The 549041-nt window shown below is 46.5% G+C and overlaps 20 protein-coding genes, 4 long non-coding RNA genes, 3 other non-coding genes and 5 pseudogenes across 154 annotated transcripts, besides 105 other annotated features; 17 read left to right on the top strand and 15 right to left on the bottom strand.

Annotated features, from left to right (window-relative positions):
* Positions 1-2906: part of a promoter, noted in NCBI's record as "12.5 kb construct based on reported coordinates on AF280107 (PMID:17344340)", that runs on past the window's edge. NCBI's record gives its function as "drives expression of transgene in liver, small intestine, and kidney" and the evidence as "EXISTENCE:reporter gene assay evidence [ECO:0000049][PMID:17344340]" and "EXISTENCE:transgenic organism evidence [ECO:0001131][PMID:12781341, PMID:12815159, PMID:12867495]".
* Positions 1-2908: part of a biological region, named in NCBI's record as "CYP3A4 5' regulatory region", that runs on past the window's edge. NCBI's record gives its function as "regulatory_interactions: CYP3A4 | LOC110366355".
* Positions 1013-2861: a promoter, noted in NCBI's record as "-1843 to +6 promoter fragment". NCBI's record gives the evidence for it as "EXISTENCE:reporter gene assay evidence [ECO:0000049][PMID:12695546]".
* Positions 1604-2908: a promoter, noted in NCBI's record as "-1.2 kb to +53 promoter". NCBI's record gives the evidence for it as "EXISTENCE:reporter gene assay evidence [ECO:0000049][PMID:10570062]".
* Positions 2290-2295: a protein binding site, noted in NCBI's record as "KLF11 site C2". NCBI's record gives the evidence for it as "EXISTENCE:protein binding evidence [ECO:0000024][PMID:25076120]".
* Positions 2494-2908: a promoter, noted in NCBI's record as "-362 to +53 basal promoter". NCBI's record gives the evidence for it as "EXISTENCE:reporter gene assay evidence [ECO:0000049][PMID:10570062]".
* Positions 2567-2575: a protein binding site, noted in NCBI's record as "KLF11 site B1". NCBI's record gives the evidence for it as "EXISTENCE:protein binding evidence [ECO:0000024][PMID:25076120]".
* Positions 2619-2645: a protein binding site, noted in NCBI's record as "-237 to -211 DR1". NCBI's record gives the evidence for it as "EXISTENCE:protein binding evidence [ECO:0000024][PMID:17344340]".
* Positions 2641-2646: a protein binding site, noted in NCBI's record as "KLF11 site A2". NCBI's record gives the evidence for it as "EXISTENCE:protein binding evidence [ECO:0000024][PMID:25076120]".
* Positions 2656-2675: a protein binding site, noted in NCBI's record as "HNF3 site". NCBI's record gives its function as "mediates activation of promoter by xenobiotics" and the evidence as "EXISTENCE:protein binding evidence [ECO:0000024][PMID:15100175]".
* Positions 2680-2710: a protein binding site, noted in NCBI's record as "pER6". NCBI's record gives the evidence for it as "EXISTENCE:protein binding evidence [ECO:0000024][PMID:11991950, PMID:15578590]".
* Positions 2684-2707: an enhancer, noted in NCBI's record as "ER6, also known as pPXRE (xenobiotic response element)". NCBI's record gives its function as "functions as an enhancer when multimerized; mediates activation by Nr1i2/Pxr, glucocorticoids, and vitamin D" and the evidence as "EXISTENCE:reporter gene assay evidence [ECO:0000049][PMID:9727070]".
* Positions 2684-2707: a protein binding site, noted in NCBI's record as "pER6". NCBI's record gives the evidence for it as "EXISTENCE:protein binding evidence [ECO:0000024][PMID:20171174]".
* Positions 2684-2707: a protein binding site, noted in NCBI's record as "pER6". NCBI's record gives its function as "may antagonize induction of promoter activity by Nr1i2/Pxr" and the evidence as "EXISTENCE:protein binding evidence [ECO:0000024][PMID:15499176, PMID:20171174]".
* Positions 2684-2707: a protein binding site, noted in NCBI's record as "pER6". NCBI's record gives its function as "mediates positive regulation of promoter activity by xenobiotics" and the evidence as "EXISTENCE:protein binding evidence [ECO:0000024][PMID:10037683]".
* Positions 2684-2707: a protein binding site, noted in NCBI's record as "pER6". NCBI's record gives its function as "mediates positive regulation of promoter activity by xenobiotics" and the evidence as "EXISTENCE:protein binding evidence [ECO:0000024][PMID:9727070]".
* Positions 2684-2707: a protein binding site, noted in NCBI's record as "pER6". NCBI's record gives the evidence for it as "EXISTENCE:protein binding evidence [ECO:0000024][PMID:20171174]".
* Positions 2684-2707: a protein binding site, noted in NCBI's record as "pER6". NCBI's record gives its function as "may antagonize induction of promoter activity by Nr1i2/Pxr" and the evidence as "EXISTENCE:protein binding evidence [ECO:0000024][PMID:20171174]".
* Positions 2697-2701: a protein binding site, noted in NCBI's record as "KLF11 site A1". NCBI's record gives the evidence for it as "EXISTENCE:protein binding evidence [ECO:0000024][PMID:25076120]".
* Positions 2716-2739: a protein binding site, noted in NCBI's record as "-243 to -220 NFI site". NCBI's record gives the evidence for it as "EXISTENCE:protein binding evidence [ECO:0000024][PMID:19706729]".
* Positions 2720-2739: a protein binding site, noted in NCBI's record as "C/EBP site". NCBI's record gives its function as "positive regulation of promoter activity" and the evidence as "EXISTENCE:protein binding evidence [ECO:0000024][PMID:12695546, PMID:15100175]".
* Positions 2728-2785: a silencer, noted in NCBI's record as "57 nt difference between CYP3A4 and CYP3A5 containing two E-box motifs and CCAAT box". NCBI's record gives its function as "negatively regulates promoter activity" and the evidence as "EXISTENCE:reporter gene assay evidence [ECO:0000049][PMID:17548528]".
* Positions 2728-2785: a protein binding site, noted in NCBI's record as "57 nt element". NCBI's record gives the evidence for it as "EXISTENCE:protein binding evidence [ECO:0000024][PMID:22292071]".
* Positions 2748-2765: a protein binding site, noted in NCBI's record as "Sp1 site". NCBI's record gives its function as "mediates activation of promoter by xenobiotics" and the evidence as "EXISTENCE:protein binding evidence [ECO:0000024][PMID:15100175]".
* Positions 2762-2791: a protein binding site, noted in NCBI's record as "-93 to -65". NCBI's record gives the evidence for it as "EXISTENCE:protein binding evidence [ECO:0000024][PMID:11495920]".
* Positions 2799-2823: a protein binding site, noted in NCBI's record as "DEC site". NCBI's record gives its function as "mediates downregulation by interleukin 6" and the evidence as "EXISTENCE:protein binding evidence [ECO:0000024][PMID:22728071]".
* Positions 2799-2823: a protein binding site, noted in NCBI's record as "BTE". NCBI's record gives the evidence for it as "EXISTENCE:protein binding evidence [ECO:0000024][PMID:11495920]".
* On the top strand, positions 2856-30073 carry CYP3A4 (cytochrome P450 family 3 subfamily A member 4). Of its 2 annotated transcripts, none has more exons than NM_001202855.3 (13): positions 2856-3029; positions 6955-7048; positions 8960-9012; positions 14351-14450; positions 16805-16918; positions 17184-17272; positions 18538-18686; positions 19785-19909; positions 20597-20663; positions 23025-23185; positions 24773-24999; positions 26059-26221; positions 28812-30073. In NM_001202855.3, exons 1-13 carry the CDS (start codon positions 2959-2961, stop codon positions 28905-28907), a joined length of 1509 nt encoding a protein of 502 aa, NP_001189784.1. In that variant the 5' UTR covers positions 2856-2958; the 3' UTR covers positions 28908-30073. The 2 variants fall into 2 exon arrangements, with proteins under 2 accessions (NP_001189784.1, NP_059488.2); NM_017460.6 differs by having other exon boundaries at positions 19782-19909.
* Positions 20144-23108, bottom strand: CYP3A4-AS1 (CYP3A4 antisense RNA 1). Its single transcript, NR_198962.1, has one exon. It is a non-coding gene; the product is annotated as a CYP3A4 antisense RNA 1 (long non-coding RNA).
* Positions 23129-23409: an enhancer, noted in NCBI's record as "intron 10 fragment containing CYP3A4*1G SNP (rs2242480)". NCBI's record gives the evidence for it as "EXISTENCE:reporter gene assay evidence [ECO:0000049][PMID:21199372, PMID:25997547]".
* Positions 23186-23271: a conserved region, noted in NCBI's record as "conserved region; intron 10". NCBI's record gives the evidence for it as "COORDINATES:sequence alignment evidence [ECO:0000200][PMID:25997547]".
* CYP3AP2 (cytochrome P450, family 3, subfamily A, polypeptide 5 pseudogene 2) lies at positions 34549-38791 on the top strand (annotated as a pseudogene).
* Positions 42535-44363: a transcriptional cis regulatory region, noted in NCBI's record as "-9302/-7479 XREM-like element; NheI/SpeI fragment". NCBI's record gives its function as "mediates response to xenobiotics" and the evidence as "EXISTENCE:deletion mutation evidence [ECO:0005510][PMID:11162490]".
* Positions 42535-51947: a biological region, named in NCBI's record as "CYP3A7 5' regulatory region". NCBI's record gives its function as "regulatory_interactions: CYP3A7".
* Positions 45579-45597: an enhancer, noted in NCBI's record as "GRE-6.2 (DR7)". NCBI's record gives its function as "mediates induction by dexamethasone" and the evidence as "EXISTENCE:reporter gene assay evidence [ECO:0000049][PMID:22253426]".
* Positions 46780-47292: an enhancer, noted in NCBI's record as "OCT4-NANOG hESC enhancer chr7:99337371-99337883 (GRCh37/hg19 assembly coordinates)". NCBI's record gives its function as "activates a minimal SCP1, AML or CMV promoter by ChIP-STARR-seq in primed H9 embryonic stem cells {active_cell/tissue: H9 hESC(primed)}" and the evidence as "EXISTENCE:reporter gene assay evidence [ECO:0000049][PMID:30033119]".
* Positions 46922-46940: an enhancer, noted in NCBI's record as "GRE-4.9 (ER7)". NCBI's record gives its function as "mediates induction by dexamethasone" and the evidence as "EXISTENCE:reporter gene assay evidence [ECO:0000049][PMID:22253426]".
* Positions 48007-48018: an enhancer, noted in NCBI's record as "GRE-3.8 (IR0)". NCBI's record gives its function as "mediates induction by dexamethasone" and the evidence as "EXISTENCE:reporter gene assay evidence [ECO:0000049][PMID:22253426]".
* Positions 48934-49174: an enhancer, noted in NCBI's record as "-2.5 kb to -2.25 kb enhancer". NCBI's record gives the evidence for it as "EXISTENCE:reporter gene assay evidence [ECO:0000049][PMID:11495920]".
* Positions 48934-51947: a promoter, noted in NCBI's record as "-2.5 kb promoter construct". NCBI's record gives the evidence for it as "EXISTENCE:reporter gene assay evidence [ECO:0000049][PMID:11495920]".
* ZSCAN25 (zinc finger and SCAN domain containing 25) lies at positions 49005-170094 on the bottom strand. Of its 27 annotated transcripts, none has more exons than XR_927402.3 (10): positions 170024-170094; positions 168389-168515; positions 167908-167992; positions 167047-167479; positions 165466-165667; positions 164400-164491; positions 162860-162983; positions 63328-63565; positions 61243-61325; positions 49005-50348 (listed from the first exon to the last, which is right to left on the bottom strand). XR_927402.3 is itself a non-coding variant. In XM_047420018.1 (9 exons), exons 5-9 carry the CDS (start codon positions 167431-167433, stop codon positions 117890-117892), a joined length of 861 nt encoding a protein of 286 aa, XP_047275974.1. In that variant the 5' UTR covers positions 167434-167479; positions 167908-167992; positions 168389-168515; positions 168831-168905; positions 169799-170094; the 3' UTR covers positions 114498-117889. The 27 variants fall into 27 exon arrangements, 23 of the variants coding, with proteins under 23 accessions (XP_047275974.1, XP_047275972.1, XP_011514211.1 ...); XR_007059988.1 differs by having other exon boundaries at positions 170051-170094; XR_007059989.1 differs by lacking the exon at positions 167908-167992.
* Positions 49110-49139: an enhancer, noted in NCBI's record as "NF-kB element". NCBI's record gives the evidence for it as "EXISTENCE:reporter gene assay evidence [ECO:0000049][PMID:11495920]".
* Positions 49110-49139: a protein binding site, noted in NCBI's record as "NF-kB element". NCBI's record gives its function as "positive regulation of transcription" and the evidence as "EXISTENCE:protein binding evidence [ECO:0000024][PMID:11495920]".
* Positions 49485-50684: an enhancer, noted in NCBI's record as "MED14-independent group 3 enhancer chr7:99333979-99335178 (GRCh37/hg19 assembly coordinates)". NCBI's record gives its function as "activates an origin of replication core promoter dependent on BRD2, BRD4, P300/CBP and CDK7 cofactors, and independent of MED14, by STARR-seq in HCT116 cells {active_cell/tissue: HCT116}" and the evidence as "EXISTENCE:reporter gene assay evidence [ECO:0000049][PMID:35650434]".
* Positions 50376-50387: an enhancer, noted in NCBI's record as "GRE-1.4 (DR0)". NCBI's record gives its function as "mediates induction by dexamethasone" and the evidence as "EXISTENCE:reporter gene assay evidence [ECO:0000049][PMID:22253426]".
* Positions 51669-51699: an enhancer, noted in NCBI's record as "ER6-JMP". NCBI's record gives its function as "functions as an enhancer when multimerized" and the evidence as "EXISTENCE:reporter gene assay evidence [ECO:0000049][PMID:10403778]".
* Positions 51669-51699: a protein binding site, noted in NCBI's record as "ER6-JMP". NCBI's record gives the evidence for it as "EXISTENCE:protein binding evidence [ECO:0000024][PMID:10403778]".
* Positions 51705-51947: a promoter, noted in NCBI's record as "-140 bp promoter construct". NCBI's record gives the evidence for it as "EXISTENCE:reporter gene assay evidence [ECO:0000049][PMID:11495920]".
* Positions 51706-51725: a protein binding site, noted in NCBI's record as "-136 to -117". NCBI's record gives its function as "positive regulation of promoter activity" and the evidence as "EXISTENCE:protein binding evidence [ECO:0000024][PMID:11495920]".
* Positions 51706-51725: a protein binding site, noted in NCBI's record as "-136 to -117". NCBI's record gives the evidence for it as "EXISTENCE:protein binding evidence [ECO:0000024][PMID:11495920]".
* Positions 51751-51779: a protein binding site, noted in NCBI's record as "E-box; -90 to -63". NCBI's record gives its function as "positive regulation of promoter activity" and the evidence as "EXISTENCE:protein binding evidence [ECO:0000024][PMID:11495920]".
* Positions 51789-51808: a protein binding site, noted in NCBI's record as "BTE". NCBI's record gives its function as "positive regulation of promoter activity" and the evidence as "EXISTENCE:protein binding evidence [ECO:0000024][PMID:11495920]".
* Positions 51790-51809: a protein binding site, noted in NCBI's record as "BTE". NCBI's record gives the evidence for it as "EXISTENCE:protein binding evidence [ECO:0000024][PMID:1562592]".
* Positions 51815-51820: a TATA box. NCBI's record gives the evidence for it as "COORDINATES:motif similarity evidence [ECO:0000028][PMID:11495920]".
* CYP3A7 (cytochrome P450 family 3 subfamily A member 7) lies at positions 51844-82004 on the top strand. Its single transcript, NM_000765.5, has 13 exons — positions 51844-52017; positions 55888-55981; positions 64692-64744; positions 66628-66727; positions 69401-69514; positions 69775-69863; positions 71134-71282; positions 72358-72485; positions 73505-73571; positions 76148-76308; positions 77779-78005; positions 79066-79228; positions 81445-82004. Exons 1-13 carry the CDS (start codon positions 51947-51949, stop codon positions 81538-81540), a joined length of 1512 nt encoding a protein of 503 aa, NP_000756.3. The 5' UTR covers positions 51844-51946; the 3' UTR covers positions 81541-82004.
* CYP3A7-CYP3A51P (CYP3A7-CYP3A51P readthrough) lies at positions 51844-102363 on the top strand. Its single transcript, NM_001256497.3, has 15 exons — positions 51844-52017; positions 55888-55981; positions 64692-64744; positions 66628-66727; positions 69401-69514; positions 69775-69863; positions 71134-71282; positions 72358-72485; positions 73505-73571; positions 76148-76308; positions 77779-78005; positions 79066-79228; positions 81445-81525; positions 91194-91294; positions 101805-102363. The coding sequence occupies exons 1-15, from the start codon at positions 51947-51949 to the stop codon at positions 101812-101814; spliced, it is 1608 nt and encodes a 535-aa protein (NP_001243426.2). The 5' UTR covers positions 51844-51946; the 3' UTR covers positions 101815-102363.
* Positions 86920-102016, top strand: CYP3A51P (cytochrome P450 family 3 subfamily A member 51, pseudogene; annotated as a pseudogene).
* Positions 106291-106330: a protein binding site, noted in NCBI's record as "-749 ARE". NCBI's record gives the evidence for it as "EXISTENCE:protein binding evidence [ECO:0000024][PMID:17116727]".
* Positions 106291-107124: a biological region, named in NCBI's record as "CYP3A5 promoter". NCBI's record gives its function as "regulatory_interactions: CYP3A5".
* Positions 106353-107091: a promoter, noted in NCBI's record as "-688/+49 promoter fragment". NCBI's record gives the evidence for it as "EXISTENCE:reporter gene assay evidence [ECO:0000049][PMID:15252010]".
* Positions 106926-106953: a protein binding site, noted in NCBI's record as "ER6". NCBI's record gives its function as "positive regulation of promoter activity" and the evidence as "EXISTENCE:protein binding evidence [ECO:0000024][PMID:15252010]".
* Positions 106926-106953: a protein binding site, noted in NCBI's record as "ER6". NCBI's record gives its function as "positive regulation of promoter activity" and the evidence as "EXISTENCE:protein binding evidence [ECO:0000024][PMID:15252010]".
* Positions 106959-107124: a promoter, noted in NCBI's record as "-90 core promoter". NCBI's record gives the evidence for it as "EXISTENCE:reporter gene assay evidence [ECO:0000049][PMID:11485307]".
* Positions 106963-106989: a protein binding site, noted in NCBI's record as "CCAAT site". NCBI's record gives its function as "positive regulation of promoter activity" and the evidence as "EXISTENCE:protein binding evidence [ECO:0000024][PMID:11485307]".
* Positions 106987-107006: a protein binding site, noted in NCBI's record as "BTE". NCBI's record gives its function as "positive regulation of promoter activity" and the evidence as "EXISTENCE:protein binding evidence [ECO:0000024][PMID:11485307]".
* On the top strand, positions 107044-138846 carry CYP3A5 (cytochrome P450 family 3 subfamily A member 5). Of its 5 annotated transcripts, none has more exons than NM_001291830.2 (14): positions 107044-107214; positions 110464-110723; positions 110832-110925; positions 112455-112507; positions 114361-114460; positions 119975-120088; positions 120351-120439; positions 121726-121874; positions 122945-123072; positions 124158-124224; positions 126381-126541; positions 134261-134487; positions 136808-136967; positions 138640-138846. In NM_001291830.2, exons 2-14 carry the CDS (start codon positions 110683-110685, stop codon positions 138733-138735), a joined length of 1479 nt encoding a protein of 492 aa, NP_001278759.1. In that variant the 5' UTR covers positions 107044-107214; positions 110464-110682; the 3' UTR covers positions 138736-138846. The 5 variants fall into 5 exon arrangements, 4 of the variants coding, with proteins under 4 accessions (NP_001278759.1, NP_001278758.1, NP_000768.1 ...); NM_001291829.2 differs by adding an exon at positions 114125-114256 and having other exon boundaries at positions 110464-110925; NR_033807.3 differs by adding an exon at positions 114125-114256 and having other exon boundaries at positions 110464-110925; positions 114342-114460; positions 122945-124224.
* Positions 147958-148123: a silencer, noted in NCBI's record as "fragment chr7:99236540-99236705 (GRCh37/hg19 assembly coordinates)". NCBI's record gives its function as "represses an EF-1alpha promoter that drives an FKBP-Casp9 reporter gene in an ReSE screen in K562 erythroleukemia cells {active_cell/tissue: K562}" and the evidence as "EXISTENCE:reporter gene assay evidence [ECO:0000049][PMID:32094911]".
* Positions 148017-151873, top strand: LOC442603 (ARF GTPase 6 pseudogene; annotated as a pseudogene).
* Positions 156557-157203: an enhancer, noted in NCBI's record as "H3K4me1 hESC enhancer chr7:99227460-99228106 (GRCh37/hg19 assembly coordinates)". NCBI's record gives its function as "activates a minimal SCP1, AML or CMV promoter by ChIP-STARR-seq in naive H9 embryonic stem cells {active_cell/tissue: H9 hESC(naive)}" and the evidence as "EXISTENCE:reporter gene assay evidence [ECO:0000049][PMID:30033119]".
* Positions 169969-170948: an enhancer, noted in NCBI's record as "H3K27ac hESC enhancer chr7:99213715-99214694 (GRCh37/hg19 assembly coordinates)". NCBI's record gives its function as "activates a minimal SCP1, AML or CMV promoter by ChIP-STARR-seq in naive H9 embryonic stem cells {active_cell/tissue: H9 hESC(naive)}" and the evidence as "EXISTENCE:reporter gene assay evidence [ECO:0000049][PMID:30033119]".
* Positions 170059-170378: an enhancer, noted in NCBI's record as "active region_26327". NCBI's record gives its function as "activates an Ori minimal core promoter by ATAC-STARR-seq in GM12878 lymphoblastoid cells {active_cell/tissue: GM12878}" and the evidence as "EXISTENCE:reporter gene assay evidence [ECO:0000049][PMID:35858748]".
* Positions 175995-188982, bottom strand: TMEM225B (transmembrane protein 225B). 21 transcript variants are annotated; one of them, XM_011515697.2, is made up of 7 exons: positions 188885-188982; positions 186755-186835; positions 184360-184463; positions 182444-182654; positions 180146-180292; positions 179230-179367; positions 175995-176647 (listed from the first exon to the last, which is right to left on the bottom strand). In XM_011515697.2, exons 3-7 carry the CDS (start codon positions 184399-184401, stop codon positions 176475-176477), a joined length of 711 nt encoding a protein of 236 aa, XP_011513999.1. In that variant the 5' UTR covers positions 184402-184463; positions 186755-186835; positions 188885-188982; the 3' UTR covers positions 175995-176474. The 21 variants fall into 21 exon arrangements, with proteins under 21 accessions (XP_011513999.1, XP_047275644.1, XP_011513998.1 ...); XM_047419688.1 differs by having other exon boundaries at positions 186755-186832; XM_011515696.3 differs by having other exon boundaries at positions 188893-188982.
* On the bottom strand, positions 210587-228398 carry ZNF655 (zinc finger protein 655). Of its 16 annotated transcripts, none has more exons than NM_024061.4 (5): positions 228253-228398; positions 226345-226507; positions 225067-225152; positions 224546-224672; positions 222335-223177 (listed from the first exon to the last, which is right to left on the bottom strand). In NM_024061.4, the coding sequence occupies exons 2-5, from the start codon at positions 226478-226480 to the stop codon at positions 222981-222983; spliced, it is 546 nt and encodes a 181-aa protein (NP_076966.1). In that variant the 5' UTR covers positions 226481-226507; positions 228253-228398; the 3' UTR covers positions 222335-222980. The 16 variants fall into 16 exon arrangements, with proteins under 16 accessions (NP_001077425.1, NP_001078837.1, NP_001350261.1 ...); NM_001085367.1 differs by lacking the exon at positions 228253-228398 and adding an exon at positions 228023-228215; XM_047420832.1 differs by lacking the exon at positions 228253-228398 and adding an exon at positions 228019-228206.
* Positions 228324-228593: an enhancer, noted in NCBI's record as "active region_26326". NCBI's record gives its function as "activates an Ori minimal core promoter by ATAC-STARR-seq in GM12878 lymphoblastoid cells {active_cell/tissue: GM12878}" and the evidence as "EXISTENCE:reporter gene assay evidence [ECO:0000049][PMID:35858748]".
* Positions 228497-240740, top strand: FAM200A (family with sequence similarity 200 member A). Of its 3 annotated transcripts, XM_047420022.1 has the most exons (3): positions 228497-228740; positions 229569-232104; positions 238534-240740. In XM_047420022.1, exon 3 carries the CDS (start codon positions 238633-238635, stop codon positions 240352-240354), a length of 1722 nt encoding a protein of 573 aa, XP_047275978.1. In that variant the 5' UTR covers positions 228497-228740; positions 229569-232104; positions 238534-238632; the 3' UTR covers positions 240355-240740. The 3 variants fall into 3 exon arrangements, with proteins under 3 accessions (XP_047275978.1, XP_024302449.1, NP_659802.1); XM_024446681.2 differs by lacking the exon at positions 229569-232104; NM_145111.4 differs by lacking the exons at positions 228497-228740; positions 229569-232104 and adding an exon at positions 234926-235186.
* Positions 228624-228753: an enhancer, noted in NCBI's record as "active region_26325". NCBI's record gives its function as "activates an Ori minimal core promoter by ATAC-STARR-seq in GM12878 lymphoblastoid cells {active_cell/tissue: GM12878}" and the evidence as "EXISTENCE:reporter gene assay evidence [ECO:0000049][PMID:35858748]".
* On the bottom strand, positions 231083-234875 carry LOC105375422 (uncharacterized). 3 transcript variants are annotated; one of them, XR_007060452.1, is made up of 4 exons: positions 234778-234859; positions 234556-234676; positions 233409-233515; positions 232103-232304 (listed from the first exon to the last, which is right to left on the bottom strand). It is a non-coding gene; the product is annotated as an uncharacterized LOC105375422 (long non-coding RNA). The 3 variants fall into 3 exon arrangements; XR_927801.4 differs by having other exon boundaries at positions 231083-232304; positions 234556-234875; XR_927802.3 differs by lacking the exon at positions 232103-232304 and adding an exon at positions 233195-233307 and having other exon boundaries at positions 234556-234875.
* Positions 235180-235369: an enhancer, noted in NCBI's record as "active region_26324". NCBI's record gives its function as "activates an Ori minimal core promoter by ATAC-STARR-seq in GM12878 lymphoblastoid cells {active_cell/tissue: GM12878}" and the evidence as "EXISTENCE:reporter gene assay evidence [ECO:0000049][PMID:35858748]".
* LOC100419451 (zinc finger protein 3 pseudogene) lies at positions 245999-246513 on the top strand (annotated as a pseudogene).
* On the bottom strand, positions 252340-282378 carry ZKSCAN5 (zinc finger with KRAB and SCAN domains 5). 8 transcript variants are annotated; one of them, NM_001318082.2, is made up of 7 exons: positions 282307-282378; positions 280582-281097; positions 274449-274587; positions 267131-267213; positions 266736-266871; positions 260622-261227; positions 252340-255932 (listed from the first exon to the last, which is right to left on the bottom strand). In NM_001318082.2, the coding sequence occupies exons 2-7, from the start codon at positions 280993-280995 to the stop codon at positions 254791-254793; spliced, it is 2520 nt and encodes an 839-aa protein (NP_001305011.1). In that variant the 5' UTR covers positions 280996-281097; positions 282307-282378; the 3' UTR covers positions 252340-254790. The 8 variants fall into 8 exon arrangements, with proteins under 8 accessions (NP_001305011.1, NP_659570.1, XP_016867410.1 ...); NM_145102.4 differs by having other exon boundaries at positions 280582-281035; XM_017011921.3 differs by having other exon boundaries at positions 266736-266868; positions 280582-281035.
* Positions 278003-278196: a silencer, noted in NCBI's record as "fragment chr7:99106467-99106660 (GRCh37/hg19 assembly coordinates)". NCBI's record gives its function as "represses an EF-1alpha promoter that drives an FKBP-Casp9 reporter gene in an ReSE screen in K562 erythroleukemia cells {active_cell/tissue: K562}" and the evidence as "EXISTENCE:reporter gene assay evidence [ECO:0000049][PMID:32094911]".
* Positions 281712-281791: an enhancer, noted in NCBI's record as "active region_26323". NCBI's record gives its function as "activates an Ori minimal core promoter by ATAC-STARR-seq in GM12878 lymphoblastoid cells {active_cell/tissue: GM12878}" and the evidence as "EXISTENCE:reporter gene assay evidence [ECO:0000049][PMID:35858748]".
* Positions 282172-282351: an enhancer, noted in NCBI's record as "active region_26322". NCBI's record gives its function as "activates an Ori minimal core promoter by ATAC-STARR-seq in GM12878 lymphoblastoid cells {active_cell/tissue: GM12878}" and the evidence as "EXISTENCE:reporter gene assay evidence [ECO:0000049][PMID:35858748]".
* Positions 282742-282791: an enhancer, noted in NCBI's record as "active region_26321". NCBI's record gives its function as "activates an Ori minimal core promoter by ATAC-STARR-seq in GM12878 lymphoblastoid cells {active_cell/tissue: GM12878}" and the evidence as "EXISTENCE:reporter gene assay evidence [ECO:0000049][PMID:35858748]".
* ZNF394 (zinc finger protein 394) lies at positions 286759-300521 on the top strand. Of its 3 annotated transcripts, none has more exons than NM_001345968.2 (3): positions 286759-287402; positions 288198-288324; positions 300077-300521. In NM_001345968.2, the coding sequence occupies exons 1-3, from the start codon at positions 286947-286949 to the stop codon at positions 300097-300099; spliced, it is 606 nt and encodes a 201-aa protein (NP_001332897.1). In that variant the 5' UTR covers positions 286759-286946; the 3' UTR covers positions 300100-300521. The 3 variants fall into 3 exon arrangements, with proteins under 3 accessions (NP_001332897.1, NP_115540.2, NP_001332896.1); NM_032164.4 differs by lacking the exon at positions 300077-300521 and adding an exon at positions 292409-293800; NM_001345967.2 differs by lacking the exons at positions 288198-288324; positions 300077-300521 and adding an exon at positions 292409-293800.
* Positions 287149-287428: an enhancer, noted in NCBI's record as "active region_26320". NCBI's record gives its function as "activates an Ori minimal core promoter by ATAC-STARR-seq in GM12878 lymphoblastoid cells {active_cell/tissue: GM12878}" and the evidence as "EXISTENCE:reporter gene assay evidence [ECO:0000049][PMID:35858748]".
* Positions 287651-288319: an enhancer, noted in NCBI's record as "H3K27ac-H3K4me1 hESC enhancer chr7:99096344-99097012 (GRCh37/hg19 assembly coordinates)". NCBI's record gives its function as "activates a minimal SCP1, AML or CMV promoter by ChIP-STARR-seq in naive and primed H9 embryonic stem cells {active_cell/tissue: H9 hESC(naive and primed)}" and the evidence as "EXISTENCE:reporter gene assay evidence [ECO:0000049][PMID:30033119]".
* ZNF789 (zinc finger protein 789) lies at positions 299435-314150 on the bottom strand. Of its 19 annotated transcripts, NM_001351004.2 has the most exons (7): positions 313984-314150; positions 310560-310637; positions 308684-308766; positions 307253-307379; positions 302897-303010; positions 301672-301832; positions 299435-300564 (listed from the first exon to the last, which is right to left on the bottom strand). In NM_001351004.2, the coding sequence occupies exon 7, from the start codon at positions 300542-300544 to the stop codon at positions 299552-299554; it is 993 nt and encodes a 330-aa protein (NP_001337933.1). In that variant the 5' UTR covers positions 300545-300564; positions 301672-301832; positions 302897-303010; positions 307253-307379; positions 308684-308766; positions 310560-310637; positions 313984-314150; the 3' UTR covers positions 299435-299551. The 19 variants fall into 19 exon arrangements, 16 of the variants coding, with proteins under 16 accessions (NP_001337933.1, XP_016867511.1, NP_001337931.1 ...); XM_017012022.2 differs by lacking the exon at positions 301672-301832 and adding exons at positions 303187-303301; positions 304878-305305 and having other exon boundaries at positions 307002-310637; NM_001351002.2 differs by lacking the exon at positions 308684-308766.
* Positions 313861-314150: an enhancer, noted in NCBI's record as "active region_26319". NCBI's record gives its function as "activates an Ori minimal core promoter by ATAC-STARR-seq in GM12878 lymphoblastoid cells {active_cell/tissue: GM12878}" and the evidence as "EXISTENCE:reporter gene assay evidence [ECO:0000049][PMID:35858748]".
* Positions 314441-314530: an enhancer, noted in NCBI's record as "active region_26318". NCBI's record gives its function as "activates an Ori minimal core promoter by ATAC-STARR-seq in GM12878 lymphoblastoid cells {active_cell/tissue: GM12878}" and the evidence as "EXISTENCE:reporter gene assay evidence [ECO:0000049][PMID:35858748]".
* Positions 314751-314910: an enhancer, noted in NCBI's record as "active region_26317". NCBI's record gives its function as "activates an Ori minimal core promoter by ATAC-STARR-seq in GM12878 lymphoblastoid cells {active_cell/tissue: GM12878}" and the evidence as "EXISTENCE:reporter gene assay evidence [ECO:0000049][PMID:35858748]".
* On the bottom strand, positions 317285-317356 carry TRW-CCA5-1 (tRNA-Trp (anticodon CCA) 5-1). Its single transcript has one exon. It is a non-coding gene; the product is annotated as a tRNA-Trp (tRNA).
* Positions 320471-321086: an enhancer, noted in NCBI's record as "NANOG-H3K27ac-H3K4me1 hESC enhancer chr7:99063577-99064192 (GRCh37/hg19 assembly coordinates)". NCBI's record gives its function as "activates a minimal SCP1, AML or CMV promoter by ChIP-STARR-seq in naive H9 embryonic stem cells {active_cell/tissue: H9 hESC(naive)}" and the evidence as "EXISTENCE:reporter gene assay evidence [ECO:0000049][PMID:30033119]".
* Positions 320685-320804: an enhancer, noted in NCBI's record as "active region_26316". NCBI's record gives its function as "activates an Ori minimal core promoter by ATAC-STARR-seq in GM12878 lymphoblastoid cells {active_cell/tissue: GM12878}" and the evidence as "EXISTENCE:reporter gene assay evidence [ECO:0000049][PMID:35858748]".
* On the top strand, positions 320873-328845 carry ATP5MF (ATP synthase membrane subunit f). 4 transcript variants are annotated; one of them, NM_001003713.4, is made up of 4 exons: positions 320873-320911; positions 326847-326954; positions 327777-327893; positions 328685-328845. In NM_001003713.4, exons 1-4 carry the CDS (start codon positions 320899-320901, stop codon positions 328711-328713), a joined length of 267 nt encoding a protein of 88 aa, NP_001003713.1. In that variant the 5' UTR covers positions 320873-320898; the 3' UTR covers positions 328714-328845. The 4 variants fall into 4 exon arrangements, with proteins under 4 accessions (NP_001003713.1, NP_004880.1, NP_001034267.1 ...); NM_004889.5 differs by having other exon boundaries at positions 320873-320929; NM_001039178.4 differs by lacking the exon at positions 327777-327893.
* ATP5MF-PTCD1 (ATP5MF-PTCD1 readthrough) lies at positions 320873-370301 on the top strand. Its single transcript, NM_001198879.2, has 9 exons — positions 320873-320911; positions 326847-326954; positions 351772-352250; positions 353622-353762; positions 357234-357452; positions 357836-357937; positions 361424-362245; positions 363083-363265; positions 366891-370301. Exons 1-9 carry the CDS (start codon positions 320899-320901, stop codon positions 367071-367073), a joined length of 2250 nt encoding a protein of 749 aa, NP_001185808.1. The 5' UTR covers positions 320873-320898; the 3' UTR covers positions 367074-370301.
* Positions 321087-321704: an enhancer, noted in NCBI's record as "NANOG-H3K27ac-H3K4me1 hESC enhancer chr7:99062959-99063576 (GRCh37/hg19 assembly coordinates)". NCBI's record gives its function as "activates a minimal SCP1, AML or CMV promoter by ChIP-STARR-seq in primed H9 embryonic stem cells {active_cell/tissue: H9 hESC(primed)}" and the evidence as "EXISTENCE:reporter gene assay evidence [ECO:0000049][PMID:30033119]".
* Positions 325215-325715: an enhancer, noted in NCBI's record as "H3K4me1 hESC enhancer chr7:99058948-99059448 (GRCh37/hg19 assembly coordinates)". NCBI's record gives its function as "activates a minimal SCP1, AML or CMV promoter by ChIP-STARR-seq in primed H9 embryonic stem cells {active_cell/tissue: H9 hESC(primed)}" and the evidence as "EXISTENCE:reporter gene assay evidence [ECO:0000049][PMID:30033119]".
* On the bottom strand, positions 329667-348097 carry CPSF4 (cleavage and polyadenylation specific factor 4). 13 transcript variants are annotated; one of them, XM_011515755.4, is made up of 8 exons: positions 347855-348097; positions 342201-342251; positions 338767-338919; positions 336669-336764; positions 336245-336338; positions 334600-334687; positions 332904-333074; positions 329667-330608 (listed from the first exon to the last, which is right to left on the bottom strand). In XM_011515755.4, exons 1-8 carry the CDS (start codon positions 347955-347957, stop codon positions 330540-330542), a joined length of 825 nt encoding a protein of 274 aa, XP_011514057.1. In that variant the 5' UTR covers positions 347958-348097; the 3' UTR covers positions 329667-330539. The 13 variants fall into 13 exon arrangements, with proteins under 13 accessions (XP_011514057.1, XP_011514058.1, XP_011514059.1 ...); XM_011515756.4 differs by having other exon boundaries at positions 332904-332999; XM_011515757.3 differs by having other exon boundaries at positions 332904-332996.
* Positions 330516-331318: an enhancer, noted in NCBI's record as "H3K4me1 hESC enhancer chr7:99053345-99054147 (GRCh37/hg19 assembly coordinates)". NCBI's record gives its function as "activates a minimal SCP1, AML or CMV promoter by ChIP-STARR-seq in naive H9 embryonic stem cells {active_cell/tissue: H9 hESC(naive)}" and the evidence as "EXISTENCE:reporter gene assay evidence [ECO:0000049][PMID:30033119]".
* Positions 334433-334993: an enhancer, noted in NCBI's record as "H3K4me1 hESC enhancer chr7:99049670-99050230 (GRCh37/hg19 assembly coordinates)". NCBI's record gives its function as "activates a minimal SCP1, AML or CMV promoter by ChIP-STARR-seq in naive H9 embryonic stem cells {active_cell/tissue: H9 hESC(naive)}" and the evidence as "EXISTENCE:reporter gene assay evidence [ECO:0000049][PMID:30033119]".
* Positions 343531-344705, top strand: LOC100131859 (SAP domain containing ribonucleoprotein pseudogene; annotated as a pseudogene).
* Positions 347803-348102: a silencer, noted in NCBI's record as "silent region_18410". NCBI's record gives its function as "represses an Ori minimal core promoter by ATAC-STARR-seq in GM12878 lymphoblastoid cells {active_cell/tissue: GM12878}" and the evidence as "EXISTENCE:reporter gene assay evidence [ECO:0000049][PMID:35858748]".
* Positions 348242-370301, top strand: PTCD1 (pentatricopeptide repeat domain 1). Its single transcript, NM_015545.4, has 8 exons — positions 348242-348348; positions 351772-352250; positions 353622-353762; positions 357234-357452; positions 357836-357937; positions 361424-362245; positions 363083-363265; positions 366891-370301. The coding sequence occupies exons 2-8, from the start codon at positions 351798-351800 to the stop codon at positions 367071-367073; spliced, it is 2103 nt and encodes a 700-aa protein (NP_056360.2). The 5' UTR covers positions 348242-348348; positions 351772-351797; the 3' UTR covers positions 367074-370301.
* Positions 348363-348652: an enhancer, noted in NCBI's record as "active region_26315". NCBI's record gives its function as "activates an Ori minimal core promoter by ATAC-STARR-seq in GM12878 lymphoblastoid cells {active_cell/tissue: GM12878}" and the evidence as "EXISTENCE:reporter gene assay evidence [ECO:0000049][PMID:35858748]".
* Positions 349949-350474: an enhancer, noted in NCBI's record as "H3K4me1 hESC enhancer chr7:99034189-99034714 (GRCh37/hg19 assembly coordinates)". NCBI's record gives its function as "activates a minimal SCP1, AML or CMV promoter by ChIP-STARR-seq in naive H9 embryonic stem cells {active_cell/tissue: H9 hESC(naive)}" and the evidence as "EXISTENCE:reporter gene assay evidence [ECO:0000049][PMID:30033119]".
* Positions 351601-351748: a silencer, noted in NCBI's record as "fragment chr7:99032915-99033062 (GRCh37/hg19 assembly coordinates)". NCBI's record gives its function as "represses an EF-1alpha promoter that drives an FKBP-Casp9 reporter gene in an ReSE screen in phorbol 12-myristate 13-acetate-treated (for megakaryocytic differentiation) K562 erythroleukemia cells {active_cell/tissue: K562(+PMA)}" and the evidence as "EXISTENCE:reporter gene assay evidence [ECO:0000049][PMID:32094911]".
* Positions 356590-357186: an enhancer, noted in NCBI's record as "H3K27ac-H3K4me1 hESC enhancer chr7:99027477-99028073 (GRCh37/hg19 assembly coordinates)". NCBI's record gives its function as "activates a minimal SCP1, AML or CMV promoter by ChIP-STARR-seq in primed H9 embryonic stem cells {active_cell/tissue: H9 hESC(primed)}" and the evidence as "EXISTENCE:reporter gene assay evidence [ECO:0000049][PMID:30033119]".
* Positions 363543-364044: an enhancer, noted in NCBI's record as "H3K4me1 hESC enhancer chr7:99020619-99021120 (GRCh37/hg19 assembly coordinates)". NCBI's record gives its function as "activates a minimal SCP1, AML or CMV promoter by ChIP-STARR-seq in primed H9 embryonic stem cells {active_cell/tissue: H9 hESC(primed)}" and the evidence as "EXISTENCE:reporter gene assay evidence [ECO:0000049][PMID:30033119]".
* Positions 367424-378071, bottom strand: BUD31 (BUD31 spliceosome associated protein). Of its 10 annotated transcripts, none has more exons than NM_003910.4 (6): positions 377795-378071; positions 376871-377006; positions 375854-375976; positions 370780-370902; positions 369445-369611; positions 367424-367649 (listed from the first exon to the last, which is right to left on the bottom strand). In NM_003910.4, exons 3-6 carry the CDS (start codon positions 375945-375947, stop codon positions 367599-367601), a joined length of 435 nt encoding a protein of 144 aa, NP_003901.2. In that variant the 5' UTR covers positions 375948-375976; positions 376871-377006; positions 377795-378071; the 3' UTR covers positions 367424-367598. The 10 variants fall into 10 exon arrangements, with proteins under 10 accessions (NP_003901.2, XP_047276962.1, XP_047276963.1 ...); XM_047421006.1 differs by having other exon boundaries at positions 376871-377003; XM_047421007.1 differs by having other exon boundaries at positions 367424-367878; positions 378036-378071.
* Positions 371358-371407: a silencer, noted in NCBI's record as "silent region_18409". NCBI's record gives its function as "represses an Ori minimal core promoter by ATAC-STARR-seq in GM12878 lymphoblastoid cells {active_cell/tissue: GM12878}" and the evidence as "EXISTENCE:reporter gene assay evidence [ECO:0000049][PMID:35858748]".
* Positions 372962-373062, top strand: LOC124901841 (small nucleolar RNA U13). The gene has a single exon (XR_007060676.1). It is a non-coding gene; the product is annotated as a small nucleolar RNA U13 (small nucleolar RNA).
* Positions 374745-375095, bottom strand: LOC124901707 (uncharacterized). The gene is made up of 2 exons (XR_007060451.1): positions 375057-375095; positions 374745-374851 (listed from the first exon to the last, which is right to left on the bottom strand). It is a non-coding gene; the product is annotated as an uncharacterized LOC124901707 (long non-coding RNA).
* MIR12119 (microRNA 12119) lies at positions 377776-377868 on the bottom strand. Its single transcript, NR_162133.1, has one exon. It is a non-coding gene; the product is annotated as a microRNA 12119 (primary transcript).
* Positions 378015-378404: an enhancer, noted in NCBI's record as "active region_26314". NCBI's record gives its function as "activates an Ori minimal core promoter by ATAC-STARR-seq in GM12878 lymphoblastoid cells {active_cell/tissue: GM12878}" and the evidence as "EXISTENCE:reporter gene assay evidence [ECO:0000049][PMID:35858748]".
* On the top strand, positions 378443-392367 carry PDAP1 (PDGFA associated protein 1). The gene is made up of 6 exons (NM_014891.7): positions 378443-378504; positions 382087-382178; positions 383535-383642; positions 386616-386737; positions 389027-389178; positions 390300-392367. Exons 1-6 carry the CDS (start codon positions 378492-378494, stop codon positions 390356-390358), a joined length of 546 nt encoding a protein of 181 aa, NP_055706.1. The 5' UTR covers positions 378443-378491; the 3' UTR covers positions 390359-392367.
* Positions 378615-378674: a silencer, noted in NCBI's record as "silent region_18408". NCBI's record gives its function as "represses an Ori minimal core promoter by ATAC-STARR-seq in GM12878 lymphoblastoid cells {active_cell/tissue: GM12878}" and the evidence as "EXISTENCE:reporter gene assay evidence [ECO:0000049][PMID:35858748]".
* On the bottom strand, positions 392224-412781 carry ARPC1B (actin related protein 2/3 complex subunit 1B). Of its 2 annotated transcripts, none has more exons than XM_024446628.2 (10): positions 412462-412781; positions 401262-401338; positions 400251-400355; positions 398779-399001; positions 397028-397135; positions 395941-396147; positions 395787-395862; positions 394164-394369; positions 392921-393011; positions 392224-392589 (listed from the first exon to the last, which is right to left on the bottom strand). In XM_024446628.2, exons 2-10 carry the CDS (start codon positions 401323-401325, stop codon positions 392551-392553), a joined length of 1119 nt encoding a protein of 372 aa, XP_024302396.1. In that variant the 5' UTR covers positions 401326-401338; positions 412462-412781; the 3' UTR covers positions 392224-392550. The 2 variants fall into 2 exon arrangements, with proteins under 2 accessions (XP_024302396.1, NP_005711.1); NM_005720.4 differs by lacking the exon at positions 412462-412781 and adding an exon at positions 412259-412310.
* Positions 392533-393204: an enhancer, noted in NCBI's record as "H3K27ac-H3K4me1 hESC enhancer chr7:98991459-98992130 (GRCh37/hg19 assembly coordinates)". NCBI's record gives its function as "activates a minimal SCP1, AML or CMV promoter by ChIP-STARR-seq in naive H9 embryonic stem cells {active_cell/tissue: H9 hESC(naive)}" and the evidence as "EXISTENCE:reporter gene assay evidence [ECO:0000049][PMID:30033119]".
* Positions 405804-406123: an enhancer, noted in NCBI's record as "active region_26313". NCBI's record gives its function as "activates an Ori minimal core promoter by ATAC-STARR-seq in GM12878 lymphoblastoid cells {active_cell/tissue: GM12878}" and the evidence as "EXISTENCE:reporter gene assay evidence [ECO:0000049][PMID:35858748]".
* Positions 406724-407043: an enhancer, noted in NCBI's record as "active region_26312". NCBI's record gives its function as "activates an Ori minimal core promoter by ATAC-STARR-seq in GM12878 lymphoblastoid cells {active_cell/tissue: GM12878}" and the evidence as "EXISTENCE:reporter gene assay evidence [ECO:0000049][PMID:35858748]".
* Positions 411400-412039: a silencer, noted in NCBI's record as "silent region_18407". NCBI's record gives its function as "represses an Ori minimal core promoter by ATAC-STARR-seq in GM12878 lymphoblastoid cells {active_cell/tissue: GM12878}" and the evidence as "EXISTENCE:reporter gene assay evidence [ECO:0000049][PMID:35858748]".
* Positions 412050-412929: a silencer, noted in NCBI's record as "silent region_18406". NCBI's record gives its function as "represses an Ori minimal core promoter by ATAC-STARR-seq in GM12878 lymphoblastoid cells {active_cell/tissue: GM12878}" and the evidence as "EXISTENCE:reporter gene assay evidence [ECO:0000049][PMID:35858748]".
* Positions 413230-413730: an enhancer, noted in NCBI's record as "H3K4me1 hESC enhancer chr7:98970933-98971433 (GRCh37/hg19 assembly coordinates)". NCBI's record gives its function as "activates a minimal SCP1, AML or CMV promoter by ChIP-STARR-seq in naive H9 embryonic stem cells {active_cell/tissue: H9 hESC(naive)}" and the evidence as "EXISTENCE:reporter gene assay evidence [ECO:0000049][PMID:30033119]".
* Positions 416720-417014: an enhancer, noted in NCBI's record as "tiled region #4482; K562 Activating DNase matched - State 5:Enh". NCBI's record gives its function as "activates a minimal TATA promoter and a strong SV40 promoter by Sharpr-MPRA in K562 cells {active_cell/tissue: K562}" and the evidence as "EXISTENCE:reporter gene assay evidence [ECO:0000049][PMID:27701403]".
* Positions 417093-418006: an enhancer, noted in NCBI's record as "H3K27ac-H3K4me1 hESC enhancer chr7:98966657-98967570 (GRCh37/hg19 assembly coordinates)". NCBI's record gives its function as "activates a minimal SCP1, AML or CMV promoter by ChIP-STARR-seq in primed H9 embryonic stem cells {active_cell/tissue: H9 hESC(primed)}" and the evidence as "EXISTENCE:reporter gene assay evidence [ECO:0000049][PMID:30033119]".
* Positions 420778-461142, bottom strand: ARPC1A (actin related protein 2/3 complex subunit 1A). Of its 2 annotated transcripts, none has more exons than NM_006409.4 (10): positions 461036-461142; positions 453623-453715; positions 448755-448859; positions 442525-442747; positions 438081-438188; positions 432919-433131; positions 428625-428700; positions 427302-427495; positions 423407-423497; positions 420778-421149 (listed from the first exon to the last, which is right to left on the bottom strand). In NM_006409.4, exons 2-10 carry the CDS (start codon positions 453684-453686, stop codon positions 421111-421113), a joined length of 1113 nt encoding a protein of 370 aa, NP_006400.2. In that variant the 5' UTR covers positions 453687-453715; positions 461036-461142; the 3' UTR covers positions 420778-421110. The 2 variants fall into 2 exon arrangements, with proteins under 2 accessions (NP_006400.2, NP_001177925.1); NM_001190996.2 differs by having other exon boundaries at positions 448755-448857.
* Positions 421934-422139: a silencer, noted in NCBI's record as "fragment chr7:98962524-98962729 (GRCh37/hg19 assembly coordinates)". NCBI's record gives its function as "represses an EF-1alpha promoter that drives an FKBP-Casp9 reporter gene in an ReSE screen in HepG2 liver carcinoma cells {active_cell/tissue: HepG2}" and the evidence as "EXISTENCE:reporter gene assay evidence [ECO:0000049][PMID:32094911]".
* Positions 426864-427364: an enhancer, noted in NCBI's record as "H3K4me1 hESC enhancer chr7:98957299-98957799 (GRCh37/hg19 assembly coordinates)". NCBI's record gives its function as "activates a minimal SCP1, AML or CMV promoter by ChIP-STARR-seq in naive H9 embryonic stem cells {active_cell/tissue: H9 hESC(naive)}" and the evidence as "EXISTENCE:reporter gene assay evidence [ECO:0000049][PMID:30033119]".
* Positions 428558-429058: an enhancer, noted in NCBI's record as "H3K27ac hESC enhancer chr7:98955605-98956105 (GRCh37/hg19 assembly coordinates)". NCBI's record gives its function as "activates a minimal SCP1, AML or CMV promoter by ChIP-STARR-seq in naive H9 embryonic stem cells {active_cell/tissue: H9 hESC(naive)}" and the evidence as "EXISTENCE:reporter gene assay evidence [ECO:0000049][PMID:30033119]".
* Positions 460862-461041: a silencer, noted in NCBI's record as "silent region_18405". NCBI's record gives its function as "represses an Ori minimal core promoter by ATAC-STARR-seq in GM12878 lymphoblastoid cells {active_cell/tissue: GM12878}" and the evidence as "EXISTENCE:reporter gene assay evidence [ECO:0000049][PMID:35858748]".
* Positions 461017-461576: an enhancer, noted in NCBI's record as "H3K27ac hESC enhancer chr7:98923087-98923646 (GRCh37/hg19 assembly coordinates)". NCBI's record gives its function as "activates a minimal SCP1, AML or CMV promoter by ChIP-STARR-seq in naive H9 embryonic stem cells {active_cell/tissue: H9 hESC(naive)}" and the evidence as "EXISTENCE:reporter gene assay evidence [ECO:0000049][PMID:30033119]".
* Positions 461232-508824, top strand: LOC105375421 (uncharacterized). 4 transcript variants are annotated; one of them, XR_007060450.1, is made up of 5 exons: positions 461232-461526; positions 467596-467646; positions 467731-467803; positions 496064-496163; positions 498981-499230. It is a non-coding gene; the product is annotated as an uncharacterized LOC105375421 (long non-coding RNA). The 4 variants fall into 4 exon arrangements; XR_927798.3 differs by lacking the exon at positions 498981-499230 and adding an exon at positions 508615-508824 and having other exon boundaries at positions 467596-467803; XR_927797.4 differs by having other exon boundaries at positions 467596-467803.
* Positions 472238-472317: a silencer, noted in NCBI's record as "silent region_18404". NCBI's record gives its function as "represses an Ori minimal core promoter by ATAC-STARR-seq in GM12878 lymphoblastoid cells {active_cell/tissue: GM12878}" and the evidence as "EXISTENCE:reporter gene assay evidence [ECO:0000049][PMID:35858748]".
* Positions 472348-472437: a silencer, noted in NCBI's record as "silent region_18403". NCBI's record gives its function as "represses an Ori minimal core promoter by ATAC-STARR-seq in GM12878 lymphoblastoid cells {active_cell/tissue: GM12878}" and the evidence as "EXISTENCE:reporter gene assay evidence [ECO:0000049][PMID:35858748]".
* Positions 475912-548211, bottom strand: MYH16 (myosin heavy chain 16). 2 transcript variants are annotated; one of them, NR_002147.3, is made up of 41 exons: positions 548002-548211; positions 543619-543762; positions 539290-539446; positions 538022-538049; positions 536965-537061; positions 535854-535946; positions 533215-533313; positions 531355-531458; positions 529600-529738; positions 528650-528918; positions 526706-526876; positions 525407-525586; positions 523580-523706; positions 522732-522790; positions 521851-521936; positions 521353-521470; positions 520066-520186; positions 515947-516083; positions 513617-513698; positions 509328-509501; positions 507303-507530; positions 506060-506164; positions 503389-503475; positions 503022-503167; positions 502105-502195; positions 501602-501658; positions 498903-499148; positions 497636-497753; positions 495590-495717; positions 494532-494728; positions 492890-493022; positions 490123-490339; positions 489244-489380; positions 489045-489148; positions 487382-487574; positions 485236-485439; positions 483850-483975; positions 482284-482454; positions 481004-481204; positions 480204-480431; positions 475912-476301 (listed from the first exon to the last, which is right to left on the bottom strand). NR_002147.3 is itself a non-coding variant. In NM_001431356.1 (24 exons), exons 2-23 carry the CDS (start codon positions 513695-513697, stop codon positions 480231-480233), a joined length of 3345 nt encoding a protein of 1114 aa, NP_001418285.1. In that variant the 5' UTR covers position 513698; positions 513963-514201; the 3' UTR covers positions 475916-476301; positions 480204-480230. The 2 variants fall into 2 exon arrangements, 1 of the variants encoding a protein (NP_001418285.1); NM_001431356.1 differs by lacking the exons at positions 515947-516083; positions 520066-520186; positions 521353-521470; ... (13 more) ...; positions 543619-543762; positions 548002-548211 and adding an exon at positions 513963-514201 and having other exon boundaries at positions 475916-476301.
* Positions 535951-536452: an enhancer, noted in NCBI's record as "H3K4me1 hESC enhancer chr7:98848211-98848712 (GRCh37/hg19 assembly coordinates)". NCBI's record gives its function as "activates a minimal SCP1, AML or CMV promoter by ChIP-STARR-seq in primed H9 embryonic stem cells {active_cell/tissue: H9 hESC(primed)}" and the evidence as "EXISTENCE:reporter gene assay evidence [ECO:0000049][PMID:30033119]".
* Positions 548212-549041: the final 830 nt, after the last annotated feature.

Below are 549041 nucleotides of genomic sequence, written 5' to 3'. Positions count from 1 at the left end.
AGAGCACAGTACTGAGAGCACAGCTTTAAAAAACATGATGAAGGCTTTAATACAGGAAATGAGCAGGGGAGAGGCATGTGGTGGTTGGATGTATCTTCCTTGACACAGTCAGTGCAGCTCTCAGTAGTCAAGTCCCTACATGTTAGAAGATGTTACCTTCTGTGGAATTAAGTGGCAGAACTTGCCTTCAATTATTTTCCTTTGCAGAACAACACCAACTGCATTAGTTAGGACACAGTGCTGGCTGCATTTAAGTCCCAAGCGATGATTAGTCTCTCACTGTTGGTATAGATTCAAACCAATCAGACCACCTCCTAAAGTTTGTAGGGCAGGTAAATCCTCATCTTAGAATAAAAATCATCTTACCAAGTATGTGTTTTAGAGGCAAGAAGAAAACATATTTGTTTCTGTAAGAGTTTTGTTTAAAAAAAATATAAGAAAGGCTCTCGGTTTAGGTGAGGTAATGAAGTTGTTGATAGTTATCAGATGACACTGGAATCTTTACTTCTCTGAATGTGTTCTGTGCATCTCTCAGTGTGGGAACATAGAGAGGGAGATCCTCCAGCAATGCCACTGATATGGTCAGAAACTGCATCTTTCTTTCTCCCTGCTGAGATGAGATGGAGTCCTTTGTTCTAGAAGACCCATGGTGGTGCCGCTGGGAGTAACCCTTGAGACAGGAACACAAATCCCAACCAATTTGTGGTTGCAGCCTTGAGTCTCACTATTTCCCATAGTGATGCGTAGCAGGGAATGGCAGGTGCACCAGAGCAGGAGAGGACCTAATATCTCCCTTCCTGTTAGCTTTTTATAAAGTTTTATTGTGATCAGTAGCAGTTGGGAAGCTACTTGCAGTCACTGAGCCTCAGTTTCTACATCTGTAAACTGGGGATAGTAGCATGGCCCCTACTTAATGTGCTCAGCAAAGCCACTGAAAGGAGACAGAAATGTATCTAAATTCCCTGGACTTTTATCCTACCTCTCTTGGGGATTGTCACCACCTTCCCATGTTTGTCCTTTTTGGTTTGATGCTTGCTGTCACTTCTTTCCTTAGGTGCCTCTCTGTACGGCTCTTTTATCCCAGGGATTCCAGAGTTACAGCACATGCATACCACCATCCAAGCATGTTTATTTGTCTCCTGCTTCACTAGGCTGTCCCCAAGGAACATGTGGCTCCCGGCACACACCTGGCACAACACTGCACATGACATTCACCCACTTGGCCTTGAATCTGACAAGGAATCTGGCATGATGTTCACCCACTCAGGCCAGGTGCCGAGCAGCCCTGGAGGCTTAGGGGCCAGAGGGATGGGAAAAGGTGTCTTTCTGGGGTGAGTATCAGTTTCTGCAGGAGGGCTGAATGTGAGAAAGAATAAAGAGAGAAGGAAGCGAACAAGCACAGCTTAAACATCGCCTATTTCTATTGAGTTTTAAGAACGCTGTGATTTTGTTTGTCATGCAATCCATTCATCAGGCCAGGCAGACACAGAACTTGGGTGTGAGTGACGATAATGAGCTGATATAATTTTCACACCCTCATCACTGAGATCTCTCCCATCAGGAATGGGTCAGGGAGCTCACAGGTGGCAGCAACTGCTATTACAGGCCTCATCTCTACCAGCTCCTGGGGCCTGCCCTCCTCCCATTAGAAAATCCTCCACTTGTCAAAAAGGAAGCCATTTGCTTTGAACTCCAATTCCACCCCCAAGAGGCTGGGACCATCTTATTGGAGTCCTTGATGCTGTGTGACCTGCAGTGACCACTGCCCCATCATTGCTGGCTGAGGTGGTTGGGGTCCATCTGGCTATCTGGGCAGCTGTTCTCTTCTCTCCTTTCTCTCCTGTTTCCAGACATGCAGTATTTCCAGAGAGAAGGGGCCACTCTTTGGCAAAGAACCTGTCTAACTTGCTATCTATGGCAGGACCTTTGAAGGGTTCACAGGAAGCAGCACAAATTGATACTATTCCACCAAGCCATCAGCTCCATCTCATCCATGCCCTGTCTCTCCTTTAGGGGTCCCCTTGCCAACAGAATCACAGAGGACCAGCCTGAAAGTGCAGAGACAGCAGCTGAGGCACAGCCAAGAGCTCTGGCTGTATTAATGACCTAAGAAGTCACCAGAAAGTCAGAAGGGATGACATGCAGAGGCCCAGCAATCTCAGCTAAGTCAACTCCACCAGCCTTTCTAGTTGCCCACTGTGTGTACAGCACCCTGGTAGGGACCAGAGCCATGACAGGGAATAAGACTAGACTATGCCCTTGAGGAGCTCACCTCTGTTCAGGGAAACAGGCGTGGAAACACAATGGTGGTAAAGAGGAAAGAGGACAATAGGATTGCATGAAGGGGATGGAAAGTGCCCAGGGGAGGAAATGGTTACATCTGTGTGAGGAGTTTGGTGAGGAAAGACTCTAAGAGAAGGCTCTGTCTGTCTGGGTTTGGAAGGATGTGTAGGAGTCTTCTAGGGGGCACAGGCACACTCCAGGCATAGGTAAAGATCTGTAGGTGTGGCTTGTTGGGATGAATTTCAAGTATTTTGGAATGAGGACAGCCATAGAGACAAGGGCAGGAGAGAGGCGATTTAATAGATTTTATGCCAATGGCTCCACTTGAGTTTCTGATAAGAACCCAGAACCCTTGGACTCCCCAGTAACATTGATTGAGTTGTTTATGATACCTCATAGAATATGAACTCAAAGGAGGTCAGTGAGTGGTGTGTGTGTGATTCTTTGCCAACTTCCAAGGTGGAGAAGCCTCTTCCAACTGCAGGCAGAGCACAGGTGGCCCTGCTACTGGCTGCAGCTCCAGCCCTGCCTCCTTCTCTAGCATATAAACAATCCAACAGCCTCACTGAATCACTGCTGTGCAGGGCAGGAAAGCTCCATGCACATAGCCCAGCAAAGAGCAACACAGAGCTGAAAGGAAGACTCAGAGGAGAGAGATAAGTAAGGAAAGTAGTGATGGCTCTCATCCCAGACTTGGCCATGGAAACCTGGCTTCTCCTGGCTGTCAGCCTGGTGCTCCTCTATCTGTGAGTAACTGTCCAGGCTCCTCTTCTCTGTTTCCTTGGACTTGGGGTGCTAATCAGGCCTCTCTTTCCCTTATCTGTTTTGAAGATCAAAAAAGATGTTCAGGCCGGGCGTGGTGGCTTACACCTGTAATCCCAGCACTTTGGGAGGCTAAGGCAAGTGGACTGCCTGAGGTCAGGAGTTCAAGACCAGCCTGGCTAACATGGTGAAACTCTGTCTCTACTAAAAATACAAAAATTAGCTGGGCATGGTGGTGCACGCCTGTATTCCCAGCTACTTGGGAGGCTGAGGCAGGAGAATTGCTTGAACCCGGCAGGCGGAGGTTGCAGTGAGCTGAGATCATGCCAGTGCACTTCAGCCTGGGTGACAGAGTGAGGCTGTCTCAAAAAAAAAAAAAAAAAAAAAAGATGTTCAAGGAGCAGTAGCTTAAGTGTTGGATGCTACAAACATATAGAGGTTATTGTAGATCTTATGCAGCTCTATAAAGGAATAAATAAGCATCTTCCCCATCCATCTTTAGTGGCAAGAAGGGTTTTGGGATAGCATTGATTGAGGATGATCTACTTGACAATAGTTTGGACCCAAGGAGGATAAGGAAGGAAAGTAGTGACGGATCTCATTCCAAACTTGGCTGTGGAAACCTGGCTTCTCCTTACTAAACTAGAATTTGGATTTTACATTTTCCCCTTTATGTTGCAGTAGAAGAGGATGAATCCTCTCACTGGTGGGATCCTGCCATCCTAGAGCAGGTAGAGAGAAGAGTCACTCCCCACTGTGGGTAGTGGAGGCTTCTCACATGTCACATTTCACTTCTACCTCAATTTCACTCTTACTAAGATTTGGGAATCATAATGACAGGAAAATAGAAAATATAAACCTCATTTTAATTCTTTCACAGAAAGGTTAGAAATTCAGTGAGTTGTGGCAACATATTTTCCATCTTCTGACCTTTTAACACTAATTGATATGGCTTAAATTCATTCTATTTTAAACCAGATTTTTTTGGAGATAGTCTATTTCCAACATGTTCCTTCTAGGTGACAAATGAGGGCTGTTAGTTCAGTATTTGTTACAATAAATGTGTGTAAAATAACCTCACCTTTCCAGAATCATGTCAGGAATATGAATCTAATGCACAAATGTATAACTCTATGACAAGATTGCATATATCTTTTAAAATATACCTTCCCAACGTTCATTTTAATACCCCTATTTCAAACAAACCTGCTTAGCAGGTTATGTTAAACGCTCAGGGCAGAGGAGTAAGCAAGACTGTGAGCCAGTGATGACAGCAAAAGCATCCAGGTAGGATCAAAATGGAGTAAGAAAATATTCCTCATCCCTCAGGGTAGAACTCCAAAGAGATATTCATGGGTCCTGGCCCCGTAGTGGAGGTCACTCAAAGGACAAACATGTTTGCATCTCATCTGCTTGAAGCCTGGACACAGAGGCACCATCTGTGTCACTCTGTGTGTGGTCTGCCATGTTGTGGGGTGGTCACTACAGACTCAGGCAGCTGGGCAGACAATACCTTAGCCTTAGATGATGCTGATGCAGCCCAGGAGTCAGAAACTGTAGTGCAGACAATGCCCTCCTTAGGCCAACACAATTAAGTGCAATAGATGACTGGCTTTTCTGTTAGCCTCTTCATTGGAACCAAAAGCAGCATTACTCTACCAAACAGAGGGGAGCTGGAAAGAAACTACACAGTTTGCCCAGCCTAGCCTCTGCCTTGACACGGAACCATGTGAGTCTAGACATTCACCTAGATCATTCCTTGGGGACCAATGCTGCTGACACATTAACTCAATAGTTTGTCCTGGCCTGAGAGGTCATGTAACTTGTAGAAAGTTTAGAAGCAGAGATTAGTGTCATTTATTTGCCATGGCTGTGACAACAAAGGAAGGAACAGGAGTGGGAAAACCCAAGGCCACCCTGGTTTTGGTAGATGGTGCACACGCTTCCACTAACTGTTCTGGGGCAAAGATCCAAATGCACTATTGGGCCTGGCTATGCTGCTTCTGCTGGGTCCCCCAAACATGAGCCTCCACGCCATTTCTCAGTTGTATTTTACCACATATTATCACAGTCACCGGATTTGTACAGAATATTTGGAACCTATACTGTCTTAAGGGCTACCCTTTAAAGAAGAGAAAACAAGGTTTTAATTCAACTGTCTGGAACATTTTATGTTTACTTATGTGGAATACTACATCTTTTGTTATAAACAGGAGGGAATGTGGACATTCGAAGGCCCCTACCTTTTAGCTAAAAGCCCATATGAAGCATATGGATCCATTTATACACACCATGCTTTTCAGCTACATTTTCCTAATTTGCCTCTCTGGGGCCAACCTTGTGGGACTAGCAGATTCATGGTTGAGTTGAAGGATGGTGACCTCTTCCATCAGCTTTTCTTCTTCCTCCAGTCTTCCAACCCTCAGTAACATCAGACTGGGAAGGTCTTCAGACATCCAGAAACCCCAGTTCGGGGAGTTCATACATGACCCATCAAAGATGAGTTGCAAGCAGGCCTGCCTTAGGGAGCACCAGCCTTAATGGGTTTTCCTACAGAGATAGTTGATGGGCAGATGCAATAAACTGACTGCTTTGTGATTGACCACCTTGAGAAAAATTAGCATGTCTGGCTATGTTAGTCTTTTCTTGCATTGTTATAAAGAAATACCAGAGTCTGGGTATTTATAAAGAAAAGGGATTTAATTGTCTCATGGTTCTGCAGGCTGTACAGAAAGCATAGTGACTTCTTCCTCTAGGGAGGTCTCAGGAAATTTACAATCATGGCAGAAGGTGAAGGAGAAGCAGACAGATCTTACATGGCTGGAGCAGAAGCAAGAGAGGCTGGGGAGAAGGTGCCACACATTCAAACCACCAGATCTCATAAAAACTCATTGTCACGAGGACAACACCTAAGGCGGGATGGTGTGAAACGATGAGAAACTGCCCCTAGGATCCAATCATCTCCTACCAGGCCCCACCTCCAGTATTGGGGATTGCATTTCAACATGAGATTTTGGTAGGGGCACAGATTCAGACCATATCACTGGCACTGTGCTAATCAGATGAATATCACCAGTTGGAAGGCTAGATTCCACAAGAGGAGGAATGACCTGGAAATTGGTTCTTTAGTTGTGATTCTTCTGCACACTGTCATTCAGGGAAATATGAGTCAATCATCCTTCCCAATAGGTCAAATCAACCAGATCATCTGATCACAGAGACTGAGGTGTAGCTGAAAGCTGCTCACATTTCTATGAGGTCAATGGAAGCCTTGAGCACAGTTGTCAATCTGTAGAAATAAGGACTCTGTGACTCCTCCAAGACCTCTCTGTGAATGACGGTTTAAGAAGAACCAGATCCTAAAACAGGGTCAGAGCTTAGAGGGAAGGGAAAGCATAAAAGCCTCTGAGCAAATTCTAAAGACAGGGTCACCATAGGCTCTCAGTGACCCTCTGTGACTGAGTGGCTGCAGTGATGCAAAATCTCATCATCACTGCGGAAGACAAAAAAATGTCACCCTTTCTACCTAGGATGAGAATCCCCAAATTTGGGGAGAGGCCACTTACTAAATAGACGTAAAGGAACAAAGTGACCTGGAAGAATTCCTGCCTGAACCTCTCAGGATCATTCACATTTGAGAACATTTATCAAATATTCATTCCAGGACTGGGACCATGAAGACTTCAGCTGCTTTGAGCTAATCATTGTAACTTTTTGGTGTCTCATGGTGGAGGCAGGAAAGGACCTGATGAACAAATATAATCATTGCCGTCAGAGTTACTGTTATTATTTCTTGCCTTAATGTTACCTCGTTCTCTTGAGCATTCCAGTTCCTCAGTCAATGACTCATCAACCCCTATATCTATAAAGTCACAATCGCTGTGACTTGATTTCTGTTTCACTTTGTAGATATGGAACCCATTCACATGGACTTTTTAAGAAGCTTGGAATTCCAGGGCCCACACCTCTGCCTTTTTTGGGAAATATTTTGTCCTACCATAAGGTGAGTGTTTTTGAGCTCACTCTTTTGCTTCTTATGATTGCCAAGAGCAGCTTAGTTCCATCAGTAAAAATGCTTCTCCTCAGGGGGAAGGTCTGAAGTTTTACACTTTCAGAAACAGTGTGTAGGCATCACCCAGAACATGGCAATGTTTACCCAAGGGCTCTCTTGCTAACTCTCAGGAACCTCAGGTTTGCCTCAGTTGAACAGCCCAAATCTCAGGTAGATCAGCAACCTGATGCTCAGAACTTGATGTGCAAACTTTGTGAGCGCCATAAAGAAGGTTTTCTTTTTGCTCTATGCAGGTTCCCAGGAAGGTACAGTCATACTTAGTTAGTATTAAAAGTAGGAAAAGGACCCCCTGATTGTGACTTGTTATCTGTGTACATGAGAGTCAAACTTTCCTCTCTGTAGCAAGAGCTCTTGAGTAGCCTTTTTTCCCTTCCTTCTGGACAGCTTTGAAACTCAATTTATTAGGGAGCCCAGGTATTTACCTTTGGGTCATTTGCACCTGCTTCAATCCTCTCCGAAAAATGCTAAATTCCCTGAGGGTATCTCCATGGCTCTACCCCAGCTCTTACTCCCCATGACATCTTTTGCAGCTTTGAGAGACAGAACAAAGGGGTTCTGCTTTATTTCTTTTCCTTCAAAGGCTGCACCTTATGGGTGAGTCTGATCACAGACTGGATATAACTGAGATGAGACAGTGGTGGTCAATCAAACTCAGATATTTAAGCACAAAATGAGTTTGTGGGGTTTTTTTTTTACACAAAGGCGGAATCACATGCAAAATCACTAGAAAGGGGATGATTTGATGAAATTATTAAATATTTAATTTTGCTGAATAGAATATAATATGTGCCACGTGGACCGTGAACTTTGGCCGAGCCTTTGTGCCTAACCTAGTCTGATGCTCTGCCCAGGGTCTGGGCCCTGGATGGAAAATTAGGAGCCCATGTCCACATGGCCAGCCGCAGCAGTCAGCTCTTTGGCTTACATCATCTTTCCCACATACCTGAGGCTTGTTTCTCAGATTCTAATTCTCTCAGGTGAGGGCTTTGTTGTCTAATTACTATCCAGGAATTTCATATTTTTTCCCTGTGCAAAAGCAATAATTTCCCCGCCACCTTTTCCAGGTCAACTCTTTAGTAGATGTACCCCCAAGATGCACATTCCTGGGACCTTTGTTTGCACAGTTAAAATGTCACCCCTGAAATGTCGATACAGGAAGGTTTGTTTTTAAGTTTCAGTGAAAACTCTGAGCAAGTGTTGTAATTTGCTGTGTCCGATGTGTAGAGGGGACATTTTCTCAGAACTTCCATGTTAAGCTGGAAAACTGGAAAGTGAGTTCACTTTGTCATTCTGTCACTCGTTCATTTTCTCACTCAACAACATGCCTCATACTTACCTAAATCTGCTAGACTAAAGGAGTTCCCTGGTGTCTGTAACTTTCCAATTCTGCTAGAACTCTAGAGCGAGCTCATGAAATAAATGAAAAGGATGACAAAGAGATAAAACACTGTGCATTCTCTTCTGATGCTAATTCACTTTCCCTTGGCCTCAGTTTCCCCATGTGCCCCTGGAGGTGATCATTCAGGGATTCATGAGATTTTCAAGACAACACATGAAAAAGCAAAAAGACATCAGAAAGACAAAGAGGTACTTAGTATTTATACACAAGGATAAGTCATTCAGTATCCACAACACTTGGAGAGAATTCAAGAGTGATTTTAAATTTCCCTTTTCAAATACCTCCTCTGTTTTCTCTTATTTCCTTTATGACGTCTCCAAATAAGCTTCCTCTAACTGCCAGCAAGTCTGATTTCATTGGCTTCGACTGTTTTCATCCCAATTAGAGGCAGGGTTAAGTACATTAAAAATAATAATCAAATATTATTTTGTTTCTCCTCCCAGGGCTTTTGTATGTTTGACATGGAATGTCATAAAAAGTATGGAAAAGTGTGGGGGTGAGTATTCTGGAAACTTCCATTGGATAGACTTGTTTCTATGATGAGTTTACCCCACTGCACAGAGGACAGTCTCAGCCCAAAGCCTCTTGGGATGAAGCTCTTGTCAACCTAACTACAAACAGAGAGAAGTTCTCTGAAAGAAGAAGATATTTATTTGGGTGTAGAGTATTGCAATGGGAATCTGCATGCCTTTATAAACTATGTGCAAATTCAGGGAAGTAAAGCAAGACAAAGAGGCTCCAAGGAAAATATGAGGAGGATTTCTTATCAGTTTTGAAATAATTATCCTTCGCTACAAAGATCAGTAACAAGGGTGACGCCTCACCAAGGTTGGACAGGCAGTTGCTGGGCAGGTGTCCTTGCAGAAATATTTTTTTTAATGTTGGGATGGCCTTTGTGCAAGCTTGTAGTTTTGCGGAGTCTTTTGTGATAGTTTTGTTATCAGGCACACAAGCATGAGAATCCTCTCTTCATAGCCTTCTTTGATTTATTTGTCAGGGTTTTTACACACACACACACACACACACACACACACACACACACACACAACTAGTGACATCATTTTGGTTCTAACAACATTCACACTGGTTATTGTAAAACTTTTCGAAGGTTGTCCTACCAAGGATCCCATGTGTCACCAGGTGTCAAGTTCTACAGTCTGAACTAGGCTGGGAGCATTGTGATTACTTTTCTCCAGACTTTGGTGGCCCAGGGACTCACAGCATCATGCTCTGTCCAGTGTCTGCCTATTCCCCTCTTCTTTTTTTTTTTCCTTAGGTGCCCTTTTATTACATGTGTTGTCTCAGACCCTTCTAATATGTGCTCATAAATACATCATATCATCTCCTTCCCACATCAATTCACTTTCAATTAAAAGCCAAAACTCTTTCATTTAGACTTTGGATTTAAAGTGCTTTTGAATGAAGGGTTGAGAGATAATAGAGAAATAGATTGGCAAACCATTTATACTCTGCTGTTGTTGTTTTTTAATTTTATCTGCAAGTGTGGAACTTTTCATTCTGTTTTGTTATTAAATTTAAGCCAAGACTTTTTAATAGAAGGGTATATAAGCATTTCTTTGTCTATACCTTCCTGCTGAATTTGAAGAAATGCTGAATATTCTTAACCACTGGCGGGCTGATGGACTGTGATTTTATTTTATTTTTTATTTTTAGTTTTTTAAATTATACTTTAAGTTCTGGGTTACATGCATAGAATGTGTAGTTTTGTTACATAGGTATACACGTGCCATGGTGGTTTGCTGCACCCATCAACCTGTCACCTACATTAGGTATTTCTCCTAATGCTATCTCTCCCCTAGCCCCCCACCCAACAACAGGCCCCAGTGTGTGATGTTTCCCTCCCCGTGTCCATGTGTTCTCATTGTTCAACTCCTACTTAGGAGTGAGAACATGTGGTGTTGAGTTTTCTGATCTTGTGATAGTTTGCTGAGAATGATGGTTTCCAGCTTCATCCTTGTCCCTGCAAAGGACATGAACTCATTGTTTTTTTATGGCTGCATAGTATTCCATGGGGTATACGTGGCACATTTTCTTTATCCAGTCTGTCACTGATGGACATTTGGGTTGGTTCCAAGTCTTTGGTATTGTGAATAGTTCTGCAATAAACATATGTGTGCATGTGTCTTTATCATAGAATGATTTATGCTTTGGGTATATGCCCAGTAATGGGATTGCTGGGTCAAATGGTATTTCTAGTTCTAGATCCTTGAGGAATCACCACACTGTCTTCCACAATGGTTGAACTAATTTACACTCCCACCAACAGTGTAAAAGTGTTCCTATTTCTCCACATCCTCTCCAGCATCTGTTGTTTCCTGACTTTTTAATGATCACCATACTACCTGGCATGAGATGGTATCTCATTGTGGTTTTGATTTGCATTTCTCTAATGACCAGTGATGATGAGCATTTTTTCACATGTCTGTTGGCTGCATAGATGTCTTCTTTTGAGAAGTGTCTGTTCATATCCTTTGCCCATTTTTTGATGGGGTTGTTTGCTTTTTTTCTTGTAAATTTGTTTAAGTTCTTTGTAGATTCTGGATGTTAGCCCTTCGTCAGATGGATAGATTGCAAAAATTTTCTCCCATTCTGTAGGTTGCCTGTTTGCTCTGATGATAGTTTCTTTTGCTGTGTAGAAGCTCTTTAGTTTAATCATATCCCATTTGTCAATTTTGGCTTTTGTTGCCATTGCTTTTGGTGTTATATTTATGAAGCCTTTGCCCATGCCTGTGTCCTGAATGGTATTGCCCAGGTTTTCTTCTAGGATTTTTATGGTCCTAGGTCTTACATTTAAGTCTTTAATCCATCTTGAGTTAATTTTTGTATAAGGTGTAAGGAAGGGGTCCAGTTTCAATTTTCTGCATATGGCTAGGCAGTTTCACCAACACCATTTATTAAATAGGAAATCTTTTCCCCATTGCTTTTGTGTGTCAGGTTTGTCAAACATCAGATGGTAGTAGATGCATGGTGTTATTTCTGAGGCCTCTGTTCTGTTCCATTGATCTATATTTCTGTTTTGGTACCTGTACCATGCTGTTTTGGTTACTGTAGCCTTTTAGTATAATTTGAAGTCAGGTAGCGTGATGCCTCCAGTTTTGTTCTTTTTGCTTAGGATTGTCTTGTCTATGTGGGCTCTTTTTTGGTTCCATATGAACTTTAAAGTAGTTTTTTCCAATTCTATGAGGAAAGTCAGTGGTAGCTTGATGGAAATAGCATTGAATCTATAAATTACCTTGGGCAGTATGGCCATTTTCATGATATGGAGTCTTCCTACCCATGAGCATGGAATGTTCTTCCATTTGTTTGTGTCCTCTTTTATTTCATTGAGCAGCGGTTTGTAGTTCTCCTTGAAGAGGAGAACTTCACATCCCTTGTAAGCTGGATTCCTAGATATTTTATTCTCTTTGTAGTAATTGTGAATGGGAGTTCACTCATGATTTGGCTCTCTGTTTGTCTATTATTGGTGTGTAGGAATGCTTGTGATTTTTGTAAATTGATTTTGTATCCTGAGACTTTCCTGAAGTTGCTTATCAGCTTAAGGAGTTTTGGGGCTGAGACGATGGGGTTTCCTAAATATACAATCATGTCATCTGCAAACAGAGACAATTTGACTTCCTCTTTTCCTAATTGAATATCCATTTCTTTCTCTTGCCTGATTGCCCTATTCAGAACTTCCGACACTATGTTGAATAGGAGTGGTGAGAGAGGACATCCTTGTCTTGTGCCGGTTTTCAAAGGGAATGCTTCTAGTTTTTGCCCATTCAGTATGATATTGGCTGTGGGTTTGTCATAAATAGCTCTTACTATTTTGAGATACGTTCCATTGATACCTAGTTTATTCAGAGTTTTTAGCATGAAAGGCTGTTGAATTTTGTCAAAGGCCTTTTCTGCATCTATTGAGGTAATTATGTGGTTTTTGTCATTGGTTCTGTTTATGTGATGGATTACATTTATTGATTTGGTATTTTGAACCCAGCCTTGCATCCCAGGGATGACGCTGACTTGATCCTGGTGGATAAGCTTTTTGATGTTTTGCTGGATTTGATTTGCCAGTATTTTATTGAGGATTTTCGCATCGATATTCTTTAGGGATATTGGACTAAAATTCTCTTTTTTTGTTGTGTCTCTGTCAGGCTTTGGTATCAGGAGATACTGGCCTCATAAAATGAGTTAGGGAGGATTCCCTCCTTTTCTATTGTTCAGAAAAATTTCAGAAGGAATGATAACAGCTCCTCTTTGTATCTCTGGTAGAATTCAGCTGTGAATCCATTTGGTCCTGGACTTTTTTTGGTTGGTAGCCTATTAATAATTGCCTCAATTCAAAACCTATTATTGGTCTATTCAGAGATTCAACTTCTTCCTGGTTTAGTCTTGGGAGGGGGCATGTGTCCAGGAATTTATCTATTTCTTCTAGATTTTCTAGTTTATTTGCATAGAGGTGTTTATAGTATTCTCTGATGGTAATTTGCATTTCTGTGGGATCAGTGGTGATATCCTTTTTATCATTATTTATTGCATCTATTTGATTCTTCTTTTTTCTTTATTAGTCTTGCTAGCAGTCTATCTATTTTGTTGACCTTTTTCAAAAAACCAGCTCCTGGATTCACTGATTTTTTGAAGGGTTTGTTGTGTCTCTATCTCCTTCTGTTCTGCTCTGATCTTAGTTATTTCTTGTCTCCTGCTAGCTTTTGAATTTGTTTACTCTTGCTTCTCTAGTTCTGTTAATTGTGATGTTACTGTGTCAATTTTAGATCTTTCCTGCTTTCTCTAGTGGGCATTTAATGCTATAAATTTCCCTCTACACACTGCTTTAAATGTGTCCCAGAGATTCTGGTACATTGTGCCTTTGTTCTCATTGGTTTCATAGAACATCTTTATTTCTGCCTTCACTTCCTTATTTACCCAGTAGTCATTCAGGAGCAAGTTGTTCAGTTTCCATGTAGTTGTGTGATTTTGAGTCACTTTCTTAATCATGAGTTGTAATTTGATTTCACTGTGGTCTGAGAGACAGTTTGTTGTGATTTCTTTTCTTTTACATTTGCTGAGGAGTATATTACTTCCAATTATGTGGTCAATTTTAGAATAAGTGCGATGTGGTGCTGAGAAGAATGTATATTCTGTTAATTTGGGGTGGAGATTTCTGTAGATGTCTATTAGGTCCTCTTGGTCCAGAGCTGAGTTCAAGTTCTGAATATCCTTGTTAATTTTCTGTCTTGTTGATCTGTCTAATATTGACAGTGGGGTGTTAAAATCTCCCATTATTATTGTGTGGAAATCTTAGTCTCTTTGTAGGTCTCTAAGAACTTGCTTTATGAATCTGGGTGCTCCTGTATTTGGGTGCATATATATTTAGGATATTTAGCTCTTCCTGTTGTATTGATCCCATCACCATTATGTAATGCCCATCTTTGTCTCTTTTGATCTTTGTTGGTTTAATATTCTTTTTAAAATAAAATATTTTAAACATATGAAACATTATGGAGAATGGCATGGGAAATATCCACGTATGCACCACCCAGCTTAACAAATGCTCTACTGTCATTTCTAACCATGGTCTCTTTGAAGAGCTCTTTTGTCTTTCAATGTCTCTTCCTTGTTTGGCCCACATTATCCTTCATCATATGAAGACTTGAGTGGCTCCTGTGTCAGACTCTTGCTGTGTGTCATACCTAATGAACTAGAACCTAAGATTACTGTGTATTGTACAACTAAGGGATTATGTAAAGTCAGGATCAAAGTCTGGCTTCCTGGGTTGGGCTCCAGCTGTAGAATAAGGCTGTTGATGTTTAATCAACTCTGTTTTTTTCACACAGCTTTTATGATGGTCAACAGCCTGTGCTGGCTATCACAGATCCTGACATGATCAAAACAGTGCTAGTGAAAGAATGTTATTCTGTCTTCACAAACCGGAGGGTAAGCATTCATGTGTTGAAATTAAAATACTGATTGATTAAATTTATATTTTGAAATTCTTATATATTCATAGACAGTTGCCTAAAAAATGTCCAGGAAGGTTCCACGTCCACTTCATCCTGTCCCCCCCGAATGGTAACATCTTGCAATCTTGCATAACTATAAATACAGTATATTCATGTTACTATATAGTACAGGAAATTGACATTGATACAGTTCACAGAGCTTATTCAGATTTCACCAGCTTTATGTGCCCTCATTTCTGTTCTATGCAAATTTATCACAATCATAGATTTGTGCAATGACCAGCATGATCAAAACGCAGAACCCATTTGTGTTCTATACAAATTTATCACATCATTAGTAGATTTGTGCAATGACCAGCATGATCAAGATGCAGATCCACTCTGTCTCCATGTGGCTCCCTCCTGCTATCCTACAGTCACAAGTCTTTTTCTCTGACAGGGTCCATATCAGAGCAAACTATTTTTTATTTTGAGGTGATCAATGTATTAATATTTCCTTTTCTGGATTGTACTTTTGGTGCCATGTTTGAAAGTTCTTTGCCTAGCCCTCCTTCCTATATTGCTGTTTTTTTCTAAAAGTCATAAAGTTTAATGCTTTACTAAATGTAGCTCTATTATCAATTTTGTGTTATTTTTTGTATAAGGTATGAGATTTAGATCAAGGTTCATTTTTTTTGTGGCTTATGGCTGTCCAATTCCTCCAACGCCATTTTTGGAAAGATGGGTATATTGTTAAAAATCAACTGGGCATACTTCTTTGCATCTCTCACGTACTACTGTGTCCCATTGATCACTGTGTTTATTATTCCACCAATACCACACTGTGTTGACCCTAGTAGCTGTACACTAACTCTTAACCTCGTGTAGAGTGATTCTTCCCACTTTTATTGACTTATTTTTTCAGATTTGTTTTAACTCTTCCTGGTCCTCTGCTTTTCCATAAAAATTCAGAATGAGTTTCTCAGTGTCTACAAATAAACGTGCTGTTATTTTGACAAGAATTGAATTAAATATATAGACCAGTTTATGGAAAATGTGTATCTTTACTGTTTGATCTTTCAATTCATGAACATAGTATGCCTCTCCATTTCCTTAGATTTTCTTTGATTGCTTTTAACATCTTGTAGTTTTCAGCATAGAGATCCTGTACATGTTTTGTTAGATTTACAGCTAAATTATTTCATTTTTGTTGGAATGACTGTAAATGATATTATGTTTTTCTTGTATTTTCAGATATTGATTGTTGTTACATAGAAATGTGCTTTGATTTTGTGTGTTGATCTGGTATCCTAGAACCTTGCAGAACTGACATAGTAGTTCTAGAAGTCTCTTTGTATATGCCTTGAGATTTTACACATTGTCAGTTATGTCACTTGAAAATAGAGACAATTCTTTTATTTCCTTTCCAATCTGTATGCCTTTTATTTCTTTTCTTTTGTCTATTGCACTAGGACTTCCCAGTATAATGTTGAGTAAATGTGGTGAATTTTTGAATTGTTCCTAATCTTAGGAGGGAAGCCTTCAGTTCTTTCATCATTAAGCATCATTTAGATGAAGTGGGCTGTTTTTTTGTAGATTCTCTTTATCAAATTGAGGAATTTTCTCTCCCTAGTTTGCTGAGTTTTTATCATAAATGAATGCTGGAAGTACTCATTATAAAAAAAATGGCTATGGAAGATGAAAGAAAGTTTCAAGCATGTTGGCTTGATAGGCCAGTTCCAAGTTGGCAAAAATAATTATCTCTTTTTTCTTTCTATCCATGAAATAAAAAATTAAGAGACAAGAATGTTTATGGAATTGCATTATTTCTTCAAAATATGTTCCTAGTTTTAAAGGTATTACCTACTATTTTTTTTAAAACCATCACATTGAGGCACTTCTTTTTCACGTTGCCCATGCTGCAGGAGAACATAAAGACAGCTTGTCTGAGGCAACATACAATCCACCAAAGTCACCTGCTTGTCTGTCTCCACTCCGTCTCTACACTGCAGAAGTGCTAGGTCTTGATTCTGTTTATTGTACTGGAAGAACACATTCTCTACCACGTGGATAATTTGCATGTAAAAGAAGACTGGGATATAGAGGCTGGAGACGACATCAGGGTCTCCTGAACACTGCCGCCACCCCCCCGCCCCGCCCCACACAAATACATCCCAGGACACTGGGCATCTGGGATAAATCTCTATTGAGCATCTAGCATAGGGCCCATCACCCAGTAGACAGTCACTAAATAGTTGTTGAATAAGTGTTCCTGTTTAACACATTTTCTACAACCATGGAGACCTCCACAACTGATGTAGGACAAAATGTTTCTGCTTTGAACTCTAGCCTTTTGGTCCAGTGGGATTTATGAAAAGTGCCATCTCTATAGCTGAGGATGAAGAATGGAAGAGATTACGATCATTGCTGTCTCCAACCTTCACCAGTGGAAAACTCAAGGAGGTATGAAAATAACATGAGTTTTAATAAGAAACTTAAAGAATGAATCTGGTGGGGACAGGTATAAAATAAGATCACAGTCCCTTTCCAAGGGGTAGTCCACTGAATTTGAGCTGCCTAAAAATGGTCTTTTATCTTTATGTACAGAAAACACATCACAAAATTCATTATAAAATGTCACTTACTGCTCCATGCTGGGGAAAGCCATGTCCTTCTGGGACTAGAGTCTGCACATTTAACTATGGGTGGTGTTGTGTTTTGTGCTTAGATGGTCCCTATCATTGCCCAGTATGGAGATGTGTTGGTGAGAAATCTGAGGCGGGAAGCAGAGACAGGCAAGCCTGTCACCTTGAAAGAGTAAGTAGAAGCGCAGCCATGGGGTTCTGAGCTGTCATGAACCCCTCCAGCTGCCTGCCATGGAGCTGATATTCCTGCTGTTGGGTTATTCCAGTGACCAGACAAAAGGAGGGCTGTGGTAATGCAACTTCAATGGGTCTCCCAAGATGGGGCAGCTCCGATGAGGAGGTGGGGCAGCTGGAGGAAAAGGATCTTCTCCCCTGTGCACAGGGGCCAGGGTTTACATATCCATTAAATTGTCACCTTGGATATTCTAGAAGACTAAATATATCCTTTAGGGGGAAAAAGTGTGATTGTACCAAAGTTTTAAGCATGGAGTGTATGGGATGGTGGAAGGGGAAGGCACTTGGTATCTGTTGGTTGGCAGTGAGTAGGTTGGGAGAGTTATAATGGAGAACTTAGAATAACTTTGATCATTTCATGTTTTTTTCTGAGGATATCAGTAGAATACTAAATATTAAAATTCCTACCATTTCTTTTTCCTCCAGTCTCAAAGAGAGAGGGTGGTAAAAACACTATAGGTAGGGCAAGCCTATTATTTGCTATCTACACTTATGCAGTAAAAACAGGTGTAATCTGAGTTTGTCCTGGGCAGACCAGGGATATGTGGTCACTCACTATAGAAATTTCCAAATCAAATTTTGAGAGATTTTTTTTTAACCAGGACATTATTGGTCATTATATTTTACAAAAATAATTCTGCTGTCAGGGCAACCTCAGCTCACCACAGCTGGGGATAGTGGAATTTTCCAAAGCTTGAGCAGGGAGTATAGAGAATAAGGATGATATTTCTAGGAGCTCAGAACAGGGTACTGTTGCTTTGTAAAGTGCTGAAGAGGAATCGGCTCTGGGCATAGAGTCTGCAGTCAGGCAATATCACCTGTCTTGAGCCCCTTAGGAAGAGTTAATTATTCTACTCTTGTTCTGCTGAAGCACAGTGCTTACCCATCTTGTATCATCCACAATCAATACATGCTACTGTAGTTGTCTGATAGTGGGTCTCTGTCTTCCTATGATGGGCTCCTTGATCTCAGAGGTAGGTCTAATTCAGTTCAGTGTCTCCATCACACCCAGCGTAGGGCCAGCTGCATCACTGGCACCTGATAACACCTTCTGATGGAGTGTGATAGAAGGTGATCTAGTAGATCTGAAAGTCTGTGGCTGTTTGTCTGTCTTGACTGGACATGTGGGTTTCCTGTTGCATGCATAGAGGAAGGATGGTAAAAAGGTGCTGATTTTAATTTTCCACATCTTTCTCCACTCAGCGTCTTTGGGGCCTACAGCATGGATGTGATCACTAGCACATCATTTGGAGTGAACATCGACTCTCTCAACAATCCACAAGACCCCTTTGTGGAAAACACCAAGAAGCTTTTAAGATTTGATTTTTTGGATCCATTCTTTCTCTCAATAAGTATGTGGACTACTATTTCCTTTTATTTATCTTGCTCTCTTAAAAATAACTGCTTTATTGAGATATAAATCACCATGTAATTCATCCACTTAAAATATACAGTTCAGTGATTTGTAGTACATTTGAAGATATGTGTGACCATCATCATTTTAAACTTTAAAACTTTTTTTGTCAATCTAGAGACCTCATACATTTTTAGCTATCAGCCCCCTGTCACAAACCCTGTCATCATATGCAACCACTAATCAACTTTCTGCTTCTATGGATTTGCCTATTCTGGACACTTCATAGAAATGATATTAATTCATCAGGGTTTTTTATTCTCTAGTTCATGAATTTGTACTTTAGTCTGTATCATTTTCTTTCTTCTGCTGGCTTCAGGCTTAGTTTGCCCTTCTTCGTTTACTATGTTGTGGCATGAACATAGATTACTGATTTGTGATTTTTTTGTTCCTCTAAATTTAGACATTACAGCTGTAACTTTCCCTCTGAGCACTTCCTTTGCTAAATCCCATGAGATTGTGGTCTATCACATCTTAGTTTTTGTTCACCTCAAAACAGTTTCTATTTGCCCTTTTGGTTTCTACTTTGACTCATTGGTTACTTAAATGTTTATTATTTAACTTCCACATATGTGTGAGTTTCTCAATTTTCTTTCCCTTATTGATTTTATCTTTATTCCATGATAGGTGACAGAGATATGCTGTGTTATTTCTATCTTGACTACCTACTATTTCTTGAACAGCAAGATTAATTTTGAGCTTCAGATTATGATTTGGGTTATTCTAGGAGACTGTAGTCCAATAGATAAAGGCAAAGAGATTAGGGCATTGAATTTTGTTCCTTTTATCCTTCAAAAGATGCACAAGGGGCTGCTGATCTCACTGCTGTAGCGGTGCTCCTTATGCATAGACCTGCCCTTGCTCAGCCACTGGCCTGAAAGAGGGGCAAAAGTCATAGAAGGAATGGCTTCCAGTTGAGAACCTTGATGTCTTTTACTCTTCTGGTTGGTAGAGAAAACTAGAATTGCTCCAGGTAAATTTTGCACATTCACAATGAATTTCTTTTTCTGTTTTTGTTTTGTTTTTCCTACAGCAGTCTTTCCATTCCTCATCCCAATTCTTGAAGTATTAAATATCTGTGTGTTTCCAAGAGAAGTTACAAATTTTTTAAGAAAATCTGTAAAAAGGATGAAAGAAAGTCGCCTCGAAGATACACAAAAGGTAAAATGTGGTGGTAGTTATAGGAGGATGTTTAGTTTTTCATAATTTTTTAGATAATATACATATGATCAGTGCAGTTACCTGTATGTTTTTAAAGAATGCTTTTAACATGAAGACTGCTCATGTTTAGAGCAAGAGAATTCATTTGGTAGAAATGCAGAAAGTGGGGTTTGGGGAAGGAGATATGAGAATGAGTCAGAGACAGCACATGAAATTTGATATCAGACACAACAATTAGTATGCCACGGCATAAATTTTATTGAGATAAAACTTTACCACTTTACTTCCCTTCAATAAATTGTCAGAGGATAAACATTACTGTTTGGAAATATATTTTACTGATATTATGCTTTCCCCAGATCATAAATTGGTAAAGACTCATTTCAAGTACAAACCTGTTATTTTACACATTCTCAAATGAAAGTCCCTATCAGGCCACCTGCTGAAGTGTAGCGTGTGTTAAATTTGAGCCATCTCACATGATAGCCAGATTTGTTTCAGGAAAACATCCTGCTTTCCAAGGATTTAGAAGGGTATGTTTTTCACTGGTGATTCAGGCAACATGCATCAGATTTCTGGTCTTCAAGGAGCCATATTCTCAGAAGGGAGATCAAGGACCACGCTTGTGATTTACTTCTGACTTCAGGAGCCACTTTCTGTCAGTGAAATTTCTCTTTTTGCTTCTAGCACCGAGTGGATTTCCTTCAGCTGATGATTGACTCTCAGAATTCAAAAGAAACTGAGTCCCACAAAGGTAACCAGAGTGTTTCTGAGGGCTACTTGTGGGGCACTCAGAGGGAAGGCCTTGTTCTGAAAATGTGCAGGAAGTATTCCAGGATGATGAGAATTTCTGCCACATAGCAGAACGACACATGTTTGAATGTTATAAGTGGTAGTTGGAGGCACTTTCTAGAGGCATGCAGGCATAGATAGCCATGTTCTAAGAGTAAAGGGCAACCCTAAGCAAACCTGGCATGCTAGAAAGTCAGTCTGCGGTCTGTGGATCACCTACATCAGATCAAATGCCAATTCTCAGCCTCCTTCAGATCCACTGAATAAAAATTTCTGCCTAGAAATTTATTAGGTTGCTGCAAAATTAATTGTGGGTTTTTCCATTACTTTTAATTGCAAAAAAATGCAATTAAAAGTAATGGCAAAAACCACAATAACTTTTGCAGCTACCTAATACATCTAACATCCAATCAGGAGCCACGCTGTTCCAAAAGGGGTGATTTTAACTGGCAGTACTTGTTGAAAGTGTGTTCACCAGGTTAATCTACTGCAAAGTTATTTTCCACTTTGGAATGGATTAGTAACTTGTGGGGAAAACCTCTGAGACCGTGTAAATATCCTCTTTGTCTTCAATGTTTCACCTACGAGTTTTACAACCCATGTATGTTTTTTACTGAAGTCACTATTACTATGACAGTGGCAAAATGATGACCATGGTCAATTACAAGCCACCAAGACTTGGCAACCATCTCACAAAATTCCTGAATATTTAACTATTGGTTCTAGAGAGCAGGACTGGGCTTACTCCAGCATACTGCTTTAAATATATCCATGTCTACATCCACTTTTGTCTGTATGTCTATGTATCTATCTATGTATCTATCTAGCTATGTATCTATCTATCTATCTATCATCTATCTATCTATCATCTATCCATCTATCATCTATCATTTATCCATCTATCATCTATCTACTTATATATTATCTATCTATCATCTAACTATTCATCTATCTATCCCAATATAACTTGCTGTGATAAAGGAAATAGTCTATTGTTTTACTGTTTCATATAGAAATCACTAGACACATATGGCTATTGAGCACTGGATATGTGGCTAGTGCCATTGAAGATCAATTTTAAATGGTATTTCAGTTTAATTTAATAAAATTTGATTTTAAATAGCCACTAGTGGGTAGTGGCTACCATATTGGACAGCAGAGCTCTAAACTTTGAGATTATAGTTCAATTTCACATCAGTATCATCAGGTTCATGATAACTGAATACTATGATTAGGTAGTTGAATTTACTTATAACTGCATCACAGAAGTCTTCACTGGTAAATCACAGCTCTGTCGACCTTTCTCACACTCCTTTCATATTGGTTTTGGTTGTGAATTACATGGTTGGAGCAGGCATTATATTTATTTCTATGTTCCAGGTCTCTAAAGGTCCTAATCCAGTCCTGATCAAACAGACCAGTGATGGACCATCCTGAGCTTCTCTCAGGAGAAAAATCAAGAGGGGCCCAACTTGTAATCATAGGAGCTTATGCTATTTTAATGCCATCCATCAGACTACAATCAATTACCACTCATCTAGCTTTTTGTCCATCTCTCATTCTTGTACATCCTGAGATAGTCAATTCTGAGAACTGTAGCCTAGATCTATCACCTGATGCCTCTCAAAGATATAATCCGTGCTTCTCAAGCTAGGCTATGCACACAAATCACTGCATCTTGTGAAAGTTCAGATTTTGAATCAGTAGTTCAAGGGTGGGGTTTGAGATTTTGCATTTCTAATGAGCTCTCAGATGCTTCTGACCCATGGACCACACTTTGAATACCAAGAAGTGGTCTGTAGACCAATATTGGTCCCTTAAGTTCCCTCAAACATATCTTCGGGAAACGTCCTTTGATTTTCCCTACATTTAACCATTAGTGTTGCAAATTCTCTCAAAGTTTGTCAAGATATATTGTAGCTAAAATAAATTACATTTTTCTTGGGGGAGAGTACTACCTCATATTAACTTACAATAAAGTACTTTTAGGATCATTCAAGGAACACACCCATAACACTGAGTATGTTATGCGGAAATGCTCTCTCTGGAAATTACACAGCTGTGCAGGTGGCGGGGGTGGCATGAGGAGGAGTGGATGGCCCACATTCTCGAAGACCTTGGGGAAAACTGGATTAAAATGATTTGCCTTATTCTGGTTCTGTAAGATACACATCAGAATGAAACCACCCCCAGTGTACCTCTGAATTGCTTTTCTATTCTTTTCCCTTAGGGATTTGAGGGCTTCACTTAGATTTCTCTTCATCTAAACTGTGATGCCCTACATTGATCTGATTTACCTAAAATGTCTTTCCTCTCCTTTCAGCTCTGTCCGATCTGGAGCTCGTGGCCCAATCAATTATCTTTATTTTTGCTGGCTATGAAACCACGAGCAGTGTTCTCTCCTTCATTATGTATGAACTGGCCACTCACCCTGATGTCCAGCAGAAACTGCAGGAGGAAATTGATGCAGTTTTACCCAATAAGGTGAGTGGATGGTACATGGAGAAGGAGGGAGGAGGTGAAACCTTAGCAAAAATGCCTCCTCACCACTTCCCAGGAGAATTTTTATAAAAAGCATAATCACTGATTCTTTCACTGACTCTATGTAGGAAGGCTCTGAAAAGAAAAAGAAAGAAACATAGCAAATGGTTGCTACTGGCAGAAGCGTAAGATCTTTGTAAAACGTGCTGGCTCTGGTTCATCTGCTTTCTATTACTACAATAATGCTAAGTAAAAAACCTCCAAAAACCTCAGTGGCATCTAACAATAAGCATTTGTTGCTCACACTCATTTCACATTGGTTTTGGTTGTGAATTACATGTTTGCAGCAGGCACCATAGTGGTGTGTGATGTCCCCTTAGCTGTATCCACATATGGACACAGGAATTTGCTCTTTTTATCTCTTTTTATTTTCTTGGTTACAGACATGTGACTTTTTTTTTTGAAAGGTAACAATCACTTTCTCATATGTTATTTGATGCTAGTGGTCATAGCCTATTAGTCACATTTGTTTCAATGAGAAAGAAAAACCAGTACACGGTTATGCTAAGGATTTCAGTCCCTGGGGTGAGAGCCGTCTCGAATGTCTCCCCACTTCATAACTCCTCCACACATCATAGTTGGATAGTGAGCTCTGCTGATATTGGCAGGACTTGCTCTGGTCTGGCTGTAGTCTGACGGAGCCTGGCCCTGGGTGTGCTGTGCAGGCTGACTCAGCTCTCCCCACACCTATCTCATGTTCCAGTCAGGCAGTAACTGGTGAAGAAGCCAAGCTAGGAACCAGGATATCTGGCTCCTGAGCTAAAGTCTTAAAACACTATCATATTGCCTTCCAAATATAACACCAAATACTAGGTGCATATCACCCACACTGTTTTCAGACCTCTGCCAAAATTGGGATTCTTTGTGGTATGAAGAGACACGGCTTTGGGGCTGGCCCGGCTGTGGCAGTGAGGTGAACACAAAGGGATGTTCTTCAGAGATTACAGTCCAGCCCTGAAGCAACAACTAGGAGACTGTTTCAGCAAGTGAGGACAGGGCTGTGTGGGGTTCTATCCTCTTTATAACTTCCACTAGCACTGAAATCGTGTTCTCTGGTTACATCCAACCAGAACCTTCTTTGTCATTTTTGGGATAGAAAGGGACTAGTTTATCCTCAAATTATTTATGGAGATTTTATATAATATAGTGTTTCTCTCCACATTTTCTGTATATAACAAAAGTCCTCCTTTTAGTGTGTGTATACACATATATATACACATATATATGTGTGTGTGTATGTGTGTGTGTATATATATATAGACATATATACACGGTTATGCTAAGGATTTCAGTCCCTGGGGTGAGAGCCTTCCCGAATGCTTCCCACCTTCATAACTCCTCCACACATCTCAGTGGGCCACTGAGCACAGCAATGGGCATGACAGTTATTAAAACACTTTATAAATGCTTCGATCCTTTACCAGTATGAGTTAGTCTCTGGAGCTCCTAATACTTCATTAGTACTGCATGGACTGAGTTAAAAGTTAATTCAAAATCTCAATTTATCCAAATCTGTTTCGTTCTTTCCAGGCACCACCCACCTATGATACTGTGCTACAGATGGAGTATCTTGACATGGTGGTGAATGAAACGCTCAGATTATTCCCAATTGCTATGAGACTTGAGAGGGTCTGCAAAAAAGATGTTGAGATCAATGGGATGTTCATTCCCAAAGGGGTGGTGGTGATGATTCCAAGCTATGCTCTTCACCGTGACCCAAAGTACTGGACAGAGCCTGAGAAGTTCCTCCCTGAAAGGTACAAGGCCCCTGGGAAGGGAGCCCTCCCTGAACCAGCCTGGTTCAAGCATATTCTGCCTCTCTTAATCTACAGGACAGTCATGTGGTTGTATAATTATTTGCTTGTATTTTTATATTTAGAGATTTTTTTAATCATCAAATTGATTATTGTCACACTTTACAAACCATAGACTAGAAAAAAGAAAACTACAGTCATCCACAATTCCAACAACTTACGATGAAGGTCATCAGTTATGTCCTTATGGGTCATCAGTGTCCAAAATGTAAGGACTCTTTTAAAAACACATGATCACAATGCTATTATTATGTCCCCCAAATGAATATTTTTTTCATAAATATAATCAAATATTTAGGAATAACATTTTAATAAAAAACATGCATCTAATCTTCAAAGAATTTTATAGCTTACTGGAACAGATAGACAAAGAAAGCAGTGATGATACTGCATTACATCGGTACAGTAGCATCATATGCCTGTGTAAATTATCTGACTTCAACTATTCTATGGAGGTGTGGGGGAGAAAGAGGGAGAGATGGAGAGAAGAAGAAGGAGGAGAAGGAGGGAGAAGACAAGGTAAGGAGGAGAAGGAGGAGAATTAGAAAAACAAGAGAGGAGATGAGAAGGAAAGTGCAAAATAACAATTTTGAAATAGTACAAGACAATTTCCCCTTCTCCTTCCTCATGACCAATGTAAGTGTGACTTGAGGCAGGAACCTACTTTTCCATCAGTCAGTCCCATCACTTATGTGCCTTTTATAGTGTGGACACATCACCACCCTGAATATAATTTCAGTGTTTAGAAATAAGTATTCTTTGCAACACTATTTATCTCATCTCAACAAGACTGAAAGCTCCTATAGTGTCAGGAGAGTAGAAAGGATCTGTAGCTTACAATTCTCATAGCAAAATAAGCATAGCAGGATTTCAATGACCAGCCCACAAAAGTATCCTGTGTACTACTAGTTGAGGGGTGGCCCCTAAGTAAGAAACCCTAACATGTAACTCTTAGGGGTATTATGTCATTAACTTTTTAAAAATCTACCAACGTGGAACCAGATTCAGCAAGAAGAACAAGGACAACATAGATCCTTACATATACACACCCTTTGGAAGTGGACCCAGAAACTGCATTGGCATGAGGTTTGCTCTCATGAACATGAAACTTGCTCTAATCAGAGTCCTTCAGAACTTCTCCTTCAAACCTTGTAAAGAAACACAGGTTAGTCAATTTTCTATAAAAATAATGTTGTATTAATAATTCTTTTAACTGAGTGGTCTGTATTTTTTAAAAAGAATATGCTTGTTTAATCTTTTACTAATTTGTTCTCTGGGCCAAAGAATCAATTAGGCCCATCTGTGATCTTTAAGGGTGCTTCAGTTCTGGAGTTCAAAAGCTGTAGCATCAAAAACATCATGTAAAGCCCATGTAGATTAGCATGGCATAATTATCTGCAGTCTCCTTGAACTTGAGCAAAGTTTACATTCAGTTTCAAGTCGATTGGAAAGATGGGGAAGTATTTTGCACAGTCATGAAGTGTAATGATTACCTTGTTGTGACTTTTGAATGCTGCTCTTCCCAACCAGAACTTGGAGAAGCTTTCTCATGAGAGTGGCTCCCAACCACTAGCTGTACATTGGAATCACCAGGGAGCTTTAAAAATTCATGATGTCTGGGATATCACAGAAATTCTAAACTAATTTGCCCAGAGTGTGGCTTTAAAAGCTTCCCCATTGCTTCTCATGTGAAGCCAAGGTTGAGAATGACTAATTTAAGGCATTTCTGGTGGATATAAAGGACTACCACAGTCCAAGGCCATCCTGACTGACCTCACCTTCCAGGTGCCTAGCTCCATCCAGCTGGGCTCCTTTTCAACCCAATTATAACTCTATTAATGTTGTTCCCAGCCAGGCATGGTGGCTCATGCCTGTAATCCCAGCACTTTGGGAGGCCGAAGCAGGCGGATCATGAGGTCAGGAGATCGAGACCATCCTGGCTAACACGGTGAAACCCCGTCTCTACTAAAAATACAAAAAATTACCCTGGAGAGGTGGCAGGCACCTGTAGTCCCAGCTACTCTGGAGGCTGAGGCAGGAGAATGGCATGAACCCCAGGGAGCGGAGCCTGCAGTGAGCCGAGATTGGGCCACTGCACTCCAGCCTGGGTGACAGCGAGACTCTGTCTCAAAAAAAAAAAAATGTTGTTCCCTTTCTCCTCATTTTGTTCTTATCTTTCAAGTCCTAGTTCAATCCCCAAGCCCCTCCAAAGTGTCTTCTCCTCCTAGTCCAGGGCCCATTTACTTCTCTGCTCTGTTATTGGATACTGGAGGCTATTATCATAAATTTGACAATTTGCCATTAAATCATTGAGTTTTATTCTCTATATTTTCTTTGTATCTAAAATGTCTTCCCCCCTCCATTAACAATATCCTCTCATTTTATTCCTTTTTAAAATATCCCAGTGGTGCCTTGCAAGGGACTGTATCTAATGCAAGCATTTGGTAAATGTTTAAGGAGTGATGTGCAGTTGATGGCTTGCATACATATATTAAGCTATTTAATGTGAACCTTTAAACAAATGCCATTCGTGCATATGCATGTGTGTGTGTGTGTGTGCACATGTGGGCATGCATGTCTGTCTGCAGTGAAAATATATTCAGGGTTTTTGAAAATTTTTAAATAATAAGGTATTATATTTATAGAAAGATTTGAAATATTTTCTCTGAAGAAGTTAAAGAACAGACGTCATTGATTCATATTAAACAATACCCTATAAATCTTATTTCTAGGTCTCATGTATTTATTATTCAATTCCACCCCTTAAGTAGGCTTTCTATATAGGAGAGGAAGAAGACAGAAATAGTTTCCATATTATTTCCATATTCCATATTATTTGTGGCTTTAGGCCAGCAGTGTAGCTGTATTATATGTGCCCAGACAGGGGACTCAGCCCTGAATAAAAGTGGTCCTCTGGCACACCTGGGATGGGGAAGGTACTCCTTGGTAAGCTCCCAACCTGGCACTTCTTGATCTCCCTGGCAATTTTCTTGCCCATTACTCCATGGAGATCAGAATATCACTCTGTTGTGTCCCCTCAACACGGAAGGAGTGTCTCAATAAGAATGGGGCTAAAAGTTGAGTCCAAACACTGTAGGAATTGAGAGGTTCCCCACTTGCACTACCCTTGGAAGCCAAGAGAAGATGTTAAAAAATAAAATGGTAATGCTTCCTGAAGGTGTCTTCCCATCTTTACACTGGATGGGTTCAATTGGGAGGAATTACTGGACTCTGGAAGTTGAAGACTGTCCATATAATTAAAATGTACAATAACTACCCAGGTTTACCTTGCAAGTTTCAACATACACAAAATTAACTTTATATGACTCTTCAAAAACAGTTTGCCATCATACCTAATAATCTGGTTTAAATTTTAAAAACTCATCCATTTTACTTAAAATTTAAATCAAAAAAGAACACAGGTTTCCATGAATTTGTCTCAGGCCTGGCACAGAATAGTACTCCATAAATATTTTGTTAAATGATAGATGATGAATGCTCTCACTGTCCAATCTTCACACATCTTATAGACTAAGTATAAAGAATCCAAGATTTATAGTGCTGAAAGTAGTTTTTATATGTTTACAAAGCATTATTGTCATTACTGCATTTTTTTTGCCCATTACTCCATAGAGATCAGAATATCACTCTGTTGTGTCCCCTCAACACTGAAGGAGTGTCTCACTCACTTTGATGCTATACTTTCTACTTTTGTTTATTTAATGCTTCTCAATATGCTTGTTTAACTGTTGCAGATCCCCCTGAAATTAAGCTTAGGAGGACTTCTTCAACCAGAAAAACCCGTTGTTCTAAAGGTTGAGTCAAGGGATGGCACCGTAAGTGGAGCCTGAATTTTCCTAAGGACTTCTGCTTTGCTCTTCAAGAAATCTGTGCCTGAGAACACCAGAGACCTCAAATTACTTTGTGAATAGAACTCTGAAATGAAGATGGGCTTCATCCAATGGACTGCATAAATAACCGGGGATTCTGTACATGCATTGAGCTCTCTCATTGTCTGTGTAGAGTGTTATACTTGGGAATATAAAGGAGGTGACCAAATCAGTGTGAGGAGGTAGATTTGGCTCCTCTGCTTCTCACGGGACTATTTCCACCACCCCCAGTTAGCACCATTAACTCCTCCTGAGCTCTGATAAGAGAATCAACATTTCTCAATAATTTCCTCCACAAATTATTAATGAAAATAAGAATTATTTTGATGGCTCTAACAATGACATTTATATCACATGTTTTCTCTGGAGTATTCTATAAGTTTTATGTTAAATCAATAAAGACCACTTTACAAAAGTATTATCAGATGCTTTCCTGCACATTAAGGAGAAATCTATAGAACTGAATGAGAACCAACAAGTAAATATTTTTGGTCATTGTAATCACTGTTGGCGTGGGGCCTTTGTCAGAACTAGAATTTGATTATTAACATAGGTGAAAGTTAATCCACTGTGACTTTGCCCATTGTTTAGAAAGAATATTCATAGTTTAATTATGCCTTTTTTGATCAGGCACAGTGGCTCACGCCTGTAATCCTAGCAGTTTGGGAGGCTGAGCCGGGTGGATCGCCTGAGGTCAGGAGTTCAAGACAAGCCTGGCCTACATGGTTGAAACCCCATCTCTACTAAAAATACACAAATTAGCTAGGCATGGTGGACTCGCCTGTAATCTCACTACACAGGAGGCTGAGGCAGGAGAATCACTTGAACCTGGGAGGCGGATGTTGAAGTGAGCTGAGATTGCACCACTGCACTCCAGTCTGGGTGAGAGTGAGACTCAGTCTTAAAAAAATATGCCTTTTTGAAGCACGTACATTTTGTAACAAAGAACTGAAGCTCTTATTATATTATTAGTTTTGATTTAATGTTTTCAGCCCATCTCCTTTCATATTTCTGGGAGACAGAAAACATGTTTCCCTACACCTCTTGCATTCCATCCTCAACACCCAACTGTCTCGATGCAATGAACACTTAATAAAAAACAGTCGATTGGTCAATTGATTGAGCAATAAGCCTAAAAGCACTCATTCCTTTTCTTTTCCAAATTCTTCCTTTATTTTCCCTTCCTGAATAATTTAGTCCTAAAGCCATTAGGTGGGTGGCAGCCAGATGGTGGCCACACATTAAGGTAGAGAAGAGAGAGTCATGGTGGCTCCAAGTCAGAGACCAAGGAGGTTCATGTGGAGAGACATCCTGGCCTGGGTGTGGGAGTCCAAGCAAGCAGAGAAGGGGTCGACGCAGAGGGGTGGCTTGCAAGAGCAGCCAGAGCCTAAATAGGGTATGGAGAACCCACATGAGGCGAGGAGGGCATCCATGAGTGGGAGGGGTTGGGTGAGGTTTGGCTACATAAAGGGGATTGATCAAATAAGTAAATGTATTAAGGATGATAGAAGCCAGGCTTCTCACCTTTGCAGAAGGGAGTCATGGATTCAGAAAGGGAGAAAACTAGCATGAATCCTATGAAATTAGATTGGAATGGATGTAACCGTGTATATTCATACCCTTGTAGATAGATAGATGGGTAGATAGATGATAGATAGGTAACAGATAGATGACAGATAATGAGATAGATAGATGTAAATGTATGTCTGTATTTGTGTGTGTGTACAAAAAACATATATTCCCTACTTCTCTCCACTGATAGGGCTAGGTAACAATGACATTTCAATAGCAATGAACACACTTAGTGCCCCGATCTTGGCTTATGAATACCATTTTCCACTGAAGGGAACCAGAGCTCTTTAGAGAAATGGCTGATGCCAGGGCAAGAATTAAGAATGTTCAAGATAAGTTTAGGACACATTTTGTGCCAGGAAGCAAGAAAATTTTCAAATAATTTCCAAGTAATCTTTGGAAATGATACTTGAAAATGACTTCCAAATGACATTTCCAAATGACTTGCAAACGATTTCCAAATGATATTTGGAAAAACCTAAAGACTCCATCAAAGAACTATTGGAACTGATAAACACATTCAGTAAAGTTGCAGGATACAAAATCAGCATACAAAAATCAGTAGCATTTCTATATGCCAATAGTGAACAATCTGGCAAAAATAAAAAAGTAATCCCATTTACAATAGCCACAAATAAAACTAAATACCTAGAAATTAACTTAATCAAAGAAGAGAAAGGTCTCTACAATGAATACTGTAAAACATTGATGAAAGGAATTGAAGACACAAAAAAGGATATTTCATGTTTATATATTGTGAGAATCAACATTGTTAAAAATGTCCACACTACTCAAAGCAATGTACAGATTCAATGCAATCCCTCAAAATACCAATGACATTCTTCAAATAAATAGAAAAAAATCCCATAATTTGTATGGAACCACAAAAGACCCATAATAGCCAAAGCTATCTTCAGCAAAAAGAACAAAACTGGAGGAATCATGTTACCTGACTTCAAATTATACTACAGAGGTACAGTAACCAAAACAGCATGGTTCTTGTATAAAAACAGACACATAGACCAATGAAATAGAAAAGAGAACCCAGAAACAAATGCAAACACCTACAGTGAACTCATTTTTGACACTGCTACCAAGAACATACCCTGGGGAACAGAACATCTCTTCAATAAATGGTGCTGGGAAAGCTGGATATCAATATGCAGAAGAATGAAACTAGACACCTATATCTCACCAGACACAAAAATCAAATCAAGGTGGATTAAAGGCTGAAATCTGGCTGAGCAGGGTGACTCATGACTGTAATCTCAGTACTTTGCAGAACTTTGAGAGGTCAAGGTGGGCAGATCACTTGAGGTCAGGAGTTCGAGACCAGCCTGGCCAACATAGTGAAACCCCATCTCTACCAAAAAATACACAAGTTAGCTGGGCATGGTGGTGCATTCCTGTAGTCCCAGCTAGTCCAGAAGCTAAGGTGGGAGAATCATTTGGACCTGGGAGGTGGAGGCTGCAGTGGGCCGAGATCATTCCAATGCACCTCATCCTGGGCAACAGAGTGAGACAGACTGAAGTCTAAGACCTCAAGCTATGAAGCTGCTACAAGAAAACATTGTGGAAACTCTTCAGGACATTGGTCTGGGCAAAAATTTCTGAAGTAATACCCCACAAGCACAGGCAACCAAAGCAAAAATGGACAAATGGAATCACATCAAGTTAAAAAGCTTCCGTGCCGCAAAAAAAGTAATCAACAAAGTGAAGACACAAACCACAGAATGGGAGAAAATACTTTCAAACTAACATTCTGACAACAGATTAATAGCCAGAATATATAAAGAGCTCAAACAACTCTGTAGGAAACAATCTAATAATCCAATCAAAAAATGGGCAAAAGATTTGAATAGATATTTCTCTCTCTCTTTTTTTTAATTTTGAGACGGAGTCTCTCTCTGTCGCCCAGGCTGGAGTGCAGTGGCACTATCTCGGCTCACTGTAAGCTCCTCCTCCTGGGTTCATGTCATTCTCCTGCCTCAGCCTCCCGAGTAGCTGGGACTACAGGTGCCCGCCACCATGCCTGGCTAATTTTTTTGTATTTTTAGTAGAGACGGGGTTTCACTGTGTTAGCCAGGATGGTCTCGATCTCCTGACCTCGTGATCCACCCGCCTTGGCCTCCCAAAGTGCTAGGATTACAGGCGTGAGCCACCGCGCCCGGCCTGAATAGACATTTCTCAAAAGAAGACAGACAAATGCCACATAGGCATATGATAAGGTGCTCAACATCATTGATCATTAGAGAAATGAAATAAAAAACTATAGTGAGATAGCATCTCACCCCAGCTAAAATGGCTTTTATCCAAAAGACAGGCAATAATAAATGCCAGCAAGAATGTGGAGAAAAGGAAACCCTTGTACACTGTTGGTGTAAATTAGTATAACCACTATAGAGAACAGTTTGGAGGTTCCTCAAAAAATTAAAAGAAAGCTACCATAAGATCCAGAAATCACAGTGCTTCGGTATATACCTGAAAGAACGGATATCCGTATACTGAAGAGATATCTTCACGCTCATGTTCACAATAGCCACTACTCACAAATGCTAAGATGTGGAAGCAACCTAAGTGTCCATCAACAGATGAATGGATAAAGAAAGTGCTCCACTTATACACAATGGAGTACAATTCAGATACGAAAAAAGCATGAGATCTTGTTATCTGTAATAACATGGATGGAACTGGAGGTCATCATGTTAAGTGAAATAAGCCAGGCACAGAAAGACAGACATTGCATGTTCTCACTTATTTGCAGGATCTACAAATCAAAACAATTGAGCTAATGTCTGGGTCTTAGTCAATTTTGTACCCTAAGTACTGTGAGCACAGCTTTTAAAATACATGATGAATGCTTTAATACAGGAATGAATAGATAAGAGGCACAGGGTGCCTCTGGGTGTTCTTCTGATACATAGTATCTTCCTTGACACATTCAGTACAACTCTCAGCAGGTAAGTCTCTTCATGTTATGTTACCTTCTGAGGAATTAGGTGGCAGAACATGCCTTCTACTATTTTCCTTTGCAGAACAAGACCAGTTGCATTAGTTGGGACACAGTGCTGGCTACATTTGAGTCCCAAGCAACGATTAGTCTATTGCTGAGAGTAATTAGTCTATTTCTACAGACTTAGAGGGGATGACACACAGGGGCCCAGCAATCTCACCCAAGTCAACTCTGCCAACCTTTCTGGTCACCCACCATGTGTACAGTACCTTGCTAGGGTCCAGGGTCATGAAAGTAAGTAATACCAGACTGTGCCCTTGAGGAGCTCACCTCTGCTAAGGGAAACGGGCACAGAAACCCACAATGGTGCTAGAGAGGAAAGAGGACAATAGGACTTTGTGAGGGGATAGGAGGCACCCAGAGGAAGCAATGGTTACATCTGTGTGAGGAGGTTGGTAAGGTAAGACTTTAACAGAAGGGGTCTGTCTGTCTGGGCTTGGAAGGATGTGTAGGAGTCATCGAGGGGGCACAGGTACACTCCAGGCAGAGGGAATTGCATGGGTAAAGATCTGTAGGTATGGCTTGTGGGGATGGATTTCAAGTATTCTGGAATAAGGACAGCCATGGAAACAAGGACAGGTGAGAGGAGATTTAACAGATTTCATGCCAACATGGCACATGTATACATATGTAACAAACCTGCACATTTTGCACATGTACCCTAAAACTTAAAGTATAATAATAATAAAATTAAAAAAAAATAGAGTTCATACCAATGGCCCCACTTCAGTTTCTGATAAGAACTCAGATTCCTTGGACTCCCTGATAACACTGATTAAGTTGTTTATGATTCCTCATAGAACATGAACTCAAAGGAGGTCATCAAAGGGGTGTGTGTGATTCTTTGCTACTGGCTGCAGCTGCAGCCCCGCCTCCTTCTCCAGCACATAAACATTTCAGCAGCTTGTCCTAAGACTGCTGTGCAGGGCAGGGAAGCTCCAGGCAGACAGCCCAGCAAACAGCAGCACACAGCTGAAAGTAAGACTCAGAGAAGACAGTTGAGGAAGGAAAGTGGCAACGGACCTCATCCCAAATTTGGCGGTGGAAACCTGGCTTCTCCTTGCTGTCAGCCTGGTGCTCCACTATCTGTCAGTAACTGTCCAGATTCCTCTCCTCTGTTAACTTGGACTTGGGGTGCTCTCAGGCCCCTGCTCCCTTATCTGTTTTGAAGATCAAAAGAGATGTTCAAGGAGGAGTAGATTAATTGTTGGATGCTACAAACACATAAAGGTTATTATTGATCTTATGCAGATTTATGAATAAATAAATAAGCATTTGTCCCAGCTACCTTCTCATTTTGGTAACTAGGAGGGTTTAGGGACAGCATTTGGTAGTGGGAATGATCTGATTAGGTTAGATTTGACCTATACTAATCAACAAAAACCCAGCAAAGGCAGATTACAAACTGCTGAACACGATGGGGAGTGTGATCCTCATCCCCTTCCCAGGTTCTCAGGATTCTGGGGACAGGAGGGAGCAGCTTGGGTTTTTGTCTCATTACCTTCATTTTCTGGGTTCTCTGTCTGCTGGAAGAGATGTGTAGAAGTTTGTCCCCTGTGGACCTGGTGGTTCCTGCTCCCCCAACTTCCACCCCAGGATATCATTTACATAACGCACCGGGGAACACCAAGACTTCACGGGAAGCTGTCCCCCGGCTCTTCCCTCTTTCCTGTGCCATGTCCCAAAACATCCCCTCCCACCTATGACTCACTCCTCCACCCTGTCATACACAGAACTATTTACCTTGCAATGATTAATCTCCAGAGCAAAGGAGACTTGGAGGAAGTTTTGAAGATTTATTCTTTGCTTTAATCTTTTTCCTCCCGTCTCTGGGAGGCTAGCATTAATATAGAGCTTTGTTTCTCACCTAATGGGAATCTGCTAGCAGCCTGAAAAGGCAGGAGCTGTGAAAGCCAATTTGGATTTTACACATTTTTTCCCCTTTGTGTTACAGTAAAGGAGGATGAACCCTCTCACTGGTGGGATTCCTGGCATCCTAGAGCAGGTGGAGAGAAGAGTTACTTCCCACTGTGGGTAGTGGAGGCTCCACCTGTTCCATTAACTTCTACCTCAATTTGACTTTTATTAAGAGCAGGGAACCACAATGACATGAAAATAGACACTATAAAACTAATTTTAATTCTTTCACAGAAAGCTTAGGAATTCAGTGAATAGTGGCAACATAGTTTCCATTTTCTAACATTTTAAAATAAATTGATATGGTTTAAATTCATTCATTTTTAAACCAGAATTTTTTGGAGATAGACTATTTCCAGCATGTTCCTTCTGGATGATAAAAGAGGGCTGTTAGTTCAGTATTTGTGACAATAAATGTGTGTAAAATAACATCACCTTTCCAGAATAATATCAGGAATATGAGTCTAATACATGAATGTATATCTCTAAGACAAGACTGCATATGTCTTTTTAAATATACATGCCTGACAGTTTATTGTAATACCTCCTTTTTGAATATACCTGCTTAGCAGGCTACCTTAAACTCTCAGGCAGGGGAGTAAGCAATACTGTGAGCTAGTGATGATAGCAAAGGCATCCAGATAGGATCTGCATGAAGTGAGAAAATATTCCTCAGCTCTCAGGGTAGAACTCCAAAGAGATATTCATGGGTCCTGGCCCCACAGTGGAGGTCACTCAAAGGGCAAACAGATTGGCATCTCATCTGCTTCAAGCCTGGATACAGGGACATCAAATGTGTCACTCTGTGTGTGGTCTGCCATGTTGTGGGGAGGCCACTACAGACTCGGGCAGCTGGGCAGACAATACCTTAGCCTTAGACGATGCTAGTGTAGCCCAGGAATCAGAAACTATAGTGTAGACCGTGCCCTCCTTAGGCCAACACAATTACATGCAATAGATGACGGGCTTTTCTGTTAGCCTCTTCATTGGAACTGAAAGTGGCATTACTCTACCAAACAGAGGAGAGCTGGAAAGAAACTAAACAGTTTGCCCAGCACAGCCTCTGCCTTGACATGGAACCATGTGAGTCTAGACACTCACCTAGATCTTTCCCTGGGGGCCAATGCTGCTGACACATTAACTCATTAGTTTGTCCTGGCCTGAGAGATCATGTAACATGTAGAAGGTTTAGAAGCAGAGATTAGTGTCATTAATTTGCCATGGCTGTGACAACAAAGGAAGAAACTGGGGTGGGAAACCCCAAGGCCACCCTGGTTTTGGTAGATGGTGCACACACTTCCACTAACTATTCTGGGGCAAGGATCCAAATGCACTATATGCTGCCTCTGCTGGGATCTCCAAACACGACCCTCCATGCCATTTCTCAGTTGTATTTTACCACATATTATCAGAGTCACTGGATTTGTACAGAATGTTTGGAACCTATACTGCCTTAAGTGCTACCTGTTATAGAAGAGAAAACAAGGTCTTAATTCAACTATCTGGAACATTTTATGGTTACTTATGTAAAATACTGCATCTTTTGCTATCAACAGGAAGGTACATGGACATTAGAAGGCCCCTGCCTTTCAGCTGAAAGCACATATGAGGCATATGGATCCATTTATATACACCATACTTTTCAGCTGCATTTTCCTAATTTGCCTCTCTGGGGCCAACCTTGTGGGACTAGCAGATTCACGGTTGAATTGATGGCTGGTGATGTCTGCCATCAGCCTTTCTTCTTCCTCTAGTCCTCCGCTCCTCAGTAACATCAGACTGGGAAGGTCTTCAGACATCCAGAACCCCCAGTTGGGGGAGTCCATACATGACCCATCAAAGATGAGTTGCAAGCAGGCCTGCCATAAAGAGCAGCAGCCTTAATGGGTTTTCCTACAGAGATAGTCAATGTACAGAGGCAATAAACTGACTGCTTTGTGATTGATCACCTTGAAAAAATGAGCATGTCTGGATATATTAGTCATTTCTTGCATTGCTGTAAAGAAATACCTGAGGCTGGGTAATTTATAAAGAAAAGAGATTTAATTGGCTCATAGTTCTGCAGGCTCTACAGGAAGCATAGCGACTTCTGCCTCTAGGGAGGCCTCAGGAAATTTACAATCATGGCAGAAGGTGAAGGAGGAGCAGGCGGATCTTACATGGCTGTAGTAGAAGCAAGAGAGGGTGGGGAGGAGGAGCCACACACTTATAAACCACCAGATCTCATAAAAACTCATTGTCACGAGGACAACAGCGAAGGCAGGATGGTGTGAAACCATGAGAAACTGCCCCTAGGATCCAATCACCTCCTATCAGGCCCCACCTCCAGCATTTGGGGTTACATTTCAACATGAGATTTGGGTAGGGGCACAGATTCAGACCATATCACTGGCACTGTGCTTATCAGATGAATATCACCAGTTGGAAGGCTAGATTCCACAAGAGGAGGAATGTCCTGGAAATTGGTTTCTTAAGTTGTGATTCTTCTGCACACTGTCATTCAGGGCAATATGAGTCAATCATTCTCCCCCATAGCTGAAATCAACCAGATCATCTGACCACAGAGACTGAGGTGTAGCTGAAAGGTGCTCGCATTTCTACGAGGCCAGTAGAAGCCTGGAGCACAGTTGTCAATCTGTAGAAATAAGGACTCTGACTCCTCCAAGACCTCTCTGTGAATGACAGTTTAAGAAGGGCCAGATCCTAAAACAGGGTCAGAGCTTAGCAGAAAGGGAAAGCATAAAAGCCTTTGAGCAATTCTAAAGACAGGGCCACAATAGGCTCTCAGTGACCCTCTGTGACTGAGTGGATGCAGCGATGCAAAATCTAACCATTACTGCTGAAGACAAAAAAAAAAAGTCACCCTTTCTACCTAGGATGAGAAGCCCTAAATCAGTGGGGTCCACTTACTAAATAGACATAAAGGAATGAAGTGCCCTGGAAGAATTCCTGCCTGAACCTCTCAGGAGCACTCATGTTTGAGGACACTTATCAAGTATTCACTCCAGGATTGGGACCATGAAAACTTCAGCTGCTTTTAGCTAATCACTGTGACTTTTGGGGTGTCACAGTGCAGGCAGGAAAGGACCTGATGAACAAACATAATCATTGCTGTCGGAGTTACTGTTATTTATTGCCTTAATGTTACCTCCTTCTCCTGAGCATTACATTTCCTCAGTCAGTAACTCACCATCCCCTATATCTATAAAGTCACAATCCTTGAGACATGATTTCTGTTTCACTTTGTAGATATGAAACCCATTCACATGGACTTTTTAAAAATCTTGGCATTCCAGGTCCCAGACCTCTGCTTTTTTTGGGAACTACTTTGTCCTACCATCAAGTGAGTGTTTTTGAGCTCACTCTTTGGCTTCTTATGATTGCAAACAGCAGCTTAGTTCCATCAGTAAAAATGTTTCTCTGCAAAAGGAAGGTCTGAGGTTTTACCCTTTCAGAAACAGTGTGTAGGCATCACCCAGAGCATGGCAATGTTTACACAGGGGCTCTCTTGCTAACTCTCAGGAACCTCAGATTTGCCTAATTTGAACAGCCCAAATCTCAGGTAGATCAGCAACCTGATGTTCAAAACTTGATATGCAGACTTTGTGAACACCATAAAGAAGATTTTCTTTTTGCTCCGTGTAGGTTCCCAGGAAAGTACAGTCATTGTTAGTATTAAAAGTCGGAACAGGATCCCTTGATTGTGGCTTGTTATCTGTGTACATGAGAGTCAAACTTTCTTCTCTGTAGCAAGAGCTCATGAGTAGCCTTTTCCCCCTTCCTCCTGGACAGCTTTGAAACTCAGTTTATTAGGGAGATCAAGTATTTACCATTGGGTCATTTGCACCTGCTTGAATCATCTCCAACAAATGCTAAATTCCCTAAGGGTTTTTCCATGGCTCTACCTTAGCTCTTACTCCCCATGACGTCTTTTGCAGCTTTGAGACACACAAAAAAGGGGTTCTGCTTTACTTCTTTTTATTCAAAGGCTGCACTTTATTAGTGAGTCTGAGGAAGGAGTGGATGTAACTGAGATGAGATAGTGGTTGTCTATCAAACTTGGATCTTTTTTTTTATATAATACTTTCAGTTCTAGGGTACATGTGCACAACGTGCAGGTTTGTTACATATGTATACATGTGCCATGTTGGTGTGCTGCACCCATTAACTCATCATTTACAAGGTATATCTCCTAATGCTATGCCTCCCACCGCCCCCAACCCCACATCAGGCCCCGGTGTGTGATACTCCCTTTCCTGTGTCCAAGTGTTCTCATTGTTCAATTCCCACCTATGAGTGAGAACATGAGGTGTTTGGTTTTTTGTCCTTGTGATAGTTTGCTGAGAATGATGGTTTCCAGCTTCATCCATGTCCCTACAAAGGACATGAATTCATCCTTTTTTATGGCTGCATAGTATTCCATGGTGTATATGTGCCATATTTTCTTAATCCAGTCTATCATTGACAGACATTTGGCTTGGTTCCAAGTCTTTGCTATTTTGAATAGTGCCACAATAAACATACGGGTACACGTGTCTTTATAGCAGCATGATTTATAATCCTTTGGGTATATACCCAGTAATGGGATGGCTGGGTCAAATGGTATTTCTAGTTCTAGATCCCTGAGGAATCGCCACACTGACTTCCACAGTGGTTGAACTAGTTTACAGTCCCACCAACAGTGTAAAAGTGTTCCTATTTCTCCACATCCTCTCCAGCACCCGTTGTTTCCTGACTTTTCAATGATCGCCGTTCTAACTGGTGTGAGATGGTATCTCATTGTGGTTTTGATTTGCATTTCTCTGATGGCCAGTGATGATGAGCATTTTTTCATGTGTCTGTTGGCTGCATAAATGTCTTCTTTTGAGAAGTGTCTGTTCATATCCTTTGCCCACTTTTTGATGAGATTGCTTGTTTTTTTCTTATAAATTTGTTTGAGTTCTTTGTAGATTCTGGATATTAACCCTTTGTCAGATGAGTAGATTGCAAAAATTTTTTCCCATTCTGCAGGCTACCTTTTCACTCTAATGGTAGTTTCTTTTGCTGTGCAGAAGCTCTTTAGTTTCATTAGATCCCATTTGTCAATTTTGGCTTTTGTTGCCATTGCTTTTGGTGTTTTAGACATGACGTCCTTGCCCATGCCTATGTCCTGAATGGTATTGCCTAGGTTTTCTTCTAGGGTTTTTATGGTTTTAGGTCTTACATTTAAGTCTTTATTCCATCTTGAATTAATTTTTGTATAAGGTGTAACGAAGGGATCCAGTTTCAGCTTTCTACATATGGCTAGCCAGTTTTCCCAGCACCATTTATTAAATAGGGAATCCTTTCCCCATTGCTTGTTTTTGTCAGGTTTGTCAAAGATCAGATGGTTGTAGATGTGTGGTGTTTGTTCTGAGGCCTCTGTTCTGTTCCATTGGTCCATATCCCTGTTTTGGTACTAGTACCATGCTCTTTTGGTTACTGTAGCCTTGTAGTATAGTTTGAAGTCAGGTAGCGTGATTCCTCCAGCTTTGCTCTTTTTGCTTAGGATTGTCTTGGGAATGTGGGCTCTTTTTTGGTTCCATATGAAATTTAAAGTAGTTTTTTTTCCAATTCTATGAAGAAAGTCATTGGTAACTTGATGGGGATGGCATTGAATCTATAAATTACCTTGGGAAGTATGGCCATTTTCACGATATTGATTCTTCCTATCCATGAGCATGGAACATTCTTCCATTTGTTTGTGTCCTCTTTGATTTTGTTGAGCAGTGGTTTGTAGTTCTCCTTGAAGAAGTCCTTCACCTCCCTTTAATTTGGATTACTAGATATTTTATTCTCTTAGTAACAATTGCAAATGGGAGTTCACTCATGATTTGGCTCTCTTTCTGTTATTGGTGTATAGGAATGCTTGTGATTTTTGCGCATTAATTTTGTATCCTGAGACTTTGCTGAAGTTGCTTATCAGCTTAAAAGGATTTTGGGCTGAGACGATGGGGTTTTCTAAATATACAATCATGGCATCTGCAAACAGGAACAATTTGACTTCCTCTTTTCCTAATTGAATACCCTTTATTTCTTTTTCTTGCCTGATTGCCCTGGCCAGAACTTCCAATACTATGTTGAATAAGAGTCATGAGTGAGGGCATCGTTGTCTTGTGCTGGTTTCAAAGTTTTTGCCCATTCAGTATGATTTTGGCTGTGGTTTTGCCATAAATAGCTCTTATTATTTTGAGATACGTTCCACCAATACCTACTTTATTGAGAGTTTTTAGCAGGAAGGGCTGTTGAATTTTGTCGAAGGCCTTTTCTACATCTATTGAGACAATTATGTGGTTTTTTAATCGTTGATTCTGTTTATGTGATGGATTACATTTATTAATTTGCATATGTTGAACCAGCCTTGCATCCCAGGGATGAAGCCCACTTGATTGTAGTGGATAAGCTTTTTGATGTGCTGCTGGATTCAGTTTGCCAGTATTTTATTGAGGATTTTGGCATCAATGTTCATCAGGGATATTGGTCTAAAATTCTCTTTTTTTGTTGTGTCTCTGCCAGGCTTTGGTATCAGGATGATGCAGGCCTCAGAAACTGAGTTAGGGAGGATTCCCTCATTTTCTATTGATTGGAATAGTTTCAGAAAGAATGGTACCAGCTACTCTTTGTACCTCTGGTAGAATTCAGCTGTGAATCCATCTGGTCCTGGACTTTTTGGTTGGTAGGCTATTAATTATTGCCTCAATTTTAGGGCCTGTTATTGGTCTATTCAGACATTCAACTTCTTCCCGGTTTGGTCTTGGGAGGGTTTATGTGTCCAGGAATTTATCCATTTCTTCTAGATTTTCTAGTTTATTTGTGTAGAGGTGTTTATAGTATTGTCTGATGGTAGTTTGTATTTCTGTGAGATCGGTGGTGATATCCCCTTTATCATTTTTTATTGCATCTATTTAATTCTTCTCTCTTTTCTTCTTTATTATTCTGGCTGGCGGTCTGTCAATTTTTTTGATCTTTTCAAAAAACCAGCTCCTGGGTTTCACTGATTATTTGAAGGGTTTTTTGTGTCTCTATTTCTTTCAGTTCTCCTGTGATCTTAGTTATTTCTTGCCTTCTGCTAGCTTTTGAATGTGTTTGCTCTTCCTTCTCTAGTTCTTTGAATTGTGATGTTACAGTGTTGATTTTAGATCTTTCCTGCTTTCTCTTGTGGTCATTTAGTGCTATAAATTTCCCTCTACACATTGGTTTACATGTGTCTCAGAGATTCTGGTATGTTGTGTCTTTGTTCTCATTCATTTCAAGAACATCTTTACTTCTGCCTTCATTTTGTTATTTGCCCAGTAGTCATTCAGGAGCAGGTTGTTCAGTCTTCATGTAGTTGTGTGGTTTTGAGTGAGTTTCTTAATCCTGAGTTCTAATTTGATTGCACTGTTGTCTGAGAGACAGTTTGTTGTGATTTCCATTCTTTTACATTTACTGAGCATGCTTTATGTCCCATTATGTGGTCAATTTTAGAATAAGTGTGATGTGATGCTGAGAAGAATGTATATTCTGTTGATTTGGGGTGTGGAGTTCTGTAGATGTCTATTCAGTCCACTGGGTGCAGAGCTGAGTGGACATGAACATTTTATCAAAGAAGAAACACAGCTATCAAAAATCCAGAAATATTGAACCTTGTTAATAATAAAGTGGCTGGCCTCTGGTTCATTCCTGTAATCTCAGTCCTTTGAAAGGCTGAGAAAGGAGGATCACTTGAGGCCACAAGTTCAAGACCATCCTAGACAAGTCAGTTCAAGACCAGACTTCATGTCTACAAAACATCAAAAAATTAGCCAGGCATGGTGATGCATGCCTGTCATCCCAGCTACTCAGGAGGCTGAGGCAGGAGGATTGCTTGAGCCTGGGAGATTGAAGTGGCAGTGAGCCATGATTGTGCCATTGCACTCCAGCCTGGGCAATGCATCAAGACTCTGTCTAAACAATAATAATAATAATAGTAATAGTAATAATAATAATAATAAAGAAAACGGTTGGGACGCCATTCCTTACTTATTCAATACACAAAGTTAAAAGCAATTTCTACTTTCTCTATTTTTTTATTACTAAAAAAAGCTGAACCATTCTCACAGCCTGAAATGCTTCTCACCTTCCCCTCTTCTATACAAACACTTCTCTGTTGATGATAATGCAGACAGTCTCTCCTTTAGGAATACTTCACACCAGGTAGTTCCAGATCCCCTTATCTCTGCCTTCCCAGAGCTCCTGGTGTCTCCCCAGTTCCCTCTGTGTGGTGAAGTACCCCCACCTTGGGTCTCAGCATGACTCGTTCTTTGAAGGTCTTGTTCACATTTTCCCTTATGGTTCTGTTCCCCTGTGTTGTGTCACAGCACTGGGCAGAGTGGACAACCCATTCACACCGATAGAGAGGGCCCCATGGTTCTGGAGATAACCATGTAACTGATCAGAATAGGGCATTGAGGGCTGGGTGTCAGGCATGGGCTGCACTTGGGTGGGCAGGCCCCCTGGAAAGTCACAGGATTTGGCAAGCTTCCTAGTAACATCTCTCCCTGGGGTCCTCTTGGAACTTCATGCCCGATGCTGGATGCTGGTTTATTCTCGAGAGATGGTTCATTCCAATAATCAATGAAACTCATGTCCCAACTAAAGTTCATAAACTCCAGTTTGTAAACTGAGATAATCTCAGCTGAATGAACTTGCTGACCCTCTGCTTTCCCCCAGCCTCTCAGTGCCCTTGAAATCATGTCAGTTCAAGCAGCCCCATGAGGCATTACAATGTTTAGTTATTTCAGTGTTTATTAAACCTTGCCCTATGCTGACCCCAGGTGAATCACAAGCTGGACTTCTGACAAGGACAAGCTATGATATTCTTTTCAATTACAGAAAAAGTAAGTTAACTGATAGGATTTTTTAAAGATGTTACTAGTTTTGGAAAGGTAATTTGTGCACATGGTAAACAAGAAGGTATAAGAGGATAATGCTTTTATACTGCTGAGAATAATGTTTTCTCTAATTTTTTTTGGTAGATGCTTTCATCAGATTAATAAAATTCACTGCTGTTAGTTGTTGAAGGTTTTTTATATCATGAATGGGAGTTGAATATTATCATGTATTATTAATATATTATTATTGAACTAGCAAAGGCTCTTCCTAAAACAATTGAGATGATCTTATAATCATTCTCCTTTAATCTGTTGATGAGATCATTGGTATTTATACTTTTTCTCTGTTAACTATTCTTGAGTCTCAGGTTTAAATTCAACTTGGTCATGGTGTATCATCTTTGAACACTCCTGTCTCTGGCTTGCTACTATTGTGTTCAGCATTTTTGCACTGATGCCGATGAATGAGACTGGCATGTCATCTTCCTTTGCGGTCCTGATTTTTTTCAGATTTGGATCATGTGGCCCTCATTGAATGAGTTGGGTGTGATGCCTTCTTTTTCATGTAACTGGATTGATGGGACACTTTGGAGTCTCTCCAGATGGCCCTCAATGGTCCCTGCCTCCTCATTGTTAGGCTCCTAGGCAACCCTTTCTCATTTCTGGTAGGCCCAGGAACCTGTGGGTTTTATGTTTGTTTGTTTGTTTGTTTGTTTGTTTTTTGAGTTGGAGTCCTGCTTTGTCTCCCAGGCTGGGGTTGGAGTGCAATGGCCTGATCTCGGCCCACTGCAACCTCCACCTCCTGGGTTCAAGTGATTCTCCTGCCTCAGCCTTCTGTGTAGCTGGGATTACAGGCATCCACCACCACTCCTGGCTAATTTTTGTATTTTTAGTAGAGACGGGGTTTTACAATATAGGCCATTGTGATCTCTTGGACAGGCTAGTCTCAAATTCCTGACCTCATGATCTGCCTGCCTCAGCCTCCCAAAGTGCTGAGATTACAGTTTTGTGCCTCCACACACAGTGAATCTGTGGTTTTTAAAAGCTCCTCATGCATGTGAATTCTGTGAGCATCCCGGGATGACAGCCACTGTGTGTCCAGCTGTTAAAACTGTGAGAAAGCACCAGCGGGACCCTCTCCAGCATTTGCTTGCTGTGGTCATGAAAGAGGCTTGTTGGGGAGATGATGCCCTGGTTGACTCCTGAAGGATGGTTAGGAATGCACCAGATGGAAGCTGGGTTGGACCCAGTCTATGCTAAAGAACAGCTTGTGTGGACACAAGGAGACACGAACACATCATTTTTGCAGAGCCTGGGGAGTAGCCAATCGCACCATTTGCTTAAAACACCGTGTACAGTTGGAGAAGTGGACTGAGACAGGCTGAAGAAGCTAACAGTGGCCAGATGAGAAAGGGTCTTGTGTTACTTCCTAGATATACTTAGATTTTATCCTGTGAGTGATAGGAACAGTTGCAGGGACTGAAGCCAAGGAAGCATGCTTTAAGATTCCATGTTTTTTGAGATGCTGTCTGGTGGCTGAGTAGGGAATTCCCTGGATAAGTACTGCCCAGGGTAGGCAAAAGAAGCTAGGAGGTTACTGAAATAAGGAGTATGAGAAATGGTGTAGGTTTTGCTGATGTTTTGTAACACATCTCATGACAATCTTCATTTCCTTCACCAATTTCCTGTTTCATTAATTCCCTTCCACGTGCTCTTCTGAAATTTGCCTCATATTCTTTGATTTCTCTTTTACATGTTGGTTTCATCACCTTTTACTTTTTGCTTTCCTGGAAACACAAATGATTCTGATTGTGACATGTCAGAATTATTTGCAACATTCCCCTTTCTGCTGAAACATGAGCTCACTGAATACACAATTTAGTAAAGTGTAGGATGCACATGTTGTTTTCATGGTCATAACCAGCTCTGTAGCATTTTATAACTACACTGGCAGTGTGCTGGGAGGTGTAGAGAGAAATATTTATCTCATGTGTGGCTGACACAACCTGCCAAGTTGTTTTAGGAGCCTTCTTGGAATCCCAGCAAGAACACCACTGATGCAATTTGAAATCACAATGTCCTGCTCCATGCCCTGGCTTCATGGCTTAGTCACGTCTGAAGTCTATTTCTAACTATCTGTTTCCACATCTATAAAGCATGAGTTAAATCATCCTAATACTACTCATCTTACAAAGTTTTCTTGCTGATATTAGGAGAGTTGGGAAAGAACTGTATAAATTATGAAGTGCCATGGAGATGTTGGTGGTTACTTTATCAAGAAATAGACACTCCAGAATAGAGTAGAAAGAAAACAGTTATGATTAAGTCCTCCTCCTCTTCTTTTTTTTTAATTTACAAAGAAAGGTTTAATTGAGTCACAGTTCCATATGGTTGGGGAGGCTCAGAAAACTTGCAATCATGGCAGTTGGCAAAGTGGAAGAAGGCACCTTCTTCACAAGGTGGCAGGAGAGAGAGAGCTCCTCTTCTTTTTTGTTGTAAAGTCTACAGAAGTGCATATACTTCAGGGCAAGGGCAGGCAGGGAGAAGAAAGGACATTGCTTCACCCCAGTCCTCACTGACAAGTTTGCTTTGGGACTTCATTTTGTCCCAGCATATGGGACAGAGCTCTGGCCACTACCCATTCAGAAGGCCTGAGCTGCATTGCTAGTTCCCCACTAACTCTGTGTGTCCTTGGGCAAGGCTGGGCTTATGTCAAAAGATTATGACCCTGGGCTCTCCAGCTACAGAATCTACATATGAATCCTGGCTCTGCTAGAGCAATTAGTGACGTAACCTTGGATGGGTCAGTTAACCTTCCTGTGGCTTAGTTTGCTCATCTGTAAAATAGGGATCATAACAACATCAATACCATGGGTTGTTAGACAGATTGAATCAGTTAATGCAGGGTAAATACTTAGCATGACACGTATTCACTATCATTTCCTTGAGTAAAAGCTGAGTGTGAGTGGGTGTGAGAATGTGTGAAACCCTTTCACTGCAATCTCAGTTAAGAAACCCATCCATAATTTAAAGTTCAGGGCCTAAATGGGTGGTTATCTTCTCCCAGTTGCATCCTATCCCACCTTTGCTCTTCTCCTGCCTGTAGGAGCTGTTGGTCTTTGATTGGGCTGGAAGACCTGGTGGACCCTAAGTGATCTATAAGAGAATGAGAATAGAGGACAGGGAATGTCTTCAAAACTCCTAGAGGGACACAGAGGCTGAGAGGCAGGCAGTCCTGCAGGGGTCTTCTGATTGGGACAAGGAGGACCTTGGTCTTCATAGGCCAATTCTGGTCAATTTCCCCCATGGACAGATGAGGAAACAGATCCAGGAATATCCAAGGTCTCACACTTCCCATCTGTCAAGTCTTGTTGATTCTGTTGTATTCATGTCTTTCAAAGAGAGAGAGAGTTTAAGGAAAGAAAGAAGGATCAACTGTGTCTGATATCACTGGGAGCTTAAGTAAAGGGTTCTTTTACTTCATAGCATTTTTCCCAATTTGTAATTCAGTATTATTTTTGTCACTGTTTAGTATCTCTTTGTCCTATTAGAGAGATAGCTTCATCAGGACAAGGATTTTGATTCTTTAATATTTAGTGCTTGCCACATGCCCTGAACACAGCAGGCATACAGACTAACCAACATACAGTGGCATCGAAGTGAGACACCTACCTCCTCCAGTGCCTAGAGTACATGTCCATGGACCTGTCACTCTCCTCAACACCACCCCTAAGCATGAGGCCCGAAAGCATTGCTAATCCCCTCCTCCAGCCACCAAAACTTAAAGGCCAGGTGTGGTGGCTCCTATCTGAAATCTCAGAACTTTAGGAGACAGCAGCAGGAGGATCACTTGAGGCCAGGAATTTGAGACGAGCCTGGGCAACATAGCTAGACACCATCTGTACTAAAAATTAGCTGGGCATGGTGGTATACCTGTAGTACCAGCTACTAAGGAGGCTGAGGTAGGAGGATCACTTGAACCCAGGAGGTGGAAGCTACAGTGAGCTATAACCACAGCACTGAACTCCAGCCTGAGCAACAGAGTGAGACCCTGCCTCAAAACAATTTCAAAAATAAATAAATAAAAACAAAACTTAGATACCACGTGGTCACCCCAACATGCAAAATCAAGTTTTCCCCTACTGAGAAGAATGGGGACTTGAGAGCTGAGTTACAGAGAGATAATCTGTCTTTTTTTTTTTTTTTTTTTTTTTTGGTTTACATCCTCAAGATCATGACCTGTGAAATTTGAATCTAATACACAAATCATTCCAGAGCAATGTTGCTTCTGCCTACCACGAGTAATTCACTTGGCCACTGGAAGTCAGAACAAGCTTCCCAGAAGAGAGGTACCACTTGGACTACCAATATAAAAGGATGAAAATATCGGAGTGAAGGTGTTCCTTGCATCACTGAGTCCCTGGACAGCCTGTCCACTCATGCTGATATCTGAGCCTAATGCTTCTCTGAATGTTGAGATTTAACTTTGATCCAATGAAACCAGACCAAGAAAGAAGAAACGTCTTTCATTGTTGATAAGGACATGATTTTTCTCACAATTTTATGATTATTTTTCCTTAGCTGTCCTATAATTATCTGCTTATTTGTCTCTTCTCCATGTGCTTAGGGTACAAAGTTGACCAAGACCAAGAATAATGTCTGGGAGCACAATACTGACAGCACAGCTTTAAAAACATGATGAATGCTTTAATACAGGAAATGAGTAGGGGAGAGGCAAGTGTTGCTTGGGTGTTCTTCCAATGCATAGTATCTTCCTTGACACAGTCAGTGCAGCTCTCAGTAGGCAAGTCCCTACATGTTAGAAGATGTTACTTTCTGTGGAATTAAGTGGCAGAACATGCCTTCAATTATTTTCCTTTGCAGAACAACACCAATTTCATTAGTTAGGACAGAGTGCTGGCTGCATTTGAATTCCAAGCAACGATTAGTCTATCACTGTTGGTATAGATTCCAACCAGTCACACCACCTCCTGAAGTTTGTAGGGCAGGTAAATCTTCATCTTAGAATAAAAATCATCTTAGCCAAGTAAGTGTTTTAGAGGAAAGAAGAAAACATAATCGTTTCCATAAGAGTTTTGTTTCTAAAAAAATAAGAAAGGCTCTTTGTTTAGGTGAGCTAATGAAGTTGTTGATAGTTATCAGATGACACTGGAATCTTTACTTGTCAGAATGTGTTCTGTGCACCTCTCGGTGTGGCAACATAGAGAGGGAGATCCTCCAGCAATGCCATTGATATGGTCAGAAACTGCATCTTTCTTTCTCCCTGCTGAGATGGAGTCCTTTGTTCTAGAAAACCCAGGGGGTGCCACTGGGAGTAACCCTTGAGACAGGAACACGAATCTCAACCAATTTCTGGTTGCAGCCTTGAGTCTTACTATTTGCCATAGTGATGCTTAGCAAGGAATGGCAGGTGCACCAGAGCAGCAGAGGACCTAATATCTCCCTTCCTGTTAACTTTTTATAATATTTTATTGTGATCAGTATCAGTTGGGAAGCTACTTGCAGTCACTGAGCCTCAGTTTCTACATCTGTAAACTGGGGATAGTAGCATGGCCCTATTTAATGTGCTCAGCGAAGCCACTGAAAGGAGACAGAAATGTACCAGAATTCCCTGGACTTTTATCCTACTTCTCCTGGGGATTGTCACCCACCTACCCGTGTCTGTCCTTTGTTGCTTTGACGCTGTCACTTCTTTTCTTAGGTACCTCTCTGTAGGGCTCCATTATTCCAGGGATTCCAGAGTTACAGCACATGCATACCTCCATCCAAGCATGTTTATTTGTCTCCTGCTTCACTAGGCTGTCCCCAAGGAACATGTGGCTCCCGGCACATACCTGGCACAACACTGCACATGACATTCACCCACTTGGCCTTGAATCTGACAAGGAATCTGGCATGATGTTCACCTGCTGAGGCCAGGTGCCGAGCAGCCCTGGAGGCTTAGGGGCCAGAGGGATGGGAAAAGGTGTCTTTCTGGGGTGAGTATCAGTTTCTGCAGGAGTGCTGAACCTGAGAAAGAATAAAGAGAGAAGGAAGTGAACAAGCACAGCTTAAACATCATCTGTTTCTACTGAGTTTTAACAACTCTGAGATTTTGTTTGTCATGGAATCCATTTCTCAGGCCAAGCAGACACAGAACTTGGGTGTGAGTGATGATAATGAGCTGATATAATTTTCACACCCTCATCACTGAGATCTCTCCCATCAGGAATGGGTCACAGGGCTCACAGGTGGCAGCAACTGTTATTACAGGCCTCATCTCTACCAGCTCCTGGCACCTGCTCTCCTCCCATTAGAAAATCCTCCACTTGTCAAAAAGGAAGCCATTTGCTTTGAATTCCAATTCCACCCTCAAGAGGCTGGGACCACCTCATTGGAGTCCTTGATGCTGTGTGACCTGCAGTGACCACTGCCCCATTGTTGCTGGCTGAGGTGGTTTGGGTCAACCTGGCCATCTGGGCAGCTGTTCTCTTCTCTTCTTTCTCCCCTACTGTTTCCAGACATGCAGTATTTCCAGAGAGAAGGGGCCACTCTTTGGCAAAGAACCTGTCTAACTTTCTATCTACGGCAGGACTTTTGAAAGCTACAGAGGAAGAAGCACAAATTGATGCTATTCCACTAAGCCATCAGCTCCATCTCATCCATGCCATGTCTCTTTTTTAGGGGTCCTCTTGCCAACAGAATCACAGAGGACAAATCTGAAAGTGCAGAGACAGCAGCTGAGGCACAGCCAAGAGCTCTGGCTGTATTAATGACCTAAGAAGATGGAGTGGTCACCAGAAAGTCAGAGGAAGTGACACACAGGGGCCCAGCAATCTCAGCCAAGTCAACTCCACCAGCCTTTCTGGTCCCCACTGTGTGTACAGCACCCTGATAGGGACCAGAGCCATGAGAGTGAGTAAGACCAGACTATGCCCTTGAGGAGCTCACCTCTGCTAAGGGAAACAGGCCTGGAAACACACAATGGTGGTAAAGAGGAAAGAAGACAATAGAACTGCATGAAGGGGATGGAAAGTGCCCAGGGGAGGAAATGGTTACTTCTGTGTGAGGGGGTTGGTGAGGAAAGACTCTAAGAGAAGGCTCTGTCTGGCTGGGTATGAAAGGATGTGTAGGAGTCTTCTAGGGGGCACAGGCACACTCCAGGCATAGGTAAAGATCTGTAGGCATGGCTTGTTGGGATGAGTTTCAAGTATTCTGGAATGAGGACAGCCATAGAGACAAGAGGAGAGTTAATAGATTTTATGCCAATGGCTCCACTTGAGTTTGTGATAAGAACCCAGAACCCTTGGACTCCCCAGTAACATTGATTGAGTTGTGTATGATTCTACATAGAATATTAACTCAATGGAGGTCAGTGAGTGGTGTGTGTGTGATTATTTGCCAACTGCCGAGGTGGAGAAGCCTCTTCCGACTGCAGGCAGAGCACGGGGGCCCTGCTACTGGCTGCAGCTCCAGCCCTGCCTCCTTCTCCAGCATATAAACAATCCAACAGCCTCACTGAATCACTGCTGTGCAGGGCAGGAAAGCTCCACACACACAGCCCAGCAAACAGCAGCACGCTGCTGAAAAAAAGACTCAGAGGAGAGAGATAAGGAAGGAAAGTAGTGATGGATCTCATCCCAAACTTGGCCGTGGAAACCTGGCTTCTCCTGGCTGTCAGCCTGATACTCCTCTATCTGTGAGTAACTGTTCAGGCTCCTCTTCTCTGTTTCCTTGGACTTGGGGTGCTAATCAGGCCTCTCTTTCCCTTATCTGTTTTGAATAGCAAAAAGGATGTTCAGGCTGGCCGTGGTGGCTCACACCTGTCATCCCAGAACTTTGGGATGCTGAGCAGGTGGACTGCCTGAGGTCAGGAGTTCAAGACCAGCCTGGCTAATATGGTGAAACCCCATCTCTACTAAAATTACAAAAATTAGCTGGGCATGGTAGTGCATAACTGTAGTCCCAGCTACTTGGGTGGCTGAGGCAGGAGAATTGCTTGAACCTGGGAGGCGGAGGTTGCAGTGAACTGAGATCATGCCACTGCACTCCAGCCTGGGTAACAGAGTGAGATTCCATCTCAAAAAAAAAAAAAGAGAAAAAAAAGAAAAAAAAAGATTTTCAAGGAGAAGTAGCTTAAGTGTTGGATGCTACAAACATATAGAGGTTATGATGGATGTTTTGCAGATCTATAAAGGAATAAATAAGCATCTCCCCCATTCATCTTTAGTGGAAAGAAGGGTTTAGGGACAGCATTGATTGAGGATAATCTAATAGACAATGGTTTGTACCCAGCTTACCAAACCAGAATTTGGATTTTACATTTTTCCCTTTAAGTTGCAGGAGAAGAGGGTGAATCTTCTCACCAGTGAGATCCTGGCATCCTAGAGCAGGTGGAGAGAAGAGTCACTCCCTACTGTGTGTACTGGAGGCTTCCCGCCTGTCACATTTTACTTCTAACTCAATTTCACAGTTATTAAGAGTAAGGAATCATGGTCACATGGAAACAGAAAATACAAACCTCGTTTTAATTCTTTCACAGAAAAGTTAGCAATTCAGTGAGTTGTGGTAACATAGTTTCCATCTACTGGCAATTTAACATGAATTGGTGTGGCTTAAATTCATCCTTTTTAAAGCCAGATTTTTTTGGAGATAGACTATTTCCAGCATGTTCCTTCTGAGTGATAAAAGAGGGCTATTAGTTCAGTATTTGTGACAATAAATGTGTATAAGATAACCTCACCTTTCCAGAATAATGTCAGGAATATGAGTCTAATGTACAAATATATATCTCTAGGACAAGACTGCATATGTCTTTTTAAAAATACTTTCCCAAGAGTTTATTTTAATACCCCCATTTCAAATACACCTGCTTAGCAGGTTATCCTAAACTCTCAGGGCTAGAAAGTAAGCAAGACTGTGAGCCAGTGATGATAGCAAAAGCATCCAGGTAGGATCAAGATGAAGTGAGAAAATATTCCTTACCCCTCAGGGTAGAACTCCAAATAGATATTCATGGGTCCTGGCCCCCTAGTGGAGGTCACTTGAAGGACAAACATGTTGGCATCTCATCTGCTTGAAGCCTGGACACAAGGGCACCATCAGTGTCACTCTGTGTGTGGCTGGCCATGTTGTGGGGCTGTCACTACAGATTCTGGCAGTCAGGCAGACAATACCTTAGCCTTAGACGATGCCGGTACAGCCCAGGATTCAGAAGCTATAGTGTAGACCATGCCCTTCTTAGGCCTATACAATTACATGCAATAGATGATGGATTTTTCTGTTAGCCTCTTCATTGTAACAAAAAGCAGCATTACTCTACCAAACAGAGGGGAGCTGGAAAGAAACTAAACAGTTTGCCAAGCACAGCCTCTGCCTTGACGTGGAATCATGTGAATCTAGACACTCACCTAGATCTTTCCTCGGGGGCCAATGCTGCTCACACATTAACTCAATAGTTTGTCCTGGCCTGAGAGATCATGTAACATGTAGAAAGTTTAGAAGCAGAGATTAGTGCCATTGATTTTCCATGGCTGTGACAACAAAGGAAGGAACAGGAGTGGGAAAACCCAAGGCCACCCTGGTTGTGGTAGATGGTGCACACACTTCCACTAACTATTCTGGGGCAAGGATCCAAATGCACTATTGGGCCTGGCTATGCTGTCTCTGCTGGGTTCTCCAAACACGAGCCTCCATGCTGTTTCTTAGTTGTATTTTACCACATATTATCAGAGTCACTGGATTTGTACAGAATGTTTGGAACCTATACTGCCTTAATGGCTACCCTTTAAAGAAGAGAAAACAAGGTCTTAATTCAACTATCTGGAACATTTTATGGTTACTTATGTGGAATACTCCATCTTTTGCTATCAACAGGAAGGTACCTGGCCATTAGAAGGTGCCTGCCTTTCAGCTGAAAGCACATATGAGGCATATGGATCCATTTATACACACCGTACTTTTGAACCACATTTTCCTAATTTGCCTGTCTGGGGCCAAGCTTGTGGGACTAGCAGATTCATGGTTGAATTGATGGCTGGCTACCTCTTCCATCAACTTTTCTGCTTCATCCAGTCTTCCACCCCTCAGTAACCTCAAACTGGGAAGGTCTTCAGATATCCAGAATCCCCAGTTGGGGAAGTCCATACATGGCCCATCAAAGATGGGTTGCAAGCAGGCCTGCTATAGGGAGCAGCAGCCTTGATGGGTTTTCCTACAGAGACAGTTGATGTGCAGACGCAATAAACTGACTGCTTTGTAATTGATCACCTTGAAAAAAAATGAGCATGTCTGGCTGTATTAGTCTTTTCTTCCATTGCTATAAAAAAAAATCTCAGGGTGGGTAATTTAGAAAGGAAAGAGATTTAATTGGCTCATGGTTCTGCAGGCTCTACAGGAAGCATAGCGACTTCTGCCGCTAGGGTGCCCTCAGGAAATTTACAATCATGGCAGAAGGTGAAAAAGAAGCAGGCAGATCTTACATGACTGGAGCAGAAGCAAGAGAGGGTGGGGAGGAGGTGCCACACACTTATAAACCACCAGATCTCATAAAAACTCATTGTCAAGAGGACAGCACCCAAGGGGGATGGTGTGAAACCATGAGAAACTGCCTCTAAGATACAACCACCATCTATCAGGCCCCACTTCCAGAATTGGGGATTACATTTCAACATGAGATTTGGGTAGGGGCACAGATTCAGATCATATCACTGGCACTGTGCTTATCAGGTGGATATCACCAGTTGGAAGGCTAGATTCCACAAGAGGAGGAATGTCCTTGTTCTTAGTTGTGATTCTTCTGCACAGTGTCATTCAGGAAAATATGAGTCAATCATCCTCCCCAATAGCTCAAATCAATCAGATCCTCTGACCACAGAGACTGAGGTGTAGCTAAAAGGTGCTCGCACTTCTACGAGGCCAATGGAAGCCTGGAGCACAGTTGTCAATCTGTAGAAATAAGGACTCTGTGACTCCTCCAAGACCTCTCTGTGAATGACAGTTTAAGAAGGGCCAGATCCTAAAACAGGGTCAGAGCTTAGAGTGAAGGGAAAGCTTAAAAGCCTCTGAGCAAATTCTAAAGACAGGGTCACCATAGGCTCTCAGTGACCCCCTGTGACTGAGTGGATGCAGTGATGCAAAATCTCATCATCACTGCAGAAGACAAAAGAAAAATTGTCACTCTTTCTACCTAGGATGAGAATCCCAAAATCAGGGAAGAGTCCACTTACTAAAAAGACATGAGGGAATGAAGTGCCTGGAAGAATTCGTTCCTGAACCTCTCAGGATCATTCACATTTGAGAACATTTATCAAATATTCATCCCAGACTGGGGCCATGAAGACTTCAGCTGCTTTTAGCTAATCATTGTAACTTTTTGGTGTCTCATGGTGGAAGCATGAAAGGACCTGATGAACAAATATAATCATTGCCGTCAGAGTTACTGTTATTTTTTATTGCCTTAATGTTACCTCCTTTGCCTGATCATTCCAGTTCCTCAGTCAGTGACTCACCAGCCCCTATATCTATAAAGTCACAATCCCTGAGACCTGATTTTTGTTTCACTTTGTAGATATGGAACCCGTACACATGGACTTTTTAAGAAGCTTGGAATTCCAGGGCCCACACCTCTGCCTTTTTTGGGAAATGCTTTGTCCTTCCGTAAGGTGAGTGTTTTTGAGCTTCCTCTTTTGCTTCTTATGATTGCAAAGAGCAACTTAGTTCCATCAGTAAAAATGCTTCTCCTCAAGAGGAAGGTCTGAGATTTTATACTTTCAGAAATAGCGTGTAGGCATCACCCAGAGCGTGGCAAAGTTTACCCTGGGGCTCTCTTGCTAACTCTCAGGAACCTCAAGTTTGCCTCAGTTGGACAGCCCAAATGTCAAGTAGATCCAGCAATCTGATGTTCACAACTTGATGTGCAGACTTTGTGAGCACCATAAAGAGCATTTCCTTTTTGCTCCAGGCAGGTTCCCAGGAAGGTACAGCCATACTTAGTTAGTATTAAAAGTAGGAACAGGAGCCCCTGATTGTGGCTTGTTATCTGTGGACATGAGAGTAAAACTTTCCTCTCTGTAGCAAGAGCTCATGAATAGGCTTTTTTCCCTTCCTCCTGCACAGCTTGGAAACTCAGTTTATTAGGGAGATCAAGTATTTACCATTGGGTCATTTGCACCTGCTTGAAGCCTCTTCAAAAAATGCCAAATTTTGTTGGGGAATTTCCATGGCTTTAACCCAGGTCTTACTCCCCATGACATCTGTTGCCACTTTGAGACACAGAACAAAAGTGTTCTGCTTTACTTCTTTTCCTTTGAAGGCTGCGTCTTGTGGGTGAGTCTGAGCAGGGAGTGGATGTAACTGAGATGAGATAGTGGTTGTCTATTAACCTCAGATATTTAAGCACAATATGAATTCATGGGTTTATTTTTTACACAAAGGCAGAATCACATGCAAAATCACTAGAAAGGGGATGATTTGACAAAATTATTGAATATTTAATTTCACTAAATAGAATGTCATATGTGCCTCATGGACTGGGGACTTTGGTCGAGCCTTTGTGCCTAACCTTATCTGATGCTGTGTTCAGGGCCTGGTCCCTGGATGGAAAATTATGAGCTTATTTCCACAGGGCCAGCAGCAGCAGGAGTCAGCTCTCTGGCTTAGACAATCTGACCTGCATACCTGAGGCTTGTTTCTCAGATTCTAGTTCTCCTAAGTGAGGGCTTTGTTGTCTAATTACTGCCCAGGAATTTCATATTTTTTCCCTCTGCAAAAGCAATAATTTCCCTACTTTCACATGCGTCCGTGTGAGGAGACCACCAAACAGGCTTTGTGTGAGCAATAAATGTTTTTAATCACTTGGGTGCAGGCCAACTGAGTCTGAAAAAGGAGTCAGCAAGGGGAGATAGGGGTGGGGCAGTTTTATAGGAGTGGGGTAAGCAGTGGAAAGTTACAGTTAAAGGTGGTTATCCATTGTCAGCAGTGGAGGGGGCCACAAGGTGCATGGTGGGGAGATCATAAGACTCATTGTGCAGAGAAGAATGTCACCAGGTTGATTGATCAATCAGTTGGGACAGGGCAGGAACAAGTCATAATGGAATGTCGTAAGATTGCTCAATCAGTTAAGACAGGAGCTGGCTGTTTCATTTCTTTTGCAGTTTTCAGTTGCCTCAGGCCATCTGGATGTACACGTGCAGGCTTGGGCTCAGAGGCCTGACATTCCTGTCTTTTTATATTAAGAAAAATAAAACAAAATAGTGGCAAAGTGTTGGGGCAGCAAAAATTTTTGGGGGGTGGTATGGAGAGATAATGGATGATGTTTCTCAGGGCTGCTTCAAGCGGGATTATGGGCCATGTGGACACCTTAAAGAAAATTTTATAATGAGTTACAAGGAATAGGAATTTAGGCTGTGGGGAGATCTTGGGGCAGAGGATGGTACCATGGACTTGTTAAAAGTAATATTTGTTGTATAGAATAATTGGTGATAGTCTGAATGTGTTTTTATATTAATTGAGAAACCAATTGAAGACACAAGTCCCGAATAACAGAAGGAGAAAAACAGGTACCAGAGGACTAAGAATAGGGAGGAGCTAAGACACCCAGTTAGAAAGTGTCCAGGTGGGTCCAAAATAAGTATTTGCCTGGCTGGTGAGTTTTTGGTCTTTATCTTTAAGCTTTTTTATATTGTCATATACCAGGCCAGATTGGTTTAGATAAAAACAACATTCTTCATTTAAAAATATAGAGTACTCCTTTTTCAGCAGTGAGTAGGTCAAGGCCTCAGCGATGTTGGAGGACGACTAGGGCTAAGAAGTCAACCTGGGTCTGAAGGACTGATAAAGTTTGTGATGTATCTGTAATGCTAGCAGAAAAGTCATTAGAAAGGCTACAGAAAGTTGTGACAGAAGTTGAAATACCTGCTATTCCAGCTCCAAGGGCAATAGTGGAAGCAGAAAGTCCTAACCCTACAAGTAGAGGGATTAGAGGAATAACTCATTTTTGTCTGGTTGGTGTCATGAGGGGGACAGGAAGTTGTTCAGTCCCATTTGCAAATTGAATTTTTTCAATTTGGGAATAAGAAATACTAGTGTACATGTACCTGTCCAATTAGCAGATAGACATATGTACGTGGTGGAGCCACAGAGGAAGCAGAGGCCTTGTGTGAGGCAAAACTGGAAATGCAAAGTGAAAAGATGAGAGGGAGTGCCAAAAGAGGTGTCTTGCACCCAGACTCTTAGGGATTTAGTGAGGGCATCAGCCCTTAGTGGTCATAATGGGGATTGATGGGGCAACTGGGTATGAGAAAGAGCATAGTGTCTACAACCAAACTTTCATTGCTATTCATGGGGTTCGGTATAAGTAAACAAGAAGGGGGAATGGGAGGAGAGTCTGAAGAACAAGGGGAAGGTAGCCAAGAATGGAGTGAAATACAGGGCAAATGTCTTAAGGGAAATGAGAAGTTCTAGGAGGGGGCTAGTTGCTTGTAACCTACATGGAAGAGGTCATGAAATGACAACAGAATAGAATGGGCCTGTGAGACTGGAAGGAGATATTTTTCTTGGTCTAAGAACCATCTTCCTTGAGTGGGGAGGGATTGATAGATGGAAACTTCAGTGGGAGAGTAAATAGGAGTGACTGATGAGAAGGAGAAAAACTGGCCATGAGGGACAGAAGTAGGAATACTGGTTGCTTCTTTAGCTGTCTTATCAGCATAATTGTTGCCTTGAGCAATGGGGTCTGAGGCCCTTTGATGGCCTTTGCAGTGAATGACTCCAGCTTTTTTTGGAAGTAAAGTGGCCTTGAGAAGAATTTTTATTAAAGAGGCATTAATGATGGAGGACACTTGCATAGTGAAGAAACTTCTTTCAGCCCATATTACAGCATGGTGGTGCAGGATATGGACAGCATTTAGAGTCAGTATAAATATTGATGTGTAGTCCCTTTGCAAGAGTGAGGCCCCAAGTTAAGGCAATGAGTTTGGCTTGCTGAGAGATAGTGGAGGGGGGCAGAGCAGTAGCCTCAATGATAGATGTGGAAGATAATATAGCACAGCCTGCCTTTGCTGGTGAGTGGTGATTAGGCCTGGTGGAACTGCCATCAATAAACTAACTGTGATTCAGGTGAAAAACAGGAAAGAAGGAAATATGGGGAAATAGAGTGAATGTCAGATGGATCAGAGAGATACAGTCATGGGGATAAGGTGTGGTATCAGGAATAATGTGGGAGGCCAGACTGAAGCCCAGGCCAGGTACAATGGTAATTGTGGGAGACTCAACAGAGAGTGGGTATTGCTAAAGGAGCTGGGGAACAGAAAGTATATGCATCAGGTGTGAGGAAGGAAATATATTTTGGAAGTTATGAGAACTGTATGGAGTGAGTTGAGCATAGTTTGTGATTTTGAGGGCTTCTAAAAGTATTAGGGTGGTGGCAGCCACTGCACAGAGACATGATGACCAGCCTAAAACAGTAAGGTCAAGTTGTTTGGACAAAAAGGCTACAGAGCACGGTCCCAGTCCTTGTGTAAGAATTCCAGCTGCACAGCCCTGCACTTTGGCTGTGTGTAATGAAAAGAGTTGGGATGAGTCAGGAAGAGCTAGTATGGGAACAGCCTCTAGAGCTGTCTTCAAGGAATGGAAAGAGGAGTGAGGAAAGGATTTAGGACTTATGGGGTCAGCTAGGTTTCCCTTTGTGAGTTTATATAATGGTTTTGTTAGGATGGCAAAACCAGGTATCCAAAGGCAAAAGTATCCAACCATGCCCAGGAAGGAAAGGAGTTGTTTTGTAGAAGGGGTTGGGGTTTCAGAGATCAGCCAGACATGATCAGCAGGGAGACCCCATGTGTTTTCATGAAGAATTATGCTGAGGTACGTAACGGATGGAGAAGAAATTTGAGCTTTGGAGGGGGATACCCGATATCCTTTGGAGAGTAAATGTTGAAGGAGCAGGAGGGTATCTTGTTGAAAAGACTCAAAGGAGGGACTACAGAGTAGAAGGTCATCAATATATTGAATAATGTGGGAAGCAGAGGGATGGGAAGAAAGTAAATCATGAGAGAGAGCTTGGCTGAAGTAATGAGGGCTGTCCCAGAAGCCTTGTGGCAGTACAGCCCAGGTAAGCTGCTGGGACTGATGGGTGTCAGGGTCAGTTTAGGTAAAAGCAAAGAGAGGCTGGGATGTGTGGTGCAGGGGAATAGTGAAAAAAGCATCTTTAAGATCAAGAATGGAATAGTGAGTTGTGGAGGGAGATATTGAGAACAAAAGAGTGTACGGGTTGGGCACCACAGGGTGGATAGGAAAACAATTTTGTTGATAAGGCGCAGATCCTGAACAAACCTGTAAGACTTGTCTGGTTTTTAGACAGGTAAGATGGGGGAATTATAAGGAGAGTTTGTAGGCTTTAGAAGCCCATGCTGTAGCAGGTGAGTGATAACAGGCTTCAATCTCCTTAAAGCCTCTTGTGGGATGGGATACTGGCGTTAAGCTGGGTAAGGGTGATTAGGCTTTAATGGGATAGTAATGGGCATGTGATCAGTTGCCAGGGAGGGAGTAGAGGTGTCCCATACCTGTGGGTTAAGGTGGGGGGATACAAGAGGAAGACACGAAGGAGGCTTTGGGTTGGGAAGAAGGATGGCAATGAGATGTAGCTGTAGTCCAGGAATAGTCAGAGAAGCAGATAATTTGGTTAAAATATCTCAGCCTAATAAGGGAACTGGCAGGTGGGGATAACTAAAAAGGAGTGCATAAAAGAATGTTGCCCAATTTGGCACCAAAGTTGGGGAGTTTTAAGAGGTTTAGAAACCTGGCCGTCAATACCCACAACAGTTATGGGGGCAAGGGAAGCAGGCCCTTGAAAAGAAGGTAGTGTGGAGTGGGTATCCCCCCTATCGATTACACAGGGGATGGACTTACCCTCTGCTGTAAGAGTTACCTGAAGTTTGGCATCCGTGATTCTCCGGGGGGCTTCCGAGGTGATCGGGTAGCATCAGTCTTCAGCCACTAAGCCAAGGAGATCTGGGAAGGAGTCAGCCAAGAAACATTGGGTTTGAGCTCCAGGAACTTTAGGAGCAGTGGCGATGTGAGTCAGACAGTCCAACCTCTAATTGGAGCCCACACAGACAGGGCACGGCTTAGGAGGAATCCCAGGCTGTGGGCCTTCTGAGGCCCAGTGGCCAGGCTTTTGGCATTTGAAGCAAGGTCCATGAGGAGGTTTTGAAGGAGCCCCTGGGAGCTGTGGCTTGGATGTTCTGAAGGTTTTGTATGCTGGAGACATGGTCTTGGGTTGTCTTACACTGGAGGCAAGTAGCTATAATTCAGAGATGCATTGTCACTTGGCCGCCTCTTCTCTATTATGATACACCTTGAAGGTGAGGCTATTTAAGTCCTGTTGTGGGGTTTGAGGCCTGGAATCCAATTTTTGGAGATTTTTTCTAATGTCAGGAGAGGATTGGGTCATAAAATGCATATTAAGGATAAGGCGGCCTTCTGGCCCCTCTGGGTCCAGGGCTGTGAAGCATCTAATGGTAGGTGCTAAGTGGGCCATGAACTGGGCTGGGTTTTCATCTTTACCTTGGGTAGTTTCCTTTAGCTTGTCATAATTAACAGCCTTGTATGCTGCTTTTTTGAACCCCTTGACTAGGCAGGAGACCATGTAATCTCACCTAGCTATACCTGGGGAGTCCATCTTGTACTGCCAATGGGGATGCTCTTGGGGAACTGCCCTGATGCCTTCTTGAAGGTCTGGCTCATGGCACTGGTGGGTGTCAGTGTGAGATTGGGCTAGGGTATCAACTCTTTCCTGCTCATCTGGGGAGAGGGGGGAGGTCAGGATGACATTTCAGTCACTCCAGGTTAAATCGCAGGACTGAGTTAAATATTGGAATTCCTGTATATATTTAGTGGGGTCTGATGAAAAAGAGCCTAAACGCTGACTGATCTGGGAGAGGTCGATAGAGAAAAAGGCACATGTACCTTGACTATGCCTTCAGCTCCAGCCACCTGACTAAGAGAAAATTGTTGGGCAGGTGGAGGAGGGCTAGTCTCGGAATGAAACTGTAAGGTGGAGTGGGTGTGAGGAGGGGAGGTGATACTTCTATTATAGGGTGGGGGAGCAGAGGATGAGGAAGAATTGGGACCTGGCTTGGCCTGGTGAGGAGCAGCCTGGTGGGGAGGGGAGAGGTCAGATGGGTTCATAGAAAAGGAGGATTCAAAGGACTCAGAGCTTAGGGTGGAGACTGAAGAAAGAGACAGGAGAGAAAGAAGAAAGATTTGGGATGAGTCACACTGGGAGCAGAGACTAGGGAGAGACTGATGTATAAAAGAATGCCTGGATGTCAGGCACCTCAGACCATTTGCCCATTTTTCAACAAAAATCATCCAGGTCTTATAAGATCGAGAAATCAAAAGTGTCATTTTCTGGCTATTTGGAACCATTGTCCAGTTTGTATTGAGGCCAAGCGGTATTGCAGAAGAAAATAAGGCATTTAGGTTTTAGGTCAGGTGTTAGTCAAAGGGGGTTTTAGGTTTTGAAGAACACAGGCTAAGGGAGAAGAAGAGGGAGTGGAGGCTGGAAGGTTGCCCATAGTGAAGGGGGCAAGCCCAGAGAAAAGAGAAGGTAGAGACATGGAGAGAGGGGAGATGGTACTTGCCACCCAGGGAAGGTGGTGCTTGCCACCCAGGGAAGGTGGTACTTGCCACCCAGGGAAGGTGATACTTGTGACCCAGGGGAGGTGGTACTTGTGCCAAGGTGAATGATCAAGGCAGGCATCCCCACAGTGATCAGATACCTCTGAAATGTGGGTGAATAACCAGGCAGGTGTCCTGGCAGTGATTTAGACACCAAGGGAAGACTGTTCCCGAGTCCATGACTGGCACCAGAGTTTTGAGTTCATGGATAAAACGTATCTCCTCCGTCTCTACCAGAAAGGGAAAGAAACTGAAATTAAGGAAGGGAGAGATTGAAGGGTGGAGGGATAGCAAGAGAGGTTGGAGAAGAGAATAAAAAGAGGCCGCTTACCCGATTTAAAATTGGTGAGATGACCTTGGGCTGGCTGGTCTGAGGACCCAAGAGGTGGATCTCCCCATGGAGTGAGGGCGAGGACAGGGGATGGGACTCCCGAAGGAGTCCCCCTGTCCCAGGTCTTTGGCACCAAATGTCATTTGCGTCCATGTGAAGAGACCACCAAACAGTCTTTGTGTGAGCAATAAAGCTTTTTAATCACCTGGGTGCAGGCTGACTGAGTCCGAAAAGGAGTCTGCAAAGGGAGATAGGGGTGGGTCAGTTTTATAGGACTGGGGTAAGCAGTGGAAAGTTGCAGTTAAAGGAAGTTATCTATTGTCAGCAGAGGAGGGGGTCACAAGGTGCATGGTAGGGAGATCATAAGACTCATTGTCCAGAAGAAGAATGTCACGAGGTCGATCAATCGATCAGTTGGGGCAGGGCAGTAACAAGTCATAATGGAACGTTGTAAGGTTGGTCAATCAGTTAAGACAGGAGCTGGCTGTTTCACCTATTTGTAGTTTTTGGTTGCCTCAGGCCATCTGGATGTACCCATGCAGGCTTGGGCTAAGAGGCCTGAAACCCACCACTTTCCCATGTCAAATCTTTAGTAGATGTACCCCCAAGATACACATTCCTCGGACCTTCTTTTCCATAGTTAAAACTTCACCCCTGAAATGTAGAAACAGGAAGGTTTTTTTTTAAGTTTCAGTGCAAACTCGGAGCAAGTGTCATAATTTTCTGTCTCCGATGTGTAGAGGTGACATTTTCTCAGAACTTTCATGTTAAGCTGGAAAACTGGAAAGCGAGTCCACTTTGTCATTCTGTCACTCACTCATTTTCTCACTCAACAAACATGCCTCACACTTATCTAAATCTGCTAGGCTAAAAGAGGTCCCTGGTGTCTGTAACTTTCTAATTCTGCTAGAATTCTAGAGTGAGCTCATGAAATAAATGAAAAGGATGAAGAACAAAGAGAAAAAAGACTGCACGTTCCCTTCTGGCGCTCACTCACATTCCCTCAGCCTCAGTTTCTCCACATGCCCCTAGAGGTGATCATTCAAGGATTTATGAGATTTTAGAGACAACACATGAAAAAGCAAAGAGACATCAGAAAGACAAGGAGTTACTTAGTATTTATACACAAGGATAAGACATTCAGTATCGACAACACTTAAAGAAAATTCAAGAGTGATTTTAAATTTCCCATTTCAAATACCTCCTCTATTTTGTTTCCTTTCTCTTATGACATCTCTAAATAAGCTTCCTCTAACTGCCAGCAAGTCTAATTTCATTGGATTTGACTGTTTTCAACCCCAATTAGAGGCAGGGTTAAGTACACTTAAAATAATAATGAAATATTATTTTGTTTCTCCTCCCAGGGCTATTGGACGTTTGACATGGAATGTTATAAAAAGTATAGAAAAGTCTGGGGGTGAGTATTCTGGAAGATTCCATTGGATAGACTTGTTTCTATGATGAGTTTACCCCACTGCACAGAGGATAGTCTCAGCCCAGAGCCTCTTGCGATGAAGCTCTTGCCAGCCTAACTACAAACAGAGAGGTTTTCTGAAAGAAGAAGATATGTATTTGGGAGAAGAGTATTAGAATGGGAAACTGTGTGCCATTATAAGCTATGTGCAAATTCAGGGAGGTAAAGGAAGACAAAGATGTTCCACAGAAAATATGAGGAGGACTTCATGTGGATTTTGAAATAGTTCTCCTTCACTACAAAGATCAGTAACAAGGGTGATGCCACACCAAGGTTGGACAGGCAGTTGCTGGGCAGGTGTCCTTGCAGAAATATTTTTGTGTAAGGTTGGGTTGGGCTTTCTGCAAGCTGGTGGTTTTGCCAAGTATTTTGTGATAGTTTTGTTATCAGGCACACAAGCATGAGAATCCACTCATCATAGCCTTCTTTGATTTATTTGTCAAGGTTTTTAATCACACACATAGGCACACAGACACACTGACACACACACACACACGTGTCATAATTTTGGTTCTCACAATGTTCACACTCGCTATTGTAAAACAACTTTTTGAGATTTGTCCTACCAAGGATCCCATATGTCACCAGGTGTTGAGGTCTTCGGTCTAAACTAGGCTGAGACCATTGTGGTTACCACTTTTCTCCAAGCTTTGGTGGCCCAGGGACTCCCAGCATCACGTTCTGTCCAGTGTCTGCCTATTCCCCTCTTCTTTTTTTCTTCCCTTGATGCCCTTTTATCACATGCATTGTCTCAGACCCTTCGAATATGTGCTCATAAATGCATGGCATCATCTCCTTCCCACATCGATTCACTTTCAATTAAAAGCCAAAACTCTTTCATTTCAACTTTGGATTTAACATGCTTTTGAAAGAAGGGTTGAGAAATATAGAGAAACAGATTGGGAAACCATGCTCTGCTGTTTCTTTTTTTTAAACTTTCTATGTAAGTGTGGAATTTTTCATTCTGTTTTATTATTAACTTTAAGCCAAGACTTTTTAATAGAAGGATATATAAATACATCTTTGTCTATACATTTCTGCTGAATTTGAAGAGATGCTGAATATTCTTAAACCATTGTGTTCCCTGGTGGGCTGATGGACTGTGATTTTATAAGGTGGCCTCAGCCAACTGCAGCAGCTGTTCCCTGTCAGAGGGGCTAGAGGTTTGGCAAGAGCGGTGGAAGAGGTGCAGTGGTGTGTTCGTTCACTAGAAGCATTAGGGAGAAGGTTTTGCCTGTTTGTATTTCATCTTCTCTCATCAAGTCCTCAGAAACCACAGTGCTGTCTGCAGGGTGCTGTGGATCTGGCATGGCCCATACAGGCAACATGACTGAGTAGAAAGGACACACAGCTCTGGATGTCCTTGGGCCCCACAGCAACTGCCCTTGAAACATTTAGTCCTTGTGAGCATTTGATGATTTACTTGCCTTCAATTTTCCATGGACCTAATACTCTTTATAAAGGGAAATATTTTAAACCTATGAAACATTGTGGAGAATGGCATGGGAAATACCCATGTATGCACCACCCAGCTTAACAAATGCTCTCCTGTCATTTCTAACCACAATCTCTTTGAAGAGCTCTTTTGTCTTTCAATCTCTCTTCCCTGTTTGGCCCACATTACCCTTCATCGTATGAAGACTTGGATGGCTCCTGTGTCAGACTCTTGCTGTGAGTTATACCTAATGAACTAGAACTTAAGATTACTGTGTATTGTACATCTAGAGGATTATGTAATGTCCGGATCAAAGTCTGGCTTCCTGGGTTTGGCTCCAGCTGTAGCATAAGGCTGTTGATGTTTAATCAACTCTGTTTTCTCCACACAGTATTTATGACTGTCAACAGCCTATGCTGGCTATCACAGATCCCGACATGATCAAAACAGTGCTAGTGAAAGAATGTTATTCTGTCTTCACAAACCGGAGGGTAAGCATCCATTTTTTGAAATTAAAATACTCATTGATTGATTAAATTTTTATTTTAAAATTCTTATATATTCATAGACAGTTGCCTAAAAACTGTGCAGGAAGGTTCCATGTACACTTCATCCTGCCCATCCCCCATGGTAACATCTTGCAATCTTGCATAACTATAAATACAGTATATTCACATTACTGCAGTACAGGAAATTAACATTGATACAGTTCACAGAGTTTATTCAGATTTCACCAGTTTTATGTGCCCTCATTTGTGTGGGTAGTTTTTTGTTTTTGTTTTTGTTTGTTGTTTGTTGTTTGTTTTTCGGACTGAGTCACACTCTGTCACCCAAATGGGAGTACAGTGGTGTGGTCTTGGCTCACTGCAACCTCCACCTCCAGGGTTCAAGTGATTCTTCTGCCTCCACCTCCCGAGTAGCTGGGACTACAAGTTGCACCACCACGCCCTACTAATTTTTGTATTTTTAGTAGAGACGAGGTTTCACCTTATTGGCCAGGCTGGTCTTGAGTGTGTGGGTAGTTCTATGCAAATTTATCACATTTGTAGATTTGTGCAATGACCAGCATGATCAAGATGCAGACCCATTCCATCTCCGTATGGCTCCCTGCTACTATCCTACAGTCACGAGTGTTTTTCTCTGAGAGGGTCTTTATCAGGGAAAACTTTTTTTATTTTGAGGAGGCCAATGTATTAATATTTTTTTATGGATTGTGCTTTTGGTGTCAAGTCTGAAAGTTCTTTGCCTAGCCCTCCTTCCTATATTGCCAATTTTTCTAAAAGTCATAAAGTTTAATGCTTTACTAAATGTAACTCTACTATCTATTTTGTGTTATTTTTTGTATAAGGTATGAGATTTAGATCAACGTTCATTTTTTGTGGCTTGTAGTTGTCCAGTTGTTCCAAAGCCATTTTTGGAAATGTGGGCATATTGTTAAAAATTAATTGGGCATGTTTCTTTGCATCTTTCATTTGCTATTCTGTCCCATTGATCACTGTGTTTATTCCTCCATCAACAACAAACTGGTGACTCTAATACCTGTACAGTAACTCTTAGCATCATGTAGAGTGATTCTTCCCACTTTTATGGATGTATTTTTTTAGATTTGTTTTAGCTCTTCCTGGTCCTCTGCTTTTCCATAAAAATTCAGAATGAGTCTCTCAGTGTCTATAAATAAACATGCTGTTATTTTAACAAGAATTGAATTAAATGTATAGATCAATTTAGGGAAAGTCTTTATCTTCACTATGTTTGGTCTTTCAATTCATGAACATAGTATGCCTCTCCATTTCCTTAGATTTTCTCTGATTGCTTTTAGCAATTTGTAGTTTTCAGCATAGAGATCCTGTGCATGTTTTGTTGGATTTACAGCTAAAGTATTTCATTTTTGTTGGAGTGATTGTAAATGATATTATGTTTTTCTTGTATTTTCAGATATTGATTGTTGGTACATAGAAACATGCTTGGCTTTTGTTTGTTGATCTTGTATCATAGAACCTTGCCGAGCTGACTTAGTATTTCTAGAAGTCTTTTTGTATATTCTTGAGATTTTATACATTGACAATTATGTCACTTGAAAATAGAGACAATTCTTTTATTTCCTTTCCAATCTGTATGCCTTTTAATTCTTTTTCCCAGTATAATGTCAAATAAATGTGTTGAATTTTTGAATTGTTCCTAATATTAGGAAGGAAGCATTTGGTCTTTCATCATCAAGAATGATTTAGATGAAGTGGGTTTTTTTGTAGATTCTCTTTATCAAATGGAGGAATTTTCTCTCCCTAGTTTGCTGAATTTTTAACATAAAAGAGTACTGTAAGTACTCATTATAAAACAAAATATGGCTGTGGAAGATGAAAGAGAGTTTCAAGCATGCTGGCTTGATAGGCCAGATCCAAGCTGGCAAAAATAATTATCTCTTTCTTCTTTTTTTCTATCCATGGAATAAAAAATTAAGAGGAAAGAATGTTAATAGAATCGCATTATTTCTTCAAAATACGTTGTGAGTTTTAAAAGTATTACCTACCTTTTTTATTATACTTTTTTTAGGGTACATGTGCACAACGTGCAGGTTTGTTACATATGTATGCATGTGCCATGTTGGTGTGCTGTACTCATTAACTCATCATTTAACATTAGGTATAACTCCTAATGCTATCCTTCCCCCCTCTCCCCACCCCACAACAGGCCCCAGTGTGTGATGTTCCCCTTCCTGTGTCCATGTGTTCTCATTGTATATTTTTTTAAATCTACCACATCAAGGCACCTCTTTTTCATGTTGCCCATGGTTTAGGTGAACATAAAGACAGAGCTCGTCTGAGGCAACATACAGTCCAACAAAGCCACCTGCCTCTCTGTCTCCACTCTCTCTCTACACTGCACGCGTGCTAGGTGTTGATCCTGTCTATTCCAGTGGAAGAACAGGTTCCGTACCATGTGGAGAATTTGCATGTAAAAGGAGACTGGGATATACAGGCTGGAGACCACATCAGGTGGCTGGGCATGTGGGATAAATCCTATTGAGCATCTGTCATAGGGCCTGTCACTTAGTAGACAGTCACTAAATATTTGTTAAATACATGATGCCTGTTTAACACATTTTCTACAACCATGGAGACCTCCACAACTGATGTAGGACAAAATCTTTCTGCTTTGAACTCTAGCCTTTCGGGCCAGTGGGATTTATGAAAAATGCCATCTCTATAGCTGAGGATGAAGAATGGAAGAGAATACGATCATTGCTGTCTCCAACATTCACCAGCGGAAAACTCAAGGAGGTATGAAAATAACTTGGGTTTTAATTAGAAACTTAAAGAATGAATCAGGTGGGGACAGGTAGAAAGTAAGATCAGAGTTCCTTTCCGAGGAGTAGTCTGCTGAATTTGAGCTTCCTAAAAATAGTCTTTTTATGTACAGAAAACACATCATAAAATTCATTATACAATGTCACTTATTGTTCCATGCCAGGCAAAGTCATGTCCTTCTGGGACTTATGTCTGCACATTTAACTATGGGTGGTGTTGTGTTTTGTGCTTAGATGGTCCCTATCATTGCCCAGTATGGAGATGTGTTGGTGAGAAATCTGAGGCGGGAAGCAGAGACAGGCAAGCCTGTCACCTTGAAACAGTAAGTAGGAGCACAGCCATGGGGTTCTGAGCTGTCATGAGCCCCTCCAGCTGCCTGCTATGGAGCTGATACTCCCGCTGTTGGGTTATTCCAGTGACCAGACAAAAGGAGGGCTGTGGTAATGCAACTTCAATGGGTCTCCCAAGATGGGGCAGCTCCGATGAGGAGGTGGGGCAGCTGGAGGAAAAGGATCTTCTCCCCTGTGCACAGAGGTCAGGGTTTACATATCTGTTAAATTGTCACCTTGGATATTCTGGAGGACTAAATACATCCTTTAGGGGGAAAAGTGTGATTGTATCAAAGTTTTAAGCATGGAGTGTATGGGATGGTGGAAGGGGAAGGCACTTGGTATCTGTTGGTTGGCAGTGAGTAGGGTGGGAAAGTTATAATGGAGAACTTAGAATAACTTTGATCATTTCATGTTTTTTTTCTGAGGGTATCAGTAGAATACTAAATATTAAACATTCCCACCATTTCTTTTTCCTCCAGTCTCAAAGAGAGAGGGTGGTAAAAACGCTATAGGTGGGGCAAGCCTATTATTTGCTGTCTACACTTATGCAGGAACAACAGGTGTAATCTGAGCCTGTCCTGGGCAGACAGGGGATATGTGGTCACTCACTATAGAAGTTTCCAAATCAAATTTTGAGAGTTTTTTTTAACCAGGACATCATTTGTCATTATATTTTACAAAAATAATTCTGCCATCAGGGCAACCTCAGCTCACCACAGCTGGGGATAGTGGAATTTTCCAAAGCTTGAGCAGGGAGTATAGAGAATAAGGATGATATTTCTAGGAGCTCAGGACATGGTACTGTTGCTTTGTAAAGTGCTGAAGAGGAATCGGCTCTGGGCATAGAGTCTGTAGTCAGGCAATGTCACCTGTCTTGAGCCCCTTAGAAAGAGTGAATTTTTCTACTCTTGTTCTGCTGAAGCACAGTGCTTACCCATCTTGTATCATCCACAATTAACACATGCTACTGCAGTTGTCTGATAGTGGATCTCTGTCTTTCTATGACTAGGCTCCTTGACCTCAGAGGTAAGTCTAACTCAGTTGAGTGTCTCCATCACCCCCAGCGGAGAGCCAGCTGTGTCACTGACACCTGATAATCACCTTCTGAGGGAGTGTGATGGGAGATGCTCCAGTAAATAGTTCTGAAAGTCTGTGGCTGTTTGTCTGTCTTGACTGGACATGTGGATTTCCTGCTGCACGCATAGAGGAAGGATGGTAAAGAGGTGCTGATTTTAATTTTCCACATCTTTCTCCACTCAGCGTCTTTGGGGCCTACAGCATGGATGTGATCACTAGCACATCATTTGGAGTGAGCATCGACTCTCTCAACAATCCACAAGACCCCTTTGTGGAAAACACCAAGAAGCTTTTAAGATTTAATCCATTAGATCCATTCGTTCTCTCAATAAGTATGTGGACTACTATTTCCTTTTCTCTCCCTCTCTCTTAAAAATAACTGCTTTATTGAGATGTAAATCACCATGTAATTCATCCACTTAAAATGTACAGTTTAATGGTTTGTAGTACATTTGAAGATATGTACGACCATCACCATTGTAAACTTTAAAACACTTCTGTCATTCTAGAAACCTCATACATGTTTAGCTATCAACCCCCTGCCAGAAATCCTGTTGTCGTATATAACCACTAGTCAACTTTCTGCATCTATAGATTTGCCTATTCTGGACACTTCATAGAAATGATATTAATTTTTCAGGGTTTTTTTAATTCTCTAGTTCATGAATTTGTACTTTAGTCTGTATTATTTTCTTTCTTCTGCTGGCTTCAGGCTTAGTTTGCCCTTCTCCGTTTACTGTGTTGTGGCATGAATGTAGATTATTGATTTGTGGGTTTTTTTCCTCTAAATTTAGACATTACAACTATAAATTTCCCTCTGGGCACTTGTTTGCTAAATAACATGACATTCTGGCCTATCACATCTTAATTTTTGCTCAGCTCAAAACAGTTTCTATTTGCCCTTTTAATTTCTACTTCAACTTATTGGTTGCTTAAAAGTTTATTGTTTAACTTCCACGTATGTGTGAGTTTCCCAATTTTCGTTACCTTATTGATTTTAGCTTTATCCTATGATAGGTGACAGAGATACACTGTGTTATTTCTATCTGATTTCTTGAAGAGCATGATTAATTTAAGCAGCAAATTATGATTTGGGTTATCCTAAGAGACCCTAGCCCAATACATAAAGGCAAAGAGATTAGGGCATTGAATTTTGTTCCTTTCATCATTCAAAAGATGCAGAAGGGGCTGCTGATCTCACTGCTGTAGTGGTGGTCCCTATGCACAGACCTTCCCTTGCTCAGCCACTGGCCTGGAAGAGGGGCAAAAGTCATAGAAGGAATGGCTTCCAGTTGAGAACACTGATGTATTTCACTCTTCTGATTGGTAGAGAAAATTAGAATTGCTCCAGGTAAATTTTGTATGTTCACAATGGTTTCGTTTTCTGTTGGTTTTTTTTTTCTACAGAAGTCTTTCCATTCCTTACCCCAATTCTTGAAGCATTAAATATCACTGTGTTTCCAAGAAAAGTTATAAGTTTTCTAACAAAATCTGTAAAACAGATAAAAGAAGGTCGCCTCAAAGAGACACAAAAGGTAAAACGTGGTGGTAGTTATAGGAGGATGTTTAGTTTTCATAATTTTTTAGAAATATACATATGATCGGTGCACTTCCCTGTATGTTTTTAGAGAAAGATTTTAACATAAAGAGTACTTATGTTTAGAGCAAGATAATTCATTTGGTAGGAATGCAGAAAGTGGAGTTTGAGGAAGGAGATATGAGAATGAGTCAGAGAGAGCACTTAAAATTTGATATCAGGCACAAGAATTAGTATGCCATGACATAAATATTATTCAGATAAAACCTTATCACAGCACTTCCCTTCAATAAATTGTCAAAGGATAAACATTACTGTTTGGAAATACATTTTATTGGTATTATGCTTTCTCTAGATCATAGATTGGTAAAGAGTCATTTCAAGTACAAGGCTATTATTTTACACATTCTCCAACAAAAGGTCCTATCAGGCCACCTGCTGAAGTGTAGTGTGTGTTACATTTGAGCCCTCTGACAGCCTCGAGTGAACAGAGGTCTTCTCTGGGAATTGAGGCTGCAAGGCTGGCTAACTCAGCTTTGCCTTCATGAGCCCTGGAGTCCAGCCAAAAGATATCTGCAGGTCAGGGGGGCAAGAAGGGGTAACCCAGGTGTCACTGAAGATTGTACAGATTTGGGGAATGTTGCAGTATTTGAAAGTGCTCCCACCAAAGCTGCTGACAAGTTCTGGAAATGTCAGGAGAATAATCTTTGTGGACATTGGTGATGAAGAAGACAGAAGAATAAAAGGCCCAGGACTTCTTCATGGGTATGCAGTTAGGACCAGGGAAAAGACCAAAAAGCAATTGAACATTTTAGCCAGATTTGTTTCAGGAAAACATCCTGCTTTCCAAGGATTTAGATGGATATTCCTTTTCACTGGTGACTCAGGCAACACCCATCAGATTTCTGGTCTCCAAGGGGCTATATTCTCAGAAGGGAGGTTGAGGACTGCACTTCTGATTAACTTCTGACTTCACGAGTCACTTTCTGTCAATAAAATTTCTCTTTTTGCTTCTAGCACCGAGTGGATTTCCTTCAGCTGATGATTGACTCTCAGAATTCAAAAGACTCTGAGACCCACAAAGGTAACAAAAGAGTGCTTCTGAGGGCTACTGGTGGGGCACTCAGAGGGAAGGTTTTGTTCTGAAAATGTGCAGGAAGTATTCCAGGTAGATGAGAATTTCTGCCACATAGCAGAATGACACAGGTTTGGATGTTAAAATGGTAGCTGGAGGCAACTTCTAGAGGCATGCAGGCATAGATAGCCATGTTCTAAGCTTAAAGGGCAACCCTAAGGAAAACTGGCATGCCAGGAAGAGTCAGCAGTCTGTGGATCACCTACATAAGATCAAATGCCAGTTCTCAGCCTCCTCCAGATCCACAGAATTAAAGTTTCTTCCTGGAAATTTATTAGGTTTCTGCAAAAATAATTGCAATTTTTGTGATTGCTTTCAATGGCAAAAACCGCAATTACTTTTGCAGCAACTTAATGCATCTAACACCTAATCAGGAGCCATGCTATCCAAATAAGGGCGATTTTAACTGGCAATTTTTGGTGAAAGTGTGTTCACCAGGTTAATCAACTATGAAGTTATTTTTTCCTTTGCAATGGATAAGTAACTTTTTGGAAAACCTCTGAGACTGTGTAAATATCCTTTGTCTTCAGTCTTTCACCTACCAGTTTTACAACCCATGTACGATTTTTACTGAAGTCATTGTTACTATGAGTGGCAAAATGATGGCCATGTTCAGTTTCAAGCCACCAAGATTTGGCAATCATGTCACAAAATTCCTGAATATTTAATCATTGGTTCTAGAGAGCAGGAGTAGGCTGACTTTGGCATACAGATTTAAATATGTCCATGTCTACATCTACTTCTGTCTGTCTGTCTATCTATCTATCATCTGTCCATCAATCATCTATTTATCTACTTACTGATTATCTAGCTATCATCTCTCTATCTATCCCAATACAACTTGCTGTGATAAAGGAAATAGCCTACTGTTTTAGTGTTTCATCTAGAAATCACTAGACACATATAGCTATTGAGCACTGCACATGTGGCTAGTGCCACTGATGAAAAATTTTAAGTTGTATTTAAGTTTAATTGAATAAAATTTGATTTTAAATAGCCACATGTCAATAGTGGCTACCACATTGGACAGCAGAGCTCTAAACTTTGAGATTATAGTTTGGTTTCACATCAGTATCATCAGGTTCATGGTAACAGAATACAATTATTAGATAGTTGAATTTACCCACAACTGCATCACAGAAATCTTCACTGGTAAATCACAGCTCTGTTGACATTTCTCACACTCCTTTCGTATTGGTTTTGGTGGTGAGTTACATGGTTGGAACAGGCACTATATTTATTTCTGTGTTCCCGGTCTCTAAATGTCCTAATCCAGTCCTGATCAAACAGACCAGTGATGGGCCATCCTGAGCTTCTCTCAGGAAAAAAATCAAGAGAGGGGCCAACTTGCAATCACAAGAGCTTATACCATTTTAATGCCATTCATCAGACTGCAATCAATCACCACTCATCTAGCTTTTTGTCCATCTTCAGTTGCTGTACATCCTGAGATAGTCAATTCTGAGACCTATAGCCTGGGTCTATTACCTGGTGCCTCTCAAAGATATAATCCATACTTCTCAACCTGGGCTATGCACACAAATTACCACATCTTGTGAAATTCAGACTTGAATCAGTAGTTCAATGGTGGGGTTTGAGATTTTGCATTTCTGTTTTTGTTGTTGTTGTTGTTGTTTTGTTTTGTTTTGAGACAGAGTTTTCGCTCTTGTTGCCCAGGCTGGAGTGCAATGGCATGATCTCAGCTCACCACAACCTCAGCCTCCCAGATTCAAGCGATTATTCTGCCTCAGCCTCCCAAGTAGCTGGGATTACAGGCATGCGTCACCATGCCTGGGTAATTTTGTATTTTTAGTAGAGAAGGGGTTTCTCCATGTTGGTTAGGCTGGTCTTGAACTCCTGACCTCGGGTGATCCACCCACCTTGGCCTCCCAAAGTGATGGGATTACAGGTGTGTGCCACCATGCCCAGCCTTTGCATTTCTAATAAGGTCACAGATGCTTATGATCCACGGACCACACTTTGAGTAGCAAGAGGTGGTCTGTATTCCAATATTGGTCTCTTAAGTTCCCTCAAACATATCTAAAGGAAAGGTCCTTTAATTTTCCATACATCTAGCCATTAATGTTGCAAATTCTCTCAAAGTTTGTCAAGGTATATTGTAGCTAAAATGAATTACATTTTTCTTGGGAGAGAAGACTACCCCATATTAATTTACAATAAAGTACTTTTAGGATCATTCAAGGAGCACACCATGACACTGAGTATGTTATGCAGAAATGTTCTCTCTGGAAATTACCCAGCTGTGAAGGTGGCAGGGATGGCACGAGGAGGAGCGGATGGTCTACGTTCTTGAAGACATTGGGGGAAAACTGGATTAAAATGATTTGCCTTGTTCTGGCTCTGTAAGACACACATCAGAGTGAAACCACCCCCAGTGAGACTCTGAATTGCTTTTCTATTTTTTCCCCTGGGGATTTGAAGGTTCCACTTAGATTTCTTTTCATCTAAACTGTGATGCCCTACATTGACCTGATTTACCTAAAATGTCTTTTCTCTCCTTTCAGCTCTGTCTGATCTGGAGCTCATGGCCCAATCAATTATCTTTATTTTTGCTGGCTATGAAACCACGAGCAGTGTTCTCTCCTTCATTATATATGAACTGGCCACTCACCCTGATGTCCAGCAGAAAGTGCAGAAGGAAATTGATACAGTTTTACCCAATAAGGTGAGTGGACAGTACATGGAGAAGGAGGGAGGAGGTGAAGCCTTAGCAAAGATGCTTCCTCACCACTTCCCAGGAGAATTTTTATAAAAAGCATAATCATGATTGTTTCATTCACAATATGTAGGAAGGCTCTCAAAATAAAAAGAAGGAAGCATAGGGAATGGTTGCTATTGGCAGAAGTATAAGATCTTTGTAAAACAGTCCTCTCCCTGGTTCATCTGCTTTCTGTTACCACAATAATGCTAAGTAAAAAAACATCCAAAAACCTCCCTGGCATTTAACAATATGCATATTGCTCACACGTCTTGATAGTGAGCTCTGCTGATATTGGCAGGACTTGCTCTGGTCTGGCTGTGATCTGATGGAGCCTGGCCCTGGGTGCGCTGTGCAGGTTGACTCAGCTCTGCCCCACATGTGTCTCATGTTTCAGTCAGGTAACCACTGGTGAAGAAGCAAGCTAGGAACCAGGGTATCTGACTTCTGAGCTAAACTCTTAAACTCTATAATATTGCCTTTCAAATATAACACTAAGTACTAGGTGCCTATCAACCACACTGTTTTCAGACCTCTGCCAAAACTTGGATTCTTTGTGCTATGAAGAGACATGGCTTTTGGGCTGGTCTTTGTGTGGCAGTGAGGTGAGCACAAAGGGATGTTCTTCAGAGATTACAGTCCAGCCCTGAAGCAACAACTAGGAGACTGTTTCAGCAAGTGAGGACAGGGCTGTGTGGGGTTCTATCCTTTTCATAACTTTGCCTGGCACTGAAATCACATGCTCTGATAACATCCACCAGAACTTTCTTTTGTCATATTTGGGATAGAAAGGGACTAGTTTTTCCTCAAATTATTGATAGAGATTTTATATAATATAGTGTTTCTCTCCACATTTTATGTATATAACAAAAGCCCTGCTTTTGTGTATATATGCATATATATATATATACACACACACACACATATATATAATACAAATCCTGCTTTGTAACTGTTTTTGTTTGTATATATAACAAAAAGAGTTATGAACCAGAAGTTTGGCCAATAATCCTTGTCGCACAGAGAATTTGCTTTTTCTATCTGTTTTCACTTCCTTGGTTACAGACGTGTAACCTCTTTTTTGAATGGTGACAATCACTTTGTCATATTTTATTTGATGCTAGTGGTCATAGCCTATTAGTCATGTTTGCTTCCATGAGAAAGAAAAACCACTACATGGTTATGCTAAGGATTTCAGTCATTGGGGTTAGAGCCTTCCCGAATGTCTCCTGCTTTCATAACTCCTCCACACATCTTAGTGGGCCATTGAGCACATCAAAGGGCATGACAGTTATTAAAATACTTTATGAATGCTACAATCCTTTGCCAGTATGAGTTGTTCTCTGGAACTTCTAACAGTTCAACAGTACTACATGGACTGAGTTAAAAGTTAATTCAAAAATCTCAATTTATCCAAATCTGTTTCTTTCTTTTCAGGCACCACCCACCTATGATACTGTGCTACAGTTGGAGTATCTTGACATGGTGGTGAATGAAACACTCAGATTATTCCCAGTTGCTATGAGACTTGAGAGGGTCTGCAAAAAAGATGTTGAAATCAATGGGATGTTTATTCCCAAAGGGGTGGTGGTGATGATTCCAAGCTATGTTCTTCATCATGACCCAAAGTACTGGACAGAGCCTGAGAAGTTCCTCCCTGAAAGGTAGGAGGCCCCTGGGAAGGGAGCCCTCCCTGAACCAGCCTGGTTCAAGCATATTCTGCCTCTCTACAGGACAGTCTGGGCTTGTACAATCGTTTGCTTGTCTTTTTATGTTTAAAAGGTTTTTTCAAATCATGAAATTGATCATTGTCACACTTTACAAACCACAGACTAGATAAAAGAAAACTATAGCCAGTCACAGTCCCAGCAACTTAAGATGAAGGTCCTCAATTATGTCCTTATGGGTCATAAGTGTCCAAAATGTAAGGACTCTTTTAAAAACACATGATCACAATGCTATTATTATGTCCCACAAATGAATATTTTTTCCTGAATATACTCAAATCTTCAGGAATCAAATTTGAATAAAAAACATGCGTCTAATCTTCAAAGAATTTATAGGTTAGTGCAACAGATAGACAAAGAAAGCAGTGATGACACTGCTTTCCATCAATACAGTAGCATCATATGCCTGTGTAAATTATCTGACTTAAACTATTCTATGGAGGTGTGGGGGAGAAAGAAGGAGAGATGGAGATTAGAAGAAGGAGGAGAAGGAGGAGAGAAGGAGGGGTAAGACAAGGTAGGGAGGAGAAGGAGGAGAATTAGAAAAACAAGAGACGAGAGGAGAAGGAAAGTGCAAAATAACAATTTTGAAGTAGTGCAAGACAATTTCTTCTCCTTCCTCATGACCAACATAAGGGTGACTTGAGGCAGGAATCTACTTTTCTGTCAGTCATTCTCATCACTTATGTGCCTTTTGTAGTGTGAACACATCACCATCCTGACTATAATTTGAGTGTTTAGAAATAAATATACTTTGCAACAGTATTTATCTCCTCTCAACAAGACTGAAAGCTCCTATAATGTAAGGAGAGTAGAAAGGATCTGTACCTTACAATTCTCATAGCAAAATATGCATAGCAGGATTTCAGTGACTAGCCCACAAAAGTATCCTGTGTACTGCTAGTAGAGGGGTGGGCCCTAAGTAAGAAACCCTAACATGTAACTCTTAGAGGTATTATGTCTTTAACTTTTAAAATATCTACCAATATGGAACCAGGTTCAGTAAAAAGAACAAGGACAACATAGATCCTTACATATACACACCCTTTGGAAGTGGACCCAGAAACTGCATTGGCATGAGGTTTGCTCTCGTGAACATGAAACTTGCTCTAGTCAGAGTCCTTCAGAACTTCTCCTTCAAACCTTGTAAAGAAACACAGGTCAGTCAATTTTCTGCATTAATAATGTTTTATTAACAATTATTTTAACTGAATGGTCTATATATTTAAAAAAGAATACACTCACTTAATCTTTTAATAATTTGTTCTATGGGCCAAGGAATCTATTTGGACCCATCTATGATCTTTAAGGGTGCTTCAGTTCTGGAGTTCAAAAGCTGTAGCATTAAAAACATCATGCAATGTCAATGTAGACTAGCATGACATGATTATCTACAGTCTCCTTGAACTTGAGCAAAATTAAATTCAGTTTCAAGTCAATTGGAAAGATGGGGAAGTATTTTGCACAATCATGAGGTGCACTTATTATCTTGTTTTGACTTTTGAATGATGCTCTTCCTTCCCAGAACTTGTAGAAGTTTTCTCATGACAGTGGCTCCCAACCACTAGCTGTACATTGGAATCACCAGGGAGCTTTAAAAATTCATGATGCCTGGAACATCTCAGAAATTCTAAACTAATTTGCCCAGAGTGTGGCTTTAAAAGCTCCCCCATTGCTTCTCATGTGAAGCCAAGGTGGAAAATGACTAATTTAAGGTAGTTCTATTGGATACGAAGGACTACCACAGTCCAAGGCCATCCTTACTGACCTCACCTTCCAGGTGCCTAGCTCCAACCAACTGGGCTCCTTTTCAACTCAATTATAACTCTGCTAATCTTCTTTCCTTTCTTCTCCTCATTCTGTTCTTATCTTTCAAGTCCTAGTTCAATTCCCAAGCCCCTCCAAGGTGTCTTCTTGACCTAGTCCAGGGCTCATTTACTCCTCTGCTCTGTTATTAGTTACTGGAGGCTATTATCATATAATTTCATAATTTGCCATTAAATCATTGAGTTTTGTTCTCTATATTTTCTCTTTATCTAAGAATGTCTTCCCCCCTCCATTAACAATATCTTCTCATTTTATTCCATTTAAAATATCCCAGTGGTGCCTTGCAAGTGACCTCATCTAACTCAAGCATTTGGTCATTTGGTAAATGTTTAAGGAGTGATATGCAGTCGATTGGTTTGCATACAAATATTAAGTTTTTTAATGTGAACATTTAGCAAATGACATTCATGTATTTGCATGTGTGTGTGCTTGCACATGTGCACATGCATGTCTGTCTGCAGGGAAAATATATTCATGCCTTTTGAAAATTTTTAAATAATGTGTTATATTTATAGAAAGATTTGGAACCTTTTCTCTGAAGAAGTTAAAGAACAGATGTCATTGATTCATATTAAGCAAGACCCTATAAATCTTATTTCTAGGTCTCATGTATTTATTAAGCAACTCCACACCTTAAGCAGGCTTTCTACATAGAAGAGGAAGAAGATAGAGATGGTTTCCATATTATTTTCATATTCCACATTATTTGTGGCTTTAGGCCAGCTATGTAGCTATCCTGTATGTGTGCTCAGACAGGAGACTCAGCCCTGAGAGAAGGCGGTCCTCTGGCACACCTAGGATGGGGAAGGTACTCCCTTGGAAGTCCCAAGCTGGCACTTCTGGATCTCCATGGCAATTTTCTTGCCCATCACTCCATGGAGATCAGAATATCACTCTATTGTGTCCCCTCAACACTGAAGGAGTGTCTCAATAAGAAAAGTTGAGTCAAAACACTGTAGGAATTGAGAGGTTCCCCACTTGCACTACCCTTGTAAACCAAGAGAAGATGTTAAAAAATAAAACGATAATGCTTCCTGAAGGTGTCTTCCCATCTTTACACTAGATGGGTTCAATTGAGAGGAATTACTGGACTGTGGAAGTTGAAGACTGTCCACATAATTAAAATGTACAATAGCTACTCAGGATTACCTTGCAAGTTTCAACATACACAAAATTAACTTCATAAGATGGTTTAAAAAGTTTACCGTTATACCTAATAATCTGGTTTAAATTTTTAAAACTCATCCATTTTCGTTAAAATTTAAATCAAAAAAGAACACGGGTTCCCATGAATTTGTCTCAGGTCAAACCTCACACAGAATAGGTGCTCCATGAATATTTTGTTAAATGATAGATGATGAATGTTCTCACTATCCAATCTTCACACATCTTATAGAGTAAGTATAACGAATCCAAGATTTATAGTGCTGAAAGTAGTTTTTATATGTTTACAAAGCATTATTGTCAGTAATTTTTTTTTACTTTGATGCTATACTTTCTACTTTTGCTTTATTTAATGCTTCTCAATATGCTCGTTTAACTGTTGCAGATCCCCCTGAAATTACGCTTTGGAGGACTTCTTCTAACAGAAAAACCCATTGTTCTAAAGGCTGAGTCAAGGGATGAGACCGTAAGTGGAGCCTGATTTCCCTAAGGACTTCTGGTTTGCTCTTTAAGAAAGCTGTGCCCCAGAACACCAGAGACCTCAAATTACTTTACAAATAGAACCCTGAAATGAAGACGGGCTTCATCCAATGTGCTGCATAAATAATCAGGGATTCTGTACGTGCATTGTGCTCTCTCATGGTCTGTATAGAGTGTTATACTTGGTAATATAGAGGAGATGACCAAATCAGTGCTGGGGAAGTAGATTTGGCTTCTCTGCTTCTCATAGGACTATCTCCACCACCCCCAGTTAGCACCATTAACTCCTCCTGAGCTCTGATAACATAATTAACATTTCTCAATAATTTCAACCACAATCATTAATAAAAATAGGAATTATTTTGATGGCTCTAACAGTGACATTTATATCATGTGTTATATCTGTAGTATTCTATAGTAAGCTTTATATTAAGCAAATCAATAAAAACCTCTTTACAAAAGTATTATTGGATGTTTCCTGCACATTAAGGAGAAATCTATAGAACTGAATGACTGAGAACCAACAACTAAATATTTTGATCATTGTAATCACTGTTGGTGTGGGAACTGGAGTGCAGTGGTGCAATCTTGGCTCACTGCGAGCTCTGCCTCCCAGGTTCACGCCATTCTCCTGCCTCAACCTCCTGAGTAGCTGGGATTACAGGTGCCTGCCACCACGCCCGGCTAATTTTTCTATTTTTAGTACAGACGGAGTTTCACTGTGTTAGCCAGGATGCTCTCGATCTCCTGACCTTATGATCCACCTGCCTGGGCCTCCCAAAGTGCTGGGATTACAGGCATGAGCCACGGTGCCCAGCCCAATTTGATTATTAACATAGGTGAGAGTTAACCCACTATGACTTTGCCCATTGTTTAGAAAGAATATTCATAGTTTAATTATGACATTTTTGATGAGACACAGTGGCTCACACCTGTAATCCCAGCACTTTGGGAGGCCAAGGCAGGCAGATCATCTGAGGCCAGGAGTTCAAGACCAGCCTGACCAACATAGTGAAGCCCCCTTTCTACTAAAAATACAAAAATTAGCTAGGTATGGTGGCACACGCCTGTAATCTCAGCTACCCAGGAGGCTGAGGCAGGGGAATTGCTTGAACCTGGGAGGTGGAGGCTGCAGTGAGCCAAGATCATGCCACTGAACTCCAGCCTGAGTGACAGAGTGAGACTGCATCTAAAAAATAAAATTATGCCTTTTTGTAGCACATATATTTTGTAACATACAACTGAAGCCAGTATTATATTATTAGTTTTCATTTAATGTTTTCAGCCCATCTCCCCTGATATTTCTGGGAGACAGGAAATATGTTTTCTTACACCTCTTGCATTCCATCCTCAACTCCCAACTGTCTAAATGCAATGAACATTTAATAAAAAAAACAGTTGATTGGTCAATTGATTGGACAACAAGGCTGAAACTACTCATTTCTTTTCTTTTCCTATTTCTTCCTTTATTTTCCCTTTCTGAATAATTTAGCCCTAGAGCCATTAGGTGGGTGGCAGCCAGATGGTGGCCACACATTAAGGTAGAGAAGAGAGTCATGGTGGTTCCAAGTCAGAGACCAAGTAGGATGAGGACAAACTGGGTGTTCATGTGGAAACAGCCTGCCTGGGTGTGGGAGTCCAAGCAAGCAGAGAAGGGGTTCATAGAGAGGTGTGGCCTACAAGAGCAGCCAGAGCCTAAATAGAGCATGGAGAACCCATGTGAGGTCAGGAGGGCATCCATGAGTGGGAAGTGATGGGTGAGGTTTGGTTACATAAAGGGGATTTATCAAAGAAGTAAATATATTAAGGATGATAGAAGCCAGGCTTCTCATCTTTGAAGAACGGAGTCATGGATTCAGAAAGGGAGAAAACTAGCATGAATCCTATGAAATTAGATTGGAATGGATGTATTCGTGTATATTCATACCCTTCTAGATGGATAGATGGGTAGATAGGTGATAGATAACAGATATACGATAGATATATAGATAGATGAAATGTATACATGTGTTTGTGTGTGTGTACAAAAAAAACCATATATTTCCTACTTCTCTTCACTGATAGGTCTAGGTAACAATGACATTTCAATAGCAATGAGCACACTTAGCGCCCAAGTCTTGGCTTATGAATACCATATTCCATGGAAAGGAACCAGAGCTCTTTAGAGAAATGCCTGATTCCAGGGCCAGGGTTAAGAAGGTTCAAGACAAGCCTAGGACACATTTTGTGCCAGGAAGCAAGAAAATGTTCAAATGATTTCCAAGTAATGTTTGGAAATGATATTTGAAAAAGACCCTCCAAATGATAACTCCAAATTATTTTCAAATGATATTTGCAAAAACCTAAAGACTCCACCAAGGAACTACTAGAACTGATAAAATATTCAGTAAAGTTGCAGTTGCAGGATACAAAATCAACATACAAAAATTAGTAGCATTTCTATATGCCAATAGTGAACAATTTGGCAAAAATAAAAAAGTAATCCCATTTACAATAGCCACAAATAAAACTAAATACCTAAGAATTAACTTAATCAAAGAAGAGAGAGATCTCTATAATGAATACTGTAAAACACTGATGAAGGAAATTGAAGAAGACACAAAAACAGAAGGATATTCCATGTTTACATATTGTAAGAATCAATATTGTTAAAACTGTCCACACTACCCAAAGCAATGTACAGATTCAATGCAATCCCTCAAAATACCAATTACATTCTTCAAAGAAATAGAGGAAAAAATTCTAACATTTCTATAGAACCACAAAATACCCAGAATAGCCAAAGCTATCTTCAGCAAAAAGAACAAAACTGGAGAAATCTTATTACCTGACTTCAAATTATACTACAGGGGTATAATAACCAAAACAGTATGGTGTTTGTATAAAAACAGACACATTGACCAATGAAATAGAATAGAGCACCCAGAAACAAGTCCACACACCTGGAGTGAACTCATTTTTGACAATGTTTTCAAGAACATACACTGGGGAAAAGACGGTCTCCTCTGGTGCTGGGAAAGCTGGATATCAATATGCAGAAGAATGAAACTAGACCCCTATATCTCACCAGACACAAAAATCAAATCAAGGTGGATGAAAGACTGAAATCTGGCCAAACACGGTGGCTCATGCCTGTGATCCCAGCACTTTGAGAGGCTGAGGCAGACAGATCACTTGAGGTCAGGAGTTCAAGACCAGCCTGGCCAATAAGGTGAAACCCTATCTCTACCAAAAAATACAAAAGTTAGCTGGGCATGGTGGTGCATGCCTGTAGTCCCAGCTACTCAGGAGGCTGAGGTGGGAGAATCACTTGGACCCATGAGGCATAGGTGGCAGTGAGCCAAGATCATACCAATGCATGCCAGCCTGGGCAACAGAGTAAGACTCTGGTTCCAAAAAAAAAAAAAAAGACTGAAATCTAAGATCTCAAATGATGAAACTGCTACAGGAAACATTGTGGAAACTCTTCAGGACATTGGTCTGAACAAAAAATGCTGAAGTAATACCCCACAAGCACAGGCAACCAATGCAAAAATGGACAAATGGAATCACATCAAGTTAAAAAGTTTCTGTGCTGCAAAGAAAGCAATCAACAAAGTGAAGACGCAAACCACAGAATGGGAGAAAATATTTTCAAACACTCTGACAACAGATTAACATCCAGAATATACACAGAGCACAAACAACTCTTTGGAAAAAATTCAATAATCCTAATAATCAAAAAATGGGCAAAATATTTATACAGACATTTCTCAAAAGAAGAAATACAAATGCCACATAGTTATATGAAAATGTGCTCAACATCATTGATCATCAGAGAAATGCAAATCAAAACTACAATGTCATCTCTCCCCAGCTAAAATGGTTTTAATCCAAAAGACAGGCAATAACAAATGCCAGTGAGAATGTGGAGAAAAGGGAATTCTCGTACACTGTTGGTGTAAATTATTACAACCACTATAGAGAACAGTTTGGAGGTTCCTCAAAACATTAAAATGGACCTATCATAAGATCCAGAAATCCCGGTGCTGGGTATAAACCAGGAAGAAAGGAAATCCATATATTGAAGAGATATCTTCATTCCCATGTTCCCAATAGCTGCTATTCACAAATGCCAAGATTTGGAAGCAACCTACATGTCCATCAACAGATGAATGGGTAAAGAGAGTACTTCACTTATGCACAATGGAGTACAATTCAGCCATGAAAAAAGCATGAGATCCTGTCCTTTATAATAACGTGGCTGGAACTGCAGGTCATTATGTTAGGTAAAATAAGCCAGGCACACAAAGACAGACATTGCATGTTCTCACTTATTTGTGGGATCTACAAATCAAAACAATTGAGCTAATGTCTGGGTCTTAGTCAATTTTGTACCCTAAGTACAGGGAGCACAGCCATTAGAATACATGATGAATGCTTTAATACAGGAATGAATAGGTGAGAGGCACAGGGTGGTTGGGTGTTCTTCTGATACATAGTATCTTCCTTGACACATTCAGTACAACTCTCAACAGGTAAGTCTCTTCATGTATGTTACCTTCTGAGGAATTAAGTGGCAGAACATGCCTTCTATTATTTTCCTTTGCAGAACAAGACCAATTGCATTAGTTGGGAAACAGTGCTGGCTGCATCTGAGCCCCAAGCAACCATTAGTCTATTGCTATCACCACAGACTCAGAGGGGATGACACACAGGGGCCCAGCAATCTCACCCAAGTCAACTCCACCAACATTTCTGGTCACCCACCATGTGTACAGTACCCTGCTAGGGTCCAGGGTCATGAAAGTAAATAATACCAGACTGTGCCCTTGAGGAACTCACCTCTGCTAAGGGAAACAGGCACAGAAACCCACAAGGGTGGTAGAGAGGAAATAGGACAATAGGACTGTGTGAGGGGGATAGGAGGCACCCAGAGGAGGAAATGGTTACATCTGTGTGAGGAGGTTGGTAAGGAAAGACTTTAACAGAAGGGGTCTGTCTGGCTGGGCGTGCAAGGATGTGTAGGAGTCATCTAGGGGGCACAAGTACACTCCAGGCAGAGGGAATTGCATGGGTAAAGATCTGCAGTTGTGGCTTGTGGGGATGGATTTCAAGTATTCTGGAATGAAGACAGCCATGGAAACAAGGGCAGGTGAGAGGATATTTAAGAGGCTTCATGCCAATGGCTCCACTTCAGTTTCTGATAAGAACTCAGGTTCCGTGGACTCCCTGATAAAACTGATTAAGTTGTTTATGATTCCCCATAGAATATGAACTCAAAGGAGGTAAGCAAAGGGGTGTGTGCGATTCTTTGCTACTGGCTGCAGCTGCAGCCCCGCCTCCTTCTCCAGCACATAAACATTTCAGCAGCTTGACCTAAGACTGCTGTGCAGGGCAGGGATGCTCCAGGCAGACAGCCCAGCAAACAACAGCACACAGCTGAAAGTAAGACTCAGAGGAGACAGTTGAAGAAGGCAAGTGGCGATGGACCTCATCCCAAATTTGGCGGTGGAAACCTGGCTTCTCCTGGCTGTCAGCCTTGTGCTCCTCTATCTGTCAGTAACTGTCCAGATTCCTCTCCTCTGTTAACTTGGACTTGGGGTGCTACTCAGGCCCCTGTTCCCTCATCTGTTTTAAAGATCAAAAGAGATGTTCAAGGAGGAGTAGCTTCTTGGATGCTACAAACACATAGAGGTTATTATTGATCTTATGCAGATTTATGAAGAAATAAATAAGCATTTGTCCCAGCCACCTTCTAATTTTGGTGACTAGGAGGGTTTGGGGACAGCATTTGTTAGTGGGAATGATTTGATTAGCTTAGATTTGACCTATACTAATCAATGAAAATGAAAACCCAGCAAAGGCAGATTACAAACTGCTGAACAAGACGAGAAGTGTGATCCTCATCCCCTTCCCAGGTTCTCGGGATTCTGGGGGCAGGAGGGAGCAGCTTGGGTTTTTGTCTCATTACCTTCATTTTCTGGGTTCTCTGTCTGCTGGAAGAGATGTGTAGAAGTTTTTCCTCTGTGGACCTGGTGGTTCCTGCTCCCCTAACTTCCACCCCAGGATATCATTTACATAACACACCGGGGAACACCAAGACTTCACGGGAAGCTGTCCCCCGGCTCTTCCCTCTTTCCTGTGCCATGTCCCAAAACATCCCCTCCCTCCTATGACTCACTCCTCCACCCTGTCATACACAGAACTATTTACCTTGCAATGATTAATCTCCAGAGCAAAGGAGACTTGGAGGAAGTTTTGAAGATTTATTCTTTGCTTTAATCTTTTTCCTCCCGTCTCTGGGAGGCTAGCATTAATATAGAGCTTTGTTTCTCAGCTAATGGGAATCTGCTAGCAGCCTGAAAAGGCAGGAGCTGTGAAAGCCAATTTGGATTTTACACATTTTTTCCCCTTTGTGTTACAGTAAAGGAGGATGAACCCTCTCACTGGTGGGATTCCTGGCATCCTAGAGCAGGTGGAGAGAAGAGTTACTTTCCACTGTGGTTAGTGGAGGCTCCACCTGTCCCATTAACTTCTACCTCAATTTGACTTTTAAGAGCAGGCAACAACAATGACATGAAAATAGGAAATATAAACTTCATTTTAATTTTTTCACAGAAAGCTTAGGAATTCAGTGAGTTGTGGCAACATGGTTTCCATTGTCTAACATTTTAAAATGAATTGATATGGTTTAAATTCATTCATTTTTAAATCAGAATTTTTTGGAGATGGAATATTTCCAGCATGTTCCTTCTGGATGATGAAAGAGGGCTGTTAGTTCAGTATTTGTGACAATAAATGTGTGTAAAATAACATCACCTCTCCAGAATAATGTCAGGAATATGAGTCTAAAGCATGAATGTATATCGCTAAGACAAGACTGCGATATACATATTTATGTATATCTTTTTATATTTAAAAAGATATGTCTTTTTAAATATACATGCCTGACAGTTTATTTTAATACCTCCTTTTTGAATATACCTGCTTAGCAGGTTATCTTAAACTGTCAGGCAGGGGAGTAAGCAATACTGTGAGCTAGTGATGATAGCAAAGGCATCCACGTAGGATCCGTATGAAGTAAGAAAATATTCCTCAGCTCTCAGGGTAGAACTCCAAAGAGATATTCATGGGTCCTGGCCCCACAGTGGAGGTCACTCAAAAGGCAAACAGGTTGGCATCTCATCTGCTTCAAGCCTGGACACAGGGACATCAAATGTGTCACTGTGTGCGTGGTCTGCCATGTTGTGGGGCGGTCACTACAGACTCGGGCAGCCAGGCAGACAATGCCTTAGCCTTAGACAATGCTGGTGCAGCCCAGGAGTCAGAAACTGTAGTGTAGACCATGCCCTCCTTAGGCCAACACAATTACGTGCAATAGATGACTGGCTTTTCTGTTAGCCTCTTCATTGGAACCAAAAGTGGTATTACTCTACCAGAGGGGAGCTAGAAAGAAACTAAACAGTTTGCCCAGCACAGCCTCTGCCTTGACATGGAACCATGTGAGTCTAGACACTCACCTAGATCTTTCCTTGGGGGACAGTGCTGCTGACAGATTAACTCAATAGTTTGTCCTGACCTGAGAGATCACGTAACTTCTAGAAAGTGTAGAAGCAGAGATTAGTGTCATTGATTTGCCATAGCTGTGACAATAAAAGAAGGAACAGGAGTAGAAAACCCAAGGCCACCCTGGTTTCAGTAGATGGTGCACACATTTCCACTAACTATTCTGGGGCAAGGATCCAAATGCACTATATGCTGCCTCTGCTGGGATCTCCAAACACGACCCTCCATGCCATTTCTCAGTTGTATTTTACCACATATTATCAGAGTCACTGGATTTGTACAGAATGTTTGGAACCTATACTGCCTTAAGTGCTACCCATTATAGAAGAGAAAACAAGGTCTTCATTCAACTGTCTGGAACATTTTATGTTTACTTATGTGGAATACTGTACCTTTTGCTATCAACAGGAAGGTACCTGGACATTAGAAGGTGCCTGTCTTTCAGCTGAAAGCACACATGACGCATATGGATCCATTTATATACACCATACTTTTCAGCCACATTTTCCTAATTTGCCTCTCTGGGACCAACCTTGTGGGACTAGCAGATTCACGGTTGAGTTGATGGCTGGTGATGTCTGCCATCAGCCTTTCTTCTTCCTCCAGTCTTCCACCCCTCAGTAACATCAGACTGGGAAGGTCTTCAGATATCCAGAACCCTCAGTTGGGGGAGTCCATACATGACCCATCAAAGATGAGTTGCAAGCAGGCCTGCCATAGGGAGCAGCAGCCTTAATGGGTTTTCCTACAGAGATACTTGATGTGCAGAGGCAATAAACTGACTGCTTTGTGATTGATCACCTTGAAAAAAGTGAGCATATCTGGGTGTATTAGTCCTTTCCTACATCGCTGTAAAGAAATACCTGAGGCTGGGTAATTTATAAATAAAAGAGATTTAATTGGCTCATGGTTCTACAGGCCCTACAGGAAGCATAGCGACTTCTGCCTCTAGGGAGCCCTCAGGAAATGTTCAATCATGGCAGAGGGTGAAGGAGAAGTAGGCAGATATTACATGGCTGGAGCAGAAGCAAGAGAGGGTGGGGAGGAGGTGCCACACACTTATAAGCCACCACATCTCATAAAAACTCATTGTCACGAGGAAACACCCAAAGGGGGTTGGTGTGAAACCAGGAGAAACTGCCCCTAAGATACAATCGCCTTCCATCAGGCCCCACCACCAGCATTGGGGATTACATTTCCACATGAGATTTGCGTAGGGGCAGATTCAGACCATATCACTGGCAGTGTGCTTATTATCAGGTGAATACCACCAGTTGGAAGGCTAGATTCCACAAGAGGAGGAATGTCCTGGAAATTGGTTTTTTAAGTTGTGGATCTTCTGCACACTGTCATTCAGGGAAATATGAGTTAATCATCCTCCCCAATAGCGCAAATCAACCAGATCATCTGGCCACAGAGACTGAGGTGTAGCTGAAAGGTGCTTGCATTTCTACGAGGCCAATGGAAGCCTTCAGCACAGTTGTCAATCTGTAGAAATAAGGACTCTGTGACTCCTCTGACACCCCTCTATGAATGACAGTTTAAGAAGGGCCAGATCCTAAAATAGGGTCAGAGCTTAGAGGGAAAGGAAAGTATAAAAGACTCTTCACAAATTCTAAAGACATGGTCACCATAGGCTCTCAGTGACCCTCTGTGACTGAGTGGATGCAGTGATGCAAAATCTCATCATCACTGCAGAAGAGAAAAAAAAAAAAAGTCACCCTTTCTGCCTAGGATGAGAATCCCCAAATCAGGGAAGAGTCCACTTACTAAATAGACATAAGGAAATGAAGTGCCCTGGAAGAATTCCTTCCTGAACCTCTGAGGAGCACTCACGTTTGAGGACATTTATCAAGTATTCATTCCAGGATTGGGACCATAAAGACTTCTGCTGCTTTCGACTAATCATTGTGACTTTTTGGTGTCTCATGGTGGAGACGGGAAAGGACTTGATGTACAAATATAATCATTGCTGTCAGAGTTACTGTTATCATTTATTGCCTTAATGTTACCTCCTTCTCTTGAGCATTCCAGTTCCTCAGTCAGTGACTTACCAGCCCCCATATCTATAAAGTCACAATCCCTGAGACCTGATTTCTGATTCAGTTTGTAGATATGGAGCCCATTCACATGGACTTTTTAAGAAGCTTGGCATTCCAGGGCCCACACCTCTGCTTTTTTTGGGAACTACTTTGTCCTACCATCAGGTGAGTGTTTTTGAGCTCACTCTTTGGCTTCTTATGATTGGAGAGAGCAGCTTAGTTCCATCAGTAAAACTGCTTCTCCTCAGGAGGAAGGTCTGAGGTTTTACACTTTCAGAAACAGTGTATAGGCATCATCCAGAGCATGGCAAGGTTTACCCCGGGACTCTCTTGCTAACTCTCAGGAACCTCAGGTTTGCCTCAGTTGAACAGTCCAAATCTCAGGTATATCGGCAACCTGATGTTCAGAACTTGATGTGCAGACTTTGTGAGCACCATAAAGAACATTTTTCTTTTGCCCCATGTAGGTTCCCAGGAAGGTACAGTCATATTTAGTTAGTATTAAGAGTAGGAAAAGGAGCCCCCATTTGTGGCTTGCTATCTGTGTACATGAGAGTCAAACTTTCCTCTCTATAGCAAGAGCTCAGGAGTAGCCTTTTTCCCCTACCTCCTGGACAGCTTTGAAACTCACTTTATTAGGGAGCTCAAGTATTTACCATTGGGTCATTCGCACTTGCTTGAATCCTCTCCAAAAAATGCTAAATCCCCTGAAGGTATTTCCATGGCTCTACCCCAGCTCTTACTCCCCATGACATCTTTTGCAGCTTTGGGAGTCAGAGCAAAGGTGTTCTGCTTTACTTCTTTTATTTCAAAGGCTGCACCTTATGGGTGAGTCTGAGCAGGGAGTGGATATAACTGAGATGAGATAGTGGTTATCTATCAAACTCAGATATTTAAGCATAAAATGAATTTGTGGTTTTTTTTTTAAACAAAGGCAGAATCATATGCAAAATCACTAGAAAGGTGATAATTTGATGAAATTATTAAATATTTAATTTTGCTGAATAAAATGTCATATGTGCCACATGGACTGTGAACTTTGGTCGAGCCTTTGTGCCTAACCTGGTCTGATGCTCTGTCTAGGGCCTGGCCTCTGGATGGAAAATTATGAGCTTATCTCCACAGGGCCAGCAGCAGCAGTAGTCAGCTCTGTGGCTTAGATCATCTTTCCCGCATACCTGAGGCTTGTTTCCCTGATTCCAATTCTTCCAAGTGAGGGTTTTGTTGTCTAATTACTGCCCAGGAATTTCATATTTTTCCCTTTGCAAAAGCAATAATTTCCCCGCCACCTTTTCTAGGTCAGTTCTTTAGTAGATGTACCCCCCAAGATAAACATTCCTGGGATCTTTGTTTGCACAGGTAAAACATCAACCCTGAAATGTAGAAAACAGGAAAGTTTGTTTTTCAGTTTCAGTGAAAACGCTGAGCAAGTGTTGTAATTTGCTGTGTCCAATGTGTAGAGGGGACATTTTCTCAGAACTTCCATGTTAAGCTGGAAAACTGGAAAGTGAGTCCACTTTGTCATTCTGTCACTCACTCCTTTTCTCACTCAACAACATGCCTCAGACTTATCTAAATCTGCTAGACTAAAAGAGGTCCCTGATGTCTGTAACTTCCTAATTCTGCTAGAATTCTAGAGCGAGCTGATGAAATAAATGAAAAGGATGATGAACAGAGATAAAAGACTGTGCATTCCCTTCTGACACTCACTCTCTTTCCCTCAGCCTCAGTTTCCCCATGTGCCCCTGGAGGTGATCATTCAAGGATTTATGAGATTTTAGAGACAATACATGAAAAAGCAAAAAGGCATCAGAAAGACAAGGAGTTACCTAGTTTACACACAATGATAAGTCATTCAGTATCTACAGCACTTTGAGAAAATTCAAGAGTGATTTTAAATTTCCCATTTCAAATACCTCCTCTGTTTTCTCTCCTTTCCCTTATGATGTCTCCAAATAAGATTCCTCTAACTGCCAGCAAGTCTGATTTCATTGGATTCAACTGTTTTCAGCCCCAATTAGACGCAGGGTTAAGTATATTTGAAATATTAATCAAGGGAAGCATTTCCAAGATGGCCGAATAGGAACAGCTCTAGTCTGCAGCTCCCAGCAAGATTGAGGCAGAAGATAGGTGACTTCTGCATTTCCAACTGAGTCTTAGCAACAGGCAGACCAGGAGATACCCTCCCGTGCCTCGATCGGCAGGTGCCACACCCACGGAGACTTGCTCACTGCTAGTGCAGCAGTCTGAGATCCACCTGATATGCTGCAGCTTGATAGAGGAGGGGTATCAGCCATTGCTGAGGCTTGAGTAGCTTACTGTGTAAACAAAGAGGCCTGGAAGCACGAAGTGGGTGGAGCCCACCGCAGCTCAGCAAGGCCTACTGCCTCTGTAGATTCCACTTCTGGGGGCAGGGCAGAGTAGAACAAAACACAGGAGACAGACAGCCTCTGCAGACTTAAACGTCCCTGTCTGACAGCTCTGAAGAGAGCAGTGGTTCTCTCAGCACGGTATTCGAGCTCTGAGAACGGATAGACTGCCTCCTCAAATGTGTTCCTGACCCCCCTGTAGCCTGACTGGGAACCACTTTCCAGTAGAGGCCGACAGACACTTCAAACATGCGGGTGCCCCTCTGGGATGAAGCTTCCAGAGGAAGGATGAGGCAGAAATATTTGCTGTTCTGCAGCCTCTGCAGGTAATACCCAGGCAAACAGGGTCTGAAGAGGACCTCCAGCAAACTCCAAAAGACCTGCAGCTGAGGAGTCTGACTGTTAGAAGAAAAACTAACAGACAGAAATAGCATCAACATCAACAAAAAGGACATCCACACCAAAACCCCATTTGTAGGTCACCAACATCAGAGACCAAAGATAGATAAAACCATAAAGATGGGAAGAAACCAGAGCAAAACAGCTGAAAATTCCAAAAAACAGAGCATCTCTTCTCCTCCGAAAGATCACAGCTCCTCACCAGCAAGGGAACAAAACTGGACAGAGAATGAGTTTGATGAGTTGACAGAAGTAGTCTTCAGAAGGTCGGTATTAGCAAACTTATCCGAGCTAAAGGAGCATGTTCTAACCCATCACAAGATAGCTAACAACCTTGGAAAAAGGTTACATGAATGGCTAACTAAAATAAACAGTGTCAAGAAGACCTTAAATGACCTGACAGCTCAAAACCATGGTACAAGAACTTCGTGATGCATGCACAAGCTTCAATAGCCGATTCGATCAACTGTAAGAAAGGATATCAGTGATCAAAGATCAAACTAATGAAATAAAGCAAGAAGACAAGATTAGAGAAAAAAAAGTGAAAAGAAATGAACAAAGCCTCCAAGAAATATGGGACTATGTGAAAAGACCAAATCTACATTTGACAGGTGTATCAGAAAGGGACAGGGAGAATGGAACCAAGTCAGAAAACACTCTTCAGGATATTATCCAAGAGAACTTCCCCAAACTAGCAAAGCAGGCCAACATTCAAATTCAGGAAATACAGAGAACACCACAAAGATACTCCTCAAAAAGAGCAACCCCAAGACACATAATTATCAGATTCACCAAGGTTGAAATGAAGGAAAAAATGTTAAGGGCAGCCAGAGAGAAAGGTCGGCTTCCCCACAAAGGGAAGTCCACCAGACTAACAGCAGATCTCTCAGCAGAAACCCTACAAAACAGAAGAGATTGGGGGTCAATATTCAACATACTTAGGGAAAAGAATTTTCAACCCAAAATTTCTTATCCAGCCAAACTAAGCTTCATAAGTGAAGGAGAAATAAAATACTTTACAGACAAGCAAATGCTGAGAGATTTTGTCACCACCAGGCCTGCCTTACAAGAGCTCCTGAAGGAAGCACTAAACATGGAAAGAAAGAACTGCTACCAGACACTGCAAAAACATGCCAAATGGTAAAGACCATCGATGCTATGAAGAAACTGCATCAATTAATGGGCAAAATAACCAGCTAACATCATAATTGCAGGATCAAATTCACACATATCAATATTAACCTTAAATGTAAATGGGCTAAATGCCCCAATTAAAAGACACAGACTGATGAACTGGATAAAGAGTGAAGACCCATTGGTGTGCTGTGTTCAGGAGACCCACCTCACATGCAAAGACACACATAGGCTCAAAATAAGAGGATGGAGGAAGATCTACTAAGCAAACAGAAAGCAAAAAAAAGCAGGGGTTGCAATCCTATTCTCTGATAAAATAGACTTTAAACCAACAAAGATCAAAAAAGACAAAGAAGGCCACTACATAATGATAAAGGGATCAATTCAACAAGAAGAGCTAACTATCCTAAATATATATGCACCCAATACAGGAGCACCCAGATTCATAAAGCAGTCCTTAGAGACCTATAAAGAGACTTAGACTCCACACAATAATAATGAGAGGCTTTAACACCCCATTGTCAATATTAGACAGATCAATGAGACAGAAGGTTTATTTTATTTTATTATTATTTAAGTTTTAGGGTACATGTGCACAATGTGCAGGTTTGTTACATATGTATACATGTGCCATGTTGGTGTGCCACACCCATTAACTCGTCATTTAGCATTAGGTATATCTCCTAATGCTATCCCTACCCCCTCCCCCTACCCCACAACAGTCCCCGGAGTGTGATGTTCCCCTTCCTGTGTCCATGTGTTCTCATTGTTCAATTCCAACCTTTGAGTGAGTACATGCGGTGTTTGGTTTTTTGTCCTTGCGATAGTTTGCTGAGAATGATGGTTTCCACCTTCATCCATGTCCCTACAAAGGACATGAACTCTTCATTTTTTATGGCTGCATAGTATTCCATGGTGTATATGTGCCACATTTTCTTAATCCAGTCTATCGTTGTTGGACATTTGGGTTGGTTCCAAGTCTTTGCTATTGTGAATAGTGCCACAATAAACATAAGTGTGCATGTGTCTTTATAGCAGCATGATTTATAATCCTTTGGGTATATACCCAGTAATGTGATGGCTGGGTCAAATGGTATTCCTAGTTCTAGATCCCTGAGGAATCGCCACACTGACTTCCACAATGGTTGAACTAGTTTACAGTCACACCAACAGTGTAAAAGTGTTCCTATTTCTCCACATCCTCTCCAGCACCTGTTGTTTTCTGACTTTTTAATGATCACCATTCTAACTGGTGTGAGATGGTATCTCATTGTGGTTTTGATTTGCATTTCTCTGATGGCCAGTGATGATGAGCATTTTTTCATGTGTCTGTTGGGTGCATAAATGTCTTCTTTTGAGAAGTGTCTGTTCATATCCTTCACCCACTTGTTGATGGGGTTGTTTTTTTCTTGTAAATTTGTTTGAGATCATTGTAGATTCTGGATATTAGCCCTTTGTCAGATGAGTAGGTTGCAAAAATTTTCTCCCATTCTGTAGGTTGCCTGTTCACTCTGATGGTAGTTTCTTTTGCTGTGCAGAAGCTCTTTAGTTTCATTAGATCCCATTTGTCAATTTTGGCTTTTGTTGCCATTGCTTTTGGTGTTTTAGACATGAAGTCCTTGCCCATGCCTCTGTACTGAATGGTATTGCCTAGGTTTTCTTCTAAGGTTTTTATGGTTTTAGGTCTAACATGTAAGTCTTTAATCCATCTTGAATTAATTTTTGTATAAGTTGTAAGGAAGGGATCCAGTTTCAGCTTTCTACATATGGCTAGCCAGTTTTCCCAGCACCATTTATTAAATAGGGAATCCTTTCCCCATTGCTTTTGTCAGGTTTGTCAAAGATCAGATGGTTGTAGATATGTGGCATTCTTTCTCAGGGCTCTGTTCTGCTCCATTGGCCAATATCTCTGTTTTGGTACCAGTACCATGCTGTTTTGGTTACTGTAGCCTTGTAGTATAGTTTGAAGTCAGGTAGCGTGATGCCTGCGGCTTTGTTCTTTTGGCTTAGGATTGACTTGGCAATGCGGGCTCTTTTCTGGTTCCATATGAACTTTAAAGTAGTTTTTTCCAATTCTGTGAAGAAAGTCATTGGTAGCTTTATGGGGATGGCATTGAATCTATAAATTACCTTGGGCAGTATGGCCATTTTCACAATATTGATTCTTCCTACCCATGAGCACGGAATGATCTTCCATTTGTTTGTATCCTCTTTTATTTCATTGAGCAGTGGTTTGTAATTCTCCTTGAAGAGGTCCTTCACATCCCTTGTAAGGTGGATTCCTAGGTATTTTATTCTCTTTGAAGCAATTGTGAATGGGAGTTCACTCATGATTTGGCTGTTTGTCTGTTATTGGTGTATAAGAATGCTTGTGATTTTTGTACATTGATTTTGTATCCTGAGACTTTGCTGAAGTTGCTTATCAGCTTAAGGAGATTTTGGGCTGAGACGATGGGTCCTGGACTTTTTTGGTTGGTAAGCTATTGATTATTGCCACAATTTCAGAGCCTGTTATTGGTCTATTCAGAGATTCAACTTCTTCCTGGTTTAGTCTTGGGAGGGTGTATGTGTCGAGGAATTTATCCATTTCTTCTAGATTTTCTAGTTTATTTGCATATAGGTGTTTGTAGTATTCTCTGATGGTAGTTTGTATTTCTGTGGGATGGGTGGTGATATCCCCTTTGTCATTTTTTATTGCATCTATTTGATTCTTCTCTCTTTTCTTCTTTATTAGTCTTGCTAGCGTTCTATCAATTTTGTTGATCTTTTCAAAAAACCAGCTCCTGGATTCATTAATTTTTTGAAGGGTTTTTGTGTCTCTATTTCCTTCAGTTCTGCTCTGATTTTAGTTATTTCTTGCCTTCTGCTAGCTTCTGAATGTGTTTGCTCTTGCTTTTCTAGTTCTTTTAATTGTGATGTTAGAGTGTCAATTTTGGATCTTTCCTGCTTTCTCTTGTGGGCATTTAGTGCTATAAATTTCCCTCTACATACTGCTTTGAATGTGTCCCAGAGATTCTGGTATGTTGTGTCTTTGTTCTTGTTGGTTTCAAAGAACATCTTTATTTCTGCCTTCATTTTGTTATGTAGCCAGTGGTCATTCCAGAGCAGGTTGTTCAGTTTCCATGTAGTTGAGCAGTTTTGAGTGAGCTTCTTAATCCTGAGTTCTAGTTTGATTGCACTGTGGTCTGAGAGACAGTTTGTTATAATTTCTGTTCTTTTACATTTGCTGAGGAGTGCTTTACTTCCAACTATGTGGTCAATTTTGGAATAGGTGTGGTGCTGAAAAAAATGTATATTCTGTTGATTTGGGGTGGAGAGTTCTGTAGATGGCTATTAGGTCTGCTTGGTGCAGAGCTGAGTTCAATTCCTGGGTATCCTTGTTAACTTTTGGTCTCGTTGATCTGTCTAATGTTGACAATGGGGTGTTAAAGTCTCCCATTATTATTGTGTGGGAGTCAAAGTCTCTTTGTAGGTCACTAAGGACTTGCTTTATGAATCTGGGTGCTCCTGTATTGGGTGCATACATATTTAGGATAGTTAGCTCTTCTTGTTGAATTGATCCCTTTACCTTTATGTAATGGCCTTCTTTGTCTCTTTTGATCTTTGTTGGTTTAAAGTCTGTTTTATCAGAGACTAGGATTCCAACCCCTGCCTTTTTTTGTTGTCCATTTGCTTGGTAGATCTTCCTCCATCCCTTTATTTTGAGCCTATGTGTGGCTCTGCATGTGAGATGGGTTTCCTGAATACAGCACACTGATGGGTCTTGACTTTTTATCTAATTTGCCCATCTGTGTCTTTTAATTGGAGCATTTAGCCCATTTACATTTAAGGTTAATATTGTTATGTGTGAATTTGATCCTGTCATTATGATGTTAGCTGGTTATTTTGCTCGTTAGTTGATGCATTTTTTTCCTAGCCTTGATGGTCTTTACCTTTTGGCATGTTTTTGCAGTGGCTGGTACCAGTTGTTCCTTTCCATGTTTAGTGCTTCCTTCAGGAGCTCTTTTAGGGCAGGCCTGGTGGTGACAAAATCTCTCAGCATTTGCTTGTCTGTAAAGGATTTTATTTCTCCTTCACTTATGAAGCTTAGTTTGTCTGGATATGAGATTCTGGGTTGAAAATTCTTTCCCTTAAGAATGTTGAATATTGGTCCCCACTCTCTTCTGCCTTGTAGAGTTTCTGCCAAGAGATCAGCTGTTAGTCTGATGGGCTTCCCTTTGTGGGTAACCCGACCTTTCTCTCTGGCTGCCCTTAACATTTTTTCCTTCATTTCAACTTTGGTGAATCTGACAATTATGAGTCCTGGAGTTGCTCTTCTCGAGGAGTATCTTTTTGACATTCTCTGTATTTCCTGAATCTGAATGTTGGCCTGCCTTGCTAGATTGGGGAAGTTCTCCTGGATAATATCCTGCAGAGTGTTTTCCAACTTGCTTCCATTCTCCCCATCGCTTTCAGGTCCACCAGTGAGACGTAGATTTGGTCTTTTCACATAGTCCCATATTTCTTGGAGGCTTTGTTCATTTCTTTTTATTCTTTTTCTCTAAACTTCCCTTCTCGCTTTATTTCATTCATTTGATCTTCCATCACTGATACCCTTTCTTCCAGTTGATCGCATCAGCTCCTGAGGCTTCTGCATTCTTCATGTAGTTCTCAATCCTTGGCCTTCAGCTCCATCAGCTCCTTTAAGGACTTCTCTGTATTGGTTATTCTAGTTATCCATTCATCTAATTTTATTTCAACTTTTTAACTTCTTTGCCATTGGTTTGAAGTTCCTCCTGTAGCTTGGAGTAGTTTGATCGTCTGAAGCCTTCTTCTCTCAACTTGCCAAAGTCATTCTCCATCCAGCTTTGTTCCATTGCTGGTGAGGAGCTGCATTCCTTTGGAGGAGGAGAGGCACTCTGCTTTTTAGAGTTTCCAGTTTTTCTGCTCTGTTTTTTCCCCATCTTTGTGGTTTTATCTACTTTTGGTCTTTGATGATGGTGATGTACAGATGGGTTTTTGGTGTGGATGTCCTTTCTGTTTGTTAGTTTTCCTTCTGACAGGACCCTCAGCTGCAGGTCTGTTGGAGTTTGCTAGAGGTCCACTCCAGACCCTGTTTGCCTGGGTATCAGCAGTGGTGCCTGCAGAACAGCAGTGGCTGTAGAACAGCAGATATTGGTGACCTGCAAATGCTGCTGCCTGATCGTTCCTCTGGAAGGTTTGTCTCAGAGGAGTACCTGGCCGTGTGAGGTGTCAGTCTGCCCCTACTGGGGGGGGGGTGCCTCCCAGTTAGGCTGCTCAGGGGACAGGGACCCACTTGAGGAGGCAGCCTGCCCGTTCTCAGATCTCCAGCTGCGTGCTGGGAGAATGACTACTCTCTTCAAAGCTGTCAGACAGGGACATTTAAGTCTGCAGAGGTTACTGCTGTCTTTTTGTTCATCTGTGCCCTGCCCCCAGAGGTGGAGCCTAAAGAGGCAGGCAGGCCTCCTTGAGCCGTGGTGGGCTCCACCCAGTTTGAGCTTCCCAGCTGCTTTGTTTACCTTATCAAGTCTGGGCAATGGCAGGCACCCCTCCCCCAGCCTCACTGCCGCCTTGCAGTTTGATCTCAGACTGCTGTGCTAGCAATTAGTGAGACTCCATGGGCATAGGACCCTCCGAGCCATGTGCAGGATATAATCTCCTGGTGTGCCGTTTTTTAAGCCCGTTGGAAAAGCACAGTATTAGGGTGGGAGTGACCTGATTTTCCAGGTGCTGTCTGTCACCCCTTTCTTTGACTAGGAAAGGGAACTCCTTGACCCCTTGCGCTTCTCAAGTGAGGCAATGCCTCGCCCTGCTTCGGCTTGTGCACAGCACGCTGCACCCACTGTCCTGCACCCACTGTCTGGCACTCCCTAGTGAGATGAACCCGGTACCTCAGATGAAAATGCAGAAATCACCCGTCTTCTGTGTCACTCACACTGGGAGCTGTAGACCGGAGCTGTTCCTATTCGGCCATCTTGGCTCCACCCCCCGAGTTTTGGCTTTTAATTGAAAGTGTATTGATGTGGGAAGGAGATAATGCCATGCATTTATGAGCACATATTAGAGGGTCTGAGACAATGCATGTGATAAAAGGTCACCTAAGGAAGAAAAAAAGAACAAGGGAAGACACTGGAAAGAACGTGATGCTGGGAGTCCCTGGGCCACCAAAGTCTGGAGAAAAGTGGTAACCACAAGGCTCCCAGCCTAGTTTCACTGAAGACCTCGACACTAGGTGACTTATGGGATCCTTGGTAGGACAAGCCTTGAAAAGTTTTACAATAGCAAATGTGGACGTTGTCAGAACCAAATGATGTCACGTGTGTATTTGTGTGTGTGTGTCAGTGTGTGTGTTTAAAAATCATGACAAATAAAGCAGGCTGTGAAGAGGGGATTCCCATGCTCGTGTGCCTGATAACACAACTATCACAAACGCTTTGCGAAACCACAAGTTTGCACAAAGGCAATCCCAACCTTACACAAAAATATTTCTGCAAGGGCACCTGCCCAGCGACTGCCTGTCCAACCTTGGTGTGGTGTCACCCTTGTTATTGATCTTTTAGCAAAGGAGAATTATTTCAAAACTGATATGAAATCCTCCTCATATTTTCCTTGGAACATCTTTGTCTTGCTTTACCTCCCTGAATTTCCACATAGTTTGTAATGGTCACAAACTATGTGCATAGTCAGCAATACATTTTTTGTTTACTTTGATGCTACAGTTTCTAATTTTGCTTTATTTAATGCTTCTCAATATGCTTGTTTAACTGTTGCAGATCCCGCTGAAATTACGCTTAGGAGGACTTCTTCAACCAGAAAAACCCATTGTTCTAAAGGTTGAGTCAAGGGATGGGACCGTAAGTGGAACCTGAATTTCCCTAAGGACTTCTGCTTTGCTCTTCAAAAAAGCTGTGACCTAGAACACCAGAGACCTCAAATTACTTTGTGAATAGTACCCTGAAATGAAGATGGGCTTCATCCACTGTACTGCATAAATAACCAGGGATTCTGTACATGCACTGAGCTCTCTCCCTGTCTGTGTAGAGTGTTATACTTGGGAATATAAAGGAAGTGACCAAATCAGTGCTTGGGAAGTAGATTTGGCTTCTTTGTTTCTCACAGGACAATCTCAGCCACCCCTAGTTAGCACCATTAACTCCTCCTGAGCTCTGATAAAAGAATCAAAATTTCTCAATAATTTCATCCAAAATTATTAATGAAAATAAGAATTATTTTGATGGCTCTAACAGTGACATTTATATCATCTGTTTTATCTGGAGCATTCTATAATAAGTTTATATTAAGCAAATCAATAAAAACCTCTTACAAAAGTATCATCGGATACTTTCCTGAACATTAAGGAGAAATCTATAGAACTGAATGAATGAGAACCAACAAGTAAATATATGTGATCATTGTAACCATTGTTGGTGTGGGGCATTTGTCAGAACTCCAATGTGATTATTAACATAGGTGAGAATTAATCCACTGTGACTTTGCCCATTGCTTAGAAAGAACATTCATAGTTTAATTATGCCTTTTTTGACCAAGCACAGTGGCTCATGCCTGTAATCCCAGCACTTTGGGAGGCCGAGGTGGGTGGATCACCTGAGGTCAGGAGTTCGAGACCAGCCTGACCAACATGGTGAAACCCCATCTCTACTAAAAATACAAAAATTAGCTAGGTGTGGTGGTATGCACCTATAATCTCAGCTACCCAGGAGGCTGAGGCAGGAGAATCACTTGAACCTGGAGGCAGAGGTTGCAGTGAGCCGAGACGCACCATTACACTCCAGCCTGGGTGACAGAGTGAGATTCCATCTCAAAAAAAAAAAAAAAAAATTATGCCTTTTTGAAGCACATACATTTTATAACATACAACTGAATCCCTTATTATATTATTAGTTTTGATTTAATGTTTTCAAACCATCTCCCCTGATATTTCTGGGAGATGGGAAACATGTTTTCTTACACCTCTTGCATTCCATTCTCAACTCCCAACTGTCTTACTGCAATGAACACTTAATAAGAAACAGTCAATTGGTCAATTGATTGGGCAACAGGCTAAACACACTCATTCCTTGTCTGTTCCCACTTCTTTCTTTACTTTCCCTTCCTGAGTAACTTATCCTAAAGTCATTAGGTGGGTGGCAGCCAGATGGTGGCCACACATTAAGGTAGAAAAGAGAGTGTCATGATGGTTCCAAGTCAGAGACCTAGTAGGGTGAGGATCAAGTAGGTGTTCACGTGGAGAAACAGCCCGGCCTGTGTGTGGGAGTCCAAGCAAGCAGAGAAAATGTCGACACAGAGGGGTGGCCTGAAAAAGCAGCCAGAGCCTAAACAGGGCATGGAGAACATATTTAGGGCATGAGGTGAGGAGGGCATCCATGAGTGGGAAGGGATGGGTGAGGTTTCACTACATAAAGGGGATTGATGAAATAAGTAAATAAAGTATACTGGAAGCCAGGTGTGTCACTTTTGCAGAAAAGAGTCATGGATTCAGAAAGGGAGAAAACTAGCAGGAATCCTATGAAATTAGATTAAAATGGATGTATCCATGTATATTCATACCCTTCTAGATAGATAAATGGTTAGATAGGTGATAAAAAGATAACAAGAGGACAAGATAATTAGATAGACATAAATGTATGTATGTGTTTGTGTGTGTGTACAAAAAAACATATACTCCCTACTTCTCTCCACTGATAGGGCTAGGTAACAATGGCATTTCAATAGCAATGAGCACACTTAGTGGCCAGATCTTGGCTTATTAATACCATTTTCCACTGAAAGGAACCAGAGCTTTTTAGAGAAATGGCTGATTCCAGGGCCAGGATTAAGAATGTTCAAGATAAGCCTAGGATACATTTTGTGCCAGGAAGCAAGAAGATGTTCAAATGATTTCCAAGTAATGTTTGGAAATGATATTTGAAAATGATTTCCAAATGATATTTCCAAATGATTTCCAAATGATATATGGAAACACTTAAAGACTCCACTAAAGAACTATTAGATCTGATAAACAAATTCAGTAATGTTGCTGGATACAAAATCAACATACAAAAACCAGTAGCATTTCTGCATGCCAACAGTGAACAATCTGGCAAAAATAAAAAATGTAATCCCATTTACAATAACCCCAAATAAAACTAAATACCTGGGAATTAACTTAAGAGAAAGATGTCTACAATTAATATTGTAAAACACTGATGAAGGAAATTGAAGAAGACACAAAAAAGAAGGATATTCCATGTTTATATATTGTAAGCATTAATATTGTTAAAAATGTCCATACTACCCAAAGCAATGCACAGATTCAATGCAGTCTCTCAAAATACCAATGGCATTCTTCAAAGAAATAGAAAAAAAAAAACCCTAAAATTTGTATGGAACCACAAAAGACCCAGAATAGCGAAAGCTACCTTCAGCAAAAAGAACAAAACTGGAGGAATCATATTACCTGACTTCAAATTATACTACAGAGGTATAATAACCAAAACAGTATGGTACTTGTATAAAAACAGACACAGACCAATGAAATAGAATAGAGAACCCAGAAACAATTCCACACACCTACGGTGAACTCATTTTCAACAATGTTGTCAAGAACATACACTGGGGGAAAAGACAGTCTCTTCTGGTGCTGGGAAAGCTGGATTTTAACATGCAGAATAATGAAACTAGAACCCTGTATCTCACCAGACACAAAAATCAAATCAAGGTGGACGAAAGACTGAAACCTGGCTGAGTGCCGTGGCTCATGCCTGTAATCCCAGCATTTTGAGAGGCCGAGGCGGGTGTATCACTTGAGGTCAGGAGTTCAAGACCAGCCTGGCCAACATGGTGAAACCACATGTCTACCAAAAAATACAAGAGTTAGCTGGACATGCTGGTGCGTGCCTGTAGTCCCAGCTACACAGAAGGCTGAGGTGGCAGAATCACTTGGACCCAGGAGGCGGAGGTGGCAGTGAGCTGAGATCATGACAATGCACCCCAGCCTGGGCAAGAGAGTGAGACTCTGTCAGAAAAACAAAAAACAAAAAAACAAAAAACAAAACTGAAATCTGAGACCTCAAACGATGAAACTGCTACAAGAAAACATTGTGGAAACTCTTCAGGATATTGGTCTGGGCAAAACTTTCTGAAGAACTACCCCACAAGCACAGGCAACCAAAGCAAAAATGGACAAATGGATCAGATCAAGTTAAAAAGCTTCTGTACCACAAAGAAAGCAATCAACAAAGTGAAGACACAAACCACAGAATGGGAGAAAATATTTTCAAAGTCACACTCTGACAACAGATTAATAGCCAGAATACATGAAGCGCTCAAACAACTCTGTAAGGAAAAATCTAATAATCCAATCAAAAAATGGGCAAAATTTGAATAGACATTTTTCAAAAGAAGACATACAAATGCCACATAGGCATATGATAAGGTGCTCAACATCACTGGTCATTAGAGAAATGCAAATCAAAACCACAATGAGATATCATCTTACCCCAGCTAAAATGGTTTTTATCCAAAAGACAGGCAACAACAAATGCCAGCGAGAATGTGGAGAAAAGGGAACCCTTGTACACTGTTGGTGTAAATTAGTGCAACCACTATAGAGAACAATTTGGAGGTTCCTCAAAACATTAAAATTAACATTAAATAGAGCTACCACAATATCCAGAAATCCCCATGCTGGGTATATACCTGGAAGAAAGGAAATCATATATTGAAGAGATAACATCACTCCAATATTCACAATAGCCACTATTCACAAATGCCAAGATTTGGAAGCAACCTAAGTGTCCATCAACAGATGAATGGATAAAGAAAGTACTCCAATTATACACAATGGAGCACAATTCAGCCATGAAAAAAGCATGAGATCCTGTTATCTGTAATAATATGGATGGAACTGGAGGTCATCATGTTAAGTGAAATAAGCCAGGCACAGAAACACAGATATTGCAAGTTCTCACATACTTGTGGGATCTACAAATCAAAACAACTGAGCTAATGTCTGGGCCTTAGTCAGTGTTGTACCCAAGTACTGGGAGCACAGCTTTTAAAATACATCATGAATGCTTTAATACAGGAATGAATAGATGAGAGGCACAAACTGGTTGGGTGTTCTTCTGATACACAGTATCTTCCTTGACAGATTCAGTACAACTCTCAACAGGTAAGTCTCTTCATGTTATGTTACCTTATGAGGAATTAAGTGGCAGAACATGATTTCTATTATTTTCCTTTGCAGAACAAGACCAACTTTATTAGTTGGGACACAGTGTGGCTGCATTTGAGTCCCAAGCAACCATTAGTCTATTGCTATCACCACAGAGTCAGAGGGGATGAGACGCCCAGCAATCTCACCCAAGACAACTCCACCAACATTCCTGGTTACCCACCATGTGTACAGTACCCTGCTAGGAACCAGGGTCATGAAAGTAAATAATACCAGACTGTGCCCTTGAGGAGCTCACCTCTGCTAAGGGAAACAGGCATAGAAACTTACAATGGTGGTAGAGAGAAAAGAGGACAATAGGACTGTGTGAGGGGGATAGGAGGCACCCAGAGGAGGAAATGGTTACATTTGTGTGAGGAGGTTGGTAAGGAAAAATTTTAGCAGAAGGGGTCTGTCTGGCTGGGCTTGGAAGGATACGTAGGAGTCATCTAGAGGGCACAGGTACACTCCAGGCAGAGGGAATTTCGTGGGTAAAGATGTGTAGGTGTGGCTTGTGAGGATGGATTTCAATTATTCTAGAATGAAGGCAGCCATGGAGGGGCAGGTGAGAGGAGGGTTAATAGATTTCATGCCAATGGCTCCACTTGAGTTTCTGATAAGAACCCAGAACCCTTGGACTCCCCGATAACACTGATTAAGCTTTTCATGATTCCTCATAGAACATGAACTCAAAAGAGGTCAGCAAAGGGGTGTGTGCGATTCTTTGCTATTGGCTGCAGCTATAGCCCTGCCTCCTTCTCCAGCACATAAATCTTTCAGCAGCTTGGCTGAAGACTGCTGTGCAGGGCAGGGAAGCTCCAGGCAAACAGCCCAGCAAACAGCAGCACTCAGCTAAAAGGAAGACTCACAGAACACAGTTGAAGAAGGAAAGTGGCGATGGACCTCATCCCAAATTTGGCGGTGGAAACCTGGCTTCTCCTGGCTGTCAGCCTGGTGCTCCTCTATCTGTGAGTAACTGTCCAAACTCCTCTCTTTGTTTCCTTGGACTTGGGGTGCTAATCGGGCCCCTTTTCCCTTATCTGTTTTGAAGATCAAAAGAGATGTTCAAGGAGAAGTAGCTGAAGTGTTGGACGCTACAAACGCATAGAAGTTATTATTATCTTATGCAGATCTATGAATGAATAAATAAGCATTTCTCCCATCCACCTTCTAATTTTGGTGACTAGGAGGGTTTAGGGACAGCATTTGGTAGTGGGAATGATTTGATTAGCTTAGATCTGACGAAGACTAATCAATGAAAACATGGCAGCGGCAGATTACAAACTGCTGATCATGATGGACAGTGTGATCCTCATCCCCTTCCCAGGCTCTGGGGATTCTGGGTACAGGAAGGAGTGGCTTGCATTTTTGTCTCATTAATTCGCTTTCTGGGTTCTGTGTCTGCTGGAAGGGATGTGTAGCTGTATTGCCCCTGTAGACCTGGTTCCTGCTCCCCCGCCTTCCAACCCAGGATATCATTTACATAACGCACCAGGGGACACCAAGACTTCATGGGAAGCTGTCCCCTGGCTCTTCCCTCTTTCCTGTGCCATGCCCCTGAAAATCCCCTCCCTCCTATGAGTCACTCCTCCACCCTGTCATACACAGGATGGTTTATCTTGCAATGATTAACCTCTAGAGCAAAGGAGACCTGGAGGAAGTTTCGAGGATTTATTCTTTGCTTTAATCTTTTTCCTCCCGTCTCTGGGAGGCTAGGATTAATATAGAGCTTTGTTTCTCACCTAATGGGAATCTACTAGCAGCCTGAAAAGGCAGGAGCCATGAAAGCCAATTTGGATTTTACATATTTTTCCCCTTTATGTTACAGTACAGGAGGGCAAACCCTCTCACTGGTGGGATTCCTGGCATCCTAGAGCAGGTGGAGAGAAGAGTTACTTTCCACTGTGGGTAGTGGAGGCTCCACCTGTCCCATTAACTTCTACCTCAATTTGACTTTTATTAAGAGCAGGGAACCACAATGACATGAAAATAGACACTATAAACCTCATTTTAATTCTTTCACAGAAAGCTTAGGAATTCAGTGAGTTGTGGCAACATGGTTTCCATTGTCTAACATTTTTAAATGAATTGATATGGTTTAAATTCATTCATTTTTAAACCAGAATTTTTTGGAGATAGACTATTTCCAGCATGTTCCTTCTGGATGGTAAAACAGGGCTGTTAGTTCAGTATTTGTGACAATAAGTGTGTGTAAAATAATGTCACCTTTCCTGAATGTCAGGAATATGAGTCTAATGCACAAATGTATACCTCTAAGACAAGACTGCACGTCTTTTCAAATATACCTGTCCGGCCATTTATTTTAATAACTCCTTTTCGAATATACCTGCTTAGCAGATTGTCTTAAACTCTCAGGACAGGGGAGTAAGCAAGACTGTGAGCCAGTGACGATAGCAAAGGCTTCCAGGTAGGATCCATATGAAGTGAGAAAATATTCCTCAGCTCTCAGGGTAGAACTCCAAAGAGATATTCATGGGTCCTGGCCCCACCGTGGAGGTCACTCAAAGGGCAAACAGGTTGGCATCTCATCTGCTTCAAGCCTGGACACAGGGGCACCATCTGTGTCACTCTGTGTGTGGTCTGCCATGTTGTGGGCCGGTCACTACAGACTCGGGCAGCCAGGCAGACAATGCCTTAGCCTTAGACAATGCTGGTGCAGCCCAGGAGTCAGAAAATGCAGTGTAGACCAGGCCCTCCTTAGGCCAACACAATTACATGCAATAGATGACTGGCTTTTCTGTTAGTCTCTTCACTGGACCCAAAGGCTGCATTACTCTACCAGAGGGGAGCTGGAAAGAAACTAAAGAGTTCGCCCAGCACAGCATCTGCCTTGACATGGTACCATGTGAATCTAGACACTCACCAAGATCTTTCCTTGGGGGCCAATGCTGCTGACACATTAACTCAATAGCTTGTCCTCACCTGAGAGGTCAGGTAATGTGTTTAAAGTTCAGGAGCAGAGATTAGTGTCATTGATTTGACATGGCTGTGACAACAAAGGAGGGAACTGAAGTGGGAATACCCAAGGCCACCCTGGCTTTGGCAGGTGGTGCACGCACTTCCACTAACTGTTCTGGGGCAGGGAACCAAATGTATGACTGGGCCTGCTCATGCTGCCCCTGCTGAGTCCTCCAAACCCTGCCCTTCATGTAATTTCTCAGTTTTATTTTATCACATTTTATAAGTCACTGGATGTTTACAAAATGTTTGGAACCTATACTGCCTTGAAGGCTAACCTCTAAAGAGGAGTAAACAAGGTCTTAATACAACTCTCCGGGACGTTTTATCATTACTTATCTTATATGCCATACTGCACCATTTGCTATCAACAGGAAAGTACCTGGACTTTGGAAGGTCCCTCTGTGTCTTTTAGCTGAAAGTACATATGAGGCATGTGGATTCTTTTATGCACATCATCTTTTTCAGCCACATTTTTGTAGTTTGCCTCTCTGGAGCCAACTGTGTGGGGCTAGCAGCTTCACAGCTGAATCAGTGTCTGGCAACCTCTTCCTTCAGCCTCTCTTCTTCCTCCAGTTTTCCATCCCTCAGTCACACCGGAGGGGGAAGGTCTGCAAGGATCCAGAACCATCAGTTGGAGGAGTTTGCACATGACTCATGAAAGATGAGTTCCAGGCAGGCCTGCCATAGTGAACACCAGGCTTAATGGGTTTTTCCTCAGAGATACTTCACGTACAGAGGCAGTGAACTGACTGCTTTCTGGTTGACCACCTTGAAAAAGATGAGTGTGCCTGGCACTGTGCTTCTCAGGTGAGTATGACCTGAGAAGTATTAGTTGCTGGTTCTTCTGCACACAATCATTCAAGGACATATGGATCAACCATCCTCCTCAACAGCTCAAATCAACCAGATCATCTGACCACAGAGACTGAGGTGTACCTGAAAGCTGCCCACATTTCTATAAGGCCAATAGAAGCCATGAACACAGTTGTCAATCTGTAGAAATAAGGACTCCATGACTCCTCCAAGGCCTCTCTGTGAATGAACGTTTAAGAAGGGCTAGATCCTAAAACAGGGTCAGAGCTTAGAGGGAAGAAAAAGCATAAACATTTCTGAGCAAATTGTAAGGGCAGTGTCACCATAGGCTCCCAGTGACCCTCTGTGATTGAGTGCATACAGTGATGCAAAATCTCATCATCAGTGCAAAAGACAAAAAAAATCTTACTCTTTCTACCTAGGATGAGAGTCCCCAAATCAGCGAAGAGTCCACTTACTAAACAGACATAAGGAAATGAAGTGTCCTGGAAGAATTCCTGCCTGAACCTCTCAGGAGCATTTGAGGACATTTATCAAGTATTCACTCCAGGATTGGGACTATGAAGACTTCAGCTGCTTTCAGCTAATCATTGAGACTTTTCAGGGGTCTCAGAATAGTCAGGAAAGGACCTGATGAGTGAATGCAATTACTGATGTTGGAGTTGCTGTTATTATTTATCGTGTACATATTACCTCCCTCTCTTGACCATTCCAGTTCCTGAGTAACTCACCAGCCCTCTGATCTATAAAGTCACAATCCCTGTGACCTGATTTCTGTTTCACTTTGTAGATATGGGACCCGTACACATGGACTTTTTAAGAGACTGGGAATTCCAGGGCCCACACCTCTGCCTTTGTTGGGAAATGTTTTGTCCTATCGTCAGGTGAGTTGCTTGAGCTTCCTCTTTTGCTTCTTATGGTTGCAAACATCAGCTTAGTTCCATCAGTAAAAATGCCCCTCCTTGGGAGGGAGTTCTGAGGTTTCACATTTTCAGAAATGGTGGGACTGGGTGCAGTGGATCATGCCTGTAATCTCAGCCTCTGTGAGGCCAAGACTGGCAAATTGCTTGAGCCCAGGAGTTTGAGAACAGCCTGGGCAACACAGTGAGACACCTGTCTCTAGAAAGAAAAAATTACCTGTGCATGATATGGTAGCCCATGCCTGTAGTCCCAGCTACTCTGAATGTTAAGGTGGGAGGATTGTATGAACCCAGGAAGTCAAGGCTGTATTGAGCTGTGATCGCACCACTGCACTCCAGCTTGGTCAACAGAACAAGACAGAAAGGAAGAAAGAAAGAGAGAGAGAGAAAGAAAGAGAGAGGAAGGAGAGGGGAGGGGAGGGGAGGGGAGGGGGGAGGAGAGGAGAGGAGAGAAAAGGAGAGGAGAGAGGAGAGGAGAGGAAAAGGTGTGTAGGCTCCACCCAAAGCATGGCCAGGTTTACCCCTGGAGGGAAAGTCACAAGCTCATGTCCAGAAGGCCAGTAGCAGCAAGCTGCTCTCCAGCCCAGATTTCCTATCCTGTGTACCTGGAGCTTGTTTCTCAGATTCTAACTCTCACAACTGAAGCCTCTGTTGTCTGATTACTATCTGAGAATTCTACACAATTTTACCCTCGATAAAAGCAGTAATTTCTTCTTCATCTTTCCCAGATCAACTCTTGTAGTAGATCAACATTTCTGGGACCTTCTTTTGCATGGTTAAAACATCACAGCTGAATCTTAGCAACAGGAAGGTTTGTTTTTATGTTTCAGAAGTGAAAGCTCAGAGCACGCATTGTAATTTGCTGGGTGTGATGTGTAGAGGTGGCATTTCTCCATCTTTTCTGTGTTAAGCTAGAAAACTGGAAAGGAAGTCTACTTTCTCATTCACTCACTCACTTTCTCACTCAACAACATGCCTTAGACTTATCTAAATCTGCAAGACTAAAAGAGGTTCCTGGTTTCTTTAACTTTCTAATTCTGCTAGAGTTCTAGAGAGAGCACATGAGATAAATGAAAAGGATACTGATGGAGGAGATTAAAAAATTGTGCATTCCCTGCAGACACTCACTTTTCCTCACCTCAGTTTCACCCCTGCCCTTGCAGGTGATCATTCACGGGGTTAGGAGACTTTAGAGAGAATAAAAGAAAAAGCAAAAATACATCAGAAAGACAAGGAATTACTTACTGGTCATAGACAAGGGTGAGTCCTTCAGTACTTAGAGAAAATTCAAGAGTGACTTTAAATTCCCCACTTCAAATATATTCTCTGTTTTCTTGTCTTTCCCTTAAGACATCTCTGAATAGCTTCCTTCAACTGCCAGTGAAAGATAGCAGGCCTGATTTCATTGGACGCAACTGTTTTCAGCCCCAATTAGAGGTAGGGTTTATTCTATTTAAAATAATAATCAACTTGTATTTTGTTTCCTCTCCCAGGGTCTCTGGAAATTTGACACAGAGTGCTATAAAAAGTATGGAAAAATGTGGGGGTGAGTATTCTGAAAACCTCCATTGGATAGACCTGCTACTGTGAGGAGGTTACCCCACTGCAGGATAGTCTCTGCCCAGGTCTTCATGGGATGAAGCTCTTGTCAACCTAAATACAAACAGAGAGAGGTTCTCTGAAAGAAGAGGATAATTACTTGGGAGTAGAATATTGCAATGGGAATCTGCTTGCCGTTATAAACTATGTGCAAATTCAGGGAGGTAAACAAGACAAAGATGCTCCATAGAAAATATGAGAAGAATCTCATAACTGTTTTGAGATAATTATTGTTAGCTACAAAGATCAATAACAAGGGTGATGCCACACCAAGGTTGGACAGGCAGTTGCTGGACAGGTGTCCTTGCAGAAATATTTTTGTGTAAAGTTGAAATAGCCTTTGTGCAAAGTTGTGGTTTTTGTAGACACTTTTGTAATAGTTTTGTTTCCAGGAACACAAGCATAAGAATCCTCTCTTCATAGCCTTCTTGGGATTTATTTGTCAGGGTTAAAAAACAATTAGTGACATCACTTTGGTTCTGATAAAGTTCACACTCGCTATTGTAAAACTTTTCGAGGCTTGTCCTACCAAGGATCCCATGTGTCACCAGGTATCGAGGTCTTCAGTCTGAACTAGGCTAGGAGCATTGTGGTTACCACTTTTCTGCAGGTTTTGGTGGCCCAGGGACTCCCAGCATCGCCTTCTGTCCAGTGTCTGCCTATTCCCCTCTTCTTTTTTTCTTCCTTAGGTGCCCTTTTATCACATGCATTGTCTCAGACCCTTCTAATATGTGCTCATAAATGCATGGCATCATCTCCTTCCCACATTGATTCACTTTCAATTAAAAGCCAAAACTCCTTCATTTAGACTGAATTTAACATGTGCTTTTGAAAGAAGGGTTGAGAGATAATAGAGAAACAGATTGGGAAACCACTTATGCTCCACTTTTTTAAACTTTCTCTGCAAGTATGGAATTTTTTGTTCTGCTTTGTTGTTTAAATTTAAGCCAAAACTTCTTAATAGAAGGATATACAAATATTTATTGGTTTATACCATTGCACTTACTTTGAAGAAGAGATGCTGAATATTATTAAACCATTGTGTTCCCTGGTGGGCTGATGGACTGTGATTTTATAAGGTGGTCTCAGCCAATTGCAGCAGCTGTTCCCTGTCAGAGGGGCTAGAGGTTTGGTGAGAGCAGTGGATGAGGTGCAGTGGTGTGTTTGTTCACTAGAAGCAAGTGGGAGAAAGCTTTGCCTCTTTGTACTTCTTCATCTTCTCCCCTCAAGTCCTCAGAATCCACAGCGCTGACTGTGGAGTGCTGTGGAGCTGGCATGGCCCATACAGGCAACATGACTTAGTAGACAGATGACACAGCTCTAGATGTCCATGGGCCCCACACCAACTGCCCTTGCAGCATTTAGTCCTTGTGAGCACTTGATGATTTACCTGCCTTCAATTTTTCACTGACCTAATATTCTTTTTGATAATGAAGTATTTTAAACATATAAAACATTATGGAGAGTGGCATAGGAGATACCCACGTATGTACCACCCAGCTTAACGAATGCTCTACTGTCATTTCTAACCATAATCTCTTTAAAGAGCTCTTTTGTCTTTCAATATCTCTTCCCTGTTTGGACCACATTACCCTTCATCATATGAAGCCTTGGGTGGCTCCTGTGTGAGACTCTTGCTGTGTGTCACACCCTAATGAACTAGAACCTAAGGTTGCTGTGTGTCGTACAACTAGGGGTATGGATTACATAACATAATGATCAAAGTCTGGCTTCCTGGGTGTGGCTCCAGCTGCAGAATCGGGCTAGTGAAGTTTAATCAGCTCCGTTGTCCCCACACAGAACGTATGAAGGTCAACTCCCTGTGCTGGCCATCACAGATCCCGACGTGATCAGAACAGTGCTAGTGAAAGAATGTTATTCTGTCTTCACAAATCGAAGGGTAAGCATCCATTTTTTGAAATTTAAATAATGATTGATCCACTGATTAAATTTTTATTTTGAAAAAAACATATATTCACAGAAGGTTACCTAAAAAATGTACAGGAAGGTTCCATGTACTCTTCATCCTGTCCCGCCCAGTGGTAACATCTTGCAATCTTGTATATTGCAATATATATCTAGTATATTCATATTATCAGGTTGGCACAAAAGTTAAAATGGCAAACTACAGGCTGGGCATAATGGCTCATGCCTGTAATCCCAGCACTTTGGGAGGCCGAGGCAGGTGGATCACGAGGTCAGGAGTTCGAGATCAGCCTGACCAACATGGTGAAACCCCATCTCTACTAAAAATACAAAAATTAGCTGCGTGTGGTGGCATGCGCCTGTAGTCCCAGCTACTCAGTAGTCTGAGACAGGAGAATCGCTTGAACCTGGGAGGCGGAGGTTGCAGTGAGCCGAGATCACGCCATTATACTCCAGTCTGGGCAACCCAATGAGACTCCATCTCAAACAACAACAACAACAACAACAACAAAAACCGGCAAACTGCAATAACTTTTGCACCAACCTAATACTATAGTACAGGAAATTGACTTTGATATAGTTTACAGAGCTTTTCAGATTTCACCAGTTTTACATGCCCTTGTTTGTGTGTGTTTATGTGTGTGGGTAGTTCTAAGCAATTTTTCACATTCGTAGATTTGTGCAACGACCAGCACCATCAAGATGCAGACCCATTCCGTCACCATGTGGCTCCCTCCTGCTGTCCTACAGTCACAACATGGAGTTTGTCTTTTTCTCTGACAGGTTCTATATCAGAGCAAACTTTTATTTATTTGAGGAGGCCAATGTATTAATATTTCCTTTTATGGATTGTTCTTTTGGTGTTAAGTCTGAAAATCCTTTGCTTAGCCCTCCTTCCTACATTGCTTTTTCTAAGAGTTATATAGTTTAACACTTTACAAAATGTAACTCTATTACCCATTTTGTGTTAATATTTGCATAAGTTATGAGATTTAGATCAAGGTTCATTTTCTGTGGACTATGGCTGTCCAAATGTTCCAACACCATTTTGGAAAGGTAGGCATATTGTCAAAACTCAGCTGAGTATATTTTGTGAATCTATTTCTTATTGTTTACTCCTCCACTAATACCACACTGTGGTGACTCTAGTAGCTGTACAGTAACTCTTAACATCATATAGGGCAATTCTTTCCACTTTATTGATTTATATTTTCAGAATGGCTTTAGCTTTTCTTGTCCCTTGCCTTTCCATAAAAATTCAGAATAAGCTTGTAAGTGTCTACAAACAAACCTGCCATAATTTTGATAAGAATTAAAGCAGAGGTGTCCAATCTTTTGGCTTCCCTGGGCCACAGTGGAAGAAGAAGTGTCGTGGGCCACACATAAAATACACACACACACACACACACACACACACACACACACACACACACACAAATGGTCTGTGTATAGTTTTCATTATATATCTACCACCACAGATAAGCAAAAATGTCCTTGCATAATAATCCTAATTATGCACTGCCCCATTCAGAGGGTCTTTCAAAATCATTGAACAGGTTCCAAGTTTGCAATCACTGATACAGAAAATGTACATATCTAGCTAAACTTCACTACTTTTTTGATATTTTTTATTATAAAAGAAAAGAGAACAACATAAAACTAGTGGGGTACTTGACATTGTTTTTGAGAAACTAATCCATCAGTATCTGGCTTGATGGAAGTAGTTGCAATTCTCAGTGAGTTCTCAAGGTGCTCATCAGATATTTTGGTTCTAATTTTACTCTTCGTGTTCTTCATCCTTGAAAATAGTAGCTCACAAATGTAAGTGCTGCCAAAAAGCAATGACATGAACAAGGTGTGATTGTGAAGCAAGGGATATTTGTCATTGGGAAGACAGGTCTTACAAAAGTCCAGTAAAGAGGCAAAATCAAATTTTTCTATAAGTTGAACATCAGATTGCAGCTCTAGGCATTCCATTTCAAAATTGCCAGGTAACATATATATGTCGACTGAAAATGGAGTTGCAAATATACCAAAATATTGATGATTTTTTCAGAAATCTTGAAATACCTGTTTTCAAATTCCTGTATCAAATTGAAAAGCAAGGCTGCGTATTTTTGGCTGTTCACAGGACCATGTTTAGCCAACATGTCGAAATGCATAAAATTGTTTGCCTTAATTTGAGCTTGCCATAATTTCAGTTTCATATGGAATGCTGTTATGGTTTGAAACATTGTATTGTTAAGTTGGTTTTCAACTTGAAGACACAGGTTTAACTCACTTAAATGGGCCGTCAAACCCACTAAAAATGCTAAATCTGTAAGCCAGTTTTCATTGTCAAGTTCTGGCACCAATTTTGTTTGATACCATAAACAGCTTGATTTCACATCACAAAGCATAAAATCTTTACATTTTGCCTTGACTTAACCATCTTACTTCTAAAAAGTGAATGACTTGCTAGAGTCAGCATCCATACTTTTAAGGAATTCCTGAAACTAGCGATGATTCAATTCCTGGGCCCTTGTGAAATTTACAGCCTTGATGACAATTTGCATGACGTTATCTACTTTTAAAGCTTGTGCACATGGATTTTCTTGATGTATTATGCAATAATACTTCATCAAATGTGAGTTTTGTGTGGCAACTGCATCATCTATTAATTGTACAAGTCCCTCTCTTTTACCTACCATCGCCAGGGCAGCATCTGTAGCTATATCACATATGTTTACAAAGGACAAAGAAAATTGCTTTAACATATTTTTCACTGCTTCATATAAATCTCTTGATTTAGTTGTGTCTTTTAATAGCATGGTGACATTTCGATTTCTTCAGTGACATTATATTCATCATCAATACCTCTAATAAAAATAGCAAGTTGTGCCGTATCTGTAGTGTCAGTGCCTTCATCCATCACCAAAGCATAAAATTTTAAATTAGCAGTTTTACTCTCCAAACGTCTTTCAATAGATTTCCCAATTTCTCCAATTCTCCTGGCTATAGTCTGGTGAGACAAACTGATTTTAGAAATATCAGTTTCTCAAGGCAAATAATATCTACCACATCTTCCAGACATTGCTTAATAAACTCACCATCAGTAAATGGTTTTGATTTTTTTGCTATTAAATTTGCTACCACATAACTAGGTTTTACCTTACGATTGAGTCCGAGTTGTAACTTTTTAAAAAATCTTTTTTGTTGAAAAGACAGACTTTTTTTCAGTTCTGCTATTTTGTCCTTACAACACATACACACCAAATTTGTCAGCACGTTTTTGCATATAATGCCTCTTCAAATTGTAGTCTTTGAAAACTGGCACAAATTCCGTGGAAATTAAGCAGAGTGCTTCGCTATTTGCCTCAACAAGAAAAAGTCATTTGTCCACTTTTCATTGAACAATCTTCCTTCATCCATAATTTTTGTTTTTTAGGGTTTTCTTTTTAAGACATTGTGGAAGCCATTCTGGAATTAAAAGCATTATAATAGATAAGCAACTATATTTACTTTTATTATGGAAATTAACAGATAGGAAAATAGAACAGAAAGCAAGGTTTAATAATCAAATAAGAATACTTACATGTCTTCTAAATAATATTAAACACCTATCATCTACAAAGGTAGGTTGAAATATTATTGATAATTGCTGGGTTTTACTTGCCAAATTGCCACAAACACACCTAATACCTGACAGTGTCAATTCAACTGTCCGTGATTAGAAGATAACACACTGGAAGTCGCACACCACCATAAAACTGAAGCCACACATGCGTACAAATGGCGACAGTGTCTGGTGTACAGCAGCGCTCTGCCTTGTCCAGAATACACACTTGAATTCTTTGTCACAATTCACTTCACGTGGCACTGCAATAGCGTCCTCTCGCTCTTTGTTAGTTAATTTTAATGGCTTTTAATTTCTTCTTGCTGAACTGTTTGCAATTATAATGCAAATTATGGATACTAGTCCATTATTTGTGGATGTGACATACTCTGATTACCCCTTTCCATTCCATTGTTGTCTACGAAGTTCACACTTGAGAATCACATAGTCAAATTACAAAATTACAAAAAAAATTGCAAAAAAACTCAAAATGTTTTAAGAAAGTTTCCACATTTGTATTGGGATACATTCAAAGCCATCCTGGACTGCATGAGGCCTGCAGGCCACAAGTTGGACAAGCTTGAATTAAACCAATAGAACAATTTGGGTATAATCTATATCTTTACTATGTTCAGCCTTTCATCCCGTGAATATAGTATGCCTCTCCATTTCTTTAGCTTTTATTACTTTCCTCAACATTTTATAGTTTTCAGCATAGAGGTCCTGTACATCTTTTGTTAGATTTACACCAGAAATATTTCATTTTTGTTGGAGTAACTGTAAATGATACTGTTTTTCTTGTATTTTCAGATATTGATTATTGTTACATAGAAATGTGAATAATTTTGTTTGTTGATCTTGTATCCTATAGCCTTGCAGAACTTACCTATTCGTTCTAGAAATTTTTTTGTATATTCCTTGACATTTTATACATTGACAATTATGTCACCTGAAAATAGAGACAATTCTATTATTTCCTTTCCAATCTGTATGCCTTTTATTTCTTTTTCTTGTCTAGTGTATTAAGACATCAGGTATGCTCTTTAGTAAGAATGTTGAGAGTGGGCATTTTTTAGTTCTTCTTGATCTTGGAAAAACCATTCAGTCCTTCATCATTAAATGTGATTTAACTGAATGATTTTTTTACAGATTGTCTTTATCAAATGAAGGAACTGTCTCTCTCTTCCTAGTTTATTGAGATTTTATCATGACAGCTGGAAGTACACATTTTAAAACAAAACATAGTTGTGGAAGATAAGAGAAAGTTCCAAGCATGCTGGCTTGATAGTCCAGCCCCAAGTTGGGAAAAGTAATTATCCCTTTCTTTTTCCTTCTATTTATGGAATAAAAAATTAAGAGAAAAGAATTTTCAAGGAAATTGCATTATTCCTTCAAAACAGGTTTCTAGTCTTTAAGTATTACCTACTTTTCAAAAAAAAATCACCACATCATGGCATCCCTTTTTCAAGTTGCCCATGCTGTAGGTGTATTAAAGACAGAGCTGGTCTGAGGCAACATACAGTCTGCCCATCTGTCACCAATCCTTTTCTACTCTGCACACTCCTGGGGAAGGGCTAGGTCTTGTTCCTGTCTATTCCACTGGAAGAACAGTTCCCTACCACGTGGAGCATTTGCAATTAAAAGGAGACTGAGATATAGAGGCAGGAGACCACACCAGATGGCTGGGTCTCCCCACTCCCACCCCCGCCCCACATACACTCAGAAGAGGCTAGGCATCTAGGATCTCCATTGAGCATCTTGAATATGGCTTGCCATAATATCATATACAGTCAATAAATATTTGTTAAATAAGGATGCCTCTTCAATATATTTTGTGCAACCATGAAGATCACCACAACTAATGTGAGAAAAAATGTTTCTGTTGAACTCTAGTCTTTAGGCCCAGTGGGATTTATGAAAAGTGCCATCTCTTTAGCTGAGGATGAAGAATGGAAGAGAATACGGTCATTGCTGTCTCCAACCTTCACCAGCGGAAAACTCAAGGAGGTATGAAAATAAGATGAGTCTTAATTAGAAATGTAAAGAATGAATCTGGGGACAGGTAGAAAGTAAGATCACAGTCCGTTTCCAAGGGGTAGTCCACTGAGTTCGAGCTTCCTAAAAATGGTCTTTTATCTTTATGTACAGAAAAGACATCACAAAATTCATTACAAAATGTCACTTACTGCTCCATGCTGGAGAAAGCCATATCCTTCTGGGACTTGAGTCTGCACATTTAACTACAGGTACTGATCTGTTTTGTGCTTAGATGTTCCCCATCATTGCCCAGTATGGAGATGTATTGGTGAGAAACTTGAGGCGGGAAGCAGAGAAAGGCAAGCCTGTCACCTTGAAAGAGTAAGTAGGAGCACAGCCATGGGGTTCTGAGCTGTCATGAGCCCTTCCAGCTGCCTGCCATGGAGTCGACAGTCGCACTGTTGGGTTACTCCAGTGACCAGACAAAAGCAGGGCAGCGCTGCAACTCCAAAGAGCCACCTAAGAGGGAGTGGCTCCCATGAGGCGGCAAGTCAGCAAGGGAAAAGGGCCTTCTCTCCTGTGCACAGGAGCCAGGATTTACTTATCTGTTAACTTGTCACCATAAATATTCTGGGAGATTAAATACATACTTTAGAAATTAAAAAAACATGATTGTATCAAAGTTTTGAGTGTAGTGGATATGGAACTGTGGGTAAGCAAGCATTTGGTACTTGTTGCCTTGCATTGGGTAAGATGGGAAAGTTACAATGGGGAACTTGGAACAATTTCAATCCCTTCATGGTTTTTCTGAGAATATCAGCAAACTATGAACTATTAAACCTTCCCACTACTTCCTTTTCCTCCAATCTCAAAAAAGAAAGGGTGCTAGAAATGCTATGTGTAGAGCAAGCCTATTATTTGCTGTCTACAATGGTATGTGCTTCAATTATGCAGGAACGACAGGTGTAATCTGAGCCTGTCCTGTTCAGACTTGGGACATGTGGTCACTCAGTTTTGGGTTCTCCAAATCAATGTTGGAGAGATCTATTTTTTTTAACCAGAACATTCTTGATTGTCACATCTTACAAAAATGACTCTGCTCTCAGCGCAACTTCAGGTCAGAGGAGCTGGGGATAGTGGGGTTTTCCAGAGCATTAGCAGGGAGTGTAGAGAATAAAGGATGATATTTCTAGGAACTCAGAACAGGGTGTTACTGTTTTGTAAAGTGTTGAAGAGGAATTGGCTCTGGGCATAGAGTCTGTAGTCAGACAACGCCACCTTTCTTGAATCCACTAGGAAGAGTTAATTATTCTACTCTTGTTCTGCTGAAGCACAGAGCTTACATATCTTATATCATCCACACTCAACACATGCTACTGTAGTTGTCTGATAATGGGTCTCTGTCTTCCTATGACTGGGCTCCTTGACCTCAGAGGTGAGTCTAACTCAGCTTGGTGTCTCCATCACCCCCAGCATAGGGCCAGCTCCATCACTGGCACCAGATAACCACCTTCTGAGGGAGTAGATGGAAGATGATTCAGCAGATAGTTCTGAAAGTCTGTGGCTCTTTATGTGTCTTGACTGGATATGTGGGTTTCTTGCTGCATGTATAGTGGAAGGACGGTAAGAGGTGCTGATTTTAATTTTCCATATCTTTCTCCACTCAGCATCTTTGGGGCCTACAGCATGGATGTGATTACTGGCACATCATTTGGAGTGAACATCGACTCTCTCAACAATCCACAAGACCCCTTTGTGGAGAGCACTAAGAAGTTCCTAAAATTTGGTTTCTTAGATCCATTATTTCTCTCAATAAGTATGTGGGCTATTATTTCTTTCTCTCTTTTTAAAAATAACTGCTTTCTTGACATATAATTCACATATCGTATAATTCATCCACTTAAAAGGTACAATTCCATTGTTTTTAAGATAATCAAAAATATGTATGACCATTACTATTGTAAACTAAAATGTTTTTGTCAATCTAGAGCCCTCACACACTTTAGCTGTCAACACCCCACCACAAACCCCACTGCCCTAAGCATCCAATAATCAACTTTCTGCCTCTATAGATTTGCCTATTCTGGACACTTCATAGAAATAATATCATTGATTTTTCTCTGTTGTTTTTTATTCTCTATTTCATGAGTTTATTTTAGTCTGTTATTTTCTTTCTTTTGCTGGCTTTAGGTTTCATTTGCTCTTCTTCTTTTAGTGTTTTGTGGTGTAAATAATTATAATCAATTTGAGATATTTTCTTCTTTTAAATTTAGATATTACAGCTATAAATTTCCCTCTGAGCACTGGTTTGGCTACATCCTGTGTTTTGGTACATCATGCCTTCTTTTTGTTCATCTCAAAACAATTTCTTGTTGCCCTTTTGATTTCTGCTTTGACTCACTGGTCACTTAAAACTGTATTGTTTAACTTCCACAAATGTATGAGTTTCCCAAATTTCTTTCCCTTATTGATTTCTAGTTTTATTCCATGGAAGTTGATGTACATATGCTGTGTTAATTCTATCTTGACTATCATTTCCTGAACAGCATGATTAAGTTAAGCAGCAGATTATGGTCTACATTAATCCAAAAACTCTAGTCCAATAGATAAAGGCTAAGAGGTCAGGGAATTTAATTCTATTACTTTGGTCACTCCAAAGACTCAGAAGGTGCCATTGATCTCACTGCTGTAGTGGTGTTTCCTATGTATAGACCTGCCCTTGCTCAGTCGCCGGCCTGAAAGAAGGGCAAACATGATAAAAGGAATGGGTTCCAGTTGAGAATCATGATGTTCTTATTCTTATTACTGGTAGAGAAAATTATAATTGCTCCAGGTAAAGTTTGCATTTTCAATGATTTCCTTTTGTTTGTTTTGTTTTTCCCACAGTACTCTTTCCATTCCTTACCCCAGTTTTTGAAGCATTAAATGTCTCTCTGTTTCCAAAAGATACCATAAATTTTTTAAGTAAATCTGTAAACAGAATGAAGAAAAGTCGCCTCAACGACAAACAAAAGGTAAAATCTGATGGTGGTTAAATGACGATGTTTAGGTTTTGATAAATTTAGATTTTATACACATGATAGAGCATGTATCTGTATTTTTAAAAATAAAGACAGAGAACTTATGTTTAGAACAAGAGAAGCCATTTGGTAGAAATAAAGAAGGAGATTGGGGAAGGAGATGAGAATGAGTCAGAGAGATAGCATTTAAAACTTGAAATCAGGCACAACAATTAGTATGTCATGATATAAACAGTATTGAGATAAAATTTTACCACTTCTCTTCCCTTTAATAAATTGTCAAAGGATAAAGTTTCCTGTTTGAAAATATATTTTACTGGTATTGTGCTTTCCTCATATCACAGATTGGTAAAGAATCATTTTAAGTCCAAGACTCTTATTTTACATATTCTGCAATTAAAGGTCCTATGAGGCTACCTGCCGACTGCTGACATGTAGTGTGTGGTAAATGTGAGTGTTTCACAGCCTGGAGTGAACAGGGGTCTTCTCTGAGAATTGAGGTTGCAAGGCTGGCTAACTCAGCTTTGCCTTCACGAGCCCTAGAGGCCAGCCGAAGGATGTCTGCAGGTCAGGGAGACAGGACCAGGTAACCCAGCTGTCACTGAAGATTATATAGAGTTTGAGAATGTTGGAATATTTGAAAATGCTCCCCCAAAAAAGCTGCTGATGAGTTCTGGAAATGTCAGGAGATTAATCTATACGGACACTGCTGAAGAAAAAGGTAGAAGAATAAAAGATCCAGTACTTCTTCCTGGGTAAGCAGTTATGACCAGAGATGGAACCGGCAACTCTTTGGCCAGAAAGCTGTATCCAAAAGACAGAGAAGATGAGAAACAGGGAGGGCAAAGGCGAAAAAGCAATTGGACATGATAGCTAGATTTGTTTCAGGAAAACATCCTGCTTTCCAAGGATTTAGATGAATGTTTTTGTTCACTGGTGACTCAGGTAACACGTCTTCAAGAAGCCATAGGGAGGTTGAGGGAGGGAAGTCAAGAAGGGAGGTTGAGGACTGCACTTTTGATTTACTTCTGACTTCACGAGTCACTTTCTGCCAAAGAAATCTCTCCTTTTGCTTCTAGCACCGACTAGATTTCCTTCAGCTGATGATTGACTCCCAGAATTCGAAAGAAACTGAGTCCCACAAAGGTAACCAAGGAGTGCTTCTGAGGGCTACTGGCGGGGACACTAAGAGGGAGGGCCTTGTTCTGAAAATGTGCAGGAAGTATTCCAGGAAGATGAGAATTTTTGCCACATAGCAGAACAACACACATTTAGATGTTATAAATGGTAGCTGGAGGCACTTTCCAGAAGCCCACAGGTATAGCCATGTTCCAGGCTGAAAGGGCAACCCTAAGCAAACCTAGAATGCTTGGAGGACAGTCAGTGGTTTGTGGATCACCTACATGAGATCAAATGCCAGTTCTCAGCCTCCTCCAGATCCACCAAGTGAGAACCTCTACTTGGAAATTTATATCAAACATACCGATCAGGAAGCACACTATCCCAGTAAGGGTGATTTTAACTGGCAGTACTTGAAAGTGTGTTCGCAAGGTTAATCTACTGCAAAGTTTTATTTTTCCCTTTGAAATGCATAAGTAACTAATGGGGGACACCTCTGATACCATGTAAATCTACTTCAATCTTCAGTCTTGTATCTACTAGTTTTATGACCCATGGATGGTTTTAACCAAAACCATTATTACTAAGACAGTGGCAAAATGATAACCATGGTCAATTTCAAGCTACCAAGATTTGGCAACCATCTCACAAAATTTTTGAATATTTAACAATTGGTTCTAGAGAGCAGGACTCAGCAGACTCCAGTATACCACTTTAAACATGTCCATGTCTACATCTACTTCTGTCTGTCTATCTATCTGTCAATCATCTATCTGCCTATAATTTATCAATTAATCATCTATCTATCTCAACAAAACTTGCTGTGATAAAGAAAATAGTCTATCATTTCACTGTTTCATATAGAAATCACTAGACACATATGGCTATTGAGTACTGGACATGTGGCCAATGCCACTGAAGAACAATTTTTAAGAGTATTTATTTTTAATTGAATAAAATTTGAATTTAAATAGCCACATGTGGATAGTGGCTACCAGATTGGACAGCAGAGCTCCCAACTTTAAAATTACAGTTCAATTTCAACTCAGTATAATGGGGTTCAATGTAACTGAGTAAAATAATTGGATGGTTGAATTTACCCACAGCAGCATACAGAAATATTCACTGATAAATCAGAACTCTGTAGACCTTTCTCACACTCATTTTATATTGTGTTTGGTTGTGAGTTACATGATTGCTGCAGGCACCATATTTATTTCTGTGCTCCAGGTCTCTAAAGGTCCTAATCCAGTCCTGACCAAACAGACTAGTGATGGACCATCGTGAGCTTCTCTCAGGAGAAATATCAAGAGGGAGGCCAACCTGTAATCATAAGAACTTCTGCTATTTTAATGCCATTCATCAGACTACAGTCAATCACCATGCTTCTGGCTTTTTGTCTATCTCTGCTGTCTTGTACATCCTGAGATAGTCCATTCTGAGAACTGTACCCTAGATCTTGTATTGCCTGATGCCTGTCAAAGATGTAATCCATGCTGCTTAAGTGAGGTTGTGCACACAAATCACCATATCTCCTGCAAGTTTGGATTTTGATTCAGTAGTTCGATGGTGGGGTTTGAGATTCTGCATTTCTAATAAGCTCCCAGATGTGGCTGGTGCTGCTGGTCCATGAAACACACTTTGAGTAGCAAGAGGTGATCTGTAGCTCAGTATTGGTCCTTTAAGTTCCCTCAAACATATATAGAGAAAAGGTCCTAAATATTGCAAATTCTCTCAAAGTTTGTCAAGCTATATTGGAATTCTCTCAAAGTCTGTCAAGCTCTATTGTAGAAAATCAAATTTTTATTGGGAAAAAGCCTACCCCATATTTACTTACAGATAAAGTACTTTTAGGATCATTCAAGGCACACACCCATAACACTGAGTATGTAAGACAGAAATGCTCTCTCTGGAAATTACAGCAGTGCTGGTGCTGGGATGCCATGATGAGGAGTGTGTGGCCCACAATCATGTAGACCTTGGGAAAACCTGGATTAAAATGATTTTGCGTCATCCTGGCCCTGTATAAGATACATATCAGAATGAAAACCACTCCCAGTGTGACTTTGAATTGCTTTTCCATTTTTTCTTCTTGGGATTAGAGAGCTTCACTTAGATTTCATCTAAGCTGTGATGTTGTACGTTGACCTGATTTACCTAAAATGTCTTTCCTCTCCTTTCAGCTCTGTCTGATCTGGAGCTCGCAGCCCAGTCAATAATCTTCATTTTTGCTGGCTATGAAACCACCAGCAGTGTTCTTTCCTTCACTTTATATGAACTGGCCACTCACCCTGATGTCCAGCAGAAACTGCAAAAGGAGATTGATGCAGTTTTGCCCAATAAGGTGAGGGGATGACCCCTGGAGATGAAGGGAAGAGGTGAAGCCTTAGCAAAAATGCCTCCTCACCACTCCCCAGGAGAATTTTTATAAAAAGCATAATCACTGATTCCTTCACTGACATAATGTAGGAAGCCTCTGAGGAGAAAAACAAAGGGAGAAACATAGAGAACGGTTGCTACTGGCAGAAGCATAAGATCTTTGTACAATATTGCTGGCCCTGGTTCACCTGTTTACTGTTATCACAATAATGCTAAGTAAAAAAAAAAAAAAAAAAAAAAAAAAAAAAAGGAGTGTGGCGAGAAGATGGCCAAACAGGAACAGCTCCAGTCTACAGCTCCCAGCGTGAGCAACACAGAAGACGAATGATTTCTGCATTTCCAACTGAGGTACCGGGTGCATCTCAATGGGGATTGTTGGAGAGTGGGTGCAGGACAGTGGGTGCAGTGCACCCAGCCTGAGCCAAAGCAGGGCGAGGCATCACCTCACCTGGGAAGTGCAAGGGGTCAGGGAATTCCCTTTCCTAGGGGTGACGGACAGCACCTGGAAAATCAGGTCACTCCCACCCTAATACTGCGCTTTTCTGATGGTCTTAGCAAACGGCACACCAGGAGATTATATCCCGCGCATGGCTCGGAGGGTCCTACGCCCATGGAGCCTCGCTCATTGCTAGCACAGCAGTCTGAGATCGAACTGCAAGGCAGCAGCAAGGCTGGGGGAGGGGCGCCCGCCATTGCTAAGGCTTGAGTAGGTAAACAAAGCTGCCAGGAAGCTCAAACTGGGTGAAGCCCACCGCAGCTCAAGGAGGTCTGCCTGCCTCTGTAGACTCCACCTCTAGGGGCAGAGCATAGCCAACCAAAAGGCAGCAGAAACCTCTGCAGACTTAAATGTCCCTGTCTGACAGCTTTGAAGAGAGTAGTGGTTCTCCCAGCACACAGCTGGAGATCTGAGAACAGACAGACTGCCTCCTCAAGTGGGTCCCTGACCCCCGAGCAGCCTAACTGGGAGGCACCCCCCAGTAGGGGCAGACTGACACCTCACACGGCCGGGTACTCCTCTGAGACAAAACTTCCAGAGGAATGATCAGGCAGCAGCATTTGCGGGTCACCAATACCGCTGTTCTGCAGCCTCCACTCCTGATACCCAGGCAAACAGGGTCTGGAGTGGACCTCCGGCAAACTCCAACAGACCTGCAGCTGAGGATCCTGACTGTCAGAAGGAAAACTAACAAACAGAAAGGACATCCACACCAAAACCCATCTGTACATCACCATCATCAAAGATCAAAGGTAGATAAAAACACAAAGATGGGGGAAAAACAGCAGAAAAACTGAAAAATCTAAAAATCAGAGCACCTCTCCTCCTCCAAAGGAACGCAGCTCCGCACCAGCAACGGAAAGCTGGATGGAGAATGACTTTGACGAGTTGAGAGAAGAAGGCTTCAGACGATCAAACTACTCCGAGCTAAAGGAGGAAGTTCGAACCCATGGCAAAGAAGTTAAAAACCTTGAAAAAAGATTAGACAAATGGCTAACTAGAATAATCAATGCAGAGAAGTCCTTAAAGGACCTGATGGAGCTGAAGACCATGGCACGAGAACTACGTGATGAATGCACAAGCCTCAGTAGCCAATTCAATCAACTGGAAGAAAGGGTATCAGTGATGGAAGATCAAATGAATGAAATGAAGAAAGAAGAGAAGTTTAGAAGAAAAAGAATAAAAAGAAAGGAACAAAGCCTCCAAGAAATATGGGACTATGTGAAAAGACCAAATCTACGTCTGATTGGTGTACCTGAAAGTGACGGGGAGAATAGAACGAAGTTGGAAAACACTCTGCAGGATATTATCCAGGAGAACTTCCCCAATCTAGCAAGGCAGGCCAACATTCAAATTCAGGAAATACAGAGAACGCCACAAAGATACTCCTCGAGAAGAGCAACTCCAAGACACATAATTGTCAGATTCACCAAAGTTGAAATGAAGGAAAAAATGTTAAGGGCAGCCAGAGAGAAAGGTCGGGTTACCCACAAACACAAACCCATCAGACTAACAGTGGATCTCTCGGCAGAAACTCTACAAGCCAGTAGAGAGTGGGGGCCAATATTCAACATTCTTAAAGAAAAGAATTTTCAACCCAGAATTTCATTTCCAGCCAAACTAAGCTTCATAAGTGAAGGAGAAATAAAATACTTTACAGACAAGCAAATGCTGAGAGATTTTGTCACCACCAGGCCTGCCCTAAAAGAGCTCTTGAAGGAAGCACTAAACATGGAAAGGAACAACTGGTACCAGCCACTGCAAAAACATGCCAAATTGTAAAGACCATCGAGGCTAAGGAGAAACTGCATCAACTAACGAGCAAAATAATCAGCTAACATCATAATGACAGGATCAAATTCACATATAAAAATATTAACCTTAAATGTAAACGGGCTAAATGCTCCAATTAAAAGACACAGACTGGCAAACTGGATAGAGTCAAGACCCATCGGTGTGCTGTATTCAGGAAACCCATCTCACGTGCAAAGTAACACATAGGCTCAAAATAAAGGGATGGAGGAAGATCTACCAAGCAAATGGACAACAAAAAAAGGCAGGGGTTGCAATCCTACTCTCTGATAAAACAGGCTTTAAACCAACAAAGATCAAAAGAGACAAAGAAGGCCATTACATAATGGTAAAGGGATCAATTCAACAAGAAGAGCTAACTATCCTAAATATATATGCACCCAATACAGGAGCACCCAGATTCATGAAGCAAGTCTTTAGAGACTTACAAAGAGAGTTAGACTCCCACACAATAATAATGGAAGACTTTAACACCACACTGTCAACACTAGACAGATCAACAGGACAGAAAGTTAAGAAGGATATCCAGGAATTGAACTCAGCTCTGCACAAAGTGGACATAATAGACATCTACAGAACTCTCCACCCCAAATCAACAGAATATACATTCTTTTCAGCACCACACCACACCTATTCCAAAATTAACCACATAGTTGGAAGTAAAGCACTCCTCAGCAAATGTAAAAGAACAGACATTATAACAAACTGTCTCTCAGACCACAGTGCAATCAAACTAGAACTCAGGATTCAGAAACTCACTCAAAACCGCTCAACTACATGGAAACTGAACAACCTGCTCCTGAATGACTACTGGGTACATAACGAAATGAAGGCAGAAATAAAGATGTTCTTTGAAACCAACAAGAACAAAGACACAACATACCAGAATCTCTGGGCCACATTCAAAGCAATGTGTAGAGGGAAATTTATAGCACTAAATGCCTACAAGAGAAAGCAGGAAAGATCTAACATTGACACCCTAACATCACAATGAAAAGAACTAGAGAAGCAGGAGCAAACACATTCAAAAGATAGCAGAAGGCAAGAAATAACTAAGATCAGAGCAGAACTGAAGGAAACAGAGACACAAAAAAACCCTTCAAAAAAATCAATGAATCCAGGAGCTGGTTTTTTGAAAAGATCAACAAAATTGATAGAATGCTAGCAAGACTAATAAAGAAGAAAAGAGAGAAGAATCAAATAGATGCAATAAAAATGATAAAGGGGATATCACCACCCATCCCACAGAAATACAAACTACCATCAGAGAATACTATAAACACCTCTATGCAAATAAACTAGAAAATCTAGAAGAAATGGATAAATTCCTCGACACATACACTCTCCCAAGACTAAACCAGGAAGAAGTTGAAACTCTGAATAGACCAATAACAGGTTCTGAAATTGAGGCAATAATTAATAGCTTACCAACCAAAAAAAGTCCAGGACCAGATGGATTCACCGCCGAATTCTACCAGAGGTACAAGGAGGACCTGGTACCATTCTTTCTGAAACTATTCCAATCAATAGAAAAAGAGGGAATCCTCCCTAACTCATTTTATGAGGCCAGCATCATCCTGATACCAAAGCCTGGCAGAGACACAACCAAAAAAGAGAATTTTAGACCAATATCCCTGATGAACAGTGATACAAAAATCCTCAATAAAATACTGGCAAACCGAATCCAGCAGCACATCAAAAAGCTTATCCACCATGATCAAGTGGGCTTCATCCCTGGGATGCAAGGCTGGTTCAACATACGCAAATCAATAAACATAATCCAGCATATAAACAGAACCAACGACAAAACCCACATGATTATCTCAATAGATGCAGAAAAGGCCTTTAACAAAATTCAACAGCCCTTCATGCTAAAAACTCTGAATAAATTAGGTATTGATGGAACCTATCTCAAAATAATAAGAGCAAATTTATGACAAACCCACAGCCAATATCATACTGAATGGACAAAAACTGGAATCATTCCCTTTGAAAACTGGCACAAGACAGGGATGCCCTCTCTCACCACTCCTATTCAACATAGTGTTGGAAGTTCTGGCCAGGGCAATCAGGCAAGAGAAAGAAATAAAGGGTATTCAATTAGGAAAAGAGGAAGTCAAATTGTCCCTGTTTGCAGATGACATGATTGTATATCTAGAAAACCCCATCGTCTCAGCCCAAAATCTCCTTAAGCTGATAAACAACTTCAGCAAAGTATCAGGATACAAAATCAATGTGCAAAAATCACAAATATTCTTATACACCAATAACAGACAAACAGAGAGCCAAATCATGAGTGAACTCCCATTCACAATTGCTTCAAAGACAATAAAATACCTAGGAATTCAACTTACAAGGGATGTGAAGGACCTCTTCAAGGAGAATTACAAACCACTGCTCAATGAAATAAAAGAAGATACAAACAAATGGAACAACATTCCATGCTCATGGGTAGGAAGAATCAATATCATGAAAATGGCCATACTGCCCAAGGTAATTTATAGATTCAGTGCCATCGCCATCAAGCTACCAATGACTTTCTTCACAGAACTGGAAAAAACTACTTTAAAGTTCATATGGAACCAAAAAAGAGCCCGCATTGCCAAGTCAATCCTAAGCCAAAAGAACAAAGCCGGAGGCATCATGCTACCTGACTTCAAACTATACTACAAGGCTACAGTAACCAAAACAGCATGGTACTGGTACCAAAACAGAGATATTGATCAATGGAGCAGAACAGAGCCCTGAGAAAGAATGCCACATATCTACAACCATCTGATCTTTGACAAACCTGACAAAAACAAGCAGTGGGGAAAGGATTCCCTATTTAATAAATGGTGCTGGGAAAACTGGCTAGCCATATATAGAAAGCTGAAACTGGATCCCTTCCTTACACCTTATACAAAAATTAATTCAAGATGGATTAAAGACTTACATGTTAGACCTAAAACCATAAAAACCCTAGAAGAAAACCTAGGCAATATCATTCAATACAGAGGCATGGGCAAGGACTTCATGTCTAAAACACCAAAAGCAATGGCAACAAAAGCCAAAATTGACAAATGGGATCTAATGAAACTAAAGAGCTTCTGCACAGCAAAAGAAACTACCATCAGAGTGAACAGGCAACCGACAGAATGGGAGAAAATTTTTGCAACCTACTCATCTGACAAAGGGCTAATATCCAGAATCTACAATGATCTCAAACAAATTTACAAGAAAAAAACACAACCCCATCAACAAGTGGGGGAAGGATATGAACAGACACTTCTCAAAAGACATTTATGCAGCCAATAGACACATGAAAAAATGTTCATCATCACTGGCCATCAAAGAAATGCAAATCAAAACCACAATGAGATACCATCTCACGCCAGTTAGAATGGCGATCATTAAAAAGTCAGGAAACAACAGGTGCTGGAGAGGATGTGGAGAAAACAGGAACACTTTTACACTGTTGGTGGGACTGTAAACTAGTTCAACCATTGTGGAAGTCAGTGTGGTGATTCCTCAGGGATCTAGAACTAGAAATACCATTTGACCCAGCCATCCCATTACTGGGTATATACCCAAAGGATTATAAATCATCCTGCTATAAACACACATGCACACTTATGTTTATTGCAGCACTATTCACAATAGCAAAGACTTGGAACCAACCCAAATGTCCAATAATGATAGACTGGATTAAGAAAATGTGGCACATATACACCATGGAATGCTATGCAGCCATAAAAAATGATGAGTTCATGTCCTTTGTAGAGACATGGATGAAGCTGGAAACCATCATTCTCAGCAAACTATGGCAAGGACAAAAAACCAAACACTGTATGTTCTCACTCGTAGGTGGGAATTGAACAATGAGAACACATGGACACAGGAAGGGGAATATCACACACTGGGGCCTGTTTTGGGGTGGGAGGAGTGGGGAGGGATAGCATTAGGAGATATACCGAATGTTAAATGACGAGTTAATGGGTGCAGCACACCAACATGGCATAGGTATACATATGTAACAAACCTGCACGTTGTGTACATGTACCCTAAAACTTAAAGTATAAAAAAAAAAATTCAAAAACCTCAGTGGCATCTAATGAGAAGCATTTATTGCTCACAAGACTGGATAGTGAGTTCTGCTGATACTGACTGGACTCACTCTGGTCTGGCTATGGTCTGAGGTAGCCTGGCCCTGGGGGCGCGATGGAGGCTGACTCAGCTCTCCCCACACCTGTCTCATGTTCCAGTCAGGTAGCCACTGGCCAAGAAGCCAAGCTAGGAACCAGGGTATCTGACTCCTGAGCTAAACTCTAACCCTCTACAATACTGCCTCCCAAATATAACACCAAGTGCTAGGTACATATCATCCACAGTTTTCAGACTTCTGCCCAAACTGGGATTCTTTTTAGTGTGAAGAGACCTGGCCTGTGGGGCTGACCCTGGTGTGGCTGTGAGGCAGACACAAAGGGACATTTACATCCAGTCCTGAAGATTACAGTCCAGCCCTGAAGCAACAACTAGGAAACTATTCCAAAAGGAGGGGATGGGGCTGAGTGTGGGGTTCTATTCTCTTCATAACTTTAACTAGAACTCAAATTGTGTACCTTGGTAGCATCCAATCATAAATTTATTTTGTCGTATTTGTGATAGAAAGGAACAAGTTTATCCACAAATTTATTTATTTATTTATTTATTTATTTATTTATTTGAGACAGGGTCTGACTCTACGACCCAAGCTGGAGGGCAGTGGTGCAATCTCAGCTCACTGCAAACTCTGCCTCCCAGGCTCAAGCCATCCTCCCGCCTCTGTCTCCTGAGTAGCTGGAACTACAGGCACACGCCACCACACCCAGCTAGTTTTTGTATTTTTTGTAGAGATGGGTTTTCACCATGTTTCCCAAGCTGGTCTCAAACTCCTCAAAAGAGTTACCAAGCAGGACTCTGCAACCAATAATCCTTGTGTGAAGAGGATATTTGCTCTTTTCCCTGTTTTTCTTTCTTGGTACAGATGTGTGACCTCTTTTTGAAAGGTGATAGTGACTTTGGTGTATTTTATTTGGTGGTAATGGTCATAGCCCCATTAATCACATTTCTTCCCATGAGAAAGAAAAACCACTACATGGTCATGCTAAGGATTTCAGTCCCTGGGGTGAGGATGGTCTTGAATATCTCCTACATTCATAACTCCTCCACACATCTCAGTAGGTCACTGAGCACATCAATGGACATGCCAGTTATTAAAATACTTCACGAATACTATGATCATTTACCAGTATGAGTTATTCTCTGGAGCTTCTAATACTTCAATAGTACTGCATGGACTCAGTTGAGAGTTAATTCAAAATCTCAGATTATCCAATTCTGTTTCTTTCCTTCCAGGCACCACCTACCTATGATGCCGTGGTACAGATGGAGTACCTTGACATGGTGGTGAATGAAACACTCAGATTATTCCCAGTTGCTATTAGACTTGAGAGGACTTGCAAGAAAGATGTTGAAATCAATGGGGTATTCATTCCCAAAGGGTCAATGGTGGTGATTCCAACTTATGCTCTTCACCATGACCCAAAGTACTGGACAGAGCCTGAGGAGTTCCGCCCTGAAAGGTACAAGTCTCCAGGGAAATGGAGCTCACCCTGACCCAGGCTGGTTCAAGCATATTCTGCCTCTCTTAATCTACATGACAATCGTGTGGTTGTACAATCATTTGCTTGTAAGTCTTTTTATCACAAAAAAGTGATAATTATCAAACTTTACAAACCACAGACTAGAAAAAACGAAACTACATCCATCCACAGTCCCAGCACAAGACAAAGATAATCAATTATGTCCCTGTGGGCATTTTTCTACGCCTATATAGATTTTTAAAAATTAGAATGGTATCACTTTTTATTTGGTTTGAATTGCTGCTTACTTGATTTAACAGGAAACTATCCACTGACCTATATTACTATAAATATACATATATATGTATATATATAAATATATATATATGTATATATTGCATATGCCATAAACCATTTAACCATGATGTTATTTCAGGTGTATAGGCTTTTTATTCCTTTCTGTTTTTTCTATGCTGTGCCCTTTAGCTCTCTGAATTTAACAGAAACTTTAAAACATGCTTCCACATTCCATTTGCTTTCAACGTTACTTGCTATTTCCTCTGTAGTAATTATAAGAGTGCAGGCTGAGGTCCTGAGAAGTCCTCATCCCTAATGGTTTAAGCCACTTCACTGAAGACACAAGACAGCACAGGTCCTCCTGGTCCTATCTGTGGCTGCAGTCCTGTGCCAGCTCCCTTATACTCTCAGTAGACATCTCACACACTCCTCCTTGGAGGTGTCTTGAGCATGCTCTTCTGGGAATTCAGGGACAAGGTCAGGCCTTAGGCACAGTTCGCACTCTGGATATAGTTGGTGTTTTCCCATTACTGTATTATTAAGCAAAATTTAGAATGAAATTTTTAGGGTACTGGCTGGTGATTCAGGATGCTTGGGATCTAGACTTTCATTAGCCCCTACCTGCAAGTTTGCTGATGGGAGGAACCTTGTCTTGTTGGTCATGGTGTCCCTAGTGCTAGCATGGAGTCTGCACATAATACTTGTTCACAGAGTAAGTCAGAGCTGACCAAGTTCTCTGTTTTCTGGAGTAGAGGACTTCTATGTTTCCTGCAAGCTCAGCACTTCCACCTCCTGTGGCTGCACTAATACGAAATCAGAGACCACTCGCTGTACTTCACTTTGAATCACTCAGTCACCAAAAAGATAGTGCTTGCCATGTGTCAGGAACTTGGCTAGGCAGGGAGAAATTCATATGATTTATATAAATCCATAAATCCATATGATTTACATAAATCCATAAATTCATGTGATATATACGTATATGTGTGTGTATATATATATTAGAGAATGTTTGACATATACACAAGTACATGTTACCGACACCAGCCTATAGAATAGTTTTCGTGCATCTCCATATATCTATCACTGGTTCCAACAGCCATCAATCCATGTTAGCTGCCCCATCCAAATGCCACCATCACCCTCCTCCTGACTATCATGTTATTTTGAAGCAATAGCCTGTAAATATTTCAGAATGCTCTCCAAAATATAAAGACTCCTGTAAAAACATATGACAACAATGCCATTATTACTTTCTTTGAATCAACATTTTTTCCTTAATATAATCAAATATTTAGAAATCAAATTTGAATAAAACATGGGTCAATCTTCAAAGAATTTATAGCTTAATGGAACAGATCAAGGAAAGCAGGGATGACACTACAGTAGGGTAGCATCATATGCCCATGTAACTTATGTGACTTAAACTATCCTGTAAGGGTGTGGGGGAGAAAGAGAGGAAGAGATGGAGAGAAGAAAAAGGAAGAGAAGGAGGAGGAGAAGGAGGCAGAGGAGAAGGTGGACGGGGAAGGTAGAGAGGAGGAGGAGGGGAATTAGAAAAAAAGAGATGACAGGAGAAGGAAAGGGAAAAATAACAACTTGAAATAGCACAAGACGTTTTCTCCTTCTCCTTTCTCAATGAGCATGTGACCAACACAAGTGTGAGTTGAGGCAGGAATCCACTTTTCCATCCATCAGTCTTATCATTTATGTGCCTTTTATAGTGTGAACACATCACCACCCTGAATATAATTTTAGTGTTTAGAGATAAATATTATTTGCAACAATATTCATCTCATCTCAAGAAACGCTCCTATAGGGTATGGAGAATTTAAAGGACCTGTAGGTTATGATGATTATAACGAAATAACCAAAGCAGGATTTCAATGACCAGCCCACAAAAGTATCCTGTGTACTACTGGTTGGGAGGTGGAGGGGGGTTGTTCTTAAGTAAGAACCCCTAACATGTAACTCTGTGGTTTTTATGTTTCATTAACTATTTAATCTACCAATATGGAACTAGGTTCAGTAAGAAGAAGGACAGCATAGATCCTTACATATACACACCCTTTGGAACTGGACCCAGAAACTGCATTGGCATGAGGTTTGCTCTCATGAACATGAAACTTGCTCTAATCAGAGTCCTTCAGAACTTCTCCTTCAAACCTTGTAAAGAAACACAGGTCAGTACACTTTCTGTATGTTTTATTAAGAATTTTTTTAACTGAAGGGTATATATTTTTTAAAAGAATATGCATGTTTATCTTTTAATAATTCATTCTATGGGCCAAAGAACCTACTTGGATCCATCTTTGATCATTAAGGATGCTTCAGTTCTGGACTTCAAAACCTGTAGCATTAAGAACATCATGTAAAGTCCACACAGATTAGCATGACATGATTATGTGTAGTCTCTTTGAACCTGAGTAAGTTTAAATTCAGTTTCAAGTCAATTGGAAAGAAGTGTTTTGCACAATCATGAAGTGCAATGATTACCTGGCTGTGACTTAAATGGTGTTCTCCATCACCAGAACCTGCAGAAGCTCTCTCATGACAGTGGTTCTCAACCACTAGCTGTATATTGGAATCACCAGGGAGCTTCAAAAATTCATGATGCCTGTGACATCTCAGAAATTCTAAACTAATTAACCCAGAGCGTGACTAGGTTCTGTCATGCTGTCGGGTGAACCCCTGATTAGTTCTCACGTGAAGCCAAGGTGGAGAATGACTAATTTCAGGCATTTCTGGTGGATATGAAGGACTACCATAGAGCAGGGCTATCCTTACTCCTTGACCTTATGTTCCAGGTGATACATTTAAAGAAAGATTTAGAATCTTTTCTCTGAAGAAGTTAAAGAACAGATGTCATTGATTCATATTAAGCAATAGCCTATAAGTCTTATTTCCAGGACCGGTGTATTTAATATGCAACTCTACCCCTTAAGTACACTTTGTGCTTGGGAGAGGAGGAGGATGGAGATGGTTGCCATCTTATCTATGGCTTCAGGGCAGCTGTGTAGCTTTCCTATGTGTGTATTCAGGCAGGGGGCTCAGCCCTGAGAGAAAGTGGGCCTCTGGCACACCTGGGACAGGGAAGATATTCCCTGGCAAGCTCTCAGGCATCTCAGGCTGGCACTTCTTTGTATCCATGGCAATTTGCTTTCCCCTCACTGAACTGAGATCAGAATGTTACTCTGTTGGTGGCTCCCCCAACAGTGAAGGGGTGACTCAGTGACAATAGTGCTAGAAGTATGAGTCAAAACACTGTACAACTTGAGAAATTCCCCGTTTGCACTACGCTTGGAAGCCAAGAGGAGATGTTAAAAAGAAAAGAATAATTCTTTCTGAAGACATTTCCCATCATTGCACTTGATGGGTTCAACTGGGAAGGGTTACTAGACTCTGGAAGTTGAAAACTGCCCACATAATTAAACTGTACAACAGCTACTCAGGATTACCTTGCAAGTTTTAACCTATAAAAATTTAACTTTATATAGCACTTCCAAAATAGTTTGCCATAATACCTACTAATCTGGATTTAATTTTTAAAACTCATCCTTTTAACTTAAGATTTAAATAAAAAAAAAAAAACACGAGTCCACAAGAATTTGTCTCAGGCCTGGCACAGAGTCAGTGCTCCATAAATATTTTGTTAAACGATGGATGGTGAGTGCTTTTACTATCCAGTATTTACCCAGCTTATAGATTAAGTATGAAGAGTTCAAGATACATGGTGTTAAGAGTCGTTTTTATATGCTTGCAAAGCATTTTTGTCATATTTTTTCTACTTTGCTTCCATCTTTTCTTCTTTCACTTCATTTATTAATTCTCCATATGCTTGTTTAACTATTGTAGATCCCCTTGAAATTAGACACGCAAGGACTTCTTCAACCAGAAAAACCCATTGTTCTAAAGGTGGATTCAAGAGATGGAACCCTAAGTGGAGAATGAGTTATTCTAAGGATTTCTACTTTGGTCTTCAAGAAAGCTGTGCCCCAGAACACCAGAGATTTCAACTTAGTCAATAAAACCTTGAAATAAAGATGGGCTTAATCTAATGTACTGCATGAGTAGTTGGTGATTTTGTACATTCATTGAGCTCTCCCAGAGTCTGTGTAGAGTGTTGTGCATTATGTAGTATAAAGGAGGTGACCAGGTAAGTGACAGATAGGTAGACTCAGCTTCTCTGCTTCTCATAGGACTACCTCTACCCACCTCTAGTTAGCATTATCAACTCCTCCTGAGCTCTCATCAGAGAATAAATATTTCTCAACAATTTGATCCATAACTTTTAAGAAAAATAAGAATTATCATGATGACTCTAATAGTGACATTTATATCACGTTTTATTTGTAATATTCTATAAGTTTTATATTAAGCGAAGTGATAAAATCCCCTTTACAAAAATATTATCTGATGCCATCCTGCACACTAAAGAGAAATCTATAGAACTGAATGACTGAAAACCAGCAAATAAACATTTTTTATCATTGTAATCACTGTTGGTGTGGGGCCTTTGTCAGAATTCCAATTTGATTATTAACATAGGTGAGAGTTAATCTGCTGTGACTTTGCCCATTGTTTGGAGAAAATATTCATAGTTTCATTCTGCCTTCTTTGAAGAACATATTTTTTGTAACACTCAACGAAGCACTTATCATATTATTAGTTATGATTTATTATTTTTACCACATCTCCCCTGACATTTCTGGAACACAGGAAACATGTTTTCTTATACGTCTTGCATTCCATCTTCACCTCCCAATTGTCTTAATGCAATGAACACTGAATAAAAAATTGTCAATTCGTCAGTTGATTGGGCAGCATGTCTAAAAGCACTATTCATTTTCCTTTTTTATTCTTTCATTTTCCCTCCTTTTCTGAATACTAAAGCCATTAGGTGGGTTGCAGCCATGTGGTAGCCACACATTAAGGTGGACAAGAGAGTCATGGTGGCTCCAAGTCAGATTCCAAGTGTGCTGGGGAAGGCATCCACATGGAGGGGCAGCCTGACCTGGAAGCGGGAGCCCAAGCAATCAGAGAAGGGGTCCACACAGAGGTGTGGCCTTCAAGAGCAGCCAGAGCCTAAATAGGGCCTGGAGAACCCACGTGAGGTGAGGAGGGTATCCCTGAGTGGGAAGGGATGGGTGAGAGTTGGCTACATAGAAGGGATTGATCACATAAGTAAATAAAGTATACTGGAAGCTAGGTGTGTCACTTTTGCAGAAAAGAGTCATAGATTCAGAAAGGGAGAAAGCTAGCATTAATCCTATGGTGTTAGATTGGAATGGATGTATCAGTGTACATTCATACTTTTCTAGATAGATAGATGGATAGATAGACAGATGATAGATAGATAATAGATAGTTGATAGATAATTAGATGTAAATATATGTGTTTGTATGTGTGAGCATGCATGTGTGTGTGTGTGTGTGTGTGTGTGTGTGTGTGTGTGTGTATAAAACATATATTCCCTACTTCACTGATAGGGCTAGATAACAATGACATTTCAATAGCAATGAGTATACTTAGTGCCTAGATCTTGGCTTATGAATATCATTTTCCACTGAAGGGAACCAGAGCTCGTTAGAGAAATAGCTGATGCCAGGGCTAGGACTAAAAATGTTCAAGATGAGCCCAGGACACTTTTTGTGCCAGGAAGTAAGAAAACACTCAAATGGTTTCTAAATGGTATTTGGAAATGATTTCTAAATGATATTTCCATATGACTTCCAAATGATATTTTAAAAACCTAAAGACTCCACCAAAGAACTATTAGAACTGATAAACAAATTCAGTAAATTTGCAGGATACAAAATCAACGTACAAAATTGGTAGCACTTCTATATGCCAGCAAGGAACAATCTGAAATAAAATCAATAGCCACAAATAAAATTAAATACCTAGGAATTAACTTAATCAAAGAAGTGAAAGATCTCTACAATGAAAACTATAAAACACCGATGAAAGAAATTGAAGAGGACACAAAAACATAGAAAGATATTCCATGTTTATATATTTCAAGAATCAATATTGTTAAAAATGCCCACAATACCCAAAGCAATATATGGATTCAATGCAATCCCTATCAAAATACCAATGACATTCTTCACAGAAATATTTTTTTAATCCTAAAATTTGTATGGATTCACAAAAGACCAAGAAGAGCCAAAGCTAACATCAGCAAAAAGAACAAAACTGGAGGAAACACATTTACCTGACTTCAAAGTATACTACAGAGCTATAGTAACCAAAACAGCCTGGTACTGGTATAAAAACAGACACATAGACCAATGGAACAGAATAGAGACCCCAGTAACAAATCTACACATCTACAGTGAACTCATTTTTGACAAAGGTGCCAAGAACACAGACTGGGGAAAAGAAATGCAAACTATACATCCAACAAAGGTCTAATAGCCAACATCTATAAAGAACTTAAATGTACAAGAAAAAAAAATTAAAAAATGGGCAATGGACATGAACAGACATTTTTCAAAAGAAGACATACATGTGGACGACAATCATATAAAAAAAAAGCTTAACATCACTGATTACTAGAGAAGTGCAAATCAAAACCACAATAAGATACCATCTAACACCAGTCAGAATGGCTATTAATAAAGAGTCAAAAAATAACAGGTGTGGCAAGGTTGTGGAGAAAAATAAACACTTATACACTGTCGGTGGGAGTGTGAATTAGTTCAACCATTATGGAAAATAGTGTGGCAATTCCTCAAAGATCTAAAGACAGAAATACCATTTGGCCCAGCAATCCCATTACTGGGTATATATCCAGAGGAATATAAATCATAAAGACACATGCACACATATGTTCACTGCAGTACTACTCACAATAGCAAAGATATGAAATTAACCTAAACACCCATCAATTACGGACTGAATAAAGAAAATGTGGTACATATACACCATGGGATACTATGCAGCCATAAAAAGGAACGAGATCAGCTGAGCATAGTGGCTCACGCCTGTAATCCCAGCACTTTCAGAAGCCGAGGTGGGCAGATAACGAGGTCAGGAGATCGAGACTATCCTGGCCAACATGGTGAAACCCCATCTCTACTAAAAATACAAAAATTAGCTGCATGTGGTGGCACTCACCTGTAATCTCAGCTACTCGGGAGGCTGAGGCACGAGAATCGCTTGAACCCAGGAGGCGGAGGTTGCAGTGAGCCAAGATCGCGCCATTGCACTCCAGCCTGGCAACAGAGTGAGACCATCCCCACATTCTGAAGTGAACCTAGCTCTGGGGCCAGGCTTGATCGTCCTCCTCAAAGCCATCCTGCTCCTGCTGGGTGGGCTTCTGTGGCTCCAGGCACTTGCATCAGGAGTGTCTGCAGTGAAGGTCTCACGTCTGACCCTCCTGACCTCCTGAGCTGACCTCAACCTGTCCCACTATGTGTTCTCTTTTTTCAAAAAAAGAAAGGTCTGTTACATACATGGAAAGGAAAGAAAGGAGACCAGATCTGGCATTGCTTTTCTGTGAGTGAAGAACATGCAGGAAATCGGCTATCATAATCCCTAGGAATGTGCTTCTCCACTCATTGACTTGGGAAAGGAAACAAATGAAGAAAGGCCTCATAAAAATGAGTTCATGTGGGAGGAATTATATGCAGCTTCCTATCAATTACAGTAATAGGCTGCAAAGGGCGTGGCGGAGGAAAAAGAATTACTCAGAGGGTCACAACAACTGCCTTCTAGTCCAAGTCCCTCTCATTTACCAAAGACACCATGCTTTTAGTCCCCCTCATGCTGTTCAGGCAGCCCAACTTGCCCATTTCTATCTACAAAATTCCACTTGTCCTTCAAGGCTCAGATCAAATATCATGTTCTTCATGAAGCCTCCAGTGCCCTAGGCCAGGAGAGGGTCTTCTTTCCCCTCCAGAGTTCTCCAGAATGCAAATTCTGTGACAGTCCTTTTCATGCTCTGCTTGGCATCAGTCAAGTGCACCCCAAATGCTACCCCAAACAGGACTGTTTGTTCTTAAGTTGTATAAAAGATCCTGTTTATCCAAATAACCCCATCCACAGAAGAATCTATCACAGCACCTGGTGTAAAACAATGACTCAGTACAAGTGTGCTGCTATAGCTAATGATGGTGACGGTGACAATGATGACAAGGACGATGACAGCAAACACTGGAGAAAGAACACTGATGACCATCTCCAAGAGATTTTGCCTTAACCCATTCCCTTTGTCTCCTTGATCCTGATCCCATCCAAAGAAAAAGAATTAAGTGTGTGCTTGTCAGAGCCCCAGGATCTCACTGGCCCCTATTTTATGAAGGGTGGTGTGCCTCACAGGGTCAGCATCTGAGATGAAGCTTCCTTCCTTTTTGCCTGGCCCTGAACAGTCTTCTGCTTGTGCATCTCTTGGAATTCCCATTTGGTCTCCAATCTCCCTCCTGCACAGTGTGCCTGAACCCACAGGTCTTCAACTCAGATGTGGGGCTGAGAGGGGGGAGCAATGCAAGCCTACACGATCTCACAACTCCCTTCCCCAGTGACCTCTATGATGCAGGTTACTGGGTGCAGCTCAGATACTACTACAGTGGGACTGAGAGCCCCATCTGCTGTTGCTCCTTGGGCCATCGGGGTTGGGATGATTGGCAGGGCAAGAATCAGCCTTTCCTGGGTCTCTGGCCATAAAACCACAAAAAACTCAACAGAATCTCACCTCAAGACTGTGAAAATGACATGAAGAGTTGACATCACTATGAAGAAATGTTCAATATGCATTTGCTGTAATGGTGAAGAATATAATGATTTGGCCCCATGGAAAAAAAAATGAACATGAAAAAAAAAGGGGGGGCAGCAATGGGTAAACATGAAAGACCTTCACCTAACCTTGCTCTATGCTGGTTTGTAAGGAGACTTTCCGGCTCACAGGCTTCTAAAGTCCAATGGAGTACATAGGGTAAGATGATTCTTCTCTTATGGCAAACGCCTTTCTAGATGGGCACCGGTCTTGGCCTGCAGGCTGCTTGCTTAGGGGTATGGGGAGAGAAACATTCCCTTTCTCATCCTGCACATAATGCAACCATAAAAGGTTCAGAAGCTTAGTCACTCTTACAGACTTGGAAGTGTAAACTCGATCCTATAAACACCAGAATTTTTATTTCTACTTCAAAAATAAATTGCTTTTTTGAAAAAAAGAAAAAATAACTTCATTACCTACATTAAAAAATCATTATTAAGGACCACTAATGGGGAAGTAAAAGTATCCTCAAGAATAATGAGAATAATAATAATATCTCCTATGTGGTCCTTTCCAAGTTCCACAATACTTTCACGCCCATACTGTCTCTGTTCAACTTGGATGCCTTCTTCACATCACAGACCACAGGTACATCCATTTAACAAAACAATCTGAGCTTGAGTGACTAGTATGTACCAAGCACCATTCTAGGTAGTGGGGGAAATATCAGCAAAAAAAGCAAAGTTTCTACTTTCACACAGCTGAAGTTCCAGGGCATGTGGTAGAACAGGAAACAAAAACAAATTTATAATACGTCAGATAATGGTAAGGGCTACAAAGAAAAATAAATCTACGTAAGAAAATAGAGACTGATGGGGAGTGCTACTGTAGAAGGGTTGTGTTCCAATTATCTATTGCTATGTAATTAAACCACTCATACTTAGTGGCTAAAAACAATAGCATGCATTTATTTTCGTTCATATTTCTGGGGGTGACTAGGCTGAGCTTGGCAGTTTCCCTGTAGGGTCTCTCACATGGTTCCAGTCAAACAGGGACTGGAGCTGGAGTCATCTGGAGGGTTCCTTCTCACCTGACTGATGGTTGGTGCTAGGTGTCCACTATGACCACAGTGAGGACTATTGCTGGAATACCTCTGTGCAGCCTGTCAATGTGGTGGAGGTTCCTCCCAGCATTGCAGCTCTGTTCCAAGGGCAAGCATCCCACCTATCACCTCTTATGACTAAGCATCACTGCCTTCACATTTAATTTGTTAGAAGTGAGTCACTTTGGTCAGTTTCAAGAGGAGAGGAACTGGACTCTAACTCTTGGTGAAAAGAGTGTCAAAGAATTTGCAGATATGTTTTAAAAACATGACAGATAGTTAGAGAAGGTCTCTCAAAACAGGAACTCACATGAAGAGAAGGAGAAAGTTGTGTAAAGGGCTTGAGAAAGTAGCTTCTAGGCAAGGAGAACAACAGGAGCTGAAAACAAAACTGGGAGCGTGCCTGGCATGATCAGGAAGAACTGTCAGGTATGAAAGGACTTTGTTATTCTGAGAGGAGAAACCTTTGGAAAGTTCCAAACAACATGTAAAATCATCTTAGCTATATTTTTAAAAGATTATCTGGTTCTTGGATAGAGAAGAGAGTATGCAGAGGAAAGAGTAGAAGCAGGGAGACAGCTGACAAAGTCTAGGGAGAAGATGGTGGATTGGACCTGAAGCCTTGGAGGGAGTGGGAGTTGTCCGTCTCTGTCAATATTTTGAAAGTAGGGCCAACAGGATTTGCTGATGGCTTAGATGTAGGGTATAAGAGAGTGACATCTAGGCTTTTTGGACTGAGCAACTGGGGCATTAGAGGGTCCATTCATTAAGATGAGGAAGAATTAGGTTTGGATGGTGGGAGGAGAATGAAGAGTTTGGTTTTGTGGTGGTAAGTTTGAGATGCCTACTTGATCTTTAAGTAGGTAGTTGTGAATATGAGTTAGAACTCAAGGGAGAAATCTACAACCCCCTGGAATCAAATAGCTCCTGGAGGTAGGAGTCAAGGATGGGAGGTGATATGGTTTGGCTGTGTCCCCACCCAAATCTCATCTTGAATTATAGTTTCCATAATCCCCACATGTTGTAGGAGGGACCCGAAGGAAGGTAATTGAATCATGGGGGTGGTTACCCGCATGCTGTTCTCATGATAGTGAGTTCTCACAAGATCTGATTGTTTTGTAAGGGGCTTATCCCCCTTTGTTCAGCACTTCTTCCTGCTGCCATATGAAGAAGGACATGTTTGCATCCCCTTCAACCATGATTGTAAGTTTCCTGAGGCCTCCCTATCCCTGAGGAACTGAGTCAATTAAACCTCTCTCCTTTATAAATTACCCAGTCTTAGGCAGCTCTTTATAGCAGCACGAGAACAGACTAATACAGGAGGTAAACGAAGATTCTACCACCTCTCTCCTCCCAATCTCTATCTAAAAGCTCTCCTACCACCTTCTGAAGAGACTGCACTTTTTGACTAGGAAGGGAAAACATGAAGCTCTTGGGTTTGCTACCATTTCCTGGTCTCTGGCCACTCAGATGATAGAACAGAGCTACGGCTAGTGTATGTGGCAGCAAAACTATTTGCTCTTCCTGAAAGCCAAACTGCTCCTCCCAAGTCGCTCTGCTTCTCAGGGCACAACACATATACTACTCATGCATTTCCATCCTCCCTCTCCCATTAGTTTAAATTCTCAGTGACAAAGAATATTGCCTGTTTTCCCGGCTTCATAGCCAATTTTTATGGAGTTTTTTTATCAAAACATATTGATCCTGGGAATGCGTTGGACAAGATGGCTCTCTGGAAGTATATCCTTCCCTGAGATCTTACAGAAAACAGGCAGGACAGGAATTCAAAATTGTGAGAGGCCCAAGTGAATTTATTTGGCTTGGAGAATTTCTGGCAAGTGAATTCAGTATAATTGCAATTGGTGGCTCAACAAACAGCTAGAGATCATTGCCTATGATGGGAGAAGCAAGATTTGCTGATGGTTTGGATGTGGGGTATGAGAGCAGGAATCATATCATTCATTAAAATAAGGGAGAGGCCAGGTGCGGTGGCTCACGCCTGTAATCCCAGCACTTTGGGAGGGCAAGGCGGATGGATCACCTGAGCTCAGGAGTTCAAGACCAGCCTGACCAACATGGTGAAACCCCGTCTCTACTAAAAATACCAAAAATTAGCCAGGCTACGGCAGGCGCCTGTAATCCCAGCTACTCTGGGGGCTGAGACAGGAGAACTGCTTGAACCTGGGAGGCGGAGGTTGCAGTAAGCCAAGATCGCACCATTGCACTCCAGCCTGGGCAACAAGAGCAAAACTCCATCTCAATCAATCAATAAAGGAGAAATAGATTTTGAGGGTGGGAAGAAAACGAAGAGTTTGGTTTAGTGTGTGATGTATGAGATGCCTATTTGACCTTTAAGTAGTTTTTGTTTGAGACAGTGTCTTGCTCTGTCACCTTGGCTGAAGTGTAGTGACACAATCTTGGCTCACTGCAGCCTTGACCTCCTGGGCTCAAGCAATCCTCCCACCTCAACCTCTTGAGTAGCTGGGACTACAGACGCATGCCACTATGCTCAGCTAATTTTTCAACTTTTTGTAGAGATGGGGGTCTCATTATGTTGCCCAGGCTGGTCTTGAGCTCCTGGGCTCAAGTGATCCTCCCACCTCAGCCTCCCAAAGTGCTGGTATTACAGACGCGAGCTACTGCACCCAGCCTAAGTAAGTTATGAGTTAGAATTCACAGGAGAAATCTACAACCCACTGGAATCTGGCTTTCCCCCACTATGCCACTGAAACTGCTCTCACCATAGTGCCTTCTAATTGCTGAAACAGGTAGAAATCCAGGTCTTTCATTCAAATATTTACTGTCTCCTATTATGGAGTAAAGAGCCTGTAATTGGCTGCAATGCCCTTAAGTGGCCCTTGCTAAGGGAAGGTTAGTCTACACCCAAGCAGAGGCTCTTTGTGATGCAGAGGCATTGGGGCAGGGACCTACCTGACAGGAACCAAAAGCAGCAGTGCTGGAGCCAGGGTGCCTCCACAGGGACCACCTAGTTTGCTTGATACAGAATTGCAGGCCCCTGCCCTGAGATTAGACTTCAACAGCTCTTGACTCTGCTTGACAATACTACCTTTACCCCCAAGTGATCTCTAGTAAAACTCCTTTGTTTTCTAGGAACTAGGTGGAGACTTTAAACTCTGCAGGAAACAGGTCCAGTCCATGGAGTTCCAGTCCTTCTCTCAATAGCTAAAATATCTAATTGACATATTATCCTGAATGCTAAGAACAGTGATTCTCAGCTAAAGTCGATTCTGCCTCCCCCAGGGGACGTCCAACTATTTGCTCTTCCTGAAAGCCAAATTGTTCCTCCAGAAACATCTTTGATTGTTACAGCCGGCAGGTGCTACTGGCATCTGGTAGGTTGAGGCCAGGATTGCTGCTAAATATCCTACAATGCATAAAACAACCAGGACAGCCGGGCCGTGCCTCAGCAGGACGGCGGCTCCCAGCGCAGACTCCGGCCCCAGGTGGCAGCGGCGACTGGAGGAATCAAGTTGTGCGGTCGGTGATGCCCGAGTGAGCGACAGGCCTGGGCCTCTGCCCTTAGGAGACAACTCCCAGGCAGGCCGCAAAGGCTGGGAGCCTTCGTTTCAGTTTCGCAGCGGCGGCGGCGTTGTTGGCTGAGGGGACCCAGGACACCTGAATGCCCCTGGCCCCAGCTTCTCTGACGCGATGGGGAAAGTGCTATGCAAAATCTTCGGGAACAAGGAAATGTGGATCCTCATGTTGCGCCTGGATGCGGCCGGCAAGACAACAATCCTGTAAATGTTGAAGCTGGGCCAGTCGGTGACCACAATTCCCACTGTGGGTTTCAACGTGGAGACAGTGACTTACAAAAATGTCAAGTTCAACATATGGGATGTGGGTGGCCAGGACAAGATCCGCGCTCTCGCGGCATAACTACACTGGGACCCAAGGTCTGATCTTCGTAGTGGACTGTGCCGACTGCCACCGCACCGATGAGGCTTGCCAGGAGCTGCACCACATTATCAATGACCGGGAGATGAGGGATGCCATAATCCTCATCTTCACCAACAAGCAGGACCTGCCCGATGCCATGAAACCCCACAAGATCCAGGAGAAACTGGGCCTGACCTGGATTCAGGACAGGAACTGGTATGGGCAGCCCTCCTGTGCCACCTCAGGGGACGGACTCTGTGAGGGGCTCACATGGTTAACCTCTAACTACAAATCTTAATGAGCATTCTCCACCCATCCCCTGGAAGGAGAGAAATCAAAAACCCATTCACAGGATTATCGCCACCATCTCCTCTTTCAATTGCCACTTTTCTTTTGAATTTGAACTCTGGAGTTACTGTTCTACAGTTTGGGGGGAGAGGGCTTGGGGGTCTTCTGTTTCCCGTTCTTTTTCCTTTTTCGGCTTTGCGTTAGGATGCTCTGAGATTTGACATGAACACAAAGTTGCTAGATGCTCTTGTTGACTTCCAGCAGATGGGATGGGGGATATACAGCAGTTCTTGGTAAAGTCCTTTGTAATAATTGATTTTTTTTATTTCGAGAGAATCTTTCATTTTCCTGTGTATGCTTTTTTCCTTTTTTGTCCAGTTTCCTTATCACTTGCTGTAGATGGCTTATTTTGCATTCATGCAGACTATGTTGCAAGTCTGTTTCATCTAGTAAACTGAAAATTATTGCTTAATCAAACTGTCATTTGTCTTTTATATTTAAGGCCTTTCCCCCCTTTCTTATGAGTTCTAACTTAGTAATTTCAAATGTGACCTTTTATATCTAAGACCAGTATAGTAAACTTAGCCCACAGTGGCAAATGATGAGTAATATCATTGTAATATGTTCCAGTTGCACCTCAGTATGTTAAACAGGTAATGTAAGAAGTTCTCTGAAATGTCAGCAAATAAGTTCTGAAACATACATCATGCACGAGCAGGAATAAAACCCAAGTTCCCCATAACGTAGCTAACTTAACACTGCATAAAAATATGAAAGTGTAACCCATGAAGGACACACTTTTTTTTTCCACTGCAAAGTAGTCACTTTGCTGTTTTTCCTCTTTTTTAAACTTTAAAAAAACACTCTTCCCAGAAATTGGAGCAATAATGGGGTACACCACACATAGATTAAATATTTGTAGATATTTTAAGTGACTTTTGGGCAAAACTAGAATGTATACTTTTACCTTGTTACAAACGCCTAAGACCAGTAATTTAAAAATTACTAACAGGTTTACTTTGTTCATTAATAAAGCATGTAACCATTCAAATTATATGCACCTTTTACCTAGTTGAAAAAAATACACATTCCTGTTTTCACATTATAGCAACTGATTAAGCTGAAGCTATAAGTCATTTTTTATAGATGTGTGATCCACACCTCCATCAATTAGAACACTGAAAAATATGTTTTATAAAAAAGGTATTTAATTTTGTTTGTAGGATTAACTCATGCAAATAATAAAAAAGATACCCTGTTGGTTCAATAGTACACTGTCTCCTTTAAGGAAGGAAGCATGATGAATGAATGATGTGTAGACTTGAGGGATGGACTATTAAAGTGGATGGAGGATGAGGACAAAGAACCTACAGATTACAATGAATGTAAACTTAATTTTTCTTCATGTGTAAGCAGTGTGCTCGCTGATGATATCTAGATCCTAACAAGATTACTTGGTTAGCTGGCTAGGACCAGTAACTGGATTGCAACCACTATGATAATATTTTGAACCAAATGTTAATGCTTGATGCAGAATTGTAAAGCAGCATCTGGCTCCTATATAGCCTTAAGGAATAATTTTAGTGATCCTCAAGGAATTAAATAGGGAATTTAAGAAATGTAGACTGCAAAGGCAGTATACAGGAAAAGGTGGAGTGGGTTTTGTTTATGAGTGTGTCTGAAAACTAAAATTAAGCGGGACATCTTGGTATAGTTGGACAGTATTGGTCCTTCACGCTTTGGCCATATTGTATAATGGAGCTTTTACCAAAGACGTATGAGAAGTGTAAGACTATAAAAAAAATGAACTATTTAAAGTAAAACTCTTGACAAACATTTTACTTAAAGCAGATGCAAAAGGTTATTCTCATGTAGGCTCCTGTTGGTGCAGAGGGATTTTTGATTTCAAGATGCAACTAAAGTACGAAGTTCTCAGTTTCACTTTAGTAGAAATAGTTCTAGAAATAAGGCTAATAAACACATCTAAGAACACTGGTTGCTTTCTAAAATTCCCAAAGTTCCACCATAAATGTAATCCTTAGTGTTTTAAATGATTGCATTTTAAGGTATATAAATATGGGTTATCCAACATCAATGCTATAGTAACATCCTGAAACAAAACAAGCACAAAGGTATAAATGCCTAAACCGGAGGAAACTTGAAACCCTCATGTTAAATCTTTTTTTTTTTTTTTTTTTTTTTTGAGATGGAGTCTCGCTCTGTTGCCCAGGCTGGAGTGCAGTGGCGCGATCTCCACTCACTGCAAGCTCTGCCTCCCGGGTTCACGCCATTCTCCTGCCTCAGCCTCCCAAGTAGTTGGGACTACAGGGGCCCGCCACCACGCCCGGCTAATTTTTTGTATTTTTAGCAGACACGGGGTTTCACCATGTTATCCAGGATGGTCTCGATCTCCTGACCTCGTGATCCGCCCGCCTCAGCCTCCCAAAGTGCTGGGATTACAGGCATGAGCCACCGCGCCCAGCCCATGTTATATCTTCAATGTAGTATTTCTAACTTGTGAAGACAGATTGGTAGGCAGCCACTTTTTTGTGTCTTAAAATAACTGGGAGCATAGTTAAAATTTTATACATCAAGTGATTGCTATTATTGAATGTTGCAGGTGAGATGTGGTTATTTTTAGTTTATTTGAAATGTCTGACTGGAAATGGGGGAGGGGGAAGGAAATATTTGAAATTTGGAAAACTCTAAACCTTTTGGTAAGAAATTGTAATTTTCACTTAAAATTTTCTTTAAGGATATAAGAGGTTTATAATTGATGTAGTTAAATTGAACAATAATCATTGGTGACTGGAGCAGGTAATTATAGCCTGCAGAAAAAAATTATAATCTAAGAATTGAAAAAATAAGATCCTGAAGTTGTTTAATTGCATCAGTTTCTGTATTTATGTGAATTTATAAACTGCAGTATGTTTTGAATGAGGTTAATCTTGTTTAATATAAGTAAATGAGTCTGTAGACTATGATCGCCCCAAACTAAAAAGTACAGTACCTGAAACTGTGTTCTTTATGGTTGTAGTGTTAGTAAAGCACTAATATGCAGAAAATAAAGGAATTACACAGTGAAAAAAAAAAAAACCAACCAGGACAGCTGCCAACAGAGAATTATCTGGCACAAAATGTTAACAGTGCAGGGGTTGAGAAACCCTGGCAAAGTTTAAGAGCAAGTACCTGCTACAGAAACATGTTGCTACCTGTCATTTTCCCTGTCTCAGAAGTGGATTAAGTCAATCTGTACTGTACAGAGGGAGGGGACTTGAAACCAGCTTATTATTATTATTATTACTATTGAGACAGAGTCTCGCTCTGTCACCCAGGCTGGAGTGCAGTGGCATGATCTCGGCTCACTGCAACCTCCGCCCCCCGGGTTCAAGTGATTCTCCTGCCTCAGGCGCCTGCCACCACGCTTGGCTAATTTTGTTTTGTTTTGTTTTTGAGACGGAGTCTCACTCTGTCCCCCAGGCTGCAGTGCAGTGGTGCGATCTCGGCTCACTGCAAGCTCCGCCTCCCGGGTTCACACCATTCTCCTGCCTCAGGCTCCCAAGTAGCTAGGACTACAGGTGCCCACCACCATGCCCAGCTAATTTTGTTTTTTTATATATTTTTAGTAGAGATGGGGTTTCACTGTGTTAACCAGGATGGTCTCAATCTCCTGACCTTGTGATCCACCTGCCTCGGACTCCCAAAGTGCTGGGATTACAGGCGTGAGCCACCGCGCCTGGCCAAATTTTTGCATTTTTAATAAAGACAAGGTCTCACCATGTTGTCCAGGCTGGTCTCGAACTCCTGGCTTCAGGTGATCCGCCCGCCTCGGCCTCCCAAAGAGCTGGGATTACAGGCGTGAGCCACCGCACCTGGCTGAAACCAGCTTATTTTTTAAGAAACAAAGGTTCTCCTTGCCTCTCAGCTGGGATAAAACAGGTACTGAAAGTATTTTAAGCATAATCAGCCTGCAGACAACACCCATAGCACACACTATGACATGGACCAAACTTTCTTGATGAAATATTTCCCCAGGACAGACCTTAGGCAGTTACCTGGTTCTACCACCACCCAGGGGAGAAAACAGAGTTTCTCTTGCAAAGGACAACAGCCTCCCTCATTACCCAGCAGCACGGCACATGCAGCCAGACACTGAAGGTGTACAGCATCATCACAATGTGAGGCAACCACAGATGCCTTGTCATACAAAAGGAGGCCCATCTATGAGTTGACCAAATACCCGTTTGACCTGGAGAGTCCCGGTTTACACCACTGTCCCAGCATAATAAATAGCACCCACTTTCACTCTCAAAAGGGGCAGGAAATACGGAACATTTGCCTGGAACATCTTGTCATGCCAGAAAGCAAAGAAGCTGTCAATGAGAATTAGGGTTATGTCAAAAGGATTCAGGAGCCAAGGTCCAGGGGCCTCCACTGGTCAAAGGTGAAATAATTTGAGCATCAAATTATAACTCCAGCAGACTGATCAATACCAAGTATGTTTAAATCCATGAGTGCAGGCCAGGTGCAGTGGCCCACACCTGTAATCTCAATACTTTGCAAGGCCAAGGAAGGGGTAGCACCTTAGCCTGGCAGTTTGAGGCTGCAGTGAACTACAATTGCACCACTGCATTCCAGCCTGGGTGACAGAGCAAGACTCTGTCTCAAAAAAACCAATAAAAGCAAAAAGCTATGAATGCATTGATTTCTACAGACTTGACTGCCTTTACAGGAAGCAAAAAGTAACTAGCTCATTATTCTGAAAACAGGCAAATAAAGAGGAGGATCAAGCATTTTCTTGCCTTCCCTGTATGAACTATATCTAAGGGTAACCTAAGTTAATGAAGGGAAATTTCTTACAATATTCCAACTACTAAATGATGAAGCATTTACAGAACTAACGAAAGAAGCAGATCTAGGCTTCTAAAATCATATGAAGAGAAACAGGGCATGTCACAATCTATAATGTGTTCTTGCCAAAATGTGAAATATGAATCTGATTACACCACTAAACACTTCTACATTTTTAGATAATACAGAAGGCAGGGAAATATGTTAAATCACGCCATGGGTATGCAAACAGAAAATGCAGAATGATTAGCTGGGCATGGTGGCACATGCCTGTAATCCCAGCTACTTGGGAGGCTGAGGCAGGAGAATCGCTTGAACCCGGGACAGGGAGGTTGCGGTGAGCTGAGACTGTGCCACTGCACTCCAGCCTGGGCAACAGAGCGAGACTCCAGCTCAAAAAAAAAAAAAACAACAGAAAATGCAGAATGTAAAAAACTCTCCAGGATAAATGATCGAGTTTTTTAAAATGAATAAATCTCAAGAAGAAAAGGATAAGTACTACAGATTATAAGCCTTAAGAGACAAAGCAACAAATTATATTATATTGAAAAATTAGGTGGGTTCTTAAAATTCACTGGATATTTTGACATTAAGGAACTGTTTTGTTTTGAGACAGGGTCTTGCTCTGTCTCCCAGGCTGGAGTGCAATGGCACAATCAGGGCTCACTGCAACCTCAACCTCTTGGGGTCAAGTGATGCCCAGCCTCAGCCTCCTGAATAGCTGGGACCACAGGCATGCACCACCCATGCCCAGTTAATATTTGTTTGTAGATGAGGTCTCACTATGTTGCTCAGGCTGGTCTCGAACTCCTCTCAAGCAATCCCACCTTGGCCTCCCAAAGTGGTGGGATCACAGGTGTAAGCCACCACACCCAGCCGCCCTTACCTTTTACAGGTACACACTGAAATGGTTATAAACAACACTTGGGATACACTTCGAAACTTCAGTGGGGGAGGAAGACGGGGAGGAAGGAGTGGACAGAGATGAAACAAGATTGATTATGAGTTTATAATAAAGTCAAATGATAAATACATAAGGATTTATTTATATAGGTTTGAAATTATCTATTATAAAAAAATTTCTAAAGAATAGAAAAATACAGAAAACAAAATATTTCTTAACATTTGAATAGATATGAAAAATCAGACTACCACAATCCCATGGGAAAAACCCCCTACTTAGAGGCTTTTCTGAGACACTGTCCTAAGCTCTTGGCCCCACAGGAGATAGGGAAGAGGCCAGATAGGAAAGTCAGCAAGGCCCAGCTCCTTCTGAAGCTTAAGATATGCCAACTTGCTGAAACCCAGAGGAATGCTGGCTGTGTATGACAAAAGAGCATCTGTGATTCAGGTAATGACAAGCAGCCCCCCGAGGCCTCCCCAGTCCCCACCTGCCTTTGGAAAACCACCCTCTGGGGAAGGCCACACTCAGGCCAGAAGCCTCCCACTGAGTCTGCCTGGCTGTCAGCCCTGCCTAGCTGCTCTGATAATTACGGGGGAAAAAAAGCTGATTTTGCATGTGGACCTCAGTATTACAGAGGAGCAGCAGCAGCCCCGTGTGGACATCTCAGATACATTTACGACCCAGTCAGTGCAGCCTCGTGGGCACAGCTAATGAGCCAGGAAGACCAAGGAGCGTCATTTGCTAAGCCAAAATTAGACACCATGCTGCCTAACAAGAACAGGTGATAAAACCACGTTTCAAAGTGGGCTGAGTAATACAGCTTTGTGTTAGTCATTACCATTTACCTTATTTACAATGGAAAATGAAAAAAAAAAATCTCAGTAAAAGAATCTGGTATTAAGAGGCATCAGAAGACAAACCACATTTTGCAATTATAGGACACTATCAACAAAGGACAAACTCACTCACTCAGCCAGGGTTCAAAGGCACAGCACAATGACACAGCAGTCAGTCCACGCTAGTTATGCAGCTTCCAGAACTTTAAACAGAAATGAAACCCTTAAGTGATGGCACAATAAGGAAGCTTCAACAGTTTACAAATATTGCATCTTCTCATTTTTAAAGAAATGTATTTTTTTTTAATGCCTACAAATATCTTTATTTTTCCTGACTTGGCACTCATGCAAAACAGGTCGCTACCAGCTCATCATCCCCAGTGGGTGTCCAGGACCCCTAGTGCCTTGGATGACAAGGGTCTGGAGGGCAGAGACCATTTAGTAACAAGAGGTAGGTGACAAATGCATTTCAGGGCAAGATGCTGACAAAGCAATGAATACAGGCCCAGAGGATTTGCAGGAATATCCACGGGTTCTGAAGATCAGGTACATCCACGAGACATAAGCTCTACGAGGTCAACAGCTTCTCCCCCTATTTTATTCATGGATGTGTCTCAAGCACCCAGAAGAGTTCCTGACATGTTTGTTACAGGGCCTCAATAAATACTTGGGAAATGGGTCCAATGAGAATGGGGTGAAATTAATTTTATGAACTATAAAGTGCCATCAAATATAGGGCATTAATACTAGAGTTCATCTTTCAGACTCATTTTAATTATAACAGTTCTTTCTAGAGAACTGTTTTTTAAAATACTCTGATGTTTATTCAGTGATCAATAGCAAAATACTAACTTCCTAATAGTTGGTGTGTTGACAGTTGTTATAGTGCAAGGAATAATGGACGGGGAAGTTTTACAGATGAGGATAGAATGTTATAGCCTGACACAGATGAGGCTCCAAATAATGTAAAATTCACACAGTTGCCTGGGAGCAGATCCCAGCTGGGGAGGGAAGATCCAGCACGGGGCAGGAGGGCAGGAGTGGTCATGGGAAGATGTTCTCACGGGCACACAGCACAGATACCCTGAGAATGCCTCGGGTCATGGGCTGTCGCATGCATCCCCAACGCACAACCCCCAGAGGCATCACGTCTAGTCTCTCATTCACCACGGCATTCCCACGGCCAGGTGCTCAGAGGATGTTCAATAAATGTTTGTTCAATGGAAAAGAGAGGGGGTGGGGGAAGAGTCTGAGCTATGACCCTGCAGGCAAGACAGAGCCCTCAGGAAGATGAGGTCCCAGCTACCAACACGTGTCAAGGTTTTGCCTTTACTCCCAGCTTTGTTCGGCAGGGGGACACAGACAGTCCACTGAAGGAGAAAATCTCAGCCTGAACTGAACCGCAGGAGACTGCTTCCCTCAAACATTGGAAGAAAAATTGTTTAGCACCACTTGGGTAAGAGATGGAAGCAGCTATGCTCTCTGGAAGCTCTAAGTAAGCCAGGCCTTGCCTTTCCCGCGTTGGCGAATGGGTGGGAAGGCGATGGGACCAGTGCTTTCCTGCAGCCATCACCTTGCACCCCGCAAGGCCCTGCAGTGAGAAAGATGAATGATGGTGCTGCCTGCCACCTGCTATGCTCACTGCACCAGCGGCTCCTGGCGGTGCTGGGTCTTCTGGTGCCGGTTGAGGATGGACCTCTGGTTGAAGCTTCGCCCGCAGGCAGGACAGTGGTAGGGCTTCTCCCCTGTATGGATTCTCTGGTGTCGGACCAGCCGCTCCCCTTTGCTGAACCGCTTCCCGCACACCTGGCACCCATATGGCTTCTCGCCAGTGTGGGCACGCCGGTGCACCGCCAGATTGGCATTCCTGCTGAAGCTCTTGCCACACTCGCAGGTGTAGGGCTTCTCCCCGGTGTGCGTCCTCCGGTGCACCTGCAGGTGCTGCCTGCGGCTGAAGCTCTTCCAGCAGTCCCCGCACTTGTAGGGCTTCTCCCCAGTGTGGCTGCGCTGGTGCACCTCCAGGTGGTGTCTCTGGCTGAAGGTTTTCCAGCACTCGCTGCACACGTAGGGCCTCTTTCCCAGGTGGGTTCTCTGGTGCTTCATCAGGTATTCTCTCAGGGTAAAGCCCTTCCCACACTCCACACAGCCATAAGACTTCTCTTCGTGGGTTCGCTGGTGCCTGACGAGATTGGAGCTCCGACTGAATCCTTTCCCACACTCAGGGCACTGGAAAGGCTTCCAGAAGGAGCTGTGGGTTTTGACTTCGTCAGGCAGGGGGATGGCACCGTGCTGGGGAGGAGGAAGCCCAGGCGCACTGCCTGCAGGGCCACCAGGCTCCTGCTCACAGACCCTTCCGAGCCCAGGGCCCTGGAGAGAGGCTTCCCCAAACCTCTCTGATGTCAGTGCCACCAGCGCCCCTTTCAGGTCTTCCTGTGGGGGTTTTGCCTCCTTTTCCTTGCTCCCACCGCCTACAGGACAGGAGGAGATAAAGATTGATTCTGTGGTAGCCGCAGGACATTTACATGTTAGAACTCTGCTTCACAGGGGTCCCATTCATGGTTCCTTCTCTTTTTTCCTTTGACCAACAACCTCAACTCAGGCTTTCCTTACTTCTTTTTCCTTATTTCCACCTCCATGTCTTTTTACAGAATAGTCTGCCAAATTCCAGTGCCCGCCCACTTATCTTGCTGCTAATCTAGACCTTTACTTCTTACAAAATGTAGCTCAATAATTTCCTCTAAGACACTCACCACGATTATTCTCTTACTCTGGGCCTCTTCAGCACTGTGCACCTAACTAGCACTTTATTATTCTGTACCTATTTACATGTGACTTTGTTGGAAATGCTGTTTCCATTCATCCAGATGTCCTGCGCCTTCCCCAAACGATTCTACACCTGCTGTAGCACAGGGCAGCACACAGCTCTCCAGACCTTCCAGGTGCCTGCTCAGTCCCCTGTCCTGCCCACATGCTCCCTCTGCCTAACCAGGTTCATTCATCTGGGTCTCCTAGGAGCCTGGCAGGGGACTGACTCAGGGAAGATGCTTGCTAACTGCTGGCTGAATGAATGAAGCAGGCTTCACTGAGGCTCCTGCAGGAGAACGCCCCTAGGTAGCATATTTATCAGGACTGAGACCATGACGCTGCTGAAATGCTCAGCTTCACCCTTCCTTCATCCTCACTCTGATCCTTCTTATATTCTCTCTAAATTAACGGAACAGGTGTTTATGGAAGAGTAACAGAAAGGGGAGGAGAAAAAAAGAAAAGAAAAGGTATTGGGGAACAAAGAGGCAAAGAGAAAAAAAGAAAAGGAGAAATAAGTGGTGCTTAAAGCGGAAGAGTCCTTTTAGGCAAGATGACTAGAAGACAAAAAAAACCTGACAGTATATGCCTCCTGGTTTGATAAAATATGAAATACATACTTATCAGCTTGGATTTTGTTTTGTAAACTTTTCATGAAAATAAAAGTGTACAAGCCATTTATGTTTTGTACACGCAAAGATTTTATTTTTATTTTTTTGGATCCAGCGCTGGCTAAAAAATGTCACGTTACCCTTTTTTTCCTTTTTGTGGAGATGGGGGCCTCACTATGTTGCCCAGGCTGGTCTCGAATTCCTGGGCTCAAGTGACCCTCCTGCCTCTGCCTCACTGAGTGCTGGGATTACAGGTGTGCGTCACCACACACTATGCAAAGAATTTTCTTAACGAACCCAACCACGTAAACAGCATTCAGTTCAACAAACAGAACATAACCAGTCCCTAGAAGCCCCTTTTACATCTCCTCCATCACTATACCCTGCATATATATACTATACATATACAGTATATACATATACAGCATATACATGTATACAGTATATACAATATACATATACAGCATATACGAGATATACGTATACAGCATATACGATATACGTATACAGCATATACGAGATATACGTATACAGCATATACGAGATATACGTATACAGCATATACATGATATACGTATATAGTATACATATATACTATACCAACGGGAACACATTGTCTGGACTTTTTTGCCTGTTCTTGAACTTCAGGTAATTGTCTCACACATTGTTTCTGGCTTCTTCTACTCAATATCATGTTTGTGACGTTCACCTATATCATGGTGTGAAGCTGTAGTTTATTCTTTTTCATTGGTATACAGTATTCCACTGAGTATATGTATGTGTGTGTGTGTATGTATATATAGATAGATATACAGATACAGATAGACTGCAACCTACTTATTAATTTGACTGTTGTTCATTTGGGTAGTTTTCAGTTTTGAGGTGTTATGAATAGTAAGATTAAAACTAAATGCAATGCACAAACCACAACTAGATCTTGGGGAAAGCTGACTATGCACTAGATGTTACATATATCGAATTTATGTTTATTTTCTTAGATGAAATTATGCTACTGGGCTATGTTGGGAATGTCATTGTTAGACAAATGCTGAAGTATTTACAAATGAAAGATTGAGATGCCTCCAACTTCCATATCATTCCAAAACAAAACACACATTATACAGCTAAATATGGCAAATGTTAACAATTGGTGAATGTAGATAAAGACCTAAGTGTGTTCCCTGTACTAGTCTTAGCTTTTCTGTATGTTTGAAAATTTGTATAATAAGAGTTCAAAATATAAAGCTGGGGGAAAAATAAATACAATGATACCTAAGTATAAACAGAGACACTGGGAGAAAGACACAGTAGTGGAAGAGAAGGGACCTAGCAGTGAGAAACCCGTTTTGAGTGCTGCACTGGCTGCTCAATTGCTGTGTGATCATGGGAAAATCAATTAACCTCTCTGAGCCTTACATTCACCACCTTCAAAATGGATTGTACACTCATGAAGTTTACTGCACACATGGAGCAGGAATGCAATGGTTCATGATATTATTTTAACTCCCAGACCATGTACCTGACTTGCAGCTACTTCCAGGGACCATCCACTTAGATCTCAAAGTCAACAAATGGAACTTTCCATTCTTCCTCCCTCTTAGGAAAATGCTTCCCTCTCTTTCTGACAGTAGTAACATAATTTTTCCAGGCCCTTAGCCAGGATCCTAAGACGTAGACTCCTCTCTGACTCTTCTCTTTCCTCCCCTCTGGCCAATCTGTGGCCCATCCTTGGAAGCATATTTCAGTAAACCCCCTTCTACATGACCACTGGCCTGGTTCCTGCTCTTACCCCAGTGCCTACACTATTTCAACCCTCCAGACTGGCCGTACCCTGCCGTCAATCCAATTTTCCTCAAGTAAAACCTCCATCACATTACTCTGCGCAGAAAAAATTTTTAAACAAGGACCCAGAGTCCTCACGGACTCCTCAGCGGCCTCACTCTACTCACTCCTGCCTCCTCCTTACTCCTCTGAGCACTCATCTTTCACTCCAGGACCCTCACCATCCTGGGAACCAGCCTGCAGAGTCCTGCATTCAGGTTTCTGCACCTGCTACTTTTTGCCTCTGTGATTCCAAATCCTGTTGTGAGTTCTTGCTCCAGTCCTTGTGGACATTACTGCAATTACAACCCAGACAACAAGGTCTGCACCTCACCGTCTGCTAATGAGAACAGACGAACAACTGGAAGTGATCTGGGCAGCCACCTAGCTCAACCCTGCCCTGTGCATTCAGTCTCTTTACAGGTGAAGCAGCTCAGGCCCAGCCCCAAGCAGCTGTCAGTACAAGCACCAGGACAACCCGAGTGTGAATCCCAGGAAGACCTGAAAGCTGGGACAGCAAGTGAATGGTACACTTGGGAAACAGGCCTTCGTGTCACCTGGCGGCAGAAATGTTCAGGTATGGGCTTGAGTTGCTCTGAGTTCTGAGACACTGAGCTGGTGAGGGGACAAGGACAGAACCAGTCTCCAGAACAGTCAGAAATGGCCAGGAGAGCATGAAAATCTTCTGAGAATGGGGGCGAGGGGCTCCTCACCCCACACAGCAGCATCACTGGGAGGGGAATATCCCTGAGGGGGACCCTGGCACCAGGACACTGGCACCTTTGTCTGGGGCTCATCACTCGAGCCCCTGCTTTGTTCTGTCATCCTCTGCCGTTACAGCAATCACACATCTCCACATAAAGTATGCTGACATCTTTCTGCCACTTGCATCACTGCCACACTGTGTCAACCGTGCCCTGGACCCAGGTCTCCCAGGAGACCAGTGCCCCTTACCGTATCCCACTATTACATGCACATGGCCTCTTCCCCTGAACTCTAAGACCCCACAGGCAAGCGCCTTTATTTTTAACTCTTCATAGTGACCAGAACAGCAATGGCCACAGAGCCAAGTCCACCTCTGTGGTGAATAAATGAGTGAAGGCTGAGGGCTCCTACAAGAATCCCTTAGTAATACTTACAGCACTAACTAAACAATCTAACACTACCATGGTCACCACACATTTAGATATGTCACCTCCCTTCATCCTCATGGCACCATGAGGACAGGTTCCATGAACAGCCCCATTCCACAACAGAGGAAACTGAGACCTGGAAAGCTCAAGGGAGATGCTCAAGGTCAGGGTCAGCAAGTGGAGGGGCAGGATGGATTCTCTTACGTCCTGAAGGAAGCACAGGGATAATCTTGCTCTTCCTTCAAGGCATTTCAGGATAAGGAAAGGCTAGGTGGGGTCGGTACAGATGGGTGGTCAGTGTACAACTCACAAAGAAGTTATGAAACAAAAAAGAAGAAAATCAAAGAACAAGGACAGGCCGCTCCAGCCACAGTGTTTCCTCTCCCCGCCGGCATCCTGATTCCACGCATGCAGACTCTCCATACTGTCCCTTGCCCTGGCAGCCCCAAAGCCCCGCAGTGCGCTCTGCTGGCAGCCCCTGTGGGCTCTCTCTCGCTGCTCCTCCTCCCATGAGCTGCTGTCACACACAATGGCCGCATCCCCCCAGGCTCTGAGCCCAGGTCAAACCCAGCCACCACCTGAGTCCCAGCGCAGCTCTGCTTCCTCTGTGACTCGGGCCACTCCAACCTCTCCCATCGCGAAGCCCCCTCGTGCCCTCCTACGTGCACACCGTGAGCTCCAACGCTTTCGTGCACGTTAGTCCTGCCCACTTCCTGCCGCAAGAGAAAACCACTAACACAGGGCCCACATGCAGGGAGCACTCAATAAATATCTGAACAAGCTCAGATGCCCCATCTTTTGCTGTTCGTATCTTGTTCTCAAGCCCTCAGTGTCTTTAATCATGGACACAATGTAGGTGTTTGGGGGTCCTCATGACCGACCTGTCTCCATACAGCCAGAATAATGGCCTCATGTTTTCCTGCTCCATCATTTGGCTCCTCTATTGACACAGGAAAGCAGCTCCTCGTGCCCCATGGTCCGTGCTGGACCCATTTACCCGCCTGCCATGAAGTCCCCTTCCTTTGCCAGGAGCGCCAGAGCTACGGCAGGACCCCTGACCTGAGCTTTCAGAACTCCCCAGTTCCTCACCTGTGGGTGGAGACAGTCTTACCTGGAGAGACCCTGCAGTCCTGCGGTTCCACATACTCCCCAAAGCAGTCTATCTGGGCTGGGGTCACATGCCTCCACTCCTCCTCAGGGAAGGCCAGGGCCATATCTTTAAATGGCCCCAACCCCTGCAACAATAGGAGATTGCTATGAATAAAGAAAGAATCCTAGGCCAGAGACAGTGGCTCATGTCTGTAATCCAACTTCCTCCCAACCAGCTTCCTCCCAACAGTTGAATGGGAGTAATCCACTTGTTTGAGCCACTGCAGTTGTGAGCCTCTGTGGCTGGGGCTCAGCTTGCCCCTAACAACTAAGTCACCTCATTTCCACTCTGCAGCAGCCTCCCACTCACACCTCATGCTTGACAGAGCCTGGCAGCCGCTATTTACCTTCTCATCAAGAACAAAGTTCACATTCGGCCAAGCCCTGTCTTAAGAACAAGGCTGTGATAAAATAAATGCATCCTCAATTTCTCACTCACTGCACCACGAAGAACTATTATGGTACAAGGGAGGATCCAACCAAATTAAAAAGCACTGATGTCATTCCTCATCCCCTCCAAAGTACATCCTTGGAGAACAGGAAAAGGGAAATGATGCTGGCATCCAGCCTTGCCCAAATACGGCTTGAGCAGGACCAGACTTGATCCCCTTCTTTTTTCTGCCAAACACCTTTTCTTCTTCAAAGAACTCTTTTAGACTCGCCTCCTTGAGGAAGGTGCCCCACTGGAAAGCCCCCACCTCCCTGCTACTAGTGCTCAGCACCCTGTGGAAAAGAGAGCACCCCATCTATGCTTCAGTTACCTCATTTGTGGCAGATGAGTAATGTTAACGAGGTCCAACTCCTAGTGTGGCCTGTATGGCCAAAGAGACCACCCTGCTCAATGCTTCTGAAAGCCCCAACCCTGAGTCAGCCACATTCCTGCTGAGGTTAGGGGACAGGAAAGTTTCCAAAACAGAAAAATCAGCAGCAGAAGTACCCATAAACGGCACCCACAAAGGGTTATCTCGGGGCCAATCAGCACAGCCTAGATAGCCCTAGGGGGTTTCTATCTGTAACAGTTGTAAGAGTCCATCTGTGGCTGGGCGCGGTGGCTCATGCCTGTAATCCCAGCACTTTGGGAGGCCGAAGTGGGTGGATCACAAGATCAGGAGATCGAGACCATCCTGGCTAACACGGTGAAACCCCGTCTCTACTAAAAATACAAAAAATTAGCCAGGCGAGGTGGCAGGTGCCTGTAGTCCCAGCTGCTTGGGAGGCTGAGGCAGGAGAATGATGTGAACCCAGGAGGCGGAGCCTGCAGTGAGCCAAGACCGTGCCACTGCACTCCAGCCTGGGCGACAGACATAAGGTTCGATGTAAATTAACAACTGCGGCTGATGGTTCAGTGGAGGAAACCACACCATCAGGTCCACCGGGACTAGGAAGGGAGAATGACTCAACTTGGGGCGGGAAGGGAACACTGTTGTGCAGAGAAACCTTGGGGAAGGTGAACCTCAATCAAAGCAACGGTCATGATTTCTGCAAAGGGAGTCAGAGCTCACCTGCGATCCAGCAGTAAAGAACCCAGCTGCCATCTCTTGGTCTCTGGGATTCACTGCGGGGAGGCCAGGACCCGCCTGCAGAACAGGTAGTGCTGAGCAGGGACAAAAAGCATGAGAAAGATCAGAAGGATCAGTGATGTTATGCTGTTAGCTCGTTCAAATGTGTCCCCTACCAGATGCTCACAACCTCAGGAACCAGAAGACTCCAGACAGAATCCCTTTTCACTCTGGTACCACACTTTCCCATGCACAGGGGCCTGGGTGTCCCTTGCCCTATTCTCAGCTGGGGCCTGGGTGTCTCCTGTTCTCAGCTGGCAAGATTGTCCCGGCCCTGTCCGTCCAGGGCTACCCATGCTACCCAGTCACACTCTGGGAATAACCTCCTATGAGATTCAATAACAAAATAAAGCTACGTGGGCTGGGCGCGGTGGCTCATGCCTGTAATCCCAGCACTTTGGGAGGCTGAGGTGGACAGATCACGAGGTCAGGAGATCGAGACCATCCTGGCTAACATGGTGAAACCCCGTCTCCACTAAAAATACAAAAAAATTAACAGGGCATGGTGGCACATGCCTGTAGGCCCAGCTACTTGGGAGGCTGAAGCAGGAGAATTGCTTCAACCCAGGAGGCAAAGGTTGCAGTGAGCTGAGATCGCGCCACTGCACTCCAACCTGGGTGACAGAGTGAGACCCCATCTCAAAAAAGAAAGAAAGAAAGAAAGAAAGCTACATATTACTTTGGGGGATATGGTTTATCTGCCTACTGAAAAAGTATTCCTGCAAGTCAGCTGAATATTTCTTGGTAGTTTCTAGAAGGGATCTGAGGGAAAGAAAAGAGAAATAATAAGAAAGCATGATCCCAGATATCCCCTCCAGACACCAGAGGGTAAAGGGAGAAGAAACAATTTCACTTCATCTATTTCCTAAGGTGGAGGAAGTAGCCAAGAAAATTCACAATTACACCTCGTGGGTAACTTAGTTGCTCCATTGCTGGGTTTCTGAAGAGAGTTGGCTGCACAGCACTGTTTCCTATGACCTGACATCCCCACTATCTGCGTCTTACTCACCTTGCTCCTGGAAGGCCCGTGTCTCATCTCCAGGGTCCTGACTGAGCTGCTCCTCGGTACCTGGGTCTGGACCTTGAACTCCTTCCCCAGGGGGCATCCCCCATTCAGGCTTGACCTCCACTGGCCCCAGCTGGATGCCTGGCTCCCAAGCGCCTCTGCAAAGTGCTGTTTCCTCCTGCTCTCCCTGCCTGTGGCATGGAACCTAAGAACAGTTCCCAACACCGATTAGAATGAGGCCTGGGCAAGGCTGTTATGAAGGGAGTTGAACTAAAATCTAAAAAGAGAACCAAGAAAAGAACCATTCCAGCTTCAGGGGAGAGGAAGGAAAAATCAGCTGAGCTCTTCCCCAGGACATTAGTGAGGAAGTGAAAAGGAAGCTAAACTCATGCATCAGGCCCTGAGCAACTTTTATCTGTCCACGCCATTTGACAAGGGTCCCCTCTACCTGCCATCACCAAGCCCAAATATTATCCTGCTGAGGATTTTAACACAATATACTCACTACTAGAAAAAAAAATTCCTAATTGAAAAAGCTGAAAATAAAAAATGCAAAGCCTAGACCCTGCAGTGAACAGGCCAGTGAGAAATAGTTGCTTTAAAGAGAGCCAGGAAGCCTGGGCAACATGGCGAGACTCCATCTCTACAAAAAATAAAAAAATTAGCCAGGCATGCATGCCTGTGGTCTCAGCTACTCAGGAGGCTGAGGTGGGAGGATCAACTGAGCCAGGAGCTCAAGGCTGCAGTAAGCTAGGATTGTGCCACTGCACTCCAGCCTAGGCTGTTGACTGACCCTGTCTCAAAAATAATAAATTAAAAAGAGCAAGAAAAATCAGGAGGACTCTCTCACTGAGAAGTACTCACAAAAACAAGGCATTTCTGGGTCCACTTTTAAGCTCCTGAGTTGAGTAGGAAAAAATTCTCTTAGGATTCTGAAGACAGGAAGTCAGGGTGACGAGAGTGTGCACGGGAGGCTGAACTACAGAAGGACGGGGGCTTGTGAGCAAGACGGTGTCATCAGTCCTGCTCTCCTTTCCCAGTCATCCATCAGGGGGCTGTACCACAAAGTGACCGAAATATGGCTGGAACCTCAAGGAAGCACGTGCGGTGCCAAATCACTTGGTGTCATTAGAGCAGCACCAGAGAATTGTTACAGGAGCCCTATGAGCCACAGAGAAACAGTACTGCCATGGACAACCCTTTTCCGGAAAAATATTCCCCAGGTGGGATTCTCTGCCTTCCCAGAGGCATCTCTGTCCAAAGCAGGGTCAGGTCTATGAGGGACCCCAAAAACAATCACAACTGCCTTCTTTTTGCCTGATGCCCACAAGGGAAATATGGCCAGGCCTCTGCCCTCATGACCAAACAGAGGCTTCAGGCCCTTCTGCATGGCAGCATCTCCCCTGGGAATGGCCTTTCTTGCTGAAAACGCCACTGCTCTCCAAAAAGAACCTCAGGGAGTCTGAGGGCAGAGGAGGGCGGCTCCACACCTCGTCCACTCCTACTGCTTCCTCAAATCTTTGGATTCTTTAACATTCCCTGCCCACGCCAAGGGCGCCAGACCTGGATCCCCTCCTCACCCACCGCCTTGGCCTCCAGTGCTCTTTCTGTCAGGTCCTCCACCATGGCGGCCAGGGCCTTGCCACTCTCTGGGCCATGCTCCCGGATCCAGGCGTAGAACTCGCGGGGCAGGATAGTGAGGAACTGCTCCAGCACCAGCAGCTCCAGGATCTGCTCCTTGGTGTGCAACTCGGGCCTCAGCCACCGACGACAGAGCTCCTGGAGCTCCCTAAGAGCTTCCTGGGGTCCAGCTGCCTCCTGGTAGCGGAACTGCCGAAACCTCAGCCGAAAAGTCTCTGGACTAGGGTCCTCCCTTCCTCTGCCCCATGGCAACTCTTTCTCCAGTTTCACCACAGGAATACCCAACTGCTGCTGAGGAGCTTCCGCCATCTCTGGATGCTCTTTAAGCATCTTCAGACTCCCTCCGAGGAGACTGAGAATGACTGCATCAATGACCCTTTTGAGAACAAGAGACACATGAAAGGTCAGCCCATCCCAGTTCTGTCTCTACATCAAGGAATATTCCACTGGAGAACACAGTAATTACCTTTTACAAGGCATTTTCAAAAGACTGAACACAGATCCCAAAAGTCAGGTCAATTCAACATAGTAATCATTTGCTAAGCAACTATTAGGTACAGAGACTAAACAGAAAATGTCTAAGATTTTGCTTTTATACCCACAAATAACTTAGGATCTCACTGGAGAATAACACTACAATCAGAGAATAATATATAATGGGTTATAACTGGGTGAGTCACCAGGGCCTACTCTTCCAATACTAAAGGAAACATACATGCAACACACAAACACACACATATACACACACAAGAGGCAGGCAGAAACAACAAATAAAATAGAAAACAAGACACACTGGGAGCTTACCCTCCTGAAACTCATATGCTGGTACAGCAGACAGAAAAAGTCAAATGGAAGCAACTCTTTTAAAAACTGCAAGTGGAGACAAGTTCTAGAAAGAAAATAAGTAGGGTGCTCTGTTAACAGGGGGCAACTGACTTGAAGAAGGCTTTTCTAAAGACATGATACCAGGCTGACTCAAGGATGAGAATGAGTCAGTCATTCTAAGAGCATTCCAGGCAAAAGCCCTGAGGCTAAGAAATTACTCTGGGTGTCCAAGAACAAGCCATATCCCAGTGTGGCTTCAGCAGTGACGAGCAGAGCTGCACCAGAAGAGGTGGCAGAGGCAGACAGAAACCAGATCACCCAGAGCCTGCGCCACAGAAAGAATTATGAACTTTATTCTTATTTCTTACTTTAGCGAGGAACTACATGTTTTATAAAAGTCATTCTGCCTGTGTGTTGACAGGGAATAGGCTAGAGGTGGCAAGAGGGAAATGGCACTTACAGTGATTCAAGCAGATGATAAGGGCTTAGATCAGGGTGGTGGCAAAGAGTCAGACAAAATCAAGACGTATTTTGGAGATTAAAACCAACAAACTTGCTGATGGCTTAGATGTGATGGTGCGCTCAACCTGAAAAAGACAATGGAGCAACATATATACCATTATGACAAATGACCTAAAGATTTCTAACTTGTACAGGCTTTACTCTTTAGAAAGCATGTGAACACATATTTCATCTAATACTTAAAACACTTCTGTAGGATGAGTGCTACTCCTCCTACTTCTCAGAAGAAAAAAAAGAGACTAGATGATAACTGCCTCCCAAAATACATGGTACAGATTGAAAAAAAAATGTGAAGTCAAAAAGAGAGAAAACTAATCTAAGTCCAAGTACTCAAGGAAAAGAAGAGGCTTGAAGTAGACTGGAGAATGAGTCCTATTTACCTCCAAGTGGATTATGCGGAAGACCTAGACTGGGAAGACAGACTTGGAAGTCCAAAGCACCAGGGGAAGGAGATCCTGCTTGTCAGAAAACGGAAAGATCACCTGACTGGAGCAGAGAATGGGCAGCTGGCAGGAGGCACACCCCAAAGCTTCTGCTAAATATTCTATTGTGAGTTTGTGTATTTATCTACCCCCACTTAAACCAAGTTTATATTTTCAGTCTATTCATTGACTCTGCAACATTGAGATTTCTCTTTCATTCCTTTCTAGCTATTGCATTGGTTCACTCCACTAGTGCATTTAATGCACTACAGTGCAAATGTTTACCCATGTGTCTCCCTCTAACAGATTCCCTGGAGGCAAGAAAGATCCTCATTCATCTTTTATCTCTGCCATTTGACAAATAGAAATTGCCCCATTGCTATTCTTTATCTCCCCCCACCCATTGTGACTCTTTTGTTTTGTTTCTGAGACAGGATCTCAGGGTTTTATCACCCCAGCTGGAGACCAGTGGTGCGATCACTGCAGCCTTTGCCTCCTAGGATCAAGCGATCCTCCCACCTCAGCCTCCCGAGTAGCTGGGACTACTGGCGAGTGCCACCATGACCAGCTAATTATTTATTTTTGTAGAGACAGGGTCTCCCCATGTTGCCCAGGCTGGAGTGCAGCGGCATGAATGTAAGTCAGTGCAACCTTGAACTCCTGGGCTCAGGCGATCCTCCTGCCTCAGCCTCCCGAGTAGCTGGGACCTCAGGCGCGTGCCACCACGCCCGGCTACTTTTCAATTTTTGTAGAGACAGGGTCTCGCTATGTTGACCAGGCTGGCTCATCACTATTCTTTAAATAAGTGTCCTATGTGATTACTTTCACTTTGCACAGAGTTCTGCTTTGGTTCAAGATCTCTTCGGGTTCGTGGCCAGCCCTGCACTAAGCCAAGCCTGGCAGAGCGGGATCAGCCTCGCTCCTACCTGAGCCTACAGCGCGGCGGCCCCTCAGCGTCCAGACCCGCAGGGCCTCGGGGCCGCTGAAGGCAGCTCCTGAGAGACTTGCCGCCCTCAGCCGGGGCTGAGCGGAGGGAGACGGGCTCTACTGCAACCCCGCTGCCGCCGAGCCCCGTAGCGGCACCAAAACCCGTCCCCGCGCCCGTTTACCACTTCGCCCGCCACCCGCTGCGGCCCTGAAGAGGCTCTCACCCGCCGCGGCCCTGAAGGGCCTCTCACCCGCTAGGGTCGCCAGTGCTATCCGCGGTCCGGAAGTGAGCTGCGGACGCTGTTAGACAGGTGCGTAAGGAAAGACTCGCTTCCGTGTCCTCTCTAGGATGCTCGGAGGTCTCGGCGGATGCGTCTCGATGGTTGCTGATCCCAGCCTGCTGTTCCGAACCCGGCGAGGCGAAGACCACCAGGGCTTCCCCAGGATTGACTGCCCAGCTCGAGGCGCTCTGTGGCTAGGCCCCTTCCACTTCCGTGCCATTTCACCTGCTTGCCCTCCGTGGAAAGGACTCGGTGCATCGCCAGATACACTACTGGACACAGCACCTGCCCCAAGGGGCTTTAGAGTCCAGTCGGTCAATGCGCGACTATTCCGGCTGCGAGGGCCTTGCGCGAGGCGTAGGGGCAGAGGAGATAGGGGGCGCACTGGATCTAACCGGCTCACTTAAGAGGCTCCTGACCCCGGGTAGTGTGCGTGCGTGTGTGTATGTGTAGTCAGGGAAGGCTTCCTGGAGGAGCCAGCATCGGAGCTGTTTTTTGTGGGGGGTTTTTGTTTGTTTGTTTGTTTGTGTTTTTTGAGAAAGAGAGAGAGAAGTCTTGTTCTGTCTCCCAGGATGGAGTGCAGTGGTGAGATCATAGCTCACTGCAACCTCGAAGCCCTGAGTTCAAGCAATCCTCCCACCTCAGTCTCCTGGGTAGCTGGGACTTTTTTTCAATTTTTTGCAGAGAGGGGGATCTCTCTATGTTGCCCAATCTGGTCTCCAACTTCTGGACTCAAGCGATCTTCCCCCCTTGGCCTCCCAAAGTGCTAGGACTGCAGGCGCAAGCCACCGCGTCCAGCCTGAAGGCAGTCTGTCTCAACTGGGTGGCCCAGTGTTACTCCAGAATCCACTCAGGAAACAGGAAACCCTCTTGTCTTACTCTTCTCCAGCACTTTGCAAAGTGTCTGGTACAATATTTGCTAAAAATATACACTTATAGAGTAAATGAACTCCTAGAATATAACATAGGTGTTAGACCATCTCACTTTATCCTCCATGTCTCTGTCCCACTTTCATATTTTTCTTGTCTGCCCATATTTGACTTGGGTTTATGTCTTCACCTTTTTATTAATAATCCACTTTTCAGCTGTTTCTAATGTGCTACAAAATCCACAGTTGTTGTTTTTTTGTTTTGTTTTGTTTTGTTTTTTAAGAGACGAGGTCTTGCTGTGTCACCTAGGCTGGAGTACAGCGGTGCTATCATAGCTCACTACAGCTTCCAACTCCTGGGTTCAAGCAATCCACCTCAGCTTCCCAAATAGCTGGGACTACAGGCATGAGCCACCACACCCAGCTAATCTTTAAAAAATGTTTTGTAAGGACAGGGTCTCACTATGTTGCCCAGGCTAGTCTTAAACTCCTGGGCTCGAGCAATCCTCCCCACTTGGCCACCCATATTTTTGTTTTAATTAATATATTTTTTCCATTTCTAGAATTTCTATTTGATTTTTTCCAAATATTCTAGATCGATCTTTTAAAAGAATTTACCGATATGTTTAAGCTTTTCTTTGTACATAGTAAATATAGTTGAGCCTGATAATTCTGAGATCTGAAGTCCCCTCAGATATCTTTCTGTGATCTGCTATTTCCACTGTTTTTGATGGTGCCACTTCCACCAGCAGTACCTAACAGCATCCATTTCCCATATCTCATCATCTCTGCCATTATCCAGCTTTAATTTTTGCCAATTGACAGGTGAAGTAAATGTTACCTCATTTTTTAATTTGCATGTTCTTCATTATAAGTGAGGTCAGTCATTATTCCTACTTTCATTAACTTCTTGCCTTCCCTTTTCTGTGAACGGACTTTTCTTTGTGTTTCTATTAAGCTGTTTATCTCTTTCTTATTGATTTATGAGTTCTGGGGACATTATATAATGTCCCTAGAGCATTAAATAATGTCCCCAGGACATTAATTGGGGGCATTCCTCAAACATACCTTCCTCGAACATACCACAGTACCTTGTTTCCTTGTGTGACAGGCTGCTCATTTTCCTTGGAAACATTTTTGTGAAATTTCTTTGAGTTCCAGGATAAAGTGAATTTATCTAGAGAGGGTTGATATTGTTTTTCTTCCATGTAAATTTTTTTCTTGTCAGCATCACCAGTCCAAGGTCATTGTAAACCAAATTTATAATTTGAGGATTTTTGAACCATGCTATAATAGTAATATGAATTTGGGCTGCAAATATTGAGGGGTGATTTGTGGTTGCAACTTCTCAACCACAAATCTTTGTGGTTTTGTGGTTGTCCAGCGTGGCACTAAGACAAATTGCCTTGCTGGCTCCTGGTGGTAGGGGTACGGGAGAGGAGACTTATCTCTCACCCTTACATTGATAACCCAGCCCTTGTCTATGGCCATACCACCCTGAATGTACCGGATCTCTTCTGATAATCCACACTTTTGCAGTCCTTGGTTTATGGGGGGAAAGCTCTCTTATCAGATGCTCTTCCTTGAGTAAACTTTAGGCATAGTTTTAAAAAATCAAATCTCTGCAAGATGATTTCTCTAGGTATTATTCTTTACTTTGATGTTATCTTATAATTCATTACTATTTTGTTACCTGATATCTTTAGATTTTATTATTTATTTTATCATTTCTGTTGTTTTTGGCAGACGAATCAGCCCAACTATTTAGTCTGCCATGTTATCAGATGTAGGATGTCTCCAGGCTTCTTTATTTATATGTTTTTATTTCTTCCAAATAGGACACTTAAAATTACATTTTTACTGCCTGTATAATATTCTGTCCTCTGAATACACTATACTTTTAAAAATTATTTCAACATGGGGGAAATAATCTAGAATATACTCTTTTATTTTTGCTATTATAAATAACCTGGAACAAGCATTCCTTTGTATAAATACTTAACCTCACCCCTGGTTATTTCCTTAGAATAAATTCCTAAAATTCAACTTCTGGGCCACCAGGTATGAATATTTTTAAACCTATTAATGCATATGCTATTATAAAATGCTTTCCAGAAAGTTCATGCCAATTTACATTCCCATCAAATGTATATGAGAGTGCTCAACTCACCAAAATTGGCTAAGACTGGTTTCTAATCTTTGTGGATTTGATTTTCATTTAATTTTTTTTATTTGACCACTTTTATAGGGCTTTAGTAAAAATTCTTCCCAAGTTCTGGCAATAAATCCATCATCAATCCTAGCTTTCACTGGTGGCATGAATTTCCATTCTTTGTGTGTTTGTTTGAGACAGAGTCTTGCTCTGTCACCAGGCTAGAGTGCAGTGGCGCTATCTCTGCTCACTGCCACCTCTGCCTCCTGGGTTCAAGCGATTCTCCTGCCTCAGCCTCCCAAGTAGCTGGGACTACAGGTGTGCGCCACCATGCCCAGCTAATTTTTGTATTTTTAGTAGAGATGGCATTTCACCATGTTGGCCAGGATGGTCTCGATCTCTTGACCTCGTGATCTGCCCACCTCAGCCTCCCAAAGTGCTGGGATTACAGGCGTGAGCCACCACGCCTGGCCGAATTTCCATTCTTTTCTGGTTATTTATAGGAATTTGGGTGAGAAGATGGGGGAGGTGAGTCATGGACTACTGGCCTATTCTAATTCTAAGCTGAAATAACTAAGTCAGGCTGATTCTTAAATCTTTCCCTCTACAGGCCCCAATGCCCTTTCCATGTCTTCCACCCCTCCCCAACACACATCCCACCATGTTTGTTCTCTATTGCATTCATAGCCATTCCCTCTTAGGGTGGGTCCTTCTCAGGCATCTGAGGGTTGATATTTGCTAATGATTTGAAATTTGCTACCCCTGGAACCCCTATATGTTCTCTAATCTGCCCTACTGTGCCCACCAAGCCAGTCTCCCATCTGTGGCTTCCCAAACTGGTTATGCTGGATTAGGGTGGTTTGGGCCACAGATACATAAGTTGGAGTTTGTAGATGTTCTCTATTCCTAGTTTCACTGACAATTACAGTTCCTATGGTTTCTTTTTTAAGATGGAAAAGTGAGACAATTTGGAACTAGGCTGTAATCGTATCCCTATAAGAAACTCCCAAGATACCTTTTGGAGAGAAATGTAATAAGAAATTCCAGGCTGGGCGCGGTGGCTCACGCCTGTAATCTCAGCACTTTGGGAGGCCAAGGTGGGCGGATCACGAGGTCAAGAGATCAAGATCATCCTGGCCAACATAGTGAAACCCTGTCTCTACTAAAAATACAAAAATTAGCTGGGCATGGTGGCACACGCCTGTAGTCCCAGCTACTCAGGAAGCTGAAGCAGGAGAATCGCTTGAACCAGGGAGCCGGAGGTTGCAGTGAGCCTAGATCGTGCCACTGCACTCCAGCCTGGTGACAGAGTGAGACTCTATCTCCAAAAAAAAAAAAAAAGAAATTCCAAAAGAATTGGTTGTTCAAGTGTGTATGTCTTAGTTCCTCTGCTTGGGTGTTTGCTTCTAGGAACAGGGACAAATTCTGAAATCTCTTTGTACCCCAAGGTGTACCACATGAGTTCACCTTCAATGAATGCTGTTTAATCACCAGGGAGTCCATGTGACTCTAGCCATGTCCATTGTATCTCCTCTCCCAAAAGACATCCACAGCTCCCTGCACTTGCTTTAGAAGTTGCACTGCTTAAGTGCTAAGAGCTTTTTCTGCACATTTGTTCTTTGGAGAGAGAAGTGGGAAGCCATTGGTAGGTGGTATCTTTGAGATGAAGGATGGAGATTCATATGGTTTGGCTTTGTCCCCACCCAGATCTCATCTTGAATTTGTAGCTCTCATAGTTCCCACGTGTTGTGGGAGGGGCCCAGTGGAAGATAATTGGATCATGGGGGCGGTTTCCCCCATATTGTTCTCGTGGTAGTGAATAAGTCTCATGAGATCTGATGGTTTTATAAGAGGTTTCCCTTTTTGCTTGGTTCTCATTATCTCTTGCCTGCCACCATGTAAGACATGACTTTTGCCTTCCACCATGATTGTGAGCACCCCCCCGCCACCCTGAGCCACATGGTACTGTGAATCCATTAAACCTCTTTTTCTTTATAAACTACCCAGTCTCAGATAGGTCTTCATCAGCAGCGTGAAAACAGACTAATATAGAGATGAAGCCAGTGGAGGGCTTGGATCACTGTTCTAGCTGCCCCACTGCCCCACACATGTGTTCTTCCCAGCTACACCCATTCTTGCTAGGAGGCTGAGTGCTCCCTGTGATGCAAGCACCATAGGGCTGTGAATGGAGCACACTGGAGGAGCACTCGGGAGGCCTCTGGCTATAGGGAAATGATGGAATGCCAGATATATTGATTGGCTAATGTGCAGTCCTAATTATGGAAAAGGAGTCAGGTTGGTGTGAGGAGGGGAAAGCAAAAAGAAGAAGCAGATAAGCTACAAGTCGGCCTTTCTTCATGGTCCAGGACACGTAGCCCTCCTGTGCAAATAACTCACAATCTTCCTGCGCCCAAGCTATCACCAGACACCTGCAAGTTAGCTCACTGCAACACTGGCATTATCAGTACTGCACAAAGCCCTCTTCAGCATACAGCATAAACACTATGCCATCAAATCTCCAACAAGTCTTTGTTTCCTTTCAGTCAGCTCCTCTTCTGCTGGTCCTGCCTGTTGCTCCCTGGCAATGTACTTTTTTTTTTTTTGAGACGGAGTTTTGCTCTTGTTTCCCAGGCTGGAGTGCAATGGCGTGATCTCGGCTCACTGCAACCTCCACCTCCTGGGTTCAAGCAGTTCTCCTGCCTCAGCCTCCCGAGTAGCTGGGATTGCAGGCATGCACCACTACACCCGGCTAATTTTGTATTTTTAGTAGAGACGGGGTTTCTCCATGTTGATAAAGCTGGTCTTGAACTCCTGACCTCAGGTGATCCACCCGCCTCGGCCTCCCAAAGTGCTGGGATTATAGGCACGAGCCACCACGCCCAGCCCGGCAATGTACTTTTATACTTCCTTTAATAAATCTGCCTTTCTTTATCTACAACCGTCTTGGTAAATTCTTTTACCCCTGTGCCACCAGCCCAAATAGTTGTCATTCCCCCGAGTATATTCTGTATTCTGTACGGTTTCTGTTTCACAAAATCCCATTTCACTTGGTTATCTTGTAATATTCCTCCCTCCCCTCCTGCCCTGCGGACTTGGTTTTTGAGATATGGATGAACAAAGTAGCCCTTCTTTTTATTGAAAATACCTGCAAAAACGTCACTTAGGAAGCTCAGAAGAGTTGAAAGGACTTTTAGCAAATTTCACATACAAGCAAGATAGAATCACTGTGAGTATGGGGAGGTGGAGAGTTGATCTGACACGCAAGAAGCTCCTCAAAGGCACAGATACTGGCAGAGAGGGTGGGGAGGACTACAAACAGCTACATGTGTACACTCACATGGCTTGAAGAAGGGTAAAGAAGCCATGTCCTGGGCTAGATGACTGTTTCTGCTGTCACCTGTGTCTCCTTTTGTACTGAGCTCGGTTCTCCTCCCAAACTCTCCAGATTGTCCAGGTACAGGCTCCCGTGGTCCTCCTCCATACTCTGGGAAGTGGACAACAAGTGCCAGCAAGGGCAAACCATTTCTTGAATGAGGCAGATGGTACCTAGGGAACAGCCAACGTTTGGGTCAGGTCAGAGAAAGTCCAGAGCTCCACGCCCTAGAGGTCAGGTCCCTCTAGCTCCAGAGCTGCCCTCCCTCATTCTGCCCCCCAATCTAGAGTATTACAGAGAGAGATTACAGACAGGATGCGTCAAAGGACAAGAAGTACAAATACATGTATAAAATCACAGACCCATGGTCAGCACCTAGAAGACATCTCAGCAATCATGTAGCCCATTAATGGGTGAAAAAAAAAACTAAGGTTTAGAGAAAGGAAGTTCCAACACAAAACCCAGGCCCAACCCAAGACCTTCAGTGAAGTAAAAGATAGACAACTGACACGAATAAGAACAAACGAGGGATGGACGTGGTAGTTCACGCCTGTAATTCCAGTGCTTTGGGAAGCCGAGACAGGAGGGTCTTTTGAGCCCAGGAGTTCGAGACTCATCATGGGCGACATAGCAAGACCTCGTGTTTACCAAAAAAAAATTAAAATTAGCCAGGCATGATGGCATGAGCCTGAAGCCCCACTGACTTGGGAGGGTGAGGCAGGAAGATCACTTGAGCCCAGGAGGTCAAGGGTGCAGTGAGCTATGATCACACCACTGCCCTCCAGCCTGGGCGACAGAGCAAGACCTTGTCCCTTTAAAAAAAAGAACAAGTGGCCGGGCGCGGTGGCTCACACCTGTAATCCCAGCACTTTGGGAGGCCGAGGTGGGTGGATCACAAGGTCAGGAGTTCGAGACCAGCCTGGCCAACATGGTGAAACCCCATCTCTACTAAAAATATAAAAATTAGCCAGGCATGGTGGTGCATGCCTGTAGTCCCAGCTACTTGGGAGGCTGAGGCAGAATTGCTTGAACCCAGGAGACGGAGGTTGCAGTGAGCCGAGATCATGCCACTGCACTCCAGCCTGGGTGACAGAGCAAGACTCCATCTCGGGAACAAAAAGAGACAACAAATGGAGATATCTTGAGTAAATGATCAATGCTGTGTTAAGATGAAGACTAAGATAAAAGACATCTTCTATTTTCAGCATTATAGCAGACTACTCTACCACTAAAAGCCACAAAAATTTTAAATAAAATGTGAGAGAACTTCAAAGAATTCATGGAAATCATGGAAAAATGGAATTAAAAGGTTAAAATATAAAATATTGTAACTCTATTTGGTGAAGGGGAAATTAAGAAATAAAAGCTTAAATATGTGGTTTTTTGTTTGTTTGTTTTTTTGAGATGGAGTCCCGCTGTTGCCCAGGCTGGAGTGCAGTGGTGAGATCTCAGCTCACCGCAACCTCCACCTCCTGGGTTCAAGTGATTATCCTGCTTCAGCCTACTGAGTAGCTGGGATTACAGGCACGCACCACCATACCCAGCTAATTTTTGTATTTTTAGTAGAGATGGGTTTTCGCCATGTTGGCCAGGCTGGTCTTGAACTCCTAACCTCAGGTGGTCCACCTGCCTTGGCCTCCCGAAGTGCTGAGATGACAGGTGTGAGCCAGTGCACCTGGCCATATATACACATATATGTGTGTGTGTATATATATATATATATATACGTGCACACACACACATATATGTATGTCTATATACATATATACACACATACATATATATGTGCATATATAAATATGTGTGTGTGTGTGTGTGTGTGTGTGTGTGTATATATATATATATATATTTTTTTTTAACTAGCTGGCCATGGTGGCACATGCCTGTAGTTCCAGTGATTCAAGAGGCTGAGGCAGGAGGATCGCTTGAGCCCCAGAGTTGGAGGCTGCAGTTGTACCACTGCACTCCAACCTGGGCAACAAAGCAAGACCCTATCTCTTAAAAAAAAAAAAAAAAAAGGTAGAGACAGAAATAGATAGCCTAAGGAACCAGGATGGTGGAAGGGAGACTATAAAAATTTGAAAGAGTTTAGTTCTAAGTCAAGAAGGATAAGAACAGGAAGGCCAAGGATGGGGTTGAAGCTCCAGAGCAGTGCTGTCAGGTAGAACGTTCTGCAGAGAAGGAAATTTCTCTGTCTGCACTGTCCAATATGACAGTGTCCAATAGCCACTGGACATATGTGGTTATTGAACATCGGTGATGTGGCTAGTATGGCTGAGGAACTGAATTCATAACTTTTTATTTTATTTTAGAGATGGAGTTTTGCTCTGTCACCCAGGCTGGAGTGCAGTGATGTGATCTCGGCTCACTGCAACCTCTGCCTCCTGGGTTCAAGCGATTCTCCTGCCTCAACCTCCCGAGTAGCTGGGATTGCAGACATGTGCCATCACGCCCAGCTAATTTTTGTATTTTTAGTAGAGATGGGGTTTCACCATGTTGGCCAGGCTGGTCTCAAACTCCTGGCCTCAAGTGATCCACCCATCTCGGCCTCCCGAAGCACTGGAATTACAGGTGTGAACCACCACATCTGGCCAATAACTATTTTAATTAACGAAAGTTAAATAGCCACGTCTAACTGGCAGCTGCGGTTTGGAACAGTGCAATTCTAGAGAATCCAAAGGGAGGGCCTCCACAAGACAGGTTCCTAAATCCAGACCGAGGACAAGAAGCAGGGCACTGTTCCCTGGACACTCACCAGCCACTATGAACAGAAAGATGCCGAAGCCCAGCACGTAGTAAGGCCACAGCACGGAGAACTGCAGGGGGCCGAGCTTCATCCTCAGAGCCTTGATCTCCAGGGCATGCAGCACCAAAGCCAGGAAGGCACAGGCCCCTGGAGGGTCACAGGGAGACACCCTCGGTCTCCTCCCATGCTACCCGCCTTCCCTCCAAACTTCACCCCCTGTGGCTCCTGCCTGGAGGCTCCTTCATCCTTGCCCCCTCTCTGAAACAAAACTCCTACCCAGATGCCTGTCCCTCCCTCCTTTCTGACTCATCTTCAAAGCCCATGTGCTTTACCTTCCAGGGAACCATCATCAGAACTCCCTTTCCTAGCACCCTCTGCATCTGCCCTTAGCTCACCTCTGCACCTTAGCAGAGGGTGCAACACTTTGGATTAAATGCAATCCCATTTTCCTACTGCTCTACCTCCACCATTTGCCTAGGAGCCTCTCAGGGTGGAGCCTGGGTCACCCTTTATAAATGTCAAAAGGGGCCAGGTGCAGTGGTTCATGCCTGTAATCTCAGCAATTGGGAGGCTGAGGCAGGAGGACCGCTTGACACCAGGAGTTCAAGGCCAGCCTGGGCAACATAGCGAGATCCCCATCTCTACCAAAAAAAAAAATGTTTAAATTAGCCAGGAATGGTGGCACATGCCTAGAGTCCCATCTACTTGGGAGGCTGAGGTGGGAGGATCACTTTAGCCTGGGAGGTTAAGGCTGCAGTGAGCTATGATAGCACCACTGCACTCCAGCCTGGGTAACAGAGTGAGACCCTGTCCCTAAAAAGAAAAATTATGCCTCTTTTGACATCACAGAGACTGAGCACCCCTCTTTCTCTGGACTCCTCCCCAGGCCCTAGCGAAGGTCAGGGATCACCTAGCTGTTCCACACCTGTGAAGAAGCTGATGCAGGCTAACACAAAGTTTTGCTTCCAGGTCCTCGGGAAGAACTCGGATGCAAAGGGCATCATGATGAAGGTGGTGACGAAAGCCAAGAAAACTGCAGAGAGCAGGAAAACCCGGCCGAGGATGATGTAAACTGCAGGGGAGGGAGAAGTGGGGCTGAAGCTGGGAACCCTGACCCGGAAAGGTCAGAGTCCCTCAGAGCCTGGGCAGGGCTGGCCCCCGGAGCCTCCACCACCCTTAGATCCCAAAGCATGGCCTTGGGACCAAGGTTGTGACCATGCCACTTTGGCCCCAAGAATGCTTTGGCCCCACAATTTGATTCCCAATGGCATAGAAATATAGGAAAAAAAATTAAATTGACAATGTCAGACACTGAAATCACCAGTTCTTAATAAACATATTTTTTCTTTTTTTGAAACAGGGTCTCCCTCTATCGCCCCAGCTGGAGTGTGGTGGTGCAATCTCAGCTCACTGTAACTTCGACTTCACAGGCTCAAGCAATCCTCCTGCCTCAGCCTCCAGAGTAGCTGGGACCACAGGCATGTACCACCACACCTGGCTAATTTTTTTATTTTTATGTTTTGTAGAAACAGGGTCTTGCTCTGTCGCCCAAGCTAGAGTGCAGTGGCACCATCATAGCTCACTGCAGCCTCAACCTCCTGGGCTCCAGCGATCCTCCCATTTTGGCCTCTCAACGCGCTGGGATGACAGGCGTGAGCCACCGTGCCTGGCCTTAACAAATGTTATTATGGGAATTTGGTTGTACCAAACCATGTATCATCCACTAGGGGAAAATGGTGGTTTTAAAAAGCAACACAAAATCAAACTCTTGTGATAAAATTTGTTGCACATGCAAATGTGAAGAATCACACCTGTATTGGTTACCCTGAAGTAATTCGCCTGTGGAAAATCAAAACTTTGTGAGGTCAAAATGTTCTGAACGCTGAGGGAATCCCCACATCTTTATTTAATTTTCCTAGTTAATAGGAGTGAGACTGGGTGCAATGGTTCACGCCTGTAATCTCAACACTTTGGGAGGCTGACGTGGGAGGATTGCCTGAGGCCAGGAGTTGGAGACCAGCCTGGGCCACATAGTAAGACCCCATCTCTACAAGAAATTTTAAAAAGTTGGGCACGGTGGGGCACACCTGTAGTCCCCGCTACTTGGGAGGCTGAGGCAGGAGGATCACTTGAGCTGAGGAGATGGAGGCTGCAGTGAGCTATGATCACACCAGCCTGGGCAACAGAGCGAGATCCTGTTTTTACAAAACCTAAAATTAAAAAATTAGCTGGGAGCTGTGGTGCGCACCTGTAGTCCCAACTACTCAGGAGGCTAAGGTGGGAGGATCGCTTGAACTCAAGAGTTGGAGGCTGCAGTGAGCTGTGATCACACCAGCCTGGGTGACAAAGCGAGATCCTGTTTTTTACAAAACATAAAATTAAAAAATTAGCTGGGAGCTATGGTGAGCACAGGTAGTCCCAACTACTCAGAAGGCTGAGGCGGGAGGATCGCTTGAACTCAGGAGTTGGAGGCTGCAGTGAGCCATGATCACGCCACTGCACTTCAGCCTGGGCAACAGAGTGAGTCCCCATCTGTAAAAGCAACAACAATAACAGAAGTAGTGAAATAGACCAAAATTAGCAGAGCCAGAGTCTGATAACAGGGTGATTTGTTCTCTGACTGCTGGCATGATGCAGACCCATGTGAAAATGAGTTTGCATACCCTCCTGAGCTGGCAGAGGTGGGCAGCTGGCAGTGGGATAAGGAGTCAAAGTTGCTGTTGAAGCCCCAGATATCCCAGAGTCTACCCTTGGGTTAACCAAGCCTGGTTAATTTTTTGTGTTTTGTTGTTGTTGTTGTTGTTGTTGTTGTTGTTGTTGTTTTGAGACAGGGCCTCACTCTCACTCCCAGGCTGGAATGCAGTGGCATGATCACAGCTCACTGCAGCCTCGAACTTCTGGGCTCAAGCAGGAGCCCTCCAACCTCAGCCTTTTGAGTAGCTGGGACTACAGGCACATGCCACCATGCTCAGCTAATTTTCTCATTTTTGTAGCAACAGGGTTTGGCTATGTTGCCCAGGCTGGTCTTGAACTCCTGGCCTCAAGCAATCCTCTCGCTTCGGCCTCCCAGAGTGCTGGGATTACAAGTGCAAGCCACCGCATCCAGCCCTGAGCTAATTAGATTTTGTCCTCTCTGCTCCCACCCTGTTCTTTCACCCCCCACCTCTGTCCCAACACTGGCCCCATCTCCCTCTCTCTCCTCCCCGCCTCCATCCCTCCTTACTGGATAAGGGTCGAGGCTTCCAGCATTTGGCATTGAAGCAGTTCTCAAATAGGCCACTGAAAAAGACTTCGTGGGACTCCTCGTTTGTCAGTCGCACCCAGAAGGGAAAGATGGAGACCACCAGTATAATCAGGTAGCCTAGGGAGGTTAAGGCTGGGACTATGGCCCAGGAGAATCCCTTCATGTCCTTGTCCTCTAACGTCAGCATCACCTGTGTAAGAGAAAAGTGATCGTGGAGGTGGGACACCGACCCAAATTCTCCTGCAGCACAGAGGGAAGGAGACAGTGGCTGGGGAAATGTCAGTGCTGTGTGTGGCGCATATGTGAAACTCAGTAAATGATGATTTCTTTGCTTAACTTTACAGCCTATACACCTCTGCAGCAGACCAAAAAAAAAATGCATAAAATGCTTTCTGTCGCTAAATCACTGGGTGATCTTGGGCATGTCAGGTTCCCTCTCTGAGCCCTCTTCCTCTGGTAAACTGAGGAGGTTGAACTGGGCCATTCACAAGGCCTCCTCAGCTTTAAAGTTCTCAACTTTCAGCTGGGTGCGGTGGTTCACACCTGCAATCCCACTACTTTAGGAGGCTGAGACAGGCGGATCGCTTGAGTCCAGAAGTTCAAGACCAGCCTGGGCAACATGGCGAAACCCCGTCTCTACCAAAAATTAGCCAGGCATGGTGTTGCACACCTGTAGTCCCAGCTACTCAGAAGCCTGAGGTGAGAGGATCGCCTAAGCCCAGGAAGGTCAAGGCTGCAGTGAACCATGATCACACCACTGCCCTCCAGCCTGGGTGACAGAGCAAGACCTTGTCTCAAAAAAAAACAAAAAAAAAAATTAAATAATTTAAAAAAAAGAAAAAAACTAAAGTTCTAAGCTTTCAATTCTTTTTTTTTTTTTTTAAGATGGAGTCTCGCTGTTGTCAGCCCAGGCTGGAGTGCAATGGCACCATCTCAGCTCACTGCAACCTCTGCCTCCCAGGTTCCAGCAATACTCCTGCCTCAGCCTCCTGAGTAGCTGAGATTACAGGCGCCCGCCACCACGCCCAGCTAATTTTTGTATTTTTAGTAGAGACAGCGTTTCACCATGTTGGCCAGGCTGGTCTCGAACTCCTGACCTCAGGTGATCCACCCGCCTCAGCCTCCCAAGGTGCTGGGACTGCAGGTGTGAGCCACCATGCCTGGCCCTAAGCTTTCAATTCTATCAACAGCCACCTCTACTGGCCATCAGGACAACTCCAGCCTATTTTGCAGTCAACTGTCTTCCTTTTGGGATTTCAGACTGAGAACCAAGGGGAGATATTCAGACCAGAGCCTTAGGTGCCCTTATTCAGTGACTGGCCTTCTGACCACAGGAACTGTGGGTTTAGGTGGGGAGAGGTCCATGTGCACAGGAGGAGCCCCTGCTGAGAAATGAGCAGGTCATGTACAAACAGGAAGTTTTACAAAGAGTTCTGGTGTTTCATAGAGCCTCCTGCAGCCTGGGCCCTCAGTGAAGGATCCCTATCACGTGGAGTTCCTCCCCCAAACCCATCTTCTCTTTCATCACCATCTGTCACTAAGATGTCTCCTTTTGTGGCCAGTCACTGGTGGCTCATGCCTATAATCCCAGCATTTTGGAAGGCTGTGGTGGGAGGATCGCATGAACTCAGGAGTTTTGAGACCAGCCTAGGCAACACAGTCAGACCAGTCTCCACAAGAAATTGTTAAAAATTAGCCAGGCTGGGGGCATGTGCCTGTCTGTAGTTCCCAGCTACTTGGGAGGATGAGGCAGGAGGAACTCTTGAGCCCAGGAGTTAGAGACTGCAGTGAGCTATGATCATGCCGCCGTACTCCAGCCTGGGCAACAAAGCAAGACCTTGTCTCTGAAAGAATAAAAATTTTCAAAAGATGTCATCTTTTGAATGAGTAGTTACACCGTGGTGGGTAAGTGCTGGCTGGTCTTGTCTCAGCTTCATCACTTCCTAGCTGTGTGATCTTGGGGAAGTTGCTCAGAGTCTCAGGACCTTGCTTTCCCCATCTGGAAAAGGAAGGATATAACACCTGCCTAAGGATAAGGAAGGATATATTATAACACCTGCCCAATGATAAGAATACAACACCTGCCACTGAGAGGACCAAATGAAATAACGCATACCAAAGTGTCCAACACAGTGCTGAGCACTCAGGTGCTTGGTTAAAGTTGGGAGGGCAGGGATGGAGGGCAGACTTCTAAAATTCAGATATCCCTGTGGGAGAAGGGGCTGGAGGCCACACCCAACTTCAGGACAAATTGTTTCAACGAATCTGCTTTCCCCTCTGTCTGTGCTGAGCCTGGCAGCTCTGAGGAATGAGAGTTATCCAGCAATGGGAAGGAAGGAAGCAGGGACGGTGATTGGAGCTGCAGGGAGGGTGGGCCTGGCCAGAGGCCTCCAGGTGGCACTGTGATGACCCTCGCTACCTGGCAGTGCAGAAAGGGGGCATCAGGTGAAAGGAAGATGTGACAAGGGAGGTGCACCCCAAGATGACAGTCTTTCTTTCCAAGTCCTACCCAAAGCCAGACCTGGGGACCCTTGCCTGTGCCAGGCTGGGCTTGGCAGCATCACGGTTTTCAAGCTGTGCCTGGGCAGTAGAGAGCACAAGGCCCTCGAAGTGAGCATGCTTTCCTCCCCTGCTCCCACACCCTGTGCAAACCTTGCCCAGTGCAGACACTGGGGCCTCTACCCAATCCCCATGCAGACCCTCACTGCAGCCAGGGAAGGGGGCGTCTTTGCCCATGCAGACACTTGCTGCAGCCAGGGAAGGGGGCGTCTCTGAGAGCTACCAATGGCTATGGCTGAACAAGCCTAATGGCAGAGGGCAGAGGTGTGGCTCCCTTCCTGTACCCCCCACACCCAAGTACCCTGGTTATAAACAGGTAAACACATGTTCATCTTCGATGCTGTCAGAGTGACTTGAAAATGTTTGTACTTTCTCTTCCTTTCTGACATTCTCTAGTTTCTCTTCTTCCCACTTGAAAAATTGAATTATTCCCTTCTTTCCTTATTATATTTTGTTTTTAGATACAGGGTCTCACTCTGTCACCCAGGCTAAACCTCCTGGGCACAAGTGATCCTCCCACCTCAGCCTCCTGAGTAGCTGGGACTACAGGTGCGTGCCACCACGCCCAGCTAATTTTTTAATTTTTTGTAGAGACAGGGGTCTAACTATGTTGCCCAGGGTGTCTTAAACTCCTGAGCTTAAGTGATCTTCCTGCCTTGGCCTCCCAAAGAGTTGGGATTACAGGCTTGAACCACCACACCCAGCCCTTCCCTCTCTTTAAATGTCCCCTTTCCATCTCCCATCCACTCTCCAGGTCATACAAGTCACCCCAACCTCAGGGCTTCCACTTCCTTCTATCTAAAATGATGAAGTCTGTTGGACCAGAGGGCATTGAGGCATCCTTCTAGTATTAGAACTCAATGGGAAGGAGTCATGGCTGCATCTTGATCCTGTCCTCTGTATAGATGGGAGTACACTGGGCATTCTCATTTGATAGGGGGCACCTCTTCCTGTCTACCCCATCTCCACCTGTATGTGACTAGAAGTGATCTCTGTCTCCTTTATTTTCTACCTTTTTTTCTCTCCTTCACCCAAACCCTAGCCTTGAGCTCATGCTGGTTCTTCCCTCTCCCCAACCCCACTTCCATCTCATCAGCCTTCCTCATCTTCTCAGTTTTCCCTTCATAAAGTTCCCCAACCTTCCAACCTTCCTGTCCCCACGCCTGCCACGTCTCCCTCCACACCTGGAACATCACCGTCATCCCCAGGCTCCTCTGGCCTCTGTACCTGGTGATTTGGTTTGGCTGTGTCCCCACCCAAATCTCACCTTGCATTGTAATAATCCCCATGTGTCAAGAGCAGGGCCAGGTGGAGATAATTGAATCACGGGGGCAGTTTCCCCCATACGGTTCTCGTGGTAGTGAATAAGTCTCACAAGATCTGATGGTTTTATAAGTGGAAGTTCCCCTGCTCAAGCTCTCTCCTGCCAGCCACCATGAAAGATGTGACTCTGCTCTTCATTCGCCTTCAGCCATGATTGTGAGGCCTCTGCAGCCATGTGGTGCGAGTCAATTAAACCTATTTCCTTTATAAGTTACCCAGTCTTGGGTATGTCTTTATTAGCAGCATGAGAACAGACTAATACACCTGGGTTCCTTCCTGGGGGCGGGGGTGCCTGTTCTGCTCCCCAGATTTTCCAAACCCCACTCCCCTGAAAAGTGCAGCTTGGTGCTGTCCACTCCACGCAGCCCTCCCAGCCACTCCCTCAGCAAAAATTCACTGTGCACTTACAGGTCGCCCCACTCCCAATGTAGGCCAATGGTGGGGATTCAGAGATGAAAAAAGGCAGGAACTCAGAGGCTCTTGGAACTGCTAGGGAGAGAGACACAGAAACACATCATGTGATGCAGTGCTTTTGTCTTCACAGCCCGGGGTTACTTTGGGGCCAGGTATACCCCAGGGCACTACCCCTTATCTGTCCCATTCCCACTGCCCCCTCCACTCTCCAGTGATGAGGACCTTGTCCTCCTTTCCCTGGGCACCAGTCCAGGTCCCTCCCTGAAGCAGCCCTTAGTGCCAGCACTGGACAAGGTTACATCTTCGGATACACAACTTCAGATCCGCACGGATATAGGCCAGACTGAAAGGTCATAGATATTTGAATATAAGAGGGGATTGGTAGATCCTTTTGTACAGAAGCAGAGATGGAGAGCTGGAGAGAGGGAATGACTGGTGGAGGATTCCACAGCCCATCAGTGCTGGCACAGGGACCAGAATACTGCATCACTGCCAGGACAGTCTCACCAGCCACCAATGGCCGGCAGTTCAATTCAGTGATTCCCAAATCTGGAATTCTGTGGATCCAGAGAATGCTTTCTTATAGGCATGTGCATGTGTGAGAAAGAGAGAGAGAATGGGGGAATATACGACTGCCAACTTTTTATTTTGCCAAGAGCATTAAAAACAAAGCAACTTATCTACTGTCACTGGTTTGGTTTTTATTCAAATTTTTGTTGTTGTTCTTTTTTGAGACAGGGTCTTGTGTCACCCAGGCTGGAGTGCAGTGGTGCATTCATGCCTCCTGGGCACAAGCGATCCTCCTGCCTCAGCCTCCCGAGTAGCTGGGACTACAGGTGTATGCCATTACACCTGGCTAATTTTTTTTTTGAGATGGGGTCTTGCTATGTTGCCCAGGCAACCCCTGGGCTCAAGTGATCCTCCCACCTTTACCTCCCAAAGTGCTGAAATTACAGGCATGAGGCCCCACGTCTGGCCAAATTATTATTTTTTAAAGGACCCATGGGCCGGGTGCGGTGGCTCACGCCTGTAATCCCAGCACTTTGGGAGGCCGAGGCAGGTGGATCACGAGATCAGGAGATCGAGACCATCCTAGCTAACACGGTGAAACCCCGTCTCTACTAAAAATACAAAAAAAAAAAAAAAAAAAAAAATTAGCCAGGCGTGGTGGGGGCGCCTGTAGTCCCAGCTACTCAGGAGGCTGAGGCAGGAGAATGGCGTGAACCCGGGAGGCGGAGCTTGCAGTGAGGCGAGATCGTGCCACTGCACTCCAGCCTGGGCGACACAGCCACAGCGAGACTCCGTCTCAAAAAACAGAAAGGACCCATAACACCAGGAGGTAAGAAAAGCTGTGTACCCCGTGGTGGTGCCTGGACCAGCGTCTGAGGACCACTGGCTTGGCAGGAGGTTCCTGGACCCTAGGCCCCCTTCAGCGCCTGAGCTGCAGCCCCGCACCTCCCAGGCCCTGGCACTTAACAGGAAAGTCGGCAGCTGCTCTGGGGATGAAGGAAGTGGGCGACCTGAAGGGCATCCTGGTTTGGAATGGGAAAGAGACCTTCCCTTCCCACTGTTTCCTCCGGTCATTTGTGGCAACTTGGACTGCACATTGACCCAGGGTAGGGTCAGAGGTTCCTTCCCGTTGACAACCGTCCTCGGCCCTTTCCCCTGAATGCCAGGACTCCGCCCTTCTGTGGCCCCAAAGCCATAGGGATATTTTCAAGACCCCAAGCTGGGCCCTAACCAGGCCATCCGCCCCCAGCCCCTGCCCCGGGCGTCCCACAGCCAGTTAGGCGATGTTCGGCCTTGGGTGGGTAGGGGGACTTCCCCACATCCTCTCCCAACCTGTGGGGCCACCTTGCTCTCCCCCATACTGGTCTCCCCTCTACCCTTCCCTCCACCTGCGGCACCGTCGTAGGCGGTTTCGCGTCCCAGAGCTGGGCTGCCCTCCAGGCGGGTCACGGTGGGACCCTCGCCCTCCACTCCAGGCTCCACCGCGCTCCTGGAGCTTCCGTTGGCCCCAGAGGCCCCGGCGGGGGGTTGCCCCGACCCGGGGGAGGAGCCCACTGAGCCTGGGCCTCTGAGCGGAGCTCCAGCTCCAGCTCTGCGGAGGAGACGCGGGCTCACCTCCCTACCTGCCGCCCCGGCCACCGCAAACCTGGCGGGTGGAGGGTGGGGAAACCAGGCCCTGGCGTCTGCCCACAGTACCGGCTTCGCTCACGGGTGTGTGGGGGCGGAGGAACAGAGAGCGGGAGGGATCTGAATTCAAATCCTAGCTCTGCCATTACCAGCGTGGGGACTTTGAATAAATTTCCTGTGTCTCCTTCCTGGGTCCTGGGCTTCTAATCTGTAAAATGGGAATAATAATAGTATTAATAATATGGTGTTAATAGTATTAACACTATTATATTAATGATATACTATTAACACTATTATATTAGTAATATAGTGTTGAGTGTTAACACTTATATTAATAATATAGCGTTAATAGCATTAACACTATTGTATTAATAATATAGGGTTACTATTAACACTGCTATATTAATAATACATGATTAACACTATTAATCATATAATAGTGTTAACACTATAATATTAACAATATAATATAGTGTTAACACTATTATAGTGTTAACACATATTATATTAATAACACTATTATATTAATAATAATTGTTAATAATATAGTGTTAACAGTATTATAATTATATTAATAATTAATAACACTCGTATATTAATATTATAATTAATAATAATAAAGTGTTAATAGTATTAACACTATTATATTAATGATAATAGTGTTAACACTATTAATAATGTAATAGTATCTACACTATAATAATAATATAGTGTTTCATAATATAGTGTTAGGCCGGGCGCGGTGGCTCACGCCTGTAATCCCAGTCCTTTGGGAGGCCAAGGCAGGCGGATCACGAGGTCAGAAGATCGAGACCATCCTGTCTAACACGGTGAAACCCCGTCTCTACTAAAAAATACAAAAAATTAGCCGGGCGTGGTGGGGGCGCCTGTAGTCCCAGTTACTCGGGAGACTGAGGCAGGAGAATGGTGTGAACCTGGGAGGCGGAGCTTGCAGTGAGCAGAGATGGCACCACTGCACTCCAGCCTGGGCGACAGAGCAAGACTCTGTCTCAAATAATAATAATAATATAGTGTTAACACTATTATATTAATAATATAGTGCTAACACCATTATATTAATAATATAGTGTTAATAGTATTAACATTATTATATTAATAATATAGTGTTAACACATATTAGTAATGTAGTGTTAACACTATCATATTAAAAATATAGTGTTAGTAGTATTAACTCTCATATTAATAACAGTGTTAACACTATTATATTACTAATATAGTGTCAATAGTATTAACATTATTATATTAATAGTAGCACACTGTGATATTACTAATATCTGTAATGTTAATGATATTCAGTGTTAGCACACTGTGGTATTACTAACATCTATGATATTCATAGTATTCAGTGTTAGCACACTGTGATATTACTAATATTTGTGACATTAATAATATCCAGCGTTAGCACACTGTTAACACACTGTGATATTACTAATATCTATATTATCTATCATATTAGTGATATCCAGTGTTAGCACACTGTATTAACACACTGTGATATTACTAATATCTGTGATATTAATAATATCCAGTGTTAGCACACTGTGCTATTACCAATATTTGTGACATTAATAATTTCCAATGTTGGCACACTGCAATGTTAATAATATCTATGATACTAAAAATATCCAGTGTTAGCACCCTGTGTTGTGTTAATAATGTCTATGATATTAATAATATCAAGTGTTAGCACCCTGTGATGTGTTAATAATAATATGATATTAATAAAATCTAGTATTAGCACCCTGTGACTTGCTAATAATAATATCCAGTGTTTGCACCCTGTGTTGTGTTAATATCAATGATATTAATAATATCCAGTGTTAGCACACCGTGATAATAATATCCAGTGTTAACACAGTGTTAGCACATTGTGATATTAATAATTTATATGATATTCATAATATCCAGTGTTAGCACACTGTGTTAGCAAAATGTGATATTAATATCTATGATCTTCATAGTGTCCAGTGTTAGCACACTGTGATATTAATATTATCTATGATATTCATAATATCCAGTGTTTGTTAGCACACTGTGTTATCATACCATATTATTCATAATATCCATGATATTAATGCTGATATCCAGTGTTAACACACTATGTTAACACACTGTGATACTATTCATAGTATCTGTGATATTATTACTAACACACATTAGATATTAATACTAATATCCAGTGTTAACACACTGTTATATTACTCAGAATATTCATGATATTACTACTAATGTCCAGTGTTAACACACTGTGATATTTTTCATGATATCACTAATATCCAGTGTTGACACACTGTGTTAACACACTGTGATATTATTCCTAATATCCACAATATTACTACTGATATCCACTGTTGTTAACACACGGTGATATTATTCATAATATCCAGTGTATTACTATTGATATCCAGGGTGTTAATACAATTAATATCCATGATATTATGAATAATATCACCCTGTGATATCCAGGATGATATCCTGATACTGATCCACTACTGATACCCAAGATGTTAACACATTGTGTTAACACCCTGTGATATTATTCATAATGTCTATGATGTTACTACTGATATCCAGGGTGTGAACACACTGTGTTAGCACCCTGTGATATTATTCATAATATCCATGATATTACTACTGACATCCAGGGTGATAATGCAGTGTTAACACACTGTGTTATGTTTGTAACATCATCGATATCACTACTGACATCCAGTGTTTCACACTGTGATATTAATGAAATATCGCTGTTACATTTATAATATACAGTGTTTCCACACTGTGCTATGTATGAAATATAGTATCCAGTGTTTCCACACTGTGCTATGAATGAAATATTATACTATCCAGTGTTTTCATACCGTGCTATGAATGAAATATTATAATATCCGGTGTTTCCAAACTGTGCAATGAATGAAATATTATACTATGCAGTGTTTCCAAACTGTGCTATGAATGAAATAATATTCAGTGTTTCCACACTGTGCTATGAATCAAATATTATAATATCCAGTGTTTCCACACTATGCTACGAATGAAGTATTATAATATTCAGTGTTTCCACACAGGGATATGAATGAAATATTATATTACGCAGTGTTTCCGCACTGTGCTATGAATGAAATATTAAAATATCCAGTGTTTCCAAACAGGGATATGAATGAAGTATTAAAATATCCAGTGTTTCCACATAGGGATATGAATGAAATACTAAAATATCCAGTGTTTCCACAAAGGGATATAAATGAAATATCGCTGTGATATTTATAATATCCACTGTTCCCACACAGGAATAAAGTTGAAATCCTGCTGTGATATTTATAATATCCAGCGTTTCCACACAGAGATATAAATGAGATATAGCTGTGATATATATAATATCCAGTGTTTCCACATAGGGCTATAAATGAAATATCGATGATATTTATAATATCCACTGTTTATACATAGAGATACAAATGAAATGTCCCTGTGATATGTATAATATCCAGTGTTTCCGCACTGTGATATGAATAAAATATCACTGTAAGATGTATAATATCCAGTGTTTACACACTGTGATATTAATGAAATATCGGTTCTGATATTTCTCAGTTTACACACTGTGATATTAATGAAATACCCCTTCTGATATTTTTCATATCATGGTGTTTACACAGAGTATTTACACACTGTGATATTAATGAAATATCGCTTCTAATATTTTTCATATCACTGTGTTTACACAGTGTTTACACACTGTTATTAATGAAATATCGCTATTTATCATATCATAGTGTTTACACAGTGTTTACACACTTTGATATTAATGATATATCGCTTCTGATATCATATCACAGTGTTTACACAGACCATTCACACACAGTGATATTCATGAAATATCGCTGCTGATATATCACAGTGTTTACACAGTGTGATATAAATGAAATATCACTTCTGATATTTTTTATATCACGGCATTTACACAGAGTGTTTACACACTGTGATATTAACGGTATATCGCTTCTGATATTTATCATATTACAGAGTTTACACACCGTGATATTAATGAAATACCGCTTCTGAAATTTATCATATCGCAGTGTTTACACACTGTGATATTAATGAAATAACGCTTCTGATATTTATCGTATCAAAGTGTTTACACAGAGTGTTTACACAGTGTGATATTAATGAAATATCGCTTCTGATATTTATCAAATCACAGTGTTTACACAGAGCGTTTACAGACTGTGATATTAATGAAATAACACTTCTAATATTTATCATATCAAAGTGTTTTCACAGGGTGATATTAATGAAATATCTCTTCTCATATTTATCAAATCACAGTGTTTACATACTGTGATATTAATGAAATATCGCTTCAGATATTTACCATATCACAATATTTGCACACTGTGATATTAATGAAATATCCCTTCTGATATTTATCATATCACAGTGTTTACACACAGTAGTATTGATGAAATATCACTTCTGATAATTATCATATCACAGTGCTCACACAGAGCTTTCACACACTGTGATATTGATGAAATATCGCTTCTCATATTCATCATATCACAGTGTTGACAGAGGGGGTATACACACTGTGATATGGATGAAATATCGCTTTTGATATTTATCATATCACAGTGATTACAGGGGGTTTACACATTATGATATTGATGAAATATCGCTTCTGATGTTTGTCCTATCATGGTGTTTACAGAGGGTTTACACATATGATATTGATGAAGTATCGCTTCTGATATTTGTCACATCACAGTGTTTACACAGAGTGTTTACACACTGTGATATTGATGAAATATCATCTCTGATATATGTCATACCAAAGTGTTTACACAGGTTTACATACTGTCATATTGATGAAATGTCGCTTCTGATATTTATCATGTAACAGTATTTACACAGAGTGTTTACAGTGGGTGTATATACTGTGATGATATTATTCATAATATCTAAAAGACATTACTCCTAATATCACAGTGGGTGTACACCATGTGATGATATTATTCACAATATCTAAAAGATATTACTCCTAATATCACCATGGGTGTACACCCTGTGATACTGTTGACAATATCCAAAAGATATTCCTCCTAATAAAACCGTGGATGTACACCCTGTGATATTATTCACAAAATCTAAAAGATATTACTCCTAATATCACCGTGGGCGTACACCCTGTGATATTATTCATAATATCTAAAAGATATTACTCCTAATATCACCATGGATGTACACCCTATGGTGTTATTTATAATATCTAAAAGATACTACTCCTAATATCACCATGGGTGTACACCCTATGGTGTTATTTATAATATCTAAAAGATATTACTTCTAATATCAACGTGGATGTACACCCTGTGATACTATTGAAGATATCTAAAAGATATTCCTCCTAATAAAAACGTGGATGTACACTCTGTGATATTATTCACAATATCTAAAAGATATTACTCCTAATATCACCGTGGGTGTACACCCTGTGATATTATTTACAATATCTAAAAGACATTACTCCTAATATCACCGTGAGTGTACACCCTGTGATACTATTGACAATATCTAAAAGGTATTCCTCCTAACAAAACCATGGATATACACCCTGTGGTATTAGTCACAATATCTAAAAGATATTACTCCTAATACTACCGGGGGTGTAGACATTGTGTGTACAAAATGTGACATTACTCATAATATCTAAAAGATATTGCTTCTAATATCACCGTGGGTGTACACTATGTGTGCACACCTTGTGACATTATAACATCTAAAATGTATTACTCCTGATATTACCGTGGGTGTACACCCTGTGTTATTATTCATAATATCTAAAGATATTACTCCTAATATCACCGTGGGTGTACACCCTGTGATATTATTCATAATATCTAAAATATATTACTCCTAATATCACCATGAAAGTACATCCTGTGTGTACACCCTGTGATATTATTCATAATATGTAAAAGATAATACTCCTAATATCATTGTGGGTGTATACCCTATGATGATATTATTCATAATATCTCAAAGACATTACTCCTAATATCACAGTGTGTGTACACCCTGTGATGACGTTATTCATAATATCTGAAAGATATTACTCCTAATAACACTGTGGATGTACACCCTGTGTTTACACCCTGTGATATTATTCATAATATCTAAAATATATTACTCCTAATATCACCGAGGGTGTACACCCTGTAATCTAATTCACAATATCTAAGAGATGTTACTCATAATATCACCGTGGATGTGCACCATGTGGGTACACCATGTGATATTATTCATTATATCTAAAAGATATTCCTGCTAATATTACCCTTGGTGTGCAACCTGTGATATTATTCATAATACCTAAAAGATATTACTCCTAATATAAGCGCTGGTGTACACACTGTGATATTATTCATACTATCTGAAAGATATTACTACTAATGTGACCATGGGTGTTCACTTAGTGGTGTTATTTATAATATCTAAAAGATATTACTCCTAAAATCATCGTGGGTGTCTACTCTGTGATGTTATTCACAATACATAAAAGATATTGTAATATCACCATAGGTGTAGGCGTTGTGTGTACACCCTGTGATATTATTCATAATATCTAAAAGAAATTACTACTAATATCACCATGGGTGTCCACCCTGTGATATTATTTATAATACGTAAAAGATATTACTTATAATATCACAGTGGGTGAAGACGCTGTGTGTACACCCTGTGATATTATTCATAATATCTGGAAGATGTTACTCCTAATATCACCGTGGGCATACACCCTGTGATGTTATTCATAATAAAAGATATTACTCCTAATATCACAGTGGGTCAACACCTGGTGATATTATTTGTAATATCTAAGGGAGACATTACTCCTAATATCACACTGGTTGTACAACCTGGGTGTACACCCAGTGATATTATTCATAATACCTAAGAAAGATATATTTGTAATATCTAAAAAAGATATTACTCCATATATCAAAGTGAGTGTACATCCTGTGATATTATTTATAAGATCTAAAGAAGACAGTACACCTAATATCTCAGGGGGTATATACCCTGTGTGTAAACCCAGTGATATTACTTGTAATATCTAAGGGAGATATTACTCCTAATATCACAGTAGATGTACTCCCTTTGTGTACAACCTGTGATATTATTTGTAATATCTAACGGAGCTATTACTCATAATATCACAGTTATTCTTTGTAATATCTAAGGAATATATTACCTCTAATATCACAGTGGCTGTATATCCTGTGTGTAAACCCAGTGATATTATTCGTAATATCTAAGGGAGACCTTACTCGTAATATCACAGTGGGTGTACACTGTGTGTAAACCCTGTAATATTATTTGTGAAATCTAAGGAAGATATTACTCCTAATATCACAGTGGGTGTACATCCTGTTATATTATTCATAATATCTAAAGGAGATATTACCTTTAATATCACAGTGGGTGTACAGGCTGTGATATTACTCATAATACCTAAGGGAGATATTTCTCCTAATATCACAGTGGATGTACACCCTGTGATATTATTCGTAATATGTAAGGGAGATATTACACCTCATATCACAGTGGGTGTACACCCTGTGATATTATTCATAAAATCTAAAGGAGATGTTACTCATAATATCACAGTGGGTGTACACCTTGTGATATTATTCATAATATCTAAAAGAGATATTACTTCTAATATCACGGTGGGTGTACACCTTGTGATATTATTTGTAATATCCTAGGGAACTAGTTCTATTAATATCACAGTGGATGTACACTCTGTGATATTATTCAATTATTTGTAATATCTAAGAGAGATATTACTCTTAATATCGCAGTGGGGGTACACCCTCTGTGATATTATTCATAATATCCAAAGGAGGAGATAATATTACCTTTAATAATGCAGTGGGTGTACACCCTCTGTGATATTATTCATAATATAAAAGAAAAAAGATGATATTACTACCAATATCACAATGGGTGAACATCCTCTGTAATATTATTTGTAATATCGGAGGGAGGAGATGATATTACCTCTAAAATCTCAGTAGATGTACAGCTCTCTGATATTATTTGTAATATCCAAGGGAGGAGATATTACTCCTAATGTAACAGTGGGTGTACACCCTTTGTGATATTATTCATAATATTAAAGGGAGGAGATATTACCTGTAATATAGCAGTGGGTGTACACCTTCTGTGATATTATTCATAATATCCAAAAGAGGAGATGATATTACCTGTAATATCACAGTGGGTGTACACTCTCCAAATATTATTCATAATCTCCCATGGAGGAGATGATATTACTCCTAATATCACTGGAAGTGTAAACCCTCTGTGATACTATTAGTAATATTTAAGGGGAGAGATATTACTCCTAATATTGTAAACATCCTGTGTGTACACCCTCTGTGATATTATTCGTAATATCCAAGGGGAGAGATGACATTACTTGTAATATTGTAAACACCCTGTGTATACATCCCCTGTGATAATATTTGTAATATCCAAGGGAGGAGGTGATATTACTCCTCATATCACAGGGGCTGTACACCCTCTGTGATTATATTCGTAATATCCAAGGGGAGAGATATTACTTGCAATATTTAAACAGTCTGTGTGTACACCCTCTGTGATTATATTCGTAATATCCAAGGGGAAAGGTAATATTACTCCTCACATCACAGGGGCTGTACAGCCTCTGTGATCATATACTTAATATCCGACTGGGGATTACTCCTCACATCAAAGGGGCTCTACACCCTCTGTGATAATATTCATAATATACAAGGGGGGAGGTGATATTGCTGCTCACATCGCAGGGGCTGTACACACTCTGTTATAATATTAGTAATATCCAAAAGGGGAGGTGATATTACTCCTCACTATGCAGGGATTGTACACCCTCTGCAATAATATTTGTAATATCAAAGGGCGGAAGTCATATTACTGCTCACAATGCAGGCTCTGTACACCTTCTGTGACATTAGGAGTAATGTCCAAGGGAGAGGTGATATCACTCCTTACATCACAGGGGGTGTACACCCTCTGTGATAGTATTTATAATATCAAAAGGGGAAGGTGACATTACTCCTTACATCGCAGGGGGTGTACAACCTATGTGATATTATTCGTAATATCCAAAGGAGGTGATATTACTCCTCACATAGCAGAAGCTGTTCACCCTCTGTGATATTATTCATAATATCCAAGGGGGGAGGTGATATTACTTTTCACATCGCAGGGGGTGTGCATCCCCTGCTATATTATTCATAATATCCAAGGAAGGATGTGATATTACTCCTCACATTGCAGGTGCTGTACACTCTCTCTGATAGTATTCATAATATCCAAAAGGGGAGGTAATATTCTTCCTAATATCCAGGGAGGGAGAAGATATTACTCCCAATATCACAGGATGTGTACAACCCCCCTGTGATATTGTTTTTAATATCAAGAGGGGACAGGATGATATTACTCACAATATCGCAGGGAGTATACAACCCCCATGTGATATTGTTCCTAATATCCACAGGAGGAGAGAATGACATTACTTCCAACAACTCACAGTGTGTACACCCCACTGTGATATTGTTCCTTATATTCAAATTTGGAGAGGATGATATTACTCCAAATATCACAGGGGGATGTACACCCCCGCTGTGATATTTTTCCTAGTATCTAGGGGGGCAGAGGATGATATTACTCCCAATATTGCAGGAGGTATACACCCCCACTGTGATATTCTTCCTAATATCCAGACGGGGAGATGATGATATTGCTTCCAATATCACAGGGGTTGTACACCGCCCTGTGATATTGTTCCTAATATCCAGTGAAATAGAGGCTGATATTAGGGGAAAGAGTATGACATTACTGCCAATATTGCAGGGACTGTACACCCCGCCTGCGATATTGTTCCTAATAGCCAGTGGGAGAGAGGATGATATTACTCTCAATATTGCACCCCACTGTCATATTGTTACTAATATCCAGTGGAAGAGAGGATGATATTACTCTTAATATTGCAGGGGATGTACACCCCTCTGTGATATTGTTCCTAACATCCAGGGGGAGAGGATAATATTATTCCCAATATCATAGGTGGTGTACACCCCCTCCCCATGATTTTGTTTCTAATATCGAGAGGGGCAGAAGATGATATTACTCCCAATATCGCAGGGGATGTACATCCCCCCTGTGATATTGTTCCTAATATCCAGGGGGGGTGGAGGATATTATTACTCCCATTATTGCAGGGGGTGTATTCCCTCCTTGTGATATTGCTCCTAATGTAATGGAGAGGAGACGACAATATTACTCCCAATATCGCATGGGGTATACTCCCCATGCTGTGATATTGTTCCTAATATCCAGGAACAGAGAAGATGATATTACTCCAAATATGGCAGGGGGTGTACACCCCCCTGTGATATTGTTCTTCATATCCAGGGGAGGAGAGAATATTACTCCTAATACCGCAGGAAATGTACAACACCCCCCCCCATGATATTGCTCCTAATATCGTGGGTGGAGAGGAGGATATTACTCCCTGTAAAGCAAGAGGTGTACATCCCCCTTGTGATATTGTTAACAATATTCAGGGGGAGACGATATAATGTCAATATCTCAGGGGGTGTACACCCCTCGTGTGATATTGTTCCTAATATCCAGTGGAACAGAGGATGATATTAATCCCAATATCGAAGGGGGTGTACATCCTCCCTGTGATATTGTTCCTTATATGTAGGGGGGGAGAGGATGATATTACTCCCAATATCGCAGGGGGTGTACACCCCCCGTGTGATACTGCTCCTAATATCCAAGAGAGGGAGTATGACATTATCCTCAATATTGCAAGGGGTTTACACCCCCTTTGTGATATTGTTCCTAATATATGCAGGGGGAGATAATAATATTACTCCGAATATCATAAGGGATGTACACACCCCCTGTGATATTATTCCTAATATTCATGAGGGGAGAAGATATTACTACCAATATCGCAGGTTGGGGGAATAACCCTTTGTGATATTGTTTCTAATATCCACGGAGGAAGAGGATGATATTAATCCCAATACCACAGGGAGTGTACACCCCCCTGTGATGTTGTTCTTAATATCCAGAAGTGGAGAGGATGATACTACTTTCAATGTCGCAGGGGGTGTACACAACCCTGTAATATAGTTCCTAATATCCGGGAGGGGAGAGGATGATATTACTCCCAATATCACAGTCGGTGTACAACCCCCTGTGATATTGTTTCTAATATCCAGGGTGGGGAGAGGATGATATTACACCCAATATCGAAGGGGGTGTAAACCTCCTCTGTGATATTGTTTCTAACATACAGCTGGAGAGAGAATAATATTACTCCAAATATCACAGGGGGTGTACGTCCTCCCTGTGATATTGATCATAATATCCAGGTGGGAAGAGGATGATAGTACCCCCAATATCGCAGGGGGTGTACACCCCCGGTTTGATATTGTTCCTAATATCCAAGGGGGTAGAAGATATTACTGTCAATATCGCAGGGGGTGTACACCCTGCTGTGACATTGTTTTTAATATCCAGAAGGGGAGACAATATTACGCCCAATAGCATAGGGGGTGTACACCCCCGTGAGATATTGTTCCTAATATCAAGGGGGGGAGAGGATGATATTACTCCCAATATCAGAGAAGGTGTACACCCACCCTGTAATATAGTTCCTAATATCCATGGGGAAAGTGGATGATGTTACTTCCAATGTCGCAGGGGTTGTACACCACCCCTGTGATATTGTTTCTAATATCCAGAGGGAGAGAGGATGATATTATTTTCAATATCGCAGGGGATGTATACCCTCCTTGTAATAGTCTTCCTAATATCCAAAGTGGGTGATGACAATATTACTCCAAATAGGGCAGGGGGTGTATACCCCCCGGTGATATTTTTCCTAATATCCAGAAAAGAATAGGAAGATATTATTTCCAATATCACAGGGTGTGTACATCCCCCTGCGATATTGTTTCTAATATCCACAGGGGAGAGGATGATATCACTATATCGCAGGGGGTGTACATTCCCCTTTTTATATTAATATATCCAAAAGGGGAGATGATTATATTACTGTCAATATCATAGCAGGTGTACACCACCCGTGTGATATTTTTCCTAATATCCAGTGGAAGAGAGAATATTAATCCCAATATCAAAGGAGGTGTAAACCCCTTCTGTGATATTGTTCCTAATATCCAAGGGAAGAGAGGATAATATTACTTTCAATATCTCAGGGGGTGTACCCCCCCTCTGTAATATTGTTCCTATTATCCAGTGGGGGAGAGGTTGATATTACTGGGGGAGTACACACACCCTGTGGTATTTTTCCTAATATCCAGGGGGAAGAGGATTATATTACTCCCAATATCGCAGGGAGTGTATACCCCCTTTGTGATATTGTTCCTAATATTTAGTGGGGATAGGATGATATTACTCCCAATATGGCAAAGCGTGTACACACCCCCTGTGATATTGCTTCTAATATCAAAGGAGAAGAAAATTGTATTATTCCCAATATCGCAGGAGGTGTACACACCCCTTGTGGTACTGTTCCTAATATCCAATGGGGAAGACAATAATATTACTGTCAATATCACAGGTGGAGTATACCTTCCCTGTGATATTGTTCCTAATGTCCAGAGGGAAAGAGAATGATATGACTTCCAATATCGAAAAGACGGTACACTCCCCCGTGATATTGTTCCTACTATCCAGTAGGGAAGAGGATGATATCACTCCCAATATCGCAGGGGGTGTGAACCCTCCTTGTGATATTGTTCCTAATATCCAGGGCGGGAGATGACAATATTAATCTCAATATAGCAAGGTTGTACACCCCAGTGTGATATTTTTTTCAATATCCAGGAGAAAAGAGGATGATATTACTCTTAATATCTCAGGGGTTGTACACCTCCCTGTGATACTGTTCTTAGCATCCAGTGGGAAAGAGGATGATATTATTCCCAATACCGCAGGGAGTGTTCACCCCCCTGTGATATTGTTCGTAATATCCAGGAAAGAGAGGATGATATTACTTCCCATATCACAGAAGGTGTACACCCCACTTGTGATATTGTTAATAATTTGCAGGTGGGGAGACAATTATATTACTGTCAATATCACAGGGTGTACATTCCCCATGTGATATTACCTCTAATATCCAGTGGAAGAGAGAATGATATTAATCCCAATATCAAAGAAAGTGTACACACACTCTGTGATTTTGTTCATAATATCCAGAGAAGGAGAGGATGACATTACTCCCAATATCGCAGGGGGTGTCCACCCCCTTTGTAGGTGTTCTTCCTTCCTAATACCCAGGAGTGAAGAGTATAACATTATTCTCAATATCGCAGGGGGTGTACACCCCCAGTGTGATATTCTTCCTAATATACAAGGGTGGAGAGGATAACACTACTCCCAATATCGTAGAAGTTGTACACCCCCACTGTGATATTGTTCCTAATACTCAGGTTAGGAGAGGATATTACTCCCAATATCTCAAGGAATGTACACCTTGCCTGTGATATTGTTCTTAATATCCACTGGGAAAGATGATGCTATTACTCCCAATGTCGCAGAAGGTGTACAACACCCCTGTGATATTGTTTCTAATATGTAGGGGGGGAGGAAATGATATTGCTCCCAATAGTGTGAGAAGTGTACACCCCCCATGTGATATTGTTCCTAGTATCCAGAGGGGGAGAGGATGATATTACTCCCAATATCGCAGGGGGTGTACAACCCCCAGTGAGATTGTTCCTAATATCCAGGAAGTAGAGGATATTACCACCAATATCGCAGTTGGTGTACACCCCCTCTGTAACATTGTTCCTAATTTCCAGTGGGGGAGAAAATATTACTCAATATCGAGGGGGTGTACACCCTCCCTGTGATATTGTTCCTAATATCCAGAGAGAGAGAGGATGATATTACTCCCAATATCACAGAGCGTGTACACCCCCCCACCGTGATATTGTTCCTAATATCTGGGAGCGGGGGAAATGATGATATACTGCCAATATTGCAGGGGTGTACACCACCCCTGTGATATTGTTTATAATATCCAGGGGGGAGAGGATGATATTGCTCCCAATATCGCAGAGGGTGTACACACACCCCTGTGATAGTCTTCCTAATATCCAGAAGAGGACAGGATGATATTACTTTCAAAATCGCAGGGGTTGTACACATCCCTGTGGTACTGTTTTTAATATCAAGGGAAGGAGAGGATGATATTACCCCAATATTGAAGGGGGTGTACACCCTCCATTGATATTGTTCCTGATCTCCAGGGGAAAAGAGGATATTACTTTCAATATTGAAGGGGGTGTACACCCCCGTGATATTGTTCCTAATATCCAGGGAGGAGAGGAAAATATTACTCCCAATATCGCAGGGGGTGTATACCTCCCCTGTGATACAGTTCCTAATATCCAGGTTGGGAGAGGATGATATTTCTTCCAATATCGCAGAAGGTGTACACCTCCCCTGTGATATTGTTTCTAATATCCAGGGAGGGAAAAGATGATATTACTCCCAATATCGCAGGGCATGTACATCCCCCTTCGATGTTATTCCTAATATCCTGGGTAGGAGAGGATGTTATTATTCCCAATATCCCAAAGGGTGTACACTCCCACTGTGATATTGTTTGTCATATCCACAGGTGGAGAGAATGACATTATTCCCAATATCGCAGAGGGTGTACACCCTCACTATGATATTGCTTTTAATATCCAGAAGGGGAGAGGATATTACTCCCAATATCGGAGGGGGTGACCACCCACTCTCTGATATTATTTCTAATACCCAGAAAGGGAGAGGATGATATTACTCCCAATATCACAGGGAGGTTATATTTCCCTTGTGATATTGTTTTTAATATCCAAGGGGGGAGGCGATGATAATACTGTCAAAATCGCAGGGGGTGTACCCCCCACCCCGTGATATTGTTCCTTATATGCAGGGGGGAAAGAGGATGATATTACTCGCAATATTGCAGGAGGTGTACACCCCACCCCATGATATTGTTTCTAATATTTAGGTGGGGAGAGGATTATATTACTCTCAATATCACAAGGGGTATACACCCTCCCCCATGATATTGTTCCAAATATCCAGATGGGGAAAGGATGATATTACTCCCAATATCGCAGAAGGTGTACACCACCCCTGTGATATTGTCCCTAATAATTATGGTAGGAGAGGATGATGTTACTCCCAATATCGGAGAGGGTGTACAACCCCCATGTGATTTTGTTCCTAATATCCAGGAGAAGAGAGGACAATATTACTTCCATTATCACAGGGGTTGTACGCCCCCACTGTGATATTGTTCTTAATATCCAGGAAAAAAGGGGATGATATTACTCCCAATATCACAGGGGGTGTACACCTGCACTGTGATATTATAACTAATGTCCAGGGTAGGAGAGGATGATATTACTTCCAATATCGCAGGGGGTGTACACCCCCCCGTGATACTGTTCCTAATATTAAGGATGGGAGAAGATGATACTATGCCCAATATCGCAGAGAATGTACACCTCGCCCCCCGTGATATTGTTTCTAATATCCAGGGGGAAGAGGATGATATTATTCCCAATATTGCAGGGGGTATAAACCCCACTTGAGACATTTCCTAATATCCAGGGGGAGAAAGGATGACATTACTCCCAATAGCGCAGGGGGTGTACACCCCTACTTTGACATTGTGGTTAATATCAGGGAAAGAGAGGATGATGTTAACCCCAATATCGCAGGGAGTGTACACCCACCCTGTGATATTGTTTTTAATATTGGGGGGGGAGACAATATTACTCCCAGTTTTGCAAAAGGTGTACACACATCCAGGGTGGTAGAGGATGATATTACTTCCAATATTGCAGGGTATCCTCCTTCTGATATTGCTCCTAATATCCAGAAAGGGAGACGACAATATTATTCGCAATATCGCAGAGGGAGTACACTCCCCTATCATATCGGTGTACTTTTTTTTTGTGGGGCAGAGGGGCGGGAAATGGAGTCTAACTGTGTCGCCCAGGCTGGAATGCTGTGGCACAATTTCAGCTCACTGCAACCTCCACCTCCCAGGTTCAAGCAACTGTCCCACCTCAGCCTCTCCGAGTAGCTGGGACCACATGCACACACCATCAGACCCGGCTAATTTGTTTTTCATTTTTAGTAGAGACAGGGTTTCACCATATTGGCCAGGCTGGTCTCAAACTCCTGACCTCAAGTGATCTGCATGCCTCAACCTCCCAAAGTGCTGGGATCACAGCCGTGAGCCACCGTGACTGGCCCCAACTTCATTTTCTTTAAATGGCCATACACCTGATAATGGTGGGACAGCAGACTGAAATCAAAATGTTATAAATCTTTTAACTTCCATTTCTCTTAACAGGTGGCTGACCTGTCCATTGTATCCACTCTCAGAGTTTATGCCTTGGGTAGAAAAATGCCACTTTCCTAACGATGAAGGAGAGTGTGAGTAGGACAAGAGTCCACTCTTCTTGTACTTGGCTCATGGGACATACTTGGCTGGGTTCGTGCATTTATTCATTCACACATTTACCTAGCTTCTCCAAATGCCAAGCAAGTTAACAGGTGCTGGTATAACAGATCCTCACAATAGAGCTAGACAGCACTGCTGCAGATTTGTTCCACACAGCGAGAGAGGAAACAGGCTTTACTGACATGGGCTACAGCTTGAGGTTACAAAGAAGAAAAAAACAAAATGTCATGGCCAGACACAGTGGCTCACACCTGTAATCCTAGCATCTTGGTAGGCCAAGGGGAGAGGATAGCTTAATATCAGGAGTTCAAGACCAGCCCAGGCAACATAGTGAGACCCTGTCTCTAAAAATAAATAAATAAATAAATAAATAAATAAATAAATAAATAAATAAATAAAGCCGGGCGTGGTTGTGTGGGCCTGTAGTCCCAGCTACTTGGGAGGCTGAGGTGAGAGGATCACCTGAGCCCATGAGGTCGAGGCTGCAGTGAGTTATGATCATGCCATTGCACTCCAGCCTGAGCAACAGAGTGAGACCCTGTCTCAAAAAAAAAAGGTGGGGGGTGGAGAAAGGGAAGGAAGAGAGGGAAGGAGGGAGGGAGGGAGGACAGAAGGAAAGAAGGAAGGAAGGAAGGAAGGGAAAAAAAAAGTCACTAGTCTTGCACCACAACGCTTCTAAGTGTAAGGCTAATCTTGTCCATCTGATCTGAGAGCATGGTCAGAGGGACAAATAAACTCTAAATTTTGTCTAAGCCACAAAGATCAGCCGGCTAGATTAGCTCCTCCCCCTTGCTCTTCCGAGGCCCCTGCCCTGGGGCGGACAAATGGAGTCTGGGGACCTCTCCGTGGGCTGGATCCAATCTCCGATGCTGCTGCAGCGCCAAAATCTCGACACATTCACAACACGATGCTAGAGACGGGCAGTCACTTCAGGAAAGGGAGAGAGAGGGCAGGTACAAGGGCAATGGTAGGCGGAGCTTTCCCAAGAAGGGTGCCCAACCGAGAAGGCGTTAGAAGCTGCGTTCTTTCTCCAGGAGGGGATGGACGAAAGCAAAGACCCCTGACCGTGACTGCAGGAACTCTGCCAGGCCCTTAGAAACCGGCGGCGGGCCCCGCCCCTGCGATCAGAAGCCCCGCAAGCTGGGCCCCGCCGCCAACTGCGTTTCCAGCCGCTACGGGGCCGACCCCTCCTCCGTTCTCCGCACTGGGGCGCACAGCTAGCCCACCCACCCTAGGGGGCGCATGGAAACCGCGTGGTCCGCTGCGCGCACTTCGGAGTCTCTGGGCGGCTCGGAGGCCTCATTTCGATCGCGGTCCCTCCAGGAGCCGCCCCGGTCCAGAGAAGGATAGGATGTGGACTCCCCAAGGGAGGACTGCAGGAAGATGGAACGGGATTTCTTCACCTGCCCTTCATCGCCTAAGTGGGCCTAGACTCTAACTGGCTGTCCCTTCCGTGTCATCGCCACGGTCCCCATGTGAACCCCGTTTGTCCTCCCCTCTTCCTGCCCTATGTCGCCTCCCCCCACTCCACCTCCTTTCGTGACCACTGGCCGGGTTGACCCTGCGGGGCCCGCGCTCTTCACCCACAGGCCAGCCTGTCCTCCTCTCCCTGTGTGCACCCCAACATCTCCCAGCTTGGCCTGGAGCGTGTATTAGGTTGGTGCAAAAGTAATTGCTGTTTTGCAATTTTTTAAATGGCAAAACCGCAATTACTTTTGCACCACCTATAAATAGGCAGGGGGAACGGGCAAGAAAAGCCTTAGAGAAGGGGCCAAGAGCCAACCACCTAGCCGGCCAGGAGTATGGGTTTGCCAGAGGCATGAGATGTATTGAAGCAGAAAAGGAAGAAAAAAGATTAAGGAGACAAATTGTTCGTGATAAGGGGTTTCCTGATAAACTCAGAAACAGCAACTACCAGTTATGGAGCACTTAAACTGACACTATCTCATTAATCCTCACAACGGTCCTGTGCAGGTGGTGGTTTTGTTTTTTACCATCCTAAATGCCAGAGCTGCACTTGGTATGTAACAAAGGCAGCATTTGAACCCTGGCCTGCTCATACCAGAGCGAGGGCATCTAACTGCACCCACAAAGGACAATGGAGGAAGACTGTGTCATTGTAATATGAGCAAATGGGGAAAAGACAAAACAAATGCTTTCATTATGCCCAGGTTGTAAATGTATAAACATAAATGAAACACACATACAAGAGGCTAACCGTTTTTGTTTTTTGTTGTTGTTGTTTTTTTAAAGGCAAGAGTCTCACTCTGTCGCCCAGGCTGGAGTGCAGTGGCGCAATCTCGACTCACTGCAACCTCTGCTTCCCAGGTTCTAAGCGATTCTCCTCCTTCAGCCTCCAGAGTAGCTGGGATTACAGCACCACCACGCCTGGCTAATTTTGTATTTTTAGTAGAGACGGGGTTTCACCATGTTGGCCAGGCTGGTCTTGAACTCCTGACCTTGTGATCCACCCGCTTCAGCCTCCCAAAGTGCTGGGATTACAGGCGTGGGCCACCACACCCAGCCATAGCTAACAGTTTTCTAAAAACAGAGAGTAAATAGGAAGTGTCCACAAAATAAAGCTTTAAATGTATGTAGTTTCTTTATTTGTAAAGGGTGCCATTTGTTTGAAATCGTTCTTACACTCTTGGATTAAAACACCGGTTCCTTCACACACTTGTATTTTGAAGGGAATATAAAATGTGATTCCCTCACACCTGTAATCCCAGCACTTTGGGAGGCTGACGCGGGTGGATTACCTGAGGTCAGAAGTTTGAGACAAGCCTGGCCAACATGGTGAAACTCCGTCCCTACAAAAAATACAAAAATTAGCCAGGTGTGATGGCAGGTGCCTGTAGTCCCAGCTACTCAGGAGGCTGAGGCAGGAAATACTTAAACCTGGGAGGCAGAGGTTGCACTGAGCCAAGATCACATCACTGCACTCCACCCTGGGCGAGAGAGCAAGATTCTGTTTGAAAAAAAAGAAGAAAAAAGTGGTTTCATATGATACAAATGTTAGAAAAAGGACAGATGTCAGTTTGCTGACTCCAGCAGAGTTACCTTTCGGGTGCTAGTTCCCACCACAGCCCAGGATGCCAATGTTTTCTCTAGTTACATGTTAAGATCTCCAAATCCAGGGCATCCCTCCTGAAACAATGCCAGTCCTACACTGCTAAATGTTTACTGAATGAATGGATGAATGAAGGCAACATTTTTAGATGTGGGAATCCTATAGTGCTTGGTTCTCTAATCCCTAGGGGCCTCCTTTGAACTTGGTTCTTCAACCTCCTCAGTTGCCCACATACTACATCCTACAGTGAGGCATTTCTCCATACCTCACTTATTACCTGGAAAGTGCCATACTCTCACATGCAGGCCTTGACATGCTAGCTCTTTTGCTAAAACTCTCCGTGCCCCTCTCCCCGTGTTCCCCACCTGTCATCTACTTCTATCCACCCTTTTGCTCAGGCCAAAAACCTAGGAATTTTCCCATTACCACTTTGCTCCACTGCTATAACCAGAGGTGATAGTGACTCTTAGCAAGGATACATGCCCACCAGCAAGTTCTGGTTATCAGAAAAATATTAAGAGTAAATTTGGTCACGGTGTAATGGAAATGCAAATCTAGTGATGGCAGCAGCGGTATCTTGACAGGACATATGAAATTTGAGAGCTTTGACCTGTGACCTGCCATTGTCAAAACTGTCCAACCCTGTTTCAGAGCAGGGGTTTGACTAGCTCCCTAAAAAAATCTCAGGATATTCTCTCCTAGTATCCCAGAGAGCTCTCGGAGCACTTGAGATCAGTTGCAAACTAATGACAGTGAGTCATCAGCGATGTACTAGGGAATGAAGAGCTATCAAACTTCTCTGGGTTTTGAGATCTGTGTAATACCAACATCACTTTGGGGTATATTGTTGTTTTTTGTTTTTTTGTGTTTTCTTGAGACAGAGTCTCACTCCGGAGTGCAGTGGCACAATCTCGGCTCATTGCAACCTCTGCCTCCCAGGCTCAAGCTATTGTTGCGCCTCAGCCTCCCAGGTAGCTGGAATTATAGGCACGCAACACCATGCCTGGCTAATTTTTCTATTTTAAGTAGAGACTGGGTTTCGCCACATTGGCCAGGCTGGTCTCCAACTCCTGACCTCAAGTGATCTGCCCGCCTCAGCCTCCCAAAGTGTTGAGATTACAGGCGTGAGCCACTGCACCTGGCCTGGGGTATGTTTACTAAAATATTCCTTTGTAAAATGAAGCTAGCTGCTTTGCAGAATTGAGAATAAAGTTTAGATATGTACAAACATACGTGTGTGTAGGTAGGTGGAAAGACAGAAGATAAAAGTGCCCTCTACTATCGTATTTCTCTTCTCTCCCCTTTCAAGACCAAAATGACTCAGAACACAAACTCATGTATCAGGCCAATTAAATATCTGCTTAAAGGATTGCCCTAAAGGACTATTTTGAGTCCGCCTTTTTTAAAGTGTTTTACTTATTTAAAAAATATGGCTGGGCACAGCGGCTCACGCCTGTAATCCCAGCACTTTGGGAGGCTGAGGCAGGCAGATTACCTGAGGTCAGGAGTTTGAGACCAGCCTGGCCAACACAGTGAAACCCGGTCTCTACTAAAAATACAAAAATCAGCCAGGCAAGGTGGCAGGTGCCTGTAATCCCAGCTACTTGGGAGGCTGACACAAGACAATCGTTTGAACCCAGGAGGCGGAGGTTGCAGTGAGCCGAGATCACGCTACTGCACTCCAGCCTGGGTGACAGAACGAGACTGTCTCAAAAAACAAACAAACAAACAAAAAGTTATTCCTAGTTCTACTGAAACCTCGAACTATTTAGTCTTATTTTATATACCAACAACTTCCCAATCAAATCCCCTTTAAGTCCCAAACATTCAGCTTTTGTTCCAGAGGTCTGTGGAAAAGCAAGCTTTGTTATCAATGCAAAGGAAAGTGATCCATTCTTGCTGTGAAGCAAGTTCCAGGGAGGAAAGGAGTTGCAGCCAGAGATGTGATTCCAACATTCCCAAACGCTTCTGTCTGAGACCTTCAGATTTTGTTTGAAACAAATTCTCAGAATACCAAACACACCTTTATTCAAGTGGAAGTACAAAAGCACATTCCTAAACCAAACGCATACATGTGATTTTTACATATTCTGCTTTTTAGGGATTACATAATCCTGTTTCAGTCACCATACGTGACTACTGGTCTCTATACATAAGGGTATACATGTTTGACAGGAAAAAACACATGCATTTTTCATTTGCTTTTACATTTAGATCAATTCATTTATATATCAATTTCATTTAGATTCCTACCTTGCCTTGATGAAATCCTACTCTTGCTGATGGCAAAGAAGTAAAATATAGTGGCAGAACTATCCTAGAGGTTAGCCATAGGAGGATTATAGAGTGAGCAACATATTTTTATATATTTGTTGAGGGTCCCTACTGAATATTATAACACTGAACTATGAAAGCCTCAATTGCTGGACTGACAACAAGAATTTTAAATAACATTTGTCTTACTCACAAAATGTTATAAAGCTTAAGATGGAAAAATACAAAATGTTTTGACATTACCTAAAGAATCATGAACTCTTGTTAGGTATATGATGGTGGCCCTGAACTTGAGCCAACATCTGTAATCACTTTTATCAGTCAAAAAGCCATGTTCTTTTATATAGCCTGTAGACTATTAAAATACAAAAATGTGGTAATGGATAAACAACTATACACAAAGCCCTCACACTTCAAATACTGTCCTGGATTGATGAGAGAGGAGCAGAATTCAAACATTTATCTGCAATCCTAATGGTTAAAATTTTACCAGGAACAGACCTGCCACTCTCTTGAAATACTGTCTCTGAGATTAACATACGAACAGCATCATCTCTGTTGGAAGGCTACATTCCCTTATGATGCTGATTTGTGTGTGTGTGTGTGTGTGTATGGTTTTTTGTTTTTGTTTTTTTGTGTTTTTTTGAGAGAGAGTCCTGCTCTGTCGCCCAGGCTGGAGTGCAGTGGTGCAATCTCGGCTCACTGCAACCTCCGCCTCCCAGGTTCAAGCAGTTCTCCTGCCTCAGCCTCCTGAGTAGCTGGGATTACAGGCGCGTGCCACCACACCCGGCTAACTTTTGTATTTTTAGTAGAGACGGGGTTTCACCATGTTGGCCAGGATGGTCTCGACTGCCTGACCTCGTGATCCATCCGCCTCAGCCTCCCAAAGTGCTGGGATTACAGGTGTGAGCCACCATGCCCGGCCTGTGTATCTTCTTTATGTTTACCCTACCAAGAGCAGACCTGAGCATTTTGCTGGCCGTAGAGGTATATAAAAGAACTCTAAGCTTAGGCATGCAGAATAGGCACTGGATGAATGTAGTGAGGCTATTAGGAGTCTTGTTGGCTCCCTGATGTCCTTATCATGTCTTCTTCGCAGACTGTGGATGCACACAAGACAGCTAAAACCTTGGGCATCATTTGAAAATGTTTGGCTGCCTGCTACAATCTCAGGAGAGAGAATCCTTCATACTTATATTGGACTGGATATATTGTCAATCAAATTCTTTTTTAAAAAAAGATGCTTCACTTTAGGAAATAAGACACCAGACCAGCAACATCAAGTAGGTATGGAATACTTGCTGGTGAAACACTTAAAACTAGGAAACTTCTAAATCTTCTAAAGGTGCTTAAGAGAATGGAGAAGTTAATCAACAGGAATCCAAGTGTTGTGGCTGTAAAGCAATACGACATAAGATCCCTAGTAAAGAGCAGGCCTAAGAGTTGGTTTTGGAAAGAACTTGGGCCAAGAACAGCAGAAAAAGCTAAATGAGCTACTTACGTCGATGTGTTTTAATACTGGTGCATTAGCAGTATCTTATGGAAGTTGTGAACACTAAGAACCAATTTCAAAAAATATAAAAATGTTTATAGGGCATATTAAAATAAAAACAGCTTAAATGAGTTCTATAAATAAAATAGGCCCAGCACAGTGACACACGCCTGTAACCCCAGCACTTTGGGAGGACAGGTGGGAGGATCGCTTGAGGCCAGGAGTTCAAGACCAGCCTGGGCAACAAAGCAAGACCCCATCTCTGTTCTTTTTAATATCAAAATTATAATAAAAAAGTAAAAATAAACGTACCTACTTAGAATACATATTAAATAAAGGAACTCCATGAGAAAATGTCACTGCATTTACCAAGTCAACCCTAGATTTTTGTGCAATGAAAAAGATTGGGACTATGTATTAACAATTTCATAAACAAATAATCAACAATTTTCTCTCCATTATTTCGATGTTGGGTAAAGCCTGAAATGTGGTGTCGAGTTTTTCCATTTGCGTTACATCAAATTCTTGTCTACTATGGATATTCTGATATGACAAAGACTAGTTAAACTCCTATTGAAAGATCTGCCATTTACTACACCCAAATAAGTTCTCTTAGGTATAAATTCTTTGATGTTGAATGAGCGTTGGGTTATGACTGAATCTCCTCACACACATACATGCTTATTACATTTATAATCTTTTTGCATGGCGTGAATTTGATACTAAACAAGGTAGTTTCTTTGACTGATGGCTTTTTCACATTCATTGCAGCAATGGAATTTTATTCCCATGTGAATTCTCCAAATGTGACTAAGGTATGAAAATACTAATAGCATGAAAAATTTGCCACATTCAATACATTTGTAAGATTTCTCACTGGTATAGATTTGCAGGAGTCGATTAAGAGTTTAACACTAATACCTTTTCTTCATTCGTCACATTCAGAGGGTTTCTCTCTGGTGTGAATTATCTGATGCTGAGCAATGGCTGAGCTATGACTGAAGGCTTTACCACATGCAGTACATACATGATTTCTCCCTGGTGTGAACTCTCAGATGCTGAATGAAGCCTGAATTTGATAAATATCTTCCCATCTTCATTACATTCATGAGTTCTCTTTGGTATGAATGCTCTGATGTTGAACTAGATGTGCTCTCTGACTGGAGTTCTTTTCCCATACATCACAATCAAAGGCTTTCTGTCTGGTGAGGACTTCTTGTTGCAGGATAAGATCTGAGCTATGACTGAAACTGCCCTCATACTCATTACATTCATACGATTTCTCTTTCCTATGCATTTTGTGATGCTGAATAAGGCATGAGGTTTGACTGAAAGCTTTTCCACATTCATTACATTCATGTGCTTTCTCTCCTGTGTGAATTCTTTGATGCTGAATAAGATGTGAATTCAATCTGAAGTCTTTTCCACATTCACTACACGTATAGGGCTTTTCTCTGAAATGAATTCCTTGTTGTTTAATATAGGCCAACCCATATTCATCATACTCATAGGCTTTCTCTTCATGATGGACCCTCTGATGTTCAAGTAGGTATGAAGTATGGCAGAAGTCACTGCCACATACAGTACACTTACAGGGCATCTCTTTGTGAATTTTCTGATGTTGAGTAAGGTGGACACTACGACTGAAGACTCTTTCACAACTGCTACATTTGTAAGATTTGGCTCTGGTGTGAATTTTCTTATGCTGAATTATGCCTGAGCTTGGACTACAGGATTTATCAGACGCTTCACAGGATTTATCAGATGCTTCACATTTGTAAGGTTTTTCTCTAGTGTGTATTCTTTTATGTCGACTAAGACTTGAGCTCTGACTGAAAGACTTTTCACATTCTTTACATTTGTAGGGCTTCTCTCTAGTATGGATTCTCTGATGTCTAGTAAGGGCTGAGCTCTGATGGAAAATTTTCCCACATACATCACATTTATAGGATTTCTCAGTGTTAGGGATGCTCTCCCATTTATTAAGGTGGGAGAGATCCATTAAGCTTTCCTTACATTCACTACTCTGAAAATCCTCTGTTAGATTTAAGTGTTCATGTTTACCAGAGGCTGAATTCTGGTTGAAGCTCATGTCATACTTATCATTGTCATCGGTATTCTGTATTCTAAGAACTCTCTGATCTGCATCAATAGTAGAGTCCAGACTGAAGCTTTTTTCGGGTTCATGACATTCATTGTTCTTCTCACTGGTGAAGGTTTCCTTGCTGATTGTTATTTGCCTAAACTCTCTCTCCAGGTACAGAAATTTCCTTAGAATTTCCTGAAGTCTTTCTAATCTGTCCTCAGACTTATACACTTCTCTAGTCTCAGGAACTTGGGTAATATCGTGTTTGAGTCTTCCTACTCTCACTTTGTATGAATGCACTTCTTCCGAAATTTTCTGCTTAGGAATCAACAGCTTGTTCTCTTCTCTGGTCTCTCCATCTGATACAATATATAAATAGAAAATGCAAATGTAATCTGTACCCTGTGCTTAGGAAAAGAAAACTCAGATGAGAAAACTAAACAATGTAGTATCTACAAGGACAAGAAAAGTTTATTTACTCTGAAAAACAGGCACAAAATCTCAACAGCAGAAGTTAAGGGCATAAACAGGAGCAGTGAGGTAAAACAGCGGACATGTTCAGCAGAGTAAGGAAATAATAGGGAAACAGCTGAAAGAATTTTAGATAAGCAACTTGATTGGGGTCTAGTACGACATGTGCACGGATACTAAACAAATGGAAAGGGTCAACCTAACTGAAGGGAAAAGGAAGGAACTCTCCATGCTAGGACACACACAGAGCTCTTCATTCTGAGTGCCAAAGCAGCTACAACTTGGCTCAACAATTGAACTTTACTTCCCTACTAATTCTATCTGATTCTGCCTTACTCACCTGAGCAGTCATCTCTTAAGACTTCTCTAGTCTTAGTTTCCAGATCAAAGACCTGTAGATCCTGTTCCAGCTGGGAGATCCCATCAGGCTTGGAAATTGGAAATCCTGCTCATAGAGAAGGAAATGGGATGTGGCAATGTATCCCCAGGTCCTACATCTGCCACTTTTTCTTTTAACTAATGATTAAGAGAGACAGAAGGTCGATTCTGAGAAGACATTAATTAGGAAGGTCTGGAGAGTGAAGAGGGCAAAGATCTACAAGGAGCTCAGATTTGTGCTCTAGAGGGATGTGTGTTAAGGGGCAAGTTGATGACTTGGGAGCAGAAGGATTCATTTAAATATTATTCAGACAACAGAATGTGTGCATGGGTTTGTCTTCACAGAAGTTATCATTATCACTCTCCATCTGTTACCTAAAGATTAATCTTCGGATTAGATCTGGTCTACAAGTATCAAAATGGAGGTCATCAAAATGTAATTCTGCTGGACTGGAGAAAGGTGAAACTCAAGCACCTGCTGCATGGTTAGCTAACCTGTAGCAAGAGAATCAGTGAAAACTGAATAAATATTCTAAGGACCAATCTCAAGAAACAATTTGTTTCAGTACACATAAGAAAACAAAGAGTAATATGACACATTCTTACCCATTAGGAGTGTAGCATTTATTCAACAAACATTTATGAAGTGCCTCCTCTATGCAAAGTATGCAGGGGATAAGAGGCCAAGAAGGTCCCTTCCCTCAAGGACCTCACACTCTACACAGAGACAGCTCTAAACAACTAACTACAATAAAATATAGAGAGGGAAGTGCAATCAGTGCATCTTCACATAAAACAGTCTTTCTATGGCTTGCATAATGCAATGCTTGGATATAAATCTCTTTTAAAGCTAAAGCAACAGGCAGTCTGCTTCCAAGGAGACAGAATTTTAATACTATTAGTATCAAAGGGCAGTTTTTAAATGTGTCCAGCCCAGAAAGCTTCTAATAGCACACATACAAGGTCTGGCTCAAGCCCCTCATCTCCAAAAACCTTTCTCTCCATTTACTGAATGTGTACAAAATTTATTAGTTGTTCCCTCTTATCCTGACATGTCACATATAACGGTGTTTACATAGATTTTTTTTTAAGTGGTTTCAGGTATTGTCATTCATACTTGATTTATAAACTCTTTGATAGAAGGGACCAGGTATCTTGTATCTTGCAATTCTTTTGATTAATTTACTTAACGGCTACTTATTGAGTGCCAACTCTGTGCGCCCAAGTATCAATGTATTAACAGCTACCCAATTTTATAAAAAGGGCATTGGGGCTGGAAAATATGAAGAACTGACAGCTGCCCCAAAGATTCCATGTGAGAGCCTATGAGCAAGGAGATCAGAATAGATAGAAGAAAGGTATTTACTGTGTTTCTGAAATCCTGTGGGACATTTAGAGTCAACTCTCCTTGTGGACATATATTTAATTAAGGTCCACCCTGTCAAATGAAATCGTTTCAGAAGTTTAAAAAGTAAAGTTAGTGTAACATGAAGCAGCAATCAATATTGTTCTCAGAATTCCAATAACATAATTTGCAACTTTTAACTCTGAGATATTTAAAGTGTCTGTCGATATTTGGTAACTGAAATAAATTCTGGCTGCTTACTCCATATCTACACTTAAAACACATATGCACAACAAAAAAGGTGGTCTTCATGTGGGATGAGGGGTTTGATTTTAGATGTGTGTTTAATGTAATGTACGAAGGTATAAGAGAAAATGCCCAGCAGATGAGTACGCAAAGGCATACAGAGTGATAAAATGGACTTCAGAGACTAAGAAGGGAAAGGGTGGGAGAAGGGACAAGGGATAAAAAACTATATATTAGGTACAATGTACACTATTCCAGTGACAGGTGCACTAAAATCTCAGAATTCACCACTATGTATTAGAATTCATCCATGTAACAAAAAACCACTTGTACGCCCCCAAAACTACTGAAATAATTTTTTTTAAAAGAGAAAATGCCTAGCAGGTAAAGATACAATATCACAGTTTAGAAGAGAGAACAGGGTATCATCAGTACCATCAAAATATTATTAAGTTTTACTAAGTACTTGGTAGGTGCAAAGTACCATGCCAAGAGCTCTCTAGGTTTTCACTCATTTAATACCATAAATTTAAAACGTAGAAACTATTATTATAGCCATTTTACAGATGGGAATACTAAGATTCAGAGTGGTTAAGTAGCTTGCCCAAGGTTACAATAACTGGTAATGCTTAGTTTTCAAACCTGCACAGTCTTATTTCAGAACCTAGCCTTTAAACAATCTGCTAGTAAAAAAAAAATTATGATTTTGCCTCCTAACAAGCCCTGAAAAAAAATAAATAATGACTGTGAACAAAATCCATCCCTTCCTCCAAATTACACACAGAAAGAACGTGTAAGTTTTCTTGGCACTAGCCTAAATGCCTATTTCCTAAATTTAACTCAAAACTTTGCTTTCAAAATATGCACTTGCTTTATTTACATTTTTCCTGTTTAAAATTAATGTATTAAAACTTTTTGATTTTATTTAAATCTTGAGTTTTCTAATATGATTTATAAAATATTGACAGTGAAGTAAAAGGTAAATACAAACAACAGAGAAAAAGTGATTAGAATAACATACGGTGAACCAGGATCCTAAATAATTGGAGTCGCAGAAGTGTTAATTAAAAGGGATCTATGGCTGGGCACAGAAGCTCACACCTGTAATCCCAGCACTTTGGGAGGCCATGACGGACAGATCACTTCAGCCCAAGAGTCTGAGACCAGCCTGGGCAACATAGTGAGATCCCACCTCTACAAAAAATACAAAAATTAGCCAGGCATGGTGGCACACGCCTGTAGTCCCAGCTACTTGGGAGGCAGAGGCAGAATGATCGCTTGAGCTCAGAAGGCCGAGGCTGCAGAGAGCCAAGATCACACCACTGTACTCCAGCCTGGGTGAGAGTGAGATCCTGTCAGTCAGTCAGTCAGTCAATCAACCAACAAACGAATCAAGAGGATCTATGGACCAGGCATGGTGGCTCACACGTGTAATCCCAGCACTTTGAGAGGTCAAGGCAGGAGGATCTCATGAGCTCAGGAATTTGAGACCTGCTTGGGGAACATAGTGAGACTCCATCTCTACAAAAAATTAAAATTAAAAATTAAAAGGGATCTAAAAGATGATTTATTATCAAGGAAATGGAAATCCTTTACAATAAAAATCCAAACCCCAGCCAGGCACGGTGGCTCGCGCCTGTAATCCTAGCACTTTGGGAGGCCAAGGCAGGCAGATCACAAGGTCAGGAGATCGAGACCATCCTGGCTAACACGGTGAAACCCTGTCTCTACTAAAAATACCAAAAATTAGCCGGGCGTGATGGCGGGTGCCTGTAGTCCCAGCCACTCGAGAGACTGAGGAAGGAGAATCGCTTGAACCCGGGAGGCAGAGGTTGCAGTGAGCCGAGATCACGCCACTACACTCCAGCCTGGGAGACTCCATTTCAAAAAAAAAAAAAAAAATCCAAATCCCTAGACAATAGTCCAAACAATAATAAATTTGAGGAAACTCCACTATAAATAAATAATTTGAACACACTCCTGAAATTTTTATTTGTATTAAAAAATCTGGTCTATGGCTCATATCGCTTGCTATTCTTTCCAAAATATTAAAGTAACTAGCACAAGGCAGGTACTTAATTTTTTTTTTTTTTTTTTGGCCGGGGGGTATGGAGTCTCGCTCTGTCGCCCAGGCTGGAGTGCAATGGCATGATCTTGGCTCACTGCAACCTCCACCTCCCGGGTTCAAGCGATTCTCCAGCCTCAGCCTCCTGGGTAGCTGCAATCACAGGCATGTACCACCATGCCCAGCTAATTTTTGTATTTTTAGTAGAGACGGGGTTTCACCATGTTGGTCAGGCTGGTCTCGAACTCCTGACCTTGTGATCCGCCCACCTCACCCTCCCAAAGTGCTGGATTACAGGCGTGAGCCACCGCACCCGACACAAGCCAGGTACTTATATGCATAATCTAATTCAATCCTGTACCCAGAAGGTAGACATTATTTTTCATGTTTTATAAACCAAGAAAATGAGTGTCAGATTAAATAATTTGCTCAACATACTACAGCTGGTAAGTGGAACCCAAGCTTGATCCCAGTTTATATTCTTTCCAACCTATCATACTGCCTATCAAAGAAAGCATTAGTAGCAGGTTCTCTTGACATTGACGTGAATGCTTTTTTTTTTTTTTTGAGACGGAGTTGCACTCTGTCACCCAGGCTGGAGTGCAATGGCACGATCTCGGCTCACCTCAACTCCACCTCCTGGGTTCAAGTGATTCTCCTGCCTCAGCCTCCAGAGTAGCTGGGATTACAGGCATGCGCCACCATGCCCGGCTAATTTTGTATTTTTAGTAGAGACGGGGTTTCTCCATGTTGGTCAGGCTGGTCTCGAACTCCCAACCTCAGGTGATCCGCCTGCCTTGGCCTCCCAAAGTGCTGGGATTACATGTGTGAGCCACAGCACCTGGCCGACTCTATGCTTTCAAAATATGCACTTGCTTTACATTTTTTCCGTTTAAAATTAAGTTATTAAAACCTTTTGATTTTAAGGCTGGATGTGGAACACATGAGGCCAAGAGTTCAAGACCAGCCTGGCCAACATGGCAAAACCCCATCTCTACTAAAAATACAAAAATTAGCTGGGTATGGTGGTGCATGCCTGTAGTCCCAGCTACTCTGGAGGCTGAGGCACAAGAATGGCTTGGGCCTGAGAGGCGGAGGTTGCAGTGAGCTGACATTGTGCCACCACACTCCAGCCTGAGCGACAGAGCAAGACTGTCTCCAAAAAAAAAATTATTTTATTTAAATCTTGAGAGTTTTCTAATAAAATTTATTTTAATCTGGTCTTCAAAAATAACAGTTAAAGCTGAGCATGGTGTTGGCTCACATGTGTAATCCCAGGACTCTGGGGAGCTGAGGCATGCAGATCACTTGAGCCCAGGAGTTCAACAGCCTGGGTAACATAGCGAAACACCTTCTTTACTAAAAATAGAAAAAAATTAGCATGATGGTACAGGCCTATAGTCCCAGCTACCCAGAAGGCTGAGGTAGGAGGATCACCTGAGCCTGGAGGGAAGTCCAGGCTGCAGTGAGCTGTTATCATGCCACTGTATTCTAGCCTGGGCAACAAGAGGGGACCCTGCCTCAAAAATAATATTTAAAATTTGCCTTATCATATGGTTTGCTGCTTTTACTACGGCTATGCTTTTAGCCATCTGAAAGCTTCACGCTTTTCTTCCTGGTCCTTAATACACAAATAATATCTCTCCTTAGCAATATCATTCTTTTGTAGATACCTGTTGGACTGGAATGTGTCCCTAGAGAGTTTTACTTTTTGAATGCATGTCCTTTCTGGTCCCAAACTATATACTGGCCTGTCTGTCCAATTTGTCATGGCATTTTGAATTTTTCTTGTCATCAGAGTACACACAACTCACTAAAAATATTAAAAACTCCATGTGTAGTTGAACTTATTGTCCTAAGGGCACAAAGTAGTGAAAAAGTGCAGGGGCTTCAGAGGCAGATCTGGGTCCCAAGCCTCTCACTGATCCTGCAAAGATCACTTAACTTCTCTGAGCCTCAGTTTCCTCAGATATAAAATAGGAGCAGTGTCATCTGCTCACAGGGTTATGGTAAGGATTAAATGAGATATATACACATATCCTTTATATATATATATACACACACACACACACACACATATAAATGTCCTATGTCTGTGTGTGTGTATATACATATGTGTGTGTGTGTGTATACATACATATATATAGTACCCAATAACATATTGGCTGCTCAATAAATACTAAATAGCTGTGACAATGGAAAACATTCTGTGCAAAATAACTGTAGTCCTTCATGACATCAAGTTAAAAAAGCAGAGAGTATGTGCCAAACATTCCCAATCTACTGACCCAGTTAATATCAATTAGAATTTTAACAAGCATGCTTCTGAGGCCATCATCTAATAGGGCACCTGCCACACTTACCCATGTGAAAAGCAACTCGGTCCCCTTTATGGGTCTTAATCTACCACACTAAGTAACAGGTAACTTCCCTATGGATAGTGACCCAGAGGCAAATTGTTCATTCATCATCAATGGAGTATGTTCTTTTTTCAATTATGTGGTAACGAAAATTACTTATTACCGACTTCTTTACTCAGCTATTTGTACTCTGTATATTTACTGCTGCATAGTGGAAGCACTTAAGCAAAGGACCAACGTTCTAATGTCTGTGACAAATACAATCTGGAGGCCAGGCGCAGTGGCTCACAACCTGTAATCCCAGCACTTTGGGAGGCCGAGACAGGCGGATCACGAGGTCAGGAGATCGAGACCATCCTGGCTAAGATGGCAAAACCCCATCTCTACTAAAAATACGAAAAGATTAGCCAGGCATGGTGGCGAGCATCTGTAGTCCCAGCTACTTGGGAGGCTGAGGCAGGAGAATGGCATGAAGCCGGGAGGTGGAGCTTGCGGTGAGCAGAGATGGTGCCACTGCACTCCAGCCTGGGCAACAGAGCAAGACTCCGTCTCAAAAAAAAAAAAAGTCTTACAACCCTAAAAAGTTAAATTAATAAATGTATAAACTTAACCCAGTTATGCTGGAGGTTGCAATTTTTGTTAAAAATCAGACCTTGGCGATGACCTTGAGCAGCGGGACATAAATAATTCCCGCAAGCTTAGTGTTCCAATAATGGAACACTAGGCATAAATGGGTTAATTTTCAGATGAAGTCTGCTGAACCCAAAAATATGAAAATGATTTCCCAAGGATTGTAAAAATAACTGCTAAGGAGATGCTGCTAACTTGATCACAAAAGCAAGATGAGTAGAAGGCTTTCTTGCACTGTGCGTGTCTCTTGTATGTGTAAAAGTGTGTATGCATGTCGACTGCATGTCGAGTGTGCAGTGCAGAGATAAGAGAGGAAATGGGATAAAGTTCAGTCTATAGCATACTATGCTATTAGACTGCATTAAACTGCTACAAAGTTTCTTTACTCCAAAAAGTAGACAGGTTAACTGTTGGAAACTCTGTAATTATTAGATAAAATTAACAGTACTTTACAATTATATGTATGTCACTTTACAGTTTACAAAGTTATTAAGTAGATATTCAATTTGATGCCCTGAAATAAATTTAACTTCTTTGCCCTCCCTTCTCCCCTCCATCAAGGACAGAGTAAGGAACACTTAATCAGGAAAGGCAATATAATTGCATCAATCTGTACAGAACCACAAAGAATAAAGGGTAGGAAGGTAGGACCTTGAAGAGGGCCACAGGGACTTCAAGGAAGGAGGAAACCAGAATGTTAAACATGAGGGAAGCCCAGGGTTCACAGGAGAGTTAGGCACCATACGGGGCAGGTTGTGTTCGCCACATAAAAGGAGGGGCACACAGCATAAGTTTCACATTCTAAAATAATATGAAAAGACCATAACTGAAGAGCTGAATTTGGAATTTCTGGTTTTTCACAATACAAGTAGATGATGACCACCAACCATGGTTTCTGAATGAACTGGGTTCAAAACATATCTGGTTGCAACAGAGGGCTTCCTTGGACCCTAACATTTGAAATTAAACAGAGGTAATTTGAGGAGCTGCGATTTTACACAGTGGTGGCATCCTGGGGAGCTTCTATTCCATCAGTCAATTTTAATATCTCACAATCGTGGAAAAGGAGTTTCCGAGCAGGGACGAGCAATATCGATGGGAAGCCGATACTTGGGCCATCTCTTGGAGATTCCTGCTGTAAGGACGGCAAGTGTTTCTCCAGAGAAAGCACTTGCCTGGGTATGACTCAGGGCCGGGCAGGAATTCACACTATGAATCCGGGTGGTGGGAAGGCGGAGAAGTATGCCTACAAAGATTAAAGAGCCAGGAATGGAAAACACACTAAAAACCGTCCCAGTGGGCAGCCTGCCTCCCCACAAATAAGAAGACCTTGAATCCTGAGCATAATCAGGGAGACAAAGCAATGCCCTGGATGCCACCAGCATAGACAAAGCCAACGGAAAAAAAAAAAAGAAAAGAAAATGCATGATTCAGTATTTACACACACAAAAAGAAGAGTGCAGAAGCAAGCAAGAAACTAAAGAAAAAGGAGGCTGGGTGCGGTGGCTCATGCCTGTAATTCCAGCACTTTGGGAGGCCAAGGAAGGTGGATCACTTGAGGTCAAGAGTTCGAGATCAGCCTGACCAGCATGGTGAAACCCCGTCTCTACTAAAAATACAAAATTAGGCGGGCGTGGTGGCCCATGCCTGTAATCCCAGCTACTTGGGAGGCTGAGGCAGGAGAATCGCTTGAACCTGGAAGGCAGAGGTTGTAGTGAGTTGAGATTGCACCACTGCACTCCAGCCTGGGCAACAAGAGTGAAACTCCATCTAAAAATAAAATAAAATAAAAAATATAATATAATATAAAAAATAAACTAAAGAAAAAGGAACAATGCTCACACCAAGGGAGCTGCCGACAAACCCCACTGATGCTTCCCAGCAGCACTACAGCTTGGCTAATCCCAGCTTCCCACTGTACCTTTCAAAATGACAAGGGAGAGACATGAGTTAAGCATTGACCCCACCTCAGCATGGGGTAAACATCTGAGATTTCTGCTGCCCTGGGTGTGGTTACGTGGGATTACCATTCTGGGTGACTCACTGAAATGTACTCACAGTGAGTCATGCCTTCAAATGACATCTCAAGTTCTGCCTGCTTGGAGATACATCTGGGGATCTTAAGGGGTGAGGGACTACTCAACAAGAAGGAATTTAGCCTGTCTTTTTAAATAAACGGCATTTCTTTTTCCTAGAAAAATGGGAAATTCTTCAATTCTCTAATACAGGGACACTGAGATAACAAAGAGGAAAGTGTCTGGTTGGAGGTTGGGAGGCCACCCTGGGGTCTCTCCTACAAAAATGGAAAAGAAAAGAACGGTGAGAAATCAAGCAAAGCACAAGAAAGTTTCCCTTTGCTAAAAGGGAAAAGATGCCCCACAATGGCCATAAACATGAACTGGGGATAAGGAGGAGAATGTCTCTTCTTGGCACCCCCAAACAAACGTTAATTACCCCTCCCGGAGAAGACGATGTGAAAGATAAGGATTCAGAGGTTCTAAGTCCTGGAATCTAAGCCACACTCTACAGACCTTCTCAGAGACCTTATACTTAGGAAGAAACAAGAAAGTAAAGAAATTCAAATAGATAAACCGAATAATAAGGAAGTCCTTACCCAGTGAGACCACGTTCCCATAATTCTCTAACATCACTTCTCTGTAGAGGTCCCTCTGAACAGGGTCCAGGTATCCCCATTCCTCTCGAGTAAGGTGCACAGCCACATCCTCGAATGTCACAAACTCCTGAAATAACACATCCTGGCTGCTCTGAGGAATGAGAACACTGTAGCACCATGGCCAGAGAATGAAGATCATAGAGAGGGTATCCACTGTGTACTTACGTTGAGGAGGAGGGAGAACAGATTAGAACCTACGGAATAAAGCCCATAACCCTTAAACATCTAATAAGCACCCATCACACAACCATGGACAAAGAGAAAACAGAGTTTGCTCATGGCACTGGGGAGATGGGAAGTTGGTTTATGTGAAGTCCAGGTCTCCGAAGAGGATCAATTCCCAAACTGGAGTCTGCTATTGAAAAAAATTCCAGGCAAGGTCTACAGATGGGATGAGAGAGAGGCCACACTCCATCAGTAGCAATAGTCCCTGAGGAAAAGCAGAGGGTTCCTCAGCTCACCTGGTACCTGGCTGTCAAGAGCGCAGCTGCCTGGTCTCCTGGGCTTCCCTCACGGGGAAGAGCAGGCACCTGAGGAACAGGTGGAGCTGAGGGAGGAGAAAGGAGTGAAGAGTGAGAGCAGCCCTTTCCCAGGGCTCCCTTTCAGAGGAGGCCTCTCCAGCCCAAGGGGTGTCAGCAGGACCCTCCTCAATACTCTAGTAAAACCAATGAACATTTTTCAGGTATTGGGTGTGTCTACTCTGCTTCGTCTCAGTACTTGCATGCCTTATGCGTGTTTTGACCTGTGATACAGGATTTTCTTAGGAAAGCTTGTATTTCACTTTATCTTCATCACATGACAGTCCTCTTACAGAAGAGTAAGACTATACCTGTTTTGCAGATGGGCAAAGCAAAGCATAAAGACTTGTGGGGACTTGTCCTGGGCTAGGGTTATTTAGCAGACTTCTGACCCTTTCCAGGCACTGTTCTAGACACTTGATCAGCGTTTCTCTTGTGAATGGGTGCTGTCTCAACCAGTGTGTAAGGCCCCCAAGAACAAGAAAGGGTCATCTGTTTCCTCGAAATCTTTTCCACAGTCCCACAATCCCCCACAGCACTCTACACATTGTGGCACTTGATCTGTGTGGGTGACACACAAGTTATTTCAGGCACTAGAGTTAACCACAGGCAATCTAAGACACAGCTCTTATAAAACAAAGGAAGAAAAAGACCAACCTACCTATACGATACAGCAAAGTGTGACTGCGTAGTCAAAATACAGTATATATACATTCATACAGGCATTGTGTTCAACCAAGGAATTAAATGGTTGCTTCCTTGACCAAATTTAGTCTAGTCACAAAACACTGCAGTTACAACAGAATGGATGGCAGGTGACAAAGCAAAGAAAAACTAAGTGAAGGGAACAGGGGAAAGAAAGGTCCTGAACCTAAGAGGAAGTGAGAGCCAGGAAAGGACTGTGAGATGTGGCAAAAGCAGCATATCTTAGAAATTATTCTGGATGTGAGAACTGGGATGAAGTGAAGGTTGCCTGAAGGAAAAACCACCACAGCGAGTAAGCAGCCATCACTCTGCTTATTTGAGAAAGATGAGCTATCCTTAATAAAGGGGCTCAGACTAGGACTGAACTGAGTCACATCTGCCCCCTCTTTCATTCCTCCCTCTAGGGACCATGTTCTTATTCCAGTTCTTGGCCTCTCTCAAACCAGGCCCAGGAGCCCCCTCGGGAGCCCCTCCGCACTCCCACTCTCCCAGACGGAAGTGCTTTCTCTGCCTTACCCCCAGTGAGTCCCTGTTCCATGTCGGTGTCCTGCACAAACTGAGGCTCTGGGGACAGACACTCAGACTGGGTCTCCAAAGACTGAAACTGGACCCTTGGTGACCCTGCTGCTTCCTGGGCTGGTATTTCCTCCATCACTGCTCTGGAGGACAATGACCATCACTGCAAGGTAAGATTAAGAGAAATTACTGTAATAAGTTAAAGCATTTCATCATTTTATATCGTCAGGACTTTGCAAAGGATCTTACACACTATGGATATTCAATAAAAATTAGTTGATAATGATTAACCACCCTAAATAAGTAACAGAAAAATGGGGCCAGGCGCAGTGGCCTGTAATCCCAGCACTTTGGGAGGCTGAGGCGGGAAGATCACTTGAGGTCAGGAGTTCAAGACCAGCCTGATCAACATGGTGCAACTTCTTCTCTACTAAAAATACAAAAATTAGCCAGCGTGGTGGTGCGGGTCTGTAATCCCAGCTATTCGGGAGGCTGAGGCAGGAGAATTGCTTGAATACAGAAGGCATACGTGGCAGTGAGCCAAGATTGCACCACTGCACTCCAACCTGGGCAACACAGTGAGACTCCGTCCCAAAAAAAAAAAAAAGAAAAAAAAGAAAAAGAAATATGGATATGCTTCAGCTTTAAATACTTAAGAACCAAATCATAGAAGAGTCTCTAATTTGGAATTTGTGGCATTAAAAAAATTAACACGGTACAATTTAATAGTGTAAAGCTTTCTGTGGAAACTTTAAAATATTTAAAATTGGCCACGTGCGGTGGCTCAAGCCTGTAATCCCAACAGTTTGGGAGGCACAGACGGGTGGATCCCTTAAGCTCAGGAGTTCCAGACCGTCCTGGACAACATGGTGAAACCCCGTCCCTACAAAAAAAAAAAAAAAAAAAAAAATTAGGTGGCCCAGGCCTGTAGTTCCAGCTACTCCAAAGGCCAAGGCAGGAGAATCGCTTGAGCTTGGGAGGTAGAGGCTGCAGTGAGCTATGACTGCGCCACTGCATTCCAGCCTGTATGACAGCGTGACAGCCCACCTCAAATAAACAAAACAAAATATTTAAAATTTACAATCGTCTTTGGAGGCTCAAGTTGGTGCCCAGAGAAAAATGCTAGTTATGATTGCTCATTTTATTTTAATTTTGTTTTAGCAGAGATGGGAGTCTCGCTATGTTGCCCAGGCTGGACTCGAACGCCTGGCCTCAAGCGATCCTCCCACTTCGGCCTCCCAAAGTGCGGGGATTACGGCGTGAACCACCGTGACAGGCCCGCGTTTACGTAAATAAACTCATTTAAATAAATAAAACAGCAGGCCCCCTAGGAAATGTCTTGGTAACACCGTCAGCCCACTCCGATTTACTACACGGGCTTGGCGAATAAAACTCCACTTTTGGGGTCAGGCCCTTCGCTAACTCAGACCAGCTAGACCGGCCTTTTCCCGGAATCCTGAGAGCAACGCAGGTAAGAGCTGCGGTTCGAACAGGTTTGAGCGGCGTCCTTCAGGCCCAAGGACGCATGAGGGTGCCGTCCCCCTCCCACCACCCTCGCCCTGGGCCCCTGCCCGGCTCCCAGCTCGGTCCTCAGAAGGCCTTGCCCGGCGCTGCCCTCCTCCCACTTCCCTTTTAGGCCAAGGCAAAGTCCCAAAAGGACCAGTGAGGACATACAGACCAGCTCGCACCAGGGCACGGTCGCCGGCTCCTGACGGCGGGGCCCTCGGTCCGCGAGGTGAATGAACCAGGGCTGAAGAGAAACAGGCCCTCCTCGCACCCGGGCCTCCGCGCACTCTCGGGGAAGCGAACTACCGTCGGCCGCGGCCGGACGCCGCCTCCTTCTACTCCCGTGAAGGCAAAACAAGCTGCCACCCCGCTGCGACCCCAAAACGGCTTCCGGGTACTCACCGAGGGGAGGGGCGGGCCTGGCCGCTGTCCTGTCACCTACACACTCGCGCTCGGGGCCACCACAGCCTCTCCCGGGCCGCTGTAGACAGCCCCGAGGCCGGCGCTTCTCGGTGGCACTTCCGGCGACGGAGTGCAGGGTCCCGAATGAGGGCCCCCCCTCCTCCGCCCAGGCATGAGGGTCCCGGATGTGGGTGAGAGCCCCGGATGAGGGTCCCGGATGTGAGTGAGGGCCCCGGATGTGAGTGACGGCCCCGGATGAGGAACTCGGAGGAGGAGCTGGGCCCGCGCGTCCATGATTCGAAGGCTCGTTTTCGCAGCTTTTCCACGTCTTTTTCCGGTCCCACTGCCCTCCATGCTAACTCACTGGGCGTCTCTAGCCGTTATACCAACAATGACTGCGACCAGTGTTGGGAAAGCGCCCCCTGGGCCCCTCCCTGACGCCAGCCCATCCTTGAGACTCCCTGCAAGGAGGCGGCCCGACCCAGTGGGTGCGTGTCGTGGGGTGAGGAGGAATGGCCGACCTAATGGTCCCGCTTCCGTGAGTAGCACAGGGGTGCCTGCTCAGAGTGTAGTACAACGCTGACAAGTAGAAGGCGAGGATTGCGGGGCCTGGGTGAGATGGGACCCACTAAGTTGTGGGATCGAAATCTCAGTAGGTCCTTGGGGAAAGCGGGGACGGGAGGGGAGATGAGCAGATTGGAATAGAACCGAGAGAGACGGAGGAAACTGACAGTTGCGTCCCTGGTGGGAAGACTAAAATCTATGCAGAAACAGGGATAGGCAAAAGCATTGTGCACAAGCGGGACAGGCAGAGCGCCGGGACAGAAACCCTTAGGACATTCTGACACCTTGCTGAACCTGGATCCTTACAGAATATGTCTTGTAGGTGAAGCTAGATCTGCAAGGCATAGGCAAGCCTCTTAGAGAATCAGAAAAGTGATTTGGAAGGAACTTCAGCTGTTACTACTTTGTTTAAGCAAATCAAATGCTGTTCTTTAATGTTACTGGACGTTTCAAATTAAACACAAGAAAACCTGAAGTGTGGCATTTTATATATTTTTTCAAAATGTATCAGCTTCTTGGAGATTCTGATATTCCTTTCCTCTCTTTATCCCTAAGTATCATTTATCCAACCTAAATTCATACTAGGACACAATCTCTCTAGTCTGCAGTGCCCGTCACAGTGGAGTCAGGATCGGAGAAAGAAAATGCACTGCTTAGTCCATTTCATGCTGGACAGCTCCAATTAGAAACTTTTCCTTGTGTTGAACAGAAATACACCCCTGGTGATGTCTATCTATTGTTCCTGTTGACAGGTCCCCAGGACAATAGATGACACAGTACTTCTTCCTCTTCATAACGGCCATTTTAATATCCTAGGAGAGCTAAAGGTTTGGAGTTCTTCCTGAGTTGCCATTTCCCCACCTAGAACCCTTCACAGGTTGTACCTATTAGCAATGTGATGGGAAACCATTTCAGCAGCAAAGGTGAGTGAGCTATGGCAGTGAGGCACATCGCGTCCAAGTTTTAGCTGACTCAGGCAATTGGCTCCAGTGAGAGGACCACAAAAGGTACCCACTTAAAGAGGCCACTTCCCACCAGTACTCATCAAAACATAACAAAGTGTTAAGAAACAGCAGCTGCTATTTTGCTTTTGAGCAAAATTTTCTTTTAACAGTTTGCCAGATGACAGAGGTGGAAACAACTCAAAAAATTGTTACCTTTTTTCGTTTTTGTCTTTTTGTTGTTGTTGAGACAGAGTCTTGCTCTGTCGCCCAGGCTGGAGTGCAGTGGCGCGATCTCAGCTCACTGCAACCTCCAGCTCCCAGGTTCAAGCATTTTCCCTGCCTCAGCCTCCAGAGTAGATGGGATTACAGGTGGGCACCACCACACCTAGCTAATTTTTGTATTTTTAGTAGAGATGGGGTTTCACCATGTTGGCCAGGCTGGTCTCAAACTCCTGACCTCGGGTGATCCGCCCGTCTTGGCCTCCCAAAGTGCTGGGATTACAGGCGTGAGCCACTGCACCGAGCCTGTTTTGTTTTTTTTAGTGCAAATTAACAAACTGATTCTAAAGTTTATATAGAAATGCTAAGGATTTAGGATTGCCAAAACAATTTTGAAAAAGAATAAAATTGGAATACTTGTATTTTTTTAAGATTTTTTTCCTAAAGGTACAGTAATCAGGATGGTATGGTATCAGCATAGAGACAAATAGATCAACAGAGCAGAACAGAAAGTCCAGAAATATGAGGTTGAATTTCTTAAAGAAAAAAAAGTCCAGAAATAGATCTAGATACATACAATAGCTGATTTTTTATAAATTACTAAGGTAATTCTGCATCTAGCTAAGCTGAAAATTAGGCCGAGGATCTGTTTGTAACAGTGACAGTAATGTAAAGGAGACCAATTGTGCAGACTCGGCAGGTCCCCTGAGTCAAAGTCGTGGCTCATACAGGGAGAGGGTGGGATCCTGAGACCTGTTCTCTGTCACAGTGTAGTCCGCAGGAACTTTACCCAACCATCATGATGGTCCATATATTGATGACAAATGCTAGTAGTACCCAGTGAGCAGCAAGTGACAAGGGTCATAAATATCCTAGTAAGACTTCTTACTAAGGCAGTACAGAAACCTGAAGATATGGGCACTTATCAAATGGATGAAGTTTTGGTGGGGCCCAGTGGTTTGGGGACATCACCCAAAGGTAAAAGAAAGTTGTTCCACCTTGCACCCTCTAATCCCAAAAAAATTGGTACAGGTCCTGGTGGGCCCCTTTGGATTTGGGAGGTAGCATATTCTGCACCTGAGAAAACTGTTCCAACACATGTATTAGGTGACCTAAAAAGCTTCCACTTTTTATTTATTACTATTTTTTTTTCTTGACACGGAGTCTTGCTCTGTAGCCCAGGCTGGAGTACAGTGCCGTGATCTCGGCTCACTGCAACCTCTGCTTTCTGGATTCAAGCAATTCTCCTGCCTCAGCCTCCCTAGTAGCTGGGATTACAGGCGCCCGCCACCATGCCCAGCATTTTTGTATTTTAGTAGTGGAGGGGTTTCACCATGTTAGCCAGGCTGATCTTGAACTCCTGACCTCAAGCAATCCACCCACCTCCGCCTCCCAAAGTGCTGGGATTACAGACGTGAGCCACCATGCCTGGCCAGCTTCCACTTTTTATTGGGGCAAGAGAGCACTCTATAGTAAATCCAAGCAACAGTGCAAGCTTACTTGCAAATTCAGTGGTTCCAGAAATATCCTTGATGGATACAGGTGCTGTATGGAGTTGCTGGCAAACCCCAATAAGAGTGTGCATTCGTGTGCTAGGGCTCCTATAACAAAGTACCACAAACTGGGTGGCTTAAACAACAGAAATCTGTTGGTTCACAGTCTGGAGGCTAGAAGTCAGAAATTAAGGTGTGGTTCCTATTGAGGCTGTGAGAAGGAATCTGTCCATGCCTCTCTCCTAGTTTCTGGGGATTTGCTGGATATATTTTGCATTCCTTGGCATCGTAAGAAGCATTTTCCCAGTCTTTACCCTCATCTTCATTTGGCATTCTCCCTGTGTACTATCTCTAAACTTCCCTTTTTTATAAGGATACCAGTCATTAGATGAGGGACCCACCCTAATCCACTATGACCTCATCTTGAAGTAATTACATCTGCAATGCCTCTATTGCCAAATAATTTCACATTCTGAGGTATTAGGGGCTAGAACTTCAACCTGTTAATTGGGGATGAGGTGGAGGTACAATTCAACCCATCATAAAGAGTCACAGCACAAATACCTAAGATTCTGGAGCAAGGTCATGCCTTCTAAGGCAAAAAAACAAAACCCACGTTTCCAAACTCCCAGGTCAGTTACCTCTGCTCTACTGCCACCTCTCCCATAAACTTACTCCTATGGCCTTATAAAAGTTCCCTACAACTAACTGATGGAGACAGAAGAGCCTTGGCCTCTGCACAGATTGGGGATTGGGTCAGTTCAGCATGTTGGCATCTTCCAGAAACAGACTGTTCTTCATTACAGCCCCACTCGCGTTGCCCTGAAGCATACTGGTGAAGAAAAATTATCTCAGTGAGCAATGGTACATTTGGTCACCCATGCCATATTTTGGAGGAGGTAGCCTAAGGTAGGGATATGCATTGACTCCTAGGCAGTGATGAATGGCTTGGCTTGTTGGTTAGGGACCATCTTATTGTTTATGCAATAGGCTTATGAACAGAGACCATGGTAGCAGGGATAGAGGCTGTGCGTGGTCCCAACAATATGGGCTACCTCTTATTTTTCTTTTTTTTTTTTTTTTTTTTTTGAGACGGAGTCTCGCCCTGTTGCCCAGGCTGGAGTGCAGTGGTGTGATCTCAGCTCACTGCAGCCTCCACCTCCCAGGTTCAAGCAATTCTCCTGCCTCAGCCTCCCGAGTAGCTGGGACTACAGGCACACACCACCGTACCCAGGTAATTTCTGTATTTTTAGTTGAGACGGTGTTTCACCATGTTGCTCAGGCTGGTCTCGAACTCCTGAACTTGTGATCCACCCACCTCAGCCTCCCAAAGTGCTGACATTACAGGTGTGAGCCACCGTGCCCGGCCAATATGGTCTACCTCTTACCAAGGCTGATGTAACTCTCACCATGGTGGAGTGTCCAGCCTGCCAGCATTAGAGACCAACACTGAGTCTTAGAGATACCAGCTACCACCAGGTTGAGTGCATCAGATCCCTTTTACCTTGGAATGGGCATCAATTTGTTCTTACCAGAATTGATATATGCTCTAAATGAGCTTGTCTTCCCCAACTACTTTGCCTCCAGCAGCACCACCATCTGAGAGCTTACAGGGTGCCTTATCCATTGACATACCTGAAACTAAGGAACCCACCGATAGCCAAGGAGGTGTGACAGTGAACTCGAAGCTACAAAATTCATGGTGCATACTCATCATCCAGAAGCAGCTAGCCAGATAGGGTTTTGGAATGGCCTGTTGAAGACTGGGCTAAATTGCGATTAAGATGTAATGCCTTGCAAAGTTGGGAGCAGTTCTTCAGAATATGGTATATGCGCTGAAATGCATTGGGCCAAAATGGATATATAGTATTGTGTCTCCAGTAGGACTATGTGCATACAGGAGTAGCCTCTATTACTATCACACCCAGCCACTCACCTGTAGAATTTGTGCCTCCTCGCTCCGAAATCTGGAGCCAGCTGGGTTATGATCCTCATTTCCAGGAAGAACATTTCCTCTAGGAAACATTAAATCGTGCCACTGAACTGAAAACAGAATACCACCAGGCCACTTTGAGTTTCTTGTGCCAGTAGGTCCGTAGGCAAAGAAAGGAGTCGTTATAGAGATGCCTACAATTCCTGCCACACACACAACATAAATACAAAATCATATACCCAGTCAACTGCATTCAGTAATCTGCCTTCCTGGACCCTTTAGGCACTTCAGTGTAGGAATGGGGACGGGTGGGGAGGAGAGACTTTAGACAAAGAAGAAAAATACAGTGTGTAGCAATGTAATGACTCTTAGCGATGACTTGGAACCCTGGAAGGAAATATGAGGATGTATCTGGAGGAATAAGTTGAGACTATGATGTCATCACGGAGGACTGTAGGTTAGAAAGCCAGCCAGTGATAAAGGAGCAAAGATTGGATTTGACGGTGCCCTAGGAGGAAAAAAAAAAAAAAAAAAATATATATATATATATATATATATATATATGTGTGTGTATATATATATATGTGTGTGTATATATATATACATGTATATATATGTGTATATATATGTGTGTGTATATATATGTGTGTATATATATATATGGAGCAAAGATGCACTTAAGTGGATTATTGAGAAGACTCGTGGGTAGGTAGAAAATGGCAACCATAGCAAGATCAAACCCCCTAAGGAATGGAGCATTAGTGAGGGTCTAGAAGGTAATTCGGGATACCACGTAATCATAGGCTCTGTATCAGGTAGCCGTTCCTTTTGTAGGCTTTTATCTTATTGGGCTGTACCACAGACTTGCCCAGAACTTTTAGAGTCATGCCCCAGCCATTCAAGGTCTCAGTTACTGTTTTATAAAAGGTGAAGTTATTCTTGATCTAATCATAGAAGCCCTAATTATTACAATAACACTTGGACAGCAAAAACGCCTCAAATTCAACTTATTTCACCGTTGCTAATCTGAAAACTCCCTGGAAACATAAGGCAAACTCAGAATTTTATAACTATCTAGTGTTGGAAAGAACGTCTGTTGCCTATAGATCAAGTATTTGAAAATACTGCCCATTCAACTGGCAATACGTACATAATCAGCGTCTCAAGAGACAATCCCTTCGATTTGTGAAACCATTTATTCTTGATCTTCCTGTCTCCACCCTCGTTTCATTCAGCTCCTCTGCCACAGACAATCACTATTTTTATTGTAACTATTACAATTATTGTCATCAAGAAAAATAGAAGGAACATATAAATATCTGAGCAGGGCGGTATAAAGGGAAATTCATCCCTTTTTCCCCGCCCTGTGCACCTCCTCGGAGCGGACAAGCTGAGGAGCAAGATCCCCAAACCCGAGATTAGAGCCCTACACAGGGATGCAAAGTCCTCCCGCGATCCTAGAGAGGACCCCGAAGCGGAGCGCAGCTCCGGAAGGCGGGTGTGACGCACTTCCGGCTTTTGTGACGCTTTCCCTGGGCTCTGAAGGCCAGGGGGCTTGGATGTGAGTCTAGTGCTCCTGGTCCCCAAAGTCACAACCCCTTCTATCCCAGCATCCCAGACTTCTCCGGGCGGGGACAGAGTTGGACGTGCATGGCTGTGTCCTGCAATCCCCTCGCCACGACCGCCCGGGACGGAGTGGAAGCGGGTCCGTGCCCCCGTTCCTCGCGCCAGCCTCGGCGGTGGCAAGCGCTGTCCCCCAGCAGAGGTGTCCCTGGATACAGGTGGGAAGGGAACGAAGTTTTGGTTTCCGGATTGGAGACACCCCTGGGACTGGAGAGAGGCGGTCTGCGTGTCCCTTCTGGACCCCCAGTCCTGGTGTTTTACCCCAAAGACGCGCGGACAAAATGACCCCAGTCAGATATCTGTGCTCCCCAGTTGTGCCCACTGGTTTTTCTTGTGGTGGGGGCTTTTCTGGTTTCCTGGGTACCCCGAGTTGTAAAATTCTGGCGATCTTACACGATACCAAGTGCCATTGGCCTTATAATTTGTTTTATTCGGATGGGCTCGTTAAGCCAGTGTCCGCGGATGATATGTTCACCCTCAAACCCAGTACCATTATGGTGGTGATTAGAGTGAAGGCCGGGCGCAGTGGCTCACGCCCATAATCCCAGCACTTTGGGAAGCCTAGGCAGGCGAATCGTTTGAGGCCAGGAGTTCTGAGATCAGCCTTGCCAACCTAGAGAAACCCTGTCTCTACTAGAAATACAGAAAATTAGACGTGGCGGCACACGCCTGTAATCCCAGCTGCTTGGGAGGCTGAGGCAGGGGAATCGCTTGAACCCGGGAGGCGGAGGTTGCAGTGAGCCAGGATCGCGTCACTGCACTCCAGCCTGGGAGACAGAGAGAGAGAGTGAGACTCTGTCTCAAAAACAAAAAAAGAGAATGTTTGAAGCCTACTGAATAAAGAAGTGATTTGGATATAATAGGAAAAGCTCATTTACACTTCACCCTTTCCTTTCAAGACTTTAGGAAGGGGTCTTTTTGTTTCTTTGGTTGGTTTTTTTGTTTTTGAGACAGAGTCGCCCAGGCTGGAGTGCAGTGGTGCGATCTCGGCTCACTGCAACCTCCAGCGCCCGAGTTCAAGCTTCTCCTGCCTCAGCTTCCTGAGTAGCTGGAATTACAGGCGCCTGCCACCATGCCCGGCTAATTTTTGTACTTTTAGTAGAGACGGGGTTTCGCCATGTTGGCCAGGCTGGGAAAATGAACTCCTGACCTCAGGTGATCCGCCCGCCTCGGCCTCCCAAAGTGCTGCAATTACAGGGGTCAGCCACCACGCCCTGCCAGGAAGGGTTTTAAATGAGCAATTTCGGACATGGGGGGTTTTCAGTTGTGGGAGGTATCTATGCTTGACATCGAGGGATAAAGGAGAGAAGGGAATTTGTGGACGGTGCAGCGGACCATTGGGGACTGGTACCAGTTCTGCCATTGATGTTCTTGGATGAAACACATAGACCCACCAAGTCTCAAATGTGTCCTAAGTAAAGTAAAATAGATTATCTCAAGGTCTCTTCCAATTTTGGAATCTGCCGATAGACTGAATTTAACATTCAGCTAAGCAAAACCTATGGCCCCACATTCATTTCCATTTGTGCCACCAACATACAGAAAGTTACTTGCATTATTGAGAGAGGCTAAGTGACACAGTACCAAAGAAAAGGGGTTCGTTGGCCAGGTGCTGTGGCTCAGGCTTGTAATCCCAGCACTTTGGGAGGCCGAGGTGGGTGGATCACGAGGTCAGGAGTTTGAGACTAGCCTGGCCAACACAGTGAAACCCCGTATCTACTAAAAAGACAAAAATTAGCTGGGCCTGGTGTTGGGCGCCTATAATCCCAGCTACTCGGGAGGCTGAGGCGGAAGAATCACTTGAACCCTGGAGGCGGAGGTTGCAGTGAGCTGAGATCGTGCCACTGCAGTCCAGCCTCAGCAACAGAGCTAGACTCCGTCTCAAAAAAAAAAGGGGGGGGTTCATTTAGTAAAGTCAGGTAATAACTTTTTTTAAGTTTTTTTTTATTATTTACTTTTTTTTATTATACTTTAAGTTCTAGGGTACATGTGCACAATGTGCAGGTTAGTTACATATGTATACATGTGCCATGTTGGTGTGCTGCACCCGTTAACTCATCATTTACATTAGGTATATCTCCTAATGCTATCCCTCCCCACTTCCCCCACCCCATGACAGGCCCCACTGTGTGATGTTCCCCACCCTGTGTCCAAGTGTTCTCATTGTTCAGTTCCCACCTGTGAATGAGAACATGCAGTGTTTGGTTTTCTGTCCTTGCGATAGTTTGCTCAGAATGATGGTTTCCAACTTCATCCATGTCCCTACAAAGGACATAAACTCATCCTTTTTTATGGCTGCATAGTATTCCATGGTGTATATGTGCCACATTTTCTTAATCCAGTCTATCATTGATGGATGTTTGGGTTGGTTCCAAGTCTTTGCTATTGTGAATAGTGCCGCAATAAACATACATGTGCATGTGTCTTTATAGCAGCATGATTTATAATCCTTTGGGTATATACCCAGTAATGGGATGGCTGGGTCAAATGGTATTTCTAGTTCTAGATCTTTGAGGAATCGCCACACTGTCTTCCACAGTGGTTGAACTAGTTTACAGTCCCACCAACAACGTAAAAGTATTCCTATTTCTCCACATCCTCTCCGGCACCTGTTGTTTCCTAAGTCAGGTAATATCTTTAAATCCACTAAACTCACATGAATGGTGAAATATTGCAGTGTACTAAAAGCAAACAAACAAATGAGGGTGTTTTGTCAATCGCATGTGTTGTGGAAATCTCATTCTCCCTCCAGAATAATTCATGGATCTATGTAACATGAACATGTTTCAATATTCATAATACTGAATAATTATGCAGCTTAATTTCTTATTTTTAAGAAATACAAGTTCTCATTTTTTTCCCTATGCCCCAGTGGATCATCTTGTGTACCCTATGTACCCTACCTGATGGTTTTTTTTGTTTTTTGTTTTTTGTTTTTTTTTTTTGAGACAGCGTCTTGCTCAGTTGCCCAGGCGTGGTGGCACATGGCCTGTAATTCCAGCTACTTGGGAGGCAGAGGCAGGAGAATCACTTTAACCTGGGAAGTGGAGGTTGCAGTGAGCCGAGATCGTGCCCTTGCACTCCAGCCTGGGCAACAAGAGCGAAACTCCATCTCAAAAAAAAAAAAAAAAAAAAGAATGACCAGATCACTTTTTAGAGTTGGCAGTGTAGCAGCATATTTAGGACACTCGCTTCAGACTTGGATTTGAGTGCTGGTTCTATACTTACTGTGGGTTGTTAGACACATTTAATCTTTCTGAACTTTTATTTTTCATCTGTAATATAAGAATAGTAATTATGTGAACCTCATTAGGTTTCCCTGGGTATTAAATGAGTGGTGTATATAGTACACCAAATCTCCCTGACACACAGCCAACATGAATGACAGTTGCTCATCATTTACCATGTCACACCACTAGATTTAGTGAATTGTTTTGTATGAGTTGTTAGCCCAGCAATACCATGTTGCTTTTTAATACTGCTGTTACGTTTTTCTACCCTGCAGGATAGCAAAACCTGATCTCATAAAACCTAGGTCACAAAGGACAGCCCTGCAAAACAGACCCTATTTGGATCAAGTGAGCCAGTTCCTGGAACCTGAATAATGACTCCTGAATCAAGGGATACTACAGATTTGTCTCCAGGGGGTACCCAGGAGATGGAAGGCATCGTGATAGTGAAGGTGGAGGAGGAAGATGAAGAAGACCATTTTCAAAAGGAAAGAAACAAAGTAGAGTCATCGCCACAAGTTCTCAGTCGCTCTACAACTATGAATGAGAGAGCCTTATTGTCATCGTATTTAGTTGCATATAGAGTGGCAAAAGAGAAAATGGCTCACACAGCGGCTGAAAAAATTATCCTTCCAGCATGTATGGACATGGTACGGACAATTTTTGATGACAAATCAGCTGATAAACTAAGAACTATACCTCTTAGTGATAATACAATATCTCGTCGAATCTGTACGATTGCAAAACATTTGGAAGCAATGCTTATTACACGGCTGCAGTCCGGTATAGACTTTGCAATCCAACTCGATGAGAGCACTGATATTGCAAGTTGTCCCACACTCTTGGTTTATGTCAGATATGTGTGGCAAGATGATTTTGTAGAGGATCTCTTATGTTGTTTAAATTTAAATTCACATATAACTGGATTAGATTTATTTACTGAATTAGAAAACTGCCTTCTTGGTCAGTATAAATTAAACTGGAAACATTGTAAAGGAATTTCAAGTGATGGAACAGCAAATATGACCGGAAAACACAGCAGACTTACTGAAAAATTGTTAGAAGCAACCCACAACAATGCTGTTTGGAATCACTGTTTTATTCATCGAGAAGCTTTGGTATCCAAAGAAATTTCACCAAGTCTGATGGATGTATTGAAAAATGCAGTGAAAACTGTTAATTTTATTAAAGGAAGCTCACTGAATAGCCGACTTCTCGAAATATTTTGTTCAGAGATTGGAGTGAACCACACCCACTTATTGTTTCATACAGAAGTTCGTTGGCTTTCTCAAGGAAAAGTATTGAGCAGAGTATATGAACTCAGGAACGAGATTTACATTTTTCTCGTTGAAAAGCAATCTCATTTGGCAAATATTTTTGAAGACGACATTTGGGTAACAAAATTGGCATATTTAAGTGATATTTTTGGCATTCTTAATGAATTAAGCCTGAAAATGCAGGGGAAAAACAATGATATATTTCAGTATCTTGAACATATTCTAGGATTCCAAAAGACGTTATTATTGTGGCAAGCAAGACTTAAAAGTAACCGCCCTAGCTACTATATGTTTCCAACATTATTGCAACACATCGAAGAGAACATTATTAATGAAGACTGCTTAAAAGAAATAAAATTAGAGATATTGTTGCATCTCACTTCTTTGTCTCAAACTTTTAATTATTACTTTCCGGAAGAGAAATTTGAATCATTAAAGGAAAATATTTGGATGAAAGATCCATTTGCTTTTCAAAACCCAGAATCAATAATTGAGTTAAACTTGGAGCCTGAAGAAGAGAATGAATTATTGCAGCTCAGTTCATCATTCACACTAAAGAATTATTATAAGATATTAAGTTTATCAGCATTTTGGATTAAGATTAAAGATGACTTTCCACTGCTAAGTAGGAAGAGTATATTGCTGTTACTACCATTCACAACTACATATTTGTGTGAACTAGGATTTTCAATCTTGACACGGTTAAAAACAAAGAAGAGAAATAGGCTCAATAGTGCACCAGATATGCGGGTAGCATTATCTTCATGTGTTCCTGACTGGAAGGAACTTATGAACAGACAAGCACACCCATCACATTAAATACAAACTTTACAAAATTCTGTGTATAGCCAGGTGTGGTGGCTTACGCCTGTAATCCCAGCAGTGGGAGACCGAGGTGGGCAGATCACTTGAGTTCAAGACCAGCCTGGCCAACATGGTGAAACCCCATCTCTACTAAAAATAGAAACCTTAGCCAGGCGTGGTGGCACATGCCTGCAGTCCCAGTTACTTGGGTGCCTGAGGCAGGAGAATCTCTTAAACCAGGAAGGCAGAGATTGCAGTGAGCTGAGATAATCCCACTGCATTCCAGCCTGGGCAACAGCGTGAGACTTCATCTCAAAAAAAAAAAATTGTATTTGTACTTTTAAAGGGATTTTGCAGTATGTTGTAGTTAAACGTTAATAAAATTATATTTGTAATTAGGATTTTATTTTTCTACATAGTATGTTTCATGAAACTCATTTCAGTTACATGAATGTGTGTATGTGTACAAGGTTATTATATAAAATATATGTCCTGTGAATTATTGTCAAGAATTTTGAAAACTAAGAGGCCAGCACAGTGGCTCACACCTGTAATCCCAGCACTTCGGGAGGCCAAGGTGGGTGGATTGCTTGTGCCCAGGAGTTTTGAGACCAGCCTGGGCAACACATTGAAATCCCGTCTCTACAAAAAATACAAAAATTTGGCCAGGCTTGGTGGTGTGCACCTGTAGTACCAGCTACTTGGGAGGCTGAGGTGGGAGGATCACTTGAGCCCAGTAGGTCGAGGCTACAGTGAGCTGTGATCGTGCAACTGCACTCTAGTCTGAGCAACAGAGCAAGACCCTGTCTTGAAAAAAAAATTTTTTTTAAATACTGCTTTTTTTTTTTTTTTTTTTTTTGAAGACAGAGTTTCACTCTTACTGCCCAAGCTGGAGTGCAGCGGCACAATCTTGGTTCACTGCAACCTCCGCCTCTGGGGTTCAAGCAATTCTTCTGCCTCAGCCTCCCAAGTAGCTGGGATTACAGGCACGTGCCACCATGCCCAGCTAATTTTTTTTGTATTTTTAGTAGAAACAGGGTTTCACCGTGTTAGCCAGGCTAGTCTCAAACTCCTGACCTCAGATGATCCACCCACCTCAGCCTCCCAAAGTGCTGGGATTGCAGGCATGAGCCACCAGGCCTGGCCTAAATAGCGCTTTTAACACTTACTTTTATACTCAAATCTGTTCCCCTGTCCACCGCCATCGCCTTGCTTCCTCTTTTCCATCAGAGCCTTGTTGATGTTCTGTTACTCCCTGTCTATGTGCTTTTCCTTTTTTGTTCTAATTCCAGGAAATGAGTCTTTTTTTTTTTTTTTTTTTTTTGAGATGGAGTTTCACTCTTGTTGCCCAGGCTGGAGTGCAGTGGTGCAACCTCGGCTTACTACAATGTCCACCTCCCGGATTCAAGGGGTTCTCCTGCCTCAGCCTCCCGAGTAGCTGGGATTACAGGTGCCCACCACCACACCCGGCTAATTTTTTGTATTTTTAGTAGAGACGGGGTTTCACCATTTTGATCAGTCTGTTCTCGAACTCCTGACCTTAGGTGATCCACCCACCTCAGCCTCCCAAAGTGCTGATATTACAGGCGTGAGCTACCACACACCACCGGAAGTGAGTCTTAATGCCAGTCTTGGTTTAACAATATGCTGGGTTTTTTTAGATGGGCATGTGTTATAATTCAGCTAATGAGACATTTAGGCCATCTATCGGGATATTTCTGTGACTTCCCCTGTTCTCAAAAAGGATACAAGAGGCCAGGTGCAGTGGCTCCCACCTGTAATCTCAGCACTTTGGGAGGCCGAAGCAGGTGGATCACTTGATGTCAGGAGTTTGAGACCAGCCTGGCCAACATGGTGAAACCCCATCTCTACTAAAAAAAAATACAAAAATTAGCTGGGTGTGGTGGTGTGTGCCTGTAATCTCAGCTACTTGGGAGGCTGAGGCAGGAAAATCGCTTGAACCTGAGAGGGAGAGGTTGCAGTGAGCAGAGATTGTGCCACTGCACTCCAGCCTGGGCAACAGAACGAGACTCTGTCTCAAAAAAAAAAAAAAAAAAAAAGGCCAGACACGGTGGCTCACACCCATAATCCCAGCACTTTGGGAGGCCAAGGCGGGCAGATCATGAGGTCAAGAGATAGAGACCATCCTGGCTAACATGGTGAAACCCTGTCTCTACTAAAAATACAAAAAAGTTAGCTGGGTGTGGTGGCGCATGCCTATAATCTCAGCTACTTGGGAGGCTGAGGCAGGAGAATTGCTTGAACCCGGGAGGCGGAGGTTGCAATGAGCGGAGATCACACCACTGCACTCCAGCCTGGCAACAGAGCGAGACTCCTCAAAAAAAAAAAAAAAAAAAAAAAAAAAATCAGGACACAAGAAAGAAGATAGTGATGATGGTGATTTGTTTGTTTGTTTGTTTGTTTCAGAGAGGGTCTAATTCCATCACTCAGCTGGAATGCACTTTGCAATCACGGCTCACTGCAGCCTCCTCCAGGCTCAAGTGATCTTCCTGCCTCATAGTTTTTATTTTTTTGTAGAGACGGGTCTCACTGTGTTGCCCAGGCTGTCCTTGAACTCCTGGCCTCAGGTGGTCCTCCTGCCTCAGCCTCCAGAAGTGCTGGAATTACAGACGTGAGCCACTGAGCCTGGCCTGAAATCCAATTTTTAATGTTGCCTCAAAGATACCGAAAACATAGTGAGGGACAAATGGCACGTCTGTTGGACACATCAGACAGTGGCCATCGATTTGCTAGTTTAGCCATTCACTGGGGTACAAGGTGAAGCCTGAAGTTTTCCAAACTTCAAACTTGAAGTTAAAGTGCTTCTATCCACTTCCAGGGGTTGGTGCCCCTGTGCCAGACAGAGCAAACGGGAGGTAGCTGCTCTTCAACCCCTTTCTCCTTTTCCTAGGCCCTCTGCAGCCCCACCACACTTGGTCCCCACGCTGACCGGCTAAGGGTGTGTTGAGCCCGCCTGAGGCCCAAGCCTTCCCTCTGCCCAGAGCTGGGGACTCCTGGCCAATGGGCACTCCAGCTCACAGACCCTCGGTATTAGGTGGCTCCTTCATAGACCACGGACAGAGCCTGGGCTGCAGAACAGAACCCACACCCGGGCGCAAACCACAACTCAGGGCTGCTTCCTGGGATAGCGAAGAAAGGCTTTGGGAGTGGGCGGACCGAGGGCGCAGGGCGCTTCTCCTCCAGGTCCTCGGCTCGGCCACCCCGGTCCGGCAAATGGCGGAACAGACCCAGCCTGCCCTTCACTGAGCGCCACTGGTTGCTGGTGCCCCTGCCTCGGCCACAGTCGCGATCTCGGAAAATCCAGAGCCAGAACTGTAGTTATACAGAAGACTCCAGTGCTCCATACCCACCCTGGGTGGCAAGGCCTGCAGGTGAGCATTGTGAGCATGCGGTTGGCGCCTGCAGTGAACACCTCCGTCCCCCATCCTGGGTGCCTCGTGCGCACGCCCTACCCAACAGCCTCGCCCAGGCGCGCGCGGAGTCTGGAGCGTGGGACACAAGCAAAAGGGACGGTGAGGCACCTGGACCCCGACCCGGAGATGCTGAAATTAGGGTTTTTGACTTGGGACAGGTGGAATTGGAGTTAGAAGGTGAGTGTTAGCAGAAAGTCCCATAGACAGGAGTCAGGAGACCCAAGTTAGTCGTGGGACTGTCACTCCCTAACCGAAGTGGCCTAAGATTTCTGTGAGGCTATACTTTTTTTTTCTTTCTTTTTTTTTTTTTTGGCGGGGCCTGGGGTGGGAGGATGGCAGACAGATCCTTTCTCTGGTGCCCAGGTTGGCATGATCACAACTCACTGCAGTCTCAACCTCCAAGGCTCAAGTGATCCTCCCACCACAGCCTCCTGGGACTATAGGCGTATGCCACCCCACTAATTTTGGTATGTTTTGTAGCAATGGGGTCTCACTGTGTTGCCCAGGCTGTTCTTGAACTCCTGGGCTCAAGCAGTCCTCCCACCTCGGCCTCCTAAAGTGCTAGGATTACAGGCCTGAGCCGCTGTGCCCAGCCCCCAGTCTTTTTCTAACACTCTTTTCTACATGGATGAAAAATACCTATTGATAAATAAACACATATATGATAGTACCTACCTAATGCAGTTACTGTGTGAAATAACTGAATTAATACATGTAATGCACTTAGGAGACTGCCTGATGTTTAGTAAGTGCTACACAAGTAATAAATAAATGTTAAAAGAGGCTTATAAATGAGTAATTTCAATTAAATGAGGGACTGTAGAGAAGACTGGCGAAGAATTAAGCACAAAGGTCTTTGTAGAGGAAGTAAATACATGGCAGGCTGTAAAATGATCATTCACAAGCAGTTCAGGCCAGGTGTGGTGGCTCACGCCTGTAATTCCAGCACTTGGGGAGGCCAAAGTGGGAGGATCAGTTGAGGTCAGGAGTTCAAGACCAGCCTGGCCAACATGGTGAAACCCCATCTCTACTGAAAATAAAAAATTAGCTGGTCATGGTGGCAGGCACCTGTAGTCCCAGCTATTTGGGAGGCTGAGGCAGGAGAATCACTTGAACCCAGGAGGCAGAGGTTTCAGTGAGCCAAAATCAAGCCCCTGCACTCTAGCCTGGGCGACAGAGCAAGACTCCATCTCAAAAAAAAAAAAGTTAGCCGAGGGCTGTGGCAGGCACCTGTAATCCCGGCTACTTGGGAGGCCGAAGTGGGAGAATCGCTTGAACCTGGGAGGCAGAGGTTGCAGTGAGCTGAGATCATGCCTCTACACTCCAGCCTGGGCAACAGAGACTCCATCTCAAAAAAAAAAAAAAAAAGAAGCAGTCCATATGAGCCTATGAAAAACACCTTGCTCGGGTTGTTTCGACAGAGTCACCCAAAGCTACCTTCCTTCTAGCTTTGCCTTTGAGCTCTGTAAATTACTTCAAAGAAACTTACACTTAATCTAATGCAATTGTTCCTGTTATTTTTTTTCCCGGTTCCACACCCTATTTTAAGTCTAACACCTTCACTTTGTACTTTTGCCTTTGGATTCTAATGTGAAGAAGGAAAAGGCCTTCAATGCAGAAAATGGTGAAAAAAAAAATACCTGCCAGGACATTATAAGGAGAAACCAAAAAATAAACTGGCCATGGTTTTGCAAGGTGGGCAAAGCCAGGAAGAGGAGATCGGGAGAGAGAGGTCCGATGTGAAGATGTGCACAGAGATGTCTGGAAAATAAGCCCAGAAAAAATAGTCTTCATAACCCATATAGGGGAAAGTGGAAAAAAACTTGGGCAGAGTTCTAACGTGGTGTGTCATCACAAGACACATGCCAGAGAGAAGCCCTACCAGTGTAAAGAATGTAGGCCAGGCGCAGTGGCATCCCAGCACTTTGGGAGGTCAAGGCAGGTGGATCACGAGGTCAGGAGATCGAAACCACCCTGGCTAACACGGTGAAACCCCCGTCTCTACTAAAAATACAAAAAAAATATCCGGGCATGGTGGCAGGTGCCTGTAGTCCTAGCTACTCGAGAGGCTGAGGCAGGAGAATGGCATGAACCTGGGAGGCGGAGCTTGCAGTGAGCCAAGATCGCACCACTGCACTCCAGCCTGGGTGACAGAGCGAGACTCCGTCTCAAAAAAAAAAAAAAAAAAGAATGTAGGAAAAGCTCCAGCCAGAGCAGAGCTGAAAGTGCATACCCAGGAGAGGCCCCAAACATGTGGCAAGTGCAAGAAGAGCTTTAGTTCTGGCTCGGACCTCACCATGAATTGCACCAGGGAGAGGTGATATCATTGCCTTGACTGTGAGAACACTTTACATGCACCACTGGGATGGTGCATGGAAGAATCCACACTGAAACAAAACTGTAACATGTAGTGAGAGTGGCAGAAGCTTCAGGCCAAGCTCAGCTCTCATCACCACCAGGTAGCTCCACTGAAGAGCAATTCCACCCTTACGGCGAGTGTGGGAAAAGCTTCACGTCAAGCTCATGCTTCACTGTGCACCAAGAATCCGCCTGGGGAGAGACCCTACAGTGTAATGGGTGTGAAAAGGCTTCCAGCCTCAGCATGACATTTGTGGTAGACAGAAGAGAAGCCCTGTAAATCCTGGAGGTGGGAAAGTTTGGGCCACAGCATTAGCTTAATTTTACATTATAGAATCTACCTGAGAGATAAACCTTACGAGTGTCATGCATGGGAGAAGAGATTTGGTGGAGACCTCATCTTTTAAGATGCCAGAAAACCCACATCTCAGGAGTGACGTGACAGAGAAAAGCTCTAAAAGACTAGGTTTCTGGCCGGGCACGGTGGCTCACGCCTGTAATCCCAGCACTTTGGGAGACCGAGGCGGGCGGATCATGAGGTCAAGAGATCGAGACCATCCTGGCTAACACAGTGAAACCCTGTCTCTACTAAAAGTACAAAAAATTAGCTGGGTGTGGTGGCGGGTGTCTGTAGTCCCAGCTACTCGGGAGGCTGAGGCAGGAGAATGGCATGAACCCAGGAGGTGGAGCTTGCAGTGAGCCAAGATCATGCCACTGCACTCCAGCCTGGGCGACAGTGCAAGACTCCGTCTCAAAAAAAAAAAAAAAAAAAAGGACTCGGTTTCTGCTGGGGTCAGTGGCTATCACATGTAATTCCAGCACTTTCAGAGGTCAAAATGGGAGGATCACTTGAGGCCAGGCGTTCAAGACTAGCCTGAGCAACATAGCAAGACCTCAACTCTACAAAAAATTTTAAAAATTAGGAAGGCTCAGTGGTGCACCCATAGTCCTTGCTATTCAGGAGGCTGAGGCAAGAGGATCACCTGAGCCCAGGAGTTCAAGGCTGCAGTGAGCTGTGATTGTGCCACTGTACTCCAGCCTGGGCAACAGGGAAAGACCCTGTCTCGGGAAAAAAAAAAAAAAAAAAAGACTAGATTTCCTTGGTCATAAGCAACAATACCCAGCAAAGGATAGAAACCACTATTCCAAAGCTGTGTGTCTTGTGAATAAAATACCACATGAGCGAAGACATGTGGTGTTTTCCTTCACCCCAGGGTTAATTACATGGTGTTGAATAGATAGCCCAGGCAGGGGAGAGAGTGTGTGTTTTCACTTCCCATGTCCTATCTTCACATGTCAGCCAGTGGAAAAAATACTGAGCAAGGGTCAGGGATGTCGAGACCAAGGGAAGATTCCCTGATAGGAAGGGACATAACCCTTGAAATATAACAGCGTTATCTAAGCCACAAATGCTGATTTTAGGGTGACCTCTGAGAGTTTTCTCTTGACCTCCACTCATCACTCTTTGGCTTTATTTGCTGGCCCTGGCTAAGCACGTGGGCTCCCTCAGGGAAATATCATCGAGGTTAACAATCATGCTTAGGTTTTTAAGAAATACAAGAGTTTTCTGTACTAGTACTGAATGATTATTATGTAGAGAATGTATATCATCAAAGCAAAAGGGAAAAAAATAAGGCCGGGCGTGGTGGCTCATGCCTGTAATTCCAGCACTTTGGGCAGCTGAGGCAGGTGGATCACCTGAGGTCAGGAGTTCAAGACCAGCCTGGCAAACATGGTGAAACCCCATCTCTACCAAAAAATACAAAAATTAGCTGGGCGTGGTGATGGGTGCCTATAGTCCCAGCTACTCGGGAGGCTGAGGCAGGAGAATTGCTTGAACCCAGGAAGTGGAGATTGCAGTGAGCTGAGATCATGCCACTGCACTCCAGCCTGGGGGACAGAGTGAGACCCTGTCTCAAAAAACAGGAAAAAAGGTAATTTTCTTCCCTCTTTTTTATTATTACTTTGAGCTGCCAAAGTACTTTTTTTTTCTTTTTGCCTACTTTCTCATTTGTAGTGCAGACTCTGTAAACCTGCCTTTTCCCCACTCTCTAACATGCCATCCATGCCTGGTAATGCTTTGGTGTTCTCTTACTTTAGGTATGATTGTTTTCACTACCCCCAGTGCTCCTAATGCAATTCCCCTCAGCCAGTTTTTCCTCTATGTCCCTTCTTTTGGAATTTTCAGATAGCCCTAGTGGGTCCACAGACATTCTGAGATTGTGCATCAGACTCAAAATATGGACTTTTCTGGGGGAAAGGCCAGTGGATTTCAACAGAGTCTAAGAAGGCTACCTTATCCCCAAAATGTTAAGACCAATTGCTTTAGGAAGTCTTTAATGTTCTTATGGGTTTTTCTTCCTAAAGAGACAGCAGTGCCAGGTGTTAGCAGCTCATGCCTGTAGTCCCAACACTTTGGGAGGCCGAAGTGGGCTGAAGTCAGAGGATCGCTTGATCTGTTGCCCAGGAGTTTGAGATGAGCCTAGGCAACATGGCAAAACCCCATCTCTACGAAAATGCAAAAATCAGCCAGGCACGATGGTGTGCGCCTATGGACCCAGCTACTCAGGAGGCTGAGGTGGAAGGATTGCTTGAGGTCAGGAGTTAAGAGACCAGCCAGGGCAACATGTGAGAGCCCGTCTCCTCACACAAAAAAATTAAAAATGATGGTGAGCACCAAGAATGATGGTGAGCACCTGTAGTCCCTGCTGCTCAGGAGGTCAAGGTGGGAGGATCACTTGAGCCCAGGAAGTCGAGGGTATAGTGAACCATAGTCACACCATTGCACTCCAGCCTGGGTGACAGTGTGAGACTCTGTCTTAACAACAACAACAAAAAAAGCAGATTTTAATCATTTCCCCCTTTTTCACTTTTAACAAATGGAAATAACTCAATGTAAAAATTAACTGTTTCATATTCCAATTGATCGCCTTAGAGCTATACTGTTCCATCGGTGTCAGGTTCACGACTACGCCAACTGTCATGCCCAGGGTCAGGTTCCAACTCATGCTGAGGTCCAAAGGGAGTGAGTGGATGAGCAGATAGCTGAAAACACTCAGGGGGCCGTAGGCAGGTGAAATGTAGTTTTATTTAGCAGCTCTCATCAGCAGCTCACTTACACTAGTTCTCTTATACTGTCCGCCTTGTCTCGGCTGCTTAGTCAGGTGGCTCCCACACACAGCTGTGCGGCTGGCTCTTCAATACCAGCTACTTAGGAGGCTGAGGCAGGAGAATCGCTTGAACTCAGGAGGCAGAGGTTGCAGTGAGCCGAGATCGCACCACTGCACTCCAGCCTGGGCGAGAGAGTAAGACTCCACCTCAAAAAAAAAAAAAAATCCTTAATTTGCTAATATTCACAAAGGAGAATACACTTGTGCATTCATTTCCCAGGTCTGCTGTAACAAAGTACCACAAACTGGGTGGTTTAAAACAATAAAAATGTATTGTCTCTCAGTACTGGAGTTTAGAAGTCAGAAACTAAGGTGTCAGCAGGTCTATCCCTGAAACTTGCAAGGGAAACCTTGGCTCTTCATAGCTTCTGGTGGTTTGCTGGCAATCTTTGGCATTCCTTGGCTTGCAGCTGCATAACCCCAGTCTCTGCCCTTGCCATCACGTGACCTTCTCTCTTGTGTGCCTGTGTCCACACAGTCAGCTTCTCATAAGGACATCAGTCACTGGATTAGGGGCTCATCCCATCCCAGTAAGATCTTGTCTTTTTTTTTTTTTTTTTTTGAGACAGAATCTCACTCTGTTGCCCAGGCTGGAGTGCAGTGGCGCGATCTCAGCTCGCTGCAACCTCCGCCTCCCAGGTTCAAGCGATTCTCCCTGCCTCAGCCTCCAGAGTAGCTGGGTTCAAGCGATTCTCCCTGCCTCAGCCTCCAGAGTAGCTGGGATTACAGGCGCCCGCCACGCCCAGCTAAGTTTTGTATTTTTAGTAGAGTCGCGGTTTCACCATATTGGCCAGGCTGGTCTCGAACTCCTGAACTCAAGTGATCCACCTGCCTCGGCCTCCCAAAGTGCTGGGATTACAGGTATGAGCCACCATGCCCGACCGAGACCTTGTCTTAACTAATTATATCTGCTATGGTTCTATCTCCAATAAGGTCACATTCTGAGGTACTAGGGGCTGGGACTTCAATAATTCCTTCTGGCTGGGGAGAAGTGGAGAACACAGTTTATGACAACTTGTAATTTGCACCTATCTAATCACACCAAACAGATCTGAAAGAGTTGTCAAAAAGAGGCTAATATCCTGATAAGGGACGGCCAATATGAATTTATACGAAACATGGTAAGAAGGGGCATAGTTTGGCTTCAAGCCAAACTTGAAGTAAAGTAGGACTTCATTTTTAAGGAGGCAAAAATTCCTGTTGAAAGTCTTTGCTTTCACCTTCACCCCAATGGTTTTTTTTTTTCTTATTTTTCTTTTTCTTTCCTTCTTTTTTTTTTTTTGACGGAGTCTTACTCTGTCGCCCCGGCTGGAGTGCAGTGGCATGATCTCGACTCACTGCAACCTCTACCTGCCAGGTTCAAGCGATCCTCCCACCTCACCCTCTTGATTAGCTGGTAATACAGGCGCCTGCCACTACACCCAGCTAATTTTTTGTATTTTTAGTAGGGATGGAGTTTCACCACGTTGGCCACACAGTCAGCTTCTCATAAGGACACCAGTCACTTTGGATTAGGGGCTCATCCCATCCCAGTAAGACCTCATCTTCTTTTTTTTTTTCATCAGTTCAAGACTGATGGTCCTCACTCTCGACCTCAAGTGATCCACATGCCTCGGCCTCCCAAAGTGCTGCGATTACAGGCATGAGCCACTGTGCCTGGCCCACCCCAATGTTTTAAAGAGACTGGGCACAATGCTGCAGAAGAATTCTGAAACACTATTCCATTATTTCATTTATTTATTTATTTATTTGCAATAGGGTCTTGCTCTGTTGCCCAGGCTAGCGTGCAGTGGTGTGATCATAGCTCACTGCAGCCTTTAATTCCTGGGCTCAAGTGATCCTCCCACCTCAGCTTCCCAAGTAACTAGGTCCAGATGCATGCAGCATCACACCCAACTAATCTATTTTATTTTTTGTAGACGGTGGGGCACTGGCAGAGTAGGGAGGATCTCACTATGTTGCCCAGGCTGATCTTGAATTCCTGGGCTCAAGCAATCCTCCTGCCTTGGCCTCTCAAGATGCTGGGATTACAGGCATGAGCCACAGTGCCTGGCCTTATTCTGCCTATTAAAGACAGCACCTTTTAATGGCTGTTGGTTTAAAGAGTGTATGAACCAAGCATGATGGCTCATGCCTATAATCCCAACATTTTTAGGAGGCAGAGACAGGAGTATTCCTTGATCCCAGGAGTTCAAGACCAGCCTGGGCAACATAGTGAGACCCCATCTCTACCAAAAATAGAAAATAAATAGCCTGGTGCTGTGGCCCATGTCTGTAATGCCAGCACTTTGGGAGGCTGAGACGGGTGGACTGCTTGAGCTCAGGAGTTTGAGACCAGTCCAGGCAACATGGCAAAACCCTGTCTCTACCAAAAATACAAAAATGAACCACGTATGGTGGCACATGCCTCTGGTCCCAGCTACTTGGGAGGCTGAGGTGGGAGGATCGCTGGCACCCGGGAAGTTGAGGCTGCAGTGAGCTGTAATCATGCCACTCCACTCCAGCCTGGGTGACAAAGCGAGACCCTGTCTCAAAAAACAAAAAACAAACAAACAATGGTCCCCATGGCCACATGCCCACTGCTGCACCTCTGGCTGTAATGTGAATGGTCTGGGGTGATGTTATATAATAACCAGCCCCTGCAAACCAGGATAGCCACTACCAAGCTTCTCAGTGATGCTGATGGCCCCCCAACCAGGGCATTCCTTGGAACCTTGGTAAACAGAATGCTCTCCAGACCCTCCTAAGGAACATAACTGAAGGTGGGTTGCTTGGTCTTATCTTCTAGTTCCATCCTAGTTTGTGTATGTATGAATCTTTGGATCCCTTTGTTAAGTCTGCCATGGTTTTGTCATCTCTACGTCATTTAATGTGGGCCACTGACTTTTCTAAGCTTTCAAGAATCACTCCAAGGCCAGGTGCAGTAGCTCATGCCTGTAATCCCAACATTTGGGAGGCCAAGGCTGGAGGATCACTTGAGCCCAGGAGTTCGAGACCACTCTGGGCAGCATAGGGAGATACCATCTCTCCAAAAAATGTTTTTTTTTTTTTTTTTTTTTTTTTTAGACACTGTCGCTCTGTCAACTGGGCTAGAGTGCAGTGGCGTGATCTCAGCTCACTGCAACCTCTGCCTCCCGGGTTCAAGCGATTCTCCTGCCTCAGCCTCTGGAGTAGCTGGGACTATAGGCATGCGCCACTATGCCCAGCTAATTTTTGTATTTTAAGTAGAGACCGGGTTTCACCATGTTGGTTGGCCAGGATGGTTTCGATCTCTTGACCTCGTGATCTGCCCGCCTCAGCCTCCCAAAGTGCTGGGTTTATAGGCATGAGCCACCGCGCCCAGCTAAAGTATGTTTTTTAAAAATTAGCCACTCATGGTGGCATGTGCCTGTAGTCCCAGCTATTCAGGAGGCTGAGGTGGCTAGACCACTTGAGCCCGGGAGGTCAAGGCTGCAGTGAGCTGTGATTGCACCACTGCACTCTAGCCTGGGCAGCAGAGCAAGACCCTGTCTATAAAAAAATTAAAAAGCTACCAAGAAGGTCCTCTGACACACACTTGGCATTAAATTGGTGGTTATTTGCCCTGTCATTTTCTTCTCTTCAAGGATTCAGTGACTTTCAGCAAGAGCCACCCAATTCCATAATCTTTATTTTCCTGTTTGTCCCAAACCTCTACAAGTCAATAGATCGCTTTCCACCTGTATCTCATCCCAGTTCCCCACAAGTGAATGACTTAGTGACTGGACAGGTACCACATGCCAGGACTATTAACAGTGATGCGGGTCTTCACTCCCTCCTGGCGAGTGACCAACTCCACAATCCACTCTCACAGCAGCTTCCTATGACCACTTGTGGCACCAAATGTCTTAGATCAGGTTCTCTAAAGCAGAGCCTGAGACAGGGATTCAGAACCATGTGATTGACAGTGTGATTTATTTGGGAAACGCCTTTGAGGGAGGGAATGAAACAGGATAGAGAAGGGAGAGAGCTTAGCACGGATGAAGGCTCAGAAAAAGTCTAGCTTGGCCTGATCCAAGGGTGCCAGAGCAGTCATAGCACCCTGGAGTTTTCTCCGCTTTAATCAAATGAACCAGGTGTTGGGGTGTAGAGAGGAAGTGACTCCTGGGTGAGGTGAGATGGCTCTCATCTCCTGAGGGCAATTCTCCAGTTTCTGGAGAACAAGAGCTGTGAGCACTTGCAGCCCAAACTCAGAGCAGCTGGGGATGGGGGTCTCAGCTTGGTAGAGGGGACTGGACAGGGCACCACAGTGTACAACACATATGGTCAACAAATATTTATTGGGCATTTATTGTAAGCCAGGCAAGTCAGCAGAAACGGCCTGAGCAGTGCCCAAGAGCACTCACTCACTCTCCCTAGCAAACAGGCTCAGAACTCTCTCACACATGTCATCCTCTTTCCCACTCAAAACTCCCACCCCAACCTTCCTGGAAGGCAGGGCTAACAGGACCTCCTGCCTGCCTGCTCACGACTGATTACTTTCAATCCCAGCTGCAATGCAAACTGAAACTCATTCTGTATATCACCACTCTACAGGAGAGGTCTATTTCTGGGGCACCCAGAAGTCAGCACACATACTGCTGGGACCAGGACTCGTAATTCGCCTTGGTCCAACTCCTTCTATGGGTTTAGCTGCCCTCATTCCTGTGGGTAATACAAGATCAAACAGTCCACAACTTTGCCTGTCTTCTCTGCTCCCCTAAGGTCCCTCTCCCTTCGCCGTAAGATGTGACTGACCAGTACAGTTTCTCCTGAATTGACAAACTGAACTACTCCTTCTACCGGCTAAACCCTGACATCAGTAGAATCAAACCAAAAACAAGGTAGAGTGTTTCACAGAGAAGTGGTGGATTGAATAAGGCAGCAGAAACACATACCATCCAGCCCCTGAACCTGAATTTTGCCAAAACAGAGATACTTTAAGTCCATTTCTTTTCAAAGGGGTTAATGCTCAAAGTGGGAATAGTGACTAGGGTATTCTAGTGGTTGGAATAATAATTTCTAGAAAAGGTTCATTGCTGAGGTACCAAAACAGACATCATGCTAAGGAATTCTTTTACTGTGCGCTTCCCTGAATAGATACGCCGTCAAACAAGGCAGAAGCTACAAATAAAGCTTACTTCTACTGAACTCATGAAGCTGTTCCTAGTGTCAGTTTTGAGTTTCAAGTGAAGACTGAATGTCAACTGCAGGCTTTCCGAATTCCTCGACCATGTCCATCCATGGATTCTCTTCTTGTCTAGATTTCCAAGCATGAAGATGCTAACTAAAGCATTTCTCAATGGGGAACACGAAAAGATTTCTATTATTGTGGGTTCTCCGGTGTTCCTAAAGGCTGAGTTATAACTAAAGGATTTCAACCTATTTGTGAGTTTGATGGTAACGCTGGAAAAATGCTTGAAGTTGTTACTTTGCTCATTATAGGAGTATGGTTTCCCTCCAGGAAGGTTTCTCTAAAATTAAGAGCTATTCTACAACAGAGACCCCTCTACACTTAAGGTATTTATGGGATCTGTCCTCTCATGGCTTCTCAGGTGTTTAAAGAGGCTACAACTCCAGCTGAAATTCATTCCACATTCTTTACATTGAAAAGGTTTCTCACCAGTATGGATTCTCTGATGTTGATTAAGATGTGACTTCAGAGTGAAGCCTCTGCCACATTCATGACATTGATGGGATTTTGTGCTGGAGTAGATTTTTTGATGTTGTTTGGTGTGGGAACACTGGCCAACATTTTCTCTACATATATCACATTGATAGGGCTTCTCTGCTGTATGAGTTCTGTAATGCTGAATGAGGTCTGAGCTATAACCAAAGGCTTTTCCACAGATATCACACTGATAAGGCTGCTCTTGTAACTCAATCTTCTTGTCTTCAATCACTGTCAAGTTCCAACTATATGCTTCCTCACAGATGCCATTTTTTTCATTTTTCTGACCCATGTGGAGCACCTGATGTTCAATTAGGCTAACGTACTGAAAAAAGATTTCCCCACATTCACGACACTGATGGGATTTCTCTCGGGAGTGGAGTCGAAGATGTCCAGCCAGGTGGGAACGCCTCCCAAAGCCTTTCCCACATTCGTTACACTTGAAGGGTCTCTCCCCACTGTGCACGCTCTGATGCTGAACAAGGTGGGACCTCACTCTGAAGGCTTTCCCACATAAGGGACAGGTGTAGGGCTTCTCACCTGTGTGGACGCGCTGATGCTGAGTTAGGTGCACGCGTTGGTTGTAGCTTTTCCCACATTCCTCACACCTGAATGGTTTCTCCCCAGTGTGTATTCTTTGATGTTGAATAAGATGTGCACTCTGAATGAAGCTTTTCCCACACTCGTTACATTTATGTGGTCTCTCTCCAGTGGAGGATTTTTTGTGGACATATGGGACTTCACTGTAGTTCATCCTCTTTGAAGATGGTTGTCCTAGTATCTCTTTCATGGGAATTCCCTGCTTTCTATCCAGCTTGCCTTGAAACTCACAGCCTTCTCCAAAATCTTGAACTTGAGAAACATTTCTTTGGGTTTTTCCAGATAGTTCCATGTCTGCTTCTGAATATTCTGAAATTTTCTTCTTAACACTTAATTTTGTGTTCTTACTTCTTTTGTCACTGCCTAAAAAAAATAAAGAGCAAGTGAAAATGTCATCAGTTCTTTTTTTTTTTTGAGATGGGGTCTTGCTCTGTCGCCCAGGCTAGAGTGCAATGATGCGATCTCGGCTCACTGCAACCTCTGCCTCCTGGGTTCAAGTGATTCTCCTGCCTCAGCCTCTCAAGTAGCTGAGACTACAGGCGTGCATGACCACACCCAGCTAATTTTTGTATGTTTAGTAGAGATGGGGTTTTGCCATGTTGGCCAGGCTGGTCTCAAACTCCTGACTTTGGGTGATCCACCCGCCTCAGCCTCCCAAAGTGCTGGGATTACAGGTTTAAGCCACCGTGCCTGGCCCATCAGTTCTTTTATAAAGGAAAAATAAACTGTCATAAAAAATGTTCATCAGATGAAACTATGATGTAACGGGAGTAACAGAGGTGGATGTGTGTGTGTACTTGATGCCAACAGGAATGTAAACAACAAACTTTTGGAATTTTCTGACGAAAAGAGCAAGACTCATCCACAGGATGGCAGAAAATATTTGCAAACTATGCATCAGACAAAGGACTAATATCCAGAATCTACAAGTAACTCTAACAAGTCAACAAGAAAAAAAAAATCCCATCAAAAAGTAGGCAAATGACATGGAGACAGTTCTCAAAATAATATATACAAATGACCAACAAACATGAAAAAAATGCTGAACATCACTAATCATCAGGAAGGTGCAAATTAAAGCCACAATAAGGTACTGCCTTACTCCTGCAAGAATGGCCATTATTAAGAAGTCAAAAGGCCGGGCGTGGTGGCTCACACCTGTAATCCCAGCACTATGGGAGGCCGAGGCGGGCAGATCACCTGAGGTCAGGAGTTCGAAACCAGCCTGGCCAACATGGTGAAACCCACATCTCTACTAAAAATACAAAAATTAGCTGGGCATGGTGGCGGGCGCCTGTAATCCCAGCTACTCAGGAGGCTGAGGCAGGAGAATCGCTTGAACCCAGGAGGCTGAGGTTGCAGTGAGCCGAGACTGCGCCATTGCACTCCAGCCTGGGCAACAGCAAGACTCCATCTCAAAAAAAAAAAAAAAAAAAGGCCGGGTGCAGGTGGCTCACGCCTGTAATCCCAGAACTTTGGGAAGCCGAGGTGGGTGGATCACGAGGTCAGGAATTCAAGACCAGCCTGACCAAGACAGTGAAACCCCATCTCTACTAAAAATACAAAAATTAGCTGGGCATGGTGGTGGGTGCCCTGTAATCACAGCTACTCCAGAGGCTGAGGCAGAGAATTGCTTGAACCCAAGAGGCAGAGGTTGCAGTGAGCCAAGATTGCGCCACTGCACTCCAGCCTGGGCAACACAGCGAGACTCCATCTCAAAAAAAACAAAGAAGTCAAAAAACAATAGATGTTGGCATGGATGTGGTGAAAAGGGAACGCTTATACATTGCTGGTGAGAGATAAATTAATACAACTTCTGTGGATAACAGTATGGAGACTTCTTCAAGAACCAGAAGTAGATCTGCCATTTGATCCAGCAATTCCACAACTGGGTATATCTACACAAAGGAAAAGACAATATACCAAAAAGACTGTAAGCGCCTGTCTTCTGCAGCACAATTCACAACTGCAAAGATATGGAGCCAATCTAAGTGCCCGTTGAGCAATGAGTTGATAAAGAAAATGTAGCAGGCTGGGTGTGGTGACTCGTGCCTATAATCCCAGCACTTTGGGAGGCTGAGGCAGGTGGATCACCTGAGGTCAGGAGTTCAAGACCAGCCTGACCAACATGGTAAAACCTCATCTCTACTAAACATACAAAAATTAGCAAGGGATCGTGGTAGGTGCCTGTAGTCCCAGCTACTCGGGAGGCTGAGGCAGAAGAATCGCCTGAACCCAGGAGGCAGAAGCTGCAGTGAGTTGAGATCACATCACTGCACTCCAGCCTGGGTGACAGAGTGAGACTCCATCTCAAAAAAGAAAAACAAAAAACAAATACATAACTGGGTGGTGAGAACTGACAAAAACTGGAAGAATGAGAGTGAAGGATGATGAAGAGGGTATGCAGTCAGGGAATATCTGACTAGGAGTCAGGAAATAAGGCAAAATGAGCCAACAAGAAGCATTGTCAGAGGGTGGGTGATACAGCAATCCCTGCCCCCTTCACCCTTAGCCAACATTCTAGCCTCAGTTTTCCTCCCCCGGCATGTCATCCTTCTCCTTTGGGAATGCTCATCACCTTTACTATCTGCTACCCCCACCAGACCATCGGCTGCATGAGAGCATGGACTGTATCTCTGTTCTGGTCACTGCAGATCCTGTGCAACTAGCAACACAGACTCTCAATAATATGGCTGGATGTGCAAAACATGTATTCCCCCTTTGATCCAGAAAAATGAGGGAGGACCGGGCATGGTGGCTCACACCTGTAACTCCTAGCACTTGTGGAGGCCAAGGCTGGAGGATCGCTTAAGCCTAGAAGTTCAAGACCAGCCTGGGCAACAGAGCCAGACCCCTTCTCTACAAAAAATACATAAATTAGCTGGGTGTGGTGGTGAACACTTGTAGTCCCAGCTATGCAGGAAGCTGAGGTGGGAGGATTAGTTCAGCCCAGGAAGTGGAGGCTGCAGTGAGCTGAGATCCCGCTACTTTACCCTAGCCTGTGTGACAGAGCAAGACCCTATCTCAAAATACAAAAACGCCCCCGCCCCACAAAAAAAATGTGGAAGGCAAGTGAGTATTCACTGGGAAACTAGCCATAGAAACAATTGCAGGGAAGGTAGAAAACAAAAGATAACTATTTTAAAGCGATTGCTTTTTCAAGTCCAAAGCGCTATTGGTGGATTTTCCAAATGAGGGAATCATCGAGTAGAACGGGAAAACACTAGCTGAGAGGATAGCTCAGCTCAAACCCAGAACTTTAAAGACACTTTACTGACTTCTGTGCCATGGTGGAAGATGCAGCGTGGCTGTAAACATCAAAGGCAGAATTAAAAAAAAAAAAAAAAAAAAGAAAAACATTTTGGCTGGTCTTAGAATCATCTGAAGAATATTAGTAAGGGCCTTTAAGTTCACAGCACAGTTTATGACGATCTCATTCACAGATAAATTTACTGTCATTTGAACAGATGTTTAAAAATACTGGCCCGGCATGGTAGCTCACACCTATAATCCCAGCACTTTGGGAGGCCAAGGCGGGTGGATCACTTGAGGTCAGGAGTTCGAGACCATCCTGGCCAATATAGTGAAACCCCATCTCTACTAAAAATACAAAAAAAAATTAGCCAGGTATGGTGGCAAATGCCTGTAATCTCAGCTACTCAGGAGGCTGAGGCACGAGAATCGCTTGAACCTGGGAGGCAGAGGTTGCAGTGAGCTGAGATCGTGCCATTGCACTCCAGCCTGGGCAACAAGAGTGAAACTCCGTCTCAAAAAAAGAAAAGAAAAGAAAAAAAGAAAAAGTCACAGGCATAAACAGTTATCGGGACAAAAGAGAAAAAAATTGAAGTTCAACAACTGGGAACACTTGAGTAAATTACAATGCCACCACACAATGGCAGACTGTCAGAAATAAAAAGGAGGGCTGAACAGCCCTGGAAAATGTGTACGCTTAATATTTAATTCTGAGTACGACTACGTGAAACAGACTTATAAAAAAAAAAGGAAACATACTAAGTAATAACAGTTCTATTAGTTAGGGTGATGTGATTATGGGTGATTTATTTTTTCTTTTTATTTTCTCCAAGCTTCCTGTACTACTGTTATTTTATTGGGTTTGTGTTTGTTTGTTATTTGAGAAGTCTCACTCTGTTAGCCAGTCTGGAGTGCAGTGGCTATTCACAGACACATTTATAGCTCACTGTAGTCTTGAACTTCTGGGCTAAGAGATCCTCCCACCTCAGCCTTCCGAGGAGCTGCAACTACAGGCACATGCCACCATGCCCAGGTAATTTTTAAATTTTTTTGTAGAGACAAGGTCTTGCTATGTTGCCCAGGGTGGTCTTGAATGCCTGGCCTCAAGTAATCCTCCTAGCTCAGCCGCCTCCCAAAGCACTGAGATTACAGGTGTGAGCCACTGTACCCAGGCTATTGTTTTAAAATAAGTAAAATAACTAAATTGGGAAAAGGGGAAAGAGAGAAAAGCATATAAGAGAGCCAAATCCTCATTTACTACCATAGAAAGTCAACAGATAACATTTAAAATTGATGAGCCAACTAATAATAGTTTTATTTTAAAATACAGAATTACCAGAAGGAACCACTAACAGCTGAGAGCACAGCCAGCACAGTGGCTCATGCCTGTAATCCCAGCACTTTGGGAGGCCAAGGCAGGCAGATCGCCTGAGGTCAGGAGTTCAAAACCAGCCTAGCCAACATGGGGAAACCCTGTGTCTACTAAAAACACAAAAATTACCCGGGCATGCTGGTGCGCGCCTGTTGTCCCAGCTACTTGGGAGGCTGAGGCAGGAGAATCGCTTGAACCGGGGAGGCAGAAGTTGCAGTGAGCTGAGATCTCGCCACTGCACTCCAGCCTGGGCGACAGAGCGAGACTGTCTCAAAAAATAAATACATAAGAACCAAATAAACGATAACCTTTGCCTCTTCCTACCCCCCCCAGTATCACCACCCATCTGTCCTGTTGTACCGTACTAATAAAACACCTTTTGCTTTTCGCCTCCATTTATCCCCCGGATATAAACTCCTCACACGTACATCTCTGGGATTTCTCCCTGAAGTGGCGTTTTAGGTGTTCGATCAGATGCGAATGGCGACCGAAGTTCTTCCCACACTCATTGCAGCCATAGGGCCTCTCTCCGCTGTGGACACTGTGGTGCTGAACCAGGTGGGAACTCACCCGGAAAGCCTTTCCGCACACCTGACATTTGTAGGGTTTCTCCCCTGTGTGGACGCGCTGGTGCTGGGTGAGGTGCACCCGCTGATTGTAGCTCTTCCCACATTCTCCGCACTTAAACGGTTTTTCTCCAGTGTGGATGCGCCGATGCTGAATAAAGTTTGAGGCTTGGAGGAAGAATTTGCCACAATCGCTGCATCTGTGCCCTCTCTCGCCATGTGTGCTTTGCTTAGGGCTGATGTCTGTGATTGCATCCAGATCCCTTTTCTGGGAAGGATTCTGCCTTGATTTCCCCACAGTGGGGTTGACCTGCCACCTTTGTACCATGCCTTTAAGGTCACTGACTTCTGCAAAGTCTGGATCCTGAGGAACGCTCCTTTCGGTGTGTTCTGGCGCCACCCAGTGTGATTCAGAGTCATCAGAAATCTGCTTCACTATGAGCTCCATATTGTCCCTGGACTCATAACCTGAAATAACAGAGGGAGAATTAAAAAATGAGCTTTTCCTTGAATTTGAAGAAATAAAATGAGGGGATAATGAAGAGAAACTGACATGTGCTAGGGATCCATGATTCTGTAAAGGGACTTTTACAGTACAGGGATGGGATGAAAAATATTCAAGCAGAAAAGTGAGGGAGGTTAGGGAAGGAAGAGCTGGCAAAAAATGTTCAGAGGAAGGAGACTGAAAATCAGTCATTCCACTGAACGAAGAGGGTCTCCTCTCAGTGTGGCACTTACAAATACCTGTATCATGTTAAATGTTCTCTTGTGTGTGTGTGTGTGCGCGCGCGCGTGTATGTGTGTGTTTTGAGACAGGGTCTCACTCTGTCACCCAGGCTGGAGTGCAGTGGGGCAATCATGGCTCACTGCATCCTCAACCTCTTGGGCTCAAGCGATCCTCCCACCTCAGCCTCCCAAGTAGCTAGGACTACAGTTGCACACCACCATGCTCAGCTAATTTTTATATTTTTGTAGAGATGAGGGTCTCATTATGTTGCCCATGCTGGTTTCAAACTCCTGAGCTCAAGTGATCCTCCCACCTCAGCTTCCCAAAGTGCTGGGATTACAGACGTGAGCCAACGCGACTGGGCAATATTCTTTTTTTTTTTTCTTTTGAGACGGAGTCTCACTCTGCCACCCAGGCTGGAGTGCAGTGGCGCGATCTCGGCTGACTGCAACCTCTGCCTCCCGGGTTCAAGTGATTCTTCTGCCTCAGCCTCCCAAGTCACTGGGACTACAGGCGCACATCACCACGCCCAGCTAATTTTTGTAATTTTAGCAGAGACAGGGTGTCACCATATTGGCCAGGTGGTCTCGAACTCCTGACCTAGTGATCTGCCCGCCTCGGCCTCCCAAAGTGCTGGGATTACAGACATGAGCCACCGCGCCCAGTCACGACTGGGCAATATTCTTAATAAAACTGGATAGCAGGTTATGCAGCTAACCCCATCTTCACCTTCCTCTTCCTGTGAATTCATAGCCTAGAAAAGAAAGGTGATCTTTCTAGGTTTCTCAATGCCCAAAGGATTTCAGTTTGGTATGAATTAATCTAAAAGAAAAAAGACATTCTTTCTATATCCTGAGAAGAACCTACTACTTTCAAGAGCTAGGTTAATGTTCAGCAGTCACTGATAGAACCGTGGATGTTTCAGTGGCTATAATTAGTTCCTTTGTTCAACTGTATCAGCAAGATACTTTACTCAAAACACTGATGTTTTAATATGGTTTGCAGAGACAAATCTTCAGTAGTTAACAAAAAATAGAGTATTGGCCAGGCACAGTGGCTCATGCCTGTAATCCCAGCACTTTGGGAAGCCAAGGCGGGCGGTTCACTTGAGGCCAGGAGTTCGAGACCAGCCTGACCAACACAGCGAAACCCCGTCTCTACAAAAAATACAAAAATTATCAGCCGGGTGTGGTGGCTCACGCCTGTAATCCCAGCACTGTGGGAGGTCGAGGTAGGCGGATCACTTGAGGTCAGGAGTTTGAAACCAGCCTGGCCAACATGATGAAAACCTGTCTCTACTAAAAATACGAAAAAAATTAGCCAGGCGTCGTGGCACACACCTGTAATCCCAGCTACTCAGGAGGCTGAGGCACGAGAATCGCTTGAACCCAGGAGGCAGAGGTTGCAGTGAGTTGAGATCACACCACTGCACTCCAGTCTGGGTGACAGAGCGAGACTCTGTCCCAAAAAAAAAAAAAAAAACCCAGGGAGTATCATGGCCTATTAAGAATGTCCCAAGATGTTTTCATGAGGAGAGTTTTCTGTATTATATTAGTAATAAGAGCTAAACATTTGCTGAGTGCTATGAGTCCAGCACTACACTAAGTACTTTACAATTTTATGGTATATTTAATCCTTACAATGACCTTTAAGGGAGCTACCATAATCCTTTTTTGATATAGTCAGAAGTTATAATTCCTAAACTATGAAGACAATTTTAATTTTAATTTACCATATAGCTACTTTTACTTACCTTCCTAAAAAGACACTGAAACAGTAAAAACAGGGATATAAACAAAAAACCCTATCACAAAACCAGACTTTTTATGTTTTTTCCTCCCTCATTTAACTATGCAGCTAATCCCAGCTACCATAGTATTTTTTTTCTCTTTTATTCATATCTACTGGTCTCACACATTGATTGATTGATTGATTGATTGATTGATTTGAGACTGGGTCTTGCTCTGTCACCCAGGCTGGAACACAGCAGCACAATCACAGCTTACTGTTACTTCTAACTCCCTGGTTGAAGCGATCCTCCCACCTCAGCCTCTACAGGCATGCACCACCACGCCTAGCTAATTTTTGTATATTTTGTAAGGGTTTGTCTCACTATGTTGCCCAGGCTGGTCTCGAACTCCTGGCCTCAAGTGATCCTCCTTCCTTGGCCTCCCAAAGTGCTGAGATTACAGGCATGAGTTCCTGCGTTCAGCAGGCAGCCTACTCACTTCCTCCTCCCCTTGTCTCTCAGTGGAGACATGTCTCTCGAGCCAAGGTCAGTCCTTCCTCCTTCCTGTACCCCAGATCTCACCATACCTTCCTGCTTTCCAGGGATCTCCCAACATCAGCTAACTGCCCCTCCATTTTTTTTTTTTTTTTTTTTTTTTTTTGAGATAGGGTCTCACATTGTCACCTAGGCTGGAGTGCAATGGCATGATCTCAGCTCACTGCAACCTTCACCTCCCGGATTCAAGCAATTCTCCTGCCTCAGCTCCTAAGTAGCTGAGAGTACAGATGCGTGCCACCATGCCCGGATAATTTTTGTATTTTTAGTAGAGACAGGTTTTTGCCATGTTGCCCAGACTGGTCTCAAACTCCTGGCCTCAAGTGATCTGCCCACCTCAGCCTCCCAAAGTGCTGGGATTACAGGCATGAGACACCACGGCCCAGCCTGTCTGCTCCTCCTTGCCTCCATATTCTACTCTACTAGTTCTTCTCCAGAAGCATTTAAATATGCTGAAAATTTCTCCCATTAACAAAACATACGAGCCAGGCATGGTGGCTCACGCCTGTAATCCCAGCACTTTGGAAGGTCGAGGTGGTTGGATCACCTGAGGTCAGGAGTTTGAGACCAGCTTGGCCAAGGTGGTGAAACCTCATCTCTACTAAAAACAGAAAAATTAGGCGGCTGTGGTGGAGGGTGCCTGTAATCCCAAAATTACTCGGGAGCTACTCGGGAGGCTGAGGTGCGAGAATAGCTTGAACCCGGGAGGCAGAGGTTGCAGTGAGCCAAGATCGTACCACTGCACTGCTCCCTGGGCAACAGAGCGAGACACTGTCTCAAAAAAAAAAAAAGGGGAAACAAAAAACAATCCACCCATCCAACCCATTACTCTTTCAGTGACCAGGACTCTCTTCCCCTTTAGAGACAAAGTCCTTACATTCATCTACAATAGCTTTTTCAAATTCCACTCCTTTGCAATCTTCAAAGAAACTATCTCTTGTTCCCCAACACCCCTGCCACTCCACGGAAACTGCTGCCTCCAAGACTCATTTACTTATGTTGTAAAAATCTCACTTCCAAATCTGATGGGTACTTTCTTTGATTTTGACCTCTGGTGATGCTGTTATTAATAGAAATCCGCAGATGTGAAAAGAATCTAACATGGCCTTCCGAGAGAAGTAAAGGAGGCAGAAACCACTGGCCATGTAATTAATGTAGAATAGTGTATTGAAGTGATAAATACAGATGTTATAATGAAGAGATAGAGAATGAGAAAAACATCAGAAACTACACATTTAAAACTGCTTAGAGAATACCATAGAAAGAACTATGCCAAGAACCTCAAACTCTGAAATCCATTAGGTACCTATAAAGTAACTGAAAAAGATAAAGCAAGAGTAACAGGCTCAAATAAACAAGCAAGCTATTGGAAATTAATTTAAAAAGAAAAGAATTTTTAAAATTTGCATTAAATATAACATTTATACTATATGAGTAATTCACTGAGCTAAAAGGCCCCATGAAAAATCAATAATCATAAAATTATTGATTTAATCAATAATTTTAAAGCATAAATTTGATTTTTTTCCACAAAAATTAAAACATCAAAATAAAAAAAGACTACCAAGATCCCAATAGATTAATGAACAGAGGCATGCACAAATAAATCAAAAAGAGGAAATAAATATAAATAATATCAATAGTAATTAAAAATTGAAAATTTAAAAGAGCAGAGTCAGCTGTATACCTGTTAAATAAAAGCTTGTGAGTGAACTAAAACGGTTAAACAATGTAAACTGACATAATGTTTTTCAAAAGAAATTTTGCATTGTGGGCGGGGCATGGTGGCTCACACCTGTTAATCCCAACACTTTGGGAGGCCAAGCTGGGCAGATCACGAGGTCAGGAGTTTGAGACCAGCCTGGCCAATATGGTGAAACCCTGTCTCTACTAAAAATACAAAAATTAGCTGGGCATGGTGGCACATGCCTGTAACCCCAGCTATTCAGGAGGCTGAGGCAGGAGAATTGCTCGAAACCAGGAGGCAGAGGTTGCAGGGAGCTGAGATTGCGCCATTGTACTCCAGCCTGGGAGACAGAGTGAGACTCCATCTCAAAAAAATAAAATAATAAAATAAATATATTTTGTAGCGTGTATGTTTGCATCTGAAGTCTTCCAGTATGCCTGATAGAGTGGTTCTTCTAAAAGAATTTACTAAAAAAAGGCTAAAAGCTATAATCTCCAAAATGTTTGCAGGAGTGCTGAGATTTTTATAACTGCTCCAGACAGTACAATTAAATATTAGCTTCCAGGATTATAACTTAGTTAGAAATAGGGCCAGAAAATTCAAGAAGCGATATGACAGGTAAAATGTAGGTGCCAAGGCGAACATAATAAAATAGGTATCAGTGACTTAAGAATGGTAATGAAGTCCTCCAAGTAGCTGGGATTATAGGCGCCCGCCACCACGCCCGGCTGATTTTTGTATTTGTAGTAGTGATGGGGTTTCACCATGTTGGCCAGGCTGGTCTTGAACTCCTGACCTCAGGTGATCCACCCGCCTCAGCCTCCGGAAGTGCTGGGATTACAGGCATGAGCTACCACACCTGGCAAAATTATCCAATCTATTAAACAGTATAGTAACTACCAAAAATTTGTTAAAGTCCAAAGGACTCAAGTGATTCTCCCACCTCGGCCTCCCAAAGTGCTAGGATCACAGGTGTGAGCCACCACAGCCAACCCACTCTTATTTTAAAGCAGTAAAAAGTTAGCATCTGCTGGATTGCAAAAACAGTCCCCCCAAGTACTATCAGTGTTTAATCATACTCTTATTAAGATGGAAATGATCAGAATAAACTGAATAAGAAAAAAAAAATGAAGGCTGATTTATTCTTTTACAAAAAATAAAAAAAAGCAAAGTCATAGCACATAAAACATAAATGCCATTATAAGATGAGCCAGAAATACTCTTTACAAGATAACAAAATAAACATGTCCTAATCCATGCAGATGAAATAATCCTTACCCATGGAAGTAATACTCCCATAGTTCTCCTTCCTGTCATCCCTATAAAGGGACTTCTGGGACTGGTCCAAATGCCCCCATTCCTCCAGGATGAAGGATACAGCCACATCAGCCACCTCTTCAATTTTCACCAACTTCTGAAACAGGAGATCTCCACTAAATTCTCATTCCCTATGTCCAAATTTGGAGTGAGGGGAAGAACTGGGCTCATTAAGAAAAGAAACAGGGGGAGGAACTGTGCCTCAAAGAGGATGGGGAAGGACTAGGCAGAAAGGAAAAAGGCCAAAGGAATGAAGGTACCAACCCAAGATGGGCCTAGTCACTGGCTAAAGAAACAGAACTCTTGGTGAAGGTTCAGGATGGGTCCTCTCTGAGGGCAAAGGGGCACCAGCTCACCTGGGACCCAGTTGAGAGAAGTGAAGCTGTCAGCTCCTGGCTGTCCTTCAGGGGAAGGGAAGGAACTTGGAGAACAGGAAGGGCTAAGGGAGGAGAAAAAGAGGTTTAAGTGAGAACATCTTTGCCCGGTTCTCATTGCCATCATGTTCCTCTTATGCTCAGGAATCCATAATGGCCCCTACTGCGCCGAGGCCAAATTCTTCTGCCTGGCTGTCAAGACCCTCTAATTTCTGGATCCTCTCACACTCTGTTTTATTCCTCCTTTACCCTAGACTTCCTACTTTGGTCAGGCTAATCCCTGCTTGCCTTTCCGCTATAAAGGATGCATTCTGTGACCAGGCACAGTGGCTCACGCCTGTAATACCAGCACTTTGGGAGGTCAAGGGGGGCAGATCACTTGAGGCCAGGATTCAAGGCCATCCTGGCCAACAAGGCAAAATCCCATCTCTACTAAAAATACAAAAATCAGCCAGATGTGGTGATGCACGCCTGTAATCCTGGCTGCTTGAGAGGATAAGGCATGATAATCGCTTGAACCTAGGATGCAGAAGTTGCAATGAGCCAAGATTGCACCACTGCACTCCAGCCTGGGCAACAGAGTCAGCCACTGTCTCAGAAAAAAAAAAAAAAAAAAAATACTGGGCGTGGTGGCTCACGCCTGTAATCCTAGTACTTTGGGAGGCCGAGGCAGGAGGATCACAAGGTCAGCAGTTCGAGACCAGCCCGGCCTGTATGGTGAAACCCCACCTCTACTAAAAATACAAAAATTAGCCGGGTGTGGTGGCAGGTGCCTGTAGTCCCAGCTACTCAAGAGGCTGAGGCAGGAGAATTGCTTGAACCTGGGAGGTGGAGGTTACAGTGAGCCAAGATCGTGCCACTGCACTCCAGCCTGGGTGACAGAGCAAGACTCCGTCTCAAAAAAAAAAAAAAGGTGGGGGCCAGGTACGGTGGCTCACGCCTGTAATCCTAGCACTTTGGGAGGCCGAGGCAGGCAGATCACAAGGTCAGGAGTTAGAGACCAGCCTGGCCAATATGGTGAAACCTCATCTCTACTAAAAATGCAAAAATTAGCTGGGCATGGTGGCGGGCGCCTGTAGTCCCAGCTGCTCAGGAGACTGAGGCAGGAGAATCACTTGAACCCAGGAGGCGGAGGTTGCAATGAGCCGAGATCACACCACTGCACTCCAGCCTGGGTGACAGAGCAAGACTCCCTCTCAAAAAAAAAAAAAAAAAAAAAAAGGATGCATTCTGCTTTGCCAAGATCAAATTTTATTATCTCAAAGAACCACCAAATTCCCACATCTTCCATGAAACTGAAGCATTCCTAACAGTCCAGGGCTGCTCGAGCTTTAATGTACAAATAAATCACCTACATCCCCTAGGGGATCTTGGTACTTGCAGATTCTGACTCAAAAGGCCTGGGGTGAGGCCTGAGAGTTTGCATTTCTTTTTCATTTTTTAATTTAATTAAAAAAAATTTTTTTTTTTGGAGACAGAGTCTCGCTCTGTGGCCCAGGCTAGAGTGCAGTGGCGCGATCTCAGCTCACTGCAACCTCCGCCTCCTGGGTTCAAGCAATTCTCCTGCCTCAGCCTCCCGAGTAGCTAGGATTACAGGTGTGCACCACCAAGCTTGGCTAATTTTTGTAGTTTTAGTAGTGACAGGGTGTCACCACGTTGTCCAGGATCGTCTCAAACTCCGGTGATTCACCTGCAATGGCCTCCCAAAGTGCTGGGATTACAGGTGTGAGCCACTGTGCCTGGCCCCTAGTTTGCACTTCTAATAAGCTCCCAGGTAATGCCAGTGCCACGGCTTCCTGGACCACTCTTGGATTACCACAGCCTCAGAAATCCCTTCCAGAATTTCCATGGTTAGTTTCTATTCAGTCAAGAAATATGTATTAAATCTATTCTCTCTCTCTCTGCCCATCTCAGGAATAGACAAAACAATTCTTACCTTGGAAAAGTACTGTCTAATGCAAGCTTGCCCAACCCACGGCCCGTGGCCCAGGATGGCTTTGAATGTGCCCCAACACAAATTTGTAAACTTTCTTTTTTTTTTTTTTGAGACAAGGTCTCACTCTGTCACCCAGGCTGGAGTACAGTGGTGCAATCTCAGCTCACTGCAACCTCCGCCTCCCAGGTTCAAGTGATTCTCCTGCCTCAGCCTCCCAAGTAGCTGGGATTACAGGCGCCCACCACCACACCCGGCTAATTTTGTTTTGTTTTTTTGAGATGGAGTCTCGCTCTGTTGCCCAGGCTGAAGTGTAGTGATACAATCTTGGCCAACTGCAACCTCCGCCTCCCAGGTTCAAGAGAGTCTCCTGCCTCAGCTTCCTGAGTAGCTGGGATTACAGGCATGTGCCACCATGCCTGACTAATTTTTGTATTTTTAGTAGAGACGGGATTTCGCCATGTTGGCCAGGCTGGTCTTGAACTCCTGGTCTCAACTGATCCACCTGGTTCGGCCTCCTAAAGTGCTGGGATTACAGGTGTGAGCCACCATGCCTGGCCCACAAATTTGTAAAGTTTCTTAAAACATTATGAAGGGCCAGGCACAGTGGCTCACGCCTGTAATCCCAGCACTTTGGGAGGCTGATGAGGGTGGATCACCCGAGGCTGGGAGTACAAGACCAGCCTGACCAACGTGGAGAAACCCCATCTCTACTAAAAATACAAAATTAGCTGAGTGTGTGGCACATGCCTATAATCCCAGCTACTTGGGAGACTGAAGCAGAAGAATCGCTTGAACCTGGGAGGCAGAGGTTGCGCTGAACTGAGATCACGCCATTGCACTCCAGCCTGGGTAACAAGAGCAAAACTCCATCTCAAAGAAATAAACATGAGGGGTTTTTTTGCAATTTTTATTTTGTTTAAGCTCATCAGCTATGGTTAGTGTTTGTGTATTTTATGTGTGGCACAAGACAATTCTTCTTCCAGTGTGGCCCAGGAAAGCCAAAAGATTGGACACCCCTTGGTCTAATGGGAAGGGCACACAGGTAAGCCTTACAGCACAGCGTGAAGAGTGCCATGACGAAAGGTGACCCAAGTTCCCGTGGGACCATAGAGGCAGGAGCACTTACAGAGTGGAGCAGGAGACGCAGCAGCAGCAGCAAAGCCTTTTCCCAGAAAGTGACTCTGGGCAGTAGGAATGGAGATCGGGGAGACAGGGTGCTTTCCCCACAGCAGGAACAGCATGCGCAACACCCGGACATCTCACCTCTGGAAGCTAGGGACCACCTGACCCCGAGGTCACCTCTGCTTGCTCTTTGTCTAAGGTCCACAGCATGTCTGGATCTCACCATCCACATGTGCCTTGACTTGCACAGACCTGCCTGGGATTAAGCTGTAACCGGATAGTTTAGACCCTGTTGGTATTTAGATCTGGAGTCCTGGAGATCTGGGGGCATCCGTGGCTTGCTGATTTCCAATGACTAGGAAATAAGGAGCAATGACACAAAAAGGACGGGACAATGGTTACAGATGAAAGCCAAAAGCAGAGAAGGGATCTGAAACCGGGAGTGGCTAAAGACTGAAAACAGAAGTTGATGAAAATGGTGAATACAGTCTATGTCCGAATGAAGAGTAATTTTGCTAAAATAAACCGGCTAGGATCTGGTTAACAGGGCAGAGAGGATGAGAAGCAGCTAGAAACAGAGGACAAGAGCCAGATGGAGAGAAACCCTGAAAGTGGACAGAACCCAAGTGACTCGAGGAGGGAGCAGTCTGTGCCTAGGAGAGAAGCTGCTGCTGAAGCAAAGACCAGATGTGGCCAGGCGTGGTGGCACATGCCTGTAAACCCAGCTACTCGGGAGGCTGAGGCAGGAGAGTCGCTTGAACCTGGGAGGCAGAGGTTGCAGTCACGCCACTACACTCCAGCCTAGGCAACAGAGTGAGACCCTGTCTCAAAAAAAAAAAAGCAAAGATGAGATGGCTCAGAAGAGGGGAGGAGGATGGATTCAGTCAGGCTGCTTGGGTTCAAATCCTAGCTCTGTTATTCCATATCTTTGTGACCTTGGACAAATCAACTTAACCTCTCGAGGACTCAGCTTAATTTCTTTCTTTTTTTTTTTTTTTTTGAGATGGAGTCTTGCTTTGTCGCCCAGGCTGGAGTGCAGTGGTACGATCTCTGCTCACTGCAACCTCCATCTCCTGGACTCAAGTGATTCTCCTGCCTCAGACTCCCAAGGAGCAGTACTACAGGCGCCTGCCACCATGCCCAGCTAATTTTGGTATTTCTTAGTAGAGATGGGGTTTCACCATGTTGGCCAGGCTGGTCTCAAACTCCTGACCTCAGGTGATCCACCCGCCTTGGCTTCCCAAAGTGCTGGGATTATAGGCATGAGCCACCAGGCCCAGCCCTGAGCTTAATTTCTAACAGAAGGATAACAGTAACAGCTATTCCACTGAGCTACTGGAAGGATTACCTGTTGGCATACCCAGGTGTCCTGCACACAATCCTAGTGGTTTCCATTTCTTTTCTGAGCAGTTTTTGTTTTTTTTTTTGAGACAGAGTCTCACTCTGTTGCCCAGGCTGGAGTGCCGTGGCACAATCTCGGTTCACAGCAACCTCTGCCTCCCGTGTTCAAGCCATTCTCCTGTCTCAGCCTCCCAAGTAGCTGGGATTACAGGCATGTACCACCACGCCTGGATAATTGTTGCATATTTTTAGTAGAGACGGGGTTTCACCACGTTGACCAGGCTGGTCTCAAACTCCTGACCTCAGGTGATCCACCCACCTCAGCCTCCCAAAGTGCTGGGATTACAAGCGTGAGCCACCACCCCTGGCTTTTCTGAGCAGCTTTAAATTTTATTTTTATTTTTATTTTTTATGGAGACAGAGTCTCAGTCTGGCTCCCAAGCTGGACTGCAGTGGCACAATCACAGCTCACTGCAGCCTCGAATTCCTGGGCTCGAGCAATCTCCCACCTCAGCCTCTGGTATAGCCGGGACCACAGGCGTGTGCCACCATGCCTAGCTAATACATTTTTTTTTTTTTTTGAGACAGAGTTTTGCTCTTGTCACCCAGGCTGGAGTGCAGTGGTGCGATCTCAGCTCACTGCAACCTCCAACTCCCGGGTTCAAGCAATTCTCCTGACTCAGCCTCCTGAGTAGCTACTAGGATTACAGGCATCTGCCACCACGCCCGGCTAATTTTTTATATTTTTAGTAGAGATGGGGTTTTGCCATGTTGGTCAGGCTGGTCTCAAATTCCTGACCTCAGGTGATCTGCCCGCCTTGGCCTCCCAAAGTGCTGGGATTACAGGCATGAGCCACTGCACACGGCCAATTTTTGTATTTTTTGTAGAGGTGAGTTTTCGCCACATTGCCCAGGATGGTATCAAACTCCTGGGCTCAAGAGATCCACCTGCTTTGGCCTCCAAAAATGCTGGAATTACAGGCATGAAGCTACTTTCTTTTATACCAAAAAGATCGCTAACACCTTTGTTTAGCTTTCATTGAACACGGTTGAGAATTCCAAATTTTTCATTTGCTGCCCACATTGGCAAAGAGAGGAAAATTTGAAGAGGATGACTATTATTAGGCAACTCAGTAGATGACACAGAAAGACAGCTGTACTCTCTAATGAGAATCATGAAACTGAAAGTGTAACAGAGATTCTAGAATGAGTTTCAAATGATAACATCCTAGATAAATTTTCTTAAACTCAAGAATCAATGATGAACAATGTATTTCTAATTTCAAAAAGGGAAATGGCATTCTTATCTTGTGAGTCATTCAACAGCAAGGACTTCATCACACAGTATTTTGTAATAATAAGATAATAAGAGATTCTGGACCATCACATTTTGCTAGAAGGACTAAATTTGCTAAAAGCATTGTGTGACAGTATTCTTTTCTTTTTTGAGACGGAGTTTTGCTCTTGTTGCCCAGGCTGGAGTCCAGTGCCACGGTCTCAGCTCACTGCAACCTTTGCCTCCTGGGTTCAAACGATTCTCATGCCTCAGCCTCCTGAGTAGCTGGGATTACAGGCACGCACCACCATGCCCAGCTAATTTTTTGTATTTTTAGTAGAGACGGTGTTTCATCATGACGGGGTTTCATCATGTTGGCCAGGCTGGTCTTGAACTCCTGACCTCAGGTGATCCACCCACCTTTGCCTCCCAAAGTGCAGGGATTACAAGTGTGAGCCACTGAGCCCGGCCTTGTTTTTTTGTTTTTTTAACATAAGCATTAAGACAAGAAAATCTATGAGGGAGGCTGAGCGCAGTGGCTCACACCTCTAATGCCAGCACTTTGGCAGGACAAGGTAGGTGATCACTTGAGGCCAGGAGTTCAAGACTAGCTTGGCTAACATGGTGAAACCCCATCTTTACTAAAAATCCAAAAATTAGCTGGGCATGGTGGCAGGCACCTGTAGTCCCAGCTACTCAGGAGGCTGAGGTGGAGGTATCACTTGAACCTGGGAGGCAGAGGCTGCAGTGAGCCAAGATCGCACCACTGCCCTCCATCCCAGGCAACAGGGTGAGACTCTGTCTCAAAAATAAAAGAAAGACAATCTATGACAGAAAGGCAAAAATCTGTGATACTTTTGTAAAAGACGTGTAGATCTTTTAACAGTCCCTGTACCCAGAGCTGTCATCATTTGCGTTGTAGGTTTTTAATGAAACTGGTGTAATTCAGCAATAAACATACGTGTGCATGTGTCTTTCCCAAATGTCCAACAATGATAGACTGGATTAAGAAAATGTGGCAGTACACCATGGAATACTGTGCAGCCATAAAAAATGATGAGTTCATGTCCTTTGTAGGGACATGGATGAAATTGGAAACCATCATTTTCAGTAAACTATCGCAAGAACAAAAAACCAAACACCGCATATTCTCACTCATAGGTGGGAACTGAACAATGAGAACACATGGACACAGGAAGGGGAACATCACACTCTGGGGACTGTTGTGGGGTGGGGGGAGGGGGGAGGGATAGCATTGGGAGATATACCTAATGCTAGATGACGAGTTAGTGGGTGCAGCACACAAGCATGGCACATGTATACATATGTAACTAACCTGCACATTGTGCACATGTACCCTACAACTTAAAGTATAATAATAATAAATAAATAAATAAATAAAAGAAAAAAAAAGAAGCTGGTGTAATTCCTAGCCATTCTAGGAATGGCTTTCATTGAACACCAGGGACTCAACTCCAGGTCCCTGGCCTTTCCCTGCTTCTAGACCCTGCAGGCTGTAGAGAGGCTGCTCAGCCTAGAGTCTCTCTCCCGCAGATAGTGCCTGCCACATGGCCAAGGCACCCACTCTTGAGCTATATCAGTTCCACTGAATCACTGAGCCTCACCATTTTCCTCCAGGAGACGAGGCTTCTGTGGCGCTTGCTCAGGCTGGGTGTCCACGGTCAGGGGATGGGGGCTGCAGGACTCCTGCACTGCTCCAGGTGTTGCCATCTTCCGAGGAAGCACATCAGGGCAGGCAACAATCTAACAACCACAACCAAAACCGATCAGTACAGTTACAGAGAAGGCCACGAAAGAAATCAGTAGAATCATGGTGGACTTTCATTCATTCCTTTGCCAAATATTTAATGTGCATCTACAATGAGCCACGCACTGATTATGCAGTTACTTAATAAACATGGTTTACTTCTAGTTGGAGAAGACGTTCATCAAACACATCAAAACACAAATAAATACATAATTACAAACTGGGCTGTATGTTGGAAAGGAGAAGAAACTAATTCCATGAGACAGAACACAGGAGACCTATTTTAGACTGGGAGGCCAGGGAAGGCTTTCTGGAGGAAGTGTCCCGTAAGCAAACACTTAAAGGTTGAGAAGGGCTGGGCGCACGGGGTGGCTCACGCCTGTAATCCCAGCACTTTGGGAGGCTGAGGCAGGTGGATCACTAGGTCAGAAGATCAAGACCAATCTGGCTAACACGGTGAAACCCCGTCTCTACTAAAAAAATACAAAAAAATTAGCCGGGTGTGGTGGTGGGCGCCTGTAGTCCCAGCTACTCAGGAGGCTGAGGCAGGAGAATGGCATGAACCTGGGAGGCGGAGCTTGCAGTGAGCCGAGATTGCGCCACTGCACTCTAGCCTGGGTGACAGAGCGAGACTCCGTCTCAAAAAAAAAAAATGGATGAGAAGAAGCCAGCCGGGAAAAACGTAGAAGTGACCCAGGCAGAGAGAACACTGAAACGGTAGCTCATGCCTATAATCTCAACACTTTCGGAGGCTGAAGCAGGAGGATCGCTTGAGCCCAGGAGTTCAAGACAAGCCTGGGCAACACAGTGAGACCCTGTCTCTCCAAAAAATTAAAAAATTAGCCAGGCATGGTGGCATGTCCCTGTGGTCCCAGCTACTTAGGAGGCTGAGGTGCGAGGATCGCTTGAGCCCAGGAGGTCAAGGCTGCAGTGAGCTATGACACACCACTGCACTCTAGCCTTGGTGACAGAGCAAGACCCTGTCTCAAAAAAGAAAGAAAGAAAGAAAGAAAACAAAATTCTCAGGCAGAAAGAGGATGTCTAGTACAGTCAGGAATCATGAGAAGGCCAGTGTGTGAAGAGGAAACAGAGGTGAGAAGGGAGATTGGAATGGTCATCATAGCACTCAGTAAGTCACACTGGACAGACCAACACTGAGACTGAGGCTACCTCACACCCCTTCTGTTTTTGGTTCTTGCTCAGCCCTAGATATACACAATTACTCTGCCACAACCACTCTCTAGAACCTGGAATTCTGGAAGGTACTAGCTCACTACTAACATATTGGAATGTAGTAAGTTCCTTTCCCCTTTTCTCCCTCCCTTACATTTCAAAGCACTTTTTTTTCGAATCCTCCTGCTACTGGCAAAATGTGGTGCAGGAGTTCCATTAAGAGACAGCTGCAGGCCGGGCATGATGGCTCATGCCTATAATCCCAACACATTGGGAGGCAGAAGCGGGTGGATGACTTGAGCTCAGGAGTTGGAGACCAGCTTGGGCAACATGGCGAGACCACACCTCTACTAAAAATATAAAAATTAGCCAGGCCTGGTAGCATACATCTATATAGTCCCAGCTACTCGGGAGGCTGAGGTGGGGAGGATCGCTTGAGCCTGGGAGGCGGAGAGTGCAGTGAGCTGAGATTGCACCAATGCTCCAGCCTGGGTGACAGAGCAAGATTCTGTCTCAAAAAAATAAATAAATAGGCCAGGCGCAGTGGCTCATGCCTGTAATCCCAGTACTTTGGGGGGCCGAGGCGGGCAGATCACCTGAGGTCAGGAGTTCGAGACCAGCCTGACCAACATGGATAAACCCCATCTCTACCAAAAATACAAAGTTAGCCTGGTGTGGTGGTACATGCCAGTAATCCCAGCTACTCGGGAGGCTGAGGCAGGAGAATCGCTTGAACCCGGGAGGTGGAGGTTGCAGTGAGCCGAGATCGTGCCATTGCACTCCAGCCTAGGCAACAAGAGTGAAACTCCATCTCAAAAAAAAATATTAAATTAAATAAATAAAAATAAAAAATAAACAAAATCCATTAACCATAAAATGAAATACTTAACTAACTGTATAAAAATTTTAAAACCTTCAGGAGACTGACGCAGGAGAATCAACCCGGAGGCAGAGGTTGCAGTAAGCCAAGATCAGGCCACTGCACTCCAGCCTGGGTGGCAGAGCCAGACTCCGTCTTAAAAAAAAAAAAAATTTAAAACCTGGCTGGGCACAGTGGCTCACACCTGTAACCCCAGCACCTTGGGAGGCCAACGCAGGAGGATCCCTTGAGCCCAGGAGTTCCAGACCAGGCTAGGCAACTAGGCAAGACCTCATCTACAAAAAAATTTTTGTTTAATTAGCTGTATGTGGTGGCAAGTGCCTGTAGTCCTAGCTACTCAAGAGGATCACTTGAGGCCAGGAGTTCGAGGCTGCAGTGAGCTATGATTGTGCCACTGCACTCCAGCCTGGACAACGGAGTGAGGCCCTATCTCTAAAAAAAGAAAACATGAAAAACAAAAACCTCCACAAGCGAACACAAACAACAAATTGGATAAATAACGCTTACAACTCCTATGACAGACACAATGCTTATTGTTTCCAAAAGGTAAAAAAATATAGATAAGGAATATAAACAGACAATTCACCACCATAAAAGGGTATACAAATAATCTTTAAAAATATATGCTGTGGCCGGGCACAGTGGCTTACACCTGTAATCCCAGCACTTTGGGAGGCCGAGGTGGGCAGATCACGAAGTCAGGATATCGAGACCATCCTGGCTAACACGGTGAAACCCCGACTCTACTAGAAATACAGGAAATTAGCCGGGCATGGTGGCGTGTGCCTGTAGTCCCAGCTACTTGGGAGGCTGAGGCAGGAGAATGGCATGAACCCGGGAGGTGGAGCTTGCAGTGAGCAGAGATCACGCCACTGCACTCCAGCCTAGGCAACAGAGTGAGACTCTGTCTCAAAAAAAAAAAAAAAGTGCTGTGGTCAAACAAAAGAAATTTAATTGAAATTTCACAGATATGGTCAGGCGTGGTGGCTCACACCTGCAATCCCAGCACTTTGGGAGGCCAAGGCAGGTGGATCACCTGAGGTCAGGAGTTTGAGAACATCCTGGCCAACATGGTGAAACACCATCTCTACTAAAAATACAAAAATTAAGCCGGGCATGTGGCTTACGCCTGTAATCCCACCACTTTGGAAGGCAGAGCCAGGAGTATCACCTGAGGTCAGGAGTTTAAGACCAGCCTGGCCAACATGGCGAAACCCTGTCTCTACTAAAAATACAAAAATTAGCTGGGCATGGTGGTGCATGTCTGTAATCCCAGCTACTCGGGAGGCTGAGGCAGGAGAATCACTTGAACCCAGGAAGCTGAGGTTGCAGTGAGACAAGATCGCACCACTGCACTCCAGCCTGGGTGACAGAGTGAGACTCCACCTCAAAAAAATAAAAATAAAAAAACTAAAAAAATTAGCCAGGCGGTAGTGGCACATGCCTGTAATCCCAGCCACTTGGGAGGCTGAAGCAAGAGAATTGCTTGAGCCTGGGAGGTGGAGGGTAAGCCAAAATTGCACCATTGCACTACAGTCTGGGTGACAGAGTAAGACCTTGTCTCCAAAAAAAAAAAAAAAGAAAGAAAGAAAGAAAGAAAGAAAAATTTCACAGAAATAAAATATTGTATCTTTTTTTTTTTTTTTGAGATGGGAGTCTCGCTCCATCGCCCAGGCTGGAGTGCAGTGGCGCAATCTCGGCTCACTGCAACCTCTGCCTCCCAAGTTCAAGCGATTCTACTGCCTCAGCCTCCCAAGTAGCTGAGACTACAGGTGCATGCCACCACACCCAGCTAATTTTTGTATTTTTAGTAGAGACGGGGTTTCACCATGTTGGCCCGGATGGTCTTGATCTGACCCCATGATCCACCCGCCTCAGCCTCCCAAAGTGCTGGGATTACAGGCGTGAGTCACCATGCCCGGCCAATATTGCATCTTATGTACTGGCAATCATGACCAATTTTGATAACATTGTTCTACCAGGCTATGGCCACAAAATTTCTCTCATACATTGTTGGTGGTACTCTAAATTGTTATACCCTCTATGAGGGAACCAACCTGTCAACAGCTATCAAAATTACAAATGTACTTTTTTTTTTGAGATGGAGTCTCGCTCTGTTGCCAGGCTGGAGTGCAGTGGCACAATCTCGGCTCACTGCAACCTCCGACTCCCAGGTTCAAGCGATTCTCCTGCCTCAGCCTCCCGAGTGCCTGGGATTACAGGTGCGTGCCACCACGCCCGGCTAATTTTTGTATTTTTTAGTAGAGATGGGGTTTCACCATGTTGGCCAGGATGGTCTCGATCTTCTGACCTCATGAACTGCCCACCTCGGCCTCCCCAAGTGCTGGGATTACAGGCATGAGCTACCGTGCCCGGCCTACACATGTATTTCTAAGCCAACAATTTTGAGTTTCAAGCATTCCTTCTACAGTTAATTTTATATACATATATTTTTTCAATTTAAATTTTTTTAACTTTTTACTTTTTTTTGAAATAGGGTATGCCTCTGTCACACAGGCTGGAATACAGTGGCAAAATCACAGCTCACTGCAGCCTCAAACTACCAGGTTCAAGGGATCCTGCTGCCTCAGCCTCTTGAGTAGCTGGAAGTATAAGTGCATGCCACCACACCCAGCTAATTTTTTGTTTGGTTTTTCTGGTAGAGATGGGGTCTCGCTATGCTACCCAGGCTGATGTGGAACTCCTGGTCTTAAGTGATCCTCCCACCTCAGGTGCCCAAAATGCTGGGATTACAGGTGTGAGCCACTGCGCCCAGCCTATATATATACATATATATATACACACACACATAAATATACACATATATATACACATATATATACATATATATACATATATATATACACATATACATATATACACACATATATATACACATATATACATATATACACATATATACACATATATACGCATATATATACATATATACGCAAACACATACATTATGTATATTACATACACACATATATACAGACATATATGTGAGATAGTCATTGCAGCAAAGTTTGTTATAATACAAATTTAGAAACAATCTCAAGGAACAATTTAAATGGAACAACTCAAACTCCTTCCATAAAAGTTAATACAATGCAATTTCAGAGAGTGAGATAGCTGCAATGGCAGTGGCGTGGAAGAAACCAAGATATAAGAAAAAAGAGGCAGAAGTGCACAGTGACTTAAAAGACATTTGCGTTTTTCCAAAGTATGAGACGTATATATGCTTATACATACAGAATATGGTACAGCTCTGTAAGAATACACAGGTGAGAACTAGGCAGTTGAGAGAAATTGGGGATGGGAGGAAAACTTACTTTTCATTACAACCTTATGTACCTCTTTGAATTTTGTATCATGTCACTCAAAAAATAAATACAGTGGCCGGGCATGGTGGCTCACGCCTGTAATCCCAGCACTTTGGGAAGCCGAGGTGGGAGGATCACGAGGTCAGGAGATCGAGACCATCCTGGCTAACACGGTGAAACCCCGTCTCTACTAAAAATACAAAAAAAAAAAAAAAAAAAATTAGCCGGGCCTGGTGGCGGACGCCTGCAGTCCCAGCTACTCCGGAGGCTGAGGCAGGAGAATGGCGTGAACCCGGGAGGCGGAGCTTGCAGTGAGCCGAGATCGCACCACTGCACTCCAGCATAGGCGACAGAGCGAGACTCCGTCTCAAAAATAAATAATTAAATAAATACAGTAATTTAAAAAATAAATAAGATCGCAGATTGTCTTCTACAGGTTAACACACTGGATATTGCTTCTCTTTGCTGGAGTGGCAGGAAGTCACAGGGTACCTAATCCCAGGAGAACAAAAGAATATGAATGAAGCAGCAGAGGACTAAGAATCTCACCCCTGCTCAGCAGATGGTTCACTCCTCTCCTTCATTGCTCATATAGCTTCTCTTTGACTCACCTGCTGTCTGCGTTCCTCAAGTTCTCGCTGTATATTTTCTATCACGGCCACCGCCTCTTCTCCACTTTCAGGGTGATGTTCCCTCACCCAGGGCTGGAACTCTTCAGGCAGGATGGTCAGGAACTGCTCCAGCACCAGCAGCTCCAGGATCTGCTCCTTCGTGTGCAGCTCGGGCCTCAGCCACTCACAGCAGAGCACCCGGAGTTGGCTGAGAGCCTCCCGGGGTCCTGAAGCCTCATGGTACTGGAAGTGCCTGAAGCGCTGGTAAAAAGTCTCAAACGTTGGCGGGTTGTACTCCTGCATCCAGGTGCAGTCTTCTTCTTCCACCTTCACTATGAAAAGGTCTTCCTGCTCCTGGGAAGTCTCAGCTGGGGGGTCTAAGTCTATAACTTCTCGGGATTCGGTCATTATCATTCCAACTCAGAGGGAAGTCTTCGAGGCTGGCTGTGTTACACTGAAACAATTGTTTTTCTGCTCTTTAATATCTTCTGAAGGACACTTTCAGTAGCATGCAACCTACTGATGTATTGGGCATCATTATTAGCAAAGACAGATGGCAAAGAGGTCATCTATACTAAAGACGACCACTCAACAAAGTAATTTACTTAAAAATAGGTACTACAAGGTAGCCATCACTTCACCCACAAAATGATAATAAGGAATAACCCCAACATTTTAAAAGTGTAAAAGAGAGCCATACAAATCTGACATCAGGCCCAACCTAAAACACAGTTTTAGAGTGAAGAACTTTACATTCCATATAAATAACGGGACGAGACTAACTAGTCCAGACGCAGCCGCTCTTTCTCTCTACCATAAGACGAACTTAAGTCGGAATAAGGGTGAAAATCATTATAATGGTCAAAACTGAGCCTGTTCTCTAAGCTACAAGAGCTTGACAGGCCAAGGGGAGACTCCATCGGTCCCAAAGAGAAGCAGCGTTTATAAGGTACAGATCTGGACCTGGATTCCTCAGAATGGCCCCTGACCCCGAGATACAGAGACTGTGGCCCGGTCAAGGTTAGGGACAGGACCCCCGTCCAGTCACGAAGCCCCTGCCCCCTCCCCTCAAGGCCCCACTCTAGGGGAGCTCTCCTGGAACATCAAGCTCCCCGCAGCCGAGGCTGGGAAGATGCGGTTCTTCCCACGGAGAGAAACCGAAGCCGACACTCCCCAACACTTCCTCGCCGGAAGTAACCAAGTCCAATCTTGCCCTGTCCAACGGGGTTAAACCGTTAGATCCCACCCCCCCCCGAAAGCACTTCCGCGTCCTCTCTAGGAATCCCGGAGGACCTCACCTCGCACGGGGGGCGGACCAATCGGCGGGGAGATGGGACGCGGGCCCCGAGTCCCAGCCCACCCTCAGTGACTCGGACGTCTCCAGGGCCCCCGAAGCCGCTCGCACAGCATCACCAAAGCGGGGAGGCAAACGGAGCCACTCTCTCCCCTGCTCCATCCCAAAGCCATTCAAACAGCCCAAGCTCCTCCCCTTTCCGTGGGGCGGGGAAGGGGGCGGGGCCTCCAGAGTTGGGCTGAGGTTGCTCGTGTCTGATTGGCCGGGGAGCTTGCGCCTTCCCCCACCCCCAACGCTCTGCGCCCCGATTTGAAGTAGGTCTGTACCTTGCTGACAGCCCGCAAACCTCGCTTATGTTGAATTTGGGGCCCTTAGGTTTTCTTCACCCGCATCCTCGCTACTCTCACCACCCACTTTCCAAACAAACCCACCTCTTGACCACCGCAGTCGGCTCAGAAGGCCGACATCTTCAACGTCACACCCGCGAGTCGCAGGGGCCAGCTGTTCCCGGAACTACATCTCCCAGGAGGTGGCGCGCGGGACTCGCCGGTTGGCCAATGGGGGGCGGCTCTCTTTGCAGCCTCGGTCTCGCGAGCCTATCAGAAGGTGGCAGGGCCCGGAGTCGTGTCCTCGGGAGCCAAGGCTGGAAGGCTGGGAGTGGGCGGAGGGAGCGGGGCATCCCTTTGAAGAGAGGGGCGTTGCTTACGCAGGGCTTCCCTGGCCAAGGGGGTCTCGTCCTTAATGATACCTCTCTTCAGCCAGGCGCGGGGTCCCACGCTTGTAAGCCTAGCTAGTGGACAGGCTGAAGAAGCAGGATCGCTTGAGCCCAAGAGTTCGAGACCAGCTCGGGCAACATAGCGAGACCCCTGTCTATTAGAAATACCCTCCCTTGGCCGGGCTCGGTGACTCACACCTGTAATGCCAGCACTTTGGGAGGCCGAGGTGGGTGGATCACCTGAGGCCAGGAGTTCGAGACCAGCCTGGCCAACATGGTGAAACCCCGTCTCTACTAAAAATACAAAAACTTAGCTGGGCGTGGTGGCGCGAGCCTGTAATCTCAGCCACTTGGGAGGCTGAGGCAGGAGAATCACTTGGACCCGGGAGGCTGAGGATGCAGTGAGCCGGGATCGCACCATTGCACTCCAGCCTGGGCAACATAGTGAGACCCCATCTCTTAGTAATAATCTCCCGTTTTTGTTTTGTTTTGTTTTGTTTTTTGAGACGGAGTCTCGTTGTCCCCCAGGCTGGAGTGCAATGGCACGATCTCGGCTCACTGTAACCTCTGCTCCCAGGTTCGGGCAATTCTCCTGCCTCAGCCTTTCGAGTAGCTGGGATTACAGGCACACTCACCACGCCCGGCTTATTTTGTATTTTTAGTAGAGACGGGGTTTCCCCATGTTGGCCAGGCTGGTCTCGAACTCCTGACCTCAGGTGATGCGCCCGCATCGACCTCCCAGTGCTCTCCTTTTCATATGGTGCTTTATAGTTTCCAGGCCCCAGCCCTCCCCTCCCCCTACGCCCCGCGCAGTTTACAAAGTTGATGGGCAGGCAGGAGAAGAGTTACTGTTGCCACTGTTTTACAGGCGCGAAGGAAGGAACTGCTGTGAAATTGCAGCATCTGCAAAAAGATGAGAAGATATTTAGAAGTTAAAGGTCTCTTTTCAGGGAGCCCAAAATCTTGCATTTTAAGTAGCTTCCTATCTAGGACCAAACCCCCGGTGAATGTTTGCAATGCCCGTATTTTGTGTGTTAGTGAGTTGGTATAGAATTTTGCACCTATGGCTTAATTTTGTTGCTCGTATAAAGTTGTTTAATGTCTATGAAAGTTGTTCCAGATGGGCATGGTGGCTCACGCCTGTAATCCCAACATTTTGGGAGGCCGAGGTGAGAGGATCACTAGAATCCAGGAGTTGAAGACCAGCCTGGCCTTTTTACCCCGTCTCTACAAAAAATAAAATAAAATTAGCTAGGCATGGTGGCACATGCCTATAGTCTCAGCTACTCAGCAGGCTGAGACTGGAGGATCACTTGAATTCAAGAGGTTGAGGCTGCAGTGAGTTATGATTGTGCCATTGCACTTCAGCACCTCAGTGACAGAGACACCCCGTCTCAAAAAAAAAAATGTTTGGTGGATACCCATTCTTTTCTAATATATTTACCTCCATTTAAATGATTTATTTATTTGTTTGTTTATCTATTTATTTTTTTGAGACGGAATCTCACTCTGTCGCCCAGGCTGGAGTGCCGTGGCATGATCTCGGCTCACTGCAACCTCCGCCTCCCGGGTTCAAGCGATTCTCCTGCCTCAGCCTCCTGAGTAGCTGGGATTACAGGTGTGTGCCACCACACCTGGATAACTTTTTGTATTTTTAGTAGAGATGGGGTTTCACCGTGTTACCCAGGATGGTCTCCATCTCCTGACCTCGTGATCTGCCTGCTTCGGCCTCCCAAAGTGCTGGGATTACAGGCGTGAGCCACCGCAACCGGTTTGAATTATTTATAAACACCTTTTGCATTTCAATAATTTATTTCTTAAATAGATAACACATTTGCATGAGTCAAAATTCAATAAGGCACTTAAGGTCTTCCTCTCATTCTCATTCTACATTCATTTTTCTCTCTAGAGATAGCCAAGATGACTAGTTTCCTTTTTTTTTTTTTTTTTTTTTTTTTTTGAGATGGTTTTGCTGGTTGCCTAGGCTGGAGTGAATGGCACGATCTTGGCTTAGTGAACCTCTGCCTCCTGGGTTCAAGTGATTCTCCTGCCTCAGCCTCCCGAGTAGCTGCGATTACAGGCATGCGCCACCATGCCCGGCTAATTTTGTATTTTTTAGTAGAGACGAAGTTTCTCCATGTTGGTCAGGCTGGTCTTGAACTCCCGACCTCAGGTGATCCCCTCGCCTCGGCCTCCCAAAGTGCTGGGATTACAGGCGTGAGCCACCGCACCTGGCTCCATAAGAGATATTTTTATGTCTAGTTATTAAACACACCTGGATTGATAAATAGTGTTCGGTTTGTTTGGGCGTGGGGTGGGGAGGGGGATTGCTTGAACCCAGGAGGCAGAGGTTGCAGTGAGCCGAGGTCAGGAAATCAAGACCATCCTGGCTAACATGGTGAAACCCCGTCTCTACTAAAAATACAAAAAATTAGCTGGGTGTGGTGGCACGCGCCTGTAATCCCAGCTACTTGGGAGGCTGAGATAGGAGAATCGCTTGAACCCGAGCGATACTCCCTCTCAAAAAAAAATTTTTTTATTTTTATATGGAGACACATCCTCTCTATGTTGCTCAGGCTGGCCTGGAACTCCTGGTCTCAAGCGATCGTCTCATTTTATGCAAGTTGCAAATCACCAGCAGCTTGACATCAACCAAGACACTTTGTTTTAGAGACAGAGTCTTGCTCTGTCACCCAGGCTGGAGTGCACTGGTGCGATCATATCTCACTGCAGTCTTTACCTCCTGGGCTCAAAGGATCCTCCCACCTCAGCCTCCCAAGTAAGTGGTGTATCCTGAGTTGGTTCCTTCCAGTGGGTTCATCCTCTCGCTGACTTCAAGAATGCAGCCTCCGACCTTCACTGTGTTACAGCTCTTAAAGATGGCACGGACCCAAAGAGTGAGTAGCAGCAAGATTTATTGTGAAGAGCGAAAGAACAAACCTTCCACAGCATGGCAGAGCACTCCAGCCGGTTGCCTCCGCTGACTGGGGTGGGAGCTTTTAGTCTCTTATTTGTCCCCTCCCATGTCCGTTTCTGTCGTATCAGAACGCCCTTTTTTCCATCCTCCCTGCGATTGGCTGCTTTTAGAATCCTGCTGATTGGTCCATTTTACAGAGCGCTGATTGGTGCATTTTACAAACCTCTTGCTAGCTACAGAGCGCTGATTGGTGCATTTTTACAAACCTCTTGTAAGACAGAAAAGTTGTCCAAGTCCCCACTGGACCCAGGAAGTCCAACTAGCTTCACCTCTCACTGGGACTACAGGTGTGCACCACCACACCCAGCTAATTTTTTATTTTTTGTAGACATTGGGGTCTCCAATTCTTGGCTTCAAGCGATCTTCCCCCCTCAGCCTCCCAAAATGCTGGGATTACAGGCATACGCCACTGAGCCAGGCCAGGACACATCTTTGAGCCTCAATTTCCTCATCTTTTTTGTTTGTTTGTTAGGATCAAAGTCGTTAACATCTGATGTACATGGAAGCACTTAGTTTTAAAAAAAAAACAAAACTTTTTCCAACTGGGCGCAGCGGCTCACGCCTGTAATCCAGCACTTTGGGAGGCCGGGGCAGGCGGATCACGAGGTCAGGAGTTCCAGACCAGCCTGACCAACATGGTGAAACCCCATCTCTACTAAAATACAGAAAGTAGCCGGGCATGGTGGCGCGCGCCTGTAGTCCAAGCTACTCAGGAGGCTAAGACAGCCTGGCGACAGAGCGAGAGTCCGCCTGAAAAAAGAAAAAAAAACAACTTTGTCCAACCTGGGCAATATAATGAAACCCCATCCCCACAGAAAAATTAATAAACCGGGCGTGGTCGCGCGCACCTGTAGTCCTAGATACTTGGGAGGCTGAAGCTGGAGAATTGCTTGAACCCGGGAGACAGAAGTTGCAGTGAGCCGAAATCGCGCCACTGCAGTCCAGCCTGGGCGACAGAGCCAGACCCTGTCTATTTAATCCTGAAGGTTCCCGCCCTTGCCGGAGCTCGGCCACCGGCTCGGACGCCCGTATTTCCTCGGGATGCGGGAAACCGTCAAGACCCTCTGCGTCGGGCGGGGCTAGGACGATAAACCAGCGAGATGCACCTCACCCCATCAGGCGCCTAGAGAGGCCCCGGAAATGCAGGGAAAGGTGCCGCAAGGCCTCGATGACGCGCTTCCGGCACGGGATGTTTTCGGTTGTTTGACCGAGAGAGTTGTAGGCGCAAAGCTGAGGAAAGGAGAGTGTGGAGAGGGGCCTGGTGTGGTGGGGCCCGGTGTTTGGGACCGGAGGGTGTTGACGGCTGATGAGTTCCTTGGGTTTGCTCTTTCTTCACCTGAAAAGAAGACTCCAGGAAGGGCAGCACATGCCGGAGAAAGATGAATTCCAGCTTGACCGCCCAGAGGCGCGGCAGTGACGCCGAGTTGGGACCCTGGGTGATGGCTGCGAGGTCCAAGGACGCGGCGCCGTCCCAACGCGACGGACTTTTGCCCGTGAAAGTGGAGGAAGACTCACCCGGAAGTTGGGAGCCCAACTATCCCGCGGCTTCGCCGGACCCCGAAACTTCTCGACTGCACTTTAGGCAGCTGCGTTACCAGGAGGTGGCTGGACCGGAAGAGGCGCTGAGCCGGCTCCGAGAACTCTGTCGTCGGTGGCTGAGACCCGAGCTGCTCTCCAAGGAGCAGATCCTGGAGCTGCTGGTGCTGGAGCAGTTCCTCACCATCCTGCCCGAGGAGCTTCAAGCCTGGGTGCGAGAGCACTGCCCAGAGAGCGGGGAGGAGGCGGTGGCCGTGGTGCGGGCTCTGCAGCGAGCGCTCGATGGAACCTCATCCCAGGTGAGAAGCGAAAGGCCTGTTCTGGAGGTGGGAGTGTGGAAAATAGGCGTTTAGGGGTGCTCTGCGTTTCGGAACTTACTTCCTTATTACATTTCGTGTGAACATTGGGGTGTGTATGGACTTCCTTTCTGTAGGCCACAGTGACAGATCCATCCAGGAAATGACTTGTTATAGACCTCAGCATAAAGCGAACACGGATTACTGGTTTTCTTTCTTTTTCTTTTCTTTTTTTTTTTTTTCTTGTTGTTCTTGCTGTTGTTTGAGATGGAGTTTCACTCTTGTTGCCCAGGCTGGAGTGCAATGGCGCGATCTCGGCTCGCTGCAACCTCTGACTCCCGGGTTCAAGCGATTCTCCTGCCTCAGTCTCCCGAGTAGCTGGGATTACAGGCGCCCGCCACCACGCCCGGCTAATTTTTGTATTTTTAGTAGAGACGGGGTTTCACTGTGTTGGCCAGGCTGGTCTCGAACTCCTGACCTCAGGTGATCCGCCCGCCTCGGCCTCCCAAAATGCTGGGATTACAGGCGTGAGCCACCGCGCCCGGCCTTGTTTACTTTTAATCTGTATCATATTTCCATTCCCATACATCACAGTGATATAAGTTAAAGAAATATTTTGCTCCTACCTACCTCCAAAATTAGTGTAAATAGTCCACAGAAAGGCTTTTCAGGATTACAAGAGAATGTCAGCCTCTATCTCTGATCTCTCCAAACTCCCTTGTCGGTACAAGACTCAAGAAGAGTGTTAGTGCTGTACAGGGACAGCAGGTACTGAATGGGGCTCTTGTGTTGTTCCAGGGGATGGTGACTTTCGAGGACACGGCTGTGTCTCTAACCTGGGAGGAGTGGGAGCGCCTGGACCCAGCACGGAGGGACTTCTGCAGAGAGAGTGCGCAGAAGGATTCCGGGAGCACAGTTCCGCCGAGTGAGTGCTGTTGCTCTGCTGGTTTATTGCGGTGTGTGGTTTGTGAAGGGCTGGTTCACTACCATCCCTGAGCCACTATGCCATTCCCAGACTTGGGCTGAGAGCCTTCAGGTGCCTTCTGTAACGCAAGCAGGAGCCTCTGTACTGCTAGGTGCTAGATTCAGCTTTTTACTTTGGTTCATTTTTAATGTTTTATACATACAGAAAACTATATAAAAAAAAGATAATGACCATCCCCTGTGTCTACCACCCAAGTTTATCAGATCTTAATACTTGGCCATATTGCCAAGGAAATAGTATGTTACAGCTGTAGGTGAGGCCCCCACATAGCCTCCCTGAAACCCTTCCCCTCTATCCTTCTCCAGAGGTAGCCAGTAAGCTGACTGTTGTGTTCATGACTTCCATGCATGTCTTATATTGTCTCTACATAGACACGTAGCTCCACGCTGTATATCATTACTGTATGGCTTTTTTTACTCAACATTACATTTTTGAGATTTACTCATGTTGATGCATGGAGCTCTACCTATTTCACGGTCCAGATACTCCAGAATTCTCTCCATTTCTGTTGATGGACATTTAGGTGTCTTAAGTTTTTAACCATTACAGCATTGCACCGAACATTCTTGTATATTCTTGCATATCTTTGTATATTTGTTTCTATGTTGGAGTTTTTGAAGAGAATATGCCTAGAGACAGGCAGTAGTCCCCCCTTCCTGGTTTTGCTTTCTGCGGTTTCACTTACCCACAGTACAATCAGATATTTTAAGACAGGGAGAGACCACATTCACATGACTTTTATTAAGTATAGCATTTGTTTTTCGTTTTTTATCTTTGGCTTTGGGGGTTTTTTTGAGATGGAGTTTTACTCTTGTTGCCCAGGGGGAGTGCAGTGGTGTGGTCTCAGCTCACTGCAACTTCTGCCTCCCAAGCCAAGCAATTCTCCTGCCTCTGTCTCCCGAGGAGCTGGAATTACAGTTATGCCCCACCATGCTCAGCTAATTTTGTGTTTTTAGTAGAGATGGGGTTTCACCATGTTGGCCAGACTGGTCTTGAACTCCTTACCTCAGGTGATCCTCCTGCCTCAGCCTCCCAAAGTGCTGGGATTACAGGTGTGAGACACCAAACCTAGCTAAGTATATTGTTATAATTAATAGTTACTGTTAATCTCTTAATGTCCCTAATTTATTAATTAAACTTGATTAAAGGGATGTACATATAAGGAAAAACATTATAGGCCAGGCACGGTGGCTCACGCCTGTAATCCCAGCACTTTGGGAGGCCGAGGCGGGCAGATCATGAGGTCAGGAGATTGAGACTATCCTGGCTAACACGGTGAAACCCTGTCTCTACTAAAAAATACAGAAAAAAGAATTAGCCAGGCGTGGTGGCAGGCGCCTGTAGTCCCAGCTACTCGGGAGGCTGAGGCGGGAGAATGGCGTGAACCTGAACCTGGGAGGCGGAGGTTGCAGTGAGCCGAGATCGTGCCACTGCACTCCAGCACTCCAGCCTGGGTGACAGAGCAAGACTCCGTCTCAAAAAAAAAAGAAAAAACATTTTATATATATATATACATATATATATATATATATACACACACACACACACACACACACACACACACACACGTATGTATGTATATACATATATATACACATATATATATAGGCTTTGGTACTATACACAATTTCAGGCATCACTGGGGGACTTGGAACGTGTCCCCACAGAGAAGAGGGAACAACTGTATGTTCATCTTGCTCTCCAAAGAGCCCATAACTAATGTATATGCCACCAGCAATACTAATAATTTTTCTTTCTCCATATTCTTGTCAACATTTGCTGTTGGCTGGGTACGGTGGCTCACACCTGTAATCCTAGCACTTTGGGAGGCCCAGATGGGAGGATTGTTTGAGGTCAGGAGCTCAAGACCAGCCTGGGCAACATAGCGAGACCCCATCTCTTTAAAAAAAAAAATTAATAAAAAAAATAGTAATACATTTTGGCCGGGCGTGATAGCTCAGGCCTGTAAATCTCAGCACTTTGGGAGGCCGAGGTGGGCAGATCATGAGGTCAGGAGTTCAAGACCAGCTTGGCCAACATAGTGAAACACCGTCTCTACTAGAAATACCAAAAATTAGCCGGACCTCTGATGCCTGATGTGCAGGGGCCCTGGCACCCTGCTCACCCACCCATCCCTTCTGCTGCCCTTTGCCTGCTCTGGCCACACTGCCTTGCTGCTCCAAAATATGCCAGGCCCCGCTGCCTCCTGGTCTTTGTGCTATGTGACCGCTCTGCCTGGAATATTCTACTCTACTCTGTAGGAAGCAAAGTTTCAGGGCTTTGCTCAAATTGCTCCCTTGTGCCGGGTGTGGTGGCTCATACCTGTAATCCCAGCACTTTGGGAGACCGAGGTAGCTCACACCTATAACCCTAGCACTTTGGGAGGCCGAGGCAGGTGAATCACTTGAGGTCAGGAGTTCGAGACCAGCCTGGCCAACATGGTAAAACCCCGTCTACTAAAACACCTACTAAAATACCTACTATAATACCTACTAAAATACCTACTATAATACCTACTAAAATACCTACTATAATACCTACTAAAATACCTACTAAAAATACAAAAATTAGCCAGGCCAGTTAATGGGCACCTGTAATTACAGCTACTCAGAAGGCTGAGGCAGGAGAATCACTTGAACCTGGGAGGTGGAGGTTGCAGTGAGCCGAGATCACGCCATTGCACTCCAACCTGGGTGACAGAGTGAGACTCTGTCTCAAAAAGATAAAATAAATAGGCTGGGTGCAGTGGCTCATGCCAGTAATCCCAACACTTTGGGAGGCCAAGGCAGGTGGATCACCTGAGGTCAGGAGTTTGAGACCAGCCTGACCAACATGGTGAAACCCCATCTCTACTAAAAATACAAAAATTAGCCGGGTGTGGTGGCACGTTGCCTGTAATCCCAGCTACTCTCAAGGCTGAGGCAGGGGAATTGCTTGAACCTGGGGGGCAGAGGTTGCAGTGAGCTGAGATCACTCCACTGCACTCCAGCCTTGGCAACAAGAGCGAAACTCCATCTCAAAAAAATAAAATAGCTGGGTGTGGTGGCTCACGCCTGTAATCGCAACACTTTGCAAGGCCGAGGGGGGTGGATAACAAGGTCAGAGGAGTTCGAGACCATCCTGGCCAAGATGGTGAAACCTCGTCCCCACTAAAAATACAAAAAAATTAGCCGGGTGTGGTGGTGGGTGCCTGTAATCCCAGCTACTTGGGAGGCTGAGGCAGGAGAATCACTTGAACCTGGGAGGCAGAGGTTGCAGTGAGCTGAGATCATGCCACTGCACTCCAGCCTAGGCAACAGAGCAAGACTCCATCTCAAAAATAAAATAAGATACGATAAAATAAAATATAGGCTGGGTGCTGTGGCTCACGCCTGTAATCCCAGAAGTCTGGGAGGCCGAGGCAGGCGGATCACGAGGTCAGGAGTTCAAGACCAGCCTGGCCAATATGGTGAAACACTGTCTCTACTAAAACTAGCAAAATTAGCACCTGTAATCCCTGCTACTTGGGAGGCTGAGGCAGGAGAATCACTTGAACCCAGGTGGCAGAGGTTGCAGTGAGCCGAGATCATGCCACTGCACTCCAGCCTGGGCAACAGAGTGAGACTCCATCTCAAAATAAATAAATAGCAACAGAGTAATACTCTGTCTCAAAATAAATAAATAGGGAGGCTGAGGCGAGCGGATCATGAGGTCAAGAGATAGAGACCATCCTGGCCAACATGGTGAAACCCCATCTCTAATAAAAATACAAAAATTAGCTGGGTGTGGTGGCGTGCACTTGTAATGCCAGCTACTTGGGAGGCTGAGGTAGGATAATCAGTTGAACTCGGGAGGCAGAGGTTGCAGTGAACTGAGATCGGACCACTGCACTCCAGCCTGGTGACAAAGCAAGACACCGTCTCAAAAAATAAATTAATTAATTAAAAAGTAAAAGGGGTTTGAGGGTTTAACATTCTGCCAGCACTTGCTTATTTCTGTGTTGCACAGGGATGCACTGGCAGGAATTTGTATTTTCACGTTTCAGGTTTGGAAAGCAGAGTGGAGAACAAAGAGTTGATTCCAATGCAACAAATTTTAGAAGAAGCGGAGCCACAGGGGCAACTACAAGAAGCGTTCCAGGGGAAGCGCCCCCTGTTTTCTAAGTGTGGCAGTACCCATGAGGACAGGGTGGAAAAGCAGTCCGGAGACCCCTTGCCCCTGAAACTTGAAAATTCTCCTGAAGCAGAAGGACTCAACAGCATCTCAGATGTCAATAAGAATGGTTCCATAGAAGGGGAAGACTCTAAAAATAATGAATTGCAGAACAGTGCCAGGTGTTCCAACCTTGTTCTATGTCAGCACATCCCGAAAGCAGAGAGGCCCACTGACAGTGAGGAACACGGGAACAAGTGCAAGCAAAGTTTCCACATGGTGACGTGGCACGTGCTGAAACCTCACAAGTCTGACAGTGGAGACAGTTTCCATCATTCCAGCCTTTTTGAGACCCAGAGGCAGCTCCATGAAGAAAGACCTTATAAATGTGGTAACTGTGGGAAGAGTTTCAAACAACGCTCTGACCTCTTTAGACACCAGAGAATCCACACAGGTGAGAAACCCTATGGCTGCCAAGAATGTGGGAAAAGCTTCAGCCAGAGTGCTGCCCTGACCAAGCACCAGAGGACACACACAGGCGAGAAGCCGTACACCTGTCTGAAATGTGGGGAGCGCTTCAGGCAGAATTCACACCTAAATCGTCATCAAAGTACCCACAGTAGAGACAAACATTTTAAATGTGAGGAATGCGGGGAAACCTGTCATATTTCCAACCTTTTTAGACATCAGAGACTACATAAAGGGGAAAGACCCTATAAGTGTGAAGAATGCGAGAAGAGCTTCAAACAGCGCTCTGACCTCTTTAAACACCACAGAATCCACACTGGGGAGAAGCCCTATGGATGTTCCGTCTGTGGGAAACGCTTCAATCAGAGTGCAACCCTCATTAAACACCAGAGAATTCACACTGGGGAAAAGCCTTACAAATGTCTTGAATGTGGGGAAAGATTTAGACAAAGTACACACCTTATCCGACACCAAAGAATTCATCAAAATAAAGTGCTGTCGGCTGGGCGTGGTGGCTCACGCCTATAATCCCAGCACTTTGGGAGGCCAAGGCAGGCAGATCATTTGAGATCAGGAGTTTGAAACCAGCCTGGCCAACATGGTAAAATCCTGTCTCTACTAAAAATACAAAAATGAGCCGGGCATGGTGGTGCATGCCTGTAAGCCCAGCTATTCGGGAGGCTGAGGTAGGAGAATCACTTGAACCCAGGAGGCGGAAGTTGCAGTGAGCTGAGATCATGCCACTGCACTCCAGCCTGGGCAACAGAGCGAGACTCCATCTCAAAAAAGAAATAAAGTGCTGTCATTTTGATATGTTTCTATGTGACTTGGCCTGTTTCTTTTCTTGTCCAGAACCACATTCCTTGCCATTTGGAGTATATCAGTCAATTATGGATCTTCCTTGAGTATCTCCTACAAGATAGGTTCAATCTGTCCTGAGCCTCATTACAGACTGATAGTTTCAGTGAGTGAGGAATGAGGAAGTAGGGGGCCTTCTGAAATGTGAGCTGATGCCAGGTAAGAGACTTCTGATGATAAGAGCCAGGCTGACATGTAACGGGGTTCTGTCCTTGTTATCTGCGCTCTACCTTTATGTATTATTTTTGAGACTGGGTCTCGTCGTAGCCCTCCAGCGGGAGCCCAGTGGTGTGATCGTGGTTCACTGTGGCCTCAACCTCCTGGGCTCAAGTGATCCTCTTGCCTTAACCTCCTGAGTAGCTGGGACCACAGGCACACACCACCACACCCAGCTTTTTTTTTTTTTTAAGAGATAGGGTCTTGCTATGTTGCCCAGGCTGGTCTCAACCTCCTGGGCTCAAGGAATCCTCCTGCCTCAGCTTCCCAAAGTGCTGGAATTACAGACACAAGCCACCACACCCAGCCTACCTTTATTTACTTTTTTTTTTTTTTTTTTTTTGAGATGGAGTCTCGCTCTGTCACCCAGGCTGGAGTGTAGTGGCATGATCTTGGCTCACTGCAACCTCCACCTCCTGGATTCAAGCAATTCTCCTGCCTCAGCCTTCCAAGTACTTGGGACTACAGGTGCACCATGCCATGCCCAGCTAATTTTTTGTATTTTAGTAGAGATGGGGTTTCACTGTGTTGCCTAGGCTGGTGGTGAACTCCTAAGCTCAGGCAGTCCGCCCACCTCAGCCTCCCAAAGTGCTGGGATTACACACGAGCCACCATGCCCGGCCTTTTTATTCACTTTTGAACCAAATCTTGCTCACTACAATTATTAATACTTGCCTAAGAATGTATTTTAGTCATTTAAAATTTGCCTTTGGCCTTAGATTGTAGAGAGGGTTTCAACTACTTCATAATCCCCAAAAGATCTGGTAAAGCTCAGTACTCAAAAGAAGCACTCTATTTTTCACTTTCCAGAAAACCTAATTTTGCATAGTCCCTCTTTCTTTCCCATTCTAGGAGCCTAGGAGTTCAGTTTTATGACTTGCTGATTTCTTTTTTTTTTTTTTTTTTTCTTGAGACGGAGTCTCGCTCTGTCGCCCAGGCTGGAGTGCAGTGGCGCAATCTCGGCTCACTACAAACTCCACCTCCCGGGTTCATGCCATTCTTCTGCCTCAGCCTCCTGAGTAGCTGGGACTACATGCACCCCCACCATGCCTTGCTAATTTTTTGTATTTTTAGTAGAGATGGGGTTTCACTGTGTTAGCCAGGATGGTCTGGATCTCCTGACCTCATGATCCGCCCGCCTTGGCCTCCCAAAGTGCTGGGATTACAGGCTGGAGCCACTGTGCCTGGCTTTTTTTTTTTTTTTTTTTTTTGAGACAGATTCTCTGTCGCCCAGGCTGGAGTGCAGTGGCATGATATCGGCTCACTGCAACCTCCGCCTCCCAGGTTCAAGCAATTCCCCTGCTTCAGCCTCCCGAGTAGCTGAGACCACAGGCACTCGCCACCACACCCGGCTGATTTTTTGTAGTGTAGTAGAGACAGGGTTTCACCATGTTGGCCAAGATGGTGTCTATCTCCTGACCTCGTGGTCCGCCCGCCTCAGCTTCCAAGTTTCTAATCATGCCTTGGTCTTTCCAGTTAGCCCCCAAGCTGAACCCATCGGAAATCCAAGAGTTGCCTTATTAGAACAAAGACATGCATCACTAAGGAAATTCCAATGGGTTTAACAGCTCTGTGTCAGGAACAAGTGTCAAAGACCAAATATGATAAGAAAAGATGCTCTTAGCACCCTTATCCCTCAGGAATTCTCCAAGGTTTGGGGAGCTCTCTGCTAGTCATTGAGGATGAAGACCAGATACATATTTATCATGATATCACAAGGCTTATTATACAAAATTTGAGTATTTCTTGCAGAAGTGAATAAAATAGAACATAAGAATCATCTCCAGTAAAGCAAGTGTGGTTGTCCTTTCCAGGTCCTGTGAAAATGAAGGGAAGAGAGTGTCTGCTCAGCTCCACTAGGGGCTCCCACCATCACGGTCAGGAGACCACTCTCTCCCTGATGTAGGTGAGCTGGGGCACGTGTAATAGAGGCCTCTGCTTGAAGGAATATCATCAGGAAACAGCAGTCAGGGCACTAGTGGCCCCTGACAAACACAGGGCAGAGCCCCGGGTCTAGTCTGGGTGTAGGTGGCTTCTGGGTGATAGTGGCTTCTCTTCCTCTAGGAACTGTTTGGAAACTGAAGAGTGTCTGGCCTGGACAGCACCTACACCTCCCTCTAAGTTTGAAGCCATCTCAGGATGGCTGCGCTTTGGATGTGACTGTTCATTTTCTATGGCTGAGTCTCTCTAGATTTGGCAGTTCCCTGTGGCTCAGTGAATTAGAAACAGTTCTCTCCTGTTTGTACCTTCTTTAAACATGAGGATTAATCTGAGTGACAAGTGCCTGAATGTCTGAACTGGTCATTGGAGAGAATCGTAAATACAAACTATCTTTTTTTTTAAAAAAAAAAAAAAAAAGGTCTCACTTTGTCGCCCAGTCTGGAGTGCAGTGGTGTGATCTTGGCTCACTTGCAGCCTCAACTTCCTGGGCTTAAGCGATCCTTCCACCTCAGCCTCCCAAGCAGCTGGGACTACAGGCATACAACCACCACACCCAGCTAATTTTTGTACTTTAAAAGTATGAGAGAGGCTGGGCACAGTGGTTCACGCCTGTAAGCCCAGCACTGGGAGGCCAAGGCTGGCAGATCACGAGGTCAGGCATTCAAGACCAGCCTGGCCAACATGGCGAACGAAACCCCATCTCTACTGAAAATACAAAAATTAGCTGGGCATGCTGACAGGCACCTGTAGTCCCAGCTACTCAGGAGGCTGATGCAGGAGAATCGCTTGAACCCAGGAGGCGGAGGTTGCAGTGAGCTGAGATCTCACCGCTGCACTCCAGCCTGGAAAACAGAGCGAGACTCGCCATCTCAAAAAAAAAAAAAAAAAAAAAAAAGATGAGGTTTTGCCATGTTGGCCAGGCTGGTCTCAAACTCCTGGGTTGAAGTGATCCACCTGCCTCAGCATCCCAAAGTGTTGGGGATTACAGGCATGACGCAGTGCACCTGGCCTGAGAGCAATATTTGTTTGTTTTTTTTGACACGGGGTCTCACTCTGTCGCCCAGGCTGGAGTGCAGTGGTGCAATCTTGGCTCCCTGCAACCTCCACCTCCCGGGTTCAAGCAATTCTCCTGTCTCAGCCTCCTGAGTAGCTGGAATTATAGGTGCCCACCACCACGCCCGGCAAATTAGAGCAATTTTTAATACAGACATAGGATGATGTTTAGGATATCCAAATAATTTAAATGGATCTCTTATATTGTTGAGCTCTAGGGAGAATACACTCAGCTCAACCTATTTAAACTGAATGTCAGAATGTGCTTAGAATAATTGTGGAAACAGAAGGGATATGGCTTCTCAGAGAACATAATTGACACTTTTTGAATACAAGTAGTTTATTTGTTGGGGAGAGGTTGCAACACTATTAGGGAAGGTGGAAGAGACAGAAGGGAAGTCACCCAATGAGGTATCTACCTTGGGTGAGTGCCTGTGTGCAATTCATGGGGAACCTCTGGAAACTAAAACACATGCTTCAGAGTTTTCCACACATGGGGAGATGGAGAATTTGGTGTTTATCAAATTCCCATCGATGATTGGTTGACAGCTGCTCCCAGAATGTGTTATTACCCCACAGGCCACAAGGTGCAGACACAGTCAGATGAAGCCCACAGAAGGTGTAAGGCCAGAGGGACTTCGGCAGGGCCCACGGCACCTATTACAAATATTGACTTACAACTCTTTTTTTTTTTTTTTCTTTTTTGAGATGGAGTCTTACTCTGTCACCGAGGCTGGAGTGCAGTGGCATGATCTCAGCTCACTGCAACCTCTACCTCCCAGGTTCAAGCGATTCTCCTGCCTCAGCCTCCTGGGTAGCTGGGACTACAGGCGCGCACCACCATGCTCGGCTAATTTTTGTATTTTTTAGTAGAGATGGGGTTTCACCATATTGGCCAGGCTGGTCTCAAACTCCTGACCTCGTGATCCACTCGCCTCAGCCTCCCAAAGTGCTGGGATTACAGGCGTGAGCCACTGCGCCGGGCTGACTTACAACTCTTATCAGAATCTAACATACTCATTTTAGATTATGGGCAACTTTTTTTTTTTTTTTTTTTTGAGATGGAGTCTTGGTCTGTCGCCCAGGCTGGAGTGCAGTGGCGCAATCTCAGCTCACTGCAACCTCTGCCTCCCGGTTGAGGTAGGTGATTCTCCTACCTCAGCCTCCCAAGCAGCTGGGATTATAGGCGCCCACCACTGTGCCTGGCTAAATTTTGTATTTTTAGTAGAGACGGGGTTTCACCATCTTGGCTAGGCTTGTCCTGAACTCCTGACCTTGTGACCCACCCGCCTTGGCCTCCCAAAGTGCTGGGATTACAGGTGTGAGCCACCATGCCCGGCCTGATTATGGGCAACTTTTAGTTCTTCATACCTCACTAGTTACTAGTGAGTAGCCCTTAGTTTTGTTTTGTTTTTTAAGTCTATACGTTAGCATGTAATAGTTGTATGTAATACAGGAAAGGCATTCTTCAATCTTTTTTTTTTTTTGAGATGGAGTCTCACTCTGTTGCTGAGGCTGGAGTGCAGTGGTGTGTTCTTGGCTCACTGCAACCTCCACCTCCCAGGTCCAAGCGATTCTCCTGCCTCAGCCTCCCAAACAGCTAATTTTTGTATTTTCAGTAGAGACGGGGTTTCACCATGTTGGCCAGGCTGGTCTTGAACTGACCTCAAGTGATTCTCCAGCCTCAGCCTCCCAAAGTGCTGGGATTACAGACATGCGACACCATACTGGCTGTCTTCAAACCTTCAATCATTCACAACCCATGCAATGGTCCCCAGCCTGGCAACCACACGGCACAGCTTCTATGGCTCCCTTCTGCCTTAACTAGGCTGGAGGGAATGAGGGCATAGAGGGTGCAAGAGAGTGGACACAACAGCCTAATAACCTTTTCTCTGTTTTTTTTTTTTTTTTTTTTTTGAGACGGAGTCTCGCTCTGTCGCCCAGGCTGGAGTGCAGTGGCACGATCTCAGCTCACTGCAAGCTCCGCCTCCTGGGTTCACGCCATTCTCCTGCCTCAGCCTCCCGCATAGCTGGGACTACAGGCGCCTGCCACCACACCCGGCTAATTTTTTGATTTTTTAGTGGAAACGGGGTTTCACTGTGTTAGCCAGGATGGTCTTGATCTCCTGACCTCGTGATCCGCCCACCTCGGCCTCCCAAAGTGCTGGGATTACAGGCGTGAGCCACCGCGCCCAGCCCTTTCTTTTTTTTTTTTGAGACAGCCTCACTCTGTCACCCAGCCTTCTTAGTAGCTGGGACTGGAGGTGTGAGCCACCACACCTGGCTTTGTTATTTTTTGTAGAGATGGGATCTCACTGTGTTGCCCAAGCTAACATTTCCTTTTAAGCGTTTCTTCACTACAGATTGGCTACACAAAGATGGCTCCCATAGAAAAACCCTTTGTTACATTTATTGCTTTTCATGGAAACAATTACGTGATACACACTTGAAGTAGAGGTTTATAAGTTCTAGTTCTCCAATGACTGCTTTCCAATTAACATCATGTGGATATCTGTCCTTTGTGAGTGCCCTGGTGCTTAATAAAGCTTGTGTGCCACTTGAAAGATTTTCCACATATGACACATTGGTAGGGTTGGCTTCCAGTGTGAATGACCTGATGTCGAAAAAGATTCCTCTTAAAACTAAACGTTTTCCCACATTCTCCACATTGAAAGAATTCCTCCTTTGTATGGATTCTTTGATGCTGAATGAGATCCACATTCCTACCAAAGGACTGTCCACATTCACTGCATTTATGGGTGTTCGGTTTACTGTGAATCTGTTGATGACATAGAAGGGTTGAATGCCGGCCAAAGGCTTTTCCACACTCAAGGCATTTATGGCGTTTTTCTCCACTATGGATCACCTGATGTCGAATAAGGGTTGAATTCTGACTAAACGTTTTTTCACATTTGCTACATTTATAAGGTTTTTCTTTGGTGTGAATCCTCTTATGTTCAACAAGATACGCGAGCTGCCGAAAACACTTTCCACAGTCATGACATCTGTATGGCTTGTTTTGCAGGTGACACTGTTTATGGACCGTAAGAGCTGACCGCTGTCTGAAGGCTTGCCCACAGACCTTACACTCAAAAGGATTCTCTAAAAAGTGAATTCTTTGATGTTGATCAAACCATGCCTTACGCCTAATGACTTTTCCACATTCACTGCATTCATAAGACTTTGCTCTTGTGAGAATTCGCTCATGCCCCAAAAGCAAAGATCTTTGATTGAAGGGTTTGCCATCCTCATCATATCTGCCCTGCTTCCACCTTGTTTGCGCATTCTGATCTTGAATAAGGTTAAGGTTTTGAAGGAAGCCCCTGCTGTATTCATCACCACTAGTAGGGAAAGTAAGCCTGCAACTGTCCACAAATTCTTTACACTTATGTAACTTTTCTGAAAGTTTCTCAGCTGATTCCTGCATTACCACTGATATCTTATATGACTCTAAATCTTCAGAAAATTTCTGTTTTGGAGTTAGCTTTTTCATCTTGTGTCTGGCTTCAGAACCTAGCCAAATAACAAGAAAAGATGTAAATGACCTATCCACTGCAGAAGAAAAAAAGGAAGAGAAGGCAACTGTTAGGGGTCTAGGACAATCAAATGAAGCTAAGAAGTGATCTCGTTTACATCATCAGACTCAAGAGGCCAAAACTCTGAAATTTTTTTTTGAGACGGAGTCTCTCTCTGTTGCCCAGGCTAGAGTGCAGTGGCATGATAGCTTACTGCACCCTCCGCCTCCTGGGTTCAAGTGATTCCCCTGCCTCAGCCTCCCGAGTAGCTGGGATTACAGATGCCAGCCATCATGCTCAGCTGATTTTTGTATTTTTAGTAGAGACGGGGTTTCACCATGTTGGTCAGGCTGGTCTCGAACCCCTGACCTCAGGTGATCCACCCACCTCGGCCTCCCAAAGTGCTGGGATTACAGGCGTGAGCCACCGCACCCAGCCCAAAATTCTGAATTTCATTGGACTCTTCACTTTCATAACAAAAACAGCTCTCGGCACCAACAAACTCACTATAAATGTATAGGAGTGTGTATGCCAGAGAATGTGAGAGCAGAGCCCATCATCGTTATTAGAAAAACAACTTACTCTAGGTACTCAGTGGTGCCAAATAAATATCAAAGAGGTAGCATGTTATGCTTCAAGATACATGCTTTTTGTTTGAGACAAGCCCAGGCTGGAGTGCAGTGGCATGATCTCAACTCATTGCAACCTCCACTTCCTGGGTTCAAGAGATTCTCGTGCCTTAGCCTCCTGAGTAGCTGGGATTACAGGCATACACCACCACGCCCGGCTAGTTTTTGTATTTTTAGTAGAGATGATATTTCGCCATGTTGGCCAGGCTGGTCTCAAACTCCTGGCCTCAAGCGATCTGCCCATCTCGGCCTCCAAAAGTGTTGGGATTACAGGTGTGAGCCACGGCACCCGGCCTAGATACACGTTTTTAATAACTCTAGGTGAAACATCTGCTTAAAAATGGACAAAGTATAGGATAGCATAGAAAAGGAACCAGAGGGAAGTAGGGACAAAAGCCAACTGAATAGAGCAATGGGTCTCAACTAGGGGTGAACAGGGTTTGGACAATGTCTGGAGACATTTCTGGTTGTCACACCTGGGGAGGTTCAACTGGCATCTAGTGGATGCAGGCCAGGGCTGCTACTCAACATCCTAAAATGCACAGGACATGCCCCATCCTGTCCCCAAAGAATTCGTCAGCCCAAAACGTCAGTAGTGCCATGGAGGAGAAACCTTGGATGTGAAAAACAGGAGCAGCTGCATCGGGACACAGTAAGTAGAAAAATGCAGATATGTCAGGAAATACGGGAGTAATATGAAAACAAAACAAAGCAAGGGAACAAGAGGCAGCACCGAGAGAGGACAAGTAATGAGGGTGGAATCAAGGGGCATCCAGGGTGCCCTAAGAGCTGTCACTTAGAAAACACTAGAGCATCTGCGTCAGAGCAGCACTTTTTCCTGCAGGAGAGAGAGGATAAGCATTCTAGACTTGAAGTCAAACCCCAGTGTCCACCTCCCAACTGTGAGAGTTCTTTTTTCAGACAGTCTTGCTCTGTCACCCAGGCTGGAGTACAGTCATGTAATCTCAGCTCACTGCAACCTCTGCCTCCCAGGCTCAAGCAGTCCTCACACCTCAGCCTCCTGAGTAGCTGGGACTACAGGCATGCGCCACCACACCCGGCTTAAATTTGTATTTTTTGTAGAGATGGGGTTTCACCATATCACCCAGGGTGATCCTGAACGCCTGGGCTCAAGTGATCCTCCTGCCTCTGCCTCCCAAAGTGCTGGGATTACCGGCGTGAGCCCCCATACCAGGCCTGTGTGATATATATATATATTTTTTAATTGAGACAGTCTTGCTCTGTCACCCAGGCTGGAGTGCAGTGACGCGATCTCGGCTCACTGCAGCCTCTGCCTCCCAGGTTCCGGTGATTCTCCTGCCTCAGCCTCCCAGGTAGCTGGGATTACAGGCACACGCCACTACGCGGGGCTAATTTTTATATTTTCAGTAGAGACGGGGTTTCACCATGTTGGCCAGGCTGGTCTAGTCCTGGCCTCAGGTGATCCGCCCAACTTGGCCTCCCAAAGTAGGATTACAGGAATGCGCCACCGCGTCCAGCCAAGATTTCTTAATCTTAGTTTCTTCATCTGGGAAATGGGGACGCCGATCTTCCTCCCACTTCACAGGGCAGTAGGGATGAAGAAGTGGGATAATATATGCCCAGCACCTGGCTCAGCGTCTGGCACACAGAAGGGGCTTCACTAACATGCCTTCCCTTCCTCTTCCTGATTCCACTCGCCTGGGTCTCTTCCTCACCCACCTGGGCAAGCACTACCGGAAGCCTTCCTATTCCCAGTTCTCGGTAGATCCAGGATCCACTGCTCGTCCCAGTTCTCCAGCTGACAGATCATCTCAGGTTTGGGAAACTGAAATCCTACTCATGGGGAAGTAAATGGGATGTGGCCGTTAGTGAGTTACAGAGACATGGCCCGGGGCTCAGTGGCAAGCAGAGATAAGGACAATAATCAAAAGCGGTGGTGAGAATAGAGATTGGCACAATCTTTGTAAATATCTGGCAGTCTTTATTGAAAGCCTGAACAATGTTCATACCTTTGGCTGTGGTCATTTCACTCTTAGAAATATAGCCTAAAGTACAATTGCAACCAAGATGAATGTGCCAGAGACGTTCAGCACAGTGGTATTGCAGCATCAAACTGGAAATAAACTGAATATCAAAAGGGAACAATTAAATCAAGCGTAGCACATTAATGCGATGAAGGCATAAGTATTAGGCAGATATTAAAAATCCTTGTATTCAATTGTTTATTTTTTTTATTTTTGAGACAGAGTCTTGCTCTGTCACCCAGGCTGGAGTGACAGTCTTGGCGCACTGCAACCTCTGCCTCCCAGGATCAAGTAATTCTTCTGCCTCAGCCTCCCAAGTAGCTGGAACTACAGGCACAGCGCCCCCACGCTTTGCTAAGTTTTGTATTTTTATTAGAGATGGGGTTTCACCATGTTGGCCAGGCTGGTCTCGAACTCCTGACCTCAGGTGATCCACCCGCCTTGGCCTCCCAAAGTGCTGGGATTATAGGCTTGAGCCACTGTACTTAGCCAACTATTTATTTATTTATAAATTTATTTATTTATTTATTTTGAGATGGAGTCTCTGCTCTGTCGCCCCCACCCGGCTAATTTTTGTATTTTTATTTTTATTTATTTATTTATTTTTGAGACGGAGTTTCACTCCTGTCATCCAGGCTGGAGTACACTGGCACCATCTCTGCTCACTGCAACCTCCGCCTCCCGGGTTCAAGTGATTCTCTTGCCTCGGCCTCCCAAGTAGCTGGAATTACAGGCATGTGGCCACCACGCCCAGCTAATTTTTACATTTTTAATAGAGACGAGGTTTCACCATGTTGGCCAACTGGTCTCGAACTCCTGACCTCAGGTGATCCACCTGTCTCGGCCTCCCAAAGTGCTGGGATTACAGGCGTGAGCCACCGTGCCCAGCCCAACTATTTATTAAAATAGGAAAACACTGCCTATGTATTTTAAAGCAGAATACAAAACTCATATATAGCATGATCCAAATTTTTTTTATTTTTGAGACAGAGTTTTGCTCTTGTTGCCCAGGCTGGAGGGCAATGGCACAATCTTGGCTCACCACAACCTCCGCCTCCCGGGTTCAAGTGTTCTCTCCTGCCTCAGCCTCCGGAATAGCTGAGATTACAGGCATGTGCCACCACGCCTGACTAATTTTGAATTTTTAGTAGAGACAGGGTTTCTCCATGTTGCTCAGGCTGGTCTCGAACTCCCGACCTCAGGTGATCCGCCCACCTTGACCTCCCTCCCAAAGTGCTGGGATTACAGGCATGAGCCACCATGCCTGACCCCAAATTTTGTTTTAAAAAACTATGTAGTGTGTATGTTATGTGTGTGTGTGTATAAGTAATTAATACAGTTTGAACATCCCTAATCCAAAATGCTCCCAAATCCGAAACTTTCTGAGCACTAACCTGATAAAAGTGGAGAGTTCCACACCTGACCTCACGTGACCAGTGGCAGTCAAAACGCAGGTGCACAACACACAGTTAATTCAGCCTTCCCCAGGGAAAAACAGAGATTGGCACAATCTTTGTAAATATCTGGCAGTCTTTATTGAAAGCCTGAACAATGTTCATACCTTTGGCTGTGGTCATTTCGCTCTTAGAAATATAGCCTAAAGTACAATTGCAACCAAGATGAATGTGCCAGAGACGTTCAGCACAGTGGTATTGCAGCATCAAACTGGAAATAAACTGAATATCAAAAGGGAACAATTAAATCAAGCGTAGCTTGAAGAAGCTACATGTCTAAGGTGTATATGAAACATAAGTGAATTTCTTGTCAGATCCTCAAATTATCTTATTATATATTTATGAGTATTCCAAAATCCAAAAAAGAAAAATCCGAAATCCAAAACACTTTTGGTCCCCAGCATTTTGGATAAGGGATTCTTTCCCTGTAATAGACACATAGACGGACTGGGAAAAAGTAAACCAAAATGTTAATAACAAGAGTTACTTCTGGAAAGTAGGCCTGCAGGTGATTTTTATTATCTACTCTATTTACTGATGTATTTTCCAAAATTTCTGTAATGAAAATTATTTTTAGAACTAGTAAAATCCATAAAAGAAGGCAGTGATATAGTAAAGAAGCACTCTCAGCTGGGTGCAGTGGCTCACACCTGTAATCCCAGCACTTTGGGAGGCTGAGGTGGGCGGGTCACCCGAGATCGGGAGTTTGAGACCAGCCTGACCAACATGGCGAAACCCCGTCTCTACTAAAAATACAAAATTAGCTAGGTGTGGTGGCACATGCCTGTAATCCCAGCTACTCAGGAGTCTGAGGCAGGAGAATCACTTGAACCGGGGAGGCAGAGGTTGTGGTGAGCTGAGATCCTGCCATTGTACTCCTGCCTGGGCAACAAGAGCGAAACTCTGTCTCAAAAAAAAAAAGAAGCACTCTAAAATGTTACTATTGGATATGCAAAACAGTACAAAGTTTGTTGAAGAATCATTCAGTAATCAATAAAGATTAAAGTGCCATCTCATTTAACTTCAAAATTCTGATTTTGGGAAAGTATCTTGGGAAATGATCAAAAATTCATGCAAAGATTTATACTCAAACATCTATTCAAACATTATAAATACACAAGCAAACCAACGAACAAACAAAGGCAAGCTCAATGTCCCCACATGGGAAAACAATGAAATATTTTTATGGACCACACAATGGAATTATATTATGCTCGTTTACTGATTATGTGGGGAAATGCTGATACAATAATGTTACATTTAAAACAGATTACAGGATTGCACATAGAATATGCTCAGCTACTTTTGTAAAGGCATAGGAAAAAAAGACTGGCAGGAAACCTTCCAAAATATTAACAGTGTTACCCATGAACACTTTCCTCTTCTCCTCCTTTTCTATGCCTTCCATGTACTTATGTATGCTCCTGTAATGCTTTTAAAGGGAAAATTAAAATTATAAAAATCCAGAGGTGGGTGGACAGTCCCACAGAGGTGGTCAAGACTCTGTGCTAAGAGTGTCAGTGCAAGGGTTAAACATGTGACCCCGGAAAGAAAACTATTTAGCAAGGCAACTCCCACAGTGGGAGACTACAGTGGACTAGGACAGGGTAGGCTCCTGAAAAGAATGGAAGCAGTGAAGGTTCAGAAATGAAGTTGGTTGAAAATCATTTCCTGAGCACCCACTAATGTTACACACCAAGAAGTTACCCATTTCCAGAGAAAAGAAAGAAAAAGACTTTCAAGAGCATAAGAAGTGAGCCTTTGGAATGTAAATCTACCATAATTCTCAACTCCTGGAGGTCTTACAGATGAGGAACACGAGGTGAGAGTGAAGAATGCATGAAGTGTCTCGGTCTGAGCCCTAACACAACACGACTATTCACTGTCCCCAGTCCCTTATGTGAAACCCTTAGGACCAGATGTGTTTCAGGAGTCAGAATTTTTCCCATTTCAGAAAGGTGACCTGGTGTAAATATTTTACATAACGTATCATCCCCAGTAGGGTTTGGAGTGGTGCCCTCAAATACACTGTTATTTTTGTTGTTGTTTTGTTTTGTTTTGAGACGGAGTCTCGCTCTGTCACCCAGGCTGGAATGCAGCGGCATGATCTCGGCTCAATGCAACCTCTGCCTCCCGGGTTCAAGCGATTCTCCTGCCTCAGCCTCCCAAGTAACTGGGACTACAAGCGTGCACCACCACACCAGGCTAATTTTCGCATCTTAAGTAGAGCTGGGTTTCACCATATTGGCCAGGCTGGTCTCAAACTACTGACCTCATGTGATCCACCCGCCTCGGAATCCCAAAGTGCTGGGATTACAGGTGTGAGCCACCGCACCTGGCCTACACTGTTATTTCTGAAGTTGGGTATACAGATATGCACACCAAGTTGGAAAAATAAAGACAATAAATGGTTTCCTATAGGATGAAGTCAGGTTTCACTGTGGTGATGTCTGGTCAGGGCTTGTAGCCACACGAGTTATAAAAAAACCTTTCGGTTTTCACCGCTTTTTCTGATTCTGGAATTGCAGATAAGGGACTAAGGGCTTGCACAGACACTCAGAACACAGACAAAGCCCAATCTTCAAGCCGTGTCCTACCCAGCAAGACCATGTTCCTGTAGTTCTCCAACATCACATCTCGGTAGAGGTCCTTCTGACCCCAGTTGAGGTGGCCCCACTCCTCTCTGGTGAAGTACATCGCCACATCCTCAAACGAGAGCAGCTCCTGGAAAAGTAGCTGATAAAGGTAACTGCAATTCTTAAAATAACTTACGCTCAATGATTATTCCACAGCTGAGGAAACCAAGGTTTGGGAGGTAGAGTGTGGGCCAAGGGCACCCAATTCATAAGGAATATATTCAGGGCTCCTTTCAGGCCTGATGGCCCTCAGGCCAGACATGTGCTGGCTTCCATACCACGGGGTCGACACAATTAATCTCTAAAGGGCCAGATGGTAAATATTTTAGGCTTTTCAGGCCCTCTGGTCTCTGTTCCAGTTCCTCAAATCTGCTGTTGATTAGAGGAACAGCAAATCAACAATCTGAGGAACAGCCTTTGTGTTGGAGCACAAAAGCAGCCGTGGACAAGTAAGCGAATGGGCACAGCTGTGTTTCAGGGAAACTTTACCAAGCGGTCCAGGGCAGTTTGCTGACCGCTGCTCTATAAAAATAACCTATTGCTTCTGCCCCAGGTTCCTTAGGAAAGAGATGAGGTCACTGGGGGGTTGGTTAATGTGCAGACTATTTACAAAGGGATGAATAGTCTCAATGAACATGAACAAGAAATGTGGAAGCTCGCAGGTCCTGGCCACCCTGGGGAACCAGGGCCTGCTAGGTCTGAAGGGGTAAGGTGGGGAGGGCTGCTGGAGCCCAGAAGGCTGCTGGAAGGGGAGCAAGACCAGCTGCGGCTGAACAGGATGCAGCCACACCCATCCCACAGCCCAGTGGGGAGGGAGCCGTGGGAAGAGAAACCCAACCTCAGTTTTCCCCAGGCCTCCGGCGCCCTGTCCCCTGTCCTCCAACCCTCTTCATCCCATTGCCACAAGCCAAGCAGATGCCAGAGACCAGGGGAGCCCGTTGCTGGAGAATATAAAAGGTACAGACCAAGGCGCAGACGCCTGGGGAGCATATCCAGAGTGGGCAACAGTGGACACAGCACAGTGAGCACAGGGGACATTACATCTGCAAGTGACTGCCCCCTCCAGTGGGCTGAGCACTGAAGCTGCCACACTCTCCCTCCCACACCACTGCAGCCCTCTGGGCAAAGGGGCCCAGCGGCTGTCTACACACTCCTTGCTCTCACAAGACACTGCATGGGTTCAGAGGGGATGTGTGCAGGGAAAGGGCAAACGTTCGCTGTCCTATAAGTGGTCAGTAACAGGAAATGCCCACCCCCATCCTGAGACCATCCTGAGAAGCTTCACGTAGCTCCCCTCTGCAGGCAGGCACCAGAACCTCCCAAATTATACGGACTTTCTTTCCTGCCTATCAAACCTGAGTTCCACTGCTACGGTTGCAGGCCCTTTCTCACCATTATCCAGAGTGTCACTCTTTTACCAGAGCTGCGCTGCCATGTCCTCAATCTGACCTACTCAGCCATCTGCATTCCCGCACCTGCACAAGGTTAACAAGCATGGGAATAAAATGGCTTCATCTCCCAGAGTCATTGTGGCATGGTAACTCCTCTCCTAACATCCACAATAGGTTCTTGGAAACTGATTTTTAGCAAAAGTATGTACAGCAGCAGGTCCTTGAATAACTTTGTTTCACTGTAACACTGATGGAAAAAAAACGGTTTTGATATACATAGTTTCCCTTAAAGTTGCAGTTTCCAAGAACCCATCAACAGCTAGGACTTGTACATTGACAGATGGGCACCAAATGTTGCTTAAAAGTTCCATTTTTTGTTTGTTTGGGTTTTTGTTTTCGTTTTTGTTTTTTGAGACAGTTTCGCTCTTGTTGCCCAGGCTAGAGTGCAATGGCGCGATCTCGGCTCACTGCAACCTCCACCTCCTCGGTTCAAGCAATTCTCCTGCCTCAGCTTCCCAAGTAGATGGGATTATAGGCATGCGCCACTATACCCAGCTAATTTTTGTATTTTTAGTAGAGATGGAGTTTCACTATATGTTGGCCAGGCTGGTCTCAAACTCCTGACCTCAGGCAATCCACCCCCCTCAGCCTCCCAAAGTGCTGGGATTCCAGGCATGAGCCACTGGTCCTCTCCTTTCTTTCAAACTCAGTCTCTTCTAGGCTGGGCGCGGTGGCTCACACCTGGATTCCCAGCACTTTGGGAGGCTGAGGCTGGTGGATGGCTCAAGCCAAGAGTTCAAGAACAACCTGGGCAACATGGTGTAACCCTGTCTCTACAAAAAATACAAAAGTAACCAGGCGTGGTGGCATGTACCTGTGGTCCCAACTACTTGGGAGGCTGAGGTGGGAGGATCACCTGAGCCTGGGAAGGTCAAGGCTGCCATGAGCCATGATCATGCCACTGCATTCCAGCCTGGGCAACAGTGTGAGACTCCGTCTAAAAAAAGACAAAACACAGGCTGGGCACAGTGGCTCACGCCTGTAATGCCAGTACTCTGGGAGGCTGAGGTGGGTGGATCACGAGGTCAAGAGATGGAGACCATTCTGGCCAACATGGTGAAACCCCGTCTCTACTAAAAGTACAAAAATTAGCTGGGCGTGGTGGCACTCGCCTGTAGTCCCAGCTACTTGGGAGGCTGAGGCAGGATAATCACTTGAACCCGGGAGGCAGAGGATGCAGTGAGCTGAGATCGCGCCACTACACTCCAGCCTGGCAACAGAGTGAGACTCCGTCAAAAAAAAAAAAAGACAAAACAACTCAGTCTCTTCTAATCACCCTCCATAATGCTACAAATTCAATAACTGACCTTCCATTATACCCGTTCATAGGAACAGTTCAGAATTTATTATGAGAAGTTCCTTACACAACTATCTCTCTAATCAGGTTGTAATCTCCTACAGGTAAGAGTTGATCTCCCAGCACAGAAAACAGCACCTGGAGTGTACAGCAGTAGGTGCACAATAATGCTCACAGACAGAAACAATGGGCAACTACTACGGTAATAAGAGCAACAACTTAACACAGTGCTAAACGAGTAACCAGATACTGCACAAAGGACTTCACAGGGTGTTTTTCATTGAATCTTCACAACTCGCTGTGATAGGCACTCTCACTGACCCATTTTACAGAAAAGAAAACTGGAGCCAGAGTGTTTATGTAACTGAAGGAAGCCCATGTGACTCCAGAGGCTAAGCTCTCTACATTGCACTGTCTAAGAAGGAAAACTCCCCACATTGATCAAGAGGGCTCAGTCTGAGGAAGGAGCTGCTGGTGGCAGTGACTATGCTGATGAAGCAGAGGGGGAGGCACAGCTCACCTTCCCCCTGGCTGGTGGGAACATGGCTTCCACGGCCTGGTCTTTTGCAAGGGGTGGGATCCTGGACGTCTGGCTGAGCTGGAGAAGAAAAAAAGTCAGTAAGGCCAGCCCTAATTTGAAGCTCTCTTGGTTGGCAGATCTGGGACCCGGAATTCCAACGGGGCACACAGACAAAGCTTAATACAAAGTCCCTGTGTTTGGTGTTGGAACATGTGATGAAATGCATGAGCCGCTACAATAAGTCTAGTAATTTCAATTTCCCAAGCTCCATCCAAGAGAACCTGCAGCCCTGCCCTCCCCTTCTCCCTAGAACATGTCATACTCTGCACCTCATATACAAAGGGACAGCAGATAGACCACATATAAACATAGCACTCTGGCCAGGCACGGTGGCTCACGCCTATAATCCCAGCACTTTGGGAGGCTGAGGCGGGTGGATCACGAGGTCAGAAGATGGAGACCATCCTGGCCAACATGGTGAAAGCCCTTCTCTACTAAAATACAAAAAATTACCTGGGCGAGGTGGCAGGCACCTGTACTCCCAGCTACTTGGGAGGCTGAGGCAGGAGAATCGCTTGAACCTGGGAGGCGGAGGTTGCAGTGAACTGAGATTGTACCACTGCACTCCAGCCTGGTGACAGAGCAAGACTCCATCTCAAAAAAAAAAAAAAAAAGAAAGAAAAAATAGCACTCTGATCCACACCCTGCAGCAACCAGCTCTGGAAGCCAAACCATAGCCTCTGAGGCATGGGCCCCAAATCAGGACTTGATCAATAACAGCTTTATCCAAAATTTTGCTCCCCACTCCCTTTAATTTAGGACCAACAGGAGAAAGCCAAATGCTCCCCTCCCCTATCACACAGGATGTCCGAGTCTAGTTATCCTAGGGATTCCAGTTCACCAGCTTTTCTTTCTCTAAATCTACTTACGTATTTCCAACCCTGCTCCTACAGCCAGCTCCACCTGCTGACAAGCCCCCTCTGAAAGTGTTCTAAAGGGGTCACTCAACCCTCACCTCTAGCCTGGTGATTTGCTAGCAGGATTCAGCAACAGTAACAATTACAGACTTGATTTTTTTTTTTTTTTAAACAGAGTTTCACTCTTGTTGTGCAGGCTGGAGTACAATGGTGTGATCTCTGCTCACTGCAACCTCCGCCTCCTGGGTTCAAGCGATTCTCCTGCCTCAGCCTCCGGAAGTAGCTGGGATTACAGGCACCCGCCGCCATGCCCAGCTACTTTTTTGTATTTTTAGTTGAGATGGGGTTTCACCATGTTGGTCAGGCTGGTCTTGAACTCCTGATCTCAGGTGATCCACCCACCTCAGCCTCCCAAAGTGCTGGGATTACAGGCGTGAGCCACTGCGCCCAGCCTACAGACTTGCTTTCTAACTCAGGATGAATTTTAATGAAATTCACTTTCATTTTAATGGATGCCCCTCAAACACAGTTCACCTTCCCTGAAAACAGTTTAGAAGACCCTTTGCCTTTCTTTTTTTTTTTGAGGAGTCTCCCTCTATCACCCAGGCTGGAGTGCAGTGGTGTAATCATGGCTCACTGTAGCTTCCAACTCCTGGGCTTAAGCAATGCTCCTGCCTCAGTCTCCTAAGCAGATGGGACTGCAAGAGTGCACCACCACGCCCAGTTGTTTGTAGTTCTTTTGTAGGTGGGGCCTTGCTATGTTGCCCAGGGTGGACCCTCTGCCTTTTAAGCAAAGAGGTACACTCTAAAAACTATCCTGATCAATGGCTCCAAGGCTGGAGCAAAGGCCTCATCCCTTTCATTCTCTACACCAAACTTGTCCAAACCTCAGCCTGTGGACCGCATATGGCCCAGGACGACTTTGAATCCAACCCAACACAAATTCGTAAACTTTCTTTTTTTTTTTTTTGAGGTGGAGTCTCGCTCTGTCGCCCAGGCTGGAGTGCAGTGGCGCGATCTCGGCTCACTGCAAGCTCCGCCTCCCGGGTTCACGCCATTCTCCTGCCTCAGCTTCCCGAGTAGCTGGGACTACAGGCGCCCGCCACCACGCCCCGCTAATTTTTTGTATTTTTAGTAGAGACGGGGTTTCACCGTGTTAGCCAGGATGGTCTTGATCTCCTGACCTCGTGATCCTCCCGCCTTGGCCTCCCAAAGTGCTGGGATTACAGGCGTGAGCCACCGCGCCCGGCTCGTAAACTTTCTTAAAACCTTATGAAATTGTTTTGCGATTTTTTTTTAGCTCATGAGCTATTTTTAGTGTTTGTGTATTTTATGTGTAGTCCAAGACAATTCTTCTTCCAATGTGGCCCAGGGAAGCCAAGAGATTGGACACCCCTGCACTATATTTACTGAATGTGTTTGTGAAGGCTGTGCATCTGAATGTCAGACTTGCTAATGAAAAATTAAATGGAGTCCATGTTTTGGGTACGGCCCTAGGCCAACCACCCACAGCCATGTAAGGCATTTAAAATACATTGATTTCTCCCTTGAGTTCAGGAGTTGGAGACTGCAATGAGCTATGATGGCACCACTACACTCCACCCTGGGTGACAGAGCAAGACCCTGTCTCTCTTAAAAACAACAGGCCGGGCGTGGTGGCTCACACCTGTAAATCCCAGCACTTTGGGAGGCCGAGGCGGGCGGATCATGAGGTCAGGAGTTCAAGACCAGCCTGGCCAACATAGTGAAACCCAGTCTCCACTAAAAATACAAAAATTAGCCGGGCATGGTGGCGCGTGCCTGTAGTCCCCGCTACTCGAGAGGCTGAGGCAGGAGAATCGCTTGAACCCGGGAGTTGGAGGTTGCAGTGAGTCGAGATTGGCCCATTGTACTCCAAACTGGGCAACAGAGTAACACTTCGTCTCAAACACAACAGCAACAACAATTCCTTATTTCCCTGAAAAGTGTGCGCTGACCAGGAAAGAAGCTTTTTTCTCGTCCGCATGATAAACTGAACCAATCAGCTACAGATGCGAGGCTGATCCAGCTCGACTTACCCTAGAAGGAATGCAAGTTGATAATGGCCAATTACAATCAAGATCACTGCACTTCCTCATTTAGCTTTCCAAGCTGCCATTGGAACAATTTGCCAGCTGTTCCTCTGCATGCACAATAAACTCTTAAAACTTTAACTGGAGGGGACTGTTAACTTTTGACAAAATCCAAAATGCCGCTTCACAATCACGTGAACACCTTCCACTAACAACCACGGCTCATCTCCCACTCTAACAAAACCAAGTCCAGGCGTTCACCATCCATTCATTCTTCGGACTTTGCTCCTCTCGCTGCCGAAGACTTGACACCGCCAAAAATACTCAAAAGCTGGTGCCACAGGCCCCGAGAGCCGCCGCACAAACCCGGAGCGTCCCCTGCGAGCCGGGGGTGTGCGCAGTGGCCTACCCCCCGCACCCACGCCCCCCACAACACTCGTTTCCTTCTCCCCAAACCTGCTGACGGCTCCGAATCTCCGCCAAGCCGCCTCCACCAGGGGCTGGGCTCTCCTCTCGGGGTTCCCGGGCCTGACCCGAGGTCTGTCTGGTCCGCGCCCCTCGGCGAATCACCCCTTACCGGAGGAACAGACACAACCACTCTGGCAGCCTCAGAGCCTCTCGCTGGCTCCACCTGCGCGCGCCGAGCGAAGCGTCCCAGCCAGCGGCCCCTCTAGGACCGCGGAGGCTTCACGACTCTCTTGTCAGACAAAGAGAGTGGCGCCCGCGCGAGTGGGCCCGAACCAATCAACGGCCGCCCTCCCCGCCCAGGCCAATCAACGGCCGGAGACAGCACCGAGAGAGTCACGTGATGGACAGGGCCCCGCCCCTCCTGTTTAATCGTAACATAATTTAGAATTATTCTATGATTCAAGAGCGACACAATTCGTTTCTTTGGCTGTGTGTTTGTGGAGGGGAGTAAGGTTATCAGATAAAAGAAGAAAAATGGGCCAGGCGCGGTGGCTTACGCCTGTAATCCCAGCACTTTGGGAGGCAGAGGCCGGCGGATCAGGTCAAGAGATTTAGATCATCCTGGCCAACATGGTGAAACCCCTTCTCTACTAAAAATACAAAAAAATTGCCGGGCGCGGTGGCTCACGCCTGTAATCCCAGCACTCTGGGAGGCCGAGGCGGGTGGATCACCTGAGGTCGGGAGTTCGATACCAGCCTGACCAACAATGGAGAAACCCGTCTCTACTAAAAATACAAATAAAATTAGCCGGGCATGGTGGTGCCTGCCTGTAACCCCGGCTACTCGGGAGGCTGAGGCAGGAGAAGCGCTTGAACCCGGGAGGCGGAGGTTGCGGTGAGCCGAGATTGCGCCACCGCACTCCAGCCTGGGTGACAGAGCGAGACTCCGTCTCAAAAAAAAAAAAAAAAAAAAAAAAATTAGCTGGGCATGGTGGCGGCGTGCCTGTAGTGCCAGCTACTCGGGAGGCTGAGGCAGGAGAATCACTTGAACTCGGGAGGCGGAGCTTGCAGTGAGCCGAGATCCCACCACTGCACTCCAGACTGGCGACAGAGCGAGACTCTGTCTCAAAAAAAAAAAAAAGAATATTAGATCTTAATTAAAAGGATAATTGTGTGGCTTATGTAAATTACCCCCAAAATACAGTTTTAATGTGAGTAAGGGGTTAATTTTTTTTCTTTTTTTTTTGAGACAGTCTCGCTCTCGCCCAGGCTGGAGTGCAGTGGCGCGATCTCGGCTCACTGCAAGCTCCGCCTCCCGGGTTCACGCCATTCTCCTGCGTCAGCCTCCTGAGTAGCTGGGACTACAGGCGCCCGCTACCACTCCCGGCTAATTTTTTTTGTGTGTGTGTTTTTAGTAGAGACGGGGTTTCACCATTTTGGCCAGGCTGGTCTCGAACTCCTGACCTCAAGTGATCCGCCTGCCTTGGCCTCCCAAGTTTTGTTTGTTTTTTATTTCTTCTAAACAAAACAAAACAAACAGGATACACGTGCAGAACGTGCAGGTTTGTTACATGTGCCATGGTGGTTTGCTGCACCTATTGACCCATCCTCTAAGTTCCCTCCCCTTACCCCCGACTCCCCAAAAGGCCCAGGTGTGTGTTGTTCCCCTCTCTGTGTCCATGCGTTCTCAATATTCAATTCCCACTTATGAATGAGAACATGCTGTGTTTGGTTTTCTGTTCCTGTGTTAGTTTGCTGAGGCTGATGGCCACCAGCTTCATCCATGTCCCTGCAAAGGACAGGATCTCATTCCTTTTTGTGGCTGCTTAGTATTCCATGGTGTATTTGTACCACATTTTCTTTATCCAGTCTACCACTGATGGGCATTTGGGTTGGTTCCATGTCTTTGCTATTGTAAATAGTGTTGCAATAAACATATGTGTGTTGGCTGAGTGCAGTGGCTCACGCCTGCAATTCCAGCACTTTGGGAGGTCAAGGCAGGCAGATTACCTGAGATCAGGAGTTCGAGACCAGCCTGGCCAACATGGTGAAACCCCGTCACTACTAAAAATACAAAAATTAGCCGGGCTCGGTGGCAGGAGTATGTAATCCCAGCTACTCGGGAGGCTGAGGCAGGAGAATCGCTTGAACCCAGGAGGCGGAGGTGGCAGGGAGCCGAGATTGTGCCATTGTACTCCAGCCTGGGTGACAGAGTGAGACTCTGTCTCATAAATAAATAAATAAAATAAAATAAAAAATAAAAGAGATGGGGTCTTGCTATGTTGCCCAGGCTGGTCTCAAACTCCTGGGCTCAAACGATCCTCCCATCTCGACCTCCCAAAGTTCTGGGATTACAGGCATGAGCCATCGCACCTGGCTCCTGTTGGCTTTAACAGAAAACAGGAACACTCAGTACTCCAGGTTCAAGACATTTGAACATAGGGAAGGCAGTGAGGTCAGGCCTGGCCACCCCTAGGGAGAGGACAAGGAACTCAGTCCAGCAGGTCGTTCCAGGAATACGAATGTGGGGAGGGAGCCGGATGACACGTCAGGCCAGCGCAGTCCCATAGGAGCGGCTCGGGGAAGACAACTGACTTCCTCCTCATTTGTTTTGAATAACGCTTTGTGCTAGTGGTGCTGGAACTTCAAATGCTGGAGATCAGGCTGCACCACCAATGCTTCTCCAAGGATAGCAGCCCCCAGGGTGGGCAGGTAGTTTTTGGATTGGGAAGGCAACTATTTCCCGAGCTCTGAACCGTTTTATTTATTTTTTCATTTAGAGACAGTGTCTCACCTTGTCACCCAGGTTGGAGTGTAGTGGCACAATGATAGCTCACTGCAGCCTCGACCTGCGCTCAAGGGATCATCCCGCCTCAGCCTCCTAAGCAGCAGCTGGTACTACAGGTATGCACCACTACACCTGGCATTTTTGCTTTTGCTTTTATCGTTGTTTTTTGTTTGTTTGTTTGTTTATTTTTTTATTTTTATTTTTTTTTTGAGAGACGGTTTTGATACGTTGCCCAGGCTGGTCTTGAACTCCTGGGCTCAAGCAATCTGCCCGCCTCAGCCTCCCAAAGTGCTCCTGCACTGTTTTAAGGTCCTGTCTGAAGTCCTGTGAATGTACTGTCTGAGGCACAGTCCTGATAAATCCTGCTACAGATGTGAACAGCACGACCTAAGTATTGGTTCTGAATTTTTCCTCACACTTTAGCTAAGGTGCCGGTCCACTGCTGAAGTACCTACGCAAATAAATCTTTAGGGCTAAAGAACAGAAAATACAGTGTCCAAGGTTGAGAGTTACCGGCAAGCTATAACTCCTGTTGGCTAAAGAAAGGGATGATCACATGTTTGACCCCGACGTGATTTGAACACGCAACCTTCTGATCTGGAGTCAGACGCGCTGCCGTTGCGCCACGAGGTCTTGGAAACCTAACTTTTTTGTGCTTTAGATGGACCCTAAAGAGTTCTTTTTCCCTTTTGTAATTCAGAGGGAAGTGTAAAAGTAAACGAAACAGGATAGAAGCAGACGCCACCACGGGGTTCGGGAATAATCCTCTTGTCATTCGGGAAAATTCACCTGCCTCGGGCTGTGTAGTCTCCTAAGGAGACACGTTTGGGAAGCCACAGTGGAAAATGTTTCACGCAGCTTAGCAGAGAAGGCTGGGGCGGGGTTGTCAGGGATCCGGATTCTCTTCTCCCCAGCCCTCTGCTTGGGGAGCACTAAGAATTTGCACGAGGGCCAGATCAACGAAAGAGTACTATGTTCAAGCTGGGGGCGGTGGCTCACGCCTGTAATCCCAGCAGTTTGGGTGGCCGAGGCTAGGCGGATCACCTGAGGCCAGGAGTTCGATACCAGCCTGGCCAACATGGTGAATCCCCGTCTCTACTAAAAATATAAAAATTAGCCGGGCGTGGTGGCGGGTGCCAGTAATCCCAACTACTCGGGAGGCTGAGGCAGAATCGCTTCAACTCGGGAGGCGGAGGTACAGGGAGCCGAGATCGCGCCATTGCACTCCAGCCTGGGCGACAGAGCGGGACTCCGTCTCTTACCAAAAAAAAAAAAATTATCTTTGGAATAATCTGCTCCCTCCAACCCACCCCCACCTTCCCCGAAACAACCCCAGTTCATTAACTAAAACGTTGGCATTTATACATATACAAATCACAGCTCCTGCGCCCTCAGTCCTTCCATCCACCCCAGGGGATCGGGCATTGGCGTAGCTTCCCTCCGGCCTCTTCCCGGGGCCTCCCTGGATTCCAGTGTGCGGATCCTGGGCTCCGGCGGCTCTGCGTCCCCGCGAGTGTCCGGCCTGGGGAAGGGGCGGGGGCGCGGGTGCCACTGGCCACTCCTGCCTTTTGCTGCTCTCCTGCACGTCCCACGGAACAGCGGCCCCCTCAGCTTCCCCTGCCCCAGCCCTCAAGTCCATCAGCTCCCGGAGGCTGCCTCTGCCCGGACACAGTGCAGTCGGGTCTCTTCGGTCCCTCGTAGTCTTCCAGGTCCCATACTCGCACCCTGCAGGAGGATTCCCTGGGTGGACCAGGAAGGTCCCCAGGCCGATTCCTGCCCCACGGAGGACCTGACACCTGGGGTCCGGCAGACCCCATCCCTGATCCTTCCTGCGGGGCCCTCTGCCCCAGCCCTGGCATCTGCCCCAGCCCTGGGGAGTGGGAGTTACATAGGCCCTGGTGCAATGGGCAGGGTTTTTCCTGGGGGTTCAGTTGCTTAGGGACGCAGCCCAAGGCGGGTAATAAACTCCTAAGACTACATTATACCCGCATTATACCGTGGATGGTCAACACACACCGCAAGGAGCAAGTGAAATAAACTTTGAAGACAGAGAGTTCAAGGGTGCAAGGAACCGTTGAGAACACTCCTACCGCAGTACACTACTATATTTGCTGGGGTTGGTTGGTTTGTTTGGAGACAAGTTCTCACTCCATCACCCAGGCTGCAGTGCAGTGGCCCCATCTCTGCTCACTGCAACCTCCGCCTCCCAGGTTCAAGCAATTCTCCCGCCTCAGCCTCTGGAGTAGCTGGAATGACAGGCGCATATCACCACGCTTGGCTACTTTTTGTATTTTTAGCAGAGATGAGGTTTTGCCATGTTGAGGAGGCTGATCTCGAACTCCTGATCTCAGGTGATCCGCGCACCTTGGCCTCCCAAAGTGCTGGGATTACAGGCGTGAACCACCGCGACCAGCCTGGTTTTTTTTTGTTTGTTTGTTTTTTGTTTTTTTTGAGACAGAGTCTTGCTCTGCCGCCCAGGCTGGAGTGCAGTGGCTTGACCTCCGCTCGCTGCAACCTCCACTTCCCAGGTTCAAGTGATTCTCCTGCCTCAGCCTCCCAAGTAGCTGGAATTGCAGGCACCTGCCACCGCGCTCAGCTAATTTTTTTCGTATTTTCACCATGTTGGCCCGGCTGGTTTTGAACACCTGACCTCAAGTGATCCGCCCACCTCTGCCTCCCAAAGTGCTAGGATTACAGGCGTGAACCACCGCACCTGGCCTGTTTGTTTTGTTTTGTTTTTTTAACCATTTTTAATTCCCACTGGCGATGCTGGCCGTGCTTTCACACACCTATAATTGTATATGCGATTTTCACTGCCTGGGGAGAAGGGAAGCAGACATGGAGGAGCCCCACAATGCCACCTCTGAAACAAGAAATGTAGCAGAATGAACTGAACGAGGGTGGCATTTATTTGGCAAGTTATGACTACAAGACCTGCTCTCGAGGTTGTTTTAAAAATCGGAGGCCCGGCGCGGTGGCTCACGCCTGTAATCCTAGAACTTTGGGAGGCCGAAGCGGGTGGATCACGAGGTCAGGAGATTGAGACCATCCTGGCTAACATGTTGAAACCCCGTCTCTACTAAAAATACAAAAAAATACAAAAAATTAGCCAGGCGTGGTGGTGGGCGCCTGTAGTCCCAGCTACTCGGGAGGCTGAGGCAGGAGAATGGAGTGAACCCCGGAGGTGGAGCTGGCAGTGAGCCGAGATCGCGCCACTGCACTCTAGCCTGGGTGACAGAGCGAGACTCTGTCTCTAAATAAATAAATAAATTAATTAAAATAATCAAAATTGAAGTAGCCCGGGCAGTGTGGTTCATGCCGGCAGTTCCAGTATTTTGGGAGGCCGAGGTAGGAGGAACGCTCGAGGCCAAGAGTTTAAGAGCAGTCTAGGCAACATAGGGAGACGCCTTCTCTACAAAATATAATTAGCTGGGCGTGGTGGCGTGCACCTGTAGTCCCAGCTACTTCGGAGGTGGAGGAAGAACGCTTGAGGCCAGGAGTTCAAGACCAGCCTGAGCAAAATAGAGAGCCTCTACCCCCACTCCTCACCACACTGTTTCCACCAAAAAAAAAAAAAAAAAAAAAAAAAAAAAAAAAAAGCTGGAAGTGGTGATGTGAGCCTGTAGTCCTAGCTACTTGGGAGGCTGAGATGGGTGGATCGCTTGACTCCGGGAGTTCAAGGCTGCAGTCAGCCGTGATCAAGCCACTGTCTGAAAAGTAAATGCTCGTCTGAAAAGTAAAAAATAAAAATAAAAATAGACTGGGCGCGGTGGCTCACGCCGGTAACCCCAGAACTTTGGGAGGCCGAGGCGGGGGGATCACGTGAGGAAAGGAGTTCAAGGCCAGCCTGGCCAACATGGTGAAACCCTGTCTCTACTAAAAATACAAAAATTAGCTTGCTGTGCTGGTGCACGCTTGTAGTCCCAGCGCGGCCTCTTCCCACCTTTTAAGGTAGAGAGCCCAGGCTGAGGCGCCCCTCTCTCTAACTGCAGGACCCTCGGATTTTTGCTGTCCAGGCACCTCGCCCTTCGCTTCATGGCCTTCTAGTAGTTCCAGGGTGTTCGCAGTTGTGACCTGCTTCCCGTGAGCCTCTGCTCTACGCCCCTGGATGGGGCGTGCATTCCCTACCCAGCAGCCCTCGCGCGGTCCGGCACAGCGGACACCAGGACTCCAAAATGGCGTCAGTTGGTGAGTGTCCGGCCCCAGGTAAGGCTGTTTGGACTCCGTGGTGGAAGCAGGAGCCAGGGTCCAGGGTCCAGAGCCACACTGGGAGAGAAGGAAGCTGCGGAGCTGCCTGCCCTTTGCTCAGGCACTTCGCCACGACCTCACTTGAGGCGCGCCAGACCCCGCTCCGCCTGCCCAGGCGCGCCTTCCTGCTGCCCAGGGCCTGCGCCAACCGGGTTAGGCGTGGAGGGTGAAGGCATCTGGGGCACGCGCTTCTGGGCCTGGGAATGCGCCGCCTTGGGCCACTGTTCCTCTTTCCGCTAAGAAATAGCCGCTTCCCTCTCCCGCTGCGACCCAGTTGCTTTGCACTTGAATGTTAGGCGCAGCTTTTGCCCTTTTTTCCCAAGGCTTAAGCTCAGATGAAGCTCCAGGAGGAGCTCAGGACTAGGACTGTACCTGATACCATGTAAGGTTCGATGCATATATGTTGAATCAGAGAGGCGAGGTGACCTGTTCAAGGTCACAACTCGTGCGAGGGCTGAGCTGGTATTCAAACCTGAGGATTCGTGGTAAATGAACTTTATTCTCTAGGACGGCCTTATGACTAGCAGGCTTTTCCGAGACACCCATGTGTAAATCGCTACATTCATCCCGCTGTGCACACTGATGATTTTTGTTTGTTTGTTTTTGAATAGTTAGCCCTAGATGCTCCATAGTAGCCTTGTCAGAGAGTCCTTGTTGGGAAAGTCGATTCCATTTTACAGATGAGGGAAATAACTGTTCGGGATGTGGTGTGGCCTCTCTGAGGTCACACAGCCTGATAGTGGCAGAGTTTTGATTAACACATGTGTGTCTTAGCTCAGTTTCTGGTTTTTTTTTATCATTTTTTTTTTGAGATGGCGTTTCGCTCTTGTCGCCCAGGGTGGAGTGCAATGGTGTGATCTCGGCTCACTGTAACCTTTGCCTCCTGGGTTCAAGCGATTCTCCAGCCTCAGCCTCCGAGTAGCTGGGATTACAGGCGCAGGCCACCATGCCCAGCTAATTTTTGTATTTTTAGTAGAGACGGGCTTTCACCACGTTGGCCAGGCTAGTCTTGAACCCCTGACCTCAGGTGATCCATGTACCTCGGCCTCCCAAAGTGCTGGGACTACAGGTGTGAGCCACTGCGTTTCTGTATTCTTTTTTTTTGACATGGAGTCTCACGCTGTCGCCCAGGCTAGAGTGCAGTAGCTGATCTCGTCTCTGCAACCTCTGCCTCCCAGGTTCAAATGATTCTGCTGCCTCAGCCTCCCAAGTATCTGGGATTACAGGCACACACCAGTACCTACGCCCGGCTAATTTTTTTTTGTATTTTTAGTAGAGATGGGTTTCGCCACGTTGACCAGGCTGGTCTCAAACTCTTGACCTCAAGTGAGTCACCTGCTTCGACCTCCCAAAGTGTTGAGATTACCAGCGTGAGCCACTGCGCCTGACCTCTGGTTTGTTTTTTTGAGATGGAGTCTCGCTCTGTCGCCCAGGCTGGAGTGCAGTGGCGCGATCTCAGCTCACTGCAAGCTCTGCCTCCCGGGTTCACGCCATTCTCCTGCCTCAGCCTCCTGAGTAGCTGGGACTACAGGCGCCCGCCACCCCGCCCAGCTAATTTTTTGTATTTTTAGTAGAGACAGGGTTTCACTGTGTTAGCCAGGATGGTCTCGATCTCCTGACCTTGTGATCTGCCCACCTCAGCCTCCCAAAGTGCTGGGATTACAGGTGTGAGCCACTGCGCCCGGCCTCCGGCCTCTGTATTCTTAATCTCAGCCTAGAGAAATGAAGAGGGGTTCAGAATAGATGAGAGGGAAGCTGTTTTCCCCTCAGTAAAATGGGCATAATAGCATTCGTCGTACACGGTAGTTGTGTTAAGGAGACAACCTGTGAAAAGTGAACACTGGGGCATTTTGTTTAAGCATAGGGCTGTGGTCAAGAGCTCTGAACTAAGGATCAATCGATTTAGCATGTGAAAGACACTTGGAACGCTGCGTGGCCCACAGTGAGTACTCAGTCGGTGTGAGCTGGTCATCCCAGCCTTTACTTTGTGACCTTTAGGCAGGGTCATGTCACATGCCTGGCCTATTCAGCATCACCCCCGGTGAAGAAATTGGAGTCCATGTCTCTTAGGTATTGATGATCTTTTAGGTAGTGTCTGTCACCAGAGGACAAAGACAGTATTTCATGAGCACATAAAGTGAGGGAAATATGAATTAGCAGCAGTAGATAAGATCGCGGTTGGCAAACTATGGCCAGTGAGTTGGATTTCGTGTGGCCTGTTTTTGTCTGGCCATGAGCTCAGAATGGTTTTTTTGTTTTTATATTTTATTTTTATTTATTTATTTATTTTTTGAGATGGAGTCTTGCTTTTGTCGCCCAGGCTGCAGTGCAATAGCACGATCTCAGCTCAGTGCAACCTCCACCTCCCAGGTTCAAGTGATTCTCCTGCCTCAGCCTCCCAAGTAGCTGGAATTGCAGGTGCCCGCCACCACACCCGGCTAATTTTTGTATTTTTAGTAGAGATGGGGTTTCGCCATTTTGGTCAGGCTGGTCTCAGACTCCTGAGCTCGTGATCCTCCTGCCTTGGCCTCCCAGAGTGCTGGGATTACAGACGTGAGCCACTGTACAGGGCCTAGAATGGTTTTTTGTTTTTATTTTATTTATTATAGAGATGGGGTCTCAAACTCCTGGCCTCAAGCAGTCCTCCCATCTCGGCCAAAGTGTTGGGATTACTGGCGTGAGCCACTGCATTGGGTCATTTTCTGTTTTTAAAAAGATTGTTTAAAAATAAAATAGACTATGCTATGAAGACCTTATGTGGCCTGCAAATCCAAAAATCTTTATTCTCTGGACAACCCCCAGGTTGGATTTAGCACTCAGGAGAGACTTGCTATTTCCATGTGGCTTCATAGTAATGAACAGTATGTTTCCTCTCGAGGATCTGTGGTTCTACAACCATTACTGAGAATCTGTCGTGTACCAAGAAGTGGTGGGGATATTCGCACCTTCAGGTAGCTCATAACCAGGCAGAAAGGTGGTAATAGTTCTCATTTACATAGTACCTAGGGCCAAGTACCAAGGATTTCACAAAGGAGGAAACTGAGAAGGAGTAGTACCTTGCCCAAGGGCACACACCTACAAAATGGCATTAAACCCAGAATGGCACTAGACCCAAGGGTCTGCTCTGTCTCTGAACTCTACTGGGTCTCTTTATGTGACCCAGTGATTGCAGATGGAAGCTTCAGTGCTGCAGAGGAGCGGGTGTGTGTAGAGTTGGGGTGGGAGTTCCAATAGGGCAACCAAGGACTGAGGCCTTCCTTTGCCTTCCAGTGAAAGAGAAATTCGTGGAATAAGTATAGATGCATCTTGGATGAACTGGATAGTCCCTTGCAGTGGCACGATCTTGGCTCACTGCAACCTCTACCTCCCAGGTTTAAGCGATTCTCCTGTCTCAGCCTCCCGAGTAGCGGGGACTACAGGCACACGCCACCATGCCCAGCTAATTTTTGTATTTTTAGTAGAGATGAGGTTTCACTATGTTGGCCAGGCTGGTCTTGAACTCCTGACCTCGTGATCTGCCTGCCTTGGCCTCCCACAGTGCTGGGATTACAGGCGTGAGCCACCGTGCCCTGCCAAATGTGTTAGGTTTTTGTTTGTTTTTGACACGGATTCTTGCTCTGTCACCCAGGCTGGAGTGTAGTGGCACAATCTCAGCTCACTGCAAGCTCCGCCTCCCAGGTTCACGCCATTCTCCTGCCTCAGCCTCCCTAGTAGCTAGGACTACAGGCGCCCGCCACCACACCTGGCTAATTTTTTTTTTTTTTTTTTTTTTTTTTTTTTAGTAGTGATGGGGTTTCACCATGTTAGCCAGGATGGTCTCGATTTCCTGACCTCAGGATCTTCCCGCCTCAGCTTCCCAAAGTGCTGGGATTACAGGCGTGAGCCACCGTGCCCGGCCCCTGATGTGTTGGTTTTAAGGAAACACCCTTGTCTTCATAATACAGAGATAGAACTAGGAAGAAAAACAAGTTGTAAATTGTTGCCTTTTTTCTCCTGTGATGTGCCAGGCTCCATGCCAGCCCCTGAACATGGTAATGAGATGCAGAATATGTCTGCATAGTTTATGTGAATGTGAAAAAATGGCTTCACTGGATCAGGAAGTGAGTTTTCTGGCCTGGTGCGGTGGCTCATGCCTGTAATCCCAGCACTTTGGGGGGCCGAGGTGGGCAGATCGCCTGAGGTCAGGAGTTCGAGACCAGCCTGGCCAACATGGTGAAACCCTGTCTCTACTAAAAATACAAAAATTAGCTGGGTGTCGTGGCGCATGCCTGTAGTCCCAGCTACTCAGGAGGCTGAGGCAGGAGAATCGCTAGAACCAGGAGGTGGAGGTTGCAGTGAGCCGAGATCATGCCACTGCACTCCAGCCTGGGCAGGTGCAGTGGCGTGATCTCATGGTGCAGTTTCACCATGTTGGCCAGGCTGGTCTCAAACTCCTGACCTCAAGTGATCTGCCTGCCTCGACCTCCCAAAGTGCTGGGATTATAGTGTGAACTACTGTGCCCTGGCCTCCCTCAGCAGACTCTTGAGGCTGGTCCTGACAGAGCCTTAGTCTTTCCTTTGATCTCAAAATGGAGAAGAAACCTTGGGATTATTTAATCTGGCTCCTCTTGTGGTTATCTTTGAGAAGGCACCGTGGTCCTAGACTCTTTGCCCTCAATAGGACATCTGCTAAAAGCTTTTTAAAACTTATCATTAGCTGGGTGTGGTGGCACACACCTGTAGTCCCAGCTGTTCAGGAGGTTGAGGCAGGAGGATCACTTGAGTCCAGGAGGCTCAGTGAGGCTGCAGTGAGCTGTGACCACACCTGTGAATAACCAGTGCACTCCAGCCTGGGTAATGGAGTGAGACCCTGTCTCTCAGAAATAAATAAATAAATCTTTGCAGGGAGAACAGGGGAGACGATTCCTTTCTTAAATGCATCTCCTTGACGCCCACAGGCCCACCCACTCCCTGGCCCTCCATAGTCTCCTCCTGGGCCCAAATGTGAGGACAGTACAGCCTCAGCCAGGAGCCCTTCTGATTCCTTGTTCTCAGACTCCCATTGGAATACGATCTGGGGCCGTTCAGTCATTTGGAGTGGTTTTTCGTCACTTGACTTCTCGGAATGTGTTATCTCTTATTTTTATCTCTGGAAATTGTTGGTGTCCGTGGTCCCAGGATGCTGGAGGTGGAAATTCCTTGGGTTTCTTTCATTATACTTGCTCGGGCTGGCCCATCTGGTGAGTCTGCCAGCTGTGTGAACCCAGGTGCTGTTTGAAGCCCTTCCCCAGTAAACAAGTGCGTCAAGTCTGAGTGAGACACTTGGCACCGTCACACCGCTCTCCTTCCACATCCCCTCTTGTACGTTCTCCAGCGACACATCCCCAGGGTTGGACAGGGCACCCTCATATTGGCTTCAGGGACATAGGAGGGCCAGTCCTGACCCCACGTTGTGTGTGTGACTTTGGTCACGTGGCCCAACCTCTCTGAGTCTATCCCCCCTCCCCTCCTTTAAGGTAAAGACATGAAGTGCTTGTTGTGAAGATTAAATAAGCTAATAATGTCAAGTAAATGTTAGCTTTGCAGTAATCTTTCCTGTCCGCCACGTTACTGCTTTTTTCGAGACCCTTTTCTGGAGTTACTCCCAGCAAGCTGTTACTCAGACGTCCTGTTGGTTAATAAAGCTGTCCCTGCAGCAGTTCTGCTATTGTATAGACTCAGTCTTAAAATAGTGGGCTTGATGTGACATATTTCTTCATAATATTGTGTATGTGCAGCCTCTGTGTAATTGCATTATGCACCTTTATTGCATAGTTGAAGCAGTGGCAGGAAAGGATGCCATATGTGTTACTGGGAGATTATTCAGTGGGTATTTTTTCTCACTCTTCCGTTTCAGTACCAGTGAAGGACAAGAAACTTCTGGAGGTCAAACTGGGGGAGCTGCCAAGCTGGATCTTGATGCGGGACTTCAGTCCTAGTGGCATTTTCGGAGCGTTTCAAAGAGGTCAGAGCCTTGTGGATGTCTGTAAATGAAAGCAAATCTCTGGGTCTTCAGATCTCTTTTTTGCCATGAATTAATTTGGGCAATGAAGGCCTTGTTGTCTGAAAGCAGTAAGTTATGTAGAGGATGACAGGGAGGGATGCTAGGCCTTGGACTTCTGTGGTTGATTGGCCCTTTCAAAGGCTGGCTCTGAGATATTACAGCCAAGAACATGTTTCCTGTTGCTTGGAATCAGTATGTCTGCCTCTGTCTTAGAGAAATCCTAAGACTTCTTTAAGAGGAAAATGAATTGGAACCGTAGTGGGCATTAGTCTATAATATGATGCTCTCCTCCCTGCCAGAACTTCAGGACAAATATTTGAAATGGCCTATCTTGGCCTGGTGTGGTGGCTTATGCCTGTAATCCCGGCACTTCGGGAGGCCAAGGCTGGAGGATTGCTTGAGCCGAGTTTAGACCAGCCTAGGCAATATGGAGAGACCCCATCTCTATAAAAAAAACCACACAAGAAAAATTAGCTGGCTGTGGTGGTGCATGCCTGTAGTCCCAGCTACTCAGGAGGCTATAAGCTCACAGCCAAAGGGGAGAGGTGGAATCCAGGTAGGCCTAGTTCAGGAGCTGGTATGTGCTTATAGTTCAGGCTATGGGGATGAGAGACCTTACTGGCATTTGTGCTTGTCATCTTTATCAGCCAGTGAATGCAGGGCGAGGGGCTTAAACAGCCAGAGCAGGACTAGGTCCCTGAATGTCAGCCAGACTCAACTGTGTGCTCAACTTCACTCAAATGTGAAGCCCAGCAGGGCAGTGAGCGCCTCTTGCGTTTGCAGGTTACTACCGGTACTACAACAAGTACATCAATGTGAAGAAGGGGAGCATCTCGGGGATTACCATGGTGCTGGCATGCTACGTGCTCTTTAGCTACTCCTTTTCCTACAAGCATCTCAGTGAGTGCCTCTGCGGCGTCTTGCCTTTAGTTCCCATGAGAGGGTGGTGGTGACTGATTTCATTAGATACAGCAGCCCACCTTCTTCTGAGGCTGAGGGACCTTTAGTTAAAGTTCCTTATGTTTCCACCTAAAAGAATTGGAGGGACCTATCAGAGTACAGTATGTGGGATATTGTTTGAAATGAGAAAATTGTGACAAAGAGAACACAGGAAAATCAAGATGAAGCCAGGGTAAAGAGAGTACTTAGAAGCATTCTTTAAAATACAGCACACTGTGAAAATTTGGCTCGATTTTCCTAGTAGCCAATGCAGAAAGAGAAATGAGTTGAGTGGGATAATCTGGTACCCCAGAAAAGCATGGCTGTTCCGGCTCTGAGGCTTGAGAGGAGCTTGTCTGGTGGGAGATTGGCGGGAGGTGTCGGTGGCAGCCTCTGACTAGGCTGTTTCTGACAGTGTAGTGTACACCCCCTACCCCCACCTCACTCCCATTCTGTGGCACCAGGGCGGTCCTGCCTCTGAAGGACGGGTTCTCTGGGGCTGTTTGTCTGAGCGTGTGTTCCCTCTGTTCCTTCTGGAAAGAAAGTGGTTGGCCAGGTGGCAGGTTGGCTCCTGAGGTGTCTTTGTGCCCCCCGGGTCTGCTGATTCTGCAGAGACACCGGCAGGCGGGTCATGGGTCATCTCTGAAGGGAATTCTCAGGAAGGCTTTGTGTGATCTCAGCCTGCTTCCTGCCATGCTGTGCCTTCACTGTAACCTTTTAAGATACTTACCATCTTGCCTTCCTGACTTCAGAGCACGAGCGGCTCCGCAAATACCACTGAAGAGGACACACTCTGCACCCCCCCACCCCACGACCTTGGCCCGAGCCCCTCCGTGAGGAACACAATCTCAATCGTTGCTGAATCCTTTCATATCCTAATAGGAATTAACCTCCAAATAAAACATGACTGGTACGTGTGCTGATTGCCTGCCTGTCTGCCGTAGCCATTATCCCATGTTCCAGGGGCTCCTGTGGCACAAGGTGGGGGGAGGTCGTCTTTCCAGGCCGTTGACCGGTGAAGGCCTTTGTGGACTTCCCAGACCACCACTCTGGTCGTGTCCCAGCTCCCTGGAGGGCAGGGTGTCATCCAGACCTTCCCGAAGCAGCAGTGCCGAAGTCCGTCCCTTGCCATGAGTGCTGTGGGCAGGTGCATTTGCAGACATTCTGGCCTTTAGTTGGCTGGCCCTTTATGGTGTAACACAAAGGCTTGCGTACCTGAGAGCGCCAGATCCCACCCCGGCTGTCCTGTGGCTCCAGGCAGGGATGGCCCGCATCCTGTGTTTCTGCATCACCCTGGGGCATCAAGGGCTACAGGGTGAGGTGACCCGGCACTGTCTGGAGAGACCTCAGGCAGCACTCACGCCCAGGCTGCAGGGATTGTGGCCCTCCGGCTGAGGCGGCTTCTCTAACAGGAGGCTTAGTGGGTTGGGGGTGATGGGGAAAAGTGAGGGGCTATGGCGGCCCCTCCCTGCTTCCTCTTCATCAGAGCCTCATTGGGGGTGGGATACTGTGCCCCAGAAATAGGTGCCACCAGACATCTGAGCTGAGGTGGAGGACCTGCCTGCTGGCTCCACAGATCAGACTCCCAGACTTGACCAGCTGCTTGCAGGCCTTCTGGGCAGCTGCACTTCCCTTTGTGAGGCTGACATTTGTTGAAAGGGACAAGAAAGCTACGCCGTGATTGCAGCCAGTGTAAAAGGGTTGGCATGAGACCCTTAATTAATGAGACATGGCTTAAAAAACAAGCTTTAATCCATTTCATAAAAATTGTTCTTGCAATTGAACACAGCCAGGCCCACATGCCCAGCAGGTTGCAGGAGACAGTTTCACATTTTCCAGGCTCAGGACAGGGCAGTCTCCTCCACATGCCACAGGTGTCTGAGTGACAGTGTAGACGCCTGATGGGCAGGAGGTAGGCACAGATGATCTGAAGGGGTCATCTATTTAAAAGTCTGCAACTCCAGTTCAACGGACACCTTAAACACTGTCAGGCACGTACCCCAAGAGAAAATTAAGCCCAGAGAAGAAAACCTCAGGCTTGAGAGCCCTGTACCCCTCCTCAACCGCTGCCACCTGGGACCAGGGCCAGCCTGAGGCAATGGGGGCACCTGAATTTGCCCCAAAGGGCTCCCTCATTCAAATCACAGATATAGGCACAGCTTTAGGATTCAGCAGGGCAGGGAGGGAGGAAGCAGGCGTGAGCTGGCCACAGCTTTGAATGACCTACCAGCCCCTGGCGTCACCAAGAACTGGTGTTTAATGAGGGGAATGACCACCGCCACACAGAACTACCTAGCCAAGCCCCTCCCCAGCAGCTGCCTCCCTCCCTGGATGAGGGGAGTTGTGCCGGGAGTCCCAGAAAGGAGGCATCGATGCCCAGCCAAACATGATGTCGACTGCAGGGACCCACAGGACACATGTCCCTTTTTCAAAAAATACTAAGGCAAAATGATAGGAAACTAACAGACGTGGCCCCTCAGAGTGATGAAACCCACGTGTCTGCGGGCCAGCTCGAGCCACAGTCGCGCCAACAAGCGCATGAAACAGTTAAATGCACACTCCCAACAGCGGGGCCCCCGGGCTGCTCGGAGCTGGCTCCAGCTGCTGTCACTGTCCACTGAGAAAGGCCAAGTGCCCTTTGGTGCATCTGTTGGCGTAGTGTCCTTTCTCGCCACACTGGGAACAGCAGGAAGTGGGGGAAGAGGAGAGACAGACAACAACACTGTTCAAATGCAGTTTTCAACTAAGGGAGTGCCCACCAAATCCCAAATCATCCACCAAGTCCCCAGTCGGGACATGACTCTGAAATTCTCAGTGGTACAGAGTTTCTTTCAAATTAGAGGGTGAGGGAGCTCAGGATGGAAAGTGCAGTGGTGCAGAAACTAGCCAGCAACTCCGCAGATGCAAGGGAGAACAAGGCCGCCAGAAGGCGACCTGCTAGCGACCTGCTCTTTCAGGCCCACAACTCTCCCACCTGGACACATGGCCTGCCCAGGGAGGGACTCCCAAGTGGGTAGCAGGACAAAGAGAAGCCCGTGGCACCTGAGCTCCGCCACCCCGTCTGGGGACCAAGCCCTTCTGCACCACAGGCCAGTCACTTACCTCTGAGCCAAGGTCTGGGGTTCCCTGGCAGGAGATGGGAGGGAACAGCATCAGAAGTGTCCCAGCCTCCCCTCCCTTGGGGAGCCACTGCTGGGGACAGAGGGTGGGCTGTACCCAACGTTTTCCCTCGTGGCTGTGACACACCTAAGCTACCTTGGGGACAGGTTTTGATTACAGGATCAGAGAGATGGGACGATGCTTAGACTTGGGTAAGGGGAGCCTGCAGAGCCACATGACAAATCCAGCCCTGACCCTGCCTCATCCCAGTCCTGATTATCCAGGCCCTTCCATAGCTTCTCTTTACTCTATGACTCCTAAAACGGCAGCCTCAAGCACTGAACAAAAGGGTCAGGAGGCAGCTGGGGGCACTGACTCTGTACTGACACCCACCCCTGAGTCCCTGCTGCCCTGAGGGGCTCTGCCCAGTTGGCACCCAACACTCTTGCCAGCTCTATTCCCTGGCTCTGCAATTCCTGTTTTCTTTCTTCTATGTTGGCCAGGATGGTCTCGAACTCCTGACCTTGTGACCTGCTCCCCTCGGCCTCCCAAAGTGCTGGGATTACAGGCGTGAGCCACCGCACCCAGCTGTCCCTGTGTTTTCAACTTTGTCTGATCTGCAGGTGTGACTCTGTATGGAGAGGCTGCCGATGGGCTGTAGGGCTAACATGATGGCTGGGGGAGGGACCACACACCCTGCTCACGGCATCTGGCATGTCTGTCGGACCCCACAGCTGACTCTGGGGAATCCAGGACTTACATGAAGTGTCTCTGACATTAATGGGGTGACAGGCTGTGGACAGGGGCGGTCAGCCCTACCTTTCTAAGGCTCCAGGACTTAAGGGCGCTTGCTGCACAGAAGTGGCCCCGCTTAACAGGCCTGGAGGGTGGCAAGATAACAGCTAAGTCTGCTCTACACAGTGCCCCACTTCCATGCTCTTTTATTTTTTTGGAGACAAAGAGTCTCAGTCTGTTGCCCAGGCTGGAGTGCAGTGGTGCAGTCATAGCTCACTGCAGGCTTGACCTCCTGGGCCCAAGCAATCCTCCCATCTAAGCCTCCCCAGTAGCTGGGACTACAGGCGTGCACCACCACACCCAGCCTGTTTTGTGATTTTTAATCTGGACTCATTCTTCAGAACTCCAGCTGTAGGAATTGTGTGCGCCTTGGGTTGAGAACATACTCTTCAAAGAGTACTGGGGGTTACTCCTGCCACGTGCCAGGGACACACCAATCCTGGGGCGATTTTAGATTAGAAAACTTAGTTTGTAACTTTCCAGCCTTAACCAAGGACATGAATACAGGCCTAGACTCACATAAGGGCCCATTAATAACGTCAAACTATCAAGAGATTTTCCTCCCCTTTCCCCGCTTCCCACAGAGCCAGGAGTGAACAGGACAGTTTTCGAGGAGGTTTCTTGAAGCTCACCCTTCCTGAGTCCCATTTTATGTACTGGGGGAGGGGATGGGGACAGGGGTGCTGTAACCCAGTGTCCTGTTTTCTCGGGTGTGCCCTGCAGGATCCAAGGATGCCCCCAGGACAGCCAGCGGCTCCAAGGGCTCACCCTTCCCTGGATCAGTGTTTCTATTTTGTTCCCGGCCTCTTGGGGGCTTCCCTCACCTGCCTGCAGGCCCCGTCCATTCACTAGGCAGGCGTTCTCACCATCCTTTACCGTGCCTCAGTGCAGTGTGGTAGGAAATAGGACAGTCTCTAGCCCACCACAGTGGATGGTAACTAGACTGTAACTTTATGCTTACAATCAGCAAAAATGAATGTTTTCATTTTTCTCATTTCACCAAACACATGGGGCATGAGGGAATGGCCACTGACGGTAAGGGAAGACCCCACCCTGTCCCCCAGCCCAGGGACTCACCTTGTAACAGGTGACCTGCTCCAGTGGCCGGGGTCCCCGGTTGCCCGCGCTGCTGTTTTGACTCTGCATGACCCCGATGACCTGCGGGGTTCTCTGCTGATTGGGAGAAGAGTTCTGACTCGTTAACTGGATCAAGGAGGACGACCTTTGTAATGGCGGATTGTTACTTTGCTGGAAAGAGTTACACAACACGGTTTTACTGTGGAAAACACGTGCACGCAGACTACCGATGGGGACAGGAAAAAAGAGGGCGGGACTCGTCCCGCAAACGGCAGGAAGCAGGGCTTCCACGACGGCCCACCTCAGGACAGTGGGCAGCAGAGAAACATGTGGTGATGATGGCAGAAGCCACTGCCCGAAAAACACCATGCAGACACACAAAAACGAAAAATAAAATAGAAAACAAAACATCAAAGAGACAAGAGGAGGTCTCTGGGGCAGTGGGGCGAGGGCATGATCAGGCCTTACTTTGGTTTCTGAGGTTCTGGCTTCAGGTCAGGATGAACGCTTGGTTCAGCCAGATGTTTAGCAGCCTACACGGCGAGCAAGTCACAGAAAAACAGTTGGAGCCTGACACACTGAGCTGCGTTCTCGGGCTGAGAGGACCCTCCTCTAGGGAGCCCCACCAGGAGGAGGGCCAGGGCTCCTGGGGTAGGGATTCCACAGCAGGGCCTCCTCCCCACCAGGTGGGCTCCTGGCTCTGGCCCGTAAGTGCAGAACCCGAGCTAGAAAACCCCCAGGTTGGCACGGCTGCACCTACACCTGGAATTCCCGGCTTTCCCCATCAAGAGTTCAATGTGATTGGCGCCTCCACGCAGCTACATCCTCCGCATCCTCTCCTGGCTGTTCAGCCTCTAGCACTGAGCGGGGCTGGTGGGGCTTTGGCAGCCAGTCCAGAGCCCAGCAGGGTAGGAGGTGAGGCATTGGGCTCAGGAGGTGGTTGGGCTTGATGGGCCTGTTGGGAACCCTGCCTGATGCCCGCCCTGCCTTGACGCCAGCCCTTCCTCTTGGCTCAACTCCCGACTCCCATAACCAAACTCAGGGTGCCCTTGGCATTGAGAGGCTGCTGCAGATCCCCATGTGTCTACAGCATTTCCCCCTCTCCTTGTGCTTGAGGGGACGGACCAGCTGCTTGGCTGTGGGGCCCCTCATCTAGAAAACTGGAGCCAGCCGGGCCTGTTCTCGCGCCTCCTCCCAACCTCCACTCCACAGGAGCAGGGGCGGTGCTGGCCAGAGTGGTCAGTTCTGCTGCCACACCTGCTCCTGCCCAGTGGTGTCACCTCAGGCAGGTCCCTCCCTCTGGTAGTCTCGGTTTCCCTATTTGCAAAATAAAGGGTCTGACCCAGGAGCAAGAGCAGCAGACACGGTGCCCAGGCCGCCCTCCATGCCAGCCCCAGGGGCAGACGCTGCTGAACCAGGTTAGCCCCATCTCACAACGGGTGGCCAGTTGCACGGCGCCTGGACTGTGTCTGCTGCTGCGCTTGGCCTTGCTGAGGTTCTAGGGCAAGAGGCCCTCCGTCTCTCGAGGGAGATATACACGGCTTTGCTCCTGACTTTTCTTCGGGAACTTGGGAGACTCCCCTCCTCTCCCAAGTTGTCCAGCGGGGTCTAAGGCAGACCACACCCCTGGGGGACACTGAGGTTCTCGCTGTAGAAAAGGCACTTCCTTCCTACCGAGGAAGGCCAGGCACGGTACCTTTGCTGGAGGCTGTGTCTGCTGCGGCAGTGGGGGCTGCTCGGTGGTTCCCATGGGCAGTTCAAATCGAGGGCTGGTCACCAGCAGCCAGAGGGGATGAGAACAAGAGAAGGAGTGGGGTCAGGGGATGAGAAGAGAAGCCAGGCCATGCTCTTAAATTCCAGCCCTAGGAAAATCACACTCAGCTGCCCCAGCACAAAGTGACTGACACAAGCTGCATGGATGGGGTGGTGGCTGGCACTCAGCTCTGCTCCTGGGAGGCCACAGGAGTGGCGGGGAGAACAGAACTGACTTGCCTGGGCTCAGACCCAACCCTGCCTACACCGAGCTGGGAGACTCATGGCCAGTGCTTCTCGGAAATGACAAAGGCTGTGCTGGTGCGTGCCTGCTGCGCCACAGGAGCTGTACACAGGGAAGCCCCCCTCCCCGCAGGGTCTTACTCTGGCGTCAGCCCCTCCTCCCATCACTTGGTGACGGTCTGCCCCTGAGCCACCTGCAGGTGCCTGCACTCTCATTCAGGGAGTGAGACCCAGTGACAGCACCGGCCACTTCCCTGCAGTGAGAAGCAGGGACCAGGGTTCCCACAGACCTGGAGACTGTTATCCTGCTGTAGGTTCAGCAGTGTGGGCGAGGCAGCCGGGAGGAAGGGAGGCTTGTCTGTGGCCCCAGTGCCACCCCAGGCAGAAGCCCAGGTCCACAACCAAAGTGACAGATGGGCACTGGGCTCCAAGGACAAGAAAATGGAGCCACAAGAGGGGTGCTAACCCCACAGAGCAAGAATTAAAACCCGTCTTCGGAGGCTCACAGACTTGCTATTTATTTATTTTATTTATTTAGAGATGGAGTCTTGCTCTGTCACCCAGGCTGGAGTGCAGTGGCACGATGTTGGCTCACTGCAACTTCCACCTCCTGGGTTCAAGTGATTCTTTTGCCTCAGCCTCCCAAGTAGCTGGGACTACAGGCACGCGCCGCTACACCTGGCTAATTTTTGTATTTTTAGTAGAGACGGGGTTTCACCATATTGGCCAGGCTAGTCTCGAACTCCTGACCTCGTGATCCGCCTTCCTCTGCCTCCCAAAGTTATGGGATTACAGGCGTGAGCCACCACACCCAGCCCAGACTTGCCTTTGACCAGGTGCCACCACCTGCTACCATGTGCCCTTGGCCAGGGACTGAGCCCTGTGCCTCAGTGTGCTGCTGTGTGAAATGGGTGCGTTCTCTCCTACCCTCACTGTTAGACGACTACTTATTCTATGTGAAACCCCAAGCTCAGGGTTTCCTGAGCCTCCACATGGGAGGCTCTGAAATTCTTTCCTTTAGGGCACAGGTTCTTAACTGGAAGTCCCCAAATTCCCTAAATGATATGCAAGGCTACATGTTTGTCTGTATCCCACAGCTTCCATTACATTACCAGATGGCCCATGACCCAAGAAAGATCAGCTCCTGGTCTAGGCAGAGCCACCTGCGGGCTCAGGAAGCATTGGTGGCCATAAGCAGGGATTACTTCCCCATCTCCTGCCCCCACCCTTGGCCCTGGTACTGACATCACCCAGTGACCAAGGCCCAGTTGGCCCAGGGAAGATACGGAGGGCAGCAGGGCCTGGGCCGGGAGCTGGGGTAGAGGGCGGAGCAGCTGGCTACTCACTGCATGAATTTACACGAGGGCCCCTCCGGGCAGAATCCCACGAGGTAATTCACACAGATGACTCTCCGTGTGTGCCGGTGCCTGCAGAGGGGACCTGCAGAGCCAAGTGTCCGGTCACTTAGATGTCCCCTCTACCAGTTAGAGAGCTGGAGCATGGTTTCAAATGCTGGCTGTCCCCCATTCATGGGAGACGGGGCAGGGACCTCACCTCCCAACACTGGCCTCCTTATCAAAAAAGCGGGTGGACCACCACCCACCCAGCATTCTTGGGAGAGGCAAGGGAGATGAGGAGTGTGAGAAAGCCGCTAGCTGCAGAATGTCAGGTTTTGCTGGGACAGGTAGACCAGCTGGCAGCCTCCAGGGTCGTGGGCAGAGAAGGGAGGACTGGCTTCTTGCCCGGGGCCCAGCCCACCCTGGCACCTACCGTGCTTGCAGAAGCCACGGTCATACCAAGGACAGTCCTTGATCTTGGACTCGGGGTCGATGTGCAGGAAGGGACATTCCTTGTTGCTGCACTCCCCTGCAGGGAAACTCAGACGTGAGACCACTGGGAAGGCCGGGGCCAGGCCCACCTTGGCTTCATCCAAGGAAAAGAGGTTCTGGTGTCCAGTTTTGGCCTGACGAGCCCTGAGAGCCAGGGAAGAGTGTTTCTGAGCCCCAGCTTCCTGTGCAGCGGAGCTGTGATGGAAATGCACCCATTGAGACCAGGAAGTTCCATTCTGATTGGCTCTTCACATCTAAGAGCTGGGACAAGGGTAGGGGAAGCACTTGTGGACCTGGCCCTCTCCAAAGCAGCGGACCCCAGGGACCACCAGCACCAAGAACCGCCTTCCTGAGTAGTTGCCCGCTTCCAGGCTCACCTTCTCCAATCCATGTTTACAACTGTGCTCAAAATCCAGAGGAAATGCAAACTCCTTCCCCAGGCCCCTCCGCAGGCTCAGCCTCTGCCACCCCCCAGCCACATGGGTCCCCCTGTACCAGGACCAGCCCCTTCTTAGTCTTCCGCTTCCAGCTCAGGAATCCCCTCATCCTTGACCACTCAGCCTAGAGAAGGTTCTGGTCACGGTTTCCTTCCTTCAAAGCACTTGTCACAAGCAATTTCTTCTCTGTTCGTCTCATGGCCTATCAGCTACCTCTTTCCCTGGACCACAAGAGTGAAGGCTTCACAGGGCAAGGACCTCTTCACCATTGTCCCTCCAGTGCCTGGAAAGGGGGCCCTCAACCCAATGTCTGTGGTGCAGGTGACAGAAGCTGCAGACAGTGCGTCCTGCACCAGGGCTGTCAGCAAGGAAGGAGCGACCCTCAGGCCACTTGTATAGCGGTGCCTTAAGAGCCTGCCCAGGAGAGCCAGCTGCTGCCTCTGGGGACAGATGGGAGGCCACTGCCCCATCCCAGTGCTGCCCCAGTGCTGCTATGGGCAAGGCATCGGGGGGAACATGCTACATTGCACAATGACAGGGACAGCACTTGGGGAGCTGGGAAGCTTGGGTCCTATTTCTTCTCAGCTTATGCCACCTCCACAAAACAAGCCACAGCTCTCATTGATAAGCCAGCAGGCCACGCCTGATGGGATGCTGAAATAATTAATGTCTCCTCCAACAGCAGTGCTTTGAAAGCATGAAGCATACCCTGCACTCCCTGGCTCCCTGCAGGATTCCAGCCTCCTGCCGGGCTCCCTGCACAGGACCAGAGCCAGCCTCACGCTGACCCACAGAGCTGCTTCCCGGGAAACCTGGAAGTGCAGACCTGAGCGGGGACCCTGGGGACTCCTTCCAGCAGGGAGCACATCTCTGCCAGACTCCGTGCCAGCCCCACTGACTCCACCCGGGCTCCCGCTTCTCCACGCAGGCCACTCAGGACAGCTGAGGCCACGCATTCTCTAAGCAGGGCTCAAGGCAAGTTTGTTGCTACCAGAAGACACATCTGAGGCTGTTATTTTGAAGGGCTATTTAGGATGGCTGAGATGTCACCAGGATCATGGCTCCTGGAGAGAAGGAACCAGCTCGGGCCTGAGAGGCAATGCCCACGCTGGAGGGAGAAGTGGGTTTCAGGGAGAAGGTGGACGTGGACAGAAACCAACCACGGACATAATGCAGCCAGCTGCACAACTCGCTGCTTCCGGGTCACCCTCGTTAGCCTCAAATCCGAGTGATTGAAAGAGCTCCAAACACTGAAGCACTCCAAAGTGATGCGCGGGGCCAGGCGTGGTGGCTCACGCCTGTAATCCCAGCACTTTGGGAGGCTGAGGCAGGCAGATCACTCGAGCCCAGGAGTTCAAGACCAGTATGTGAAACATAGCGAGACCCTATGTCTTTAAAAAAAAAAAAAAAAAAAAAGAGATGAGCAGAAAATAGCCACACTGTCCCCTAAAAGCTGGCTGAGGCTGGCAGGTTCTGCCAGAGTTCTCCTCTGAGAATAGAAAGATGGGAAAAGCAGGCAGAGACAGTGTGGGCACTGAGCAGCCAGCGGACCCCTCTGCACCCTGGTTCTCAGCAGAGCCTCCAGGGCTCCAGGCGCCTTACCGAACTTGGAGTAGAAGTAGCACTCGGGCATCTTGGTCATGTCATACTCATGCAGGAACTCACACTGGTCCCCTTTCTTGCATAGGCCACGCAGCCAGTGTTTGCACACAACTGTCTTCTCACCACTGATGTGGCGAAACGGACACATGCCCCCTGCCGGCAAGATAGGGACAGGGTGTCAGCAGAGAGGCCACCCTGAGCCTGGGGGACACGGCCTGAAGAAGCTGAGGTACCTTCACTTCCTAACTCCTGGAGCCACCTGAAGGCATCACGTCCTGGAAAGGGGCAGAGGTCCCCCTCACAGAAGGCAACATGATTTGAGGTACTACACTGACAGACATTTTACATTTTAATAGTTACTCATGGCCGGGCGCAGTGGATCACGCTGGTAATCCCAGCACTTTGGAAGGCCGAGGTGGGCGGATCACAAGGTCAGGAGATCGAGACCATCCTGGCTGGCACGGAGACCATCCTGGCTGTCACGGTGAAATCCTGTCTCTTCTAAAAATACAAAAAATTAGCCGCGCATGGTGGCTGGCGCCTATAGTCCCAGCTACTCGGGAGGCTGAGGCAGGACAACAGCGTGAACCCGGGAGGCGGAGCTTGCAGTGAGCAGAGATCGCGCCACTGCACACCAGCCTGGGCAACAGAGCAAGACACCTTTTCAAAAAAAAAAAAAAAAAAGTTACTCATGATCTCACAGATATTACTGTAAGATGGAGGAATTAAAAGGGGGGAGGTGCTGGGAGGCTGAGGTGGGTAGATCACGAGGTCAGGAGTTCGAGACCAGCCTGGCTGACATGGTGAAACCCCATCTCTACTAAAAGTACAAAAAAAATTAGCCCGGCTTGCGGGTGGGTGCCTGTAATCCCAGCTACTTGGGAGGCTGAGGCTGGAGAATCGCTTGAACCCAGGAGGCGGAGGTTGCAGTGACCGGAGATCACGCCATTGCACTCCAGCCTGGATGACAAGAACAAAACTCTGTCTCAAAAAAAAAAAAAAGAAAAAAAAAAAGAAAGGAACTTGGCCGGGTGTAGGAGCTCAAATCTATGATCCTAGCACTTTGGAAGGCCAAGACAGGAGAATCACTTGAGCCAAGAAGTTCGAGATCAGCCTGAGATCTTGTCTTCACTACATAAATAAATAAGTAAGTAAGTAAGTAAGCCAGCCAAGCAAGCTTGGGGACCAGGCACAGTGGCTCACACCTGCAATCGCAGTAGTTTGGGAGGCCAAGGCAGGTGCATCACCTGAGGTCAGGAGTTCGAGACCAGCCTGGCCAACATAATGAAACCCTGTCTCTACTAAAAATACAAAAAATTAGCTGGGCGTGGTGGTGTGCACCTGTAATCCCAGCTACTCAGGAGGCTGAGGCAGGAGAATTGCTTGAACCCAGGAGGCAGAAGTTGCAGTGAACCAAGATGACACCACTGCACTCCAGCCTGGGCAACAAGAGCAAAACTCCGTTAAAAAAAAAAAAAAAAAAAAAAAAAAAAAAAAAAAAAGCTGGGTATGGTGGTGTACACCTGTAGTCCTGGCTACTGAGGAGGCTGAGGTGGGAGGATCACTTGGGCCCAGGAGGTCAAGCTTGCAGTCAGCTATGACTGTGCCACTGCACTCCAGCCTGGGTGACAGAGTAAGATGCTGCCTCTTTTTTAAAAAAAAAAAAAAAGGAAAGACCAATTTCAGAATTGAGGAAATGTGATGTATACACATGGAGGGACGTGTCCCTTCTGGGACAGGACCTGATGGGACAGAGCCAGCCTCTGGGGATGTGTGAGACTTCTAACGGGTGGCCTGGCAAGACCACCATGGAGGTCCGACCAGAATGAGGCCGCTGTACACTTCTGCTGTCCAATATGGCAGCTGCTAGCCCCATGTGACTACTGAGCACTTGAAATATGACTAGTGTGTCTGAGAATTTTGTTTTAAATGTGATTTGATTTTACTTAAATTTGAACTGCCACATGTGACTAGTGGCTACTGTATTAGTCAACAGAGAGACAGAATGCCCTGTGTTAGGGATGGCTGTGCTAACAGAAGGTGGCTGGTCAGAAGGGCAGAATTACTGAGCAAAGACATGGGAATGAGACCAGAAACTCAGTGGAGGTAATGACGTTCTGACTGGACAGTGTGAAGGTGGCCTGGCTGATCTGCCAGAAAGTCTCCTACCTCAGTGGTAAATGACTACGTTATAGAAGCAAAACTCACCAAAACCATTCATTAAAACCAGCCCTTTGCTCTGATTCTCTGCTCTCTTTTTCAAGCTTCTGATTAATATTTAAGTCTCCTAAATAAATTTTCCTACAGGGAGAAAAATGCCCAGACCATGGAAAGTTTAGGTTGTACCTAGTGATACTTCTTTCTTTCTTTTTTTTTTGTTTTGTTTTGTTAAGACAGAGTCTCACTCTGTTACCTAGGCTGGAGTGCAGTGGTGCGATCTTGGCTCACTACAACCTCTGCCTAACAGGTTCAAGTGATTCTCCTGCCTCAGCCTCCCCAGTAGCTGGGATTACAGACGGGCGTCACCATGCCCAGCTAATTTTTGAATTTTTAGTAGAGACGATGTTTCACCATGTTGGCCAGGCTGGTCTCAAACTCCTGACCTCAGGTGATCCATCCACCTCGGCCTCCCAAAGTGCTGGGATTACAGGCGTAAGCCACCACGCCTGACCCCTAGTGATACTTCTGATGGATTAGCCCGGCCCACATACAATTATTAAAAGAGCACAGCCAGAGGGGTAACAAGATGGCGACCAAGACAGTGGAGCTCCATAAGCTGAAGCTTGCTGAACTAAAGTAAGAATGAATGTCTTGCTCGTGGTTTGGAGACGAGCAAATAAAGCAAGATTTTTTTTTTTTTTGAGATAGAGTCTTGCTCTGTTGCCAGGCTGGAGTGCAATGGCACGATCTCGGCTCACTGCAACCTCTGACTCCCTGGTTCAAGGGATTCTCGCACCTCAGTAGTTTTGTGTAGTCTGTGTTGAGGGCTGGTTATCGAGAACAAGACCCCGCAAGATGGGTTATCATGGGGTGTTTCGATGGGAGGCCACAGAAAACCATGAGCCAGTGGAAACTATGGAATGAGAAAGACCTGGGTTCAGACACTGGGCTCTGCCGCTTATTAACTCTGTGACATTGAGAAAGTTCCTGAGTGTCTCAATGCTGGGGGCTTCTCTCCATGTCACAGGTCAGCTTGTGGCCACGGGGAATGCGAAGTGATAAGGCAGCCTTAGAGCCAGGTTCAGTCCTGCGTTTAGGTTTCAGGTGGAACACCCCATCAGGGTCCTAGCCTGTCCAAACCAGTTTTATCTACAGAGATCGTTAGTCTGTAGAAAGCAATGTAAGCCAGAGACCTGGCGGCCTCCAAGTCTGCCGGGGAGAAGGAGGTGGGAGGGCGCCTCCGGAGGCACATCAGGGAGCCCGGAGTTTCTTACCTTTGCCGCAGGCAGCTTTCAAAAAGAATTCACAGACAGCAGCGCCCGACTCTGTAGAAAGGAGAGAAAAGGAGAGGAATCAAAGAGGTGCAATTTGCTATTGACAATGTCTGAAGACAGTGGGAGGGAACCCTTCTGACCTCTGACCCACCAAGGGTTCAGGGTACAGGAAATAAAGTAGCAAAAATTTGCAAAGCCCAACCAAGCAAGGAAGAAGCTGCTTAAGTTAGTCACGCCCTACAAAATGAGACACATACATTGAGAACAGTCATTACCCAGTGCTTTGAGAGCCTCCTGTATATAAGATCCTTTCAAGGAGTTAAGAGTGGGTGGGGAAAGGAAGGCTGGAGTACGAGATCACAGAAATAATTTTTTTTTTTTTGAGATGGGGTTTCGCTCTAGTTGCCTGGGCTGGAGTGCAATGACGCGATCTTGGCTCACTGCAATCTCTGCCTCCCAGGTTCAAGCAATTCTCTTGCCTCAGCCTCCCAAGTAGCTGGGATTACAGGTGCCTGCCACCACGCTTGGCTAATTTTTGTATTTTTAGTAGAGACGGGGTTTCACCATGTTGGCCAGGCTGGTCTCGAACTCTTGACTTCAGGTGATCCACCCACCTCGGCCTCCCAAAGTGCTGGGATTACAGGCGTTGAGCCAAAGTGCCTGACACACAGGAATAAATTAACGGCCCCTAGCTCACACCTTCCTCCAGGAGGGCGAATTCACAGATACCTTAACATGAGGCAGAGGGAAGGAATGATCTCACAGACGTACAGACAATCAGGGCCTCTGAGGAGGGTCAGGCTTCAAGGAAGAGGCAGTGCCTCTGAGATGCTAGTCCAGGGGGAAGCACATTAAGTGCAGAAACAGAGGACTGCTTTTAATATGCAACATCCGTACACAATTTTTTTTTTCTATTTTTTTGAGACAGAGTCTCGCTCTGTCGCCCAGGCTAGAGTGTGGTGGTGCGATCTTGGCTCACCGTAACCTCTGCCTCCTTGGTTCAAGAGATTCTCCTGCCTCAGCTTCCTGAGTAGCTGGAATTATAGGTGTACCATCATGCCTGCCCAATTTTTTTGTATTTTTAGTAGAGATAGGGTTTTGCCATGTTGGCCAGGCTGGTCCCAAACTACTGGCTTCAAGTGATCCACCTACCTTGGCCTCCCAAAGTGCTGGGATTATAGACGTGAGCCACCACACCTGGCCCACATACAATTATTACAGGCTGGTCTCGAACTCCTGACCTCGTGATCCGCCTGCCTTGGCTTCCCAAAGTGCTAGGATTGAGCCACCGCACCCCACCCCACATACAATTATTAAAAGAGCACACCCGGAGGGGTAACAAGATGGTAACTGAGATGGTGGAGCTCCATAAGCTGAAGCTTGCTAAACTAAAGCAAGAATGTCTTCTTGTGGTTTGGAGACCAAGGGAATAAAGCAAGATCTTATCCACAGACTCCAGGCATATCTTGAAGAACATGCTGAAGAGGAGGCAAATGAAGATGTACTAGGAGATGAAACAGAAGAAGAAAAAAACCCCTTGTCAAATAGGAAGAACCCCCTGAAAAAAACTGTTGATGTGGCAGCAGAGAAGAAAGTGGTGAAAATTACATCTGAAATACCACAGGCTGAGAGAATGCAGAAGAGGGCCGAACAATTCAGTGTACCTGTGAGCTTGGAGAGTAAGAAAGCTGCTCAGGCAGCTAGGTTTGGGATTTCTTCAGTTCCAACAAAAGTCTGTCATCTGAACACACCTATGGTTAACTTGGATAAGCCGAAGGAAAGAGCTCAAAGATTTGGTTTGAATGTCTCTTCAATTTCCAGAAAGTCTGAAGATGATAAGAAACTGAAAAAGAGGAAGGAGCGATTTGGGATTGTCACAAGTTCAGCTGGAACTGGAACCACAGAGGATACAGAGGCAAAGAAGAGGAAAAGAGCAGAGCGCTTTGGCATTGCCTGATGAAAGGTTCTTGATACTTTCTGTTCTCCAGTGTTTTCCACTTCTCTCATTCTTCTTGGTCACATATATACTAAATGCAGTCTTGCCTTGCAATGAGGGAGCAGGTACCCCAGGTAAAACTGTGAACTGCCGCGGCAGTTTGACTTATTGCTGTTTCAGCTTTAAGGTTGTTGTGTTTTTGTTTTTGATTATATTGCTTGTTTTTTGTTTTTTTTTTTTTTTTTTTTGAGACGGAGTCTCGCTGTTGCCCAGGCTGGAGTGCAGTGGTGTGATCTCGGCTCACTGCAGGCTCTGCCCCACCGGGGTTCACACCATTCTCCTGCCTCAGCCTCCCGAGTAGCTGGGACTACAGGCACCCGCCACCTTGCCCAGCTAATTTTTTGTATTTTTAGTAGAGACGGGGTTTCACCGTGTTAGCCAGGATGGTCTCGATCTCCTGACCTCGTGATCCGCCCGCCTCGGCCTCCCAAAGTGCTGGGATTACAGGTGTGAGCCACAACGCCCGGCCGATTATGTTGCTTGTTAATAAAAAAGAAAAGAAAAGAAAAAAAAAGCACAGCCTTTCATTCCCACAGTCGGAGTGTGCTGGAATTCAGTGGGCTCCAGGGACCAGCTGTTCTGATGAGTCCAGGAATTCACCAGCCCCAGCTGCCAGACTAAACTGACCTTGGCATCAGAAACAGTTTCCTCTACAAGTAACCATTTTAGAATTGCTGAAAAACCAATGACAGCATCTCTGAAGCCCACTTAACATGCCTCCCCTTGCTAAATCACAAAAGATTCCTTGGCTTCTTGGAAGCAAGCAGATTTTGCTAGGACACAGCTGAGGTTATAGAACTTATGGCTGTCACAGGGAGGTCACTCCATTTGCATCTCAAAAAGTCTGAAAGTGGCCAGGTGCGGTGACTCACGTCTGTAATCCTAGCACTTTGGGAGGCTGAGGCGGGTGGATCACTTGACATCAGGAGTTCAAGACCAGCCTGGCCAATATGGTGAAACCCCATCTCTACTAAAAATGCAAAAATTAGTCAGACATGGTGGCACGTGCCTGTAATCCCAGCTACCTGGGAGGCTGAGGCAGGAGAATCACTTGAACCCAGAGGCAGAGGTTGCAGTGAGCCAAGATCGCGTCACTGTGCTCCAGCCTGGGTAACAGAGCAAGACTCTGTCTCAAAAAAAAAGAAAAAAAAAATTCTGAAAGTACTTCTGGTCTCTCTCTTTAGAGGTTAGAGTTGCTTCTGCTCAGAAATACACAGTTCTGGGAACTGAGTCTCATGTGGATAGGATGAGTATGCCTTATGGGCAAAGTGACAGTTCTTCCCAAAACTCAGATGGGGATGAAGAGGAGGGATGGGTGAGGAAGGGCTGTGGCCTCACTAGGCTTTAACTGAACAGGATATGGACAAGCAGCGAGTGTGGAGGGTGCCTACCGACTCTGAAGCCCTGGCTGGAGCAACACCCATGGCTAGGTGTGTCCCGGGCCTCAGGAACAGGTATGTGGGCCCCTCGCCACTGTACCTCCCCTCACAGGCTTGTGGATGTGTCAGATGGCAGAAGGGTGGGAGGAAAAGAGCTGCCCTGCGTGGGTGGTTCCATGGTCTCAAGCTAGTGCCATCAAGACAGGAAAAGGCCGGCTGGGCACAGTGGCTTATGCCCGTAATCCCAGCACTTTGGGAGGCCGAGGCAGGTGGATCATTTAAGGTCAGGAGTTCAAGACCAGCCTGGCCAACATGGTGAAACCTCATCTCTACTAAAAATACAAAAATTAGTTGGGCGTGGTGGTGGGCGCCTATAATCCCAGCTACTCAGGAGGCCAAGGCAGCAGAACTGCTTGAACCTGGGAGGTGGAGGTTGCAGTGAGCCGAGATCGCACCATTGCACTCCAGCCTGGGTGACAAAAGCAAAACTCTGTCTCAAAAAAAAAAAAAAAAAAAAGACAGGAAAAGGCCACATGTGCAGGGATGATCACAAGAGTCGAGGGGTAGGTAAGAGGGGGTGTGTGTGTGTGAATTTGAGCAGCTGCTTTTTAGGGAGTGTACAGTGGTGATGGTGTTTGTGCCTGTGTCAAATAGGGTGGTCTGATGATGTCTCCTTATAAGCACTATCTTGTCTTCTTGAAGACTTAATTAATTTCCAATGAAACTATCTTGTACAGAACTATCACCATGTAAAGTTGTGGGACAGGCAGGAAAAAAAAAAAAAAAAAAATATATATATATATATATATGCCAGGTGCAGTGGCTCATGCCTATAATCCCAGTACTTCCGAAGGCCGAGGTAAAAGGATCACTTGAGCCCAGGAGTTCAAGACCAACCCTGGGAAACATGATGAAATAGTGTCTCTACCAAGAAATACACACAAAAAAATTTGCCAGGCGTGTTGGTGCATGCCTGTGGTCCCAGCTACTTGGGAGACTGAGGTGGGAGGATTGCTGGAGCCTGGGAAGTCGAGGCTGCATTGAGCCATGATTGCGTCACTGCACCCAGCCTGGGCGACAGAGGGGCCCCTGTCTCAAAAGCAAACAAACAACAACAACAAAAACACATAAAGGGACAGACTCAGAGGTCACATGTGCATGAGAAGGTGTGACCGCCTGAGGGGAGTGAGGCTGCTGGGAGCGGTGGGAGACCCCGCTGGTAGTTGTGGGCGACAGCACACAACACTGGAGAGCTTGCCCGCCTCTGCTATGCACTGAGTGATTGTCAGCAAGTCCCTTCCCCCGCTTGGGTCTCAGTTTCCCCATCTGTGGATTGAACTCAGTGACTTCCACAAGCCCCCAAACTTTAAGGTTATAGCATTAGATTTCAAGTATGTCCAGATAGGAAAGAAGACACAAAGAAAACTACTGGTTTCTTTTAAAGTACAAGATATCCCACCGAGTAGGAGGTGGGAAGCCAGGAGCCACCATATGAAGGGGAGCAGTGAAGGGAGTTCAGGCCAAGGGTCCACACCAGCTGCTGGGTGTGATGAATAACTCAGAGTTGGGGTCCAGAAAAAAGTAGGGACGGGCCAAAAACTAGGGATGAGCTCCCAGGAGAGTGAGTCCTAGAAGGGAGTTTGAGAGTCTAGCTGGGGTCTCCTACAGAAAGGTGGTCCTTCCCTCAGCACATCTCCTCCAACCGCCTAGTTTTGATGAAATCAAGAAGAGACGCTCAACGTAGCGGGTGTGATATCCTAGTACTCTCCTGCAGTTGGGAGAGTGTTGAGGGAGAGTTCCAATCCAGGATAACCCACCCTTATTCAAGAATTAAGCGAACAGACAAGGTCTACCCTCCTACAGATTACCTTTGAACAGCCGCAGAGGGCCAAAGATCCGAGGCAGTGAACTCCTGAGTCCGAGTGAGGGTAAAAGGAGTCCCCAGACGGTGGAAATGGGGGCCTGGGAGTCAGGAGTCCTGAAACCAAGGGGAGCGTCCCGGGATCCAGAAGAGGAGGTCTCAGGATGGAGTGGGAAGAGTCTCGGGACCACAGATGAGGGAGTTCGGTAACTAAAGGGGAGGATCCCAGGACCCGGAGGAGGTGGGAGGGACTCTCAAGACCTAGAGGGAGGAGTCCTGCGACCAAAGGGGAGGGGTCCCAGGATCCAGAGGAAGCCGGGGGAGGTCTCAGGACCGAGGCGAGGGAGTCCCGGGATCACAGAGGAGCGGGTCCCGGGTTCGAGTCGCTCTTGCCCTCCCGCCCGGGCCCCGCGCTCACTGTCCATGCCGGGGAAGGGCAGCGGCTGCGCCCCCAGCTGCTGCTCCACCGCGATCTCCAAGTCAAACTTGATGTGGTCCACGCTGGCGATGATTTCCTGCATGGCGGCGGCGGCGGCCCCACCGGCCCGGCTCCCCCTCGGTCTCCTGCAGCCTTCTCGCCTTTACCCGCCGCCGGCCCCGCCGCACACACTCCTCCTTCGCTTCGCCTCGCCGCCGCCGCCGCCGCCGCCCGAGGGATGCCGGGAGCGCCCGGAGCCCGCGCCGGCCCTTGCGCCTGTCCAGGCACTGCCAATCGAGACTCCGCCGTTCCGCTAGTCCCAGCTAGCCGCCAGCCGAACACCGGCCTCGCCAGAAACCTGAAACCAGCCGCGTGAGTCGGCGACGCGGATTGCGCCTGCGCGCTTGGGGAGAGGGGGACCCGAGGAAGAGACTGGTTCGCCGCGGGGACCGGGCAGGGCTCCCCGTCGGAGTGCACTGCGCCGGACACTTCAAGTGAGTTCCTGTGTGATCCTCGCAGGAGCCCCGGGACCCGGGCCAAGACACGCCAGAGGGGAAGGAAGTGCCCGAGCCGGGATTGGAGCCGGGGGCGTCTGAGGAGGGAAACTGAGGCTGCAGAAGTCCGTGTGGAGAGGGGTCGGCGTTGGCCTGAGGGTCCGGGTGGGCCTCTGAGGAGGGGCGGGTCTCTCCGAGGAAGGACGGCCGCAGCGTGTCTCTAATTCAGGGTTTTTTCTCGCTCTGTGGCCCAGGCTGGAGTACAGGGGTACGATCATAGCTCACTGCAGTCAACTTCTCAGACTCAAGCGATCCTCCCACCTCAGCCTCCCGAGTAGCTGGAACTACAGACGCTGCACCACCACACTTGGCTAATTTTTAAAATTTTATTTTTAATTTTTGTAGAGACGGCGGGGTTGGGGGGGCGGGTGGCGGGTCTTGCTATGTTGCCCAGGCTGGTCTCGAACTCCTGGCCCCAAGCCCAAAGCGATCCTCCTGCCTGGGCCTCCCAAAGTGCTGGAATTGCAGGCATGAGCCACTATACAGCCTAATTCAGGGTTTTTTTTAACCAGGGTGGGGTAATGAGCTTGTGTAGGAACAAAATGCACCCCTATTTTTCTCTATGTGAAGTATAGCATTTCCTTTCCTGATTGCTGGAGCAGCCTTAGCAGTGCCTGAAACTGTGAGGGTGAGTGTAAATGATAGTTCCAGATAACAGTTTGTGCAGGGCCAGGCATGGTGGCTCACACCTGTAACCTCAGCACTTTGGGAGTCTGAGGCGAGAGGATCACGTGAGGTCAGGAGTTCGAGACCAGCCTGGACAGGATGGCAAAACCCCGTCCCTACTGAAAATATAAAAATTGGCCTGGAGTAGTGGCGCGTTCCTGTAATCCCAGCTACTTGGGAGGCTGAGGCATGAGCATGGCTTAAACCCGGGAGGCAGAGGTTGCATTGAGCCGAGATTGTACCACCCCACTCCAGCCTGGTGACAGAGTGAGACGCAAAAAAACCCAGTTTGTGCAGCAACTACAAGGTGGTATCTTAAGCTGTCACTTACATTTATTACTGCTTTGAAATTATGATAGAGTCGGCCGGGCGCGGTGGCTCACGGCTGTAATCCCAGCACTTCGGGAGGCCGAGGCGGGCGGATCACAAGGTCAAAAGATCCAGACCATCCTGGCCAACATGGTGAAACCCTGTCTCTACTAAAAATACAAAAATTAGCTGGGCTTGGTGGCATGCGTCTGTAGTCCCAGCTCCAGGGGAGGCTGAGGCAGGAGAATCGCTTGAATCCGGGAGGCGGAAATTGCAGTGAGCCGAGGTCACGCCTGAGGACAGAGTGAGAGACTGTCTCAAAAAAAAAAAAAGAAAAGAAAAGAAATTATGATAGGGTCTTGTTATTTCATGCATTGAAAATAAGCATCTATACTAGTATAGCAGAAATTTGTTTTTAAAGCATTTTGATGCCATTTCAATATCATTGCTTTTTGTTTTGTAATTCTGTGTATTGTAATTAATGCACGTAAGGCAGGGCATGGAGGCTTACGCCTGCAATCCCAACACTTTGGGAGGCCAAGGCTGGAGGATTGCTTGAGGCCAGGAGTTCTAGACCAGCCTGGCAACATAGGGAGACTCCATCTCTACAAAAAAATACAAAAAATTAGACAGGTATGGTGGTGTGCACCAGTAGTGCTAGTTAATTGAGAGGCTGAGGTAGGAGGATCACTTGAGCCCAGGAGTTGGAGGTTGCAGTGATTGTGCATTTGCACTCCACTGTGCCATCGCACTCCAGCCTGGGCAACATGAAGACCCCATTCCACAAAAAAGAAAATTACATAAACACCATGCTTGTAAGAAGGAGTGGCAGGGCTTGCCAGATGCAGAATGATAAAGGCCCCCTGCACTAGTTTCACAAAAGGTGCTGGTCAGGACAATCATCAATGCGTTACATGGACCTGAGTTCAAAGCCAGCCCAGCCCAAGCTGGCCAGTCTCACCCACTGCACTGCTGCAGGACCCCAGCAAGTCTCTCCCCTTGCTGGGCCTAGTTTTTTGTTTGTTGTTGTTGTTGTTGTTTTGAGATGGAGTCTTGCTCTGTCGCTCAGGCTGGAGTGCAATGGCGCGATCTTGGCTCACTGCAACCTCTGCCTCCCACGTTCAAGTGATTCTCCTGCCTCAGCCTCCCAAGTAGCTGGGATTACAGGGGCACGCTGTCACGCCCAGCTAATTTTTATATTTTCGGCAGAGATAGGGTTCACCACGTCAGGCTGGTCTCGAACTCCTGACCTGAGGGGATCCACCCACCTTGGCCTCCCAAAGTGCTGGGATTACAGGCGTGAGCCACCGCTCCTGACCTACTGGGCCTAGTTTTTAATCTGTTCAATCTGCCATCACTTGTAAGACTTTTCCAATCGCAACCTTCTAATATAACCAGACTCTAAAATACTTTAGGCTGGGCATGGTGGCTCATTGCTGTAATCCCAGTGCTTTGGGAGGTCGAGGCGAGAGGATTGCTTGAGTCCAGGAGTTCAAGACCAGCCTGGGCACATAGCAAGACCCTGTCTCTACCAAAAAATAAAATTAGCCAGGCATAGTGGCTCACACCTGTAGTTCCAGCTACTCGGGAGGCTGAAATGGGAGGATCGCTTGAGCACAGGAGGGTGGGGCTGCAGTGAGCTATGTCTGACCTGAACCTAGGCTTTCTAACCTCTGGGCCCATACTTCTTATTTTATTTATTATTATTATTTTTTTTTTTTTCTGAGACAGAGTCTCACTGTCACTCAGGCTGGAGTGCAGTGGCGCGATCTCAGCTCACTGCAAGCTCCGTCTCCTGGGTTCAAGCGATTCTCCTACCTCAGTCTCCTCAGTAGCTGGGATTAGACGTGTAGCACCACACCCAGCTCATGTTTTTTGTATTTTTAGTAGAGATGGGGTGTCGCCAGGCTGGTCTTGAACTGATCTGCCCGCCTCGGCCTCCCAAAGTGCTGGGAGTGCAGGCATGAGCCACCGCCCCTGGCCTGTTCTTTTTCTTTCTTTCTTTTCTTTTTTTTTTCGAGACAGAGTCTCACTCTGTCACCCAGGTTGGAGTATGGTGGCGCAATCTCAGCTCACTGCAAGCTCCATCTCCCAGGTTCAGGTGATTCTCCTGCCTCAGCCTCCTGAGTAGCTGGGATTACAGGCGCACAGCACCAAGCCTGGCTAATTTTTGTATTTTTCATAGAGACGGGGTTTCACCATGTTGTCCAGGCTGGTCTCAAACTCCTGACCTCAAGTGATATGCCAGCCTCGACCTCCCAAAGTGCTGGGATTACAGGCATGAGCCACCGCGCCTGGCCTGGGCCCATACTTGTAACCACTTCTTTCTTTCTGCCTTTTGTTACTAGGAACTGAGTTGACTCTCTTATTTTTCCTGATATATTCCAGGCCCTGGAGGGACAGGAAAGCCAGAAATGGACTTCGTGAGACTCGCTCGACTGTTCGCCAGGGCCCGCCCCATGGGACTGTTCATCCTGCAACACCTGGACCCCTGTAGAGCCAGGTGGGCAGGAGGCAGGGAGGGGCTGATGCGGCCAATGTGGGCGCCCTTCAGCAGCTCCTCCTCTCAGCTGCCCCTCGGCCAGGAGCGTCAGGAAAACACGGGCAGCCTGGGCTCTGACCCGAGCCACTCCAACTCCACGGCCACGCAGGAAGAAGACGAGGAGGAGGAGGAGAGTTTTGGGACCCTCTCTGACAAATACTCCTCCCGGAGACTATTCCGCAAATCCGCAGCCCAGTTCCATAACCTGCGGTTTGGGGAACGGAGAGATGAGCAAATGGAACCGGAGCCCAAATTATGGCGAGGCCGGAGAAACACCCCGTACTGGTACTTCTTGCAGTGCAAACACCTGATCAAGGAAGGGAAGGTAAGGGGCACTTTGGGTTCTGTGGCTCCTGGCTTCTTTCCCCTGGTGGCTCAGTGTTTTGCAAGGGGTCACCTGACTTTCCCAGCCTCTAAGTTTTGGGCCTACCCTGTTGAACTGCCAGCCTTATGGCTGTAAGTATCGCAACCCTTTGCCATCCTCCACCGCAGTTTTATTTTATTGTATTTTTTTTTTTTTGTAGAGACGGAGGTTGCACTGAGCTGATCTTACCACTAGACTCCAGCCTGAGTCACAGAACAAGAGTCTGTCTCAAAAAAAAAAAAAGGAAAAAGAAAAGTGAATCCTCCACACCCTTCTAGCACTCCCTGCTTTAGGTTTTTTTTATAACAGGATCTCACTCTGTCGCCCAGGCTGGAGTGCAGTGGCACGATCTTGGCTCACTGCAGCCTCCGCCTCCTGGGGAATTCAAGCAATTCTCCCATCTCAACATCCTGAGTAGCTGGGATTACAGGCATGTGCCACCACACCTGGCCAATTTTTGTATTTTTAGTAGAGATGGGGTTTCTCCATGATGGCCAGGCTGGTCTCAAACTCCAGACCTCAGGTGATCCGCCCGCCTTGGTCTCCCGAAATGCTGGGACTACAAACATGAGCCATTACACCTGGCCGCTGCTTTAGTTTTGTTCGTACCACCTGTCATCACTTGATATACTGTGTGTCTTTCTTAATTATCCCATTTCATGTCTGTCTGGTTTGTTTTTTTGTTTTTTTTTTTTTTTTGAGATGGAGTCTTGTACCGTCACCCAGGCTGGAGTGCAGTGGTGAAATCTTGGCTCACCGTAGCCTCTGCCTCCCGGGTTCAAGCAATTCTTCTGCCTTAGCCTTCCAAGTAGCTGGGATTACAGGTGTGTGCCACCATGCCTGGCTAATTTTTGTATTTTTAGTAGAGACGGGGTTTCACCATGTTGGCCAGGCTGGTCTCGAATTCCTGACCTTGTGATCTGCCCGCCTCAGCCTCCCAAAGTGCTGGGATTACAGGCGTGAGCCACTGCGCCTGGCCTCATGTCTGACTTTCCACACCAAAACATGAGCTCCAAGAAGGAGCTCTCTCTTGTTCCCAGCCGTATATGCAGTGGATAGACCTTGTCTGGCTCATTGAAGCACTCAGTAATTATTGTTTGAATGAACAGATGAAAATAATGAAGGAATAAAGGAATGAACTGAGGCTTCACCGGGGAAATGGTGTGAGGTGAGGGATGGGGCAGAAACAGCTGGGGGCCCAGGGGGTTTGCAGTCACCCAGGGCCGCCGTTCTCCACCATTTTAGGAGGGTCCCTCAGCTTCAACCTCCCTCTCTCTGCTGAGGGTCTCTGGGGCCATTCTGAGCCCCTGCCCTGTTGCCTCTTCCCTGCAGCTGGTTGAAGCCCTGGACCTGTTTGAGAGGCAGATGCTGAAGGAGGAGCGATTGCAGCCCATGGAGAGCAACTACACGGTGCTGATTGGGGGCTGCGGGCGGGTTGGCTACCTGAAGAAGGCCTTCAACCTCTACAACCAGGTGCATGTGGGCGCAGGGCAGCCGGGGTGAGGCTCTGAAAAGCTGGGGGCGGATCCCAAGTGTGCCACTTGCTAGTGCTTTACACTGGGCAGGTGACTTCACCTCCCTGGCCTCAGAGTCATCTCCTTAAAATGGTGGTGATTGTGGGTGATAAACGAGATGACATGGAAAGCCCTTTAGCACCTGCCTGGACTGTGGCGGTCCCCATGTTCCCTTTCTTTTCCCTTCAAAAAAAAACAGAGGGAGCCTCACTCTGTCACCTAGGCTGGAGTGCAGTCATAGCTCACTGCAGCCTCCAACTCCTTGGCTCAAGAGTTCCTCCTGCCTCAGCCTCGCCAGTAGCTGTGAGCACAGGTGTGTAGCACCATATCTGGCTAATTTTTAAGTTTTTTGTAGAGGTGGGATTGTGCTGCTTTGTCTAGGCTGGTCTCTAACCCCTGGCCATCCGCCTCAGCCTCCCAAAGTGCTGGGATTACAGGTCACAGCCCAGCCACCGCATCTGCTCCTCTGAAGGGGGCCAGCCCCTCCACACCTGTGGGCGTTTCTCGTCAGGTGGGACGAGAGACTGAGAAAAGAAATAAGACACAGAGACAAAGTATAGAGAAAGAACAGTGGTCCCCTGGGACCGGTGCTCAGCATACGCTCAGCATCCCGCATACGGAGGACCTGCGCATACGGAGGACCTGCGCTGCGCAGGCACTGGTCTCTTGAGTTCCCTCAGTATTTATTGATCACTATCTCTACCATCTCGGAGAGGGGGATGTGGCAGGACGATAGGGTAATGGGGAGAGGGTCAGCAGGAAAATATGTGAGCAAAGGTCTCTGTGTCATAAATAAGTTTAAGGAAGGGTGCTGTGCTTTGATGTGCACCTACACAACATCTCGTGCATCAAAGAGCAGTATTGTCTCCAGCAGGTCCCACCTCCAGCCCTGAGGCGGTTTTCGCCTATCTCAGTAAATAGAACACACAATCTGGTTTTACACCCAAGACATTCCATTCCCAGGGACGAGCAGGAGACAGATGCCTTCCTCTTATCTCAACTGCAAAGAGGCCTTCCTCTTTCACTAACCCTCCTCAGCACAGACCCTTTATGGGCGTCGGGCTGGGGGACAGGCTGGGAGACAGTCAGGTCTTTCCCTTCCCACGAGGCCATATCTCAGGCTATCACATGGGGAGAAACCTTGGACAATACCTGGCTTTCCTGGGCAGAGGTCCCTGCGGCCTTCCGCAGTGTATTGTGTCCCTGGGTACTCGAGATTGGAGAATGGCGATGACTTTTATCAAGCCTACTGCCTTCAAGCACTTTTTTAACAAAGCACACCCTGCACAGCCCTAAATCCATTAAACCTTGAGTCAACACAGCTCATGTCTCTGCAAGCACAGGGTTGGGGCTAGGGTTACAGTTTAACAGCATCTCAAGGCAGAAGAATTTCTCTTAGTACAGAACAAAATGGAGTTTCTTGTGTCTACTTCTTTCTACATAGACACAGTAACAGTCTGATCTCTCTTTCTTTTTCCTACAGTCCTTTTTTTTTGGAGACAGAGTCTCGCTCTGTCGCCCAGGCTGGAGTGCAGTGGTGCGACCTCGGCTCACTGGAACCTCCGCCTCCTGGGCTCGAGCAGTTCTCATACCTCAGCCTCCCGAGTAGCTGGGACTACAGGCGCACATGCCACCATGCCTGGCTCATTTTGTTTGTATTTTTAGTAGAGACAGCATTTCACCATGTTGGCCAGGCTGGTCTCTTGACCTCAAGTGGTCCACCCGCCTTGGCCTCCCAAAGTGCTAGAATTACAGGCGTGAGCCACCGCACCCAGCCCATTACATCTATTTTAAAAAACTATTATTTTTGGCCAGGTGCGGTGGCTCACACCTGTAATCCCACCATTTTGGGAGCCCAAAGTGGGCGGATCACGAGGTCAAGAGATTGAGACCATCCTGGCCAACATGGTGAAACCCTGTCTCTACTAAAAATACAAAATTTAGCTGGGCGTGGTGGCACGTACCTGTAGTCCCAGCTACTCAGGAGGCTGAGGCAAGGGAATCACTTGAACCCAGGAAGTGGAGGGAGGTCGTAGTGAGCCGAGATCACGCCACTGCACTCTAGCCTGGCGACAGAGTAAGACTCCATCTCAAAAAAAAAGAAAAAAAACTAATATTTTTATTGTTTTTATTTATTTTATTTTATTTATTTATTTTTTTGAGACGGGAGTTTTGGCTCTGTCACCCTGGCTGGAGTGCAGTGGTGCGACCTCGGCTCAATGCAACCTCCACCTCCCAGGTTCAAGCAATTCTCCTGCCTCAGCCTCCCGAGTAGCTGGGATTAAAGGCGCCCACCACCATGCCTGGCTAATTTTTTTGTGTTTTTTGTAGAAGACGGGGTTTCGCCATGTTGGCCAGGCTGGTCTCGAACTCCTGACCTCAGGTGATCTGCCCACCTCAGCCTTCCAAAGTGCTGGGATTATAGGCGTGAGCCACGGCACCCAGCCTTGTTACTGTTTTTGGTGACTCACCTGCAGTGTGTCTCCCTTCTTGAGTGTAAGCTCAGTAAGGATAGGCTGTGCCCGCTCTGCTAACCCCAGGGCTGCTGCTGGGCAGGTAGTGAGTTGTCAGTGCACCTCTGTGGAGTGCAGCAATACACGCAGAGCTTACATCATCCTCAAAGTAGGGACTGCCCTCTTTGCTTTTCAGATAAGGAAACTGAGGCACAGAGAGATGAAGGGACATGTCCAAGGCCACCCCACTTGAATGCACCGGGGCTGGGATTTGAGCCCCAGATGGCCTGACTCTAGCAGGGTTCTTTCTGCCGCTGAGCTGCCTATCGCCTGCCTTTGTCCAGATGGCCCTTCTCTGGCCAATAGCGAGTGCTAGGCTTCACCACGGATTGTCAACCCTGAGCACATGCCTTAGTCCCCTGGAGGCTCAGTAAGCTGAGTGTCACTCAGCTCCGGGGCTTGTGACTTACCAGATCAGGTGGCCCTGAGAATGTGCATTGTGCCACTGGTTCGGGGCCACCCCTAGAGCACTGCAGTGCATCCTCCCACTTGCCACAGGCATGCCTGGTTTCAAGGTGATGGTGTCATCCCCATTTTCGCGAGGAAGTGCTAACTTGCCCGGGAGCCCTCAGGTAGTAAGCACTACAGGCCCTTTCCCCTTGACGGGGTGGCCTGAAGGTGGGGACATCAGGAAGACCTTGCTGCCAGGACCCCAGGCCTGGAGTGGGCTGACAAGTGCCCAGGGCAGGGTAGCTCCTGTTTGGTACATCTGGGTGTGTGGGCTCAGTTTTCAGAGTCCCTTCAATGTGTCTGAGTTTGGAGAGCTGGGCTCTGATGTGTCCATGGCTCTGCCTTAGAGCCTGGCCTGGTGGATGCAGTGACGGGGTCCTCTCCAGCCTCAGCCTCCTCTGGGGCAGCTGCTCACCTGTGCGTCCAGCTGATCCCGGGCCACCACTGAGCTTCTTCCATCTCCACAGATGAAAAAGCGGGACCTGGAGCCCTCGGACGCCACCTACACGGCCCTGTTCAACGTCTGTGCCGAGTCCCCCTGGAAGGACTCAGCTCTACAGAGCGCCCTGAAGCTCCGGCAGCAGCTGCAGGCCAAAAACTTCGAGCTCAACTTGAAAACATACCACGCGCTGCTGAAGATGGCTGCCAAGTGCGCAGACCTTAGGATGTGCCTCGATGTGTTCAAGGTGGGGCTTCCCCTGCCGTCCTGCTCCCCTTCATGGGGCTGGTCCCACGTGTCAGGGGCAGGGCTGTGGTGTCTGTCTCTCCTCATGTAGGAAGGCTTAGGGAGGATGAGACAGCCGGTATTGGGCCCTGGGGTTCACAGATGGATCTGATGAGACCTTACTGGAGATTGTGTATGCCACCGTGTGCTGTGTCCTGCTTTGTGCACTCGAGGGAAGGCTTCCTAGAGACAGGGTCTTGCTATGTTGCCCAGGCTGGTCACAAAACTCCTGGCCTCAAGTGATCATCCTGCCTTGGCCTCCCAATGTGCCAGGATTACAGACATGAGCTACCATGCCCAGCCTGCTGCAGGTTCTCAGTGGGACGTCTTTGTTCCCTCCCCCAGGAAATCATCCACAAAGGGCACGTGGTCACAGAGGAGACCTTCAGTTTCCTGCTCATGGGCTGCATCCAAGACAAGAAGACAGGCTTCCGGTACGCCCTCCAGGTATGTCCCTCCCACCCCACCTTCCTGCCCTGCTTCCCCGGTGCCAGAGGTGCAAAATGGTGATCCTGTGAGCACCCACGATGGCCCTGTGCTGAGTATTTTTATATCTGTGCTCTTTTCTGAAAACCCAGCAGCCACTGTAGCCTCCATTCTACAGATGGCAGGGAGAGGAGGCCCTTGGAGATGGAATGAGGGTGGCCCCCGCCCCTCCCACCCTGCTTTGCAGTCGGCTTAGCCCCTCTAAACTCACCTTCCTTGAAAGCCTGCCACACACTCACCTGGGGACTTGTTCAACCCTCCCACACCCCCATTAGCACTTCTGCAGGTGCAACCCAGGAGTCATTCATTCATTCATTCATTCATTTATTTTGAGATGGAGTCTCACTCTTGCCCAGGCTGGAGTGAGCGATCTTGGCTCACTGCAACCTCCGCCTCCCAGGTTCACGCGATACTCCTGCCTCAGCCTCCCGAGTAGTTGAGATTACAGGCGCCCGCCACCACGCCCAGCTAATTTTGTATTTTTAGTAGAGACGGGGTTTCACCATGTTGACCAGGCTGGTCTTGAACTCCTGGCCTCATGTGATCTGCCCGCCTGGGCCTCCCAAAGTGCTGGGATTACAGGTGTGAACCACAGCTCCCCGCTGGAGAGCTTTTTTTTTCTTTTTCTTTTTAATGTTTTTAATTTTTTTTTTTTTTTTTTGAGATGGAGTCTTGCTCTGTCGCCCAGGCTGGAGTACAGTGGCATGATCTCGGCTCACTGCAAGCTCCACCTCCTGGGTTCACACCATTCTCCCGTCTCAGCCTCCTGAGTAGCTGGGACTATAGGCGCCCACCACCATGCCCAGCTAATTTTGTTTTTGTATTTTTAGTAGAGACAGAGTTTCACCATGTTAGCCTGGATGGTCTCGCTCTCCTACCTCGTGATCCGGCGCCTTGCTCTCCCAAAATGCTAGTATTACAGGCGTGAGCCACCGCGCCCGGCCAATTTTTTTTTTTTTTTTATTGATCATTCTTGGGTGTTTCTTGCAGAGGGAGATTTGGCAGGGTCATAGGACAATAGTGGAGGGAAGGTCAGCAGATAAACAAGTGAACAAAGGTCTCTGGTTTTCCTAGGCAGACGACCCTGCGGCCTTCTGCAGTGTTTGTGCCCCTGGGTACTTGAGATTAGGGAGTGGTGATGACTCTTAAGGAGCATGCTGCCTTCAAGCATCTGTTTAACAAAGCACATCTTGCACCACCCTTAATCCATTTAACCCTGAGTGGACACAGCACATGTTTCAGAGAGCACAGGGTTGGGGGTAAGGTCACAGATCAACAGGATCCCAAGGCAGAAGAATTTTTCTTAGTACAGAACAAAATGAAAAGTCTCCCATGTCTACTTCTTTCTACACAGACACGGCAACCATCCGATTTCTCAATCTTTTCCCCACCTTTCCCCCCTTTCTATTCCACAAAACCGCCACTGTCATCATGGCCCGTTCTCAATGAGCCGCTGGGCACACCTCCCAGACGGGGTGGTGGCCGGGCAGAGGGGCTCCTCACTTCCCAGCAGGGGCGGCCGGGCAGAGGCGCCGCTCACCTCCCGGACGGGGCGGCTGGCTGGGCGGGGGGCTGACCCCCCCCACCTCCCTCCCGGACGGGGCGGCTGGCCTGGCAGAGGGGCTCCTCACTTCCCAGTAGGGGCGGCCGGGCAGAGGCGCCCCTCACCTCCCGGACGGGGCGGCTGGCCGGGCGGGGGGCTGACCCCCCACCTCCCTCCCGGACGGGGCGGCTGGCCGGGCGGGGGGCTGACCCCCCCACCTCCCTCCTGGACGGGGTGCTAGCCGGGCAGAGGGGCTCCTCACTTCCCAGTAGGGGCAGCCGGGCAGAGGTGCCCCTCACCTCCCGGACGGGGCGGCTGGCCGGGCAGGGGGCTGACCACCCCCACCTCCCTCCCGGACGGGGCGGCTGGCCGGGTGGGGGGCTGACCCCCACCTCCCTCCCGGACGGGGCGGCTGGCCTGGCGGGGGCTGACCCCCACCTCCCTCCCGGACGGGGTGGCTGCCGGGCGGAGACGCTCCTCACTTCCCAGACAGGGTGACTCCCGGGCGGAGGGGCTCCTCACTTCTCAGACGGGGCGGCTGCCAGGCGGAGGGGCTCCTCACTTCTCAGATGGGGCGGTTGCCAGGCAGAGGGTCTCCTCATTTCTCAGACGGGGCGGCCGGGCAGAGACGCTCCTCACCTCCCAGACGGGGTCGCGGCCGGGCAGAGGCGCTCCTCACATCCCAGACGGGGCGGCGGGGCAGAGGCGCTCCCCACATCTCAGACGATGGGCGGCCGGGCAGAGATGCTCCTCACTTCCTAGATGGGATGGCGGCCGGGAAGAGGCGCTCCTCACTTCCTAGATGGGATGGCGGCTGGGCAGAGACGCTCCTCACTTTCCAGACTGGGCAGCCAGGCAGAGGGGCTCCTCACATCCCAGACGATGGGCGGCCAGGCAGAGACGCTCCTCACTTCCCAGACGGGGTGGCGGCCGTCTTGGCACTTTGGGAGGCCAAGGCAGGCGGCTGGGAGGTGGAGGTTGTAGCGAGCCGAGATCACGCCACTGCACTCCAGCCTGGGCACCATTGAGCACTGAGTGAACGAGACTCCGTCTGCAATCCCGGCACCTCGGGAGGCCGAGGTTGGTGGATCACTCGCGGTTAGGAGCTGGAGACCAGCCTGGCCAACACAGCGAAACCCCGTCTCCACCAAAATAATACAAAAACCAGTCAGGCGTGGTGGCGCGCGCCTGCAATCGCAGGTACTCGGCAGGCTGAGGCAGGAGAATCAGGCAGGGAGGTTGCAGTGAGCCGAGATGGCAGCAGTTACAGTCCAGCTTCAGCTGGGCATCAGAGGGAGACTGTGGAAAGAGGGAGAGGGAGACCGTGGGGAGAGGGAGAGGGAGACCGTGGGGAGAGGGAGAGGGAGAGGGAGAGGGAGACCATGGGGAGAGGGAGGGGGAGAGGGAGAGGGAGAGGGAGAGGCCCGGCCAATTTTTTAAATGTTTTACAGTTGTTTTGAGACACTCTCGCTCTGTCACCCAGGCTGGAGTGCTGTGGCATGATCACGGCTCACTGCAACCTCGATCTCTGGGTTCAAGTGATTCTCCCACTTCAGCCTCCTGAGTAGCTGGGACTGTGGGCATGCAATACCACACCCAATAATTTTTGTATTTTTAGTAGAGATGGGGTTTCACCATGTTGGTCGGGCTGGTCTCGAACTCCTGATCTCAAGGAGTCTGCCTGCCTTAGCTTCCTAAAGTGTTGGGATTACAGGCGTGAGCCACCGCGCCTGGCGTATTTTTTTGAGGCAGGGTCTTGCTATGTTGCCCGGTCTTGTCTCGAACTCCTGATCTCAAGGGATCCTCCCATCTAAAACTCCCAAGGTGCTGGGATTCCAGGCGTGAGCCCTGCGCCCAGCTGCTGAATGGGAGCACCCAGCTGACGTTTGTCTCTTCCGTGGCAGGTGTGGCGGCTGATGCTGAGTCTAGGGCTACAGCCGAGCCGGGACAGCTACAACCTGCTGTTGGTGGCAGCTCGGGACTGTGGCCTAGGGGACCCCCAGGTGGCCTCAGAGCTGCTTCTGAAGCCCAGGGAGGAGGCGACTGTGCTTCAGCCCCCAGTGAGCAGGCAGCGGCCAAGGAGGACAGCCCAGGCCAAGGCAGGCAACCTCATGTCAGCCATGCTGCATGTGGAGGCCCTGGAGAGGCAGCTGTTTCTGGAACCTTCTCAGGCACTTGGGCCTCCAGAGCCTCCGGAAGCCAGAGTGCCCGGCAAGGCCCAACCAGAGGTGGATACTAAGGCAGAGCCCAGCCACACAGCAGCCCTCACCGCAGTGGCCCTGAAGCCACCTCCCGTGGAGCTGGAAGTCAACCTCCTGACCCCCGGGGCCGTTCCCCCTACAGTGGTCTCCTTTGGAACGGTGACCACCCCAGCTGACCGGCTGGCCTTGATAGGGGGCCTGGAGGGCTTCCTGAGCAAGATGGCAGAGCACAGGCAGCAGCCCGACATCAGGACCCTCACGCTACTGGCCGAGGTGGTGGAGTCCGGGAGTCCTGCAGAGTCCTTGCTGCTGGCCCTCCTGGATGAGCACCAGGTAGAGGCCGACCTGACATTCTTTAACACGCTGGTGAGAAAGAAGAGCAAGCTGGGAGACCTGGAGGGGGCCAAGGCGCTGTTGCCGGTCCTGGCAAAGAGGGGCCTCGTCCCCAACCTGCAGACATTCTGCAACCTGGCCATCGGGTGCCACAGGCCGAAGGACGGTCTACAGCTTCTCACAGACATGAAGGTGAGTGGACTCGGGCCTGGGCAGGACACCCATGGTGCTCAGGAGCACTCTGCAGCTCAGGAGGAAAGTTTGAGGGGTCTGCAGACCCCCCACCTGGAGAGGATGAACTGTGCATGGGGCAAAGAGAGTGGGGTCAATGACCTTCTGGTCTTTGGTCCCATTTTGGGGGAAGCAGACCCCAGTGAGTGCTTCAGGGCTGGGCGTAGAGACACACGGATGTTCCCATCCGGAAGAAGGTGGCCGTGGGTTGACACAGGGCTGGGCACAGGCCTCGGCCCCAACACTCTAGAGGTATGGCAGGGATTCTCAGAATTCCTGAGGGGCCGTGGGCAGTTTTCAAAGCCCCCGAGGTCTGTGCCTCCCACCTAACCCCCATTGGAAGTGCTGCGTGGATTTCATCCGACCACAGCAGAGGCTGCGTCCTGGGTTGTCGGTGTCCCCAGGTCCATCATCCTCTGGCTGTTTTCCTGGACCCTACCGGGCTCACCCAGCCAAGGCTTGCACTTTTCTAGGCCAACCACCACCTGGTGACCGTGCGTCACAGGAAGCCCACCCCAGGGAGCAAGGAGGTGGTGTCTCCCACATCATTTTCTGCCTGAGTCAGTCGGTGTCTGAGAGCAGCACGAGCGTCCTTTTCCGCAGCTTCTTTAGGGCTGAGCAGAGGGGCTGGGCTTGGCTTTCCTGCTGGAGAGGGATATTCAGCACATTGTTGCTGCCAAGTTTGCCTTGCTGGCCCTGGCCGCTGGTCCCGGGAGCCAGCTTGATTGACAGAGGGTGGGAGCTGCTGGGTCCCAATGGCTGCCATCATCTTGATTCTACGATGTCCCTGTGTTCTAGAAGTCCCAGGTGACCCCCAACACTCACATCTACAGTGCCCTCATCAACGCGGCCATCAGGAAGCTGAACTACACCTATCTCATCAGCATCTTGAAGGACATGAAGCAGAACAGGGTCCCGGTGAACGAAGTGGTCATCCGCCAGCTGGAGTTTGCAGCCCAGTACCCTCCCACCTTTGACCGGGTGTGTGCCCCAAGCTCAAAAGCTCATCAGCTCCTTCACCATTGCTACCCCCTCCCCCCACCACCCAACCCCGGTTCTGGCCCTTGGGATTGTGTTGCCATGCTTGAAACTGTCCAGCAGCTTCCCTTAGGAGCAGTACCCAAGTCTGTAGACCACAGCCTGCGAGTCCCTGTCTGCGTGGCTCATCTCATGTCTCAGCCTTGCGTTTGCTTTCTCTGTCTGTCCCAGTGGCCTTCTGTCAGTTCGCAGAGGCCACCAACCTCTTGCCTGCTTCGGGATTGGTGTTCCCGCTGCCTCAGGTGGCACCCACTTTTCCTGGAGGTCTCTGCTTAAGTGGCCCTCAGACATGCCCAGCTGGCTGCCGCTCTGACCTGGGATGAAAGTCTCCCCTCCCCCTTCCCACTCTGTTCCTTTATGCCGTGTCCTACAGTCTTGGATCATGTGCTCATGGGCAGCCCTGGCCTTCCCTGTATCAGGCTTCTGGAGGCAGAGGCTGTCTGCTGTGCTCATCTGGGTCCCCAGCACCTGCACGTTGCTGGGTACTCCAAACAGGTTGTCGCTTGCTCAGGGACTGGGCAGGCAGTGAAGTGGTGTCATTGTCTGGGGTGAATACCTGAGATTTGTTGTGAGCCAAGATCGCGCCACTGCACTCCAGCCTGGGCGATAGATGGAGACTTGGTCTCAAAAAAAAAAAAAAGAGGTTAAGAGCTGAAGTTTAATAGGCGAAAGAAAGAAGAGCTCTCGCCCGGTGTGGTGGTGAAAAAAAAAAAAAGAGAAGAGCTCTCTCCTTGCAGAGAGAGGTGCCAGAGAAGTGGGTTGCCACTTCCATAGTGTAATGCAGAGGTTTTGTAGATGAGCTTGGGGAGGTGGTGTCTGATTTACAGAGGACGCAAAAGATTAGTTGGACCAGGTGTGCCATTTACATAGCATGTATAAAAGCTGGTGCCCCACCCTAACCTTTTATTATGCAGACAGGTGGCCATCGCCATGTTGCCTGGTTCTTTACTGTACACATGGCAACAAAGAAGGGAAGATGGGGCCCCCACGTTGAACATATCTGGCTCCCAGGTAGCCCTTTTCTGTTGGCACAGCCGCCAGCATTTACCCCTGCAAGCTTCCAGTTTGCTTATCTATGTCTGCAGCTCGATTTTTCAGGCTGCTCTTTGTTAGAAAAGAAATTATTTGGGGGCTGCTTTTTATTAAAAGGGAAATTTCGCCAAGGACTCTGTTGCCCTTATTATCTGCCTAAATAATTTCTTTCAACCTCCTGTATCAGCAGGAGCAGGGCAGAGTCATGGAATCTGCTTTGTCACGGCCACAGCCTCTCCCTGCTGTTCTGAGGCTATCAGGCTCTGGGGTTTGGCTTTTGGGTCCATCGAATCACACTCTGTGCTGAGCATCTCCGGAGCATCGAGAGCCACTATGGCTTGAAGCACAGCCCGGATGGGGCGGAAACAAGTAAATGGGCAGGGACACACACAGCTAGAGGGTGCGGGGTCAGGAACGCCGTGCAGGTGTCACGCCTGAATGCCATTTTGAGGGCTTCCTACAAATAGGTGGGACAGCAATGGAAATTGTGTCTGGCTGAAGGCATAGCTGGGCATTTTTGAACTGTGTCTGTGCTTTGAACTGTTGGTTGCAAGCCTTTTCTCATTGATTCCAGGGTTTTTTATATATTCTGGGTACTGGTTTTTTGTTGATCACATGTTGTGCATATCTTCCTAGTGGATTGTCTCTTCCCTCTGGCGTAGGGCTCACTAGGGGTTCAACTCGACAGTCACAAGACTATCATAGACCTAAAGCATATCATATTTAAGTCACAGACAGATGTCCCTGACTTAAAGATGATTCTACACAGGATTTTTCAACTTTGCAATGGTTTTATCAGGATGTAACTCTGTAAGGATCGACTTTGTGCGGGGTTAGTTTCTACTGAATGTATATCACTTTTGCATAATTATAAAGTCAGGACCCTCTGCTGTGTTGCCAGCAATAGATGCATTTTCCTTTTGTTTTTTATGAGATGGAGTCTCACTCTGTCACCCAGGCTGGAGTGCAGTGATGCGATCTGGCCTCACTGCAACCTCTGCCGCCCAGGTTCAAGTGATTTTCCTGCCTCAGCCTCCCGAGTTGCTGGGATTACAGGAGCCTGCCACCACACCAGGCTAATTTTTGTGGTTTTTTTTTTTTTTTTAGTAGAGACGGGGTTTCACCATCTTGGCCAGGCTGGTCTTGAACTCCCGACCTCGTGATCCACCCACCCCAGCCTCCCAAAGTGCTGGGATTATAGTTGTGAGCCCCCATGCCGTGCCGCATTTTCTTTTTTCTTTTTTTTTTTTTTTTTTAAAGAGACGGGAATCACTCTGTTGCCCAGGCTGGAGTGCAGTGGCACGATTATGGCTCACTGTAGCCTTGACCTCCCAGGCTTAAGAAGTCCTCCCACCTTAGCCACCTGAGGAGCTGGGACTACAGGCATGTACCACTGTACCCAGCTAATCTTTTAGATAGGGTTTCACTATATTGCCCAAACTGGTCTGGAACTCCTGAGCTCATGTAATCCGCCTGCCTCGGCTTCCCAAAGCACTGGGATTATAGGAGTGAGCCAGCACACACAGCCAGATTGATTTTTGATTTACGATGGGTTTTTGGGGGGCGGAACCCTGCTGTCAGGAGCATCTGTACTCATATTCCCTCATGATGGTGGACTTGTTTATATTCGTGATTCTGTTGAGTTTTGCTTTCTGTGCTTTCAGGCTCTATCCGGCACCTTAAGGTTTAGAATTGTCCAGTCTTTTGAGTCAAACCTTTTTTTGTTTTTGTTTTTTTTTGAGATGGAGTCTTGCTCTGTCGCCCAGGCTGGAGTGCAATGGCGTGATCTCAGCTCACTGCAACCTCTGCCTCCCGGGTTCAAGCCATTCTCCTGCCTTAACCTCCCAGGTAGCTGGGGCTACAGGCATGCACCGCCACATCCAGTATTTTTAGTAGAGATGGAGTTTCACCATGCTGGCCAGGCTGGTCTCGAACTCCTGACCTCAAGTGATCTGCCCACCTCGGCCTCTCAAAGTGCTGGGATTACAGACGTGAGCCACCGCACCCGGCCAAACCTTTTGTCATTGTGTGGTAGTAGCTGTATGTTGGATAGCACTTTTTGGCTTTTTTGGTATATTCCCCTACCAGCTCTCAGTTTGTGTCTGGTGTGTCTTTGCTTTTTTCCCCATATCTCATGGAGCCTATCTTGGCAGTGTTGAGATAATGGTCAGAGGGAGGTGGCTTTGATGGGGAGGGGCTCGGCAGGCTGTGGAGGCAGAGCTGGTGGGACCCAGTGATTCTGGCTTGGGGGCCTGGGGTGGCAACTGCGGATGGAGGAGCACAGTGGTGCCTATTTGGGAAGAACGCCATTGGGCAGATGGCTCTGGGCCTGCCCCAGGGTACCCAGCGGGGACCTGTTTCTCTGAAGTAAGCTAGTCCCATAGTGCGTGTTCACAGCTTTTCTGCCCTGTCCTCTGCAGCCACCTGGAAGGGAAAATGGCAGCCACCAGCTTCCCTGAGGCCTGAGCCAGCTGCCGAGGTTTGGGATTAGCTGTAGGTAACAGGAGTGATTCTAGCCTCACTTTTCTAATTCTAGTACCAAGGGAAGAACACCTACCTGGAGAAGATTGACGGCTTCCGAGCCTATTACAAGCAGTGGCTGACAGTGATGCCCGCAGAGGAAACCCCGCACCCCTGGCAGAAGTTCCGGACCAAGCCCCAGGGGGACCAGGACACCGGCAAGGAGGCTGATGACGGATGTGCCCTTGGGGGCAGGTGATGGGAGCACAGCTGGAACAATGTGCTCGGCCCCCAGTGCTCTGTGGGAGCCCCAGGACAAGTGAGCTGGTGTCACCTCCTGCCTGGGGGAAGAGCCAGGCCCTGAGGAACAGCCGCAGCGTGTCACAGGTGTTGGTGAGGACACACACTAGGCCCAAGGTGCCTGTGCTCCCAGCAGGTCCAAGTGCAGCTCCAGCCACCTTTGCGTGTCACCTTCACGGGACTTCCAGCTCCAGCTACCTTTGTGTGTCACCTCACACACCACAAGGGGGCTGGGGCATCTGGTCCCTGGGGCCTGGGCCGCCCCGCCGGGTTCCATAGGCCGATGCTCTGAAAGAAGAGACGTGGGGCTCGAGAGATTTAAAGATTTTATTTTTACAAATCACAGCTGATAGACAGCGAAGCCTTCCCCATAGAGACCGTGCTCCAACTCGGGCCTGGGGCACTGCTCGCTGCTCCCAGGAAGGGGGTGGCGTGACAGGCAGGAACCTGCGAAGTCCAGAGTCCAGGGTGGAGCGCGCCAGCCTCAGCCAGAGCAGCCACGACAGCCACAGTGTGTGCACTCGATGATGCGGCCCTGCAACGGAGGAGGACAGTGAGACGATGCCACTGCGCCACGCTCGCCCCTGCACACTCACATATGTGGCAACCCTCCCACGAAGGACCTGCCACCATGCCATATAGGGACACACCTCAGAAACCCTTCCTTGACAGCTCTGGACAGGGAAAATTTGGCTCCCTCATGAAGGTAGAACCAGCTGCTGTTGACACCGAGGTTACATCTGTATGTCTATTTATAATATGTTCTGCAAATCCAACACACGTTTGCCAATCAAGAAAAAGAAATCGGTGTGAATGAGTCTCGTTATTCTGCTAAGTGAGCATGACAGACCCTGCGATGAGCAGACGTGGCTCTGCTACTGTTTGGGGACTTCAGGGGGGCCTCTGGGCTGGTACACTCTGGTGGGGGAAGAGGGCAGGAGACTATGCACTTGAGTCACACCCTTCTGGCCCAGAGCCCCCCAGAAAGAAGGGTCTTGTCCCCCAGGCCTGGTGCGGCCCAACACTTGGCCAGCCAGAAAGCCCTAGAACAGTGGCTTGTGTTTATTTTACTTTTTCAAGTTCTTTTTTTGGAAGAACAAGACCATAGTTTAAGTAAACAGGATCCTCTGGTGAAACCCAGGTAAGTCTACAGCGGGCTGTTTTGGCCACAGGGCTGAAGCAGCACCCCAGCCCACCAGCCCCTGACCTGGACTCCTTGTGGAATCTGGGCACTCAGAGGAAGGGGGCTTCTGCCACTCTGCCACCTGTCCCTGCCTCCATCAGAAAACCAACACCCCAGTCTTCCGTCGGGGAGGCGGCCCTTGCTCGCCCCCACTGCTCAGTACCCAAGTCCTCAGCATCCAGCCACAGCTCTCCATTGTCAGTCTCACTGCAGCATAAAGGGGACTCATGTGAAGAGGCCCCTGTGTGGAGCTGGGGAAAAGAAGGCCAGGCTGGCAGATGGGCGGTGGGGCCAACAACTGTGCTGAGGGGCTGCACTGAGCGGCCACTGCTGTGACTCTGCCTCGGGCCACAGCTGCCTTTCAGAGGGGCTTGGAACCGGATGGAGCTCAGCTCCTGTCCCTCAGCACCACTCCTGAGGCGCCTGGCCTAGGAGTGGTACTTGGAACAGAAAGTTCTGAAAGAAGAAACACAGTGGGCTGGGCGCAGTAGCTCATGCCTGTAATCCCGGCACTTTGGGAGGCTGAGGCGGGTGGATCACCTGAGGTCGGGAGTTCGAGACCAGCCTGAGCAACATTGAGAAACCCCGTCTCTACTAAAAATACAAAATTAGCCAGGCGTGGTGGTGCATGCCTGTAGTCCCAGCTACTCAGGAGGATGAGGCAGGAGAACCGCTTGAACCCGGGAGGTGGAGGTTGCAGTGAGCCAAGATGGCATCACTGCACTCCAGCCTGGGCGACAAAGCAAGACTCCGTCTTGGGGGGGCGGGAAAGATAGTGATGGTAATGTTAAAGTATCACTGTGAGGACTGAAAGGGACAGGAACTCACTGGTTGTCCTTCCCTGATGTCACCCTGCCACCACCTTGGGATTAGGGCTCCCCACCACCATTTCCTAAGTGAGGAAAGGGGTTCAGTAATTTGCCCAAAAGTGGAGTTGAGATTGACCCCAGACCTAACAAACACACAGCCACACGCTGCCTCACATGGATTCCTGAATACAGGGACCCACTCCCACGAGGGAGAGCCAGCAGGACATCCAGGGACAAAACGACATTCCAGCCCAACCAAATAACATAAGATCCCTTGCAGTCGACTAAGGCAGAATTTTGAGCTGAAAACAACACCAAGCTTGAGTGTCAGACATTACCACTTCCAGCTTGCTTTTGGGCACGCGGCAGATGCAGTTCGTCCCGAAGTTGGTGTCCCGTGTCTGAATGCACCGCAGGCAGCACAAGTTCTCATATCCTTGCTTTTTCCATTTTGCAATCAGGTTTTTGTCTGCATAGCCTTCTTTAATACAATATTCATAGAGTTCTGTCAAAAAGATGGGGAAAGAGCATCAGGCCATGGTCTAAAAACCTTCCCCACCCTTGATCAAAAAAAGCATTCAGGCCGGGTGCAGTGGCTCACACCTGTAATCCCAGCACTTTGGGAGGCCGAGGCAGGCGGATCACCTGAGGTCAGGAGTTCAGGACCAGCCCGGCCAACATGGTAAAACCCCGTCTCTACTAAAAATACAAAAATTACTCGGGCGTGGTAGCAGCTGTAATCCCAGCTACTTAGGAGGCTGAGGCAGGAGAATCACTTGAACCCAGGAGGCGGAGGTTGTAGTGACCTGAGGTCGTGCCACTGGACTCCAGCCTGGGTGACAGCGAAACTCCATCTCAAAAAAAAAAAGGCATTCAGTATTGCAACGGGACAGTCCTTGGAGGAGGAACAAAAAAAAAAAGTACTTAGGCCAGGCAAGGTGCCTCACACCTGTAATCCCAGCACTTTTGGAAGCCAACGCCAGAGGATCATTTGAGTTAAGAAACCAGCCTGGGCCAAGGGCCCATCTCCACAAAAAATTTAAAAATTAGCTGGGTGTGGTGGTGCACACCTGTAGTCACAGCTACTCAGGAGGTTGAGGTGAGAGGATCCCTTGAGCCCAGAAGGTTGAGGCTGCAGTGAGCCATCATTGCACCACTGCACTCCAGCCTGTGGAACAGAGCAAGACCCTGTTTCAAAAAAAAAAAAAAAAAAAAAGCCAAGAGCGGTGGACCACGCCTATAATTCCAGCACTTTGGGAGACCGAGTCGGGTGAATCACCTGAGGTCAGGAGTTCAAGATCAGCCTGACCAATATGGTGAAACCCCATCTTTACTAAAAATACAAAAATTGGCCAGGTGTGGTGGCAGGTGCCTGTAATCCCAGCTACTTGGGAGCTGAGACAGGAGAATCGCTTGAACCCAGGAAGTGGAGCTTGCAGTGAGCCAAGATTGCGCCACTGCACTCCAGCCTGGGTGACAGAGTGAGACTCCATCTCAAAACAAACAAACAAAAAACAAACACACACACAAAACTCAGCCAACGTTGGCTCCCCCTAATTTTCGTGGTAAGAAAAACCATGACTTGCACAGGTTGCGAGAATAAGGATTGTGGTTAGTTCAGTAACTCCAAAAGTGACGCGAGCTTCAAAGTCCAAGAGAGACTGACTAATTACCTCTGCTGATGGCTTTCCGCTTGTAAAAGAGGTCGAAGATGTAGCGGGTTTTCTGGTGGTGGATCCTGAAGATGGGCCACAGAGATTCCACTTTCCTCTTTCCCTCATGCGGTTCTGTTTCAGCTGGGGAGAAACAAAGAGTGTGTTTGGGGGAATAGGGTCGGTCTGCGCAGGATTTTCTTTTTGTAAGTAACTACTGATAATGAATAAATACCACTTTATACCCACTAGGATGGCTGTGGGTGGCAAGCCACCCAGGTGCCGAGGCAAGAAACCGAGGGCACGAGCTGTTCTAGTATAATAAAATAAATAAAATAAGAATAGTTATACTAGATATAGATCTTAGATATGATTATATATGAATATCATTAATCCTTAGTTTGTAGCAATTACTCTTTATTCCAATATTATAATAATCCTCACTCGACAATCATAACCTAGGAAACACCAGGCTATACAGAGATGGGAGCTGAGGGGACATAGTGAGAACTGACCAGAAAACGAGTGCAAGCCTTCTGTTATGCCCGGACAGGGCCACCAGAGGGCTCCTTGGTCTAGCGGTAACGCCAGCATCTGGGAAGATGCCCGTTGCCAAGCGGACCTTGGTCTAGCAGTAGCGTTAGTGTCAAGGAAAAACACCCGCTACTTAGCAGACCGGGAAAGGGAATCTCCCTTTCCCCGGGGGAGTTTAGAGAAGACTCTACTCCTCCACCTCTTGTGGAGGGCCTGACATCAGTCAGGCCCGCCCGCAGTTATCCAGAGGCCTAACTATCTCCCTGTGATGCTGTGCTTTGGTGGTCACGCTCCTAGTCCGCCTTCATGTTCCATCCTGTACACCTGGCTCTGCCTTTTAGATAACAATAGCAAATTAGTGAAAGTACTAAAAGTCTCTGATAAGCAGAAATAATGGCATAAGCTGTCTCTCTCTCTCTGCCTTGGTGCCAGGCAGGCAAGGGCCCGCTTTCCAGTGGACACGTGACCCATGTGGCCTTACCTATCATTGGAGATGGTTCACACTGCTTATCCTGCCCCTTTGTCTTGTATCCAATAAATATCAGTGCAGCCTGGCATTTGGGGCCACTACCGGTCTCCGCGTCTTGGTGGGATTCCCAGGCTCAGCTGTCTTTTATCTCTTTGTCTTGTGTCTTTATTTCTACGCTCTCTCGTCTCCACACACGGGGAGAAACCCACCGACCCTGTGGGGCTGGACCCTACAGATGACTATAATCAAAATTATGGCACAATAACAAGTGTTGGGAAGGATGTGGAGAAATTGGAACTCTCCTACGTTCCTGGTGGGAATGTAAAATGGTGGAGCCACTGCAGAAGAGTTAGGTGGCTCCTCAAGAAGTTAAACAGGGCTGGCCGGAATCGGTGGCTCACACCTGTAATCCCAGCACTTTGGGAGGCTGAGGTGGGCAGGTCACTTGAGGTCAGGAGTCTGAGACCAGCTTGGTCAACATGGTGAAACCCCATCTCTACTAAAAATACAAAAGAATTAGCAGGGCATGGTGGCGCATGCCTGTAATCCCACCTACTTGGGAGGCTGAGGTGGGAGAATCGTTTGAACCCAGAGGCGGAGGATGCAGTGAGCTGAGATCACACCACTGCACTCCAGCCTAGGCAACAAAGCAAGACTCCCGTCTCAAAAAAAGAAAAAAAAGGGAATGAAGTAAGTACTGATATATTCTACAACACAGATGAACCTTGAAACATCAAACTAACTGTGGCAATGGTCGTACAACTTTGTGAATATACTAAAAACCCCTTAATTGGATAATTTAACAGGTTCACTTTTACAGTATATGATTAATATCTCAATAAAGCTGTTATTTAAAAACAGAATAAGCCGCCGGGCATTTTGGGAGGCCAAGGTGGGCGGACCACGAGGTCAGGAGATCGAGATCAGCCTGACCAACGTGGTGAAACCCCATCACTACTAAAAATTAAAAAATTAGCCGGGCGTGGTAGTGCACGCTTGTAATCCCAGCTTCTCAAGAGGCTGAGGCAGGAGAATTGCCTGAACTCGGGAGGTACAGGTTGCAGTGAGCCAAGATCGCACCACTGCACTCCAGCGTGGGCAACAGTGTGAGATTCCGTCTCAAAAAAAAAAATAAAAAAATAAAAAATAAGCTAAGTAATTTAAACATAATTGTTTTAAATTAAAAATGTCTATTTTTGGATCCTTTTGTAATTCATGAGTGTGCTTGGGTGTTCACATCCATGTGTGAGACATGCCACTCTCAAACCTTGTCACAACGTTGGCACATTACCCATGTGACAAGAAAAAAAGTCTTTTTAATTACAGAATTAGAAAACATAGATTTTTAAAGACATTTAATGGTAACTTCTGTTAAAAGGTTGGTCCCGGCTGGGCACAGTGGCTCACGCCTGTAATCCCAGCACTTTTGGAGGCCGAGGTGGGTGGATCACTTGAGGTCAGGAGTTCGAGAACACCCTGGCCAACAGGGCAAAACACTGTCTCTACTGAAAATACAAAAATTATCTGGGCATGGTGGCACATGCCTGTAATCCCAGTTACTCGGGAGGCTGAGGCACGAGAAGTGCTTGAACCTGGGAAGCAGAGGTTGCAGTTAGCTGACATTGTGCCACTGCACTCCAGCCTGGATGACAGATGACCCTGTCTCAAAAAAAAACAAAACAAAACAAACAAAAAAAAGCCAAAAAACCAACCTTGGTCCCTATGCTTTCAGATCTATTTCTACAGCGTAATAATTAATCAAGATAATTCTAGGCCCACAGATGGGCATCCTAATCATCTTGAAGGCACTTCTAATTTCATCTCCCAGCCAAAGTCCTTTAGGGCTGAGGAAAAGCTAAATAAACTAGACCAGTCTACAGGTTCTGAGGGAAGTAGCCACAGCAGAAGCTGCTCCTTCAACACACGCAGGATCAGGTGGCACTCATACTTGCCGCAAGGCAGTTCTCTCTCTCTCAGCAGTCACAAGTTCATCTTTGTCTATGACCTCCTCAGTTTTTAGGGAAGAACAGAAGGGCGAAGAGTGGTCAAGAAGACTATCCCTCCCTGTCTCCAGCTTTTAAGCCATTCTATTACCTAGGAATTACAATTCAGCTCAACAAACAGAATGCTGTGATCCAAGCAGAAAAGCAGGTAGTAAAGATTCAGCAGGTACACATGTTAAGACGTGACTTGCTCCTCCTTGGCCTCTGCCATGATGGTGAGGCCTCTCCAACCACATGGAACGGTAAGTCCATTAGATCTCGTTCTTTCGTAAATTGCCCAGTCTCAGGTATGTCTATCAGTAGCGTGAAAATGGACTAACACACCCCCATCTCTACAAAAAATTAGCCAAGCGTTGGTCGGGCGCGGTGGCTCATGCTTGTAATCCTAGCACTTTGGGAGCCTGAGGCGGGTGGATCACAAGGTCAGGCGATCGAGACCATCCTGGCTAACATGGTGAAACCCCGTCTCTACTAAAAATACAAAAAAAAAAAAAAAATTAGCTGGGCATGGTGGCGGGCGCCTGTAGTCCCAGCTACTCCAGAGGCTGAGGCAGGAGAATGGTGTGGACCTGGGAGGCGGAGCTTGCAGTGAGCGGAGATCGCGCCACTGCACTCCAGCCTGGGTGACAGAGCGAGACTCCGTCTCAAAAAAAAAAAAAAGAAAAAAAAGAAAAGAAAACTTAGCCAAGCGTGGCAGTGGATGCCTGTAGTCCCAGCTGCCTGGGAGACTGAGGTGGGAGGAACACCTGAGCCTGGGAGGTGGAGGCTTCAGTGAGCTGTGATTGAACCACTGCACTCCAGCCTGGGCAACAAAGTGAGACCTTGTCTCAAAACAAAAACAAAAAGAAAACAGAACAAAGAATACTTCTGTCTGGAGGTAAAGAATATCTAAACACAAAGTAGGGTTCCTCCTTCCCTCAAAAGTCACCCTTTAGAAGATGAAGTTAATTTACTTTCAAGGACTTGCAAAATCTCTTCTATTCCAGCATGCTCCCATTTCCTTTATTTTGATAAAGAGCTGTTTCGGGAAGACATCTCTCAGCCCAAAATGACCGTGATTACTGCAATAGGCCCATCCAAATCTAAACTGCAAAACAAGTACTGAGTATTTAATAGAAGTTATCTGGTACGAACAGTTTTTTTAAAAAGGGGCAAAGTAATTTAACATTGATTTAATTTAGTAATTACTGCTGGAGGTACGACCTCATAATAACCATGATTAGGTTAGTTACAAGCAAGCATTTCAAAAGCTACTTTAAAAAGTAACTTCAGCTGGGTGTAGTGGCTCATACCTGTAATCCCATCACTTTGGGAGGCCGAGGTGGGTGGATCACTTGAGGCCAGGAGTTCGAGACCAGCCTGGCCAACATGGAGAAACCCATCTCTACTAAAAATACAAAAATTAGCCGGGCATGGTGGCGCATGCCTGTAATCCAAATTACTCGAGAGGCTGAGAGGCAGGAAAATCACTTGAACACGGGAGGCAGAGGTTGCAGTGAGCCGAGATCACGCCACTGCACTGCAGCCTGGAAGACAGAGCAAGACTCCAACTCAAAAAATAAAAATAAAAAAGTCAATTGGTAAGTGGCCACACTGTGATCATATAAGGCCAACAGATGCTTGTGGCTTCAGATAAAATTTCCAAAGACAGCATAGGACACGGGTTCACAAAGCAGGATCACACGCCATTTACAAGGAAGTGACAGAAAACAGATGCGGCAAAGACTAATCGATGATACTGAAAAGGAATAGCACTTCCAAGTAAATATATTTTGTATGATTTTAAATATATATCTAACCAAAATAGTAAATAACTATAGGTAGACTATTTGATCTATATTTCATAACCTTTTATATTCGAGTTGGCAAAAACAAAAACAAAAAAAAACACCTTTTCTGAGGACCTTTTCATTAATGTTATCTTATTTTCGGGCACTTACAGTATTTCCCCAAGTTCATAAGCAAACACAACATGTCAGTGTTAGTAGACCACTCTCTTTTTATATTTGCATTTATGCCTGTCCCCTGGGGGCATCTAAGCCTGTGACCCTTGGACCCAGCCCACCCAGACAGGAACTCCCCTACTCACCTTCTCTCATCTTTTGATCTAATTCATCCAGTGTTGGCTCAATCAACTCCCAGCCATCTGGGGGTGCTTTCCGGCTTCTTTTGACTTTAGGCATTTTCCTTCCACAGGATAATCTGCAAAGATCTGGGGGAAAAAAATGAATTGGTTTCTGAGTCTCAAATCCCCAAAGGCCTTTGCCAGCCATTATTTCGGTACAGGCTGACTTCCTTGAGTCAGCATAGGGTCACAGCTATGGGACAGGGCTCAGCACCCAGACTGTGTTCAAATCCTGGCTCTGCTACTTACCCGCTGTGATCTTCAGAAAGGTACTTAACCTTCCTAAGCCTCTGTTTCCTCATCTGTAAAATGGGGATAATGGAAGCTACCTTATGTGGTCATTGCAAAGACTTCATTAGAATTGTATCTATCATGCCTGGTGTATAATGTGTGCCTAAGAGACATTTGCTGTTGTCATTAGCTAACTTCAACTAAAAGCTTAACCCTATACTGGATGTTGGGAACACAGAACAAAAGTTAAGCCTTTGCCCCTTAGAAGGTGACATTTTAGCAAAGAGACAGACAAGAGAAAAAGCAATTACAATAGAGTATAAGGAGGGCTGTGACTCGGGGAGCCATGGGGGTGAGTATTTAAAAAGGCAAAGATGGAAGGTCAGGCACGGTGGCTCATGCCTGTAATTCTGGTCTTGGCCAGCACCTTGGGAGGCTGAGATGGGAGGATCACTTGAGCCCAGGAATTTGAGACCAGTCTGAGCAATGAGGTGAAACCCTATCTCTACCAAAAAAAAAAAAAAATCAAAAAAATTAACTGAGCATGGTGGTGGGTGCCTGTGGTCTGAGCTACACGGAAGGCTGAGGCAAGAGGATCACTTGAGCCCAGGAGGTTGAAAGTCTTCAGTTAGCCATGTTCACACTACTGCACTCCAGCCTAAGTGACGGAGTGAGACCATGTCTCAATAACAAACAAAACAAAACAAAACATAAAATAAAAAGGGAAAGATGACTGTAAAATCAAAGTACCTTAGGATGTGCTTTCCAAGAGTATAGACAGCAGAAAGATCTCTCGTCTCTGCAGTTGCAGGCTTGGATTCTTGTTCAGCTCTAAAAAATTATTCTGTGACTTTCAGGTCACCTTCCCTCTCTGGTCCTGTTTCTTCTGTAAAATGAGGGCAGTGGATTGGCTGATTGCCAAGGTCTCTTTCACACCAAACAACATATTACATAAAGTCAGGTAGTTCCCATACAAGAGGCCGATCCCAATCTAAATAGCAAAGCGTTTTTCAAACCACACAGCATTTCCTTGCTGCCAGAGAGAACCCAGGTTAAGTATTTACCTTTCAGCATAACAGATTCATCTCTCTCAAATTCATTCAGTCACTCCCTTCTGTACTGACACTTTACAAAGACCCACCCCCCCCCCGCCCACAGAGCCTCCTCTCATGAACTCTCTAAAACAACCATATAGAGGAGGAATCAAACTCTATAAGGTAGAATCAGGGTCACACAGCTGAGAATTTGCAAAACCTGACTCTGGAGGGCTCCTGACTCCCAAATCAGTGGTCTTCGCACTAGTCTCCCCTACGCTGAAGCTAAAAATAGGTGAATTCTGGTCTCGGCCCCAAGGCGCATAGTCTGTGACAAGAGAATGATCGCTTTTCTACGACCCAGGGAAATTCGAGGGCCCTGATCCAGCCTGGAAGTCAGAAGAGGCCTCTCGGAGGTGAAAATGGTAGGCGGTAACCAGATCGAGGAGAAAGAGGACGTAGGAGGTAATCAGATCGAGAAGAAAGATGTGCCGGGAGGTGTAAGAGAGATTGGGGCGCTAGGGGAAGGAGGCGAGGAGGAGCGAAGGAAGATAGTGCAGGATTGTAGGGAAAACTCATAAAAAGGACAGCATCTGAACCCAGCTTAGAAAAACAATCAGAACACAGAAGACGTTCCTACCAGAGGAAACGGCGCGAGAATCCTAGAGGAAAACCCCCAAATCTACCGTCCCCTCAGAAGAACGAACGTGGCGCCGCCTCCTCTCGGGAGCTCTCTCCGGCCTCAAGGTCCAAAGCCCGAACACATCCCAGTGGCTGGCTGAGAGTCCAGCCACTCATATCTCCCTCCAGGACGGTGCAGACCACCGGTCTCCCGCCTCAGCCGTTGCCAAGGTAATCGAGAACAGAGGGAAAACACATACCGGAAGCTCCTGGAGCTTGGGTAGCTGCTTCTCGACAGAAGGCTTCCGCTCTTCAGGCGATCTCTAAGGCATGAGGTCCTTGCGGAGCCCCGCCCTACCCGCGCGGAGATTGCGTCATCTTAGGTGTCCTCAGCAATGCCTGTATAGAATTCCAGAGCCGCTGTTGCCATTTGCCCTCACTTCCGGTGGGTGGCAGGCAGGGCCACGCGTCTTCCCGAACGGAGAGACTAGGGGCGTTGTTGCCTGGCAGCAGACGGGCAAGCCTGGACTTAGGCGGCGCGCAGGACGGTCCGACTTCGTGCGGAGGCCTCCCTGAGGTCCGGGTCCTTGCGGCCACTGCGGCCACTGAAGCGGCGGCGGCGGCTGGCCCAGGAGGAAGAAGTCGAGCCCAAGCTATTTCCGGTTCCGGTGTCAGTTCGAGGCGCCGCCGCCGCCGCCGCAGCCGCCGGAGCCGCAATGCCTAAAGGAGGTGAGGGGCGGGCGCCGGTGGCCCGCAGGCCTGGAGGGGCGGCCCAGGTCCGGCTTCCGCTGTCCCCTCAGCCCGTGCGCGTCTCTGAGAGCAGCGCAGAGGGAGGCTGTCCGCACCGGCTGAGAGCCAGGCCTGGGCCTCGACGCCCAATTGTCCCGATGGGGAAACTGAGGACTGTGGTGTCCCAGAGTCACTCCGTCAGTGGTCTGAGGAGTTTCGGAAGCTCTGGGTCCTCGCCGGCCTAGAAAGCCGGATCTAGGATGCGCTTCTCCGGGTCTAGGGGTTCTGGAATTTATCCCACTCTTTGGCTGGCTAGGAACTGAGTCACCGCGTCCCGCGCTTGTGCCGGGCCCGCCTGCCTCTCGCGTAAAACGTGGGCTTTTTCTGGCTTCGGTTCAGCCAGGCCTGCCTAGGAGGACTTAAGGAGATGCCCATGAGCCTTCCAGACCTGGTTTCGACTCCCCCGTTCGGTAGCGGCTCGGTGTGTTCCTTTGAGCCAGTCGCTCCACCTCCTGTGTCTCCGTTTTCTCATTTGCCAATGGGAATAACGATTGTACCTACCTCTTAGTACTGTTGGGAGGCTTCAACTAGGTAATCCACGTGGAGTGCGCAGTACAGTGCCAGGCAGTCGTTAAAAGTGCCCAGTGAAGCAGTAACTATTCTTATTTTTAAGGCTTTGCCAGCTCTTGATCTTGTAAGTAGGTTCATGACTGCCCAGTCCATTGTAGCCCGTCCTCTATCTTCTAGCCCGTTCTCTATCCTGTTTCCCCCTTTAGAATCGATAGTCCCCAGTTTGAATCCCAGCTATGTCACGTCTAATTCTGTGGCCCTGAACAAGTTAACCTCTTCCTCATCTGAAACACTGGGCTAATCCTTAGCTTGTTGAATTGGGGCCGGGGTGGTAAAATTATAGCGCTCATAAAGTGCCTGGCCACCTCCTGGCACAGAACAAATATATTTGTGTTGGTAGCTCATGTGTTATATTGGTTAATGCACTCAACCCACAGAAACATCTGCCTGTAGCGTTTTCAAACCTAAATCGCTTCCTGACTCCAGAGATAATTGGGCATTACAGAGCTAAATGTGTTTAAACCTAGCTCTCTACTGATTTATTCTGTGGCTGGAAAAGTCTCTCTGCTATTGTTCCCCAGTCCCTTCATCTGTAAAAGGAGGTTGCTGAATGAGCCATCCTCCCTCCGAAGTTTTACTTAATGGATACTTTGGGTAAAGGTTGGAGGTTACAACGATAAAACCTTAAATATGAATTCATAGCTAAATGGTCTTTGGGCTTGTGAAAAGCTTTTTGGGGTAGACAAGGTTTACATTTTCTTGGGTTAATCTGAAAACCACAAAAAACCGTGAAGGTGTTAAAAGTATCAAACTCCCTAAGAGCAAAGGACCAACGCTTGTTTCCATTATGTTAAGTGCAAATCGTTTTTTAAAGTCTTGAAGAGTCTACTATAAAATTACTGTGGACCAAGCTAAGGTCAGGGTCCCATAGCCAAGTGCATGAGAGGAGAGCCTATAGTAATCAATTTTGAGTTGTTACTGTTGCCTGGTGTATTAAGAGAGCAAGAAAGGGTGTTGGTTTTTTTCTTGGCACACTTGCTCTCTCACAATAGGACTTTAATAAGCATAGACTTAGACACCCCTGGGAACCTAGGTAGTCATTAAAAATGGGTGGTGTGATCTTTAGCAGCCCAATTATGGCTTTGCAGCTGCTGTAAGGAATCAGAGGAGGCCAGTATCTCTGCTACCGCCTCTGGAGTGCAGAGCAACTCTGGCTGATTACAGAGTCTCTGCTCACAGAGACAGACTATGGAAATCAGGTGGGCCTCAGCTTCCTGTGTGGAAGTTGAGGCCACAGCCACCCTTGCATACTTGGGGACCAGCAGAGGGGGATGCCACCTTGCTTTAAAACTGGCTGATGGCTTAAGCAAGGGTCAGCCTGGTGTTCTGGCTGAAGAGGGTCAGACTATAAAACTGACACTTTAACTGCTAGTCACATTTTTAACTTTTAGACTGTGTAGTCAGGTTTGTTTTCATCTGTACTTTGCCAGTCATTTCTTAGTCTAAGCACAAAGTTTTTGCCTGTAGGTTTGGGTTTCTTTTTTTTCCCTTAAGTATTCTCTTTTTGCCATACTACTAAGGTGAACACAAGGTATTTTATTGTGTTTCCAACATCTGCAGTAAATTGCTTATGTGCTCAGTGGTGCTTTTGTTGTTGTTTTTCCACCAAATACTAGATTAGAGGGAAAAGTAACGAACAGCGATTTTTTTATTTTTTTGAGACGGAGTCTCGCTCTGTGGCCCAGGCTGGAGTGCAGTGGCTCAATCTCGGCTACTGCAACCTCTGCCTCCTGGGTTCAAGCGATTCTCCTTTCTCAGCCTCCCAAGTAGCTGGGATTACAAACATGTGACACCATGCCCAGCTAATTTTTGTATTTTTAGTAGTGAGGGGGTTTCACCATGTTGACCAGGCTGGTCTTGAACTGGCCTCAAGTGATCTGCCCGCCTTGGCCTCCCAAAGTGCTGGGATTACAGGCATCAGCCACTGTGCCTGGATATTAGCGAACATTTTTGTAGTGCTTATTCAGTAGCAGGCACTGTTCCAGCAGCTTTCTGTATATTGATTAATTCATCTATCTTTGTGACAACCCTGTAAGGTAGGGACACAGATGAGGAAACTGAGACTGAGAGGTTAAATACCTGCCCAAAGTCATCAAGCCAGTAAGCGTAGAACCTGGGAGTTGGACTCTAAACTTCGTGGTGTTTCGCAGTCTGCTTTGGTCTAAGTCTCCTGGTCTATGAAATGGGACCAGCTATCACCCCTGTACCATAGGTTTGTTCCGAGGATCAACTGTGCCCCTGGCTGGCTGGGCGCGGTGGCTCACACCTGTAATCCCAGCACTTTGGGAGGCTGAGGTGGGCAGATCACGAGGTCAAGAGATCAAGACCATTCTAGCCAACCAACATGGTTAAACCCCATCTCTACTAAAAATAAATAAATAAGCTGGGCATAGTGGTGCACGCCTGTAGTCCCAGCTACTCGGGAGGCTGAGGCAGGAGAATCACTTCAACCAGGGTGGTGGAGGTTGCGGTGAGCCGAGATTGCGCCACTGCACTCCAGCTTGGGTGACAGAGCGAGACTCCGTCTCAAAAAAAAAAAAAAAAAAGTGCCCCTGGCTGTGACAGAACATCGTGTAAAAAGCCCTTATAGTGACGGCAGGGATGTAAGTGGTACATGTTTCTGTGGTTGCATCTGAGTCCACTATGCTTGGATTGTAAGGGACCAGGGGATGTAGCAAGTCATTGCAGTGCACCGTCCGCCATGTTCTCCCCTCCGGTCTTCTGTGTAGGAGCCAGCATTTAGTACACAGTTTGGTGATGCATCAGATGGTCACGAGTTGCTTCCTGCGTGCCTTTGAACACATGAGGGTGGCGGAGGTGTCGGTTTGGGTGGTGCTGGGTGAGGGGTAGGTGAGGCCTCCGATGAGAGTACTCCAAGCAGGACACAGCCCTCTGGGGGTCAGAGCAGTCAAGGCAGCTGCTTCCGCTCACCTAAACTGCGGGTCTCTGCAGGAAGAAAGGGAGGCCACAAAGGCCGGGCGAGGCAGTATACAAGCCCTGAGGAGATCGACGCGCAGCTGCAGGCTGAGAAGCAGAAGGCCAGGGTGAGTACGTGCCTGTCCAGGCCACGCCAGTGGCCCAGGGTGGCGCTTTGCCAATTTGGTTCATAGAGAGGCCAGGCAAGGACTACCCATTCGCAGGGACAAGCCAGCACGTGGGGGTCGGGCGGGCAGTGAGCCCCAGGTGTGAGTCTCAGAACAACCAATGACAGTCAGGGCGTGGGCATCCTCTGCCTGGATGGGTTAGAAAGAACTGTGGCTGCTCTGCAGCAGCTGCTTTAGTGGGGCCCTGTTCTTGGTCTTGTGCACCTACTTTCAGGAGGATCTCCCTCCTGCAGGACCTGTCCATTCACAGCTCGAGCTCCCAGCACCCCTGCTTGTCTGCTGCAGCCACACAGGATGATTTGCCACACTGCACATGACATATGCCCTGCCTTCCCACACCCCCAGCATCAGCATGCTCTCCATCCCTGGAGACGTTGTTTAGCCTCTCCTCCTCTGTGACTCATGCCTCACCTCCAGCCAGAGCTGATTTAGTAGTTCCCTCTCCTCTGCTCCCATAGTACATTGTCCAGGCCACCGTTAGGAAATAGAATACATTCCCATCGTCAGCATCTGCATCTTACCATATCATTAGATTGATGCCTGGATCAAGGGCCTAAGGGAGCAGTCAGGGCCAGATGGGTACACAGCTGTGACGTACCCCAGGAGTCTCAAGAAGGGAAAGGCCACATCCAGCTGTGGGGTCTGGGAGGGGTCCTTGGGGGAGCCAGCAGCTGAGCAGGACATGGAGAATGTGTGGGCAGGTGCCAAGAGGTGAAGGGACATGAGGTTCCTATAAGGGACATTTTTGGTGGGAAGGCAAGAAAGGTGGAGGGAAGCAGCCTTCCGAGGTGTTGTTCTGGGGAGCTGGTGCAGGAGGTCACCTGTGTGGGTGGGTCGGGGGGATGACTTGCCATGGAGTGGGAGTGGAGTGCGGAGAGGACTCGCCTGGGAATGCCAGCATGATTTGGCAGCTGCATGTGGCAGGTGGGAGCTGAGTAGGATGGTGGTTTTCAGCCTGGTGGCTGAGTCCTTCTGACCCCAGGAAACAAGCTTCTCACCCTGGCTGCTGAGGTGGCTGCGTTAGGAAGGGGAGCAGGGCCTTCTGTGGCTGTGTGAGGGGCTTCCTGGACTATGGGAATGGCCTCTAAGCTGTGGTGCTAAGTGCATAGGCTGCCTGTGTCTGGCCCAGGTCCCATTCCCTGGGGGCCAGGGTCACAGTAGGACCCTTGTCATCCTTGGTTCCAGCCTTCCAGAGGCTTGATTTCTCAAGATCCACAGTCTGGGGGGTGATAGGGTCACAGTCTTGGGGATTTGTTTTGCATTTTTGATTCTGCAGGTTGTCCATTTCTGAAACAGGAAGAAGAGGAGCAAAAAGAAGGTGGAGATGGGGCTGCAGGTGACCCCAAAAAGGAGAAGAAATCTCTAGACTCAGATGAGAGTGAGGATGAAGAAGATGACTACCAGGTACTGAGTTCTTTTGAGGGCCTAGAGCCTGGACTCATTCATTCAACAAACAAACGTTGAGTGACCGTTTAGTACTAGTCCCAAAGGTAGATGCAGACAACGTCCTTGCTCTTGAGGGTTTACACTACGGGAGATACAACAAAGAAGTAAACAGACAGTGTCATTTCAAGTAATGAGAAGTGTTACTAACAAAACAGACTGTGATTGAGGGGACTTGGAAAAGTGTTGTGGTGGTGAAGCAACTTATAAACTGAGATCTGAAAAAACAAGATGCAGCCAGCTATGTGAAAATTGGCGTGCAGAGCAATTGAGAAACTGGATTAGCAAGTGCAAAGGTCCTGTGGTGGGAATAAGCTTGGCATGTTCAAGGACCAGAAGGGGGCCAGTGTAGCTGTGAGTTAGTGGGTAAGGAGCGGAGTGGTCCAGATGCAGGAGGAGAATTGGCAAGGGCACCTCCTGTGTAGCTGTTGAAGGGGTTGGCATTTCTTTTCTTTTCTTTTCTTTTTTTTTTTTTTTTTTGAGATGAAGTGTCGCTTTGTCACTGAGGCTGGAGTGCAGTGGCACGATCTCAGCTCACTGCAACTTCCGCCTCCCAGGTTCAAGCGCTTCTGCCCCAGCCTCCTGAGTAGCTGGGACTACAGGCGCCTGCCACCACGCCGGGCTAATTTTTTGTATTTTTAGTAGAGACAGGGTTTCACTGTGTTAGCCAGAATGGTCTCCATCTCCTGACCTCGTGATCCACCCGCATCAGCCTCCCAAAGTACTGGGATTATAAGCGTGAGCCACTAGCCCAGCCCCCTTTTTTTTTTTTTTTTTTTTTTTTTGAGACAGGGTCTCGTTCTGTCACCCAGGCTGGAGTGGAGTGAAGCTGCAGTGAAGCACCGCAGCCTCAGCCTTCCAAGTAGCTGGGACCAAAGGCACACGCCACCACATCTACCTAATTTTTAAATTTTTTGTAGAGATAGGGATCTCACTATATTGCCCAGGTGGTCTCCAACTCCTGGGCTCAAGTAATCCTCCCACTTCACCCTCCTGAGGTGTTGAGATTGCAGCAGCATGAGCCACCATGCCTGGCATGGGGTTTCTTTATGGTAGGTAGTGGCAGCTGGGGGAGGCCTTGAAGGGATTGAGAGACATGACCAGATATGCTTTTTTTTTTTTTTTTTTTTGGGAGATGGAGTCTCTCTGTCGCCCAGGCTGGAGTGCAGTGGTGCGATCTCGGCTCACTGCAAGCTCCGCCTCCCGGGTTCAGGCCATTCTTCTGCCTCAGCCTTCCGAATAGCTGGGACTACCGTAGAGGTAGCGTTTCACCATGTCAGCCAGGATGGTCTCAATCTCCTGACCTCGTGATCTGCCTGCCTTGGCCTCTCAAAGGGCTGGGATTACAGGCGTGAGCCACTGCGCCCAGCCTCCAGATATGCTTTTAAAAGATTATTTTACTTTGGGAAGCCAAGGTGGGTGGATCACAAGGTCAGGAGATCGAGACCATCCTGGCTAACACAGTGAAACCCCGTCTCTACTAAAAATACAAAAATTAGCCAGGTGTGGTGGCAGGCGCCTGTAGTCCCAGCTACTTGGGAGGCTGAGGCAGGAGAATGGCGTGAACCCGGGAGGCGGAGTGCAGTGAGCCAAGACTATGCCACTGCACTCCAGCCTGGGCGACAGAGTGAGACTCCGTCTCAAAAAAAAAAAAAAAAGATTATTTTAGCTTCTTCATGGAGAGTGAATGATAGGATGTTGAGAGTAAGAGCAGTGTTCAGATCAGAAATCCTGGGCCGGGTGTGGTGGCTCACACCTGTAATCCCAGCACTTTGGGAGGCCAAGGCGGGCGGATCACCTGAGGTCGAGATTTCGAGACCAGCCTGACCAACATGGAGAAAACCTGTCTCTACTAAAAATACAAAATTAGTCGGGGGTGGTGGTTCATGCCTGTAATCCCAAATACTCAGGCTGAGGCAGGAGAATTGCTTGAACCCAGGAGACCGAGGTTGTGGTGAGCCGAGATTGTGCCATTGCCCTCCAGCCTGGGCAAGAAGAGGGAAACTCTGTCTCAAAAGAAAAAAAATCGTGGCTTGCCCTAGGATGGTGACAATGGCAGTGGAGAAGAGTGGACAAATTTAAGCTGTATTTGGGGGTTGCTGAAGGAACGACGAATCAAGGATATGCTTAGGATTGCAGGGAGGGTCCGGTTGGGTAAAGGATGAATCTCGAGTTCTGTCTTGGACATGTTAAGTTTACAGTGCCAGGCATCTGAGTGGAGGTGTAAGTGTGCAGCTGGACTGGAAGTGTGTGGAGGGAGCTCTGTGGAGTGGAAGCTGTCTCCCTGCCCCCTTAAGGAGAATTGATGGAATTGACAGGGCCTGAAACTTTGACCAAACCTGCTGCATTGAGAACACACCCCCTTCTTCTGGAACTTCTGCAGGGGAGGTGGAAGGTGCAGATTCCAGGTTTTTGGGCCAGCGTCCCAAACCTGTAGAGTGTGTGATCCAGTAGCTTATTCTTGGGTTACAAGTCCAGTCCATCAGCTAAGGTGGGTGGGAATTGGAATTAGTCATGACAGCACACACTTGGCCCACCCTGCCCTGGGGATTCCAGCCCAGCGCTTTTTGCAAGAAGAATCAGGCATGGGATTCCATGGAAAACTGCTTTTGGAAGCCGAGCTTGAAGTAGGGGAGTAGTGCTGTGTGAGTGCTTGCAAGTCGGGGTAGGGCGCACCTCTCATCTACCACCTACTTCCTGGTTGACTTGGGCAAGTTATTCGACCCCGAGCAGCCGTTCTGTGGGCTCTTCCCAGGCTGATGAAGATGCTCCAGAGAGCTATACCCACTGTGAGACTTGGGCTGAGCACTACGTGGGCTGGGGTGGAGCAGGAGTTTGTCCTCATCCAGATGGGCTGTTGAGAGATGGCAGGAGTGGCCCTCAGGGGCTCCACAGGACCTGAACTCCAACAACCAGCTTCTTGCCCTGTTCTAGCAAAAGCGCAAAGGCGTTGAAGGGCTCATCGACATCGAGAACCCCAACCGGGTGGCACAGACAACCAAAAAGGTCACACAACTGGATCTGGACGGGCCAAAGGAGCTTTCGAGGAGAGAACGGTAACATCACTGGCTGGGCCTTGTGTCACGGGGAATACAGGCCAGCAGTTGGCCTGTGGGATGCTAAGGTCCCCAGCTGGCTGGGAGCTGTGGCTGTTTATTTCTGTCTCATTCCCCAATGGCCCTCCAGTAGCCTTTAAAAAGCCACACAGAATTTGTTTTCACCAATTGATACATGATATCAGGGGAAATAGGACAACAGGCTCAGACCTGAGCATAACACTTGAGGTAATGGTGCAGGATACAGAGGGTTGCCCTCCATTCCCCTCTTCCAGAGCACCACACCCTGGGGAGACTTCCCTTACCCCACTGATCTGACCATTCCTGACCTGCATCCATCTGTAATGTCGTGGCCATGGGGACTGGAAGGGGGCTGCGAGCCTGTGCCGGCCAGAAGGCAGTCCAGCCCAGCGCAGCTCAGCCAGCTGTCCCAGGCCTCTGCAAGTCCTGTGTGAAAATGAAGCTGTAAATATCTTCCTCAAGAGTCGTATGAGGATCAAGATCATGTACTGAAGTGCCTGGCACAGGATCAGTCCTTGACTGGTGCCCTGACTTTTGGCAGCCACCAGGTGACCTCAAGGGCCTTACAAGAGGTTGAAGCCTGCTAGTTTCTCTCCTGACTGGGAATTTAGGATAATGGCTGAGGGGTGTGTCTGTGAAAGCCTCGTGGGGAAGGCCATGAGCTTGGGTGTGATTGCAGCTGCTAAGGACCCTTCTGTCCCCCTTCAGTAGCTTCCTCTTGGCATTGACTTCAAAAACCCAGCAACCTGGGTGTTCTGCCACTGTGGTATTCTGCCATTGGCAGCTGTGCAGCCTTCGATAAGGCTGTGCCTTTCTGGGCATCAGTGTCCTCTCCAGTAAAAGGGATCCTGTTGCTCCCTCCTTCTGTCCTTTGGGGTTGCAGAGACACCCTGCCTGGCATTTTGCTTTCACTGAAGGGCCCTGCAGAGTCTTTGGGCTGCCTTAGTCATCATTCCTGAGGCTCAGCTTAGAGGCTTCTGAGTGTGGCACATCCCTCCTGAGCTAGGATCTGCGGTTCGCCAGGTATTATCTCCTCAGCTCTGTAGTGAGGCATCTGCTCTTCCCACTCGGGAGTCCCTCTCCCTCCCCTCTAGCTAGCTCCCATGCCTGGTTTCTCATTACTCCCCAGTTCTGTGTACCTTGAAGGCCTCTGGGAGGCCGAGTCTCTCTCCCAGCCTCCTGCCAGGCAGGGCCCTCCCCTCCTCCAGCACTTGGCTCTTCCAGGAACCCAGTGCAAATAGGCCCTCCGATCTCATCCTGAAGGGCATCCACTCCAGTTCAGAATCTCAAGCTTGGGAAGATCCTCAAAAGGAAGCTAATGACCCTCACCACTGACTCTACTTAGGGGGTTCATTCCTGACACTTTGTCCCATGGGAGCCCAGCAATTATTCCCATCTCCCTACTGATGGGGGCTGTCCCCTTGGGGGGCAGCACCGTGCACATCTGAGCTGCTCTAAGAATGGGCCATGTGGTGTTGACCTGAGACTGGGTGTGTCTGTTTCCCACTGTGGTCCTCATCCTATGCCCTGTGGCTGCTTCCTCCACTTCTTCATTCCTTTTTTTGTTTGTATTTTTTAGAGATAGGATTTCACTCTGTCACCCAGGCTGGAGTGCAGTGGTGCAATTGTAGCTCACTGCAGCCTTGAACTTCTGGGCTCAAGCAATCCGCCTGCCTCAGCCTCCCATGTAGCTGGGAGCCATGCTGCCTTAGCCATGTGTGCCACCACACCTGGCTAATTTTTAAATTTTCTATTTTGTACAGAGTCTTGCTATATTGCCCAGGCAGGTCTCAAACTTACAGCCTCAAGTGATCCTCTTGTCTTGGCCTCCCAGAGTGCTGGGATTACAGGCCTGAGCCACCATGCCCAGCCCTTCCTTCCTTGTAGGATGTGGTCCCCACTGCTTTCATCCTCCTGGTCATCTTCTCTGGAACACTCTTGGCCTGGTCCCCCTTCTCTCCATGGCCGCCAGAGCCTGATCATGAAGCCCTCAGGCATCTTCCCCTCCCTGCTGTAGCTGGACATTGTCCCCTTTCCCTCTGAGGCTTTCTGGACATCGCAGATGTTTTCTCCCTGGGCCTCTCCCTCCTGCTCACTTGCTTGGTGAACGTCCACCAAGCAGGGGGTTCATGGAGGCAGGGACTCACAGCCAGGGCACCCCTTCCACCTCGGCCCTAGGCCGAATCCTTGGCCTTTATTCTGACTCCCGTCCAGTTTGGCAAACAGTGGTAGGAAAGATGTCCCCATGACACCATTTTATCCACACAGAGAAGAGATTGAGAAGCAGAAGGCAAAAGAGCGTTACATGAAAATGCACTTGGCCGGGAAGACAGAGCAAGCCAAGGCTGACCTGGCCCGGCTGGCCATCATCCGGAAACAGCGGGAGGAGGCTGCCCGGAAGAAGGAAGAGGAAAGGAAAGGTAAGGGCTGGGCTGCGCACGCAGGGACAGGCCCCAACTCTGGTCCTGGGCCAGCCACAAAGCACTGAACTCGTGTCCCTGTCCGCGAGGTGACAATGAGGTGAGGAGTGACTGCTGCCTAGGAGGTCGTTCAGGAGAGGGCCACCCTCCCTGTGCCTGCCACTCCCTCGGGGACCAGGAGGGTCCAGCGACATCATGGGGTCGGATGTAGGTTGAAGTCTCAGCAGAGCACCGTCCACAGTAGGTGGACAGTCACTCCTGCTCCCAACAGCGGGAGGTCACAGGAAACCATGCCCCTAGTACAGACCTTGCCTGAGGCTCACAGGTCCCACTAAGGTCTCTGGTGCCTTGGGAACCCAGGAGAGATGCCTGAGGTCACCGCTGTCCATCTGCAGGGCTTGGGAGGGTGAGCTGGATACACAGCAGTGCAGACTGGCTTGACATCCAGCCCAGGCATCCCTTTTCCTGTGCTCTCCCCTCCAGGCAGGCCAGAGATGGTGGAGGTTCCTCTAGGCCAGAGTGGCTATGGGAGTTGGTCCAGTTTATAGGAGCATTCAACTTGCAACATTCCATCTCCCGGGGGTCTGTGAGAGCCCCTACATGTCCATCTGTCCTGCCTCCTCACCAGACCATGAGGAAGCAGGCCTGGAAAGGGGAAACCAATTGCTCAGGGACATTGTCACCCGCACCAGAAATCCAGTGATCCCAACTTCCCATTCAACCCTGCTTCACAAACCCCAAGCAGGAAAGGACTTCACATGTAACTGTTGGAATGTTTAAATTTTAGACTTCAGAACCCGTGGAGGGAGGTTAGAATTACAGGGTTCTGCTGGGAGGTGGGGTGAGAAGTTTCCGTTTGCCCACAAGAGTGTGTGTTGGTGGGGCTTTGTGGAAGGAACAGCTTTCTATAAGGTGGTCTGGCCACTGAAGCGTGTCGGGAATGTCGGGGGGCCCGGGGTTACAGCTGCAGCAGAAATCCTCTCCCACGCCTCGGCTCTTCTCTGTTGCACAGAATGTTTTCTGCAGCCTTTCAGACCTAAAGTTCTAGGGTTCTGGCACGTGTGTTGGGAGGGGGTGGGGGGTTGCTTTGTTTTAACCCCTGCCCTTCTCCCACCCCTCAGCAAAAGACGATGCCACATTGTCAGGAAAACGAATGCAGTCACTCTCCCTGAATAAGTAACTGCGACCCGTGGGAGGAGATGCCGGGGACCTGGGCCGCGCTGCCAGGACCTCTGCTGTGTCTCGCCCACCCTGTGCCCTGGCGCCGCTGCAACAGCCCCTCATGGCCAGGAGCCCCCCATGGCCTGGGGCCTCCTCTTCATCTTGGCACAGAAATTGTTTGGGGGATGGGGGGGGGGACTGGGGGAGGGGTAGCTGCTATCTTTGAGACAGAAAGATGCAGGACAGCATTTCATATGTAACCATTTGAATGTTTTTGCTGTTTTTAGAATTCAGAGCCCTTGCTGGGGGGTGCCTGGGAGATGGGGTAAGAAGAGCTTTCATTTGTCTGGTAGATAGATAGCATGTAAGGGGGTGGTTGTCCCAGGAGGCAGCTGCTGACAGGTTTGCTACACACAGCCCCGGACTGTGTTGCCTGGGTGCTCATTCAGAGAGGGGCTATCATCTGGGAGCCTGTGCCCCTGGGTCCTCGAGGGTCATGGCTTGTCCCTGGTCAGTCCTGTCTGACTGACCTCAGGGCCTCACCTCTCTGCCCTTCCCTGCCCGGTTCCTACTCACCTGGCTAGGGCCAGTGCCCATTTTCAGCCCTACCCATTGATCATTTCAAGAAACCTCTGTTTACTGTGTGGCACCCAGGCAAAACATGCTCCACAAATTCAACTTGTATATTTGGCAGATTAAACTTGACATTATCGTAATCTTTGTTTTGGCAATCCATCCTTTGGCTTCCGTGCTCGAGCCGTTTTTACCCAGCTGGGTACGGTGCCACGTTCAGGCACGTGCACCCGGCAAGGTTCAGGGCACATACCTACCTGGGGCATGACATCTGTCAGGTGGCACCGAGCAGGATGCGGGGATGGACCCTAGATACCACAGCCTGCCCCCTCCCCTCCTTTAGCCAAGTCAGGATCTTAGGCCTCAGCAGGCAGGGACCCTTCCAGGCCACAGTAGGCTGAAGCAGCACCAGGATCCTGGCCTGGCCTGGCCTGTAGGTGTCCCCTGGTGGTTATAATTCTGTAACTCTAGGGGAGAAGGGGAATAGCACTAGCATTGGATGTCGCCAAGGCCCACATTTTCCTGAGAGAAGCCACAAAAGATGTGCAAATGCCCTTCAGCACAGGACCTGGTGACATGACATAAACTCCAAGACAGAACCTCAGTTTACAGCACACGAAAAAAATATCTTGCCAACATTGTAATGACAAAATAAATTCCCGTGAAGTTCCACAACCAGGCCGGGCATGGTGGCTCATGCCTGTAATCCCAGCACTTTGGGAGGTGAGGTGGGTGGATCATCTGAGGTCAGGAGTTCAAGACCAGCCTGGCCAACATGGAGAAACTCCGTCTCTACTAAAAATACAAAAATTAACCAGGCTTGGTGGTGTATGCCTGTAATCCCAGCTACTTGGGAGGCTGAGGCAGGAGAATCGCTTGATCCCAGGAAGGCAGAGGTGGCAGTGAGCTGAGAACGCACAACTGCACTCCAGCCTGGGTGACGAGCAAAACTCCATCTCAAAACAAAAGTTCCACAACCAGCCTGGAGTGTGTAGCCCCTTTGTCCAGGAATTTGACTAGTCAATCAGTGACACCTGGTACTGGCAGTTTTGGGAGTGGCAGCCCAGGATGGACAGCAGTGGGGAGGGAACCATTTGGCATAAGGCCGTTGGGCTTCAGGATCAATTTTGTTGGCAAGCAGTAAAAATAAGCTATCTACCTATGGCCGTGCAAACACCAATCTCTCCCTGGAGTCCCAGCTACTTGGGAGGCTGAGGCAGAAGGATTGCTCCCACGAGTTCTAGTGCAGCCTGGAAAACTTAGCAAGACCCCAAGGAAATAACAAAAAACCTCTCCTTCCACATAGGCAAGCATGTCCATAATTACTTTTTTTTTTTTTTTTTTTTTTACACAGTTGCATTTTATTACCTCCACATTTTGAAGCAGTTCATGACCAGCATAGTGCTTTGGGGGCATTTTTTTTTTTTTTCAATAAATGAAAGCATTTAAGAAAAAGGCACGTATTCCTTGAATAGGTAAGAAAAGCTCCCCATCTGTCCCCTCCCTTTTTGAGGGAGCAGCCCCTATGGGAACTCGTATTGGTACCCCAGAAACATTCAGCAAAGCAACCATTAGCCTCCCTGACCCCTCTCCCCGCTTCCCCAGCAGCTAGGATGAAGGCAACATATTCCTCACAGGTCATTTGATCTTGAGGTCCTTCAAGGCTGACTCCAAGCTCTGCAGGGAGGCAGAACGGACAGGCTGGTTCTCAGCTGTCCTGCAGGCACCCCACTCCCAGGGACCTGATCACCCATCTCAGCCCCAGCACAGCAGAGGGCAGAGAACCTGCAGTTTTGGAGTCTGTCAGCTGGGTTGGAATCCCGGCCCTGAAGACGGGTGCCCCAGTGAGCACCAAGGCCCAGATGTCAAGGGGCCGCCCCCACCCCTCATCCCCATGCAGTGCCATCTCTGCAGGAGTGAAGGATGGGGGTCATCTCCAGGGAGTGGGGATGGGGGGAAAGGGTTGACCTGGGAGGCATGGCGGGAAGCCAGGAGGGGCAAGCCTCACCTTCACATCCCAGATACTCATGCCGCCATCCATGCCAGTGGTGCAGAACTGCGAGCACTTGGCCTTGCCGCCGCTGAGCACCGAGATCTGGCTGCAAAGAGGAAGAGGAGCTTATGAATTCAACCTGTGCTGGCGCTGGGCTCAGGCCCACCCTGTCCACCAGGCGCTCCCAGACTTCTTGGGGAGCGGGCTTTAGTGAGAAGTACCGAGGGGGTGTAGTGGGCTTAGAAGTCAGTTCTGCCTTGGGGACAGTGGCATGCGAGGTGCAGGCAAATGGGACAGGACACTCAAGTCCTGGGAGGCAGGAAAGACACGTGTGTCTGCGGAGTGTACACAGTGCCAGCAGTGCAGCTGGACAGGACAAAAAAGGAGATGGGGGTGGGGGCAGCCAGGGACTAAGCTGATAGCTGGACAAAGGTGTTTCATCTGAGGAAGCCATCGGATCTGGCGGACACAGGAGGTTTTACAGACCGAAGGGCTTGGCCAGTCTTGCCATACAGCTCCCGCTCCCTCTGATTCGCCGCGGGGTGGACACGTGTGGCTGGCAGCTTTTGGGCTTTGAAGAGCCTCTTCCCCATCCCACCCTAGATCCATAGAAGGCTGCGGAGAGACCCTCAGCTCCGCCCCCACCTCGCTAAGTGCTAGCAATAGACCCGCCCCAGCTGTGACCCCGCCCAGGAAGCCCGCTGGTCACTGCCTGGCCACCCCAGAGAACCGTAGGGGCCAGCCCTACGACAGTCCCCACCTAAGTCCCGGAAATGCAGAGCGAGGCTAGCTGCTCAGCCCCATCTGATGCTATTTTTATGCAACCTAAAGAGGTCGACCCCGTCTTATGTCGGTCGCACCGTGTCCCTCCCAGGCTCCACTAGCACCTGGGCTGCTATGGTGAGATCAAGATGGGCCCCGCCCACAACTAACGATGTTATTCCGCAGCGAGTCAAAGCCACTCCCTACCCTGGGCCCGCTACGCGACCTCTGCCGGCCTCCGCCCCACGCGGTTTTAGTACGGCGCCAAGGCCCCGCCCACAAATCGGCCCCGTCCCCTCGTGTCCGGGCCCGCCGCTCATCAGACGCCGTTCCGGCGCAGCGAGTTGAGGGCACGCCTACCCTCCCTCCGGGTCCCCAGTCCTCAAGGTCCCAGCACAATGCCCCAGGAGGAAGACTCCAGGCCCCTTCCTCACCCGACGCTGTTTCTGGGCGAGCCGAGGCCCCGCCCACCCGCCGGCCCGGCTCCCGCTCTCACCTGACGCTGTTCTTGTGCAGCGAGTCTAGGCCCGCGCCCGCAGCCGTGCCACCCTCGGAGCTCGCCTTCTTGTCCAGGTTCTGGAAGCGCTCGCGGGCCGTCAAGCCACGCTGCGAGCTCTGCTTAGGAACGTCCAGCCGCCCGCCGAAGCTCAGCATCCCCGCGGCGGCGTCATAGGTGAACAGCACCGGGAAGCAGTCGTGGCCCTGCGCGGAGGGCGGGGGCCATTGGAGCGCCGCGGAGGGGAAACCGAGGCCGGAGGGAAGGCCAGGCGGGCGTCTGGCCGCCCGGGAGGCAGATGCCAGCTCAAGGATACAGACGGGCCACAGCGAGGGAGGCCCGAATTGCAGGTGTATCAAAACCGGGGGTGATGCTGGGGGCTGCCACCTCCCCCAGCAAGGCCAGCGTTGGGACTCCCTGGGAGCTCAGGCGCCTTCTGTCCTGCCCAGCCAGTTACACCTGCTCTAGGGGAGACCCCTGCAGCTGTTTGCTTTTCTAGGCAAAAAGCAAGCCTGACCTGGCCCTGGCACCCCCATTATGTTTGCAGAGGGGTGAAAAGGGACTTGACAGATGTGGGCGGAGGGGAGGGAGAGCAGTGCCCTTCCTGGACACCTGGAGGAACCGCACACCCCGAACTCTCGCCCTTTGCATTAGGCGTGGCCTTGCCATTGCACCTGCCAATAAAATGTGGGCAGAAATGTTAAGACCCAGGGCATGATTCCGCAGGTTCCGGCTCCCTCGTGGCATCTGGGACAGCATGCTGGGGACAGCTTCCATCAGAGCACCTCACAACACCCACACTGGACATAAAATGTGAGCAAGAAGTAAATATCTTTTTTTTTCTGTTTTTGAGATGGAGTCTCGGTGGCTCACCCTTGGCTCACTGCAACTTCTGCCTCTGGGTTCAAGCAATTCTCCTGCCTCAGCCTCCCGAGCAGCTGGGACCATGGGCGCCCACCACCACACCCGGCTAATTTTTGTATTTTTAGTAGAGATGGGGTTTTGCCATGTTGGCCAGGTTGGTCTTGAACCCCTGACCTCAGGTGATCTGCCCTCCTTGGCCTCCCAAATTGCTGGGATTACAGGTGTGAGCCACCGGGCCTGGCTCTTTTTTTTTTTTTTTTGAGACAGGTTTTGTGTCGCCGAGGCTGAAGTGCAGAGGTACGACCATAGCTCAGTTCAGAAGCCTCGACCTCCCATGCTTAAGTTATCCTCCTGCCTCAGCCTCCCAAGTAACTGGGATTATGAGATTACAGGTGCACCACCACACCCAGCTAATTTCTTAACTTTTTGTAGAGACAAGGGTCTCACACTGTGTTGCCCGGGCTGGTCTCAAACTCGTGGCCTCCAGTGATACTTCCACCTCAACCTCGCAAAGTGCTGGGATTTTAAGTGTGAGCCACCGCACCTGGCCAAATCTTTACTCTGTTAAGCAACTGCAGCCAGGGACTTTTGGTTACTGCAGCATAACCCAACCTGTTCTGCCCAATTCTGGTACATGAGAGAATGCAAGGAAGAAAAAAAGGAGGGAGGCAGGAGAAAGGAGGGAGGAGATGAGAGTTGCTGGGCTCTCTCGGAGGCCTGCTGTGACCACACACCCTCCCTCCCCTCCCTATTCCTCACCGCTGCCACCAGGCTGTTGTCTGTGATGAAGGTCAGCGCCAGCAGTGGTAGTGTTTCAGAGGCCAGAGTCGCGACGCTGAGGGGAGAGAGCTGTGAGTCACGGTGTCCCACTCCTCTGCACTCACCTCCTCCCCTGGGGATGGCCTCGACTCACGCCATCTTCTTGTCGGCATCAGCCAGGCAGACGGTGCTGTCGTGGCTTACCCAGGCCACGCGGCTCCCGCTGGCTGAGAAACAGACGCCATGTACCCAGCCGCAGCTACTGCTGGATTCGAACATCAGTTCCCCAAAGGGCATCTTGGAGCCCCACGGGGTGGGTGCCGGCCGTTCCTCCACCTCCTTGATGTAGGCTGAAAAGATCCTACCGGGATAGGCAAAGTAGAGGTAAAGTAGCCAGGCATGGTGGTGCGCACCTGTACTCTCAGCTACTCAGGAGGCTGAGGCGGGAGGATTGCTTGAACCCAGGAGGTCAAGGCTGCAGTGAGCTGTGATTGCGCTACTGTGCTCCAGTTTGGGCAACAGAGTGAGACTGTCTCAAAAAAAAAAAAAAATTTTTTTTAAAGGGTTAACAGGTGCCTGGGCATGGTGGCTGAAGCTTGTAATCCCAGCACTTTGGGAGGCTGAGGCAGATGCATCACTTGAAGTCAGGGGTTCGAGACCAGTCTGGCCAACATGGTGAAAACCCGTCTCTACATTTAAAAATACAAAAATTAGCCGGGCATGGTGGCATGCGCCTGTAGTTCCAGCTACTCAGGAGGCTAAGGCAGGAGAATCGCTTGATCGCTTGAACTCAGCAGGCGGAGGTTGCAGTGAGTCAATATCACGCCACTGCACTCCAGCCTGGGCGAAAGAGCGAGAGTCCGTCTCCAAAAAAAAAAAAAAAATCCTGTCTAGCTGGGCGTGGTAGTCTTGCTTGGGAGGCTGAGAAGCAAGAGGATCGCTTGAGTCCAGGATTTGGAGGCTGCAGTGAGCTATGATTGCACTACTGCATTCCAGCCCGGGCAACAGAGCAAGCCCCTAGCTCAAAAAAAATAAAAGAGGTGGGCAGAGGCCCATCCAGCTGAGACATGAAGGGTTCCCCAGGAACTAGAACCTTCAACCGACGCCCAGGTCATCCACTGGTAGCAGGTCTGGAATGTGTCTAGAAGCTGGGGTGTAGAGCTTTCAGGTGCGGCTCCCCGCTATGATGTCAGCAGTCAGTTGACGTCAGCCCCGCCCTCCCCCATGGCGCCCTGTCTCACCGACACTTGAAGTCACAGGAGCCGGCAGCCAGCAGCACATTGTTGGGGTGCCAGTCCAGGCTGAGGACGGTGGAGCGGATGGGCTTCTTGATGTGCTTGCAAACCCACCTGGGAACGGTGGTCAGGCAGACAGGGAGAGAGGGACAGGCAGGTGGGACTCATGGACCTCAGCACCAGGGACTCCAGGCTCCCACTGCTCCCTGCAGCCCACCAAAGACCCAGGAGAGAGGCGACTGGGCATTGCCAGCCCACAAGGCCGTCAGGGCCCTGGGGCGGCAGGGATGTGCTGTGTCGCTTCTGGAGTGGGAACTCTGTGCCCTCTATCCTTTAGGCCACACAGTCACCCTCAGAGCAGGCTCAGCAAAGTGATGCCATCACCAGAGGTCACACAACTACTAACTGGCCATGGTGGGATGCAAATTTGGGTCTCTCAGATGCTCCTGGCTGGCCTCTGCCCTCAGCCATGCAGGGGAGATTAAAAACTAAGACGTGGACTGGCAATCATGGCTCACACCTGTAGTCTCAGCACTTTGGGAGGCTGAGGTGGGAAGATTGCTTGAGGCCAGGAGTTCAAGACCAGCCTGGACAACGTGACAAGACCCTATCTCTACAAAATAAATAAATAAATGATTTGGGCCTGTAGTCCGAGCTACTCAGGAGGCTGAAGTGGTAGGATTACTTGAGCTCAGGAGGCTGAGGCTGCAGTGAGCTATGATCACAACACTGCACTCCAGCCTGAGCGACAGAGCAAGACCTTGTCTCAAAAATATATATATGGCCGGGCGCAGTGGTTCACGCCTGTAATCCCAGCACTTTGGGAGGCGGAGGCAGGAGGACCACCTGAGGTCAGGAGTTCAAGACCAGCCTGACCAACATGGAGAAACCCCATCTCTACTAAAAAATACAAAATTAGCCTGGCGTGGTGGTGCGTGCCTGTAGTCCCAGCTACTCAGTAGGCTGAGGCAGGAGAATTGCTTGAACCTGGGAGGCAGAGGTTGCGGTGAGCTGAGATTGTGCCACTGCACTCCAGCCTGGACGACAGAGCAAGACTGTGTCTCAAAAAAAAAAAAAAAAAAAAAATTGGCTGGGCACGGTGGCTCACGCCTGTAATCCCAACACTTTGGGAGGCCGAGGCGGGTGGATCATGAGGTCAGAAGTTCTAGACCAACCTGGCCAAGATGGTGAAACCCCATCTCTACTAAAAATATAAAAATTATCCGGGCATGGTAGCAGGTGCCTGTAATCCCAGCTACTTGGGAGGCTGAGGCAGAGAACTGCTCGAACCCGGCAGGCAGAGGCTGCCGTGAGCCAAGATCGTGCCACTGCACTCCAGCCTGGGTGACAGAGTGAGACTCCATCTGAAAAAAAAAAAAGGAACAAGATGTGGCTGCGAGCTCGTGAGTGGTGCCTTGAGAAAGTGACTGCTACAGGGCCTTTGCTAATCTGTAAAGTGGGGACAGTGACCGATGCCCAGTCCACGGAGCTGCAGGGAAGTCAGGACTAATGTGTGTGCAGGGCTTAGTGAGGTGCCCCCAGATGTGTTTCTGGTGTGGTGGGTGTCACTGGCAGTGAGAACATCCGGACGCTGCAGAGAGGCCCTTGCCTCATGAATGAGGCCCAGAGAGGAGAGGATGGACTCCCCCAGGGTGATGGGAACAGGGGTCCTGACATCCCATTTGGTGCTTCCCGGGGACACTCTAGTCCTGCCCCCGGTCCCTAACAGCCCACTCTGGCCCTGCCTAGGTACCCACCAGTCATTCTCCTGCTCGAAATAACAGATGGAGATCACACGAGAGCCGCTGCCCACAGCAAACTTGTTCTCGTTGGGGGCCCAGCGCACGCAGCGGGCAGCCCGGTTGATCCGCAGGATGACCAGCGTGGGCTTCCATGTGCGGCCCTTCAGCGTCCACACGTAGGCGTTGCGGTCTGTGCCGCAGGTCACAATACGGTTACTCTCGGGGGCCCAGTCGATGCCTGTGGGGGGATGGAGGGAACACAGGAGGCTGATGACACTCAGGCAGAGGTGGCTGTATGGTGGCCACATGGGAGAGGCTGAAAGGCCACCATCCAGGTGGAAGCTGTATCTGCCCAGCAGGCACTTTTTTTTTTTTTTGAAACAGAGTCTCGCTCTGTCACCCAGGCTGGAGTGCAGTGGCATGATCTCAGCTCACTGCAGCCTCTGCCTCCCAGGTTCAAGCAATCCTCGTGCCTCAGCCTCCTGAGTAGCCGGGACTACAGGTGTGTACCACCAATCTTTTTTTTTTTTTTTTTTTTTTGAGACAGAGTCTCGCTCAGCCGCCCAAGCTGGAGTGCACTGGCACGATCTCAGCTCACTGGAACCACCATCTTCCGGGTTCAAGCAATTCTCACATATCAGCCTCCCAAGTAGCTGGGATTACAGGCACCCGCCATCATGCCTGGCTAATTTTTGTATTTTAGTAGAGATGAGGTTTCACCATGTTGACCAGGCTGGTCTTGAACTCCTGACCTCAGGTGATCCGCCCGCCTCCGCCTCCCAAAGTGCTGGGAGTACAGGCGCAAGCCACCGCACCCGGCCTCTTTCTTTCTTTGTTTTTATTGCGACACAGTCTCGCTCTGCCATCCAGGCTGGAGTGCAGTGGTGCAATCTCAGCTCACTTCAACCTCCGCCTCCTGGGTTCAAGCGATTCTTCTGCCTCAGCCTCCAGAGTATCTGGGACTACAGGTGCGTGCCACCACACCCGGCTAATTTCTGTATTTTTCAACATTTAGTCATGTTGGCCAGGATGGTCTCGAACTCCTGACCTCAAGCGATCCACTCGCCTTGGCCTCCTGAAGTGCTGGGATTACAGGCATGAGCCACTGCACCCGGCCCAGCAAGCACTTTTTACTGAGATCCAGTGCTTATTTAGAGTGACACCAGGGGGCACTCCTAGAGCTTATGAGGGAGTGTCAGAGCCCTCCATGCTATCAGCAAACATGCTGGAGGGCAAAGCCAAGAGGCAGAAAAGATGGGTTCTTGGTCATGTGGAGCTGCTGGATCAAGCCTCTCCTGAAGCCCTCAACCCTGTGAGTTTTTGGTAACATGAGCCAACACAGTCCCCTTAAAATTGAAGCCAGTTTGAATCCGGGTTTCACGGTGAGTGGGCAGATGCTCCACAATGAGTGGCCATGCCCTGCCTTGCACCACCCCCCCAACCCACCACCTCCTTTCAGGACGGTGGTCCCAGCCACCCTGACATACCTGTCACCTGCCCGTTGTGCTCCTTGAGCTCGTGCACCTTGGTCCATTTGGCACCGCTCTTTTCATAGATATGCACCTCATGGTTGTTGGGGCAGATGGCAATCTCTGAAGGGGAGATGGAGGGAGATTGAGGGGCCCTCTCCATGACTGCCCTCTGCCAGGACACACTACACAGTGCACCTAGGCAACAACACCTCACCTTTCATGACTCAGTCTCTCCTCTTCTGCCTTGCAGGGGCCCCCTGAAGTCCTTCAGGCCCTGCTAGGCCACCCTGTCTTCTCCTGGAACTGGCTGTCCTTTACTCGCAGCAATGAACCCTGGGACCTCTCCCCACCCTATTGCTCTGGCCAACCAGGAACCCTTCGCTGCTCCTGCTGACACCTCAGGGCCCCTGCACCTGCCAGCCCCTCCCCAGCTGGGGCACAGTTCCCTTCCTCTCCCCCTCTGGGTCTCTGGGTAAATGTCAAAATGTCATCTCCTCCGAAAGGCTTTTTCTTGGTCACTTTTTCTTTCTTTCTTTCTCTCTTTTTTTTTTTTTGAGACAGAGTCTCGCTTTGTTGCCCAGGCTGGAGTGCAGTGGTGCAATCTCGACTCACTGCAACCTCCGCCTCCTGGGTTCAAGCAATTCTCGTGCCTCAGCCCCCCGAGTAGCTGGGATTACAGACACCCACCACCACGCCCAGGTAATTTTTGTATTTTTAGTAGAGACAGGGTTTCACCATGTTGCCCAAGCTGGTCTGGAACTCCTGACCTCAAGTGATCCACCCACCTCAGCCTCCCAAAGTGCCGGGATTACAGGCATGAGCTACCGCAACTGGCCCATTCCCTCCTTAAACTTTAACCCAGGAGGCCCCTGGTCAGCTGGAAGACCCAGGGGTGAGGCCAGGGGACAGCCACATGGAGCCCATGGTCCGGGGGCCTGGCTGCTCCAGAGTCCCCATGTGTGCTCTGGCTGGTCCCCATCCCAGGAGGTGGAAGCAGCCACCCACCGGCCCCCAGCAAGCACTCACGGGTGCGGTCCTTGTTCCAGGCGTGGCAGCTGATGGGCTCCACCAGGAAGCTGTGGTAGGCCATGGCGGCTTGGCTCCTGTGCCCGAGAGAGGAAGAGAGAATCCACGTCAGCCCCAACCTTGCCCCTGACTTCACCCATACCAGGCCCCAGATGATCCTCACAGGCCTCACACCAGGGAGGCCCCTCAGTTTAGAGGGGCAGCAGTTTGCAGAGAGGAGCAGCAGGGGCCAGCCCTGGCTCCCAACTGGCCTGACATGTTGCTTCCCCTCCTGGGGCCTCAGTTTCCCTCCTTATAAAAGGGCAGCTTTCACAGGATGTCTCTGAGGCTCCAGGGACAGGGTGGAGGAGACGGTACTACAGGGGAGATGCTCCCTGGGGCGGGGTGGGGTGCTAGGACTCCAAGCTGGACAGGCCCCTCACTTGTCATCTGTGCCTCGGTTTCCTCATAGGATGGACGACCCCCCCCCCCCCACCCAACTTCCCCTGCCCCATTAAGGATGGGATGAAGATGAAGTCATCCAGGCCAGGCCCGGTGGCTCATGCCTGTAATCCCAACACTTTGGGAGATCGAGGCAGGCGGATCACTTGCGGCCAGGAGTTCAAGACCAGCCTGGCCAACATGGTGAAACTCCGTCTTTACTAAAACTACAAAAAATTAGTCGGGTGTGGTGGCGGGCACCTGTAGTCCCAGCCTGAGGCAGGAGAATGGCGTGAACTTGGGAGGCGGGGCTTGCAGTAAGCCGAGATCGCACCACTGCACTCCAGCCTGGGCGACAGAGTGAGACTCCGTCTCAAAAAAAAAAAAAAAAAAAAAAAAAAAAATTAGCCAGGTGTGGTGGCACCTGCCTGTAATCCCCACTACTCAGGAGGCTGGGTGACAGAGCAAGACTCATCTCAGAAAAAAAAAAAAAAAAAAGAAATGAAGTAATCTCATAAACCACCTAGAAAGGTGTCCAGCACATGGCAGTTGGCCCTGCCGTGCCCAGAGCCCTGGTCTTCCCCCACACTGCTCAGACGGGGAGAAGGGAGGTGGCCGGTCTGCAGGGGCTCATGGCTGAGGCAAAGGCAGATATTTAACAGATACATCCCATTCTCCATCCAGACATCCACTGGCTGCACCCAGGGCTGGGAGGAGGCACAGGGCTAGGCGAGGCCTGGGTGATGGCTCTTGGGGAGGCCCCAGGGTGACCCAGCCTTGGGGAACTGAAGGAGGGAGATTTTTGTTTCTTGAGACAGGGTCTCTCTCTGTGGCCCAGGATGGAGTGCAGTGGTGTGATCATGGCTCACTGCAGCCATGAACTCCTGGGATTACAAGCATGTGCCACTGTGCCCAACTAATTTTTGATTTGTTTGTAGAGAGGGGGGTCTCACAATGCTGTCCAGGCTGGTCTCAAGCTCCTAGGCTCAAGAGATCTTCCCTCCTCACCTGCCAAGTATTTGGGATTACAGGTGTGAGCCACTACACTCGGCCAGAACGAGGGAGATGTTTGACTGCAGCCCTCTAGACTAGCCCCAGCACTGAAGGGGAACCCTGGCAGAGGGCAGCGACTCATCCTCCCGTCAGCCCAGCTCAGCCCCTGCCAGCCTGTCCCTAGCCTCCTCCACCTGCCGCTGAGTGTCAAAGGAGCCCACCAGGCCTGACGGGGGTGAGATCACGGTCTCAGCCCAATTCCTCAAACACATCTCTCCCCGCCTCCGTGACTCAGTTTCCCAGCATCACAGGGACCTGGAAGTGGAGGAGCCCAGTGGCACTGCTTGCCCAGCCACATGCCCCGGGACACATCACCTGCCTTCTTTTAACCTCAGTTTTCTCATCTGTAAAATGGGAACAGGAATCCTGCCTCCCAGCAGAGATGCTGAGAGCTGGAAGCAGATGACACACCGCACCTGGCCTCTATGAGGAGGAACCACGAGGCGGTTACTCTTAGCCTGTGATGGATGTGATATACCAGCCCTTTGAGGAGCAGGCCTCCCCAGCCAACCAGAGGCCAATCCTGGGGCACACAGGCATGCACCTGCCTCGGGCTTCCGTGCTGGCTGTTCCCTAGGCCTGTGACACTCTTCCCCCAGATACCGGCACACACGGCTCTCGCTCTGGTGCTGCCACTCAAGTCTGTACTCAAATGTCAACTTTTGGGGAGGCCTTCCCTGGAAACTGCAGCACCTTCCACGGTCCGGCACTTCGTAATTCCCTATTTCCGATTAAATTTTCTCAGCAGTCACCATCAGACATGCACTCACTGATCTGGCCCGCTGCCTTCCTCCCCTGCTGGAATAGAACCAGCTTGGCAGAGACACATTTTTGTTCTATCTTGTTCTCGTTTCTATTTCCACTGCTTAAATGCTTAGCACATAGTAGGTGCTCAAGAAATATCCGCTGAACAAATTTTTCATTGCCATTAGTGACCAACAGAGTACGTTCTCAGAAACGTGTGTGTGTGTGTATATTTGAGAAAGGGTCTCGCTCTGTTGCCCAGGCTGGAGTGCAGTGGTGTGATCACAGCTCACTGCAGCCTCGACTTCCCAGGCTCAAGTGATCCTCCTGCCTCTGCTTCCCAAGTAGCTGGGACTACAGGCTCACGCCACCCTACCCAGCCCTCAAAAATATTATCATTACATAGGTTAGGAATGAGGCCAGGCACGGTGGCTCATGCCTGTAATCCCAGCACTTTGGGAGGCCGAGGCGGGCGGATCACCTGAGGTCAGGAGTTCAAGACCAGCCTGGCCAACATGGTGAAAGACTGTCTCTACTAAAAATACAAAAATTAGCTGGGCGTGGTGGCGCACACCTGTAGTCCCAGCTACTTGGGAGGCTGAAGCAGGAGAATCTGTTGAACCTGAGAGGCAGAGGTCGCAGTGAGCCAAAATCACACCACTGCACTCCAGCCTGGGCAACAGAGCAAGACTCTGTCTCAAAAAAAAAAAAAAAAAAAAGGTTAGGAATGAATGTGTGTGAAAAAATAACTTAAAAATAATAAATAAATAAATAATTTTATTAAATAGGGCCAGGCGCAGTGGCTCATGCCTGTAACCCCAGTACTTTGGGAGGCCTAGGCAGGAGGATTGCTTCAGGCCAGAAGTTCAAGACAAGCATGGGCGATACAGTGAGACCCTATCTCTACAAAAAATTTAAATAAAAAAATTTGCAGGTGTGGTGGTGCACATCTGTATTCTTAGGTATTCAGGAAGCTGAGGCAGGAGGATTGCTTAGCCTAGGAGTTTGAGGCTGCAGTGAGCTATGATTGTACCACTGTGTGACAGAGCCAGACCCTGTCTCTAAAATAAAATGTATTAACTAGTACCATCCAGCACTTTCTGGATACTCCCTCCTTGCCAGCTCTAGAAAAAAAAGTATCCTTTTTTTTTTTTTTTTTCGAGATGAAGTCTCACTCTGTTGCCCAGCCTGGAGTGCAATGTCGCAGTCTTGGCTCACTCCAACCTCCGCCTCCTGAGTAGCTGGGATTACAGGTGCGCACCACCATGCCTAATTTTTATATTTTTAGTAGAGACAGGGTTTCACCATGTTGGCCAGGCTGGTCTTGAACTCCTGACCTCAAGTGATCCGCCCGCCTCGGCCTCCTAAAGTGCTGGAATTACAGGCATGAGCCACCGCGCCTGGCCAGGTGCTCTGTATACATTCTTGACTTCAACACTCCCACCAGCCCTGGACTTTCAGGGAGGCCTGGCTGCACTTGGGGAGGGATGCCAGGCTCCAGGTCAGCTCCAGATGACAGATGTGGGGGCTGAGGCCACCTGCCCAGAGTCACCAGTGACAGCCATTAGATAATGTGGCTGCCTCCCTCACCAGACTGGCAGTTTTGTGTTGGGTCTCAGGGCCTGGGCTGGGAGCCAACCAGGACTGGGAACCCTGAATGCCCCAGGAGGCCGGTGGCTGCCCCGTCACTGCCCTGCCCAGGGGCCGGCCCATCCTGCACTGCATCTGGGCCCAGGCACAAGGGAAAGGCAGAACGACCTTTGCCTGGGGCTGCAGTTTGGCCCCACAGGGCTCAGTGACCAGCCTGCCCGAGGTCACAACACAAAGCCCCCTGCGCTCACTGCCTGGAAGGCCCTGTCCACCTCCTGCTCACTCCAGATCCAAACCGCTTGCTTTCACTTGTATCAGGATGTCCTGGAAGATTCCTGGAGCAGCACAGGACACACACACATGCACATGTGTACATGCACGGGGCAGGGACCTCATGTTTCCTCCATGCTTAGAACAGGACCCCGGTGGGTCCCCAGTCAGCATTTGCTGAGCAAGTAGACACACGCAGCGCAGGGTCAGGCCACGCACACAAACACATGCGTGTTCAGCCTCACACACACAAGCACACTTTGCATGTTAAGCCTTGCACACACACATGCACACTGCACCTCCCCACACTTTAAGCACATGTTTAGCCTTGCACACATGACCATACTCCCCACATGCACGTGTTGAGCCTCACACACAGGCACACTGCAGGCCTGCACACATGTATGTTCAGCCTTGCACACACGCAAGCGCACTGTGTCCACAAGCACACTTTGCACGTGTGGGCAGCCTTACCCAGAACAAGCACCCGGCACCCACTGGGGCTGCCTCTGCAGCCTCTCTCTCCTTATAAGGCCTCTTTGTGTAAGGTGAGGGCCCCGGAAGCACCATCTCAGCGCCCTCAGCCATGTCAGCAGGTCTGATGGGGGTTTCCCTGAGCGTTTCCTGTGTTCCCAGGCTGGGACATCACCACCCACATCTGATGCCAGCACTGTGCAGAGAGAAGCTCAAGGCCTGTGACTGATTCACGGTGCTCATCTACACCCCGACAACCCCCATGGTCCAAGGTCACCAGCAGGGCAGGGGCAGGGTGAAGGCCAGAAGCCCACTTTCACACTCCACCCAGGCTCTGGTTGGCCCCAGGACTCCAGCTGAGGCCAATTTTTCCCTCCCTTTCAGCCCCAGGAGGCCCAGACTGAAGGAACCTCCGGGGATGAGGGTGGGAGAGCCCAGACTCAGAACCCTGGGTTGATGCACAGACTCTGACATCCCAGCATCAGTGGTCACATTCTTGCTGTGTGCCCAGCCACATCTCTGCCCTGGCTGTCAAGACGGAGTGGCTGGCTCTGCTGAAGACAGCAACCCCCACGTGTGCCAGTGGGCAAGGGCAACCGAGAGGACTTGAAGAGCCCTGACCACTGTTTCTAGGACCTAGACATACTCAAGGGGCAGAGGAGGGGCTGGAAAAGATGGCCACAGTGGTACACTAGTGACTGGCAGAGGAGGGAGGTTGAGACCACACCTATCAGCCAATCACACTTCAGCATGAATTAGCAGAAATACTTCCTAGTCTGTTGAACAAACCCCTTAAATGGGGCAAAGAAGTGTTAAGGGGGCGAGAGACAGGAAGACTCATTTCCCTTTTTCCATAACTTCTGCAAAGCAGCTGAAACCCAAAGCGCCTCTGCGATAACTCCCCAACCCCCACATCTTACCAGTGAGGAAGTGGGAGAGCAAAAAGGGAGTGGCTTCTCTCAGCCAATGCTGCCACAGGGCTCCAGTCTCCTGCCTCAGGGATTCTAGCCGGGGACACTCCAACTTCATCATCCTCAGGAAAACCTCTCACCTACCAAGCCTGCGTGAGCCAGCGTGTGCTCACCCCCGCCTGCCAATTACCCTGCTCTGGATGTCTCAGGAGAAAAATACGAGGGCTGCTTCACCCACCAGTGTTGACAGCATAAGGTCTCAGTGATGGCTCCTGGGGGAGGGATCCAGGACACCAACCCACTATCACTGTGGCCCTGTGAGCCAGCACTGTGGGCCTGTTTGATGTTAAGAAACCAGAGAGAGGAGGGGATAGCCGGGCACAGTGGCTCACGCCTGTAATCCCAGCACTTTCGGAGGCCGAGGTGGGTGGATCACTTGAGGTCAGGAGTTTGAGACCATCCTGGCCAACATGGCAAAACCCCGTCTCCACTTGGAAAAAAAAAAAAAAAATTAGCCAGGCATGGTGGTGCCAGGCAAAGAAAGCCTCAGGCTGCCCAGCGGCGGGGTGGTGGTGGTGAGGCACTCTAAAGTCCTGGGCCTTGATACTCTCTCCCTTACTGTGCTGGGTTTACATTCTAGCTGTCTTCATACTGGCTGGGTGCCCTCAGCCAATATTTCCCTCCCATCTTAATCCAGATGAGGCTGGGGCTAGACTAGGCACAGGCTGCGGGACCCTTCTTGCCTGGCTTCCTTAGGTTTCCCTGAATCCAGAGGTTTGGCTGTATCAGAGGCTAAACCAAGGAGGAGTTGCCTGGAGGAAAGATCTCAGCATTACAGGCGCTCTGGGAAGTCCCCACCCAGCTCAGGCAGTTCTTGGATAGAGCAGCCAGCAGGCTAATTTGCACCGTGCTAAGCGGTTACTCAACTTCCTATGCTGGGTCAGAGCCCTTCCTACCCCTATCCTTCCCTCTCCAGCTCTGCTCTTGAAGTCTTACCAACCACGCAGAGTGAAGTCAAGAAACACACATGAAAACAATCGTAAGGTACCATTAAAGCACCGGTTAGTCATCCAAACAAAACAAAAACACACAAAATTCAATGCTAGCAGAGCTGTGGAGAAATTGTCATTTGTTGCTAATTGGTTTAATTCTTCTGAAGGGCACTCAATTCAACAAGTGGGTGGGACCAAATATTAATAGAACAGAATAACACTAACAGGAACTTGAAAATTAGCATTCTGGCCAGGTGTGGTGGCTCACGCCTATACTCCCAGCACTTTGGGAGGCCGAGGTGGGTGGATCACGAGGTCAGGAGATCGAGACCATCCTGGCTAAAACGGTGAAACCCCGTCTCTACTAAAAATACAAAAAATTAAGCCGGGCGTGGTGGCGGGCGCCTGTAGTCCCAGCTACTCGGGAGGCTGAGGCAAGAGAATGGCGTGAACCCGGAAGGCGGAGCTTGCAGTGAGCCGAGATTGCGCCACTGCACTCCAGCCTGGAGGACAGAGCAAGACTCCATCTCAAAAAAAAAAAAAAAAAAAAGAAAAAGAAAATTAACATTCTTTGGTCACATACACCCATTTGGTCCTAAGAAAACAGCAACACATTTTTCTTTCTTTTTCTTTTTTATTTTTGAGATGTAGTCTCATTCTGTCGCCCAGGCTGGAGTGTAGTGGTGCATTCTCGGCTCACTGCAACCTCCGCCTCCCAGGTTCAAGCAATTCTCCTGTCTCAGCCTCCCCAGTAGGTGGAACTACAGGTGCCCACCACCACGCCCAGCTAATTTTTGTTTTTGTTTTTAGTAGAGATGGGGTTTCACCATGTTGGACAGGCTGGTCTCGAACTCCTGACCTTGTGATCCACCCGCCTCGGCCTCCCAAAGTGCTGGGATTACAGGTGTGAGCCACCACGCCTGGCCCCATTTTTCTTTTTTAAAAGCAAACAGGTGGGGTGCCATGGCTCACGCCTGTAATCCCACCATTTTGGGAGGCCAAGCCAGGTGGATCACTTGAGTCCAGGAGTTCGGAGACCAGCCTGGGCAACATGGCAAAACCCTGTGTCTATAAAAACTACCAAAAAAAAAAAAAAAATTAGCGGGATGTGATGCTGTACGCCTGTAGTCCTGGCTATCTGAGGGGCTGAGGCTGGAGGATTCCTTGAGCTGGGAAGGTGGAGGTTGCAGTGAGCCGAGATCTCGTCACTGTACTCCAGCCTGGGTGACAGAGTGAAACCTCATCTAAAAAATAAAGCAAACATGTTTATAATAGCTGTCTTTATAATGGTGACAGTGTGGAAAAACCCAGGTGACAATATGGAAAGAGTAAATTATGACATTAACATGTTGAGATGCTACGTAATTATTAATATTAGAAAAGACCTATCAACCGACGGGTGCGGTGGCTCACACCTGTAATCCCAGACTTTGGGAGGCGGAGGCAGGTGGATCACCTGAGGTCAGGAGTTTGAGACCAGCCTGCCCAACATGGTAAAACCCTCTCTACTAAAAATACAAAATTTATCTGGGCTTGGTGGTGGGCACTTGTAATCCCAGCTGCTCGGGGGGTCGAGGCAAGAGAATCACTTGAACTCGAGAGGAAGAGGTTGCAGTTAGCTGAGATTGTGCCACTGCACTGCAGCCTGGGCGACAGAGTGAAACTCCGCCACCTCCAAATAAAAAAAAAAAAGAAGAAGAAGAAGAAGAAGAAGCTGGGCGCGGTGGCTCACGCCTGTAATCCTAGCACTTTGGGAAGCCGAGGTGGGCGGATCACCTGAGGTCAGCAGTTCGAGACCAGCCTGGCCAACATGGTGAAACCCCGTCTCTACTAAAAATATAAAAATTAGCCGGGCATATTGGCATGTACCTGTAATCCCAGCTACCTGAGAGGCTGAGGCAGGAGAATCACTGGAACCCGGGAGGCAGATGCTGCAGTGAGTCAAGGTAGTGTCACCACACTCCAGCCTGGGCAACAGAACAAGACACTGTCTCAAAAAAAAAAAAAAAAAAAGAAAGCACGTATAAGGCAGGCGTGGAGGCTCATGCCTGTAACCCCAGCACTTTGGGAGGCCAAGGCAGGAGGATCGCTTAAGGCCAGGAGTTTGAGGCCAGCCTGGACAACACAGCAAAACCCTACCTCTACTAAACATTTAAAAATTAGCTGGGCATGGAGGAACATACCTGTAATCCCAGCTACTCAGGAGGATCCCTTGAGCCCAGGAGTTTGGGGCTAAAGTGAGTTATGATCAAGCCATGGCACTATAGCCTGGGCAACACAATGAGACCCGGACTCCAGAAAAAAAGAAAAAGACCTATCAATGGATTATGTACAGACATATGTAAGAAACAAACTTTACCGGCATCTATCAGGGCGATTTTACCCAGACCTTTCACCATTCTCCCCCTGAAGCAAGCCTGAGACATTTTTTGTTTGCTTTTTTTTTTTTTTTTGGAGACAGAGTCTCGCTTTGTAACCCCAGGCTGGAGTGCAACGGCATGATCTTGGCTCACCGCAACCTCCGCCTCCCAGGTTCTAGCGATTCTCCTGCCTCAGCCTCCTGAGTAGCTGGGATTACAGGTGCCCACCACCACACCTGGCTAATTTTGTATTTTTAGTAGTGACGGGGTTTCACCACGTTGGTCAGGCTGGTCTCGAACTCCCGACCTCAGGTAATCTGCCTGCCTCGGCCTCCCAAAGTGCTGGAATTACAGGCGTGAGCCACCGCGCCCAGCCTGTTTGCTTTTTACCTTCAGTTTGTACAGGAGGAAACCCAGGCTCAGACAAAAGCAACGATTTGTTCAAAGTCACTCGGCTTCTACTAAATGACGCAGCTTGGGACTCTGACCCCAAATCTTGGAGGCCAGGAAGTTAGGTTCACCTGGGGGAACACTATGATCAAGGTGAGCAACAAACGCACGTTTATACTGTCAGCGCCTGACACGCTGCCAGGTGTCTTGCAGTATTGCATTTCAGCCTCCCAGTCTTTAAGGTTCCCATTTTCCAGATAAGGAAAGTTGAGGCTGGCAGGAGTTGGGTGGCTTACCAGTCACTGGCCAGTGAAGGGAGAAGCTGGCACTCCTACCTAGGTCCCTAAGATTTTATTTATTTATTTAGAGACGGAGTCTGGCTCTGTTGCCAAGGCTGCAGTGCAGTGGTACAGTCTTGGCTCACTGCCAAGGCAGGTTCAAGCAATTCTCTTGCCTCATCCTCCTAAGTAGCTGGGATTACAGGCATGTTACGTGGCTTTTTTTTTTTTTTTTGAGACGGAGTCTTGCTCTGTTGCCCAGGCTGGAGTGCAATGGCGTGATCTCGGCTCACTGCAACCTCTGCCTCCCGGGTTCAAGCAATTCTCCTGCCTCAGCCTCCTGAGTAGCTGGGATTACAGGTGCGTGCCACCATGCCTGGGTAATTTTTGTATTTTTAGTAGAGACAGGGTTTCACCATGTCGGTCAGGCTAGTCTCGAACTCCTGACCTCAAGTGATCCGTCCACCTCGACTCCCAAAGTGTTGGGATTACAGGCATGAGCCACAGCGCCTGGCTACATTTTATTTATTTATTTTAATAGAGAAAGGGTCTCGCAATGCTGTCCATGCTGGCCTCCAACTCCTGGCCTCAAGCGATCCTCCCGCCTGGGCCTCTCAAAATGCTAGGATTCTATGTGTGAGCCACCGCGCCCGGCCGGGATGGGTGGTGGTAGCCTCCGGGCTGCATTGGCAGAGGAGGCAGGGGGAGGTCTGACTCCCCAGGCTTGCACTCCTGATCCCTTCACTGCCCGCGGGTGCAGCCCGGCCCCGCCCCGCCCTAGGCGGCCTGGCTGCTCTCCCAGCGCCTCCGGAAAGGGAGGGGCTGCTCGGATCTGCCCTGGCCGCGGAGCCCTGCAGCTGAGGGGGTGCGTTCCGGGACCCCGCCAGCCAGGCCCGCCCCGTACGGGACCCCTCGGACCTGGCCCGGGGGAGGCGGGTGGGAGCAGCGGGAGCGGCCAGGAGGGCAGGGGCGGGGCGGCAGGAGACGCCAGCTCATTTCCCGGCGGCTGCAACCCGGAAGGCTCCGGGGATGGAGGGGAAGTGACTGGGTGTGGGGCCCCGCCGGCCCGAAGTAACGGGGCTACACCGACCGACCGCGGGGCAAGGCTGGGGATGGGGGCCGGGGAGCAGGGGCGGAAGGCACGAGGCGGAAGCTTGGGGCCGGGGGCTGGGGACGCCCCGAGGGCGCCCGGTGCGCTGGGAGCCCGCGTTTCCACAGTCTGGCCCTGCGGCCACCCCCGCGCCCCCTCCAATCCCAGGGCTCCCTCTCCTTTCCGTGAGCCCCTCGTCCCCGCGCCCCCTCCTCTCCATGTGCCCCCACTCATCCCCGTGCCCCTATTGGGCGGCGCCCCACATCTATGCGTCCTCACTTCCAGGCGCCCCCCGGTCCCCTCCTTGCACCCCCTCTCATCCCTCCAGTCCCGCTCACTCCCAGGCGGCGCCCCACATCTACGCGCCCCCCCACCTCCAGGTGGCTCCCCTGACCCCCACCTCCGGGCGCCCCCACGGCCCTCACCTCCCGCGCCCCGGCCGCGGACTCTGGGCAGTCGACGCGCCGAACCGGCTCTGGGCTCCGCGCCGGAGCAGCAGCCACTTCCTCGTGGGCGGGGGGCGGGGCCTGCCGACCTCAGCCCGGTAGGGCCCGGGGGCGGGGACCTGGGGCAGCGGTCGCGAGATCCAGGTCCCGCCCTCCCTTCGGGGTGGGGGTGCTGCCGGTACCCGCGCAGACGTCGGAGCCCAAGGCTCTGTCCGCAGAAGCCGTCCGCAACCACCGTCAATGCTTTACCAATGGGGAAACTGAGGCTGGGAGCCAGGCGCGCAGCCTGAGCCGCCGCTGGGCTGGACCTCCGAGCCTGGGCCGGGCGCACGGCCCCCGGGGACTGCCGGGCGCAGGGTCGGGGAGTCACGTCCTCTGAGCCCGGACGGCGGGTACTGCGGGCTCCGCGCTCACACGCAGGTGAGCGGCTAGCGAGCCCTGCAGCCCCGTCGGCAGCCAGCGAGGAGCTCCCTTCACGCTGATGCCGGTGGGCGCCAACTGTGCAGGCCCTGGGCGGGGAGCAGGCGGTCCGGGCGTGGCCAGGGCAGCCCGGCCCCGCCCCCTTGGCCCTCCGTGTCCTCGCCACGAAACAGGGGTGCTGTCCCCGGGCAGGGTGACACTGGCCGCCCCTGCTGACGCTGGCCGGCCAGTTAACTTCTTTCCTTTCTGTTTTACGTCAATCGGCTTCACTTCTTTAAGTTACCCGGTTAGCCTTGCAGAGCCGCCTGATTGCGGGTCTTGGGCTAGGTGGTCCCCGGAGTCTTCCCATCCTGACCCTCTGCCTCTTCAGTGGATACGTGGCCTGGCGGCCAGGCAGATGGAAGAGACCCCAGTGAAAACCTTACCTCGGCCGGTCGCGGTGGCTCACGCCTGTAATCTCAGCACTTTGGGAGGCCGAGGCGGGAGGATCACGAGCTCAGATCGAGACCATCCTGGCTATCACGGTGAAACCTCGTCTCTACTAAACAATACAAAAATTAGCCAGGCGTGGTGGCGCATGCCTGTAATCCCAGCTACTCGGGAGGCTGAGGTAGAAGAATCGCTTGAATCTAGGAGGCAGAGGTTGCAGTGAGCCGAGATCGCGCCATTACACTCCAGCCTGGGCGACAGAGTGAGACTCTGTTTCAAAAAAAAAAAAAATTAGCTGCAAGGAGCCCCATGGCGTGATGGAGCGCTGCTGTAATCCCAGCTACTCGGGAGGCTGAGGCACGAGAATTGCTTGAACCCCGGGGGCAGAGGCTGCAGTGAGCCAAGATGGGGCCCCTGCACGCCAGCCTGGCAACAGAGCGAGACTTCCTCTCAAACAACAACAAAAACCTTCCCTCCTCTTCTCTCCTTCAGACCCCTCTCTCTAGTATTTGTGCAGGGTCTTCCTGGATCTCTGGAGATCCGAGGCCAGACTCCCACCCTGTCAGGCTTAGAGGCTTTGACACTCGCTGTTCCTTCTGCCTGGAACACTATTCCCACCCTGTCCTCACCTGCCGACATTGGTTTGTCCTGCAGTATGTGGCTGGGGGTCTCAGGTCGCTTTGCCCCGACACCCTCCCCATTGGAGGTGCCCTTAGCCGCCGCTCTCTTTTCCACTGAATTCGACCCCCTAGGGTAGTTGGGAGGATTAAATGTGTCCAGGTGTGTGAATCGGGTCATACAGTGTGCACACAGGAAGTGCTCGAACTTTTCTGAGCCCCCCCAACCTTGCTGCTCCTGCGTATTTTCTCAGACAGATGTCGGCAACCTCAGCAAACACAGGCGGTGGTTTTAGTTCAAGCAGATACAAAGCTTCAAGGGGTCTGTACCGGCAGCCCTCTTCCCACAGGGACAAGTGTAGGGTAACTGAGGTGACCCTGTTGCTGCTTCCCTGGCTTCCATCCTACTCTTCTGCCGCTTTGTAGATGCCCAGGGAATGACCCCAAGTGGCCCTGAGTGGTCTAAATCAGCTCACGGTGTTCCCTGTCCTGCTGCACTTGTGACCTAAGATGACCCAATCAAAGCAAAGCCCAGGACTTCAGCTGATGATCCAGCGCACAAAGCCCCTTCTGAGCGAGCTGCAGGAATCTGGACTCGTAAGTGGAACGCGGAAGTGGAACAGCAACAAGGGAAGCTGCAGGGAGAGTGCAGAGCCGAGAGAAGGTCAGAGAAGTAACCGGAGCTCTGGTCACCTCTGACTGGAAGGTCTGAGCCCAACCTGCCTCCAAAGATTCAGATATGTGAGCCAAGTTATCCGCTTAATTAATTAATATGTTTTAGAGACAGGGTCTCCCTCTTTTACCCAGGCTGGAATGTAGTGACGCAATCACAGCTCACTGAAGCCTCCAGCTCCTGGGCTCAAGTGATCCTCCCGCCTTAGCTTCTCGAGCACTTGGGACTACAGGTGTGCACCATCACACCTGGCTAATTTTTAAAATTTTTATAGGCTGGGTGCGGTGGCTCATGCCTGTAATCCTAACACTTTGGGAAGCCAAGGCAGGCGGATCGTTTGAGGTCAGGAGTTCGAGACCAGCCTGACCAACATGGTGAAACCCTGTCTCTACTAAAAATACAAAACTTAGCCGGGCGTGGTGGCGCGCGCCTGTAATCTCAGCTACTCCAGAGGCTAAGGCAGGAAAATCACTTGAACCCAGGAGGCGGAGATTGCAGTGAGTCAAGATCACGCCACTGCACTCCAGCCTGGATGAAAGAGCGAGACTCCTTCTCAAAAAAAAAAAAAAATTTTTATAAGGATAGTGTTTTTGCTATGTTGTGCAGGTTGGTATCAAACTCCTGGCCTCAAGTGATTCTCCCACCTCAGCCTCTCTCGTAGCTGGGAGGGACCACAGGCATGCGCCACTACACCCAGCTAATTTTTAAAATTTTTGTATGGACAGGGCTCTCCCTGTGTGACCCAGGCTGGTCTCGAACTCCTTGCCTCAAGAAATCCTCCTGCCTCAGCCTCCCAAAGTGCTGGGGTTACAGACGTGAGCCACGGTGTGCAGCCTCCACTTTATTTTTAGGCTGCTTTGAGTTTTTCTGCTGCGAATCATCAAAGCATCCTAACAAATATGCATACCTCAAGACTCCTTTTTCCTATCTGCGAAAATGTAAACTAAGGTCACCTGAGTTGATGTAAAGGCTCTAAAAGCCTATGCGAGCCGCAGCCATGGCTGTACTGTTCCCTCTTCTCTCCCCTGGGCCCATGACAGAGCCCGGTGCCTGAGTCACTCAACACACATCTTAACAGATGTGTTAATGAATGATCCAGTGGTAGAAAACTGAGTCCAGGCCGGGTATGGTGGCTCACGCCTGTAATCCCAGCACTATGGGAAGCGGAGGCAGGCTGATCACAAAAGGTCAGGAGGGTGAGACCAGCCTGACTAACATGGTGAAAACCCATTTCTAATAAAAAAAAAAAAAGCCTGGGTGCAGTGGCTCACGCCTGTAATCCCAGCACTTTGGGAGGCCGAGGCGGGCGGATCACGAGGTCAGGAGTTCGAGGTCAGGCCAACATAGTGAAACCCTCTCTCTACTAAAAATACAAAAATTAGCTGGGTGTGGTGGCACATGCCTGTAATCCTAGCTACTTGGGAGGCTGAGGCAGGAAAATCGCTTGAACCTGGGAGGTGGAGGTTGCAGTGAGCCGAGACCACGCCATTGCCCTCCAGTCTGGGTGACAGAGTGAGACCGTCTCGAAGAACAAAACAAAACAAAACAAAACAAAAATACAAAAATTAGTTGGGTGTGGTGGCACATGCCTGTAGTCCCAGCTACTTGCTACTCAGGAGGCTGAGGCAGGAGAATCTCTTGAATGAGGGTGGTGGAGGTTGCAGTGAGCCGATAACAGAGCAAGACTCCATCCCCCCCAAAAAAAGGTTGGGCGCAGTGGCTCACGCTTGTAATCCCAGCAGTTTAGGAGGCTGAGGCAGGCAGATCACTTGAGGTCAGGAGTTCCAGACCAGCCTGGCCAACATGGTGAAACCCCGTCTCTACTAAAAATACAAAAAAAATTAGCTGGGCATGGTGGCGCACACCTGTAATCCCACCTCCTCTGGAGGCTGAGGCAGGAGAATCACTTGAACTCGGGAGGCAGAGGTTGCAGTGAGTCGAGATCACTGTAACCAGGCTACATTCCAGCCTGGGTGATGGAGCGAGACTTCATCTCAAAAAAGGAAAAATAAGAAAGAAAGTGGGTCCAGTTCTGGTGCTGCCACTTAACCTGTAGTGTAACCGTGCCTTAGTTTCCACATCTGTAAAGTGAAGCTGACAAGCACTGTCCACCTGCCCACCCGTCCCACAGGCCTTCAGTCGTGGAGGGAAGACCCAGTGGATGGGAGAAAGCAGACCTCAGATTGGAAAGCAATGGAAGGCATTATTTGAAATGGCTCCTTTGGGGGAGAAAGTTTTCTAAGCCGTACGTGGAGAAACACTTTGGGTTAGGGAACTTGGTGATGGAAGGATTTCATCTGGAGCTCCCAGAACAACTTGGAGAGCTTTCTGTTTCTTCCTAGAATTGGCTTTGTGCAGGGCCCTGGGACGAAGATGCTACACACTCCTGCTTCCTTTATTGCCTTCTCATGTTTCCAAGAAATGCAGCCACAAACCCAGGCTGTGACTCTCCAGGGCTGGCCGACGTGGGGGAGGCAGGCCAGGGCTGGTGCAGTCTCCCAGGTTCTTGCTGGCTTTCTGCCCCTTGCCTGTCGCTATTTTTTTTTTTTTTTTTTTGAGATGGAGTCTCGCTGGAGTGCAGTGGCACAATCTCGGCTCACTACAACCTCTGCCTCCCAGCTTCAAGCACCAGTTTTATTGCCTCCTGGTCACAAAATGGCAGCTAGGTTGACTGCAGACAAGCAGTGGGTGGGCCAAGGCAGACCAGGGAGATGGGAGATGGAGGGGGGGCGGTGGCAGGGACCTTTTCTAAGAGCTCCCAGTATCCAGTATAATCTCCCCTTTGTCCCACTGGTCCACCCCAGAATGTGGGTCACTTTCCCTGGGATCAAGGGATCCATCCCAACTGACAGCAGGAGGGGAGAGGATAAAACCTTGGGGCCAAAGCCCCAAGGCCACATATCTGGTAAGGTGGCTAAAGGCCTGCAAGGCAGATGTACCCCACAGCTGGGGCCCCCATAACACTCGCTCAGCATTCCACATCCCATCACAGCCCCCTTCCAAGCCACATGGCCTGATGTGTCAGTTTGACAAACCGAGGTCTACAATGAAACCCACAAGCTATTGTCAAATACCTTCTTGCTCTCTCTCTTTTTTTTTTTCTTTTTTCGAGATGGAGTCTCGCTGTTGCCCAGGCTGGAGTGCAGTGGCGATCTTGGCTCACTGTAACCTGTGCCTCCCAGCAATTGTTCAAGCAATTCTCGTGCTTCAGCCTCCCAAGTAGCTGGGATTACAGGCGCGTGCCACCAAATGCCTGGCTAATTTTTGTATTTGTAGTAGAGAAGGGGGTTTCACCATGTTGGCTAGGCTGGGCTTGAACTCCTGACCTCAAGGGATCCACCCGTCTTGGTCTCCTAAAGTGCTGGGATTACAGGCATGAGCCACCGCGCCCGGCCTCAAATAACTTCTCATCAGTTCCAGTGACAGGGCCCTGCCCCTGAGCGTGGGTGAGCTGAAAAGGGGCTGCCACTAAGGTATTTCCCTCGCCCAGTGGGGAGCACATGCTTAGTGGTTACTACCAGGGCTTTGGAGAGACTGCTCATTCCCCTCTCTGGAATTTTGCCATCTGAAAAATGTGCTAATAACAGTTCCAACCCTACAGGTTTGTTATGAGGGGTAGTTAATGGCTTCCAAATGCTTTTCTTGGTGCCTGCATAGTTAGCTAAAGTATTGCATTCAGGGCGTGGCTCACACACCTTTCCTGAAGAACCCTCTCAGAACATCCCAGACTGTAGTCATTGTTGACAGAGGCCTGGTCTGAGTCTCAAAGGTAGAGTGAGAGAAGGACGGAGCGTCACAAACTCAAAAGGCCCCAGCGTTGAAATAAAGCACTGAGGGCTTCTGGCTGCGGTGACTGGAGTGGGCCTTCCTCCCCACATGAGAAATGGCCTGTGTTAAAAAATGGCAAAATAAATTAGCCAGGCGTGGTGGTATACGCCTGTAATCCCAGCTACTCGGAGACTGGGGTCACCTGTGATCCCAGCTACTCAGGAGGCTGAAATATGAGAATCACTTGAACCTGGAAGGTAGAGGCTGCAGTCAGTCGAGATCATGCCACTGCACTCTAGCCTGGTTGACAGAGAAAGACGCTCCATCTTAAAAAAAAAAAAAAAAAAGGCAAAATAGGCCGGGTACAGTGGATCACGCCTATGATCCCAGCACTTTGGGAGGCTGAGGCAAGAGGACTGCTTAAGCCCAGTTTGAGACCAGCCTGGGCAACACAGGGAGACCCTGTCTCTATTATAATTTCAAAATGTTTTTATTTAAAAAAGAAAAAAAAACAGCAAAATAACTCTGGGGCTATTAAGTTCTTAGAGGCAAAAGTAAGTCAATTTTGTAGGTTTTTTTTTTTTTTTTTTTGAGACGTAGTCTCGCTCTGTTGCCCAGGCTGGAGTGCAATGGTGCGATCTTGGCTCACTACAAGCTCCGCCTCCCGAGTTCACGCCATTCTCCTGCCTCAGCCTCCCGAGTAGCTGGGACTACAGGCACCCGCCACCACGCCTGGCTAATTTTTTGTATTTTTAGTAGAGACCGGGTTTCACTGTGTTAGCCAGGATGGTCTCAATCTCCTGACCTCGTGATCCACCTGCCTCGGCCTCCGAAAGTGCTGGGATTACAGGCATGAGCCACCGCACCTGAACTTTTTTTTTTTTTGAGACAGTGTCTTGCTCTATCCCCCAGGCTGGAGTGCAGTGGCATGATTTCAGCTCACTGCAACCTGGGTTCAAGCAATTCTCCTGCCTTAGCCTCCTGAGTAGCTGGGATTACAGGCACCCACCACTACACCTGGCTAATTTTTTGTTTGTTTTTTTTGAGACGGAATTCCACTCTTGTTGCCCAGGCTGGAGTGCAATGACATGATCTCGGCTCACCACAACCTCTGCCTCCTGGGTTCAAGTGATTCTGCTGCCTCAGCCTCCCAAGTAGCTGGGATTACAGGCACGCACCACCATGCCTGGCTAATTTTGTATTTTTAATAGGGATGGGGTTTCCCCATGTTGGTCAGGCTGGTCTCAAACTCTGGACCTCAGGTGATCTGCCCGCCTCGGCCTCCCAAAGTGTTGGGATTACAGGCGTGAGCCACCGCGTCCGGCTAAAAGAGAAATCTTCAGCTAATTCCTGCTTTATGGCCAGTTTTTGTCTACCCTCACGGAGCCTTGCCAATGCACTATGCATACAAACGTGTACACAAAGGAGCTCCTGCCACTGGGGGCCCAGAGACGACACTATAGGGACCAGGCAGGGCCATGAGGCCAGCACCCCTGGTGCTAGGTAGGATTCCCTCTTGGAGTGAGGGCTCTTCCCATGAGTCACAAGAGGGCCAAATTACCTTCTCTCGAGCACATCATGATGTGCCTTGGGAAGCACTGTTACCAGCATTCTAGAAGGGAGCCGTGAGATCAAGGATGTGGCCAGGCTCCGGCTACTCTTTACTTATTTTGCTTTTCATTTATACTTGTACCTCTTAAGATTCTCTGCCATGGAATGTCAAACTTTACGTCTCATCATGATGAAAGTAGCTCAGTGTAGGCACAATCAACTCTAAGCCAAGATGCTGACTTTCCCCTTTCCCGCCCCCTTGCACACCCCCCACAGCGTACCCTTGGCAGGTGCACTGCTAACAGTGGGCTGCCATGCTGTGGGCACCGGGCCCCAGGGCCTCCCAGGGCAGGCTCCCATTCGGGCTTGGCTGCTCAGTGGAGGTGGGCTTCTCTGTTGCTCACATGCAAGACGGGAACGGTGTACCTCTGACAGGGCTTGGCTGTGTGTCCCTTCCAAATCTCACGCTGAAATGCGATCCTCAGTGTTGGGGTGGGGCCTGGTGGGCGGTGTTTGGGTCATGGGGCGGATCCCTCATGAATGGCTTGGTGCCCCCTGGCAGGAATGAGTGTGTTCTCACTCTATGACCTGGTTGTTTCAAGGAGCCTGGTCCTCCCCACTCTCTCTTGCATCCTCTCCCGCCATGGGACACGCCTGCTTCCCCTTCGCCTTCTGCCATGAGTAAAACCTTCCTGAGGCTTCCCCAAAAGCAGACGCAGGCACCATGCTTCTTGTCCAACCGGCAGAACCGTGTGCCAAATAAATCTTTTTTCTTAAACAAATTACCCAGCCTCAGGTATTCCTTTATTGCAACACAAAACAGACCGACACAACCTACTTTGCAGAAGTATTGCAATGTTCAGAAACGGTTCTCTCTCACCCCTCACTAAATGGTGCTTTTTGGTTCAAGGTTGTATAGAATGGTACAATTTAAGAAACCAAGGATCTAAGATTTTGCCTAAAAAAAACTGAATCGAATGAAGAATTCGCTCATATTTTTCTACTAAAAATTGAAATACTACAAGGAAACAAAACCAAAACCACATTCAGTTCTTTTATTTAATTTTCTAGTGGACAATTTACATATCTCCCTCACCCTGTCTTTTAAGTTAGTGTGACAATTTTCCATAATAAACTACTTAAAGAGAAGCTTTGGTCAAGAATGGAATGAAATCGCAAAAAAACAAACAAAAAAATTACTGCCTTAAAAAAACCAACACTTTCACCAATTTTATATTCAAACAAAACCACACGGCATTGGCGTGATATGTGTTTTCAGTGTTTCCTTGGGGCTGGCTTCCTCGCCATCGTGCCACGGCACAGCTGCGGTCGGCCACAGTTTGTCATGCTGGATGGCGGAGGCTCACTCAGCTTCACATTATCCGGAGGCCCTGGATGGAAGACTCGAGGGTCTTGGAAAAGGTGGGAAGAGCACTGATGTCACTGAGGAGTGTCTACCCCGAGGTAGGTATGACACCACTCCCTCTTCCTCAGGGAAGGTTCTGCCTGTCCCCACCCTGAACCTGGCCCTGCCCCACCTGAAACAGGATCTCCCAGGACTCACCCCGCAGAGACACTCCAGGCCGGGGCTCCCCCTGCTGGCTCCTCCAGGCCAGGTGTGCCTTTTCCCCACTGCCACACACACAGGCTCTGGGCACACTCCTCACTCCTCTTTTTTTTTTTTTTTAAAGATAGGGTCTTGCTCTGTTGCCCCAGGCTGGAGTGCAGTGGTGTGACCACAGCTCACTGCAGCCTCCAACTCCTGGGCTCAAGTGATCCTCCTGCCTCAGCTTCTCAAGTAGCTGCAACTAAAGGCATGCGTCACTGCACCTGGTTTTTAAAAATATATATATGTATATTTTTAAATAGAGACAGGATCTCACTGTGTTGCCCAGGCTGGTCTCGAACTCCTGTGCTCAAGACAGGAAAGCAGTGAGGAGAAACGAGCCTCAGCTTCCCAAAGTGCTGGGATTACAGGAGTGGGTCAGTGCGCCTGGCTGCACCTGGCTTTTTTATAGAGATGGGGTCACGCTATGTTGCCCAAACTGGTCTCAAAACTCCTGGCCTCAAGCGATTCTCCCACCTCGGCCTCCCAAAGTGCTGGGAAGACAGGCATGAGCCACTGCGCCTGGCTACCTAGAGCTCTTTTTTCTAGCTCCATCTGTGCTTCCGGAGGACCACAGCACGGGCAGCGCCTCAGAGGCAGTGTGCGCTCTCTGAAGCCCAGGGCTGCCCTGGGTGTGCTGCACTTGCAGCCGAGGATGCTCGCCTGTGTCTTCTCAACTCACAGTCCCTCCCTCCAAAACCCATCGCAACTCAGGATGCCGCTCAGGTGCAACCTGTTCCCTGCAGTCCACGCATCCCCCTAGATTCCTCTGTGTGAAAACAGAGGCACTGGCTTCTCTTCTGAGCTCTGCCGAATCCCCTACCCAGCCCCCGTATCCACCTCTCTCTTCTACCAGACAGGCTCATTCAGATTGGATATTCTCAGTGCTCAGCATCATGCATGGCACCCAGGAGATATGTACTAAATGTTTATTAAATTAATTAGTGTCAGCTATAAATATATATCTATATAGTTAAACCTGGGCTGGTGTCCAATAGGGCCTGTTTCCAAAACAGCACTCCATTTTTCCTCAATGAATAAATGGACATCTAGAAGTAAAAATTCCAGTTCACTGAGAATGTGCCGTTCTTCTGCGGATGACTTTTAGGTTTTAAAGAGATCTCTGGCTGGGCGCAGTGGCTCACGCCTGTAATCCTGGCACTTGGGGAGGCTGAGGCGGGTGGATCACCTGAGGTTGGGAGTTCGAGACCAGCATGTCCAACGTGGAGAAACCCCATCTCTACTAAAAACACAAAATTAGCTGGGCGTGGTGGCACATGTCTGTAATCCCAGCTACTTGGGAGGCTGAGGCAGGAGAATCGCTTGAACCCCAGAGGCGGAGGTTGTGGTGAGCCGAGATTCTGCCATTGCACTCCAGCCTGGGCAACAAGAGCGAAACTCTGTCTCAAAAAAAAAAAAAAAAAAAAAGAGAGAGATCTCCAAGGCTGGCATGGTGGCTCACGCCTGTAATCCCACCACTTTGGGAGGCCAAGGTGGGCAGATCACATGAGGCCAGGAGTTCAAGACCAGCTTGGCCAACATGGTGAAACCCCGTCTGTACTAAAAATACAAAACATAGCCGGGTGTTGTAGTGTGCTCCTGTAATCCCAACTACTTGGGAGACTGAGGCAGGAGAATCGCTCCAACCCGGGAGGCGGAGGTTGCAGTGAGCCAATATTGCACCGCTGCACTGCAGCCTGGGTGACAGAACAAGACTCCATCTCAAAAAGAAAGAAAAAAAAATGAGAGATTTCCAGTTTAATGTCTTACATTAGGACATTAAACTGTATACTAGATTTAACATTTTGTTTCAAGAAATGAGAAACATTCTTCTCATAAGAGTTTTGTAAAAATATTCACGGAGCATGGTGGTGCATGCCTGCTGTCCCAGCAGCTTGGGAGGCTGAGGTGGGAGGGCTGCTGGAGGCAAGGAGTTGGTGGCTGCAGTGAGCCATGATTGTGCCACTTACTCCAACCTGGGTGACAGAGAAGGAGCCTATCTCTTAAAAAAAAAAAAAAAAGTTTTAACACAAACAAAATTTGTTCTGTTAGGTAGAAAATACCTTGAAATCCCAAATTGTCATGGCTCCATCGATGCCAGTAGTGCAAAATTTGCGACAATCTTGCTTGTCCACCTCATAAATAGAGACTTGACTGAAAAAAAGCAAAGCAAAAGAGATCGTAAGGTATGTAGTGGAAGTGAACACAAACATTCCTGACTAATAGTGTAAGGGCAGCTTAAGGAAATGAATTATCTTCTTCTTTATTTTTTAAATAGAGCTGGGATGCGGGTCTCATTATGTTGCCCAAGCTGGTCTTGAACTCCTGGGCTCAAGTGATCCTCCTGCCTCAGTCTCCCAAAATGCTGGGATTACAGGCATAAGCCACCACGCTCCACCAGGAAATGAATTATCTTTTAACTCCTGATTATGAACTTATCCATGAACATTAGGCTGCAACAATCTGGCTCAGAAAATACCCCAAAGCATATTATTACCAGATGTCCAGGAAAGACAAAACTGGCAAGGGGAGAAGTTAAGAACTTGCCTTGGTTAGCGTGACCTGGGGAAGCAGGAATGACCCAGCCCACACAGCACTCAAATGCTGGGAGCAGGTTGTGGGTAGGACCACAGCCATGGCGAAAACAGTATTTTTGTTTGTTTTTAAATAAACCAGAGGCATGATGAAGCATGACTGAATTCCATAGCTCCAAACAAAACCTCTCAAATCAGCCTCCAAGACAGCCAGTGCAGATAAGCCAACAGCCCTCCTTGAGTCTGAAGTGAATCATCATAAATGTTAGCAGCAGACACACCACTAGATTCCGACCAAGCTAAGCAGGGGAACAGATAAATGAAACAACTTGTCTTAGCCTAATTATCTGGAAGCTTTCAAGACAATCATCCATTGCTCAGACAATATTTTTCTTTCTCCTTTGAGATGTCTAGAACTTACCCGCCTCTTCCCCGACGCTGGGAAGGGGATGGCAAACTATGGCACACACTGCCTATGCCCGTACAGCCTGTGAGCTTAAATAAAAAAAAAAAACAACAAAGGCCAGGTGCAGTGGCTCACGCCTGTAATCCCAGCACTCTGGGAGGCCGAGGTGGGCAGATCACGAGGTCAGGAGATCGAGACCATCCTGACTAACACAGTGAAACTCTGTCTCTACTAAAAGATACAAAAAAAAAAAAAAAATTAGCCAGGCATGGTGGCGGGCGCCTGTAGTCCCAGCTACTTGGGAGGCTGAGGCAGGAGAAGGGCGTGAACCCAGGAGGCAGAGCTTGCAGTAAGCCAAGATCGTGCCACTGCACTCCAGCCTGGGTGACAGAGACTCCATCTCAAAAAAAAAAAAAAAAAGGGGGGCGGGGTTTTACATTTTTATTTTATTTATTTATTTATTGAGATGGAGTCTCACTCTGTCACTCAGGCTGGAGTGCAGTGGTGCGATCTCGGCTCACTGCAACCTCTACCTCCCAGGTTCAAGCGATTCTCCTGCCTCAGACTCCCGAGTAGCTGGGATTACAAGCACCTGCCACCAGGCTGGCGAATTTTTGTATTTTTAATAGAGACGGGGTTTTGCCATGTTGGTCAGGCTGGTCTTGACCACCTGACCTCAAGTGATCCGCCCACCCCAGCCTCCCAAAGTGCTGGGATTACAGGCGTGAGCCTCTGCACCTGACCCGGCTTTTACGTTTTTAAATAGCTGGAAAAAAATTAAAAGGAGACTATTATTTCATGAAGTGAAAATTACATGAAATTCAAATTTGAGTGTCCATAAAGTTTGACGGGAACACAGCCACCTCATCTGTTTACATCATCTGTGCCTGCTTTCCTGCCACAACCAGAGTTCAGTAGTTGCAACAGAGACCTATGGCCTCTAGGAGTCTAAAATATTTACTATCTGGTCCTTTACAGAAAAAGTTAGCTGACACAGTTCTAGTGCAAAGAGCACCTAATTTCTGCAAATAAAAGTAGACTAATCAGCAAGGGTTTGTTCTTTTCATTTTTCATCTAGAAGTGTCAGAGAGGCAATGAGAGCTTTTTCTTTCCTTAACACTTGGTCTGTATAGAAACGTAAGAGAAACTCACAAGAAGTAACTCGGAGCCATTCAAGACAGAGAAACCTAAAGAATGGAGAAAAGGTGAGTTTTGCTATAGAAGGAGAAACCTGAAGAATGTGGAGAAAAGGTAAGTTTTGCTATGCCTTCAGGTTCTTTTTTTTTTTTTTTTTTGAGATAGGATCTCACAATGTAGCCCAGGCTGAAGTACAGTGGCACAATCACAGCTCACTCCTCCCAAGTAGCTGGGACTACAGGTGCGTGCCAACACAGCCAGCTAACTTAAAAATTTTTTTGTAGAGATGGGGTCTTGCTGTGTTGCCCAGGATGGTATTGAACTGCTGGCCTCAAGTGATCCTCCTGCCTTGGCTTCCCAAAACGCTAGCATTACAGGTGTGAGACATGGTGCCAGGTCTCTGGTTCTCATTTTTCAATACAGCATTTGCAGCCTATTTTATATACAGCTGCCCCTTCTCCGCTGAAGATGAAGCACAACCTGCATTTCATTGTAATTCTCTCAAACAGGAAGTCTAGAGGTTTCCATTACTTCTCCCACCATCAATACCACAATAAGATTCTAAACATAAAAGGCTTCTCAGTAAGGGAAAATCCCATGGGACCCAACTCTGAACACAGTAATTTAGAATATCAAGCATATATTTCTCCTCCAGGTGCCTTTTTTTTTTTTTTTTTTTGAGACGGAGTCTCACTCTGTCACCCAGGCGGGAGTGCAGTAGCTCAATCTTGGCTCACTGCAACCTCCACCTGCCCGGTTCAAGCAATTCTCCTGCCTCAGCCTGCCGAGTAGCTGGGATTACAGGTGTGTACCACCATGCCAAGCTAATTTTTGTATTTTTTAGTAGAGATGGGGTTTTGCCATGTTGGCAAGGCTGGTCTCGAACTCCTGACCTCAAGTGATCTGCCTGCCTCAGCCTCCCAAAGTGCTGGGATTAAAGGTGTAAGCCATCATGCCCAGCCTCTCCTCTAGACCTTAAAAATCAAACTTTCAGGCCAGGCACGGTAGCTTACGCCTGTAATTCCAGCAATTTGGGAGGCTGAGGTGGTTGGATCACCTGAGGTCAGGAGTTTGAAACCAGGATGGCCAACAGGGTGAAACTCCGTCTCTACTAAAAATACAAAAAATTAGCCAGGTGTGGTGGCACACGCCTGTAATCCCAGCTTCTTGGGAAGCTGAGGCAGGAGAATTGCTTGAACCCGGGAGGCAGAGGTTGCAGTGAGCCGAGATTGTGGCATTGCACTCCAGCCTGGGCAACAGAGTGAGACTCTGTCTCAAAAAAAAAAAAAAAAATTAAACTTTCTGGACAAAACACAATTCTGTTGTCTTACATAATTACATATACCTGATGAAAACCCAGTCGAGACACTCCTCAGCTTTGTCATCATGATGATAAGAAATTCTGTTCCTTTAATTAAATAATCTTCTTATTTGTATCCATTACTTGAAACGACAGCTACAGTTACCTTTTCCAACAGGCTGTAACTTCGCTTTCTGTTATGTGTGCACTACTGTGGGAACGCAGCATTCAGGAATGTCTCCTTTTGTTCTCGAGTAGCTGAGAAAGGGTACCCTAGGAAGCAGCTGCCCTGAGGCCCCACCACCTCAGATTGCAACAAGGTCTGCACTGCTCCTGCTGGCTGCTGCCTTGTAATCTGCACCTTGAAGGACAGAATGACCAGGTGGTGGCGACTCCCTCCCTACCACGAGCTGGAAATGAGAGCCTGGCGGTCGGGAAGATACAGACTTCTTGCTGCACTTGTCCCTGAAAGAATGTCTGGGCCTGAGGGGCATAGAGCTTTTGTAGGAACCCAGTAAGGAAACAGCGAGGGGCAGGAAGGCACCTTGTCACCTGACCACCTCTCTACAGACGGCACCTACGTGATGCTATTCTGGTGCAGCGTCTCCAAGGCCGTGTTGCGGTCCTCAGTTGTGGCTCTCTTGTCCATGTTGCGGAAGCGTTCCATGGCAGACATGTTGCGTTGGATGCTCTGTTTTGGAATATCTAACTTGGAGACGAAGGTCAGGCAGCCGCGGTCATCGTAGTTAAAGAGCATTGGGCAGCAGTCATGGCCCTGAAACAAGACTCAGTCAGTCCCTGGAGGATGCACTGCCCACCGCCCACCTCCTTGGCAGAGTGTTCACCACGACAGGCCTCTCTTACTCTTTTTTTTTTTTTTTTTTGAGACCGAGTCTTGCTCTGTTGCCCTGGCTAGAGTGCAGTGGCACAATCTCAGGTCACCACAACCTCTGCTTCCCGGGTTCAAGTAATTCTCCTGCCTCAGCCTCCCAAGTAGCTGGGATTACAGGCGTCTGCCACCATGCCTGGCTAATTTTTGTGTTTTTAGTAGAGACGGGGTTTCACCATGTTGGCCAGGCTGGTCTTGAACTCCTGACCTCAAGTGAACCACCCGCCTTGGCCTCCCAAAGTGCTGGGACTACAGGCGTGAGCCATCGTGCCCCACCCCCTCTTACTCTTAAAAGTGAGCGGCCGGGCACGGTGGCTCACACCTGTAATCCCAGCACTTTAGGAGGCCAAGGTGGGCGGATCACGAGGTCAGGAGATTGAGACCATCCTGGCTAACATGGTGAAACCCCATCTCTACTAAAAATAAAAAAAATTAGCCCGGCGAGGTGGCGGGCGCCTGTAGTCCCAGCTACTCAGGACGCTGAGGCAGGAGAATGGCGTGAACCCGGGAGGCGGAGCTTGCAGTGAGCCAAAATTGCGCCACTGCCCTCCAGCCTGGGCGACAGAGCAAGACAGTCTCCAAAAAAAAAGTGACCTCTGAGGCCGGGCACGGTGGCTCATGCCCGCACTTTGGGAGGCCAAGGTGGGTGGATCACCTGAGGATGGGAGTTCGAGACCGGCCTGACCAACATGGAGAAACCCCGTCTCTTCTAAAAATACAAAATTAGCCAGGTATGGTGGCGCATGCCTATATTCCCAGTTCCTCGAGAGGCTGAGGCGGGAGAATCGCTTGAACCCGGGAGGCAGAGGTTGCGGTGAGTCAAGATCACCCATTGCACTCCAGCCTGGGCAACAAGAGCAAAACTCCATCTCAAAAAAAAAAAAAAAAAAAAAAGTGAGCTCTGTTTCTTCTAAAAAACTGTTCTGCTTTGTGCTAGGGTGACAGAGCACACATTGTTCCCTGTCTGAGCATCACATACAGTGCACCCCGAGGGAGAATGAAGAAAAATACTCACAGCAGCCACGACGCTGTTCTCTGAGACAAATGACACACTTAGGAGCGGCAGGAACTCTGTCTTCAGAGTCGAGACCCTGAACACAAGAACATGTGTTATCCCAAGATGCAACAGACTATTAGCTTCTTTACAGACACAGATGATCACAAAGGACCCATTCTCACAGGGGCTTCTGCAGTATCAATGGGCACTTATGTTGAAAAGGAGCCCCTGACCTCAACTTGCAGGCCTCTCAAGACAGGGGCAGCCCTGGGTTCCGGCTCTGCCTCCTTCTGAGGCCCTGCCCACTGACGACAAACTGGTTCCCAAAGCCCAGTCTTTGCATCACGCCCTTCCACCCCCAGCACAGCTCTAAAGGGATCACCCCCATGATCCCACGGTCCACTTTCCCGGGCCACTTCCGCCTAAAGTGGCTTCTCCCTGCTCTTAGCTCCTAGAGCTCTTCCTGTTACTATGACTTGGCAGCAGACACCTGTGCTAGGACCTTCTCCTTGCCTGTGCTCACCGGAGCTCCGAGAGGGCTGTGACCACACAGATCTGTGCTGACGGCCAGGCACTGTGTTAGGAGCTAGAGCTACCAAGATGAACCAAACGGTCTTAGCCAGGAGCTCACACTCGAATGGGCCATGTGTGTGTATGTGTGCCTGCAGGGACATGTGTGTGCATGTAGTTATTTGCTCTTGAATGTGGCAAAGAGATTACACAGATATGGCAGGCAGACACACTGGCTGATGAGTTAGGAGCACCTCACTTCATGCAAGAAACGATGCATTCAAAAGCTGACTGTGGCTGGGCATGGTGGCTCACACCTGTAATCTCAGCACTTTGAGGGGCTGAGGTGGAAGGATTGCTGGAGGCAGGAGTTTGAGATCAGCCTGGACAACATAGTGAGACCCAGTCTCTACGAAAAATTAAAAAAAAAAAAAAATTAGCCTAGAGTGGTGGTGCACGTCTGTGGCTCCAGCTGCTTGAGAGGCTGAGGTGGGAGGAGAACTTGAGCTCAGGAGTTCCAGCCTGGGCGACAGAGAGTGTCTCTCTAAATTAAAAAATAAAAAAAAGCTAACTGTATATGTCTCAGGACACCCTTCATAAAGTTGGCATTGAATTGAAGAACTAATGTGTCATCTTAAGCCCTTAGTGCGGTATACCTGACTTTTACTACATGAGATATTTATGTTGGAGGAGTGGAAAGGTGGAGCATGTAATCTGACTTGCAGGACTGGAAAAGGGAAAGAAGTCAGTACGAGGGTAGACAGGGACTTGTAATAAGTGTATGCTAAGAACTTACTGTGTCACAATAAACCATATAAAAATCAAGTAACACTGGCATCAAAATACAAAAGTATTATCAAGTATTAAAAGGCAAATTACCAAATGTATATAAAAATGTATAAAATAATCTTATTTCTGTTAAAAATGAAAAGATATATAAGTGCCTGTTTATGTAGGGAAATCTTCTGAAAGACTACATTTTATAATGGAAGGGACAATCTTTCTTTTTTTCTTTCTTTTTTTTGAGATGGAGTCTCGCTCTGTCGCCCAGCCTAGAGTGCAGTGGCGCAATCTCGGCTCACTGCAAGCTTTGCCTCCCAGGTTCACGCCATTCTCCTGCCTCAGCCTCCCGAGTAGCTGGGACTACAAGCGCCCGCCACCACGCCTGGCTAATTTTTGTATTTTTTGTAGAGACAGGGTTTCACCGTGTTAGCCAGGATGGTCTCGATCTCCTGACCTTGTGATCCGCCCGCCTCGGCCTCCCAAAGTGCTGGGATTACAGGTGTGAGCCACTGTGCCCAGTCTTTTTTTTTTTTTTGAGACAGAGTCTTCCTCTTGTTGCCCAGGCTGGAGTGCAGTGGTGCGATCTTGGCTCATTGCAACCTCTGCCTGCTGGGTTCAAGCAATTCTCCTGCCTCAGCCTCCTGAGTAGCTGGGATTACAGGTGCATGCCACCACACCTGGCTAATTTTTATACTTTTAGTAGAGGCGGGGTTTCTCCATGTTGGCCATGCTGGTCTCGAACTCCTTACCTGAGGTGATCCACCCGCCTCGGCCTCCCAAAGTGCTGGGATTACAGGCGTGAGCCACTGCACCCGGCCTGAGGGGATAATCTTTAAAAAAATATGTAAAACTAGCTAAAAAATGCACATTTAATCCTGTTAGGAAAAACATATCATGTCTGAAATATCATGCTGTTTACACTGGGTGACTCTTACTGACCTGACAGGGAGTAAAGGTCACCCAGTGTGATTGATTTTTGATACCCAAGTGGCCATGTCCATCACAAAACCTTTAATGGTGAGTTCCCTTTAGCTATCAATGGAAAAGGAACACCAGGGAAGAACAAAGATTTATAAAAGAAGAAGGATTCCAATCTTCTCTCTTCCTCCAACATATACTGAACAAAATGAACTCTGATGTCTGGCCAAGTACTTTATGGCTGAACAGACACGCCACTCACAAAGAAGCCACCGTAATTCGAGTCCTTCCAGCCACAGCAGAGAAGTGGCATCAATGCTTTTTAAGCCTTACTGAATGGAAGGCTCAAATTAATGAAGTCATCGTTCGCTGACTTCCCCCAGTAAGAATATATCTCCTATTTAATTTAAGGCCGGTGAACGGCACTTACATTTTGTAAGGAATTCAGAGTAACAGACTAAACTAGCCTTTTTTTTTTTGAGATGGAGTCTTGCTCTGTTGCCCAGGCTGGAGTGCAATGGCATGATCTCGGTTCACTGCAACCTTCACCTCCTGGGTTCAAGTGATTCTCCTTCCTCAGCCTCCCGAGTAGCTGGGACTATAGGCACCCGCCACCATGCTGGGCTAATTTTTGTATTTTTGTAGAGACAGGGTTTCACCATGTTGGCCAGGCTGCTCTCGAACTCCTGACCTCAAGTGATCCACCCACCTTGGCCTCCCAAAGTGCTGGGATTATAGGTGTGAGCCACTGTGCCCAGCTTAAACTGGCCCTTTTTAAGTGACCCTTATCAGTAGCCAACCAGGAGGGTTCTTGAAAGGAATCATTATCAGTACTTCCATTAAGAAGTATTTCTGGAAGACCTAGGTCTTTAAAATTTTCCAACCGGAGAATTTGTGTCTGTGCCTGTCACGGTAAAAGCTGACTTGCAGTTTTTTTTTTGAGACATAGTTTTGCTCTTGTTGCCCAGGCTGGAGTGCAATGGCACAATCTCGGCTCACCGCAACCTCTGTTTCTTGGGTTCCAGAGATTCTCTAGCCTCAGCCTCCCGAGTAGCTGGGATTACAGGCATATGCCACTATGCCGGGCTGATTTTTTTTTTTTTTTTTTGAGACGGAGTTCTGCATTTGTTGCCCAGGCTGGAGTACAGTGGTGCAATCTTGGCTCACTGCAACCTCCGCCTCCCAGGTTCAAGCAATTCTCCTGACTCAGCCTCCTGAGTAGCTGGGATTACAGGCATGTGCCACCACGTCCAGCTAATTTTCTGTATTTTTAGTAGAGATGGGGTTTCTCCATGTTAGTCAGGCTGGTCTCAAACTCCCGACCTCAAGTGATCCGCCCGCCTCAGCCTCCCAAAGTGCTGGGATTACAGGTGTGAGCCACTGCGGCTAATTTTTGTATTTTTATTAGAGACAGGGTTTCACCATGTTGGCCAGGCTGGCCTTGAACTCCTGACCTCAGGTGATCCACCCATGGCCTACCAAAGTACTGGGATTACAGGTGTGAGCCACTGTGCCCAGCAGGGCTAATTTTTGTGTTTTTAGTAGAGACGGGGTTTCACCATGTTGGCCAGGCTGGTCTTGAACTCTTGACCTCAGGTGATCTGCCCACAGCCTCTCAAAGTGCTAGGATTATAGGCGTGAGCCACTGAGGCCTGCCTGCCTGCAGTTTTCATTGAGGTGTTTTTTTTTTTTTTTTTTTTTTGAGACGGAGTCTTACTCTGTCGCCCAGGCTGGAGTACAGTGGCATGATCTTGGCTCACTACAACCTCTGCCTCCCAGGTTCAAGCAATTCTCTGCCTCAGCCTTCCGAGTAGCTGGGAGTACAGGCGCCTACCACCACACCTGGATAATTTTTTTTATTTTTAGTAGAGACAGGGTTTCACCATCTTGGCCAGGCTGGTCTTGAACTGCTGACCTTGTGATCCACCCACCTCGGCCTCCCAAAGTGCTGGGATTACAGGCGTGAGCCACCACGCCTGGCCTGATTAAGGTTTTTATGTTTGTGCCCTGTGCTAACACCCCAGGAAGGGCAGTCCTGGTTCAGCTGGTGAGAGATCCCACCCCTTGTTCCCCACCTTCCAAATGAAAGGCAAATACTCACTGCACACTTTTTGAGGCATCAGCAACAGACACGGTGCTGTCGTGGCTGACCCAGGCCAGGCGGCTCCCACTGGCAGAGAAGCTTACCCCGTGGACCCAGCCACCAGTGCCACTGCCACCAAACTCTGACATCAGCTGCCCAAAAGGCATCTTGCTGCCCCAGGGCGTGCTGGCTGGCTTTTCATCCACTTCTTTAATGTAGGCAGAAAACACTCTGTTTAAAGGGCAGAGAGAAAAGGAAAAAGCAAATGAAAATATATGTATATAGAAACAGGCCATAGGCAGCTGCCACAAGGAATCTCAGAATGCAAAGAGGTTGACTCATTAAAAAAAAATAAAACATGAGCTGGGCACGGTGGCTCAAGCCTGTAATCCTAGCACTTTGGGAGGCCTAGGTGGGTGGATCACCTGAGGTCGGGAGTTCGAGACCAGCCTGACCAACATGGAGAAACCCCGTCTCTACTAAAAATACACAAAATTAGCCAAGCGTGGGGGCGCATGCCTGTAATCCCAACTACTCAGGAGGCTGAGTCAGGAGAATCGCGTAAACCCAGGAGGTAGAGGTTGCAGTGAGCCGAGATCACGCCACTGCACTCCAGCCTGGGCAACAAGAGAGAAACTCCTTCTCAATAAATAAATAAATAAATAAATAAATAAATAAATAAGGCTGGGTGCGGTGGCTCATGCCTGTAATCCCAGCACTTTGGGAGGCCAAGGCGGGAGGATCATGAGGTCAGGAGATCGAGACCATCCTGGCTAATACGGTGAAACCCCATCTCTACGAAAAATACAGAAAATTAGCCGGGTGTGGTGGCAGGCGCCTGTAGTCCCAGCTACTCCGGAGGCTGAGGCAAGAGAATGGCGTGAACCCAGGAGGCACAGCTTGCAGTGAGCTGAGATTGCGCCACTGCACTCCAGGCTGGGCAACAGAGCGAGACACCGTCTCTAAAATAACATAACATAACATAACATAACATAACATAACATAACATAACATAACATAACATAAACTAAACTAAACTAAACTAAAATAATAAATCATGATAGGTAAGTCCAGATATTCAAACCTCTCAAGTAACAGAATTATTGTTAGAGCTATCTACAGGCCAACCCAAGTTTGGCAAATCCATATTCTAGTATATATATATATATTTTTGGGGGACAGAGTCTTGCTCTTGTTGCCCAGGCTGGAGTGCAATGGCATGATCCTGGCTCACCACAACCTCCGCCTCCTGGGTTCAAGAGATTCTCCTGCCTCAGCCTCCCAAGTAGCTGGGATTACAGGCATGTGCCACCATGCCTGGCTAATTTTGTATTTTTAGTAGAGATGGGGTTTCACCATGTTGACCAGGCTGGTCTTGAACTCCTGACCTCAGGTGATCCACCTGCCTTGGCCTCCCAAAGTGCTGGGATTACAGGCATGAGCCACCACACCTGATCCCCCGCTCCAACTTTTTTTTTTTTTTTAAGAGACGGGGGTCTGGCTCTGTTGCCCGGGATGGAGTGTAGTGGTGTGATCAAAGCTCACTGCAGCCAACTTCTGGGCTCAAGTGATCCTCCTGCCTCAGCCTCTCGAGTAGCTGGGACTACAAGTTCGTATTATGCCCAGCTAATATTTTAAAATTTTTTGTAGAGATGGGGTCTTGCTGTGTTGCCCAGGCTGGTCTCGAACTCCTGGGATCAGGTAATACTCCTGCCTCAGCCTCCCAAAGTGCTGGGATTACAGATGTGTGCCACTGCGCCTAGCTAATCCATACTCTAGATACTATCAAAGCACCTACTGTGTGTCAGGCTGTGGGTGCCAGGTTCTGAAGTAGTGATCACAAAAGACCTGTCCTCATGGACTGCACATTCTGGGGAGATCTTGCTGTCCCATCCCTCCCTTGCCCACATGAGACCTTGCTAAATGGCCACAGCATTCTTTCCTGTCTACCTTACCATCATTCTCAACACAGTACTCCAGGAAGCCTGCGCAGTCAATGGTGGGAGAGCAGAAACTATTTGCCACCCTGCAACAAACTAATGGTGTTGACCCTTTTAAAGACATACCCCAAGAGAAAGCCAAGGGAGGCTGGTGACAAGGGGTGGGCAGGCTCCCTGGACCCTCAGGCCCACTGTCCAGTCTCTGTGGCAGGAATAGCTTAAGATGGAGGCAGGTCCTTTATAGGTGGTGTCGCCCGTTTCCACTAACTCACTCTTTTATCTAATTCCACACAGCTGTGTTTGAGGATGTTCTGGCCCAGAGTTAAGGGCAAAGGGGAACGGCTGGAAATCTACCCTTTAGGGCCCTTTCGCCCTCCAATGTGATTTCTACTTTGTACACCTTCTTCTCTCCAAAAAACTGCTGAACCTAAAGGCTCCCTAAAAGAACCGAGGTATCCCCCCTACCACCCCAAATGACAATGGCAGTACAGAGGCTCTGGAAGATGCCTGGCAGAGGACTGTGAGTTATGTGAGGTTATATGACGAGACAGTAGAAACACTGTGCTTTAAATCTGCATCATGACAGCGGCTGCTTTAGTCTTAGAAGGCCAAGAAAGAACCAGTGGCTCTCAGCCACCAACTCAGGAACACAAATGGGACAGACCCATACCCACAGGACTGGGCCAGGCGCAGTGGCTCATGCCTGTAACCCCAGCACTTTGGGAGGCCGAGGCAGGTGGATAGCTCGAGGCCAGGAGTTTGAGACCAGCCTGGCCAATATGGTGAAACCCTGTCTCTACTAAAATACAAAAAAAAAAATTAGCCAGGCATGGTGGTGTACGCCTGCAATCCCAGCTGCTTGGGAGGCTGAGGCATGAGAATCACTTGAACCTGGGAGGCAGAGGTTGCAGTGAGCCAGGATCACACCACTGCACTCCAGCTTTTGTGACAGAGAAACTAGGGGAAATTAATATTAACAAAATAACTGCAACCTATTTTCACAACCATCAAAGAATCCAGGTGGTGTGGGTTAGTGCCACCTAGTTCTATTTTCCAATGACTCTGGTTAAGAAATCACAAGTAACACAGGTCCAGAATATAAAGTGCCTTGACACTCCCATGACCTCCATCCTCTCCGCCAAACTCAAACACATCTCTCTCTCTTTTTTTTTTAAGCTTTGAGTATTCCTGGATATAAACCACTAGCCTGGTTTTCTGGGAATTCTCCACAGTTACTGAAGAAAGTGTATCCCAGCTGAGTGTAGTGGCTCATCCCTGTAAGCCCAGCACTTTGGGAGGCCAAGGCAGAAGGATTCTTTGAGCCCAGGAGTTTGAGACCAGCCTGGGCAACATAGTGAGACCCCATCTCTACAAAAAATAAACAAAATCAGCCAGGCATGGTGGCTCATGCCTGTGGTCCCAGCTACTCAGGAGACTGAGGTGGGAGGATTGCTTGAGTCCGGGAGGTCGAAGCTGCAGGGAGCTATGATCGCACCACCACACTCCAGCCTGGGTGACAGAGCAAGACCTTGTCTCAAAAAAAAAAAAAAAAAAAAAAAAAAAAAAAAGTGCACCTCATCTCCCAACCTACCATATAGTCAACACAAAGCAACATTTATTTGCTTTGCTTTCCTTTCAGCTAAAGGGAAAAAAGCATATTCTTGAGAAAGAACAACTTTAAAAAGCAATTACATGGAATTCCATGGTATGATCCTTAAAGTTCTTAGCAAAGTGGCTGCATTTCTTCTAGCTTCAAGCTAATGACAAAATAAAAAGCTTTAACTGAAAGAACAGCACAATAACAGCTTAGCAGCGCACTGTTTAGCTATGTTTTATTAATTGTTTCACTTTGGAATTTGCAGAGACTGCTGCCTGGAATATGAAATGAGAAAAATACTGTTGTCAAGAAAGACAGGGAGAAAGGGAGACACAGAAAGAGATGGTAAGAAAGAGACAGAGACAGAGACAGAGAGAGTACATGCTAATCCTCCCCTCTAAACCATAGATATTCTTACACTTAAGGAAATCTTCGCTGGCCCCACCCTTGCCTCTCCCTCCTACCCCACTTCCAAGTGGATTTCTTTTTACCTCAGTGACTTATGAACTTGTTCTTTTAATCACCATGCTTGAGCTCCTTTTCTGGATCACAAACTGCTTCCATTTTTTTGTTTTGTTTTTGTTTGTTTTTTGAGATGGAGTCTTACTCTGTCGCCCAGGCTGGAGTGCAGTGGTGTGATTTCAGCTCACTGCAACCTCCACCTCCCCGGTTCAAATGATTCTCATGCCCTAGCCTCCCAAGTAGCTGGGATTACAGGCATTTGTGACCACACCAGGCTAACTTTTATTTATTTATTTATTTTGAGACAGAGTCTCGCTCTGTCGCCCAGGCTGGAGTGCAGTGGTGTGATCTCGGCTCACTGCAAGCTCCGCCTCCCGAGTTCACACCATTCTCCTGCCTCAGCCTCCCGAGTAGCTGGGACTACAGGCACCCGCCACCACGCCCGGCTAATTTTTTGTATTTTTTTAGTAGAGACGGGGTTTCACTGTGTTAGCCAGGATGGTCTCGATCTCCTGACCTTGTGATCCGCCCACCTCAGCCTCCCAAAGTGCTGGGATTACGGGCGTGAGCTACTGCGCCCGGCCTCTTTTGTATTTTTAGTAGACACGGGGTTTCACCATGTTGGCCAAGTTGGTCTTGAACTTCCAACCTCAGGTGATCCGCCCACCTCAGCCTCCCAAAGTGCTGGGATTACAGGTGTGAGCCACAGCACCAGGCCTCATTTTTGAGTCCCTCACAGTGCCTAGCGCAGTACCTTGCAAAGAAAAGGAAACTTACAGGCCAGGCACACTGGCTCATGCCTGTAATCCCAGCACTTCAGGAGGCCAAGGAGGGAGGATCACTTGAGGCCAGGAGTTCAAGACCAACCTGGGCAATGTAGCAAGACCCCGTCTCTACAAAGAATAAAGACAATTTTAAAAAAATTAGCCAGGTGTGGTGGCATATACCTGTAGTCCCAACTACTCTGGAGGCTGAGGCTGGAGGATCGCTTGAGCCCAGGAATTGGAGGCTGCAGTGAGCTATGATGGTGCCACTGCACTCCAGCCTGGGTGAGAGTGAGACCCTGTCTCAAAACAACAACAACCACAACAAAACAAAAAACAAAGAAAGAGAACCTAAAATTATTTGTTGAAGGATGAAGAATGCACGGCTCAAGTTTATCAGTTCTCACTGGTTCCCACCTGCATTTGAAGTCACATGATCCTGCTGCCAGCAAAACGTTGTTGGGATGCCAATCCAAGCTGAGGACTGTGGAGCGAATCGGCTTTTTAATGTGCTTGCTCACCCACCTATGAGAGGGGAAAACTGTTTCAGTTTATCCACTCAACCAGCATCCCCAAATGACCTACAAATGTATGTCAGGTGAAAATACCTAAGTAGGCCACACTTTTCCTTAATTTAAAAAAAAATTATAAAACAATTCAGAATATTATTTTTTTCAGAATAAACTTTTTCAGATAGGTTTCTATAAAAAAAGATTCTATAGAAAAGTAACAGAGCATTCAACGTTCTTCTGTCGGTCACCAGGCCTTCTGCCAGAGACAAGGTTTTTTGATACCAGGTTATGATCTGAGACTGGCTAATTTTTGTATTTTTTGTAGAGATGAGATTTCTCCATGTTGCCCAGGCTGGTCTCAAACTCTGGGGCTCAAGTGATCTACCGGCCTCAGCCTCCCAAAGTGCTGGGATTACAGGCATGAGCCACTACGCCCAGCTGACAAGGTGCATTGCTAAAGGACAGAAAGGAAAAGAACCATGAACAGGCCTTCTCCACTCCTGGCCCTGATGTTCTCAGCACAACAGCTGGTTTTCAGCAGTCCTCATTAGTAAGCATAGATATTGATTAACTCAGTTATGTTTTCGTGAGATTTCGGATTACATAGGACGTTAACCTCTGAGATAAAAACTGAAGTTTGAAAATACTTCAATTTTTATTATGAATATTCAGTGATTTGCTGAATTTTTGGTGAATTTGGGGTTGTAAGACAGCTTAATATCCTTCCCAAGTCTCCACGAATCTGCAAATTCTTTTTAATTTCTTTCACTGAAAAATCACAACCAAGAAATTAGAAGAACCTCATGTTGGGGATTAGCCTCTAATTCGCTAGCACCATCCAAAAAAGATGATTTATGTCTAGGACCAGTCAGTATTTTGGCTTAACTAATTCATTTCTGCCCCCAAACTGCTGTTTAAAAACCAATCACGTCTGGTTGCTCAACAGTTGGGAGACTAAATATTGAGCCAATGCCTTTCCTTCAATGCTAAATTACCTTTCTATAGAATCACTTTCTTTCTTTTTTTTTTTTTTTTGAGATGGAGTTTCGCTCTTGTTGTCCAGGCTGGAGTGCAATGGCGTGATCTCAGCTCACCGCAACCTCCACCTCCCGGGGTCAAGCAAGAATCACTTTCTTTTATTTATTTATTTTTTATTTTTTTGAGACAGAGTCTTACTCTGTCATCCAGGCTGGAGTGCAGTGGCGCAATGTCAGCTCACTGCAACCTCTGCCTCCTGTGTTCAAGCAATTCTTGTGCCTCAGCCTCCCGATAGCTGGGATTATAGGCTCACGCCACCACGCCCGGCTAATTTTTGTAATTTTAGAGGAGATTAGCTTTCACCATGTTGGCCAGGCTGGTCTCAAACTCCTGGTCTCAGGTGATCTGCCTGCCTTAGCCTCCCAAAGTGCTAGGATTACAGGCATGAGCCACCACGCCTGGCTACAGAATCACTTTCTTAGTATCCTGTCTGAAGAAGTTCATTCTGAAAAAGACAGCCAGGTGCAGAGGCTTGCAACTATACTCCCAGCACTTTGGAAGACCAAAGCAGAAGGATTGCTTGAGTACAGGAATTTGAGATCAGCCTGGGCAAGAAAAGTGAGAACCTGTCTCCACAAGTAATCAAAAAATTAGCCAGGTGTGGTGGTGCAAACCTGTAGTCCCAACTACTTGGGAGGCTGAAGTGGCAAGACTGCTGGATCCCAGGAGTTGGAGACTGCAGTGAGCCGTGTTTGTACCACTGTACTCCAGACTGGGTGACAGAGAGAAACCCTGTCTCAAAAAATAAATAAATAAATAAAATAAAAAACCAAAATCCCCCACAAAGTCTCTAAAAAAGGAGAAAAAGACAGTATTTCGAATTGTTTCATAATGTATACATATTTTTTGAGACAGAGTCTTGCTCTGTTGCCCAGGCTGGAGTGCAGTGGCATGGTCTCGGCTCATTGCAACCTCTACCTCCCTGGTTCAAGCGATTCTCCTGCCTCAGACTCCCAAGTAGCTGGGATTATAGGCATGCACCACCACACCTGGCTAATATTTTGTATTTTTAGTAGAGATGGGGTTTCTCCATGTTGGCCAGGATGGTTTCGAACTCTTGACTTCGTGATCCGCCTGCCTTGGCCTCGCAAAGTGCTGGGATTGCAGGCGTGAGCTACCGTGCCTGGCCTTTATAATGTAATTTTTTTAATTAAGGAAAAGATGGCAAGCAAAATAATTAGTTCATATGGCTGAATTATAAACTTCTGAGAAGTTGTTTTAAAGTACTCCTATGAAATATGAAATAATTGTTCTACAGCTGAGAAACTGCCCTAAACATACAGCTTGTTCAAAGACAATACCTTGTACCATAATAAAGTCCAATTTACCTATACTTGACACTAATTCTCAACGAATAAAAATGTAAACAATTACTGAGGTTGAAGCTTAACTTGGAAGAAAAGTTTCCTGTAGAAATTTGTAAGATTGCAAGGAGTACCAGCTGACATAAAGTTTAGCCTTGAGAGAATATTAATGAAGTTAGTTTCCTATCTCATTACAATGAAACTTCCAAATAGTTTCTAGCAGGTAACATTTTGTTAGCCTTGATTTCACATTTGAAAGAAAAATGTATGTTTCAAATTCGTAACTCAATTTTTTTTTTTTTTTTTGAGACGGAGTTTCACTCTTGATGCCCAGGCTGGAGTGCAATGGCGTGATCTCGGCTCACCGCAACCTCTGCCTACTGGGTTCAAGAGATTCTCCTGCCTCAGCCTCCCAGGTAGCTGGGATTACAGGCATGCACCACCACACCCCGTTAATTTTTTTGTATTTTTAGTAGAGACAGGGTTTATCCGTGTTGGTCAGGCTGGTCTCGAACTCCTGACCTCAGGTGATCCACCTGCCTCGGCCTCCCAAAGTGCTGGGGTTACAGGCATGAGCCACTGTACCTGGCCCATAACTCAATTTTACCGCAAATTCCCAATCTCTTTTTGAAGAATAAAATTTCTGAAGTTTTACTAAATTACAAAGGTAACATGATAATCCCCTTCTTTCAATTTCAGCAGAATACAAATAACAAAACAGCTACAAAGAGTCATGTATACTCTGCTATTTTTAGTAGAAACACAAACACTGCCAGTTTAGTAGTAAATGACAACTTTACGTTGAAGGATATTTACCAGTCATGCTGAACACATGCCACACAGAAAAATAATTTTTTTTTTTTTTGAGATAGAATCTCACTTTGCCGCCCAGGCTGGAGTGCAGTGGCACGATCTTGGCTCACTGCAACCTCTGCCCTCCGAGTTCAAGTAATTCTCCTGCTTCCTCCCAAGTAGGTGGGATTACAGGTACCTGCCACTGTGCCTGGCTAATTTTTGTATTTTTAGTAGAGATGGGGTTTCACCATCTTGGCCAGGCTGGAGAATAATTGTTTCCTTATCAAAACAAACAGGAAGGAGTAGTTAAAATAAGTTTTGGCCATAAAATAAACCTGTGTTTTGACTGGGTCAGCAAGAAGTAATTTAAAAAATGTGCAATAGCTGATTAGACTTCTAAGATTCTGGTGAGTTTTGACTTCAACAGTTTAAACAAGTAAAATATTACACCAAGACACAGATTTGGTTGGCAAATAAGCTTTAAAGAAGGAACATTGACCAGGCGTGGTGGCTCACGCCTGTAATCCCAGCACTTTGGGAGGCCGAGGCGGTGGATCATGAGGTCAGGAGTTCATGACCAGCCTGGCCAAGATGGTGAAACCTTGTCTCTACTAAAACTACAAAAATTAGCCGGGCACGATGGCAGGTGACTGTAATCCCAGCTACTCAGGAGGCTGAGGCAGGAGAATTGCTTGAACCAGGGGGCGGACGTTGCAGTGAGCCATGATCGTGTCACTGCGCTCCATCCAGCCTGGGCAACAGAGTAAGACTCTGTCTCAAAAAAAAAAAAAAAAAAAAAAAAAAAAAGAACATTGTTATCTGTAGGAATCCTACATAGATATCCTGTGAAAAAAAAAAAAAAAGAAAAAATATTCCTCAGGGAACGGAGACTCTTTCAATGTTATTATTTGTAAATGAGAGTAAGAAAACAGCAATTTGCGCAGTATAGAGTGAGAACAGTAATAGCATCTTGCAGAAGAAACAAGTTAGGCGATCAGAACATGGACACAATAGCTCTATGTTAATATAAAAAACGTGCGATTTAACTTAACATGCACATGAGAAGGGAAAATGCTCAGACAGAATCGAGAATTTCAGAGAAAAAACCACACAACTCCGGATGAGAAAAACTGGAGTTATGGTGAGCCCTCACACAGCAGTGCAAATGTAAATTCTATAGAGAGGGATAGAAAAAATTCAGATGTCACTCACCAGTCATTTTCAGACTCAAAGTAACAAACAGAAATGAGTCGTGCTCCACTTCCCACAGCAAATTTGTTCTCTAGGGGGGACCACTTCACAAAAGTAGCTGCGCGATTAATTCTCAGGATCACCAGGGTTGGCTTCCAAACACCATCTTTCTGACTCCAGACATAGGCATTGCGGTCTGCCCCACAAGTGACAATGCGGTCGCTCTTGGGAGCCCAGTCAATACCTGCAAGTGAGACATGGGTCATCTGCTTTGCCCAGTCAATGACAAACAACTGCGGCACAGGCAGGTGGGTGGCACTGGCATGCCAGGATGAGACGTGGTCTTGGGACCTTCCTCCCAGGCACATCCTTCCCACTATCTATGTCCTGATCACCGCCTCAAGGAAAGGCAAGGATGCTTCTCTGCAAAGCGTCTGGGACTCGGGATTGTCTATGAGGTCATGTAGAAGAGCTGTTTTATAATTACAGACTTTACAAAACTAAACGGGGCCATTCTTTCCACCCATTCACACATTTCTAAGACTTCTAAAGATCTGAAGATTCATTACTTCTTTCTTTCCTCTTTATTAGATTTTTGTGTGTGTGAAAATAACTGTATTCATTAACACACCTCATTCTATGATATTAACCAACAGTCTGCTACATGGCATTCAACTAAAACAGCATACAGGGTAAATAAAAATAATCTTTAGTGTAAAGAGGGGGAACTATATATTGTGATTCATCATATATTCTTCTGAAAGTCACTGCCAGTTGAACCATACTGAAAACCTTTTCTACATGATGCAGGTCCTGTGAAAGAATCCTTGTTTCTTTGCATCTAAACCAGGAAGATACCTAAATATGTATCTGAATGTAAGGTTTATTTTTCTTATTTGATGAGACTTTACTTATCTGGTACCTCTGTGAAGAATCCCAAAGTCAAGGTCAGTTTTTCATATACCAAGACTCAAGGTCAGTTTCTTATATACCAAGAGCAAAATTCACCATGACTCATTTAACACTTATTGATGAGGTATTTTCTTTTCTTTTCTTTCTTTTTTTTTTTTGAGATGGAGTTTCACTCTTGCAGCCCAGGGTGGAGTACAATGGCACGATCTCAGCTCACTGCAACCTCCGCCTCCCGGGTTCAAGCGATTCTCCTGCCTCAGCCTCCCGAGTAGCTGGGATTACAGGCAGATGCCACCATGCCCGGCTAATTTTTGTATTTTTAGTAGAGACGGGGTTTCACCATGTTGACCAGGCTGGTCTCGAACTCCTGACTTCAGGCGATCTGCCTGTCTCAGCCTCCAAAGTGCTGGGATTATAGGCATGAGCCACAGTGCCTGGCCTTGATGAGGTATTTTCTATAAATATAATTTCACATTAAAAAGTACAGAAATATTACTAATAAATATTTATTACAGATCTCTCTCTAAAAATTAATAATTAGCATTCTTGACATTTATATGGAAAAAAGACAAATATACCTCTGAGCCTCAATTACCCATAAGTCATAGTGACTGAAGAGTTAGGCCGGGCGCGGTGGCTCTTTGGGAGGCCGAGGCAGGCGGATCACGAGGTTAGGAGATCGAGACTATCCTGGCTAACACGGTGAAACCCTGTCCCTATTAAAAATGGAAAAAATTAGCCGGGCGTGGTGACAGGCGCGTGTAGTCCCAGCTACTTAGGAGGCTGAGGCAGGAGAATGGTGTGAACCCGGGAGGCGGAGCTTACAGTGAGCCGAGATCGCACCACTGCACTCCAGCCTGGGTGACACAGCGAGACTGTGTCTCAAAAAAAAAAAAAAAAAAAAAAAAGTAGTATGAAGAGTTTAGTTTATTCATTCATTTACCCACATGAAATATCAGCTCAATTTTTTGTACCACTGAAGGGAAGAAAATATGAGAATGTGTTCTAAGTGATGTTTATTTTATTTATTCATTACAAGATAATTTTGCTTGCTGTCCTCTTTATTAGATTTTTTTTTTTGAGACAGGGTCTCACTTTATCACCTAGACTGGAGTGCAGTGGCGTGATCATAGCTCACTGCAGCCTCAACCTCCCAGGCTCATGAAATCCTCCTACCTCAGCCTCCTGAGTAGCTGAGACTACAGGTGCAAGCCACCATGCCTGGCTAATTTTTTGTAGAGATGGGGTTTCACCATGTTGCCCAGGCTGGTCTTGAACTCCAGGGCTCAAGTGATCTGCCTGCCTCAGCCTCCCAAAGCACTGGGATTACAGGTGTAAGCCTGATCAATATTTATTATTATTAAAAAGAAAAATCATTATCTTTTAGAGATGCAAACTGAAATATGAAACAATATAATGTCTGGGATGTGCTTCAAATTAGTACAGGAAAGGAGAAAGTGAATTGAGAAGAACAAGATTGGCTGTTACTCGATAATCGTGGAATGCAGGTGATGGGTATAAAAGGCTCATTATACTATTCCACTTTTTTAAAAATCTGTTTAAAATTTTCCATGGTAACAAAACATGTTTCTTAAAAATATTTAATACAAAAGAATAAAACCTCAGAACTCTGATATCCCTGATGTTTGCCACACTTCTTTTCTTTGTAGTATGGACTAGTTTTTTCTTCTAGAATGCTTCAGAAAATATTTTTTTCCCCTAAAATTACTATCTTTCTGAGAAAATATGTCTGATCCTTGATCTCCTGCCCCAGAGTTATATTTAGATTTTTCCAACAAGTTATTTCAGATCTAAAAAATGCCATGTGAGCAGCTAGACAGAAAACAGGCCCAAGTTCAAAGGACCCCAAAAGAGAAGTAGAGGGAAAAAAACACATAACTAAATATTTCACATTTTTGGCGATTTCTTTGGTCTTTCATCTTTGCCTTTTCTCATTTAAAAGTATTTCCTTTTAAATTCTAAAATTCCAATTAATTTTTTTTTTTTTTTTTTTTGAGACAGAGTTTTGCTCTTATTGTCCAGGCTGGCGTGCAATGGCACAATCTCGGCTCACCGTAACCTCCGCCTCCCAGGTTCAAGCAATTCTCCTGCCTCAGCCTCCTGAGTAGCTGGGATTACAGGCATGTGCCACCACGCCCAGCTAATTTTGTGTATTTTTAGTAGAAATGGGGTTTCTCCATGTTGGTCACGCTGGTCTCGAACTCCCGACCTCAGGTGATCAGCCCGCCTCAGCCTCCCAAAGGGCTGGGATTACAGGCTTGAGCCACTGCACCCAGCCTAATTTTTTATTTTTTGGAGACAGAGTCTTGCTGTATACCCCAGGCTGGAGTGCAGTGGCGCCATCTCAGCTCACCGCAACCTCTGCCTCCTGGGTTCAAGCGATTCTCATGTCTCAGCCTCCTGAGTAGCTGGGATTACAGGTGCTTGCCACCACACCCGGCTAATTTTTGTATTTTTAGTAGAGACAGGGTTTCACCATGTTGGCCAGGTTGGTCTCAAACTCCCGACCTCAGGTGATCCACCCGCCTCAGCCTCCTAAAGTGTTGGGATTACAGGTGTGAGCCACCGCACCCGGCCTAAAATTCCAATTTAAAATATGAGTATTCTTATTCTTAGGCTATGAGGCCACTGGCAAAGGAACTTAAGAAAATAGGCCAAACCTAATAGAAATAAGATTGTGGGAAAGGAACAGCAACAAAAATAGAAACGCTGTCTTTGGTGCTGCTTTGGAAATATACTCAGCTACTGGTGCTCAAGAGCATTATTTATAAATCACTGGTCAAAGCAAGGGTGGCCATGAGTTATTGCTGAAGAATGCAGGACAACTTCTGTAAAGGATGTAGAATAGCAAAACATGCTAAGTTCTCTCATTTGGGTAAGGATATCTCTAAGCTTATCAGTATTTTAGGTGATTAGAGGTAAAATTGCAGAGTCCAACTAAAAGAATAAAAAATCAGCCTGGGCGACATGGTGAAATCTATCTTTACAAAAAAATTAGCCGGGTGTGCTGGCGCACACCTTTAGTACCAGCTCCTGGGGAGGCTGAGATGGGAGGATCACTTGAGCCCAAGAGGTTGAGGCTGTAGTGAGCCATGATCCTTCTAGCCTGGGTGACTGGGCAACAGAGCCAAGACCCTGTCTAAAAGAAAAAAAAGGGTCACACCTGTAATCTCAACACTTTGGGAGGCCAAGGCAGGCAGATCACTTGATGTCAGGAGCTTGAGACCAGCCTGTCCAATGTGGTGAAATCCCACATCTACTAAAAATACAAAAATTAGCTGGGCATTGTGGCAGGCACCTGTAATCCCAGCAACTCGGGAGGCTGAGGCGGGAGAATTGCTTGAACCTGGAAGGCAGAGGCTGCAGTCAGCCAAGACTGTACCACTCCATTTCAGCCTAGACGACAGAATGACACTCCATCTCAAAACAAACAAACAAACAAACAAACAAACAAAAACAGAAAAAAGACAAAAACTCAATGAAAAAATGATCAGGATTTATGAACAGGACAGTCACAAGGAAGAAAAACTCTCATGGCTAATACACGTCTGAAAGTATCTCAACTTTTCCATGAATCAGGAAAATACAACTTACAGAAGCAATGGATGAACCTTTCATGCATTCTTCAGTCTTCCCATCTCAAGTATGTGGCGGGGTGTGGGAAAATGAGCACTCTCATACAGGACAGGTGGGAATGATGGCAATCTGATGAGGCCTGGCAACACTGCACTGCAGATATGCATACCCTGTGGTATTAACACATCTACCATCTACAAACATTCACACATACGTACAGAAATCAAGGGATGCCTATTCAGCACTTTCATGTAATATGGAAAAATTGAAACAACCTAAATGTTCTTCAGTGGAGGAAGGAGTAAATAAATGAGGTATAAAATGCTAAAGAGTGGTTAAAAGGAATAAACTTGATCTAGACAGCAACATAGATGGATCTCAGAAACAATCATGAATGCAAAAGCAGGCTGCCGGAGATGCATAGTATCATGCCATTTATGTAGCTTCAAAAAAATACTAGTCAATAGTCCTAAAGATTGTTTTCTCTTTTTTCTTTTTTTTGAGATGAGGGTCTTGCTGTGTCACCCAGGCTGGAGTGCAGTGGTGTGATCACAGCTCACTGCAGCCTTGATCTTGTCTCAAGTGGTCCTCCCACTTCAGCCTCACAAGTAGCTGGGACCACAGGTGCATGCCACCACACCGTGCTAACGGGGGGTCTCATTATGTTGCCCAGGCTAGTCTTGGATTCCTGGGTTCAAGCGATCCTCCCGCCTCAGCCTCCCAAAGTGCTGGGATTACAGGTGTAAGCCACTGTGCTTGGCCTAAGCTTGTTTATGAATATGTATGTATGTAAATGTATTAAAAATGGACTGGAATGGTGTCATAGCAAATTATAGTCTGCCTTCCAGGGGAGAGGAATAGGACTGCTGGTGAGAGGTGACTTTACCATCATCAAGAATAATATTCCTTATTATTACATCCTTTTTCCTTAAGTTTCCTGATACAGGAAAAGAAATTACTTCCTGGCACAGGGAAAAAGTTGGTAATTCTGGTGGCGATTATCTGATATGGGTGTTTATTATATTACTTTGTTCTTCTCAATATTCTGGAAAGTCTTCCTTACCCTAAAAACACAAAGGAAACTTTTGGAAGACACTTGGAAATAGTTTGGCGCACGTTTTCGTGTTGTCTACATTTTCATGTTATCTAGCTTTCAATTTCACGTCTCATCTCCTAATTTTAGCTCTTTAGTCCTCAGGGTAGGTTCAGTGCTTTCCATAGCAACGGTAGAGTGCTGGGTACCAGCTGGGGCCACAAGAAGCACTTAACAACTAAGATCATTATAGTATTTTCTTTAAAATTTTAAGGAAATTCAGTAAGTGCTGCATGACTTTAAATATTACGGGCCAGGTGCGGTAGCTCACTCCTGTAATCCCAGCACATTGGGAGGCCGAGGCAGGAGGATCACGAGGTCAGGGGTTCGAGACCAGCTTGACCAACATGGTGAAACCTATCTCTACTAAAAATAAAAAAAATTAGCCAGGCATAGTGGCGCGTGCCTGTAATCCCAGCTACTCAGGAAGCTGAGGCAGGAAAATTACTTGAACCCGGGAGGTGGAGGTTGCAGTGAGCCGAGATTGCGCCATTGCAGTCCAGCCTGGGCGAAAGAGTGATACTCCTTCTCAAAAAAAAAAAAAAAAAAAAAAAAATTATGGCCACCTGGGTTTATTAGGCTCTTTATCTAAAAGGAAGAGTGCCTGATTTGGAAATATCACACTAAGCTCACGGCTATCTTCCTTTACCTGTGATGTGTCCGTTGTGCTCCTTGAGTTCATGAGCTTTCACCCACTGGCTCCCGTTCTTCTTATAGATGTGCACTTCGTGATTATTGGGACTGAGGGCAATCTCTGGAGACACAAGTCAAACAACAGTTAACACCTGAACTTGCAATTGTCACCAAAAAGGGGACATGTCACAGTTGTTTTAAAAGCAGACTATAGTAAGGAAAAGAAAAACTTTTGAAAAAGTAGTTCCCAAATTCACCTCTGAATAATTCCATTTTTTTTTTAACCTTTACTTGGACCCTGTATTTTATAATGCTTTACAGGAAAACTAAGATTAAAATTCATTTTCCCAGAGACACGTACAACTGTCAATTAATGATTCTAACCAGCGAAAAATAAACAATGTTAGTGTACTTAGCTAAAATAACTTTAGATCAGGGTAAAAATGTTTGACAGTTTCATTCACCTGTGCAATATTATTAGAGCTAAATCTAAATTTCTGTTTGTCTTTTTGAAACACTGAAAATAGGTTATGGACTTCCATTACTGCTATCATGGACCCAGGCTGGAACCACTAGTTTATATTAAAAAAATTGATTCTGCTGATAAACTATACTGAAATTCTCCTTTACAATAAAGCCAATATAAATCACAATACTTTGTTTTCAAGAGTAATTTCCTGAACTAATCCAAAATATAATACACAAAACGGACTTTTTAAAAACTCATACAGGTTGAGCATCCCTAATCTGAAAAGCTGAAATCTGACATGCTCCCAAATCCAAAACTTTTTGAGTATCAACATGACACTCAAAAGGTCATGCTCAAACGCAATGCTCTCTGGAACATTTTGGATTTCAGATTTTCATTTTTTTCTTTTTTGAGATAGTGTTTTGCTCTCGTTGCCCAGGCTGGAGTGCAATGGCGCGATCTTGGCTTACTGCAACCTCCGCCTCCCAGGTTCAAGCGATTCTCCTGCCTTAGCCTCCGAAGTAGCTGGGATTACAGGCATGCGCCACCACGCCCAGCTAATTTTGTATTTTTAGTAGAGACAGGGTTTCTCCATGTTGGTCAGGCTGGTTTCAAACTCCCGACCTCAGGTAATCTGCCTGCCTTGGCCTCCCAAGGTGCTGGGATTACCAGCATGAGCCACCAGGCTCAGCTGGATTTCAAATTTTCAGTGCTCAAATCGTATATATTATGCAAATATCCCCAAATCGTAAGTCCAGAAAATTCTGGTCCCAGGCATTTCAGATAAGGGATACTAGACCTGTATTCATGTATCTTTTTTTACCCCATCTAGTTCATCTGTTTTTTTTTTAATTGAATTTAATTTTTATTTTTAGTAGAGACAGGGTCTCACTATGTTGCCTAGGCTGGTCTTTAACTCCTGGCCTCAAGCAATTCTCCTGCCTTGGCCTCCCAAAGCACTAGGATTACAGGCATGAGCCACGATGCCCAGCCCCTCTTTCTTTTTATTGGTTTCTTAAAATTAAAATTAGGATCTATGGGCCAGGCGTGGTGGCTCACGCCTGTAATCCCAGCACTTTGGGAGGTTGAGGCAGGCAGATCACCTGTGATCAGGAGTTCGAGACCAGCCTGGCCAACACGGGGAAACCCCGTCTCTGCTAAAAATACAAAAATTAGCCAGGCCTGGTGGCACGCGCCTGTAGTCCCAGCTACTTGGGAGGCTGAGGCAGGAGAATCGCTTGATCGTAGGAGGCAGAGGCTGCATTTTGGGCCGAGATCACGTCACTGCACTCCAGCCTGGGTGACAGAGTGAGACCCTGTCTCAAAAAAAAAAAAAAAAAAAAAAAAAAAATTAAGACCTATGATCCAAACTTTAGGCCAGTCATTAATAGTCCCCACCTACACTCACTTTCCTACCCTCCTTAGGAAAGCTACATCTATCTGCTTTACAGATAAAACTGTGGAACTAGGTAAATATCTAGCTATAAAATCCTAAGGACTTAAGAGTGCTTTCTGGTAAATAGTTATATATTTCTCTCACTTTCTCACATGTATATAGAGATTTCAAAAGCCAAGTCCAAATTTAAACCTGGAAAATGTTATAAATTTCAAATTACAATGTCACAAAAAATGTTGACTTAATATGCTGAATTTATCAAGTAGTTTAAATGAGGACAATGATAGCTTGCATCTGTATTAAAAATAATTGGAAATACTCCAAAAGCCTATTATTAGATGGGAAAGTGGAAACAGAAGATATAGGAAAGTTGGCTATGAAGCTCTGTGAGATGATCACAAAACACATGCTCTAAATTCACTGTCCTGCTAGGTTATACATTTTCAATTACCCAATACAGAGGCTTTTTTTTTTTTCTTTTTTGAGACTGAGTCTCACTCTGTTGCCAAGGCTGGAGTGCGGTGGCACAATCTCGGCTCACTGCAAGCTCCGCCTCCCAGGTTCACGCCATTCTCCTGCCTCAGCCTCCCGAGTAACTGGGACTACAGGCGCCCGCCACCACACCGGGCTAATTTTTTGTATTTTTAATAGAGATGGAGTTTCACTGTGTTAGTCAGGATGGTCTTGATCTCCTGACCTCGTGATCTGCCTGCCTTGGCCTCCCAAAGTGCTGGGATTACAGGTATGAGCCACCACGCCCAGCCCTGAAATGCTTTAAAAAGATGGTGAATCTACAGATTCAAAGTAATCTCTGTCAAAATCTCAGCTGACGTCTTAAAAGAAATTAACAAACTGATCCTAAAATTCATATGGAAATGCAAGCGACACAATAACCAAAATAATCTTGAAAAGAACAAAGTTGGAACTTACACTTCTTGATTTCAAAACTTACCACCAAGCTATAGTAATCAAGACAGACTGGTCCTGAAATTAGGATAAACATAAAGAACAATGGAATAGAATTGAGAGTCCAGAAATAAACTCTCATCTTTACAGTCAGTTGATTTTCAAAAAGGGGGCCAAGGCAATAAAACAGAGAGGATAGTTTTCAACAAAAGGTGCAGGAAAAACTCGATTATCTTGGCCGGTGTGGTGGCTCATGCCCACTAAGTATATCCCAGCACTTCGGGAGGCCAAGGCAGGTGGATTGCTGGAGGCCAGGAGTTCGAGGCCAGTCTGGGTGACATAGCGCATCCCTGTCTCTACTGAAAATACAAAAATTAGCCAGGTGTGGGCCGGGCGCAGTGGCTTACACCTGTAATCCCAGCACTTTGGGAGGCCAAGGCGGGCAGATCACGAGGTCAGGAGATTGAGACCATCCTGGCTAACAGGTGAAACCCTGTCTCTACTAAAAATACAAAAAAAATTAGCCGAGCATGGTGGCTGGTGCCTGTAGTCCCAGCTACTCAGGAGGCTGAGGCAGGAGAATGGTGTGAACCCCGGAGGCGGAGCTTGCAGTGGGCCAAGATTGTGCCACTGCACTCCAGCCTGGGCGACAGAGCGAGACTGCGTCTCAAAAAAAAAAATATTAGCCAGGTGTGGTGGCGCATGCATGTAATCACAGCTTCTTGGGAGGCTCAGACATGATAATCACTTGAACCTGGGAGGCGGAGGTTGCAGTAAGCCGAGATTGCACCACTGCACTCCAGCTTGGATGACAGAGCAAGACTCTGTCTCAATAAATAAATAAATAAATAAACACAGAAAAAAAGAAGAAAAAAATGAAAACTGGATATCTACATACAAAAGGAACCCTATCTTACAGGATACACAAAAATTAACTCAAAATGGACCAAAGTCCTACATAAAAGGACTAAAGCTTTAAGACTCTTAGAAGGAAACACAGGCATAGGCACACATTGTTGTGATCCTGGATTATGCAATGGTTTCTTTGATACAACAGCAGAAGTACAAGCAACAAAAGAAAAATAAGCGAAATTGGACTTTTTCTCCCCAATCCTGCTCTTTCTGTGTTTTTATTATTTAATTATTATTGTTATTATTTTTTTTTTTGAGAAAGAGAGTCTTGCCCTGTCACCCAGGCTGGAGTACAGTGGCACAATCTCAGATCACTGCAACCTCTGCCTCCCGGATTCAAGCGATTTTCCTGCCACAGCCTCCTGAGTAGCTGGGATTACAGGCAGGTACCACCACACCTGGTTAATTTTTTTTATTTTTAGTAGAGATGGGGTTTCACCATGTTGGCCAGGCTGATCTCGAACTCCTGACCTCAAATGATCTGCCCGCCTCGGTCTCCCAAAGTGCTGGGATTACAGACATGAGCCTCCATGCTCAGCCTTGTGACAAAGCGAGACTCTGTCTCAAAAAAAAAAAATACATATATATGTGTGTGTGTGTGTGTGTGTGTGTGTACACACACACACAGTTTTTCTATTTTTTTTCGTAGAGACAGGGTTTCCCCATGTTGCTCAGGTTGGTCTTGAACTCTTGAGCTCAAGATATTTGCCTGCCTTGGCCTCCCAAAGTGCTGGGATTACAGGCAGGAGCCACTGCACCCAGCCTCATCTTGTCATATTATCTGTCACTTTGCTTGCTGAACTGTGCCTACTTCTAAGAGCATTCTCCATCCCTTTCTAGTTTGCTGGAGCTAGAAAACTAGAAACTCAAGCTGACTAAGAATAACATAGTAAATACTAGTTAATAATGCTCTGAGTAGCTCAGGAGCAAACCACTTGTCTCTGAAACAGCTTATTCTAGGTCCTAGTGCTCTGACTAAATGTGAACTTGGTATGTAACCTCTGCAAAGCCCTTCCTTCACTCTGGGCCTCAGTTTATCTATCTGTAAACCAAAGGACTGACTTAGTTCCCTTCTGAATGTATATAATAGATGTATGTTCTTTGCACATGTGATACTGAGATATGTGAGCCCTAAATGTGTCTAAAGATGAAATGTACCAAAGGTACCAAAATACAAAAGCAAAGTTAATAAAATACTTACGAGTACGATCCCTGTTCCAGGCATGACAGGTGATTGGCTCTAGTAAAAACTGATGCAGTGACATTATTCTTAGTGTTTTCAAAGGAGAGAAAGCTGCAATGAACAATAACAAAAAGCATTTTATACAATAGGGAAAAGGCAAGTAACCAATGTTTAAGTTGCCTGAGGATCTTAAGATGTTCGGAAATAAATAAAACATTGTCCTCCCATTAAAAAATAATCTGGCCAGGCACGGTGGCTCACGCTTGTAATACTAGCACTTTGGGAGGCCAAGGCAGGTGGATCACAAGGTCAGGAGTTCAAGACCAGCCTGGCCAACCTGGTGAAACCCAGTTTCTACTAAAAATACAAAAATTAGCTGGGCGTGGTGGCACACGCCTCTAGTTCCAGCTACTCGGGAGGCTGAGGCAGGAGAATTGCTTGCATCCAGGAGGCAGAGGTTGCAGTGAATCAAGATCATGCCACTGCACTCCAGCCTGGGCGACAGAGCGAGACTCTGTCTCAAAAAAAAAAAGGCCGGGCATGGTGGTCACACCTCTAATCCCAGAACTTTCTTTGGGAGGCCAAGGCAGGCAGGTCACGAGGTCAGGAGATCCAGACCATCCTGGCTAACACGGTGAAACCCCGTCTCTACTAAAAATACAAAAAATTAGCCGGGCATGGTAGCGGGCGCCTGTAGTCCCAGCTACTTGGGAGGCCGAGACAGGAGAATGGCGAACCTGGGAGGTGGAGCTTGCAGTGAGCCGACATCGCGCTACTGCACTCCAGCCTGGGCGACACAGTGAGATTCTGTCTCAAAAAAAAAAAAAAAAATCTATCTCATTGTCAAAACTTAACCATCTGAATAAATCTAGCATTGTAACAACTAATGTGGAATTTATTCTGTTCAGGGTCGTCAATGGACTCTTAAACCATGGGTACAGGATATTCCTAGTCTCAAATTATCATCCCACAGATTGCTTATTAACTACAAAGAGAAAAAGATGCCTTTACGTTGAAGAAATCTGGCAATCACCACGTAATCACCATGTTATAAATAGTGGATCAATCTAACTGGATGGGCCTCCTGATGGCAGTCCACATGAAGTACACATCGTCACTTATAAATAGTGACTTAACGTACCATCCAAACCAGAACACTTCTGAGAGCAAAAATAAATAATAATTATGCCAACACAACAGGTCACAGGGCTATCCTGGAGAAACCTGGGAATATGGTCAACCTACCAATGAAGTCTCTATGCCAAACATATTTACTCTAAATCCAATCAAGATTCAGATCTAATTTTCAGTTTACAAGAAATAAAGGATAAAGGAACTAGTCAAGCAACACAAGGAGGAAATAAACAGTTAAAGCCAGGGTGTGTGCCATTCTATAGAAGAACTGGCCTGGACTATTCCAAAAAGGCAATATGGAGGCAGGATGAGAACTGTTCTAGAGAGCTATGAAAACCAAATTTGATAAGTGAAAGTTGATTATAATATAATTTCTTTTTTTTGAGACAGAGTCTCACTCTGTTGCCCAGACTGGAGTACAGTGGCACCATCTCAGCTCACTGCAACCTCCACTTCCTGGACTCAGGTGATCCTCCTGCCTCAGCCTCCTGAGTAGCTGGGATTACAAGTGTGCACCACCAGGCCCAGCTAATTTTTGTATTTTTAGTAGAGATGGACTTTCACCATGTTGGCCAGGCTGGTCTTGAACACCTGGCCTCAAGTGACCCGCCCTCCTCAGCCTCCCAAAGTGCTGAGATTACAGGTGTGAGCCACTGTGCCTGGCCCATAATCCACATTTTAAAAAATGGGCAGAAAAGATGTATTTTGTATAACAGGGAAAATTACAATTTAAACTAGATATTACATATGGAATTATTTTCATTTTCTTAGGTGTGATAACGGTATTGCCATTAGATAGGAGAATGTCCTAGCTCTTAGGAGACAAAGATAATGATGAAGTGTTCAGGGATGAAGTATCATGATGTCTTCTGTAACTTCTTTTCTTTTTTTGGGTGGGGGGCAGGGGAGATAGGGTCTTGCTCTCTCACCCAGGTTTGGAGGGCAGTGGTGCAATCTATGCTCACTGCAGCCTCCGTCTTCTGGCCTCAAGTGATCCTCCCACCTCAGCCTCCTGAGTAGCTGTGGCTACAAGCATGCACCACCAAGCCCAGGTAATTTTTGTAGAGATGGGGTTTCACCATGTTGCCCAGGCTGCTCTGACTGGGCTCAAGTGATCCACCTGCCTCAGCCTCCCAAAGTGCTGGGATTACAGGCATGAGTCACCATGCCCAGCCACTGTAACTTATTTTCAATAGTTCAGGACAGAAAATATATAGAATGTGAATGTGGCAAAATGCTAACTGGTGAATCTAGGCAAAGAGTATGTAGGCGTTTGTGATAATACTTTTTAAACTTTTAATTGTAACTAAATGAAAAGCAGGAATCTGCAAAACATTAAATTAAAAATTCTCTATTTTATAGGTACCCAAATCTAGATACACTTGAAGAAGCAACCATTAACTGAAATGGGAACATTTTTCAAAAAGCAGCCAGCCTTCCTCTACCCCCAACTTTATCATTTCCAGGAGGCACCCTCACAATAAACTCAAGTTTCAACACACGTAAGTATGTGTCATGTTAACCTTGGGTGGAGGCTGAAATGTGAGATATGAATTCTGATGCAAGCAGGAAATGAATGGAAGGGCCACTAGAAGGTTGTAAAGTGAACAATGAAAGTTCAGCTGACAAAGCAGAAATCAGTCTCAGAAAGCAGAAGCAGCACCTCTGCTAATTGTAAAGGAACCCAGGCCAGGCATGGTGGCTCAAGCCTGTAATCCCAGCACTTTGGGAGGCCGAGGTGGGCGGATCACCTGAGGTCGGGAGTTCGAGACCAGCCTGGCCAACATGGCGAAACCCTATCTCTACTAAAAATACAAAAATCAGACGGGCATGGTGGCAGGCACCTGTAATTCCAGCTACTCAGGAGGCTGAGGCACAAGAATCTCTTGAACATGGGAGGCGGAGGTTGCAGTGAGCCAAGATGGTGCCACTGCACTGCAGCCTAGGTGACAGAGTGAGACTCTGTATCAAAACAAAACAAACAAACAAACAAAAAGGGGGGGGGAACCCAAAGGTAAGTGCAACTTTAAATAAAAAACATCTGATACCTTGAACTGGCAGAGAAATGCTAGCATTTCATATTCTATTCTAAGAGTGAAGATAGTTAAGTCATTACTTTTTTCTTTTATACAGTCGAGAAAGCAAACTACAACTAACAAAGAAAAAGCTTAGGAATTGGCAATTTAAAAAAATTTTAAATGCATTCAAATGAGAATGTTTAATTTGTTTTTTTTTTTTACAAGAACTTCCAGATGCTCACTGCATGCTTCTCTCTTTATCTCTGATATCAGATGCTCACTCCAAATTGTTCCATCACAACAGATTTTAGTAACAGCTACTCAAAATAACATGCTGTTATAACTCCTTAATTAAAAGCGCTTTAGTTCAAAAGCCACATTTGATAAGCTTATTTGTTAACTAAAAATAAAATCGGTCTGCAAATCAGAAATTTGATGTGAATATCTACGTGCCATAAAAGTACATGGTTCATGTCCAGTTGAAAAGTACAGCTGCAGACAAAAGGCTTTCTCATGTTCAACTCAGTGTTTTATAAGCAATGTAGCAAAGACTTCAAAAGAGGTGGCCATTTACACAACAGTGTAATTACTTCTAAAATTGCATTTCTAATTTTGCCATATCATTCAAGTTCCATATTTGGACATACACTTAAGACCTGTACTTCTTTTATAATCAGGTGGCTATTTTAAGTCTGCAGGCCAAGACAACACTCATGTTTGTCAAATTTAGAATGCACCTAGCAAACACCACTTGCATTCATGAAACCCAGTGAATGCAGAAGAAATTCCTAATAGCTTGAATTATGTACCAAGAAAGGGTACCTTCTGTCATAGGGTGATAATTATAATTTCTAAACTATGGTTAATGTTTAAGTGAAATCTGAAAAGCTTTGTCTTAATAGAGCTAGAGAGGGAGAAAAGGGGACAAATAAAAATGCCAGGAACTCCTCATCCCTTTTCTTTATTTTCTTTTTTTTTTTTTTGAGACGGAGTCTCGCTCTGTCGCCCAGGCTGGAGTACAGTGGCACGATCTCGGCTCACTGCAAACTCTGCCTCCCGGGTTCACGCCATTCTCCTGCCTCAGCCTCCCGAGTAGCTGGGACTACAGGGGCCCGCCACCACACCCGGCCAATTTTTTTGTATTTTTAGTAGAGATGGGGTTTCACCGTGTTAGCCAGGATGGTCTCGATATCCTGACCTCGTGATCCGCCTGCCTCGGCCTCCCAAAGTGCTGGGATTACAGGCGTGAGCCACCGCGCCCTGCCCCTCATCCCTTTTCTTTTCCTCCCTCCCTCCCCCCTCATCCCTTTTCTCTCTCTCTGAGTTTTTTTCTCAGACAAGGTCTTGCTCTGTCACCCAGGCTGGACTGCAGTGGTGTGATCTCAGTTCACTGCAACCTCGGCTTCCCAGGGTCAAGCCATCCTCCCACTTTAGCCTCCTGAGTAGCTGGGACCACAGGCATGCATCACTATGCCCTGCTAATTTTTTAGTTTTTTGTAAAGACAGGGGTCTCCCTATGTTGTCCAGGCTGGTCTCAAACTCCTGGGCTCAAGTGATCTGCCCACTTCAGCCTCCCAAAGTGTTAAGATTGCAAGCATGAGCCACCATGCCCGGCCCCCACCCCTTTTCTTTATCTATCACTGAGTACAGAGTCATTCTGATGTATGGCTAGCCATGGGCTCTGAAGCCGAGGCTGGGTTTGAACCCTGGCTTTTGACACACACTAGCTATGAAACCCTGGGCAAGTCACTTGATATCTCTAAATCTCATTTTTTTCTTCTGTAAAGTGGATATACCACTGAGATCACAAGGAGAATTAAATGAGACATGTGAAAGCAAGTAGTACAGAGCCTAGCCTGAAATACATGCCAGCAGGTTCCCTTTCTCCCTTTGACCCAAGGCTTTTCTATTTTTTAAATGGAGTTTTGCTCTTGTTGCCTAGGCTGGAGTGAAATGGTGTGATCTCAGCTCACCGCAACCTCCGTCTCCCGGGTTCAAGCGATTCTCCAGCCTCAGCCTCCTGAGTAGCTGGGATTACAGGCACGTGCCACCATGCCTGGCTAATTTTGTATTTTTAGTAGAGACGGGGTTTCTCCATGTTGGTCAGGCTGGTCTCAAACTCCTGACCTTGGTGATCCACCCGCCTCAGCCTCTCAAAGTGTTGGGATTACAGGCGTGAGCCACTGCACCTGGCCAACTCAAGGCTTTTAAACCAACCATAGAACCCACCAGTTAGTTTCCTCTGAGCTTGGAAACGTTGACATATGCTATAAATTCTTGGCCCTACTCCTTTGGAGCTTGAAAATGCCCACAAAAGTGGGCATTTCTGTCCCCTGTTTAGGGTCAGTTTTCAAGACCGTGATTCACCTAGTTCCTAATCACTCTCATTAGCCAATCTAGCAACATCAAGTACTCCAACAAGGTCACCACACCCTCCTCAACATTCAGACAGGCTCCAGTCCAGGCACCAGCCTCACCAGCAGACCATTTTAAACTTCTTTATATAGGATTTGTTTCAGCATTGGATGAGACAACTAGATCAAAGTATCACCACTCCGCGTCCAAAATAGGAGTTTTCCGAAATGGTCCCTTCCTTTAACTGTGATTAACAGATGAACTCCAGAAGATCTCTGAATACTTTGTGGGAGAAAATAGCCATATAAGCTGGGTGTGGTGTCTCACACCCAAAATCCCAGCACTTTGGGAGGTCGAGGTGGGAGGATAGCTTGAGCTTAGGAGCTCCAGACCAGCTTGGGCCACATATGGAGACCCTGTCTTTACAAAAAATACAAAAAAAAAAAAAAAATTAGCCAGGCGCAGTGGCTCATGCCTGTAGTCACAGCTACTCGGGAGGCTGAGGCAGGAGAATCGCTTGAACCCAGGAGGTGGAGGTTGCAGTGAGCCAAGATCACACCACTGCACTCCAGTCTGGGTGACAGAGTGAGACTCTATCTCCAAAAATAAGTAAATAAAAATAAATGAAAATTAGCCCAGTGTGGTGGCACACGCCTGTAGTCCCAGCTACTCAGGAGGCTGAGGTGGGAGGATCTGTTAAGCCCAGGAGGTCGAGGCTGCAGGAAAAAAAAAAAAAAGGAAGACAACAACCACAGTTACCCACTCCCTAACAGGACAAAAACACCTTCCTGACTGATGCCCCTCCTCTGTTTTTAGATACCTGAAAACCCAGGCCCTATGTGAAACCACAAGACTAGATAAAATTGAGGAGAGAGGGCAGAACTAAGATAATCTCGGCAATTTAAGCTACGAGTTGACATAGACAGAAGGTTCCAAAGCTGCAGGAGAACAGATGGCTTTATAATCAAAGATTCTAAGCTATAACTGATTAAGTGCCTATCATGTTCCCAGCAGTGTTGTAAATACCGGGATGGGGCTAGAAACATAAATAAGGCTGACACCATTCTGGTCTTCAAGTCTGGAGGGTTGGTGTTTGGGGAGAGTGGAGGAGATAGAAAAGGAAAGGAAGACGGATATGCATAGAATGCCCAGAAGCAGTAATAATAGCTAATATTTATTGATCACCTACTCTCGGCCAGGAACTATTCTAAGCAATTTATGCAAATAAGCTCACTTGATTCTTAGCAAAACGGTAAGAATCTTTTTATTGCAGATGAGGAAACAGGCGCAGAGAAGCATCTTCCCAGGATCACTCAACAAAGTGGTGGTGCCAGGACTGGCATAAAAGATTCCACTAAATGAATAAGAGCGCCGAGAAGGGTGCAATTTTGACTTGGGGGAAGGCGGTACTCATGCAGGGAAATCTTAAAAGAACTCGGGAGAAGGTTTTTCTCGAGATCGAGAAGGTTCCCCATTAACCGAAGGATTGAGGGCTGCCCTAGAGAGCAGGCAAACATCCTATGGGCGCCTACTGTATGCAGGGATCGACTCTAGACACTAAAGAGATGAATAGTCCCGCGGGTCGCTCGATTACGGGAGATCCTCCTACTTGACACAATTTTAGAGACGGTGACAAATGCCCCCAGCAGAGGTGCAAGTAGGACCCTGGGGGCGCAGAAGGGGCCGTTAATTCGGGCATCGGAGGCGGCTAGGAGCTCGAACATCCTGAGAAAAGCTGCAGGGGATCCACGGAGAAAGGGGATCCCCGCCCCCTCAGGAGGCCCCGGCAGGGAGACCCGGCCGCGCCTCAGCCTCGGGGCCCCGCGGCCTGAGCCCCCGTCTCACTGCCCCCGCGGCAAGTCCGGCGCCAGGCCTGGACAAGAGAGGCCGACAGGGTGAGACGCTCGCCCCTGCTGGCCGTTACCTGGGATCGGGGGAGTCCGGACGGGCTCGGAGCGGAGGATTCGCGGACTCTGGGCAGTCGACGCGAACAGGCTCCGTCGGGCGCGGGCGGAGGACGGAAGCCCAGAGGGAGCGGCTGACAGATCCCGGAAGTGGACACGGCGCCTGCGCGTTGCGACCGCGCGGACGGTCCGCGCATGCGCACAGCTCGGGCGCGCAGTCCGGGGTTAGGCAGGCTGCAGTGGAGGAGGGTACGCCGTTCCATTGGCGTGGTACTGTCGGCGGCCCTTCAGAGGAGATGCTGCCCCACGGAACGCCTGGCAAGTGCTGGCGAAGCGGCATGGGCGTCCCACTCCGTTCCTCAACCAATTTCCTCACAATCGCGAGCCGAAGTGTGGCGCTTTGGCAGTTTCGCAAGGTCTTTTGTCAGGAGATGAGTTACTGAGGATTGGGGGTCTTTGGAGCTCTTGGACCTGAAGAACGATTAAGTTTTTCTCCCTTCAGAGAGCCAAGGTCAGAGCCAGTCTACCTCAGCGCTGCTCCCTGCAGGGAGCCTCCGCCCCCGCCGTGCTCCCTCTGTGGAAAGCCCCTGAAGCCCCCCAGGAACTTTCTCGACCCTTCCTGGGACAGAATCCCCTGCTCCCAAGCAGTTCCCTGCTCCCAAGATGGCGCAGCAGGGATAAAAGGGTTGGGGGAACTTGGCAAGGCCCCCAATTCACAGAGGACAGAGCCTGCCCCGCAGATGCAGCCTCCAAGAAATGCCCTGATCCCCACCTGCAATCAGGCTGCTGCCCTTGAACCCTAGAAATTCTGGAGCATCCCCAGCCCCCACAGATGGGGCTAATCGAGAGCTTTTCTTTTTTCTTTTTTTTTAGACAGGTTCTCAACCTGTAGCCCAGGCTGGAGTGCAGTGGCGCGATCATAGCTAACTGCAGCCTGGAACCCCTGGGCTCAAGCGATCCTCCCGCCTCAGCCCCCCGTGGAGCTGGGACTACAAGTGCACACCACCACGCCTGGCTAATTTTTATTTTTTGGTAGAGACAGGGTCTTGCTGTGTTGCTTAGGCTGGTCTTGAACTCCTGGGCTCAAGCGATCGTCCCTCTTTGGCCTCTCAAAGCCCTCAGATTACAGGTGTGAGCCACTGTGCCTGGCTAATTTTTATATTTTTTGTAAAGATGAGGTTTTCCTATGTTGTCCAGGCTGGTCTTGAACCCCTGGGCTCAAGCAATCCTCTAGCCTCTGCTTCCCAAAGCGATGTGAGCTCCCCCCCGCCGCCGCCCAGCGCCATGCCAGGCCAACCAAGGGCTTGTCTCCTTCCCTTTGGTATTGTAAGGTGAGGTTTATGTAGGTATACTTGTCAAACTCTCAATTTCAGACCCGCTGTGATCTTTTTGAGACGGAGCCTTTCTCTGTCGCCCAAGCTGGAGTGCAGTGGCGCGATCTCGGCTCACTGTAACCTCCGCCTCCCGGGTTCAAGCGATTCTCCTGCCTCAGCCTCCCGAGTAGCTGGGACTACAGCTGCGCGCCACCATGCCCGGCTAATTTTTGTATTTTTAGTATAGACGGGGTTTTGCAATGTTGGCGACGCTGGTGTCGAACTCCTGACTTCAGGTGATCCCGCCTGCCTCAGCCTCCCAAAGTGCTAGGGTTACAGGCGTGAGCCACCATGCCCTGCCAGACCCGCTATGTTCTTTGGAGTTAGTGCAGAGTTCCCCAACTCCTTGGCTGCTGACGGGTGTTGGTCTGTTGCCTGTTAGGAACCCATTGGCACATGAGGTGAGCAGGGCGAGCCAACGAAGTGTCATCTGTATTTACAGCCGCTCCCCATCTCTGGCATTACGGCCTGAGCTCTGCCTCCTGTCCAATCAGTGGGGGCATTAGAGTCTCATAGGAAAGTGAACCCTATTGTGAACTGCATATGCGAGGGATCTAGGTTGCATGCTCATTATGAGAATCTAATGCCTGATGATCTAAAACCACCCCACCCCTCTCCCCTAGCCCCTGCCCCCTTTTCCGTGGAAAAATTGTCTTCCATGAAACCGGTCACTGCTGCCAAAAAGATTGGGGACCACTGAGTTAGTGAATCCAGCTGTTCATGGAACATCGCTTCACTGAAATTCTGATTTTAACTCTGACCTGTGGTTACAAAGTCTTTGGTCATAGGGTAATCGAGCAGATAGTGTAGAAAGATCATTGTAAATTCATTACCCCCTCCAAGAGACAGCTTGGGAAAGGGAGGACAGCAGGTGTGGAAAGCAGGGATTCCTTGTGTGTCTGCAAGTTACTTGAACCAATTCCCAAGTATGTAGAGGAGTTTATGAAGATCCCACCTCTTTACAAGGAACACTTACTGCTTTGATGGAATTTATAATCTGGGTAGATGAGAGTAACACATGCAAATTAATACCAGACTTTATGATAAGTGACAAGAAATGTTAGCCCCAGAAAAAAATAACAGATATTTACTATTATTAATCTCTGGTTCTGATTTGAAATAGTATTTTGCAATTTAGCCTAACCAAAGCTTACCATTTGATGCATTTCACTTTTTTTTTTTTTTTTTGAGATGGAGTCTCACTCTGTCACCCAGGCTGGAGTGCAATAGTGCGATCTTGGCTCACTGCAACCTCTGCCTCCCAGGTTCAAGCGATTCTCCTGCCTCAGGCTCCTGAGTAGCTGGGATTACAGGCACACGCCACCATGCACAGCTGATTTTTGTATTTTTAGTAGAGACAAGGTTTCACCATGTTGGTCAGGCTCGTCTCGAACTCCTGACCTCATGATCCTCCCGCCTCGGCCTCCCAAAGTGCTGGGATTACAGGCGTGAGCCACCACACCCGGCCCACTTCATATTTTATGAGTCATTCCAGATGGTAGAATCTTAGCTCTAAGCGGGGCTCTTCTGTAATTGAAGAAAAAGAAAAATTTTGACACTTGAGGAATTTTTTTGTTTTGTTTTGTTATGCGACAGTGTCTGGCTCTGTCACCGAGGCTGGAGTGCAGTGGCGTGATCTCAGCTCACTGCAACCTCCACCTCCCTGGTTCAACCGTTTCTCATGCCTCAGCCTCCTGAGTAGCTGGGATTACAGGCGCGTGCCACCACACCTAGCTAATTATTGTATTTTTAGTAAAGATGGGATTTTGCCATGTTGGCCAGGCTGGTTTTGAACTCTTGGCCTCAAGTGATCCACACACCTTGGCCTCCTAAAGTGCTGGGATTACAGGCATGAGCCACCAAGCCTGGCCTGAAACCTGAGGGTTTTGATACAAGGCAGGGAGGGTTGGGGGGCTGGCCACCTGCTCTGGCCTTACTGGTTATACCATCGTGCCCTGCTATAAAAGCCAACCATCAGGGTTCTAAGGAGGGTGAGTTACTTTTAATGTTTGTTTTTAAGGCATGTGTGATGTAGTATCCAAAATGCAGACTCAACCTTTTAAAAGATTAGTATCATGGGTGAGGGGCAGCTGTCTGGGCTGGTGGTACGTGGGTAAAAGGATTTACCAAGACAGTTGTAGATAAAGGCAGATTTGTTAGAGAAAGTAGGAAGGTACGAGAAGGCAACAGGCAGAATCAGCAGAAGAGCAGCCAACTGCAAAGAAAGGCTTGCTGGGGATTTTATGGAATAGTGTTTATGCTGTAATTGTTGGGCGCAGGAAGATTGTGAGTTATTTGCAGAGGAGGGCTGTGTGTCTGGACCATAAAGAATGGCAGACTTGTAGTTTACCTGCTTCTTTTTGCTTCCCCCTGCTCCCACCATCCTGACTCCTTTTCCCTAATTAGACTTAACAATTAGTGCCAGGGAAGGTGGTACTTAGAAGTGGGCAATGGAAGAGAGGGAGGGGTTGGACACTACCGTGGGCTGATTTTGTTTGCTTTGCTGATTGGATTGGAATTGGAATTGAGTTGAATTAGAATTTGGTCAAGATTCAAGGCATCAAATATTTAATAAATACTCACCAAGTGCCAACTATTGTGTTAATAAGAGTAGAGTAAGATCCTTCTGTTCTCAAGTAACTTAGAGATTAGGATATGACCAGTCCACAAAATATTTTATCTTATTTTTAGACCAGGGATGCTGCTAAAATAATTTTAAATAAAAGGAAATGCACAATACCTTGAATCTGGAAGGTCCTGGTTAACATTCGTTGAATGAAAGTGCAAATGAATGAAAGAAAACAATTTGGATGTCAAAGGACACAGAGGTTACTGCTAGTTGAGAATGGAAGGTGGGGCTTATATAGACACATCAGGAACATAATCCATCATAGTTTAGGAAGGTTACATGTTTGTAAAGGCGTAAGGATTTCCTTCTCAGGAGAGCTTGATTTAATAACTGGAATGTGGAGTTGGAGAGTAAGAAGATTGTTTCTTGCTTGTTGTGCCAACAGCTGAAATGGTGAACAATTACTGCAGATCTTCCAATAATGCCTGCCATCTAGTCACCAAAAAAACTGTTGGAAATACTGAATCAATGCCAATAAAAGCTATAAACAAACAAAAGGACAAAACTATTAATGCATATTGTGTGTTATTAGTTAACAATAATCCTTATGCTTTAGATATTGTCCTAATTGCTGGGTATGTTCCCAGTGAGGAAAACTTCCTATGGAAAGGATTTTGTAGAGTTCAATACAGGTGAACTGAAAAGTGCATGTGGATTTTTCCACTGCTCACTCAGTTCATTTCCATAGGACAGAGATGGGACCAGTCACGGGATGTCTAGGGGCACAGGGTAGTCTCAGGTGGTGTGTATAAATAGCATATTATCGCAAATACCATACTTGTAAGACAATCATACAAGCAGACTTGGGAATTCCCTGTGTTACTTACCTAATTTAATAAGTGAAATCTGTAACCCATGAACCTGTAAATCTCCTCAAGGCCAGAGCCACTTAGACATTTTGTTACCGACACATTTTTCCATGTTATGCAAGCTTAGATTATTTTAATAAAATCATTCTGGAGCCATCTAGCACCCTCATCCACCAGTCATTTCATTAGCATAGAGAGACACACTTATCACTCCAGAGATTGCAAAGGTCTTAAAAGCTCCTGTGTGAGGAACTGGGAGCTAAGACCAAATATTATAACAAAAGATGTTTCAGTTACTGATGGACAAGTACAAGGTGTGTGGGAAGGGACACAGAGCTTCCATATCCTCTGGGCACACCACCCTCCCAGCACCACCACGTGTTCTCTAACCCAGATGCTCTCCAAACCTCATCATTTAAGGTTTTTATGGATGTTCTATAATGTAGGCATGATTGATTAAATCACTGGCCATTGGTAATTGAAATAAATCTCCAGCTCCTCTCATCCCTGGAGGTGGAGGGGTGGGACTGAAAATTCCTACCCTCTAATCACAGAGTTGGTTCCTCTGGCAATTAGTTTCTTTCTGGAACCATCTAGCACCCTCATCCACCAGACATCTCATTAGCATACAAAAAGACACTTACCACTCCAGAGATTCCAAGGGGCTTAAAAGCTCCTACGTGAGGAACTGGGAGCTAAGACCAAATATTATAACAAAAGAGGTTAGGCTGGGCACGGTGGTTCACAGCCTGTAATCCAGGCACTTTGGGAGGCTGAGGTGGGTGGATCACCTGAGGTCAGGCATTCGAGACTAGCCTGGCTCACCCGGCAAAACCCTGTCTCTGCTAAAAATACAAAGATTAGCCTGGCGTGGTGGCAGGCACCTGTAATCCCAGCTACTCGGGAAGCTGAGGCAGGAGAATCGCTTGAACTGGAGATGCAGAGGTTGCAGTGAGCCGAGATCACCCCACTGCACTCCAGCCTGGGGGATACAATGAGACTGTCTCAAAAAAAAAAAAAAGATGTTCCTCTCACCCCTGTTATACAGGGTAGTATAACAATTTTAAAAGCTCTGTGTCAGAAACAAAATAGATATTTCTTTTTTTGTTTTTTGAGATGGAGTCTCGCTCTGTCGCCCAGGCTGGAGTGCAGTGGCGTGATCTCGGCTCATTGCAACGTCCGCCTCCCAGGTTCAAGCGATTCTCTTGCCTTAGCCTCCCGAGTAGGTGGGACTATAGGCATGTGTCATCATGCCCAGCTAATTTTTTGTATTTTTAGTAGAGATGGGATTTCTCCATGTCGGCCAGGATGGTCTCGAACGCCTGACCTCAAGTGATCCACCTTGGCCTCCCAAAGTGCTGGGATTACAGGTGTGAGCCACTGTGCCCGGCCTATATTTCTTATTATGTCACACTTGGATCATTTTATGTGTCAACTTGACTAGGCCACAGGGTGCCCAGATATTTGGTCAAACAGGATTCTGGGTGTTTCTGTGAGGATACTTTTGGGTGAGGTTGACTTTTAGATCAGTAGATTGAATAAAGCAGATTGGCCTCCCTAATGTGGGTGGGCCTCATCCAATCAGTTGAAGACTTGAATAGAACAAAAGGCTGACCCTCTCCTGAGTAAGAGAATATTCTCCTTCCTGATGGCTTTTTTTTTTCTCAATCCTGGAGCCAATCCAAGATCAATTGTTGCACTTAATTTTTGTTTCTTTAGTCTGATCTGGAACAGATCTTCACCTCAGTGTTTCTTTTTTTTTTTTTTAGAGATGGGGTCTTGCTGTGTTGCCCAGGGTGGAGTGCAGTGGCTATTCACAGGTGTGATCATAGCTACTATAGCCTCAAACCCTGGGTTCAAGTGAGTCCTTTGAACTAGAACATTGGCCTTTTCTGGTTCTGCAGAAGCTTCCAGCCTTCAGATTTGAACTGGGACACTGGCTCTGCAGATTTTGGACTTGCCAGCCTTCATAATTGTGTGAGTCAATTTTCCATCTCTTTATATCTCTATCTAATATCTCCTATTTGTTCTGTTTCTCTGAAGAATCCTGACTAGTATAACAGGTATTTCCTAAGACTCCCCAACCTTGGAGGGCCCCAGACTCCTGAAAGGCTGTCAAAAGTACTGCTTAGGGCTGGATGTGGTGGCTCACACCTGTCATCCCAGCACTTTGGGAGGTCGAGGTGGGCGGATCACCTGAGATCAGGAGTTCAAGACCAGCCTGGCCAACATGGTGAAACCCTGTATCTACTGAAAATACAAAAATTAGCTGGGCGTGGTGGCGCACACCTGTAATTCCAGCTACTCCAGAGGCTGAGGCAGGAGAATCTCTTGAACCTGGGAAGTGGAGGTTGCAGTGAGCTGAGATGGCACCATTGCACTCCAGCCTGGGCGACAGAGTGAGACTCCTTCTCAAAAAAAAACAAAAAAAAACAAAACAAGTACTGCTTAGGCTCTCAGCCACCTGTTCTGGAATCACCAAGTAGCCCTTGGGGTAAAACAGTCCTGCTGATGGGCTCACTCTCTTACATACTCTGTTCTCTTGGACATTGACCTGGTAGGTATTTACTACCTCATTAGTGCTCTCTTATCTTTGAGTAGATATTTTGTATATTTTGCCCACTTTTCTAATTATCACTAATGGGAGGGTTGTCTGTTGCCCCAGTGCTCCATTATCAGAATCATTCGGCAAGTAGCCATTAAAAAAAAAATCCCATTTGTCCATTTCAGTTTGCTAAATCTTGTTGCATTTAATTATCTATCTTTAACTCACTATTATGTTGTTGTTTGCTTTACTGTACATGTTAGTTGCAGGTTGGGGAGGATATCTAATTCTCATTCAATAGAGTGCATATCATTGTGTACTATTGCAAACGTAATCACCATGGAGTTCATTAAGTGTTAAATAATTAGATAATTCATGTTTAAATGTTTATATTATGCAGAAATGTTTGGAGGATTGTTTTATAGATGTTTGAGAGGGTTTTAGTGATATTTGGAGAAACTGGAGTTTCTGCACAGGCTAGGAATACATTCCTATTTTCTCATTTAAAATAACTTCATATGGGCTTATTTGATCTGAGAATTGTTTTCAGGAATGAATTAACCTGGGAGGATCGTAGTTCTAATTGTAGCATATAGTGTACCTCTGTTTTGCATGCTTATATCACAAATGTATTTGTAGGCTTCTTACCATATCACGCTCCCAAGGAAGATGTTGACAAAAGCCTCGTAATCCCCCACCTGGAGAGAAGTTAACCAATACAAGAGTGTCTCTAGGAGGAGATTTAAAGTGGTAGAAAATCGCAAGTCTAATGGTTATTTTTATAGGAACCCTGAATGAAATAGCTGGTTTGCTCATGAGCGTAACCATTCTTGCTTGATTCTTACTTCTGCACCCAGATCTTAAGTGCAAGTGAGCCCAAGAATATGGGCCCATCCACACCTGCCCTCTAGGTGATCTCACAAGCTCTTGGCTTCAGCCACCACCCATAGACTGCCAACCTGCAGATCTGCATCTCAGTTTGTTCCTGACCCCTGTTAATTCATACTGCTCCCTCATGACAGTCTCCACCTGGTGTCTCATCACCTCCCACCTCAGTTCAATTGATGTCAAACCTGATGTTTGCCTCTGCTCCCCACCTCAGATTCTGCTCTCCTCTACCTCTCAGACCAAGGTATCATCATCCACCACAGATTGATTAATGGCCCCCAGGAAGTTAGTTACCAAGTCATAGCACCTCCACCTCCTATGTATTTCTTTTTTTCCTTAAAAACTTTCAAACCTACAGAAAAGTTGCAAAATATGTGAGAATAATGAATATCAATATACCTGTTTCCTTAAATTTACCACTTGTGAACATTTTGTCACATTTGCTTTCTCTCTCTCTCATATATATATATATATAAAATATGTGTATCTGTGTAATAGTAATAGTGATATAATTATTTGTTGAGTCATTTTGTAAGTCACAGACATGAGACTCTTCACTCCTCATACTTCAGTATGTATCTCTGGAGAACACGGAAGTTCTCTTTTACAACTGTAATACAATTAAATTTAGGACATTTAACATTAATTCAATGTTATTTACTATAATAATAAATATGTTAGTTACAAATCTTAATATAACAAATTAATATGTTAGTTATAAGTTTATATTCAAATTTCACTTGTGCCAATAATGCCTTTTTTTACTTTAAAAAAAATTTTTTTTTTCATTTTTCGGACAGTCTTGCTCTGTTGCCCAGGCTGGAGTGCAGTGGTGCAATCTCAGCTCACTGCAACCTCTGCCTCCAGGGTTCAAGCGATTCTCGTGCCTCAACCACCTGAGTAACTGGGATTACAGTTGCAGGCCACTATGCCTGGTTAATTTTTGTATTTTTAGTAGAGATGGAACTTCACCATGTTGCCCAGGCTGGTCTCAAACTCCTGGACTCAAGTGATCTGCCTGCATCAGGCACCCAAAGTGCTGGGATCACAGGTGTAAGCCACTGTGCCTGGTCAATAATGTCCTTTCTAGCTTTTTTTTTTTTTTCCCCGCAATCCTGGAGCCAATCTGAGATCAGTTGTTGCACTTAGTTCTTATCTTTCTTTAGTCTAATCTGGAACAGTTCTTCACCTCAGTCTTTTTTTTTTTTTTTGAGATGGGGTCTTGCTGTGTTGCTCAGGGTAGAGTGCAGTGGCTATTCACAGGTGCAGTCATAGCTACCACAGCCTTGAACTCCTGGGCCCAAGTGACCCTGCCTCAGCCTCCCAAGTATCCCAAGTAGCTGGGACTAGAGACAAGGTCCTCAGCCATTTTTTTTGTTTTTGGCTTTTGTGAAATTGGGAGTCTTTTTTTTTTTTTGAAACAAAGTCTTGCTCCGTCACCCAGGCTGGAGTGCAGTGGTGCAATCTCGGCTCACTACAACCTCCGCCTCCTGGGTTCAAGCGATTCAAGCCTTCTGAGTAGCTAGGATTATAGGCGTGTGCCACCACACCTGGCTAATTTTTGTATTTTTAATAGAGACAGGGGTTTCACCATGTTGGTCAGGCTGGTCTTGAACTCCTGACCTCGTGATCTGCCCGCCTCAGCTTTCCAAAGTGCTGGGATTACAGGCATGAGCCACGGCACCTGGGGAGTTGGAGTTGGGAGACTTAAACAGCCCACACCAGTTGTTTTCTAGAATGTTGGAGTTGGGAGTCTTAAACAGCCCACACCAGTTATTTTCTAGAATGTTCCTTGATGGAGGTGGACACCTTAATCAAGTGATCAAAGTTGACATCACGAACAGAGTTTAGGTTGACATCATGTATCTTCCAGTGTGCTGCAGTAGGTGAGATACAACTTCACCTACATTATATACAGGACCTGAATCGGATCATGAGGAAACCATCGGACACATCTCTTTCACCCTTAGAATAAAGTCTGCACTCCATAACAAGTCACAGAGGTCTCTGTGGTCTATCACCTTTGTCTCTGACCACGTCGTCTATGTGGTAGACACTGGCTGCCCACACAACACCTTTCCCTACTTGGCTTCCCTACTTTTGTTCTGGTGGCTTTCAGGGAAGCTAGGCCCTCCCCAAGTCCAGGGAGTGAACCACGATTGGTCCATGTCTAATACAGCAAGCCCATTCCCACTTGCCACTAATTGGTTTTGGGATGGCCGTGTGCCATCAATTTCTGCCAATCAACACTCACAAGTTCGTTTCATGGGGAGCTTCTGGAAAAAAATGTACTCCTTGATAAAAGGATGGCAAGTTCAGGCCGGGCACGGTGGCTCACGCCTGTAATCCCAGCACTTTGGAGGCCGAGGCAGGCGGATCACAAGGTCAGGAGATCGAGACCATCCTGGCTAACACGGTGAAACCCCGTCTCTACTAAAAATACAAAAAAATTAGCCGGGTGTGGTGGCGGGCGCCTGTAGTCCCAGCTACTCGGCGGGGCTGAGGCAGGAGAATGGCGTGAACCCGGGAGGTGGAGGTTGCAGTGAGCCGAGATCGTGCCACTGCACTCCAGCCTGGGCACAGAGGGAGACTCCGTCTCAAAAAAAAAAAAAAAAAAAAAAAAGAGATGGTAAGTTCTCCGCTCACTGCAAGCTCCGCCTCCTCGGTTCATGCCATTCTCCTGCCTCAGCCTCCTGAGTAGTTGGGACTACAGACACCCGCCACCATGCCTGGCTAGTTTTTTGTATTTTTAGTAGTGACGGGGTTTCACCGCATTAGCCAGGATGGTCTTGATCTCCTGACCTCATGATCCGCCCGCCTCAGCCTCCCAAAGTGCTGGGATTACAAGCATGAACCACAGCACCCAGCCCTTATCTTTTTACTAGCTTAAACATGGCAGGGGAAGATATGATGCCTAACGCTGTTGGCAATCACCTTGACAGGCCCAAGGATGCTGCAGGATGGAAAGGTGGAGACCTGGCGCTTTCACACCGCACTCATTCTGAAACCATCTGCCGGGGCGGGGTGGGGTGTGTGTGTGTGTGAGATTGTTAAATGTCTCTGCCACGTATGCCATTGTTGGCTCAGTGTGCTGCCACCTGCAGCCAAGCACACTCTTAGCTGACACACCCTACCTACCTCCTCCTGCTCTCCCACTCTTCTTCCCACAAGCCCTCTCTCCCCTGGATGCCTAACTCCTACTCACCTTAAGCTTCAGCAGAGACATGACTTCTTCCAGACACATTCCTTTATCCTCCAAGACTGGGCCGAGTGCCTCTCCTGTAGCACCCTGTACCTACTCCTACGGGAGCCTTTCTGATCACCAGACCTAATTCCCATAATGCATTTCTCCCTTTAGTCTGGTTACTTTATTGCTGCCATATTTAAAGTTGGTTTTTAAAAACATCTGTAGGCCAGGCACAGTGGCTCACACCTGTAATCCCACCGCTTTGGGAGGCCGAGGCGGGCGTGTCACCTGAGATCAGGAGTTCAAGACCAGCCTGGGCAACATGGTGAAACTAAATCTCTCTAAAAATCTCTACTAAAAATACAAAAATTAGCCAGGTGTGGTGGTGGGCGCCTGTAATCCCAGCTACTTGGGAGGCTGAGGCTTGAGAATCACTTGGACCTGGGAGGTGGAGGTTGCAGTGAGCTGAGATTGTGCCATTGTACTCCAGCCTGGGCAACAAGAGCAAAACTCCATCTCAAAAAAACAAAAACAAACAAAAAACATCTGTAGAGGGAAGTTTTATGGAAGTATTACTGCAAAGCTACAGAACACATTTTTTATTAGCCTAAGCCAGGGCTCAGGAAGAAGTGGAAAGAAGAGTCCCTTATAATAGCTGACAGGTTCCCTTTTAGCCTTTGATTCAACCATAACTCAAGGTTGACCTTTTCATGACAAATCCCTAGCCGGAGGACAAGTGTTGAAGTCCTACGGAATGCTAGGAGAAACTGGGCAAGTGTCTAATTGCAAAGTCACACTGCCGGGAAAGTGGAACCTGTATCTGTCTGACTTCAGAGGGTACAGATTTGACTTATGTGATTATAGAGGTGAAGGCTGGAGCAAAGTAAGGGCAAAATGCAGGGACATACATTCTCATTCAATATTAAGTGGGACTTTTTGACCATGATCATTAGTCAAAACTGGAATGGGGCCGGGCACAATGGCTCACACCTGTAATCCCAGCACTTTGGGATGCCAAGGTGGGAGAATCACATGAGCCCAGGAGTTAAAAGCTAGTCTGGGCAACATAGTGAGACCCCATCTCTACAAAAAACAAAAAAAATCAGCTGGGTGTGGTGGTGTGCACCTGTAGTCCAAGTTACTTAGGAGGCTGAGATGGGAGGGTCCCTTGAACCTGGGAGATTGAGGCTGCAGTGAGCTATCACACCACTGCACTCCAGTCTGGGCAACAGAGTAAGACCCTGGTTTTGGTTTTGTTTTGTCTCAAAACAAAACTAAAAACTGGAATGGGCTGCCTTTTTTCACTGGGAAGGTTCACGTAGAAGTTGGATTATCATTTCTTTCAGGGATATTATGGGGGGGAATCCCCAGCTGCTTCAGAATTGGTCTAGATGCCCTTTAAATGCCCCTTCCAGCCCTAGAATTTTGTAATACACAATTCTAAGATTCTGTGATTTGGTGTCTCCCGGGAAATCCACACGCAGCAGTTAGAGACCCTGCCACCAGAGGGCAGTGTTATCACATTTGGTCCAATTGCATAGAAGGAACCAAAGTTCCCTCCAGGGCTCCGACTAGAGAACGCCCAGTTGTTTATTTTTTTGAGATAGGGTCTCGCTTTGTCACCTAGGCTGGAGTGCAGTGATGCCATCAGAGCTCACTGCAGCCTCGACCTCCCGGGCTCAAGTGATCCTCCTTCAGGCTCCCAAGTAACCGGGACTACAGGCGTGCACCACCATGGTTGGCTAATTTTTACATTTTTTGTAGAGACAGGGTCTCAATATGTTGCCCAGGTTGGTCTTGAATTCCTGGCCTCAAGTGATCCTCCTGCCTCGGCCCCCCAAAGTTCTGGAATCACAGGAATGAACCACCTTGCCCAGCCGAGAGTGCCAAGTTCAGAACTATCACAGGGGTGATGTGCCCTTTTGTGAAGGTGGAGAGGGACCCACCAAAGAAGTAGTGTTCCTCTCTCCACCACCCCAGACAGTGATTTCTGCCTGCCAACAGATTGGAGAGAGGTCAGAATGCTGGAAGACACGCCATTCCCAGAGAGCCAGTGTGTTCTGAGGGCTGGGAACTGGCAGGGAGCCCTCCCTCATGGCGCTGCCCCCACCACAGCTCTCCAAAGACTAGGAGGGCAAGGAAAGGAAAGGGTCGAGGAGTATTAGAAGATCACAACGGAAACCCTGCCACGGGAGGGAGGGTTGACAGACTCAGGAATGTTCAGCCTAAAGAAGAGAAAAATTGTAGGGACCTATTTTGAGAACTGATTTCCATGAAGGTTGTTCTGTAGGGCTTTGGGTAGAAACACCAGGTCAGCGGCCGGGGCCAGTGGCTCATGCCTGTAATCCCAGCACTTTGGGTGGCTGAGGTGGGGGAATCACCTGAGGTCGGGAGTTTGAGTTCAGCCTGGCCAACATGGTGAAACCCCGTTTCTACTAAAAATACAAAAATTAGCCAGGCATGGTGGTGCATGCCTGTAATCCCAGCTACTTGGGGGGCTGAGGCAGGAGAACCGCTTGAACCCGGGAGGCGGAGGTTGCAGTGAGCCGAGATCGCGCCATTGCACTCCAGCCTGGGTGACAGAGTGAGACTGTCTCAAAAAAATTAAAAAAAGAAAGAAATAGCAGGTCAGCATGCAGATGCCACCGGGGGGCAGGTCTCATCTGGATTGAAGGAAGAACTTTCTGGCAATGTCAGGAAGGACACTACCCTGGGAGGCAGCTCATTCTTTCATTTACTCTATATGTGTTTACTATGTGCACACTTCAGCCCTGGTAGTCTCTAGTTGCTGAGGATATAGTAGTGAACAAAACAGCTAACTGCCTGCCCTCACGGAGCTGACCCACTGGTGTCTGGACATCCTGGGAGATGAGGTGGAACGTGCAGGGGCCATGTGGAGCATTAGCTTGGATGGACTTGACCTGCTCCGGAGATTCCGTAACTTTCTTGGCTTTAAGAAACCTAGTTTGTTTTCATTTCTCTGATACAGACTTTCAAAATTTGGAAAGAACTTCACCAAGACTGTATTGTTTTCATGGTTTCCAGTAGAAGCAAGCCTGTGAATTAGTATATAGGGATGCAACAAAATTTTTTTATATGGCAGTGGTAAAAATTGCCTTTGGATAAGTCTTAGGAAAAGAAAATTTCTCCATTTAAAAACAAGCTCTAAGTCTAGTGTAGTGGCTCATGCCTGTAATCCCAACACTTTGGGATGCTGAGGTGGGAGGATTGCTTGAGCCTAAGAATTCAAGACCTGTCAGGGCAACATAGTGAGAACCCATCTCTAGAAAAATAAAAGCCTGGCATAGCTGCACGTCGGTACTGCTACTGTACTGTACTGGAGGCAGAGGCAGGAAGATTGCCTGTACCCAGGAGTTCAAGGCTGCAGTGAGCCATGATTGTGCCACTGCACTCCAGCCCGAGCCGCAGAGCAAGACTCTAAGAAAGCAAAGAAGCTCCAGTTGGTCTATTTTTTTAATGTTTCTTTTATTTAAGCTATATTGGGACATTAACATTGTCAACATGAGGAATTCTTTGTAGAGAACAGCCGGGTCACAGACATTACATATTCCGTCCTTGACATGACCATGTAGGAACTCAACTGAAACAGATCCATCATTACTGTCATCCAAATGCTTACTGCCGTTCCAGAGAAGCCCCACTCATTTTCATTCCTCTAATGGCGGGTTTTACATTCTCAAGCTCATTTTCCACCATAGCGCTCTTTATTCTTCACCACCTGTCTCTTCCTGGCTTGCACTTTCTTTTGCATAGTAAACATTCTCAGGACAGACCCAGTTTTCCATTTTCATATTTTCTCCCTCTGAATGGACTGCAGTTGAGATCTGTATTACCCTGGAAAGAGAGAGAAAGAGAGATGGTGAGCAAGGTGAGCAAGTCCATGTGGGTCAGAGCTGGGAGCTCTGACATCTTTGCTCCTGTCTTGCTGGAAAGACAGCTCCCTGGGATGCCTAGGAAGCTTCTGCAAAGGCTTCCTTCCTAGTAATGGATACTGTTGAGTTATACCTAGCTTGTTCTGCATGAGGTTTTGAGGGTTTAGAGACACCTTTGGGCATAATGTGCCCATACAAGTCATTGAGTGGGCTCAGAGTGCAGTGCCCTGGGATACAGAGCTCTCCCTGAGAGCCTGCCTGTGATGTGTCACAAGGGGTTTTGCTATTGTGATGTGACCATCTTCCAAAGAAAGAAAAGCTACTTCATGTCTCATCCCACAAATGGATTTTTAAAATTAGTAAGGTTTCCTTATGGAGTTTATGGAATACTTGCACCCAGTAGAGCCATTCACAGCCTCACCCCTGCCTACCCTACCCTGCTAGCTTCATCCCCCACCGCGCTGCAGCTCTCTGAGCCCATCTACTCCAGCCAGCCTGTGCCCTTGTGCACATCCCACCTTTGCACTTTTGTGTGTGTTGGGCCTTCTGTCTGGAATTCCCTTCTCTCCTCTGCCTGGTGAAGGATCGGTTTTATTTATTCTCTTAAATTTCTGTTAAAATATTTTATATTTATGTTTTTAATTTTTTTCTTTTCAGTTTTTTTTTATTTTTTTATTTTTCTGGAGACGGACTCTCACTCTTGTTGCCCAGGCTGGAGTGGCACAATCTCGGCTCACTGCAACCTCTGCCTCACAGGTTCAAGCAATTCTCCTGCCTCAACCTCCTGAGTAGCTGGGATTACAAGGACCTGCCATCATGCCTGGCTTATTAAATAAAAACAAAATGGATGGATCAGGACATGGAGAGTAGACCCCAGAGGCACAGCCTCATCACCTCTGGGTGCCGGTGGCAGGATAGCAGCCTGATGGCATGGAAGTAGATCCTTGCTGTGACAGAGCAATTGTACCAGGTCCAGCCAAACCAGGGCAGGGGACCTGCTTTAAAGGATGTCTAATCCTGGAGCCTAAGACTCCTAGTGGAAGGAGCTGAACTGCCTTCTGAGTCTGGGTGTACAGGAAGCCTCATGAGTAGTTCCCACCTAGGTCAGAGCTCACTGGGAGGGATCCCTTTCAGGTTTTTGCCTGAAAGGTAAAACACATTAATGCAGAGACAAGCTTCTGATTTCCTTAACTTCCTGACCTAACCATTATTTCAGGGTTAGAGAATTCAGAAAAAGATTCTGTGCCCCATATTTTATCTCCTCCCTAAGCAAACGGTCAGATAAAGCTCAGCTTCACATCAAAGTTCAATGGGGTTATCGCTTTTGGCCAAAACCCAAACTGACCACCATTACTGAAAGATAGCGAATCGTAACTGAGCAGGGAAACTTACCCTCCTCACTAGGGGCTGATTCAACAAGCTGTTGATTCAGTGAGGCCAGATATAATTCCCAGAAGCCACGGAGGTCGGTGCTTAGGGTTCAGCCCCACCCCACCTCCCAAAGCGAACCAGTCTTTGATTTTTTGCTGCCCTGATTAATCCCACATAGAGGGCAACCATATCAATCTCCACAGTAACTTCAAATAAAAGATAACTTGCCTTTTCATAGCACAGGGTGTGTGTGACCATGAGCAAGTCACCAAACTTCTCCAAGCTCATTTTCCTCACCTGACAAACGGGGATATTTATACCTACCTTGTAGGGTAGAAAAGAGAGTGAAAAGCATTTTCCATGCACTTAGCCACCACCACGCTCATTTTTTACATTTTTTTGTAGAGATAGGGTCTTGCTATGTTGCCCAGGCTGGTCTCGAACTTCTGGCCTCAAGTGATCCTCCCACCTTGGCCTCCCAAAGTGTTGGGATTAGAGGCGTGAGACACTGCGCCCAGCCCTTTCAGTTGCCTTTTCTTTCTTAGCACTTGGCTCTTGTTAAAGGAGAAACCTCCACACCCTGGCTCCATGTATCTGGGTGGTTCTCAAACTCAGTCACACATCTGAGTCACCTGGAGGGCTTGCTAAATCACAGATGCTGGGCCCACCCCCAGAGCTGCTGATGCATAGGTCTGGAGCCAGGCCTAAGAATAGGCACTTCTAAGAATGTCGTAGGTGACACTGATGCTGCTGGTCCCGGGACCATGTTTTGGGATCCACTCCTCCAGAATCACATTCTGTGCCTTACCCCTCATTTTCCTTTTGCTTCTGTCCATGGGAAAAGGAGTGATTGATCTTGTTTTTGGAATAAGGAACCAGGAAGGCAGAGCTGAGCCCCATCTAATCTCTCCTTTTAGATCTACTCCCAGGGATGATGGGTTCTGATTGTTCCTCTCCTAGGAATAGTGGCTACTCCCCGGGGATCAAGCCTGCATTTGTTCAGTTCTGGTTTTTTTTTTTTTTTTTTTTTTTTTTTAGACAGAGCCTCGCTCTGTCACCCAGGCTGGAGTGCAGTGGCGTGATCTTGGCTCACTGCAACTCGTGCCTCCTGGGTTCAAGCAATTCTAGTGCCTCAGCCTCCCGAGCAGCTGGGATTACAGGCGTGTGCCATCACGCCTGGCTAATTTTGTATTTTTAGTAGAGTTGGGGTTTCAGGTATCTTTAATTTTGAGGCAAAGTATGAGGATGCCTATGGTGGACACACATTAAAGCCCCATCCTCAATCTAGAATTATGGCATATTAAAACTGGTATTTGGGTCAGGCATGGTGGCTCATGCCTGTAATCCCAGCACTTTGGGAGGCTGAGGCAGGTGGATCACAAGGTCAAGAGACTGAGACCATCCTGGCCAACATGGTGAAACCCCGTCTCTACTAAAAATACAAAAATTAGCTGGGCATGGTGGTGTGCACCTGTAGTCCTAGCTACTTGGGAGAACTGCTTGAACCTGGGAGGCGGAGGTTGCAGTGAGCCGAAATCCCACCACTGCACTCCAGCCTGGTGACAGAGTGAGACTCTCAAATAAATAAATAAAACTAGTATTTTGACTTTTTTTTCTTTGAGATGGGGCCTCACTGTGTTGCCCAGGCTGGAATGCTAGATCATTGTAACCTCAGACTCCTGGGCTCAAGGGATCCTCCTATCTCAGCCTCCTGAGTAACTGGGACTACAGGTGTGCACCACCATGCCTGGATAATTTTTTTTTATTTTTGTAGAGACAGGGTTTCACTGTGTTGCCCAGGCTGGTCTTGAACTCCCGGGCTTAAACCATTTTCCCCCTTGGCCTCTGAAAGTACTAGGATTTACAGGCACAAGCCACTGTGCCCAGCCTATTTTAACTTTTATATATTTATCTCCAATATTTTTTGTCCTTGATTAGTTCTGAATTAAGGGGAATAAAGACTACTTTAAATTGTTTCCTTAAAATCCCACCTGCACTCAGTGTTCAAGAAATGGTAGCTGTGATGATAATTATCATTTTCTTAGTGTTAGAGACCTGAATTCAACCAGGATTGATGAAATCTCCAGTGAAAAATGATATTGTGGGGGACACGAAAGATAACACACATTGCCATAAGCTTGTGGACGTCCCTGTGACTGTACTAAGCACCTAGGTTCCAAGGCTAGTGTCAAGTGGCATCACACTTGGGAACCGCCCTTCTGTGCAGATGGGGGAACATCAGGTCGGCCAGCACCTGTGATACAGGTGAACAGCACCCCACCCGAGGGCTGTGACACTCTAGAGGAGTTTTGCAGCTGAAGAAGGAGGGGAAGAGCTTTGGGGTTCCTGTTGCATGAGACTGGGTGTGACAAAGACTGGAGCTGGGGAGCAGGGGGAGTATGGCTGGGTCACATAGTACCAATACTAGCAGCAAAGCCAGTGCAGGGAAGGAGCGCTCTGAGCGAGACCGTCCAGAGCGGAGTCCACACCTACCAGTTGTGGCCTAGGACACGGAGGGCCTCACTCCTCAGAAAGGGTTTTCGAGGTGCCTGTCTTGGACACCTGGATGATCTCCACAGAGGTGATGCCCTTGCCGGCCACGCGGTGTCTGGTGCGCAGCTTGTTTAGGGCAGTCTCTGCCATGCCAGCCCGGTCCTCAGCGTCATCCAGCTCATGCACCGTCTTCCTGTATCGAGCCAAGGTCTGGTTGGCCTGGTCCTCCTGTGACAAAGGCACGGCGGGAAACGGGGCATAAACGTGGCTGGTTCTGGTTAAGTGTGCATTAAAAAAAAATTTTTTTTTTGAGAGACAGTCTCGCTCTGTCGCCCAGGCTGGAGTGCAGTGGTCTGATCTCGGCTCGCTGCAACCTCCACCTCCTAGGTTCCAGCAATTCTCCTGCCTTAGCCTCCCAAGTAGCTGGGATTAAGGTGCCCGCCACCACGCCTGACTAATTTTTGTATTTTCAGTAGAGATGGGTTTCACCATGTTGGCCAGGCTGGTCTCAAACTCCTGACCTCAGGTGATCCACCTACCTCGACCTCCCAAAGTGCTGGGATTACAGGCATGAGCCACCATGCCTGGCCTCTTTACAAGTTCTTATCTCTGGTGTGTAGTGTCTGGTCCTCCCTCCCACTGGATTCCAAGGAGGAGACACCATGGACATGAGCCTCGCAGAGTCATCTTAGGGCCAGTGCTTGCTTCTTTCCCTGTGGTTAATTCCCAGCAAGGCTGGCGACCCGCACTGAGAAACAAGAGTGAGGGAAGGAGGAGTGGGGAGGCGCATGGACACCCACCGCCTCCTCAATCTGCCTCTTGTAGACCTTCAGCTTGTTCTGAAGCTTCTCCACCAGCGCCTGCATGCGCTGATTGGTCTTGTGGTCCTCCTCTGTCTGGAAGACCAGCTCTTTGAGGCGACGCTCATTCTTACACAGTGTCTTGACTGTCTCCACGTGCTGTTTCTGTTCCCCATCCAGCTCTGTCTCTAGTTCCTTGATCTGTGGGAGGAAGAGAGGAATGCGGCTGAGCGAACGTGTGTGTTTTGTTTTTTGTTTTTCTGACAGGGTCCTGCTCTGTTGCCCAGGCTGGAGGGCAGTGGCGTGATCATGGCTTACTGCAGCCTTGACCTCCTGCGCTCAAGTGATCCTCCTGCCTCAGCCTCCTGGAACATGTGGTTTTGAGCTTCAGAGCTCAGTGGCCTCAGACAGGGGCGTTGTGGCTGCAGTGTCCACTGCCTGCCCAGAGGTGAGGGGATGGACCCTGGACAGGAGAGTTGGGTGGGCTCTGGCTTTTATAGGCCATGCTGTGATTGTCAGACACTTTCTCTTGAGCCTCAAATTCCCTCATCTGGGAAATGGGGGTGTTAGGGAGTCAGACAAAATGATGGAATCTTCTGGGCCCTTCCAGCTCTGGCATTTCATGGGGTAAAGACTAAGGCTTGTTTTCTTTCAGTTAGTAAAAAAAGGCAAGGAGAATATTGGGGACTGCTCTGCTTGAGGCTAAGGACATTCTGGGGAGGAAGGTGACAGGGAGGGAAAGAGGAGAGGAGAACTTGAGAGAAATTAGAGCTCTTCCCTCAATTTCCTTTTCTCTTTCTTTCCCTCCCTTCCTTCTTTCTTTCTTTCCTTCTTTTCTCTTTTTTTCTGAGACAGGGTCTGGCTCTGTCACCCAGGCTGAAGTGCAGTAGTGCTATCATAGCTCACTGTAGCCTCAACCTCCTGGGCTCAAGCAATCCTCCCAACTCAGCCTCCTGAGTAGCTGGGACTACAGGCATGTGCCACCACACCCAGCTAATTTAACATTTTTTTTTTAAGAGATGGAGGTCTCACTATGTTGCCCCGGCTGGTCTCAAACTCCTGGCCTCAAGCGATCCTCCCGCCTTGGCCTCCTAAAGTATTAGGATTACGGGCGTGAGCCACTGCACCTGGTCCTTTCAATTTCTTCTTAACAGTTGCATAACCCGATTCTTCATCAAATGCAGGACATGTTTTTGGCAAAAGACAGGCATCTCACACACATACCCCCCGCCCCGCCAGATCCCCATTCCTCCCTTGGCTGAGCCCTGCATCGCCCTTACCCTGGCCTCCAGCTTCATGATCGTTCGCTTGCCGCCTTTCAGAGCCAGCTGCTCGGCCTCCTCCATCTTGGCTTGCAGGTCTTTGATGGTGACCTCGTAGTTCTTCTTGATCTTCTCCAGGTGCATGCAGTGGTCCTGCTCTTGCCGGAGTTCTTCTGCCATGCGGGCAGCCTGCAGGTGGGGAAAAGAAGAGCAGGGGTTGGAGCTGGGTGCTACCCAGGCTCATAGCTCCTTTGAGAGATGTGAGGCCTTGTCTCCCGGTCTCTAGGAAACCAACTGGTTGACAAGGGAAGCCCCGCTGACATGCTGCTGGGGTTTGGTGGAAGGGGTGCTCTATGCTCCCCTTTGCCCCCGAGAGGGGAGGGGGAGCCAAGCTCATGCCTCCCATCCCCACAGACTCCCAGCAGCTGGGCACACTCAAGCCAAACCCTACTGACTGCTGTCTCCATGAGGGGCACAGCATGGAGGGTGAGAAAAGCACAGCCTCTGGAGTTGGAAGACCCAGGACTGTGTCTGGCCCTGAGTGACCTTCAGCATGTTGCTTATCCCCTCTCAGTCCCTTTCTCCTTACATTCATTCTACAAATGTTCATGAGGGTCTACCGTGGGCCGGACATGGGCCTGTGCTCTTGGGAGGTAGCAACAAGTAAGACCAGCAATGTTCCTGAACTCCTGAGATTTCGATCAAGTGAGAGGAGCCTGATGATGAAAATCTGTATTCCTTCATCTTCCAAGTGGGGAGTAAACAGAACCCACCACTCGAGGCTGGTGTGAACACCCGAAGGGATACTGGGCTGAGAGCACTTGGGGGCATATCCTGCCAACATCCTCCACTGCGTCCCCAGGCTCATCCACCAATGTCCTCCTCTGCGTCCCTGGGCTCATCCATCTTCCTTTTACTAGCCCTTCCCTCAAGGCTGTTTGCTTTTATTGTTATTGTTATTATTTCATGTTCTGAGACAGGGTCTTGTTCTGTCGCCCAGGCTGCAGTGCAGTGGCGGGATCATGACTCACTGCAACCTCAAACTCCTGGGTTCAGGTGATCCTCCTGTCTCAGCCTTCTGAGTAGCTGGGACTACAGGCACATGCCATGATGCCCGGCTAATTTTTAACATTTTTAGTAGAGACAGGGTCTTGCTATGTTGCCCAGGCTGGTCTTGAACTTATGGCCTCAAGCAGTCCTGCTGCCTTGGCCTCCCAAAGTGCTGGGATTACAAGCGTGAGCCACCATGCCTGGCCCAAGGCTGTTTTAATGCATCTCATTGCCAAAAAGGCTGCCCAGATGAACCCACTTTGATGGCTTCTTTGATGCAAGACCCCGGGCCTTGTGCTATAATCTTTCACATAATCACCTAGAGCTTGTAATTCTTTCTTACTTTCACGTGTGTGGCTTTTTTAGAAAAGCCTTGGGCTCCTCCAGAGCAGGGCCACATTCTCCCTGGCAGGGAACCATGCTCGGGTCCACAGTGGCCCACGATGGGAGGAGGTGGCCTTCCTGCCCAGGCAGCCTGGTCCTCAGCAGGCGCCTAGGCCCTGCCTGCTAGCAGCAAGGGGCACACGCACTTACGTCCATCATGGCCTTCTTGGCCCTCTCTTCGGTCAAGCGGAACTCACTGATGAGCTCCTCATGCTCGTTGGAGATGCGCTGGACATCTGACTCCAGCTTGCGTTTGACCACGAGGAGGCTCTGGTTCTGGAGGAAGAAATGGAGATATCACTATGAGCCAGGGGTCTGCATGGGCCTTCCTGTGTCCAGGAAAGAACATGACCTCTGCCAGACATGCTTGCCAGACCCCAACAGGAAATGGCCCTGGGCCCTCTGCGTGGGGTATGGGTCCCTCTCCTGCATTCTTTTTTTTTTCTTTTTTTTTTTTTTAGGCAGGATCTTGCTCTGTTACTCAGGCTGGATTATGCAGTTGTGCAATCACAGCTCACTGCGGCCTCAATCTCTTAGGCTCAAGCGATCCTCCCACCTCAGCCTTCCAAGTACCTGGGACTACAGATGCACACCACCACACCCAACTAATTTTTCATATGTTTTTAGAGACAGAGTCTGGCTATGTTGCCTAGGTTGGTCTTGAACTCTTGGCCTCAAGCAGTCCTCCCACCTCTGCCTCCCATAGTGCTGGGATTACAGACGTGAGCCACTGTGCCTGGCCAGGATTATATATTTTATTTTATTTTTATTTTTGAGTCAGAGTCTCTCTCTGTCGCCTAGGCTGGAATGCAGTGGCATGATCTTGGGTCACTGCATCCTCGACCTCTGGGGTTCAAGTGATTCTTGTGCCTCAGCCTCCCAAGTAGCAGCTGGGATTATGGTATGCATCACCACACATGGCTAATTATTGTATTTTTAGTAGAGATGGGGTTTCACCATGTTGGCCAGGTTGGGATGTGTGTGTGTGTGTGTGTGTGTGTGTGTGTGTGTGTGTGTGTGTGTATATATTTTTTTTTTTTTGAGATGGTCACTCTGTCACCCAGGCTGGAGTGCAGTGGCATGATCTTGGCTCACTGCAACTTCCGCCTCCCGGGTTCAAGCAATTCTCCTGCTTCAGCCTCCTGAGTACTTGGGATTACAGGTGTGTGCCACCACACCTGGCCAATTTTTGTATTTTTAGTAGAGACGGGGTTTCATCATGTTGGCCAAGCTGGTCTCGAACTGCTGACCTCAGGTGATCTGCCCACCTCAGCCTTCCAAAGTGCTGGGATTATAGGCATGAGCCACAGTGCCTGGCCCAGGCTGGGATATATTTTATATCCTGGACTTTTAAGTCACAATTTTACAAAAAGCTCTGCAGATGAGTTTTGAGGATTTGCTGAGTGGGGTGCACTGCCTGCCTCTGAGTTTTGAGGGGGGCTCACGTGGTTTGGGCACCATCCCGGCCTCACCCCAGCACCCCCTAACCCCCGGAGTGTGGGTGCGAGTGGCACTGACCCAGGAGCCCTGTCCTACCTGGATGTTGATCTCGTTGTGCCATTCGGTGATCTCCACCACTTCCTGCTCCAACAGCTTGCGTGAACGCTCGCTGCCCTCCAGGGCTGAGCGCACCTCCTCCAGCTCCGTCTGCAGCAGGCTCAAGCGCCGCTCCTGCAGGTTGTACTGCTTCCGCAGCTCCTCGTGCTGCCTGGCATCCTCGTCCATCTGGACCTGCAGGTCCTGGGGGGCACAGGGACCCAGCCTCAGCCCATACACTGGGCCGTGGTATCACCTTGGGGGTGGCCAGGCGTGAGGGCGCTGTGACCTTTATCGACTGGGTTCAGCAGGAAACTGGGCAGGCGGGGAGGCCACAGAAGAAGAGTGAGGAACAGACCTGGTCTTGGGAAGTTTATGGTATGGTGGAGCCCCAGCAGGGCCAGGACCCAGGAAGTTATCTAACATAAGGTCAACATGAAGTCAAACCTTTCCTGATGATAGAGCACCTGGTGTTCCCAGCACAGCCTTCTCCAGGAGGCCTTCCCAGTGACCTCTGCCAATCATATTCTAATCCTGGCTAGGCTGATGCTCCGCTCTCTTCTGTCCTCTTATTTCTCTCTCTCTCTTTTTTTTTTTTTTTTTTTTTTTGAGACAGAGTCTTGCTCTGTCCCCTAGGCTGGAGTTCAATGGCATGATCTCAGCTCCACTACAATCTCCGCCTCCCGGGTTCAAGTGATTCTCCTGCCTCACCTTCCCAAGTACCTGTGATTACAGGTGCCTGCCACCACACCTGGCTAATTTTTATATTTTTAGTAGAGATGGGGTTTTGCCAGGTTGCTCAGGCTGGTCTCAAACTCCTGACCTCAAGTGATTTGCCCACCTCGGCCTCCCAAAGTGCTGGGATTACAGGCGTGAGCTACTGCGCCTGGCCTGTCCTCTTATTTCTCCATAGGACTTATCACCAGTTTTAATAATACAGTTTTATTTTTGTTGCTGTCTGCTTGGGGATGTTTGTCTGTTTTGTCCACTCTGTTTTGTTTTTGAGACAGGGTCTCTGTCACCCAGGTTGGAGTGCAGTGGTGTAGTCACAGCTCACTGCAATCTCCAACTCCTGGGCTCAAGCGATCCTTCCACCTCAGGCTCCTGAGTAGCTGGAACTACAGGCACGAGCACCACCATGCCTGGCTAATTTTATTTTTTGTGGAGATGGGGTCTCGCTATGATGCCCAGGCCAGTCACGAACTCAAGCCTGGCGTCAAGCAATCCTCTCTCTTCAGCCTCCTGAGTAGCTGGGACTACATGTGAACACCAAATGTGTCCAGCATTGTCTTGTCCACTCTTGGACACCTAAAACAGTACCTGGTTAGGGCACATCTCCAGTTAGCAAGTGTTGGATGTGTGGTTCCAGCCATGTATACTGTAAAGACCAGCCTCATAATGGAATGATTGTAAAGGGGTCTTCAGCTCTGTTTGTGTTTATTTTTTAAAGCAAGTAGTGGGTATATGAGTTTTGTTGTGTTCTTCATTTCTCTATGTCTGAAATAGTTTATAATAAGTAAAAAATGATTTTACAAATCAAGACAGGGCTGGGCGTGGTGGCTCACGCCTGTAATCCCAGCACTTTGGGAGGCTGAGGTGGGTGGATCACCTGAGGTCAGGCATTGGAGATCAGCCTGGCCAGTATGGTGAAACCCCATCTCTATTAAAAATACAAAAATTAGCTGGGCGTGGTGGTGGGTGCCTGTAATCCCAGCTACTCAGGAGGCTGAGGCAGGAGAATTGCTTGAACCTGGGAGGCAGAGGTTACAGTGAGCCGAGATTGCACCACTGCACTCCAGCCTGGGTGACAAGAGCAAAACTCCATCAAATAAATAAATAAATAAATAAATAAATAAATAAATAAATAAATAAATAAAATAAAATAAAAATCTAGACGGGCCCAACTTCCTGTTTCCCTCCTTTGGTCCATCTTTCCAATTGTCCAGAATCTGGACTTTCGGTGGTTGAGGGCCTCTTCTTTATATAGTCCCCAAGCCTCCTGTTCCCTGGACTGCCAGCCACCCCACATTCTCTTATGCCTTTATGCTAGCTGAAGACATGCATTGAGTTAGCCCCCTTTAGGCCTTCAGACTCAACCAATGATGGTGTGCCTTGTATCTCATTTCTCCTCCTCCCAGATCGCTACCTTGATTTGCTGTTGCAGCCTTTTCAATGTCTTTACAAGTTCGCTGTTGTTCTTGTTGGCGTGGTCCAGCTGGATTTCCATCTCATTCAGGTCCGTCTCCATCTTCTTCTTGAGCCGAAGTGCCTCTGCCCGGCCCTTGGCCTCTGCCTCTAGGCTGGCCTGCAAGGACTCGATTGCCCGCTGGTGGTTCTTCCTGTAAGTCCAAGCAGAGAAGACCTTGGCATACTGGGCTGGCTGTTCAGTCTGTGCTAAGCCTTCCTAGAGAAGAGGTCTCAGCATCAGCATGAGTACAGGCACCATGTCATGAAATTAAACAAACCCTTAAAAAGGTGCAAGACAGGGATGAGGGTTTCATGCTTTGGGGAAATAAAAGGAAGGTCATTTTGTTGTTTTAGAGTCACTCTGTGGCTCAGGCTGTAATGGAAAAACCGTCACATTCTGTGATGGTGTAGTAGTGTGATCATAACTCACTGCAGCCTTGAACTCTGGGGCTCAAGTGATCTTCCCATCTCAGCCTCCCCAGTAACTGGGACTACAGGCCATACCACCACACCCAGCTATTTTTTTTTTTTATTTTTATTTTTTATTTTTTTTTTGTAGAGCGGGGTTTTGCTATGTTGCCCAGGCTGATCTCAAACTCCTGAGCTCAAGGGATCCTCCCATCTCAGCCTCCCAAAGTGCTAGGATTACAGGCGTGAGCCACTGCGCCCAGCCAAAATTAAATAACCTTTATGCTTCAACGGATACTTTTAAGAAAGTGACAAGACTACCTAATGCTAGATGACGAGTTAGTGGGTGCAGCGCACCAGCATGGCACATGTATACATATGTAACTAACCTGCACAATGTGCACATGTACTCTAAAACTTAAAGTATAATTAAAAAAAAAAAGCGACAAGACAACCATAGAATGGGAAAAAATATTTGCAAATCATATCTGATAAGTCAAGTGTTCAAAATATATAAAGAACTCTTACAACTCAACAATAAAAAGAAGCAATCCAATTTTTGAAAGGGGCAAAGAACAGACTTTTCTCCGAAGATATACAAACAGCCAGTAACCACATAACAGATTCTCTGCTTCATTAACCATCATGGCTAAAATACTACATCTAAAGTGTTCATAGGCCGGGCACGATGGCTCATGCCTGTAATCCCAGCACTTTGGGAGGCTGAGGTGGGCGGATCACTTGAGGTCAGGAGTTCAAGACCAACCTGGCCAACATGGTGAAACCCTGTCTCTAGTAAAAATACAAAAATTAGCTGGGCACAGTGGCACATGCCTGTGATCCCAGCTACTTGGGAGGCTAAGGCAGGAGAATTGCTTGAAACCAGGAGGCGGAAGTTGCAGTGAGCTGGGATTGCACCACTATACTGTGGCCTAGGCAACAGAGCAAGATTCTGTCTCAAAAAAAAAAAAAACCAAAAAGAACCCCCAAAAAAACCAAAAAAGAAAAACCCAAAAAACAAAGTGTTCATAAACTAGACACGGTAGTGTGAGGTACAGTCTTTATTTCCATTTCATAGATGAGGAAACATGTTCAGCAAGGTTCACCTGAATTGCCCAACGTCACGCGACTAGTAGGTGGAAGAGACTGGGGTTTCTGGACTCTGCTCCATCACACTTCCCAAGAGTCAGCCTCCCATCCCACCAGCTCCATACCTGGTAGCCTCAAATTCTTCTTCTTTCTCATGGATTCTTCGGTCGATGTCAGCTTTAACCTGAGCCAGTTCCAACTGAATTCGAATCACCTTGCTCTCTTCAACCTACCAGAAATATAACCATGAGTCTTTCTGGCCAAGAAGATGTGCAGTGCCTGGCCAAGGGTCCACAGTCCCCAAGGTGATGACCCCATGGTTACCTCCAGGGAAGACTCAGCTTCTTCCAGGGCCACCTGGAGTTCTTCCTTTTCCATCTCCAATTTTTTCTTCAACTTCTGCAGTTCATGCACACTCCTTCCTCCCTCACCCAGCTGATCAATGAGATCCTTTATCTCCTCTGAGATAGAAATATTCATGTTAATAAGACTCGGCATTCCAGGGTCATGGCAGGTGGCACCGTCATTCCTCCATTGGGGTAAGAAGCAGGCCTCCCAAAGTGCCAGGATTGCAGACATGAGCCACCACACCTGACCATAATCTTATTTCATTGTCATGACAACCTTATAAGGAGGGTAGAATTATTTCCTCATTAAATTAAATTAATTAATTAATTAATTTATTTTTGGGACATAGTGTTGCTCTGTTGCCCAGGCTGGAGTACAGTGGCATGATCTCGGCTCACTGCAACATCCACCTCCCAGGTTCAAGCGATTCTCCTGCCTCAGCCTCCCAAGTAGCTGGGACTACAGGCGCCCGCCACCATGCCCTGCTAATTTGTTGTATTTTTAGTAGAGACGGGGTTTCACCATGTTGGTCAGGCTGGTCTTGAACTCCTGACCTCAAGTGATCCGCCCGCCTCAGCCTCCCAAAGTGCTGGGATTACAGGCATGAGCTATCACACCCGGCTATTTCCTCATTTTATAGATGAGGAAAGTGAGGCACAGAAAGATTAAGCAACTCGCCTAAAGTTACACTGCTGAATGCTGAAGTGCTTCTACAAAGCACTTGCTAGAAAGTCAACATTTATTGAGCACCTACTATGTGCCAGGTACTCAACTGATGATGTGCTCAGGATGAAGGGGACTCTGGCTGTGTCCCCTCCCTACAGGCCCATCCCATCCACCTGCCCTCAGACTCACCCTGCAGGGTCTTATTCTCCTTCTTCACGGACTCTAGATGCTCCAGAGACTCCTCGTAGGCAGTCTTGATCTTGAAGCTCTCTGTCATGTACATGCGGCACTCCTTCTGCGAGCTGTCCACTTCCACCTGCAACTCCTCACACTTCTGCTGCCACTCAGCCAGCATCTTGTCAAAGAGCCTCTGCTTCTTGTCCAGGGCAGCAGCTGCAGCATTGGCCTAGGGAAAGTTGGAAATGGCCTCTAGGGGTCCAACCTCCTTGCCTCTGTCCCCTACTCCCACCCCCCCACCAACCTCTCTTCCCTCCCTTTCCCCAGTAACTCTTGAGACTACGGACTCCTTGGGAATTGGAATGTAATTCAACAGCTATGGCAGAAGCACAGAACAGAGAGTCTGCAAAGAGCTGCATGCCAGTTCTAAAACTTCCCCCGAGAGATGTGTGGCCTGGGACATTCCACCTTATTTTCCCAGGTTAGAATTCTCTCAGGTGTAAAATGAGGAGTTTGGGCCACAGCGGCCTTCCCAGATTTATGACATTCAGCCTAACTCCCCTTAATATATTTCACTGTAATGTAGTAATATACACTACACATCAACTCAAAACTTACTATTCTTAGACTTTATTTTTCTATAGATTTCATCCGTCTCATAACTCCCTGGCAACTATTTGCTGTTGTGCTATATTAGCTTTTATAAAGTTTTGCTTTGTTTCTTTCGTGGGGTAGCAAAATCTTTTTGAGTTTTAGGACTTTTTTTTTTTTTTTTTTTTTTAAATTGAGATGGAGTCTCACCCTGTCACCCAGGCTGTAGTGCAGTGGCATGATCATGGCTCACTGCAACCTCCGTCTCCTGGGTTCAAGCGATTATCCTGCCTCAGCCTCCTGAGTAGCTGGGATTACACAGGCGTGCGCCACCACGTCCGGCTACTTTTTGTATTTTTAGTAGAGATGGGGTTTCACCATGTTGGCCAAGCTGCTCTCAAACTCCTGACCTCAGGTGATCTGCCTGCCTCAGCCTCCCAAAGTGCTGAGATTATAGGCTTGAGCCACTGTGCCCAGCCTTTTTTTTTTTTTTTTTTTTTTTCCAAGAGATGAGGTCTCACTCTGTCACCCAGGCTGGAGTACAGTAGCATAATCATAGCTAACTGTAGCCTCAGCCTCTTGGACTTAAGCAATCTTCCCACCTCAGCCTCCCAAAGTCCTGGGATGACAAGCATGAACCACCTTGCCAGAACTTTTTTTCTGAAACCTCTCACATGGATATGACCTCCTGCCTACGTGGCCACTTCATGGAGCCACGTTCTTGTATTGGGCTGCATGTGGCTCCTCACGGCCAGCATGAATCATGGTTCCATCTAGACCAAGACCAGAGAGGTGTATGCCAGTGGAAATCCTATTTAATTCTCATAGAGACTGGCAACTCAGTTTGAACCAGGGATGCAAATAGGAATAGTTAGCCACGCAAAGTATGTGGGATGTAGTTTGTGTAAGAGAGAGGGGAACAGGGAAGGTGCATCATGTAACTTTCTTTTCTTTTTTTTTTGGAGCCAGAGTCTCGCTCTGTCACCTAGGCTGGAGTGCAGTGGCACGATTTGGCTCACTGCAACTCCACCTCCTGGGTTCAAGTGATTGTCCTGCCTCAGCCTCCCGAGTAGCTGGGACTACAGGTGCCTGCCACCACGCCCGGCTAATTTTTTGTATTTTATTAGAGACGGGATTTCACCGAGTTGCCCAGGCTGGTGTCGAACTCCTGAGCTCAGGCAATCCGCCTGCCTCGGCCTCCCAAAGTGCTAGAATTACAGGCATGAGCCACCGCGCCCGGCCGTATTATGTAACTTTCAGGGGCAAATTTTACCCTGCTTGTGACCCTATTTATTTATTTGAGACAGGGTCTCACTCTGTCAACCAGGCTGGAGTGCAGTGGTGCAGTCATAGCTCACTGCAGCCTTGAACCCCTGGTTCAAATGATCCTCATGCCTTAGCTTCCCAAGTAGTTGGGACCACAGGCATGTGCCACCACACCTGGCTAAATTTTTAATTTAAAACTTTTTTGGGGGCTGGGCACAGTGGCTCACGCCTATAATCCTGGCACTTAGGGAGGCCAAGGCGGGTGGATCACTTGAGGTCAGGAGTTCGAGACCAGCCTGGCCAACATGATGAAACCCTGTCTTTACTAAAAATACAAAAAATTAGCTGGGCGTGGTGGTGGGCACTGTAATCCCAGCTTCTCAGGAGGCTGAGGAATGAGAATTGCTTGAATCCAGGAGGTGGAGGTTGCAGTGAGCTGAGATCACGCCACTGTACTCCAGCCTGGGCAACAAGAGCCAAATTCCATCTCAAAAAAGAAAAAAAATATATATATATATTTTTTTTTTCTTTTTTTCTTTTTCTTTTTCTTTTTTTTTTTTTTTTTTTTTTTTGAGACAGGGTCTCCCTGTGTTGTTCAGGCTGGTCTTGAACTCCTTGGCTAAAGTGGTCCTCCTGCCTTGGCCACCCAGTGTGTTGGGATTAGAGGCATGGGCCATTGTGCTTGGTTTTGTGGCCCTGTTTAAACAGTAGCTTGTTGAATGTTAGATCTCGGAAGAGTTCATGAACACGTGCTCAAGCAGCAGCCGTTGTCCAGCAAGCTCCTGAAGGCACCCCTGCATTGCACCTTCTTGAACCATGTGTTTCTTCCTGATGACCCCAGACATGTGACAGCCTTGCCCTAGCCCTGCTGTGGGCTCTCTGCCCCGGTAAATAGGCAGCTTTGAGCATTTGACTCTCTGACCTTCTCCAAGTCGATGGTGAGGTCCTCAACTTCTGCCTGGAGTCTCTGCTTATTTTTCTCGAGGGAGGCGGCCCGGGCCTGGGCAGTTTCAGCTGCTTCTTCTGCCTCCTGAAGCCTGGCGGCCAGCTTCCTCCTGCAAATGAGGGCCAGAGGGGCTGTCAAGGAAACATAGGCACTTACAGGCACCATCTCCACACTGCCAGGGTCAGAGTGTGGTGGGCATGGTACTAAGCTCTGGTGTCAACATTGGAAACGATGCAGAGTGTTTACAGGACAGCCACAGCTGTCCATTCACTCTCTCATTTATTCATTCAACAAACACTTACTTTCTCTACCCTGCGTCAAGGATTGTTGCAGGTGTTAGGGATGCAGCAGTGAATAAAACAAGCTAGGATACCTGCCCTAACAAACGAAATGTTTGTTCTGGAGCTGGGAGGAGGCAGGCAATACATGCCCTATAGAACATAAGCACTGCAGTGACAAATAGAGCCAGGAAGGGGACAGGCAGTCCAGGTGGGAGGGGGTGACAATGTCAAATACAGACTCAGGAGAGACTCTCTGAGAAGGGGACACAGGAGCAAAGGTCTAAGCCAGGGAATGGAGGGGCCCTGAGGGTGTCTGGGGCAGAGACAAGCTTAGGGGTTGAGATTTAGGTTTAGCCCAGGAGTGGGAGCCTTGGGGGAGGACCAGGTAGTGCCCAGCAGCCTCCATAGCAAAGGCCTGAAGGACAGAGGTGGAAGTTGCAGGAAGGCAAATTTAGCTTAGAGCTTTAGATGAAAGTATTGCATCAGCTGGAAGTCACTATGCCTTATTTGCTATCATATTAGCAGAAATTTCAGTGGATGGATGGGACCAGCCAGCAGGCTGGGATCCCGGAAACACTTAGAGCACATGTGCCATTTTCTATGCCTAATTTGGCTTTATACAAGAAAAAATTTGGCCATTTTTTCAGAGAATCCAGAAAAGTCTATAGAGGAGTTTGTTAAGTTGACCATGTTCTTTGATTTAACTTGTCATGGATCCCCTCTGCTGCCTGGCCCAGGGTGGCTCACTCACAGGGCTTCCCTGCGTGCATGGGCCCAGGGACACCCAGGCCAGCCTCCTTTTACACCAGAGAGAGGCCCAGAGCCACTTTCATGTCCCCCCTTATTTCCTCAGGTGTCCACTTATGTAGTTTTTTTTTTTTTTTTAGAGACAGGATCCTGCTCTGTTATCCAGGCTGGAGTGCAGTGGCTCGATCATTGCTCACTGCAGCCTCCAATTCCTGGGCTCAAGCAATCCTCTCACTTTAGTCTCCCAAATAGCTGAGACTACAGGCACGTGCCACCATGCCTGGCTAATTTTGTAATTTTTGTAGAGATGAGGATCTCACCATGTAGCCCGGGCTGGCCTCGAACTTCTGGGCTCAAGCAATCCTCCCACCTTGGCCTCCCAAAGTGCTGGAATTACAGGCATGAGCCACCATAGCTGGCCCACAGAGCAGGCTCCTTTGTCCAGACACATTGTCCTCCTCTTAAAGCAGCCTGTGAACGTCCTTTTCCTGGGCTTGGCCCTGGCCTCAGCAGTGACTGACATGGTGGTGAGGCCCCCAGCACCACCTGCCCAGCCCACCTGGCTCTCTCAACAGGAAGACCACACTCACTTGGTCTCCTCCAGCTCCTCTGTCCTCTGGATGGCATCGGTCTCGTACTTGGTCCTCCAGGTGGTGACCTCAGTGTTGAGTTTGGACACGAGGCGCTGCAGCTCTGACTTGCCTCCCTGCTCCTCCTCCAGCTGCTCCTTTACTAGGTCCAGGTCGTGCTTGGTGTTGGCCAGACTCACCACGGCGGTGCTGCGAGACTGTGGGGACCAGCCTGTCAGGCGCCCGTGGGGGCTTTCCACAGCCCGCAGGGCCACCACTTAGATACACGTAACACTGGAGCAGCAGTGATGGCAGGCGAAAGGGGGAAAAGAAACATGATCCCACAATCCAAACCATCGGGGTTTTAATTTTCATCCTATGACTTCTTTTCTTTCTATTATTGTCCACAAGGATATGTAATTTCATTTAGTTATACACATCACATACTACAGTTTTGTAGTTAGCTTTTTTACTTGCTACGATATCAAATACTTTTTGTATTCCTTTGACATCTTCATAATCTGTAACTTTCTTTAGCTGGGACTATAGGTATACAACACCATACCTGGAAACTTTTTTTTTTCCTGAGACCGAGTTTCACTCTTGTCACCCAGGCTGGAGTGCAATGGTGCGATCTCGGCTCCCTGCAACCTCTGCCTCCACCTGTGTCGGCCTCCCAAGTAGCTGGGATTATAGGCACTCACCACCATGCCCAGCTAATTTTTGTATTTTTAGTAGAGACCAGGTTTTGCCATGTTGGCCAGACTGGTCTCGAACTCCTGACCTCAGGTGATCTGCCCACCTTGGCCTGTCAAAGTGCTGGGATTACAGGTGTGAGCCACCATGCCCAGCAGCTTTTTTATTTTTTATTTTGGTAGAGATGGCGTTGGGGGTGGGGGGGGTGGGGGGGGGTCTTGCTGTGTTGTTCGGGCTGGTCTCGAACTCCTGGCCTTAAGCGAACCTCCCACCTAGGCCTCCCAAAGTTCTGGGATTACAGGCATGAGCCACCAACCCCAGCTGTAACCTATAACTTTAAGGCGGCAGCTCTGTCTCCACCGCAACCCCACGTCCAAACAAACCTTTGACTCTTCATCCAGCTGCCTCTTGTAATCATCCACTTGTGACGTCAGAGATGTCTTTATCCGTAGGATTTGATTGAGCCGGCTCTGGGACTCTTCATATTCCCTGCTCAGTTCACTATTTTCAGCTGGGTGAGAAGGAAATGGAAGAAATATTGGATGAAGAACTGGTTCCCCAGCCAGATCCAAAGTTCCCCAGGGCATTGCTCCTAAAGTACCCAATAAATATGGTGGCTTGGCCAATGGAGCTGGAATGGGGAGCACAGTAGATCACCACTCTAGCCTCCAAATTAAGTGAACCCAGGAGAAAGGCAAGCGCCCAAGGGTTGCCAAGATCCAGGTAACCTGCATGGACTTAGGGGCCTCACATAATGAAACCCCTATCTCCTACATGTCAGGAGATGCAGCAGAAGAGTTTGGAGAAACAGTGGGACACAGTATTTCCTTTGTAAAATGTATTTGTCACAATTCCAGAACCTACACTCCTGTCATTTGTGGAATGATTGCTGGAGCCAGAGGCCAGGAAGAAGTTCATGAGCCTGAGAGAAAAAGCAAGGATTTCCAGTTCTACCCTGTAAGTCACTGAGCTCACTGAGCTTCATTTTTCTTATCCATCAAATGGGGATATTGATTTTTTTTTTTTTTTTGAGACCAAGTTTCATTCTTGTCACCCAGGCTGGAGTACAGTGGCGTGCTCTCGTCTCACTGCTACCTCTGGCTTCCGGGTTCGAGTGATTCTCCTACCTCAGCCTCCTGAGTAACTGGGATTACAAGTGTGTACCACCATGCCCAGCTAATTTTTTTTGTATTTTTAGTAGAGACCGGGTTTTACCACGTTGGCCAGGCTGGTCTCAAACTCCTGACCTCAAGTGATCTGCCCACCTCGGCCTCCCAAAGTGCTGGGATTACAGGCATGAGCCACTGCACACGGCTGGATATTGATTTTTTTTTTTTTTTTTTTTTTGAGACAGGGTCCTGCTCTGTTGCCCAGGCTGGAGTGCAGTGGCACAATCATAACTCATTGCAGCCTTGAACTCCTGGGCTCAAGCAATCCTCCTGCCTCAGCCTCCCAAGTAGCTGGGACCACCAGTGTGCGCCACCACACCCAGCTATTTAAAAACATTGTTTTGTAGAGATGGGGGTCTTGCTATGTTGCCCAGGCTGGTCTCAAACTCCTGGCCTCAAGTAATCCTCCCGCCTTGGCCTCCCAAAGTGCTGGAATTACAAGTGTGAGCCACTGCACCCAGCCAGGATATTGTTAAAGAATTCCAGATGTGAGAAGTAAGGCCAAAGGCTGCCTGCAAGTTCTCTTGATGTCACACCGGAGCACTAACAGGCCCACCTGTAGACTATTCAGTTCTCTAAGGAAATGTACCTTTGTTTGACTTACTGTTTACCCCTGTGTGATTAGAGCACAGCTTCTGCAAAGTTAGAAATTAACTTATACATTGATAAATTGCCAATTATTTTTGTTATAGAGATGCAAAGATGCACCTGTATGACAAAGGTGTGTTTCTTCTGGCAGGGAAAAAAAAAATCCTAAACTAAACCCAGAGGTCACAGGATTATTGTCCTATAGGATATTAACTAGTTCTGCATCTAACTTAGCAAAGTTATTTTAGCGTTTCTTTTCCCAGCTGACTGTAAATCTCTGCCTTTCAAATGCTCTTTGAAGGCAGCTTTACCATTTTTCTGGCTCCCTCATTAAGGAGTTAAATAAATCGTTGACACATGTTCGCTTTATATTAGTATGTGGGTCATGTTTAAAAATGTTTGAAAATTGTATTTCGTCAGCATGAATGCCTCTCCCACTGATCTCACTGGGAAGGTGAGAGAATGGATACGAAAATGCTTTGAATTGTGTTCCCTGTTTTGCATTGTAAAGATGTTACTTGGAACATTCAGCAGGTGGAATAAAATCTCCTCCTCTCATCACAAGGGGTTTGGACGGGAATCTTCCAAGGCCAAGAAAGCTCTGTTTCCTTGAGAATCCCAGTTCCTTTCCATGCACTGCTCCTTAGCAAGCTCAGGGCGGAGAGGGCTCACCTTGGAGGCGGGTCCTGATGGCATTGATTTCTGCTTGGTTTCGCTCTAGCTCTGCCACCTTGGCGTTGGCTTCTGATAAGCTGTCTTCCAGCTTTCTGACGTGGGCCTCGGCGTTCATCTGCTCAGGAAGGATGAACTCAGTGGGGAAGTTGCGGGTGGGGGAGGCCAAGCCCTCCCTACCTCCCCTTTGATTTTTGCCCTGTTCTTCCTGTGTGCCTCCCAGGCTACCTGCCTGGAGGTATGCCCCTGTCTCAGAAACCCCAAATGGCTCACCATTTTTTTTTTTTTTTTGAGACAGGGTATCACTCCATCACCCCGGCTGGAGTGCATAGGTGCAATCAGAGCTCACTGTAGCCTCGACATCCTGGGCTCAAGCCATCCTCTCACCACAGCCTCCTGAGTAGCTGGGACCACAGGTGCATGCCACCATCCCTGGCTAATTAGTTTTATTTTTTTGTAGAGACAGGGTTTCACTGTGTTGCCCAGGCTGGTCTTGAACTGGGCTCAAGTGATCTGCCTGCCTTGGCCTCTCAAAGTGCTGGGATTACAGGCGTTAGCCACTGTGCCTGGCTTATTGAGCACTCTTATGTGCCAGAGACTATTGCAGCCCTCACAGTAGCGCTCTAAGGTGGGGATTATGACAATCATCTTCATGTTACAGATGAAGAAATCGAAGCACAGGTTATTTTATTTTTTATTTTATTTTATTTTATTTTTGAGACAGAGTCTTGCTCTGTCGCCCAGGCTGGAGTGCAGTGGCGCAATCTCGGCTCAATGCAACCTCTGCCTCCCAGGTTCAAGCAATTTTTGTATTTTTAGTAGAGACAGGGTTTCACCATGTTGGCCAGGCTGGTCTTGAACTTGTGACCTCAGGTGATCTGCCTGCCTCAGCCTCCCAAAGTGCTGGGATTACAGGCGTAAGCCACTGTGCCCAGCAGGTTATTTTATTTTATTTTATTTTATTTTAGAGACAGGGTCTTACTCTGTTGCCCAGGCTGGAGTGCAGTGGTGCAGTCATACTCACTGCAGTCTCAACCCCCTGGGCTCAAGCGATCCTCCTGCCTCAGCCTCCTGAGTAGCTAGGACTACAGGCACATGCTACCATCCCTGGCTAATTTCATTTTTTGAGGAGACGAGGTCTGGCTATGTTGTCCAGGCTGGTCCCCAACTCCTGGCCTCTCAAAAGCAATCCTCCTGCCTCAGCCTCCCAAAGTGCTGGGATTACAGGAGTGAGCCACTGCGTCCGGCCCACAGTTAGGTTATTCACCTTGGACTTCTGTATCGTCTCCATGCTGGCATTGAGGTCATCAATCTCAGCCTTCATGACCTGTTTATCTTTCTCTAGCTTGGACTTGACCCTCTGCAGGCTCTCCACATGCTCCGTCAGCTCGGCCATGGAGTCCACGTGCTTCTTGCGCAGTGTGGAGGCCGTCGCCTCGCTCTGCAGGGCGGCCTCTTCCAGCTCCCGCCGCAGCTTCAGCAGCTCAGCCTCCCGCTTGCGGTTCTGCTCGATCTGGGGTAGAGGAGGAGCAGCTTAGCAGAACTGGCCAGTGCCAGCCTTTTCCGGGTGGACACCGCCCAGCTGCTCGGTGGTCCCCTGATATTCCTGTACCTCGCTAAAAGAAGTCCTGCTTGAAATGCCAATGTTTAGCCTTTGGGGGGTGGGGGTTGCCCACAGGATTTGTTTAGAGGTGTTGTGTGTTAAATTGTGCCCTCCAAAAAGATATACTCAAGTCCTAACCCTGGGTACCTATGAATGGGACCTGATTTGGAAATAGTGTCTTTGTAGATGGAGCCAGTTAAGATGTCATACTGGTTTAGGGTGGGCCCTAAGCTAATGACTGATGCCTTTTTTTTTTTTTTTTTTTTTTGAGAAGAAGTTTCACTCTTGTTGCCCAGGCTGCAGTGCAATGGCACATCTCGGCTCACTGCAACCTCCGCCTCCTGGGTTCAGGTGATTCTCCTGCCTCAGCCTCCCAAGTAGCTGGGATTACAGGTGCCCACCACCATGCCCAGCTAATTTTTTGTGTTTTTAGTAGAGATGGGGTTTCACCATGTTTACCAGGCTGATCTCGAACTCCTAACCTCAGGTGATCCACCCACCTCAGCCTCCCAAAGTGCTGGGAGTACAGGCGTGAGCCACCGTGCCCGGCCGGACTCTCACATTTCTACTCACTATACTACTGCCCTTATCACTCCAGGTCCAGGTACCGACAACTAGGGTCAGCCCCACAGTCCACTGAGATTGTCCAAACTGGCCATTCAGGAGCCTGTTCACCCTGCCTCACCTGTTCCTTCCCATGGGAGCCAGAGTAAAGGCCTTTGCCTACATTCTTCCCCCCAGCTGTCTGCCTCCTAACCAGCCCCAGTGCCTCTCTGGCCCTGCGTGGCCTGCTGTGCCCTTTCCTCTTGGGAACTGTGAGTAGCAAACTCTTTCTGTTTGTCTTTGAGAGACAGGGTCTTGCTCTGTCACCCAGGCTGGAGTGCAGTGGTGCCATCATGGCTCACCACAGCCTCAACCTCCCTGGGCTCAAGTGATCCTCCTTCTTTAGCCTCTTGAGTAGCTTGAACTACAGGAACATGCCACCATGCCCAGCTAATTTTTTTTTTGAGAGATGGGCTTTTGCTGTGTTGCCCAGGCTGGTCAGAAATCCCTGGGCTCAAGTGATCCTTCTGCTTTTGCCTCCCCAGGTGTTGGGATTACAGGCGTGAGCCACTGTTCCAGGCCTCATTTTTAAATTATTAGTTGGTTTCTCCTCAAGTCCATCTCAGGAACCTAGCAAGAACGAACTGGTCTTGATCCCACTGCTCACAGTCCAGCAATTTTTTCCCCTAAATGCAAGCAGAGCTGGGGGTTTCTGGGCCCCCTGGGATGGGTGCCTGAGCAGATGTGGCTCCACCCGCTTCCTCCAACCTGTCACTGAGATCTTCAAGATCCCGGGACAGGTCACTGCGTTGTTTCTCCACCTGGGATGAAAGTTTTTATTTTAAGATAGAGCCTTCCTCTGTGGCCCAGGCTGGAGTGCAGCAGCACCATCTCGACTCACTGCAACCTTCACCTGCCTGGCTCAAACAATCCTCTAACCTTAGCCTCCCAAGTATCTGCAACTACAGGCACATGCCATCATACCCAGCAAATTTTTAAATTTTTTGTAGAGATGGGTTTCACCATGTTGCCCAAGCTGGTCTCCCGGTCTCAAGTGATCCTCCTGCCTTGGTCTCCCAAGGTATTTGGATTACAAGCATGAGCCACTCTTCCCGGCCATGGGATGAGATTTAATGATACCGATGATAATCACCCAGAGCTCCTTTTTCTCCAGTAAAGAGCATGATGACTGCTTCACCTTTGAGAAGCCAGGATTCTATGCCTGGGGGGCCTTGTGCCCTGCCTGTCATCCCACAGGCTTAGTAAAGGACACTGTCTTGCCCACACTGGGCGGGCATTAGTGCCCATCCTACCTACCACCTGTCCAATTTGGCTGAATTTGGGGTTAGGTACGCTGTGATTTGTCTCCCACCAGCTTTCTGGGCTCACGTCCTGTAGGATCCCCACGCTCAAGCCTCCCTCCATGCTCTGCTCTTGCTAACACGTGCTTTCTCTGTTTACACCTTCATCCCAATGAAGGTAGGTGCTATTTTATTCCCTTTGCCCAGACCTTTCTCCTTGCTTCTGCCTGTTGAATTCTATCTTTGAGGTCAAGTGTTTCTTCCCCATCTGTCTCAGGTAGAACCAGCCTCTTCTCCTCTGGACTCAAGCCACACAGAGCATCTGCCTTTCACGTCATGATTAATGTGGATGTGCAGTTCAGTCCCTGGCACACAGTAGGTGCTCCAGAAGCAACTAGACTTTTTAGCTGGACACCTGCCTTCTCTACTGGTTTCCTTAGCGGAGGTTTCTATTCATGGTTGGATGTGTGACTGCCGTTAGGTCTTTTGACTCAAGAAGGGGAAACGTATTTCATTTACCTTGGCTCTCATGGCCCTCTCAGCTTCTAGTTCTTCTTCCAGCTCTTCAATTCGGTCCTAGCAGACAGAGGAGGGAGGGGATTCATCTCTGCCAGGCAAAGTTAGTAAGTCAGCCCCTTAGCCTTTTAGGACGGAAAATAGGGATGTGAGAATATGACAGCCACTGTCAAAAGCAGAGAGAGGCAGATCCCAGAGAGCAAGTGCAAAGGTGCCGGGGCAGGCAGGAGGGGGCCTGGCATGTGTGACACCCAGCCAGGAGCCAGCATGGCTGGATAGAGTGGAGGGAAACACTCGGTGATGAGGTCAGGCGGGGAGCAGTTGGAGGGCCTCATAACCATTGTACGGATTTCACCCCTAGTGAGGGGAACATGGGTCCATCTCCAAGGACTCTATGGCAGTCTTGCTCCTCAGGAAACCTCAGCCACCAAGTAGCTGACATGAACAAAACGTTCAGAGAAGTGCATTTCTGACAGAGAGCTCATGCTTCTCGGTCCTGGACATACCTGGTGCTCCTTCAGTTTCCGCTGCAGCGTGGAATTCAGAGACTGCTCATCCTCATATTTCGAGTTGACAGAGTTTATTTCCAAATCCCTCCTGCAAGGGAAGGGTTGGTCTCCTGAGGAAAGGCTCTGAGGGTAGACCAGCAAGCTGGCGAGGGAATGTCGCCTGGGCTGCCAGAGGAGGCCTTGAACCTGCCGAAAAGCACGTACCTCCCAGCCCCTTCTGGCCTTCTGTAGTGACAGCCCAGAAGGTCTCACCCTACAGAGCAGTTAGACCCCTGAATGAGCTCCTCAGGTGTTTCATCATCCATTCATTCATTCACACATTTACTAATGTGACACTTTTTTTTGAGACAGGGTGTTGCTCTGTCGCCCAGAATGCAGTGCAGTGGCATGATCATGGCTCACTGCAGCCTTGACCTCCTGGGCTTAAGTGATCCTCCCACCTCAGCCTCTCTAGTAGCTGGGGCCACAGGCTGGCTCCATCATGCCCAGTTAATTTTTGTATTTTTTGTAGACGGGGTCTTGCTATGTTGCCCAGGCTGGTCTTGAGCTCCTGGCCTCAAGCCATCCTCCTGCCTTCGCATCCCAAAGTGCTGGGATTACAGGTGTGAGCCACTGTACCCAACATGGTCATAGGCTTTTATGACGCCTCCCTGCCCTGCTGAGTCCTCAGTGTTCCCTGGGGTGGTGGCGCTTGTCTCCTCCCCAGTGCCCACCAGGTATTGTGTGACACTGGGCATTCCCTGCAGACAGGGCAGCCCCTACCTCTCTGCATATCCTCCATGCCTGCCAGGTGCTTGGGACATGCAGGAATGTTTGTGAGGCTCTCCATACAGTGCCTGGCTCCTGGCACCCTCCAGGCAGCTCCAGCTATTGCTACCATTGTGATGGACAAAACGAACGACGACAAGACATACTTTTTCACCACCTCCTCGAGATCCAGCTTGGAACGCTCCATCTCATTGAGGTTGTCGATGGTCATCTTCAGGTCACTCTCAGCTTTCCGACGAGCCTTTTCCACCTCCGCCCGGATTTTCTTTTCCTGCTCCCAGTTATCCTCCAGCTACAGAGACAAGAACAGCAAGAGAAGGTAGACGAGGAGAGTCTGAGGTCAGAAGGCAAGAAGGAACCAGACTGGGTCCGATCCTTTAGCTGTGGCATCAGAAGGGCCCTCACGCCCCGGGGGATGTGTTGGTCCAGTTCTCAAAACTAATCTTCGGACCCCGTGCCCCCAGAGGGATCTGGCCTTGGAGTTGTAGAGGTGGCCACAGCAATGGGTATTACCTCATGGATCTGCGTGCTCAGCTTGCTGTTATTTTTGGTCAGGTGGTTCACCTTGTCCTCCTCAGCCTGTAGGTCGTCCAGGGTTTTCTGGAAGGACAGATACACACGTGAGTGCCACGAGGCCCAGTGGGAGCAGCTGAACAGTCCTGATCCTCAGTCGTCGCTTCTGAGCTATGCAGCTCCCAGGCTTTGGGGAGTTCAGTTGACTTCAGTGAGTAGGTACTGACCACCTGCTCCTGGGCGCTGGGTAAGGCCAGAGCAGATGGACCAGAGCCACCCATCAGGGAGGTCAATTGCTTGAGCCAGGGAGGTTGAGGCTGCAGTGAGCTATGATCGTACCACTGCACCCGAGCCTGGGTGACAGAGTCAGACCCTGTCTCTACAAAAATTAGCCAGGTGTGGTGGCACACGTCTGTAGTGCCAGCCACTCAGGAGACTGAGGCAGGACGATCACGAGCCCAGGAGGTTGGGGCTGCAGTGAGCTATGATGGCACCACTGCATTTCAGCCTGAGCAACAGTGAGACCCTATCTCTGGTTCCCCAGGGGGCATATGGGAAATAGGTGGGGTGCTTCTGGTTGTCACAGTGATTGGAGGTTCCTCTGAGATTTAGTGGATGACTCCAGCAATGCCGGACATCCCATTTTGCTCTGGACAATCTGGTACCATGAAGAACTCTGTAGTCCACATTCCTGATGTCCCACCCGGGCACTTATGTGAGTAAAACAACCATTTCTACTCTTCTAAACCTAGAGCCCAGCACCCTTTTACATGTAACTCAATGTTCTTTTTCATTGAATATGCACTACATTTTTTTTTTTTTGAGATAGGATCTTCCTCTGTCACTCAGACTGGAGTACAGTGGTACGATCATAGCTAACTGCAGCCTCCACCTCTTGGGCTCAAGCAACCCTCTCGCCTCAGCCTCCCAGCTAATTTTTTTTCTAGTTTTTAGAAAACTGCACTCCAGCTCAGGTGAGAGTGCGAAGCTCCATCTCAAAAACAAACAAAAATTAGTGGGGTGCAGTGGTACATGCCTATAATCCCAGTTACTCAGGAGGCTGAGGTGGGAGGATCACCTGAGCCTGGGAAGTCAAAGCTGCAGTGAGCCATGATCATACCACTGCACTCCAGCCTTGGTGACAGAGCTAGACCCTGTCTCAAAAAAATAAAAATAAAAAAAAATAAAATGTTATGACCAGAGGCATGCAAGAGTCTAACCCTATATTTTCCCTAGGAGCAGTGGTTCATATTTGCTAATTCAATATTGAATTATTATTGGTTAATTCAGTGTTTATGGCAACTTTACAGAACATAACCACTGTGAGGCCGGGTGTGGTGGCTCACGCCTGTAATCCCAGCACTTTGGGAGGCTCAGGTGGGAGGATCACTTGAGGTCAGGAGTTCGAGGCCTGCCTGGCCAACATGGTGAAACCCTGTCTCTACTAAAAATACAAAAAAAATTAGCTGGGTGTGGTGGCAGGCACCTGTAATCCCAGCTACTTGGGAGGCTGAGGCAGGAGAATCACTTGAACCCGGGAGGCGGAGGTTGCAGTGAGCTGAGATCACGCCACTGCACTCCAGTCTGGGCGACAGAGTGAGACTCCATCTCAAAACAACAAAAATATAACCAGTGTGAATAACACACATCCACTGTGTTTGTTATGAAAGGAGGCTCTGGGTCTGATATGCTTGAAAATCACAGGGCAAGGGCGGTAGTTCCCGAGGCAGCAGGGAGAGGCACTCAGGGGACATGTGGATTCACGGTATCAGCAAACACAGGGACGAGGGGTCCACTGTCTGGCTCTTTGCCCCTGTTTCTCTGGAGGTCAGCACTGGTGGCCGGTCAGAGCCGGCTCTGCATTCTGGAACCTTAGCCGTGACAGTGGGCCTGGGAAAGTCGGTGGGTCTCCCCATGGCCTCAAGAACTCATGGCCTGTTGTTGCCACAGTGTCTTAGGCTTTGCTGGGGCTTTTGAGCTCACGGGACAGTTCCATACACCCCACTCCACCCCTACCACTCCAGTGAGCATACTTTCTCCAGTGTGCATGGGCCCAACCTAACTCATAATTGTTTTGTTGTTTGTTTGTTTTGAGACAGGGTCTCGCTGTCACCCAGGCTGGAGTGCAATGGCGCAATCTTGGCTCACTGCAACCTGCAACTCCTGGGCTCAAGTTATCCTCCTGCCTCAGCCTCCTGAATAGCTGGGACTACAGGCGCGTGCCACCAGACCTGGCTAATTTTTGTATTTTTTTTTTGTAGAGATGGGAGTTTTGCCATGTTGCCCGGGCTGGTCTCAAACTCCTAAACTGAAGGGATCCTCCTGCCTCAGCCTCCCAAAGTGCTGGGTTTAAAGATGTGAGCTGCCATGCCTAGATGATTCATAATTGTTCATAGCTCCCCCGCTTGCTCTCAAAACTGTCCTAGTTTGGAAGACAAATTATATTGTCACCCCACTTATAACAAACTTGGAAGGAAGGCAGCAAGGGGGGGCCACACCCATGTCACTCTTGAGGAAACTGAGATGTACGGAGATTCCTTAACTTCCCTAAGGCCCCAAGCTGAGGGGGCGGCAGGGCCAGGATTTGAACTCGGGGCTCCAGTCTCCAATGGAAAGCACATTGTGCCAAGCTCTAGCTGCTGGGCTGAGGGAAGATGCAAGGGAAACCTACCTGGTGCAGCTCCTCTAGGGCCCTCTTCTCCTTCTGGAGCTTGGTGATGGAGTCTTCACGGAGTGAGAGGTCCCCCGTCAGGGTACGGACCTTGTGATCCAGGGCCTAGAAACCAGGGCAGGGAGAGAGGTAGATCCTTAAAGCTGGAGGGAGTCCTCAGCTTGGGTGCACCCTTGAGTCTCCTGGGAGCTTAAGAAATGCCAGCACCCAGGGCATGTCCTAGACCAACCAAGTCAGAACCCTGGGGGTGAAGGGGAGCAGCAAGAACCTTGGCTTCTCAAAGTGTGGTCCCCGGATGTCGGCAGTGGCATCCCCTAGGAGCATGCTAGGAATACAGACCCTTGGGCTCCACCAGACTCGCCAGAGTCTGCACCTGACTGTATCCCCAGTGGTTTGTGTGTGCAGCAGAGCAGGAGAAGCGCAAGTTTAGGCAGAGCCCCTGCTTACCCTGCTCGAGAACCCAACCCACCTGCAATAGCAGGAAGGGGACCTTGGGACCAGGGGCCAGCCAGATGGCATCAGGAGCCAGGGCTTCCCCCAGGGAGCTGTTCAGAGGGGCAGCAACTGCTTGTTTGGGCAGAAATTCAACAGCTGAAGGTGGACACTTCACCATGATGGGAACAGCTCAGTCCCCTTAGCTGCCCTGTCCAGCAGAACTTTCTGCAGTGACGGACATGTTCTCTGCCTTTGCTGTCCCATGCAGTGACACTTAACGCACATGGCTGCTGAGCACCTGCAATGTGGCTTGTGCAACTGAGGAATTGCATTTTAAGTTGTAAATTAATAGATGTTACAATAGCCCCATGTGGGCTGGGTATGGTGGCCCATGCCTGTAATCCCAGCACTTTGGGAGGCCAAGACAGGCAGATCACCTGAGGTGAGGCGTTCAAGACCAGTCTGGCCAACATGGCGAAACCCCATCTCTACTAAAAATACAAAAATTAGCCGGGTGTGGTGGTGCCACACGTGTAGTCCCAGCTACCCGGGAGGCTGAGGTATGAGAATCACTTGAACCCGGGAGGGGGAGGTTGCAGTGAGCTGAGGTCGCACTACTGCCCTCCAGCCTACGTGACACAGCGAGAGCGAGACTCTGTCGCAAAACAAACAAACAAAAAAAAACCCCCAAAAAACTGCCCCATGTGGTCAGTGGTCAGGGCACTGGGTGTAGCCACCATAGGGGCTTTAGGTATGGCCCCTGAAGGTGGCCTGAGAAAAGCGTGGCAGGGCCCCGGCCTCTCCTCACCTGCTTCTCCTTCTCTGTCTTGGCCAGCGTGGTTTCCAGGCCCTCTAGGTCCCGCTTCAGGTCGCTCAGCTCCCCTTCCAACTTGCGCTTGGCGGCACTCAGTGAGGCCGCCATGCCCTCTTCCTCCTCCAGCCGCTCCCGCATGTCTGAGATCTGGCTCTCTAGATCCATCTTGGTCTTCATCATCCATGTCAGGCGCTCCTCTGCATCCATCAGGTTCTCTTGCTCCTGTTGGGAGAAAGAGCCCCGGTCGAGGACAGGGTCCAGGCAAAGACCACACCAAGACGCTGGACAAGCCTTGAGCTGAACAAATGTGTCCTGGGGGTTGGACAAGGGGCTGGGCTATCTCGAGCTCCTTTTTTTTTTTTTTTTTTTTTTTGAGTCAGGGTTTTGCTTTGTTGCCCAGGCTGGAGTGCAGTAGTGTGATCACAGCTCACTGCAGTCTAGACCTCCTGGGCTCAAGAAGTCCTCCCACCTCATCCTCCCAAGTAGCTGAGGCTACAGGTACACACTGCAATGCCCAGCTAAGTTTTTTATTTTTATTTTTGAGACAGAGTCTCACTCTGTCACCCAGGCTGGGGTGCAGTGGCACAATCATGGCTCACTGCAGCCTCGACCTTCTAGGCTTAAGCAATCCTCCCACTTCAGCCTCCTGAGTAGGTGGGACTACAGATGTGCCACCACACCCGGCTAATTTTTAAACTTTTTTGTAGAGATGGGGTTTCACTATGTGGCCCAGGCTGGTCTTGAACTCCTGGGCTCAAGCATTCCTCCTGCCTTGGCCTCCCAGAGTGTTGGGTTTATGGGCATGAGCCATTGCACCTGGCCCAGGAGGATTCTTCCATCACTTTGGTCTTGCCCAGCCTCAGCCTTCACAAACAAAATGGGGATATCAGTTCAAGCAACTTCTCAGGGGTATGAAGAGGATACAGAGAAATGATGTTGGAGGCCTTTGGGGACAGTGGAAGGAAAATGCAAGCACCACACATGCTCACGGCTACAGAGATGGCCGTGGCAGAGCAGGGAGGACTGGAGATGGAATTGGGCCCCTTCCAGGGCTGGGTTTTCTACCAATGGGCCTGGGACTTTGATCAAATCTCTAAATGTCTGCCAAACTGAGTTTTCTACCCTGTACGATGCACGTGAAAATCGAGTGTCTTACAGGGCGGCTGTGAGAGTAAAATCAGGGAAGGAATAGGAAAAGCTTTGCAAACCAGAAGGACCCCAGCAGTGAATTCACTGCAGGACATTTAGTCAGGCGCCCTACAGAAATGACATCGTTTATTCTTTCTTGCTGTGTTTCCCTGGACAGGTGAGGAAAACAAGGCTTGGAGTGGGTAAGTTGCCAAGTTTGTATGGCAGAGCCCAGCCCTGACTCCAGGGGATGCTGTTCTCACCCCATCTCGTGGCCACCATCCCTGGACTTTCCCTGCAGGTGGGTCCTGTAGCTGTGTGTGCCCAGCCTGCTGCTGTGTGCAAATAAGAATTTGATGGAGGCTGGGCACAGGGGCTTACACCTGTAATCCCAGCACTTTGGGAGGCCGAAATAGGAGGATCACTTGGGGCTGGGAGTTTGAGACAAGCCTGGGCAACATAGTAAGACCCTGTCTCTACAAAAAATTAGCCAGGCATGGTGGTGTAGTCCCAGCTACTCGGGAGGCTGAGGTGGGAGGATCACCTGTGTCCAGGAGATGGAGGCTGCTGTGAGCTGTGATCGAGCCACTTCACTCCAGCCTGGGCAACACAGCAAGACCATGTCGCTGTCTGTCTGTCTGTCTGTCTGTCTGTCTGTCTGTCTGTCTCTCTCTCTCTCTCTCTCTCACACACACACACACACACACACACACACACACACACACGAATTGGATGGAGACTTTTTGGAAGTTGGGTCGAGGGTGACTTTGTATGCTGGAGAATTTCCCGTGGTCTGGAGGGACATGGGTTTTTGGAAGAGCTCGCCCTTCCTCCCTCCCAGGGTCCAGGCTGTATGGGTTTCCCACCCTTCTCCCTGGGGACCCCACGTACAGCCTGCAGCTGGATGGTGAGGTCATTCTTCTCCTGGCTGAGCGTGGCTGTCTTCTCCTCCAGTTCCTTGACCTTGTTTACCAACTCCTGGGTTTGGGCCATGGCTTTCCTGAGCTCCTCCTCCTTGGCCTTCATCTCCTCTTCTTGCCGAGCCACATTCAGGAGTGGCTTGACCTGGGCAATGAGCAACACCAAAGAGTGTTAGGAGAATGGGGTTTGCTGGGGGGTAGACGGAGGGCTGTGGAGTCTCTGCCTCAGGCGTGACCTCACAGCACCACTGTGGTGGGAAGCAGCTCTTGCTGTAGCTCTGCGGGTGGGGTCCCTCTCCACAGATGCCACCAGGCTGAGCTCCTTGTGTAAAGCATCCCTGGCCTCAACAGAGAAGGCCCATCCTCCCCTAGGACAATTCTTAGGATGCTCTTTAATCCTGAGGGACATGGAGTTAGGTGTCCTCGGCATCTGGGTGACCCAAGGCTTACATCTGTTCTGCATGTTGTGTAGACACCAGGAGCCCCAGTGAAATGCACAGCCTTGGGGTCCCCTCCCTCCTTCCTTCCCTACTGAGTCCTCCCACCTCTGGCTCTCTGTTTCTGTCTCTGTCTGCCTCATTTTGCTGTCTCTCTCACTCGCCCACTGTTTCTCTCTCTCTCTCTGTGTCTCTCTCTCTCTCTGTGTCTCTCTCATGCCATTCCTATCTCTGCCTCTCTTCTCAGTCTCTGTTGCTCTGCTCTCTCTTTTTCTCTCTCCGTGTTTCTGTTTCTGTCTTTCTCTCTGTCTCTTTCTCTGTCTCATCTCTGTCTCTCTTATCTCTGTCTCTCTCTCTGCCTGTCTCTCTGTTGTGCTGTCTCTCTCTCTCTCATTTTCTGTGTCTTTCTCTTTGTTTTTCTCTATGTGTGTGTGTCTCTCTCCATCTCTTACTCTCCCTCTCTCTCTCTCACTCCTTTCATCTTCTGTCTAACATGAAGTCACACCTCTCGACTTGGCCTTGCAGGCCTTCCACAATGTAGCCCCTGCCCTCCTCCTGCACTGTGTCAGCTGATACTTCCCACCATGGCCAGTGCCCCTGCACCTGTGTCTATAGGGCTGGGCCTTCTTTGCCATTCAGCCGGGAGCATTTGCTCGTGCTCTGCACCCGCAGCACCCATCGGGACCTCTCTGTGCACTTGGCCCTTCTCACCTGCACTGGAGCGCCAGGCTCCGTCCGGTCCTACCACCTGTATTCTGCCCTGCATCTGCAAGCCCCTCAAAGACCTCCCTCCCATCCCTTTGGGGTTCCTAAAGCACCTAGCAGAGCTGGTGGGGCAGGTCCCCTGGGAACCACAGAAACATTATACCATAGATACAATAGATACATAGTCAATAGATACATTTCCCAGGAGGGAAAATGCCCTAGACATGGATTTGGGAGGAGGGACAGCCTGCGCCTCTTTTGAAAGATAACAGATAAACCTCGTTCATTGCCAGCCTGGCTGTTGAGAATCTGAGATGTCACAGTGGCAAAGCTGGCATGAAAAGGTTGCAGTAACCACCATACTTTGCCGCTGTGTAGCACTTTTTATTCAATGGAAACCTACTACAAGTGTTTTTTCATTGACCCAGCCTATCTGGCTTTGTTAAATAATATTAGAGCTTAGTTAGAATACTAAGAGGAGAGGATTTAGAACAACAACAACAAAAACTAAAAAGGCCGGGCGCAGTGGCTCACGCCTGTAATCCCAGCACTTTGGGAGGCCAAGGCGGGCAGATCACCTGAGGTCAGGAGTTCAAGACCAGCCTGGCCAACATGGTGAAATCCCGTCTCTACTAAAAATACAAAAAATTAGGCGTGGTGGCAGGCGCCTTAATCCCAGCTACTCGGGAGGTTGAGGCAGGAGAATCGCTTGAATCCGGGAGGCGGAGGTTGCAGTGAGCCAGATCATGCCCCTGCGCTCCAGCCTGAGCAACAGAGCAAGATTTTGTCTCAACAACAAGAAAAACTAATTAGAACAGGACCTTGTTCTGTCAGGTCTAATTAGTAACAAGCAGGGGAGTTTACAGCTGTTGCTACCATGTCTTGCTCAGAAGGAACCTTAAAGGCCATTGGCCTGGGTCTTCCCAGAGTCTAATTGTATACCAAGGGATCTGGTGAGATGCATTCAAGCATAGACACCCTTTGATTAGAGTTGTGACATAGTTACTTTAATAGGCAATTTAAAAAATGAAAACTCAAATCCACAATTTTGTGGGTAACATTTGCTTAGGATGAGATTAAAGCAGGTAAGACTACAAAGTTTCCTTTTAAAGTAAAAGTTGTGGCTGGGCACAGTGGCTCACGCCTGTAATTCCTGGAGGCTGGGGAGGATCACTTGAGATCAGGAGTTTGAGACTGGCTGGGGTAATGTAGCAAGACGCTGTCTCTACAAAAAATTTAAAAATGAGCTGGGCGGGCGCTGTGTACCTGTAATCTCAGCCATTTGGGAGGCTGAGGTGGGAGGATTGCTTGAGGCCAGGAGTTTGAGACCAGCCTGGGCAACATAGCAAGACCCTGTCTCTTCAAAAACAAAAATTAAAAATTAGCTGGGCATGGTGGCACACACCTATAGTCTGAGCTATTCGGGAGGCTGAGGTGGAAGGATCGCTTGAGCCCGGAGTTAGAGGCTGCAGTGAGCTATGATTGCATCACTGCACTCTAGCCTGGGCAACAGAGTGAGACCCTGTGTCAAAAAAAAATTTTTTTTTTCCAAAATAAAAAAGCGAGGCCAGGTGCAATGACTCACATCTATAATCCCAGCAGCACTTTGGGAGGCCAAGGCGGGTGGATCACCTGAGGTCAGGAGTTTGAGACCAGCCTGGCCAGCATGGTAAAACCCTGTCTCTACTAAAAATACAAAAATTAGCCAGGTAGGGTGGCAGATGCATGTAATCCCAGATACTCAGGAGGCTGAGGCAGGAGAATAACTTGAACCCGGGAGGCGGAGGTTGCAGTGAGCTGAGATTGTGCCCCTGCACTCCAGCCTGGGTGACAGAGTGAGACTCCGTCTCAAAAAAAAAAAAAAAAAAAAAAGTGAATTAATGTAAAGAAAGGTGAGTCATGGAACAGGCGGGGAAAGCCAGGCGGCACCGGCAACGCCTGGCCTTTGAGACATGCTCACCTAGATTCCTCTCCAATCCCAGGTCCTCCAGGGCCGGCCTGTGTGTGGATACATTTGGGGAAGCAGAACTTACTATTCCTCCCTTTCCATCTGTGGTGGGTGCTGATTGTTAGCTAGTTCTTTCCCATGGGGGAGTGTAAAGAAACTTCCTTGTGAGCTATGGAGGACTCAGGGCCACCCGAGATGACTCAGAGCCTGTCCCCACCCTCTGCGGGTCCTCCTTTCTCCTGAACATAGCTGCCTGGTGCCTGACTCCCTCTTCTGGTGCCCAGAGACATGTCCCTCTTAATGGTGGCCCCAGCACAGGCATGATTGGACCCATGTGCAGTGCCATGGCTGGTGGCCTCCTGCCTTGGTTGAGGGTGGCCTGGCTGCTTGGGACCTCTGTGGGTCCCACCACCTGGCTGACTCACATACCATACTCATTGCTGTTTCGGAAGAACAGGAAATGAGAGGTCGGACCTTATCATTTCCTGAGGTTCCCCCAGCTCTAAGCCAAGAACTCACTGGAGTTGAAGATGCCTCAACATGCCCAGGGGCAAGGAGTCAATAATCAAGCTCACTTTTTTTGGTGGGGGTGGTATGGCGCTCTCCATCTTAAGTGGATTTTATTTTGAGGGATGAGATGGAAGGCAGAAAGACACTTGCTCTCCTTTCCTTTCCTCTCTCCCTTCCTTTCCTCTCTCCCTTTCATCTCTCCCTTCCTTTCCTCTCTCCCTTCCTTTCCTCTCTGTCTTCCTTTCCTCTCTCCCTTCCTTTCCTCTCTGTCTTCCTTTCCTCTCTCCCTTCCTTTCCTCTCTCCCTTCCTTTCCTCTCTTTCTTACTTTCCTCTCTCTCTTCCTTTCTTTTCTTTTGAAATGGGGTCTCACTGTGTTGCCCAGGCTGGTCTCAAACTCCTGGCCTCAAGCAATCCTCCTGCCTCAGCCTCCCAAAGGGCTGGGATTACAGGTGTGAGCCACTGTGCCCGCCCCATGATTTTTCTTAGGGAGGAATTAGTCCCTGTCTGGACAGAGGCTAGATTTTTGTCTCTAAGGTGCCCTCATTTTCAAACTGTTCTTGCAGCCTCTCACTCCCGAGGGGCATCTCTGTCCAGGATCAAGCCCTCCCCCAGCCCATAGGCAGCAGCAGTCCCCCCTGGCCTGGCCCCTCGGCCCTCACCTTGTTGTACAGCTTCCACCAGCCCCAGAAACGGAGCTGCAGGAACTTGTGCACGTTCTGCTGAATGACTTTCAGGCCCATTCTGCGAAAAGAATCCAGGGTTGAGTGGGTTACAATGAAGGTGTTAGGACCTGGCTTCCCTGGGGAAGGGGTGGGGCCTGGGAATAGAAGCCAGCAGATCTACCTTGTTCAGACACCAAAGTGCCTTCTCGAGACCCAGCATTGCCCATGTGGTCTGCGGCAGGGAGACTCACGTTGGGGTCAGAGCTTAGCAGCACGATAAGGGAGCTGAGGTGAAACCTGATGGAACCAGGTCCCTCCCAGATGGCACAAGGCTGAGACATACCAGTCATTGACTCCTGCATTTTCCCTCCTCCACCAGAAATCACCCATTAGTCTCCAAATCCCATGGATCTGCAAAGTTGCTGGAATCTGCCCGTTTCTTGTTCCCTGCAGCTTCACTCAACTGCCATTTATTGAGGACCTCCTGTGCACCAAGGCCCTGGGCTGAATCAGGCCAAGATCCCTCACATCAGCCCCTAACTGGTATCCCTGCCTTCAGTCCAGGGCTGCAGGTGGCCTGCTGATGGGAACAGGAATTCATTACTAATTCTATGACCACAAAGAAATAGAGTGAATCACAGGTCATCTGGGATGGACCTACCTTTTTTTTTTTTGAGACAGGGTCTCACTCTGTTGCCCAGGCTAGAGTGCAATGGTGCAATTATGGCTCACTGGAACTTTGTACTCCCTGGCTCAAGCAATCCTCCTGCCTCAGCCTCCAAAGTAGCTGGGACTACAGGCATGCACCACCACCTGCGAATTTTTTGTTTCTGTTTTTTTTTGTAGAGATGGGGTCTCCCTATCTCCTGTTGCCCAGGCTGGTCTCAAACTCCTGAGCTCAAGTGATCTCCCACCTTGGCTTCTCAAAGTGCTGGGATTACAGGTATGGGCTACCACACCTGGCCAGACCCAGCCCTTTAAAAATTACCAGGTTAGGGAGATGGCTGAAAAACATGGTTCCAAGGGCAGGGATGTGGAGTGAGAATTGCTGAGTTCTAATCCTGGCTCTGCATGAACCTGCCCCAGTTCCTTAACCTCTCAGACCTCAGTTTCCACATCTGTAAAGTGGGGGTGCTGGCCCTACCATGCCCCTCTCATAGCATCATTATGTGAATCAAGTAAGAGGAAGGCTGTGACATGACTTGAAACTATAAAGAGAGGGTTTATATTAGTTGTTTCCTGTTAGGGGTTAAGCTGTGTCCTCCGAAAGGATACGTTGAAGTCCTAACACCCAATACCTAGGAAGGGAACCTTGTTTGGGAATAGGGTCTCAGCAAATGTAACTAGTTAAGATGAGGTGGTCATACTGGAGTAAGGTGGACCCTAATTCAATGACTGGTGTCCATATAAAAAGAGGGAAGATGGGCTGGGCGCAGTGGCTCACGCCTGTAATCCTAACACTTTGAGAAGTTGAGGCAGGTGGATTGCTTGAGCCCAGGAGTTTGAAATGAGCCTAGGCAACATAGGGAGACCTTGTCTCTACCAAAAAAAAAATTAGCCAGGTGTGGTACAGTGCACCTGTAGTCCTAGCTACTCAGGAGGCTGAGGTGGGAGTATCACTCAAGCCCAAGAGGTTGAGGCTGCAGTGAGCTATGATCGCACCACTGTACTCCAGCCTGGGCTACAGAGCAAGACCCCATCCCCCACTCAAAAATAAAATTTAAGGCGATGGATATCCCAGTTATCCTGATTTTATTATATGAATGTATCAAGTTATCACATAAAACCTAAAATATGCATAGCTATTAGGTATCAGTAAAAAAATTTTTAAAAATTCCTGTTGTTTGAAGCCACCCAGTGTGTGAACTTGGTTGCGGCAGCTCTGAGAGACAGGGTTCTTTTTATTTTTTTGAGACGGAGTTTTGCTTCTGTCGCCCAGGCTGGAGTGCAATGGCACGATCTCAGCTCACTGCAACCTCCGCCTCCCGGATTCAAGCGATTCTCCTGCCTCAACCTCCCCAGTAGCTGGGATTATAGGTGCCCACCACCACGCCCAGCTAATTTTTGTATTTTTTGTAGAGATGGGGTTTCACCATGTTGGCCAGGCTGGTCTTGAACTCCCGACCTCAGGCAATCCGCCCGCCTCAGCCTCCCAAAGTGCTGGGATTACAGGCATGAGCCACCGCACCTGGCCAGCCACACAGGGTTCTTTGTGCCAGCAAGACATTGGCATCCACCCCTGGCCCACCACGCAGCATGGCCAGTGGAGCTGGCCCTGAGTGCGTGTGGCTCCTCTGGGCCTTCCTGTCGGTGTTTGTGAGTGCTACCTTCGTTCCAGCATCTTCTTGAACTCCACCCTCATGAGGAAGCCCCGAAGCCGACACTGCAGCATCGTCATGATCTTGGCCAGACGCTCGTCCCTCATGTCCTCAAGCCTGGCCAGGATGCCCGCACGGAAGAACACCTGGGGAAAGACCGCACGCCTTTGAAAAAGCCCGGCTGTCACCGATGGCAGCCACTTGGGGGAGTTTTAAATCAAAGAAGGGTTTTTGTTTGTTTGTTTTGCTGGAGTGCAGTGGCGCGATTACGGATCACTGCAGCCTCAACCTCCCGAGCTTAAGCAATCCTCCCATCTCAGTCTCCCAAGTAGCTGAGACTACAGGCACATGCCACCATGCCTGGCTAAATTTATTATTATTATTGTAGAGATAGGGTCTCACTATGTTATCCAGGCTGAGCCTCCCAAAGTGCTTGGGATTACAGGCATGTGCCACCATGTCCAGCTAATTAAAAAAATTTTTTTCGGCTGGGCGCAGTGGCTCATGCCTGTAATCCCAGCACTTTGGGAGGCCGAGGTGGGTGGATCATGAGGTCAGGAGATCGAGACCATCCTGGCTAACATGGTGAAACCCCATATCTACTAAAAATACAAAAAGCCGGGCGTGGTGGCGGGCGCCTGTAGTCCTAGCTACTCAGGAGGCTGAGGCAGGAGAATGGCGTGAACCCGGGAGGCGGAGCTTGTAGTGAGCCGAGATCACGCCACTGCACTCCAGCCTGGGCAACAGAGCAAGACAGTCTCAAAAAAAAAAAAAAAAAATTTTTTTTTCTGAGATGAGGTCTGGTTATGTTGCCCATAACCAAGGCTGGCCTTGAACTACTGGACTCAAGTGATCTTCCTATCTCAGCCTCCCAAAATGCAGGAATTATAGGCATGAGCCACCATGCCCTGCCTGTTGATGTTTTAAAAATCCCCCCAGGCCAGGCACGATGGCTCACACCTGTAATCCCAGTGCCTTGGGAGGCTGAGACGGGCAGATCAGGAGTTCAAGACCAGCCTGGCCAACGTGGTGAAACCCCGTCTTTATTAAAAATACAAAAAATTAGCCAGGCATGCTGGCAGGTGCCTGTAATCCCAGTTACTCGGGAGGCTGAGGCAGGAGAATCGCTTAAACCCGGGAGGCGGAGGTTGCAGTGAGCCAAGACAGTGCCACTGCACTCCAGCCTGGGTAACAGAGTGAGACTCCGTCTCAAAAAAAAAAAAAAAAAAAAAAAAAAGTGTCCCCAGATGAGTCTAATGTATAGCCAAGGTTGAGAACTTTGTTCTAGAGAAATTCCTGCACAGGACCATGAGCAAGGATGTTCACAGCAGCACTGCAGTACAGTGTGGCAGTGACAATGTCACGTACCAATGAGGATGAAGCTTAGAAACATGGCAAAGCGATAAAAGCACGTCATGGAGGAATGTCACGGAAGGGTGTGTCAAGTATGATACTTCCATGAAGCTCAAAACCAAGCACGACCTGCAGGCATATGTGCTAAAGCTATTTTTGAAAGGTAAGGAAATAAGCCAGGTGGTGTGGCTTATGCCTGTAATCCCAACACTTTGGGAGGCCGAGGTGGGAGGATCACTTGAGCCCAGGAGTTGGAGAACAGCCTTGGCAACATATTGAGACCCCATCTCTATAAAAAATACAAAAATTAGCCAGATGTGGAGGTGTGCACCTGTAGTCCCAGCTACTCGAGAGGCTGAGGTGGGAGAACCGCTTGAGCCCAACAGTTTGAAGCCACAGTGAGCTGTGATCGTGTCACTGCACTCCAGCCTGGGCGACAGAGCAAGACCATGTCTCTTAAGAAAAAAAAAAAAAAAGAGAATGGTTCATGTCAAAATTCAAGACAGGGTTACTCCTGGGGGTAGGGAGGGGATGGGAGAGGAAAGACATGAAAGGTTGACATTCTGGGCTTTTCAGTGGGTTCACAGGGTGCTGGCTTTATTATTATGTTTCATAATGTAACACCTTTTTACAGGCTTCAAATAGGACATAATAGAAACTTTTAGAAGGATAGAAGGTGCCAGGAGACCTGCATTCTGGCCTCAGCCTTCCTTGGATGTGCTGTGTGTCTGACTGTGGTTAAGTCACTGTCCCTTTGGGGGACCTAGGCTTCCCCTCCTGTCCGGACAGAATGCTGCCTGCAGGGCCCCTGGGACCTCTGAGCTGCGGGAACCCAAAATGCCACACGGGGCCAGGGAGTACAGCACCTAACTGAGCCACTGTGGGCAAAAGATGAGGAAGAATGCTCCCTGCCCCTCAAAAGGACCCCCGAGGAGCTAGACATCGCAAGGTAGAGAAATCAGGCTTGATGTCATAAAACATTTCCTGATATTTCAAAATTAATTGGCGTTGAGGTTTAGTCTTTGAAACAAGCATGTGGCTGGGGGTGGGGCCCACCTGAGCCAACTCCAAACATAGGAACACCATTTGCAGTCAGAACCATCCTGTTCTTTGTTCTCCTCCTGCTGCCAGTCTGCCTAGTCCTCAGGGAGCAAAACTGTCCCCAGCAGCCCTGGGCCTTCCCCTGGAACTGACGTGCCTAATGCAACCCTTGTACAACAGCAAGATGCAGTCTGTTTGGCCAGGTGGTAAACGGACAAGATTCTGAGCTGTGCCAGATTCTGAGATACCAGCTCCGGCTTTCCCGGCCACACGACCGCCACTGGTGGGCCTTATGCCGACTAGCTCTGTCCCGCTTCGTTCTGTGAAGTTGGGCATGCCACCTCCACCCCCTCTCCAGGCTTTCTTAAGTTTCCCATCTGTCAAGGGTGGGTAGGGAAAGGAGGGGCCCGTTGGTTTCTAAGATTCTTTCCAGCTCAATTATTCCATGATCCTGTCTCCAAACCTCAAGTGTCCCCCGCAAGTCAATCTAGCTATTTACAGCACATCTTAATTGTGAAGGATGCCAAAACAAACAGTTCCAGCAGGTTCTAGGGCAGTGTTACAATTCCACACACACAGAGTATTATAAAGCAAGCTCCAGGGAGTGAGGGACTCATTCTGTTCTCTTCACTGTGTGTCCCTAGAGCCTGGAACCATGCCTGGCACACAGTAGGCGCACCATAAGTGTTTGCTGAGTGACCAGATGCATTAGAGGCACAGGCATGCTGGAAGCTTCCATGCCAAGCCTGCGTCATGCGTGAGAACTTGGAGAGAGAAATGATCTGCTCCAGGCGGCACAGAGGCAGGCTTTGAGCTGACTCTCCTGACTGCAAAGCCTGTGAACCTCCTGTGTCACGGGGCGATCATGTTGGGGTGCAGTTTGTTGTGGGGGGCAGGGCGGCTATAGAAGGACACCTGGCACCACTGGCCTGGCTAGCCTTTACAACCCCACCAGGATGCTGCAGGGCCAGGAAATGGGATAGACCCAGGGCAACTCGGGCCCCATGAGTCAGGAGCAGGAGGTTGCTCTGTCTGAGTCAGTCCCATCTCAGCCGCTGGCTCAGAGCTGGGCTTACAGTGCTTCATTGTCCAGGCTCTGCCCAAGCAAACTTCCCCACGGGCCAGATCCATGACCTTGATTCTCATTGGCCCTTTTTATTCTTGGACACTCAGGGCTCAGGCCAGGTGTGGTGGCTTATGCCTGTAATCCCAGCACTTTGGGAGGCCGAGGCAGGTGGATTGCTTGAGCCCAGGAGTTTGAGACTAGCCTGGGCAACAGAGTGAGACCCCATCTCTACAAATAATTTAAAAAATTAGCTGGGTGTGATGGTGTATGCCTTAAGTCCCAGCTACTTGGGAGGCTGAGGCAGGAGGATCACTTGAGCCTGGGAGTTCCAGGTTGTAGTGAGCTGTGATTGCACCACTGCACTCCAGGAAGACCCTGTCTCAAACAAAACAAAACAAAACGTAGGGTTCTAAGAAATATTCTACCATTGATTGAGTTCCCCTCTGAGCTGAGCTGAGTTCTATGCGTGTTGCCTCTAATCTCCCCAAATTCTATGAGACTGGCATGACCAATCTTGATTTTTCAGGAAACTGAGGCTCTCAGCAGCTGGCAGACTTGCCCGAAGTAGGCCATTGGTCAGTGGTCAGGTGGAATCCACACCCCAAAGCCCACCTTCTTGGAAAAAGGCTGAGGGGGTGTGTAGGGGGAGACCGCCCACCATACCCTACCTTGGTGTGTCCAATTTTGTATTCATTCACATCTAGGTCAATGGCTGCAAGCAGCAGCTCTGAGGCCTTTTTGTTGTCCACGAACCCCTGGGGAATCACGTTGGGGTTCAGCACTTGGTACCTGGCAGGAGAGAGATGATTGACAGTCATCACTGTGCCCAAGCTGACAGCACATAAAACATGTTCATGCGGTTATCCGCTGGTCTTTGAGATGGACTTTGGACAGAGATTAGACTTGTTTGACAGATGCCCCTGGGAGGCAGAGAGATGAGATCAATAGGAGGCTTTGGAATAAGGGCTACAGCTTGGGAGTGGACATTGGTGTGGGTTGGGGGTACAGGGAGGAGCTGTTTCTAGAAATGAAGACACCAAAATCCCTTCCTGATAGAGCTTGGAGTTGAGAAAAGGGCATTGATCCAGACATCAGCAAACAGGTTTTTTATCATGACCTGGGAGCAGCCCCCTTTGTGATCTTGGACACACAAGTCCCCAACTGGGGACTTCAGAGGGGCTTGGATAAGGTGACCTCTAGTGACCTTTCCTGATCCATCAATCTGTGGCCCTATGTTCTAGGAAGTTGGAGGAGGTAGAAGATCATCTCTAAGGTGGGGGTATTAGTTACCCCAGTGTTCGTCCAGAAGCAGACCCTGAGATAAGAATTCAAGTGCAAGTAGTTTATCTGGGAGGTGGCAGAGTGGGGAATGGGAAGAAAGCCAATAAAAGGCACGTTATGGGGGCAGTTAGTGCAACAGGCAACTGGAGCTTAATGCTGCTGGGATCACTGGGAGCCACAGTGGGAGTATTTACATCATGGAAATGGGCAGACACTAGCAATCGGGGTTTTTTTTGGACCAGAAGAGCTCTTGTTTAACATTTACCAACACACTGCTGTCTGAGCGCATGTCTGGAAAATGTCTCAGATTTAGCCACCAGAAGGGTGAGGGAGCTGAGGTATTTATACACCAGCTCTCCTCAGTCACTGATTGAGGGCTCCTTCCAGGGAGGCATTAATTCCCAGGACTTTCAGCTTGCCAAGAAAGGGCAAAGCAGCATCCAGCAGCTGAGAAATGCAGGGGCTGGCAGTTGAAATTTGGGCAAGTGTCTATGGCCATACCACCCTGAACATGCCCAATCTCTTCTGAAATTTGGGCCAGTGTGTACTAAGGTAGTGACTGATGGTGAGGTGGTATTGGCAGAGCACCATAATATCTGCTGCAGTGGGATGTGACTTATCAGCTGGTCAACTCCTGGGCATCTGAGCCTTGCACCCAGGGAGACATCACTCACCTCTGTTTGAACTCCGGGTACTGCAGCCTGTTTGGGAAGCCCTTCCTGCAGATACGGATGCCTTCCAGGACACCATTGCAAGCTAGCTGGTGCATGATCAGGTGGGCGTCTATCACACCTGCCAAGGGGGAGGGTGCAGGATGGAGAGTCCCTCCTCTGGGGTGGGACAGGCCAGTCCTGGCCACTCAAGGAGGCTGAACTGAGCATCTGTGCCATCATCCCCAGTCTTCTCCTGTCACTGTCCCAGAGGCCCCAGGTCCCCCACCATTTGGCCAATGCCCAAAAGCTCCCAAGTTTGATTTCTGCCTGGCTGGGCACCATTCTGCTTTATAAAGCAGCTAGAATATGATTCTTGGATGACCCATTGTTGAGGTTTCTCTCAGAGCCTTGTTTTGCCCCCATCAGCCTTGGTGATGAAAGGTGGACTTAATTTGGAATGAACACTAACTTCACAGAACCTCAGGACTTCCAGCAGGGAGCCGTGACCCCACAACATACCCGATTGCTTAAACTCATTGGGGATAATACAGCGGACAAAATGGGGTGCGGCTATGGAGGGTGGTCATCAGCTTGTTCAGCTGCTCCTGGGGTTGGAGGACAAAGAACAAGTGAGTGAAACTTTGCATTGATGTTGCAGGACACCCACATGCAGGAGAGGTATTTGTTTAAAGTTTATTCACTTAAAACTGAATTAAAACTCAGCCACATGTGGTTAGCGGCTACCGTATTGGGCAGTGCAGAAGAGAACGTTTCATCATTGCAGAAAGTGCCATTGGGCAGCACTGCTCTCAAGGTCCAATGACTTGCTCAAGGGGCCGTGGTTTGCAAGAAGTGGGGCCCCTCCAGATTCAGAGCTGGGTCGTTGTAGAATCTCAGTACTAGGAGGAACCATAGGGTCTGTGTGGGCAAAGCCCTGTCCACTGTTAGCTTCCCTAATGGATGCTCCCTCCTCCTCTGCTTGGATATCTCCAATGAGGTGACCCACTCTGCCTTGGGACAGCCTGATTCTTGAAAAGTGTTGACATCTTCCTTTGTGCAACATCTCCTTGTAGACTGCACTTTGGAAGGTAATGCCCAAACTTCATGGAAGTTGTGGCCAGCCCAAGACCTGCCAGCCAACTCTAGGACACAAGCTCTTGGGCATTGCTATCTCGCGTGATCACGCTGCACAAATCCCTTTACTCTCCAGGTTTAAATCCAAAAATGGGTCTCTTCTGCCCAATGATCCTATGATTCTGTGGCCTCTTCAGAAGGAAACAGACCCCTCCAGGTAAAGAGGCGATCATAGACAGAAAAATGAAATCATCCTGCCCCTGGCCATGAAGCAGCAGCCAGACTACCCAACATTGAAAGGGAGGGTTGGGGGCACCCCTGCTCACCCTGTAGAAATTGGAGACTGTCATGAAGGAGGAGCCTCTCTTCTGCTTCTTGCTTCCGGCTGAGGAAGGGACAAGCACGTTTCACATCAGTACCCAGTATGGAGAAAGGCAGCCCCATTAAGCACTCTGCAGCAAAGCACACACATTCTTTGGATTTAAAAAGGCTTATCTTAGGGCTGGATAAGGGGGACCCTCATGTGAGGAAAATGAGATCTACCGGGGAGTGATCAAACGGGCTGGCTACAGCGTAATTCTCAAAAGAGTTGCTGTGCTCCTTGGGAGGGTGCAGTCTTTTGTGATTTCTGATGCAAGGTGACAAACTGCTCCCATTTTCTGGGGAGGAAGAAGCACCCATAGACCATGGGAGAAGGTGCACTTTGGTGGTGAGACCAGGGAGACTGGTGTTTCTGGCCCCACTAATTGGCAACCCTATGGGGCAGCATCCACCAGAGCATTCCTCTATGAGCCACATGACCTCTATTGGAAGAGAGGCAGGACTGAGCTTGGCATTTGCTTCTGACAAGAGAGAGGGAAACAGAAAAGAAACATAGAACATCTGGGTGTCAACTTTTCCAAAGCAGTATCCATCCACCTAGAGGCAAGATGTGCCCAGCAATCAGTTCAATCATTGGAAGCTCCCATGTTGCCTCTGCTTGCCTCTTTTGCAGTATCATCCATGGCCTATCTCAAGCCACTTTTCATTCATTCATTCATCCATCGGTTCACTCACTTACTCACTCACTTATTCCACAAGAGTTGAATCAAAGAGTTTTGGTTTCTTCTTTCCATTTTGGCCACTAAAGGGCATCAGCACAGGGATACTGGACACAACAAGGGGTCAGCCCTACCTGGAGCCTCCTCTTCTTTGAAGAGAAGGGCCAGGATTGCCACACTCGATTTCTGGAACAAGCCCACCACTGTTTCATTCAGGGGGTCTTTGTTCTTCTCCAGCCAGCCTGTGATGTTATATCCCACCTGGAGAGGGCAAACGCCAGTGGGTAACTTTGAGGTTCAGCCTCTCCCTTTCAGGTGCCACAGCTAGAGCCCCTCCTACAGCTCTCTCCTGTTCTCAGCTCCCAGGACCAACTTTCACCCCCACATCCTGGGGCTCCAGTTCTTGTCCTCATGACTCTCCTGGTGTCCTGGGATGCCCCTGAAGCCCCATCTGAGTTGGAGGCTCCATCATCTGCCTTCTTGGGCATTTGCAGTTTGCCCATCTAGGATACGCCAACTCTGAGCTTTGCACATAAACCCAGACTCCCCTGCTACTCTCTCCTGGGCTGTGTGACCTTCTCTTGCACAGCTTACTCTGCTGGCCACGCTGACCCTCCCTGACCCTTGGGTCTTCTTCTGCCCAGTGGTTTGCTGTCTGTGACTGACCGTGGCTGTAGAATCCCGAGCTACGTGAAGAAATCTCTTTGCTGGGAAGCATGCAGCCCCTCTTGAAACACTGTAGGGTCTCTCCTTGCTAGGGGAGCATGCACACTGTCTTACATCACTGTAGGGTCATTGGCTGATGGAAAGGGGGCTCCATCCATCCAGCACTGGGGGCTCCATATATCCAGGTATTTGGACATCCACTAATTTCTGCTTCCCATCTTGCCACATGGTCCCCATGGCAAGGGTAAGGAGGAAGGAGTCTTTCAGGTCCCTCCACTGAGCACAGAGAAGTGAGGTAAGTAGAGGAGATGCCAGAACTTCTGGGTTTGCCATCTCCTGTGCAGCACAAAGACATTTGTCATCTCTGCCTTATTTTAGGGCCTTCTTGGAAATGCACAGGTGCCACTTGACTTTGAATATTCCATTGCTATAAATAAGGAACTCTTCTCAGTTCAGTGTGGGAAGAGGGGATGGAGAGCTGCAATTTGGTCCCAAGCCTGCTGTTTGCTCCAAGTATCGGCCACATCCATTTTACAAGCAATTGGCATTATGGTTATGGTTGATGGTATCATAAAGCCTTGGCCCTGATGCCCAATGCCATCATGACTTTCCTGACAGCTCTGTCTTAAGGCTGCTGTTTCATGGCAGTCAAACCCACAGAGGCTCAGCAACCTCCATTGGTAACAGGAGCATTGGCACTTACAGCGATAATAAAATCCCAAGGAAACAAAATGCATTCTTATAAGCTGGCAGGATGAACGTCACCTCCCCTATTAATTATGCAAATGCAACCTGAGTCCTGGCTGCACTTAATTTCCCCACTTCCCAAGGACTAAGTTTGTCATGAGTGAAAAAGCCACTTTATATATGTCACCTTGTTGGTTTGGTGGCTATGAGCTGTCAGAGAGCCAGGTTATCAGTTGGGAGTAATTAATGGGCTCGTGGAATTTTTGTTGTTTGTTCTTTTTTGTTCTTTTCGCAAATGTTGTCATTTCTGGCCAAGACTGAAGTTCAGCTGTCAAACCAAGGGCCCAGACAGGTCTGATGGGCCTGGGCAGGGTGTGGCCTGGACAGGTCTGATGGCTGTTCCCTAATGGATATTTCCCTTGGAGAAGTGATGAGGAAGTGTGAGCGGAGCTCACTTCAATTGGCTGATTACCCTGTTATACCATGGTTGTGCACTAGTGGAAGCGGGACGTCTCTGGAGGGGTGTGTCAGCATGTACCTACAACAGCGGCAGTGATGGCAGCCAGCTGGGACCTGAAACACAGAGGGACCCTGAGGCCAGTACTCACGGTGCCTGCGTAGTGAACCAGCTCGAAGTGGACCTCGGGCCCCTTGCTCTTGCCCCCCTTGGGCTTCAGGAAGTTGCTGGACTTGCCCAGGTGGTTGTCGTACAGGGCTGCCTTGAACGTGGCATCGGTGGCTTTGGGGAAGACGCACTGTTCCTCCAAGATGGAGAAGATGCCCATGGGCTGGGAAGGAAGAGAACAGGGTGATGTTAGAGGAGGTGGCAGGACCCAAAAGAGGACAAACTGGTACTGAGCCCAGGGCCAGTGTAGAGATGCACCAGACACCCACGTGGGCATCCAGGAAGCAGGACTCTGTGCAGTGACATCTGGGAACAGTGCCTGGTGCTCCATGACCTTGTCATCAAACACCATGGCCATTAAGACTTGAAAGAGGCTGAAATCATCGAGTCCAACAGAAGGGAAGACTGAGATCTGAAGGGGCCAGATAGCTCCCCAAATGCTAATCCCACCTAAACAGTGGCCCCTGGCAAGCTTGGCCTTCTGAAAAATGGGGAAGTCAATGCCACCTGTGCTCTCTGCTTTTTTTTTTTAATTTAATTTATTTATTTTGAGACAGAGTCTCGCTCTGTCGCCCAGGCTGGAGTGCAGTGGCACAATCTCGGCTCACTGCAACCTCCGCCTTCCATGTTCAAGTGATTCTCCTCCCTCAGCCTCCTGAGTAGCTGGGATTACAGGTGCCCGCCACCACACCTGGCTAATTTTTGTATTAGAGATGAGGTTTCACCATGTTGGCCAGGCTGGTCTCAAAACTCCTGACCTCAGGTGATCCACCCACCTCAGCCTCCCAAATTGCTGGGATTACAGGTGTGAACCACCATGCCTGGCCACAACACACATTCTTGAAGGGGACCATTTGCTAAAACCTTCCATGTGGATGTGGTTATAGGTAAAACTATTATATTGCCTGGGTCAGAGCGTGACTCTGCCACTCACAGGTTGTGGGACATTGGACAAGGAAGTTCCCTTCTCTGTGCCTCAATGTTCCCATCTCTGTGCCTCAATGTTCCCATCTGTGAAATGGGTGTAATAAAAGTATCCCCTCCCCCACATGCAGTAGGTTGTGATGATCCAATGAATGGTGGCATGCAATAGCCCAACAAACAGTAGTCATTGCAGTCACTTCAGTACCCATTTTGCAGATAGGGAGCTAGAGGTCATACCAAGGAAGGTCACTGGTGGTGTCACTGACTCCCCTGAAGCCAAGTGCCACCTCCCTGCATGTGCCAGTGACATCCCTTGGCCCTGGCCTCTCTCCAATCCCTCCTTTGAGAAGCAAGTCACCTTTTCCAGCAGGTCGATGCAGGCCTGAAGGTCGAGGCCAAAGTCGATGAAGACCCACTCGATGCCTTCCCTCTTGTACTCCTCCTGCTCCAGCACGAACATGTGGTGGTTGAAGAACTGCTGCAGCTTCTCGTTGGTGAAGTTGATGCATAGCTGCTCAAAGCTGTTGAACTGTGGCGGCAGGAGGGCAGAAAGAGGGGCGTCAGCACAGGCACAGAGAGCCTCTCCCAGGATTGAATGAAGCGACCACAAGCAAAGCAAAACTTTGCAGAGGGCCCACTAGTGTCAGGCACTGCCCTAAGTGCCTAACACTGGCCATTCAGCACCCTATGAGAAGTAGCTCTCTGTTCCCTCCCCTACAGAGGCAGAGGCACAAAGTGGTTTAACACATGCCTCGGGCCACACAGTATGATGTTCAGACCCAAAGTCCAGGCAACCAGACTTCAGCCCTGTATGGTAAACAGAAATATATATATATATATATACACATACATACATATATATATAATATATACACATACATACATATATATAATATATACATACAATATACGTGTATATATGTATATATAATATGTATGTATATATGTATAATATATATATACACACACACACACATATATATATATACACACACATATATATTAAAGAGATGAGGTCTCCAGCCTGGTCATCATGGTAAAACCCCATCTCTACTAAAAATACAAAATTAGCCAAGCGTGGTGGCGCACGCCTGTAATCCCAGCTACTTGGGAGGCTGAGGCAGGAGAATCACTTGAACCCTGGAGGCGGAGGTTGCAGTGGGCTGAGATGGCACCATTGTACTCCAGCCTGGGGAAAAAGTGTGAAACTCTGTCTCAAAAAAAATAAATAAACAAAAATAAAAAAAGATGAGGTCTCACCCTGTTGCCCAGGCTAGTCTCAAACTCCTGGGCACAAGTGATCCCCCCACCTTTGCCTCCCAAAGTGCTGGGATTACAGGCATAAGCCACTGCATGCGGCCCCAGCCTGAACAGAAATCATTGAAGAAATAACCATTTTCTTTCCAGGGATGGAAATCACTCGAAATGCTCTATGGATCTGACCCCCGTATGCCTGAGGGCAGTTTGTCTCTTTCTCTGTAATTTTTCTCCTCATCTGTAAGATGAAGGAGTTTAAGGGGTGACATGGTTTGGCTGTATGTCCCCACCCAAATCTCATCTCCAATTGTAATCCCCACATTGGATCATAGGGTCAGATTTCCTTCATGCTGTTCTCATGATAGCAAGGGAGTTCACAGGAGATCTGATGGTTTAAAAGTATTTGGCACCTCCCCCCTTGCTCTCTTTCTCCTGCCACCATGTAAGATGTGCCCGCTTCCCCTTTGCCTTTCACCATGATCGTAAGTTTCCTGAGGCCTCCCCAGCCATGCAGAATTGTCAGTCAATTAAGCCTCTTTTCTTTATAAATTACCCAGTCTCAGGTAGTTTTTTATAGCAGTTTGAAAATGGACTAATACAAGGGGTTTACAAGCTTTTTTTTTTTAGTGGTGAGCTGATTGATCAGCTCTTCTTAAAACCAAACCCGATTTATAGTGTTTGCCAATGTCCATGGTGTAAATATTCAAGCCATGGCTAATTTCAAGCTATCAACATGATGTCAACTGGCTCACAAAATTCCTGAAAATTTCACAATCAGCTCTTGTTAGCCAGTACAGGCTGGCTTCAGCACACCACTCATCCCATCCTTAAAGTTCACACCATTCTTTATGACTTGGCACCATACAAATGAAGCTGGAAATTTCTGGAGTCCAAAAGTCAGAGATCCAGTGGCAAACCGAGATTGGTCTGCCCCAGGTCCAAGGTGAGAAACAAGAGAACTTTATAACTTATATAAGCAAAAAAGTAGCTTATATAAGGAGGACAGCCACCCCAAAGCAAAAACCAAATGCAAGGCCAGGCACACCTCAAAGATCTCAAAGCCAGCGATGTCCAGCACTCCAATGAAGAACTGCCTCTGCATCTTGGTGTCCAAGGTCTTGTTAATCCTGGCCACCAACCACTTGAACATCTTGTCATAGACAGCCTTGCCCAGAGCCCCAATGGAGTTTTGGCACTGTTCCATGTTCTGGCCTTTTTGCACAAACTCATTGCCAACTTTGACTCGGGGCCTGGTAATGCCTTTCTGCAGTTCACCAGAGTTGAGACCCATGAGATGGGCGACTTTGTCAGCCACTGAGTAGAGACAAAAAAGGCAGGTGAGTGCAAGGAAGATGTTGCCATGCCTGGGAGAAACCTGGCAACATCTATTGTGGTTCACGGAGCGGGTGAAAGGGAGGGTGGAGGAGATCCCATTTTGCCAATGAGAAAACAAAGATGTAGTTTCTACACTTGCTCAAGGTCAGGTGGCAGCTGGGCACAGTGGCTTATGCCTGCGATTCCAGCACTTTGGGAGGTTAAGGTAGGAGGATCACTTGAGGCCAGGAGTTTGAGACCAGCCTGGGCAACATAGCAAGACCCCGTTTCTACAAAAAATTAAAAAATTAGCCAGGCGTGGTGGCGTGCACTGTAGTCCCAGCTACTGAGAAGGTTTGAGGCAGGAGGATCATTTGAGCCTACAAGGTTGAGGCTGCAGTGAGCCATGATTGCATGACTGCACCACTGCGCTCCCACCTAGGCAACAAACCAAGACCCTGTCTCAAAAAATAAATACAAATGAAAACAACAACGACAACAAAAAGCCAAAATCATGTCTTGACTCAATTGTGCCTTTCTGAAAATATCAATGTCTGAACATGCATGGTTTGCAGCCACATAGACCTGGCATGTCCCTGAAATGGTCACAAAGCCCTGGAAAGCAGGGAACTCCCTGCACTGGCCACCTTGTCCCTGAGCAGCCCAAGCCCCAGCACCCACCCTCAGTGGTGTCCACTTCAGCTTGCTCGTCTCTGGGCTTCTGCTTGAACTTCATGTTCCCAAAGTGCATGATACCTCCCGTCAGCTTATACACGGCCATCTTCTCCTCGGCGCTGAAGCCCAGTACGTCAAAGGCTTCCTGCAAAGCAACAGAGACAAAGTCATGTGACTCCTGGCCTCTCATTCCACATAGTGGAGGCCATGGGACTGCCACACTGGGGCCATGCCGAAGGGCCACTGCGGCAGGGCATGGACGCTGGAGTTGGACACCCCCTGAACAGGGAGAGTTCTCCAAGGGGCCCAGATCAGATGTTCTGCAATATAGTCATTTCATTTATTTACAGTAACCTCTCTGGCTTCTGTTTCGTCATCTGCAAAATGATGATGATAAGGATAGATCAGAATGATGTGACAATGTTTAGTCCAGTGCTTGGCACATAGTAAGTGCTCAAGAAAGGGAGGTATTAGTATTGTTATTTTATTATTTTTTGAGATAGGGTCTTACTTTTTTGCCCAGGGTAGAGTGCAGTGGCACGATCATGGCTCACTGCAATCTAGAACTCCTGGGCTCAAGTGATCCTCCCACTTTAGCCTCCCAGGTACCTGGGATAACAGGTGCGTGCCACCACACCTGGCTAATTTTGTTTAATTAATTAATTTATTTATAGATGGAGTCCTCCCTCTGTCGCCCAGTCTGGAATGCAGTGGCACAATCTCCGCTCACTGCAACCTCCACCTCTTGGGTTCAAGTGATTCTCCTTCCTCAGCCTCCCAAGTAGCTGAGATTACAGGCATGCGCCACCATGCCTGGCTAATTTTTTGTATTTTTAGTACAGACGGGGTTTCACCATGTTGGTCAGGCTGGTCTTGAACTCCTGACCTCAAGTGATCCCCCTGCCTTGGCCTCCCAAAGTGCTGGGATTACAGCTGTGGGCTACCATGCCTGGCCAGTTATTTTATTTTATTTTTTTTGAGATAGGGTCTTACTTTGTTGCCCAGGCTAGAGTGCGGTGGCATGATCATGGCTGATTGTAGCCTAGAACTCCTGGGCTCAAGTGATCCTCCCACTTTAGCCTTCTGAGTAGCTGGTTATCATAACAGGTGCTTGCCATCACACCCAGCTAATTTTCAAATTTAAATTTTTTTTTTTTTTTTTTTTTTTTTTGCAGAGACGGGATCTTAGTATGTTGCCTAGGCTGGTCTCAAACTCCTGGACTCAAGCAATTCTCCTGCCTCAGCCTTCCAAAGCACTGGGATTACAGGTGTAAGCTACTGTGCCTGGCACTATTATTATTGTTAAGGCTTCATGCCAGGTACTAGGTGAGGGGAAGGCAAAGATAAATCAGGAATCGATTCTGTTGTCCAAGAGGAGAGAGAACCTAGTACACAAATAATCCTAACAGAAGTTGTGAGTGCTTAGTGTCATAAGAGGAGCCAGAGAGTGTGTTGGGGACTGGGAGAATGACAGAGTCACTTCTAGCTGGGCTGGGGAGGAGGAAAAGTTGCATGGGGTTGAAGGCCCCTGAAGTCCCCATGGAATTCTAGTTCGACTCTGCAAAGAGAAACTTGGCTTGCTAAAATGGGCTTGGAATAAAATGCTGATCGCAACCCCAGAAATCTCCAGGGAAGATCTGGGCAGCTGTCTGGCAGCTCTAAGTGGGCTCCTGTCCCCACTGCCACCCCAGTTCTAGTGGCCATGCATGCAGAGTCCCAAGGCTTCTTCCCGTCCTGTGCCAGCTCTGCCCGCCCACTCACATCTGTGATCTGCAGCTCCTCCTTGTCATCCATGTTGTCCACAGTGGTGACGCCTTGGCTCACCCAGTGGTATTCCTTAGGGTTGGGGACCAGCAGCAAACTCTCTGCCAAGAATAGCAAAGCAGGTTAACCCTTGGTGACATGTGGTTTTCTTCTCTGCCATCTCTAACCTCTCCTCCCTCCCTCCCTCCCTCCCTTCCTTCTTTCCTTCCTTCCTCTTTCTCTCTCTCTCTTTCTTTCAACAGGGTCTGGCTCTGTCACCCAGGCTGGAGTACGGTGGCACAATCATAGCTCACTGCAGCCTTGAACTCCTGGGCTTAAGTGATCTGCCTGCCTCAGCCTCCTGAGTAGCTGAGACCACAGGCACCACCACACCTGGCTAATTTTTGTTACTTATTTATTTTAAAAAAATTTTTTGAGACGGAGTCTTGCTCTGTCACCCAGGCTGGAGTGTGGTGGCGCAATCTCGGCCCACTGCAACCTCTGCCTCCTGGGTTCAAGCGATTCTTGCACCTCAGCCTCCTAAGTAGCTGGGATTACAGGTGCCCACCACCACACCTAGCTAATTTTTGTATTTTCAGTAGAGATGGGGTTTCGCCATGTTGGCCAGGCTGGTTTCGAACTCCTGACTTCAGATGATCTGCCTGCCTCGGCCTCCCAAAGTACTGGGATTACATGTGTGAGCCATTGCGCCCAGCCATTTTTTTAGTTTTTGTAGAGACAGGGTCTTGCTAAATTGCCCAGGCTGGTCTCAAACTCCTGGGCTCAAGCGATCCTCCTGCCTTTGCCTCCCAAAGTGCTGGGATTACAGATATGAGCCACTGCACCTGGCTGGAAATTGCATTTTTATGTGAAGTCTCCCAATTTCAAAATGTTGTTAATTTAAAAGTATACTTTGTCCAAACAAATAAAGCCCACCTGTGGGTGGGGAATGGTACTCAATGCCCTTATTTCTGGCTGGGTTAGGAGGTGTGTGTGTGTAAGACTGAGTCTTCATCCCTCCTCCCACTTTATGTCTGGGCAGGTCTGCCGTGGACAGTTGAGCATGTTGGTGCCTGCACAAGGGCATCCAGTTGAGTGGGTGAGTGTACTCCACTTTCTGAGCTGTGTGCCTGGTGTGGGCTGTGTCTACCAAGAGGAGAGCCTGCTGGGACTGCATGCAAGCACTGGCAGAGCTGATCATGGTCTTGGGCTGATCCCTGTGCTGGTGCCCGAGTATCAGACTCAGAGGCAGCAGGTGGCAGACATAAAGGGTTTAAAGCCTCACATCTCAGTTTTATATCCCAGATTTTGCAGGTACTCAAAGCTTCATCTGTGAAATGGGCCCACAGTGGTCCTCATCTGGCTACTATGAGGATGAGATGTGCAAATAGAACTTTGAGAAAGTTCCCTGTAACACATTCACATGAATTTTCTTTTCTTTTCTTTTTTTTTCTTCAGACAGAGTCTTGTTCTGTTGCCCAGGCTGCAGTGCAATGGAGTGATCTTGGCTCACTGCAACCTCCACCTCCCAGGTTCAACTGATTCTCCTGTGTCAGCCTCCCGAGTAGCTGGGATTACAGGCACCTGCCATCATGCCTGGCTAATTTTTTTGTATTTTGGAGAGACGGGGTTTCACCATGTTGGCCAGGCTGGTCCTGAACTCCTGACCTCAGGTGATCCACCTGCCTCTGCCTCCCAAAGTCCTGGGGTTACAGGCGTGAGCCACCGCACCCAGCCCGATTCACATCACTTTAAACTGAAGACATTATCACAGAACCCTAGGAGTGACATGAGACTCCTTGCACATGGGAAATCTTTGCTTATGGAAAAGAAGAAAAGCAAGGTCAGGGGCAGGTGGATAGACATAAAGGTCTTTACCAACAAGTTCAGGCTTCTTGTTTGAGAGAATCTGGTAGAAGATGTGGTAGCTTCTCTCGGCTGCTTGCTGTGAGATGACACGAGATTTCTCTAAGAGATCTGAAAAAGAAGTGAAGATCCTGGTGAGTACACAGCTGTTTCCCTGGAGTTCAGGGCTCCATACAAAGCAGGAATCTCCTCTCCATAAAGCCCAGAACAGTCACCAGTGGTGAGCCCCACGCTTCGCTCTTCCCAGACACGCAGCCTCCGGGGACCTGACTGCCACGGGGGGAGTCCTGGGAACGGGGCCAGCCTCCTGGGCACCAACAGGCTGCAATCAGAAGGACCTCCCACTTGGCTTGATGCTCCTCTGTTGCTGTTTCAAAATTCCTTTATTATTATTATTATTTTTAGAGACAGGGTCTTGCTGCGTTACCCAGGCTGGAGTGCAGTGGTGTGATTATTTATTTATTCATTTATTTTTATTTATTTATTTTTTTGAGATGGAGTCTTGCTCTGTTGCCCAGGCTGGAGTGCAATGGAGTGATCTCGGCTCACTGCAACCTCTGCCTCCCAGGTTCAAAGCAGGAATCCCCTCTCCATAAAGCCCAGAACAGTCACCAGTGGTGACTGTTCACTGCAGCCTCTAACTCCTGGGCTCAAGTGATCCTCTTGCCTTAGCCTCCTGAGTAGCTGGGACTACAGGCATGTACCACCATGCCAGGCTAATTTTTCACATTTTTTGTAGAGATGGGATCTTATTATGTTGCCCAGGCTGGTCTTGAACTCCTAGGCTCAAGCGACCCTCCCGCCTCGGCCTCCCAAAGTGCTAGAATTACAGGCATAAGCCACCTCGCCTGGCCTGAAATTCTTAATATTTTTTAAGAAGAGCCCCTCATTTTCATGTTGCACCAGGCCTCACAGATTATGTAGCTGCACAGACAAACCCTCCAAGGAGGGCCTGACTTACAGCTCTCTATGTCGGCTCCAGCCAGTTTCCCTGTGGTTCCAAAGTGGATTCGGATGAACTTGCCCTGAGCAGGGAAGAGAGGGGAGGGATCAGGAGGGAGGTCGTCCACAGCTTTAGACCAGTAAGTGGCCCAGAGTTGGCCAAGGGTTGCTGATCGGGGCCTGCGGGGATGTAACCGGGCTCTATTGGAGTATCGGATTTCCCACGAAGATAGAGAAACACACGGACAGGTCTCAGAGCTAAATCTAGGGTCTGTGGTTTGGGGCATTTGTAGGGGAGAGAAGTCCCAGCAGGAGGGCTGCTACCCTTTGGAATTCTGCATAGAGACCAGGCACCATGGGAATTTGGAGGACCTCCCATGCCTCTTTATCGGGAGCCTTCCATGTCATTCCTCTCTCTGGCTTGCATGGTACAGCCATCAATAAATTCTTCCGGAAACAGGACTCTCTATCTCTCTCTACCTCGGCTGCTCCTGGGCCTGTCTGTACTCACCTCTGCTCCTCCCCTCACCCCCCGCCAGCCCTGTTTTCCCAGGCTCTGTGCAAGCTCACTGGGCTCTGCCAATGGGAAGCCCGAGACCCGGGAGTGAGGGAGACGAGGCCAGGGCATTGCTCCTCTCAAGTTGGCGTCTCAGGTGGTGCTGGGTGCCTCTGTGACTACAGCTCCCGCCAGACAGCTGCACTGGTTTAAGAACCCACTAGGACCCTAGGACAGCACCTCTCTTATGTCCCTCCAGCCTGGAAGGAGGTTGCAGCTTCTCGCTGCTGTGAATCTGTCTCCCCAGGTGACCTCCCAGCCCCTCCACCATCACTGTTGCCAAGGTTCTGTATCAAAGCTGCTTGACTTAAATATTAATACTAAAGAGGGTTCTGTTTGCTGATTAGATGCTTTTTATCCCCCCTGAGATAGGGGGTCTTACTCTGTTGCCCAGGCTGGAGTGCAGTGGCATAATCTCAGCTCATTGCAACCTTGACTTCCTGGGCTCAGGTGATCCTCCCACCTTAGCCTCCTAAGTAGCTGGGACTACAGGCAGGCATGGCCATGCCCGGCTAATTTTTATTTTTTATAGAGATGGCGGGTGGTCTCGCTCTGTTGCCGAGGCTGGTCTCAAACTCCTGGGCTCAAGGGATCCTCCTGCCTTGGCTTCCCAAAGTGCTGGGATTACAGGAGTGTGCCACTGTGCCCAGCCTCCTTCTTTTATGCTAATGGAGATTTTCTTTTCTTTATTGAGAAATGTAACACTTGGGTACATCAAAGAAAACCAATTTCTGAGGGGGAAACAAATCAAAACAAAAAAAAGTTAACCCTGTCTGGGTCTCTGCAGAACCCAGAGAATGTTTTCGCACAATTGAAAAATTCTAGATGCTTCATAATTGATCTTTTGATACAAAATGACCTGTTAAATTTGCAATTTGTAGTTCTTGGTGTTGAGGCCAATTGGACTGGCTAGGAAGAGTCTTCAAACCTTGAGCTGAATTCCACGAGGGATTATTTGTCTTTTGAATTAGTTTTTCCTCGTTGCCAATTTGATTCTGATTGCTGTGCCTTCAACATCTCTGGGAAGGGGATGTCTTCACTTGTCCCACCCCTTTCACCTTAATTTAAACCAGCCTCCATTTCTTTACCTGGGGCGGGGTCGTGACCCCTGTCCCACCAGCCAGGGGGCCTCTCATGTGGTCCCCACACTTACGAAGCGAGAGGAGTTGTTGTTCCTGGTGGTCTTGGCGTTCCCAAAGGCCTCCAGCACAGGGTTTGCCTGGATGACTTGATCCTCCAGAGACCCCTGATGCAGAAAGAAACCCAAAGTCAGTTGACCAGTTGGCTGCTGCCTGGGAGCCCAGGGCTGAGGGACTGGGCTTGCAAATGACAGTGGCTCATGTGCTGGGAACCCAGGAGGAGAATGGCCTTGGGGTGGCCAGAAAATCAGGGCCAGAGGGGCTACATGTAGTAACCTGGGACGAGGGCCACTGCCTGAGTGTCTGTCCCTCTGTGGCTCCGTGACACTGGGAGGGGCACCTGGGGACACGGGCAGCCACTTGGACTTGATCCCTAGCTACTGTTTCCTCACTTTGCTGTTGGCAGAGAGCCCCCTGAGCAGTCTGAAACCCCTCCCTACACATCCCCCCACCCCTTTTTTGAGACAGTTTTGTTCTGTTGCCCAGGCTGGAGTGCAGTGGCACGATCTCGGCTTACTGCAGCCTCCAACTCCTGGGCTCAGGTGATCCTCCCACTTCAGCCCCCTGAGTAGCTGGGACTATAGGCACATGCCACCACTCCCAGCTAATTTTTAAAGTTTTTTGTAGAGATGGTGTCTTGCTATGTTGCCCAGGTTGGTCTTGAACTCAGGGACTCAAGCGACCCTCCCACCTCAGCCTCCCAGAGTACTGGGATTATAGGCATGAGCCACTGCGCCTGGCCGCTGTCAGCCTTTTAGAGCTGCCTTAGCTGGCTGCCCAGCTAAGGCTTTTTGTGCCCCTGGGGCAGCCAGGGCCTGCAGAGGCCACTTAACAGGCAGCAAACTTTCCTGTTTCTCCTCTGCCAAGAACAAGGGGCTCTGCTACCTGTCCTTCTGGAGGCAGACATGGCCTGGGGCAGCAGAACAAGTCCTCGGGGAGGAGACCTTGATCTATAGCCACCTTCTCCCTGTGTGACCCCACCCAAGTCACTTCTCTCTAAGCCTCAGTCTCTTCATCTGTAAAATGGCCCTAAGCTGTGAGCAGCTGTGAAGATTGAATGGGCACCACTGTGTGTGTCACAGAAGCCTGAAGACGGGAAATATGGGCCCACCCGGTCGGCTCTACCTTCTTATCTGTGGTCTGTTTGCCAGTTCCTCCAATGTTGGCAAAGTACTGGATGACCTTCTTCGTGTTCTCAGTCTTACCAGCACCAGATTCTCCGCTGCAGGTAGAAAAAAAGTGGACAGGAGAAGCAGGAAGAGGGGTGGTCAGCTGCAGAGAAAAGGAGCAAGACTAGCCTGGCCAACATGGTGAGACCCCGTTTCTACTAAAAATACAAAAATTAACCGGGCACAGTGGCTCATGCCTGTAATCCTAGCACTTTGGGAGGCCAAGGTGGGCGGATCACCTGAGGTCAGGAGTTCGAGACCAGCCTGGCCAACATGGTGAAGCCCCCGTCTCTATTAAAAATACAAAAAGTAGCCAGGCATGGTGGCATGTGCCTGTAATCCCAGCTACTCAGGAGGCTGAGGCAGCAGAATCGCTTGAACCCAGGAGGTGGAGGCTGCACTCCAGCCCGGGTGGCAGAGCAAGACTCCATCTCAAAAAAAAAAAAAAAAAAAAAAAAACAGCACTTTTCTTTTCTTTTTTTTTTTTTTTTTTGAGAGAGGGTCTTGCTCTGTCGTCCAGGCTGGAGTGCAGTGGTGTGATCATAGCTCACTGCAGCCTCAACCTCCTGGGCTCAAGCAATCTTCCTGCCTCAGCCTCCTGAGTAGCTGGGACTACAGGTGTGCACCACCATACCTGGCTAATTTTTTGTAGAGATGGGGTCTCACTATGTTGCCCAGGCTGGTCTCAAACTCCTGGGTTCCAGCGATCCTCCTGCCTCAGCCTCCCAAAGCCCTGGGATTACAGGTGTGAGCCACCACACCTGGCCTCAAAGGTACACACTTCTGTTCGCATTTTGCCCCCTAGCTAGGACAGACAGGCAGGTGGGGAGGTCCTGGGGACAGGGAGGCCACCCTGTCAGTTTAACAGGTGTAGCCTCACCCGCCCCAAAGCCCACTCACTGCCTGCAGAGTTCCAAACAAAGTCCCGCAATTAATTCTAAGAAGGCTTAATTGTATGTGTAAGACACAGGTCTAATTATATGTGTATAGACAGAGATGGAAGAGACACTTACGTGATTAGCATAGACTGATTCTCACGATCTGTAGGGAAGAAAACAAGAAACAGGAAGGTGTAATTAGGAACATTTAGAAACTAGGCATTCGACAATGCCCCAGCCAGTCAGCGCTTCCCCAAATTCCACCCGGCTTAGATCGTGGCCTTGGCTACACTTGGAGGCCAAAATTCAGGATCCTGTGGGATCTGTGGCCACGTGCCCATCCCTGCAGTGTACACCCTTGCAGAAAGGATCAGGAATTTATCAGCCACTCTTTCTACCAGCCCAGAGTGGCCATAAAGCTACCCAGTCCTAAGCAACATAAAGAGAAATGAGGACAAAAATCACAGAGGGCTGGACAGCATGACTCATGCCTGTAATCCCAGCATTTGGGGAAGCTGAGGCTGGAGCCCAGGAGTTTAAGACCTGCCTAGGCAAGATGGTGAAACCCTGTCTCCACAAAACATTAAGAAATTAGCTGGGCATAGTGACGCATTGCTATAGTCTCAGCTACTCAGGAAGCTGAAGCAGGAGGATTGCTTGGGCCTAGAAGTTCTAGACTGCGGTGAGCTAAGATTGCACCACTGCACTCCAGCCTGGGCAACAAAGAACCCATCTCTTAAAAAAAAAATCATGACTGGGCGCAGTGGCTCACGCCTGTAAAGCCAGCACTTTGGGAGGCCGAGATGGGTGGATCACCTGATGTCAGGAGTTCAGGACCAGCCTGGCCAACATGATGAAACCCCATCTCTACTAATAATACAAAAATTAGCTGGGTGTGGTGGCACATGCCTGTAATCCCAGCTACTTGGGAGGCTGAGGCAGGAGAATTGCCTGAACCTGGGAGGTGGAGGTTGCAGTGAGCTATTGCACCATTGCACTCCAGCTTGGATGACAAGAGCGAAACTCTATCTCAAAATAAAGAAAAAAATCACATAGAGGAATCACTATAACATGCAGCAAAGATCATAGAGGTAATGGTTAAGAGTACTGAGCTCTGAGCAAGTTACTTACCTACTTACCTTGGCATCCCACGGGTTTGTGAAACTTAAATGAGATAGGGTGTGAGGTAGGGCTGGTGCCTAGCAAGTGCCCAGCACACTCACTGAGCCCTGGCACCTGGTAGCAGCAGCTGCTGCTCAAAATTTAGCAAAGAACTTCAACTGGTAGTGCAGGGTCAGGGTTAGGATCGGGTATCACAAGGTCTTAATGCGTCTGGAGCCGCAATGGCAAAGGAAGGCTTGTCTCCCGCCACCCCTGCCCCAGCAGAGCCCACCCCGACGCACCCATAAGCATGTCGTGGTAGGCGTTGTCAGAGATGGAGAAGAGGTGAGGCGGCATCTCTGTGCGCTTCTTGCCCTTGTACATGTTAGCCACACGGGCCCCGTAGATGGGCAGCCACTTGTAGGGGTTGACCGTCACGCAGAACAAGCCCGAGTAGGTCTGGTGGGAGGGAGGGAAGATGGTCAGCTGATTTTTCCTCCTGGTACCCTCTTCCCCCAGCGGAGTTCCCTTCAGGCCCCAGCTTATCATAGAGCAAGCTGTGAAGAAGGCAAGCTTTCTGCCAGGTGTGGTGGTTTATGCCTGTAATCCCAACATTTTGGGAGACCGAGGCAGGTGGATCACCTGATGTCAGGAGTTGGAGACCAGCCTGACCAACATGGTGAAACCCTGTCTCTACCAAAAGGACGAAACAATTAGCTGGGCGTGGTGGTGCACGCCTATAATCCTAGCTACTTGGAAGGCTGAGGCAGGAGAATCGCTTGAACCTGGAAGGCAGAGGTTGCAGTGAGCCAAGATCGTGCCACTGTACTCCAGCCTGGGCAACAGAGTGAGACTCCGTCTCAAAAACAACAAAAACAACGAAACCCAGCCTTCTGGAGGCAAAATCTTATGACTATCTGAGTCTGTGTTCATTAAGCTAAATGAGGCTTCTCTTTAATATATATTTGTTTTTGTTTTCTTTTGGTTTAATTACAGACACTCCTCAACTTAGGATGGGGTCACATCTAGATAAACCCATCATATGTTGAAAATATCGTATTGAAAGTCGATTTATGATATTTTCAACATACGATGGGTTTGATCATAAATCGAGGAGTGCATTGAATGTGTATTGCTTTTGCCCCATCGTAAAGTTGGAAATCATTAACTTGAACCATTGTAAGTTGGGGTCCATCTGGATTTGAATAGGTAACACTGTCACTGTGGTAACATATATACTGCAGAAGGTCCCTCCACTTGCTCCATGCCCACCCCCACCCTCACCACAGGTAAATGCTGGGCTAGTTTCTTTTACTCCCTTCCATGGTTTTTTTTATTTATATATATTTTGTGGATGGAGTCTCACTCTGTCACTCAGGCTGGAGTGCAATGGTGCCATCTGGGTTCACTGCAACCTCTGCCTCCCAGATTCAAGCAATTCTCCTGCCTCAGCCTCTTGAGTAGCTGAGACTACAGGTGCACGCCACCACGCCCGGCTAATTTTTGTATTTTTAGTAGAGATGGGGTTTCGCCATATTGGCCAGGCTGGTCACAAACTCCTGACCTCAAGGGATCCACCCACCTCAGCCTCCCAAAGTGCTGGGATCACAGGTGTGAGCCACTGCGCCCAGCCTATAGTACTGTTTTATATCTTGCTTTTGCCACTTAATATATCTGGCTTTCCTTGAGAGTCTATTGAGAATTTCTGGGGTGATTCAAAAGCTGTGGAATCTTCACTGTGTGGATGCAGTTCCCTGCTTGTGGCAGCTGGGTTTGACCACCTGTTTTTTACCTGTTTTTTTCTTTCTTTCTCTTTTTTTTTTCTTTTCTTTCTTTTTTTTTTTTTAGAGACAGAGCCTTGCTCTATCACCCAGGCTGGAGTGCAGTGGTGCCATCATAGCTCACTGCAGCCTTGAACTCCTGGGCTCAAGCGATTCTTCCACCTCAACATCCCACGTAGCTGGGACTACGGGCATGTGCCCACTAAGCCTGGATAATTAAAAAATTGTTTTTGTAGAGACGGGAGTCTTGCCGTGTTGCTCAGGCTTGTCATGAACTCCTGTCCTCAAACAATCCACCCACGTTGGCCTCCCAAAGTGCTGGAATTACAGGCATGAGCCACTGCGCCCAGCCTTGACCTACTCTTAAAAAGAGACCCCAACTTTCTTTTCACTCCAAGATTGCAATTTTGTAAGAAATCACCCTGTTTTAAAAAAAAGAACAGAAAGGCCAGGCGCAGTGGCTTACACCTGTAATCCCAGCACTTTGGGAGGCTGAGGCAGGCGGATCACAGGGTCAGGAGTTCGAGACCAGCGTGACCAACATGGTGAAACCCTGTCTCTACTAAAAATACAAAAATTAGCTGGGCGTGGTAGCGCAAGTTTGTAATCCCAGCTTCTGAGGAGGCTGAGGCAGGAGAATCCCTTGAACCCGGGAAGCGGAGGTTGCAATGAGGTGAGACTGTGCCACTGCACTCCAGCCTGGGCAACAGAGCGAGACTCCATCTCAAACAAACAAACAAAAAACCCCAGAAAAACCAATTACATCATTAAATAAATTAAGAGCAGGAAGAATGAGTGAAGACAGGAAATGGCCAAATCTATGAATCTTAAATTTCTCTTCTCCTTGCTGGACAGTCACATTGACCTCTAAAGCATCCACCAAGTACTTGGTTTCAGTTCAACTTTAAACCCTTCCATTTTGAACCAAGTAAGAATAACTGCTCCCTATCCACCCCTGTCCCTGCCACCAGCTCCTCCTTAGCATAACTGGGATATGTTGAATTTTCAAAAGGAAACTTATTAAGTACAAACTGATCCACAGGAAAAAAGGCAAAGAGACGATGAAGGAAACCCAGTGGAACAGCTGAGAGTATGACACACAGTGTCTCATCCTGGGACACCAGCCATGGAGTCACTCTTCCCCTCCAGCCTGTCTCAGCCGTGGGGTGGGGGCAGACAGCATCCTGGAAGCCAGTTACCTCCCTGCTGTGGTCAGGAGGAATTGAGAGAGAAGCAGCTGGGATCATGGGAGCAGCCCTTGCCAGCTAGAGTTGTTGCATTAGTGGCTCTATTGAGGCGCTTTAATGTAGGAGGGGACTCCCTGCCCTGGTCTCTCAGGCTATACTCCACAAAGCCTGCAGTCCCTTGGCCCAAAGTCATGATGTGGTCACCCAGGAGGAACAAGGGCTTGCGGGCAGAGCAGCCCCAGGTAAGCCCTGGTCCTGAGCTTGACCTTTGAGCCTGTACCTTGACATTCTCAGCCCAGGCTCTAGGTTCAGCCGGGGGTGGGTGTGGCTCTTTCTAGACCTGGGGTTCAAGGATGCCCTGCTAACTTCCAGACCTAGCAAATATCTTCAAGAGATTTCAGAGACCTTCCAGCAACACCTGGGGCTATGGTACTACTGGGGCCTGAATCTAGAACCACAGTAGTAGTATTAAAGGAGGATGAATCTGGGGTCACAGAAGCCCTCTTGACTATAACCATAGACCCAGGGAAGGGGAACCCCCAGCAGCTCCTGACCTGGGAGTCAGGCTGCACCTCACCTATTCCTACCAGATAAGCCTCTTTCCTTTTAAATAAAGACATCTAGAGAGGCAAACACCAACACGTCCTTAGACAACCCATTTTGGGAGTTAAGCTGCAACACCTTCAGGAAATCATCTTTCTGTCTTAAGATTTCAAAGACACTCAGGGGACTGATTGTAACTCACTCTGGTCATCATGTCAGACAAAGTGAAACTGAATTTCTTCAAGGATGCAGTTGGTTGTCCTTCCTAAGTGCCTCAGGCTACAAGTCACATTTCCTCAATGTTTGTTGGATGGATGGGTGGATGAGTGTTTTGATTAATGAATGAATGGATGGATATTTGGATGTTTGGATGGGTGGATGAGTGGATGGATGGATGGATGTTTGGTTGATGGATGGATGGATGTTTGGATAGGTGGACGAATGTTTGGATGTTTGGACTGATGGATAGATGTTTGGACGTATATATGTATGGATCGATGTTTGGATAGGTGGATGAATAGATTGACGGATAGATGTTTGGATGGATGGATGGATGGATGGATGAATGTTTGGATGTTTGGGTTGATGGATAGATGTTTGGATGGATGGATAGATACTTGGATGGATGGATGGATGTTTGGATGGATAAATGTTTGGATGGATGAATGTTTGGATGGATGGATGTTTGGATGGATGGATGGATGAACGAATGGATAGATGGATGAATGGATGGATGGATGGATGGATGAATGAATGGATAGATGGATGAATGGATAGATGGATGGATGGACTTCTAATAATGGCACATGAAGTCACTAGGGGAAAAATGATGTTTTGATTTGAGAGTTTGAGGAAGAGGGGAGGAACATGAGGAGGAAGATTTTCGGGTGACAGCCTCAGCAAAAGCTGCTCACGGAGATGGTGCCATTACTGAGATGCCGAAGGCTTTGGGTGGAAATTCTAACATGTCAGAAACGTGGTCCCTGTGCCTTTGTCTAAGTCATAATGTGTACTGGGAGCTGGGGAGGGTGGAGTAGCCAACCCCCTCCTCAACAAAAGAAAAGCAGAAGATCTACAGCCACTCCTTCCTCCCCCCACTCACCCCATCCCTGGCACTCACATAGATCCTCATGTTGGTGTAGCGTTGGCGCAGATTGTCTAGGACACTGGCCTCATTCAGGAAGGTCATGTCTGCCATGTCACTGGCCTGGTAGAATTTGGGTGGGTTCATCTGCTGGATATCATCCTTCTTCACAGTGAGTGTCTGGGGGGGTCAAGACACAGCAGCACAGGCATCAGGCATGGGGCATGGGGCATCTGGCCCAGGTCACCACATACCCTCTGGAGTCCCAGGAGATGGAGTGGAGCATCCAGTGGACCCAAGTCCTGGTCCAGCCACATCCCCCTGTGTGTCCTGGGATGGGGAGGCACTTCTGAGGCCAATGCAGCTTCAACTGCCTCCTCTCTGAAGTTGAGATGACAGTAGCCTCCTTGGCAGGTTGCTGGGAGAATTATATGAACTTAAGTGGAATCATGTAAAAATACCTTAAAAACTATGACGTTCCCTCCCTATGTTACAGAGACCTCTGGGCTCTGCTTCTCTTCCAGCCAAATCCATCCTGATAGATGATCAGAGCTTATTCTTTGATCCCATGGACACTTTGCAGAGATGTGACTCTTGGCTCTCTGCCTTGAGAGTTAGCGGTGATTTCGAAATAGCGATGAGCTTTTCCATTTCTCTCTCTCTTTTTTAAAGACTAAGTGCAGTAATGAGAAGGGTGGGGGGAAGAGTGGAACAAGGATTTTGATCTGTAACTGACCATGCACAATCAATTGAGATAACTCACTACCTTCAGACCAGCCAAACTTTTCCTTTTTAAATTTTTAATTTAATTTTATTTTTTGAGACATAATCTTGCTCTGTTGCCCAGGCTGGAGTTCAGTGGTACAGTCATAGCTCACTGCAGCTTCAATCTCTTGGGCTCAAGCCATCCTCCTGCCTCAGCCTCCCGAGTAGCTGGGACTACAGGTGCACACCACCATGCCTGGCTAATTTTTAATTTTTTTTTCTAGAGACAAGGTCTTGCTATGTTGCCTATGCTGGTCTTGAACTCTTGGCCTTCAATGATCCTCCCATCTTGGCCCCCAAAAGTGTTACAGGTGTGAGCCACCACATGTAGCCACTGTTCCACTTGAAAAAAAGACATTCCCCTGCTCCCTCCAAGCCACCTTCAAGGATAAAATTGAAAGCAAGCAAGAAAAGAAGAAAAAAAAGAAACCAGCAATGAGCATTCATCAGTAGGTGTGTTCGCGCCCGTGCCATGTGGGCAGATCTCTTCCCCATGCTGCACCCCAATTTCTTCATCTATAAATGAAAACTAGGCCGGGTGCAGTGGCTCATGCCTGTAATCCCAGAACTTTGGGAGGCCGAGGTGGGTGGATCACCTGAGGTCAGGAGTTCGAGACCAGCCTGGCCAAAATGGCGAAACCCTGTCTCTACTAAAAATACAAAAATTAGCTGGGCGTGGTAGCGCACACTTGTAACCCCAGCTACTTGGGAGGCTGAGGCAGGAGAATCACTTGAACCCAGGGGGCGGGGGTTGCAGTGAGCGGAGATCATGCCGCTGCACTCCAGCCTGGGTGATAGTGCAAGACAAAACAAAACTAAACAAAAAAAAAAAACTAGTGCCAGCTCTTAAGAAGCTCCAGCATCTGGGATCAAAGCTGAAGACATACGATCTAGAAAACAAATACCTTTTGGCTGCCTGCAACCTTAGATGTGAGGCCTGAATCCATACTGGGATTTCTGGGACTTTTAATAACTTATTAGTACAATAGGCAGATAATTTGAAATCTTGACAGTTCTGGAAAATCCACCCCCACTCCCCGTAATGGTTACCACGCCCTTAGTAAACCAAGCTGTTTTTTGTTTGTTTGTTTTTGTTTTGTTGTTTTTTCTGAGACAGAGTCTCACTCTGTCACTCATGCTGGAGTGCAGTGGCGTGATCTCAACTCACTGCAACCTCCGCCTCCTGGGTTCAGGCAATTCTCCTGCCTCAGCCTCCCAAGTAACTGGGATTACAGGCGCAGGCCACCATGCCCGACTAAGTTTTATATTTTTGGTAGAGATGGGGTTTCACCATGTTGGCCAGGCTGGTCTCAAACTCCTGACCTCAGGTGATCCACCCTCCTTGGCCTCCCAAAGTGGTGGGATTACAGGCGTGACCCACCATGCCTGGCCTCAAGCTGGGTTTTATTCTGAATTCATTTCCAGGGGTTTCCAGATCTCTGGTCCTCGTCCACGTGCAGACACTTCGCTTTCAGCAGAGGAATGGAGAACTTGGCCTTTATTTTAGGAGCCAGGGAAGCCAGCGCCACAGGCTCCATCTTTTCTGTCCCAAACCCGGCTGGCCGGCACTGTCTGCTGCAGATACTCAAGGAAATTGTGTTGTCCTTAAATGTGGATCCAAACTTAGATGCACCCTGGGGCTCCACTATCATCACCCATCACTTCTCACGACACTGCAGCACTCTCCTCTCTGAAAACTGTTTCTCCTGGGAATTAAGCTTGACTTTCGTTCAAATCCATTTCCACCCAACTATATCTTTTTACCACTGCTCCTCTCGAAGACAGGCGCAGAGAAAAATACAGCTGTTGCCAGTTCTGATCACTGAGGTCTCTGGCTTCCTTTTTTTTTTTTTGAGACAAGGTTTCTGTCTGTCACCCAGGCTGGAGTGCAGCAGTGCAATCCTAGCTCACTGCAGCCTCAGCTTCCTGGGCTCAAGCGATTCTCCTGGCTCAGCCTCCTAAGTAACTGGGAGTACAGGGATGCACCACACCTGGCTAATTTTTTGTAGAAACGGGGCCTCGTTATGTTGCCCAGGCTGGTCTCAAACACCTAGCCTCAAGCGATCTGCCTGTATCGGCCTCCCAAAGTGCTGGGATTACAGGCTTGAGCTGCCGCGTCTGGCCTCTGACTTCTTTTAATCAAGAAATTAACCAGGAATGGACCTCGCAGGTGCTAATATATTTATTGCTGAACACACATTGCTCTGTTTTTTGTTTTTGTTTTGTTTTGTTTTGTTTTCTTTGCTTGCTTGCTCTCAATTTTATCCTTGAAGGCGGTTTGGAGGGAGCAGAGTAATGTCTTTTTTCTTAAATGGAAAAGTGGCCGGGTGCAATGGCTCATGCCTCCCTCTTGGCAGCCCACCATGAAGGGATGGAATGGTGACATAGAAGGGGCATGGGCATATGAGCCAGATACAGTGGGTTTGAATCCAAATTCATCATTTGCTATTTTTGCAACGTACACAGGTCACCTAAAGTGCCCTTGATCCTCAGTTTTCCTTCTCTGCAAAATAGGGTCAATAAATCCTACCACATAAGATTGCCAAAAGGATTAAACAAAGTGTCAAGTGCCTCACCAGGGGTCTGCCAAGAATACAAGAGACCCTGCCCTTACCCATTTAAAATAAACCAAATTAAAAAAATTCTAATAAAAATTGTTATTATTTTCTAAAAATAAAGATAGGGTCTCACCAAGTTGCCCAGGACAGTCTCAAACTCCTGAGCCCAAGTAATCCTCCTGTCTTGGTCTCCCAAAGTGCTGGGATTACAGGTGTGAGCCACCACGCCTAGCCTAATAAGCCAAATTTTCTATCCATTCTCTCAAGTCATATCTCATAGTCAGACGTAGTGTGGGCCAGCAGAGAGAAGGGTGGGTTGGTAAACCAGCTGTCTGGGGGGAAGTGTCCCTGATTTACAGCATATTCCCATTTCCATGGTATAAATACTTCCATCACGGCTGATAGCAAGCTACCCAAGGTTTAACAACTGGCTGTAAAATCCCTCATTGTTTAGTGTTGGGGTCTTTGCAAACCATCACAAGCCAGGTTGGATCCCTGCAATCCACGATAAGCCAGGTTGAGTCCCTGCAAGCCATCATTAGCCAGGTTGGGTCCTTGCAACACGTTAAAAGCCATCGGAAGCCATCACATCCAGCACACCACCCCCATGCTCCAAGAGACCTGGGAACCACCATCTGTTCTTCATGCAGCTGAAGAGCTCACCCAGTGAGCCAGGGTGTTCTGTGCCCTCTCTCATGGCCCTCATGCCACCAGGGGCCATGGCACACAGTGACACTGCTCATAAGTGACATGCTCACTCTCATGCTTAGAAAATAGCTTCCACTTGAGAGCTGTTTGAGACATCAAAGATAAGTAACTCTCACGATCATCCCTTACGCACGGTACTGTCTTAGAGTCTATGAAGTGCTTTCATGTGATCTGTCTCGGAATCTCTATTGTGATATAGCTCAGAGAGGGAATGCGTCTTGCCCAGGGCCACACAGCTTGAGTGTAGGCGAGTCTGGATTTGACCCCAGCACATGGGACTCGGAGGCACCTGCTCTTTCTGCCACCCTGCCTTCTGGGCGGGAGCATGCCTAGAAAAGGCCTGGGTGCCTGCCACTTGGTTTCATCCTGGAGATCGTGCCCCACTCACCTGGTTGGTGATCGTCTTCACGGTGACTTGGTCACCCTGTTCAGACTGGATCTCCCCAGCGACGAAGCCTTCCTTCTCATCTTTGACCCAGCAGGACCTCTTAATGTCATAGGGCTTGTTCATGGCTTCAATCCTCTCCTTTTCAGGAGGTGCCAGGAAAGGCATAGGGTCCACATCGTCCCCACACTCCCCTTTGTACCCACCAGGCATGGTGGCTTGGTTGAGGATGGAGCAGGAAGGAGCTGAGGGCAGGAACCAGGACTTCCCTGGGTGCTGTAGGGGGAAGCAGAGACAAGCTGCTGAGGCTCACAGGCTGAAGTCAATGTCCCGAGAAAGACAGAGGCTTGCTTCTCTCATGTCACCTTGTCTGTCTTGGTGCTATTAGGCTTTCATAACCAAGAATAAGAAAGAAGCTAATTGTTCAGCCACTGTAGAAAGCAATTTGGAGATTTCTCAAAGAACTTAGAACTGTTATTCAACCCAGCCATCCTATTCCTGGGTATCTAAAAAAAGGGAAAAATAAGTTTTCCTACCAAAAAGACACATGCACCTGTATGTTCACTGCAGTGTTATTCACAATGCAAAAACATGGAATCAACCTAGGTGGCCATCAGTGGTGGATTAGATAAAGAAAATGTGGTACAGGCCAGGTACAGTGGCTCACACCTATAATCCCAGCACTATGGGAAGCCAAGGTGGAAGGACAGCTTGAGCCCAGGAGTTTGAGACCAGCCTGGGCAATATATCAAGGCCCCATGTCTACAAAAACATTAAAAAATTAGCTGGGCATGGTGATGTGTGCCTGTAGTCCTAGCTATCCTCAGGGCTAAGGCGGGAGGATTGCTTGAGCTGGGGAGGTCAAGGCTGCAGGAAGCCATGATTGTACTACTGCACTCCAGCTTAGGTGACAGAGCAAGACCCTGTCTTAAAAAAAAAAAGCCAAAAACAGAAAGAAAATGTGGTACATATACACCATGGAATACTATGCAGCCATAAAAAAGAATGAAATCATGTCCTTTGCAGCAACATAGATGCAGCTG

Source organism: Homo sapiens, chromosome 7, assembly GCF_000001405.40.
Source record: "Homo sapiens chromosome 7, GRCh38.p14 Primary Assembly".
NCBI lineage: Eukaryota > Metazoa > Chordata > Mammalia > Primates > Hominidae > Homo > Homo sapiens.
The sequence above is the reverse complement of the archived record's forward strand: the minus strand, read 5'-3'. Positions and strand labels throughout refer to the sequence as shown.

Coding starts and splice junctions, on each gene's coding strand:
- CYP3A4 (NM_017460.6), top strand. CDS start 2,959: ATGGCTCTCATCCCAGACTTGGCCATGGAAACCTGGCTTCTCCTGGCT. Junction 7,049..8,959: donor ATATTTTGTCCTACCATAAG/GTGAGTGTTTTT, acceptor TTCTCCTCCCAG/GGCTTTTGTATGTTTGACAT. Junction 16,919..17,183: donor CCAGTGGAAAACTCAAGGAG/GTATGAAAATAA, acceptor TTTTGTGCTTAG/ATGGTCCCTATCATTGCCCA.
- CYP3A7 (NM_000765.5), top strand. CDS start 51,947: ATGGATCTCATCCCAAACTTGGCCGTGGAAACCTGGCTTCTCCTGGCT. Junction 52,018..55,887: donor AGCCTGATACTCCTCTATCT/GTGAGTAACTGT, acceptor TTCACTTTGTAG/ATATGGAACCCGTACACATG. Junction 71,283..72,357: donor TCCATTCGTTCTCTCAATAA/GTATGTGGACTA, acceptor TTTTTTCTACAG/AAGTCTTTCCATTCCTTACC.
- CYP3A7-CYP3A51P (NM_001256497.3), top strand. CDS start 51,947: ATGGATCTCATCCCAAACTTGGCCGTGGAAACCTGGCTTCTCCTGGCT. Junction 52,018..55,887: donor AGCCTGATACTCCTCTATCT/GTGAGTAACTGT, acceptor TTCACTTTGTAG/ATATGGAACCCGTACACATG. Junction 79,229..81,444: donor AACCTTGTAAAGAAACACAG/GTCAGTCAATTT, acceptor TAACTGTTGCAG/ATCCCCCTGAAATTACGCTT.
- CYP3A5 (NM_000777.5), top strand. CDS start 107,144: ATGGACCTCATCCCAAATTTGGCGGTGGAAACCTGGCTTCTCCTGGCT. Junction 112,508..114,360: donor AAGTATGGAAAAATGTGGGG/GTGAGTATTCTG, acceptor GTCCCCACACAG/AACGTATGAAGGTCAACTCC. Junction 114,461..119,974: donor CTGTCTTCACAAATCGAAGG/GTAAGCATCCAT, acceptor GTTGAACTCTAG/TCTTTAGGCCCAGTGGGATT.
- ZSCAN25 (XM_047420011.1), bottom strand. CDS start 167,433: ATGCTTAAAGAGCATCCAGAGATGGCGGAAGCTCCTCAGCAGCAGTTG. Junction 165,668..167,046: donor GAGCACTGGAGGCCAAGGCG/GTGGGTGAGGAG, acceptor AACTGTTCTTAG/GTTCCATGCCACAGGCAGGG. Junction 162,984..164,399: donor TCTTTACTGCTGGATCGCAG/GTGAGCTCTGAC, acceptor CTATTGTTGCAG/GGGTTGGGGCCATTTAAAGA.
- TMEM225B (XM_024446621.2), bottom strand. CDS start 188,291: ATGCCCTTCAGGTCGCCCACTTCCTTCATCCCCAGAGCAGCTGCCGAC. Junction 182,655..186,754: donor CATTGGGAGTGGGGCGACCT/GTAAGTGCACAG, acceptor TCTCTTACACAG/GTGATGCTGACGTTAGAGGA. Junction 179,368..180,145: donor CTGCATCAGCTTCTTCACAG/GTGTGGAACAGC, acceptor GTGACCCTCCAG/GGGCCTGTGCCTTCCTGGCT.
- ZNF655 (XM_047420828.1), bottom strand. CDS start 224,744: ATGATCTTCATTCTCTGGCCATGGTGCTACAGTGTTCTCATTCCTCAG. Junction 215,353..224,545: donor TGGGAACGTGGTCTCACTGG/GTAAGGACTTCC, acceptor CTCTATGAGCAG/GATTTCCAATTTCCAAGCCT. Junction 214,796..215,247: donor CTTAAGAGATGACTGCTCAG/GTGAGTAAGGCA, acceptor ATATTGTATCAG/ATGGAGAGACCAGAGAAGAG.
- FAM200A (XM_024446681.2), top strand. CDS start 238,633: ATGACTCCTGAATCAAGGGATACTACAGATTTGTCTCCAGGGGGTACC.
- ZKSCAN5 (NM_001318082.2), bottom strand. CDS start 280,995: ATGATAATGACCGAATCCCGAGAAGTTATAGACTTAGACCCCCCAGCT. Junction 261,228..266,735: donor TGGGAGTATTACTTCCATGG/GTAAGGATTATT, acceptor CTGTTATTTCAG/GTTATGAGTCCAGGGACAAT. Junction 255,933..260,621: donor CAGGGAGAAATCCCAGAGAT/GTACGTGTGAGG, acceptor TATTTTTTTTAG/GCAGTGACAAAAGAAGTAAG.
- ZNF394 (NM_032164.4), top strand. CDS start 286,947: ATGAATTCCAGCTTGACCGCCCAGAGGCGCGGCAGTGACGCCGAGTTG. Junction 287,403..288,197: donor TCGATGGAACCTCATCCCAG/GTGAGAAGCGAA, acceptor GTGTTGTTCCAG/GGGATGGTGACTTTCGAGGA. Junction 288,325..292,408: donor CGGGAGCACAGTTCCGCCGA/GTGAGTGCTGTT, acceptor TTCACGTTTCAG/GTTTGGAAAGCAGAGTGGAG.
- ZNF789 (NM_213603.3), bottom strand. CDS start 310,583: ATGTTCCCACCAGCCAGGGGGAAG. Junction 307,380..310,559: donor TCCCACCAGCCAGGGGGAAG/GTGAGCTGTGCC, acceptor CTACTTTTCCAG/GAGCTGCTCTCGTTTGAGGA. Junction 300,565..302,896: donor TTCCGGTAGTGCTTGCCCAG/GTGGGTGAGGAA, acceptor TTATTTGGCTAG/GTTCTGAAGCCAGACACAAG.
- ATP5MF (NM_004889.5), top strand. CDS start 320,899: ATGGCGTCAGTTGGTGAGTGTCCGGCCCCAG. Junction 320,930..326,846: donor TGGTGAGTGTCCGGCCCCAG/GTAAGGCTGTTT, acceptor CTTCCGTTTCAG/TACCAGTGAAGGACAAGAAA. Junction 326,955..327,776: donor TTTCGGAGCGTTTCAAAGAG/GTCAGAGCCTTG, acceptor TTGCGTTTGCAG/GTTACTACCGGTACTACAAC.
- ATP5MF-PTCD1 (NM_001198879.2), top strand. Junction 357,453..357,835: donor TGTGCCTCGATGTGTTCAAG/GTGGGGCTTCCC, acceptor TCCCTCCCCCAG/GAAATCATCCACAAAGGGCA. Junction 363,266..366,890: donor ACCCTCCCACCTTTGACCGG/GTGTGTGCCCCA, acceptor TTCTAATTCTAG/TACCAAGGGAAGAACACCTA.
- CPSF4 (XM_011515755.4), bottom strand. CDS start 347,957: ATGCAGGAAATCATCGCCAGCGTGGACCACATCAAGTTTGACTTGGAG. Junction 336,339..336,668: donor CCGTGGCTTCTGCAAGCACG/GTAGGTGCCAGG, acceptor TTGGCTCTGCAG/GTCCCCTCTGCAGGCACCGG. Junction 330,609..332,903: donor AGCAGGTCACCTGTTACAAG/GTGAGTCCCTGG, acceptor TGCTGTTCCCAG/TGTGGCGAGAAAGGACACTA.
- PTCD1 (NM_015545.4), top strand. CDS start 351,798: ATGGACTTCGTGAGACTCGCTCGACTGTTCGCCAGGGCCCGCCCCATG. Junction 352,251..353,621: donor ACCTGATCAAGGAAGGGAAG/GTAAGGGGCACT, acceptor TCTTCCCTGCAG/CTGGTTGAAGCCCTGGACCT. Junction 353,763..357,233: donor CCTTCAACCTCTACAACCAG/GTGCATGTGGGC, acceptor CCATCTCCACAG/ATGAAAAAGCGGGACCTGGA.
- BUD31 (XM_005250670.6), bottom strand. CDS start 375,947: ATGCCTAAAGTCAAAAGAAGCCGGAAAGCACCCCCAGATGGCTGGGAG. Junction 370,903..375,853: donor AGATCAAAAGATGAGAGAAG/GTGAGTAGGGGA, acceptor GTTTCTCCCCAG/CTGAAACAGAACCGCATGAG. Junction 369,612..370,779: donor GCGGAAAGCCATCAGCAGAG/GTAATTAGTCAG, acceptor TCTTTTTGACAG/AACTCTATGAATATTGTATT.
- PDAP1 (NM_014891.7), top strand. Junction 382,179..383,534: donor CTGAGAAGCAGAAGGCCAGG/GTGAGTACGTGC, acceptor TTTCTGAAACAG/GAAGAAGAGGAGCAAAAAGA. Junction 383,643..386,615: donor ATGAAGAAGATGACTACCAG/GTACTGAGTTCT, acceptor GCCCTGTTCTAG/CAAAAGCGCAAAGGCGTTGA.
- ARPC1B (XM_024446628.2), bottom strand. CDS start 401,325: ATGGCCTACCACAGCTTCCTGGTGGAGCCCATCAGCTGCCACGCCTGG. Junction 393,012..394,163: donor CTGCACAAGAACAGCGTCAG/GTGAGAGCGGGA, acceptor TCCTCTTTGCAG/CCAGATCTCGGTGCTCAGCG. Junction 392,590..392,920: donor TGAGTATCTGGGATGTGAAG/GTGAGGCTTGCC, acceptor GCCTCCCTGCAG/AGCTTGGAGTCAGCCTTGAA.
- ARPC1A (NM_006409.4), bottom strand. CDS start 453,686: ATGTCACTGCATCAGTTTTTACTAGAGCCAATCACCTGTCATGCCTGG. Junction 427,496..428,624: donor AGAACAGCGTCGTGGCTGCT/GTGAGTATTTTT, acceptor GTCTTGTTTCAG/GGCCATGACTGCTGCCCAAT. Junction 423,498..427,301: donor CTGCACCAGAATAGCATCAC/GTAGGTGCCGTC, acceptor GCTTTTTTTCAG/TCAAGTCTCTATTTATGAGG.
- MYH16 (NM_001431356.1), bottom strand. CDS start 513,697: ATGGGCCTGAAAGTCATTCAGCAGAACGTGCACAAGTTCCTGCAGCTC. Junction 507,531..509,327: donor TCACCATCCAGCTGCAGGCT/GTACGTGGGGTC, acceptor TTCTCCCAACAG/GAGCAAGAGAACCTGATGGA. Junction 499,149..501,601: donor AGAGGGCCATGAGAGCCAAG/GTAAATGAAATA, acceptor CCTCTACCCCAG/ATCGAGCAGAACCGCAAGCG.